At 39.1% G+C, this 575202-nt stretch overlaps 7 protein-coding genes and 2 long non-coding RNA genes across 23 annotated transcripts; 3 read left to right on the top strand and 6 right to left on the bottom strand.

The window, feature by feature from the left end:
• Positions 1 to 6973: 6973 nt before the first annotated feature.
• On the top strand, positions 6974 to 18514 carry CALM1 (calmodulin 1). Its single transcript, XM_053945404.1, has 6 exons — positions 6974 to 7065; positions 10014 to 10044; positions 11069 to 11212; positions 13241 to 13347; positions 14768 to 14903; positions 15135 to 18514. The coding sequence occupies exons 1-6, from the start codon at positions 7063 to 7065 to the stop codon at positions 15161 to 15163; spliced, it is 450 nt and encodes a 149-aa protein (XP_053801379.1). The 5' UTR covers positions 6974 to 7062; the 3' UTR covers positions 15164 to 18514.
• Positions 18515 to 45925: 27411 nt separating this feature from the next.
• Positions 45926 to 54718, top strand: LOC128790227 (uncharacterized). Its single transcript, XR_008431666.1, has 3 exons — positions 45926 to 46004; positions 49781 to 49870; positions 54411 to 54718. It is a non-coding gene; the product is annotated as an uncharacterized LOC128790227 (long non-coding RNA).
• Positions 54719 to 126175: 71457 nt separating this feature from the next.
• Positions 126176 to 247210, bottom strand: TTC7B (tetratricopeptide repeat domain 7B). Its single transcript, XM_053946123.1, has 20 exons — positions 247006 to 247210; positions 230397 to 230551; positions 229427 to 229595; positions 216057 to 216187; positions 215017 to 215138; positions 204386 to 204464; positions 202173 to 202345; positions 198860 to 198923; positions 194158 to 194295; positions 190860 to 190943; positions 189562 to 189666; positions 188344 to 188461; positions 188095 to 188152; positions 184476 to 184548; positions 182982 to 183142; positions 170400 to 170516; positions 166182 to 166279; positions 155746 to 155886; positions 153486 to 153688; positions 126176 to 127174 (listed from the first exon to the last, which is right to left on the bottom strand). The coding sequence occupies exons 1-20, from the start codon at positions 247124 to 247126 to the stop codon at positions 126953 to 126955; spliced, it is 2532 nt and encodes an 843-aa protein (XP_053802098.1). The 5' UTR covers positions 247127 to 247210; the 3' UTR covers positions 126176 to 126952.
• Positions 247211 to 259457: 12247 nt separating this feature from the next.
• RPS6KA5 (ribosomal protein S6 kinase A5) lies at positions 259458 to 323121 on the bottom strand. 7 transcript variants are annotated; one of them, XM_053945354.1, is made up of 17 exons: positions 322603 to 323121; positions 310388 to 310459; positions 302176 to 302394; positions 298531 to 298646; positions 297656 to 297763; positions 287045 to 287128; positions 283063 to 283166; positions 279860 to 280010; positions 278537 to 278698; positions 277218 to 277343; positions 276331 to 276464; positions 273199 to 273292; positions 270783 to 270953; positions 267219 to 267410; positions 266457 to 266616; positions 265307 to 265470; positions 259458 to 264359 (listed from the first exon to the last, which is right to left on the bottom strand). In XM_053945354.1, exons 1-17 carry the CDS (start codon positions 322664 to 322666, stop codon positions 264120 to 264122), a joined length of 2361 nt encoding a protein of 786 aa, XP_053801329.1. In that variant the 5' UTR covers positions 322667 to 323121; the 3' UTR covers positions 259458 to 264119. The 7 variants fall into 7 exon arrangements, with proteins under 7 accessions (XP_053801329.1, XP_053801335.1, XP_053801330.1 ...); XM_053945360.1 differs by lacking the exon at positions 322603 to 323121 and adding an exon at positions 322499 to 322537; XM_053945355.1 differs by lacking the exon at positions 322603 to 323121 and adding an exon at positions 316704 to 316753.
• A 158-nt stretch (positions 323122 to 323279) lies between these two features.
• Positions 323280 to 370269, top strand: DGLUCY (D-glutamate cyclase). 6 transcript variants are annotated; one of them, XM_053944922.1, is made up of 15 exons: positions 323280 to 323403; positions 342054 to 342127; positions 344368 to 344675; positions 345694 to 345805; positions 347648 to 347801; positions 348490 to 348688; positions 350319 to 350469; positions 351886 to 352008; positions 354043 to 354234; positions 356255 to 356515; positions 356988 to 357087; positions 358722 to 358870; positions 363770 to 363889; positions 364702 to 364853; positions 369355 to 370269. In XM_053944922.1, the coding sequence occupies exons 3-15, from the start codon at positions 344670 to 344672 to the stop codon at positions 369496 to 369498; spliced, it is 1863 nt and encodes a 620-aa protein (XP_053800897.1). In that variant the 5' UTR covers positions 323280 to 323403; positions 342054 to 342127; positions 344368 to 344669; the 3' UTR covers positions 369499 to 370269. The 6 variants fall into 6 exon arrangements, with proteins under 6 accessions (XP_053800897.1, XP_053800899.1, XP_053800900.1 ...); XM_053944924.1 differs by lacking the exon at positions 344368 to 344675; XM_053944925.1 differs by lacking the exon at positions 364702 to 364853.
• Positions 370270 to 371337: 1068 nt separating this feature from the next.
• On the bottom strand, positions 371338 to 389812 carry GPR68 (G protein-coupled receptor 68). Its single transcript, XM_053946880.1, has 3 exons — positions 389768 to 389812; positions 376906 to 376965; positions 371338 to 375057 (listed from the first exon to the last, which is right to left on the bottom strand). The coding sequence occupies exon 3, from the start codon at positions 374921 to 374923 to the stop codon at positions 373847 to 373849; it is 1077 nt and encodes a 358-aa protein (XP_053802855.1). The 5' UTR covers positions 374924 to 375057; positions 376906 to 376965; positions 389768 to 389812; the 3' UTR covers positions 371338 to 373846.
• Positions 389813 to 397760: 7948 nt separating this feature from the next.
• On the bottom strand, positions 397761 to 495906 carry CCDC88C (coiled-coil domain containing 88C). Of its 3 annotated transcripts, XM_053945590.1 has the most exons (31): positions 495468 to 495906; positions 495264 to 495364; positions 487848 to 487956; positions 457149 to 457218; positions 447955 to 448013; positions 446283 to 446366; positions 444878 to 445018; positions 443991 to 444175; positions 443376 to 443457; positions 442773 to 442931; positions 436350 to 436496; positions 434432 to 434576; positions 431546 to 431727; positions 428349 to 428486; positions 425864 to 426934; positions 423563 to 423690; positions 422561 to 422702; positions 421769 to 421957; positions 421229 to 421390; positions 419788 to 420065; positions 414993 to 415136; positions 413422 to 413608; positions 413058 to 413203; positions 411766 to 411855; positions 410766 to 411001; positions 406620 to 406802; positions 406189 to 406257; positions 405347 to 405415; positions 404261 to 404562; positions 403073 to 403288; positions 397761 to 401870 (listed from the first exon to the last, which is right to left on the bottom strand). In XM_053945590.1, the coding sequence occupies exons 1-31, from the start codon at positions 495525 to 495527 to the stop codon at positions 400875 to 400877; spliced, it is 6270 nt and encodes a 2089-aa protein (XP_053801565.1). In that variant the 5' UTR covers positions 495528 to 495906; the 3' UTR covers positions 397761 to 400874. The 3 variants fall into 3 exon arrangements, with proteins under 3 accessions (XP_053801565.1, XP_053801567.1, XP_053801566.1); XM_053945592.1 differs by lacking the exon at positions 403073 to 403288; XM_053945591.1 differs by lacking the exon at positions 405347 to 405415.
• A 9915-nt stretch (positions 495907 to 505821) lies between these two features.
• PPP4R3A (protein phosphatase 4 regulatory subunit 3A) lies at positions 505822 to 546492 on the bottom strand. Of its 2 annotated transcripts, XM_053945087.1 has the most exons (16): positions 545412 to 546492; positions 538142 to 538197; positions 529257 to 529321; positions 527800 to 527950; positions 524806 to 525423; positions 516167 to 516244; positions 515950 to 516066; positions 515356 to 515472; positions 514955 to 515086; positions 514766 to 514868; positions 513691 to 513849; positions 512347 to 512516; positions 510669 to 510811; positions 509534 to 509724; positions 508821 to 509047; positions 505822 to 506593 (listed from the first exon to the last, which is right to left on the bottom strand). In XM_053945087.1, the coding sequence occupies exons 1-16, from the start codon at positions 545551 to 545553 to the stop codon at positions 506480 to 506482; spliced, it is 2583 nt and encodes an 860-aa protein (XP_053801062.1). In that variant the 5' UTR covers positions 545554 to 546492; the 3' UTR covers positions 505822 to 506479. The 2 variants fall into 2 exon arrangements, with proteins under 2 accessions (XP_053801062.1, XP_053801061.1); XM_053945086.1 differs by lacking the exon at positions 529257 to 529321 and having other exon boundaries at positions 527800 to 527898.
• A 20403-nt stretch (positions 546493 to 566895) lies between these two features.
• On the bottom strand, positions 566896 to 569046 carry LOC128789032 (uncharacterized). Its single transcript, XR_008431287.1, has 3 exons — positions 568965 to 569046; positions 568766 to 568828; positions 566896 to 566983 (listed from the first exon to the last, which is right to left on the bottom strand). It is a non-coding gene; the product is annotated as an uncharacterized LOC128789032 (long non-coding RNA).
• Positions 569047 to 575202: the final 6156 nt, after the last annotated feature.

The raw sequence follows: 575202 nt of genomic DNA, 5'->3' as shown, positions 1-575202 counted from the left end.
AAACCACCCATTCTCAGTGCAGTGCACCTTTGTGTTAGGCTTGTGCTCTTTAACAGCGCTGCTGACAGCTTCACAGCCAGCACATAACAGTGCACTTACTAAATATAAGTACTTCATTAGCATCTAGAATACTTCTGCTACCACAAAAATAACAACAAATAGCCATACTGTGGGGAAGGTTAATGCTGCTTGCCAGGAAAGGTGTGCACAAAGTGGTACATGCCTGGGTCAGACCGGATTTTAGGCATATTTTTATTCCACAGAAGCTGATAGCCTCAGAATAAAGCAGGCAGAACAGAGGTTTAATTAGGCATCTGATGGGAACTGTAGCCTCACAAAAATGTGGGGAAGAATATGAAGCCTCATGGGACAGCTCTACTTTTTAAGTTTACAAAAAAAGATGGCTTTTCTTGGTACAATTTCTGGAGTTTCAACAATGATGGGAGTTGCTTTAGGATGGAGGTGCATACTCTGAGGGTTAGACATTTTAAGAGTCTGAGCCTTACATGATCTAGCATCACCAAAACTAAAAACCTAAGGGTCTACACAAAGAACTGGATCAAAGAGAAACCTTAAGGGGGATATCAGAACCTACATTCTGGAGGCATCAAATGTCCCTATTCACCAAAAGTATTAAAAAATATGAGCCCTCAGGAGAGGACTTCCTAGGTACTGCCATGGAATGCTTCCAGGGGAGAGGCAGTCTATTGGCTCTTGGGCAAGAGGTTACAGAGATTAGAATTTATAGTTTTATACTAGAAATGCATCTTCTCCTCAAGGTTGTTGAAAAACATAGGGTTTTTATCGCCCCAGAAGTGTTGATAAGTTGGAGAAGCTATTTCATTATGAGGTGGGTTTATTACTGGTGCATTCACAAACGACATAAAGTAGCTATCCAAAGAAGTGAAATGATTCCATAGTTTTCTTCCTGTATGTAAGACAAAGGAAGAAGTGTCATCTGGCAATGGTGCTGGCTTCCAGCATCTGTAATTTGGGATGTATCTATACTTCTCACCTCAGGCCAGCTTTGCAGTATGGCAGATTAGAATGCTGGATGTGTGTTGGATGACAGTATTTGACATCCATTATTAACTCAGGTGGTTTTGATCTTGTTGCTTCTTATCCGCAGATAAGATTCTATCCCAAACTTACTGAAACATCTTGATTCGAGTGTGTGAGGGAAAGGAAGGGGAGAATAAATCCTTAACTCATGCAATATGGATTTATTGACTTCAGGGCATGTTTACATTGCTGAAAATCTGTACCAGAAATTACAATTCTGATTTAAAATTATGATCACCCTTGAACGACATATGTGGAGTTGTTTAATTTTTTTATCATTAGCTGTAGCATGAAGACTTATGACAGCTCAACCTGACCCAAAGAAATTCCATTTAATATAGACCTACTACAAAATTACAATTTGGAGTTAAGTAAAGGAGGCTTGGCCATTAAAGGAGGTATCTGTGGATTTTAAATACCTGTCTGCCTATATCATATATAGTCTTATATTTGTTAAGTTTATCTGGAACTTTTATTTCAAAATTGATACCCCAGTTTGCCCCACAGGAGTATTCAGATGATGATGAATTACTCGTGGTCAAAGGGGAGGTATAAGAAACAACGCAAACAGCTAATTTAATAATTTCCATTATGTAAAAAAGCAGTCCTAAGTATCTGTGAAGACTTTTTTCCTATGTTAAGCAGGACAAACTGACATGAGGAACAACATTACTCTGGATGAACAAAATGGTTTCCAGCCTTTCTTCAGCACTTCAATTCTGAAGGATATTTGTTTACCATTGTTTATTGTACCATTATAAGCTATATATTAGTTCAAAATCTGTAGCTAATGGCAACAGCTGTTCAGCTTTTATCAATTCTAATGCAGAAATTTAATATATAGAGTATATAGTATATATAAAGTAAACTAGTTTTTGGCCCACTTATTTTTCCAGTGTTTTCTTAAGCAATAAAATGCAAACTCAAGACATTCCTAATAAGGTGAATCTGATGAAAAAAAGCTTGCTTGTTACATTATATCACTTAAAAAATTAAGGAATCCATCTACTGAAATTAGAAACAACAGTTTTTCCTATCATTAGAATAAACATTCCTTTAAGTATTGTTCTATACAGAATGTTATAAAATACATTACCTTCCTTTGACAGATGTATTACCCGGATTCATCATCAGAAAATATAGTTCTTATACATGTATCTATCAGTGAAAAATCAAGACCTAGGTATGCTTGACAATGTTATGTAAAAATATGTAATTCTTAGCAAACACACAATATATAAATATCCTTCCCTCTTCTGCATTTGATTCTTGAAAAATAGTGGCTACAATTTAGCTTTTATCTGTAAAAACACTAATGGTAACAAACCAGAAAAATGGAGTGAGTGAATTGTTTATATCATGAATAATCCAATGTTTACATTTTTGTGAAACTGGCAATTGCAAAAACTCAGAAGGAAAATCCTGTTTTCACATATTCCAATGTCTCTAGAGAACTCTTGATAGGACTATGAAGAAAGATTGGGGGTTTTAAGACTGTGTGGAAAAGTTTTCGGGTTTTTAAATTTATTTTACATTGCAAGTGTTAAAAAAAAAAGTAGGGAAGCCTTTGGTTTAAAAGAATTATTTTGTGATGTTTAATCTGCAAGATATATGAGTGAGACTACATGTGGATGCAGGTCTGTAATTTCCATATTTACAAGTATTTTTGAAGGTTCCCAACTCAAACTATGTCTAAAACATGAAACTTTTCAAATTATTGGGGCTCAAGGATACCATTTTACATAGGTATGTGAAAAAGGACTCACTAATTTAATTACCATGTGCAAATAATTTAGTTCCAACTAATGGTTAAATTAGTTTCATATAAACATCTAAAACTGTACAAGACAACAGGCACTCAATGTAGGTAACAATCACTGATTATTCAATTACATAGATGGCCTTCAAACACTAAATGCTCAGTGAAAATCCATAATTGTGATATTGATGCACACCAGTGGGAATTAAGGAAATGTAAATTAAATCACAAACATATAAAAGATTAAGGAATTTGGGTTTTTCTTTAATTTCTCAGAAAAGAAACAGTTACCTACAGCAATATGTATGTACCCATTTAAAAATGCTCCACAATCTGAAACTTTAAATTTTAACATGAAAGCAACTTTTATTTTCACCTCTTGTAAAAATATATGTTCTAGCTTTTTATTTCAATGGAGTTCCACCCACTTATTTGCAATCTTAGTGATGCTTATAGTTTATAAAGATGCTTAGGTTTTCACAGCTGCCAATGGCATTTAGAATCATTAATTTTTGTGGAAAACAATCTCCCCAGAAAACATTGCCTATTTGAAGAGAATTTTGTACACAATGTAAAAAATTGATATACCAAGAGAATTCCAGTTCACATGAAAAACAGTACAATAAATCTAATTTGGGTAGCTCACACATATAACTGGCAATATTATACCCATGAAAACTAATAATTAATTTTTTCCAGTTGCACAGATGTTGCTTGCACATATATACTTGATTTTGGCTTCTTGTTCTTCTAACCTATTATAAACTGGTTATCTATGCTTATTGCCATAATATCAGTTTCTCAGCTGTGCATTAATGATATGACAAACTTCTGTCCATCTTTTCTCACATCTGTTCTCTCAGGACAGATGTCTGTGGAATGTTTTAATTTATTTTTTGTTTTGTTTTGTTTTGTTTTTTTTTAACTTACAGAATATAAGAAATATATCTATATTCTTATATATACTTACAGTATATATAAGAAAACAGTGTGAGGCCATGTGCCTCAGCGCTCATGTCAACAAACAGCTAAAGTTGAAAACCACACCTTGTATGTAAGCAGTAAGGTTTATTATTTTGTCAGGTTCTCAACAGAATTCCTCCTTATATCTTAGGCTGCTCCAAGGAATGGACATGTGAAGTCTCTGCTGAAACACAGACCAACTGTAAGATTGTAGTCTTACCATCACAGCAAGACAAAATTTAGGAATGTAGTACTAAGTAGAATGATTACAAATCTTCCATTGTAAACATTTTATTTATTTTATAAATAAATTTATGAAATAATATTTTCTTACTATTAGAATTCAAACACAAGTCAACTAGAGCATGCTTAGAGAGTAAAGTGATTTAGAACAGTAAATTTATCCAGTCAAAATTCATCTTAATAGCTACTGCACAGCCCTCTGTTCATAGAAAAGCTCTATGGCAATGGGATGGCCAAGTTCTCTGGTGTCAGGCACAAACACTGAGTAATTCCATGGCCCAGTCCAGCTCCCACTGAGATTCAGGAGATTTTGAATGAGGCTGTAGAAGATCCTGGCAAATCATTTGACATTCTATATCATTGGAATGACAGGGGCATTTCTTGCCTGCCCACAACTGAATGTAAATTTTAAGAGAACAAAGAATACTGATCAAGGTCTGGCTGTACAATTGAGTGAAAGCAAATTTAAAAGGAGCAGGGAAATGCCAATTTAGATGATTTTTTATTTGCATTAAATAAGCAGCAGAAGATTAGTATTCTGTTTTGTTTACATTTATCGTTGCCATATGTCAAATTAGGAAAAAAAATCCCCTTAGTCAGAATGGTATTTTGGAACATGAGCTGTGAAATATTTTCAAACACAGAATGATGCAATTTAAATAGATACTACTGCAGAACTCAACTGTAGCACCTTACTTGATCATCCTGATTTTTTTTTAAATAAAGCAAGATAACTATATTCCAAACTACTTTAAAAGTAACTTGATTTCCAAATTTCATTTTACATATAAATAAATTATTAACATGATCTGTCAAGAGTTAGGAAAAGTAGACACAAAAGGTTAAAGATAAAAAAAATAATAGGAATAAATGCACAGCAATCCTTCTACTCAAAGGCCCTGTTAATCTTTGGCAACATTCACTGAATGTTACTGAGTGGCTTTCTGCTTCACATTTCCAAGTTTCATCACGTATGTCCAAACGCTGTAATGCTGATAGTTTGCAAGAGAATCTACATAAGTTTTAATTACTTGTCTTATAGTCTCTCCTCAACAGATAAATCCAATCCCTTCACTTTTTAACAAGTGAAGATTTGGATCAATGGAAGAACATATTACGTGTGCTTAAAATTAACTTTAAGGAGATTGAAATAAAACACCTATATTCTAAACTGTCACATTTAAATGTTGGTAAAATTATTCTTCTGATAATACCTTTTCTTTGCAAGGTAATTGTACAAATATATTAGCCCAATATTTATGTAGAATTCAGTGTTTTAACAATGAAATCTTCACCTGTGTAAGTCCAGCACAATAAGCTGAACAATTTGTACATGAACATTGTTCTTCACATGTCCCCGTGAGTCTCAGCTAGTTCCAAGATTCACTTATCCAAGCAAACACTCTTGTAGCTTACACCAATCAAACATGGCGCCATGCTTTCCAGAAAGATGTTAAGCTAGGAAGGTAAGAGCCTAAAATTGCTGGATCTGCTTTGAAAATGAAAGATCAGTTATTTGCATGTTCTTCCACATGGAAAAATAATCAGCATCACTGTTCAGTAAAAAAACCAAAAAAGGAATATCAAAAAAATAGGAGGATGGGCGTTCCACATCTAAAATGGAAGCTGTCTATAAGCCTATCATTTGCAGACTAGCCAGCTGCAAATTGGTTTTCTGACACTATTTCATACAGTAGTTCCTATACAAATATTAGAATGGTTTGGAAACCAAACTTGACACATTAAATGTGCTATTTTGTTTGACGAGAAATCCCTCTACATTGCAAACAGGTTAACTGTTGTGCTTGCCAGCCTATCACTATGTTCCAGAAAGGCAAGCAAATAAATTGTAACTTCAGTGGCAGAACTATTGAAACTGTTAAACAAACAGAACCAAGCTGATTTTGTGGTACGCATGATTTTTCAAAAACATAGAATAGACAAATGAATTTCAAAAGATTTAGTGCTCTACTGCAAGCAGATTTATCAGACTTATGACCACACTGGAAATACTGCAAGCCGCCCAATCCAGAGAGGGGCCCAAACTAAAACATTCAAATAAAAATATCTCGAACTACAACAAATCTCAAAATCTAAGGGAACCTGTCATGGATGGAACCAAAATCCTAGATTCCAAAGTGGGTCCATGTTTATGCTTCCATGCCTGTTAAAGGAGGTACAGTGTGAATACTACAATATTTTTGGGGGTTATTACCAGTGTGGACAAAATCCTCAGAGCTGACAGGGATGAAATGAAGAAAACACTGAATCAGGACATGCTTTTGCTGCCTCTCAATTGCAGGTTTCTGAAGAGGCTGAAGTGACACCTCAGTTGTAGACCATCCGATTCTGGATTAAATTTCGCCGTCGCCTGAATTTTGGTGCTTGACAAAAGCCCTGATTAATAAAAAGGCAGCTGTGCTCGCTTCAACATTTTAGTTTTACAGTTGCTGTCACACACGCCTTGTCATCGAAAAAAGAGTCCTTTATTAACGTTTTCCCCTCTCCCCGCGCCGTCATCCTCTCGCAGGTGCCGCTCCGGGCTCCCCGGGGAAGCGCAGGCCCAACTCGCCGGCGGGGATGCTGTCTAGAAAATAAAAAAAAGCACCAACTTGGCCGAGATGCCCTCGCTCCGGGGGTTCCAGCCTGAAGAGCGGCGGGGACCCGGCGGCGAGGCAGCTCCCCGCGGGCTGCGCCGGCACCAGCGCTTGGCAGAGAAGAGGCACTGCCGGGACCGGGTGTCCTCGCCCCTCTGGGGGCGCTCGGCCGCGGGGCTGCGGGAGCGGCCCCGCCGGGGGAGGGGCCGGGCCGCCGAGGGGGCAGGGCCGCCCGCCGCAGTCACCTCGCACATACCGCGCCGGGGAGGAGGGAAAAGGGCCCCGCTCCGGCGGAGGGATACAGCCCCACGTATATAGCGGGCGGCGCAGGCTCACAGCCCCAGCACTCTGTGAGCCGCGCCGGGAGGAGGCAGCAGCCGCCGCCGCTCGTGGTCGCGCAGTTCGTGCAGCCGCCGCCGGGCCCGCCGCCGCCGCGCCATGGTAGGGGGCTCGTTCGCTCGCTGGACCGGCCGGGCGCGGCACGGGGCGCCCGGGCTGGCGCGGGGGCTGGTGCGCACTGCGCTCGCTGCGGAGCTGGGGACGGTCGGGTTGGTGGAGCTGGGCTGTTCCCGGGGAGAAGCGGGGGTGAGGGGAGCCTCGCGGGGGCCCTTCCCGCCCGGGTCTCCGCGGGGTGAGCGTGTTGGTGGCTGCGGATTCTTCCTCTCCCTACGCCCCGCCGCCTTGCGCGGGATCGCTGCGGAGCTGCGGCCCTTCCTCTTCCGCCGCTTCCTTCCCCTTTCCCTGGGCCTGCCGTGTGGGCGCCCCGGACCCGCGCCCTCCCGCCCCGCCTCGCCTTTCCTTCCCTGCGGAAAGGGCCGGGCTCGTCTCCCCGGGGCTACGGCCCCAGCACCGGGCAGGGCGCGCTGCGGGGCGGGGCGCGGGTTTGCGGGCGAAGATCCCGCTCGGCTCCGGCACCAGCTGCACTGCGCAGGGAGCGGGGGGGCGGCCGGGGGAGGGCACCGCGCTGCAGCTACTGCGCCCCCGCCGTCCTCCCCAGTCCCCCCCCAAAAAAACGCAGCCGCGGCGGCGAAGCCCATCGCTGTCTGCATTACATCATGTCTCCTCCTCTTCCTCCCGGCCCCCGCGCACCCCCCGGCCGCGGGGACCGGGGCGCTGTGCGAGTTGCTCGGTTGGAAGCGGCCCAGCTCCTGCATGGGGGGCTCGGGGCGGGAGGGGCGCAGCCTCCCCTCTCTCCAGGGTCTGCGGGGGAAGAGCTCCTGCCCCAGCCGCCCGCTGGAGGAAAGGCGATGGGGAGGGAAAGCTGGCCGCGGAGCCCGGGCGCCCTCGCGGTTGGATGATGAGGACGTGGTGTGGCTGCCGGCTGGAGAGGGAGGGAGGGGAAACGGGGACGCACTGCAGCAGTGGGTGGCTGCTGGCCGGAAAGGGCGCCTGTTGCGCCGGCGGGCTGCGAGCCTCCCGCCCCGCCGGCCGGGCGATGCCCGCCGGAACGCATCGCATCATCTGCCGGGTGCTCGCAAAAGAGAACAAGAGGAAGGGCTGGGATTTTCCCGGCAGTTTTTCGCTTCCTACGAGAGCGGAGAAACAGTTGCAGACTGACCTGTAATCGCTTTTTGGCAACGTGGGTGTTCCTCGACTCTGTCTCTCCATCTCCCCTTCCCGTAGGAGAAGGCTGACATCACCAGGACAGGATTTGATGACTTGGCTGGGTGGGGTGATGGCTCCAGCCCTGGCTGGGTACCTTTGTCCTGTAGCTGTGGGGATAGTTAGTGGCTGTGCCTGTTGCTCGGGAAGGTGAACCCCTTGGCAGTGTAGAGCTGGGTTGTGTCCTCGGGCATCACTGGGTGTGCGAAGGTTTTAGGGTTTTGTTTTGTGGTTCGTTTTTTTTTTTTTTTTTTTTATTTGAAATATGATTTTTAGAAACATTCAGTGAGCTCTGATTAATGGGACAATGAACTGGTGCTGTGGGCTGGAGGTTTTTTGCCAAGGTGTGGCTCTGTTTCCTGTTCTGCAGGGCAGTGAGTCTGTTATGTAAATTCCTTAGATAATCGTTAAGTGAAACCTCGCATTTTCTGGAAAATCACAAAGAGTGCAGGAAGTCGAGCCGGATTTTGAGCACAAGCTTTTTGCAGTTATTAAAGAAGACTGTCTTTAGCTGTTAGCATTTCTACCCTTTTCTCCTTCCTCCAACACACTGCATGCAGGGAATTATTTAATCATTACATACAGACCTTAAAAGAAACCCCCCACCTAATTATAGATGAGATCTGTGTATTTTCCTTAACATACAGGGAAGATTTTTAACCCTATCCTTTTCCCATATGCAAGAGCTTAACATTGCATAGCTGATTAATTCTCCATTGCATTTGTTGCTCTTTGCTGCAATTAGATGCTTTTTTATCTTAATATTTTAGGACAAGAAGGGTTTGCCTACCTTCTCTGACCTACAAAATTCTCTGTTCTATTTGTAAAAATAGTCCAGTAAAATGTGTTTAAAACAAGTTAGTACCTCGTATTCTTCAGTATCTGTGATTAGGCATGTAAAATTCTCTTTTTTTTTCTTTACTAGGAAAAGGCATATTTTTCCATAAAGAACTAGTTAGCGCCTTTGAGTCCAAACTGGAGCTTTTTGTGATGCTCTATCCATACATAGGGAGAGGCTTCTGGAAGGATGTGACTATCACAGTAAAGCTCTAGAAAGCCCTTTTGATTCCCACTGAGCTGTATACTTTTGTATGCAGCAGTGCCCCTTGATGTACGGAAGGTCATAAACAGGCATTTTAAATCTTGCCACTTAAAATTTTATATAAAACAACCTGCATGTAAGGATGAGGTGCCTTAAACTGCTTGGCTGCATGGAAAATAATATGATGCACGAAAACTAATTTTCTTTGTCGGTGGTGGCAAAAATCTCTGTAACCCTGTGATGTAATTAAGCAGATGTAATTCGCAGCAGAGCCCCTCCTGTGGGGCTGGCAGAGCGCTGGAGGCTGCTGCGGTGAGCTGGGGAGGGCGGGCAGGGCTGGAGCAGTGGGCGATGCTCAGCCCGGCGTGTGCGGTGCCCCCGCACTGCACTGCTGGGAATGGCATGTGCTGTGAAACCCCTGACACATGGCATTGGGGATTTTCTGCCTCTGACCAATTGTAAGGAGCCTGCCCTGTGTCCTTCACTGGACCAAATCTGATTCACCAAGTTGCAGGATGGTGTTTGGTTCTTCATATGTACTTTCAGATCAAGGTAGCCTATGTGCTTCTGGAAACAGCTGCATGGTGTAGGGGAGTGCAGTCTCCTTGTAGAGACAGAATTCCGGGGTTTGAACGTGACTTCATGAAAATAATGATAAATCACTTCTGAATTTGAAAGGAAGTGCCTCATGGCTTGACAGAGCTGGCATTAAACAGTATTCTAAAATGTTCTATTCTTTGTGTAGGCTGATCAGCTGACTGAAGAACAGATTGCTGGTAAGTGTGTTGATGATAATTTTTTTTTTTTGCTAGCTCTTATGACTAAAAGAAAATATATTATCTCGAGCATAGTGGAAAAAAACATCTTTGACAATTTTAAATCTGTACTACCACTTTTGAAAAGCAGTCACTTAAAAAAATCCCAAACTAAAAAAAAAAAATAGACAAAAATGTTCTGGAAGATTACTGATTCATTGCCTCTTAAATTAGACTTCTTATTCCTTGGACTGCAGATAATGATATTTTTTTTTTAGATGTTCAGACTTGAGCCAAGTTCTCCTAGATTTCTGGCAAACAGAAATAATTGCTAGACTCAAATGAACTACTTAGAGTCAAAGGACACCTAGGTACTCTTTAATGGAGTGAAGATCAACAAATGAAATGGCAACAAATAAACCTCAAACTGGTTTATTGCACATTGTTACAAGCCAGTGTCTTTTAAATAAATCTTTTAATAAACTGCCTGTAATTCAGGCTGGTCAGGAGAAGGAGCATTATTTGACCTTTGAGAGACCAGACACCCATTTGTGGCTGACACTAATTCTTATTGTCTGCTGACTTAAAAATAAGTGGTAAATGACAATGCTTTTGTTCCTTTAAGTCTGTTAATTGTTCCTTTTAGTCTGTTCCTTTAAGTTAATTGTTCCTTTTGTTCCTTTAAGTCTGTTAATTGTTAAGGGAACCCAGTGGCTCCTTTCCCTTATTTCAGACAGCTGTTGTTTTTGGAGCAGCTGTGTCTCAGGCAAGATGGAGATGCATGGAAATGAATTACAGAGTTGTAAATGCCGATAAATAGCCACATGAAATAAGTTTGAATTTACTGTGAAAAATGTGTTGGTATTGTAAGTAATTTTTTATTTGTATTTGAGAGTGTTAATTCTCTCAATACAGGGACAGTTAGGTAAAAAGAAAAAAATGTTTCTTAGAATTGTGCCAGGCTTGGTCAGTAGAGTGCATTTTTAGTCTGTGGTTTTCTCATGCTGGTGATGTCTCTAAACACTGGGACTGTTTCTGTCTCTAGAATTCAAGGAAGCTTTTTCCCTATTTGACAAAGATGGAGATGGTACTATCACAACAAAAGAACTGGGAACTGTCATGAGGTCACTGGGTCAAAATCCAACAGAAGCAGAATTGCAGGATATGATCAACGAGGTAGATGCTGATGGTAAGTGTTGGGAAGGTGCTGTGATCATCTTTAATGTGTATGACCTCCACACCTGGGATTAAACTCCATTGGCAAGACTATGACATAGTGCTCTTGTAGCAGTTTCAAAATTCTGGATGGACTCTAAACTCAGAAGGATGTCAAAGATGCTAGCAGTATTCATGAGACTGAAAACAGGCAATGGGCAGAGGCAAAGTTATGCTATTTGTCTTTAATATTTTATGGGTCACAGGCTTCCTATTGCTATGTGACTTGCCCTGACCTGCCATTAACCTGTCTTTCCATCCAGCTTTTCTGTATGTGTTTTATCAGCCCGTGCTGGTTTTAATAGCTTTACCAATGTCTGTGGTTTTGGCTAAGGCAAAAACTGTTAGAAGTGGAATAGTGTTTTCAGTGGAAGTTTAGCACCACAGGAAGAGTATATAGTCTATCTAATATATTAAATTCCTAATAGATAGAGAGGGGCTATTGGAGGTAAAGGCAGAAAACCCTTCCCATATCAAGGCTAACAGAATTATTTTAAATGAACACCAGAAAGCCTATATTGAAACACATGTTGTGTTTCTGAACTCCACATAGGCTAACAGTTTTAAAAAATAATAACGTTTCCCCTACTCAGAGATGTCAAGCCTTTATTTTTCTATGTTGGTTATGATATTTTCTTTAACCATTTTGTAAAAGAGTGAAAGTATATTGGCAAGAGTATAAATTATTGCCTTATCAGGCCATATTAAGTAAACTATTTTCTTAAAAAAGGTGTAAGTTGACTTTAACTGTTAAGCTGAAAATCTTAACTTTAACTGACAGGTTTCAGTGTCTGTAGTGGTATGTAGAGTATGTGTATAGTAGCTTCTTTAGGCTGCAGACCAAATGCTGCTCTGGTGGATTTAAAACAGAAGGAGACTGAGGACTTCAGATAAGTATGCCTGCCCAATTGTTTAAATTTGGGTTACAGAAGAATGCTTTGCTATTCTTCTGCATGTTTATTGAGGTTGTTTTCAAAACTGAGTGTTTTCAAAACTGTGTTCCTATTTTGCTGGTATGTAAAGCTGGCCATGATGGTAAATAGCTGTGTACATCTCAGGCTGGAATCCCTAGGATGAAAGGATTTTCTTAAACCTCATTGTTGCACAATGAATTTGTATGCTTCTTTAAATCAATGGGTAGATCTTGGTTGCACAGTAAACTGTTTAATGTGATTTTGTGAACTACTTAGTGTGCCTTTTTGGCATATAGAGCTGAGTCCTGACTATACAAATCTAATTTCTACACCATACCACTTTTTCCCTAGCTTTGAGCAGCCTGAAATTTAAATCTTTGTTTTGAATGAAAAGCTTAATCTTTGGGGTGAGGCCTGGATGTCAGCAGGGATTTTCAGTTTTGCAGTAAAATACCTGTAAGAACACCTACAGCTAAGCTTATCAGTAATAACAGATAATATCAACTTTTCTCGTGTCACTGGAATTTGCAGGTCTTTGTTGCCCCTTAGAATGATTTGTTGCTTTTGTTGTGTGCAACTTTGGTTGATAAGGTAGTTGATTTTTAGAAAGAAGAAAGTATTTACAGTTCAGTGATGTGTGATGTTCCCAAATATTAGATAACCTTGGATTGTAATGGCGGCTTAATAGGAGTTCTTCCTGGAAGACACAATTGAGAGATTATAAAGAAATTAAAAGCTTGCTTTTGTGGGAGTTATTTGAAGTAAAAATAAGTCTTGTTATTGGTTAACCTTGAAGCATCAGACTGACATTTTACTTGTAGCTTTGGTAGCAAATGGTGTGGCTTGTCCTTGAAAGAAGGCAGCAGTTGATTTTGTGCTGGAACAGAGTGGCTGCTCTGGCTGCTGCATGTTATGATAGCAAAAAGGCAGTGGTAGCAATTCAGAGAGAAGAACCAGTTTGTCTATAAGTACAATGGACAGAAGATCTGGCAGTCTTGTCCCTGGCTAAGTCAAATGCCAGATTTTTGTTTATTTGTTAGTGAAGAAAAGCTTGGAAGTTTAATTTTTTGAAGTTTCTTTTTATTAAGGCAATGGCACTATCGACTTCCCTGAATTTTTAACCATGATGGCCAGAAAAATGAAGGACACAGACAGCGAGGAAGAAATCCGTGAGGCATTCCGAGTCTTTGACAAGGTATTACTAAAAGTACAGCTACTCTTCAAAAGCAATAATGATGTCTATATTTTCCTTAGTGTTTTCTCTCTTCTTGTCTAGAAGGAGAAAGAGTCCTCTACTAGAAACAGAGGAACTGGAAACATAACAGAGATTGTTCTGAATATAGAGCCAGGACTGTTGCAGCCTGGTTCTACTTGCTTTATACAACAAGGTCTAAGCTTTAGGCTCATCCATGAGGAAAACTTTCTGACTTTTCCTTAGAAACAGAGATTAGCAGAACTTAATGCTTGGGGGCAGGGATGGGGTTTTTTTGAGATGTGTGTAGAGGAGGGGGATTTTTCTCTCTTTTGACTTTGCGGGGAATGGGGAAACATTTGCATGGCTGCACGTGGTTTTATACTACCCTATGGAAGCTTTTCAAGGTGAGATGATGTCATCAGTATTTGGAGGGACACGAAGTATTGCATGTTCTCTTTTCAAAATGTGAAGTTTGAGGTTGCTTTCATGAAAACTTAAGAGCTCAGCTCCCTTGACCTTGTTTAAGAATACCTGGGCATATGTCAGTTTTCTAGAACACGAGTTCCTCTCTTCAAGTTGTTTGAACATGACAGATGTTATACAAGAATTGTGTGGAGTAGTGGCTGGTGCAGCTGTAAAGCTCATGCACATGCATGTGTGGAAGAAGACTTTACTACTACTTTTTATAGAAAAAAGTGTCAGCCTGTAGTACTTTGCTGAAAATGTGGGGGTATTTCTGCAGACAAGATTAGTGTTTAAAGCCAGTGCAGTAGGTTATCTACTGGTGGTGGCCACATCCTGCTCTAAGATAGTGTATTCTTCCAGTCTGTGGCATTTCTGAAGTGGCTCAGTGAGCTTTAGGTTTGGATGTTGCAAATGGGGACACTGGCTTAAAAGTGTCTATTTGCATTTTCTTTTTAATTTTGCCATAAAACTTCTCAAAATATGCTTTTTTTGATTTGTTCTTCATCATCTTATCCAAGAAGCCTAACAGCTGCAGTCTGGTTATAGAGGTAGCGTTATCACAGAAGAGAAAGTTGACTTCATTCTTGCTGATGTGGAAGCAGGTCTCTTTGGCCTTGCTTAGGCAGCAGAGACTAAACAAAAACTTTTTTGGTTTTGTTTCTGTGTTTATTTTTGAAATCTCTTTAAAAACATTAAAAATACCTTATCACAACTACAAGTCAGGCATGCAGTTGTAATAACACAATGATTGTATGGAAGGATATGGTGTCATGCATGCCTCAGGCGGCGGTGGGACTAATACATACTGCAGTTTGTACAGTGTGCCAGGTCTGTACATCTGTTCCAAGTGCTGTAAGGCTGCTTCAGAAGCAGTTACTGGAAACCTAGGTGTAGTTTCAATGTTAGTCAATGTCAGGATTGTTGTTCATGGTCTTGTGCAACTCTTTTCTCGTAGGATGGCAACGGCTATATCAGTGCAGCAGAACTACGCCATGTTATGACAAACTTAGGAGAAAAGCTAACAGATGAAGAAGTAGATGAAATGATCAGAGAAGCAGACATTGATGGGGATGGACAAGTCAACTATGAAGGTAAAAAGATACTTGTCTTGACTCAAAACCATTATTCAGACAGAGGAAAGCCGATTGCATAGGGCATTAATTTTTAATACTTGAGACATTAGTTTATTTGCTTGTCCACTTCTGTGGACAAAATCTTAGATGCAGTGAGGGGTGCTTTTTTTAATGCCAACTGTGTTTTAGACACTTTTGATTTGAAGTACGCTGGAGACAGTAAATCACAGTGACTCTTTATCTTTTCAGAATTCGTACAGATGATGACTGCAAAGTGAAGAGACCTCCTTTACACCTTTTTTCCTCTAGAAGAATCAAATTGAATCTTTTACTTACCTCTTGCAAAAAAAAAATGTTCATTTATTCATTCTGTTTCTGTATAGCAAAACTGAATGTCAAATTACCTTCTGTCCACAAACTGCATGTAATGGTTGGTGGTCCTGTCCCTAAAAGATAAAGTTAAACATCAGTTTTACAATATAAATAATTGTACTACCTTGAAAATAAAAAAAAAAAAAGGAAGCACTTAGTGAACTCGAAAGTTCCATTTGCTAATGACTATTACACTGTTTGGGCTGGCCAGTTTTTCATGCATGCAGCTTGACAATTGAGCACAGTCAGACATGTGTATTAAAAGGAAAAAAAAACAAAAGGATCCACTCTCTTGTTCAATAGTGGATTCTAGTTCAATTTGTAGTATAAATTGTCATAGCTGGTTTACTTTAAAATTGGTTTATACCTCAGGATGGTATGCAGCAAAATGGTTGAAGGATGCAAAACTTAAAGAAAATGCCCTAAAGGTTGAATGGTTCTCCTGTACGTAGCAGTGTGCTCCAAAAATAGGATGATCTTAACTATGGATGGCATGTCTGTGTTAAAATACTGGTTTAACATTGTCTGCATTGCACTATAGTGAAACGGGTGTCAGGCTGTTACCGTTCACAAAATTTTTAAAAGAAACCTTCACCAAGGGAGCATCTTTGGACTCTCATATTTTTAAAACCTTCTGTACCATGACTTGGAGCTGGCGGAGTAGCCTGTGGACTTCAGCACAACTATCAACATTGCTGTTCAAGATATTACAGTTTATGTCCATTCCAAGTTGTAAATGCTAGTCTTTTTTTTCCAATAAAAGACCATTAACTTAAAGGTGGTGTTAAATGCTTTGTAAAGTTAAAATATATATATATAATTGAGATAATAAACCAAAAAAGCAGTAGGAAGGAAGTGTTTCTATGAATGACTTGCTGCTAAATTATAATGCACATGTATGCAATAAGTTATCCCCTATCTTTTCAAGATGGCAAGAACTGACCTCCTGTAACCCAAGACCTTTGCTATAAATAAATGAACTTGTGCTTGCCTTTCATATTACGACAATGTTAATTTAGTTGGTCTCAAAGTCGTGTAATGCTGACTCGTCAACTATCAGCACAAGTAACACCTCATTTCACTACAGTGGAGAGCTCTGAGCATGCATGTCAATACTGGGGAAACATGTATAGGTTGCTTATGTTTTTTTGACAGGTTACAAAAACTAGTGGGAGAATTTAAACAGCATGGACTTCATAGATATCTGTGATTCTCAAACATGCCAAAAATGCATTTATCTGCCCGCAGAAAGAAATCAGAAGGACATTTTACAATATGTATTTTAAAAAACCAAATTAAGCCTTTTTGGAAACGGGCTATTATGTCTTGACTTCTCAAACACTTGCATGAATTTTGTGGGGTGGAGAAGAGGACTAGGGTTAATTTAAAAACGATCTTGTTACTTCTGCTTTGCATGCACTAGCAGTGCTTAGTCATTCCAGTTCTCTGAATAAGTGTTCTCTGATCCTTCAGCTTCCCCATGAATGAGTGGCAAAGCAGCCGTGTGCACTCTTCTTCATCTGAAAGAAGAATGCTTCTTCTCTTTTCTTTTTTTTTTTTTTTTTTAAGCAGAGCCTCCATGTGGAAGGCTTTTATGCTTGGGAGGGAGGGGCTACAGCATAATTACTGACTGTAAGTTTTTGTTTCCAAATGTAATGGGTTGAAAACCATAATTGTTTGATTGCATTTGGTTTTGAAGAGTATTGATACCGTCTCTAGAAAGAGATACAAGTCTCCATTCATCCTGTCTAACTGAGGTGCGTGTGTTAAGAACTTGGTTTGCTCAGTGGGGGGGGGGTCAAGAGCCACCTCCAGAAGGCAATTGAGACTACCTGCCTTCAGTGATTTTTATTTTTTTTCCCCTGGGGGGTGGGGGGAGTTCTGGGTGACAAGGGACCCAGACACCTTAACCAAGTGCCTAAAAGTTAGATGGGCTGAATGTAGGCAATTGCTTAGGTATCTGTTTGTTGCAAAGGCTTAATACTGTGGCTGTGAGTGCTGTCCTAGCAAACTGGCCTCAATGATGGGAATGTCTGACTACCATTTGAAAGTAGAGTCTTGCATAGCAGCTGCAAACTACTTAAAGTAGTGCTTGAGAATGGCTGCACTGATTCTGTAGACCAGCTTTTAAAGAGAACCTACTCAAGAGACAGGCAAGGCAGGAACAATGGTTGCAGCTCTGAACTAATTACTTCTGCCTGGGTGTGCAGAGATCTTGTCTAGTAGGTAAATGCTTCTTACCATCTATCTGTCATTCACTCATGGTTGGTAGGGTAGTTCACCTAAGAACAGCTGCTTTTAGCTTACTAAGTGTGCTCTGTGCTTGCTAGCAGAGACCTCATCCTGCAAGAGGTTCTTGGCTTGATTAGAAATTGTCTGGCAGTGTGCAGTGTTGGTATGCCCTGTAACTGAATCTGCCTGGAGGTATCTAATTATTAACTGACTTCAGTACCACATCAACCTCGAGTAAATGTATCCTCTGTACAGGACTTAAGCTCTGTTCCCTTCTGCATAGTGAATAACTAGAAAAATGAAATGGTGTCATCAAGGTATTTTTAACTTTTTTTTTAATTTTTTTTTTCCTGTGAGTGTGTGTGTGTGGCTTTGGCTTTTTCCAAATGTGAAAGTGTGGGCTGGATACACTTGGTGCATGGCTTAGAAACATGGGACTGGAAAGAACTTCCTGGGTCATCAGATCCAGTCCCCTGCTATTGCAGGCAACCGTGTCATATAATCCTTTTAATAAACTGATCAAGCTTAAACACCTGCTTGTAAGTGGCTTGTTTTCATGGAAGTTCTGTAACTCATGTTGCTCTCAACTGATGCAAATAATATATGAAATATGAAGTTAATCAAAAGGTCCTCCAGCTTAGCTTAAGGTTTATCATTACATTTATTTAACTGACTTTCTCGAACCTGTTATTATTTGCACAACACTCAGGAAAGTGTTGAATCTTTACCCCTCTTGCTATGAATAAGAGTTGGTGTGCTTGCTTATTTTTTTTAATGGAAAAGATGGATGTCTGGCTTGTTGAAACCTGTTAGATATGTTAATTGTCAAGGCAAGAAACAATTGAGTTACTTGTATTTGATACATAAATTTAAGGCTAGAGTATACATAACCATTTTTAAAACACATCAACTTGCAGTGTAGTTTTATATTTAATACTGAAATTGTACTGCTAAAGTTTAAACTGCTGTTAATCATATTCCTCTTCTGATCATAATGAAAAAATAAAGGGTAAGAAAATGCTTAACATAGATTATTCATTATCATGCTTATTTTATTAATAATTCAGGCACTGAAATATCTCCAGGTATGGGGCATTTGTTCTGTTTGCTGGGGTCGGCTGGAGTGAGGGGTGGGGAGGTACTGATGTAGGAAGTTCTTAATCCCCAGCCATTTGTCACACTTGCACAGCTTCAGAAGCACAGACATGATAAGAAAGGGTCTAAGAAAGGACCCTATACCTTAGTGATGCCTTGGATGCACACGTGGGTGTGGGGCTGGGCAGGGGACAGTGCTGTGGCTGCCAGGCCCTGTGCCCTGCCCAGGGCAGCGTGGAGCAGGGTGGGGCTGTGTCCTGGGCCCTGGATTGCAGCATGTGTGTGATGTGAACGCAGATTCTTGTTCCCAGATAACAACATCCTAGACTAAAACCACAGTTGGAGTTTAGAAATACCAGAATTAATACTGCTTGCTTATCCCCTGCCATGAAACGAACTGGAACACACGTTTTGCTGCAATCCAGTTAGGGTTTGGGTTCTTTTGATTTCATAGTGTTTTGGTTTGGGTTTTTTTGGTTTGGTTGGTTGGTTTGTTCATTGGGGGGGGTATTGCTTGGTTGGTTTGGGTTATGGTGTTTTATTGTTGTTTAGGGTTTTTTTTCGATTTGCTAAGTGAAATCTGACATGGGACTGTGGTAGAACCACAGAATATTCTTCTGATACACAAACAGAACTGTCAAGTGAACATAGGCAATGAAAGCTGATGCCCTGATTCTCCTGACTGACATTTAGGAAACCAAATACTTTATTTTCAAGTAGAGTGGGTGGATCTTTAAAATCGGCAAGACAAACATACCAGGTTGTGTGGGGATTTTTTCCTAACAGCATTGCAATTCCAAAATATCAATGATGTTGGGTTTTTTTAAAAATCCAAATACAACATTGTGAAGTAATGAACTACATATGATGAATTGTGTAAAGAACTGGGATTCCAAAGATTCTTGATTTTGTTGGCTCTAGAAACTTTGCATGAAGGCTCAAGTACTTAGTGGATTTTATGTTTTCTAAGAACCCCTATCAGTGAGTATCCTAGGGCAGCAGTCAAGGGATATTTAAAAGAGTTGGTAATTTCTTTAATATTAATAAGTTGGGTTTTGAACTGAAGTGAATAAGTATCCCAATAAATGGCAGATTTGCTGATTAGGTAGACACCAAGAAAACCTCTTACAGTCTCATAGACAATTAGGCACAGTTGTTATCTAGCAGTAAATGAGTGTGTTGCTCTCTATCCGACTGATGACTGTAATCAGGAGCAGAGCACACTTCAAAGCACAGCACAGCCCTTTTGGCCTTCAAACTATTAAACTCCAGGAGAAAAACCCACAAACATTCAATTAAAAAAAAATTGTATCACAGGGTTAAATTTCTCCCACATCGCTGTGGAGACCAGCACCATGGAGCAATGCTAAAGAAAGTTGAGAAGCAAATCTCCCAGCATTACCACCAGTGACCCTCAAAAAGAGGTTGCAAGTTGTCCTTTCCAGCATGCCTGTAGGTGAGGGACAAAGCTAGATTGGTGGCAGTGGGTACCACAGCCTCATTTGTGGTGTTTTCTTGCTTTGATCTTTCATAGAGGTTTCATTGACTGGGAAATCTTGCACAGACTTTGGAAGAGCTTCTTTCATTTCAGTTGCCTTAGAAGTCAGCATCCACAGAAATACTGAAAGAATTATTCATAGTGCAGCATTTTCCTGACAAAAACAATTCCTAAAATAGTGGTTGAAGTACTATATGAAAACTGTTCTAATAATCTAAAAATTAATCAAAATTATTTCTGAATATTATTTATTTCCAGATCTCTAAATATGATATATTTCAAAACCAGATTCTTCAACAAATGCCATGCTTGCTCTAAAATTTGCGGCATTTAAAATGAACACAATATTTGAACAGGAATCAACCGAGAAAGCCATAAAAAGACATTAAAAAGCATTCCCCATTTTACTAGTCTGCAGTAGGATTGGCAATAATAATGCTATCAGTGTAGCAAGCACTCTGAGAAAGGGTATGGTGAAAGGAACGGATGGAGGGAGAGTAAAAAGAATACCTGTCCATGGAACTGCTTTGTAGTCTTGTCCTGCTGAGTATTTGTTGTCCATAAGGCTATAAATATTTAATTTTGGGCTCCCTGGATTTTTTAGCAGTGGTGCTGTTACTCAGTTTGTCCAGTTTTCCTGGCTTCCCATAGCTCCACCCTGCTCCATGCTAACTTCATATTTACCTGAAAATATACAATCTGGAAAAGCTGTCAGCCTACTGCTGTTCCGAATTTGCCAAATGTGCTCTGCTTGTTTTCAGCTTTTAAAAAAAATATATTTAAAAGAATAATCTCCTGCAGGCATTCTGTTAGGAGACAAAATACAACCATGATTTCATAAAGATTTTACTTTACTTATGATTTCACTATATTGTGAAGAGAAATTTTAGCCCAGAGTATTTAGCTGTCTAAGAATTTCTGTGAAATATCAACAAAATTAGTTTCTCAAGGGTTTTGACATAAAATTTGATAGGTATTTCCTAATAACTAATTTGTTTTTTTAGATATTAATAAATAAAAATTCCTACACAAATATACCAGGTACCCTGACAACCAGTGTGTATGATGCTGTCCACCTTACATAGCTGAATTAAAGACAAGAAGATTTAATCAGTAAATTAAGTAAGTAAAACAGATTTCTAGTATCAAAGAAGATATCTTGCACTATCGTACAGTTACAAAAGCATACCTAAAGTGTGAAAATAGCCTTTCTGATCTATTTTCCATCAAAATAATTTGTAGAGGAAGGTAATTTCTTATAAGTAGCTCAGGTTATTTTTCTGTATTGTACACTTGCACACGTGGAAAATACTACTCAAGAAAAATGGTTTTAGAGCTACAAAATTAAGTACTCAAAATTAAAAAAACAATTTAGGTTATCCATGAAACTCAAGAACGGCCTATTGCAAATGTGATCGCAAAACATCATGACTGTCTTATCTAATTCTATACTGCCCTCAGCATCTTTCCATCAGTGTATTAAGCATTGCATTGCAACTTTCCTTTTGAATGCATCATTCTATCCATACCCTAGTCACTACCCACTACGCAGCTCTTGCTCCAAAGTCAGAATTATTATTTTCCTATGGCTCTTAGGTGTCTGAGTGCTTGACAAACGCTGTGTTCTTTTAAGGACACACAGTGAATTGAGGACATGCTTTATCCTCCCCAAACAAAAGGAGCCAAGGTGCACTGAAGTCCAAAGTAGTATTTCTGAGAGCTCAATCTGAGACATTTTCATTTGTCAGAATCATAATCATGCCTTATGTGTGGTACCAAGACACCTTGTCAGTAAGAGCATCTTTCAAGTCTGAAAACCAGTCTAAGCCTCTGGGTCAGGCCGTTCTTGTGCAACGTTCTTGGCAGAAGTGACTGCCTGTAGACAGCTGAGTCTGAGTGGTCGATCCCACCCCACACAGGGCTCCATGCAGAGACCAAGAGCACTTGTTTCCCAGGGCAGCTGTGGCCTGCATTGCCCAGCAGGTCAGCTGCCTTCTTTCAGCCCCCATATCGCTCGCTATACGTTGCCTTGTTCATGCAAAAGAAGAAAAGACATCAACTATGCAGCATTTCTTTCATTGCACCACACCGATTCATGCCCAGAGCAGCAGGGAAGAGAACTAACTGAAGAAAACAGGGTAATTTCATTCTAGGACCACAAAACAGGGGGTGCTGGTGGAGGTCATGGTTTGTAAAAGGAGAGTAGGGGAATAAAAGTGGCAAACCCCCTCAACTGCAGCACTTTGTGCCTTCCAGCATAACCTTGTACTTTCGTTGCTGTTTCAATCCTGTAATGTACTAGCACAAAAGGGAAAGCAGAACTACACCCCCAGCACAGGAAACTCAGTTGTGTGGCATCATGGTGACATCCCAGTGAGACATCATGAGGGCTGCTGCCATAGGGTTCCACACAGACCTCTGTGACCTCTTGAGGTAGCAGAGGAACAGCAAGCAGAGCTCTTCTGCTTCCTCAGCCAACCCAACATGGGGAGGGAGTGCTTTGCCCACAGATTTGCAGAGGAAAGGTGGATTCAGGACTGTGGGAGCAGCTCAGGGCTCTGCAGGAAGCTGTGCTTTAATGGTCCTAAGCTTTTTTACCCATCCCCTGTAACCATGACCCCATACCTCCTGTTCTCTTCCTGTCCTGCCTGCTCCCTTCCTCTCCATTTTATTCTCTACCCATGTCAGGCCCAGCTTGTACCTCTCAGACTTTTCTAGGTTTCCTTGTCCCACAGTCCTTGCTCCTTTTTAATTTCTGCAGTCATGGCCTAACCCGAGCTGGGAACTCCACCCCACCAGCCACTGGCTTGCTCCCCTCCTCAGTGGGATGAGGGAGAGAATCAGAAGAATAAAAATGAGAAAATTCATGGGTTGAGATCTAGAGAATTTGATCAGGAAAGATCATGCACATGCACAAATAAAACAAAACAAGGAATTAATTCACTACTCCCCATGGGCAAGCAGGTGTTCAGCCATCCCTAGGAAAGCAAGGCTCCATCCCATGTAATGATTATTTGAGAAAACAAACACAGTAACTCCAACAATATTCCCTCTTCCTTCTTTTCCCCCCAGACTTTATTGCTGAGCATGATACCATCTGGTGTGGAATATCATAGAATGGTTTGGGTTGGAAGAGACCTAAAAGATCATCTAGTTCTAACCCTCTTCCACTACACTGGGTTGCTCAATCCCCATTCAGCCTAGCCTTGAACACTGCCAGGGATAGGGCTTCCACAGCTTCTCTGGGCAGCTCCCTTGGGACAGTTGAAGTCGGCTCACCTGGCTGCATTCCCTCTGTCTCTGTGCATCCCCGGCCTGCTTGCTGGTGGGGTGGGGTGAGAGGCCAAAAAAGTCTTGATGGTGTGCAAGCACACTGCTCAGTGATAGCTAAATCATCCCTTTGTTATCAACATCTTTTGTGTCACAAATCCAAGCACCATATGAGCAACTATGAAGAAAATGAACTCTACCCCAGCCCAAACCAGTACCCAGCTATTTCTCTCACTAATGAGGGATGCCAATGATACATCTTCTTCCAGATCTCCATTCCCACAACTTTTGGTCCTAATGAGTTGATTTCTCACCAAACAACTTTATTTTCTATGTTGCCTAAGTCAGGGTGATCGCTTAGGTCAGGGCACAGACTAACGTTTTCCTGTGCTCTGCTCAGGCCCCAGGTTGCAGGTGTGGATCTGAGCCTTGCCTGACTTGTTTGACTCACAGCAGCAGAGAGCTTTGGTTGCAAAAAAGAAAAGATACAGCACAGGCTGCCCCAAGCTTCAAGCTGGAGATACTTAGTCTAGGGTGAGGCAGCTGTTGGAAGTCCACCTTGGTCATCAGTGCTGCCTGTGAGGGTCCACTGCTCTGCCTCACCTCTTTCCTGAAACACTGCTTTTGTCTCAGAAGAGTCACTGCTTTTGTAAACATGGAGTGCACCACTCATCTTCTGCACCACTCTCATACCTTCTTGCATTGACAAAGAGCTCTGCTGTCCATTTTGAGCAGACTCATAGTAGATGTAAGCTTAAGCAGTCACTTCATCCCCACTGATATTCAGCCATCTTGAATCCAAAATGTGGCAGATTTATGACACAGTCTTTGCATGGGGGTTGTTCCCAGCAGATATCAATGCATTACCTTTTAAACTTAGGGCTATAATGTGGTGCAGACACAAGTCTGAGACAGGGAGGAAAGTTATACCAGGGACCAACACAGAGATCCCTCCCAACCCTCTTCTCCTACCAACTCTCCTCTCCCTTTTGTCTTCCCCTCTTACCTAATCTCCATCTCTTCTTATATGTCATGACACACTTTTCCTATTTCCCACCTCACTGAATAGCTGACTCTACTAATAGTCAGCTTTAGATTAGGACATCAGTTACTATTTGCTGAACTACTGCAGGAGTACCCACACAGAAAAAGTACAAGCAAGAAACTCTCAATTGCACAACTCTGCCCACACAAAAAGTCACATAAAGTTTGATTGCACTGATATTAAATTATTGTGGTAGTTTGAAGTTTTATGAAGCCATATTTATAATAATGTCATTTTAGTACTCTGTACTTAAACACATTAGGCCTGATTCCATACAGTAGGTAGTTGCTATTTGGGGGGAAATAACCTTCCTTCTCTGATGTGGCAAAAAGCCTTTTCATAGCAAAGCTGTTGCCACTAGTGTGTATGTATAAATGAAAAGGTAGTATCTAATAAAATATATATAGCTAGGTACCTTTTTCAGACTTTTGCAGTACATTGCTTACTATGAAATAATGGAATGTAATTTAGTGTTTCTCTTTTTAATAGAATAGGGAAAAATTCAGATTCCTGTTTACAATTAATGTCCATCACATGCAAGCTACTTCACACAGCCAGTCAAATGATGTTATTAGTTCAAGGATGAAATATGAAGCTGTTTGCAGATTGTTAATTACTAGAACAATACTGAACCTCATATGCAGCTTTAGTTCCTAAGATATTACCCAGAGGCCATATAATCTACTTGTATGGCAATGAAGGTATTTTTAGTAATGTACAACATGCCAGGTATTGTCTTGACCAAAATCGAGATTAATTTAATATGAACAGTTAATACAGTAACAATTGAAACCAGCATTAGGTCACACAGCTGAATTGGTGAGAAAATGGAACCATTTTTTTAGGACTGTTACTGGCTGCACACTGTTGACTGCTAGTTTGGGAATTTATTTAATCTCTTCAGTTTTACTGTATTAGATTGGCAAAGTCCTCTTACCTGCAGATTTTCTAATGAATTTGTTATACTTCTTGCTGAGTGAATAGGTTGCTGTTAAATATTTCAGTCTGGGATTTGACCCATTTTGCAAATTTATCACCTTCCAGCAAATATTATCTCAATTTTATGTTTCCAAATAATAAAACTTCATCACTCTTTTCAGCACAAATCATGAAAGCACCACTCTGTGATCATTTCATTCTGTTCCTGCACTGACAGCTCAGTGTCCATGAACTCTGGCAATTAGGCATGATTAGCTGAACAAGGCGGATTCATCATTAGCTCAGAATTTCTTTGATTCTGGTGATCTAGGTCAGATAAAGTTTTACAAAATGAGGCTTTGTGGTTTAACTTAATTTTTTATTATAAAAAGAGAAGAAAGTTTTAAAAGGGAAAAGGTGTTACTGACATAAACAAAGGTAGAAAAGCCTGACTGATGGACTTAGGGAGGAATAAAAGATGAGTGTGTTTGGCAAAGCACTCACAAAGAAGAGCTCTGCTAAGGATGATGAGAGATTTCTGTAGAGCCAGCTCTGGGAGAATCCCTGCAGAGAATAGAGGCAAGTGGGGGCAGAAGTGTGTGAGGGAAGATCTAAAATAGAGAAAAAATGTGAAACACGCAAATGGCCTTGGGAATGCAACCTACTACAACTGATAGCAGCCCTACTGCAGAGGCAAAGCTGCCACAGCCTGCGTTAAGCTGAGCAAGGGTTTAGGGAAGAGTGACTTGGGAGGAGTGGGATGCAATCCTTTGTGTTTCCAGTTCCAGCCATGACTAGGGATGGCTTGGCTTTCTGCCTAGTCTTCAAAGCTGACTCTTATTTACTGTGCTGCATTCCATGTTTCCAAGCTGGGTACTACTTTTTTAGAGTGTTTGCTCTATATCCAGTTATTGCCTACATGCAGTTCTCCTCAATTTTTAAAACATTAGCAGACCAGAGTTTAGGACTTATCTTACAAGGGACTAAGCTTGAATATGAGCTAGTTGATTGAAAACTGTCAGATGAGAACTTAAAACATATATGGAACACTTATGAGTGGTTTAAAAGACAGAACTATATTTTCCAGTTCATTTTCTAACCTCTAGCCCTATTTTTCTATTTCACCCCACCAGTTTTAAAACTAGTGAAACAGAGACAACAAAGAAGGTATAGCAGGACCTAAATTAACATTTAGTGGCAAAATCAAATGCAAGCACTTTCCTCATTTTGAATAGTTTAGGAAATGGTCTAGAGAAAGGAATATGGTGCAGAAACATCCAGCCCAAGTTCATTGGTTCAGATGTGACTTGCAAGTTGAGTTACTGCCAGCAAATGTCTGCTCTCAGTCTGCAGAGACCTCCTTGTAGTGTTACCTTACCTGTGGTTGCCTATTTCCCTTCCCCAGGTGTTGCTGAGGTGGGGGACCTCCGTCTCCCAGTCTGGTGTTACTCCAGCTGCTAGAGAGATGTCCTTGTTTTCAGCAGGCTAAGGACACACAGCAGTGATTTTAGACAATGTGGCTCTGCAGACCACCCTGCACACAGAGCCCAAGGCTCCCTGTGTTGCAGTGGTGACCAGGGCTGCTCGGGCAGCAAGGTTTGGCCAAGTGTCCCCATTGTCACCCTTTGTGGAGGGGCAGGGACTCACTGCTGTGGTGACACACGTGCTGGCCTGCTGGAGACTCGGGCTCAGGTACCTGCCAGGCACCAGTCACTTCCTGGGCAGGTTTTGCAGCCTGTGCCAAGCACTCTGCTGCTCCCATCAGCACAGGCAGCTGAGGAGCCCAGCCTAAAGCAGCCACGAGAGCCCCACACAATGCTCCGGCTGCTGGGAATTACTTAAAGTCCCTTCTGGCTGCTCCACAGGACTGGGCTGGGAAAAGGGATTTATTGTTATTGTTGATATCGTTATTCGAGCAAACAGGCTGGTGTGAGGTCCCCTCTCACTGTTTTTATTGTCCTTCACAAGGAAGTCAGCCATGGAGCCGGTTCCTTCCCGCCCAGCCAAGACTTCCCTGTGCCCACAGGAGCGGAGCAGCCACTGGGCCGGATCCTGTGGCCGCCTGATTGCTGCCCCCAGCCCGGCACCTGCAGCTCACTGGCCCATGCACGCAGCTGCCTGGCCCAGGGAAATGTGACAGGACATCTGCATGTTGGCAGCTGCGGAGGACTGGAGGAAACTGGTCTCTGCTCAGCAGCTCCCAGTGCTGCCACCTGGGATAGAAACACAGAGAAAGAAACGTCTCACGACTGGATACTGGCTGAACGCAGCTCTGTGAATGGAACATTGGCAGCTGAACCATCAGAAGCAATTTGCAAATTCAGGTTTAAACTTTATTAGTGGCCTCTCTCTTGTTAATTAAATGAAACACCTCTATCTCCCTCTGATCCTCAAATACAGTATATATGATATTCAGGTGCAGGAGGAAATGTTACACCTTTAAACTTCCCCATTCCCCTGCTGTTTATATCGTGTCAGTCACACAGTTCACTGCTTTTTCCTTTCTGGGTGAAAGATGAACATCTTTAGTACTTTTATGATTGGTCTCTATAAAGATTATCAAGAAAACAAATGCCAGAAAAGAATGGTCATTTAAATCAAGGGGTAATTCTAGAAGGACAAATGGGTAGGAGGGTCCCAGGGTAAACCTACCTTGGAAATTAAAGTTTTCCTGGCATTGGAACAATGGCAACAATTTATGGCAAAATCGTTGCTTTTCCTTTATCCAGCCAGTCTCCCTTTCCTAACTGAAAAGTTGTCTCGTTTTTTTGGTTTAAATTTGGCTCTAGATTTTAAATATTCTGTAGCAATTACAGATCGTGCTCATTATGCCCACAGCAAACTAAGCAGAAGAAGAGCTTTCAATCCAATCCATCAAATTCTGGCTGTCTTAGGCAGCTCCCTTGCTTTGTTTTGGGTTGTTTTTTTTTTTTTTTTTTTTTTTTTTTTTCCCAGTTAAAACACCCTGACTGTTTTGCAGTGATGCTATTAGGGAACTGCCTGCCTGCATATAAACAGAATTGTCACATTATTTCCATATGTCCAAGTGATTAACTCAGCTTCTGCCTGCCTTCATTTTGTCTTTTTTTAGATAACTAACAGAGTTTCTTAAGTGTGTACTCAGGTCAATGAGCTCAAGAACTAATGCTCAAAGAGGAGGACTTACTGGGAAATGAAAAGAAGAGCTCAAATAAGGATTTATGACCCTCTGTCTGGTGAGGTTGAAGGCTGATCTGAGGCAATAGTGACAGGTATGCTATTATCATATGCCAAATATTTAATTTTTTGCTGGAACAAGTTTGATAGTGACAGTTGACTTCCCCCAGGGCAAGTGGCCTCTTATGGATGTTATCTTCACTGTCAGCCTTGTTGGATGTCTTGAAGGACAAGCTGAGACCTAATTGGGAGCTGGATAGCAAAGGGCTCATGCATAGGGATGAGCCCTGGGCTGTGGGTAGGTGGGATAAGGAAACCTGGTGTTATGAGTTCCAGGCTGTATCTTTTATGGGGTAATTAGAAGATTTCAAGCTTCAGGGGTGTACAAAACTCTGTTATCCAAACAGTCATTGCCTGAATTATTCACAAACCATTTAAAAAGATAAGGAAATTAAATATAAGATATATGCACATAAATCATTGTGAGATCTTCCCAGTGCCTGCTGTGGTCAAGAATGAAATCCAGCTTCCATTACTATCTCCTTTTCTCACCCCTTTTTAACTTAGAAAATAAAATGAAAAGAGAAACATCAGTTTTGGAGCAAATATATTTGGGTTGGTCACTCTTCAAGATTAATATTATGGAGGAGATTGACTATCACCTTTATGCCTTCACCCACAAGTGTTTTTTGGGGTTTTTTCCCTTTAAAAATAAAATAAACAAAGAAATTAAATGTAAAATGTTCAAGTGGACAAGTTCCAGGATATGTCAATGAGAAGTTTCTAATCACCTCATTGTGCAATGCTAGGGTTACTATAAAGTTATATAAAATATTTTCTCTAGTTTAACTCATATCATGCAGACTATCCAGGGACCAGGTTTTCAAAGTCAGTAATATCTCAGTTGAAAAGAGAAGAGAAACTGCAGAATGGCAACTATTCTGGAAAAAAATCTGGCCTCTTTTCAATGCATTGCTATTCTGTAAATCCAGTGCCTACCTGGATGATGTTAGAGGATGCAAGGTCACAGACCAAATTAACTTCAAAAATATACTGTGCAATAATCTCCTCACATTAAAATGCACGTGTCTAACAAGTGTCTTGTCACTATTAAGAAATTGGTAAATTAAAATAAGAGAAACAACTGTAATTGGTGCTATAAAAGAGCATCAAAGAATGCTCAGGATCTGGGATTTGGCTCAGACCCTAAAGACAGTCCAAAAAGCTCTATGGATGGCTTAGTAAATTCCTAGGCATCAGCAGTATTTGTAGGTAACAAGATCGGTGGATTCAATGTATGTACATATTTTATGATATGGAAATATTGCAAAATCATTTTACATGGCTTGATCTGCATGGCTATGATATGATACTTTCATGGATGGCTAAATGAGTGCACCCTTTTTGACCCAGTGAAATACTGAAGGTGCTCACTAGTGTTTGGATTAGCTCTTACCAATAGTGTATCCCCTCAGCTAGAATTTATATTAACAGCTGATGTGAGCACTGAGTACTTGGACCTGCACTGATGAAGTTGATATTACCAGGTGCTCTGCAATCCTATGAGGTGCTGAGAGATTTCTAGTGAAGTCAGCGAGAGGGAGACTGTCAGCCTCTGGCTGGCTTGAGGCTTTGCAGAACACAAATTAGGTCCCATCTACTTCTCTGCACTTTAGCTGGAAATGCTCACTCTTTCATGCTGGCTAGTTATTGCTCTGCTTTATTACAGCTTATGAGAAACTAACAGAGTAATAAGAGTCAGTTTTTTTTATAATCATATTGGAGTAGTGATTTAACAGGACAACATGTTTTTCTGGGGAGATTTTACAAAGCTTGTTTTAGTAATTTGGAATGAAAACACACAAAGCAGTGCAGTCCCATTACCCAGTCAAAGACCATTGGAACAAATACACAACGTCCTATGTAATAGAGTTGGACGGCTTATTTATTTGGAATAAAATACTGAAGAATTGCTCCAATTAGACTGATGTTTGTCCAGACCATCTTTGTGGGACGTGAAAAGCAATTACTGTGCTCTTCTTGCCGTTCTTTTCTGGATTTTTCTTGCTGTCGCCACACTTGCTTAATCTCCTGGCTTGCTTAGTTCATGGCTACTGCAATTTAAGAAAAGACCTACAACTTGGGCTGTTGTGTTTTTGCTATGCATATGTATTCAAACAAAAAAGAAAAAAGGCAGTATTTGAAGACAGACAGAGTCTGCTGACATCATCATAGAGGTCTTTCTGAGGATGTGGAAACCTGTCAAATAAGGCAAACCTGTCAAATGAGGGGAAAAGGAGGACACACACTTTTTCCTCCACTCTTTATTCACGCAGAAAACAGGGTTTGAGCTCCCTCTGTGTCTGGCAGTCTCCTGGACATGAACATTTTGTGCAAGACCACACAGGAAAAGAAGGCATACTCTTGAATCTTAAGAAGATAACAGTCCACAGAGATGCTGTCCTGCTGGGAGCCTGTCTAGTCCTTAGTGTGCAGACCTGGTTCTTGGTGCCTCTCCCACGTTCTTCTTGTCTGCAGCACTTGCTTCCGCTGCTGGTTTCCTGGCATGCAGTTGCCCTGCAGCTGCAGTGGAGGTCCTTGCTGTTTTCCAGTGTGGATTTCAGATTTCAGTCCTGCAGTAAAAGCCATCTCAGGACTTTTCTGGAAGTTGCACCAACTCAGGGACTGGTAGCATTCATCAGGAGAGGATGTGAGCCTAGGAGGTAGCACCCAGGTGCTTTATCCCTCAGGATCTGCCCATTCCCATGGGAATCATAGCAGGGTTTAGGTTTAATTTTGCTTTCTTCACATAAATTTTACTTAAATTTAAGGCTTACAGCTAACTGCCTCTTTCTGCTTTGCAGCATATAGGATGAACATAACGTGCTCTCTAAAACATTGAATGATGTTCAGGAGGGCTGCAAAGACTCATGACCTGTTCAAATAATTACTGTAAACCTCCTGAGAGCCCCGGTAATATTTTAACCAGTCATCATTCCTCAGGCTAGTGAAAAAACCCTGTATCACTCTATGTGTGCACATGTAGCACCAGAATGATTCATCACGCTTCCCTTTTTTCTCAGAAGCTGCCTGCACAGCCGTGTGGGCCTCATATGTCCTTCTGCAGAACTGAATTGGGCATCTTTTCAGAAATGCAGAGAAAAATGTTCACACCATAATCACAAGATGGAAGGAGCTTCGGGTTTTTTTTTGCAGGCATTGGGATATATGCATTTGTTTGCTACAAGCTATTTCCAGCTTCAGTGGTGAATATAGTAGTCAGAAAAGGGTTAACAACTTCTCTGCAGTTGCTAGGTAATGCTGTCTTATCATTGGGACCACTTACTAGTTAGTGACAGCCTTTCTGATGATGTAATGCTTAAATAGTCATTGTGGAGTGCATTAAATTGCATTTTTATTTTTCTTGTTTCCTTTAGAAAGCTAGGAAATGAAACATAAAATGGTATTATGGCTGCATGGATAAATCAGCCAAAAGCCAGAAAATACAGGAGCTGAACATTAGTCCAAGGAGACATCTTCATCTCTGAGAGTGTGAGCTCTTTTTTTAATGCACTGTAGTACAGCTTCTGTTAAAAAGTATTGTTTCTTCATAGTTCTTGGACCAAAGTGGTTGAAATGATTAATCCAAATGATGGGTCACTTCAATACTAAGTATGGAAATATCAAACAGGTTTTATTACAGTTTAAAAAAATTCTTTGTATGCTTTTTTTTTCCCTTATTTTTGTTTAATTCAGCAATTAGAGTCACTCATAAAACAACAAGCACTGTTGGGATTCAGATTGCTTTTGGACACAGACCAAACCTCTCAAACCCACATGCAGACCAAGGTGCAGCCAGAACTCATGCAGTCAGGTCAGTTCAGAGGTGCATTCTTTGGGTATCAGATCTGAAGAAATTGCTAATTTGTTTCTAGGTAACAGGAAAACACATTAAAGTGAATACAACTATTCAATAAACATTTAATTCTCATTTCTATTAATTTCACTCAGCCAAGTGGTCCAACTCCACGTCCCTCCTTTCCTAGACTGGGAAATACTGCAGGAAGGAGCTGAGTCTCAGTGGGGTTTTACACCCTTAAAATCCTCAGGACTTGAGAATCCTTGACCCTGGCTGTGGCAGACCCCACCTGTGCTTGCTCTCAGCCTCCTGGGACCCCTTCCTCCATTCCCTGCCATTCCTCAGCTCCCTGTGGACTTGGGCTGCTTTGCTGATGTCTTTCACGAGGCAACACAACTCCAACCACGGCTGCTTTAAAATGAGCACAGTGCAGGCTCAGCAAGTAGTCCCAGACCAGCATTCAAATTCTTCCTCCACAAGGCCTTTTCTTTTTCTCCGTGAAAAAGAAATAGTATTGGGAGTCTGAGGACTTGGGGCAATTGCAATGTCTGACTATCTTTTCATGCAAGCAAGGCAAATCCACTTGTGGATGCTATTCCTGAGGCAGGACCTTACACGAGATTAGATAGCAGTCACATCGTGGAGGAGCTGGTGTTTACCTAGCTGGCACCAAACAATGGAGAGAGAAAGGTACAGTTAAACACCAGCTTCTTTTTTTTTCATCTCTTTGCATGATCATTTGTGAACCTTTTGGTGACTAGGAGAAACTGCATGCTCACTCAAACCTATATGAATGTGCTGAACTCAGCCCAGATGCTGCTGAGAGGGGCTGCCTTAGCCAGCAACAGTGGCAACCCAGCATCTTTGTACTTCCCATTTGTCAAATTAAAAGGTCCTATTTCAGGCTTTCCCTCATGTATACTCCTACAGTGGACACATGAAAGGAGACCAATTGCTCCCTGACTGAGATATGTGTGGGACTCAATGTCAGGAGAGAACAAGAAATCTGCAGGCTTCAGCACTCAGCTTTTGTATGCTGCTGACAAAACTAACAGGAATAAAATATGCATGCTGAAAAGAAAAGGGAAATAATTGTTTTCTTACATGAGCCTTTCTCTGGGATCTAGGACATGCAGTCTTAATAATGGTGGACACTACACAGAAAACAATACACAGGGTGAGATCATTCTTGTAGTCAGGTTCAGTACAGGCATTATTTAACAGGACTGCAGAGTACAGAGATTGTTTGCAGGGTAAGTCTCTCCTATGACAGGTCATTCAAATGCTCGTGGCAAGTGCAGTTACTGCTGATATGACAAAGTGGTAGCAAGAAAATAACTGACTGCAGACTGTGAACCACTTTAGATAGAAAGATTTTATTATGCTGAGTTTTAGCCCATATGTAGGTAGCTATAATAAGTAGGATGAAGTATCACCATAGCTGGGAATGGCATTACTAGTCACATTTTATTCCATTTGATTAGATGGAGAGTTCATCCTACTCACTTGTTTGTCTCATCTGAGAAAATATAATCCTCTGATACAAATACCTGGTACAAAACATCAGCCCAGCTGAAGGAGCAGAACTGTTCTCAAGTTGTCCTGTTTTGCACTTGTGTTTCTCCCCACACAGAGCAGGTGGTAGGTAGATGCCTGTTACAATGCTGAACGTATGCATGGAGGGCTGACAGACGTGATTGTGAGGTGAAGTCTGGTGTACTGCTTTGCTCATTTCTGAGTCCTTCATCAGCAGTGGTGCCATGTCTGATGCGTGAGAAGCATTTGAGAGAGTTACAGAAACATTAAAGGCTTTAAGGGGAGATGGTTTAGCTCCACAAATCAAGACCATCAGAGATAATCCCAGTTGATGATTCTCTCACTGTTTCCCGCTTAAGTAATAAAATCACAACAGAGACTGAAAGAGGATGGTAAGTGATTGCACCACATTACTAGTGAAACTGAGCTATCATGTTGATACTCTGCAAATACTTTTCAGTTTAAGGATCAGTGCTCTCTGTAGTCATCAGTTACACCAATGTACACTTATAACCATGCTGTCTGACTTCCTGCCTGTGATGCTGGCAATTCTTGCTGCCCTGCATTCCAGGGAAACAACACAGAATGTCAGCAGTCCTCCTGTCCTCTTCCAAGTATAAACCTTGTCAAAGTGTGGCCCAGAATTATTTACCTGGTCTGTTGTGCATCTAATTGCAGATAACTACAGCCACCTGAATCAGTACCTGGTGTACCTCTGGTAGTGCTGCTCGGAGTGAGCAGTGTTTCCTCTTCAGTTTCCTTTGGCTTGGGAGAGACAGAACATTGTCCTCATTCACTGGTTTTGTTGCAGCAGACATGGACTTTGCTTAGCTAACATGAGAAATACACAGATCAAACCAAATAGTGGAATAAACATATATTTCCAGTCTCTATTTTCCTAAGTGTATCTGAGCCTAGATCAGTGCCTGTCCAACATGTCTCCCAACACTTTGTGGCTTCTGCATGGGTCCACAAATCTTCTCCCTTCTTGCAATCATTTTCTTTGACTATGGCTTATTCTGCAAGTGACAAGATTCTATCTAATATAAAAGCCTTCTCCAAAGCTTTATTTTTGTCCTTACTTGTACCTTGCCAGGTTAATAAGTTCTAGCAGCAACATCCAGCTTCTGTGTTCAGCTGCTGCCAGTTTCCAACATCTGCTGTGACCAAAATAGCTGATTTTACCTCCCAGGAAACCCTTGAAGGGCCCCCAGCACCCTTGTGGGGTATATGCCCCTACACACACATATGTGAATCAGAGATACCTGTGGTTCTGGGCAGAAAGGGGAGACTGAGGGCCCTGTGGGGAGCTCTGCTCCATCTTCCTTCACCTAACACCATCCAGGCCTAATCCTAGACTGAGAATGTCTGTTTTGTCCTCCACCCAAGCCCTCTCATGGTAGCTTTGTCTGCAGGATTTGGCTCCTGACAAGTTATTTCCATTCTGTGCATATGCTATGTCATTCTCATCAAATGGCTGCAGAGGTTTGTTCATGCCTGTCCCCTCCTCAATAAATCTGCAATTTGGGAAGCAGATTTCATTTTGCTGATTTTTTCTGACTATTTATTGTGCTAGATTTCTAAGGCACTTGCACTTGACTCGGTGATTCCTCAAAAAGGGAATGGTGCCTATTCTAGTTAACCCTGTTCAATGTCTAATGAATAATTAAATAGCATGTTGTCTGTAGCTCAGCTTTGTCAGTTTGGTCAGTCGATTGCTGGTTTGCTGCTTCTATCAAACAAAAACCTTGCTGTGAAGCTTGCTTAAAATTCAGCATTTGCTAATTAGCATTGTTTCGAATGTAATTCTAAGTGCCACTTCTTCAGGCAATTCAAGAGAGCAATGTAGAACTTCAGTGTCTCTATGGAGACCATCTATAATTTCAAAGACAGAAACAACAGTTTAATGCCTTGTAATACTTAAAAAAATCACCAGTAGCTCTTTCCAAAATACCCCCAAAATACCAATAAGAAAGGATGGGGCCCTGCTCATATACAAAGCCAATTTGTTGAAGATCACTGAATCGTCATAGAGATGATTCAGTAAAACTAGCTGAGGGCTAAGTTAAAGCACCAGGATTCGTCTCAGGGGTGTAAATTAAATACTGAATAAATATTTAAAATGCAAAAGATCAAATTGTTAGGCACATGTGCCAGCTGTAGGAAGGTAAAACCATTTTGTTAGATTTATATATAGAAACACCAAGACCTGCTAACCATCTGGCTCACAGGGCCATAAGCCACAACAGATCTTGATTTCCAAGGCAGAAGTGAAGAGGGTTAGATCACCCACACTGGGAATCTTGCCTCCAGCAATGCCTTACATCCAGTACCTCAGAGCAAAACAGCTCTGGGGTGACACAAAGGCAGGGTCTCCTGCGCAGAACCAGTGACCACACAGGCAAGCTCTCCTGGATGAGCAATGCAAGATTTGTGTACAAAGCTGTGCCTCCTCCTATACGGAATATTATGGCTGGTCAAAACCCAGGGCTGAAACCGGTGGTGCTGCAGGCTGCCAGGGAGAGAAGAGCTGGCTGCCTGCATCAGGGCACCGGGACAAATGCAGCTCCTCAGGCTTGCAGAGAGGTCACTGATTCCTAGGAAACTCTCAGGTCATTGGCAGGGAACAGTGCTGGGTATCATGTGGGGAAAATAAGCAGAGCAAAAGCCATGTTCCCTACAACTGAGGAGCAAAATACAGGTGAAAGCAGATAGGGCAGGAGAAAAGGTGCCAGCAGCTGTGAAAGAGCCCTGTTCCAATTCAGACCTATGCTTAGCACTGGACAGCTTCTGGGAGCTTCCTCATCTCATGGCATGTCAGGACAGCAGGAAGGGTGGGAAAGGGAAACTGGGAAAGGGAAACTAGGAAAGGAGAAAGAGAGAGGAGAGAGCCTGGGTGGGGAGCAAAGCCCTTCTCAAATTGGTGGAGACGCCAGATATGAAGAAGGAGACACCCTGTCCCAAAGTTGGTGGGGAAACACAGCGCCTTGAAAGGCCCAGCTCTGTATCAGGCAGACTTTGGGAAAAGTACTTTGTGCCCTGAATTTCACAGGTCAAACAGAATACGATGAGTTCAAATCTCACCATGCAACCTGTGAGAAGACACAGGAATAAAGGTATGCTACTCTGCCTGAAAAGAGCCAGCAGAAGTTAAAGAAAACTTCTAAACCCGAGGTCTTTATTGCTTAAAGGTCCATACCTTTTTCAAGGTTTCCTTGAAAACGTCTGCTCTCCTGGTGTGAAATATCTTAAAATAAATAATGCTATATTCTCCAATGGTGCATTATAATCAGAGTAGGAGTTTTTTAAAAAGCCAAGCGGAAATGTGTGGTGTAATTTCTAGCTGAGCTGATCAGAGATCAGTTCTCTTACATCCTTAGAGGTATTTTAATATAGTAGGATTTCTTATTGTACCTTGTTAGATCACAGGAAAGATTTACTACTCAAAATTGTAAAGAAATACATTTTACCATATGTATTATGGCTGGTCCTATTTCTGTTGCCCCTTTGGCAATAATGTTCATTAGTGTCTATAAAAATAGACATTTAATGAGATGTTTACTTCATTTAATTAAAGTCTAATATTTTTTGCCTGAAGTACAGTATCTGCTTAGTCTTTTTTTCTACATTAGATACAAGTTAACTACATAACTCGATATTAACAGTGAACAGGGATTTTGTTCTTTAGTACAAATAGGTTTGTTTTTTTTTTGCTTTATTATTCACTTACTGTTCCAGCTGATGCCAACTCAATGCTCTTCATGTTTCATATGCAGCAGTATTTTTCTAGAAGAAACTAATGCTTTTTCCATACCAGCTCTAGTTTTTAGGTAGCTTATTAGGGATTTCTTGTCTTGCAACATCTTCATTTTGTGCACTAATGTATAAGCAGCTATAGGATGAAAGGAATGTTTTGATAAGGGCAGATTTCAAAAGTCCTACTTGGCATATAGAATCACAGAATCATAGACTGGCTTAGGTTTCAAGAGATCTAAAAACTGCCTCGATCTCTCTGCTGTGGGCAGGAAAACCTTTCACTAGACCAGGTTGCTCAAGAGCCCCATCCAGCTTGGTGGCTCACTCCACTGCTGTCTGTGCCAGCTTGAGGCTCAGCTCTCTTATTTTTGTTTCCTCTTTCATCTTTATCTTTTTGCTGTCCCAATGCTACTCTTGCTATATGTGACTAGTCATTGGAGCCTTCAGCATCCATGTTGAAACACTTTCCTCATAGAAGCCACCGCCTCACCCTGGTCCAGCCACAGAGCTGTGCACACTGCAGCTGTCCAGTGTCTGCACGAGCACACAAAGGGTGCAGTTCTGCAAGCAAATGTCTGCTCCAGCAAAGGTTAAACCACTGGTCCATGCTGCAAAACACAGGTTTGAGTCTTGAATCACAGCTGTGAGCTTAAGAAAGTGAACAGCTGGAAGCCCCACATCCACAAAGCAAGCAGTGTACGAGGGCAGAGCTGGTCATGCCAAGCCAAACAGCAGCAGAGTTGAATTAAGCCAGATGTATTTTGCCCAGAGTCTTCCCCCCAAAATCATCCTTTTTAATCAGCTGACATTTAGCCTGAACTTACGCCTCATCAACACAGCCATATTTCTGTTGAACTTTTTTCTTTTCAGGTGGATCAGCATTACTTGACTAGGAAAAAAAATAAAATAAATACCCCATTAGAAATGCTACCTCCTTTCAACCCCAGCTCCAGTGAGAGAATGCTTCATGGATCCACACAGCTGGGATCAGCTGGACTTAGTACCACTAAGGTATACTGCTTTGAGCTAAAGAGGCCCCACCTCTCTAACCAGATGTATAATCCTTTTGAAAACAAAAAAAAAAAATTATGCTCCCCCCTCATTCCACTTTCTTTCTGTTTGCTGACATAAATAGATACATTTATGTATCTATCTCAAGAGTCTGTGTGATGCCTTCTGACCCACTGGATTGCACTTCAGATTTCTGCTTCAGACCTCTCTTTTAGTATCATACCTCTTCCACTTCAGATTAGGTCAGCTATTATTGTGTTAAGAATGTTAGAAGTGTTTTTAAAACTGTAGTGAATTAAAACCTACCATTTCTTATGTGTCTCTTCTTCCTTTCCAATGACATTGTTTGGGCAATATATCATTAAAAAATACCTCAGTAGTGTGATGTATGGCACTAATCTATCATGTGAGCACTATCTTTTTGGTGATATATTAGAACAATGCATCATTAAAACTTCATTGATGTAGATATATATGATGAGTTTAATGTATTAAATCAAAAGTGCATAGATTTGAATCTAAAATAATAATATCCAAATACTATTAAGAATGGTGTTAGGTCATATATTAATAGCTATAATGAGAGATGCCACAAGACATTTCAATTAAAAAAAAAACAAATGCTGTTTTAATGAAATGCTGGAAGCTGCCCTTCTGCCACCCACATTATTTTCCTGTTTCAGAATGGGCCAGAAAGGAAAGTAAAAGTAGGAATGAAAAGATATAGGGCAATAGTCCAAAGGCATCACTGCCTCCCACAGCTTTGATGGAAAATAGGAAAAACAAGAAAAACAAATTAAAACATTTAAATGGAGACAAGCAGTACCTTTCTTTTAGGATTTGCTGACAGCTTTGGGTCTTTCTCAGATGCCTGACTTTGAAGGTTAAACAGGGTCCCTGATCTTTATTAAACTGAAGGGAGGTGGATCATGTGTATGGACCAATAAAAAGAATAAAGGAAAACATGATGTATGTGATTCATTAGTGTCTAGCAAATTATGTGATTTTGTCCTGAAGTATTTGTTGAATTCCCAGTCTTTCTCTAGAATTATTTCTTTAGCCCAAATGAAAATATGGGGGTCACATCTGTTGAGGTATTGACAGAGCCCTTTCCAGACTATTTCCACTTATGCCAGAACATGATGAACCTGCTGTTTCTCAATGTTGTTTGTTCTTCCTGGCCCCTCATCTTTTGAGAGTATTCAGGAAACAGGAGGTTAGGAAAAGGCCATTGCATTATTCTGTAGGAGTCCTTTTTGCCTCCAAGTGCAAGACAAAGCAGAAGATGTGTTACAAACCTCTGCCTGCTCTGGTTCTATTGCGGGATGTTTTTGGTTTTCCAGGAATTCTCAATGACCTGAAAGCTAACTTTTTAAAATCATCTGCTTTTAATTTTACAGGGTAAGGATATTCTACATGGTTAGTAATTTCATTTTATAACCCACCTTTGAACTATAGAAAAATTAACTAATTTTTCAGAAGCTTATTACAGCAAAGCATAACAACTCCTTCATCCAAACTCAAGAAGCATATAGTTGTCCAAGCTGGAATTGCAGTTAGCAAGCTCCCTCAGTGTCTTCCTAGAATTTAAACTATATTTACCTTCCAGAACTTCCAACAGTCCTTCACATTTGTTAACCATTTTTAGTCAGTCTGATTTCTGGTATTACCACATTACTAGCATAACCAAATGTTCACTGCCCACTGTCATAGCACAATAGATTCATCTCAGTAATATCAAAAGTCATAGAATAATTTGGGTTGGAAAACACCTCTAAGATCATCAAGTCCAACCATTAACTCAGTTCTACCAAGTCCACCATCAAACCGTGTTCCTAAGTGCCACATCTAGGTGTCATTTAAATAACTCCAGGGATGGTAACTCCGTCACTTCTCTGGGCAGCCTATTCCAATGCTTGATAGGCCTTCTGGTGAGGAAATTATGTGGATAGGGTTTGGAAAGGATTATCTAAACTCCAGAGTAATCTCTACGGTGCAGATGTACCATGATATGCAGAATGAGAAAGCTGCATACGAATATTAGACTGAAATCTTGAGACATTGTGGTTCAGTGATGAAACCACAGATTATTCAGCTCAGTTAACAGAAGGAGAGAGACAGAGGAGTGAGGAGCAGCAGGTTCAGCACCACGAGGAAACCACTTGGTAGCATTTTATAATGGTGGGGGAGGAAGAGAGTGTGTTTCCGATGCCTGAGGCATCATTTTCCACACAAAGACCTTTCCCAGTGTACTGCCTCGAGTACATCCTGCACTGCACCAAGGCATTCCACATTGCCAGGCATTGGGTCATCATAAGCCCTATAACTTGCAATAATTAATTTCCCTTTCTGTGGAAAGACTATGTTACATCAGTGAATATCATTGACACAGTGAGGTGGCAGCAAATGTCCTGGTTCTGCTGTTAATAATGCAATACAGGACCCAGAAAATAAAGTGCCTTGTAGTTTAAAGGTCTGGGAACATGATGTAGATGTAAAAAATTGGTAGTACAACCTCATTTGTTCTTTTGCAGTTTGGGCCATATTTTTTCTGTGGCTTTCAGCAAATCCCTCAGGTTTTCTGAGCCCAATCTGTAAAATTGGGCTTGCAGTCTTCTGTCACATCCCACATAAGGGACCATTAAAGATTGATTCATTTGTGTTTGAAAATTGCTGTGAAGATGAAGACTGCAGTATAAATTCTGCCTATTGTTCCAGTGGCCTCCTGATTTCAAAGGCTGCCAGGGTTAAAGTGGTACTAGACTGATTTAAGTGGAAATCAAGACACAGTGTGGCTGATGCAGGAGTCAGACAGAACATGTTCAACCAGCAGCAGCCTGAGAGGAAGTGATACAGAGAGATGATACATAAAGCTCTTCAATGCCATAAAGTCACACATAAAATAAATCTTATAACTGCCTTTTACACTCTCTGGCCACTGTTCCTACAACTCTATTGGGCTCTGGCAGTAGTGAGAAACATATTAATGAAACAGAACAGTATCTGGGAAGGATAAAGTGTCAGGTTGTAGGATGAGATACACAGACATCCTTTGGAGTTTACCAAGAGTGAGACAGTAATATGCATGCTCAGAATAAAACCCTTGCCTTTGCAAGCAGATAGTGAAACATCAGAGGGGCAAAGAGGTGGGAAGACAAGCTCACACTGTGACACACAGTGACTCTGTCAGAGTGCATGAAAAGAGCTGGCAAACGCTTCATCAGTGCCTTTCATAAGACCTGTCAAGGTAAGAAAAGAGGTGAATACCAAAGCAATGGACACCAGTGTGCTTGCCTTGATAAGAGCCAGAGCACAAACCCATGACTCCACCCCACAATGGCACAGCTGCTTGTTGCTGCCCACAGGAAAAGGTCCACAGACTTTCATTCAGATTTTCTGTCTAAGAAATGAAACAGCAAAATTAACAGGGTTAATTAATAACCTTAGAAATCCGTCATTAATTAAAAACCAGTACTGGCTCATTGAAGTCCAAGGATATTGGCACTCACAGTGTGGATGATGATGCTTGAGACAGAGCTCTAATCACCTAATTGAACACGCTGTTGATCTGTGCAGCCTCCGTGGCACAGGAATGGGCCTGAAATGGGAATGCCTCCTGCTGGTGTGTTGGCCCCTGCCTGTGAGAGATCTGAAAGCCATTGAGAAACCTGGGGCAGCCTGAAAGCAGGAGCTGCTCTTGGGAGCTGACCAAAACCCAGAGACATCCGTAGAAAGCGCCCCAAATATAAAGCAAAAGATGTTCTAACTCGTGTTACAGTGTTGTTACCCTCACTCCTCTCCTTTCTGGCTGTGTCTGTCGAGATGACCGACGATGGCAGGACCCATAGAGCCATGCACACCTGTGATGACAGCCTGGCCTCACAGCTCAGGGCAGGACAGCCTGCTCCAGCAGCTTGGTCTCTATCAACCCAGAGACCTGGGATAAGATGGGAACCACACACACACATGGGGAAAATGCCATCCAAATGGTGAGAAAGTGCAAATGATTCAGTAGGTTATCTGACTCAGCGGTTTTCCTACTGAGTGCAGGCTGCCGTGCAGTGACACAAGGTATGGGAACAGCTTTCCCAGCATACAGGGAAAACAAAGGCTTTCTGGTGTGCATGGGAGCAAAGCAGCCCAGGACAGTCCTGTAAGCTACCAAGATGCCACTATGCTTTCTGCAGTAGCCCTTTCCCTCCACACATTTCAAGGACTAATAATAATTTATTAAAACATTGCCCTTCTACCCTGCCTTTCAGTCACAGCATTTTATAAGCATTGACAAACAAAGCTTCCCAATCCCTCTGGAAGGTGATTGCTATCTATGTTTTATGGCTGGACAAGCAAAGTCCTGGGGAGATGAAAGGCTGGCTGCTCCCAGCCTTGTCCGAATGGGCAAGGGAAGAGGCAGGGACCATAAAAGCTCCCCTTTCCTCTTGCACAGCCTTTCCTACCCCAGCTATCCCATCAGGAAAGAGAGCCTGGGAGTTCTGGTGTATCTGTCACTGTGACAGACGGGAACTTTCCCAGAGGGATGGAATTGCGTGTTTCACCACACCCATGCCAGGAGCAAAGGGACCTATCACTAGGACAGAGAAAAGGGCCCATGCCACCTGACAGAGCATTTGCGTGCACCAGCAGGGAATTTTTTGCACTCAGGACTTTCAGGGACTCAGGACTTTGCCCCTGCTAGCAAGATGGCATGACTTAGGGTTGGCTGAAATGTACAGTCTGTAAATGAGCGGGCCAAGTTTTCATCAGCTAAAAAAGGCAGATGATCAGGGTTAAGACATTGGAGTGACTGCTCATAACCAAGCTGTCTTGTTAGATTGCTAGCTCCAGTTTTGGACCCAGATGTTGTAGCATATAAAAACTGACATAAATTTATGGTAGAAAAGTTGCCTTTGGGCTCTCTAGTGTCCATCATGAGCAGTGCACACAGTCATTTAATGTTTCCTCTGGGCATCCAGCATAAAAACTGCTTTTATGTAACATACCTACACACACACACATATGTGCAGGAGAATTTGGGAATAGTTTCTCTGAATTCCTAGTGGAAAAATTAGCCTACCTCAATGCCATGTTGAATTTCATTGTGCTTATATCACCACACATCTGGTACAGCTGTGGCTCTCTCTGGCAGACTGACAGCCTGTGCCTCCCACAACAACTACATGGAAAAGGCCTTCTTTTTGTAATGCTGCCTTCTGCAGCCCTCTCTGTCCCCTAAGGGTCATTAAATCATATAATCTATACCATTGTTTCAGTTGCTCCTTTTTCATCCAGCAGATGAATTATTATGAACACCAACTTTGCCTTCCCCTGACCACAGCCTCCTCCATATAGTGAAGATAAAGATTTAGACAAGCCACTCATCTCAAAAAAACATCTAGGAAAGCATTCACACTATTTTAAAAACTCCCTGCCCAACACTGTAGTGGCAATTGCCTCAAAAAACCCCAAACTATAAAGAAAGTAAACAAATACAACATCACTGAGAATCAGAAGAAAGCAATAGTATTGCTTGCTATTCTGCAACAACTTCAAAATTCAAAACAAACCAACTAAAGTCGCTTTCCTAATTCTCTTTTTATCCTTTTCCCTAGGCCTTTCCCATAAGGTACCTAGTGGAAATTAAAGCAATAGTTTTACATAGATAAATCCATAGCATTGAAAATAGTCTCATCTCTTTTCCCTAGATGCTCAAAGACTGCACCAGTCTATATGGTGTTTGAAAACCATGTGGGAATGAGATCATTCTCTCTTAAATTCAATAGGCTTTTAGAATCACATTTATTCACTTCTATAGAGTTTTTCCATATGGGATTTCAGAGCTTTTTATACAAGAAGGTGCCCCCTTTTCTCCTCTTCTCTCCTTCCTTTGTACTTGTTCTTTCATCAGCACAAAGCTGAAGTGAACAATAGTACACACTCAGCTTTACCTCCTGCAACATCCAGGACTCTGAAGAACAAAGAAACAAATATCCAACCAAGGGACTAAAGATAGCAAATTCAGTGCGATGGGTACCTTTAGCTGCAGTGGAAAGTTCTGGTGCTGATGGAAGAAGGTTCATTTTAGGAGCCAAAGAAGATGAGTACTGAAAGCTGGTTCTGATGTGGGCTGGCTATAAAATCCCAACTGAGTCACTCTGCCTCTCCAAGCTGCATATTCTACAGCTGCAAAATGGGGTTTTGGCCCAGAAACCCGGGTAGTGGCATTATAAAGGACTGCAAGGAATATAAACAAATAACTATTTTTTTCATGTGGGAGGGCAGGAGCAAAGACAGAATGGAGAAGAGCAAATACAGTGAGTGGGAGTGTGGGGATAGCAGTTGGGACAATTTATTAATTTGGTTTCCATCTCATTCTCATAAACAACCTACAGCTGAGTGAATCTGCTTGTTGATCACTCTCTGCCTGCTGAGTATTTCCCTGCACTAGGTCCTTGGTCCTGCTCCATGCTGCAGGCTGCCCCTTGCTGCCCTGCCTGCACCCAGCATCTCCACCCTGTCAGGGCTTGCTTCCACCTCAAGGTGCTGAGCCCAAGCAGCTCCCTGCTTTGGTCCATGGGGACAGATGGGGTGACTGTGACTCTGCATCCTTCGGTCACTGCATCATCCTGTTTGCCTTTGGTCTGGGCAAACCGGACTGGGGAATCACATATCCTTCCCCAACTGACTTGTTACTGAAGGAGAAAGAAAACTGTTTTCCTCTCCCTAACTCAGATTTCCCTCAGAGACATCAGTGTGAAGCAGATGCCACCTGTGGGACCTGGAAAGCAGGGAGGGGGAGTGGGGCAGGTCAAAGCTCTGCGTGGTGCTGTGTAAGGAAAGACAAGGTCTTGCATTTGTCCCCTTCTCACTGAATCTCTGGTAAATCACGTCCTTGCCTGCTGCTATAATCACTGATTACATGCCATTTCCCTGTTGCATTAAAGCTGCTTTCTTAATTAATATCATTTTAAAGGGCGGGCTTGGCACGAAGGAGACAAGCTGTTTTGAACTCCAGTAAACACTGTTTATATGTGATCATCCTAAGCAACTCCTGCAGCCTTTCTATGGTGAGCAGGCAGAAAGCACCACGAGTTAATGAACTGTGTTTTAACCACCTGATGCTGGTCAAAGCTTTGATCTATCAGGTTTAAGGCTGGGTGGAGGAGGGGAGGCAGAATTCTCTGCCACGCTCCCCAGTACCACCGAAACTGTTAATCAGCCTGCTCTGCAGTCTGCTGCAGAGTTTGCTTTATTAAAGCTCCCTGCTGCCTGCACACGTTCACTGGCACAGACATCGAGAGACAAGCAAACACTTTCCCGAGTGCAGAGTACTCACTGCTGCATTGCAGAGTTTACTGGCATAAAGTGATGGGGGTAGGTAATCGCAGGTGGAGACTTGGGTCCTCCCTCAGCTCGCCTGCATCTGCAATCTCCTGGATTTCTGTAACGGGGGATACAAGGAGAGCTGGCAGCAAAACATGCCTTTTAGGGTTATCTATCCAATTCCTGAATATCTGGATAGCATTGCTTGTACTAGTCTCAAATGTAGTCTATACTGCTTAATGTGGTTTTTGTTTACGGTTACTCTAAAAACCTAAAAATTAATTTCCTTTGAGGTACTTGAAGGGGTAAGCATAATTTTATTTATTATTGTTGTAAACTAACCTTGCCTCTGCCTAGAGGCCCTCTCTAAGGCTGAGGATGCCGTGTGCTGTTGAAGTATTTAAATTAAATTCTGCTGCCTTTCAAGGACCTGGCAGCCTGAGTATTAGAGGCTTTTTGGTTTTCCTATAGGTTGTCTCATACAGAAGGTTGAGCAGGATTAAGTCACTTTTTGAGGAAATTATAGGTGATTCAGTTAATTTCCTTTGTCCCCTCCTACCCCTCCCTTCCCCCTCCCCACACCGGTTTGGCTTTTTCCTTTTCTTTATTTCTTCTGTGACAGCACAGACATATTTGATTATTTCTTGAGGTTTAATACCAAATAGCTGCTCTGTTTTGTAATATCTGTAACCACACTGGATTTGTTGTTTTTAACAGACAATTTTTCTGGAAGAAAGCTGGTATTTGTTTAAGAATTGTTAGGCATTGCATTTCTAGTCTCTAAATATGCATGTGGAAATTTGATTATAATAATTTTATTCTTTGTGAACAGCTGATTCAGGACTTCTTAGTTCTTGTATTTTTCAGGTATGTATCTCAGCTGCTCTTTTTTTTTTTTATTTTTGTAAAACAAGGATGGCTCAGATTTCTTCTCCTTACATGTTTCCTGGTGATACAGTACTGCAGTCTCTGCCTTACTCAGCTTATGTCTAATTGCAGAGCATTTAGCAAAAGAATTCAAATGCAAGTTTTAGGTTTGGATTTAACCATCTATTACACTCAGCTTCGTTGGAACAGCAAAGATAGTCTAATAAGGAGAAATTCATCTTCAGGCCTATGTGAAAGTGGGCTTGCATCAGTCTGAATCAAGAACTTGTGGCTTGGTAGGGTTTAGGGAAAAGGAAATTTTCTTTCCACTGAAAAGCCAGGATATATCTGTGTAAGTGTGACATCTGTTGCAGCACTGCTTACTGACAGTCTTCTGGGACAAGCTGGCCAGAAGGACTGGATATTGTGAGAATTAAAGCTCGGTGTTCATATGGCAGCTTAACTGCTGAGTGCACATGTTCTGAAGGAAAAACATGATTTACCTAAAAAGACCTACTGGGGCTGGATTTCTGGAGCTGTTGAAAAAATCTCTTGACTCCCACAGGAACTGGTGGGAGTCCTGGCTTCCAGGTGCTTCCAAAAGCAAAGTCTCATTGTCAAGATGAAGGTTACGACAAAAGAAGACAGATATGGTTTCATTATTATTTTAACCTTCCACATCAGAATTTCATACAACTAAAACAAGGATGACATTTGACTACCTTTAAGGAATGGTAGGGGTTAACATAATATAATATTCCTGCAAGGAAGACACTGGTAAGTGACATAGTTGTTATGCTGTTAATGGCCATTTTTGAGCAATTTTTCCTCATTGTTCAGATCCTACTTTAATTCACTTCTTCCAGTGACCCTTTCAGTGTTAATCCACCACACAAAAGTGTTGCAGTTTTAATTAAAAAGGAAATCTCTATCTCACTAAGCTTAGTCTGCCATCTGATCGTGCAGTATGGTTTACAGACAGTATTATCTGTCTAATTTGCATCATAAAACCATGACTTAAGCAAGGCAGAAGACATTGGCAACCCTCAGCAAATAATGCTGCTCTAACCAAAACCAGCCATGTTTTAAGCAAAACTCGACTGTAAGAATGGAGATGTGTGTCTCACATGGTGCTGCACACAAGGACAGTTACAGGGGTACAGAGAACTCAGTGGGATACCTCTTTAAAATAAAACCTGTAGACCGAATTTGGAGCAGCTCCTAAAAATATATACTCCAGCTTGACAACAAGATAGGAATTTGAGGCAGGATTTAGTGGATTAAATTTTTTGGCTTCTGGTATAATGAAGGCTAGTGGTGCCTATTGACCTTTAAAACCTGTGATCTTAAATACTGGCAGTTGTTATGTCCCCTGTCGCTTGGAACTTCATTAATTAAATTGAGTGGTAAGCTGCAAGGCTATGAACTGTCCTGAGGGCCTACACGTGACAGAAATTCACACTGGGCTGGGTAGTATCCCCAAATCCCATTCCAGCAGGTGATCAGCAGAAGTCCATGACTGGGCAAAAATCTCCTCTTAGTTGTTCTTATGTTTGGATTCAGGTAAAGCAGCTGTCCCAGGGCAGTATGGGCTCGAAGGAGAGCAGTAACATCAGCATTGCTGCTCAGCTCCCAACTGCACCGGCACATCAAGGTAGCAAACATAATCTGGGAGTCCCTGAGCGACAACAGAGCCATACAGAACTATTTTTTGCATTATTGTCAGATTTATAAAACATTGTGGGAGGAAAGCAGTGGGGGAAGGGAGAGAGAAACCGGATCTTGTATTTCTTATTAGCAGAGGAAGGAGGAAGGTATGAGTTCTGTGTTACTCTGTAAGCTCTTTACCTCAGAGGAAGGTGAACCCCACCTGGCAGAAATTAAATGTTAATGTATCAAATTATGTCCAAAAGCACATAAAGCTCAAGGGACACCTTATGATACCCTTTGAAAACAAGATTTAATTTAATTCATTTGCATATCCTGATACCCAATACTGCAAATTGGAATTGGTGGGTTAATACACTGCTACCATTAGGCTCCCTTGAGCTTATTGGAAAACCGTGGTCAACAAGCTGCAGGCACTGAATTGAAGTGTCTGGTCAGGGAAAACCAGATCAAACTACATCGTCTTAATTGTGACCTGTTTTGGGATGCAGAAGGATGGCGGCAACCCTTGGTGGAAACAAACAGTAAATTGATTTTGCTGAGAACCTCATCAATCACTGGTCACAGTGACCCATGGATCATTAATCTCATTAAAAACTTCAGCCTTATGGCAAAAGTGATAGCAGACACACTAAAAGTGTGCAAATTAGATATGCTTTCACAAATGCAAATGGGTCTGGCTAGTGTCCCTGATGAGAACTCCATTTCTAAATTGGGCAAACTTTTCACTGGCTCCAGCTGAACTTCAGCCATTTACTCTGTGTCACATGCCATCTTTAGGAGCTGTGAAAACTGTACGGAAGGTGTGTGGTCTGTTAGTGGGTCATGTTTATGTACTTGGTTCAGGGAAGGGAGAGCTGAACAGCGGGCACGGGACATCCCCTCTTAATGCTGTGACCTTATTGACAGCCAATCTCTGCTGCCTGACTCTTTAGGTGAGGTGATTCAAAAAGAGTCTGGGGAAACTGCTCTGGTTCTGGCCCAAATCAGTGGGAGGATACGGCCAAGGCACTGTATTATTTGATACCATATTATGTCATGGGCTGGGGAAAAGGACTCCCTGAGAATGGACTTCTGAGAAGAAGGGGTGTGGGTTCCAGCTGGGAGCAAGTGTGGCAGATAGAGAAGTTGAGGTGGGGTGCCACTGGCTGTGATCATGCCAACTTGGGTTTAATGAGCATTTTGCATGCAAATCACCCTCTTTTTTAGCACACTTTTCTTATTAATATTGTTGCTGTTACTGTTCATTTTCTTATCTCATTGCTGTTTCCAGTAAATTGTTCCTATTTCAGCCCATGATTTTTCACATAATTCTTGACTTCATCCCTGGAACAAGAAGTGGGAGGAAAAATGGGGGAGCAAGTGCTTGGCATCTTGTTTGGGTAAGTCTCAAGAGAGGCTGTGACAGCAACACATCAACAGTACACAGGCAACACTGATTTTCTGTGTGTCTGTGAATCCAAGGAGTTTTTATTTTCTTGGAGGATATGTCAAACAGTATAGTCAGTTGGTCATGTTGGTCCTTTCAAATAGAGCAGAGCCCATTGTATCACTGAGATGCATGTTTTGCTGTCATCTGTAGAGTTGTAAGAGCATGCTCACAGTTGCCAAAACCACTAATGTGTACAGTACAGCTGCAAAATTTGTACTTGTTCCTCTCAGACCTTGTGAACACAATCCATGACTGAGTGCATCCATGTAGTCCATCTGTAGTCAGATGGCACTTGGCCCTTGTCTCCCAATCATCTACATGCAACCATATCAGCCCAGCTGAAGCAAGCTAAATAGCTACCTCTGTTTACAAAGTTAAGTGCATTTGAGAGGGTTGTTCTCAGGGATTTGCACACCCCAGACACTACCTACACACACCAGGACGTGTTCACTTCCTCCTCCCAAGAATGTTCTCCAATGTCCCTAGACTTAGGCACACAAATCTCACTCAGCTGTGCTTACCAGCCTCCCAGTTGGCCTGAAAACCTGGGGAGATCTGTATCAATCCTCTTATTATTTGACTGCTTGGGATTTTTACTGAACCTTGTGAATAAAAGAATCTAAAAGCTTTTTGGGTGCAAAAAGTATTTCAGGGCTGCTATATTCAGCACTTCTGGGATATCTGCACGTCACATAACTGAGGCTAGTTCATGCTGTGGGTTTGGCTTGCAGCAGTAAGTACTTTGACTTCATATTCATCCAAACAAAGGCTGTGCATGTAGAGAGATGTGGTGCCAGTGATTATACTGGAGCAGCTTGGCTGACATGCCTCCATCTATCATGAAATACACTGGCTCAGGACCTGTGTGCCATAACATTAAGCTCTATGTTGCACTGTCACCTAGACTTGAGCATCTTGCTGGGTCTGAGAGGTCTGGGACTTTAACAAGCCTTGCAACAGATGAGACTCTCTGAGGCCATTCATTCACCCCTTCTATCTTCACTGCCATGCTCAGGACAAGTGGAGGGGCCCTAGGCATGAAGCCATGCTTCTGGCATTGCCTGTGGCTCTGGTAGGTATCTTGTCTGAGCTGTACTTACTGAAGAAATGAGAGCAATAGGATGTTTTTAGGTACAGCTGTGCTTAGGAAAGATACGCTGTGTGATTCAGCCATTCTCCAGCAGAGGTGGGCAGCTCAGGGGTCAGGACAAGAAACTCACCTCACCCTGGGTACTGCTAACACACACACACACACACACTGCCTTGGGTACTGCTAACGCACACACACACACACACACAAGCAGCCTTTTCCAACAGCAGCCTCCTGCCCTTGTTTGCCAACAATGACATCCAGACCCAGCAAGCACTTCATATAACAACTTGCTGTGTCACAGCTTGGCTGACAGTTAAGAGTCAGGAATATAATTGGGGCAACAAACACCATCTGGCCAAAACAGGCTCTAACAGGCATCTGTGTGTGGCCATCCATGGCCCTAGTTTGATCTGGCTCTGTCAGCACCCCAGTGCATGAGGTTTTCTGTGGTAGGACTGACGTGGTGTACTGAGGAAGCAATGGCAGCAGACATGGTCAGAGCAGAAGCAAGCAGTTTGCTTTTGTAGCAGCCTCTGCGCTCCTTTATTTGGCTTGGTCACCTCACAAGGAGGATGCTGATGTGGTCATCTGCCATGCCTGGGGCAAGTGCATTCTGACATTGGTGTTGGGAGAGTGAGGAGATGCTCACCTCCAGTTGCAGACTGCAGTGGAGGCTGATAAGGTGCCAGGTTTGTTCCCAGAGCACTGCAGTGTGGTCACGGTTTGTGTGTTCCCGAGGGACACAGGCCATGCCGTACAGGCTGCCAGGGAGCCAGGGCTTGCTCCAGGTGTGAGCTGCAAAGACAGTGTAAACAGGGCTTTTTGTCTCCTTCATAGCAGTGTCACAGGACGTACTGGTGTGTCTGAGCACAGTACACAAACCCAAGGCTCAGCCATGAGTGCAGGGGAGCACACCAGCTTCTTAGACTGTTGAGTTAAATGTGCAGTGCCTAATGTTAATATTAACTTATATACTGAATGGTTTGGAAAGTACCTGTTTGTACCGAGCTCTCCCAACTGAAACATTTCAGCTGCAGTGTTCTCAGCACAGAATTCATTATTCTGAGACTTGCTTTCCCAGTTAGCTGGAAAGAGCCTGATTGTTTGCACCCTTTTGATCATATTTTAGCTCGTGTAATAGCTTTACCTGAGATAGATTGATGAGCAGAAATTTCTTTTAAAATGCTGTGATTATGGACAGATTACACATTCTCTGTGAATGAAACTTCTCATGTAATTGGTGTGAACTGAGGGAGAGCCTTTTTAAACTTCATTAGTAATGCAGCTAGTTCTCTCTTCTGACTGATACAGTGTACATCTGTCATACAAGAGTATAACACTGAGCTGTGTACTTTATTAAATGTGAATATGTAAACATGAACTTCGACCAAACTCAGCCTCCTGCGTTCTACTCACACCTCAGCATGAACCCAGGGTCTTTGACTGTTCCAGATGCCTGTCTCAATGCCTTCCTGATTAAAGAGCAGATAATATGATCCCAAACTATTGCCAGCAACCTGGACAGAAACTGCATAGCTTACAGGTACAGCATGACTGAGCATGTGGTCAGACTGGTGCTTTCACCTCAATATTGTTGGTTTCATTTATAGCTTGCAGAATATCTGTCCTGCTTTCACAGATAATATATCATGGAATTAAAGAGCTTAGGGGAAATATACTTTGTGAGAATAGATGGAGAACATTTAGGTTGTTTTGTTCAGAGAAAAGTTGACTGAAGAAGAAAGGAGAACTGTGTTCAAACATATAAAAGGCTCTGCAGAGAGGAAGGGATAACCTGTTTGTTACATATGCTGTGAGCAAGACAAGAAGCAAGGTTCTTGAATTGCAGTAAGTTAGAAAAAGGCAAAAACTTCTTGTCAGTAAAGAGGTAAGGGGTGGAAACCACTTATGAGGAGGGCATGGAGCTTCCACCATTTCCCCAAATGCCTGTTGGATGTCCTATCAGCAAAGGCAGGGCCTAGACCAGCATAGGCAGGGTCAGAAGGGGGAAGAGACTGAGCTCCCCTGAGCAGATCTTGGATCACCATGAGCAACAGCAGAGAGGCTCACTCCCTCTAGCTCCTCCATTAATGGGGTTGCATAAATATCTGCCACAGGTACAACTCGTTCAAATTTATTTTCAAAGCACAATCATTAAATTGCAGAGCTGAGAGCAGAGGGCAGGTAATCTAATTCTTAGTTATCTGTGCTGCCCACCACACCACAAATACCCCCATTCTCCTGACACGTGAAATTAAGCTAGGCTGAAAATGACTTTTCACCTCAGTATGGTCTAACACAGTGGTGTTAGCAGCAGCAGCCCCAATTCCCAGGGCACCAGAAGAGACCTTAATTAGGAGGTGTGGCTTTTTCTGGAGAGAAGTGATTTGGCGGGTTAGAAAAGTATTCGAAGTGTCCTCCCATGGATGCCAACATGAGCAATAAGTGATCCTTGTGCCCCGGGTTTGTAAGCAGGTCATATTTTTACGATGTCAAGCATGCTGCTGTATTTTCTGCAATAAAGCTCACCTAATCAAAACAAGTCAGAGCTTATCTAATCCCCTAGCCAGAGATATTTCTGTGGTGGCTACAGAGCCAGGTTTCCTAGCAACCTAAAAGGCATTAGACAGGGCTTTGTCGACATTTATCTGTTACACACAAAACCCCCTGTTCGAATAATATCATGGGTGTAACATCAACTGACAAAAGCCAGGAAATTCAGAGCTGGGGCTGATTTTCTATCCTTGCCTCTCATCAGGCTGAAAAACAAAAGGCACAGTCATGTGAGTGATGAGCAGAGCAAACCAACCTTTATATTTCCTGGCTTTCTCCCAAATGAGATGCCATTCAAATGAGGTGCTTGGTATTAATTTCCTCTATTTAAGACAGGTTTAATGCTCACATTAGGTAGCACGTTGGCAGTGCTGTCAGTTTCTCCGTGGGCTACCATTTTTCCTTGGAGGGGCCAACTGGAGTGAGGAAAGAGATATCCCAGCCCCTCTGAAACCTTTGGTTTCTCCATGGTGAAACCAGTTTTCAGATCCGTGGGTTCACAGGTGAAGGCTGCAAGCCTGCTCTATGCAGGGCCACCATGGTACCCTCAGGAGATCGCGGTTAGCTCAGGGTGGAGCCAGTGAGGATACACAGGTTAAAAACAAGCCATTTTCCTGCTAGTGTCCAACTCTAATACAGCAAGATGATTTTCACAGGTTTCAAGGGATTCTTGAGATGGATGTTGGAATGGATGTTGTTATCAAGCATTTTGAAAACAAAAGGTCAGGGGAAAAAAGGATTTAATGTAGGTGGGTTTTTTTTCCCAGACCAAAGATATACTGAGGACTGATGAATGGTCTGAAAAGTGATACTTCAGTAATGGCTTTTATTTCTTCACTTGTAGCAATAGCAGTGTTTAAAATCTTACAATTTGAAGTTTGAGGAGGAGACTGATGGAGGAAGGGATGGAAGAACTGCCATTGCTGCTGATTGTCACTTCAAATCCTTGGGGGAAGAGTCTTCTGAAAGTGAATGGGAACTGATCACCTCTCTACAGACTTCTTGAGTCATCTCACAGAATTTAACAGAAAATAATTATTTTGCTTCAAATTGATACAATGTGGCTTAAAAGTGCTCAAAGATAAAAGTTGTGTTCATTTCCACAATCTAACTTATCAGCTGGGATAAATTAACTCTCTGAATTCTGTGCAATTCTGTATGTGTACCTTCTCTAAATAGGTAGATTTTCATATGTGTATTTGCACTGCTTTAGTAGTTCCATCTCTGGGGCTTTCAAAAAAAGATAACAGCCATTTTTACATTTGCTTGAGGTCTGACTGAAGAGTTTATCTCCATGTAAATTTTCCAGCCCAGCTGTGAAACCTCTGAAATGGATAGTAAAGAAAGTTTTGATGAAACTTGACTATAGTTGGGTACTTTGCTGCTGTAAGAGAAAATCCTCCAGTCGCTGTCAGTGGGTGAGCAGCTGGGCTTTCATCCCTCCTGTAATCTTCATTAACATAAGAGTTGGTGTTTTGCTCCCCACACATGGATTCCATACTGTTTGAACTCCAGGAGGCTGCTGGGATAAAGGCATGTGTACAGGCCTCTCTGCTGACCACAGCCAGCAGTTCTTCAGCAAGCATAGCATGAATATAAACGTTACATACACCACAATGGAGAGGAATTACTATGCACACTATCACTTTCAAGCCTTTGAAAGAAACAGAAGCAGAAGGAGGTTCTTGCACTTTCTGCCGACATCATCTTTACTGTCCATCCATTAGTTCCCCATTTAGGATCCCCACTGGCAAAGCCTCTATTATGTGCTGAAAGACCAGACAATGGGAGCCCACTACGCCTGGCAAATGCACGCATTGTTCCAAGGGCTCCCTATAGAAATCCCTGTGTTCGCATGACCCGTTTTCCAAAGTTTGGGTTTTTTCTTTCCTGAAGAGAGAGGGTAAGAGGAAAAGGGACAGTGTCTCACAGCTCTGTGCAGATCAGTGGTACGTTCATGCCCATATATTGAGATGGATAAAATAGCCATAAATTTTTCCCAAAGTGCTTTTTTGTAATGCATGCATGAACTCACTTAAGAAGCTTAAAATATTTAGTGAACACTGAAATTAATGGAGAGTGTGGGAGGGGGGACAAAACTAGCAGAGATAATAGAATACACTTAGCAGTCATAGCAGCTTTACATAGCTGTATCGTATTCTCTATGGATAACACAGCTGGGACAATATGGCTAGAGTTTTAAAATATCTAGGGATTTCTGTCTTAAGATAGTTATCAATAATTGCAAACTTAAACATTAAATATTTTTGGCTTTGTTAAAATATATACCTCTTCATTTAATGCATGATAAAATACCTTAAAATAGAGAACATTCTCTCCTTGGCGTTTCTTCAGGACTCAGGTAAGCAGGAAGGATCTCTGAGTGGGGCTGTCCAGGAACTAAAGTCTGTCTCGGGGAAACCACAGGCTGCCAAAGACAGGTGAATTAAAACACAGAAGACAGAAGTCCCTCAGACTTGACAGTGTTTGAAATGCCAAAAGAGAACAAGGAGATGGGTTGCTATAACACAGGTTCATATCACCTGTGAGTCCTGCAGCACTGGAGAAAATCTTGCCAGATTAAATCATAAGTTTCCAGCTTCATGTCAACTGAGCCAAAATTTGCACCCTTGCCCTAGTTCTGACTAGGAAACCCACTCAAAACCCACAGAGTGCAGCAACACATCCATTTCAGCTCACACCTAATTAACTGCTTAATTAGAGCAGCACTGGGGAAAGTCTGCTCTTTGTGTTCCCTTTCTCTCTGGTGCCTGCTGCCACTTGTAGCAGCACAAAGCTCTTTGAGTGGCTGAGCCTTCCTGGTCACGCATGGCAGGTTCAAGGTGAAAGGTGAAGGTCTCCTCTGCTGGGCTTTTCCTCTCTTTTCTGAGATAATTGACCTTGATGTCACCATGAAGTTCCTCCCCAGGTCACACCACTTGCACTGCAGCCAGTACCTCAGCTAGAGCTGGAGACTAATGCACGACTGTTTAATTTGGAAGAGCAATATGAAGGTCACTGAGGAAGGTAATGCAGTCCTGTTGATTGAACATGTGGATAAGGGCACCACAAAAGCATAATCTACTTTATTGGGAATGCGATAAACCAGGTTTATGTGTGCAGTTGGCAAGCAGTACTTCTGAGTGTTACTCCATCAGATAATCCAGGCAGCAGAGCACTTATATATCCTTCTGGTCCCCTAATATGCCTTGAATCTAAGGATTAGGTAATTTTCGTATCTGTAGGGTTTTCTAAAACAGTATTATTTTTTCCTGCTTGTTTCCTGTTTTTTACTTATGAAATTCTTATTTCTGTAACCAAGCAAAGGTAGTCTAAGAGGAAGATTTCTGATATTCCAAGGGAAAACCCCTCCTTTTCCATCCAGAGTGAAATGTCCAGAAACCCCACAAGATTCACTGGGGTTGGCAGACAGACTCAGCAGCTTTGCTGCATGTGAACATGTGGCTGGGGTGTTCCTTGTGTGACACTCATCACACACATGGAGCCCAGGTGGTGTGTGGCTGGGCAGTACATTTGCTATATATATCTCCCCAGCCCAGGTGTCACAGCATACACCAGGGAGTTTGGGTCTTGTAAAACAGCCCTGCACAACATTTGCACACCCTTCTCTGCACCAGGCAGGTTGTGAGTGGGAAGGAAGGAGGTGGTTGCATTGTTAAGGTATGATGGATGTGATCCAGAGGAAGCTTTGGCAGAAGATGGCCCTGTCTTCCTCTTGAGATCAGGGTCCTGAATCAGAGCTGTGAGAGGGTTTGTCTGATTTAGTTGCTAGGCAGAGGGACACCTTTCTGACCAGGGAATGTCACATCTGTACACATATTTGTTATCAGGTGTTTGGCAGCAGGTCAGACATTGAGACAGCTTTAAACAAAGCATAAAACCAGAACTGTGAGGTTTACATCCAGGGACAACTACTTTAACTGTAGTTAAGACTAGAGCTTAAGTTCCACAAGAAGATGTGGACATATATTTATGAATAAAATTAGGCTGGAAATGAAAAGGACTTTAGCCATGAGAGGAGTGCGATTCCAAAATAGCTTTCCAGTGAGAGTAGAAGAGTTCAGAAGCAGTCAAACAAGTCTGAGATTGAGATTTACATTATGCAGTTGCTGGAATAGTGAGGCATGTGGGCCAAAGACTCAAAGGTATATTTCCACCCTATCTTCCCTTCTTGCTTTTATTTTGACCCTCTCTGTAACTCTAATTTCTCCTTCTCTTTTTTCCTGTTCATTTTCTACTTGGACGACAGGCCGGAAAATCCTCTCTGTGCATTTTTTCTGTCATTGTTACATCCATTTGGTAGAACAAAGCAAAGGCAAATCCCATTCTGGTACATCTCAGGGGGCTCATTGAAGTCTGCAGGCAGAGCCAGCATGGGGCAGACCCTTGGGGCACAGGAGCAGGGGCTGTAGGAGGCCGTGATGTCCTGGTGACACAGCAGAGTCCTTGCCCTCCTAGTGCATGGCTGGCTCCCCTTGCCCTGAGCTGCAAACTCGCTCATGCCTTGGCAGAGCATTCAGTTTCAAAGCACTTGATTTCTGCTTAGGAAAGCTGAAAACACAGTATCTACCCAAGAAGACTGTTGAGGGGTAAGATTCATTTAGGGGATGACTGCTGTGTTTCTGTGGAGCAGAAAGGTCCAAAATACCTGTACAGCTGTAGTGAACATCACTGTAAACAGAATATTCTGTTTAATTGGAAAGGGAGAGGCTGACCAGATAGCACCTGCTGGGGGGAAGAAGGAGATGCCCTCAGGACCCGGTGCCAGGAGCTTCAGGGCAGCTGCACCTTGACCTGCAATTGCCACTAGCTGTGAGTGCCCATGGTTTTTGAAATCCAGTCCTCCCATGCCCAGCAGGGCTGGTCTGAGGCAAAATAACAGTGCCAGGGTTCCTGCACCATACCACTGGCACTGTTACAGTATGCCAACCAATCCTGCACCTACCTCTAGACTCTGAAATGGAGCTTGCAGAGAGCTACTTGTTTTAACATACAATAAATACGTAGAGGGGCTCTTTGGCAGGGGGTATAATGCTTCCTGGCACTGGCTGCTTCATCTGCTCTTGTGCCCACTTGCAGTGACTGTATTTTGCAGCTTGCAAAAGAGCTGCTTGTCTTTCACTACATGTTTTTCTGAAAAAAGTGAGCATGTCTTGCAAGAAGTTTGGCCAGTTAATACAAAAGTGATTTAGATGCTAGTCAGACCTAGTCACTTTTTTCTTCTATCACACTCTTGCAGCAGATGTTTGGGTCATGGGCAGCCACCTGAGAAGTTGCCACAGCGCTGTTAGTTGGCATCAGCACCTTCCTTTCACAGAAAGCAAACTGTTCTTTTTCACTGTAATTTGACAAGCACCTCAGCTGTGTATCAGCTAGTTGCCAGGGTCATGCTCTTCCTTACATCCTGGCCATGGGACCCTGCTTCCTTCCTCAAACAGCTCTAACACTGACCAGCTCCAGTGCCCTGGCATTTCAGCATGCCTAACTGGCAGAAAGATAGTCACCTTCAATTTTAGCAGGCAAAAGGGGAATATCCAAATTCACAGAAGCTGGCCAGAGAACACCCAAGTCTGAGGATTCTGCAGTTAGATGGGCTCACGTTGATGAGGAACCAACATCCATGTGTTGCTCATAATTTATGGGGAACAGATTTAAGGCATCCAGGGCATATTTCACCTTGTGTGTGATCCTGCTGTAGCTTTTCTTAATTGCGACAACAATGAATTTAACTTCTTTCTGTGAAACCTGGTCATTAGAGATGATATGCCACTACAAACAAACCCTCCTGAGTACAGTATTAACAGCTGAGTGAAGGGGACTATTAGAACTATTGCAGTTTTCTTCTCTTGATCAGTGCTCTGTGGGTTTTCCCTTGTTGGAAGAATAAGTTCATACTAATTAAGATCAAAGCAGAATACAAAGTGGAAACTTCCAGAGTGTCTGTCACTTGCATTTGTGCAAATTAAAACATCTCACATACAGCAAACCCAGGGCCTTTCTTTTCTTCCTGTAGGTTTTGTATTCCACAAGCAGCGTGTGGAGCAAGATGTGTGCTGTCGTCCTGCTCACTCTGATGCAGCCCATGCTCTGGTAATCCCACAGGACCTCACAACAGGTTGGTATCCTACACTGGCAGCTGTTTCACCACCAGGTGCCTGGGGGAAGGGCTGCCAGCTAGAAGTATCTCTAACACAGGAAGGAGGATGTGACCAGGTGTCCTTTTGGCACCATAAACCCTCTGAGTCTCTAGGCAATAGTCAGAGCCTTTAATTTTTTTGGGGTGTGGTTTTTTTTGTTTGGTTTTTTGTTTGTTTTTTTTTTCTTTTTTGGGGGGGCGTTGTTTTTTGCGAGGGAAGGTTTGTTTTTGTTTTTCTTTCAAAGTTTCTGATGAGATTTAATCTTTTAAAAAAGCATTTTATTTACAGCTAATGACCTCAGAATCTTGTCTGTCTAACTGTAATAAAAAATAAGAAGCACCCAAGACATTTTCTCAACCTCAATCTCCCTGTATTCTGTGGCCATAGACCTTCCTGCTGACTCCTTGGGGATGTTCTTGCAATGTGACCCATTGCTGTTTGGGCAGTTTTTGCTGTTTTTTCCCTCACACAGACCCATATCTTACTTGTGTTGGTTTTGACCAAAGAATCCCTAGCTCATCCCATCCCTGGGCCCAGAGGCTGGCCCATTGCATTGGATGGCTGGTACTTTTATCTCATAGCACAGAATTATGGAATGGTTTGGGTTGAAAGGGACCTTAAAGGTCATCTAGTTCCAACCCCCCTGCCATGGGTAGGGACATCTTCCACTAGAACATGTTGCTCAAAGCCCCATCCAACCTGGCCTTGAACACTTCCAGGGATGTAGCATCCACAGCTTCTCTGGTCAACCTTTTCAAGTGTTTCACCACCCTCACTGTAAAGAATTTCCTCCTAACATCTAATCTAAAATTCTCCTTTTTTATTTTAAAACCATTTCCCCTTGTCCTATCATGACACGCATTTGTAAAAAGTCTCTCTCTGCCTTTCTTGTAGGTCTCCTTTAGGTACAGTTTATTAGGTGTTTGACTCTACAAAGGGTCTTAACTGAGCCTGAAGGATATTTTCTTAGTGCTTTAATCAGAAAAATTTTGAGTAAGACAGATTAATGCCTTCCAGTATTATTAGTCCTCTTGCAGCAATGGGTAAAGTATCAGATCTTAGAGAAACACTTATCAGCAGTAATGTACTTCTCATAAAACTCTGAGCCTATAAATAATGAAGTTCTTCCCTTTCTGGAACATCCTTGATTATCATAAATCCAGAGGGATAGTTACAACCTGCATGATGTATCCATGCACATAACAAAATTTTGCATGGTGCCAAAATATTCCCTGTAGTTGGAGGGATCATGTAATAAAAAAAGAAGAAATTGTCCAGCATGGTGGAAATCATCTGCTTAAAATGAATCATGATTGAATGAACTGCCTGAGGAGCAGAAGGAGCTCAAAGAGTCAGCAGAGCCCATGCTCTGGGTGCTAATGATACTGCCTACTGATCTGGCAGAAATGTGGGCATTTATATCTTTCATATGTGGAAAAGCATGTTAGCTGAAGAGAAGAAACAGCTGGTGTTCTATCAGGTTAGACCTGATGGATACCTGCCTAGAAGCTAACATAATATCTGTGTGCTAGCTACTCCTACGTGATGCCCAGACCACAGAATAATCTGTAATAACCTGACTTTTTGGTAAAGGACTTTATTTAATGAGGCAGGTTACATATTTTGAGACAGAAGAGTGTGGAGAGGAATTCAGCAAATGTTTGTAGTAGCTCAGTGAACTACAGACACATTTCTCTGCAGACCTCATTGCTGTTCCATCCTGTCATCAGCTCCATGGATGCTCTGCCTCTGCATGCTTCCCCTCACTTCATTGACCATTGCTCACATGGCAGCAGTGTGTGGTGTCTCTTCAGTCACCAGCCTCTGGACTTCTTGCATGAGGCTACTGTTTTAGTTTGAATAACGCGGGCTCAGAATGAGCCATGGATCTATAGAAGGTTTCCTGTGCTCTCCTGCCTATTCCTTATTGGATTGTAGCTTCACAAGTACAGTTTCATTAGAAAGGCCCATAACAGAGATTGCCTTCCCACTCTTTCCTGTTTACATGATACTGCTTGTGAAGGGCAGAACAGTCTTTTTCCTCTCTGCATTCCCAGTACAAGACATTTATAAATGCATAGTGGCCACTTTAGTCTAATTTTGTAGTGTCTCTGTAGGAGGGAATGTGGAGCTAAAGCAGTCCATTGGGGCCTTAGAACACTGGGATCAATTCTTCACCTAATATACAGCTAAATTGGGTGATTTAGTTCATTTCCTTTTTTATCCTAGGTGTCTTTTGAAACTGGGGACAATGACATTTACAGAGGTAGGATCACAGCAGGCAGGGCTGACTGCTGCAGCAGTGGGCATCGCCATCATGGCTCTAAGCTCATGACCACTGCTAGCAAGACAGGAGATTTCAGCCCAGGCTTTCACACTGGTGCTTTCTGAGATGCCCACAGCTGTGCCTGCTGGCTGTGCTGGCTGCTCCAGGTTGTGTGCAGGTCTGTGCCACAGGCACTGCTGCAGCTGTGGCCAGGCTTGCTCACGTGCTGTGCTTGTTTTTGGGGTGCTATGGGCCACCTGCAGAACACTGTAGCCCAGAGCTTCTCGGTGCTCCTGTAAGAGAAGCAAGAACCACTTGCTATAATTTCCTTTTATCCCTTTCTCAAAGGAGAGAGGAATGTTTTGAAGAGGTAGAGCTGCTGCAATCACTTGGTGTGTGTGACCTAGATAGCCTGGTATTTTGTCTGGTAAGGACACCCACCAGGCATCTAGGAGGACAAAGCAAGAAGAAGCACAAAAGGGCAACAGTAGTAATGTCCCACCAAGAAAACCTCACTCCTAATGTCCCATACTGAAATATTGCATGGAACGTGATTTATATTTGAGTTTGTGCTTATGATGTGCTTGTGACCCATGAAAGTGCCTATTGTTCCCTTGAATCTGCACTTTGATTCTATTCTCTACGTAACAGTCTGTGACAACGAGTTTCCCAGTCTAATTATTGATTGTGGGGAAAAATATTCTTTGAATTACCAAACATTTCATTTTGTGAGCATTCTCTGAATCTCTGCTAAGAATATTCTATTTTCTCCATCAGTTCTACAGGATTTCAGAAGGATACAATATACTATATGAATACATCAGTATTTTATTTTCCTTTGGAGCCCTAGTGTTGAAATTATATATGGTAATTTTTTAAAAAACAAGTAATATATTTTCTATTATGATCATGTCTGGCTCGAACTAGAAGAAAAAATAAACTTTTTTACTTAAAGTCCAAGACTCATAGAATCATTTAAATTAGGAAAGGCCTAAGTCATAAACTTTCCTTTTTTTCCTGAGTTCCAGCCAAAGCTCTCTTGAGCAAGGTCACCAGCTCATCTTTTGGCACATGTGGACCACATGAAAAATCTGAATTCTTCTCTGGTGCAGCTGCTTGGCTCCTTTCTCAGCTAACCTATGTCTGCTACAGGCATATGCAAATGCATAGGACCAAATCTCTATTCCTTCTGATGAGGCTGGTGCTGTGTTTTGGCAATTAACTAGCTCTGAAGAGTCAAATTATGAAAGTAACTAGTTTTGATTGATTCACATAGTTTTATATTACTAAATTTTGAAACTTTTCAGGGACTGAAGATATAGCTGAATGTACTATTAGATTTTTACCTGTTTGATCGTCTATCTTGCCTTAACTGTTGACTTCTTTGGTATTATATTTAGTCCCTGGTTCAAGTACATTCCTACATACTTGAAAAGTGCATTGAATCACTTCCTTCAGGAGAACACATATTTGCAGATCTAGAATTAAGTCAGTGTGACAAGAAGTCCTTGAATATATATTGCATTTGGATTTCATCTCAGTTTGCTTCTTACAAATATTCCTTTCCCTTACAGGTTTTTAGCTTATTCACTCACATGGACTGGATATTTTCAGTAGCTGCTTGAAAAACAGGGTGACTTAAATGGGCTTAGAAGCAGATCTAAGGCTGAGATTCAAGAATTTTGCAGTGCATTTGCCTAGAGAAGACAAGGAGCTAAAGAGCAGAGACTAATTTATTCAACAGTGATTATAAAAACATTTTATTCTCTGCCCATAGTTAACCAATTCATTCAGAAACCACAGAAGCAGGAATTTCTGATGTGGAAACCTTTGGGTCCCCTAGGTGTCTTATGTGCAAACAGCAGGGCAGAAATGAGGAAAAACTGACACTTGCATGAGAGTTTCAGGTACTGACTGCCACATACACTTCAAACTTAAATAACCATCTTTTTTCTGCTTCAGAGGCTGACTTTGGATGTCCTTGAAGTCTGGAATTATGCATTCTGGCAGGCAAGTAGAGAAATGAACCAGATGCAGCAATTTACTTATATAGGGAGGTTTCTAGTAAATTTTGCACAATGGGGTAGTGACAGTGTATTTAGTAAAGCCACATGCCTTTGTAAAAATAGTGCTATTGATTTTCTTAGTGTGTGTATCAAATGTTAGCACATTCATTAGAACAGCAGCCTTCCAAACACTGCTGTAGAACAACCAGCAGGCCTGGAGTCAATATCCATCCGAATACTGGCTCGCTTTCAAAGGGCGAATTAATATAAGGGCATTGACTTTTCATGTTATAGAGGAAAGATTTTAAAGGAAGCATTTATCAAATAGAGTTGGGCAAGATTTAACAAATACAACTAGGCTGCAGGTCCTATTTGAGCAGGCAAAGATGTGTGCATGCAACCGTGTACAGCACTAGCAAAAAAGCATAATACATGTTTATATATATATAAATACATGTTTATATATATATAATATATATATTATAAAGGAATATATATATATATATTTGTTTAGGGTTTTGGTCTAATAAAGTTACATGATGAAAAAAATGTGGAAGATAGTTAGAAACTTTCAGTTCTAAACTCCTGTGTGAGTATATTGAAATATCACTGAGTAGGAATGTAATGTATTACAGTGATTGAATAAATATTGTGTCTGTGTCCTTACAATGAAACTTCTTGTACAGTGCTGTGAACAAAGCAGCACATTAGTCCAAATATAACCTTGGCTGGCAGTAGCTGTACAGGAACAAAATACAGGCCACTGATTCTGTTGAAAAAGAGCTAACATAACAGTAAAATCAACCTGTTATTGTCTCTCCTTGTAAGGATGAGAGATGAAGGAAGATGAGCAAAGGTCATCCCACCTCTCATAAATTTACTATGAATTTGGGATTTACCTGTTCTTAGTGTTTCTCTTTTGTATCTGTTCATGCAGCCATTCAAACTTTCATGGTCCCCAAGGAAAGGCCCTGTGGAATATGATACTTGTTGTGCTCATCAGTACTCTTAATTTGATTCTGTATTCTTAAACCCATGAGGATGAACAAGTTTATGGAGAACAAATGGTCTCATTATCAGGTCACTACTTGTTTCATCCACTAAACTGTAGGCTTATCTAATTTCTGTGGAGTTTATTTGGTTGGTGTGTTAGTTGGCTAGTTGGGGTTTTTTGAGTTTTCTTGTAACCCATTTGACAACATTGCTCCACTGTCAACTGGAGCAACCTACCTGTGCTGGGTGGGTGGGGAGAAGAGGAGGTGAAGATTTACATTGCTTTAGCTACCAGCAAAAATTGTCCCTTGGAAGCAAAGCCAAAGCCACCTCCTGAAGTATCCTACTTCTCTTTCTTACTTAGAGAGGGGTACCAAAGCTTCAAAGGCTCTAACTTAAGCACCTTAGTTAGGTGGAAGAGAACAGGCTTGTACACTTACAGGTAGTTATATACAGATTTTAGCTGTGTTGATTGACCCTTCAGGATGTCCACCACTGCTGAAGGATGCTTTGGTGAGGTGCCTGATGCACTGGTGATACCACACTGGTGGCTTCCAGCAGTCCCTGGGGCATTGTGTCTGAGCCAGGACTGCTGCTACAGATACTGAATTCAGTGAAATCTTCACAAAATCCCAGGTGGATCTCTTCCTGCTTCCTAGCCACATGCTGCAGACACTGAACTGCATTTTCCTTCCAGTCTGTATTTTTCTTACTTACTCTTTTGTAATGCAGAGTGTCAGTCTAAGAGGATGATTTCATTTGTTTTATTGTTTACAGGTTAATTTTCAACCTACATGCCTCAGTGAGTTGTTTTGTGAGGTTTGGGTATTGCAGCTTCTCAAGTCTCAGCTGTTACACACTGAAAAGTGCTTTTGTGGTATTATTGTGTGGCAAACAGTTAAACAAACATTTTGGAGATACTCTATGTTTCTAATGGAAACAAAAGGTTTCTGTTTCTGTATTATTTTCTCCATTCAGATGCCCTTGTATCTGGTACTGGATGCCTCTTTCCAGTGTGTATCTCATTTTGAACCAGATTCAAGTGTTCTTAATGATGAGACTTCTGTTGGTTTATTTCTTTCATGTTGAAGGCATTATTACTGCAAATGAATTTTACTCTTTGCTCAAGATGCATATCCCAAATATTTTTATTTCCTGCTCCAGAAAAAAAGGCCATGGCTTTGGGCAGTCAGCCTGTGTAAAGGACAGTTTTATTGTTCCCCACAGAATATGACCTCTCTGAAGTCTTTCTGAATTCCTGAATCTCCTAGAACACTGTTACCAAAGTTGTGCTCTAGAGTCTAAGGGGTCACCCAGAAATCCTTACCATTATGATGTATTGCATTTAGCTTGTCTTTGACAAATGCTGAGCAATAATGTTAAACCTTTCTTCCCTTCCCAGCAGGATAGATTTTCATCTGGAGTTTGGTGTCTTCAAAATGAATCTGAGATAAAGTCATCAACAGAATGAGCAAATGGAGCATTGAGGAGTAAATATGAGGCCCAGTGGGGGTTTGAGTCTTCCTTGTCATTATACCACCAAAAAGAACTATCGTAACTGGTGAAATTAATTCAAGACTTCTTTTCCACTTAAACCACCAGTTCAGAGGGTGACTTTAAATTCATCTTTTAAAGCAGTAATTCACAGGTGGCAGCAGATTCAGGATGAATTTAAAATGCTGGTTTGAGAAACTTGACCCCTGTGGCAGAAAAGTTGAGTTCCAAAATGGTGAAGTGCCCAAAATATGGACTCCTCTCTCTGCCTGATTTTATTGAATAAAACTGACGTTCTTTAACATGTTTTTAAAATACTCTGGATCAAGGCTGGCATGGATGTGCAATATATTAAACTAGAGTTATTTAGGTAACCTTTCTCCTCCTTAATCTTCCTCTCTTTTTGAGTACCTTGTGGCCAGTCTGGGATCTGCCATGTGGATTGCAGAACTCTGAGATGTGGCAAGCTCTCAGAAACACAAAGTGTAGGCACTGTGTGGAAATTAATCAGATTACCAAACTCAGATGATTTTAAAATGTTAGCTTTTTATGTCCTTTAAAAAAAAAAAAAAGAAAAAAAAAAAAAGAAGAAGAGATAAAAATCCCTTTAAAAACAACCAGATCCTTTTGGAGCATGACAAACAAAAAATGTAGCATTAATTAATCCCATTAAAATTTCCCTTTGGCAATGCCTTCCTATAAGTAAAACGCAGTTCCCTAAAACTGCATTCCAGAAGGAAAAGGTTCTCAGATGGCCACTGAGATAATATGAGAAAATTCTTTTTGGAAACATTTGCAGCCAAAGGCCCTCGGAGAAGATCCTTGTTGCTTTAATAGCTGGACACTTCCAGTGTGGAAGAGGAAAAAATCCATTTTTTCCCACACCAGCCCCAGGCACTCCAAGCCTACTCCCACAGCTAAACCTGGGCCCATTTCTAGGCTGGGTGTAAGATGTTCCCAGCTGGCACCACTCTGCTGAGGGCTGTAATTCACCCTCTTCTACTCTTCTGTAGGGATGAACACATCAGAAAAGGGGAAGTGAGCCCCATGCACCTCTCAGGGATGAATGGGACATGGAGCTGAAGTGGAAGAGATGATAAAAAACTACTCAAAAATCAAGAGGAGTTCTGTATTTTATGAACTTGATTTGTGAAATTACCCCCAGATTTTATTTTTTGTTCAAAAATGGGCTCCTTCCTGACAAGAAAATTATCTGTTTGAAGTTTAAATTACTTGGAGATTAAATTAAAAATTAGATTTTTGGATTTTAAAGTTTCATTTTAATTAAGTGTTGCAGCTCTTTGGAATTTAAAGAAACTGAAACTCTCTGAAGACAAATGGCAGACACAATATTTGAAATTTGATGACAATTTTTTCCTTAATTTTATCCAATTATATTAAGAGGTCTTTGAGTTACAAAGCACTAAAAAGCACTACTGAGGCCAGAGACATGCTAGTGAAATATTGTTTCTGTCATGTGGAGCTCTGTACAGAATTGTGTGGGCTTAAATAAATGTATCTTGATAGTTTACCTTAAAACTCTCTGTCCTTTTCCTCAGTTCAGCTGAATCCTATGAAATAGATACGCAGCTTGAAGAAGTTCTTCACACCCCCACAAACGCTAAAAATGGCCCTGATACAACATGTATTTATGTAACAAAATCATCTGCATTAATATCTTCCTTTCCTTTCCTTTCTGCAAGAAGCACAGGAGGGACCCAGGCTGACACATTTTCCTGCAGCCCCTTCCAGTCTTCTCCTTGCAATTGGGGCAGCAGGGCTGAGCTGTGTTTTCCCTTAAAAAAAAGGCCACTGAATAAACAGGAATTTGATGTGGCTATTAATAGGGTCAGCTGCAAACCTGTAGCCCAAGCTTTTGGGTTCTCTCTCCTTGAATATTCAGTATCCTGTTATGGATTGAAACTATGTGATAACAAGAGTTCTGGTCACTGTTATCATGATCTTTCAAAATAAAGAGGGTATTAAAACAAATCTATTTCTTCCACTTTTCTGAAAAGACAAGAGACCAGCTGATGGGATCAAGTGTGATGTATTGAGCTGTTAACTTCTTCTTCATATCTGACAGAATGAAGAGAAAAATGACCCTACCTGGCAGCTGTTTGCTGCCCCCGTTTGTCACCATCATGGTCAGGTGGCTGTCTGCTCTCTAGATCACAGTGAAGGCCTGGCACCTGGGCAGCTGTGCAGCTTGAGGAGAGGGCTCAGGTGCTGTGGAAACAAAGTGGAAACAAAGCTGTGTTTGGCTCCCAGGGCTGGCTGCTCGCCTGGGATAAAGGGAAGGAAGACTGCATGGTAGCTACTGCTGCTGCCAATAGGGTCAGAGAAAGTCTTGGTAACCCTGCCATGTTTAGCATCACCAAAATACCTGGGAAAATCAATAGCCAACAAGCCTCCTCATTTTTCATATGGACACTTCTGCCCTGGCTCTGCTGTTCCTGCCTGGATACTGAGAGCTGGAATTGTCAAAGCCCTTCCTCACACCACAGCTCACCAGGATGGCTTCCAGCTGCAAGCTGACTCCTTCGAGGGGAGTGCTACTCCCACAGGACTGTCCTGAAGAATGACCAGAATGACCTCCTAAGCCTGCTAAACCAACACTCACCTCCCAACCTGCTGCCTGTTGTGGAAATAAATCCTGAGCTGCAGTGAAAATCAAACCAATATTCTCAGCAGCAGCTGTAAACTCGATAAGCTCTCTGTCCTCCTTTCTCTCCCCCTGCTCCGTCCCTCCCTTTGGAGTTAAAATGAAGGCAGAGACATGCTGAGAGAAGCAGTGCAGTGCTCTGTTTGCAGGATAATATGCAGACCACATGTATGTATTAAAGATCTATGGAGTTATAATTGAGCCAGGAGCATTTAAATGCAAGCCAAGGGGAATTTGCTATTCTGTGTGGGCAGATTTCAATTGTAAGGTTGGCAGCTCTGGTATCCTGTTCTCTAATACCATGAGATGAGAAAAAACAGGCTTTTCTTTCAGAGCAGTTGATTATTGAATCCGCACCAGCTGTTCGCCCTAATCCAAGCTTTCTGTGCTCGTTCCTTGTAATAGAGGCATCCCTCATCCGTCCATCCATCCATCCATCCATCCATCCATCCATCCATCCATCCATCCATCCATCCATCTCCCCATTCTCATTTTCATGGGGCTTTTGTAATCTTTCAGAAAGATGGTTAGCAGATACCAGCCACCTAAAGCAACATAAGCATCAGCGCAGGCAAGGGTTATAACTAATTAACAAGAGAAGAAAGCCCCCCCCCAGCTATATATTGAAACTCAAATTATATTTCACATCCATTGCAATATGGGAAAAAAGCCATAATGAATTAGAAGGCAGAGAACCATTTTTTAACGGTGACGCCTGACTCTGTGCCCAGCAAACTGTGTGGGATCAGAGCTGGAGTGAGTCCTGACCTGGTGCAGAGTGACAACTGTCCCTGCTGCCCCACTGCCAGCCCAGGGGTCTGCACCCAGGCATGTGGCAGCAGTTAAGGAAATAAAATTTTTAAAATTTTTTTTCTTTCCTTTTTTTCTTCTTCATAATAAAGGGGGAGGAAGGGGTGAGATAAGTGAGTTCCTTCTGGGTGCTTCTCACTCAGCCTGCAGTGTTATGTAAGGCTGGTACAGCTAATGCCTGCTCTGCTTCACCATCAGCCTGGCTGCTTCATCCCCACTACACAATTATTTCATCAGTCTCTCCTACTAGACATCACAGTGCTATTGCGATTAGTCACATTTATTAGGAGAGCAGCTAAAATAAAATCAGCAAGCACAGGGGCCCAGTTGCTCAAGGGACTGGGTGAACACAGCTCCAAGTAGTCCCTGTCCCAGAAAGATTGTAATCCCCTGGAGGAGGATGGCTAGGGACAAGGGGGTGACACATAGGACCCAAAAGAGGGCTGTGAAAGCAGCAGGAGGAATGCTGTTTCCATGAAGAGCTTTGGCAGGGGAGGGTGAATCTAAGTCAGAATGAGTCAACTGGGAATAAAAGGCAGCAGGAGAAAGGACATTGTAGGGGAAAGTAGGGTGGACGGAAAGGTAATACAGTAAGTGACAAGCTGAAGAACAGAAGTTGATGGTGAGGAAAAAAGACAAGTTTATGCAAAAAGGCAACCAGCACAGCAAATCCTCCCTGTCTGCCTGTCCCCTGCCCATTTTTTCTGCTGCTGCTGCTACACATTTTTACCCTCAGTCCAGTTTCCTCACAGTGTTTTCTCTGTCTGAAGGGTGCCTCCTTCCCTGCTCACCATGTCTTCCTGGGCTCAGAGGATTACCCCACGCTCTGTGCATGGGCAGCCTATAGCATCCTCTCTGGAAATCTTGGCTGAATCACAGAGACTGTGTGTAATGCCAGAACCATGCAAACTGAAAAGCTGCATTAGCACTACAGATTGTATGTACAGATTTGGAAAACAGAGATATGGAATGTTCTGGGGCATGGTGAAGAAAATGGACTGGATGACCTGAGAGAGGACTGACAGACAGACAGGCATGTACAATTGCATTTCTGTATGTTATGGGCATATGGATGGAAAAATGAGCCCTTGAACTGACTACTGGACTTTCAGGAGCTGGAGATGCCAAAAGGTGTATGTCATTTAACTATCAATTTAAATCAGTGTATCTGGACAATTTATACATAAAACTCCATAAAGAATTGGCTTTGCAACTCATCAGATAACAGACCTTAATATAAAAGGAAGTCTGAATGTGATTCTTGGATGAGTAGAGAGAAAAACAAGAAAGTGCATATTTTTCTTTTGCAAATGGTATTGACAGTACTTCAAATGGGTTGCTGGATAATGCCTGGGTGTCCACATTTTCAACAGAATATTGTAAAAATGATGAAGTTGCAGAAAAAAGCTCCAAAAAGATTTTCAGAAAATTGGATTATAATTTGACATAGTGCTTTCTATTAAAAAACTTGGAATACTTAATCTGTTATGCTTATCAAAAAGAAAATTGAGAAGTGTTCTAATTATGGCATGTGTAACTTCACAGTGACAAAATACCAGGTACTAAAGAATGTTTTAATTTAGTGGAGAAAAGCATAAGAAACAATAGTTGTAAGCTGCAGCTGACCAGAAAATTTAAAAGAGAAACTAAAAATAATTCTCTTTTTAACAGAAGCAATTATTCTTGAATGAAATTCTAATTCAGCTCTCTGTTTGTCAGATGATGATTAAACTCCTTTCATAAAGGTTCAGTCAAACACAATCTTTCTGATTTGCTGCTGATGGTATTGGGTGAGAGTTGATGGCTTGTGTTATAATTTGGTGGTGTTTTGTTGCCTAGAATTCCATGAGCAGCTTATGTATGCACCAGAGCTAAAAGCTTTGTATTCCACCCACTTTATCTGATTACATGCTTTGTTATCAGTTCACAGGTAGAAAGCTGATGGATCTCTACACATTTGCAGAGCAGTTAGCCTAAATCCTGGAGATCCTCCCATTCACATGGTGAGTAACTGTAATTAAAATTTAAATGTTTACAGCCTCAGTTTCAATCAAGACTAAGTTCCAAGGATATTCTTTTGAGCTGACAACAACAGGAAGGCAGATACCAAGGTTATATGAGTTGAGGGAAAACTGGACAGAAGTGTTAAATTGACATTGTGGAATGTTCGTCAAATCTGGCACTCAACAGGTACCTAAAATGGTTAAAATTGACACAAGTACTGTCAGAGTGTGGCTGCTATAGTGCTGGGAACCACTTGGTGTAGAGTAGATGCTGTCTGGACCCTTCTGGACTGAACAGGTATTACATGAAGTCTGCAATTAGGGCTGGATTCAGTAATTCAGTTGCTTCAAGTCATATGGTCCTAAAACATCTGCTGCTGTGCAGGTATGCACCAGCAGGAGCTCTAATCCAAACCCTGCAAACATATTTGCTTGATCCAGCGTGTCTCCCATTGCTGAGGGTGCTCCCTGAATAGTCTGACAAGAGAGCAGGTTGGCATGAACCTTGGTGTCAACAACAAATAAGGGCAAATATGTCCCAAATTTAGAGCCAGCAAGTTTAATAGACATAGTACTTCATAAGACTGCTGAAAATGAGCCACAGTTGCTAGACTGCTTGTTTTACTTCTACCACTCCATGAGTCCTGTCAAAAAACTGGGAAAGAACATCCCAGTCAAACAAAAGCCTGGTACAAAGCCTGCCCAAATGTGAATCAATGCAGAGCCCTTAAGTTCCTGTGGCCTAGCCCCACTTCTGGCAAATTTACCCCATGATGAATCAAGACTAAAGTTGTCACATCTCACAAGCCTGTCTTTCTGAGCACAGCCTGCTTGTTCCTTTCTCACACCTTCAAAGGCAGAGCTGGCCCATTTTGTACACAGCTGCCACAGTTTGATTTGCTTTGTGTTTATGCCTTAAGCTTTGCCTCTCTGTTTCCATGTCCACAGCCCCAGTCTATTTTATGTCATCCTATCTGGAATGCCTGGAAGATAAACATCCCCTTCAGTCGGTCACGCGTGAGGGCATCAGGGCTGCAGTGACACAGAAGAACCACACTCCATTTCTCTGATTGGCTCTGGCTGGTGGTGTGGGGTGATGGGGTGTCCTCGTGCTTGCCAGCCTGCCTATTCCCATCCAGCACCCCATCAGGTGCAGCCTGGCCATGGATCCCGGGGTACCGATCTCTGGCAGCTCTTGCACTGCCTCCTGCCCATCACCCGGGGAAGCTGCTGATGCAGCATGGCAGGGAACAGCCAGCCTGACAGACACAGCGTGGCACCTGGCCTCGGCACCCTGCAGCTCACAGCCTTTCCACAGGCATCACAGGTTTGGCTCCTAGCCTGGAGCCGTGGTGCACACTCTGTGTGGGAGCGTGGGTGTGACTCAGGAGCAGCACTTTGGAGTGGGTGATGCAGCACTGGTGTGGAGTGACGCTATGGGGGCTGTGCTTTGGTTCCAGAGAGGGAGGGAGGGCAAGAAAGGGAGGGAGCGCTGAGGTAACCACAGAAACATGGTATCCTTGGATATCAGCAATCCTGACCTACTTCTGGGTAGTCACTCATTGCTGGTGACAAAAGAGGAGTAAGATGGAGGGCTTAAAGCTCTAAGACAAAAAAAAAAAAAAAAAAAAAAAAAAAAAAAAAAAAAAGAGACCTTTCCATAATTTTCTAGGACCAAGACTATTCATGATAATATTCAGCTAATTAAAATCTTTAAGTGTTATTGCCTTGCACATCATACTGTTTTCATTCCTGCTTTATATACTATAGAAAGTATTTTAATAATACATTACTGATATCTAATTGACAGAGATGTATTGTTATGTATAGGATGTAGATCAGACTGACTGATGGGGGTGTCATTATGCATGTATAACCTAGCTGTTGTCAGTGGTGTTAATCTGACTCTGCATTTCATTTAGATCAGTGAGAAACCCTTTTCCACAGTTGCAGGTCTACTGGTGATCCAGATACAGCTCTCCACTTACATCAGTAAAATCACACTGTTGTAATTGCAGGAAAACACAGGCCCTGGACTTCAGTGAGATATGGAGAATTTATACTAGTAAGCAACTGGGAGCAACTGAGTCTGTCTATTTTATACCAGATTAAATACCAAGAAACAAATGATGGGGAAAATGACTGTGGGATTTGCAGTCATTCCTAGACTATCAAGGGGAGGGCTTTTTGGATAAACAAAACCAGTTGGGAAGACAAGAGTGCTGTCTTGGTGTTGAGCTCCAAGTGTCCATTGCAAAGCATGGAAAATACATACTTTAGGGCTTCAGCTGAACCCCTTTAAAGCTTTCATTTCAGTGGACCATGGACCACTGTCTTGCAAAAATCTGTACCTGGTGTGTTAATAAAGACTGAAATTGAGGTTTAAAGCCACAACTTTAGGTTCTAGTATTTTTTTTTTTTTTTTGACAGTTCTGTGGCAAAAAAAATTCATAATGAATCAGAGCTTGTCAAGGTGTTTTTAATATTTTCTCAGCTGCAATTCCTTTCTGCATACACAATCTCAAACATGTAGACTACGCTGGCAAAATGAACCAAAAAGAGTCTGAAGGGGAATGGTAGCAAAAGTGGAGCTTTCCAGCATGACTTTTTATTAACTGGTAAATGAAAACCAGATTAGGTAGTGATGCTAACATAATGGTGCCTGAATTCTGTTCCAGTATTGGGTATATGCCGAGCTGCCTTCTCTACAAATTGAAATGTACAGGTATTTATATATCATCTGCAAAACCTGCATCTCAACAGCATGGTACTGACTAAAGATATGGCTTGAAGAAATCCCGTGTAGCCCTTCCCCAACAACAGGCTTGGTTCAAGTCCTGTTGTTAGTCCTCAGAGCTGTAAATTATGTGCTCAGATTCTACAATTCCCACTTTATTGGTGAAAAACTTGTATTAGATGGAGGTTAAATAATCTACCAAATGCCACTCAATGATTATTTTCACAGGATTGAGTGGAAATTCATGAATTCCCAGTCTGCAGAGTGCTAGACCAAACCCTTGACTTTTAGGCATTTGTCCAAATATTTTCACTATTTCTTTCATCTGTCCAAGAAAGATTCATAGCTGGTTTCTGCTGATAATTCAGGCATTGTCTCATGTAGAATTCCTCTGATCAGACTTAGACTGTCTGTATTGAAATCTTGGCTCCACTGAGGTCAGAAAGAGTCTGACCATTGACATCAATGAGTTATGATAAATGGCACTAAATCTCTGCCAGTTTCTCTGCCTTGTCCACTCTCCATGGTAAAGCCTCACATACACAGCAGTACCTGACAGTAAACACTGAGTGAACTTTTACTGGAAACAACAGCAAATTTGGAGCATGCACTGCGCCCTGCCTCTGCCTGCCTCCCCTTATCCCCCAGTGTCAGCATGGACATCCTGGAAAGGGTGTTAGACAGGCAAATATGAAGGGGGGAGGAACATGTTGGTGAGCTGTGGATAATGCTGAGCAAAATGTGCAGTTTTGCAGTGCTGTCTAATGCCTATGTCCTCAGGGAAGTAGACTTTCTTATTTGAAAAGGGCTTGTGCAGCAGGTTCATGAAAGATTTCTCAGAAAAAGCCTGTCTCAACAACCTATTAGTAACACAGCCTTATGAAAGACTCAGATATATTTCTAAAGCTGTTGGCTTAATTTCTTGTGGTTGGACTGTGGGATCTGAGACTTTATTTTTTGAAAGGGGACTTTTTTTTCCCTGCTGCACTCCAAGTTTGGTGTTTTTCAATTAAAAATACATGACGCTTTCTGGTCAGATTTCTGAATCAGCCCCTGCACCATACTAAAGTGTCTCTGCTAGTGGTCTCATTCATTGAATAGTATTTCCCACAAGCCTGCAAATTTTCTTCTTCATTTAGATAGTTACTTAGTCTTTCTTTACTCCAAAGTTGAACTTGAAATATAATTTACGTAACAAGTCGCTCAGAGCCTATTGTGTGTCAAATGGAAAAACCCACCATATTTTATCCTTTCCAGCTGACAAGTAGAAAGAAATATATTGAATGGGATATACCCAGTTATTAAGGGGATCTGACAGTATTTTATTCTTTTATTTTAATATAGCAAAGTATCCTTGCGACAGACTTGGATTTTTAAACTTAAATATCCTGAAATATTAGACTGTGCTATGTGGACTTCATTCTTAACAACAGGCTGGATCACAAGGTAAATAGCTTGTGGGAAGAAGCTCCAAAAAAGAGGCTAATAAGCCTCTAAATAAGCCTTTAAATAGCCTCTAAAACTAATAAGAAATCCATGATGGAGTGGAAACCAGGAAACAGGCTCTTGCATACCATACATTGACTTAAGTAAAACATTGTAATACTAGATCCTCTAATTCTTACTCATCTTCTTGAAGTTGAAGATGTGCTTTGCTGTATGGGATTCACAGAGAACAGTGGCTTGAAAGACTGAGTTGTAGCTGGAGTCTAAGCTTACAGTTATCATCAAATACCCGAAGCTGTAAGGAACATTTGGGCAGCAGTAAAGCCTTATAAGCTATGAAATGCACAACAGAGGTCATGACCACCCAAGGATATTAAATATCCAATGCAGTTTTCCCAGTCTAGAAATTGGGTTTGGTGTACAGGTCACATTTCAAAGTAGTAATAATCTACCTATGGCAGTTTTACCCACCTCCACTGTTATATTCTGTCCCGACCCACAGTATGACATGCTCATCACTGGTGAAACAACTCCTGCTCTTCAGCCTAGAAGTTATAGTCCCACAGTGGGCAGAGATACTAATGTGCAGACAATGTGACAAGGAAATATTTGTGCTGAACATAAACATGTACATACAACCTTTTCTTTGAAGATGGTGTGGTCTTTTGGGGCTTGACCCCATCCGTGAGCCCCCAAGGGTGGGAAGTTCTGACATCGAGCAGCACCAAGGACTGACAAGTTTGTTCATGGCCTGCATTGGCAGCAGCCATTTCTTCCTGGTGTCTCCATGGGAAAACAGGAACCTCTCTTTGCAGCTTTTTGCCAATGACAGGATTAGTGGGAACACTGGGTATCCCACTGAGGAAAAATCCAACAGTAAGGTGAATAATGTAATCCTTATGAATCCAAGTGTCTGCCAGTTTTTCAGAAGCAGTGGAAAGGACACGATACATCCTGCAGCTAACACAGCTACTTCAAAGAGCACGGGCAGCGTACACACAGTGCCACTAAGTGACATAAGTACTTCTCTTAGCACTCCATGCTAGGCTCCCTGTTGATACAAGCTGTTCATGAGAGATCCAGGCTCAGCCTATCCATAGACAGAAGGAACACAAAAGGTTAGGATGTTTTAGATAGAAGGTATACGAGGTCTATAGGCTCCCAGTTACTAATTATCCCATACTTCTTGAAGGTACCATTTTCTTTTGTGAGCCAATCTCTGTATTTTAACTGACATATTTACCCACCAGGGACAGCTTACTTTGGGAATGATGGGGTTTATCCTCACCAGAATGATACAAAACTTTGTTGGACCCTTTTGTGCCGTATTCCCACCTCCACTACACAAGGAGAGTACACACATTAGCACTGAGCCCAGCACCACATCTCACCACACTGAGAAGTGCACACCATGAAGGGGGAAGAGCACTGTGCCTGCATAATACCCCTTAGCAGGGATACCCATCAGTCAAAAGGTCTTAGAGCCAAACACAGATCTCAGGCAGGACCTAATTAAAAAAAAAAAAATATATATATATTATAGAACTGCTTGCAACAGGATCAAAGTCATAGTGGAAATCCTGCAGTCAGAGGATCTGGCTACAATGGCTCCATGCTGGCCTGGAGAGGCAACTTCTTCCCTCAGAGCAGCTCAGCAAAGCAGAGGCTGTTTCTGCCATTTATAACAGTGCTCAATGACAACACTACAGCAATGCATTATGCAAGCAGGATGAGTAAGAATGCTGCCTGTGCCAGGCAGCTTTAGAGAATTGGAGTGTCCATGATTGCAGCCCTGCAGCAGGACACAGGTTGTGTTGCCTAGAAATGGAAACCACCCCAAAGGACTGGCTGGGTAGAATGAGCCAGTAAGTGGCTGGGCGTTGCCTCCTCTTCCTAAAATTTCCTAGCTTTGAAATACCATGTTTGTGAGGAAAGTAGCTTACCTTTTCCTTCAGTATGTCCTTAGTACAATGACAAGTGCAGTACATCTGGCCTAGGACTACCTGATTATTTCTAAAATGGAAAGACAAAGGGTTAGCATTCAAAATGACCATTATTGTGCTGTTGATCTCAGCAGAGGGGTGAATTTCAATAGGAAAGGAACATTACTACAGCAACACATAATGTAAGCATAAAACCATAGCTTCCAGAAGCTCCTAGAGGCTCCATAGGTCTCCTTTTCCTTTGGACAGCTCTTATTTATTCTCAAACAGATTTTGTGGAAAGTTAGTTGCGGGGAATCTACATCTGCTTTGCCTACTTTCATTACTGGTGACAGAGAACAGCAACTGGAGGCATTTGTAGATTATTACATTTTGAAAATATGGTTTTGCACAGCTTAAGAGTCTATATGCTTTTTTGCAAAAATTGCACATTGATTAAAACATTAACTTGGATGCTCAAAATGCTCCTGGCCAGCTGTGAAGCTGGGTGACCTTGGATATGTTACTTAACCACTTTATATTACTAAAAGACATGTTTCCCTTATAAGGTTTTGTTAGAATAAGAATATGAAAGATTGCAAACTACTCAATGAGGTGCAGTGGACAATATACGTTTAAGACAGATATTTTTGTATTGATAAAGCATGGGTCTTGGGTGGCTTTGTTTGGTTTGCTTAATCATACAAACACTGAAGTAATCAGGGAGCTGATTAAAAGTGTTCTGCATAACTTTGTTGAGAATACAGCAAGCTGTCCTAACTAGAGTTGTTTTGGAGAGTATCTTGACAGAAAAGGACCTTGCAGTTCAGAACTAGACAATTTCTGTATGGCAGCTGGATCTCATAGTGTCTATTCATTTTCTGCTTTTACGTATTTCTGCATTTCTGGTTCCTTCCCTGCCAGGCTTTTTAAACGTGACTATGCAGCTTAGAAGCCTCAATTTCTAGAGAGCTGTGAGGTGCCCCCTCAGTGCCCAGATGTTCCTGTCACAGGCTGCATGTAAAGTAGAGCAGGAAGTGCAGACCCAGAGACAGGCTCAGAGTTCAGTCTCTTTTCTCCCTAGAGCTGCAGATGTGCAAGGCAGGAACTGTGCAAGGCTGCTCCACATTTCTGTGTGCTGCTCTTTGTATGCTTCCACCTGGGAGAAGCTCTAGTGAGCCTGGGAATACATGTATATATATATATATTTTTACATATGTATAGGGTGCTAGTTTACATAAAAATATGTGTTCTGCTTTTTGCAATCCTGTAACATGTTAGAGACAGACTGACAGCAGTCAGAGCAATTAATCTTGGTAAATGTGTTCAGTTCATCCCTGGGTACTGGAGGTCTTAAAATAGTGACCAATATGTCCATGTGACCACCAGCCTGATAAACTGGATGGTTTGACTTATCAACAGAAGAACACAGACAGAAACAGGAGATAAGTAATGAGATCCCCTTTGATTCTGGGGATAGAGATTTTTACTCTCCAGCAGAGCTGGTCCTAGCCAGTACCTGTATTGAAAGGCTATGGAAAATTCTGCTAATAGTGGAGGTTTCTTCTATGCTTAACATCAAGCCTAGACTAAAAACATGGGGAGAAATTGCCCTTTAAAACATTTTCAATCTTGTCTAGTAAAATAATGGATATTTTTGTCATTCATATCCGAATGTAATTCATCTTCTCTCTCCTTTCAGGATGAAATTCTACTGCTGGCATTACAGTTAATGCCACTGCCTGTCCTTCAGAAAACGTGGGGCATCACCCTCCTTTCAACTGCTCATTCTTGCTGTGCCGTGCTCTTTTCTTTCCACCCTGAGAAACTAAAGCACAAAGCCTGACTGCATGACTGCTTGCTGCAGGGAAGGACAACTACTCATGGCATGGGAATGGGACCAGGAGTGGCAAAATCTAGAAGGGAATTGAAGCAGTCATAAAGACACGGGCCCAGGCTCCTGGTCCTTTCCCATGCCATGTGTACACCCTGGCACTGAACTACCAGGGCAGGAGCAGTCTGCAGCACGTCTTGCCCTGCCAGGACCCCTCTCTCACATACCTGCCAGGCTCTAGTGGCTTTGGCCACCTCCCCAGCACTGGGAGAGGTGATGCTACTGTACTTTATGGGGTAAAGAAACTAACAGACAGAGATCCCATGAGACAGATATTCTCAGATGAAGTCGTCATCTAGTCCTCTATTTTACTGTGGTTTATTAGTTTTGTATTGAATTCTTGTTCTGTAAGGAAGAGTCTTTCCTGGAAATTAAGTAAATGAACAAAGGCCAAGCTGGACTCCCTTTGGCTACTGCTATTGCTAATGCAATGCAAGAAGTCTCACAGCACTCTCACTTCCTCACAGCAGTACCCTTGGACTATGTTTCATACCAACCCAGGTCTGAGGCTCATGTAACCAGGCCTAAATAATCTTCTCTCCAGATAAGGAAACAAGTGAAAAACAGACAATCTGTATAATGATAAATTCAATATAGAAATATAATATAAAGGCATGTCTATAAATGTCTCCTCTTTTTATTCTTCCCCCCATCTTTTATACCAAGCTGTGTTGAGATTGGTCTTCTTTTAAATATTTTTAGAAATATTGAAATAACTGATGCATTGTAATACCAGTAGAGGCCTCACCATGGTACCCTTAGGCATTGCTTTGCTATTTCAGGCTCTTTCAGTGCAGTTTGATAGAGTGAGAAGATCAGAAAGCTTTGTCTTTGTCCTAACTTGATATCTGAGTCCTCTAGGATCTGCTCAAATGCCCTGGCACTTTTGCTTAGTTCTTTGGAGCATTATTCCACTGCTATAAGAGAAGCAGAGACCATGAGCTGGGACCATGCTTCATCTCCAGAGGCAAAGAACCTTTCGGGTAATCATTTCATTGCCTAGGGATTTGGGGGAAGCTTAAGGCATCGTTGTGCCTTAGGATTTCAAGCTGTATCAGGGACCAGAAAAGCTACTGGCATACATCAGAGTAGCTTCCACAGCCTAAATCAGCCCACAGCCTCCAGAGCAGCACATGCTACATAATATTTTCTGCTCTTAGTGCTTTTCCTTTCATCCCTGCCATCTTTTCTAGACCTCATAAGGCATCAGTATTGGAAGCACAGCAGGGATTGTTCTTGTCTCTTAGTTACTCAGCTCTGGCCCACATATGCCTTTAGAAATGTACACCACAACTAGACCAAGGCAGAATCTGCCCCTGTTCAACTGGATTTCCAATTATTTTCAAATCAATAATACAAACTCACTATAGAAAAAAATCTTGAGGTATTTCATGTAACATGAATAATTATTTACAGCAATAATTGAGCAATTGTTACGCTGTGCAAGTGACTGCGCATCTGTTCCTATTTTTAGGTATTCAAACCAACATTGGAAATAAAAATGTATAACAAATAGGTAATGAATATAATAAAAATTCAAAAGCATAGTCATTCAGATTTTAAATTAATTCCCAAAAATTCTGTTCATTCCCATCATCAATGAATATTCAAGAAAAGGTTCATGGACAAAAACGTTCACAAAAATAGCTTGCTTTAATTAAGTGATGCAGCATATTCTCAGAAGTGAATTTCCTATTCATAACTGTCAAAATCACATAAGAAACCTTTCTTTAATAATTTTGTCCAGTCTAGCAGGATAGAAAGACATTCCACTGGACCTCTGTGTCCCACCAAAGTACTTGAGCTTTCTAAATGGAGGAGCAAGGTTCCTGTCTAACAATTTTCTCTTTGAAATTCTGCTTGATGCTGTTGCATATCCACAAGAACCTAAGGTTTTTCTATAATCTCATCCTCGGTGTTCTTGCCCAATGTTTGTCATCAAATCCCCCTTGTTGAGCAAAATGGTTTAAGCAGCTGCAGCAATTGCCCAAAGCAGTGGCTAAAGGCAAAACATGACTATTTGATTTCTGTGAGCAAGTGTATCCACTGTACGCAGAAAAACTCAAATTAATGGTTACCTATGGCAGAAAGCCAGGACCATGCAGAAGCTGTTTGTGCAAGAAAACTGAGAAAATGGATTTTTTATTAAAATGTACTGTGATGGTGCATTTTGTGGATATCTTTTGTAACCAAACAGGGATCTGTAAAACTCAGTTTCCATGGACAACACACAACTAAAAGGCATGGGAGTTCTTGTCAGAAAACACAGGTAGGTGTTAAAAAGCTGATATTAGGTGATACATTAAAAAAAAAAAAAAAGAAGATGAAAAAAGATGACAGAGGAGTTAAGATATGAGAGCCTGGAGTGGGAGGTCAGTAGCCATGGCTATGAAGTCTGTCTGGAGGGGCTGTCTGCCTGCGGGCTGAGCTATTACCTGGGCTGAAACAGCAAATGGAGGAAGGAGAAAAAGCATTTTCTGATCTAGCTAAAAAAAGCTTGCCAAATCTGGACCTGCCCACAGAATGGTGTGCCACCCTGGCACGGTGCAGGACACCAGGAACCACAACAGCCACTACACATATGCCCAATACCTGTTTGAGGAAAGTGTAATAAAGACATTTGATTATTAGTAATAAATTATTCTCTATATAATCACATATTTCTGGGTCAGTCTTAAGGAAAATGCTACTGAACCTGTGCCAGATCAATGTATAGACACTTAAAATTGATTTAAATTCTTAGGTTTTCTTCTTGTCCAAAACCATCTTCCAGAGATTACTTACAAAGCTGGAGTAGAAGGCAAGAAATGACTGTGTCTGAATGGTTCAGTTATGATAACAGGCTGCCTGAATGGGCTGGAGACAATATAAGTTAAAATGGATTTTAATGTTGGTAATATGTATGATTTGCTCTACCTCAAGAAACCTCCGAGGCAGGCAAGTTATTCATATCCAGATGCTGAAACATGCCAAGATTAACTCTGTGTCTCATGTATATAAAAATTTGCAGATTTGTGGGATGAATTACTTTATTTTTTGGCTGAAGAGGAATAACATGTGAGCATGAACAATTTTCAGAAGAAAAGAGTTTGTGTTTTGCAAGGTGTCATGCGAGTCTAATCTCAAAAATAGCACTGGTTGTTGCAAGCCATCAGTTCAGAGGCATAAAAGCTAAACACAGAAAACAAACTGAGGCAAACTCAAAACTTTCCTGTCCAGCAAGAAAAGGATTTCACCAAAACGAAGGCATTTATGTCTGAAAATTTCTTTAGAAAGTCTGCTCAGGAGGGAGCTGCTCTAGGACTTCTGTCTGTAGGGTAAGTGGAAGAGCCCTAAAGGTTCATCTGCAATAACAATCTTGGTAGTAATTTATCATTGTTTCCCCAAAGGATAACACTGAATGTAATAATTAACCCAACTCTAAGCAGCATTTCTCTCCTAATAAATGAAATGGGTGGAGAGACACTTGTCAGAGTGTTTGCTTTCTTCATTGTTGACAACATACACTTCCAATGGATACATCTAGAGAGAGACAGTACAAGATAGCACTAACTGCAAGCAGCTGGGAGGAGAGAAGAAAAAAAATCCCTTCATGGAAAGCTGGGAGCATTTATAGCCAATTGGTATTTTTGAATGGAGCTAAGAGTACAGTTTTCCTGCCATTTTGCCTATAAATAAATCACCAGAAATAGATTCAAGTGCTGGTGCAACTGTGCAGTCTGTTTTTCTACCTCTCAGCAGGATAACCTGCTGAGGATATGGAGGACTATCACTGTCCTGTATTTTGTTTTGAAGCAGAGAGTCTCAATGGGTTGCTCAGAAAACAAGTTTAGACTGAGTAAACTGATGTGAGTTCATATAAAATATGAAAGTCTCATAGGTCTCAAAGACCAAATTCAAATATTGAGAATTCACTTGACAGCATGCAAACTTCCAGACTGAAAAACTCCAGAAGTTGCTGCCATCGATTATTTCTGCCCAGCTCCACGGAGGGACTTTACTTTCTTTGGATGTTCTCAGCTCTTTCTGAAAATCAGACATTGTTGATGTGCTACTAATTTTGTTTGTGCTCCTCCAAACCCTGGCTCAGGTAAGTACCCCAGCAGCCATTATTTGTTAAGAGTCACATGAGGATGAAGCCTTTTTTCTTTACTTTGATATAGTGCTGTAAGTTAAATAAAATTTACCGATTCAGCTTACTCAAGTATCTCTACAGAGAAGCTGCCATGCTCTTGACAACACATCAGTGTGGTGTTATGCTCCTGAAGGAGCTGAATGCATGCTAGATGAAAAATGCTCTTCATTTCTCTGCTTGAATCTATGTAGCTTTCATGGGGATTTTTCTTAAGCTCACCGCTGTTCTTGGTCACACTCTGTGTCAGCAAAAGGAGACAAGGTTTGCCCTTGTTACTGCTGAATTCAGATGACTTTCTTTTGGCCTGGGTCCTGGTTATCAGGGCTCTGCAGCAGAGGAGAGGAAAGAGAAGGGGTGTGAAACTTCAGTATTACCAGCTTTGCTTGTTTGTGCCCAGAAGGCAGCAGAGACTGAAGCCATTGCAGCAGGTCACTGTGCCAGTCCAGCTGGCACTAGGGACTGCCACATGAGCCGTGGATGTTGGAATACTGTAATGCCACAGTGATGGCTCTTCTGTCCCTGGTGAATCATCTTTAGTCAATTCTACAAGTGAGGCCTTATTTGACAGAAAAACAAATGTGTTTTTTCCCTTGTTGGACCTGCTGGACTGGCCTGCTTGCACAACCCCTTTACAGCAAATCCCTTTCACAACAGTTCCTCCCTTTAAACATGGATTCTTTTACTGTGGCATCTGAAAGGATACAGTTACTTGAAAGTGAGGTGACAGCCTTACAGTGAAACCTGTTTGAGAGTCTGTGCTCTTGCACTAAACCAACAAAATCAAGTAGATTTCTGATATCTTTTTCATTGGTCTGTATTATTCTAACTACTTCTCAATATTGCATGGAGGAAGATAGAAAGCTTGTTTATGCAAGCAAAGACTTTTAACAGATATAATTGATTGTTTTTGTAGCTTAGACAAATGTGGACTTTTATTGGGATGCAAAGGATCACCCTCAACATCCAAAGGTGTCAGCAGGCAAGTATAATCTGCAACTGCTCTCGTGTCTTTTGCCTTGATTAGAAAGAGAAGAATTGAAACCTGACCTCTGGTTCTTAAACGGCCCCTGGGAGTCATCACTGATACCCAAATAAATGTGGCTTCCTACAAAGAGCATAAGGCAAAAAGCCTAACCACAGCACACAAAGAGAGAGATCTGAACAGCAGGGCAATTTTTTCTGAGTGTGGCATCCAACAAGAGCCCAGGTTGGAATCTGTGATTTTTCAGAAGAATCAGGAAATAACTAGAGATGGTAAATGTGTTTGAAAAAGAGATTCCCGGTGATAACCTGATGTGGTTTTAGCATCATGTAGACATAGGCTATTAATCTGACTGCAGCCTGGATGGAAATGCATCATGTGTGCTGGTCAGGAGACAAGTTTAAATAGCCCTAATAATCTCATTGGCCTTAAGGAATGTTGTGATTCCTTTTAAGTGTGGTTTCTGTGGTGAGCCTTGTGTAAGTTATGACAGGCAAATGAGTGCCTAACTGCATGCCAGGGTTGTTCTTCTGCCTGAGAAGTAGCCAGCAGCTATTACCAGACAGTTCCCTGCCTTTGAATATTCTATTTTGGCTTTTTTGTTCTCTCATGAAAATAGTTGAAACACAATGGAGTGGGGTAGAAATCAGGAAACAGGCACTATTCACTGAAGCAGTTGTGGTTTGGCTGTTGTTAAGATGTGATGAACAGTTAACTGTATTAAACATTTTTCTAGTGCCAAGAATTGGGATCTATCATTTTGAAGTTTCAGGGTTTTTTTTAAGAAAAGATGCAAGCAATCCTCAGGTTAAGGAAAAATATCTCTCTATATAGATTTGGTATTTACATCACAGATACCTTGGTGAAATATGGTTGTCACGGTGCTTGTTTAGGTTTCATTGTATTTTACATCCAAAACAAAGGTGCAAAAACCTCTTGCAATGAAAGGGTTACTCAGACTCTGTGCATCCTGGATTTCCCTGTTTGAGAAAGATATGGAATGGACTTAAATATACAATGAAAAAAGTCCTCCCAAGAGGACTCCATTTTCCATTTTCAAAAAAATGGAAACACATCTGTAAAGTGGCAGTAGCAGGGGATGATTAGGACTTGCTGAAGCCAAAATCTGATTTGTGAGACCAAATCTTCTCTGATAGCAAGACAAAGATGAAATATTTAAAACATAGGTTTCTTAAAATTGCTAAAAAGTCAGTTTTTAGATTTCTACCCATCTTGAGAAAGATATTGAAAGTTAATTTGGTTGCCAAAGGACAGTTTGTAAGACATTGTTTTCAGAAATGGCTGAAGCATTTGATCAGCAAATCACTTTCTGATTCTTGAGCCTTCTGCTCTATCTAGACTTCTAAGAGGATGACCTTTTCATATATAATGGCAAAACCATCCACGAGGTTCTTGGGAATTAAATATTGGTGAATTTCTCTTTTTAAGACAAAGATTCAGCTTTCATAATTATAGAGGGGAAAATGGAAAAAAAAAAAAAAAGCGGAAAGCTGACATCTCAGAACCCAGGAAGTAACATAAAAATATTGGTATTATTTGTTGTATTTCATTATTTTAGGTGAATTGTGAGCCTAATTCATGATTAGTTCTTCTCTCCCCCTTTGAAGTTACCTTTTTTTCTTTCATTTCCACCACTCTGATGGGCCCAGCCCTGGCTGGCAGAGGGCCTGTGCTGGAGCTGGCTGCCATTGGCTCTGTTGGAGGTGGGGAAGCTGCAGCACCTTCTCACAGAAGCCTCCCCTGTAGCTCTGGTTGCTACCCAAACCTGGCCATGCAAACCCAATAAAAATATAGCATGAGGAACTGAATGTTGCTCATTTGGACCAGAAAATTATTGTGATGATTTTGGTGCCTTTTGCACTTTTGCAAACTATACTTTTGTATCTTTTTCTAAGGAATATCGTAATAGTTGGGAACAATATGGCTTAAGTTTTGGTGGGAGGTTAACAGTTCTGGCATCAGTGAAATTTAACATGAGTGCCATTACTCCAACCCCCTAATCAACCTCCAGTAAGTTTTGATTTTGCTATTATAGGATGCATTAAGCAAGCTGACAAACTTAGATATCAGCTGGATTTCCTAACTAAAAGAAGGTTGAGACAGGTAGGTGTCTGTCTTTTATTCACCTTGTCTAGCTTTTTAATCCACATCTAACTGAAGTCAGTATGACATGGCTGACATAGAATTTAGATATAATGAATTCTTTATGTGATTTGTCATACAAGTAGGGGGGAGAGACAATGGTAATGACTCCACTCAGAAGAAGGAATGCATTGTGAAATCCCCAATTTTATACACCAGAGAATTCACACAGGAAAAATCAACCATGAATTTCCTGCAACTGGAGCCAGCTTTGCTCAGAATTTGTGCCTATGAGGCAGGACTTACATCAACCATAAGGCACAAATTCCTAGGAAATTGTTTCCTTAGTTTTTGTTTTCTAGAATTCCTCTTAGTTTTGAGTAGTAAAGCACAAGATCACAGTAGTGTTCTCTAACTAAGGAGTTGTTCCAGATAATGTTTGCAAAGTTGTGTTTGAGGAGAGAGTAATTGCTGGTGTAAATAGAGCATGATGTTCCACTGGCAAGAACCCCAGGGGAGATGAGAGCTTGGTCTGCAGGGGTGTCAGGACCATGCTGAAGGACCTTGCCAAAGAGAGACTGGAGAGTATGGAGAAGGAGAGGCAAGAAATTGAGGTAGTCACTTTAATGAAATAAGCAATAAATATAGAGGCCTGAGGAAAGAAACAAATATTCTGCCCAGTGACAGAGTTAATGAAATCCTTTCAATCCATGTTCTGCAGTTGAATTCCCTTGCACCAAATTTTCCAGTACAACCTGATAACCAACATTTTTTCCAGCAGCTGGGAATTCACAGCATCTCTTTCCTGGGTGGATTCACTGTGTCTGAGCAAGGGCTGGGCTTCAGTTTCAGCACTCCTCTGTGGGAAAACTAACAAGCTTTAGAAGGGGATTGATAGGAACAGGTAGTGCACTGGTGTTGGTTTTCTTCAAGCATTTAATTTATATTGAGTCACTGGATGGCTTGGACATTTTTCTGCAGACCACAATTTATGTTATGCAGACTTTCTCTACAATGGTGCCTAAGGTAGCTGTGAGAATGCATTTTCTCACTTTACCACTCATTTTGCCCACTAATACCAGATCATACACACAGAGACATAATCACACAAGAAAGAAATATCTAAATTTTAAAAAGGTATTTATACCTAGTCACACTGAGTTTCAAACTTATGCAGTTACAGTAATCATCAGACTCTCAAGGCTACAGATATGGGTTGGTATAATAAATAGAGAGTAGATGAGCTTTTATAAATTGTTTACCCAGATTTTAGACTTGTGCACGTTTCAAAGCAAATATAAAGTTTTAAATTTCCATTACTGTGGTTAGATGTTAATCAGAAGTAAGAGGAGGAAGTAAAAAATAACTTCAGTGAACCTACATACTGCTTAAAATGCATTATCCTAGCATCACACAATCCTAAAATTATTTGGGTTGGAAGGGACCTTAAAGATCATCTAGATCCAATTCCCCTGCCATGTGCAAGAATACCTTCCACTAGACCAGGCTGCCCAGGGCCCCATCCCAGTTGGCCTTGAACACTTCAAGGATGGGGCATCCCCAGTTTCTCTGGGCAACCTGTGCCAGGGCCTTACAGAGTAAAGAATTTCCTCCTAATATCTAGTGTAAATCCCTTCTCCTTAGTTTAAAACCATTCCCCCTCGTCCTATCGCTATCAGCCTGTGTAGAGTCTCTCTCCAGCTTTCTATAGATCCCCTTCGAGTGGTGGAAGGTGCTCTAAGGTCTCCCTGGAGCCTTCTCTTCTGCAGGCTGAGCAAGTCCTCTGATCATCTTTGTGACACTCCTCTGGACTCACTTCAACAAGCCCACACCCTTCTTACCTTGGGGACCCCAGGGCTGGATGCAGCACTCCAGGTGGGTTCTCACAAAAGCAGAGTAGAGGAGCAGAATCATCTCCCTTAGCCTGCTGGTCAGGCTGCTTTGGAAGCAGTCCAGGATGTGGTTGACTTTCTCAACTGGAAATGCACATCGCTGGGTTGTGTCCAGCATTTCCGCCCCCAGGACCCCGAAAATCTTTTCCGCAGGACTGCTGTCAATGAGTTCATCTCCCAGTCTGTGCTCATGTCTGGGATTTCTCTGACCAGGTGCATCTTGCACTTAGATTTATTGAACATCCTGAGATTCTTGTGGGCCCATGATTATTTGAGATTTATCCAGGTCCTCCTGGATGGCATGCAGTTCTCCTGTTGTGTCATCCACACTGCTCAGCTTCATGTCATCTGCAAACTTGTTAAGGATGTGCCCAACCTCACTGTCTATGATACTGATAAAGATATTAGAGCACCAGTCCCAAGACAGAGCCCTAAGAGACACCAGGAGGAGGCTCATCATCAGCCTCCACTTGGACACAGAGCCATTGACCACAGCTCTATCTGCATCCATCTCACCAATTCCTTGTCCCTGAATACTCCAGCCATCAAATCCATATCTTTCCAATTAGGAGATAAGGATGTCATGTGGGAACGTTTCAAAGACCTTACAGAAGTCAGGGTTGAAGACATGGGTCAGTCTTCCCTTGCTGATTGTTAAAGTCATTCCATCATAAAAGGCCACCAGATTGGTCAGGTATGGCTTACCCTTAAATTAGCTAGTCTTACCTGCCAGAGTTGCAGCAAGGAAACCAATTATTTCAGAGAAAGTCTGGTCTTGCTCAGCTTGGGAATGTGGGGTCAAAAGCTTGGCATTGTTAGAGGTTTTATATTCACTTGGAGTTTTTTCCAGTACTGTTCCCTATACCATAAAGCCCCTTGAGGTGGGTCAGGGTGAAGGCAGTGCAGGTAGGAGGCAGCAAGACAGCTGCTTGAGGTCCCTCCCTCCAGCCCCTCCATCCCCAGCAGCCTTCACAGGCAGCTGCCACGCTTTCCAGCAGCCCCACGCCGGGGCTGGCCTGGGGCATCTGCGAGTGCCGGAGCCCTGGAGCCTCTGGGGGAGGTGGCAGCAGTGGCTGGCAAGCAGGACAGCTGGGGGAGGCTGAGGGTGCTGCCAGGGGCGTGCACTGCTCCTGGGCCCGGGTCACCCGCAGCCTGGCAGCAGCTCACAGAGGATCAGTGCAATGCCTTGTAGGAAATGCTGCTTCCCACTCAAGGTTGCCATGGTGATGGGGAAATAGGCACCGTTTCAGGCTCTTGGCAGCAGTGTCTGAAGGGAGCGGCCAACGCGTGGGTGAATGTCAGCCCTGCTCCACACACTCTCACTATAACCGGGTATCTATATATATATATATGTGTGTGTATATATAAATACACATATACACACTTTTCTGCTAGAAAGCCCTTACAGAACCTGTTTGAGGAAGTAAGTTAACAATTTATATGAAAATCAAGAAAGCACTTTACATCAGGGAAATCCTAATTTTGGAAAAAAACACCCACTCCAACATTCACTATTCAATACAATGCAGCATTTAGCTCTTTCCACTGCTGCCAGCTGTGTAACCATCATGGAAGAATCCCAATGCCCAGCACCACAGTGGTGGTGGGAAGGCAGCCCCAGGCTGAAGGGGTCCCTGTGGAGCTCCCAGCAGCTCCTTAGCCATGAGCAGCAAAGGACCCTCTGCAAACAAGAGGGGCTCTTTAGGTGAAATGCGGGACACCTTGGCATGCCAGTGATCCCACAGCCCTTGTGCTTGGCCTTGCAATGCTCATAGGACCAGGGAGCTTTCAGCTGTCCAAAGGAGACACATCTCACCACAGTGAGGTCGAAGTGCTAACAGTGACGTTCTCCAACACACTGGCTACAGGAAACTGTATATAAAGTATTCATGTTTATGACTTATGCATCCCTTTAACTTGCTTTTGAAGAATTAATATAGTGAGATCTTGTAGTTTTTCTTGTTAATTCTTTTCCTGAAAGGGCTTTATATAACAACAGCCACATATACAAGTGACCCTGCAATAGCAATGCAAATTGTGCTTCAGCAGGAAGGAGACCCTGGAGTAATAGCTGGTCTGCAGTGAAGGGATATTTTCCCTTTTGTAATGCTGTGCTGTTCAGCTTTGCTGTAGACTGGTTTGCTCCAAGGATTTCTCTGATTCAGAATACAGTGAATTGTGAATGCTAAGATGGTTTATTTTGCCTTTGTTCTGGTGATAAATTGGAGATGTGAATAATTTTCCATTTATTCCAGCATAAATCAAGAGCATCCTGTTGAACCTGCCAGAGTTTTACTGAAAGAAAGCTCTTCAGACTTTCTGGCCCCAAAATCAATACCAACTCTTGCAATTTCAATTTGACAACATTCACCTTTGACGTAGGTCATAATTTTTTGTCATTTAATATGTCTCAGTAGAGCAGTTCCAAGTAAACTAACATAGGACTGTAGACTACTTGTAGATTTGAAAGCCACTAAAATCACACCATAATGTAGGAAAGAAAGTAGCTGGTGTTATGACAACAGTAATCAAGACCACAAAAGCGAGATACGTTTAAGCTTAATAAAAAAGAACTTGTATACATTGTAAATTTTTTTCCCTGATGCTTTTCGTCTTTACAAATGTAATTTTCATACAATACCTCTGAGATACATTCTCAGTGTGGTAGGTTTCTACCTAGTAGAAATCTGCAGCTGTTTCAGTTTCTAGAAGAAATCAGAAACACAAAAGAGAATTCCTCAACTGGAATTTAGCCAAAATTTCAGCAAAGTCGGGTGGCAGAATAAGTGAAGAATTTAATAAATTAAGAAAAAAAATGGATATTTAAAAAAAAAAAAAAAGTAATTACTTTGGCCAAACTCAGTGCATTATGCTTCTCAGATGTTGCTGATATCTCTGAACAGTAGGAGATACTGTGTTCATGGAATCCCCTTTAGAGCAAATTGTATTTGGGGTACTCAGACCCTACTGGTTTGGCACTTCTGTGGGAGTGTCTGAAATACCATGCAAATACATCAGTTCATATTTAAAGTAATACTAAAATTAATTTTGCATGCCCTTGTGACCATTTGCACTAGAAATCAGTTATTTTTTTCCACCTGAGGAACATTTGTTACTCCACTCTCTGCCCTGTTTCTGTGTAGGATCAGGTGAGGATTTGGCCTCTGTAGAAGAATTGCCAAGAAATAGGACAATGTGTGTCCTCTTTCATTCTCTGCCCCATTCTCCCAAGGGGCATTAGTGCTGCCTCTGAAGTGATGTTTGTCTGGTAAGCTTGAGCAGTGAACCTCAGCATGCACAGCACTGCCTTTTTAGCAGTGCATCACCCCAGATGCTTGAATTGTTTGACAGGTATTTCTGTCCAGGTGATTTCAGGTTCCCTGTGCCATATATTCCCCTTGCTAGGGAAGGGTGCCATGGATGTGTGTGCAGAGTGAGCTCTTACTTGGACAACACAGTGAAAAAGCCCTCAGGGCTTCTTGCTGGAGAGGCAGAAAGGGGAACAGAGCAAGGGCTGAGGTCTGGGCAGGGCTGAGTGGGGACCTGAGGCATTTGCAAGGCTGGAGGTTGATATCTGCTAAATTACTTGACTAAGTGACTTGAGAGTTAAAGGCACAAGGGGTCTAGGCAAAGCATTCAGAAGACAAATCCTGCCCAAAATGTAGTCACATAAAGTGGATTAACTGTAGTGATTTTGGAGGCAGTCATTACTTGAGTCTGAATCATGACTTTTAAATTTTTTAACCACTGACTGTTACCTGGGGCATAATATGCTTCTCTATCATTGTGCTGAGTTCCCATTGCAGAGTTTGGCCAAATTTAGCATTATACTTTGCTCCTTTTTTCTTCACCTTATGTACAGAAAGTTTGCTCTCACCTTATGTACAGAAAGATCTAAATTTACTAGAGCTTTATCACCTGCTTTAGAAAGAAACACCTCATTTTTCTTACTGAATCTGCACTGAACTCCAAACAGCCAGGGCAAGCTGAGTACACTTGAGACTCATGAAGTCAGAATGTCAGTGCATCTAATAATTAAAAAATATAGTTCTGTTAGTTACTGTTCCCTGCAGAGTTTTACCTATAGTTTAATGGTGTGGAGCACATAAACTAAACTCCTTCATAGATTCACTTTGGCTCTTTCTTTTCTAGGTTTCCAATTTTGCTTTGATACAGGTTTGTTGGTGTTTTTTTTTTGTTTTTTTTTTGTTGCTTTTTTTTTTTTTAGTTGTAAAATATATACCGCAGGGAGGATGGGAATGTATTAATCATTCAGATTTCATTAAGAATCTTTAAGTTGAAACCAAATGAACATTTCCTTGCTTGAAGACTTGTTCATTGCCACTCAGACTGCTTGTAGCAGTCAGAGGGCAGCTCACTGTGTCCCAAAGCCTTGTTGTCTCAGCAAATTGTCCTGGACCTGCAAAGGTAATACAAGGCATACAGGGCAAGAGGGGCCTGGGTGTATCAAACACTTCAGGCTGTCCCCAGTTTCCATCTAGATGGACAATGATCAAATCTGGTTTTGTGGCTTTTTTAATGTCTGGAGTATTGTCAGCTTGAACAATGACTGCGGAGTAACAAATGAGAGCAAGGAGGAAGTGAGCAGTCTTGTGGTTTAGGCATAACAAAAACAGATTAAAGCAAGCAGGCAAACAATATATATAGTTAACTTTGTTAAGGTAACTATCAAACATATGCAAACCTGTGACATGTGGAAGTTATGATCTAAAAGCATTCAAAGTAAGTTGGATGTTTAAATCTAGTGATTGAGATCTAGGGTATTTAAAGCACAATACTTCTGTGTGAAGAAATATGTATATTCCATTTTAATAGTCTGATATCCTATAGTTTGACAGGCAACAATATTTTGGTAATTTTATATTCATGATATCCCATTAAACTAATAGATTACTTCATTCACTATTTTTCTTGTTGCTATTCAAACAGGTTTGTGTTTTTTCTGCAAGTGGAAAACTTCCCTCCCACAAGCACATACCTCAGTCACTCACCTAACTCAGTATCCAAACAGTCTAGTTTATCAGGGTGAGCCAGCTCTGGCACATTCATGACCATTTACCCACTATTGAACTGTCACACTGAAAGTTTACTAATATTTTGTGCTGCACTGCCATTTTCAACAGCCATAAAGAGATTTCCATGACAGGATGTCATTTCTGTCTTCTCACATGTAATTAGTTTCCCATGCCATTACACACAAACATAAAATGTTTGCTTTTTAAAAATATTCAAGTTGGTGTTCTGTCTGAGCCACAAGTAGAAGCAAAACCACTGGATATCTTGAAAGCATATATTTCAAATCAGTGACCTGTTCCAAAAGGACTATCACATTGCTGTGTATTGGACAGCATATCAGAAGGCAATGCCTTGAACAAGACACAGATATCAAGTAAAAGCTGCTTCATGACAGGATAAGACCCTGGTGAGGCATCCCTCAGTTAAAAGACAGCATGGCAGTCTCCTTGGGTCACACATTTGCTCTATACATATGCACTCCCCGGACTTATGAAAACTCAGTCAATGACTTTACTCTTCTCCTGGAGTTTTTACCATGTTTTCAGTGTGTTTAACTTTGCAGAGCAATGAGAAGCTTTAGACATTACTTCTGAACCTGAAGAATCAAATAGTGTAAAAGAGAGGGGCAAATTAAAACAGATTCCTCATTGAAGGAAGGGTTCCCTACTCCATTTCAGAAGACAAAGCTCATCTGAGCTGGCAATATTATGGCTTGCCTCTGCTCATAGTCATGCTGTTTAGCTCTCCTCTCACTTACACAATATCTCTAGGACAGACAAAGCAGATATGAGCAAAACAGTTACAAATGCTTTATTTACTGGAGATTTGGCTTGAATTTAATGTATTCTCCTGTCTCTCTCAAGTGTTGCTCTTCTTTGTCTTTCTCATTTCCCATGCCTCTCTCTTTGAAAAACTGTCCCAGATAAAAATTCCCTCTTGGCATCTACATTCTGTGGGGCAGTGCAGGATCTCATCACTTCCATTCTGCCTCCCCCTTCCACTCTGACAGCAGCAGCCTCTGGTAGAGAAAGATATGGTATCTGCAACTCCCATTGTTAGTGGCACTATTAAGTATAAACTCTTTTCCACAGTAAGGATACCACAGAAGCAAGGAAGGAAAGAGGGAGTGTGCATTCTGCTGTTGCAGGTGTAGGAATTGCTGCTGCAATGGGAGATTATTCATATTTGAGCAGCATCTTCAAATCCAGTAGGCTTCTGACAGCCTCCTTGTAGAAAGAGATGCTGAACCTTTTCTGGGTATTAATTATTCACCACTGCAGAACGATTTAAAACACATGTGAATTCTCTTAGCAAGCAATCCCTAGTAAATATGCATGCTGTGAAATCCTGAGTTGGTTGTGTTGATGGCATATCTGTAGAGATTTCAAGGGGCTAGAACCTAATCTGGACTACTCAGTTTAGTCAGGATAGTCTGGCCATCATCATCACCAATAAATTAATTTTCATATTTGTATAGGACTTTTTCATGTGTCTTAGTTCCTCTCTCTAAGTACTCATAAGGCTCCTATCAATACTGCATGCAAATGTGATGTAGATCTTACATAAAATTAACTTAGTAGAGCTATTCTTGATTTACAATGGCATCAGTTAAATGAGAATTGAATCTTTCAAATGTCTCTGCAGAGTGCTTTGAGCATTATTCAGAGAGTTGTAGAAGAACCACAAACAAAGGTGTTTCTTGCAGGAAGCTGAACAGATTTACTGAACTGTGCAATGTAAACACAAACACCTTACAACTGGAGCATGTTCCCTCAGACTCACTCCAGGCCTGGGTACAGAACAAGGTGAGATAAGTAACATGAATGGAAGGTCTTATTTATTCTTCTGACCTGTTGCAACAGAGAGAATTACTAGAGAGTGTGTTGAGTGACAGTTCTCTTACAAGGGTTGTCTTGAGAATGTTTTAAGTCACTGATAAAATGGTGACTAACACTTCAGAGCTGTAACAACGCTGCAGAAAGGCCACTCCTTGGGAATCAGTCCAACAGAGTGAGAATAAGCTACAGAACACAGGAGGAAAAAGACCTGCAGAATGAAGGGACAAGAACTAGTGAGAAATACTAACTATTAATATATGAGGAGTAGTCCCCTGTACCTCATGTCCAAACCCATGTTACAGGCCAGTCAGGATGTGCCAGAGCTGGGTGTCCCTCTTAGTACTTTACGTTGCACTATGGTGCCCTGGCATTCTGCGCAAGACCAAAGGTGGACTGATATTTGTAAGAAGATATGAAATAGGTAGGATCTGCACAAAAGGAGTCCAAATCTCCTGCTGCTGCAAGCCTCTCCCTCCCCAGGCTCTGAGCCCTCAGTGAGGCAGCGTGCTTCTAACTCACCAGCTGACCTGTTCATGGCCACCTGAGCTGCCAGTTCTTTGCTCAGCAAAGGAGTGCCCTGCTGCCACTTATGCTGTGAAGGAATATAAATCTCTCCTGCAGTGTGTGCGAGCTTTTAACCTCCAGTTTGCACAATTACAAATGAAAATCCAAGGGTAAAGGCAGAGGGGGATGTGAGAACAGGGCTGGAAGAAAGAAGGACAGTGTTTAAATCCTTAGCAGCCATGCTCTGAACTTGCCCTACGGGACCGTAGCGTACACAGTTTGTAGGGGCTCATACTGTAGGACTCTGCTGCCTTTGGGATGTGATACTTAAAATAATGAGTGCACACACACATGCACAGAGGGCTGACTGCTTGTTTCTGCTAGGTTCTCACTTTGCTACAAAATCAATAGGTCTAGTGTTCCAGACAATCTGAGAGTGGCTTTATTTTGTTTCCTGACTACCCTCCTTACCAGTTTTAATAGGAAGAAAGCTTTTTCCTTTATTTTAATTGCCTACCCTAAACTGTAACAGTAATTTTCTGTGTGTTTTGCTGTCCACAAAAGTGTTCCAGAACAAACGGTGTCCAAATCTTAAATACATCTAATTACTGTGTAATTCACCTATCATTTGTCTGTCGGTAGGGAGGTTACCTTCAACCTACTTTGGGCTTTTAGCAGGAAAGTGGAAATTAAACATCTATCCAACAGTCTAGTTCTTAAGGGTTTTTATGTTGGTTTTTTTTTTTTTCTTTAATGATGTTTTCTTATTTCATGCATTGACATTATTTATAAGAATGACGGAAAATTTCCAAGCCATTGAATTTTTGACTATTGATTTTAAAAAGCCCAAACAACCCTTAATATAGCGTAATAGTAGCCTAAAACCTGCTAGCTAAATGCATATTGTGTCTCCCTCAGAGAGAAGGACTTTAACAGCCTAGTTAAGCAGTTGGAACAGATGCTACATTTGGGAGGCCTGAACTGTGGACAGGCTCTGCCAGTCATTTCTGCTATGAAAACATCAGTCAGTCCACAAGTACAGACATGCTAGCATGCCTCAGCTGACAAGCTGTCAGTGCACTACTTTCAGACAGTGCCCTCACTTTTTGCTTTTTAAGCTTCCAGTTGGCCTTGACTGCACAGTTATATATAAAAGTCATATGTATATATTCGTACTTACATGTTTCTCATAAAATCACTGGAAATGCATTATCTCTATTCTGCATCATTTGCTTGAGGGTTCTTGGTGCATAGAAGTTTGTCTTTCTCCAGTAAGCTCAAATGAGTTCTTTTACCCTAAAATATCTGCTGGTGTGGCTAACAGCTAAGAAACAAGAGCGAGCAGGCAAACCTTCTGAAAGATAGCAAATGACAGAAAGGAGCTGAGTACCTGCAGTACAGGGCAGCAAGATACCCGTGAGTTTCCCCTGTTCATCTCTGGGGCATGTGTCAGCTCCTCCCTGCAGCGAACAGTCTGTGGGCTCGAGCAGTAACCAGAGCTTTACAGCAAGGTCAGACTTTGACACTGTTAGCAAACCTGCCTGTGGTGCTTCCAGGTTCACCAGTGGGTGTGGCACAGCCTGTTGGGTCACTTCTTGGGGTTGCTCCTGCTGCATGAGACAGCTGCTTTCCCCTTGCTAGGATTCTGCAGCTACCAAGCACCAGTGGATCTGCCTCTTGACTGCTGGTGTATCTTTTGGGGCCTTTGCAAAATGGATTATCAAAAATACATTCCTGGCCATGTTTCAAACAACAAACCACTTTCTTTATGGTAGTAGTGATGGGTGATTCTTAGCAAATAAGTACTTGACAATATTACAACATAATTTGACAAATTATTACATATGGACAAATGCAGTACATGCTATCCTTACCTGTCACTGAAGTATGAGGCCAAAAGGAAGAATTTAGAAAATATCTGATAGCAAGCAGAATGGACTAAGGTAGACTACCAGAAAAAAAAAAAAACAAAAAAAAAAAAAAAAAAACAAAAAACCAGAGGATGTAGAAAAGGAACTGCTCAGAAAGGTTTTGGAGACTCTTATTTCCACAAGTTGAGCAGATACATTGATGTAGGCAGCAGCAAGCTGAAAAAATACAGGTTTGGATGAATTTTTCCAATCCATAATGTTCTACTAACCTGGAAGTGAAAATTATAAATCCTTGAGAACAAGCCCTGTATAAAGCTCTTCCAGGTGACTGTTGGCAGAATAGTTATCCAGGACTCCAGTTTGGAAGAAGTTATGCAGTACAGCACATTGGAGTAATCTGGTTATGACCTGAAAATAACCACATAAATGGATGAGGCCGTGAAGGATGAACCTGTTCATGTTCACATCAGGATACTGTAGCAATACAGTGTTGAGAGACATGGCAGCTCTGACCCATGCTTCATAAAAAGTGGTTGATAATAGCACTGGACTATTTACTAATTACTAAAGTGATGAGTCAGGTGGAGTTTCGAGGGGTTATGACTGGGTCATAACATGATTATGAGAATGAAATATCAGATGTGTTTTCAGTAGCATCTTTCATTACAAGAATAACATCTCTTTAAATGTATTACTCTGAATAGAAAATTACAGTGACTGTTTCTGGAAGGAGAAGTGGTTTGGTGTGCCAAGTTCAGAGCATTGAGGCACTATTAATAAGCTGAAAACTATGTGCAGGTACCTAAGAATTAATGTGCACTACCTTACAATATACCTGTGAAGTGTGCTCTTGGATTGAGCTGTTATTTATGAGTCTGATTCCCTTGCCTTTGCCCTTAAAAGGGCAGAATACCTTTTTGCTATAGGAATGTATATTTAACATGTAGCAACTGGGATTGAGTGAGGATGATAAAATATACAGCTAAATAAAATATCTGAGACAGATTAATAAATAGTAGATAGTAAAACTTCCATGCTAGGAACAGTATCACCTATTTCAAAATCCCAAAGGAGCCATAACAGGATATCCCATTTTTGATTCTCAGAAAAACCTCAGCTGATTCACAAAATAGACCTGCCATGTATGATACATATTATTTCCAAGTATATCATTCAATCTTGCTAGATTTTTATTTAGTTGATTCTTTCTGCAAAATTTTTCCTAAGAAATGTCATCTGATGAGTTATGGTCACCTCTTTGTTAGCATGTGCTGAGTCTGTTTCTCCAGGTTATATTCTTAGTCAACCAGTGATGACTGTCTGGAGAGCTGAAGTTGAAAGTGTTTGTTAATAATGGTCAATCAAACAATTGCAATTCTGTGCCTGCACAGAATGAATATGTAAGAACTGCCATTTCAGTGTACCTGTTTGGCTGTTTGAAAGAACAAATACTTATTTTACTCACTCAAATTTCACAACTCCCTGAAATAAATCTGCCAGTAAACTGTGCCTTGTATTAGTAACAGTCATTGAGTGAAATGGAAATGGAAAGTGCTTTGTGTGTGTCCAGCAAGCCCATGTTGGGAGTTGCACAGAAGTGAAGATTAGTTCTTCCTTGATTTTTTATGTGACTTGTCAGCTCTTCTGTGAATGAGGTATGGAATGAGAGAACCTTGTTGACATGTTTTGAAGGAAGAGAGGAAGTTGAAGATTACCAAAACAGATTATATTTTCAGTCTTTCTAAGCTACCATCCTATATTTGACAAACACATGTATCAGGAAGTTTGTATAGACATGAAGAGGGCAGAAAGGCACTGTAAGAAAACAGGAGTTTAATTCTAATCTGGATTTGCAGTAGTAAGTTATTTACTAAAAAAATCCACAGTGGTCCTAGCTTTACATTTTGGACACAGCTTAGTATTTTGTTTACACTTAATATCAAATATAAATACATATTTTTAAATGTGTGTGTGTGTTTGTGTATAATATGAACTTTAATATGGATTTTACATTTCAAATTCTGAAAGGTGTCTCCAGGATGCTTGTTGAGTGCTGCACCTTGGACTTTATTGGCAGGAGGAGGCCTTGGAAGGTAGAGGGAAAAATGACTGACAGCCAGTGGGAAGAGTTTTATCCACTCCTGTCTAAGCTAAACAGGGGAGACCTTCACTGTGCATTGGTCTTTACAAAGCTAATCAAAAAGTCCTTCCAATTGCAATTCACAAATGAAAATTGACACTAAAGCTGCATATTCAGAAAGCTGGCATTTGTGAGAGACTTCTGTTGCTGTTTTCAAATGAAAGAGGTCACTCCTTTACTCATTTGTTTGGTGTTTGTCATAATAACTGTAATTATGAGGCACTACTGTGATAATTTAATGTAATTTAGCACATAATTAGTGAACAAAAATACTGCACAGTAATTCTTTCATGGAGCCATTCTGCTAATAAATAGTGGCATTCAGTGACATCTTTCCTGTCATTTTTCCTCATCAGCCTTATGTAGCCTATAGTATTTTTACTTCTCTTGCGGGGTTTTTTTTCTTTTTTTTCCTTTTTTTTTTTTTTTTTTTTTTTTTTAAGAGTATAAGTATCATAGCAGAATTACTGAAACGAGAGCTGTAAAAATTGCTCTGCCCTTTGGCAAAGAACACTAACTTATCCATTATCCAGCGAGTGCAGCTTTAAAAAGACTGTCCTCTGAAAGCTCCATTGTCCTTTCCATGCTCCGATGATGCTCAATAATGTCATCACTGCTGATTCCAGGGAAAACTACTTCCATCAGAGGGAGGGGGAACAGTAATTTCAATAGGCTTTTCTGGTGCAAACTCTTTTCAGTTGATCTCGAATACAGGAGACAATCTCTGCTGTTTTCTCTTCATATAGAAGAGGAAAGGCTTGAACTGTGGTGTATTGGGACCACTCTGCACACACACTGGAGAAAACTCAGACAATGCAGTTGACACATGTCACAATCACAAAGCTGAAGTAAAAGAACTAAAAAGGCTCCCTTTTGAAACCCTCCTAAATATTAATGTGACTATGGAAGCACAATTTTGTATACCTTTCAGATCCAGTATCTGAAGCTATGAGCTTTCCAGTCCGACAGTTTATCTTAGTCCAGATTTTAAAATACAAGTTCTTCCTTAAACTCATGTTTAGCCTTAAAGAAGGCTTATGGGACTCTTACCAGCATGTATAGATATGTACCTGATGCAAGGGAATGAAGAATTTTTTCAGTACTGCCCACTGACAGTTCAAGAGGCAGTGGGCACAAATGGAAATGCATAAGATGCTCAAAACACAAGAAAACAGGTTTTTCTACTGTGAGGGTGGTCAAGCACGGCACAGGTTGCTTAGAGAGGCTGTGGGACGTTCATGTGGGGAGAGACTCAAAACCAATGCATGCATTCCTGAACTCCCTACAGCAGCTGATCTTGAGCAGAGTGGTTGGACTGATGGGCACCTGCAGCTTAAGAAATTTTGAGCAGAAAGGAAAAAGATGTCTCGGGCTGGGGTGCCTGTAGCCAGATGTTGACTGCATTAATAAAGAATGGGGACAGCACCATATTTGCCTCCACACTGTGATCTTATTAGCATGCCTGAGGGCTGGAAGGGTGTGAGTAGTCCCCCCTCTCCAGAAATCTTTTTTCATCAGCTGTATTCAAAACCTTTCATTCTAAATCTGAGCCCTTATGGTCCTGCCCTTTCTGTATCAGCCTATTATGTGGGGATGTGGTTAATCCCCAAGCCCTTGACCTTTAGTGATTTGTACTGCTGTCAAGACACATTATACAGCTTTCCAAACTGCTCTGCACTAGAGAAGAAAATGTCCACAGTAGGGTTCTTTTGTTTAAACCACCAGGCAACCGGCATCAGTTTTATCATGCAAACATTTTCTTATTTCTCTTCAAGGGAAACAAGCCCCCCCTGCCATCCTTTCCCCAGAAGAGTTTTAGCATGAAAAACAGAACTGAGAAGCTCAAATAGGTGCAGGAGAGCTGTTTGCAATTTGCAAACCAATGAAGATTATGTTATTCCTGCTGGGATAGAGCTGAGAGGAAAATGTGAGCTTAGTATTAATACCTAGGAAGATGATGGCTTGATTTTTCAAAGGAAAAAAACTTAATTTTTGAAGCAGCCTATGACTTAGTGAAAAAAAAATGGGTTGCTGGGGTTTAGGAGCAACTGCATGATACTCAGGGACCTCAACTCTACTTTTCATAGGTTTTGGTGGATAAGTCACCTATGAAAAGATGTAGGAATTAGAGGGTGTTGTCCCACTAGCCACAAAGAGAGCAGATGCAGCATGGATGCAGTCTCCCATCCTCAAAGTTCCTTTATTCAGAGATTTAATCTTAGCATAGCAGGGACAATTTCTTCTCCCTGTCTGTTCAATTCTTGGGGTTTTTTTGAGGACTTTGGCACAGTCTTAGCTGGACTAATGGGAGTTTTGAAGTGGACTAAAAATAGCAACTAATTTCACAAGCAACAGTGATGCCTTTCAGCCTTATATTTTGATATGGAGTTAGGACAGGAAAAGGGATCTTTGGGTCACACTTGTTATTTCTCTTAAAACTGCATCTCAATACCCTTTGCATAAATTCATAGGTACTGATGTCTGGAGTAGCACCTACTTGCAGCTGTGGTCCTTCAACCTGGCAAGGGGAATGATGGGATCCAGAGGCACACTAAGAAGGGTAACTGGGGTGATGATACACAAGAAACAGCTCTTTGCACAGAAAATCAAATAGCCTCTGGTTCACTGTTTTACAGCAGAGATGACTGGGGTAGAGTTGACAGATTTAATTTGGTCACAGATGACCATATTAAAACAGAAAGTGAGTGGGAAATGATTATTCACGAGCTCTTGCAGTACAAGTTAGCTAATGATGTTACCTCTTGGCCAATATAAAACAAACAACGTGAAGTCTGTTTCCCCACACAAGAGTTCCAATATTAAACCCATGAGATTCATTGCTGTGAATGGTTGTGGAGGGCAAAAGTTCAGAAAGTGGTAAGACAACTTCAGGAAGGGTAGGTCTGTCAGGGCCTATTGGATATCAAACCCTGGCAGCAGCCCGAAGCTCAAGAAGTTCCCAAGCTGCTCCCCACTGAGGACTGGAGACTGCTGCTGCAAAGGGATCGTCCACACCTCATTTTGCTCTTTCCTGAGCATCCTCTCCCGGCAGCTGCTGGAGCCTGTAAGGGATGGATTGTAGGTAGACCTGTACTCTATGGACCTTATCTATAGTTATGTGTTGGGTTTAGCAGCCACGATGGTCAGTGTGTCTGTAGGTGTTACAGTCCTGCGAGCCTGGGCAGAAATTCACGGCAACAGCAGCAGGAAGTCTGAAGCCAAGCATGTGACTCGTGTTTTGTCACTGTAACAAAGATCGTGCTGTGTTTTCTGCACAGTGCCACAGCTAAACCACGTGGGTCACATTTCACAGTGATTTCTCTCTACACTGGTGTGTTTTGTAACAATATTGCAAGGATTTCCAAGCAGTGAAAAGATAGTTTTCTTGCATTCCCTTTTGCTGCTGGCCCATCCACCCTTTACTGGTTGTTGTAACAGTTGAGACCTTTCCTTCAGAAGTTCTCTCAGTCCCTGGATTCCCCAGCTGCATCCATGCCAAGCAAATATGGTTTTCAGAAAGGAGGAATCTGCTTGGCAAAGGGAAAGGTAGGGCAAAGGGGCAGAGACAGTTGGAAAACTCGTCAGGCTATTCACCCACTCAGCTCCAGCCACATTCCCTCCTCGTTCCTCACGCCTGTGTTTCCAAGCTCATTTGTAATCCGTTGCAATAGCTCTCAGTCTTTCCTGGGCTTTGAATTTGCAAATCAGTCTGCCTGTCTAGAGCCATACCAAATGTTTCCAACCAGCTCCTCTCTGTCCCCCTGTCAGCCGTGCTGACTAGATGAGTAGGCTCAGGAGCTGGGCAGGGCAAGCCGTGAGGGGACTGGAGGCTCTATCTGCAGCAAAGCTTGCCATGGCAATTGAAGACTTTACCATCTGCAGCTCCCTCCTTTTTGAGACTTGCTATTTCATAGTGGAAGTGAATAAGTAGTTGCTTCCACCTTAACTGACTGGTTCCTCATTCCCCCCATCAGCTTAAGCCAGCACTGAAAGTTGAGACAGTGGTCACACTGACACAGGGCCACTCCTTCTGTCCCTGCCACAGGACAAGTGCTTGGAGATCTCCCTTCCGTTTTCTGTGCTCACAAGGAAACCACCACATATGCAGATGTGGTCTTTGCTGAGAAATAAGTGACTTTTTGGTTTCGTTTTTCACTATAATTAACTCAATGGAGACAATATATGTTTGTTTTGCTTAAGGTACTACAATAGGCAATGGCAATTCCAGGAACAGCTGTTGGCTGCAGTTGAATTAATTTTTTTTTCATTCCCCTCTCCTCTGGAATATGTAGAGTAAGGTAAAGCAGCACATTTTGCAAGTAATCTCAATTTTGCTAAATTTCTTCTCTGAGCAGGGATCCTGGAAAAGCCCTTTAAATCATAGAAGCATTTGCTTGTGATGCTTTCAAATATTCTTTTAATTAGCAGCAATATTTCATTTAGAAATTTTCTTTACCGTTTTGGAGGCTCAAACAAAATATTCTAGGTCATTTTTCTGCTACTTTGAATTGACTAAAAAAAAAAATCCCCCACATTTCTGATTGCACAAAATGTCTGTGTTATTTGATTGTGACTGACCTGAATCCCCAACATAGATTCAATTTTATTAATTTTTTTTTAATGTGAAAGAATCAAAACATCAGTTATTAGGCTGATCTCACAGTGCATATTGCTTGTTTATTTCACAGTAGAAACAATACTTTCCTTTGCTTCATTACATCCTATTTTATCCAGTCTTCCTGCATGGCCCTGACAATTCCTCTGCCTCCTCCTGGCTGTCCTCACCTCTCCAGGCCTTTCTGTTGTATCCTTCCACTCTATATAGGTCACTACTGCCCTTCCCTGTAGTCTCCCCTTGTCGTTTCTGAAATGAGATGCTTCATTAGCCACTCTCCAGTCTTCTGGCATTACTGACTTCTGCAGTCAGCTTGCAGACACCTCTGCTGGTGGCTGTCTTCCCCTTCTTGCTGCTTGCCCTACAGAAACAGCGCCAGTGCCAAACACATTCATGAGTCAGAAACTCTGGGGAATGCCCATTAGTGTGTGATGGGTTTCTCTTGGGTGTGCTTCACACTCTGAATCCTAGGGAACCTCATTACGTGTCTTTTCTGTTTAGATGCTCGACATAGCTAATATTTGAGGAGGACAGACACAAGGTTTTGACAATTTTTTACAATTCCTTACATTGTTGCATTTTGGGGTAGAGGGAGGAGATTTGCAAATGAGAAGCAGTTCTATGCTTCCAGCTCAAATGGCTCTTATTTTGCCCAAAGAAAAAGAAAACTAAATGAAGAGGAAGAGAATTATGTACATGAGTCTGTGCAGCTCCCTGCCCCCTCCAACAGGAGCACTGAAAACAAACAAGGCACGACGGCTGTCTTCTGCTGGGAAAAGGCATTGCAAAGGTAGGAAACAGGGAGCACAAAGCGTGTGTGCTCCAGGGTTCTGCACACAATCACCAACAAATAAGCCTGGCAGCATCTTCACTGTCTGTAGGAGTGTGCTCCATGCAGCTAATCCCCGTGTCCCGAGTTGCCATCTGGAATATGCCACAAGCAGGTCTGTGCAGCAGAGGTGTTGCAAGCCTGCCACAAGCCAGGCAGGGCACCCAGAGTCTGCCAGCAGCCATGGGCTACTCTTGCTCAGTCACACTTGCAGCCTAACACACAAAATGTACCCAGTGAAGGGCAACCACCCCTTGGGAGAGGTCTCCTGGAAATAAAAGCCTGAGTTGTATCAGCAGTATTTCCCTCACAGAGCGTGGGAATGGGATGGCCCACAGCACACTGCCTGGGGCACCACTGGCACCCTATGCCTGGAGCCTTTCAGAGAGCAGGAGAAATATCAACAAGAAGCAAAAAATGCTGAAATCCAATGAGAGGATGCTTGGGCTAGGAATGAAGGCCAGGCAAAGGCCATGTGGGGCCCTGTCACCCACCCCACAGTGCACATTGCTCCCCATCACACCCAGTCTCTGTCAACAGCTCATTTCAGACAGCAGCATCCTGGCGTCCCCTGTCACCATGTGTGCTGGCCCAGGGCCTCTGGCAGAGCCCCAGCATCTCATCTGGCAAGCCCCATGGTGTTCCCTCACCTCTGTGGAACGGGGGCCATGCCCCTCATCCAAGCATCAGGGGGCCCACATTGCTCTCCCACTCTTCAGCAGCCACAAGGCTTTTGGTGGGGTGTAGGGGTCATGTGCAGACTCTTCACAGCTACTGATGTTTCTGCTTCTGCTGGGTGATACGGGTTTTGTCTCTCCTGTCCTTTCCTAGCTTCATCAGCATCTTAATTGTGCTCAGCTCTCTTTTACGGCAGGCACGTGTAGGCATGCAATGCAAATTTCCTGACTCCTGGAAAAGCTCTCTATTGGAAAAGGTGAAAAATGGCTCAAAAAGTGCAGCCAAGCCCTGAAGGCTGTAAGCATGCAGTACTATTTTTCTCACATTTTTAGGCTTTTTACTGGGCTGTCAGATCAGCAACAGCTCCTGGAATTGGGGGTGCTTTCCACCCAGTGATCTCAAAATTGTCTGCTGAGAGTCTAGACCCTCACTAATCGCACTCCAGGGACACGGGGAAGGAAGAAGAGAGATGTGACATGATCTCCTGCCTGCCCTGCCTTGCTCCTGTCTCTCCCAACAGCTGCAATTTCTCACCACCTTGAGGCTAGAGCCCTTGTGTCACACAAGAAGTAGAAAACCATCCATTAATCCTCCTTCTGTTTTTCCCCCCAGGAGCTGCTGTGTTTGCTCAGGCAGGGATGCATTTGCTTAGAAAGGCAAGTGCTGCCTGTTGGCAGTGAACACCCTCTCTTTACCCCTCTCTGGAGAGCTCTCTCTCCCCATGGGGTTGCAGCAAGAGCCTCCTGCTCGTTCAGCCTCCTGCTCCATCAGTGGTAAACTGGCAGATGGGTCACCTGCTGCTCCAGAACCAAAGCACCAAGCCCCTTTGTTGACATTAACCCCAACAGTGAAAGGTGCAACTTCTGTTTGTAAAGAAAAAGACAGAAAAGGCAAAGGTTTGGGTCATGTGTTTCCCCGCCTCTCGCTCCAGTGGCTTTGATCCATTTTGGGCTTTGGTCCAAAAGCTCATTAAGAGAAAAGTACAGCCAAGTATTACTCTGAAAGAGAAGAAAAAAAGGCTCATCCATCAGGAGAAAGACAAACAATGTCAGATATGGGTTGCTAATTTGCTCTCCCTAGGAAGAGCTGCTTATTTTTAACTAGAAGAGAGTTTTTCCACAGAGGAATGCTGACTCAGCCTGACTCTTTCTTATCCTGGACTTCTCCCTTTTCTGGGAAGATCCCAGTGCAGACATCCCTGTTGATCTCTGAAGTGCTGGATGGGCACTGCTTGGGAAGGAAACCCATGCATGGATGGCACCTAGGAGTTCCTGCAACACCTGAAATGTGACAATGCATCCTATAACAGCAGCAAGGTGGCAAATGAGGAAACTCAAAAGAGAGAAAATAGTCTGAACCATGATTCTATTATTCTATTACTCTGGAGAAAAGGATGCTGAGGGGAGACCTTATTGTTCTCTACAACTACCTGAAAGGAGGTTGTGGTCAGGTGGGGGTCAGTCTCTTCTCCCAAGTAACAAGAGATAGGACAAGAGGAAATGGCCTCAAGTTGTGCCAGGGGAAGTTTACCTTGGATATTAGGAAAAATTTCTTCCCAGAAAGGGTTGTCAAGCACTGGAACAGGCTGCCCAGGAAAGTGGTAGAGTTGTCATCCTTGGAGGTATTTAAAAGAGGTGTAGGTGTGGCACTTAGGGACATGATTTATTGGTTACCTGTTGGACTCAATGACCTCAAGGATCTTTTCCAACTGAAATGATTCTGTGATTCTGTAAGACCCAAGTACAGAACAATAAGGCATGTTTTTTTTTAAACAAAAATATTTTTCAAGACAAAACTAGTTACATCAATGGTACTAGCCCAATACTCAGGGCAAGGACTGTAGAGAAAGCTAGATGAAGATGAAAATGTTGCATTACAACAAGGAAATTGAGTTTTTTTGTGTAAAAGTCACTCAAAAGCCTTTTGAGCAGAGATTACTGAAGATGTTGATTTGTAATGTTGATAGGAGCACTAGGGATATGACAGAAAAGTGGAGGAAAGGTGATGTACTAATATTTAAAATATATATATGAGATGTCCTTTCATGACTTTTGGGTCCAGGCAAAGTAATGGAAGAGCTGAATGGAATTATTTATTAAAAATGAAGAAAGAGGGGGTTAATAAATGCCAAACATTGTCAAAGTAAGTGGAGTCTCTTTCTTTGCTGAGATAATGTTTGGTTCTTAAAGGTAAAAATACTTGTGTGTTTAAATTTAGTTTTGAGCCAGGCATTTTCTTCGAGAAAACACAATGTTTTGATTAAAAAACCCAAAATGATACATAATTCAAAGTGGAACATGTTCAGTGGGCTGGAAAGTGACTCACAAAGCTCCTGTGTAATCATAACTAGGGAATTGTTGTTCTGGCAGGCCTGTTTCCAGTTGGGTCATCTGCAGGAGGAGGAATCTTGCCTCATCTCCTGCATTAACTGTGGCATGTGCTCTGCATGTGTGTGCTTTTGTGTGTGTGGGTATATGTACGTGTATGAATCTCTTTTTCTGTGGGTTTGCACCTGTCTACAGGGGCTGTTCCTTGATCCCACATCTTTAATGGCTTTTAGCAATAATCTGAAGGGCATCAACATGACCCCTGTGCTGATCACATCTGCAGGCAATATAAAAGTTGGAACCTGGTGAAGAAGGAGGATGTTTGCTTGCTGATACAGTGCATCTAAGGCTGCTTGGTAGGATGAGCACAACAGGAAACGTCTGCTTGGAGAATGAGCTGGAAGCCCTGGCACACTGTGGGAGCTGTGCCTCTGCTTAAATCAAGCTTTCTCTGACAGGTGCTCCCATCAGGAGCACACCATTGTAGGGCTCCTCAGTCTGGCAGCTGAGAGCACAGGAGCAGCAAAAGCAGGGAAGGTTCATCTCAACAAATTCAGCCTGGAAATAAAGTCCAGGTTTTTCACAGTCGGGGAACCTCTCCTTGCCATGACTTGCCAAAAGCTGTGGTCACTGGGCACATGATATGGTCTTTTTCCAAACGCTGTGCCCATGTTCAGCTGGAGTTGATTCGAGGAAGGCCTCTGGTGTCTAGTGATAGTTTTCATGTCCTTTTCATCTGAGAACTCCATAGATTTTTGCCACTGAAAATGTAGATCCCTTAGAAATGTCATTTACGTAGATTGTAATGCAAACGTTACTGACATTGCTTTACTGAAGTTGACCTGTTTATTCATCTTTTCCATATTTTAGAAGATAGTCTGCATGGGTACAGTAGGTCAGCTGCCACAGGCTGACCTGGCAGTCCTGCTGAGCTCATCCAAAAACTGGTACTTGTACCAACTTATTCTCCAGAGAAGGATATATCCTCTAGTACAACATTAGTCAGCAGTCTCCTCTGCTTCAGTAGCTGCTATTTTTAAATCATTGGAAGGAAGGCTGCTTTAAGAAATACCATTTGAGTCACAGGAAAATTGAACAGGGGTCAAGTCTCACTGTCCTGAGTAGGAAGTTGCATTCCCACTTCCTTCCTTCCTCTTTCCAGAAGAGTTTGGTAATAATCTCCTCCCGTTTTTCTGTCACTGAGCTGCCCTGGGGACTGAAACCTGCTCCCTTGGGAACCTGTGAGACACTCCCTGAAATGGCCTCTCCCAAACCCCACCAGCTGCATCTTCTGGTGAAGCTACAGCTTCACTAAGATCTTTTGTGAAATCTTGGATACTCAGCCTCACCCATCCCTTACTCCGTGTGTCATGGCTCCTGAAGAGGTGAGAAATAAAGTACCCTCAGCTGTGGGAGGCTGGGCTGAGAGCCCAGAGGGTGTGTGGAGCTGTCCACAGCTCTGCCCTGCCATTAGCACCTCTTCCTACTGAGCCACCATGCCTAGGCAATGGTCACTTGACCACCTTTAATTACTGTTGGGTTTGCTGCAAGTTGAGTGTTTACTGCTTAATAAATTGATACATAACACAGGGAACTATGATTTAATTCCATTTTGCAAATGGGAAAAGTTTAGGCCCGTTCCTGTAAGTGACACCACTGAGGGTTGTAGCAAAAAATGGGCTAATTGTAGGTTACCAAGGAGGAAAAGGCTGAGGATACACTCATCCTAGCACCGCTGGAGGCGTGCGTGCTTCGTAAACAGCACTGCGGGCAGCGCTTCCTCCCTCCAGCTCATGGAGGAAAGAAACTCCGTGGTGTTAACACAGGGTGGAAGGTAGTGCTGGCTTATGAGCTGCAGGGAGGATGTGACTCCACATGTGTCACTGGAGTGAGGCCAGCAGCTGTGCCAAGGCCGTTTCCAGTGGTGATTGCCACTGAGCCAGCAGAGAGAGGTCCTTGCAGCTCGGATGTTGTGTCTGGCTAAGGAGAGACCCTGAACGGGGAGAAAGGGCTTAGCTGCCATGGTAACAACAAAGCCACTGCTGGACCTGCACTACCCAGTCCAGGTGGGGTGGAAAGATTGGAGGTGGAGCTTTCTGGTTGATTTAGAGGACACCTGCACACCCCACTTTGTAAATGTATGTCCTCATTGCCTTGAAAGTGGCAATGTGCCCCTGGCTGAGTTTTTTGGTTGTCAGACTCAATTCCTAATGTGTTACCCTTCATACAAGGTTCCCAAAGCTGTCTGCAGTCCTTGCCTGAACTGGTGAACTGGTGCCTTCCAGAAGTATGTAGATAATAAGGAATTAGTTCCATATGATTATATATATATATATATGAAATAATTTAAAACATGTTAATTTTTTACACACTGAAATACCACTGGTTCTCTAAACTGATGTGGGAAGGGAACAAAACTGGATTTTTCTTCTTGTGTTTGCAGGACACATTTACCCAGTGCTAGCAGGGAGCTTTGATAACACACTAGCTTGCAGATCTTCATTCTTACTTAGTTACTGGTGGCTTAGTGGCTGCTGTCCTGCTGAGCCCCACACGTGGTGAGCTGACAGCACTGGTGCTCCAGCCTCTCAGGCACAGCATGGACAACAGACAGCTGTGGAAGATGGAGTGGTTTGGGGCAAATGCTGGCAGCCCTTGCTGTGCACATGGCAGCAGAGTGTCCTCTGGGCTCGTGGTGGCTGCTCCCAACAGTTTGCCTGCACAGAGGCACTGGTGCCCAAGTGTCATCACAGTGAAGCAGCTCAACCCACTGCAACAGAGGCAGCGTGGGTTTGTTTAGTTATTTGCTGGATTCATTTTTATTTTCACTGTGACAGCTTTTACATGGAAAAGTCAACTCTCCTCCTAGCTAAACCTATTATTCTATTGCATTGCAAAAGAAAAGTAGAAACACTGTTATTGTCTGCAAATGTCTGTAAGTGTGGTGAATATATTATTAGGAGAGGAGGCTCTAAATTCTTATTTTGAAGGAAAAATAAAATTATTATCAACTGTATCTCTTTTGCATTCCGAAGGGCTGGGTGTACCCTAGGTTTTGGGCAAAAAATCCAGGGGAAACTTGCAGTCCTTCCTCTGAAACCTCTTTTTTTTTTTTTCCATTTCTGTGTGGTCTGATCTACCAAGTGGGACACCGTGTCCAGAGCAATGGGCACAGAGAGCTTCCACTGAGCATCACTGAGTGCAGGCAATGGCTACTCTGCCTCTGGCAGCTGGATGTCTCTGCCAATGGATTACAAAAAATTTGTCATTCTCTATGTTGTCTACATGTCATAGCATCTTCTATAATCAGTAAGCAATTAGCAACCTAGTATGCAGGTGTAAAAGACAGAATTCTCAGGCCAGGTTTTGCTGTTGTTTTAATCAGAACTATCCCTTCTCACTACCGTTGTGCCCAATTTTGTCTAAGCAGGATTAGTTTGTGACCAGAGGGCAGCTCATCTGCAAGCCCAGGTAATCTTTTGAAATGCATTTCTGAGGAGACCTCATTATTTTGCCAGATTACACTGAGATGGCCTAACACACCGGTCTTTCAGGGCAGCCTTGGGCAGCCAGGCAGTGCTGTCAGCCAGCAGATGATTTTCCTAACTGTGTCTTAAGCAGGGCACTGTGGGCAGCAGGGAGGAAGAAGAAGGACTGAATTTGTGGATGCAGGTGGAAGTGGGGCAGGATCGGTGCCAGGATGTGTTGTTGCATTGCTCTAAATCCTTGGCCACACCAGGGTGTCCTGGGTTTGTAGACTTTATTAGGATAATATGACATGACCCAGAAGACTTCACACAGAAAACTAGAAGTGTTTCTGGTTTCCTCTTACTGTTTCTCTGAGCCATTCACTGTTTTCACCGCTATGGAGAAGTTAATCAGAAGCATGCAGCAGAAATGACTGCAATGTGTAATGAATGGTGGGGCCTTACTGGCAAAACTGCTCACCACAACAAGCAGGAGGTGTTTCTGCAGAGAAGCCTGGAGCCAGTGGTCCAGGCTGGGCATCTGAACCATGACCACAAAGAGCAAGGCATGCTGCTTGTTGCTGTCCTCCCTTGACCCAAAGCCCTGGTGGCACAAGAAAGTCCTGCAGTAGCCAGGACTGGGGAAGGAACGCTGTGGAGTGAGCCCCCCAACAGGACATTGATGTTTCTGTACCCTGGAATGGATTGGACACCATCAAGTTGATGAAAGACACCATGACTGTACTCCAGCATGAAGGAGAATCAGTGGTGGGGTTGCTCATACTGAATTATGTCTCAAAGCACTGTATTTGTGGATGCCTGTACATAGACTGTATGGTGTTTTTCTCCTTGTAAAGAAGGACACAATGTTTGTCTAAAAATAATGTCCAAATTCAGCCCAGAGTGGATTCCTCCAGAATACAGCTTTTGGCCAGACTACTCTGAATTGGACAAGAGCATCTGGAAAAGCTTCTGTGTCCCTTGACTGGCTAGAGAAAAAACTATGCTTGATCTTGGCAAATATCCCAGCTCTCTTCAAGGCGCAGAATGATTCTCTCCTTTTTGACCTTGTTGCTGTTGGACTTTACTCCATCCAGAGTTTATTACAACAAACTGAAAGCAGCTGGCAGCTGAGTTCAATATGTGCAGGAATAAGATGGCTGATTCCTTTTCCAGAAAGGCACAGCAATGAGACTTTGTCTAGGCAAAGCACATCCCACAAAAGGTATGAAGCAGAGCAGATTTCATCAGCTTCAGCTCACAGAGACTGCCCTTCCTAGGAGGAAAAACATCATTCTGCACCCCATAAATCTGCATTTTTTCTGTAGGTTAGGAGATCTGTCTGCCATGGACCCAAGCAGGCTGATGTAGGATCTTTCAATAGCAATAGGCCACCTCATTTACTCTTTCAGGGAACTCAGTTCCGCCAGTTTGAAACACTGGAGTTAGTCATCATTACCTTATTAGCCCACTCTTCCATACGTAGCATGCGAGTACATTTTTAACTACCATTGTGGTGCTCCATGGCATTTATCCCGTTGAAAAGCAAAGGAGCAACACTGGTTTCAAAGAGAGGTGCAAGTGTGGGTAGAAATGCCTCCTCCACCCGTGTGTGGTGAAGCCAGCTGCTGTGCTCTGAAGCTGGCCCTTGGCTTGGGCAGAGGGAGGTGAATCCTCCAGTTCATTTGTGGGGCACAGGAAGGGCAGATCCAGCCCCTTTGCAAACAGACATGAGCAGGGTGCCCATTTTCCAGCATGGCTCTGCCAGTGCTGGAGACAGATAAGTCAAGAGACCCTGCAGTTTACTCCATACTGCTGAGATTTGCCCAGTTTCTCAGCCACCTCCTGCCTGTGTCCTGAGAAGTGTGAAAATCTGATTTCCTGACTGTTTCCTAGCTGGCTCCCAGCCCGAGGGGGTGAATCACAGTACCACAGTCCTGCAGCCAGTTGCCCTCAGCTGATCACTCCTTGCCAATATAAAGTCCGTGAAGCAGGACGGCTCTTTCAGTCTGCCTCCTAACATCCTTCAGACTCTGGGCTGGGGTAGTCCCTGCCCTGTTGCTGACCTGGTCAGGAAACCTGCAGAGGACGATTCAAAGCCCCTGGGTGCTCCAAATGAGGCACTTTTCCCCTTTTCACTGCATGCTAGGGAATGTTGCATACCTACACCTAAAGAAATTGAAGAACTTTCTTCACATCAAAAAGACCACCCATTTTATCTGACATGGCCCCTCCTTCATCACCCCCAGCCACTACTTGCTCCTGGATCTGAGTATCCACTTAGATACACAGGCTTTCAATTGTGTGGGGCTTTTTAAATTTAAGTTAAATTTGAATTTGAGAAAGAATGAAATGAGCTCCAAGGACCAGAATGTGATAGCTCTGGAATATTATGCAGCATTAATCTCAGCAGTGAGTGGGAGCAAGACACTGAGGGATGCACAGCCTGAGAAAACCAGGGAGGCTCAGTAAGTAGCAGGAGCAGATAAAAGCAGACAGCTTGGAAGATTTTTTTGGAAGAGAAATATCAGTGTAAGGAAGGCAGACAGGAGAGAGACAACCCAGGCCACTTCCAGGGCAGACCTTTCAGTGAGTGCCAGCAGTTCTGTGCTGCTGGATGTGGAATTGTTTTATGAGTTCCTCTAATCTCCAGGCTCTTGGAATACTATTGTCTAGTGCCTGATCTAACAGGAAGTACAACTGCTCAAAGCAGGGAGCACATCCAAGAAGAAAAACGAAAAGCAAAAAATTAAATTCAGAGGTTAGCTTTTCCTATTTTTAGCTTTTCTGCGAGTTATCTGGAATGCATGCAACTTATTTTGGAAGATTTAGGAAGCAGAGTGTGTTGCTAGTTCTTGCAGTAGAAAAACCCAAAGGTACTGCATCTCTTGTGACAGATGATGAGCTGCAAAAGATACTTAAACAGGCAAGGTTGTTAAGGGACGCTGGTTTTAGATGGCTGCATTAAAGATTTGTCTAGTAAAAGCTCCCTAATGTTAGAGAGACACAGAGAGTGGGACAGGGACCCAACACATGTGGTTCTGCTCATGGGGTCACAGGTTGTGCAGCTCTCAGAAATTACTGAATTGGGCCACAGCTGTAGAGGTGTTTTGCATTTCCAAGCTCTCCCATAAGAGGGAGGTTGCACTGTATGCTTTGCAAAGATTCCCACAGATCTGGTGGGCATTTGGCAGCAGGACTCTGCTGGTTTGCCCATGTTACAGACAGCCAGGTAAAAGCATTGCCCAGGACCAGCTCCTTTCCTGACCCCACTGAGCACTGCTCTGTTCTCTGGCCTCACCCATCAAAGAGCTGCAGCCTGAGCTCCTCAGAGAGCAATCCTGAAGCTTTCACTGAGCTCCCACCTTTGTTTGAGGTCTGGCATCCTTGAAAGGGAACAGTGATTTAACCTCAGCTTGTGGCTGTCTTGAGTCCCTTTTCTCTGACTTATTGCACAGATACAAAGAACTCAGTTTTGCTTTCCTGTGAACCACTGTGGCTGGCTGACTCCCACTGAGTTGCTCATGATGAATACACAAAGCTCTCCCTCTCCAAACACAGCTATTCCTGGTGCACACAGGCTCCCTCTTCCTCACAGCTCCATTTACTGCCAAGGGCTTGTTAGCTCCCCAGTACATCAGGAACTGGGCTGAGGTGCCTTTCCCTCCTGCATGCTCTGGGAATATCAGGATCCTAGAGGTAAAGGCACTCCAGGAGATCATAACTGAGAGATTTGTGTTGTGTTCATCTAGGAGGTTATTGTCTGCAATACTCGGGTACCAGCTGCTGATGAGACCATATATATGTAACACATTTTGTTTCTAATCACATAAACAAGTATTTTCCTGGCCATGGCACTGGCAGCCAAAATGTGATTAAAATTTAGTGAGCTCTTTCCTCCCTCTGGCAGTGAGCATTCCCACCAAGCCAGTGGAGGCAGCCACCAGCCATGGTCATGATCTGAACCACAGGCTGAGCAATGAATTCTGCAAAGGAGCATGCAAACCTGTGGGAAGGATTGTTTTCCTTGAAAGGGCTGCAGAGCTTGTTGCTCAGAGGACCCTGCTTCATTATTTCATCAAGGAAAAGGCAGTGCTGCCCCACAATGGACAAAAGGGATGCAATACCCCGAGGTCTCTCCCGGCAGGCTCCCAAATTCGAGAGAGGACAGCCTGAAAAAGAGGCAGCTGTGTCTCTGCTGATCCTGCCTGTACTCTCCTGAAACACCTTCATTGTGTACATAAGGGCTACTGCTGATCACTGTGGGGCCAGAAGGAGCTCAGCTCTTCACACAGACCTTGGGTATGGAGTGCTTGTTTTTCTGTTATTCCCATCCTCCAATGATACAGAAGAGTGCGGCATCTGCATGTGAGGGCATGCAGAAAGGCTTCCCTTCCCTTCCCTTCCCTTCCCTTCCCTTCCCTTCCCTTCCCTTCCCTTCCCTTCCCTTCCCTTCCCTTCCCTTCCCTTCCCTTCCCTTCCCTTCCCTTCCCTTCCCTCCCTTCCCTTCCCTTCCCTTCCCTTCGTAGACTTGCAAAGTGAGCTGTGGATGCTCCTGTGTACTCTTGCTGATCCCTGAGCTGATCTCAGCCAGTCAAGGGCTCCAAGCCCATATCCCAGGTGGATGCTAATTTATTCAGGAGGGCTTGCTCCTTTGGCAGATGTTCTGCATTTCACTACTTCGGGTACTCAGCTGTCAGCAGAGAGTGGAACATGCTGTTGAGGGCCTCCTGCAATGACAGCCATTGCAGAAAGCTGTTTGAAATGCTGGGCAGGGATGGTAATGCACCTCAGCACATGCTGTGCCAGTGAGAAGCTCCCTTGCAGGCCTATGGAATCTCACTCCATTTATTAGGCAGGCTGATTGCTCTGACCTCCACTCAGAGACACTTTTCACTACCAAGCTAGATGGAGAGTTTACAGTGTGCCAAGTCTACAGGGCGCCGTACTTACACACTACAGGGCTAATGAAACTTAAGCTTTTTTTTCTAGAAGGTGGCTGAATTATCTTCTTGCATGTTCCTTGTTCAGTGATTCCAGGTAATCTTCTACCCACAGGCAGCAAGCACATGGGGATATTAGCCTGTGCATTAGCTGCCCTTGGATATACAAATGTGGTCAAAGGTGATCAAAGGTGGTTGTTGGTGTCTTCCATCTTATCCTATAAAGCTTCTAGTTAGAGCCATGAAAACTGTAAATAGGGAGCATATAAAGGCCTAAGTGCTCTGCTAATAGCAGTGCAACAGGACGTTGTGTGTGTGCAAGGAACAGTTGATATAGCTGAAGTACCATATTTGTCATTTAAAAAAAGTTCTTCAGGCTTCCTGGTTTGTGTTTCACCATGTGGTGGAGGCCTGTGGTGTTGGAGTAAACGGTGCTAAGCAGCCTGGAGCATGTATGTTGTCAGTATATAACTTTAGATGGTGGTGGCATCTCATGGGTGAAGACTTTCTCAGTCCTGCTCCTCTCAGGAGCTCTGGCCATAGTGCCATGCCATGTAATAACTGGAATCATTGTGGTGGTATTCTTTCAGGCTGCTCCAGACTTGAGCACATCTGAAACTATCAGAAGACAGTTACTGGAACCATCATAACATGGCCTTCACACAAATGTTCAACACAGCCAGCGTTGCTGGGGCTTTCAGCTAAGACCTGGGCAATAGCTGAACTGTTTATTCTTGCCTGAGATTATATTCATTCATTGGTGTTTAATTCCTCAGGTCTAGCTGGTGGATGGGCTTTGCTGTGTCCCACTGGTTTCTGTAGGATGCTATTTATTGTGCTTCTTAAGATTCAGCTTCAGCTATCAAGCTTGTATTTCCAAGGCAGCAGTCAGCCAGCAGCCAAGCCCTGCCAACCAAGGACACAGATGTGTCTTGTAGAACATTATTCAAGGATAAGTGTATGTACAGAGTGACATCCAGAGAAGTCTTTCTCAACAGCAGGGTCAGCTCACATTAAGCAGCACTCCCAGTGCAGTGCCTTGCTGCAGGCACCCTCTGTGGGACAGCTTTGCCATGCACCCCTTTGCAGCTCTGGTGGTGGAGAAGGTGCCCAGTCTCCAGCATTTGCAGCAGTAAAAGCACTGTAAGAGCTTTGTTGCTAGGGGATGGCCTCAGCATAGTCCTGGCTGCAAAAGCTGCGTGTCTCTCTGACACAGTGATCCATGCAGAGCAGTGACAGGCACAAGTTGTCACCAGCTCTGGCTACCAGTGGGTTGCAGCCCTTCAGCAGCTTGTCTGCCTCTGGCTGTGGAGCAGTGAGCTGGTCGTGGTGAGTCAGGTGGCTCAGCCTGGCAGGCCCCTCCCTTTGGGGGCACATGGGAGCCTCAGCCAAGCATTTGATGTGATTTCCATGTTTGAGGTGATGGGTGAGGGTTACTATTGTTCACATCCAAACATCAACTTGTGAAACCTCTCAAGTCTGCCAGCCTGTGGATTTGTTTCATGCAAACAGTGAAATTCAGTGCCACTTCCACTCCCTGCCCAAGGTTTAGGGTTTAGTTAACAAATTTTCATCTCTCCTGGATGGTCATTTGCAGGCATCAGTGGCACCCAGCTGAAACCACCAGGAAAACCCAGCAAATGTAGGTCACTATTCATGAGTGCAACCTGTACTTCCAGGGGGTTTTCAGGCTTGAAGTATTAAAAATCACTGAGCATCTCCTGGTCAGCAGGGGAGTTTGTGTGTCCTATAAACCAAGCACCACATACAGCTGGAGATGCTCACATTGGGTCTGTTAGACACTTGGTTCCTGTCCCAAAAACTTCAGCACTATTTTGCTGCAGTCTCCTCAGGTTTGGTGTGCAAATGTGCCCAGATCCTGCCAGCCCAGAAATTACAGCCTCCATCCAGTTGATAAGATAGTTCAGGTCTTATCTTGTCTTGTCTTGTCTCGTCTCATCCAGGCTGGGAGTGTTTGGACTTACAGCTCCCTCAGCACAAAGACTGGCACTCAATCAGCAGGGTAAGGAGGGGAGCTGGGGAGAAAACATCCCCCTGTTGAAGCTGTCCCTGCAAAGAGGAAGATGGGTTCCCAAAATCTACATGGCATATGGAGTAAGGCCCTTGCCAGAGCCTAATGAGTGAAGCTGGGCAAGCCCAGGGTTCCTGACTTGCAGAATACATAGGCTTTTTTCTCAGTCACTAAGATAAAGCTCAAACACTCACAGTCACTGATATCACAGTAATTTTTCTGCAAACTACTTAAAAACATGAATTTTACCAAATGAAGAAAACTGGAAATTTTAGATCTTCCCCAGTATAATTCTGATGCTGGCTCAAACAAAGCTTATTGCAAAACCAGGCTGAACCTGAACACTGCAGCTCTGGCCATGGTGCCATACCATGTAATTTTTCCTGCCTCTCTTCTTGCAAGCTATTTATACCACCCCTGCTTCATGTAGGCTGCAGCTGTCGCTGTGCCTGAGCGTCTCAAGCCGAGTGAGCTGCTCTGAAAGGATGCTTTCTTCCAGGAATCAGGGCACAAAAGCTGTTGGAGCGTATTGTTCAGCATGTCCCAGTGAAATGGGAAATCGAGGGCAGAGAGCAGGATGGAGGCAGCTCTTGTCAGGGATCCACAGTGGGCTTTGCACAGAAAGGAGGCTGAAGCAACAGAACATGAGAGGTGCATCAATATCAACATACTGGGAAGTAAAATGTAGCTAAGGCTGAATTGCCAATATCACAGAATATCTTTCCCAGTGAAAATCCTATTTAGAAATGTCTGTGAAGGCTGGATGCTGACAGAGCTGTCTCACAAGCACAGCCAGACTGATGGGACAGTCTCTCCTCTGTGCCAGAGCCCTGTGTTAACATTGGCCTAATTTGGGCCTAGGGCAAGAGAATGATTCAAAAAACTGCAACCCACTATACACAGCACTGAATGTTTGGTGGTGATAATGGCCAAGAATTACAACTTAAGTCCATTTTGGGGCTAGGAAAGGAAATAGTTGTGCAATAGCATCACTTCCCATTCAAATCTTCTACAGAGAGGGAATCAAGGTCTGATAAGACTCCTAGATAAGAAATACAGGGTGACGCTGATATGCTCTGAGGTATGTTGGCCATGAGAGTTGTTTTGAGTTTTCTCAGTTGTGACCTGTATGATCTGTGCCTCCTTTCCTCTGGCCTTTCTGGCAAGGCTGGGAGCTATGAGTCTAGGCTACTGTTAGACACCAATTTACAAATTCTCATAGTTCATTTGTAAGCTACAGTGAGCAAAGTCCACATTATTTCTGAACAAGAAACATCCACATTAGCATGTAGTATATTTTTATCATACAGATTATTAGCATCACAGTTGTAATGAATGCATTTTAACTTTCCTGAGCATCTCTAATATCACCCAGTCTCTATTTTTCAAACTGTAATGTAACAAGAGACATCGTTAGTGTAATACATCAGGCTACTACTCACAGCAAAGGCATCTCTGCTGGGAACAGAAACCTCCCATGCTCTTTCCTATTGTGTTTCTTAGGGCAAGTGTGGTGCTCTGTGGCCAGAATGAGAAAACTACTTTCCATGTGGGTGAGACCCAGCTGGGAACTGCCACCCTACTTCAGCCTTTGTTTTGATCAAAACATTGAGGGAAACAAGAGTGCAGGTTCTCAATAGGCATAATCCAACCCACCTAACTACTATCTATTTCTGAAATGGGCTCACATTGCCTCCCCACTTCCACTGCCTCCTCTGCAGTGAGAAAACAACCCAAAAAGTAAAGGCCATTAGCACGGTGGGCTGGTCTGGCTTGCCCTGTAGCCTCACACTAACCAGACATAACAGGAGCAAAGCAAACACAGGGACACGGTTTTCTGTTCAACAGCAGCTGCTTGGTTTGGGTCAGGCATGAGATGAAGTTGCCACCATATGAGCGCATGAGTTTGAATGCCACCATAACCTGGCATCCAAAACATATTTTGATTAACCCTTGCTGTTGCTGAAGCTCAGCCTTGCAGTGCGTGGTCCTCCACATGAAGCCTCTAACCTAAAACAAACAATGAAGAACATGTCAGAGTTCTCTGATGAGCACAAGATGGAAGCTGTACAAAGGTTTGTTTGCATCTGCTGGTGGGCCCTCCTGGGGGCTTTTCATAAGCCAGAGGAGCTTGTGCCTACTTCTTTTACTTTTTGGCTGAGTGTGGCTGACTCAGCACACACCATGAAACAATTGCTTCCAAACCAGTGCAATGTGATTTCCTGCTCCACGTGGTGCTGCCAGCCCATGCAGCCCTGTGAGGTGAGGCAGGGTGGTGGCCAGGAGCACCTGTCCTAGAAACAGGGCTTCCTGCATGCTGGCCACCAGCGTGGGCAACCACTGCAGAACTGGGGCAATGGGATCAAGTGGGACTTACTCCTGAAGGACACATCTGGGAAGAAGTGATTTTAGCCTAAGAGCGTGTAGGTCCTGTGTCAGTGAAGGCACTTGCTGGGTCCTTTGGCCACAGGACCTGCCCTGAAGGTTGCAGGGCTCTCATTCCAGTTCACAGGAGTTAGTTATTCTAAAAGATTGCAGTATTAAAAAGAAGAAAGGCAAAAACCCATTTTTGAAGGGACCCTCAAAATTTTTTTCAGTCAGAAGGTTGCTCTTTTACTTCCAATAAAGAGCTATTTTTGCAAGACAGTCAAAAGAAGAGCAACTTGGCATGTTTTATGGCCTCTGTTGCCCCCTCCAGTCCTACATTAGTAGTTGGTGCTGTTTGGAAAACAACAATCTTAGGAAAGTCTGCACTAATAATAATGTCTCAGGCTTGTCATTTGATATACATCTGATACGCACTGTAAGTGAAAATTGGGGTCAGAATTTCCTTTTCTGGCACAACCAACTATCTGTCAAAAAAACCAAAGCCTGTTTATAGAGCAGACAGCTTTACAGGAGCTAAAGTGAACTTGTACAGGAACTTCCTCCCAGAACTCTGCCATAGGTATAAGATGCACCTGTGGCATGGCACTTTGTAATGGTGAGCATATCCATGCATGTGTGTAGAAAAAGCATCCACTTAAAAACTGGTAAGCAGGTCCACTTTTCTCTCTGGGAGCCAACCCAGGGGCTCACATGCTGATCAGATGCTTATTCCTCAGCTGTACCCACCAGAGGGACTTTGAGCTTTACTGTCCTCACAGAAGAGGGGGCTCAGCTATAGAAACAAACAGGAAAACACTAACCATGCATGCTTTTAAAGCCATGTCACTGTGGTAATAACCAAGAAATTTCCTTATTTAATTGTCCATTGATTAATTTTTTCAAGCCAGGTAGGGCGCCTTCAACTGAGGAGTGTCACATCCTTGGGGAGGCAATTCTAGAGGCAGAGAGGGAGCCAAGAGCCAGTCATGCTACTCTCATTGAGGATAGGGAAACAGGCTGTAGAGTTTTATACCTGGATGAAGCAGACAAGGGTCATCTCTCCTACAGAGATCCCTGCCTCATGTAAGGACACAAAGGAAAAGAATTCAGCACAGCAATGACATATTTCATCAACCCCTTAATGTCTAAAATAGGTTTTTACACTCAGTCCCTCCAAGGAAGTTTTCTAGGTGAAGGCATATTTAGAAAGGCCAAAGTGCTCTCCCTCCTGCCTTCAGGAGCTTTGCTGTGTGCTCCTGCAGTGCTTTCGGGACACGTCCAAAAGAGCACACCTGGCAGCTGCTGCACTCCGGGAACGTCCGAAGTGGTGCCGGGGCGGTGGCACCTGGTGCTTGTCTGTCCCATGACAAGGCTTGGAACAGGAGCCAGACAGAGCAGTTGCATCTTTTTAAAGGACTTAGAAATCAATAGGTACAGGTTTTTCTCTTTGAAATAGTAACTAGAGGGACAATACACCTGGGCTAAAAAGGTGCTTTAAATTGAGAACTGGAAAGGCTGACCATCAGTGAGATCAGAAAAAGGTAGTTTGGAAGTGATGAGGTTAAATAGATGAAATGCTGGAGAACTGTACTTGCTCAAAGCATATTTTAGCATATAAGGTTTTTAACTTGATGCTAGAGGAGAGAAAGTATGATTGTGAGAAAAATATTGTTACAACTCACAATTGAACAAACAAAGAATTAGCAAGGTAAATCTGGAATTCCAATATATCCAAGTTTCTGCTATCATTTCACAGTAGAACAGTCTACTCAGGAAAAAACAGATTTTCAAAGAAAATTAAAGCAATTTAAAAAATAGCTTTGATGTTTAAAATGCATATAATTAATGACAAAAGTTTTCCAAGATAGAGTTGGATTAGTTCTGCTTGGATTGTTTCTCTTGTTCCTGTGATTCTCTATCAATCATGAAAGCAAAAGTAGAAATGAAATAAATTGTGAAGTAAAAATGGTTATCTGCATCAAAATTAGAGATGAACTTTTACCAATTACTTGAATGATAAATTTTCTTATTGCAGGCACTGCAGAGTCAAACCTTTTATCAAGTGCAACAGAGACTGCTGCTACACTTTAGCATACGCTTAGTAAACCAAAAGTTAATCATTTTGAGTAGCAAAAACACACTGCAGAATAAGGGGAGTCTCCTCTGAAACCCACTATTCCCATCTTTAAGACTGGAATTTCAGAGAAGTGTATTTAATCCCTGAAAGGCTGGAGATCTCAGGCTTGTGCAACTTGTCCCTACATCAATACGAGTGCTCGACAATGCACTTCAATAACCATTTTATTTTACTTGGCTTCCACCCAAAGGTTAGTAAAACCTTGAGACAAGGGAGCAAGGTGTAGGTGGTGTTTTCAGCCCCTGACTTACCTCACTGATCATTTGAACAGCTCTTATTCCTGTCACAGGCTGGAGGAGCAAGAGCACACACAGATTGTGTGTCCACATGGAGATTTTGCCAGCCACTAAGTCCAGGAGCAGCCCTCATGAGGATGACACCAACCCATAGGCACCAAGGGAACATTTCCCCAGGACTGGCTGTGCATGGGCATTGTTTCCTTCACTCCAGTGACTGAAAAGCTATGGTGGTCTGAGAGCAGATTGCAAAAGGCAGATCTCTCTGTATAGCAGCTAAAACAGATATAAAATTATCTTGGCCTTCCTTACTTGATTTTAAAAAAAGAATGCAGCCGTAAAACCTAGGAACTTGTTGTTTTAACTTGAAAACTATGTTTAAACAAGCAATGCTGTTTAATTCATATGCTGCAAGGATTTCCACTTCTGCCTGAAAATTCCTAAATGTACAGCCTTACAGAGATAATCCATTTTCAAAAATAGGTAGCTGAGGCTATTCCCAAGAGGTAGAAGCTTGTGGATTTACAGTGAAACTGATTCCAGTGCAAGAAAAAGGAAAGAGATATTCAGGTTCACCTGATATGCACAACACCAGTGACAACTTCTCCACTAATAAAAGACATGACACAATTAGACTGCAAACCTTTCCACATTGGGAGTTTATCAAAAGAGCCCAGGACTTGAAATGGAATGAGAAGAATCAAAACTGAATTCTGAATTCTCTGAAGTAGAGAATTCTCCTATTCTCTGCTTTTGTCTGAAGCTCTGTTGAAAAAAAGACCACCTGCCTCATGTTTAGGTGCAAATTGCCTTGGTAGAAAAGCTTTGATATTATAGTAAAAAATGAGTCAATACTGTGAAGGAGCACTCCTGTGAAAGGTATCAAAAGTTAACTAATGGAACTGGGACAGGAAAAGTGCTCAGGAGGAACTGAATTAAACAAATAAAGGTTTTGCACTATTTTTTGGTATCATGTAATGGATGCCAAAAGACAGCAAGGCCAGAACACAAATTACAAACTGGGACTAGAAAAGAGAACAGTTGGCAAATAGAAAAGAGAAAAAGGAAGCCAAAGGCAGTAGGAAGAAAAAATGCCAAACAGGGACTTTAAATGGGGAAACAAAACTGATGTTTTTCGCAGTAAGCAAGATGACACAATTTCTACTGCCTTTAAAATAGATTTGAAAACACTACCTATTATAGGGTTTTGGTCCATTTTACAGAGAACATATGGTCCAAATACCAAGCAGATACAATTTCAAAGTAGCCTCAGTCTAATAGGCATTTGAAATGCCAGGGGGAAACTGAAGAGCTCCCCAGGTTTAAGTCTTCTACCATTTGAAGATGCTCACTGGGAACCCACACTGCCACAGCGAGGATCCTCCATGTGTTTAAGCTCTGGTGAGGGACAAAGAACAACATTTGCTGTTATTTTTCTGAATCATCTGCTATCCTGTGCTAAGCACTTTAAAACCACTTCTTGTGACAAATCAGCCAAGTATCAAGGAGCACCCAGTCTAATGGGGAACCTGGAATTCTTCCCAGGCTCCAAATGTGCCCAATGCTGTAAATAAGCGGACACTTCTACCCCAGTTCACACACCTGAATAGTCACTGCAACAATGAGTCTTCTCCACACATCCCAGAGAATCTCTGGCAAGTATCTGTCCACTAAACCAGACAACTTTTCTTTCAAGGGACACAAAGGGCAGGAGATGTTGAGAAAGAACTATGAAGACAGTAAAAAATCCCAAGGAGTATTGTGTAATTATTTAACATGCTTTTCCCAAGCACTACCAAGGTGTATGTAAATGTCCATATATTATGTAGAGGCAGTGTAATCTGGCTTCATCAAGAGCTGGAGTGGAAGGAATAAAAAAGGAGTTGTGAAGATTTAAGGAAACCTGAAATCTAAGATAACAGTACCACTGGCAAAGAGTATATAGCAGCTTCTTTTCTCTAAACTGGCCTCAGAATATATAATTTTGGTGTTGTTCATCTTCAAGGCCAGTCAGCAACCTCATAAAAATGTGTTCACAAGCCATCTATTTCCCCCAGATTCTTAACCAAGACACAGGAAAGGTTCCATTTAAAAATCATTTTATTATTAACATAATCTTCCCATTTAGCCAAGTCTGGGTTCATGTATAAGGAATGTCGGTAAATATTCCATTTTGAGGCTTCTTTTTACATATTTCCATTGATAAATAAACTCTGAATTCACATAAAAAAGTTAAACTTAAATAACTAATATATTTTTTGTAACAGGCATACATTGGTAAAATATAAATATTTTTGTACTCAGCCTTTGCTCTAGATAACAGTTAGCCACACATCACAGTTATTAACAACTAAAAATAAGAACTCAACTGATTTTCTGGCCTGGACTAAAATAGAGATGGAAACAGAAAATTCACATTTTGACTTTGGGCCAAAAGAGGTTGAGAGGCAGGAAGAGAACAGTTTTATTAACAGCCTTGTTAAAAATAGTCTGCTCTGCCACTGAATCTTAACTTATTCTACAATTGGTAGTTGATTCCATTATGATTTTATGTAACACTCAAGTTTCACTAACAAAATATGGCACATCATCCATGAACAATATAACGATGTTTTAAAACTACCAGGGCAAAACTGCAGGCAATACGAGTGATTTGGCTGTGGCTTACCACTCTGTCCTCTCAGCCTGACATTAACATATGGTGGCACCTCCCTGCTCTGGCCACTTTCCCACAAAAGAGTGGAGTTTGTAACCTGTAGCTCTGAAGTTTCTCAAACTAACCAGTTACCAGGCAGTCTCACAGAGTGGGTTTGCTCACCCAGAAGTCAAGACCAAAAACTGGTTGATGGAGATGCCCTCTCACAGGACCCTGGGGATGATGGTAAAAGGGACCACGGGACTGCTGGCTTCAAGCTCCAGTGCCGTCAGGAAGCATTCGGTCGCAGCATCATCATTGCCTTGAGCCTGCAGCACCTCTCCCAGGCTGTTCCAGACCTCGTGGGCTGTGGAGTTCACCTGGACAGCATCTCTGAGAATCTTCTCTGCCAAGCTATAGCGCCCAAGCTGGTGAAGTATCAGAGCCTGCAAGAAAACAAAGGGAAAATGGCTGAGAATGGCCAGTAGGGCTTTCCTGAAGCTCAAACAAGGTCACTGCAGTGAAATAAGGGTAGGCAGCTCTTAGACTCAATGTGTTAGATTACATAATTTTTATTTATTTTTTTAAATTTAAGAAAATAAAATACCTGATGCAGGACTGGAGCAAGCTACTCCACACCAACAAAGTCAAGTGGCTTTGGACAGGAAACAAAGACTAAATAACAAAAACTCCACCTATATGCCAAGAAGCAGGAAGTACCTGGGCTTTTGAGCAAGCTCCTGTTATCTGAAGTCCTAAGGTGTGTGCCCTGAAGCTTTCACACCCTCCCTGTGCATCTCAGCACCCAGCTCATGCCCTATAACACCTGAGACCACACACAGCACCAGCAGCACTTGGGGATGGCTGCAACAAGACTGAGTTCAGCTCAATGGGCAACACCATGGTCCTTGACTTAATCAGTGGAACAGGAGCAGGGACTGATATTGCCCCAGTAATGCACAAAGGACCAGCAGGCACAGAACTTCCTCATGAGCACACTTGTTACACATCCTCTATCTTCCTCTGTGGGATGGGATCCAATTTGACACTACACGATCCAGAGCACATCCAAACCCACTAGGATATGGGCTGAATGAGGCCATGGAAAGCTCCATCCATCACATTCAGCTATGTTACTGTGCCAGAAAAGTCATGGAATGACCCAGTAAGAGAGCTTTATTTTGAGATTATAATAATCCTAACGATATTATGCATTTTTACATTGTGATTCTGTATTGCAAAACACATATGGACCACAAATCTTTGTTTTCCAGAGAGATGTCCCAATTACATGCTTACAGAGGCCTCGTGCCTTCTGCCCACCCAGCCCCCACTCCTTGGACCACAATTTATTTTATCTCTCTGTACATCTGTCCCTCAAATCCTTATTCACCTAAGCACTGCTGATTAGAAAGTACTGACATTCTATATAGCCCCTGAATTATCCACCATACATTTCTGGAATTGTGCCCATCTGCCTGACTTTCAGCTTGGGAAGACTGTAAACTCCATCCTACAGAACAACTGAGCATACCCTGCTCTGTAGAACAACATAAAGAGTGCTGTACAGTATTGGCAAGTGAATAAATAAATGCAATGCAGGCTAATTTCTGTCAACCTGCAGGTGTTCTCACATAAAGGTGCTGGAGGGCTTTTCTGGGTTTGGATTTTTTCTGAGCTGTCAATTGAGTCAGCATTTTCAGAGCAAGTGAACAATACTTCCAATACAAAAACTGGATAACTCTCAGGGTTAGTGCTTTTTTCCCCTGCAGTGAAGTGATTGTCAGTGACTGGTAGGTATCAGATGTGAAACGACAAAAAAATGAAGCAAGGAGATGGAATACACAAAGCTAGTGTTGCTGCAATGCACCTAACCTTAATAAAATTTAAGTGTTTTTATTTTTCAAGATTAAGAGTCTCTATTTTCATAAGCCTTGCTTTTTTGGGGGTGCAGATTAATTAATTTTATACTAATTAAACATGTGAATTATGTGAATATTGCTAATGCTTTTTTTCTTAAATATGCCAGACCATTTTCCCTGCTTGCTAAGGATACAAGCTGTTCTTTTCAAGACCAAAGAAAAACCAAATTTTGCAGATATAAGCCTGTTCATAGTAAGAGACACATATTACATCATATCTGCCCTATTCTGTATGGCAAAAAGGATAGCTGAGATTTTCCAGGTGATGGAACTAGAGCAAACACTGGCTGCTTTGTTTGCCTGCTTTTATACTTTCCTAAGAATACAAGCATTAGCGTTGAAATTAGCATTTAGCAGTAGTAAAGTGTGCAATGTGGTTGCATCCTGTCCTCTCATGTTTTGGGGACACAGGAGTGCCTCCTGAAAGTCAGTCTTTCACTGGTGTCTCAGCCTGGGATGGTATGGAGACTCCTGCCTCAGGTGGTAGCCCTGGCACAACAAGGGTTTTCTTTTGTTTCCAAAGAACCAATAGAAAATTAGACTTGTTTCATGCAGAGCATTAAAAGGATAGTGACATTTGATCACTGTAGCTGTGGGCTGAACTCAAATAAGTGATCTAGAGAAAGAACACAAAATACCCTCTGATTCATGAACTGTCTCAGAATGATGGTCAGATGTCACACATTGTAAGTGTCCAGTTTGTAAATCCCCTTCCTGGATGACTTCATTAAAATTCTGAGGCACAGAACATTTCAAGTTGTCTGCAGTCCCTGCCTGATTTGCTCTATTAAGCATTACACACCACAGGCAGAAGGAGAAGGCACGTCTATCACACAGCAATATCCTTTGGTGACCTCACACCAACACTCATCCAAGAAAACTAACTTCAGTTTACCAGCTGTCAGCACACACCACACTTGCTTTCTGCATTAACTCTTCAGGAAAAAACCTAAACCACTAAAACCACCACCAACAAAAACCACCCAACTAACCCCCTTCCCAAACCAAAACTCCTCTAAGGCTTCCCAGAAATCAGTACAAATCATCCCAGTCCTTTACTGTGTATATTCCTCTGTTTTCTAACCGGAAACAAAATCTCAAAGCTATCAGTTCTGGCTTTCACCTATTTAGCAGCAGATGTACAGACAACATTTATTTGCACAATAATGTTAAGTCTTTTGCTTTATGGCTGGAGATGGGCCTGAAAACACATCAGCTCTGCAGAAACACAGAGGGGTACCTAAGTGACATATGGTTCACACCTTAAGACTTGGCATGTTACCTTAAAACCTAAGCAGAATGCCTTTTCTGTATATCCTCCTATCAATCTTTAAAAAGATAAAATATAAGAGGGATTCTGGAACCTGAATCAATTAGGAAAAGTACTATATAATAATTTGTGTAAATAAGAAGATCCATTCAACAAAATATAATAAAACCAGTAAGTTCCTAAAACAACCTATTTGTTCTCTGTACATTTTAGAATGCTGCAGTACTTGACAGAGGTGTTTAAGACAACTGTTGGCACCTGCAGGAGAAAGCAGAATCTCTTCTCCTATTGCATCTCTTTTACATGAAAGAACAATAAATGTATGACATTTGCTTCTAACACAGTTATAAAAACCTCTAGTGTGTGCAGACCTCTTCATTTTGCAGCTCGGTACAAATGTTGCTTATTACTTTACTCCATGTTTGGTTTGCTGAGAATTTGGGTGCTCCTTTGAGGTTGATTTTTTTTCCTGTCAAATCACTGATCTCCCCTCAGTGTGTTAAGGCTTTCACTTTCTCTCTGGTTAGGATGTCTGTATGTTGTAAACTCTCCAGGCAAACCTTATTTTTCTTTTAGCCAGTTCTACATTGTAGGGGTGGATTTTGTAACTCAAAAAACTCCAAGGGAGTTCTCTAATGAGAAATGGCACAGGGAGAAAGTGAAGAGAATTTCTGAAGAAACAAAGAGACTTTTTAATGCCATCATCACAACCAATGAAACCAGTGCTTCATGACTCCAGTCTGCTGATATTTATACCAGTCACTTTGAATAATCAACAGTACTCAAAGATCTGTGCAGTTCAGATGCTCTCTGCTCAAAGAAAGGTCAACAGCCCTTTACAGTGCCCAGCCAGAGCTGGGAGTAAAAGGGATTTTGTAGTTCTGAGAGCCTCCAGGGGCTCTCCAAAGGGGCTTTCTAAAAGAGCAACACTGTGTAACACTGTGTGCTGCCTCCAACAGGGAGGTACTGTTGTCACCACAGACAGGTTCTATGCACACTTCACATCCTAACAGAACAAAACCCTCTAGGAATTGATCAAAATGGGGAAGAAAGGGCTTCCAACTTTTGCCACAGGTTATTTTCAAGATTTTGCCAATTCTGTCCTCACCCAATCTGGAGTCACAAAATCTCCCTCTTGTTGGGCAATGATTTTACATGTTTCCTCCCTCAGTCATTCCCCTTACTCTTCATTTTACATTGCCTCACATACAAAACTGCTATTCTTTGCTTACTCCACCCAAACATCTCTCCAAGGACTGTTTTTTACAATGCTCAGTCAAACAAGGCCCATTTGTTCATTAGACAAACGTAAGCATCTTTTAAAAGGAAAACATTCAGATGAATTTGGATTTTCAAATGGAGCATTACAGTCTTGAAATAAAATTTCCAGTTAGAAAACGCACTATTATTTATCAATAAAATATTATGACTCAGAACCTGAACAACATCCTGTAATAAACAATTGTATAAAGCCATAATTGCTTAAATAAGCATGTAGTGTAATCTTCACTGCAAAGGTATCTTTTTTCTGCAAAGGGCTTTCTCGCTTTCCAAATTAACCTGTCATCATGATTAACCAAACAGTCAATGCAAAACACATATCTAGACAAATAAACATAGGACTAAAATTCTGTAAATAATTATTTCTTCATTTTGAAAAACAGCTATTTAAAAAATTATTAACGCCAGCCATTTACAGTAGTCTAGTAAGGTCACTTTTTTACTTGCTTCTAGGCAAATGAGAAGCTAACATTAAATTTTTTTCCGTGGAACTAACTTTGAAAAAATTACAATCATAGTTATTGCCCATCATATGTCCCATCAACCCAGAGCTTTATCATGAAGTGCTAAACTATATTTGCATTAACGGGAAGATAAAGGGTAGAAAGGTAACACTACAAAGATCACTGTGGTTTCTTCAGTGTAATGAAAAATTTTGTCTCAGGAGAGCAGGAGATTTCCTTAAGGTTTAACTGTCTGACTACTTCTCCACTGTGCCTCCACTCAGCCCCAAGAGAAGCACCACTTGAGATTTTTACCTTTATTCACTTGATATCAAGAATCAAGAGGAATCTCTTCATTTTCTCTGAGAAAAATATAGACTAGAAGTGGGAGATGTTCTCAAAAGCAATGAAATTTATTTAAAAGTGAGAAAAAGAGGACTGTGACTATGAGTCTGTTTGCACTCTTGCCTTTTTCAGGGAGGGTGCTGAACTCTGCAGAGAAGGAACCTGGGAAATGGGAGAAATGGACAGAACAAGAACAAGAACAAGAAATGTGGCTGATTTAACACACAAAAAAGTGCCAGAGATTCTCACCATGTTTAAGAAACACAGTCTGTTGACCTACAGAAGTCTCAACTATGGAGATTTGAGTAGTACCAGATATGATATTCATATTAATTTATTCCTGGCAGGTCTGTTACATGACTTGTTTGCTAAAAAACTTCCTATACTTGTATGATACAAATCTTATTTAGCTAAAAAATAGCCCTCAGAGCTAAAAGTTTTCCTTGCAGAAACAACAGCTACAAGAAAACATTATAAGCATATAAAAATAAAAAATGGACTGATTTTGCTTTTAATGATATGAGCAGGGAGACAGAAGAAGAGTGGCCTGTTTTGCTGATGACCTGCTGAAGTCCAATAAGCTAACAGCTGATAATGTATAAGCAGACAGAGCTATTCAGATGTGGAAAATAGTGATTTTTAAAAGCTACAAAAGATTTAAAGAACTCACTACATCCAACTTCACAATAATTTTCCCAGTTCACTATCTTACTGATTTAAAGTGGGTCCCAGCATAAGAGATAATCAACTTCAAGCTGTGATAGCAGAAGGACACGCTAGAAACATCCCCATCCTATCTAAAAACTTAAAAATCAGGGATTATGACCATAAATAGTTACAAAACTCAATGTGCAATGTATGCATTGCAAATCCATATGCAGTGTAATTTTAGCATCAAAAAACTGCCCCTTGTTACATGCTGCTTTTTCAGCCTATTTTGCAAGTGTTAAGGTGGCTGCTATTTTTAAACAAATCTATCAAACTTGAAGGTTTACCAGAGACTTGACAGTGTTATGCTATAATGATGAAACAGAAGTGTTAGTGAGGCAAAATGAGAAGAATTTGCCATGATATATGGAAAAATAAGTAAAATTCTACAGCTGATGCTTTCCAACCTCTGTGATAAAAATACGCATTTTAAATGTAGTCTATAATCAATATTTTACACTTACATAGAGTGAAACAGAACATTATTTATATACTGTGCTCTCCTATTTTCATTTTAGCTGATGACTTTGTGCTGAAACATGTCCATCTAGTCAAAGTATGACTTTGCATAAGAAATCATTTATAAACTCCTTTCAAAGGCACATGCATGTTGAGTCATTGCGCATAATATTTTCTGCAAGTACAAAAAGATTGTGACACAGTACAACAGTTAGAAATAAGCCATTCCATCAGAAAAATGATGAATAAATATAGTTCTGTATCTGCAGACACAGGTTGCCTTTTAATGCAGAGATTTTGAAGGGTGACCACATTATAAGGTTTCAAACCAACTGGATTGGCAACACTACACTTACTTTACAAGTAGAAGTGATAATAAATACATTTTTTTTAAATCAGAAAAGAAACTGCAACCTGTATATCATTTGTTTTCCAAAATGTAGAATAAAAACTACTTATCTTATTTTCTCTATCAAGGCAATTATTTTGAAAAATAAAAAGCATATTTCTTCAAATATGGTCTAGGTAAAACTTCCTAGCACCTCAGTATTGATTTTCCTTTTTAAATGGGAACAGCCAGCTAATAATACTACATTTGATCACTCACTAAACCAAACAAAGCAGCTGATGAACAAATATGAGCCTGTGCCTTGAGCCAAGCCTTTTGTTCAGTCTATCCCAGATCATCACCTGTGCCACATGTCCCTCTCTGCCTCGCCCTCCCTCGCCTTCCTCCATGCCCAGCCCACCCTGTGTGCTCTGTGGCCCCACTGGAGCCCCAGTTTGTTATTTCTCTGCCCTTCCCCCAGTGCTAACATACCCTCTAAGGTATCCAATTGCTTCCCCTGCTGCAAAACACTTGTTGCTAGGAGAAAACCTACTGCTTGGCAACAGATTTTTAAAACAACAACTTTGGCTTTGTTACTCACTGAACTTCACATCACCAGCATGAAATAACGAACCCGTGTGGTTGGGAGTGCATCTCTGTACTTATAACTCCCTTGGAAATGACTGACCCCTTCCCACAAGGATGTGCTTGCCTTTTAGTTCCCTACTGCTCACAGCCCAGAATACAGAAAGGTTCAAAACTGAAGGTTGTTTTTAAAAAGTGCTGATTGTAGCTTCCAGTTAGATGGAAGTCCTTGGGGGACTTCTTTTCCTATTAAGACAACATATTCTTGCAATAATCTGCTGTAATTTTGATTTGCATTTTATGTGAACATCCTATCAGCTTTTAAAAAATAGCATGACTACCAGGCTACATTGCAAGAACTAATTTGACTATAGCAAGCACACTGGAAACAATAAAACACCTTATAATAAAATGAAGCAGCTAGTGACTCCAGAGCTTATTTAACTTTTTATCTCCATCTGAAAATTACATTGAGGGCCTTATTTTATACACTGTGACTACCAACATAGTAACCCCACAATGGCTCTCCCTTCAGAAGTCAGATGGCTGCAGCAGTGGCAAATACTGCATCACCACTGGCATCAGGGAGTAATTAAGCATAGCCTTAGCCCTCAGATTATGGCCAGTCCTAAACTTGGAGTATTTGTCATCTGGTGCAAACGTTTTACATTTTGTCCCAGGTGTGACACCATGAGGTGACACTGAAGTGTATGTAGGTCTCTGGATCACCTCCCTCACCTGGGAAGCTTGGCACCACTGCATCTTCCCACCCTCCCAGCACTGAAGCCACATCATTGTCTTCTCACCTTTCCCACAAACCAGAAATGAGGATTTCCCAGATCTATAAAATGCATGTACCTGTGATGAAAATAGGTGCAGGAGATCACAGCTTCACACAGTGCTGTTTATGAAATGGGCCCATAGTAATTTCTGTAATTTGTTATGTTCTTGTCTTTTGTGATTCATACCCTCACCTCTTCCCCTATGTAGACAGCTCATAGATATCAACACATCACAGTGCATTCCTTACAGAAATCCTGCCACTTTATCAGCCTAATCTCTAGCTGTATTTCAACACTGCCTGGGTTCAAAGCAAGGCCAAGTTACCACTGGATCACTGTGCTCCATACAGAGACTCCAAAGCACTGTTTGTTATTAATGCCATTATTTTTCCAGTATTGAGTGAAATGGTCAGAAGTATAGGGAACTGTATTTCTGTTATTCAAAACCTAGGAGTAACAATATCCTAGGAATTTCAATATCCAAAAGAGGGAAAAAAAAAACAAACCAATTCCTCCAAAAGTTATACATGTGCCAAACAGGATAAATCAACCAAGTTCTTTGAAGTGAGGAGCCTCAAAGTCAGCTCACTGAGTCAATATTCAATTATTTGAGCAGAAGCTGGATTTTTCTCAAGAACTGAGGATACCAGGAATTCAGGGTCCTTACTCCACTGCCTAAAGCTAGGTCCCAGTTTAGAACACCTGAAGGTTTCTGTTTTGAAAGCTGATGCTCCATGCAAGCTATTATAATGTCAGGAAATTAATGCTTTTCTGTCCACCAGTCAGTTACAAATAGAATTAAAAAACAAATAATTAGAAACAGCAAGCAGTGACTTTCTAAGAAGCTGTGTTTCATTAATGACAGTTCTATACAACCACATTGAACACACTACATTGCATGTGGCATCTGGAAATGGTAATTAGAAAAACTGATAAAATGTTTTAATGAAGAAATTAATCTTAAGTCAGGGGAATAGTTTGTGTATGAAAGGAAAACTGGAGTTGCAGATCCAGTACTAGGCTCTGTGAGTAAAATTTATAATTAATAGAACTGTCAGAATCCAAATCAAGCTTTGGAGATCTTTAGCTAGATTGCCACTGTATTGAAATCCAGCACTTGTAGTCCATGCTTGTACACATTCAGTACTACAAAAACTAGCACTTACTTGTCTGAACTTTTGAGACTGTGGAAAAGGAATTAGAAGTGAATGATATTCTTCTGAAGTACCTTTTTGCATTTATGCATGTGCATTTCTCTCAAATATTCTGAAAAATGCTGTATTAAATATTCAAAGTCAGAACTGCAGTATTAGATAAAAGATGACCAATCTTTTCATTATTAAAATAAAACAGAAATTCACAGATTAAAGCACATAATTCACTTTTTTATTCCGTTTCCTCTTAGTCAAAGAGACTTCTGCATATAAAAACACATACATACATATGTTATAACTATGACTAATGTCACTGTTTCAAAAGTATTATGACACCACAGCAGTACTTACTACACTGGCACTGCAGTAACCTCTAAGAAAAAGAGGTTATTTTTAATACAGCATTAATAAATATATATTTTTATAGCATCCCCACGAAACAGATGTGAACTGCCATCTGCTGCTCGGGCTCAGCACTCTCTGGAAGGGCCATCCTCATGGCAGTGTGCAAAACCTCCCGGCAGGAGAGGGAATGCACCCCCTCTCTCCCCAAATTCTGAAAGGCAAGGCAGAAGCTGTAGGTAGCTGTTAACCTGCCAGTCTGCCAGGACAGCTGCCAGCAGATTCTTCTTTAAGGGACAGCTATTTTCAGTGTGAAAGGAGGGCCCACACCCTCCCATCTGTGCACCATCAGGCACAGGTCAGAAGAGCCAGAGCCTAACCATTGGCTAAGAAAGGGCTTCTAGCTCTTCCAGAAAAATAAAACAAACACTTCCCTATATACTGACTTACCCTGCACAAAATTGGAAGAAGCTGAACATACTGAAAACTACAGAAAAAAGCTTCTGACAACTAAAGAGAGAAGCCCAAACAGCAGTATTTTGGGGAAAAATTATTAAAGAGCTAAGAATAACATCAACATAGCTCAACAAATCAGCCTTTGCTAGTACTGACCTGGATGCAAACATATTACTATAACTGAAGCATCACCTAAGTTTCATCATTAAATTCCATATAAGCCTATCACATTTTCTCTCAACTCTTTTTTTGTGGATTAATTGTTAATTGCTATTTTTTTTAATCTAAAACTTGCAAAAGTAAGGTATTTTCCATTTAATCAACATCAGATCAGAAGAGTCCTCTTAAGTCACTCATTTCTATCCCCTGTTGTTACAGATAACCTTACGACAAGATTCCTTGCTCCACAATGTTTAGCCTGTAAGTCCTAGGAATCCTCTTCACATCATCTTCCAGAATTTTTCCCTAGCTAGTTTGTTTTCGTTTGCTCCAGTGCCAATGCCCCTTAGCCTTATTTGGATTACACATATTCCTCTCATGTTTACAAGGATCATGTATAATTATTTAAGTTTCCTACTCCTCCCAGAAAACACTGCAGAGATTTCCAGTGCCACGCTGCTGTGCAGTCACCTTGGCAGTGACCAAGCCACATGCTGGGTTTGCCATTCAGCCACATTACTCAGGATTACAAGAGAATCATAGCCCCAGCCTGTGAGGAACCAAAGTGAAACCTCTGCCTTAGTGCACACGGAGGCTTCACCTGCCCTGCTGACCAGCCCCAGCGGCTTTCACTGGGCACAGCAGCCTCTGTTCTGGGTACATAAAGCAACCAGTGGAGCACAAGCACCACCATTCCACAAGGGAAGGAGAATCTGTAGGCTTACAAAACTAAAGGTGAGACTACACTCTTGACAAGATGATGATGCTGATAATGGGGACAAGATGATGTCTCATGTTGTGCTCAGCCAACTCATGCACAATTGAGATGCAGCTCTGATCAAGTACTACTCCAGGCCTTTGTCCTCCCCAGTCATTTCCATACTCAATCTTGCTCTTGCATTTCTGAAAATTATTTTATTTCTTTCACTGAAGGGTCTCCAAATCTCACTTTTAATCGAACTTTGCCTTTGTCATGCAATTCTTCTCACTGAGTAGAGGTACTGCATAAACTATTCTAAAATCTGTTAACAAATCCACTAATATTAAGTGAAGTCTTAGTTATTTCATTAACTAGTTCTTCTAGAATTCTGGTCAACTCCTCCATACTCTTCCACCAGCAAGTACTTGCCATCATTTCCATACTTTCATTTCCACTGCTAATTTTACCTTTGCCATCCATGATGAATATCACATTCCTGTTGAAGATTGAGGCAAAATATTGCAGTTATGGACTTTTTGTAAGTGGATATCCATCACTGTTCTGATTGACACTGTGTGTTAAATCAGAATCCGTGGTTGGTTTATGGCTCTTGAAATACATTTTTCAGACTGTATAATAAATTAGTGCACAAGGTTGGAATCTGCAGAGAAAATGTAATTTCAAATGCAGTTTCTTCCTCAGTCCTCTCCTTTGGTTTACTATTGTCAGCTGACAGGCAGCTGGAATAAACTGGAGCCCTGCTTCCCCAAGTGTAAGAGCCTTGTCCATTTAGTCACTTTTCTAGTTCACTGGAGCAGAGTTGGCAGGAAGAAAAAGAATGACAGAAAAGGCACTCCCCCACAAAGCTAGGATTTGATCAGGGTAGGCAATCTGGGAAGTTAATGCTCTCTGAGTAAAGATCTGAAATGCTGAGTAGCAGCTTCCACTTTTCAAGGAAGGGATTTTCACGGCATAAGAACTACAGCATGGGTTTGGTGGGGAAGGTGGGAATTCTGAACTTAGGTGAGCTGCTGAGTCTGAGCAGCTTCTACCAGCTATTATGTTAAACATCCATGGATTTATCTTCACAAAAATATTCCAACATAAATCTTATATGAAATCAAATGTAATCCACACTGCAGAAAGGCCACACCTACTCATAATACATCACTAAATTTTTGAAGCTTAGGCTTTGATTCTGCAGCAAATGAAGTGAGTTTGGATGGCCAAACTAAAACTACCTCATTTATTTTCCAGAGATCATCAGCTGCTCATACTATCATATCACAATTTTAAAGGAAATTAAGTTTGACATGTCAATTACTTTAATAGATCTGACAGCATTTCATACTTTAAAGCAGAACCAGTTATTTCTGGTAACTGTAACCTACTAGCCTAGCTTGTGGCTAGGCATTCAATTAATATAACAAAGCATCATCATAGACTGCCTTTGTGTCACAGCATTTCATAGTCCTCTGCTAAATCTTTGGGTCCATGACCCTCACAATGCCATCTGTTCCATCACTAGTGTGGCTATCACTTTTTCAAATGGTCATAAATTAAAAACCAGACAGAATCCCAAAGAAGCTATTGTCAGCTGTCAGGACAAACTGTAAGAAGGACCATGGAAAAATGGAAATTGAAATGACTTTGCAGTTGATAGAGGTTCACCTGCTCATCATTTGAACATTTGTACACATATGACAATATCTGCCTTAATTTATTACTTGCACCCATTTAGAAAATAAGGGGGGGGGTTTTGTGGTTTTTTTTTTGTTTGGTTGGTTTTTTTTTGTGTTTGTTTTTTTTTTTTTTTATGAGAGGATGTACTTCTAAAACTGTGTCTGTATTTTAAAATACGTATTTTAAGTTAGCAAAATCCACTTACCATCAGGGACATTTTCAGGGACATTCAGAAGCCAGAGCAAAATCCATTCTTTTAGTAGGTCAGATCACTTCTGATGGATGGCAAGTATTCTTAGATGGCAAGCATTCTTCCAAAGTGCTACCTAACACCGCCTTTGTCCATGTAGATTTAGAGCTTTGAAACCATTTTCACACTGCATATTGTACAGAAGAATGTTGAATCCACATGATTTTTTTGTTATTTCTATAGCCCTTTACAGATAAGGTCTTTATATCACACATAATTCACTATTTCATCTAAACATATTATGCAATGCAGGAATAAGCTAACTAAGCTAATGTAGCACAATACAACATGTTATGTTCTGGAATAATTTTAAAACATCAACTTTTAACGGCACTGACCGCAGTGAAGCCTGGTTTGGGTTTCTAATGACTGTGTCTTACTTCTCTGCAGCAGAGAATTTACACACACTCCTGTGTGTTTGCTGATACCTAATAAAAATCTGAAATAATGAAAAAGTCTTGGTAGTCTTTCCTCCTGCCTCTATTTTTGTAATATATGCGTAAGCCTTTTTTTTTTTTCATCATTCCCTCTTCTGTCCAGATGAAACAAAAGTGTTAAAGAATGATTTTGTATGCCTGATTTTCTAAGGATATTGGTCTTAAGTAGTAAGTTCAATTTCTGAGATGTAAACAGTGTAGTTTACATTACAATTAGTAATTGTACTAGTGGCTGAGGAAGACTGAACACACTGAGTTGCAACAAATAATTTCACCAGCATCACTGATTAAAGACTAATTAATTAGAACCCAGAAAAAAAATGGAACTCACATGTTAATTTCAGACACATCCATAAAATAAGCATTTGTAAGTTTACTTACAAAGTTTAGTTCCTGGAAAAACAGGAAAGCATTTAAAAACTTTGAGATTTTTCATCAAAGTAGTTAGGAAAAAAATAGAAATAATCAAATATCTGCATCCCAATGGGCCTACTAAAGCTCAAATGGTTTTGGGTAGTGTATTTCCTTGCAGGGCTTAGCTTTCAACAGTGTGAACAATGTGCATGTTTTCATATTTCTGCCAAGTAAGTGCTTTGCTAATGAATTGCTTTGCTTTGTTCAGCTGAGCAGTACTAAAAGACTGAAGATTTCTTCCAGGTCAAATGCTTTATGTATAGATACGTGGCTCTTGAATATGAGCCCTCCATTTTAACTCAGTGTTTTTCTAACATTTCTTTTTCCTTCAATTCTATACCAGCTCTTAAGAAAGAAAAGCTGTTCCCAAAATCAACTTCCAATCTAATTTAAGGGTTATTTCTTAAAAGCCAGCTTCCTTGAAGCATCACACCAGCATCTACCACAACACAGGATTTTTCAGACTAGTGTGAAAAAGCCACACATGTATGAACTACATCATCTGAGATTAGCAGAAAGAAGTTCTGCAATGTGATGCAATGTGAAGCAGAAAGTGTTCTCCACTTCCCAAGACTCCAATAAGGGCATCTTAGTACAAAACTACATTCAACCTCAACATCTGGGCAGTAGTATATGCTTACAACCATCGTGACACACTTCAAGGTATTAAGCAGCCCTCTTTTGTTTACCCCCCAGTAATCACAGAACAGGAGCACAGAGTTATGGTTTGCCATTTCTTACCAAACTGATCTTCCCCAGAGGGTATTATCCCTCTTCAGCAAAAAGCTGGCCTGAGAAGTCTGACTCAAAGCAGTATTTATTGCATATAATGGTAATTACAGAAGCACACAAACAATACAACAGAGAAAACTAACTCTGCTTACACACAAATAAACATTCCAGACTTACACTTGTGCTCACCAATTCAAGTTAGGGACTATAATAGTCTTCAATTTCCCCAAGGACATAAAACAAGACTATTATTTTTTGTTCAAACCCAGGTATGATTCTCACTTGTAGGAAGATGCACCAAAGCATAGACCTCAACAGAACACCTAAGAAAAACTAACCACTTATAAAAAGCAATTGTATAAAAGCAGCAATCCTTTCTCCTTATTCCTTTAGATTTCTATATCCACATACTTAATATTTAGTTCTGGTTTGAAGTTAAGTTTCCTTCAATTTTATCTTATTACCAAGTAAAAATGTAAGATAAGAAACAAAGATTTATAGAAGTAGTTTACCTTTATCACCTATAGAAGTATGTTACTAAAAAACAGTGCAATGTTTAACTGAGCTCTCAAAACCAGAGCCAAAAGTAATCACAGAAACATGATTACAATCAGTACCAGTACTGATGCCTCAGGTACTTCTGAATCAGTTTGGTATCCAAGCAGACACCTCCTGCACCAAGCACCTCAGCTGCAATGACTTGGGAAATAATATATTCATTGAGCAAATCCAACATTGACATATCTTCAAGGAAGGGAACTGGAGAAAGAGAGATGTAGGTAAGTGAAGTGATATATTATTTAAGAGTATTGAAAGTGAATGATACACACAAGGACTTCATTTTACGTGGCTGAGCTGAATGACTATCAAGGAGCTGCCACAGATGCCTTCACTTAAACTGCATGCAAAGGCAAGAACTATCAAATATATAATTTTCATTGATAATCAATTTTCAATGATAGAACTGATTTAATAATCTACATTTTAACAGGAGGCCCATCAGTGAGAGTACTAAATTTAAACATCATAAGGGAAAGTCCTCCTAAAGTCTGCCTATCATTTGCAAGTCAAAACCCACAAGACACTCCACAGGCTCCTTTCAGCAGGCAGGGGGAATACTGATACAAGATTGACATTGGAGATGCCTATGGGGAAAATTATTTTCTTCACATTGTAAAGGCACTGGAAAGAATAATCACAGGAATTAAATGTGAGTCCCATGAATGTGATGCTCAGAATGAGATATCAGGAGGTTTGTACTGTATTTAAAGCCAGGTATGTCACAGCACCTACACTTCAGTTTCCCCATTTCTTACTGGGAATACATGCTTCAGGGCCAAACATATTTGAAACTTAACATGCTGAGCACTCAAAATTATTATGAAAAAAATACTATAAACTTTTTAAAATATCTAAATTTTTGATTTAGAAAAAGAGTAAAAAAGATCAGAGTTATTGTCTTACTCTCTGACATGCCAACTCTTAGTTGCCACAACACTTCCAGATGCTCAGCTTAGCCAGTTACTTTTTATTCTTCCAAATTTCCTCAGATGCTTAAATATTCATGCCTAAAAATATAATAACTATAACTAATGGTATTTTTTTTAAGTGCCAAGAGTTTTTTGCAAAGCTGTGTTTAACAAAACATACAGACTAGAGTCATGATTCACTGGTGAAACTAAAGATAAACTGGTGAAACTATTACCTCTTGCTCTCTATAAGGTCCACACATACTAGTATCAAAATTTAAAAGGTGCAGATCAACGCTGTACTGCTGACTGAAAAAGAGATGAAAGCCGAAAACAGCTTTCTGTTTTCAAGTTTATTACTTAGTCTTGGTCATGTTGCGTTTTCCACCCATCTCAGATTAACCAGTTTTTTTACCATGATAGAAGTAGCATTAAAAGCATTAATAACTCCAAATCTGCAGTCAGTTTTATTCAGAGAAGACACTGGCCTTTTCCAGTGAGATAAGTACATGAAGTGGCCAGGGAGCATGGCTCCTCTCCCCTACTGAGAAATCAAGAGATGGCAGCTTTCTGAATTTTCTTCATGCCATTTATTGCTACTTGTTGAAGAGAATATACTCTAATAGGATTAATAATGGGAAAATAACCATCACACCTTCAAAATAAACGGTTTTCAGAGATACACAAAACCCACTGCAGATTTTCCCACAAATTAAAGCTCCCTGAAATAACTGTTTTCTCTGTAATTAGTTCATCTAGATTAAACAAATAACTTGACATAAAAAAGAGCCCATCACTAATCTTACAGGCCAATTCCCTAACTCCATCTAACACAAGTTTGCTACCAGAAAACAGTCTATTTTAAAAGAAATCTAATATTGGAGAAAATATTTAATGCTATTCACACATAGTAAGTTGGTTGAATTCTTCCAAAGTGCAAGGTGCAAGTCATCTTTAAACAGTAGACTAATGAGCAGGGGAATTACTGCTAAGTGTAAAACTGGCTAGCAGAGAAGCTAAGCTTCAGCAAATGGAAAAGAGGTGTTCAAATAGAATTTAAAAGGAGATGAGCTGAAGAGGGAGAGAGAGACATAAAGACTGCTCCAGACTGGGGATTTGCAGAAAAAACTCTGAACAAGAGTTCAGTTGTCTAAGAGTAGACAACTTATGTGGGGAATACAGCTGCTTGACATAACTCTGCAAAAACGAGGATTAAAATTATTTCATGGGGGACAGTTGCTTCCAGATCTCTAGTTTTGCATTAAGGTAAGCTACTTTTTGCTTGATAAGGATAAGATAAAGCACAGTTTTCAAGAACAAGTTGTTAATAGTTCCTAGTCAGAAAAAAAGAATTATAATTGATTAGGTAACTTCTGGTCCTCTCAAGAGCAGTCTGTTTTCTCAGGAAATAGCTTCTGCCAAAGCAAGTAAAGCTCCTTTGTGACAAATACAAAGCAAAAAGCAAAAGATCATATAACCACTGCATAGAAATGGACCTGAAAACTGCATGAGATTTATAGCAAAATACATGCACTGATAACTCCTGCACCATTTTATAATAATAGGCTATTCTAAGAGAGACTGAGAGAGTCAGGGCTCAGACACCTGGCAATGGTGCTGCAAGTTTCTCACACACCTTTATTCACCACCTCAACTAAGCCACATGGAATGGTTTATCTCATTCAGATTGCTGTGGACGGTAGCACTTACTTATATTTCACCAATTTGCAAAGTTATGCAGCACAAGAAAAGGAAAAAAAAAGAGGCAACATGTGTAGATGATTGCAGGCTTCAAATGTCCTGTAGCTAAAGAGTTCTCACCTGCAGAATTCTACAACAGAACATTTCTCAGGAGAAGGAAAATAAAATCTCTCTTGTTTATTTAAAGATGAGGATGGCTACTCTCTCAAAGCCTTTTTCACATTCTTTATATTTATACCCCCCAACCCAATCCTTAAAATTATTTCTTTATTAATTATATGAAATTCAGTTATAAGTGATTAGATGCCAGATGGTACCTACAAGCAAAGCATACCAGGTGCTACATAGCTTTTATTGCTTATAAGTTCTCCGCCCCAGCTATACTTTAATAAATTCAATGAGCACAAAAATGTCCAGGGAAGCAAAATAATCATAATTAGCTCAGTGCATACTTCAGCAGAATGACCTAATTTAAAAAGTGTTTTGCAAAGCAATTCTCATATTGAAAGGCAATTACACAGAGCAAAATAAAAATAGAACTTTTGAGATCCATGCAAAAAAGCACCAGCAAGTATCCATGAAAAGGGTAAGAGACTACAGACGATAGCAGGGAAGAGCACACATTTTCAATTTTTTTCCATGCCTTCTCTCTTTTCCTTTTTGTTCTTTTTTTGAAAATAAGGAGAACTTAAATATCAAGAACAACTATTAGCACTTTACTGACACAAGGCCTCCTGGCCATTTCCTGAATTACTAAGACTACTGACATTTTCCTTATGTTAAATTAGTCATCTTTGTTAATATTTTTTTGATTAGTATAGATCTGTATGTTTTACATTCTATTTTAGGCAGCCAGTTACCCATAAAAAGACACAGAGGAAAAGGGATGTCAACAAAACACAACTGTCAATGTAGTCAGCCCTTTAGAGGGTAAGAGGCATAAGAAGATGGAAAGACTCTGGAAAGACTTTTAAGAGGAATTAGCCTTTCTAAAACCTACCAAAAAAAAAAAAAAAAGCCTGAAAGAGGAAAATTTTCATTATGCTGTGATCAGATGCCTTTACAATTTTGCTCACTCTTTATCATCTCTGCTTAGTACTACGAAAGAGATACTTCCCATGTAAATAACGGTAAAGAGTAATAAATGTTTTGTTTTCTTTAAATAATATTAGACACATGTCTGTCTACAGGAGCCTCAATGCAGATCATTTTGAGGCTTTTCAGTTGTACTTTTTTGCTACTGACACTTCTGTATGCAAAGACATTAAGATGTATCCAAAATATTAAAGCAGATTTGTAGGACAGAATATATGTACAGATATATACATGTGTATATTTTATATGCACATAGTTAAGATGAGTGACATCAGTTGAGAAAGGTATTCATCTCTTGCACCTTCCTTCCTTGATTGCTATGGGTAATGTACCATGGAAACAAGAGAAGAAAGAAAAAAATTTGTGCTTTATAGATTTTTACCACTGGTAAAAAAGTAAGTCTTGAATAACAGTAAAATGTAACAAGACTTTGTCCACAGACAAGTGTTCCCATCATGTTTCCTAATACAAATCATTACCTCTATCTACAAAGCTTGCCTTGCTTGCATTCCTAGAATCACAGGATGACAGAAGTAGGAAGGGAACTTAAGATTCTCTACAGCCAAACTTGAAATAGAGTTACCTACAGTGGGTTGCCAAGGGCTGTCAGATTTTGAGTATCTCCAAGGATGTGAGACCCCCACAAACTCTTGGCAAGTGGATGTATCTTACATGTGCATCTAAAATACTGTCACCATTACACAAATGCTATCTCATCGTGCTCCTGTTCCTGTCAATTACCTGAAACCAGTGTAGGGCAGGGAATCCTGCCTCAGCTGCTTTGTTATGATGTCTAGAAAACCAAAGCTCTGTTCCAGACTGGGCCATTGTGATCCTTGGATTTTTTCCTTCACTTGAAACTATACTTGGTTGCTACTTCCCAAATTATTGTATTTTACTCATAGTTGCTGTAGATGAAGTGAATTAGTAATAGCTCAGTTTTGACAACAGAACTCAATTCGAAGACTTTATCCTATAAAATGTGAATCAAAGCTTGAGATGAACACTACTTGTATTTCAAAAACTGAAAACAAAGATTCTTAAAATCCTACAAGCAAAGAGAAGGAACTTTGGAGTAATACTGCACGTTGCAGACTGACCTGCTTCAGCAGCAAATTGTCATGAATTATCTGATGGGTGAAATTTTATCAGTTCCACGCAATACAATAAAAACAGTGGAATTATTTGTGACCTGCCAAATAAAGAGCAGTAACTCTAGCCAAAGCATCCCTTCCTTCTGCCAGGATCTGCCACTAATTAATTTTCCACTTTTTAAAATGGGAACAAACAGAAGTGATAAAATGGTTTCTGGCAAGCTGTGTCTGAATAGATAAACTGTGGAAAAATCTATCACACAGATAACATGAAAACAGAAATTTAAAGCTAAGATTGTGGGCAAAAATCCCTTTGCTAAAAAAACCCAGCAATCAAAAAAGAGAAAAAAACAAAAAAAAAAAACAAACCCAAACAAACATCCCCCGAAGTTTAAAAAAAAACCACCCAGCCCAGCTTTCTGAGCCTTTAAGTGTTTTGGGGTGGCTTTTTTTTTTTTTTTTTTGGTCTACTTTTAAATTAACTTTCCTGGGATTTCTATTTCAAAGAGTTTCTCTCTGTATTCAGAAAGCTGCCTTAACCATTGCTACTAGATTCTCAAAAAACAGTACACCTCAACAGCTTCATTTCTCCATATGAGTCCAGTTCCTTTCAATGCAACCACTGTGCATGCTGCACAAAATCAGGTTGCATCTTCTGCTACTCAGATTGTCCAAACCAAACAACCATTTAAGCAAGCTGCAGGATTCCTCTTGTAATGGCTGACAGCTCAGGACAGCACCCATGAGTTGAAGAGACCTTTGAGAGCTTGCTCTCACAGGGTGAAAAGCATCCAAGAATGGAAGTATTTTCTTGTTGAAAGATCTGCTCCTGTCACAGCTGCTTTAAGCCATTTGGAGTAAATACAGAGTAATGTGAAAAGAAAGTCTGTTATGAAGCAGGACCTGTAATAGCATCAGCCCCATAATTCCATTTACAGAACAACAGTTCTCAGGGAATCAACACAGTCTTGCCTGAGTAAATGGGAGCTCAGCGCTTCAAGTTATAAACAAAATTAGTGCTGCAAATTCCTGCAGTCACTTTCTGTTTCCAAAAGGGCAACTAGGTTCTAGTTTAAACTTAGATTTGTAGTAGTTATTGTTGTCAAATACTGAACATATACAGATCTGCCTTAAAAGAGTACTGTGAAATTCAGATAAAGCATTTAGGACTTAAGAAATTCTACTAATCTTTCTCCAAGTCAGTATGAAGTAGTTAACTGCTGTATTTGATCTCAACATTAAAAAATAAAATAAGGTAACATTGAAACAAACAGGGGAAAAAAATTCCCTATTTTTTCACCTTGATTTCCACTGTAATGTACTTCAAGCACTAGTGGCCATGCAAGTTGATTTTATGCAATTTTTTACTGCATCAAGCACTGATGGTTTTCTCTTGTAAGGCTAAAAGGGGAAATAATATTTTCATGATAGGAGAGAATATAGCCTGTGAGTGCCTCACAGCAGATGAACTATTTAAAATGTATCAAAATGGTCCTTGAGTCATTTGAACTCAATGGTCACTTGAACTCAAATGCAAGCAGAATGGCCATAGTTTTCTCAAGGTACAAAACACAATCACTTGAAATATTTAGATGTTTAGATGTGGTCAAATCACAGTAAAATGCCTTCTGTAAGGAGCAGTGTTTTTTTTTGTCCAAACATGTATTTTGCTTTCTCTACTTTTTATGAAATGATCTTGAAGTTTCTGAAGGGCAAACCCACAACATTTTACACACAAATCTAACAAAACCAATGACCTTTATTTCTCCATTCTTCTTCAACCACCCTGTGTGTAAGGATGCACTTAGACAGTGAGTCAAATGACCACTGAGATTTGGCATCAGCATTTAGCTCTGTAGTAATCAGTTACAACCCAAACCACCCATGAAAACCAGCATAATGTGCTTAGGACAAACCTGTGCAGCCTAAACCAACAATTTTACTGTGCAGGGGCCTGAGGATGAAGATAAAATCAATTACTGAATGTTCTCCAGATGACAACACTGAATTACTGAAAGAAAAAAGTTAGTTGGATGACTGTGTTTCTCTTCCTTAACTCCCATGACCCCTTCACACAGGTTCTGAATTCATGTTTTAAAGTCTTCTCTGTTTTTACTTTTTTTCAGTCAACTCAACATCTGTGACAGGCTCACAAGCACACACAACCCATACACACTGCCAGACTTCTTTCTGGCAGCATCTTTGGGTTGAAAAAAAAAAGAAGTCAGTATAGTACAATAAGAAATAAATAACTGTATTTATAACTGAGAGTTAAAGCACACATAGTTAATCTAAGTCTCATGAAATCTGGTTTAGCTATGCATAATTTTAGGAAACTAACAGGTATCTAACAGTGTGAAGTAGGAAATGTAACTCCCTAAGATAGGGCTTTCTGAAAACTAGTTTCTACATGAGCAAATAATTTAAGTAATTTCTCCCTTTCTGTTTTAGTTTTCTGCTCTTAGAACCTAAATTACTAATAACATAACTGGCAAGTGTTTTTCTGTTTTTTTGTTTTTTTAATATTCAGAAAATACTACAGTCTTCTGGGACTGTAACAGCATGCAAATACTGGATACCTATTTCCTCTCAAAGCTACATTTAAGTAGGAAACTTTCAGTCTGAGAGAAAATACATAGGGGTTTGTTTCCTGGACAGTGGATTGAAATATTCATTGCCATTTCAGGCATTACTGAATGATGGCCTGTTTCAGGAGTTTCCTGACGTCAGCAGTAAGGGCTATTTTCCACAACAGCACTCTGACTGCAGAAGATAAAAGAATGTTTATTCCTTTTTTCACAGGGGAGGAAAACAATGAGAAAAGCAGGAAAGCAGCAATAATGCAGAAATCTGGAGGTGGTGATAAAGGGTAGGGAGAATGGAGAAAGTTGTATAAATAAATTCATTCTGGCCAAAATCACGAAGGTGATAACCATAGGTATATGACACTGAAGTGTAAATAATCTTTTTAAAATTAAGTAATTGAAGAAAATTTTAAATTTCATTCAGTGTGAGAAAAAAATTATTTGAAATACAGAAAACAAACCAAAGCAATTCAAACCTTTAGAACACAAGTTCATGTTGTTTTTTCTGAGTGCACTATTCAAACCTTAAAAAGAAGAAAGGACACTGCATTTTTTCAGAAGAATTGCTGCTGCATTCTGTAAAGTACACTTAATTAATACTGACATGTTATTGCTTCCCTTTTGACATCTTGTGAACAGTCAGAGCTAGCCAAATAGCAAGTTGGTACGACCTCTGGCTTGGAGAAAATTTCAGTTAGTGACAAACAGTAAAAATAGCACCTGAGAACAAGGCAGAGTTTAAAATGAGCATTCCTCAACAAAATAAAGTGAATGAATGTATGAATTAAAACATTAACTGTACAGGGAATAATAATTTAGTTCCACAAGGAACTGCAGAGAATTTAAACAGCATTTCTCATTGAAAAAAAAAGCTAGTTTTGTTGTTGAGCTGATTTACTTAATAAGCCCCCCAGCATCTTGGAAGGGGTGGAAATAGCAGTGAGCAGGAACACAAACATGCTGCCCCTGCAGCCAGCTCTCCTTTGGAATAGCTCCCATCTTAGTTAATTCAACAGTATGGCCCAAGCAGCTCCATTTCCCAAGTTTAGTTGAGCAGAATACAGCTAAACCATTTTTCATTTACTCATGGATCAAGACTCCAACATTTGGTGTTACGTTGTCTTAGGCATTTCATTAGTAAGGTCAAAACCTTTCCTGTCAAACCCTCCCATTTATGATTATCATTTTGTTGGCAAACAGATCTCTTTCATCACTTTTAACTGCTCCAGTTTTCACACCATCATCAAGATCTCCTGGTTTTCATTTTAGTAACTCTCTTGAAACAGGAGTAAATCTGTGAAGACTTTAGAGACAGCAGCAAAATGAATAAGAAACCGTTTCTTTAAAAATATTGTAATTTTGTAAAAATGATGATGCCAGCCAATAGAAAGTCATTTCATTCAGCTAATACTTCTGCAGAGTCTTCGTGGTCACACTGATAGAATGTGGAGTCTGCATGAGAGACAAATGCAAGAGTCTCCTGGCAGAAACTCCAAAGCACAGCACATGCTGTAATTCACAGGAAGAAGTAAAACACTCCTGAAGCCACAAAACTAACCTTTCTGGTCTTTACTTACACAGTTCTCCAGTAATTTAAATTAACATTGCTTCTGTGTAGAAACAGTAGATCACATTCAGGAATAGGTACTTGGAGAGACTTATGGTGAAAATATTGTATGAAATGTTATATGAAAAATAGTAAATTTTTCTAAGTTTAGGTTTTCATCCTTCTTACCAGAGTGGTATAACATCATTAAAAGGATGGATTATAAAAGGAAAAAACTCCTATTCCCAATATGCTATTGTTGTTCATACAAATTGAAACATACATTTTATTTAGCTTTTTTTTTCCCCTCCGGACAACTACAAAGATTCTGAAATCAAAGATTCAGATTTCCAAACCTAGCATCAGGAAATTTTATTGAGTGTCAGATGTCACTCATTCTAAAATTTTAATAAAAACAAACAAAAGTCCTTCCAAACCGATTTCAGGTTCAAATATTTTAAGTAATTTCACTTGGAGAAGCAGGCCTGGATACAGATGCTACATGCTAGAATTCATGCCATCCTTAAATCTTACTTGGTTTGTTGCATTTTATACATAAAGCTACTATGATTTATACTCAGTATTTGCCCCTCAAAAGGAAATTCACCAAAACTTATTAAATAAGTATAGGCTCTAAGGTAACTTTTATGTGGAAACAGTTGCATTTGATATTACTTTCTAAGCATTGCTAGAAAGCCGTATCAAATATTTTTAAAATATCAAATTAATCACAGAAAATAAGGGTTTTTGCACAGAACTTTCATTCATAAACCAACTGTCAGCTTCGAATTGTGAATACAAATATTAGAAGTTAATGCTTCAGCTGTTGTTATAGAAGCTGGTACCTCCACATTGCTGTTGCTATAGATGCCTTGCCACTGAGATCATACTTCTTCATAATAAATAGGTAAATATACACAAAGTGTTGGGAAGTACAGATATTCATCTGTACACATAGGCAAGCGTAAACATTGCAAGCTTCCTCATTAAAATACTTTTTGCAATAGTCAAAAGGTCAAGAAGGATACAGAAGCTTGCACTTTCTCCTACATGAAATTATACAGACAAGTATTTTTATAGCATACATCTTGAATATTTGTATTTAAGCAGCATAAATCTCTCAGAATCTACTCAAAACAACATCCTACTGCAGAAAAGGTGTAGAACAGTAGAAAAAGCTCTTAGAAACAAAATTTTAAATTATAAGAATCCTTAAAAAGGACTGTCCAATCCAATGAAATGAGAAGTTACCATCAAGCTATGACTCAAACAGAAAATCTTATAAAAAGGAAACCTGGATTGGAAGCCCAAAAATTTTCATCTCACATGTCTCTTAGCTAATTCTCAGTCATTCTGAAGACCACTGTGTGTTTACAGACTATTTATTCAAAGGTGCATTCAGAGGAGGGGCAAAAAGACACTCAGCAAAACATGAGCTTTCATTTTCACTGAGTTGCACTGCTTTAGATTGACTGCCTGCTTCTTCAGGAAAGGGAATCTTTTGGCATTTGTCAGCAGTCTCAAATATCCTGAAATGCTCAAAAAGGTGAAACAAAAAACTTTCTCTGTGCTGCCTTCCTATCTGATCTTTTGTCTCATATGTTTCCCTCAGGGATGCACAAGAAATTTCTCTGAATAATTCATAAGTACCTCGGCATAAACCAGCTTCTATTTCTGAACAAAAAGATTGGGTAAGAAGCTGATTTCAGCTGTTCTATTCTGCTCTATCTGGAAGAAAACTGGATTAAAAGTAATTTTCCTAACATAGTAAGCACACAATATATACATATATCTATCTATGAAGTATATAAACAAACATATGTTATACTGGGGAAGGTACCCTTGTACTTGGAGCTATACATTCATTTGGGGGCAAGACTGATTCTCTACCTTTCAAAAACCCAAGAAATCACATAGCACAAAGGTAATCAATAAACATGCAGAATACAGAAAACAGCTGCACTCTGCACTGGTGTGGCCTCGAGTGCTGTGTGCAGTTTTGGGCCCCACAATGTAAGAAGAATATAAAAGTACTGGAAGGCATCCAAAGGAGGGCAATGAGGATGGTGAAGGGTTGTGTGAGGAGGGGCTGAGGTCACTTGGTCTGTTCAGCCTGGAGGAGACCCCAGTGCAGTTACAACTTCCTGTGAGGGGAAAAGGAGGGGCAGACACTGATCTCTTCTCTCCTGTGACCAGTGACAGGACTGAAGGAATGGCCTGAAACCGTGTCAGGAGAGGTTTAGGTTGGATATCAGGAAAACCCAGAGGGTGGCTGGGCACTGGAACAGCTTCCCCAGGGAAGTGGTGACAGCACCAGCCTGAGAAAGTTCAGGAAGTGTTTGGACAATGCTCTCAAGACACATGGCGTGACTCTTGGAGTGTCCTATGCAGGGCCAGGAGTCAAACTTGATGATCCTTGTAAGTCTCTTCCTACTTAGAATATTCTATGATTTTATGAATTTAACTTTTACTTCAGAATACCAAAATGACTGGTCTTTCCTGTACAGTATCCAACTCTTCTCTTACCATAAGCCACCTTCATTTCCCAATGGCATGAATATTATGCAGATGCAAATTGCTTCTTCTTCTATAGATTCTATTAGGACTGAAATAGTCTTATGGCCTGCAAATCCTTTTTATGTCCCAACACACAAAAGACAGAATAAATGCCAGGAAAGGCTGTTTCCAAAGCATTTTGTAATAAGAATATAGATCCCAAACTCACAACTTATGGGTTACCTACACCAAGTCAAGACTTCACAGTACAGTATCACCAGTTGAGATGACACTGCTTATGAACATGGGCTGAAGACTTACCAGCCTCTGCATGCTTTTCACATGGGTAGGACTAATGGATAAGGCCTCTTCATACCAGCGTTTGGCTTCATCAATATTTCCACGAAGTTCAGCCACCTGCCCCCTCATGTAGAGAACATAATGTGACATTGGAAAGAGATTTGCTGCTTCCTGGGTACACGCTGTGGCCTCAGCAGGCTTCCCAATTCCTATGTAGACTTCAGCTGTGGAAGTAATGTCAGGACCAATTAATGAGTCTTGCTTCATCATACCATGACTAGATGTGGTCACATGTGCTTTATTTGTATATACTTTCACTTCAGATAAAGACTATTTTCCTAAAAAAATGTTTGCATCTTAAAAGAGAAATTATTGCCTAAATTATTTTAAATGCATTATTTTTTCAAGAAAGTTGTTTTTCTAAGTGTATCAGGACTTACAACTTCTAAATGGCTGTTTGAAACCCCAGAATACTCTTTCTAGTTTCCTATTTTTGTCTTAAGTCTTGGATTTTTTTTTCTTCTTGTAGAGAAGTCTCCATGGCATGGCAAGAGAGACTCCTCTCCCTAAGAGAACTGAAGAAAGACTATTTTAGAGGTGGTAAACTGACTGAAAGTCACAGGTTTTGCCTCTATGTTGTGAGAAAGTAAAGAGAATGTGGGAGGAGTAGAAGAATTCTGCAGGTTTATTCTGATTTTCTTATTATTTTTATCTTTTAATTCTGTTATTAAAGTTTTCTTTATACCCTTTAAAGTTCTGAGCATGTTTTGCCCTCCTCCTAATTCTTATTTCACAGCAGGAAATGAGTAAATAATTTTAGTGAGTACACTGGCATTCAGCCAGCACTAAACCCACTCCATTAATTGGTGCGTTGGCCGGGAAAGAAGAAACTCAGATTGGCAAACCAAAACCGCCACAACCCACAAAAATATTTAAAAAAACAAAAAAAACCCCACCAAACAGAAAATAAGTAGTGGAACAAGCTGCCACAGAAGGCTGAGAAATTATCAGCATTATAGATGCTAAGAGTTACTGTAGGTGGTCATCTGTGGCAGTTTATAAATATTTAAAGTCAATGACGCCACAATGCAGAACAGGCGGCTTTACTACACCCTGTTGGACCTTGCCCTATTCTAATCTGTGTTGCTTTTGAGTAGCCCAAATGAGATCACTATTATTAATCACTGTAATTGCTTTCTTTCCAATCTTCTGGGCTTTTTCTCTAAACCACTAAACCATTTTTAACTGGGAGCCATTACCCTGCAATGACTTTCACACCATAAAACTGTAGATGTAAATAGGTAAATTAAAATGCTATATAAATGCTAAATAAAGCACTGTTTTGTTGAAAACATGAAATAAAAAAAAATACGTCACTGAAAAAGTGACTCTGAAAGCAGAACAAGGCATAACAATTGCTGGCTGATTCCTAAATTACATCTTTCTGATCCAGCTATCAATAAAAACAATTGCATGTTACACATTTTTAACTGTATAAAAAAGCAGTGGATCATAATTTTCTGGTTCAAATTTTATGTAACAGCCACTTGTGATACTGCAGTTAGCTTGAGGCATCATAAGAATACTAAACCCACTCAAGATGACTCTACATTTAGAGAAACAATCCTAAGTCTTTTACATTAACAAAACCAGAAGGAAAAGAATGGAATTCGGGCTCATTATCACAGCTGCAAGGGACAGGTTGCTCCATAGTACTACTACTATTTCTTTCCCTGCATATGCAGTTATTTCCTTTCTATTATAAAATTTTGTAGTTACAGGAACTGTAGTCAAAAATCTTACAAACCTCTTTTTCCATTCAATGGATTCAGTGACCTGGGATTAGCTCAGCTGGTTGGAGCATGGTGCTAGTAATGCCAAGGTCACAGGTTCCATCCCTTCATGGATCATTCACTTAAGAATTGCACTTGATGATCCTTGTGAGTGCCTTCCAAATCAGAATATTCTGTGATTCTGCAAGGAAACCTAGATTTCCAAGCACTTAGACAGGGAGAGAGTACTGTATTTGTGCTACAAAAGATATGACTCCACTGGTAACAGCTACATTCTAAAACTACTGCCTTATCTTTCATAAATGATCTTACACACAGAGCAACTCCAATGTGCTTTTTATTTCTTGGCTTGTTTTGGTGCCACACACGTGGAAAAATATTATCTGATAAGTAGCAACAGATTCTGAATGAAACAAACAGATTTTGCTAAGTCCTTGGGCTGGCAATAAAGGAGAGGGCATAAAAAATAAATTTTACTATTACAATACCTGCATGAAGCCATATTTGAGCCAGAGTCATCCAAGGATGCAGGGGACCTTGTTTAGGGGCACTGCTTTGCAGGGAAGAAGCAACCTCAGACAATGCTTGCTCCACTCTGGAAGCTGCTATTGATGTGGCATGGACTGAACCTGTAGAAATAATAAAAAGAATTTACCAGCACAGAAATAATGAAGACCATATACATTGCATTAAACATTTAATTGCAACCCTTTTCATAAGAGGCTGTACCCCAAACTCAGTATTTAATTTACATTTACATCTTGGAGAATTTTTTAAAATGCCAGATCAATTTTCTTATGAAAACTTTCATATTGGGCTGAAGTTCTATACAAAACACACACTAAACTTTGGTAACAGTACCTGACATTTTTTCATTTTTTTGGGTTGCTACTATGAATCCTCTCTATCAAACTTGACACTTCTTTTCTGGGAATGTGCAATCCAAAAAAGGTTTGTGATGGTATGACACACTGTAGCCTTCAGGTTGCTGCATTCACTTTGATGTTAGTATTAACTATGTCTTTCCACAGAGTGCAATTAGAGGATTATTTTACAACTAATAACAGAACAAAAAAAGAGAACTAAAATACACACAGTGATCACGACATACACCATCACAAATACACCATTAAACTGCACTGAATGTAAAACTTGCCTAATCAAGAAGGCTGAGTTAAAGTACCTTGTGGCTAAAAAAGTCTATAAAGTTTTTTTTGCACAGAAAACATTCCCAGAGCGTACTAAGGATAATTCTCATAAAATGCATAATTTCCAAGTCAGATTAGAATCTCACTGGCAAATAATAACCTTTTCAAAGTACTGGAATTAAAAAAGCTTCTATGACTAGAGAATATCTAATGGCAACTGTACTTTGGATAATCAATTACTGCCAGCATATTTAGTCATGACTTTTTTTTTCAATCAAGACCATGAATGTTTTAACCGACACTCCTTCTTGTCATCTAAGCCTCAGTATATCTCTAGTTGGTTTATAATTACAAATTACAAAATCTCATACTGATTAGGCCTGATTAAAAAATAAAGACAGTAAAATATTCCATAATGGATCAGATGAGAAATTGTCTAATTCCATCACCATATCCATAATGATCAACAATGGCAGATACTCCAAAAGAAAGTACTGAATCCTGTACAAGTTGAACTGCACCCCAAAAGCTTGTCCTTATCATTAGAAGTTAAGAAATAAAACCTTCACTCTCAATACCACAGGCTTTCTAAGTATTTTAATGAGAAGAGATCTGTCAGATGGAATATACACTTTTAAGTGCGACAAGGTAAATCAGCAAACCAGAAAGCACCAGAAATTCCTAGTACACAGATTAGTAGGAAGAGGAAATTAGTCTGAAAGTATGCATCATAGTTCCCTGAATTGAAAGAAACAAAGGAAAAGCAGCACAGGACATAATTAGCATTTCATGTCACTATGAACAAGGAATTGCCCTGGATATCTGAAACACTGTCTGGCAGTAGAGTTTGCTTTCCTTTTTGCTGGCTGATGAAACAACTCAAAGTCCAGCCTGCACAGCTGAACATTCACTACAGTTTTTGTGTCCCCTATTTTAAAGCTTAAATTCTGAAGAAATTTAAAAGGAAAGTCTAAGCAAGAAGTACATGAAGTGTGTTATAAGAAAAATACTAGCAAGTGTACCAAAAATAAGCACTAGTCACGAGTAACCCTCTTCTTGTCTGACAGCCATTTCTGTAAAGCACATCACTGCAGCCTGGCACTTGTTAGCCTTCCTACAGCCTTCTTCCAGGGACTAATAGTGAAAGCACCTTCTTCTCTCCAGCACAATTTGTAAAGAAAAGGTACAATTCACTGCCATAAAGGAGATAATCTAATCCCTTCCTTTCGAAAAGCAACTATACTATTTATGTTAAAAAGGGCCTATATTTTCTATTATTTAAAGCAAGGATTCTGGCTGCTAGCCAGGCCACAAGTAATTTCATATAGAAAGTGTGCTGTTGAGTTTTAAGCCTCCAGTACTTAACCATAAAGCACATATGATAATATATTATTAAACCTTTTTTTACATCAATTCATTTTTTATAGTTATTTATAAAAAATAATTATACTGTGATAAGATTCTTATGAGTTTCTGTGCTATCTGTATTAAAATTAAACAGAGCGAATACTGAGTGCTTCCTACCCTGGACTTTATAAGGAGTGCCATAAAAAGAGGAAAAAAAAGCTTAGAAGTATTGCTAGAACTTTTCTTTGAAGTGGTATTATTCAAATTGTTTATATTTCCTCTTTAGGAAAAAGGTATCCCATAACATATTGCAGCAATTAGGTCTCTGAAGAAAACACACACATATACAAAGCAACGGCCAATCAGGCATCTTTCAGGGACACTGCACTCATGCTAACACTCTAACCCATAAAGCCCTAAATACTTCTTTAGTACTGCCACAATTAGCTGTCATCTGACTAATTTCTGGCTCTTTTCGTTTAAACACATTTAGTAAACTTTTCACTTCATAAACTAGACATAATTTAAAGATCTTGTGTACTAAAAAGTTTTTTCCTACCTTCCTTCAAATTTTACTCAAGTGTTTTCATATTAGAATTAACTTATCTGTACCCTTGTCCTAACCCAGGATGTCCTGAAATAACAGGTTCAGATCTTTATACTCACACGACAATTCCAAAACATACAGCAATTTCAGCTACAGCTGGTAAAGACACAAAGTGAGAAACGGAGGGTAACAAGTATGTCTTAGAGTCTCCTTGAGGCTTTATAGATCCTATGTAGCCAGTTTATTTGGAGGTTCCCTGTTTGTTTTGTCACCAGCTCTGCTCTCTTGTCTCAGTCTTATCTGCATTTGGCTTTCTTTCATCTGAGGTCAGGACCCCCAGCCAAACACAAACATACCCTCACTTTCACTTACAATTCACTCTGTTGTAGCTTTCTTCAAATGCTCAGATAGAGTTGCAGATGCACAAAAATATCTTTGCTCCTCCCGGATAACTTCTATAGCTGCTGTTATAGCACGACATTTAAGACTCAAGAAAAAATTCCCTCCAAATAACACAAGCAGCAAAGAGTATTTATTTTGAAATGGAAATCATGAGGCATGGAAAATTAAAATATCACCCAAGTAGATCCTGGCTACTCACTTTTTCATTTGTTTATCTTTGTTCTGAAGCTTGTTTATACTAAAAAGGCTAAGTGTTAAACAGGGATTGTCTTTGCAAGACCTAGAATTCACTAGTTAAATTGATTAACACCTGGAATCACAATCACATTGCAAAGTGTGACAGAAGGTCTTAACCATGACAAAATGTTCCTAAACCAAAAAGGTATAACCTCCTACTCAAGCTTCCTATAATGGCACTTGACCAGAATCTAGTTTCTTCTCATCATACTAACATCCTATTTGCAACAACCATGTTGCAGATTCAATGTTTCAACTCAATCTCAAATAGAAAACCTACCAAGAGCCTTGAACAAAAACAATTTACCCAAGAAGTTAAGTCACGTCACAGAAACCTTTCTTTTCCAAGTCACACCTACAGTAAAATTTTTGTGAATAAAGTATTCAATTTAGTCTCTTCAGGCTTTTCATAAATATTACACAGGAGTCCACATGAACTCACCCATTAAACACCATTTATAAACACCACACATACTATGTACATGAGTGTGTTATGACTTCTTCAGATCTTTCCTTGGTCATTTCCACATAAATTCTTCACAATGCAGTGTAATGGACATAAACTAATATGTGGACTCTATCAGGACCTAGATGGCATGACAGCTTTGAGAAAAACAAAATCACTTTGCTATATACATCAATTTCCCTTCTGAAAATGAGTAATAGAATGGACTGTAATCCTTCATGGAACATGTTCATATCAACTCACAAAATCACTATGGCAAGATTTCTTTTTATGCCATAACAGAGAATGTTACTCAATAGTTTTACATTCATCCCATTTTAAACATTTCAATATTTACATAAAGAAAAAAATGCTTTAACTGCAATGCTCATGCAGGAGAAAAGATGAAAACCCCCATGACTCAACTTCACATGCACACAAAAAGCTGGAAGTAAGAACATTAGTGGTGTGACACACAGAGAACGGTAAGAAAAGCAATTATATAATACAAAGAGGCAGCACCTTCTGCAGGACTAATACATCCCTGAAGTGATGCCTTTGATAAGACAGATTGGCAAATTTAGCCAAAAATCACTTTTTTTATCATTTAAAATTCATTAAGAGTCTGAGATATCTTTCACAATCACAAATTACAAAGCTATCTTATCTTTTACTGCAAAGTTGTGCATGGAGATGATAGTAGGCAGGCAAGGACAGCATTATTCACAAAGCATCCTCTCAGCTCTTTGGAAAAGATTTTCTGTGCTTAGTCACTGTCAAATATGTTGGCTTATGTATCTTCTTACTTTTCTCTCCTTCACCAAATTGATCTCCTGTACTACCCCCCAAAAAAATTATGCAATGGTAAACAATGAAAAATATAATTGAATGCTATGAACACAGCTTTATCAGGTAACTGGTTAGAGAAAAAGAATATTAATTCATATCCTGATTAAAAAAGCAGTTTTAATCAGATCTAAATTCTTAATATTTTCTTATTTAGTCTACTTTCATTATTTCAAAGTGTACTTTTCATTTATTTTACAAGCAAAACTCGTACCACAAAAGAAAGTAATAGCTCATTATGAGTCATGACAGGAGTTGCAATATTGTGTTCTGGATCAGTGTACTTCTTTAGGAACAGCAGTGGTATAATACAATGCACTGGCAGTTGGCCATTGTATTACACAAGACCTGCCTAATATATCTTTATTTGCAGTCCTCTAGAAATGAATACTGCCTCTTTAATTATTAAATGCAAGTGTTAGTTGAGTGCATTCAGGTCTCGTAAGATTACAGCCCGTAGGGTGACTGAATGGGCAAAGAGCATCAGCCTTGCTTTACACACTATCAAGCTTCAACTGCTGATGGACAAAACATGTACGTCTTGTGCTAAAGGAAAGGGTGATTTTAGTCCATCAGAAATTAATAGAACTGCACAGTCAATACTACTTACAAACTGAAAAAAGGGAGTAAACCCCATGAAAGTAAGCATCTGATGGATTGCCTTTGGATAGATCAAACCACAAATTACAATCCAAAGTAAGAAGAAAAAAAAATGTTATATAGAGATATATAAGCCAGAAATTCTAAGAAAGCGAAAGGATTTCTGATAACCTTCAAACTGTAAATCAGGTTTACAGGATTTCAAAAGATAAAAAAATTAAATAAGATGGTACACCTCTAAAATCACGTTCCTGTTCAACAGACATTGGAAGTCAAGTCAATAATACAAAATGCCCTTGGCTTCTTTCACTAGGAAAAAAAAAAAAAATTGAGCAAGACACAGAACATGAGATTTTCAGCTCCTGAAATTATATTAGCATAGGCATCTAGGGAACTGGTCCTTACTCAGACAGCTTTAACTTTCATTAATTATTGACACCATACAAAGGACTCCAATATCTTTTTTCTTCTTTTTCATGGTTCTGCTACTTCTCATACAAATGGTAGAAGCTCCTTTCCCTGAGGATACAGTAGCTTGGAAATGGAAAACTTGGGCTTCACATAATGGAATCTGTGCTTTGGCTTCATGATTCTTTTAGTTTGCCTTCATTCTTGAGTAGGTTTTTACTAACTTAGAGCTTTGCAAAGAACAAGAACAAGTAATTTAATGTTAACTGGGATGTACTGTTTATAGTATAGGTCTGAAGAAGTTCAACTCAATGACAGCCAAACCTGTAATAGCAGCTAATCAGCTACTCAAATGCTCAAGGAATTCAGACTCAAAGTTCTGTAGGACAGAGATTTCCTGGCACTTCCAGTTACAGGCTTACATATGAGCTAGTGTTTTCAAAACCCTGGTCTTATGTCAGCTATTTAACAAGTGAATTTTGCTAATATGCTAAGATTTATTTGCTACATTTTGCTTGGAATTAATATATTTGACATGAAACCAGTCTAAAGACTAGGTGTCAAAAATAATTTCTTAAGATCAGATTATAGTAAATTCAGTGACAAAAAAAGTGCTATGTATAAAGGCATGAGTGAAGGACAATTTAAGAGAAATTAAAAGGAGTTAAAAGGAAATGTCTGAAAAACAACATTGATTTTACCCTGTCACCTGAACTATCCTAGCAGCATTAGTGTACATATTGTATTTAAACACCATGGAGACTGATCTTACAGCTGGTTTAAATTGGCATCATTTCAATTAACAGAAAGGCTCTTGACTTGAAACACCAGAATGCTGGTTTTCACTGCTCTAATGCCTCCTCCAAATCATTCCAATATGCCCTACCTGCATCATGATACACACTGCTATTTAGGCAATGGTCCCCTTCATGTGAATTTTCAGGGAATGTTTTGGTTGTAATTAGTTGAAGACTTTCTGAAATTAAGTTATTAAAAACTGTCCAGATAAGAGGAGATTCTGTGGCAGGGACAGTCTTGTTAGGCAAAAGATGCCAGCACTGTAAATAATTTACATCAGTAAATGCTACAAAGCAGCCTTGGCCAATAATCTCTTTCACTGAACACCTATAATTCTCTGTAACACTCCAGAGAACAGAGTATTAAATATGTCTGCAGCTTTACATCTTTTGGGATGAATAAAACAGTCTTCTCTGATGAAATTCTTAAAACCCATGCAGTATTTAATGAAAAGCAGCTGAAAGGCCAGATTTCACTGACACTGTTGGAACATAATCTATTAAACCATGGTTTATCAGCTGTGAAGATTATCAGAAAAATACAGCACAAACACGCTCATCAGGAATAGAAAGCCAATTTACAGAGAGTAGGTGAACAGGGCTCAGGAACTTGGTCACAGTATGGAGAGGCTGCATGGGGCCAGACAAAGGTATCTGGTTTAGGATGAGGATGAGGAAGATGAGAAGATACAAACAGTTGGAGAGGAGACTCTGTTCTTGAGAGAGAAGATGAGGAAGTATCAGAGGCTAAAAAGCGAAACAAAGAGAATGGTAAGGGGGTGTGGAGGGGGACAGGAAAGAAAAAAGATCCAACAGGGTTTAATGGACTCATGGATGCCAAAAACTCAAAGCATTTGTTTCACTATTCAGTAAGATCGAAGATTCCTAATAAATATCACTTCTGAAAGCAACAACAACAAAAATACCCCTTTATTTGTGTTCTCCTTTCCTACTAAGTTAGATTTAAAAAGCAAATAATTTTTTTCCTTTATGTTCCAAGGCATAGATTTAAAAAAATATATATTTCTGGTGAAAAAAAGGCCAAAATCTAAAACTCAGGTAATGTTTCTTCCTATGATAAACTTGGTGGACTGCAAGCAAACTGAACAAAAAGTTTTTAAAAAGATTGATTGCAATTTATCTTAAGCAAATAGCCAATCAGTCTGTAGAGATTTGCATATTTTTGTATGTCCTTGGATGTGAAATGTGTCTGTCTCCCTGTGAGATTGATTGATTCATCAAAGCTTTTTTTCCCCCCCTCTACATTTATTTCCTTCATCGATATATACAAATACAACTGCATGCCACTCATGGCAAGCCAACTGAAACAGACAAGCTTAAAGTAAATTGGACACAGTTATTGATCAGGACATTAGAATCAACAGCCTAGCCTTGTAAGAAATCCACAATATTCTTTTGATACTTTAAAGGCTAAACAAATTTAAACTTGAATCACTTAATCATTATAGGATTGGTAAGAGCTCCATATAAAGCAAGTTTTCAATCTTTTTTTTAAAGGTCAGCTTCTGCTTAATTGATAAATTTAAACAGAAGAAGAATTTACACCCATTGCACCTGGATTTTTTTTGAAGGATTTTACATAAACTTTAGATTTGAATTTTAGCTCTCATTTCTTGGTACTTAGAGGACTGAATTCAGACTAGACAGGCAAAGGGGATCATCCTCATCATCACAGATGGCAAGCAGAGTTATGAAGGGGAAAATTTCCAAATGTTCATATGTATCCAGACATTTAAATGTATTCACAAAGTAGCAGTACATGAGGTAGTTTAACAAGGAGGGGGGCAAACATTTCTATTCTGAGAGGATTTTCAGTCAGAACTTTCTCGCATTTTAATATTTTTTTACTTATTTGCCAAATTCCTTCTGCATTTCTAAACTATGTGGATCCACAGATTTTGCAGGTGAGCCCTTTCAGCCCTACAAAGGTCTAACATCTTGACCATCTATTGTTTCTATCATCTATCTGTTGTGAATAATATTTTATTGACAGTCTGAAAGTCTATCAAGCTTTCTCAAATACTATGACAAGCTTGACTGTTTTTATTCTTGTAGTACCATCATCTTTTAATTCCTGCAAAATGTTTATATAATATTATGATGAAGAATTCTGGACAAATACTGGATGTGGAGCTTTTTTATATATAATTACATAGATTCAGTAGATAACAAAGTTCTAGTCCTTGCCAGAAATTAAGTAATGGTATTGCAACAAGGTTTCTTCTGCTAAAATTAAAAATTAACAATTAAAAAACCCCATCAACAGCCAAAATCAACTCCAACTCCCCTCAAAAAAAAAAAAAAAAAAAAAAAAAAACCAAAAAAAACCCATAAGGGACATCTACCAACTGATCCTCCACAATTACCTTTTATAAGATAAATAATCAAAAGCGGATCCCATATTTTTAATTTTCCATCTTGTTCTCCTTGACAATAGAGTTAAGTTCTAACAATACAGCTGAGATTCAGAAAAAAAATACAATTTGGACCTGCTAGAAAAAATCAGAATGTATGCAGAGATCCTATTTGGATCAGGATATTGGCTGCAGGATCTGATTTTGGGGCAAGCTTCTTGAAAAGCTCACTGTTTTGAATGAAGGTTCATCTTTACTTAAAAGCATTGAGGAATATGCAGTCTTTAAAATGCACCAATTCACTGTGCTCTCAAGTATGGCAGACATAAAATGGGACACCCTGAAGGTATAAATCAAGAGCTATATGTCCCCACTGAAAAAGAAACAAACAAAAACCACCACTAACCACAAAAAACCTTTCACAGCAGCCATCCCCAACAAGCATTTTTGGAGGCATAAAACTTTATCTATAGTTATATCTATCTATATATACATGAAACCTATAAAACCTAGTTATGCTCTTAAAAATGAAACAATCAGCTAGACTAGAATACAGAATGATCACCATAGCATGATATGTTATCTTACCCCTTTTAATTATATGAATACAAGAAGACAGACGATTCCATGTTAATTACACCATATTATATTGCTGTTCTTGAAATCAAGTGACCTGTACTTTGCAATCAAAACTGCTTGCACTATAGCAAGCACAGAACACTACTTTACATTGAAATTTGAACATTCAATCCAATTTTAGTTTTCAGAAGTTAAATAACTAAATTGGATTTTTCTCCACAGCATCATTGTGATATTAGACATACAGTACACATTTCAATGTGTCTTAATTTATAGGTCAAGTGTACTCAAATTCAAAGGCTGGCAAATTTTCCCATAAGCTGTTTGTGTCAAATAGTGACTGAGCAGAAATACCCCCCTGAAAGGTCCCAGGAAAAGCATTCTGTTGTTTTAAAACCCAGAAAAAATAAAACTCTCAATATTTAGAACACAAGTAAGCTATGGCAAAAGTTTTTTGGAATTAGCATATCATGGTAATTCCTTCTGCAATCTCCGCAGAATGCATGGCTCCTGTACTTTTTGACTGCATAACTTCTAAGGTATATTAGTTTGCATTGGGATAATGGAATATCTTAATACGGGCAAATTATATATTGTCAGTATTTACTGACATGTAACAATTTTAGCTTTTATGTAGCATACCTGCACACCACAATTTTTATATGTATATTAAAATTCCACACTATGTATGATTTACAACAAATAAATTTTGCTTATAATGTCAAAATTTGTCCACAGCAAGCCTAGGCACCCATGTAATTATATTTTAATATATATTTGAGATTTTAATTAATTAAAAACATCTTTTATTCTTTTGAGATTCAAAGTTCTCTGAATTTTTTTTATTTATCTTTTAAACAAAAATGTGAAAATACCAAACGAACAAAAAAGCACAGGACTTTGGCAAGTAGGCTAGTTCAGCATACTAATTTTTAGCCCTTGCATAAGGAAATATTACTAAGCTCAGCAAGATCCATACCATAGATATTTTAACTTACAGAGAACGTGGTCAGCAAGTACTTCATAAATTAAAAAGAAGAAGAAGAAATCTTATATCACACAATGTCTATTTCCACTTATATGACAATAACAAAAATATAACTTCATTTTACGAAATCAAAAAAACAACTAATGCAAAATCTAGCTATGGCCAGATCATTTAACCTATTTTATTTTTCATATGCAGTTCTTACCTGTTTCAGGATCACTGAAATCTGGTAATGTAATTGTATTGAGCTGTCGTCTATCAGCAATAGCTCTGTCTAACAAGCTGCTCCCACGTCCAGAATCACTGTAATGAAGTACAGAAATTGTAAGCTATTAAAATACAAAATTATATACTGATATACAAGTTGCTTGCTGCCCTACTCCCACAAAGGTTCTTGCTATAAAAGTTACTGCTATGACCAAATTTAGTACCAAGCACCACTAACCACTCACAGTGCATTAAGCCAGTTGCATTAAAACAGAATTAAGCTGAGCAAAATTAAATCCTTGTTTATTTCAGCAATTCTGTTTTCATAATTAATACAACCAAAAAGAGAATAGTGGCTTTTATTTTATGTTAGTTAATTCATAACTAACAGCTCTACAGAAAGAATCTATTGTACCTTGAATATTTATATGATATGGGGTACAGGTTTCACAGAAAGACAAGAGGGCAGGTATAATTTTGAAAATCCACACTTTCTCCAGAGTGAATAGAAACACTAAAGCCAGGACATCTAATTTTAGGTAAAGATGTTATAAAGGGCTGGTTTAATTTTGTATTTTCAGGTTTTCTTAATATATGCACATATACATATTAACTGCCTAATGTTCAACTTGACTCTAACAGCATAGCAGAAACATTTTGAACACTTCTAACATCTCAGGAGCATAAGCAGTAGCAGCGATTTTTACTGACTGCACCTGTGGACAAATGCACTTAACTTCTACTTCAGCACTAAATCAGTATCTGCCCCTCAGGCTTCTTGTAGATATGCTTGCTGGAAAACTTACTGCTCCTAGAACTACTATTAAAAATTCAGCAGAAGAACAGAGACTGAAGAACAAAGTGTTTTTTCTCCTTCAGATGGGGCAAGCATTGAGACACATTGTCAGCAACATGAAAGGAAGCACATATGGGCATTCCTTCTTTAACATTCTATGGTTAATACAGTAATTTCATTTTTAGGATTGTTAAGTCTAGTACTATTCATTATCAACAAATATTTTCTTTAAAATCTCACTGAAAAACCAAACCACCCCACAAACTTAAAAGTAATTAAGCTTTAAAGCAGTTGAACTGTTAGCCCAACTTAGCAGAGTGCAATCTTTTGTCTGATTCTCCCTGAAGAGAAAGAACTGTATGAAATTCCTAGTTTAAAGTAAAGCATGAGAAACTGTAATTTAAACTGCAAGTCTGGAATTCAGCACATTTCTCCATTTGCCTTAATTTTACAACTGCCTCCTTCTGAATTTGGATTGAATGAAGGGCAAGTCTCTCAACAGTTCTTAATAGTTGCAAAAGTCAGTGAAACAACATTCCCTCTTTTTAGAGCTGTTACTAAATGATAGAATTAAAATTTTGCATTACCCTGACATTATAGCATTATTTCCTTACAAAATGACATAATTACAGAAATCCACAGGAAACAGAGGGGAACTTTCTGGGCCATGCACTATCAGCTATGGTTGTTACATCACTTGGTGTCATTTTTCTGTGGTAATTACTTCCTCAATCCACATGCAACCACATGCCAAATGTTGCTGACAAGTAGAGCCAGACCTACTGTCAATATCTTCTAAGGACAGCACTGTGGTTTGTTCCTTTTTCAAATGCAAACCATAAAGTGGGAAAGAATTCAACTATTTTCTAATGCATTTTAAGCAGTAGGCCTAAGGCAAACACTTAAAACCTCCAAGCCTTGCACCACAAAATAATGTTAAAATTCATATTAACTATCTCATGAGAAAAAAGTCTGCATGCCAATTAAAGACAAAAGTTCTATATTGACTGAACAAAGGTAATTCACAGTACTGCATTTAGCCCTTTTTAAAGTATGTCTAGGTATTTGTGATTTATTTTTATTATTAAAATATTATTAAGGACACTGAACCCATGTTCCCACTAAATCTGATTCATAGCAGAAGAAATATTTAATATAAACAACAGCTTATCAAAAAAGTAAATTCTTATCTCATTGGGAAAATGATACACCAAATTAGTTTTCAGTCTAAATCATAATAGAAACATATTTCAAATAAGAATAAAAGATATTTAAATCTTTGAAGAACAACATTATAAAAAGGTTTCAAAATATTAAAAGACCTTTTATTACTGGCTTAAAGAACATTTTTTAAAAAGGCTCCCATTATTTCCAGTGGGAGACATAATTTTCAAATGGTGCTTTGCAACAAAATGAAGTCTGTATTAAAACTACAAAGGTTGAAAAATTAAAGTTTTCACAACAATCCTACACATCATTCTTCAGTATAAGAGGAGTGCAGCTAGGTGAACAGAACTTCCCAGTCACATTTCAGGTCTCAGGAATAACTGATACCCCTGGATAAGAGTTGCATGGATCTGGATTACCATGATACAACATGTAGGTACTCAGTCCTTACATTTCACACAGATCAGCGAAAGGAAGACTACAACTCAGTATCCTTATTCACTGCTTGATGTAACTCTGAATGTGTCATTTGGGAAACCTGTCTCCTTCCATCATGACACTTATCCACAGTTCCTGCTCATTCCATTCTGAATTTGATTTTAATGCACTATCATAATTTCAAGAAAGGACTTAGATGTCAAGATTTAAAAAATCAGTATGAAAAAAACAATCAGATGAAAATAGTCCTCACTGATTTTTCCACTTAGATGTTCTTGAAGGAGAATGGTGCCAAGGAGAGTTATCAACCACTGCTGTTTGAAGCTGACACAGCCAAGAGTAAGTTTTCACAGTCACTGCTGATGTCTGAAGGAGGCATTACTTAAAGTGTGTTTAACATGGCACAGTAGCTCTTAGCACAAGAACAAGAACAACACAGGAATGACAAGTTATGATTAGAGCCCTGATATGTGTAAAGGATATAACAGCAGAGATGGAAGGTGAAAAGTTGTGTTGGAGTACATGCAAAGCCAGTCTGAAATTAGGCCTGCACAGAAACTGTAGCTCTTCTGCAAAGTGTAGCATTCTGATACTAAACTCTTAACCCTGCCTGCCCACACACACAACCAGCTAACTAAAATACAGCACCACCCACTAGGTTAGAAGAGAAATTTTCTCCCTGGCCCCTACTCCTCACTCAGTCACTTTGAATTGAAAAGATTCAGCTCAAACCTTTCTGGTTGCTGACATACTTGCTTTCTGTAACCTGAGTGATGCTCCCTGCTCCACAAGGCAGTCAGGGACTCTCAATAAGCTGTGACTGACTCAGGTGACCTCCCAGGCTCTTCCTGCCACACCCTCCAAACTCTGATGCTCTGAATGCTCACTAGCTCCCTAAGTAGAGAAGCAGTTTTCCCTCTTCTGCCATTAGGTAAACTCTCTCAATCTTAAAGAGATGTATGTGTTTAAATGACTGGAATCAAAGTACAGGAAAAACTGCAATGTCCATCATACTGCTACACAGGCATCTAATGCCACCTAGTACAAAGCTCTTCAGCTGTAGCATCTCTTCTCCAGAGGCTGTCAACCCTTCAAACAACCAGAGAGCAGGAAATTCTGCTTGTCTGCTTCTCCAGGTATTTGATAAACATACTGAATAGTACCAGCAAGGATTTCTGCTAAGTCGCCTTCTCATTTGTTTCACAGCTTATCTAAACATATATGGCAAAGGACCTTCACAAAAGCATTTTGGAAACCCAAACAGGACTATAACAACTTATATTTATATACATGTTAATGCCTTTGAAGAACCTAAATAGGTTCATAAGCAAGACCTCTGTTTAAAAAACCAGCCACGCTGACTATGCAAGCACATGATTTCCATCCATGTGATCCCTGATGCTTCTGTGCTTCTAATTAATGTCTTGTCCTCCTTCATATTATTCAGTGAAAACCCTTGAACTAAATTCCCACTAGAGCAATCTCTCCACTAGCCAATATATAAGACTAAAACCCTGATCAGGAAACAAAACAAGACCATACCAGTACACCGAGAATTGGGTAATTCTTTCACGTTACCCAATCTCTGTAACCAGTCTTTATCACTGCAGAATTTAGGAGCTTTGGCATTTACTTCATAGAACCCTGGGTAGTTCCACACAACCATCAACTGGTGTCTCTGAACATCAGTCTCTAGACTTCCAGAAGATTAGTTCGTTTATATGAAGTACCAAAACAAGTAAATGCAGGACTTCTGACCTAATATTGCCCTGAGAAGCTACTAAGCAAGGTAGTGAGCACTCTACAGCATCTCACCTTGGGTTAGTTAGATTGTAGCAGGATTTCCAAATCTGGAGCATGTGTTTACAGGTAAGGAGTGCTTCATCTGGGCCTCTGCACAGGGACTCCAATTTGACTTTTGTAAACAGTAATCTAGTGAAAAAGAAAAAGAAGTTAAAAGATATTCTAATTCAAGAAAAACAAAACTAAACTTCAAATACAGTAATAATTAAAGTTTAATGATGTAATTGCAATAAATATCTAATGCCATCAAAGTAACAGTGCTTTTTACAAGATGCTGTTTTCAACTGGGCATAAGTAATAGTTGAAAGGATTTTTATTTTAATTTAAAAAAAAAGTTGTAAGACAATGTAGCTTATTGAAATTAACAGTACAAGATTCCACAGGCTGTATCAAGTTGTAGGTTCTCCACCAAGATTAACCTAGACACCTTCCTTGTTATTTAAAGAATATAAATACAATGTGACAATAAAGGAGCTCATCCATTGGTAGGCTCATTTTAGGAATCACAGCACCTAGGAACAGATAATACACTAGAAAAATACTAATTTAAAAGCAATTTTTAGCAAAATCACAGATTAAAGAGCACAAAGCAAGAGGAGAGCATGCATATAAAACTGTTAGCCTACTTTCTGTTTTAAAACCCAGGTGTACTTTGGCATTTTATTCCACTGCAACCTTAATCATACTAAGTGAAAAATTTATATGATTGCTCATATGGTTTGTGTGGGAAGACTGAGAAGGGTGTAGAGGGGGGGGGAATGTGTGAAAGCTCAGAAGTTTCTTATCCCAAATACAAACTTGAAGGCTGCTAATAGTAACTGAAAAGTGCAGAGAGTTTTCTCAAGAATAAGAAATTACATCGAGTTATAGTAGTTAAATCTTCAGCATTGCACTGAACATCCTTGGCAGAAACTACCCAGCATGTAAATCCAAAAATGAATCACACAACCTTAAGTGTACAATGTGTGCATTGTGGGACTGAGGAAGAAACCAAAGGCAGTTTGCTGTGTTAGTTTAAGAAAATGAGCACCTGCCAGGTACATAAGGTCATATGAAGTCTCACTTGATATCTTGTAAGAATCTAGAGCAGTGTAATCACTCTGTAATGTAGAGCAGTTATACTAGCTTAGCTTCCTTCCTATCAGTAAATTGGATTTGAGTATAAAGGGAACTATATGGATAATTTAAAGTTGTATTCCATTTGGCAGAGATGTCCTCTCTAGATATTCATTTAACAGTGACTATATCACTGAGAGAAAAACATGTCCAGGTCTGTCCATCATTTCACTGAAGAGAAAAGGAAATATGACAGATAACATCCTCCTTCCTTCACACTCCCCTCAACTAGTCTATCCTTAACACATGCACATGCAAGCCTCACGCAAAGAGCAAGACCTAGGCATCAAAACCTGAAACCAAAATCACAGGAATCTGTCTCATACAATCCCTTTCCTGCTTCTCTGTAAGATAGTACATCTGACAGTTTGAAGAGCCTATAGACGCTCAGTTTCTTAAAATTTCTGACCATAAAGCATTTTACAAAAGTTATGGAACATAATCAATTCAGAAGCACTGAATTTGCAAGTCATTCTAGAGTTAATAATCATAATATATACCTTATTATGTACAGTTTACAGAGAGACTGAATTTCCATTAACAGTATTCAAGCATTTAAGAGTTTTAGGGATTTTTTAGCAGAGGGAAGGCACAGGGTCAGCAAAATGCTAAGATTCAACAATCAAAATTTAAAAGGAAGAACGGAGCAGGAGATAGAAAGGGAGGGGATTTGGTTATTAAGAAATTACTTAAAAACATATGTACAACATAATAGGAATCAGTGCAACAAAAATGTTGGAACCTGGGCTACTAGTGTAGGATTCAATGTCAAGACACCAGAAGACAAATATATTTGTAAGAATGAAAGCAACATATCTGTTTGGTGCTTTTGGATGCACTTAGTACATATTGCAACATCATTCCTATTTCTTGGCCATTATGGCAGTCAACAGGACAGGGTGTTCACATATTTTCCAAAACACAAACAAAAACCAAAGTATATGACTGAAAAATATTCACAAGTCTAATAAAGAAAGGCCAGGACATTGTATCTAATAAATAAAGTACACTGGTGTAGGATTATCCACACAATAGCAAAAATAATCTTCTAAGTAGAAAAGGTTGCATTTATAAAGCCACATAGAGCAGCTTCCCTGGATCCAATTAATATTTAATGAATCTTAGAAGAACTAAGACACCTCAGAAAACTGAAACATGACATTGTTAATAAAATGAAAACCTGCCAACTATGCATATTTCATAAATGGGGGAAGGAAGGGAAGAGGGAGGCAAAAGAAAGGAGGAACACCATGCGACAAAGAGGTCTCATATTACCTTAATTTTATCAAGTTCCCTTAGAACATGGCTGGAGGTATAAGCTCAGGGACAAGTATTACCAGGAAGGTTTTAGAAACCAAGAGGTAGGTTATCTGAAAAAAGATTTTCTGAAAGGTCAACTTCAAGCATCTGTGAAAACAGCTTTTCTGGGATACAGCCTGCATTACAGTCAGAGAGAATTTTAAACCTTACAAGAAGTTTTGATACACTACTAAAATTATGAAGAATAGATAAAAACTACCAAGTGATATGTAGAGGAAATTTAAGCTGTATATTTTATGAACATAATTAATTACTTGTTTGTGTCTTACAGTCAGAAGTTTAAATTACTGGCACATGGTGCCAGAGTACCCTTGACATGGTGGAACAGCACTCTGTTAGGAATAGAAGTACTGAAGAAAAATATATGAAGAGCAGAACAATGTGTGTCAGAGATGTACAGTAAATACAACAGAAATCTGTTTGGGTCAAATCCTTTGGGGAAGGGAAATAGGTAAAACAGGTTCTTTCAAAGACAGACTAATAGGGCATTTGTTCCAGCAACAGTGTTTTCTATGGATGCAGATCTTTAACATCGCTAAAAATAAAGTGAATTGTATCATTTTAGGGGACTAATTACTCAGACACAAAATGAAGAACAAATCAAACTCTTAAGTACAACTTAGTTATTCTTGGAGCTAATAGCTGATAAATTTATGAAATAGCTACTGAAGCAGCAAATGACTCCATTACTTCAAGACTGTTATCACTAACTAATGAGGACATTATAAAACAGCTGCTCATAACCTAATCCATATATTACTGGATTTTTATTTAAATAAAAAATGAAAAATTCCAAACAGGTTTATAATTAGGTCTTTGAATGTCAGTGACAAATAACTTGATAGCAAAGGTTAGCAAAGACATCCAAGATGCAGCAGAAGCCTGGTGTTTAACAGAAGGATGCTCAAACATTTAAGGATCTGTGTCTCAAGCTGAATGGGTAAAACTCCATGTGTGACAAGCCAATCATTGAGAAGATGTGTAACTAAGACATCAGAAATGTGCAGAGATCCTATCAAGAACAGCAGGGGACAGGCAGGGGACAAAAGAGCACCACCAAAAGCTGCATCTTATGTACATTAGTAAAAAGCAAAGCTAAACTACACTTGAACAGATTATTATACACTAAAATTATAGTCTTTTAAGGCTTTTCTGCATCGAAGTGGGAAAAAAGGGAAAATGTTCTTATTAAATGGGGATAAAAATTAAGAATATTCAGGAATGAACCCCCAACCTTCACCATAATCTTTACCTATGTTGTCTGAGATATGAAAACTACAACAAATGGAGAATAGGAACACTTTAAGAATCATTAAAGTTAAGGCAGTCAAAAATAATCCATTTCTCAGAATTATGGAAACAATGATGCATAGGATTGTCCTTTCTAAAGTAAAAGTTCAAAGAAAATATCACTTCTGGAATGAGTGGGGAACAGCATCTATATTACCAATGATTTTGTCAGGAGGGAAGGAGCATTAAACAACCTGTGTAGCCATTATTCCAAACCAGAGCTGCCTAACAGCTGGGCTCATCGAGGTAAGACAGCTGTGAAGAGGCCAGATGCAATCCAGGGACTACTCATTGGAACAGAAGGAGAAAGACACAGTGGCATTCTACAATGTCCCAGTGAGACCACACCTGGAATACTTTATGGTAATTCTCATTGTAACAGCTAAAAAACCCACACACTTGAGGAATTTTCAATTGGAGCAGCTGCACAGAAAGGCTGTAATGGTGATCCATTTACTGGAAACTACAGAGTACAAAAAATACTTCATTGAGTTAGTATAGCAGAAAAAAAAAAAGCCAAGAAGTACAAATTCTTTCTGATGAGACAAGCAGCAGGAAGAGAAAAAGAACAATTTACCTAGAGGAAATTGTTTCCACAAAAACAAATATATCTAAAGGCCATTCAGACTATTAAAACACTAAGGGTGGGAATTAGGTCTCCTAACTACCTACTAATTTTTTTCTACAACCTAATTTATAATTAGGTTGCAGAAAAGACTGCTTCCTCACAGTTTGTTTTGTTTTCTCCACAGAAGAGGTGGTGCAAATAACCTAACTTCTTAAAATACAACTGGTAAGTTCATGAAAAGTATTACAGATAGGACCACTATAATAATGGGGCCTTGTGCCATCTAAGGTTCTTGCTACTGCTTTATTTCCTAATCAGTGCAAACTAATCTATTAACTCATGATCTGAAGCTTTCTTTACCAGCCAACCAGTGTAATTTGTTGCAAAGAACTTATGAATCTCCAAAATGCAATTGTTGTCCTAATTCTCATCCAGCTTGTTTCACTTTTTGAAGATGCTGCAACCATCAGTTTTCTTCCATAGCAACTCTCTTAAAATGTCAGGAGATCAAGAGGAGTTAATTGGTCCAATACTGGCTTAAGCTATTGAAGGTATTTCTAATCTGTTGAATGAAGCAAAAAATTGAACTGTGGAAGACTGAGCTCTGCTATGTGACAAGTAACACTACTAATACTGAGAACTCTTAGTTATTTCAGTGAACAGATACTGCTCACCTCAAGCATCATTTTAAAACCAGCTGTTTTGCTTTTGGAATCAAGTCAGCAATTTCCACAAGTTGCTGTGCACCGCAAGAGCACAATGGCTTGGCTCAGCCATAGTTGGATATCTGTATTTAATACTCTACTGCATGGGTGAGACCTGCCTTACATTCTGTGATCCTTTCTTCAAATCAAGCAACATGACACACTGTGATGCTTCCCCCAGACCTGCCTGCTACAGCCCTGTCACTCAATGCAGTAGTAATCAGGAATCTCCCTAAAGTCCCTCAGATTAAGCAACATCCTACAGGAGATTTACAGTTCCACCAGACTTCTTCTGAAGGGTTCATATCCCCATATCCTGATCAAAACTATTCAGAATGCTCTACTTGCAGTTAGTGTTGGAAGCAAATTTCATTATTATTCTCTTATTATGCAGATAATTACATTGTTCAGCACTTGAAGAAAATAAGGAAGAGCTGTACATAACACTTAAAAGTATGTGCATTGAAAATTATAGTGTAAAGCACCAAAAGCCTTTCTGAGAAACCTAAGAGCCACTCTAAGAAAATAAAATTTAAAAGGATGCATCAAATCTGCTTGCTTAGAATGCAGAATTAAAAATACAACTTTTTTGGTTTATGTTTAACCTACTTGGAGTAAACTTACCAAGATTTAAGAGAATCTTTTAAAATAATTTAAGCGTTTTCTAAGAGTAACTCCAGCTAACAGTATTTTTTACATGAAAATCAATTATTTAAAATGTTAGGAAATAATTAATATACTGGCAGTCCCATAAATATGGGTCCAAGCAACAAAAACCCACACAACGTATCAAACAACAGCCTGATCTCCCAGAAAACCACATAAATTTCTACAATAGCTTAACTAGAATAATAAACTTTATATATAATCTATTCTGATATATAGCTTGTTACTTATGAGAGCATAAAAGAAAGGTGGCAAATACCAGTTCTGTGTGGAGTTATATAATACTTCTTTTTTTCACTTTTAAGTGCTTATTTGATATATCCCACAACTTCAAATCCTCAAATGCTAGAAGAATTCAAAAGAACTCGTTCTGGTTTTAAAACCAAGCACTATATTAAAAAAGCAAAGAACATCCCCCCCCCCCCCCCCAGATAAAAAAAACCAACCTCCACAAAAACTATCAAACAAACAACCCCAACCTCCATAAAAACCTTCACCAAGTCTAATCTTATGACTTGTAAAATCCTAGACGAACTAATTTGACAATAATTCTGCACTAAAAAAAAGCCAGAAAAAGGATGATGCAGAATGTAACACTAAAGATACTGAACTCTGAAAAGAAACTATTTTTAAACAGGCAACATAGACTTCAGATTATCTGAATTTAAGGGAAAAAATAAATATGATTATATAGAGCTTACATACACCTGCATAGTTCATAAAGTTTGATGTCATTTCTGTAACAAACTGTGATAGTGTCACTACTTGTGCAAATTAAAGCAGATTAACTATGAGACCCCACAGAATAATTGAAGTGGGAAAGCAGTACACAGAATGCACAAAATTAAGGTGGAACAAATATTATTCAAAATTGATTATTTACAAGAATATAAATCTATTGATCTTTCCAGATAAAATGTTAGCAAGTCACTCCTTCCACTCAACAATTACATTCATAGGAAAACTTCTGATGATTGACAGGAAACACAAGAAATGAGGAAGTAGGCAGGAAGCCAAACTAAACTGTTTCTTAATCAATCACCAAACCTTCTCCAACATCGGCCACACAGATCCCAAGTACTGGGAAGCCCATATACACACAGAAACATGAATGAAGTAAAAATAGGCTGCTCAGATTGCTATTTGCTCTCAAAAAAGCATAAGAAGCAACAAAACCAGCCCTCAAGCCCCAAAATAACACAATTTTGTGAAAATCATGAATAGGTATATTTGGTATCCAGTGAATGGCCTTCCTTGCACCCCATTATTCCCCACATATTTGTTCCCAAAGCAGTCAGACCTGTGATTTTTGGTGCAGTGTATGTATACTGTATTATGAACTCAACATCCTTAGGAAAATGTAGATCTCTAAACTATAATGAAGATAGTTTCTGACTAAAGCCAGAACAAATTAGTTATACCTGAAAACTTTTTATTTGCCTGCCTTGAATTCCCTGCAGCAGCCAGCTCATGATCCAAACTGGGACTCTTTCAATCAAGTTTCAAACAATCTACAGCCTAGCAAACATAATTCAGGGGTAAGACCCTGAGGCCAATGACCAATTTGTTATATAAAGCAATATATACCTATCAACAGTGTCTTTTTTAATGGACCATTCAGTAAAAGTATATAACAACAACCAAAGGGGAAGAGGGATGGGGGAGCGAGATAGAAGAGCCGAGGATGAAAAGAAAAAACACAAGCAAATGATACTGTGTTTCATGACTTACAGAAAAATCATTCCTGAGAACTAATTCATTTAACTCCCAATATAAACAGGATCAAAACTGAATGAATTTGAAAATTCATGTTGTCAAATATTGACAAGAATGCATGCACAAATCTGAAAGACATGATTCTGGCAAGCACAGAACATCACTACTTCTTGTCCAATCTTCTGTATCATCCTTTCCTCAAATAATTTCCAGTGCTGTATTTATCAAGGGAAAAACCCCCAAAAGCACAAGTCTTACCAGCATCACACACTGCAGTGCAACTACAACTGACCCTGGGAAAGCAGAATAGGGTAGTCTGTTTCCTTCAGTTGATAAATATCTTCCTGCCCCAGAAAACAGCAGTGTATATGTATAACCCAACACTGCCTGTACCAACCAGTTCTTTTCTATGCTCACCTGGACATCTCCAAGAAGGAAACAAGTTTTTTACCCAGTGAACTGAGAGGAATGTTAAAAGGCCCTGTGATTCTGGGAATTCTAATGTAGCTCAAAAGAGCCCTTGAGGGTCAGGAAGGAAAAGATTTAATAGTTTTCAGAGGAATGACATATTGGCCTGCTACTTCTGTGAAATATTCTTGGAAAAAAAAATTTCCATCACACTTCAAGAAATGTAAATGTTTAAACTGTGAACTAAGTCTTGAGTTGTCTTCAAACCTGTTACCATATGCCTTTCCTTTTTGAGTGTACTTAACATTAAAATAACATGCTTGCACTCCTCAAATAACCCATCTGCTGTTCCTTACTTCTGCTACTTTAAAAGCTTGTCAGCTGCTATCCATCGCAGTTCCAATTTTTAGCATAAAATTAGCAATTTACTATTTATTTTGCCTAATTACACTAATTGTAGGCATTATATTTGTATTTAAGTGCCCCAGCATTTGAAATATTAAGGGAACCTCAAACAGTTAAGATTAGGAAAACAATATCCCAAGTACTTCACTAAGAAACCTGACTCTATCTCCCTTGACTGAGAACCTACTCTTGACTAATTATGAATTAAAAACAGACAGAAGTGCTGTTTCAAGATTTCACATCATTCAATACACCACCAAGACATAAATTCCTTGTAACAATCAGATAAAAAAAAAAAAAGAGGGACTATAAATAAGGCTGCTGAGGTAATTGCACACGTACAATACATATTGTACAACACAGACAAGCCCAATATGAACCAATGCACCGCAACCACCACTATCTTGCATCACCCTGAATACACCCTCAGACTGGAATGCACTCCTCTGGGACTACTAACACATTCAGAGTGGGAAATCACTGGATTAACAGAAACAAAACTCAAGGAAAACCCAAGCAACTGAGACCTGAAGCCCCGCTCATAGCAGTTTAGGATATATTGTGGCTCCTTGCTGCCTAGTCTCGCATTCAGGGCAGCACGTCCTTGCTTCTGTTTCAGGAGGAGAAAGGGATCATCTCATTCAGCTTCCCACATAGTTTGATGGTTAAGACTCTGATTTGTGGGTTAAAATCCTGTCAAGCTGGAGAAGAACTGAACTTCATATTTCCACTACTGGGACAAGCTCTCTAATGAAAGGAGAAAACCCTTAACTTTCAATGAATTCAAACAAAGTAGCACCTGATTGGGATTACCTATTCAGGTTTATATAGTGCTGGCACCTTATTCCCACCCATCTCAGTATTGATACTGAGTACAATATTCATATTCTTCAGTATTTTAACCTGTTAGTAATCTTTTGTCTAGAGATCTTTTTGTCCCTAGATTAAAGCATGCTCGGATTGCAGGAGGCTTCGAAGATTGCCAGCATTTAAAAGGAGATTGACTGTATTCACACAGCTGATTTCTTTATAAATATAGTGGCTACAACCTAGCAATTTAAGCCTTAAGAAGTTTGAAAAAACAGTGCTATAAATATTCAGCAAATAACTTCCCTTTTAGTATCTTTGAAAAAAAAATACTACGTATATATTTCACTTTTACAGGCTTCTTAGATTTTTGCCAATAGTTTTCCCAATACCTCTTCAGATCTCAGAGCAAAGAGCACATTTATGCTGCCAATATAATGAATATAGGAGGAATAATCAACTCTCTATTCAAAGAAAAAGTTATACCTTGCTACTAACGGCCATGGGTATTTGCTCATTCCTCCATTCCTTTTGATACTGATTGGACAGAATTATTTGGCTCTGAGGAATTTCTTTCTACTTATTGACCTAAGATGCCCAGGGCAAAATCATGATCTGATTGGCCAACTCTCTAGCTTTATAGTGCAGGAAGGTTAATATTAATTGCAGATTCAAAGGTATGCTTGCTGTACGCTTCAAATATTGAACTCAAACTCCAGGAATGCACCAGGTTTTCAAATATCAAAAACTGACAGACAACATATTTACTAACTGACTACAAAAGAAGAGTGCTGGAAAGTAGCCACTTCTCTTCATTATTCATGGTGTATCCTATGAGTTCCTTGCAACCTCTGGCATTTTACAAAGATGCAGTATTAAACTTGTGAAAATTGTAGATTCTTTTTAAAGCAATGCAAAACAAAAAGAACATACAGCTGCGAAGAGAGCAAGAACAGCACTCAGTGCAGCAATGCAATGACAGCATACAGAAGTATGTAGATAGGAATAATGCTCAAGAAATGAGAGAAATAAGGAATAGCATAAATCACAAGCACTATGCTTTAATATTTCCAAATATAGAGATTTATTACTCTGCAAAGCCATCACATTATCAATTTGCATAAAGCTGTGGTAAAGTTTCTAGACAGAAACACTGAGAATACCTAGAGAACTCTTGTAGTATTTAGCTTACTGGACTGCAGACATAACTGAAAGATAAATAATAAAGATACCTGAAGTGTTTACAAAAGCCAGTAAAGCACCACAGGTGAATAATGAAATGTTTCAGTGTATCTAAAAATTAGCAAGCTGTAGAGGAACACAAGAGGATCTCTTTCCAATCTACTAGGAAATACCATGAGATTATATTTTTTATAAAACACGGATTCAGCAATACACTAAGAGGTTGTGTTTTGTATTTTATATATATGCACGTACACGTTGTCAACCATTTCAAGAGCACTATATATAGTTTTCAAAAGCTGATAAATCCTTGCAAAAATAACCCAGTTACATGATAGAATCAATCCAAATTTATATTATTGACCAGATGTGCCTGTCTGGCTGTCAGTATCAATTGCAGAGAGCAGACAAGAAATCTCAATCATATTTTCGATTTCTCTGGGAAATTGACAGCACTAAAAACAAGACTCTGAAAGACTTTCTAGAGATACATTTATCTGTTTCACCTTGGATTCGTCAGCATATGTTACTGCATCTGATGGTGATTCCTACTGTCAAGATATTCCTCTGAAATTCCCAGATCTGTAGCAGTACACTGTAATGCAGTACACTGTATCACCACAGAGTCCATATTACACAACAGGACCAACAATTTAGAACCACTGCTATGACCTGTATGATTAATATACATACATACATAAATACAAGATCGGTACTGTAACAGACGACTCGGACAACATGTTTAACCAGAGCTGCAGTATAAACTACTCTGGAAAAGCCATGAACCACATTTGAAAAACCCATAAATACCTTCTGAATGCTCACAAGAGTATTTACTGAACGGACCCTTGTTCTCCCATTACAAAAGAGATTAATACAATAGGGAATTCTCTTATAACAATAGGGAATTCTGAAAGTATAGTCTCAGAAATACTTCTGGGCTATTAATACACATGGCAGTTACAGCTACATTATTTACGTTGCCACTAAGTGGCAGAAGATGAAACGAGAACAGACAGAAGATGACAGTCAAAGTGCTTTGAACATATTTGTCTTTAACAATAATAGGGTATAAAATTAGGAAGCTGATACTTCAATTGCCTCTCAAACCTTGACTTACTGACAAGTCCCTTGGTCCTGAGGAAAGCACAAACAGATTTGAAAGAGAAACTGCTACATAGTTCTGAAATTGTGAAACATGTATAGAAGCCCTCTGATAAGAATGGAAACAAGTCATAGGTGTGTAGATAAACTAGGAAGTGAGATACAGCAAAAGGCAACAAAAGCCATTGCACAGAACTGGCTGCAAGCCACAGAAGTTCTGACAAGAGGTGATATCAACAGAGGTCCTGGTCAGATTTGTGACAGAAAAGGCAACAGTACCTTATAGAGACACTCAAATGGAGACACAAAATGTCAATGAACAGGAAGGGAAACCACGACAGTTTTATTTTCAAATGAGTAATACTTAAAGAAATCATGTTTTGCTGGTAGGCTGATATAATAACAATTCATGATATAGGCTGGTCATTTAGAAGTCAAGAATGAGGTAATTTAAAATAATTGTCCAAATAAGCATGTAGGATATGTGTAATATTATGGATTACAACCTTAGTGACAGCTGGTAAAGCACCAAAATAAAAGACTGGAAGTTAATGAGTTAATGGAAGCTGTCCCTGAGATATTTTCCTATAAAGAATTCTATTAGATTTTCATAAGAAAATAAAATTTTAAAAAACCAACCAACCAATCAAAAAAAAAAAAAAAAAAAAAAAAAAACCCAACAAAAAATGCCTTACAAAAGTACAAAATCCAAATCCAAATGTATGTTAAGATGTACTTAACATGAAAAATAAACAGAAAGAATGACTTCTTTCTTAAACCACAGAACATTTAGCAAACATGCTTCTTCCCTGTTCACTTATGTAGTTGTCCATCAGCCAACTTCAGATGACTGTTACTATGTAACCAAATGAGGAGATTCTCTGTTTTATGAAGTATTTTACAAAATAGATTCCATACAATATCCACAGAGTTATCTGTACGATGGGATAAATTTATCCTAGCTGATAGTAAAGTCCTGTTTATCCTTCTTGCAATATTGCATAAAAATAGAAGACACAAACATAGTACAAAGCATGCAACAGGGAGAATTTATTTACACAGATGGTGTAGAAAAAAACAAAGTAAGATCAACTATCCAGTTCTAACCTCCCTTCCAAAACAAACCCTTTATCACGGTTTAACAAGCCTTTAATAAGCAGACTTGCAATAAATGGGTGGGAAAGAAGATTGCTGGAAAAAAAATTAGACCCATCTTCAAATACATCCCCTCTTGAAATGAAGGAGATGAGAATCCAGGAAAAATAAATACAAGAGAAAGTGTAGAAAGGAAACATGACATTCACTCACATAAAATTTTCTGGATATTCACTCAAGGCCATATCAATGATATTCAAAGCATCATGGTAGTGTTTCTGGGCTGATAGCAAGAGTGCAAGGAGATGAAGAGAGTTGGCATCATCTCCTTGTAGCTGCAGAGCCTGACGAACATAACCCAAAGCTTCTGGTATCTGATTTAAAAAAAAAGGCAGAAAAAGAAAGCACCACTATTAGAAGTATTGCCTTTTACTTGATTGACATCCATAAAATTTTCAAAATGCTCACTCAGGTAACATGTAGAATTCTATACACTCCTGTAAGACACTACTCAGAAGTTTAAAATGGATGTGATGCTCTACAGTGAACACTGAAAATAAATTAATACATTAATCCTGGAAACTAAGATATAGTAAAATAATGTAAGTATTATATATATTTATATATTATAATATATAAAATTAAATAATATATTAACCCTGGAAAATAAGATATGTTTTTATAAAACAGTTACCTTCAGCCCCTTAAAATGTTCTCTTTCCAGTCCTGGCTGTATTTCTATATGATTTTGAAAATATATTAATTGCAATGCTTAACTGAAATGTACAGCAACAGTAACTTTTCTTTATATAGAATTTCATTGTCTCCTCAGGGGCCTGTGTTTTTGTTCAAAGTAAGTACAGTAAGTGTTAAACCCAAGAAATTTAATTAAGCAACACAAGTATTTTGGAATTCAGAATGTACACAGTCATAGCCTGCTCCTCTAAAATCTTTTGTGCTAGTAAAGTGACAATCCATTCCACTCTAACATGACACAGTCCAAGTTCTGTGCTACTCATTAGCAATGAAAACTAGTCACTAGAGAATGAAAACAACTGTGCTCAAGGCTACTTTGTGAAATAAACATGACATAGAAAGAGATTTACCATGATATACAGAAAGCAGTTCCATATTATCCATATTCATCTGATGTATGGTAGAATGGCTTAAACATAACAGTTGTACAAGTTGGATTAAGGTCTGATCTCCTTATAGTGATAAAATATTTTCCAGTTTTCTTAAACACATTTTTGTAATTTTGTTCACAATAACCAAGCCTCACACAGGTATTCAGGATGGGCACAGATATTAGCAGGTATTCAAGATTTAAGCACTGTAAAGATCTTTAAAGACTAGATTAAAGAGCTCCCCTCCCTAGGATCTGAGCAGAGATTACACATAATAGTTAAAAACACCTTAAGAATTGACTTTTTTTCTCTCTGTCTAGCAACATAAATGCTTAAGTATCTGGAATGATTTCTGTCTTATTTCTGATCCTAGTGCTGGAAATATTGGCAGAATTCTGGAGAACTGCATAAGATTGAAGGTGTTTGGAGAGAGTATTTCAGGGTTTTTCCCATATATATGAATATGTGCACAAGGAAAATCAGGTTTTTATTGAAGAAATCTTCATCTCTATTCATCAACAGATACAAATTCTTATCTTTGTATGACAGCATGATGCTGCACTTTTAAAACATAACTAACCTGTCTGGAAATGGCAAGCTGCAGTGCCAAGTAAAATGCTGCCAAATGATCCGTTGGAGACAAACTGTGAGCCCTTAAAAACAAAGAAACAAAACAAAAAATGAATTTTCCCCCTGTTCAGACAGGTCAGACATATCCATAAATGCATATATATTCATTTATTCATATTCAGATCTCTTCACTACGTGTATACTCAAATTTTGATATAAGTGGTGTTCATTTGAGCAACTTTTCTTATGCTTCTCAATCATCATTGATTTAAAGGAAGCACTTTGGGACATGAAAAGTCATTTTTAATAGAAAATAATTATGTAATTTCTGCTTAAATCTTAAAATAAATCTTTAATACAAAATCCTTCTTCAAATAAATTATACTCCTAAACAAACACTAGATGTCATTATTTAGAGTATTTATAAGAAAAATTCATTAAATGAAGTTTTCTTACAGAAAAAAAAGGGGAAAAAAATCCAAACATGAATTCCCCAGAACACCATGCCTTTAAAGAGATTAATTATATCAGCTCTTTTCCACCTTTTTAAAAAATATGTTTGTTATCTTCTTTTTAATATTTTGGTCAAATGCACACTCTGAGTCTTAATCATTTTACTATCCTACAGAAATTCTTCTTGTAATACACTCTACTACTTTCACCTGTAATACAATCTTCCTGCTGCAAGATAAGAGCTTTTTAGCAGGGGGATGCTTGAGCATAAGGACAAAAAAATATTATGGCTGCAGTAAATACAGCCATAAATATGATATGTAGTAAATACTGGGTAGGAAGCCTGGGACTATTTTTTTATTTACATTTGTTGCATTCTTTTAACAGAGTCTCATTTAGAACTCTACTGTGCAATAATCATCTTTGGAACATCTAGTGAGTCACTTCCATTGGGAAGAAGCATCAAAACTGACCTTTAAACCACCAAAACCACAGAGAACCTTCTGCTTCTGACCTGTGCATTTCTGCCTTCTCAAGTCCAAGCAGCTGTACAGGTCCATTGGCTTAGTAACTACACCCAACATGCTTCAAAGAGGTTTAAAGTTATTAAGGGGCAGCTCCATATTTTGTTAACTTCACCTGTAAATTGGAGACTAGATGCACAGGTAAAGCCTAACAGGGTCTAGGACCAGTCCTTCTTTTAAAGTCACAAAATAAGCAATACTAAACAAGAACAAGAGATTTTTACTTAGAGAGTACTTCTTCAGTCACCCAAGCTTCATATAGTGAAAGAATGAAGCTATTACTAGCTATCTTCCATTTGGTGAGTTCTGTGAAACTTCAGTTCACACCAACTACAGGAAAAGCACTGAAAGTCTTACAAAACTTAACAAAAAAAAAAAAAGTTAGTGAAACAAACACTCCCTCAATACTGTGTGAAGAGAGCAACAAGGACCTTCTTGAATGGCCACCAACACAAACTGGTAAGCCTGAAAATCTGATTCAGGCAAGAGTCCAAAATGTAACTGTATTTCTTCAGTACCTCTATATCTTCAGGAATTGGACCACTAGATAGGTGATTTTAAAAATCCACAAAAAAATTTATTGGAAAAAAAAAAAGGCACATCAAAATACCGAGTCCAGTACAGGCTGCTTGCTTTATAAACTGGTAGAAGACAGAGAATTTAACTTCCATCTCCTGGAAAACTTATTTTGCAGATGTAGTAAGAGAAAGTAGGCATGGCTGGTGTGCTGGGTGAAAGACAACATAACACACAACCAAGCAACAACATTTGAACAGAGATTAAGAACAAGTAATTTCACAGTGATAAGAAGCTGAATATTGGCATGACCTGGCAATGTGCTTTTACCAGCCAGAAAGCCAGCCATGTGTTGGGCTGCATCAAAAGAAGTCTGACCACAGGGCAAGGGAGGTGATTCTCCCCTTCTTCTCCACACTCATGAGACCCCACCTGGAGTGCTGTGTCCAGGTGTGGGGTCCCCAGCATAGGGATGATGTGGACCTGTCCGAGTGATTCTACAGGAGGGCCACCAAAATGACCAGAGGGGTAAAGCACCTCTCCTTTAGAGACAAGCTGAGAGAGTTGGGATTGTTCAGCCTGGAGAACAGAATGCTCAGGAAGATGTTACAGCACCTTTGGGTACCTAAAGGGGTCCTACAAGAGAGCTGGAGAGGAGGTTTCTACAAAGGTATGTATGGATAGGAAGAGGGGTAGCGTCTTCAAACTGGAAGAGAGTAGGTTTAGATTAGATATTAGGAAGAAATTCTTCACTATGAGGATGGTGAGGCACCAGAACACATCCAGAGAAGTTGTGGATGCCCAATCCCTGGCAGTGTTCAAGGCCAGGCTGAAGGGGCCTTTGAGTCATCCAAAAAGTTGACTCTCAGAATTTTGAGAATCACTATTCTGAACTGGAGAATAGGGTCAGCAGACACTGAACTGAAACGGGTTAGCTTCACACTGTGGTCCATTTCATCCCTTGCTGTTTCAAAGAACCCTCAAAAGAAAGCAATCCACTGTTAGTCTCAAAAAGTAGTGAATGCACAGAACTGGTGAAAAATGGTTAGCATACTATTTTTGAAACAGTGATGATTAAGTCAGTAGTGGTAAGAAGGATAAGTCAGGAACTGAGGTATAAACCAGGAGGTAGAAAGTTCAGTGTCAACATGGAGAAAATGTTGAAGAAGTAAAAAACCTAATTAAAACCACTAAGGAACAGAAGAGCAAAGATATGTTAAAACATACTTACATACAGAGGAATTGCTAAGACAAGACAGAAAAAAGGACCAACACATACCAGTCTCACTCTAAAGTTACCTGCAAAACACTTTTTCAACCCTATCCCCTCAGATAACAAAATCACCACCAAAAAGCCAGTGTTTCATTTTCACATTAATGCACAAACCTGTTTCCCTACCTTTAGGCTTATCTCACCAAAGAAGGATTTTCAAGGGTATATAAATATAAAAGACATATTTAGATGCTGCAGCACTTTTGCCAGCTTTGCCATCAAGTTTTTTTTCTTCTATAATTAGGGTAGAAATGTCCTCATTCACCTGTTAATTGTCATTTCATTTGCAGAGTCCACAAGAATGAACTACTGTCATCCCCAATGGCACTGCTTCCAGGTAATGCACTTGGAAGATGACATTTCCACTGCCATTGCCTCCATTGTTACATTTCCAGAAAGAATTTTCATTTTCCCCTAGCTTACTACCTCAAAACCTGCACTACACCCCTCAGCCCCAGGGCCTCAATTATTGCTCTGCTTCTACAGAGATCATTGCAAGGGCCTCCTATACAATCTGATCAGTGGACAGCATTCTTAGAAACACTGTCTCATTGAACCATGACTCAAAACCTTACATTGTGTGGTTTTTCCTACTAGATGAGACTATCTGAGCAAATATTTTATACTAGAGAGCAACACAAACGTCTTTAAATAAAGGGGAACCCTTAGAAATCAATTTAGGTAATGCTGGCAGAAAATGATGGAAATAAATGTTAAAGAAATACATTCTGTTCTCATGATGGGAGACTCCCAGAGGTGAAGTTGTCATTATACCATTTTTACAAGTCTTCTCTTTTTAGAACATAATAAAAGCTTTGCACTACATATAGCAGAACAAAATGGAAAGATCAACACCCACTTACCTCTGAAATGCAAGAAGAGCCTTTCTCTGCAAGACCTCTTGCATCCCTCGCAAAGATGCTAAAAAGGATATATTTAATCAGTGATACGAACGATGATGAGATTTCATTCCACACACTAATTGAAGAAGCTTTAATACATTGACTGAAAAAATGGTTGCACACAGAAGATTTAATGTCTATCATTCTGCCAGGTATCCTTCTTTAGGCAGCATGGGAATTTCCAAGTGTGAATGTTTATGCCTATCTTACCATCAGTTGCCTGCAGACTGTAAGTCAATCCCAGTGCCAAGTAGCCTTTTGCTTTGAACTCTGATGTTTTGTCCCCAAGATCAACAACTGCTTTGGCAAACCTTTCAGCTTCTTCCAACTGAAAATATTACAAAACATCCATGTAAGTCTAAAACTAGGTAAATCTTACATTATAATGATAAGAATCCTTTTTTCTTCCTTTTTTTTCTTTTTTTTTTTTTTAGTAAAAAAGGTATTTGTGGTCCATATACGCCACCTACCATTTTTGCACTTTATAAATAAGAGTTCTTGACCTATGAACCATTTATTTAGGGAGATCAATCACAAGAACTATGGCTCTAACACTGTAAAAAAACAGTATACCATGCAGAACTCTGCTTCAAATACTGCACTGTTGAATGGATGCAAACCCATAAACAGAGAAACACATAAAAATCAAGGTGTAGCTGCCATGCTAGCACCTTATTTAATAATCTATAAGGAAAAAAAGCCCATCTGAATCCATTCCAGTAACTGTAAATGCTAAGTACAGTAAGCTACTCCATACGGACTCAATCCATAGGGACCAACTTACAGAACTAGGATATACCATAATTAAGGCTGTATTTTGTCAGCCTCAACAAGTCACGTTTGTGTTACTACACCACTTTCTCAATTTCAATATGTGACCTTTCCCTTCTCTTTTCCTTCTTTTTCAAATATACTGATTTTTCTAAAAATTACATAAGTATCTTGAAAACAACATGATGATCTTTGATCACTTTAATGTTTATGTACAGATACACCCATTTCAAGCTTATCTAAAATACTCAGCTGTTCCTATTACAAATTCATAAACCACAGCAAACATGGTACCACCAGAAGAGTCTCTTGATTATGGAAAGAGATTTGCCTCATTGTTTTCCAGAAAGTTATTTTTCTCTTGCAGAAATAATCAAAGTCTAAATTGCATTTATGATCCATCTTCTGATGTTCCAATTTCCATATATTTTAAGCTATGTCTTGGACCAGTATCAGAATATACTACCTTGGTAAACATAACCTCTGTCAAGTATTTCAAATTAGCCATTCAAACAGGGATGTACATGTGCATGTACATTCTGTGCTGTGTTTTTAGATATGCCCAAGTGCATGCAGTCACTGTGCAAAAGTATCCGCTACATCTCTAAATCAAGATTTTAGTACAGGTCTTGCTGAGAAGACAGGGACAAAGCTTACCCAGTGCAGAGATCCCATGCAGAGCTTTGCAGCAAGGAGTGGAATCGTTGCATCATCTGGTTTCAAACGTATACATTCCTTCAAGACTTTAACAGCTCGAGCAGACTGTTTAAAACATTTTCCATTTAAATTACTAAAAACATAAATATGTTTCACAGATAGAAGATTCCTATTTCCACCATTTACTTTATTTTTCCTTTGTGAAGGAGACGTTACTATACATTTTGTTGACAATTGGTCAGAGCTCCTAAAGCCACTGAAAGACTTTAGACACTGCTATTGTTATTTAACTCCTATTTAAACTTTCATTGAGCATCCCCAGAAGAATGTAATTCCAATGGTATACAATTCAGAAAACGGTTTGGAGATGCATCTAAAACTGTGCTAGGCCTGTAAACTCACAGCATTTGAGCCAGACAAATGAAGGAGAAGAAATGAGACAGAGTTTTCCAAACAAGCAATGTTTTGATGTTCTTTGGGAGTTAAAACAGCATACAGGAATAGGTCTGATATAAGATAGAATGGCACTGCTCCACTTTTTTTTTAACTTATTTGGCTCCATCCAATCACAGTTTAGAAGATAACTCAAAATAAATAGAGTTGGAAGAAAAGTCAAGTCTCTTCAGAACCCATGTGCCTCTAAAATATTTTCTAAGGAAAATACATTCCTTTCCCCCATTCTGAAAATAAGCAAAATATCCTCATTGAAAATTATATTTTAGAAAATTAGTTCTTTACATTATATGATGAGTGTATTTTCTGTAACATGACAGTGAAAAGCAGAAAGAACTGAAAACAGAGAATTGCATCTAAAAACTAAAGTTCCTGGTTTATATAAATTTTTTTTAAAATCCATTAGTTGCACAGAATACACAGTCTCAAAGGCAGCAATATTAAAGAATATGAAGTCAGACAATTCCAAAAGGAAAACAAAAAAAAGAAGAGCATCATGAATCAGCATTAATTTGTACCTAAGTATAAAATAAATTAAGGCATCAAAAGCACACTTAAACAAGTTTTACAGGATAATAGGATCTGGTATAATTCACTGCTTGTACTCAATCAGCTTATTTTAAGGTTATTGGCAAGATAGTTGTTATCATTACCTAAGTTAGAAACTATTCAAATAACAACATTCTTTGTACAGCACTGGGAATAAATTCAGGAGTATGGCATACTTAATTGATTCAAGGATTAGAATTATTTACAAAAACACTACAGATGAAAATTATGGAAGTGCTAAACATTGTTATCAAATGCCATCAATACAGGAATTATATGAAAAAATTTATACTTACTTTTCCTGCGGCCATTAAGGACAATGCAAACTGATACCAGAGATGGAACTCTTCAAAAGCAAACTTCATGGCTCTTTCTAAACACTAAATATGGGGGGGAAGGATTGTTATTTAAGCTCATGTTCTTCAATTATTGAGAAGATACACTAGTATTAAGATTTTTTATAGACTCTTATCTAACATATATGTAATAAAAAAATTAAATTATTCAAATAAATGAAAATAGCTGCCAGATTCTATATGGAAAAGAATTTAACAGAAAACTGATTTCCCATTTACTGTGTTTGTTTAAATACTCATGCAGATACTGTATTATGTAGTGTGAAAGAAGGAATTATGTATATCAACTTACTGAAGATACCATCTGTAAAAAGTAGGAGATAAGTCTTAAGTGAAAAGGAAAATTGTACACACTCTCTTCCTAAGTTGTGAATACTTAATAAGCAGTGGTACCACAAGCACTTACAAGTAGCATTTAAAATGAGGGGTGGTATATAAAGATTCACCTTGAAGTATTATTTCTATTTGTAAAAAATTTAAATTCACACTCCATATTCTGTTGAGATTTTAAGTGAACAAACTGAATACCAAAAGAAAATTCATTATTAATACACTGAGATTGAATAATGAAATTAGCATTATACACTAATTTTGAATGTTTCATATCTGCCGTGGTCAATAAGAATTATTTCATTTTGCTATGTTAATTTTAACTAATCAGGCCAGTTCTATACAGTAGAAAGGTGAAACACTTTTCTGGAATAAACTGATTTAGAAATTAATTTTCTAGTCTGCAGAGTCCAGCAGCTTTCTGTTCTGACAGCTACAGTGTATATGCTAAACTGTGAAAGCATGAATTATTTTTCCCATACAAACTCAGCCTTAACATTACAGAAAGCACAACCAGGTGTGCAGTATGTTTCCACACTACACCAGAATCTGAAGCAAAGAACAGCACTGAAGAGGAGACAAAACAGAAGTGCATTATCTAATGTATGCTAGAATTTATCCTACTGCACAATGTCCAATATGAATATTATCTTAATAGAATTTTTATTATAATTAATAAAGATATTATTTTCTTTATGATTTTACATTATTTTAGTAATACTTTCTAATACTACTGTTAAAGGTTCATCATCAGATTGCATGTGTAGTAAGTTAATTAAACATCTGCTATGAAAAACAACACAGAATTTATTTTCCCATTGGACTTTGCATAAGTGGAAACAAAAAGAGCACAGAAAGAAACAAGTAATGTGTGATTGCCTCTATTATTTTAGATACTTCACAGAGATGCATACATAAGGCTCACTGTACTGTAAAAAATGTAAAATTTCTTTTCTAGGCCTTGCTCAATTAAAAATTCTTTAGCAATTCTAACTTCAGAAAATGAGGTTTAGGAAATTGATTTTGCAATTATAAGGGCACAGGACACAACTGTAGATTATCCTAAAAGCCTTGAGTTTCAACATACTAATAACATATCTACAATTTCTTTTGCTTAAAGTTCTATTTCTTTGGCCCTGCTCAGCAAGAAAAGTGACAAGTTATGTGATTTGTCTTTTCTTTGTAAGATGACAGAACTGGCCATTAGGGTACATGGGGGTAAGGGATGAATGGATGGATGGGATGTGTTTGTGACCTACACGACAACATGAACACCTCTTAAACTGGGCTCTCCTGAACAAAGTCACAACAAGGAATTTCGAAGACCTACAGGCTCTAACAAGAAATACATAACAAACAATAGTCACCAGGCAGGCTGGAAGTTAAGATAATGCTCAGGATAATGGCAACTGACTTTACTACTTGAAAACACATTCAGCACAATCCCTCTCCTACAGAAAATGCCATTGTTGATACTGCCTTGTAAACAATCACAAATCACTATATGAACAGGCTACACATTACTGAATTTGGTTGTTTATCACTATGGTTTCCTGAGAAGTATATGCTTGAAGTTAGAGAGCTGAAAGATGAAATCATGAAAATGTAGGAAAATTTCTGGTCTGGAAGACATCTCCTCTTGTAGGATACTTACAAGCTCAGTATCATGCATCCTACAAAGCTTAAAAACGAACTGGATTACAACCAGAGTACTTTTGTTTAGGAAAGAATTGACAGTATAAAAAGTTCCTTCATCTAGTTGACAATACCCTAAGAAATTGAAAGCCCATTATATACAAGCTCAATAAAAACACGAGCCCTTTTCAGTTAAGAACGTGACTTGGCATTAGAACAGTTTAACAAGGATAAGACAGATTTTTGATCATTTAATATTCTTATATAACAATCAACTACTTCTGTAAGTAATCAGCTATAGCTAAACCAGAAGGCAGCAATAAGATATTGGAACTGGTGGGTGAATACCATTTCCACAGTTAGAATAATTTCCCAACTTCTGATTTAATCTACAATAGCTCCACCAGAGCAATCAAAATCAGCTCAAAGAGAATGAAGCCCTAAAAAATTAAATGCCTATTATATAACTGAACAGAATGTTTTAACATTTCTGAATATGTGTTTATTACAATACTTCAAATTATAAAAGTTAGACTACCAGCAGCAGGATTTGAGGGCAGATATCTTCTACTCACTAAACCTGCAATGTTCCCATAAATATAATGGTTCTTAAACATTCTAAAAAAAGACCAAAAATCCACAACAAAAAAAAACCACAACAAAACCATCATGACACCAGACGAAATGTAAGAATCAGATTTGGAACCCAGGGTTGGCTCTATCCCTGCCTAGCTAGTCTACTAGCCTAGTTAGTCTACTATATAAAATTGAAAAGTTGCCAGAAAATTTTTTTATTAACTTTATTTCCTTTTTATTATAAAGTGTAAGGACTATGGATCACCCCAAATATTAAGAAGTGTAAAAGAAAGTTTTCTTCTGAAATCTTTTATCATTCCTTACAAATATTTTTTAGGAAATTATATTTATCGTTTCTATATCAAGAACAGCTTTTATTTTTTGCCATTCCTTCTTGCTCTCTCCATTAAATGTGTACCCTTTTAAGCAGATCCATGCATCCCCACCTAAAAATTATGTGCATTTCTGAGGCATTAAACATTTACCACACCTTCCACACAACTTTTCTTGTTTGGCCACCTCAAGTCATTTCTATAAATTTAGACAGTAAACATTTTGGGGTGGAAATTACCTCCTGTATTTATAAAGCAGTGAGAATAACAGTATTTGTTTCAGCCCTTTCTTACCACCACAATTAACATGATTAATAGAAAACAGCAAAAATGACACAGATGAATATTCACTACTATCAACAAACCTCTGAAAGCATTTCATACTGGCCTCTTCTTCCCAAGGCTATTGTAAGTAAATCGTAGACCACAGATGCACTTTGCAAACTGATGATGCGATCATTCTTGTGCTCTGGTATTCTGCTCAGTACAGCATCCCGGTTAGCCTGAAACACACCACAAAGAAAGAAACCAAGTCAATCATTATAATTCAAGCTGTATTTTCACTCCAGTTGCTACCTTTCTACTCAACCTCTCAGTCAGTAGTTGCTGTAAGGAAGAGATCTAAAACTAATTTATAGATAGAAAGAATTACCAAATTTATTTATTCATGGCAAGACTGATGTTTCTACATGAACCTATTTTTAATTACTTCATTCTAATTCCATAATCTAAGTAATGTATTTAAAATTATTGAAAAGCTCTCAGGAAAAAAAAAAAAAAGAAGGTAGATTTTCAATATAATGGATATACATCTACGAAAATTTCTCTTTTTTGTGTGCTAGTAAAACATATTAAAAGGATCTTCAAGTCCTGTATTCCAGCTTTCATAAAATAAGGTAACTGACGTATTTTCTCTTCACAACATTATGACACTATCATCTCACTTGTGAATGGTAACATGCCCAGGATAACCCACAATCACCTTCAGGAATTACTACTGAGAAGTGAAAACTGATCCTGCTTCTGGGCACAGCTTTGGAATCAGGCCGTGTTTGCATAAGAGTTTGTACTTTCAAACCTATTTTGTGAAAGGCACGTTGCAAACCTAATTCCTTAAGTGTTCCTTTTGGGAAGGAAGGAGGTTGAGCTAGAAATGGATTAAATTAATCGACCATGTTCACAGAGAAACCATGTTCAAGAGCAAAGAACAAAATTCAGGTCTCAGAGTAGTCAGTACCTCCCTGAACTACCCAGTGCTTCTCCCACTTTATGATCAAGCCTCTGAAAACACATTATCTTGCTATCCTATCTATTTCTAGTTTTCTTGGCATTTAATATTCCCATTGCATATTGGTACAAGTGTTAGTGTATCTGGCAGTCTGCAATCAGAAGTCAAAGATACTTCTCTCTCTTTATCTTTATTTTTAATTTCACAGGGCATGGCCCACTTAGCATGTTTACTTAAAAACACTAAATTTTAATAGGTAGCTTATTTCCCTCTCTTTCAGATGCAAAAAATGACACACAATAAGGGTTAATAATTTTTTTCTCCACTTTAACAAGGTAACATTTTAAGCTCTGAACAAACCCAATACGTCTTTAAAATCAGAATAATTAAATACTGAAAATTTTTCAAAGAGATACACAGAGTGTAAAATGCACAGACATCTCAGGAATTATCAAATGAATAATCCACATCTTAGTTTGAAACAACCCCACACATGCACACACACACCCCCAAAGAGATATTTTGCTTTCTTTTGATCAAGAAGTCTTTGGCTTTTACTTTTTACACTGCATAAATATTCAGTCAACTTCAAGAAATTCTTTTTAACTCTACCTCTAATCACTATTTGACTCAGCTCCTTGCAAGTTTTGAACAAGCTGTGAACTAGCACTTATTGTGAAACAGTGGTTGACACTGCCTAAGCACAAGGATGTCTCATAATTATTACAGATATCTTGTGTATTTGAAGAATCATTTTCCTGATAATTATAAAACAGAAAGTACGTAGGAACTGAAGTGTTCAGTATTTCAGAACTACCACGGACTCAGGCACTCTAAGGTGACAGTCAAACTGCAATGTGTCATCTGGCCACACTTACGCCTGTAACACACTTGAGCAGTGCAGCCTCAGAGCAAGGAAGGAGATGCTCAGCCATTTTTCCACTGGTTAAGAATCTCGCACAAAGCTGAGCCCAGGAGGTGGTGATGAGTGACACCAAGCCTAGTTGGAGGCCAGGAACTAGTGGTGTGTCCTAGAGATTGATACTGGGCCTAATCCCAAGCACGTTTGCTGAACTGATATGCCAAAGGGCTGTGCTGCCATCCAGAGGGACCTCAACAGGCTGAAGGAATGAGCTGACAGGAACCTCAGCAAAGCCCTCAGCAAAGTCCTGCACCTGGGAGGGAACAAACCCAGGCACCATACATGCTGGGCACTCACCAGCTCAAAGGCAGCTTGACAGAATGCTCTTGGGGGTCCTGGTGGACACCCAAGGTGGGCAGGAGCCAGCAAGGTGCCCCAGCTGGAAAAAAGGCTATTGATAGCCCAGGCAGCATCAGCAGGAGTGGTGCCAGCAGGTTGAGGGCAATGATCCTTCTCCTCTGCTCAGCACTGGTGAAGCCACACCTGCAGTACTGGGTCCAGTTCTGCCCTCTCTAGTACAAGAGACATGGAGCCACTGGAGAGAGTCCAACAAATGCCCACCAGGCTGTATTAGACAGCAGAGTAACTCTTTTATGAGGAAAGGCTGAGAGAGCTGTGACTCTTCAGCCTGGAAAAGACAATGCTCAGGAGGGAAGCCTTATCAATGTTAGAAATATGCAGGGAGGACACAAGGAAAAGGGAGCCAAGCTCTTTCCAGTGGTGTCCAGTGGCAGGACTAGAGGCAATAGGCATGAACCGAAACACTGAAGGTCCCCTCTAAATATCATGAACTTTTTCTTTCTTTTGCTGTGAGGGTCAATGAGTAGTGGCACAGGCTGCCCAGGGAGGCTGTGGAATCTTTCTCCCTGGAGATACTTAAAAGATGTCTGGAGAGAGATGAAGCCTGCTCCAGATGGCCCTGTGTGAGCAAGGGGGCTGGACAAAATTACCTCCAGAAGTCCTTTCCAAACATAATCATTCTGTGATTCAGTTATCACAACTCAGCTGACATGCAGCAACACATACATGCACTGTTAACATGAGGATGTCAGATCATAAAACCACAGGATGGTTTGGGTTGGAAAGGACCTTTTAAAGATCATCCTGTCATGGGTGGGGGCACTTTCCACTAGACCAGATTGCTCAGAGCCCTGTCCAACCTGGCCTTTATTGGAGTGTTTTCTTACAGACAATGAGAGTAAGGGACCATAGTACTTTAATAATACAATAGCATATCAAAACACCAACTGTTACTCAGCCTTCTCTAAGTGTTATTTCTTTCCCAAATACTGGTTTCAGAATCATAAATCACATACTACTTCACAACTACTACAGCTAGAAAGTTAACATGCACTGAAGCTGAAATACCAGGTCTCATCTCTCAGAAAGGTAAGTTTGTAATGATGAATATTTTTATGCTCTATCTTTCCCTTTCCTCCCTCTAAAACTAATTTGAACAAATGACTTAGCCAAAGTAAATCAATCATGTCAAAGATCATACTCCCCCGAAACAAGCTCTTTTGCCCAAAATAATCTGCAATAATTACTGTAAAAAAATTTGAAAGCTTGCTAAAGGTATATGCTCTACAGTGACAGCATTTGATATAATTAGGCAGATCTAATTCCCAAAGGAAAAGCTGTAAGTAACCTGAAATGACACTTAACTATTAATCTGGTTTTTGGCTTCTTAATGATGATATGTAAGGAACTATACATGCAAACACAGCAATTAGTAGTCAGATCTTGCAGAACTGGGCCTGCTTTCACTTCACACCAAGACCACAGCTCACATCAGAATTCTCTACACCTTCACTGCTGCTCAGGCACATTACAGAGACACAGGCAGCACCTGTCAGTGGTAAGCATATTCTGCAGCAAAATCAACATATGATAAGTGGAAATGTTTGCTCAGCCAATTTTTCTGTATTATGAGAATCAGAATCTACACAGAATTCCAGGTTCTGTCATGAATACTGTGAGGCAGATCACTAGGAATGAAGAAAGCAATTAGCACTACAGTGTAAGTATCTGCCATTTTAAAACAGTTAAACTAGGACAATGTTCACTAAAATGTTCTGATCCTATTTAACTGTAGCAAAACAGAAATTATGCCAAAACATTTGAATCACCTGTAGAACTTAAAAGACTACATCTCACTGATGTGCAGTGAGATGCATGATGCCTGAGACTGTAGAGGTTTCACCCCTCTAGCTAAAAAAAACCAGCAAAAGCTCCAGCATTTCATTTTATCTGAGAACATAAAACTGACATGGTATGAGAATGTCAGTATGTGGCAGTTGATTGATGACTAGCAGAAAATATGGAAGGTTGATAAAGGGCACAAGTAGAGCCTTGAAAGGAATCATTTATTGAGGAAATGGGGACATTTTAAAAAAAATAATTCAGTAGCCAAGACTGAATGCCAGTATCATTAAAGATCATTTACAAATTTGAGTGACTGAAGTTTAATGCACAATGGACGGTACTTTTTGACAATGTTTATTATGTTCTTCTAGTAGTTTTTTATTTGCTTTTTACAACAAAAATAACTTAGATTTTATGTCTGTCTGAATAGCAACCAACTGGTAAGTGATGCCAGTGGTTCATACTGGTAAGTGATGCCAAATGAAGGACCAGGCTTGTTCACCTGCCTATGGCTGGAAGAAGGCTAGGTACAGCCAGCCCCAAGGAGAAAAACTCCAGAACACTTGCAGACCGCATCTAGCTGGCTCAGAGGAACAAAAATTGTTCCTCTGCTTGCTTTCTGAACAGAAATTAAAAGACAAAGCAAAGGCTTAGGGAAAAATTTTATTAAAAACAAAACAAAGCAAAATACCCAAAAAAAAACACCCCAAAAAACAAACAAAACAAGGAAAGCACACATACAGCAAATGCACATTCACTCTATTTCACCTACCATAGATTCACTAATAAGCAGCAACAGTAAAGCTTCTTCTGTATTTTCTTGAGGACAGAAGATGCTGTTCAAAATGAGAATTTAATTATTTAAGCAGAACACATTATTTTTATGAGTAGTTCACACATATATATTACAAGTACGGTAAAAGCTGGAAAATGTCCAAAAAAGAAAAGTAACTTGCATAGAAAAATCAATTGGTTAAAATTAATTTATTTGCAATGCTCTATATTTGCATTTCAGAAAAGTTGGCTGAACACAATAAAAGAACAAAACTACCACAGCTGTCAGAGTTGAACTCATTCAAATATCCCAAAATTGAACATAATTTGACAACTGTAAACACTAAACCCATAGTTTAACTAGCCTCTTATACCTAATCTGTCTGAACTCAATCTACATCACTGATTCAAGTGCTGGCAAGAGGAAACTCTCACACAAGAACAGGAGAACTTTTGTATTTTAGGCAATATGTGAAGGAATACTTCTATCAGTCTTTCATGAGATATGCTTGAAAATATTTTCTTGATGCATTCAATAGCTATGAATATTTTTAAATTGAACCATGACAATCTCCACCTGTTTGCCATAATCACTCTTAGTTCCAAGCAGTAGAATTATTTGCTTGTAACAAAGTACAGTTCCTTTCAACTTAATGCTGAAGGTTTGCATAGGACTAGTTTCTAGACTTGAGTGCTTTCTCTGAACACTGCATGCTTTCTGAAAACTCTTCTATGCTGGTGGACAGACAACAGTAATCTGCATTGGGTACTGGCAGGAATTCATTCATCCATTCTCATACACATTAAAAAAATCCCCCAAATCAGTGACTATGTTTTATCTATTCAGATTTCTTCTTCTAAACTATTTCTGAATTAGCACAAGTACTATTTCCTGTTAATTCAGTCCATTAGTTCCACAATTACCTATTTAAATTGAGAAAATAATTTGTTGCTGTTAATAATAAATTCCCATGGTCCCAAGGATATTTAAACTATAATACATTATAGACAGGAAACAAAAGTTGTCTGATTTTAAAACATCTTTCCAGGTTTTTTTAAAGCACTAGAAATATAAGCAGTAATTCAATGCCTGAAAGGAAATAGAAACTAAAAGACATCTTAATTCCAGGCAGTTTGAAAGCAACATTGTGAATGTATTGTGATAATATACAACAGCTAAGACCCCAGGGCAGCTGTTCTGTTGTTGTATTTTTATTTTTTAATCAATGTAACTACTCACCAGATTTTTAAGAGTATTCTGGATCTTAGAATTTAGCATATAATTTATTATTACATAACAAAAGAAATTTCGAAACAGTCATGAATAAGAGCCACCCACAATAAGGAATGAGGAATGATAAGGAAGCATCAGAGAGCTCCTTATTTAACAATCCACTCCTCTTTGCAGAATTTAACAACCTGGAAGAAGACTGAACCTGACCAACCTATAATGGCACCCAGAAAGCAGAATAATGATTGGAAAGAGTTGCTGGAGAAATTATTCTCTCAGAGAAAGAAGGGATGCTGCCCCAAAGGTAACTACTAAAAATCCACTTATCAAAACAAAAGCAAACATTATTTTCTCTAGCAATTTCAAACATATTTTTGTAGATATGTTGATGTTTGTCTCAAACAAGATCCTTCCTGTGCAGAAATTAGTGAGACATTTCTTTGACCTGTCTAAGTAAAAAAGCTCCGTTGACTGAACTCATTTTCTGTTTGTTCTGATAGATGCAGGCACACAATTAAAGTAATTTCAGTGTAACAGGGCAAATGAGGCAACTGAAAGCATGAAACAGCTATCAACCAAAGGCAAACCATGGAAGTTATGCTCAGCTGAAAACTGGTTCATGTAAACTGAAGAGGCAATAACACAGAGATCTAAAAACCATAAATGCTATTAGCCAAATTACACCCATAATCCTCATAAGAACACAATGCAGCTATTTAATGTCAGGCAACAGTGCATTGCAAAAACAGTGCATTGCAAACTCAGAGTGGGTGGTCAGAAGAACACCTAGGAAGAAATTTCTTAGATATCATTGTCTTTGATAATTGCTTTCAGTCATTGCTAGAAATGAGATGCTTGGCTGGACATATTTTATGTGATATAGTATTAACCAGTCTGACCTGATGAAAGGACTTAATTTCAACTCTGTTGAAATTGTGGAACTCCTCACCTGCATGTGCCAAGAACAAGAAAACTAAACTGAACAAAGCCCCACTTTGGCAGGAAATATGTTGCTATGAAGGATGCGTTGAGAATGGAGAACATATGTTTGAAAGACTGAGCCTGAGAAACCTGCTGTAACTATTCTGGATGCAGGAAGGAGAACTGCTAGAAGTCTTTGAAGATAAAGGCCATTCTATTTAATAATAGTAAAGGCACCATAATTATGTGGGCTTGCTGCTGTGTAAAAGATTCATTAATGGAACTCTGAAATAAATACAGCTAAAAAACTCAAATGATGTCATATTGCAGGCATTTATGTTCTAATATAAAGATACTGTGAACACTAAAATAAAACATCCCTCCATTACGTAAATAGGGCTACTTCTATAATCAAGATACTAACTTCTAAGAAAAATTTCAAATTAAAGGAAATGGCTATCTATATTTAATAGTAACTCTAATGGTGATTAATTTGGAAAAAAAAAAAGTTACATTTTCAAGAAGGAAGAAACATACCATAGCTACTCTAGAACTCACTATGAGATATACCAGACAAAAACAAACCAAAAGAGTATCACTTACCTGATTTAATGAAAGATTAAAACTGAACAAAAAGATGGAATCATAAAAGAAACGCCAAAACTAATCTAAGATGATTAGGTAAAAGATTAGCCTTGGAAAACAAACTAGCTTTGAAACTGCTAGATAAATTTCTAGATATGTTATTTTTTTCATAATACTTCCAGGATCAACTTGAATCTCCATATTGTTGAATCTTTCTATGATAAAGCAGAATAGATGTCTAGAAGCAGCACATTTAAAATGTGCAATACCTGATTTGCTACCCAGTTCATGTTTTCTTTTGTATCCCACATGTAATAAGAGATATTGAGTCTATCACATACACCAGGATAGAAAAAAAATATTTCTACAATTGAGAACAAAAGGTCTAATGTATACAGTGCAAACTTCCACTGGGAGAAGTATGTTTCTCCCCTAATTCTCCTCAAGGAATCCATCTATCTATCTACAAACTGTCAAATTCCTTCTACACTTTCAAAAATGTAAACTAAATTATCCAGTGCACTGGGTAACAACTGCAATTATAGAAACAAAAGAGGTATTAACTCAGCCATACTTTTCTCCAGTGTATACCCGTGGTCTCCTACTGAGCGCATAATTCTTCATATTTGAACCTTTTCGAAGTGGATCATCAAGGGGTGATTGGTGAGGAGGATCCTCCAGTGGATTCCAGTAACTCTGTTCACACATACCTCGTAACAAAATTTCTGCAAGTTGTCTTGCTATTGTCTGTAAAAGCAAAAGATAAATATTTTCCCTAGAAATGCTGAATACAAACTCTTTAAAAATGCTCAGATTTTTTCTAGTGAAGACTACTTATATAGAATATATTTTTGTATTCTATAACATCCAAAAAAAACAGGCAAGATACTGTTTAAAAGGTAAAAATACCCACTTCAATTCTCTAAAAGAAATTCTTAAATTCTCTAAAAGAAAAATAACAGCAATAACAAACAATTTTTCCATTTTATCAGTTAAATCCAGATACATCTGAAGAATAAACAACCCAGCTGCTGCTCCTAAGATAATCAATAACCTAAGATGCTCAATAACCTCTACTGCCTCTGCAGACGTGGAGCAGTTGTTTGCATGGGAGAGACCACAGTGGAGTAGTCCAAACTGCAGCCTGCCAAGAGAATCATGGTGAAAAACAGGATGATAGTCCCTGAAGGAACTGCAGCCCAATGGGGGGACCCCACGCTGCAGCAGGGGGAAAGTGAGGAGTAAGGAGCAGCAGAGAGGAACTCACCACAACCCTCCACCCCTCAGGGAATGGGAGGGTAGGGAGAGGAGGTAGAAGAGTCAGAAGTCAAAGACTGAAGTTGAACCTGAGAAAATGGGGTGGAAGGAAGGTGTTTCAGTTTTTGTCTTTGTTTCTCACCATCCCACTCTCTTTTAAGTGACAATAAATTAATTTCCTCCAAGAAGAGCCTATTTTGCCTGTGACAGTAACTGGTAAGCAAACTCTCTGCCTTTATCTCAAACCTCTCTCAGACCTTTTCTAGTTTATTTCCTCCCCATGTGTTAAGGAAGGGGAGTTTGAGGGCAGCTGGGTGAGCATGTGGCAGCCAGACAAGATCAACCCACCACAGAAAATTATGGTCTGTGGGCTGAATGGGGCTTCTGACAACTTGTACTTGAAGGTGCTGGTGTTAGCTACTGTTAAAGCCAGCAAAAATGAGACAAGGTTGAAAATCAGCATGAAAAGATTTATTTTGACCAACTATTGTTGTCACCACATATTTAACCATAGAAATACTTACATAAATATTATTAAATAATACTAATTTAAAGCTTTTAAGTCATCCTATAATCCATAACTATCAGGTTAATCTCCTCATTAATGCTTCACACACATGCATAGACCCTCCACGACTACATATCACAATCATGAAAATTCAGATTTTCTACCAGGGCAGTACAAAGAAGGAAAGATCTAAATTTGCACCAGAATTGTCAGCATTTCCCAGTAACATTTCCCAAAAAAACATGTAATATTTAAGTCACAGCACCATAAGATCTGCATCTTCCACCTTAACTCCTATATCATAAGAAGTCTTTCATCTTTTCTATTTAAATTTGCAATACTATCCCTCTCCATTGGAAGTCTATTATGAAATAATTTTAATATATTTACTAGGAATCAGTTATTGAATGAATTAAAAAATCACTTACCTTCCTTACTACCAGTTTGGAAGTTTTAAAGGCCCACTATTAGGAAACTAATCTAGAATATTTTGAAAATAATTACATGACAGTAAAAGATATGAGCCTCTACTTTTTATTGTACAAAAGATTCAAGCTTCTGACGATTTAGGTAATAAATCTTCATGATTTTGTTTTTATGGTTTTCCTTTAAGAGGTTTTATTACTTGATATCCTTCAACTTAATAGAAACCACACAAAAACAATGTATTTTCTTCTCACCCCCACTACCTTACAAAGACATAAAACAACATTGACTCATAAATAGGGCAATTATAATTAAGGTTGAAAGTATGGTCAATCAGAGACCAGTCAGGTTCTAATTATAACCACAAACAAGAAAAAGGAATAGGGGAGAGACTGGGTACCAAACATTCCTTACTTTAATCATTCATTAATCATCCTTAAGCCAGGAAATGTAACCTTATAAAGTGTTGGATAACAGGTCATTATCAATATGCTATGTATCCAGCTATTTGTGTCTAACTCATCCACTATATTTGTGCTTTCTCTGCCTACAGAAATTCAGATGCTACAATAGGAAAGTGGTTTAATGTAACTTACCATTCGCAGGTTTTGTGTAGTTCTTGTTTCAACAGCTCTTAGTAACTCTCTAAATCTACCAACTCCTCTTGTCAAGTTCCTGTATATAAACATAGAATTTGACAGTATTCCAACTTGGATGAAGTAACACCTCAAAATATTGCTCAATAAAGTTGTTAAAATCCATGCTACCTTTTTTTTTCTTTTCATAGCCTCATTGCCTTTCTGCGAGATAGATATATAGAGATATAGATATAGACAAATTCATCTGGGAACCTCACCACTGATTACTATAACAACATTCCCTGACAGTTTATTGAAAAAAGAAACATTTTCATGATCAGTAGACAGGTCAAGGGAAAGCAAAGAAAAAAGTAAGAAGCAACCACCTCAAAAAGAAAAAAGACAAAACAAAGTTGTTCTCATTGCTACAGTAGTTTTAGTTTTTAATTACATTAGGCTTCAAGTATAAACTTTGAAAAAAAATCCATTTTAGCTGCCTCTTGACACTTTAAAACAGGGAGATTAAAAATGAGTAAATCTTGTAACCCTGAAAGCAATACAAAACATAAGATTTTGAACTCCTTTTCAAAAGGGTAAGAGCACACTTTAAGGCCCACTGCGTGGCCAGAAGAGGACAGGGGGATCAGTGTTCTGTTCTTGACTCTGACTTGCTTTTCATGTGGCTTCTGCAACCCAAGTTTCTCCATCTACACTTCTTCCACATCTGCTGCCTAAACAGCTTTGGCAGAGATTCAAGACCCTCAGAGGCATCATTGATACTAACAATTTCAGCAGGTCTGAACTTTCTTCTCAAACAATAGATTATATTGAATGGTCTTATAGCTTTACCTTTTTCTCATCTCTTAATCAGTTGTTTGGAGGTTTTATTGTACATAAAAGCAGTTGAGAATATAAAAGCAGTTGAATATTTTATTTTATATTAATACAATTTGTCTTTGAACTGGTGATGGACTGGGTTAGCTTTTTGCTGTCCTGAACAACTGAATTCTGCAATGTGAACACAACAGATAGGACAACCATTTCACTATTTCAGGTTGTTACAAAACAAAATTATTTGATCTAAAGTGTATTTTGTGTTAAATCAATGCTGTTACATCATATGTTGTCTTAAGGTGTGATGTTATGTGCACATTGTGTAGCATTTACAAGACAGAGCCAAAAGAGACAAGAAATATTACATATTGTGTAAGTTTTCTGTAAGTAAAAGTACTACTGCACTGCACTAAAAATCAGATGTTAAAACTGCCTTCCTTAGTCTGCTGGCTGTATTTAAAAATATGTTTAAAACAATTACTTTGGAACTGCAACTCTGTACAAATTCAAAAACAGCCAGTATTTTTATACAGATATTTTCTTTCAATTCAGTTGCAGAATATCTGAAAGTAGTGTTTGGTGCAAGAGATCTTGCTATAGTACTGTAGAACTCCTATCACTTTACCTAGAGACCTACTAATTTATTTTACTCTTCAGATTACATTACAGCACTCATCTCTGTTCTGTTTTACATAATAAAGGATTTTCAGGATATTTCAGAAACTTTAGTTTCCACTCATCTTTCACTAGCACAGGCATCACCTTTCATCAGCACAAGCTCACCTTCTAAACTACTTTTATATAAAAGCTCATCTTAAAAGAAGTAGCATTTTCAAGTAACAAAACCCATACGAATGGTTGAAAGTTATGCCAAAGAATGCCACCAGTTGGCTAAAAAGAAATAATCACCAGTCACACAAGACATAAAAATTGTTTGTAAAAAGCCCATGTGCTACAGCAGAGCCTGACCATAGAGTGACCAGCTACTACATACTAAAGAAAATTCATCTTGTGTAAATATCTGCAATGAAACAACTGTGTGAAAAAATATATTCATTTATACATTTCAAACAGGCAGCCTCAATAGCTGATGACTATTACACCAACTTCATACAGTAAGGAAGGACAGAACGTCATTAGGCCAGATTTCAGAAAAACCTCCAAACTCATTTGAAGCTGGATACATTCAGCACTTTTGTAAAGCCAAAATACATATCATTCAGTAATACCACATTCCAAATATTTTAGAGAGCCAAACCCAGTTCACTGGAATCCCAGTTTTAAGTCCTCCGGTCTTAGTGGGTGTTTCTCATGAATGGAGTTCTCTCTCAAAGACTGTATTGCAAAGTCACAAGTGTGTCCTTATAACAAGATTAAAAAAAAAAAAAAACAAAACAAAACCAACCAAAGCAGACTTGCCACAAAACTGAAATGCTCCTTGCAAAATTGTTGAAAAAGAGTTATGAGCAAGTACTTGTCAGCTTGAAATTTTATTTTCCCAGTGCAAATGAAACACATACTATGCAGTAGAACTTCAAATCACAATAACTTCATTAAATTTTAGGAATTGGCATTTTTTCCATATGAAGTTTATGTCTTTTGATGCGTTACAAGAAAAATAACAAAACACTTTATGAAAATGCATGCAACTTTCACAAGCCTTTGAACACTTCATGACAGGTTACTTTTAGTTACCCATTACACTTTTTTAAGCATCTGCAAGGGACTGGAACTTGTGACTGAAGTTCTACTGTATCATGGAAAAAGCAGTAAGATTGTACAAGAAAAAAAGCAGTTAAAATAGAAAATTAGCTTTTGCTTCATAAAGCATTTAACAGTGATCCACTGCACACATCAACACAAACACAAAACAGATTTGTCAAGCATCTTCTACATGAAATTTACTTAAAAAAAAAAATCGCAAAACTACAATCTAAATCACCCTAAAATTGAGTTAAATGCTTTTAGAGACAAGAAATGAAGCAAAATATACCATTAATTATATGGTAGATCTCCACACCACATTGCTTTTAGCAAAGTACATTTCCTGTATTTGTTAACAGTTTGTAACAGTGAGAAGAGCGGCGGCTGCTCTGGTACATGGTTTTCCTTCCTAGCCTGGGACACACACAGCTTTTACCTGCTTTTCACTACGATGTGCTTTCATGTCAGCAGTTCTCCCTGGGCTGATGGATTGCCAGAGCAAAAGGGCACATTAACTTAGACAGCAATGTCCCACAGTGTCTGTAAAGGACTTTGAGATCCCCTCCTTTCAGGGACAAGGAATTTTAAGTTCATTAACATTCACTTGGAACTGACACGTTTTGAGTGATCTCAGACAAGACAAAGACAGCTCACAGATGGACACTGATAATTACATACATGTGTGTTTATGAGATTGCCTCCTGGCAGAACATGCTCAAATCAACTCCTTTGAATTGTATCTTCCTCATGTTTAAAGACAATTAGAATGTTTGCTGCTTTAAATCTTCAAGAAAAACACCCCTACTTTGATTCTTTAAGTAGCAATCTGCCAGTTAGGCTGAAAACCAAGATCTACTGAAAGTCTGTACAGACATGCCCTTAGGGCTTGTTTGCATCCTTGTATCTATATATTTGCACCCTAAACGCCAACTACTCATGTTAGAAGCTAATTAATTATTCTGATACAAGATCAGCTTTTAGGCTCCTTAAAAAAATTCAGACAGTATTTCAATTTAGAATAATGCAAATATCTTAACTTCACCTATACAAAGGTGCTCACTCCTAAATAGAGACAGAAATTAATAACTCTAGATATAATACAAGCAAAGTGCAGGAAGAAAATTAAGGGGCACCAAGGATAAGCTTTCAAGGCAGGATCAGAAAACGTGTATATAAGCATGAAGGCCAGCAGTAGCAAACTTTAGGCACAAAAATATTTGTCACCATCATCACCAAGAAGTTTCTTGGTTTTAAAAAGCATGTTTAGAATCAGACAACACAGTGCTTTGGCATTACTGGTCCAGACAAACCTTACCCTCACTAATACTTCTTATTTTTGTGGTTTTAAACACACATAAAAAGTAGAAAAGAATGAAAGAAACTGGTCAACAAGAAGCAGTCTATGTTTGAATGATATTAGGATAAAAACTCCAAACACTACTCCTATAACAAAATTCGTGAGATCTAATCACAGTATACTCAAAACAGACTAAAAAAGAAATGTTTGAAAATTAACCTTGAAAGGTTGATAACATTAATTTAGTCTGTACTTACACCATGTTTTGATAATATCTTCTCAATTAGTGAGAAGGGCATTTATTTGTCAGGCATTTCCTTTATGCTTCTCAGTCAAAAACTCCAAATATTTAGTCTACCATTGCCTTTTAATGATTAAAAACTTAATTAGAACAAATTTTTACATACTGAGCTATACCAAACCTCACCTGCTCTGCAATTTGGTGGCTAAATTGTCAATGCTTTTCCCATTTAAGAGAGAAAAGCACATCCAGAACCATGCTGGTGAATAGGCTGAGCTACTTATACTGCCCTATTATTTCATTGCTGACACTTACTATATCACATTTTTTAAATATTCATCTTTTAAAAAGGAGAGAAACCAATAACAATGAAATCTACAGGGTTTGACCAAAGTGATGAAATAGAAGTTGCTTTTGGAATTGAGCTCACTTCCACCTTCTCTTGTGCTTTCTCTTTCTATCTGTATTTATAAACAGAAAAATAAATGCAGCGTTTGTAAACTCATAGGTACACTGCAAATTTTAAAGTTTGGGGTTTTTTCTCCCAAAATTCAAATATGAAAGAAAAGAAAGGAATTATTTTAAAGGTAAGGAGTAAGGGCAAGTGAAACTCTTAATATGCATGCCAATCAGAAGAGTGACATTTCAATAACTTCAGTATAACTGACATGCTTACAAAAAAATGTAACTATTAAAATCCATACACTCTATTACTTTTAGCCAATTAAGAGTCATTTACACAGTATTAAGGCCAGTAACAATTTCATATTAAGAGAAGTTACTACATAAGCAAAAAGCAAGAAATGTGACAAATCAAGAGATTAATTCTTAAGCTGTAACGGAACATCCCAATACCGAGGTATGCCATTTACCATACTGCTTTATATAACCCTACAAAGATGACATTAAAAAAATTTTAAAGGACTGCAATTCTACAGCTCAGTTCCATAACTTTATTAAAGGCCTGACCAAATGGACAAGACTACATACTCTGCCCAATGGATGGTGCTTTGGATGATTGTGACTAACGTCTGTGTCGGTTTTCTGTCAGGTTTAAGAAGGTGGAGAAGTATAACTTAATCCACAACTAGAAAAACATCCTGGTAAGCATTTGGATACCTATCTACATGAGGTAATACAGTTGCAACTTCAGACAGTTCTGTTTTCCCACTCTTCCTTTCATACTTAAATTTTCAGCGCACCCACAATATTATATAATTTTCACAAAATATTAATTAACACTGGACATTTTTTGCTGCATAAAATGTAGAAAATCCCTAATTTGCTGCCAGAATCTAAACTACTCCTTTAAAAAAAAAAAGTCTACTGAAAAAAATTATCATGGCATACTTCTCATTTTATCCATTGTTACCTTATGCAGAAAGAAAAATCCTAGATATCTCAAATTTGCTACAGAAGATCATGTTTGCTTGATGCTTGAAAGTTCTTTAAAGATATTTGAGCTTATAAATAAAACATCTTCAGTGTGCCATTAGAGCTACACAAGCCTAAGAATTTGAAAGAGCCCAATCAAGCAGCAATTCTGGCATTCATGCATTCAAAATGAAAACACTTGCTGCCTAGACTGTAGTTCCACTGCTAGTTAGTCCACCTAATGGTTCACGACCTGAAGGGGAAGATCTCATCCTCCTCATTCTCATCTTGTAGTGTTTGCTCCCTTTTCCCACCATTCTTCCTTCTTGGTATCTTCCTCCTCTTAATTGCATGGTCCTATCTCTTTTTCTGACAGCCATACCAGCCATTATCAACCTTCCAGTGAATCAATTCTCACCAGAATGACAGAAAGCTATGATTTCTTTGACAACAAAACTCCACAGACGAATCAAACAAGCACCTGAAGCAGCAAAAGGCAAACAAGGAAAATGCACACTAGGAGGGTAGGAGGAGGGTGGGTCTGGGGGAAATGACAATAGTAACTTCTCCATAGAGTGGAAAAACAAGAGCACTAAGTAGAGCAGTAAAATGAGCATTTTGAGGGGAGCAGGGGAAGTGTAATGTACAAAATATTAACTCCCCTATTTGAGGATCCAAGACCATTTTGTTTGCCAGCCATCACAATTCAACAAAAACCCAAAACCTTCAATCTGATACTTGCAAATGCAATCATCAGCCACTGTCATCAAGACATGTGGTACATGGGCTAAAAATGCTAAGTATCTTGGAAAAAGTGAGCTGGAGTCAAATTCCAACTATAAATTATTAAGAGTATCAGTCTCGAACATAACTCAGATATTAACATTACTCTTTCACTGTTCTTTGTATAACTAGTTATTACAAAAGTTGATAAGATTTTGAGTAAAAGTAATTCCTTCATGTTTATATCCACCTTAGTCTTTCATGTAACACTGCCAGGTTTCCCACCTGTAACTTCATAATGAAATCTTGTTTTCAACTTTTGAAGTTAGGACACAATTCTGAGCAATAAACATACAGTAAAGTTTTGAAAGAGAAAGTATTCATAATGGATTATTTTATCTTGAATATCTGAGGGAATAATAATTTCCTCTCATGTTCAAATAAAGTTTTTTCAATGAAAACTAACAGGTGAGAACAGAATTGGAAACAAGGACGAGGAAAGCATCTGATATGAGAGACAATAAAGTATCCTTTGAAAACTTATTTTTGCTAGGAATCACAGAGAAATTATTTTTGTTCCTGTTTTGAATATATTCCTGCCTTCCTGCCTGGTTAGCTTCCTAACCACACAAACACAAAGCAGGCATACAGAAAACAAAGCTGAGTTGAAAACTGCAACAGCAGTGATATTGTTTGCTTTCCAACACACAGCAGTGATATTTTACATATAAGAAATGTGATACTTTGTAGTATTTCAATGTTTTCATCTTACTTTCTATTCTTTACTTAAACACCAACTTGTTTTGAGAGTGATGTAGGATGTGCAACAGGATTTCAAGAGATGCAGAGTGATGAGTATCTAGCACTATATTCTGAGAGCTGATCTTACAGGCTCTTCATGTGCATTTATGTGAAGCATTTACATAAATTTTTCTCTCATGGATTTCCCAGTAAAGTCATTATCTGTGAGCACTGTATGGATATACATGTGGAACAGAAGCACCTATAGAATGCCTTCCATCCACTGTTCCTCTTTCACCAGAAAGAGAGCAATGTTTCTATGTTATTTCTGTTATATGCTATAGTGAAAAGAAAAAAACAGATAAAAGAAATTCTACATAGTTAACTACCATACTCTAAGGAGGGATCTTGTTGTGCTTGTCAATCATTTAAAGTGAATATAAATCAATTATCTCAATTATAAGAAAAAATTAGAAAAATTGGTTGATTTTCCTATTTCTTTTTTTCAGGGCTAATTTTCTATGGAGAAGAAGCCTATAAGAAACAACTTGCTGGAGGAGACTAGGAATGTCTTGCTTCACTGTGACAGTGTCAGCACAGGTAACAGCCCCACGAGGAGTACAGATCATCTCTGGGATCTTCAGGTTTTGACTGAGTAGTGAACCATGATGGAGACTAGACCAAACCACAGTCTGGCTCCAAGCAATATCCTTGGAGGGGTGTAAAATAAAGGAGGAGCCAAAAAAATAGCTCTGAAAGTTAGGAAAGTCTGGTTTTCACATGACGGCCTCCTTATTTTAAATTTCAGCCAAAATGCCATTTTGCTTCAAGATCATACTTTTCTAGTATATTTGTGAACATTACTACCTCAAAAAATAAAAACCATAAACCAGACAAAATTTACTTGTAAATCTCACAACACAAATGCTAGGATGGAAGAAACACTGGGTACCTAAAGAGCTGTCCTTTCTCAGCGGCATTGTACTTGAAAATAACTATGTTAAATACCAATGTCAAAGTTCCTGTGCTCGCAGCTTTTTTTGGAAAAATATCAAGACTTTGAACTCCTTCAATATGAAATTACAAAGCAACTACGATACAAGTTATGTAATCAGCCTGAAAGCATGGAAAGTTACATTTCAGAACAATTTTTAAAAACTCACAAATCCTACTCTAAGTTTTAGAACAACTTCCTCAACTTCTTTGTTACACATTTCCAAGCTGAAATGTTCCTCATCTCCCAAGTGAAAAATGGGTATGTAGTTTGTTTCTTTAATAAAATTCTGTATGCTTCAGAAGAAACCATTAATTTCAGTTTTGTGTCTTATTAGCACTAAGCTAACACTTTTCTGGTTCAGATTATTTCCACTTCAACTTTTTTTTTTTTTTTTTTTTTTTTTTTTTTTTTTTTTTTTTTTTTTTTTTGCTAATTGCATTTCCATGTATTTTCAAAATGCCACTGCTTAGCAGAAAGGCTAAGTTAAGTTTCAAGCACTTCCTAGTTTTTTATACAAGATAATGCATACCTGAAAGATAATCACTGAATCCTCTTGATTATTCAACTTAAAAGAAAATCTCTGTACAGTTAACAAATGAAAGGGAAATTTGAAGTAGATCAACCAACTTTATAGGTAGGCAGCAATACTCCCTATGTTTCTGTTGAAATTATGGTCTTCCAGCTCATATAAAAGTTATCTTATTTTCTTTTCTGGTTTGAAACTGACACACATGTACAAAGATGATTTCAGATTACATTCAAACTTGAAATAAGTTGCAAAGTTTCCTGGAAAGATCTCAAATCTACTCTCTATAACCTAACATCAGGCGGGATGATACATTTAAAAATGAAACAAAACATCCTTAAAATACATTTATTAAAAAGGAGACTATAATTTGTCCCTATTAGAAGTGTATATTTGAAGTTCTCTGCAGTTCTGGTAAACCCAAGTAAAAAAATGAAAAAAATAAAAAACCAATCCCTAAAAGCAGCCACATAACAAGCAGCCTGGAACAATGACCATATTAGGAAATATTGAAAGAACTATGATTGACTCTGAATTAAGGAAAGAAACTAAAGGATGTAACATCAGGAATATGTAAAATAATGATTGTCACAGAGCTATTTTTCCTAACACCTTGCTTCATATCATACAACAAAAAAAGTACCACTGGCCAACAGAACTAGAAGAAGAAATTCAAAACTCTATATAAAATGTGTAATTTGATTATAAACTGCAAGTGACCACTGTACTAAAGACTGCAAAAAAAAAAAAAAAAAGGCAAAAAAAAAAAAGCTTGTGTAGGAGTTAACAAGATCACCAACAACTTCACTGGGAAGAATTAAAAAGCACATAGAATAAAATTACCTTTCAAAGCTCACACCAGACGAGCTGATACGGTCTAGGAAAAACACTCTTGTCTGGATATTACTTAACAATCCACTGCATGACCTTTTTTGCGCAGTTGCTTTTTGTTTTCTTCATTAATTGCAACCTGCTATGTCTAGTGCTCGTTGCTTTTACACAAAACATGTCAGATTAAATGCACCATTTCCCTCCCTGGACTTCAATCAAAATTCTTCAAAATGTGGAATTCTTAGCTTATTCTTAACCATGACTGCCACTGGGATTTTTGCAGTAACCGTATTTTATTTATTTTTTGTGCAGACATGAAAACAGAGATCTTATTTTTAGTTCTGGTAAATGAAAAAAAATCAGCTTTCAGAACATTCCATTCCTCCTGCAATTAAATTATGAAAACAGAACTAAAGTGTAAGTATCAGATCATGTTATTGCACCACTACTTCAATACTTTAAGAAAGAGATTTCAAAAGTGTAATGATCATTTCCATGTGGAAATTCCTGAACAGCTTAAAACTCGGGTAGGTTTTTTTTACCCTACCTTCAGTACATTAAAATCTCCAACTCTTTACAGACACTGCATGATTTCCTTCATCTCTGGTTTATGTATTTGAAAGAATAAGAAACATTTTTGGTACAAAACAGTAGTCCCATCAAGAGTTCCAGTATTTCAATAAAATCACATTTTCCTAATGAAATAAGAAGCCCCAGACACAAGGTTTTAAACTACGTGATTTCAACAAATCTCAGAAATGTACTTAAAACCCATTTATGCCGAGTTTTGAAGTTCTTAAAAATGCAGACTTGTATTCTTTTTCTCATTCTGTGTGGTAACTGAATTTATTTTTAGGCTTTTAAGCAAAGCCTTATTTAAAATAAATTATAAAGGAAGTCCCATGCAGAATCTAAAGGGATCTACAGAGCAGGTCCAATAAAGATTGTATACTTGTATACATACTGTTGATCTTCATGCACATTTATCCTGCAGCATAATGTTAAAATAAGTGATAACTGAAGAGATTTGGAAAAAAATTACAAAATCAAAATTATAAAAATTTACAGTTTCAATATGTTGACAATCACTCTTTAACAGTGTTCAATAGTAAATTTCAAATAGTTCAAGCTTAAGGTACTTTTAAGTTCTTACATGTAGTAAGCAAAACTACAAAATGTTTTCTGTGACTAAACAATTTTCCAATATGTAAATAAATACAATATGGGCAGCCTTACTATTTTAAACAAAGTGTTACTACTTTATTCATAAGAGACCTCACTATTACAGAATCCACAATTGCTAAAAGTGATGCCTGGTTAAATCACAAATACAAAATCTAAACAAAAAAGTAAACACAATAAAAGAAGACTCAAATCTCACCCATTCTTGAAATATAGAACATGTGCTCTCTGAAGTCCTGTTTCCAGGAAAAAACTAAGCTCTTGTTCATGTGCAGTGGGCCCTGGCTTAGGGCTTCTGTTTTGTATGTTGGCATTAATTACCTAAGAGAACACAAGAAAAGTGGAGGGGAAAAAGTGTATTTAGAAAAAAAAAAACTTAAAATCAAGGTTTGCGTACTTTTCCATGGAAGCTAATATTTAATGTTGGAGAAACCTTTTACATTTGTAGATGGTGGCTAGTAGACCATTTCTAGCTTTACCACCATTGCCACCTAAATATAAACCCTTTTGTTCTTGGCTATACCCTTAGAGATAATTTATTTACCAAGCAGAAATATTACTAAGCAAAATTTTATAATACTTTTTCATATTTTTTTCTGAAGAATGGTATATAAAAGAGAAGAATATGAAAAAGCATATTTGCAACCTTATTCAGTAGCAGGAGGTGATATATTAAAAAATCTAAAACTCCTGTTAGGGTAGAAAAGACTGCTGCAGAGAGCAGTAAGAAGATTAAAAGCTACCTCCAGAATGATTTCCAAAAAACAATTTAGAAATAATTGTATTACATCAGCATTAAAAATGCTGTCAGAATGTAATCAGCTTTCAGTACACGTGGTCTACCAGCCACTACAAGACAATAATAAAACAGCAAAAACCCTCAAAAATAAAAAAAAACGGTATTAATTACTTTTTCCCTCCATCAAACTGGTTTTCTTTCCCCTTTCTTCTGTTTTTCATGGCCCTAAATGTGTCTTATAACTCCTTCAAAGACAGCTGTCAAGTGACAGGCCTGAGGCTTGCAAGCAATGGGTCTGAAATAGGATCAGATGGATATTGCCAGTTCACTTCACTCTACAGCATTCACAAGCCAAAGAACAGAGCCCCAGGTGTACCTCAAAGTCTAAATAAAAAGCAATAGTGTGTAACTCCTAGAAATAAAGGGTCACACAAATTTCTTTAAAAAAGGCATTTATATCAATCTTTAAATCTTCAATTTAGAAAATCATCCCAGCTTACCCTTTCTATCTCCTGAAGGTACAGGAGAGCAATATCCCCAGCCTTCTCATAGCACGTAACAATTTCTTGTTCACGGTCCACATGGAGATTGCTCGCTGAGGAAGATATTGGCAGCTTCTCAAGACAGAGACCTTGGGAGGCAAAAAAAATTCAAACTAAGCATTAAAAACTAATGTCATATAATATTAATAGCTAAAACATAGTCCAGGTTAAGCCTCTTTAGTCAGGGGAAGAAACAAAGGAAATGAAGGTATGGTCCCCTAAAACAGACTTTAATAACTATATAAATGAAAATTACTCCTCCTTAATAATTATAAATCCAGAAGCAGCATTTTTTAAAGCAATTTTGATTTAAAAGACATTATGACAATCTACCATAAAAAATATATAGTGTCTTTCTATACCAGTTTTACATTACTGTGTCTTCACTTTTCCAGAATGATCACAGAAACTAAGGTACAGTGATGAAAGGCACTCAAGGTAGTATTAGTCCAGTCACTGTGCAAGACAAAAGTATCCATAAAAACAAATACATTTAAAATAAACAATGTGTTAGGAAGTTTAATTTTTGTATTTAAATTTAGAAGAGGTAGTTCACTCTCATCAAGGCCATGGAAGTCTTTTCTGCTCAGGATTTACCCAGCAAATACATTAAGTATTGCTTTGAAGCAAAAAAAAAAAAAAAAAAAAAAAAAAAAAAAAAAAAAAAAAAAAAACCTTCACTTGTCTCAAATAAAAATCCAACAACTCTTACTAATCAATACTAACTCCTACACAAGTTACAGCTGTTTTCAAGATAATTAAAATGCTGGAAAGGACCTTGGGAATATAAATCCTTTTATCTGATGGAGGAATCAACGAACCCCTGACACTTGTCTGACCTGTTCTTAAAAGCTTCTGACACTAGGGATGCCCTGGCCTTCATATGCAAATTACCACAGAGCTCAACTATTCTCACAAATAGTATTTTTTCCTAGTTCTTGAATCTCCCTCTCTAGATTAATTACTTTGATTCATCCTCACAACGAGGTTATTCAGTTCTTCACAAAACACTGCAAGTTAGAGCAGGGTGCCAATAACACCAAGGTCATGGGTTTGATCCTCCTATGGGCCATTCATGTACTAGTTGGACTCCATGATCCTTCTGGGTCCCTTCCAACTCAGAATATTCTTTGATTCATCTAGAGAGACAGACATACTCACAAGAAAAAATATCAGTTCTCACCAGTTTCTCTTTTCATGTTTCCTTGACAGCTAATAATTTTTATCTTCTCTGGACACTCTCCAACTGGTTACCTCTACCTTGACTCACTGTGCCAAAATGGGATACATGGCTTCACTTGGAGGCCTCAACTGCACAGAGCAGAGAAGATAAAAGACTTCCTGGTTTTCATAAGAGATACTTTTAAAAAAAGTATTAAAAATCAGCTGAACTTTGGTGCCTTCCCTTACATATTAGTAAAAATTATCTTCCACTTATGATCTGCAACAGACCACCAGCTCATATCCTTCAAGCCAACTGTTTCATCTTATATTTATTTGAATAATTAATTGCATTTGCAGTAGGACTTTCCACATGTTAAGAGATTTATTTCAGATCATTCTTCCAGCTTGCCAGCAGTAAATGCTAGCTCTAAAATGCCTTCAACTGCTCCCACATTAATATAATCTACAATTTAAATTACTGTATTCTTTATTCATCGTTGAAAGTTTTGAGAATCCATCACTGGAGAAAAAACAAAAAACAATAACAAAATACATACTTATATATTGGGCATATGTCTGTAGAATGCCAAACAGTACAAATCCAGTTTGGAGAACAGTTTATCAAAGGATTTCTGTCAATCAATACTGTACAGTCAGTATAGTATGCTTCATTATAATTACAAAAAAAAACCCCAAAAAACAACTTAGGAAGACACAGCTACATAAACCTGGAGTTTATGTATTGATAAACTCAGAAATATCTGCAGCCTCCAGATTATTTCGGAATATCTATTAAGTTTCAATTTCTGTAAAAGTGTAGTTTATATGTATAAAAAAACATCACGCCAGATTGCTGGCTTGAGAGAATGCTTTAAGTCTGTATCACAGTTTGTTGGCCACCTTTACCCTCCAGACCACCCTAATACCAGTACAAACAACACAGATCTTACAGCTTTATGTGCTATACATCCAGTTAACACAAAGTCCTGAATCCAGTACTAAAACCCCTGCTAAAGACAGAGTAACATCCAATATACTTTTCAAAAGAACTTTGCTCTCCTAAAGGGCAGCAAACACACAAATTGTCTGTCTCTTAAAAACCTGCTAAACCTGAGTACAATAGACACTGGGTGTTTCTGACATGTCATAGTTTTCACCTAGTGTACCTCTAGAAGTTAACTATATTTGTGAGTAGTCTAGAGTAGCCAACTAATCTGCTTTTTTTTCTATTTTTCAATCAAATCACAAACATCCAAGAAATTATTTAGTACCAATAAGTCATAGACCCTAAAGCAGCAAGGCTTAACTGCAGAAAAAAGTCAGGTCTCCTTGTACTACAGTAGGTTTGAAGAGACTCTCTGAAAAGAAGATCTAAATGGAAGGTTGAGACTGGATAGAAAGTTTGCTGTGTATTACATGAACACCTTCAAACAGTAAATGCACTGCAGTAAACACATCAAATGACTGAAAGCACCAGGTAATTTGTGTGTGAATCACTCCTCCTTATTCCTGCTCTCCCACACTATGAACAGCCAATGCCCCCAAGTAACCATCTCCTACATCAAGCAAATTACTCAACTATTTGTAGATCTGAGTCAGATTTATTCTTTCTATTTTTACAGTTTATGGCCATAACTATAATATTTAAATCTGAAAAACTCGCTATAAAGACATTTTCTTATTTTAGCTGAGAATTTTTATTATGATAAGGAAACACCTCAGTGTTCAGCCAGAAATTTTAAGTAATGCAGCAGGGACATATTAAATTTTAAGTGTTCTTTGATGAAGTACAGAATACTACTTCTTAGAGAAACGCTGCTATATAACTAGCATTCACTTTTTTTTTTTTAGTATGTTTATTAAGCTCAGGAAATTATATATATTTTAAGCATGTCATGCTTTGGGGAAGGAAGTTTATTTGGAAATCTATTCTGAAATGATCACTTAAAAGAATGGTTTGCATGCTGTATTTGTTTTGATGACACAAGTAAAAATTGCAATTTAATGCTGTATTCACAACAAAAACCTATCAATTAGAGGAGAAACCTTTAATAAATTATAGTTTTCCTAATTATGATTTTGTTAAAATAAGTCACTCCAGACGACTAATATAATTTTTTTCTTAAATACAGATGAAATTTAATAAATAATGTACTAAAGTATATAAAAGTACTATTTAATTTTAAATTGATATACACAGCAACACAGCAATAACAATTACATGGCATACTGCCCGATTCCTCAAAAGAATACTGAGAGATGAAAAGAAGTTAATTAAAATAGGGATCATTATATTATACCCTCAAAACCAAGAACAAGCACACGGTAACATATAGAATAGAGAAACACATGAAGTTCAAAAAAACACATATAACCCTAATTTATCTGCTGAAGTCTTGTCATAGAATCAGAGAAGTCAATTGTCCCCTTTGTGATTCTTCCCACACCTGCCAGGCAGGAATCTGCTGTTCTACCCCAAAAGGATAAGCATTTCTTTAACTGTTTACACACTGCTTAGAGATATTTCGAAAAAAAGTACAAGTTATTACTGTAAAATGTTACTACATTTGCTGTAAAGGCCATAGCTATTGCTTTATTTAACTTTTATTTTGTTTGATTCTGCATTCAAGAGTATCATGACAACTGCTATCACAAGTTGACTTTGATATTCAAGGCTTTTAAGTTTAAGCCCTTCCAGTTAAAATAATTTTCAGATAAAAGCTTCCAACAAACTGGGTCAGTTTTAATTTGGGAAGACACTTATCTCATACATATCTAGTCCTGATATCAAGCAAGACAACTCCTGAGGGAAAAGAAAGTGAGAAGCAGTGAAACAAATACAAGTCCATACTAATTAACATGTTTTGCAAGGTAACTCTAAAATTGCTTGTCATAACAGCAGAAGAGCAACAAACAGCATTTGGACAACAAAATAATATTCCTGATATTTAAATTATATGGTAATTTGCAAAGGTTTTCCTTAAATTTTCTAAAAGTTATCCATATTTTGTAAAATATTCAGAAAGCAAACAGTAGACAGTTTTATCACTTGAAATAAGTGGCATTCTTGTGTCTATAGTCTCAAATCAGTAGTCAAGATTAAGCCAAGTAAACATTTTTTACAAATAGAAAATCAGGCCAACCTTACCACCACATTTGCAGAAACTGACTACTACCCAAAAATGAGGATGCCTTAGCAAGAAAAAACAACAAACTATTTTTAAGAAGTCCTCACTTTTGACATTTTATGTCAAAAAAACCCCAGACTTCAGTTCTGTAGGAAAACCAATTAAGCCACACTCCCATTTCACCATGCAGAGTAAGCCAAAAGTTACTCAAATGTCAAAAGGGAATCCATGGCACAGTTCAGATCTTTACCACGTACTCTTACCACACAGACCACTACTGAGATCATTCCAAAAAAACCAACAAAACTACTTATAGCATTGTGTATCTGAGGATTCTCCATGATCCCAGCTAGTATCTTGTCTGTGTAAATTTTAAGAGACCACAAATTATAATGGACCCCATTGTTCATCTACTGTTTCCAGTAGACAAATCAAAGGACAGAGGAAAAACAGTGAACTACTGGTTTATACTTAAGTTAATAAGCATGCTTTTTCAAGAGAGTGAGACTTGCTTCAATGCATAAAGATTTCTGGGTTTGCTTCCTGTTTTCCTTACATACACATGTAAAACCCAAGTGTGTTTTAGTATACAGCACTTTGTGTTCCCTATATATGATATGCAAAGTGTTGATACATGACATGGTAAGTGTTCCAAATGTACACAAAAAGCCCCTTTTCACCTCCTTCTAAAGAAACTTCATGTTTAGCATATTGTTATTGCTATCAAGGAACTCCCACATTTATTTATTTCTGAACTTAGAACATACACTGCTAATCTCACTGAAGGGAAAGACTAATTAAGTCCTCAATCAAAGATTTTTCTTGCTTGCAGAGGATTTTTTTCAGAGATTTTTTTAGAAAGTAAAGCATGGAGCTGTTTTTGTCTTCAATTCCCTATTGATATTTGCAAAGTAGTCATTATAAAGGAAAAGAGAAACAGAATAAAGAGTAAGCAAATATATTTATAATAAACTACCTTTTACAGTTACTCCAGATACACTGTAGGGATTGCCTATTGGCTTAGACAATTTAAAGAAACAAAAATAATTTCTCTGATTTTTGAAGTACATTTTACTACCCATCCCATTATGCCAAGACTCAAGGAAAAAATGTCTCCAACAACTGTCAGAATGCAGTCTCCTATTTTATGGCTAGTTTCATACATGTTCCTTCCAGAAAAGGCACCAGAAAAAGACCAATATCCCCTTCTCTTAGCACACTAGATTTTAAGGGAAGCTCCTCTGGCTACCCACTCTTTTAAACACAGACTACTTACAGAGAATTAAATTCCATTCTAGACTAAACCCAGAGTAACATAAGCACAATTTTTCAGGCAGAACAGAGCATTTTATCATGTTGAAACTGCAATGTCATTTCATTACTACAGCTTTTCTAATGCCATAGTTATGCTAGTGCTTCTAAGTGTCTTGAAGTTTCTCAGAGTTAAAAATAGAAAAACCAGAAATACCTCTTTTTCTGAATTGAATACCTACTTATTACTCCAAGCAGTCAATAAAAACCACAATAATATTTTAGGATTTCTTTTAACATCATCTGAGACAACTGTTGTGAAACAATTGGTCTCACTTTTCCTCTAAATATAATGCATTCCAATCTTTGTATTTTCTTAAGAAACAGACTTTTGCAATATCTTTTAAATAGATCAGTATTTTTCTGCACATACATTTGGTTTTTAATAATCATATGCCAGCCAATTCTTGCTACAGTATAGCCCTTCAACAGGCCAGCATCTTTTGGCAGGGCTGAAAAAGTACAAACTAGAGACAAAAGCTGGAAAAAAGGGCTGGTTATTGTTGCACATCCTGGAGTGAGTGGACCTCTCTCTGTTGAATGTTCCCCAAAAGCAGAAATGCTGCACACCAGTATATGGAATGGGCATCAAGGAGGCTATTTGCTCAGGGGACAGGAAATTATTTAATTATGGAATTTACACTGTTCTGCTGTAAAGTGTCAGGATTGCTCCTACAAGCACCTCTAAATAAAAAAGACAATGCTCTACTGTAATACCTGTTCTCCCTGTGGCATGGGAAAAAGAGGGCAGAATCACTACTTTTTAATTGGAGCCCAATATTTTTAATCTCTCTTCGCTCTGCCAAAGGAAGGATTCTGAAGAAATTCTAAATATTTGGGAGAAACTAAGAATAAGACACCACCAACTGTTTGCCCAAGTCCTAAAGAATTCTATTTTAATAAGAAACATAGTTTCTCAGTCAAAGTTTAGCTTTCAAATAAGACAGTTAAAAGCTGTACTTAGGAAAGCAGGACAAATGCCTGGGTTCCTCCCAGTTCCTGCTCCAGCAGGGCAGATGTCACAAATGTAGTCTGGGAAAAGAAAAGTTTTAATGGAGAAAATTTGAACTCCCTATGGCACAGGCCTCCTAGCCATGGTCTGCAAAATGCTCACTGACAGTCTGCAACATTTGCACAGCAAGACAGGAGAAGGGAGGGAACCTGAGTTCCTGACCCATTGCCTAATGAGTCTAGAGATCCCCAGTGCAATTACTAAACCAGCTTTCATTTAGCATTCTTCCATGAAGAGTTGCTTGGTGTCTGCTGACACAGGCTAGCAGTGCACAAGATCCCATTACAATTGCATATGATTAAAGTTAAGTGCAGCATCTTTTCCTAACTGCAAAATAGCAATCCACATGCACCTGACACTGCCACTGAACCTAATGAGTATTTCCATGTTTCTGTAAACAGAACTAATTAATAGCCAATCATTTAACTTGGTAAATGCAACATTAAATTTGAATATAGGTTAGCAGCAGTAAAGACAGCCTCACCTTCCTCAACATACATCATCTAAATGTAAACACAGTTATTCAAACAAAGATGTAGGCAATAAAGATGTAAAATGACCTGCAGCAGTAAGGCTAAAATTCTGTAATGTCACAATCTAACTTATAAAACATCCCTCACACTTAACAAGAATTCATTACTGTAATGCAACACAGTCATCTTGACAGATACCTGAAGTTGTCTATGAATCTATACACTGTGCTAATTATAAACACATTTTCTTTACTAAAATCAAGTTCACAAAGCTGCAGACTTTAAGAAATGCCAGACCTGTAAATTGCTATGTTTCTCTATAAGCATTTTAAGAAATGCCAGACCTGTAAATTGCTATGTTTCTCTATAAGCATTTTAAGAAATGCCAGACCTGTAAATTGCTATGTTTCTCTATAAGCATTTTTAGAAAGGGTCACTAATTTGTAATGCCAAGTATTATAAATTCATTTTTTCAAGTATGTCTTCTGACTTAGGCAGCAGTATCAGAATTATGTTACCAAAAATTTCAATAAGCTTATTTCCTATTTAAATAAAAACTTTCTATTGCAGAGTTCCTCACAAGTTGCTCCTCCCCAAAATAACACCTCAATATCCCACTGTGCATGCATTTCATCTGTTTCCATAAGCAAACAAAATTGCTTAGAAACATAGGAGATACTGCCTGCACGGTATTTGAATAATGCCTATGCATGCTCTCCAGTATATTACCTCATTCATATAGTGCTGAAAACTTGCAGAAATTTAATTGTTCTGTTCCCAGAGGCCACAACCCTAGGGGATTATTAGCTTCAGCGAATATTAAAATGGATTATAAATACATGCTTCTGTATGGCAACAGCACATAAATTTTTTTCCTGATTGGTCTTACAAGAAAGTTGGAAAAGTTGGAGCTAGTAATACCAGCTTAACATGAAAAAAAAAAAGACATACATACTCTTTACTTCTTCATGGATTCATAACTTGTCTTATTTCAATTCTTCATGAGTTTAAGATCCTCCTCAATCTCAGAACTGAGCACTGCCAAATAAACTGATCTAGGGAAGAAAGTAAACAAATAGACCCTAAAGAGACATACTTAACCTTTTGAACAAAGGAACCTTCCCTATCTATCAGGAAGTAGCTCTTCCTATGAGGATACTTAAGTATCAAGTATTTAATACATCCAGAAAAGTGCAAAACACCTCCATGTTTTACTCTGAGTCAAGACTTGCCACCACAATCTCAAGATTGTCTTTCCTTCCTCCTCCCCCTGCCCATCCTCATTTCTTAGCTTTGCTCAATCCACATAAGATATCTCTAGTAACCAGTACTGATATCCAAGTTATATTTATGGCAGAAGAAAAAAAAAAAACTGCTTTTTTTTTTTTTTTTGTATTGCTCCTTAAAATTTCATATTAAAGGTATTATATGCTCCTGTGACCAACAGGCAACACTTCAGGGAGCCAGCTCCAGCAATTTCATACATCTGCTCTCAGGCTCACACATTGCCACAACAGTCATGCAAACCTGCCCTTCTCCTCAGCAATGCCATTCCTTTATGCCTATTTTTCTCTCCCTCATCACACCCTCTTGAAATAAGCTGGCAACTCCAACCATAGGCATTTTGCTACAGAAATTTGTTTTAGTTTATGCTTCTCCTCTGCTTATGTGTCAAATAAATTTACAAGCAGATGGGGGAAAAGCTAACCAACAGATCCAAATAAGTATTCTTATGTTTTTGCTAAGTGGTCCACTGATTTGAAAAGCTTCATCTTCTCAATTTATGTTTTATACTATATTTAAAATATGTCCCACTGCATGTTTTAAAGCAAGTCTTTGAATTTTAAAAAATTATGTATTTAATAGAAAAACTATGATTTTATTAACACTCTATCCTACACAACACCTTCTACATACCCATACAGAATCATTACTCAGAAGCACAGCATCAAAATTAGCTCCTTCCTTAAAGAAAACACTAGGTGTAATCAGAACTGCATTCTCTGGGCAGTACATAAAAACATCAATGTAAAGTCAAAAAGGTATGCTAGTCCATAAAGTTAACTACATAAGAGAAAATAATCTTCTACAACTCTGTTTTTAACATGTGTATTTGAGGAAAAGTGTGAAGAAAAGCAGGAAAATATTGGAATTATACTAAGCAAGTTTCTGAGGCTTTGCCTCATGCATTCACACACAGTTAGTCTGCTCCTAATTGTTTTAATGGACACAGAAGCAGATATCTTTTCATCAGATCATCCCACATCTTCTGCGAGTCAGGACAGAGCACAAGACATCACTACTAGAAGTTATTTTTGTTGGCAGAAGCCAGGAAAAAATTAAAACCAAACAATTTGTCCATGAGCTATTCAGTCTGATAAAATACAGCCATGCCTTTATCAGCACACTAACAATTTTGCACTTTCCCTAGAACGAGCAACAGAAAGGAACCACTTTCCAGCACTTCTTGGGCACTGAGAGCCTGTGATTCCCCACACACCAGAAGCTTGCAAAGAGGCAGATGTAATGGAAATAGAAAAAATTTCAAAAGGTAAGTTGATAGGATTTGCTTTAAAATTTGTTGAAATTTTACAATGTTGCATGTTGACAAATCTAGCAAGAAACTTTTTTTGGAAGAGCTGAAGCAGCATTTCACTAACTAGATATTTCCAAGAAAATAATAACAATCCTTTAATCTTCCTTGCTGGGTTTGAGAGTCTTTGAATCCTTGGCTTGACTTAGTATCATTCCATATTATGCCTCTTCTCATATATAGTCTTCTAAATATGCTGTCCTCAACTAAAGCTGTAAGCAGCATAAAGAATTAAAAGCAATCTTCTAAATATGCTGTCCTCAATTAAAGCTGTAAGCAGCATAAAGAATTAAAAGCATTCTTTTAAAGATACATATATAAGCATTTGACTCATTTATGTAATAGAAATGTGAGGACCCCCTTCACGACTGCACCACATGCAGTAGATGGCTTAGTTCTCTGGTTTTCCCTTCCATGTTCCAATTCCATTTTTTCTCCCCACCATTATCACTACTGCTGCTCCTCTTCCCCTTCTTTTAGCTGTCAGTAGATAAAACTCCAGCAAAATTTAGCTTGAAGCTGACCCCTGAATCCATTTTGTACTTTGTTGTGTCCATACACACATACAGACCCTTCCTAGGCTGGGAAGAGCAGAAAGACACACTTTGTGTGTTCCACGTGCAGGAGTAAGATGAGCCATCTGGAAAGCAGCTCATTTTCAAGGGCTTGCTTGTTGTGAGCTGTGCAACTGTCTATGGTTACAGTGCAACATGCTCATTTAAGTACCCTGTAACAACTGTAGAAGAAGAAACATGTCAACTCATGCATCCCTCTCAATCCAGCACGTCTGAGGTTACAGAATGAAGCCTCACAGTGAAAAGGTAAGTACATGAATGTGCTCACACATTAAATAATGAAAAAAAAAATGTTAAGGTCATTAAAAACTACCATTTGTTACCTGCTCTCTGCCTTTCTCAGTGGTAAAAACATCAGTATTTGACCACTACACAGTAGTATACAAGACTGCAAATCCACTGGAACTGGATTCAAATGGGGAAATTTCAGCAGGTGTCTTTCACTGCCTCTGCATGGTGCAGCATTAAATGGTGCAGCTGGGCCAATGCTTGCAAACAGGCATGGACAGTCCCTCACTGCTTAATAATATGGTGCTATGACTGCCAAAGAAATAAAATCTAAATGCTCAGAAGAGTTTTATAAACTTTGTATAATCCAGTTATCCCTGTACATATAAGCAGAAATAAAAATCCCAGTGAAGCACAAAATCTCTGTAAGAATAATTTGTATTTAGTTGGGTAGTACTTACAAGCCTCAGTCACCTCTGAAGAGACTCTGAATTCAGACTGTAAAGTTTACACTCTTAAAAGGAGAAAGAAAAACATCGACCAGAAATGGGGAAGAGGGTAAGAATTAAATGTACACTACTGGGTAAAAACATATGCTATTTAGTTGTCAGCTACTCTAAACTTGTCCAGACTTTGAATACTAAATTTAAGATTGCTCAGTGATTACCACCTCATTCTAGATCACACAGAAGACAATCCTCTACCATGAGAAGAAAGGAAATTAAAATTTTTTAATCTTCTGAGTTGGGGTTGCTCAGCCTGGAGAAGAGAAGGCTCTACATAGACTTTAAATCACCTTCCAGTATCTAAATGGGCCTGCAAGAAAGCTGGAGACAGACATTTTACAAGAGCATGTAGGGACAGGACAAGGAATAAAGGCTTTAAAATGAAAGGGGGCAGATTTAGATTAGCTGTCAGGAAGAAATTGTCTACTGTGAAGGTGGTGAGGCACTGAAATAGGCTGTCCAGAGAAGCTGTGGATGCCCCATCCCTGGGAGTGTTCACAGCCAGGTTGGATGGAACTTTGAGCCACCTGGCATAGTGGAAGGTGTCCCTGCCCATAGCAGGAATGGAATGAGAGGATCTTTAAGGACCCTTCCAACCCAAACTGTCCTGCAATTTCACTCAATCTGGAAACACAATAGCAAAAAAAAAAAAAAAAAGTTCCTGAACAGGAACAAAACAACAAAAAACCCCCAACAGTTTGCTCAGGTAAACTGGTAGCCAGTCACCCAACAGAAGTGACAAAAGTAATGAAGTCCCATCAAGATAAATGAAGCCTCATATGACAAATTTCAATGTTTTAAGAATAAAATTTGAAATCAGAAGGAAAAAAACCCACACATCTAGACAGAAAGTACGCTGGGTTTTAAAAAAATCTGAACCTACAAAACATTCCAGAGTAGAAAAGGTATCTGTTTTTCTATTTTCTAATACATTATGTTTGAATTAAGTAAAATTAATAATACTAATTTTATGTGCAAAATTTATGCCACTGTGGTTTCAACTGGTTTATATCCTTATGAGGCCAAATAAAACAGATCCAGAAGAGTTGAGCTCTGGAAAAGATTCAATTAAATTCCTTGGAGATAAAAGCAAATTTAGGTTCTTAAAGTTGTTCAAGTCTATGAAAAGAACATGACAAATTCAACAGACATCCTCATAGATTTAAAAAACAAAACAAAAAGAACAGCCAAAATCCACAAACCTGAGTGGAAGTGTACCCAAAGCAGACACTGCTCTAAAACCCACAGAGATGCTGTTTGAGAAAACCAAGCAGATTTACATCATATACAAGAATACCTCCAATACTCCCACTTCAATCTAAATAGTGACCAGACTTATGAAGCATCCTTTTGTCCCTGCTACCAGTTAGTTCCCTTATTTCCTTGACATCTCTATAGGACATGATTCATACTTGTCTAACATTTACTGGAGGATTGTGTTGGTGGAAAACAATCCTTGATCAATTGTCAGTCAAAGCTATAGAAGTCTTTTACAATTTTTTTGCTGCCTTTGACACTCCTCTTGCCATAACAAAAAGTACATATGTAACCAAACCCATGCTTAAACACAGCAGACCAAAGCAAACACTTCACTCAGTAAATTCTAATAAACCATGGCATACAAACTGCCATTTTCCCCAACACACTGACCAGCCCTAGGTCTACTACAGAGTTTTCTAAACTGAAGTGGCACTGCCACCTTAAGACACGAGGCCAGCATTACAATTTTCACTATACTCGAGTAGTAAAGAAGAAAATGGTTTTTAGTTACCTTCACTTTCTGAATTTTTTTAAAAATCTATACACATATTAGAAAAATTTACATATGAAAGCACACAAGTGATGCATTACTTTAAGTAGGTTATCATGCTATTAATACTCTTCTCAATTAAGTGGCAATTTAGCTATGCAACCTGGCTTAGGCTGAGCATTCTCATTCAGTAAAAGGCATCACTGTGAATCAAAGTTCTCCATTCTACCCACAGCCACCACAAAGCTGCACTGCATTCCTAAACTTTCAGCAACAGTGATAACACCGTTAGCAACTAGCCACAGTTACTGTGACATATATGGGAGGACTTTTAAATACACACACTCAAAAAAACTGATCAGGTGACAGCACAGTTAGAATATTCATTGAGGTAAAAGTCTTGTCAACTATCATAAACTTGGAATAATTTAAAGGACCCAAACCATCATCTTATTTTATCTACAAATATGGCACTCCACTACTGCATAGATGACATTCAAACTAAAAAATTCTTAATCTTTGGACAAGATATAAATTAACTTTTAAAAAACTACTTCCACATTATGATACTGGAAAGAGCAATCTTACCCTTTGTAGAATATGCTTCAGCAATCATCCGTAGCCGATAAGGTGGCACTGCAGTCAGCTGCAAGTCATCAACACCAACTCTAGCATACGTGTTCAGAGCTTCTTTATAATCACCTTCCACATAGTTTAATTTGGCCATTATCAGGTTAGCTTCTTGTAGGAATTCTGGCTAGAAGGAAGAGAAATAAGAAAGGGTTTTCCCTAAGAAAACACACCTAATTCTTTCTGATAATTATTAGGTATATTTTTTGTCACCACCAGAATATTTATTCTAAAAGAGCAACAAATGAACAAAATCCTGTCTTGTGTAATATTTGAGAAGCTTGAAGTAGGGGGGAATTCACTAAACCTCATTCCAGCAAGCTACTGAAAAGTATTGCCAGCCATTTTAGATATTCACATGCATATTTACACGTGTACCAGAAATACCTCTCAGTTGGAAATCAGCTTCTCCAGGTGATAAAACTATTTAAAGACAGCCTATCATTACAGCTCCTCATACGACTTCTTTTTCTAACACAAGCACAGTTGAAAATAACATAGCATCAAAACTTAATGATATATGTTCTACAGCCTACATATTTAATTCACACCATTTCAAAGTATCAGGGCAGAATAAATGTCTTGAAAAAAAAGAACTAATGGAGGAATGAAGAGAGAAAAGAAAGAGAAATTAATACTCCCAGAAGCCACTGAAAACAAAATGTTACAGATGAGTGTAAAAGAAGTTTCTTTTGATCTCTGAAAAGATGGATGTTGAGTACAGAAGAGGTAAGCTGAGGTAGTAGTTCCAACAACAATTAAGTATAAGAAGGACCAGAATGGTTATGAACATTAGACAGCTCTGACAGAAAATGCTTTCTGGTATTAATCTCACTTTCAGAATCTGCAAATATAATTTAAGGAACCTTTCCTCAATACTTCAATCAATTTCAACTTCTCTAATTCTTGCTCAGGCCGACTTACATACCTTGAGATTACCCCTATCAAGTGCTGCCGTGAGATGTTTCCTGACCTCAGTCAGCTTTGGCTGGGGGCCCCGGGGACTATTACTGTGTTTAAGAGTATTTTCCTTCAAAAATTGTTCTAGCTTCGATTCCCCAAGAAGAAGCTCTGCCATGTCATCTGTAAAAACAACAAACACAGGAAGTATTAGAAATAATTTTATTTCACTAACATTGCCTGAATTTTAAACACAAACTAACTAAAGCAAACACAACAGGTTTATCACGTCATGTGATATTTTGTTTTACTTTTCAATTTATCTTTTCCCTGCCTGATTCACTGCAGAATCAAGTCTCCTGTGTTCTAAGATAAAAAGAATTAAAACATTAACCTTAAGTCAGTATTCTCCCCTTCCTCCTCAAAAAAGCAACACTTGATTCCAAAGCTTTATGTAGCTCTCTGAACAGAAGATAAACTTCTGATACTCACTTCACCAAAAAAAAACTGGTTTCAAATATGAATACTGATATTGGATTAATTTATTTGAAGTTACATGTCCCTCATTATGTCTCACCATCCAGATGTGATGTGATGTGATCACCATCCATATGGTAAATGTAGTCTCTGTGAATCTCCCTCAGACCTTTTTAAGGCTCCAGCCATCCCAAGTCTTCAGTATGACAGTCCATTTCTCATCCCTCTCCCCATTTCTTACAGCCCTACCACCACTTCTCAGACCTGAAGGTACAATGTAATACCAGACTGCCCAGCAAAGCTGCACCCAGCACACTTCCAAAATTCAAGAAACTGGTAATGTCCTCACCCTTAGCCAGGACCACTAAACAACTTGTTTTGAGTTATTCCTCTAGTTAGAAGAGCACTGTCAAAGTCATCACCTTTCTGGGACTTGAAAAGACCAAGTCATGTCTTGCAAACAATGTCTGAACAGAACTAGAATGAAAGGTACTACAATAAATAAGGAATATTTTGGTAATGCACAAGAAACCCATTGTTAGCTGCAGCAGGGAACAAGTGAACCTGTGAGGACTGAGCACATTCATGACTTAATATGGCTTACAGAGTCTTTTCTGTGTTTAGAAAACAAACAAGGATAACACATTATCAGAGTCAGCAAAAAGCAGGGAAAGGGGCAATAGATGTTGTTAGCATAAGCACTTGGAGGGACCGGCACCAGGCTTTGAAATCCCCTGCCCACAGCCTCCATTGCTCCACCACGGTTTAGCAGCAACAGCCACCAGCCCCAACAGTCACTGTCAGCTGCATTCCCCTAGGAAAGGGCCCAAGCCAGAAATCCCAGACTGCTTCCCACCTCAGCCACATAGGCTTGTCTGAAGCAATCTACACTAGTTTTGCCATTCTTTCGTTGAAGTCTGTTCAGCAAAAATGAAAACTAGAAGGTATTTCAATGTACTAAGTGAAGAAAAAGAAATAAAACACATACTTCAACATTAGGGAAGGCACAGGATTATACACAGTTTTGAGAATTTCCACATATTACAAAACCCCTCCAGATGATACTGCAAAACATTTGGCTGTTCTTCTTCTAGAATTTTTTAGCTTGTTATCTACATAACATTTCCCTTGTTGCATTTTTTGTCCATTGACTCCAACCACTGTCTCCATCCATACAGACAGTCACTTCTCATCAAAATCTGGCTGGCTGGTTTGTCCTTGATAAACCCATGTCAACTGATCCCAATCACCTCCTTAACCTACCAGGACATAATTCCTAATCTTCTCAGAGCCTAAGGTTAGGCTGATCAACCTCCAGTCCCTGGACCCTTGTTGCAAATGGCCATATGTACCTTTTTCCAGTCACCAAGAATCACCCTCCATCACAAGGACCTTCAAAAAATGAGTGTCCATGCAGTGGCCTTGGCCAGCTCTTTCTTATTCTGACACAACCCACCAGGCTATCATTTGTATTCCCCTTTGCACAACACAGTAAGGCATTATTGCTTCATTTCATGAGACCTTTCCATCAAATAGAGTTATTTCCATCAATATTATGCAAGCTCTGATACATATGCTAAAAAGCACAAATGGTACAGAAACCATAGCATAATTGATAAATATTAACAGCTTGTTGATTTTTAGCTTGTAGCTTCAGGTTCAAGCTGCAAACTAAACAAGAAATTAAAGTGATCAAATCTAAACATGGTATTTCAACCCAAATCTCCTTTGTTACAGACCTACTCCAAATCCCACATTTCATTACCACAGCCACAGTATTATTACAAACAAACAGTAAAATCAGATATTATGACCAACATTACCCTGCTCAAACATAGCTTTAGCATAACACTCTGGAGGACTGCACTTTCTGCAATTATTCCATCTCTCTGGAAATCAAAGCGTTTAAAATGCATGCATAGAAAAGACAACTGATTCTGTACAGCAATTCAAGGCAAGTTAGTTCGGTTCAAGGAGTTTAACATGGGCTGTGTGAAAGGCTCTCAGAGGCCTGCTCCAAACCTACAAAACTGAAATTCAGTTCACTGTATGCAGTTAACTGCCTTTCAAAGAGTGGGTCACTGGCAGGTCCTATCACGACAGGTATTTTACTCATAATATTCAGAAGACTCCAGAGTCTTTTTCTGAGTAAACAATTTTTGTTTACGAGCCCCTTTAAAAAAGGGATTAACAAACAGGAGTGAAACTTGAAAATAATACTTTAGGTCAGCATGGTAATGTGCCACTTGGGATAAGAACAATGAAGATTAATTTTGTTAATTGTACTTTTAAAGCTAAATGCAACTTTTAAAAAGGGTGAAAATATGTCAAACTGGCAAGTTTATGTTTTAAGGGATTTGTAAGTTGATACTTTCTCTCTGATCTGTACTTATGAAAACCAAAGTATTTCATTTAACAAGTAACATTTCTCTTTCCTTTTATTCAGTTTAATGCTTCACTGAGCAAGCTCCATTTCCAAAGATGACAGAGGAAACAAGATTGTCAAACATAGCAAGGAATCGAAATGACACTCTAAAACAAGCGCTTTGGTTCAGGAGCTGAAATACCACCAAGGCTGTTTTCAATGAAATACCATCAAGGCTGTTTACAATGAAAACCACTGACATTCTTTAACACTTCAAATAGCAGAACTTAGTGTGCTAAAGTGCAAAAGAATAAAGTATCACATGGACCTTTCCCTCTCACATGCAACCCTTCAAGTAGGTCCTAAAAATTGTTCTGGTCCACACTCTTGTAACAAGCATTTGTTTAATTAAGTTAAATACTGTAGATCTATCACTATGGAGAATGAAGTAAGAACAACTGTACTGCTGAGCTAAGAACAGCACCAGCTGCCAGATATGTTTTGTTTATATAAACTGCAAAACTGTCAAGGAAGCATGTGAAACAACTAGTTTGGATTCTTACAACACACGAGCCAAAGAACAGGTCAGGCACCAAACAAAAGGCAAATAAACCTCTCACTGCTAGGTACGAAAATGCATACCTTGAGGCATGAGGATTTGTAAAACAAAGTGCTGAAATCACCTCTATTAGTAATGGGGAAAAGTAACCAAACAACAGCACTGGCACATGCAAGAGCAAAGTGTAGCCATATCAGCTACACCACAGAAAGAGGAAGACCAACTTCAGAAGACCAAATTCTCACCCATTTGTGGGGCCACAATAGAACAAGACAGGGGAAGACATAGACCTAGCACTCTACAGAAAGTTTGTAATATTATTCTTCTCTTACACACAGCAGAATTTCTCACAATGGGGAAAGGAAGAGGAGTGAAACAAGAAGCACCTCTGGAAAATTTAATTTATCCTCTCTTTTCCTCTCTCATCCTCCTCCCTTGACCCTAAGATAAGCTTCACCTCGCTGACAATGACTTGAAAACTTTAGAAATTTAATGTTTCTAAAGACAGGACACAAGCAAGAACAAAGTCTTAAGCTCAAGCTGGCACATACCCTGAAACTATCCTGGCACCTTAAGATGAGAATCAAAATAGTCTATAGGACCCAGGTATTTTGCTCCCATCCTTGATGCCACTCAGAGAAGCTAATGATCCACACAGAGCTAGAGACAGTCACAGTGCAGTGACATGTATTGCCCATACTTTCCTTCAAAGGGAACGTGGGAGAGGAGAAAACAGCAGCTGCAACTTACACACAGATCTGACCGAGCAGCAAAACAAAAGCTGCTGTTCCAGGTCATCCTTACACAGCACAGCTCACGCTGTCCCTGTACCCTGCTGTAGATCATGAGACACAGCACCATGAGAGACAGAGAGGCAGAATTACTGTCAGACTGGCTTTCACGACAGAAGTGCTGCACTGGTGCAGCTGCTGCTGACTAACACTTGAAAGCAACAGGTCACAGACCGCAAACTATAAAAGCCACTGCAAAGCAGAATTTCCTTATTTACAGAGTCTCTCATCTGCTAAGTCAGACAATCAGAGCCAGATTTTGGCAACAAACTTTTAAATCAAATTATTACTGAGCGAGTACTTTATTAACAAAGCATTGGCTTTATGTGTCAACCATTCTGTGCCAGTAAGAATGACATTCAATGGTGCTTGTAACAAAATTCCAATTACATGGACATTTCTGAAGGAAACCATTTATGAAGCCATAGCTCTAGCAGAGTTTTCCATTAGTTATAGCTATCCCTTAAGATATCCTGAAATAACATAAGAACTGTTTGAGAAGAAATTGCTTTTCTTTTTCTTCCAGCACAGTATGAGTGATATAGATGGTATTCTTCTATTAGACACTTTATAGAGACAGAATTAAATTGTGTAAAGTTGATAACATGAAGTTTAGTGTTCCTTCAGCCAATCTAAACAGATGTTTCAGAAGAAAAACTGCTCAAAAACAGTTTCACTACCATGAAATCCAGTATCCCACTTTCAGAAAATTCACTCAGTTACGGCTCAGTATAAAATTCTTGATTAAAGGAAAGACTCCCTCTTATTCATCTATTTCTCTGCTGAAGAATTCATCAACAACAATTACTTAGTAGATTTAGGCAGTATTTGATGACTTACATCACAACTGCATTGCAGAACCATTTTGGACAAGAACAGCCTAACTCGCCCATCTGCTTCTGCAACATCACAGTATCACTGAAACCACCGCCTGACTAACAGGATGTCCTCTGCCTGTAATCAAAGACAGCTCCGAGCACCCTGGAACTCTAAAACAAATGCAAGGAAGCTTTAGGTGAAAGGCCCAGTTCTCCTAGCATTCAAAGCAACAACAAAAAACACAGACACTTCACATAAGCTGTTTTCTTTCAGCTTAGAGAAAGCTTAGACATTTGTACAAAATGGCTTGAGAAGAGCCTTGTGCAGACATGGCTATCCCTCTTTGCAATATGGATCAATATGAATCATCTTTAAAGTAAGAATACAGGCTGGCATAAATAGGGGATAGGAAAAAGCACACAATGATGTGCCTTTGTAAAATAGTCTCTAAAAATATCACAATGAAAGCCACTTTTCTACTTTATTTTTAATATCTGCTTTTTGAAGCAAATTCCTCACCACATTATCAGGATCTGAAGAAGTTACTCACACAAAAATAGAATTAAAATAGAGCATTAGTCTTCTTTTATCCTTGTTCACAAATGATGAAGATTACTTATAATACTAATATTTACTTAGGTTAAAACCGTGGTCTATCTTGAACCATTCATCAAATCACATGCTAAAATGCAAAATAGTCATCTTTCTGATGAATGTTACCACAACCTCCAGGCACTTGTTGAAGAACCCAGGGGTTGTTAGCAGACTAGGTGAGAGGAATATCTAGCTCTAAATCACTTTCTAAAAGTAAGGTTAGCAAGAAGGAGAGAGAAAGAAGAGAATGGCAACATTGCATATGGCTACAAAAAAACAAAAAAAAGCATAGCTGAATACAGATTAGGAGCTCTCTCTTGCCTTCAGAATTCACTCCAAGAAGTGACTTCAAAAGTTTATTCAATTCCAGAGTACACCAAGATACATTAGAGTGAATGATGACGTGGTGTCAACAGAACTAATGAACCTGCTTGCTACTTGTTGTTCTGTGGAGCACCAAATAACTGTTCTGGTAAAGTATTACTCTTCCTGTGGTAGTTCAGATAAAAACCAAAGCAAAACATTGACGTTTGTCCAGATCACGACTACTATATATGTGGTTTCTCAAGTGTTCCTATTATTAACGCAGAAAAATTTTTAAGGGTCTGATAATTGCTTTTTTCAGAAGGAAATACATGGAAGGTATAAGGGAAACACGCCTCTTGGATAACAGCTATCACAACTGGCAATAACTATCAACAACCCTGCTCCTGTTACCAATTCTCCATGCACCAGATGTTTCTCTACAATTAAACACCCATATCATGCTGCTGTGGTATACTGGCAAGAATGATCCTGTGCTAACAATACTTACATGTTATTTATGGAACCTCCCTCAACAGCTCAACATCTACAGCAAGAAAGACCATGGAGAAAAGCACTCCTTCTTCCTTATATGCCAAATGGTATAGATTAAAAAAAATATTTTTAGTATTTCATTTCCCTTTCCTCTGAATTACACAGCTGCAAGAAAAAAGTGTATAATTAGGATAAAATCTCCTACCACAATGATTTAAGCAAAGAAGCTCAACCTCAGACTCAGGCCCGGGGGATCTGAATTTGAATAGGATGTATTTAGGAATAGGAAATACAGAGCAAAATACCTACAGAATCTGACTGGCCAAACAAACTTTAATCTTTCCTTGTAAGCAAGCAGATAAATCTAGAAGCATGTTATATCACATGTTGCATCATTTCACCCACTCTTCACCAAAATCTTAAATATTTCAGGTAACTTATTTCAGACTCTTAAAAAGCCCAACTGTCCAAATGCGTTGAAGTCTAAAGATCATGGTTATCATTTGTCTCAAATGAAGACAATGCATCATGTGAGATTAATTAGATGAAGTATGGAGTTGTAAAAATAGAAGATGCTGCTGCTTTAACTGCTCTGCCCTGGAGCCCAGAAAGAAAAAAAAAAATTGAAAAACTGAAGTCCTGACTCAGGATTATTTTTAAAAAAGTAAAATTAAAAAAAAAATCAGGGTAGGAAATGGACAAGGGGTAAAGAGGACAAGTATGAGATTTCCAGGATCCCAAAAGGAGGGTACATTAATGTGTGAATTCCAGGAAGCTGAGATTTGCTTTGTAACCTCCCTCCTAGTGCTTCAAGCCTTCCCAGAGGGAAACTAGCCTGGGACTGAGAAAAGAAACTATTCCTACTCAATCCCTAAAACTCTTAGTCTCTCTCAAGGTAAAACTGAAGGCTCAGAGTACCTGAAGGACTGCATGCTGCAGTATTTTATGATGATTTTTCCCTCTGACATCCTATATATTTTGAATATCATTGTGCACAAATTAAAAAAAAAAAAAAACCAAAAAAAACACCGAAGGAATTTTATTTAGGAGTGGTATGCAGCACAAAGGATCCCAAAGGGAAAAAAAAAACAGCTGAAAACAAGAAAAATTTTGTAGCCTCCCACAGAACATTTATTAAGAAGGCCATTTAAAAACTGAGCTTTCTTCCAGAGGAGGATCTAGAAATCCTGGATCCAGAACTGATTTCATATTCATCTGGCAGTAAAAGTATGAAACACATGGTTTTTTGCCCAGGAACAAGTTGACTATGCACTTAAAGCAGACATTTGCTTTGTTCACAATGTATCAAACCGTGAGTAAGAACACTGGCTTGAAGAGGAATACCAGTACAAGTCTCCAAGTACTCATTCAACTTTGTGCTCAGCACTCAGTAAATCTGGACCAGGAGCCACTTAAATTAAAGTGAATGCTAAAACTATTCTTAGATTTTTACAAGGTTTATATTAAAAACAAGAAAAACAATATACATATATACACAGAAGTCACTTGCGATTCCATCACTGACTACTTAATAGCAAGAATTCACAGCATCAGAGGATGGCTGAGGTTGGAAGCGACCTCTGGAGATCATCTAGTCCAATACCCCTAATCCAAGCAAGATCAGCTAGAGCAGGTTGCCCAGGATCTTGTCCAGAAGACAAGACACAGCAGAAAAGTATCCAGAGAATATGTGCAGCCCAACAAGTGCTACTGGTAGAAAGGTTGCACACTGATGCAGATGTCACACATGTAAAACCAGAAGCAGAAAAAACAGAGTCAACTGTTCAAAGAAATTTAATTTTACTCACTAACACCTTTAATTATATACAGTCATTTCTCTGCCTCTTAAGTACACAGTGGGCATGACACCTTTTTATTATGCAGCTATATAGTATCTAAGCAATTTTCCTGCTTGACAGCCAAAACTTGCTTTGAAGAAAAATATTATAGGCTTTCCAATCTATTTATGCATAGGCAAATTTACTTTCAAAGTACCACTACTACTGAAATTTATTTTGTGATGACACATATTAAGAACAGAAAACTGTTTCAAACTATTTTTTTTTATATTTAAGCTCACCAAGTTTTGTGAAATGTTAAGGCCATCAGAACAGAAAATAATCAAGCCAGGGAAGTCACAATGTATCATCTAGAATGTTGGCTTACAGTTGAATAAAACTTGGCCCCTTCAGTCAAATACAATGTAAAACCAAAAAATAAGAATGCATGTCATACCCAAGACTGGGAACACAAAGTGTGGGAAACAGGACTACCATCATCTTTGAGTGTTTAACTGGAAATAATTCTATCAAGCACAATGAGGAAGACCCATCAAAATTTAGCTTCTTCCCATTTATGATTTGTTTAGGTTACAAAGATCAAAGAATGACTGGGAGAACAGGAAAAGCACATGCTCTGATAGCTAAGAATTCATTCCAATCTTGCTTCTTGCCATGATTTATTTCTCAAAGGACAAAGCAGTTTTTCAGTTGCTACTACCAAAACAATAAAATACTAGAGACAATTAGATGGAAGGCAAAAACCAAGCCATGTCATAAGGACAGTGGCTCTTGTCCATTCCCTACCAGCGCAGCTATATTGCAGCACAGTGCAAATTTGAGAGATGATGACAATGTTGTTTTGTGACAACAACTTTTGTTGTCATAAAAAGATAAAGAAAATGACTGACAAAAAATGAAATCACTAATTAATTGCCAGGTCAGAAGAGAGATTTCTCATCTTTGGGGTGACCCAAAGCTCAGATGAAAGCACACAGACGAGCCTCTGTTCCCCAGAAGGTAGGATCTTGGAGTTCTCTACCATTTCCAATCTCCTCCTCCTAGCTTTGCCGGTCCACCTAAGAAGCCTCAAGTAAATTCTTGAAAGACAGTACCCTACATCTGTCAGTCTCAGAGACAGTTGCCTCAGGTACATAACTACCAGTGTTAAGACAGAAAGTACCTTTTGGCAACTTGGTTGCTTGGTGTTTTGGTGGAGTTCATTTTTTGTGGTGCTGTTTTGTTTGTTTTGTTTTTATTCTACCAGCTGTTCTTAAAACAACAGGTCCCTATTCTGCCTTTCCTTAAACAGAGGTCTAATGCAGTCCTATTAAAGCCTTGCTTAACACCATTGAAGCACCATTTTCTTCCCATTATGGTAAAGAGACTGCAATTAAATAGCAAATAGAAAAACAGAAGCATAGCTGCAAGCTAAGCCCACGCAAATCTGAGTTTGAGATAAAGCACACTTAAAAGATGAGCTACAACTTGTTCATATAATTAACTGCAAAAAAATATAGGAGGGCCTGTAAGCTGTTGTTGTTTTCATATCTTGGTTGTGTGTGCAAAAGTTCTATGGAGATAAACCAAGTTCTTGGTCTCAGGTGAGCTGCATTCAAAATTCTAGACATAAAAGGTATTTCCAACCCACTTTTTGTTAAAGAAGCACAATTTACAACTCTAGATAATTTGAGATTCTAGTAAAGGATTTCAGCTTATGCATACAAATTCTGAGTGGAATCATACCAATCACACACAGGTCATCAGCGGAGTAGGAGCTTGCAGAAATTCATGTAACACCTCCTGAAGTAACTCCTGAGCAACTGATAACATTGCTGATCAGAGCAGCTATTAAAAACTGCCACTATACATTCTGCCACACATTTGCTAACACCAGAGAAATGCCCAGATTCAGCATCTCCCTCCACAGCCTGGAGCAGAGATCAAATGTTCTCCAGTTATTAAAGGTCTGGCTACCCACCTCACACTATTAGCCAGATATCCTTACTTCCTCCAATTTATCTCAGCATCCTGCCACTTTGCTTTTTACAAAGTTATTATCTTCAGACTCTTCTTATCAGCTCAAATTAAACAGCAGTCAGCGCAGAGAAAACTGTGAAGAACTGAACCATTAAATTCTAAGATTTATTCTTAAAAAGACAGATTTGTGGGGAGGAGGAATGGCCCAGATTTGGTATGGAAGGAGAATGGCTCATATTTGTTAAGTTAAGGACCTTCTGCCCCCTTCTTTACTACCATGCAAGTCAAACCCAAATAAAAGTGGCATCAATAATCCTGAGTTTATGTTAATAAATTTATTTCCCTATAGAAAAGTTAATCCTAACTTTTAACCCTTGAAGTTAGTTTAAAGGAACTGAGAGCAGCTATAATAGATATATACCAGTATCTATTCACAGATAAATCTGGCTACCATTTCTTGTAACTTCTAAACAAGGCAAAAGTGCAATCAACCTAACATTACTACATGAGACATCCAATTTCTAAAATAATCACATAGTATATAGAAATACCTTATAAACATAATCAGTTATAAGCCCCACATAGCCAAAATACTTCTTTCATTCCACTAAGACCAACTACATGCTTCCTCACAGTTCCCCTCACCTTTGCCCTCCACTAGCTGCTGCTACTGTTCTTTCCATCAGCTGTTACACTACTCAGACCCCTGTGGGAGGCAAATGAGCTTGGCAAGCCAGCAGACACAGAAGGCCCCAGAACAAGAAGCACAGTTTTCTGCTGGCCAAGCATGGTAATTCCCTCCTCTGGTATTCATCAACACAAGGAAGAGGCCAGGAACACATAACCAGGAGAAACTGCACAGAGAAGCAGCTTGATTAAGGGCAGGAAGAAAGAACTACTCTACATAATAGCAGTGAGGTGTTAGACCAGCTTGGTTACTTGTGAATCTCACGCTAGCATTTTCTATTCCAGATGAACATGCAGTGTGAGTACAAGCAGACGATCCACATCATCACTTACACTGTTGTAACACCCCTGGCTATCTGAAGAAACAAAGCTGTCAGTCAAAAATAAGACAACACATCTAAGTACTGTCACCACCTTTGCTCTTCATTCAGAAAAATGTCTGTCCTTAGTAATCTTGTTCTGTAAATGTGACAGTGAATGCAATAGGAGAAAAGCAAATAAAATAACAAATTAAGAGTCCTCCACTCCTACTTTGGTGGACATGCAAAAAGGCACGTCACATGGTCTGCAAACTTTTCTGGTAGAGATGTCAATCTCTTAGGAAAGCTTTGCATATACAAATCACACTACAAACTGTATATATAAAAACAAACAAATTTGGTAAACACCTTCTAAGTAGGGCATGAGTCCTAAGAGGTTTAGAAATCCCTGGTTTATTCTGAGGATAAGCTTTAACCATACATCTGAGGTCTTGTATTTCACAAGGCTGCAAAACAGATGAAAACTGATGTTTCTATTTTTAAGTACTACTTATATCAAGATAAGGGAGCAGCATAGAAGGTGACAAACAAAATTAGACATGTAAAATAATTCATAATCCCTTGGGTTGGGTTTGCTATTCTACTACTAACTCCTCTGTGTTTCATTACTCTGCCAGGCTAAATGTGAGGCTAGGTCAAATAGGAGACTACAGAAACAAGGTTTTGAGAGGAAAGGCAGTCAGAGAAGAGATCCCAGACAAGACAAATCAAACAGAAATGGGATAGCAAAAGTAGTAAGAAATTCACTAGGTAAAGAAACCATTGTGTTACAATGTTGGTGTATTTCCATGAGCAAACTTGATACCTGTAAGTAATGTTCTATTTTCATGGCAATGTCACAATGTTCTTGGTAGCATATAGATCCGTGAACTTCCTGGGCATGCATTCTCTCCCCACAGTAATGCAATATTTCACACTGGCTAAGGTTTCTACAGAACTACATCATTCTACCTCATCTGAACTACAAAAATTCGCCCCCTCAGTGCTTTTCCAGACAGAGCCATAAATCTCACTGAACTTGACCAAGGTCATGTTCCAATTACAGCAACAATGAATGGCCGGAAACACCCATGGAAATTCATGGATCCTTTATTTTACCCATTCAGCTGGCTACTGAACCAACCTAAGGTTTCCTCATTTTGTTTCCAAAGGAAGGAAAGAAAACACGAGAAAACTGATGTCCTGAAAATGCCCTGAGCAGATACAACCTTCATACTGAAGGTATGGACTTCATACTGAAGTCCACTGTAGACACTTCCTATGAGACAATACTGTTTCATCAAAAATACATGATGGCCTCACAATCAGCTTTGCAATGTGATTGTTAGCTTTCAATTGTGTTTCTCAGTTCTGGGAGCACTTAAAAATACATTCAAATTAGTTTCAGATATTCAGGATTTAGTATTTCAACTTCTTCCAATATTCTGTGAGCAAGCAATTATGTACTCAAAGCGTGCACTAACTGTCATGACCATGCTTCACCATCATGGTGTTCATTTGCAATGTTAGACAAAATTCAACCAGCAATGAAAATTTCTTCAGTTCACTTTCTTAGAATGAACCTTTTTAAGTTAGTTAAACCAGTTGGGAACACTTACAAAGTTTCATTAGTGAAAACTGCTCTAAGATTTTATTTCTAAGAACTTGGGGTTTTTCTCAGTTCCATTCAAGAGCTGATACTCAGGATGTGAACACTGAACACTTGAGCATGGCTACAGACTCTCCAAGGACTGCATCTTTGTACCTCCAGGGCAGCACGATGATTTCTTTGCCAGCTGCTACAGTTGTTGAAAATCCTGCTGTACTGGTTATAACCAGCAAGGTGCCGGCAGCAGAGGGGCTGCAGGTGTAGCTCCAGTGGGAAAAGGCCAGGGGTTGCCCTGCCCCAGGCCCAGCTGGTTCCAAGAGTACCACAGCCAGACACAGCTGAGCCCCTCAGCACAACTGACAACATCTCTTGGGGAAAGTGTATTTAAGAAGGGGCAGAAAATGCCACAGAACAAAATAAAAGAGAACAAAAGGATTGAGAAACATCAGAAAAAAACAACATCAAGGTCAGAGAAGGAGAGGGACAGAGGTGCTCCACGGTGCCAGGGAGGACCCAAGCCAGGTGGATATGCCCTGAAGGAACTGTAGCACGTGGAGAGCCTGCTCCAAAGCAGGACCGCTGTCAGTGGGGAGCTTATGCCAGAGCAGAGGAAAAACGTGAGAAGGAAGGAGAGGCAGACAGAAACTACTTTGCACCATGACCCCTTTGCCCCCCACACCACCGGGGGAGGGGCACAGGAGTGAAGTTCAGCCTGGGAAAGGGGAGAGAAAAAGTGTTACTTTTGTCTATCTTTCTGTTTTAGCATCTGACTATATTTTATCTGGCAACAAATTAAATTCAGTTACTCCAAATCAAGCCTATTTTGCCCAGAGCAGTAACTAGTAAGTGATCTTCCTGTTTTTATTTGAAGCTATAATCTTACTCTACCTTTTGCCTCTGCCCCTCTAAGGAAGGGGAGAGACTGTGCAGCTGGGTGGGCATGTGCTGTTAGCCAAGGCTAACTCAGCACCCTGCACATAACCCCAGTTTTAACCCAATCTTTTAGCAGAATGCTGATGAAGCAAGAGCTCAGACCAAGATTTGTATTACATGGCATGAATCTCATTACTGCTACTGAGTCCTGGTTCTGAAGTAGAGAAATACAATACAAACAGGCTAAGTGGCTAACAAAATTTGAGTCAGGTTAAAGACCCCTTTTTCACCCATCTGTCTATTTCTCCATTGTGAAAAGCAATGCAAGTCACAAGCTTGACACAGAATGCACATTATCTGTGATCCAAATTGTGACTATTACATACAGAATAGCAATTCATCAATATTTCTCTTCTCTCTTTTACTTAAAGTTCAGCAAGCTCAAAAAACCTTTCAAATGCAATCAATCAGACACAGAAATTTGTTCTAGGGTCATTTTTATACATCCAAAATGCTACCTAAACTTTAATTTATATTTGATCCACTGCCAGGTTTTATACACAGACTTCTGTTAGGGAGTAGATAGGATCCATCAGCAGAGCTAAACAGAATAAACAATACAATAATCAAGTCCACTCCAAATACCTCACCTCTCAAATGCTGCATTTCATCAGAAGTACATACTATTGCCTTGTGTATTCACACAGACCATTGTCCTGGGAGCTGTCATTGCTGTTTCTTCCTTCATCTTATTTAGGCTGCAAGCTTCAAGAGATGGGAATTTGCTAATGCAAAACAGCCCAAATAATAACTTAGACCATTAAACTTTTTATCAAGTTGTCTAATCCCAATTCCAAAAAGGAGCTGTAACTGAGTTCTAGTAAAATAAGTCTATTCTTTTGCAATAGTGCAAGATTGAAGAGATTACAAGCGAGCTTCCCAAAAGGATTCATTCCCATCTGTGTTCAAAGAGCAATAAACACTACTCCTAGCAATGTTGATATTTTCTGTTAAAATGCTCTAGCATTCAAGAGTTGAAGCCAATTCCCTACACATCAATACATGGTTAGAATAAAGATCCTCTTCCCTCTCCCTCTTCCCCATGCTTTTAAATCATTCCTAAGACATACTGTTACACATTCAGAAAAAAAAACCAGATTTTTGTTATCCATTCCCAAGTCAAAACTGAGCATCAGTACAGAAGGATGCAGTAAAGTTCAGGGTATGGAACTTTTAAGTTAATTGCTTCAGATTAAGTAACAACAGGGATATGCCTCAGAGTGCCTTTCACATCTCTCTTCATGGGTGGAACAGAGACACTGCCTCTCCTCAGTAGCCTCACTAGCTGATAACCTTGGCCTGCAACCTGTTAGGTACACCTGGATTTGGAATACAAACTACCAGTTTTCCACACTCTCAACAGCAGGTGAAGGCATATCATTAAATAAATTACTCTCCTCCTGTCTTACTCCAATACAGAAGAGTCCCATATGATCAATTAATTTCCTGTTTATGTTCTCAGTTAGCCAGGCTTGGAAGTCATGCACATTGACTTAATCCTTCATGTGCTGTCAAAACGAGATAAAAGCTGCATATGATACTTTCCCATGTTTTAAAGATCAGCAAATACTTCAATAATTTGTATTTTGACTGGTACAGAATCTAGAAGATGCCTTCACAGGAAAACCACTGAAGTGTAAAGTTATGCAGATTGCATAATCTTCTCTTGATATGCTTCAGCTAGGTAAAACATACACAGGTTAGAGAAATTTAAGTCAAACTGTCAATAACATCTGCCTAGCTCTCCCTGGCTGTCTGAAATACCTAAGTACATCTTGAAACTATGAAGATCGTGCTTCCCAACTAGACAGCAAAAACATATTTGCCTTTGCTTGAAGTGATCTCTAACTAGCTCATAGTCTATCACTCAATGATGCATGTCCTGAAATTAAACATACCTTCCATCTTTTCACTCATGTTTATTTTTAGTTAGCATAACACCAGTGTCAGGAACACCACTCAGTTGTTCTTAAGGCAAACACACGTAAAGGTTATCTACTACCCATTTATTCTTAAATTATTTTCTCTTCTTTGAGTCAGGCTTTTCCTCTTTTATTTATATTTCCATGGAGCTGAATCATGCAGTTTTCTTCCTCATCTAAACATGCAAAGTTATCACTGCTGTCACAACAAACTTCCAGTGATGTCAATGTTATGCCTCATCCTCTCTGTTAACTTATCACCTCTGAATTCACCCCAAGTTCTCTCTTCACAGACTTGATTGCTCTCTGAAAATACCCCTACGTCCACCTCAAGCAGATGAGTGAGCCCAGAGAGGCACACACTATCCCCATATTTTTTCTCACACAGAATTAAGGCATCCATGCCGAAGAGAACTTCCCTGTATCTCCCTCATTCATTACGTACTTCCATGCCTCAGAATGAAGGACTGCTTTTCACCTCCTTCAATTAAGCATATAGAAGTTTGTGACATAAGAATTAAGAGAACAAGCAAAATATTTATAGTTCGTACAACAAAATACATGAAGCTGCACTATATTGCTGAGGATTGCTATTAAGAGAAAGGACGGAAGCCTTCATATAACACGCTGTGCACAGACCCTCTGGCAGTCACAGAAGGCAGAAGGACATTTCGGGCTTTATGCACACTGTCAGCATGTGCGCCTGCAAACTGCAGCGCTCGTGATAAACACCGGGTGCTCCGCGCCCCGGGGCGGGAGCGCACAGGGCCGCGCTGCCGGCCAGACGGAGCGCGGCCCGCCCCGGCTCCGCGGGGGCTCCGCGGGGGCTCCGCGGGCGATGTGCGCGGAGCCTCCGGCCGGGGCCGGGCCCGGGGCGGCTCCCGCCTCCCTCCGCGCCGCTCCCGCCCGGCCGGGCCGCCCCTCCCGCCGGCGGCCCCGCCGCCTCCCCGGGCTCCGCAGGCCCCTCTCGCCGGCCCGCCCGGCTGCACCTGCCGGGCCCCCGCCGCCGCCCGCCCCGCGCCGCACCGTTCGCGATGAGCTTGGCCGAGAGCTGCTTGACGAGCTCGGGAATCCGCTCCCACTGGCACTCGGAGCGACACCGTTCGATCTCCGTCTCCAGCCGCGAGCCCGCCTTCCTGGTGGCCATGGTCGGGCCGAGGGGCCCCGGCGGGGGACGGGGCCGGGGCGGCGGGCAGGGGGAGGCGGGGACGGGCGGCGGCGGCCCCGGGAGCGGCGGAACTCGAGCGCCGCGGCCGCGCCGCGCTGGCGGCCCCGGGAGCGCCGGGAGCAGCGCCCCCTGGCGGCTGCGCGGGGCGGGGCGGGGCCAGCGGCGGGGCCGGGCGGGCCTGGCGGGGAGCGCGGCCCGGGCTGAGGGGAAGCTCGGCCGCTCCTGCCGCCGGACAGCGCTGCCCGGGCACCCGCGGCAGGCGCAGGGAGAGCAGGAGGGACAGAGAGAGCGGGTCTTCTACTGCGAGCGCCGCGCCGCTGAAGGTGCTGCTGGTAGCGGGCCGCTACCGCGGGCACCGGCAGGACCTGGCCCTTGAGAACCCGCTCGTCACCTCCTCACCCGCCTTGAAACCATTGATCCCCGCTCGCTCGAGGGGTTTTAGTGCATTCAATGGCGCTTTCCCATTCCGTGCTCACAGCCCGGTCTCTGCCGTCCCAGTAGCCGGCAGAGCTTGCACACCGTGCTCCAGACCAAGCAGACCCCAGCACGGCCACCTGCTCAGGACTCACCTGTGCCTTAGTCAAAAACCAGAGCGAAAGAAAGGTACAGAGATTATGGCCTATGTTTTGAGGAAATAAATGGATTTCCAACATTTGGCTAGAATAAAAACACTAGCTGAAACAATTCCAGTGGTACTGTGTATCTTTATCAAACGCTACATCACACAAACACAACACAGCAATTCCACAAACTTACGTATGTCTTGCAAAGCTGCAGCCATGACTGATTTTCACTGAAAAAGTAGCAAAAAGACCTACCTACTATCCCCTGCTGGGGGAAGAAATCTCACAAATTGCTACTTACTTTTCACAAAATAAGGATACAGCCCATTGACAGAAAGAACAAGTTTTGCAGAGATACGGTGCAGCTACGCACAACTGAATTCAGATAATTCAAGTGTCTTGCTCCACATCCTTGGGTCATAGTGCAGACTTGTACAATTAATTCTTTTCATCCACAGACATGAGAAGTCAGTGAAGCCACAGGAATTTGCTTGAGTTTTTGAGGATGACTGTCACAGGTGATGATAAAGATTCAAAATGCTTGATGCATTTTTTGCTTTTACATGCATTGCACTCCTCTGGATCTAACACATGTTAATCTCCAGAAATTACAAGTTCACGAAGTGAGAAATCAAATTTGGGCAAATGTAAAACTATTGGCTGTTCTATGAATAGATCTGTTAAATACAACATGACATTGCCTGTGGGCATTGGGAGAGTTGTTTACATAAAAGAATTTCTAAACAATTATCTGCTTCCTGTGTGTTCACATATACTAGAGACATGTGCTTTCTGGAGTTTTGCTTGGTTTTGGTCATCAGCTGAAGCATGAGAAACAACATGGATTTTTTTAAAGATATGGAGTTTCCATTGAATTGACCAGGAACAGACCCTGGCTTACACAATTAAAAGCTTGTTAGTGTGTTTCCCAGCTATATCCTCAATGTAATAAATACTTCTTCCAACAAATCTTGTCTTGCTTCCATCATCCTTAGACTATCACAACTATTGCAACTCTATGACAGGCATAAAGCATCTAGTTCAGTGTTTCAAGTAATTTACTTTTCATTCCCAGTGTTATTAAAAGCGTAACAACACAAAATTCAGATATTGTAATTTGCCTTTTAGTCAAGTTGCTTTTATAGCACCTTCAGGTTACAGTCCCATTTCAAACAAAATATTCTTCAGAATTTAAAAGTGAAATGAAATGGTAGTAGAACATAACAGTGTTTAAAAAAATACAATGGAGTACTACAGGATTGGAAAGAGGACTTAATAATGTAACAAAAGCAAAAAATAAATAAATAAATAAAGCATTTTTTGCATACATGAGTTTTCAGAAGATCCAGAGAACATCAAACTGATTATAACATGTTTTTCTACTGGGGAGAAAAGATAAGTTAAAAATTAGGAAGGAAAATAATGATAATTTAAAATGTTTGATATTTTAACTACTAGTTCTTTTACAGATAAGAAAAAGATATGAAAACTAAAATTTCAACTTTCTAAAAGAGCTAATTTGCCTATGAAGATTATTCATATTGATTCACAACAATTCTAACACATTTTGTTAGCACTGATAACATCATTTCACTAAAAGTGACCACCAATAGTATTAAAATATTTACATTACAGCTCATCAGGCTTATTATCTCAACAGCTCATATTTATGAAGTCAGACATCTATGCAAAAGGAATTATCACACTTTGAAATGCTTAGGAAATCTGCTCTAACATTTATGAAACTTCCATACACCCAAGACTGCTCTGAGAATATTCCATTGTAGATGACCCATAATGGAATAAAATAATGGACTTTGAATTGATAGCATAAAAGTAAGAGAGAAAAGAAGCACAATCCTGCATATATTGTCAAACATCCCGTATTTTTTCAACCTTTAACAAAGTGTTCTTTTCTGGAAATGGCCTATCTATTACACTGTTGGGGCAGACCAAAGCATACATGTACTTGGCTAGAAATAGTCTGCTTGTAAGGTGAGGCTGCTGGCTAGCAGACATAGAGAGATACCTGGTTTGTGAAAAGGAGGGAAATTCAAAATGCAGGAAAATAACTAAGATGTATTGGTCAATCATTTTGCCATATGCCATCTCTCCCACTCCAATCCCCCCAAACACAGGGGGAAGAGAAACAGTGGATTGTTCAGTGCAATTTCATGAGCTTGGTATGAAGAAACAGGGCCTTTCACTACACAGCTACACACTGTGGTGGTTTGATCCTGGCTGGATGCCAGGTACTCCCCAAAGCCACATGGTCATTCCCCTCCAGGAGTGAACAGGGAGAGAAAATACAGCGGAAGGCTCATGAGCTGAGATAAGGGCAGGCAGAGGTCACTCACTGATTACTGTCATGGGCAAAACAGACTCAATTTGCAGATATTAATTGAATTTATTACCAAGCAAAATCAGAGCAGGATAATAAGAAATAAACCAAATAATGAAAACACTTCTCCCCCACCCTTCCCTCTTTCCTGGGCTCTACCTGCTCACCCCCAGCAGCACAGGCAGACAGGGAACAGGGCTTACAGTCAGTTCATCACCTGTTGTTTCTGCCACTGCCCAGGGAGAGGGGGTCTTTCCCATGAGAGACACTTCTCCATGAACTTCTACAGTGTGAGTCCTTGCCACGGGCTGCAGTTCTGCATGAACTGCTGCAGTGTGGGCCCCTTTACACAGGATGCAGTCCTTCAGGAGCCTGCTGCTCCAGTGTGGGTCCCCCATGGGATCACATGTCAAACCCTCCCTAACACGGGCTTCTCTCTCCACAGGTCTGCACGTCCCTCTCAGGACCGTGTTCCCATGGGCTCACAGCCTTCCTCTGGGCACCCCCTGCTCAGGTGGAGCTCTGCTCCCCTGTTGACCTCCATAGGATTCAGGGGCACAGCTGCCTCACCGTGGTCTTCACCACAGGCTGCAGGGGAATCTTGGCTCCAGTGCCTGGAGCACCTCCTGCCCCTCCTGGACTGACCTTGGTGTCTGCAGAGTTGTTCCTCTCACATATTCTCACTTCTCTCTTCCTGGTCACAATTACATCTGTGCAATAACTTATTTTCCTCCTTAAATATGTTATCACAGAGGTTTACTATCATCTCTGATGAACTCAGCCTTGGCCAGCAGTGGGTCCATCCTGAAGCCAACTGGCACTGGCTTTGTTGGATGTGAGGGAAGCTTCAAGCAGCTGCTCACAGAAACCATTCCTGCAGTGTCCCCTCCACTACCAAAACCTGGCCACACAAACCCAATACACACACTGATAAGGTACTCTCATACTTCTCATAACCTGAAAATAAACCTGGTAAAGGAACTTTCTGCACTAGTATTCCACACAGATCTATCTACAGGTGTGATAGGCCTTCAAACTGGTGACAATGTTAGAGAGAATATAAACTGAGTTAAATAAAGCAGCACTTTAATCTCTGCTAAGATATTAAATATTCTATAACAAGGAATCAGAAAAAAACAATTCAAAAAGTACTTGCATTTATAAAGGCAACATATGAAAACAGACTGCTCAAAACCCAGAGGAGAGGAAAAATCCTCCTGCAAGTAAACTGACAGGGTCAATGGGTTTTTTATTCTAGACCGAATTTTTGGCTTCTTAGACAAATACTATTCACCACTGATGTGGCAGGGAAGAATCCAATATTAACAGCCAACTTGTGTCATAGATTAGCGATGCTTAATGGCCAGTGTTGTTTCACTATTTAAAGTGTTTAATATGCAAGTTTACCTACTACTCTGGTTTTAATTTGGCACACTGACCAGTGGTATGGTTTTTTTTTCCAAAAAGTTTGTCTGAAACTGCTAGTCATAATGCTGATTCTTAAAATTATTTTTCTACCTATAGCATACATCAGAGAAATAAAATAATTTTGAGGGCAATATGATGCTACAGAAGACAGCATAAAAGTATTTTTTTTACATCCATAGTAAAATAAAATAAAAAGTAAACATTAAAAAGCTTTTCCTCAGCACAAATTGTAATTTTACCAATCTTTTATCTTTCAATTAGAATCAACATTGTAATGCCTATTAGAATGTTAAATATATTCCTACTGCAAGTGATCAGAGATGCAATTCAAATACTACTTGTATTTTAAGGCAATCATAATCAACTCCTACTACCATCTGATATTCTGTTAAATGTGAAGTGCAAAAATTCTCAGGCCAAAACTCATTAGTGGGATAATTAATTTCTCTACAGTGAAGAGCACAGCTCATAACCATTAACAGACGCAAAACTTTTACTGGAACCCAAGTTGTCTTTTTTTTTTTAGTTAGTACAACATTGTTGGTAAAAGGAGGAACTACACAGTTCTCCATTCCTACTGAAATCAGTAATCTCTATGAAATTGAGAACAGACCATATGAAAATTCTTTGAGGAAAGAATTCCACAGTGACATTTGTCTCCTTTTCGAAAGTACAAACACACTGTTTGAAGGGAAGTGAGATTGAAGAGTATCCACTAAATCAACAGTCTGACAAAAAGCCCATTATAAAGCCTGCCACCCCTGCCTCATAGCAAGGAAGACAGTCATGTAAAAACTGAAATAAACTTTATCAAATTATTTCAACATTTCAAGGTTTTGTACTTAGATGAGTTTATTTTCTTAGAGATAGAATAGTTACATCTGCAAATGTACATTATTTTGTAAACCATTAAGCCCTTATGCCTGTTTGAAAGTTGAAATCATACACAAAACAATTCAAGAAAACTTAGGAACCTGAAAAGCTTTCTTTATAATGGACTTGATTTTGTAGTTTGTTGCCTTCAAAGTGATTCAGTTCGTAGTGCACTTGTGAGATAATGGGCACTTGATACTACAAATGGAATGTATGCCTGTACAATCAAGCAAACAAATTTTTTTACTATTTTATGAAATCCCTTGATGTTCATTCACAGTCATTAATAAATCACTGGGGCTAGCAGCCAGTGATATTGATTGTCTGAATCCAAAGTTTAATTACTAAATGTGCTGCAAAAAAAAAAAAAAAAAAAGTCATATGCCAAAAGAAGTCCTTTCTAAGCCCACCCATGTGAAATGGGAGCCAGTATTGCCAGTGAAAGGGCAACAGAGTATCACTCCACTGCCAGCATCTACTAAAATCCTATTCTTCCAGCTCAGTGTTTCATACTACATTTTAAACCTGATACACTGTGCCTGGAAATATCATCTGCGCCACAAATGCACATATTTACACACACAAAAGAAAAGTCACCTCCCAGAATTTAAAGAAACCTGCATTCCACTGTTTTTCAGAGGCTGAATAAATGTATTTATATCTGAATTGCAACTTGCTCCACAACTGTATTTTTACAGTGGTGTGGTGCCAGTGAATTTGCTATCCTACATTAACATGTAGTAAAAAATAGGGAGCAAAATGGGAAGAAAAATGCCATAGCTTGCTGTTTCTCATTTTTATTGTGCCAATGTAAAACATTGCAGTCTTGTTCAAAGATCTAGGGATTTTAGATAAGTGCTTTGGCTACTTTTAAGTTCAAGGAAAAGCCAGGGTAGGGTCTAATAATGGGTCTTTCATTGTGCTACTGTCATGGTAAGCCTCTTTCCTGCTCTATTTCAAACTGGTGTCCAACACTGCTTGGAGGAAAGCAGGTGAAGAGGACCCCTCACTGTCTTTGCACAATAACAAAACTTACAGACACAATTCAGCTGAATTCTAGATGTGATCCAGATTGTAGCTTAATCACTAGCTTAAACTCAAAACCGAAAATCTTCCTAGGCAAATTGAACCTCAGAAGGAAAGATGTTTTCCTATTCTTTTGACTTACATCTGAAAACAGTGAAACAGTGTCCAGAATAGTATTATGGATTTTTAAAAAAATAGTAATTATATGTTTTTAGAGAGACAATGGTTTTGCACTTTCTTAGGCCTCTACTTTTCAAAACAGAAAACCAGCCATGTACCATTTTTGATTATTCCTTAAGGGTGAAAATAAAAGACAATATCATACTGCATTCAAACGTTTGCTTGTCGCAGTCAGTGATAGACAAACTATTTGCCTGCTTCATTGCCAGACCACAAGAGGGAGTCGAAAGCTACACACAACTTCGGAAAATTTCTAAACCCGTAGGTAGCTTAAAACATTGACAGAAAATACTATATGGTGTGAATACTATGACAAATGGCTAAGAAAGTTGCCGAGGACAATGAATAATTTCAGCAACATCATCAGTTCACTACTATCTAGAGGCAAGAAAAACATTGGTGACAAAGGAGTATTCAGCAACTATTTTTATTCTGTTTGGAAAGAATGAAAAATCATGCATTTAAATTAGATGTCTCAATTATATTAATAACTGGAGAGAAGTCTTTAAAAAATCAGCAGAGCCAGAATTAGTACAAAATAGTCTTAAACAAAGAGTGGCTCCTCTGGGGCTCATGATGTGCCTTTGAACAGGTCATGGAATACCAGGGGCATCCTGAGGACACTGGGCTCCTGCCTGTGTGCCAGAGGAAGGTGGAAGGCAGTGGGAAACACAGTCTGCCCAGCCTGATGTGACCCTAAGAGAAAATGCACATACAAGGCTACATTATTATGTTCTAAAAGCCGGGTCCTTAGCAGAGAGGGGAGAAGGAGACTTTCTAGGATTAACTGGGGAAAATTCCAAGAGATCCATACTCCTGCTAGTCAGAAGCACTATAAAGTGGACCCAGTAACACAAGTGTGAGCTGCTATTTCTGCATAGCAAATATTGGTTCAGAGATCTGACAAGTCACAGTTTCTGCCATAACAACTAGCAGAATCAAAAAAATATTTGCTTAATGCTTTTGAAATTAAATATCATGTAAAGAAAACAGCATTTAAAACCAGAATAATATTGAAAACAAAGAACTATACAAAACAAAAACAAAAAGTTGAGACATGCTCCAAATAAAGTTATATAAGAAATTAGACTTTTAAAAGTTATCACAGTAATTAACTATTTGGTTCAATACCAAAGAGGCAGCAGATTCTTCCAGTCTTGATGTCTCCAAAACAAGATTGAATGTTTTTCATTAACAAGAATTGGTCAAACACAAGTTATTTGTCTAGAGACAACTGATTTACATTTGATACAGGATATCAGGAAATCACAGACAATTCCCTTGAAATCCTTGCTGCATTGTGCAGTTGCAGCCTACAAAACACCAGGCATCACCAAAAAGACTACCTGGGACCAAGCCGCCAGCATAATTCTGCCACAGTGTAGCCTACACTAATCTGCCCTGGAGTGCTGCATGGAATTCTGGTCCCACTGGTTTGACTCAGCATTACATTTCTGACGTTCTTACAATATTCAGTTGGCTTCACACACTACAACTTACCTCATCTGGTCTAACTCAACCTTTCAGAACTCTATTGCCTAACACTTCCTCTTGTAGGTCAAAAGACAAACTCTGCTTGCAGCTTCAGAGATTCTCAAAAATTATTTTTTTTTCCTCTTCATATCCTCTGTCATAGTCCAATGTCATAGTTCCTTTCTATGAAAAGCTCAACTTGGTATTTCCAGAGAAGATTACAACTGAAACACAGTTCATTTAAAATACAGTAACATGATCAAAGAGGTCTCCAAAAGGTCTAGCATTTGTCTGAAACCACAGAATATAACTGCCAGTCTGCTTCACTGCCCTGGAGATCATTCTATCAGCACAGATAAGGTAAGAAGAGCATACATGCTTTTTTTAGCTGCTTGATAAAAACTCAAGTAGAAAACAATAATGTTACTGTGACGACAGCCAGTTGAAAATGGATGTGAACTATCCTCCTGTGGACTTTATCTTCACAAAGATGATTCACAAACAAAGCTTCTGGGGACTAACTGCCAGTTTTCAGCCTCTTACTGCTCCTGCAGGATCCAAGTACAGATTCCCGAAAATTGGAAGTTCCACATCTGCAGGACAAAGGTGGTTTCTCCTACCTGCTGCTGACCTAACTCTACTTTAAAGAGTTGAAGTCAGCCAGCCAAATCTGGCACCTTGTTCAGAGTATATTTCAATTCAAGTTGGAAGGTGGTACTTCAGCTCATACCTTTCAGTTTGCACACATTTCCCCTGCCCAAAATTTTAAAACTGTTTGGTTTTTGGTGTTTTTTGTTTTTTGTTTTTGGTTTGGTTTTTTTTTGCTTTTTTTTTTTTTGGTTTTTTTTGGTTTTTTTTTTTTTTTTTTTTTTTTGGTTTTTTTTTTTTTTTTCTACTTCTAACAATATTCATTCTGTTTGTCAGTTAAGTCATCTGAAGAGTAAGGTACCTATTTAATGACCAGTGCAATTTAAGCTGGATAGTTCCACACTGATAAAGGAAAATGTTTATTGCATAGCTTTTCTTCATGCTTTTATTTCCTCTGTATATTGGCCATTTGACTCCACAGTTCTTTTTGGGCAGAAATACCCATGTATTACCTTTCAGGACAAGCAGAAAGAATACAGAAATCAAAGAAATGAGTGGGTTAACATAAACAGACTGGCCAGGAAAGTAAGAGAACTAAGTATACAACATGGGGAGTAAAAATAAATAATAATAATTAAAAGCAAACACTACACACACACCCTTCTGAAAAACCCAAACAAAACCTGCATAACCTACTTAATCCCAATGTATACTAGAAAAATGTAGGATTCTTTAGGTATGATGATAGTATTATACCATAGGATTTTACCATATATAGATATATTCATACAACTTCCTCTAAACCCGAGCTCCTGACAGTGCTCAAGCTCAGTAACAGCTCAAATACTATCAGGCTGTCTTAAGAGACTTGTTCAGATACTTCTCACTGCTGCCAGAGAAGTCAAGCATAATGTAACAGCCAGTAAACTCCCTGGTTATTACCAATAAAACTGCCTTCATCCAAGTATCACCCAAGTATCATCCCTAGTATTCAGATGTTTGGTTTGGTTTTTTTTTTTTTACATTTTTCTGTGAGAAGAGTTCCCAGCATACACAACTTAAGCAATCAGAAGAACGATGGACCTGCAGACCACAGGGAATACCCATGCTATTGCTCTGCACTGTGCACAAGATCTTCTGTTAATGTGAATCCAAGGCTGACTTGTTATCAATGACATGATGTACTTGTCCAGATTACTTTGCACTAACTTTGAAGCCACCAAACTGGTTAACCACACAATGTAGGGCAACAAAAATCTCTCTTCCTGTTTTTAACAACATAGTCTGAAGAAGAAAACGGGCTGCTGAAGATCAAAACCTTCATTTCAGTTATCATTCCAGCATAGCTGAAGAGTCTGATTTGCCAAATGTTGATCATACCCTGGCGCTTAACAAGACCTGCAAACAAGGAGAAATACCTCCAAGACAGAAGCCCAGCAACAGATTTTCCTAAAACCTGTGTCCCTGACAGGACTGGCCAACAGTCTGGGCTTATCATCCTTCAAATAAGCGTGGTTAGGCTTTAACAGCTCTAGAGACAGGAGCGTGCACTTGACATCTGGTTCCACAATGTTCTACAAGTCCTGAGCAGTCTCTAGAACATAGCTTTCCTGTATTTTCTTCACCACTATATTCACAAAATGATCCTTTCTTCTAGTACTTTTTCTATCAAATTCAGAATCATCCTCTGGACTCACTCCAAAAATCCTCATTCATTTTCTGAATATTAGGCAAAATAAACCAATTCAATTAATTCTCTTGCTTTTTGATTCTCTTGTTTTCTTGCACCTGTCACAAGGTTTTGCATGTTGGCATGACAAAGAATTGAGAGAAGTGTGTATTTGTCAGAAAGAAAATTCCACTGTAATCTGTTGATAACTGGCATTAAGGAAATGAGGAATCCATGTCCACGATGCTGTATTTGCCACTTGAAAACTGCACTGTTTCCAAGAAGAAAAGTTGTCAGGTTAATCTGCGTGGGGTTCTTTTATTCAAAAAGATTTTAACTGAATGTGGAGATCATTGCTCCTTCAAAAGCAGTGGTGTACAACCAGAATGTCCTGTAAATTACAGCGAGGTAAAGCACTCAGCATTCCCTTCTTCCCATTTCTTTCCTTCTACCCATTCCCTGCCCACACTGACACATGAAATAGAACACCCTGTTCCAATCACTGCAAATTAACACAGCCTGCTCCTTTATAACCAGCTGTCAGAATCTGTCACCAATTCATTTTTTGCCTTTACAGCTTCAAAGGTAAAGGTAGAAATTAGGGATGATTTCTTCTACTAGGACTACAGTAAAAGTTTTTATCTGGCAAGAAACAATTTTGCAGGTTCCTTTCTCTGCAGATGAAAGAAATCAATACTGTAAAGATATCTTTAAGCATCCATATTTGCTGCAGGAGCATCTTAAGACTATCAAAATTGAAAGACAATGCCAAACTTTTATTCATTTTTGTAATCCAGCTGCATGTTAAGATTCAAAGCCTGTTCTCATTTTGGTCTTAAAGTAGATCTCAAGTCTTCCTTTTAATTTGACAGCACTAAAAACTGAACTGACCTGCCACATGTATACCAGCTGCATACCAATGGACTGACATGGTGATATGTACTAAGCAGAATTGTACGAACACTTGAACATAAAAGCAGCAGGGACACAGGACCTTGAGCTCTAATTTGTAGCATCCCTCTACAGTGAGCACATCACCAGAGAGTGGGATCCTGCTCCCTCAAGGCAGGCATAGCTTCCACAAGAGTAACTACTACGTACAGCGGAGTTACCTGCTCAAAGGATGAGAACTCAAGGAGACACCTGAGAAAAGCTTTGAGGTATTTGTGGGTTTTGTGAATTTAGTTTCTCTTCTCACAGTATATTACTTTTTTAGGAAAAAAAAAAGCATAAGTACTGTTACTATTGAGTGAGATTCTGCAGACCATATGACACCTCTGTAAGCAGTCCCCTTGAATAACTTAGGGACAAATTTCAAGCATTGTCCCCTCTCTGCAGCATCATCTTTAAATTTCCCCCTTTCTTCTCACTTTCCTAAATTACAAAGACTTTAAACTTGAAAGCTTTTTTAGCATAGCTGAATGTCCCACGAAATCACAAACATAACTTAGATAAAATGTACTTGGCTAGACACAGTTTTATCAGCAAATACTATTTATATATATGCATATTTTGAAGTGGTTACCTTTCCAAGCAGATTTATTTTGGTTATTCACAAGGCCTAATCCTAAATCCTCCTATTTTTCTCCTGCTTACAAAAATAGACCTTTGATCATAATCATACCAAGACTACTACATATTTAACAAAATAAAACAACAATTACAGAAAATCAGATGAACATAAATGAGACCAATTTTAAGATTTGATGCTGGATTTCTTGACAAATATCTTTGTATTAAGAAAGCTGTAAGAAGTTTGCAATCAGTTTGCGGTTTCATCTGTTAGGTTTTTTTGGCAGTTCCTGAAGCAATTAAAGAAGAGTTCTGTTTTTCTTTCCTTTATTATTGGCATTTCAAAGGAAGTTAGCAGACTTCTGCATGACTCTTGTAAATACAGTTAGATTGGTTGCCAATTTTTTAAAAGCAATTTTACATGTGAATAATATGGATTCCTTTCCACAACTGAATAAAGTATAAGTCAGACCAGCCCTTATCTCTACCTAAACTCTTGTAATTGTTTCCCAGCCAGTTGCTGTCTTCCATTTCTATCACACAGATCACAAAGGTTGTCAAAATACATGTTTTCTTGAAATTTATATTACTGCAGGTCTCTTGCATTTCTCTATTATGCAGTTTCTGGGCACAATAAACAAGAGCTGGTCTATGTAATTGAAAGTATCACTTTATTTTCTACTGCAGATTACAGGAATCAGTCTGAGTTTTCTTTTCAACACAGGTGTTCTGAACATTCAGAATCTATTTAATACATGATATATAAAAATGTGTGATGGCAGGTGAGAGCTAGTGAACAGCTCTGCATTTCTTCTACTTTTAGAGAATCCAATGCCCTGTGGGCCAAAGGACCAAACTGAGAAGTGTTTCTCACTGGCAGACAAAGATCAAAGCACTTTTATCTCTTTACAGCTGAAATACCCATGTTATATTCTGTTCTCTCAATCCAGAATATTCAGTCAACTATCTCAATTGAAGGAAGGCAATATAATGTTTTGTCATGTAAAAACTGGAATTTGAAAAAGACTGTCACTTATGGGGGAAGGAATAAAACCATTAATTTAGTAAAAACACCTGGAATGATACCTGAGACATAAAAAAATAATTTCAGTATGATGAACTAAAAGTTATAAAGCCACACACACACATACTCAGGAACCTGCAGAGGTAAGAAATATGTTTATGTCGGACAACTGGCAAAAATGCTTGCAATTCATTGTCAGTGAATAATACATGCACAGGGAGATAGCCAGGGGAAAAATTACCCCTGAAAATATCTGCCCAGAAGCTTCTCACCTCTGACTTCCTATAACATCCTTCCTCTTCTGTGGCAGCCTAATATGGTCCTCCAAATCTGTGTGAGCCCAGAACCCATTTTTAAAATACAAGTTCTCTTAATCAAGAGATTAAGATAATTCCTTTAAATTGAGATCTAGTCATGCATCTACATGCATGCAGACAACACATGCAGAGATTATGCTTGTGCAACATTTCATTATAACCAATGAACACATTTTCTGCTGAGAACGATTCTGTTCTCAAATGACTGAGAAGGGATACATCTGTGTAGAAATTGTTATTTTGTTCAGAAAAGTAGCCACGGAAAAGGGCTGAGAAAATCCATCCATCAGCAGAGACAATTTGAAGCCTCAATCCATTCTGTGATGCAACACATGTTGCCCCTTGCCCCCAACTGTTTAATGAAGTACTTAATAGGGTTTTTTTCATAGCAGTAAACAATACATATGCCAAATACACCGATTCCTTTCCTTAAAGTATAGAAATTTCACTAAGCCAGAGGAACTGTAAGTTATGTTCTTTTCTTTGTACTTCTCTAAACCCTTTAGCAGAATTACCTGCTAATACTAGTATTTGTGTTTCTAGAAGTATTACAAAGAAATGGCTTTACCAGATACTGAGTACTTTGAAGATTAGATTAAAACCCACATTAATTGAAATCTCTACTCATAAGAAATTTGACTTTTCACACAAATCTGCCTACATCACTGACAGCACTGTATTTCTGACAGCAGACAGATATAATACTAGACATTAAAGCTGACTGAGGCACAGCAGCACTGTGAAGAAAACTTAATCCGAGTATACACATAATTCACAGTGTAGCATCTCTTCACCAAGACAATAAAAAGTATTTATAGTACTAATGAAGATTAACTTGTACACTTCAAATTTGGAACGGTGGTCTGAGTATGAAAAACATGGCCCATGGTCTTTATATGACCTTGAGTTCCAGGCTGGTCAACAGATTAAAACACTGTTCTGCCAAGAGTAAATACTATCCTGCAGGGACATCAGAACAAGAAGTAAACTTATTCTTGAGCTGCCTAGTTTGCAACTCAAGTTTCAATCTATCAATGTGTATGTACATCAGCAGTTGTTTATGTAAAGATATTAATCTAAAAATTCAGACAGCTTAGTGTCAAATACACTTCCTCAAGAGCTCGGTTACCCAAAGGCAGCAGCTACCCTGGGTAACTGGTTCAAAGCAAATACAAGGTGACACCTAAATGTACTTAGTTAGCCTGCCCAAAAGGAATACCTTGGGTTTAAATTTTTATTAAACAACTACCGTGAGAGCACAAAGAGGACACAGAAATATTCAGCTATAAAAGTTATCTTTGATGCAAGTGATGTATTCTAATAACTTGAGTCTCACAACAGTCTCTCAAAACCTGTGTAGAAAGAAAGATTGACAACACAGCCATTATCTGCAGCATTTAGTATCTTGTGCAAACATTCTTGTTGTTTCATCAGTTTGTCAAGAAACAGTTTAAATTTCCCAACAGGGGAACAACTGGTCCGTGTTCCTAACATTTAAGTTCTTTCAGCTGGGTCACAATATTCCAAATCCACCTGGTATCCCACAGTTTCTTACACTTAAATGAAATCAGACTGAAATTGCATTTTCTTGTCCTCATCCTGAAGACAAGCTCTATGAACCCCTCAAAGTGCAAACTTTATAAGCAACCTGCTCTCCAATCTCCCAATTCACTTATACTGTCTGCATAACAAGTATTAATGGTGGATTGTTTGTTGTATTTACAGCAAGTTTATTCAGGAGAGGAAAAGTATTCTTTTACAAATGAGCCATGTTCACTATTGAGATTACTTCCAAAGAGAGCATTCAGAAAGCAAATCTGAATATATTACACTGACAATTATTTTTCAATACTTTAACATAGGCCACTTAAAATTGGTTGTGTTATTAGCACATAGACTGATCTTTAAATATACTACTTCTACATAAACAGTGCAAATCTCAATATTCACATCAACCTGAAATTAATGCTGCAATTACTGTTGACATTCACATCAAGAAAGTAGTAAACTATTTCACATGAGCAATTCCAAAACCTCAGAATGCCATTATTAATATTAAAGAAACACAGAACAAACATGTTGGGCTTCAAAGCCTTGTTTTGATACACACAATCCCTGTAAACATGGATTTATTGTATTTGTCAATACTGATATCTGATATAATTCTATAAATAAAACCACTGATATAAACAATTTCTATAACCTTTTTTTTTTTTTTGCATAGGGTTTGGATTAAGGTTACTTTAGGATAGAGACAGCTGTTAACAAAATCCTCTAGTCAATTAGTCTTCCATCACACAAATTTAGGCATATGACAAGGAGCCTCTCTGACTTCAGTGGAAACTTACACATGTAAGCATTTGCAAAACTGGAGTCATCTTTAGCACTTATGTTACCCCTAGTCATTGAGAATACAAGCTAAAAAAGAGCTCTCCATAAATTTATAAAATATACTGATTTAAAAGTTTATGCTGATGTTTCTCTAAGTCACATTTATGATTCCAAACAGTTATGTACATACTATACTATCACAGTAGGAAATACTTCACTGTAGAACACCACAGTGAACAAGTCGTGAAGCACAGTGTTCAATATAATTTCCCTTTAGTATTCCCAGTGCATAAGTTGTTAACATCTACACTACACAAGGTGCCCAGGTCTAGTATTTGTTATATACAATGTAAAAGCAAGATAGAAAGAGCTTCGCATTTTACAGTAAGGAATGAAAACAGTGGGTAATATACAGGGATTCACTCCTGCAAAGTACAGAATTCTCCTTCACAATGACCACAACCACCAAATATGATGGATTTCAGGTCATTCAGCCCAGTAAAACAGCGCTCAGCACCTTGTAGGAAGAGAGATCTGAGTGCACTTTATTCTAAAACATCTCCTTTGGATGTTATAAAGTGCAAAAAATAAAACATATATTCTAATATTTTACAGTCACTATTAGACTTCCATATTTGCACAATGCAAAATTCAAATAACTTGGTATGCATTTTTATGGACCCTAGAATAACAAATGTTGAAACTGGAGTTTTCTCATCTTAAAAAAAAATCTTAGTATTTTAAAATTATTGTGTAACTATAAAAAGAAAATATAAATTATAATTAAATCTTGAAATAGTTATTTCAACATGTGACCATTTCCCAAAGCATCAAATATGAAATTTGATTTTCTCTTAGAGCATTACATTTTAGAATCTGTAAAACCTTTTAGAAGTTCGTAACTTCAAAAAATAAAAATTATTGTATCACAGTACTAGACATCTCACCTTATCAGATATCTTTTACCCTAGAAGTGTTTAAAAAGAATAAATAAATTTTAAAAAATCTAAGACTTCTATCTCAGTTTAGAACAAGATATGTGAAGTTATTTTTTAAACAAAGTAAAAGTTCCATAGTGCTTCATTTTGATCTTAAAATTCAAATAAATGGGACACAATATAACCATAAATTTAAAGGCTTTAAAGTACTACATTGCTTTGGTGCATTGTACCAATGATTGTTTACATGCATGAAGAATCAAATTCTACAATATTCTTCACAGAGCTGGGTAAGAGCAGAAGATCCCGAAGTTCTACACATATTATAGAGCCTTCCTTTCTTTGAGCAGTGGGGAAGGAACTGGGAGGGAGGTTGTGACACTGAGGAACAGTCTTCTTCCAAGTGGTACCATGAGCAGCACAGCTACTTACCTTGAGCTTGGCTGCACACCAGTAATTTAGCCCTCAGACAATACAATGTTGGTTGTAGAACAGTATTATACTATATCCAGTGATACCAAACAATTCTAGAAGGAAAAATGTATGGAAATACAGAGCTAAAAAGGTATGACTAAAATACATTTCTAAAGCAACAGAAGTCTTCCTGTGGCAGCCTGTAAGCCACAGGGAGGAAGGGCAGGAGAAGCCAATACAGGTACTGCCAAGTCTGTAACCACTTAACTCCTCCAGACAGGATATTCTCTGCTGCTCAGTCGGAGAACTGGAAGATGGTTTCTGGGTTATTGCTGTCTGTAGGGTTTGTGGGCTGCAATGTCTTTGTGGGGGTAGTTTTACCATGAGAATGAGAGGAAGAAGAATGGGAACTTTCACTGGAGCTGCTACGTGTCTCTGTGCTTGTACTTGTTTTTTTCATTTTCCTTCTTTTTGCAAGAGGTGCCTTGTCCACATTCTGGAGACAAAATCCTTCCCTTTTGTACTTGTTAAAGGCCTGTTTCAAAATAAAAGGTAATTCTAAGTTTTTCAAGATATTTAACACATTTTATCACTTATTGTGAGTGGTCTATGGTATGTCACAAGATAAAATGTAATTTCTTGACTAATTCCTATTGTAGCTGTAACAACTATTCTACCAACCTTTACAGGTGCATGAGAGCCAATACAAAACATTATTGATTGCCATCTTCCTCTCCTTGCTCTTTTTCCTTTAGAAGTATTTTTACTTAGCCTTAACCTATTTAACACTACATTTTCAGAGAGGACACTGCTAAATTAGTTTTTCTTTCAGTCCAAATTATGTTGCATTGTCAGGACCTCTCCAAGAAACAATTACTTTGTTCTTCTCTCCTTCCTAAAAAGCACCCACAAGCATTTCAGCATAGATCTACTCAATTTTGATTTATTCTTTGTAGAGGGTATAATGAGAATCAACACTATGTTTATAAAATACAGTTGCAGTTCAAATGATTTTAATAAATATACAATAGTAGACAAGTCCACTAAAAAAGCACCCATGATATAAAAAATACGAACTACACATATTCCAGAAATTCTACCTCAATTTAGTAACCATAAGGACAAAAAGTCAAAGAGTTACTTAAGTTGAATATAAAGTTTTGGTTTTTTTAATAAAAATTTTTAATAGATTTCTCTAAGAAATAGAATACTTATAATTGCTGTTTCAAGAACAGCACTCAATGCCCACATCCTCATGAAAATAAGTATCTCCAAGAAATTTATGCTTGCTTCATCATTCATATTTTCATGTACTTCATCAGAGATGTTATGAGGAAATGTTATCGAGAAAAAAAAAAACAGCTATAAGCATATACTGAATTATAAGGACAGATATGTATAGTTTTTAAGAGGAAAACATACACAAATCTAGATGACACATTACAAAACATAGCACAGGACAAAAAATTTCTCAGAACTTACATGGAAAGTGGCTTTGACATATGTGTGCACTGCAGCTCCTGAAGAGCCTAAGTTATCAGGTGTCATTAGAGGGTTAGATGAGAGCTGGCTGCCATCCTGAAGCCATTCATTGTATCTCAGGCTGGACATTTTAATCCTTTTGTTTGGATCCACTGTGAGAAGTCCTAATAGAAACACATTACATTCTTTAAAACTGTCAGCTATTTATCTTTGGTCAATAGAAAATGCAAATATTTCTTAACAAAATCTCATGCATTGCTTTGATAAGTAACTGATGCCAATATTTATCCTAGGTATGCCAATATTTATCTTAGATAAGGTTCACACAATGTTGTACTATCATCCTCTCCAGAAGAATCTTAAAAGCAAAAAACTGATATTTAACTGTTTGATAACTCACATCTCTCTTCACACAAACTCAGAACTATCAAATTATTTCTTCACTTAAAACATGTCGAGGATAAAGTTCAAAAGAGTAAGCCTCAGATTCCTTGCACAATTCATTCAAGTCTGAATCTCAAAAATCCTACATTTTTGGCAGAAAAATTTCTTACAAATCTGCTTCTACAGAAATTCAGAACTCCATCTAAGTAGCATTAAGGTAGGTGTCTAGCTCATGATGAAAACATAATTAGATGCTCAAAAGCTTAAGGGAACCAAAGCATGGCAAATGTCAATGAAGTAGCTCAGAAATACAGTAAGTAGTCTTTGTACAGGAATTAAAAAATAGCCAATGGAAAAGAAATAGTAATACATTAATTTTCTGCAAAAGCTCAGCTTTTAAGACATTTATCTCAAACTGTTTTGGTTTTTTAGAAAGGCAAAAATATCATAATAGAAAAACTCTGCTTATAAATGTTTTAAGAGTGAGTTCACTTTTTCTGAAGCTCTTCAGTTCCTTGCAACCCCACTAACCTTAACAGCATTTTACCAGGTTAGAAAACTCTGCTAGGCATGCAAGCAATTTGTAACCCATTCTGATGCATCCACTGCTACTCACTGCTTGTAGTAGCAGTCAGTACACAGCTCAAGCTGTGCATATTGCCCTGTCAGGTTAGACACTCTGAAGCATCCAGATATTGTATGGCTTTCCAAATTCTATCTTTTTAAATAAGAACATAATGTACATTAAATACTTGTAAATACATACCTCGAATTAGCTCTTTAGCCTCTTCAGAAACATTTTTCCAAGCCTCTCCTTCAAAGGAAAATTCTCCCTTTTTTATTTTCTTCATAATTTCCAATGCGCTGGTACATGTTAAACTTCTGTCTTGAGACTGAAATGGTACCTGTCCTGATAGCATTGTGTACTGCCACAAGAACAAAAGCAGCTTTAGGAAACAGTGTATTCATAAACAACCCTGCTGTTAAATATGAAAGGCTGTTGTTTACATCACCAATGCTACACAATAAAACTTGGCCTAACATAACTTTAAGGCTATAGAATATTTAAAATATAGAAGACTTTCTCTGGAGTCCTTGTTAGAACAAATATTCATCTATTCCAGGAAGCTATGAACAAAATATATTTCTACCCCATTTATACCTAATGAAACTAGTTTTCTGTAGATCAAAATACAGGAATTGATTCCTTCTCTGAACTGAAACTGTTGAAAGATTATATGGATGCCTGTAAAATCCCCTAACAAGCATATACCTTTTTGAGAAGCTTGCTGTATCCAGTAATTTTTCCATTCCCAAAAACATTAAATTTTATCTCCTACTTGCTAAAAAAAAATCTGCTTCTGGAAAAGATCTGTCTTTGGAATATAGTATTTGTGCAGCAGTATTTTCACCTCCCTTGAATTCAGGATGTACCCAATTTATATCTGAAATCATCTCAAGTCCCTTGCATTTCAACAAAAAGTAAATACATGCAATAAAATTATAGTTAAAACCCTCAATCACTCACCAAAATAACCCCCAAACTCCACAGATCACAAGACTCATCATAACCATTGTGATTCAGGAGCTCTGGGGCAGCATAATGAAGAGTAAAACACGGAGTCTTCAGAGGCTGATTATCAGGTGGTTTTAAACGAGCAAAGCCAAAATCAATTATTTTTATTTCTGAATTATCAGTTTCATCTGTAAATAGTAAATTCTGAAAAGCAAAGACAAAAATCAATATTAGCACTGGGTACAAAATTGGTTATAATTATTTTTCTACATCTATCACTACAGAAAATTTTCCATTATCTAGAGGAAAGGTGAACTGCAAGATACTGAGGGAAGAGAAAAACAGAAATAACAATACTCTGGGTTGTTAGAAATGTGATGTGTTTACCTGCTCCTGCATATCTGCAAGTCAGGGTAATTCTGAGATTACTAATGAAAATGGATACTTAGCACAGAACAGTGGAGAAAAGAATTCTGGGAATATTGACAAGAAAAAACCCTAAGATATCAACATGTTTGGAGATGGGAGAAATACCTTCTTCCTCAAACAAAAGCAAATTTTCTTAAGCTTCCACTTCCTTCTGGCATGTTGTGAACAACAGTTTTCTCGTGTGGGGGATTCCCACTGCTCCTTCTGTCTGTGACTGAATAGTCTTTGGTAGTCAATGGCACCACAGTATTGCCATGAGGACAATAATGCACAAGAGTCATTTGAAAGTGAAGGATGGTGGTAAAAAGGTGTTAATAAGTGCACCAATAGCTCAGAGGTTTCACTGAGAGCTCTCTGGCATGGGTGGCAAAGCCAGTACAGATATGTGTTCTGGAAGAAACCTGGGATCAACAGCATTCAAGCACTGAAGGTCACCTAACAGTCCCACCACAAACCTACTCCTTAGACCAAGGCAAAGACATTGGTGCACTAGTCCCTGAGAATTCCAGCTTTACACACGGGAATTTGGCACTTTTGGACTTGAAGACAGACAAGTTGTTATCAGTTTGGAAAATACAAGGCAATCTGCTTCTTTTTTGCCCCCTGAGTATTTTTATTTGCCAAGAAAGATACAAGAGGGAAGCTAAGTCACAGAAAAACTGTCTGAGGCCAAGATAAACTATAAGCTAATTCTTCTCTTCGCTTCAGCTTCTGAGAGAAGAGCATCATTTTGCTATTGCCTTTACTGTTCAATTTATGAATGCTAGGAAAAGTCTCAATATTAGATATCCTATAGTCCTATCTAACCTCATAATACAAAAGGTGTATGACTCACACAAAATAATTAATTTCAAACTCATTAACAAGGGTAAAAATGATTGCTAGACTGCCAGCAGATCAATAAGGAGAACCTGAGACTATTCATTATGGACAAAAGAAAACAGCTGCTACAAAACAGTATTTTAGTATTTTTGCTTTCTGTCCTGCTGATAGAACTCAATGCACATTCAGAGAAGTCAGTTTTTAATTGTTGTGTAAATGGATCTACAGGAAGCCTAATTTCAGCAAAAATATTCATACAACAAGGATAAGTGATTAATATAATAGTCTTTTTTCTATGGTGATGTTATATAGCCTACAAGTAAATATAGATATAGTATAGTTATAGTATATAAAAATATACAAGTAAATAAAGAATTAATAACATTGGTTTAAAAAGACCTTTATTATGATAAAAATTAAATTGGTTATGCATGGAAAGAAAGGTACAGTCCAATATCCTACACCAGCTTCAGGTATTCCTGTTAATTAGGCAAATAAAGCATGTTTCAGAACCCTCCCATCCCCTAGGTATTTACAGCTATAGTCCACCTATATTTTAGAATTCATAAACAACATTCTCTCACACTTGTTATGTTTTGTTGTAATACCTTTAGAACCCAGTTCACAGATTAATGATTACAGAAACAGTCCTCAAATCCTCTACTGAGATGCTCCAAATATGATCACATATGCTACACAAACTCTTTATTCCTATGAATTTTCTATTTTCTATCCAGTACTTTTCCTCTGTTTTGTAGACCAACATATGTGATCTAATTACTACTGATAAACAGAAGTCTTCCAGTCCATGAAATTCAAAGTCTCACTCTTAGTTACATTTAACCAGCCAGACTTTAAAAAAAATAATTATCAGTAGCACATTAGATTGCAAAGTTGACCATCAAAAAAATCTGACTGGAATTCTTAGAAAAGCAACAGAATTTCCTATATATCCTTTTACAGAGAAATTCACTAACCATATCTATATTGGGAAACCTACATATCCCATTCTAAGTTCATGTCAGAATCTAAAATAGTAACTTTCAAAACAAGCAGGAAGGAGACAAGCAAGTTAAGTCCAACTTTGTGGAGGCAATGGATTCTGCAAGCTGTTTGCTAACCCTTCATTACTTGACTTCCCAGACTTCTGTTCTTGAACATAATGTAGAATTGAAAACTGCCTAATTTACCATGCAGCTGAAGCTCGACTTTACTGCGCCTTAATATTCAAAGTGGCAATAAGACTCAGATGATAAGAAGAGAGAAAGAGAGGTTGGTTTCATCCTTTTACTAATTACTTGTTTCAAAAGTGATTTTCTTACCCTGATGATGTGATTCTTGGAAAAAAGTTTCTTTGATGACTTTTTCAACTCACACATTAGAATTTCAAAATAGTCTCTCTTAACTGTTTACTTACGACAGGAGCCCAGGACAGAGATTCTTTCAAACTCATCTATTTTGGATTGGTTTTCAAAAACAACTAGCAACACCTAGAAGACTTCTTTACCAGTTGAATTGGAATTACTATAAAATACCAAGTCTTTCCTATCACAGAAAGTATATTACAAAAAGATAAAACACCAGTTGGAATGGTGGATTATTTTTTAACTCCAGCTACAAAAGGAGCAGCTATTTCCTGGGGTATGATGGCTGTCATCACCCTACAATGAACATCCTTACTGGATGAATCAACGTTAATCTACACTATTTTCAGGCTTGAGAAAACATACATCCCAACCCATTGCTGGCAAAAGCACCCAAGAAAACACTGGCTCCAGGAAGCAGAACAAAGCCAGTGGTCAATCTTATAATAGTAAACTGAATATTTACTATTATAGAAGGCACAATATTGCTGCACAGCAAAAATATTAGAAAAGCAGTTACTGAAAAATAGATATTAATAAATTGTTTCTTTTGGGAAACTACTGAACTCAAATGACACATCTCTCTTAACGCTCATTTCGTACTTAACTGGGAAAGAGCCCTACAAAGGAAATTAAGATCAAACAAAAGATGAAAATGTACAGACAAAATACCCAAGCAACCTAGCTCTGCTTATGAACTGTTTCACACCATAAATACATACTAGTGAAAAATGCCCCTAGATAGGCAAAGAATGTTTTTGAACAAGAGTAGAGATAAGAGATTGCTTACAGTTACTTTTACCTATGAACAGAAAAATATCTACAGAATTTGCTAAGTGGTAACATCTAATCAAAAATACAGAAGTAGAAAACTCTGTAACAAAGGCTGGAGAAACAGATACATCACATTCCAGACATTTAATAACTTATTGTCTAAACACATATATGCAAGTCACTATACCTCAGGTTTCAGATCTCTGTGGACTACTCCTACATCATGCATATGGCTCACTGCTGAAACAAGTCTGCGCATAATGTGACTGGCTTCAGTCTCACTGAAATGTTTCTTTTTCTGAATACGTTCAAGCAATTCTCCTCCCTTCAGCAATTCCATTACTAGGAATGTGTGAAGCTGAAACAATAAAAATATAGCATGTTACGAAATTTAACATTACAAACCAACATTCACTCAGGAGTTAGGTGCTATTCTGACAGGTTCTCAATGTTTGAAGAAACAGCACTGCTGCTTGTAGTAATTTAGAAGACCAAAATAAAGCACCAAATCTCAGATGGCATTTTCCCATCAGTCTTGTTGAGACTGAAGAATGTCTTCCCCATGTGCACCCATATTTATTAACAAAATGCAATGCCACCAGCTAAATGTATAAATTTGTAGGGAGGTGAAAAGGTTTTACTTAGGTTAACAAGTAAAGCTGGAAAAAGCAAAACTTTTGCTGCTTAAGCCTGTTCTGATACAAGGATATGTATCTATTAATATGCATAAGGACGTAACCACTTAAATGTTACTAAATCCTTTAAAAGCATCCTGAAACTTTACCTCTGAAATAAAAAATTATCTAGAACTTGTGATTTTATCCCCCACAGAGTAGTAGCCAAAACTACTCCATCGTCACAATTACAGAAGATACCTTACCAAAAATTAAAGAGCTTTTTTTTTAAATTAAAAAAAGTAATGAGTTTTTAGAAGGTTGCTCTCTTCAAGGCAATCAATAAGCAGGGGCTTCCTTGATTATAAGACAACATTTGCACACAGTCAACTGCAATTCAAATGTCTTGCCATGAAACAAACAGCAGACTTCTCAGAACAAGGAAGTGAAGTCAGCATTCTCAAAAGGCAATGCATGTAGGCATGCCATGGCTCCTAGCCCTTCCCTTCCCTGAATGACAGTAACAAAAGTAGTATTTGCAAGCAGAGGAAAAATGTTCTGGGAAGCGACCAAAAAATGGAATTCAAAGCAATAGTCAGAAGGTGCACACTTTATATACCAAAGAACAGAAGCAGAGCTATGTGGACAGAAAACAGTAACACTTCTTAGAACAACCAAGATTTCTAGTAGTGCTTGAATGATGTCTTCTCCTGCAAATTTTCTTTATGCCTTGGGAATATATGACAGGGAAGTTAGAAGGATAAAAAGACTTTTCACTAGAAAACTTCTGGCTCACCAAGAGACTGCAACCCAATATTATATGGCTGGAATACTAATGTAGAATTTGAACAGACTGGAATCAGAGCAAGTTAAAAACTGGAACTTCTTTTTATTAAGACAAACTGCAGAAAGGTCAAAACTAGAAGATTCCCATCAGTTTTGGTCTTCAGAATATTGTGCACAAATAATCTTAAAGGTAACACCTGGGAGCTACCAGAAGTACCTAAAAATACAGTGGGTTGATTGGTTGAGAGCAGCCTATTCAGTGGCAGAGCAGTCTGGAGAACCATTTTCTTAGGTTTAGCATATTCATTTTACTCAAAGGAAACTGAAAGAAATGTCCTGTTCTACACATGTGCACTGATATTGCACACATATGTAAAAAGAGGGTTTTCTTGTCATTAAAAATTACAGTACAGACACTGTATACTCTCAGTGAATTTTGAAGTGCTCTACATGAGCTCTCTGCTGGTCCCAGTACAAACAGCATTAGGGGGATAGACTGGGATATGTGGAGAGGTAAGAGACCCCTTGTTCCATTACAAAATCCATAGACCAACATAGAACAGAGTAGTCTAGGTTGGAAGGGGGAGCTGTACAGGACATCTGGTCCAAAACCCTAGCTCAAACCAGGGCCAATTTCCAATTCAGATCAAATTATTGTTTATTTGTATTACGTTAAAGGAAAAAGACAGTTAAGATATCTAAATAAACTGATCTTAATAGATTTTCAAATACACTCTCTACTTTCACATTTGGTAATCCGGCAAGCTATTTGGTTATCTCCATTAAGGTACTAATGTATAGGAAAAGATACTAGATATATAATCCTCATGTGCAACATTTCTAAATTAATTCACAAATACTGTTTTAAGATTTATAATGATTCTGGGGGAAAGGTGATAACACATTTCAATATCATAGATACAGAACTTGGGCCATGAACAAATTGTATGATGGCAAACAAAGACAAAACAGAACAATGAACAGAATTCAAGCCTCTAATTTTTTCGCATACTGTTTTGATTTGCTAGAGTAATTGCAAAATTGTTAGAATGCGGGATTTCTGCTTCATTTTCTATACTGACTAGACAAAAGCTCTAGGAAAAAAGTTGCCTCCACAGTTATAGAATGCTTAAGTCCAAAAAGTTCTTTGGAAACACATAGCAATATGTTTGGTAGGTGCTGATTACAGTTTCTTCAAAATACCTGGTCATGAAAAACTTCATGTAACTTCACTACATTTGGATGTCCTTCGCAGAGCCTCAGAGCTGTTATTTCTCTCTGGGTGTTGGCTTCCATTCTGGAAAAATTGAGCAGTCATTTTGTACCAGTTTTACTGAGCAAATTGCACATTCCGAGTGTTATTTTTTAACTGTTTGCAATCCATATTTTTTTACTACTACAACCACTTGAACACAATTAAATGCATATTAAAATTAAGTGGAGAAAAACTCTTCTCATAACCCTGCAATTTAGTCCATTAAAAAACCCACACCCAATTCAAACAATGTTTTTAATGCAACTGCAACTTCCTACAGCAAAAGCTGACGTGATACAGAATAGTTTCAATCTAAAACAAACCATGCCCTTAGTCCAGAGCAATTTGACTTCACCTTTGTTACTACCAATATTTGTTAGTTCACGTTTATCTCGGCCCAATCTTTTTTTATTCTTAATGGGGACAAGTACTTCCAAAATTATATGGAAACTATGAACTCTACTAGAAAAAGAATAACATCATCTATATATGAAATGTGTTATACAAATGAACCCCTAAACATAGCATTGTAGAAATCTGAAATGGAAAAGATAAGAGACCATTTCCAGAGAAAAATCATTGCATAAGTTCCCTTTCAAGTACTGAAATCTATAGCCATAAAAAGTGAAAATGCTGATTGTTATAAAAACTACATGAATGGTGACACAGCAGAACATTTTTTTCCACTAGTTAGATATATTGATTTACTTTTGGCAAATAATACCTGAAAATTTCTGCCAAAACTCTCTCTGAGAAAGACTAATCCTATACTGATTTAGAGAATAGCTTTACAGGTAACAGATACAGATAGAATCTCTCATCATATATTTTCTTAATTTTTGGTTGCTTTTTTTTTTTTTTACCTAATTAGGATGAGAATCACAACGAGAATTCTGTGCAAGAGAACTCTTTCTGTAGGCTTCATATAATCAACAAGTAAACTAAGCTGTTCCACCTCCATCTCTGCTGCTGAATTTTTTTAACTGAAAGTGACTTCTGGTCCTTAAGGAATTAAAAAACCTGACTCTCAGAGTCTTTCCCCCTAAACTACTATCAGAAGCAGATGAAAATTTGTATGTGAGCTTTTCTGAATACTTCCCCCTCTGTAAATAGTTACCATCTCAGATTTTAAGCAACCCTGTGAGAGACAAATGGGATGTTTTAAAACAGTAACTCAAACAGGTTTACATTGTTTCAGTGGTCATCAGACATACAGAAAAACCGAAAAAAAGTAGGCTGGGGGCAGGTCCACCATTATTTAAAAAGCAACACCACAGAGGAACTGTTCATCTGAACTTTCACCTCAAGTATCATGAAAAGGTTTCCTGAGATGTAAGATTCCCTTTTTGGGCACGTTTGCCCGGTAGGAGTGAAAAACTAACTTTGAGGCAAAGAAGTTGCTAGAAACTTATACTTTTCCTTTTAGCAAGATTTAGTGGTGTGATCCTCAGAGCAATATTACTCACAGATTCTAATTCAAGTTGGGTTTTGGCCAATTGTTCAGAGTGTGGGTTTACTGCTAACTCTAAATACTGTACAAACATGCTGACTCTGCTCACACCCTGCAATCCTAAAAAAAAATTCCAAAAATCTCTGTATACCGATCACGTCTTATGTTCATTTAGCCTGAGCCACCAAGATGAGGGAGAAAGAGCAAAAGAATCCATGAGTAATGTAATTCAGGGACATAATTTCTAGAAGTTAAGTTCTAGGGGAAAAGTCAATACTGGTCTGCTCACTTATCCAGACACAAAACACACATTATGTTGAGATGGGAGCACTAACCTACAGCTCTGCTGGTACCACAGAAAAAACTTGTGAGTGTAGACACATGGCAGAGATCTCCACATTAAAATACCCAATGTAGGTGTCTACCACACACCACTTCAGGTCTCATTATAACGAGTGAAATTCCCATGAATCCATCTTACAGGGTGAACTAGTTCACTGCAACATACATACCTAGAATAGGATTCAGTGGCCTAAGCATAGGAAGGAAGAGCCTGGAAGATGACATCAGCCATGAAGACATCTACAAAAAGGTAGTAGTCACAAGACTGATGGGAACCAGAGGACAGAGAATACACCAACAGATGCTAAAATGGCCCTGTGTAGATGTCTATGTTTAAGTTACTGAATCCCACTTCTAGTGCAAGAAATTTTTAGGCAGGCTTCCACTAATTTAGCAGACCTCAGAAAACTAACTCAGACACCTACACTTCAGCTTTTTGTTCTTGAACCTGTCCTATTCAAAAAGCACATGATGAAATGACAGACATTTAGGTCTGGCAGAGAGCTTCTCCTAGACTCTGGAAAAACAGAGGTACAGCCAAATGTCTTGGGCAAGAGATCACTGAAATGTCATTCTCACAGCAGAACATTTCTACTCTCCTGCCAGCATTCTGCAACACACTAGGGATGTACTTACTAATGAACTCTGCAAAATGAAGGCAATAATCCATCTGCTACTCAAAGAATCCCTTATCTTTATTCTTCTCTGAGCAGAAACTCCCAGAGCTATCAATTTGGGAAGAGAACTAGATGGTACCCAGGTACAAAGCAAGTCAGCTGCTTCCATTGTGGTGTTCTCTACAGAACATCCAGGAAACAAGATGTAACTTACAATTCCCATTTTATACACACGCATACACACTTAGATCTGAGGCAACCCACACTGCAGACCATTCCTAAAAGCAGTATCCTAGGCAATCAATTGGGTTGCTTAAGAGGGAGCTAGCATAAGCCTACATTCAGTTCATTTAAGTCTCAAGATAGAAGAACCTTATACCTTTACTTTGTTAGGAGCAAAATTAGGGGAAATAATGGTAGAATACAACTGGGAACCAGAAAAGTACTCTCTAGTTTTCTTCTTGTGTCCCAAATAGAATTACATTTTATTTCAAAAGACTCTCAGAATCTTTTAATGGTCATAAGGTTACAATAAGTTTCTGTAGATTCATAGAACAGGAAATAATTTTAAAGTTATTTTTCCACTTTTAAAAATGTAGTGAACATTATTCTACTCCATGGGTGACAGTAAGCAAAGAAAATATTTTTATTGTCTTATAGAATATTTATACCTTTTGCTAATTATTTTTACTGCATACTCTTGGCTAGTTTTCTTGTGTAAGCACTTTCGACAAATGGAAAAACTTCCTTCTCCCAATGGTTTCTCTTTCAGATCCAGTTCATAATGATGATAAAATGGAGAGTCCTGTTAGAAAACTGTCTGTATTTAGTTTTGCAGAATACTTTTAGTATACACAGTCAAAGACAAAGAGTAAAATTTCATGAGAAATTTTCATCTATATTTAAAACTTTAAAAGAGCTTTCTTTTTATTAAAATATAATCTTAAATTTTACTAAATAAAATGCATAAATATTATTCTAACAATCAAAGATTAGAGCTTACATTACATTAAACAAATATAATCACTAAATAATTCATTACTACTACAACAGTTGAAGATACAAAATCTTCAGACAAACAGGATCAAAGATGGTCATACATACATTTAGCCACAAAACTATGTGCTCATTTGAGGACATCACAATAGCATGTGCTCTTATAAGGCTTCACACAACTATATGGCTCTTTTGGGTAAATAAAACATAGATGGAATTATTATATAATAAAGTAGCTTCAGAAATATCTAGTGTTTGGCTGAATAAGAGCTATCAGGAGTCATATTATTATTATTATTACTACTATACTTCTTAGTCTTATAGTCTTCTGGAAAACTAGACAATCATCTCATTTTTCAGATTAAACTTCAACCACTTCTTAATAGTACCACATGCAATATGGATCATCAGATGCTTGAATCATCCAAGGAGCCATTACAGAGAATTGATAACTGAATGATGACTATTTTGTAATCCATAGCCTAGATTATGATTGCTGCTTGGGAAGTTATACACAGTTTTAATTTAACCAAATTAATTTAAGTCTTGATATTATTATTACCTTCATCATAGCACTTCTGGCAATAGTTGTAGTTCCAGGTCGCTCATCCCCCACATAAAACTGAAAAGGATCTACTGTAGCTGCATTGCGTTTAAACAAAATAGAAGGTGCAACGAAAGAATATCCCTATGAAATTAAAACATCAGAAAAGGGTATAGCTTGATATTGTTGCATATAAACTACCATAATACATATGAAACAACAGAAGTTTCAGAAAAATTTTTCAAAAAACAGAAGTTTTGTATCATAATAAAGAAATTGTTACTTTGTTCAATATGAGTAAGTACATTTCTGGAATTAGTTATACGATCCTCCACAGTTAGAGACAAAAAAATAATACTACAAGAATTCTAATAAATGCTAATCTGGCTCAGCTACAATTGCTTTACAATAGTGATAAAGGCTTGTACTTCAAACTAGCCAGCTTCCCAGGACACAAAGTTAAGGCATGAAACAGTTTGTATGTTGTGATATAAGCATCAAACAACTTTAAATGGATAAACATTATATCAATGTGCGTGGGCAACGATGTGCCCAGTTTGAGGATCATAATAACAAGAGCTGTGACTACCACTGCAGGGTGAATCAGATGTTATTAAGACACGCATAACCTGCTTGATACAGTCACTGTGAATCTAATAAGATCCAAAATATGACACTACATTCCTCTACCCTGAGGATTAAGCTGCTCAAAAACAGACAATAAAAAACAAAGGGAGAAGAGAAAGCAATCCAAACTGCTGCTCTCCTCTGCAGTTTTGGTACCAAGTTGGTTGCATGTGAGCTGTTTCTGCCCATTTGACATCCAGACTGTAGTTCTTTAACAGCATGGAAGGAACAGTAAGGAAAGCTTTGTTACTCATCTGGAAACATCAGTCAAGTAACTAGAGAGCTCCTACAACACGTGGAGTTTCAGCTCACACTTTCTAAAGGATTACTTCCACTAGCATATAATATGGAAATGGGTGAACTACATTGCTCTTGTTGAAGCTGGCAGCCCAGGCTGATGAAGTCAAGATGACAAGACTCCTAAGGTATAAAAAAAAAATCAATAAGGAACAGACTGACTTTAGTCCAACAAGTAGGACATTCAGCTGGGAATGGAGAAACAAGGAATTTCATATCTGCCGTAGGACTGTTTCCACCTTTCTCATTTTGCGACTGTTGAACAAAAAGCCCTGGGAACTGGGACGAGAAGTTACACAATTAATTCCAAAAACTTAACAGGCAGGAGGTGAAAAAAACCAAAAGCTATCTATACATTAGGAATTGTTCAAAAATAATTTTCTTTAAAATATTAATTTGAGTTTTTAAAATACCTGAAATATTCTTTCGGAAGTCTGAGGGGTTGCTGCAGGAGAGTATGTTGGATCCATTTCTGTAAACTCTTCTGCAAAATTACTGACATCCAGTTCATCTCTGATTACTGGTTTAAATGGAGCTGGTATTTTTTTGGCAGCTAAGTCCTCCCAATTCATATTCTAAGCAAAAAATAGGAAAATAAATTGAATTAAATGAAAATTTTACAGAAAGCTATTGGAAAGAGTCTTGTCCTGACACACAGTCCTAACTCCCTTTGCCATTTTCCACAGGCAGATGAAAAACATTTAAATTATGCTCTACTAATTTGCTTAGTTAAAGCCAAGCAGTATCATACTTATTTGTACATAGACAGAATCCAAAAAGAAAATCAATTAAAATGGAGGTGTTCCAAACATTTAGCATGATGGTCCCCGAATTTCTTCCTCTATTTCAAAATAAGCAGTATATAGATTTTTGTAAGCCACAGTGCACGCATGTAGTATCTTCAACTTTTCATTGCCAATTTCTATGCTTAATTACTGATGTCAGCTTTCAGAGCCCTAAGAGCATAAACCTCCAAATTCTTACTTGGAGGCATGACTAGAAAGAGGAAGCATAGAAATAGCAGATATGAGAAAACTGCCCTGTTACTGTAAAGGAGTGGAACTGAAATTAAGTAAAGAATAGAAAGTGTTATATGATGGTAAAATGCATCTCTCAAAACAAACAGTGAATTAAGGAAGTTTAACTCTGTTTAACTAAACTTCAGAAGCACCATAAATACATCTTTTTTTTTTTTCGAAGAAAGCACACAATTTTAACCACAGTGGATAGAACACTACAGATATTGTATGCAAATCCAATCTTCATCATGATTTGAAAGCAAATGTTAATACACTGAAATCAGAACAAAATTAAAATTTATTATACAAGACTAAAGATTTAATTAGGCAAAGGAAAATAGAGGAGTTTGGTGAATTTTATTAATATTCAAATTTTACTAATAATTCTAGTGGCAATCTTTAAAAAATCCTTTCAAACAAAAACCCAACAGACAACACAATTTCAGTGCTTTACATTAAACCTTCTGATTTCAGCAGTGTGTTTTTTGGCTTCTTCAAGTAACTGATAGATACAGACAGAATATATTAAAAACCTAGCATGCCCTTCTAATACACACAAATCCATACATACAAACACATGGATATTTTTACTAACTTGAATGCAACTAATAGGTCTCTAAGTTGTTCTGTTAATAGAACAGAATTTCCTTAGACTTTGATTTCACAGGCACTAATGCAGAATAAGTAGGATCTGGTGAGTTTTGTTGTTTGCTTTACCTGGAAAAAGGGATGCTGTTTGATTTCATCAGCATCAGTGGGACCACAACCTAGCCTCTTCTTGGGGTCTTTCATTAAAAGACGCTGAATTATATCCTTAGACAGAGCACTCATTTCCTGTGGATAAGGTGGCTCGCTTTTTAATATTCTCCTTTAAAACAAACAAAATAACAATGTGGAAGTTACTTTAAATGTTGAGAGTTAAAGAGTTACCATACTAATGGAAGCATTAAAATTTCACTTAAACTTCTATTGTACCTAGGAGGATAACAAATATGAAACCAAGCTTTTTTTAAATAAAGGAAGGTTTAAGAAATTGCAGACATGAAACAAACATCTGAAGAGAAATTATCTAACTCAATCCACAAAAGGAGAACAAGCATTTCACATGCTGAGTTTACTATTTAAAAGAAATCTCATAGTTGCAACAGATAGCTCCACAAAGTAATCAACTTGATGCCTAATAGCAGTCAAATCAAAAATAATTCCAACAGTAAAATGTATTAGAAAATAAAGAAAAAAAAACATATTTGGGCCATTGGAGGATTGCCTTCACCCTCTGTGCTGTGCACAGTGCTCATGCCCTTGTCTCAAATGACAGCGCTATAACTGGAAAAGTTTTAGAGAACAGTAATAAGACTAATCAGACACAGAATATGTTTCATAGAAAGTTTTATAAAAAGATAGAAGAACAGTTTCTCATCAGAAAGAGAAAAGACCCCAGAAATGACACACTGTTTCCAACACAAGAATAGAACTCTCCCTTGGAGAGACATTTTAAAACAAAGTTTCATTCTCAAATTTAACACCAGACAACCATTGTGCTACATGAGGGAGTAAAATTACCTAAAAATAGCTAAGATTACTTCCTACCTAGGTAAAATAAAAGAAGGACCTGGATCCATTAAAACGATGACTTTTTTCCCCCCTAAACTCAGAAAAATAAAACCATGCTTTCAACAGCTTGTGAGCAAGTAAAAAATTGAATTCTTTAAGCCTGCTGCAATTGGCAAGTTTAAGCATATTTAGGTTAACCCATGTAATTTCTGGTTAGAACAACCTTGCTATCAAGAAATAAGTTTGTACCAACTCCTATCTCTGTAGCAGTAATTTCATTATCGGGGCAACTGTCACTATTTGGTTTCTGTTTGCTGCTCTATGCTACCCTCGGGGAAAGCTCCAAATACAGTCCTGTTCTCCCAAAGGCATGCAGCAGTCACCATTGCCCAGAAGGTTCCACACAACTCAGGGCAACAGCAATGTTCTCAAATGCTCTTAAAAGGATCATAACATTCATTACAAACTGCAGACACATAACACTGAAATGATCCAACAAAGAAATGGCTATCAGTGGAAAGGATTTAGAAACCACTGGGTCTTATGAGTATAGGAGTAACACAAGAGAGATGAAATCCAGTCTGAAATGCAATCATATAACTGGGAATAAGAAGATTTCAGCTATATAGCTGGGAGGAAGAACTACAAATCAGAGGGTCATCAGTTGAAAGTCACAGAAGAGGAAAAGGAATTAGATCTATTAGAGCAGCACTGGCATCAACAACAGGAACCCAAGAAAAAGGAAGAAGTATTTTTTTGTTCAGATGGTAAATTATCCCTTCCGTTAACCAAGATCTTCTTGAAACATCAACAAGAATAAATTCTCCATATGTAAGAAAGAACAACAGAAGCTAAGTTAAGAAAAGGCTTTTTCAGGAAACAGGAAGACTGGGGAACATGTTCAATATAGGAAACTGTAAGAATTTAACTTCTAAATTTATCAAAATAAAAACTGAAATACCATAGGACTGCTGTCTATAAATGCATAGCATAAACATCCACCAGAACATAAACAGACTGAACAGCAACACAGTAAACTTGCCACAACTAAAGAAAGTAAGTTATTAACTGTCAGAGCACAGATGTTAACAACCTTGTAGTTATTCAAATTATCAGAAATACTATTATCTTAAAAAGCACAGAAGGGTCTACCAAAATAAAGTCAAGTCCTGTAGAACGCATAACTAAAAAGTTTCCTACTTTGTGAGAAACAGTATCTGTAAAGTTCATTCCAAGGCTTTCTCTAAAACAACAAATTTTACTCCTTCAGAGCCCAGGCTAGTAAATGTTGGGAATCAAAATTACCGAATTCAACCAGGTCATAAGTAACCAAACTTTTAACCTTAAACAGTCAACCAAACTTTTAACCTTAAATAGGGCAGAAAGAGGTAACTGAAGTTTTAACTGCAATATAACAACCAAGTGGGTGAAGTCCTAAATTTAATGGACTACTCTCTCCCCTGTATTTTTTCTATTGACTGTCCAAGTTTCCTGTTTGCTGTAGTAGAGAAGTAAAAACCAATAAACAGGCTTTAATCTCCCAAGAAATTGCCTGAATTTGTAAAAGAAGTAAAATAAATTCTCTAAATAATTGAGGTATATTTTACCATCCATTACAACTTCAAATATCAAGTAATTTCAGGTGAGGGTCAGAACTAGGACAATACCTTCCAACAGAAGCAAGAATATTCTTAGTTTGGGGACTAGAATTACAAGCTCCAGTGCTTTTACAGAAGTACTGAAAACAAACCTTTAACGTGTGGAGATTACGGAATGTAACAAGAAGTTTGTATGTAAAATATAAAAATGGTATAGTTTATTTCATTTCTCTAAGTATCATATTCATTTCTTCTCAGATTGCAAAAAGGGCTAGAAAAGATCTTTTTGTCATGTTATACACTAATAAAATAAAAAATATTTGTAAGAAAAAGGTGGGAGTAGGGTACATTCTGACACTTTAAATCTGCAGTCTGCCAGAACAACCTAGCAAGAGCTGATAAAAAAGTATCTCTAGCTAAAGATATCTCTAATGTATTAAGATTTGGAATGTGATAATTGTATTTACATATACTTTGGTATTTCATTTGACTTCCTTTTCAAGAGTAAACATGCAACAGGGCTAAGTATCTGCAAGGTTGTGGCTCCTCTGTAGTTTAAACAAAACAGACCTTTTGTAAAGTCAGTTCTACTAGCTAATAAAAGCTATCTACTTACACTGTCATTCTATTGAACAGAACTGGAGCACATAAAATGTTACCATGGCAGCACTTTCTTCCTAAATTTTAAATTAACAAGCTTTCACAAAACATACATTATGGCAAAAGGATCATCTGTTAGCACATATACTTCACTGCTGTGAATCTTACCTAGAAATCTCTGCTTGGGAATTCTTCTCTCCATCGACTGTAAATGGTGATGCTCCAGTTAATAATTCATACATAAGAACACCAACACTCCACCAATCAACAGCCTATAGAACAACAGTAATTATGTATGTTATGATATGCTGAAGTATAATTGTTAACAAAAGAAGGAACAGAACGACCCATATAGAAAGCAACTAGCATAGGAAGAATGCTCTAAACTACCTCTATACAAATACAAAGGCAAAATGGGATACAACGAAGCATAAACAACTGTGGTACTGACTGAAGGTATTTTCTGTGATAAATTAATTTTATATTGAAATCGCTCCACTTAGCTTCTTCAACTAATTTCTCAAGCTGAACTCTTCCTACTGACTGCTAAAGTTCCTTTTGTTTTCCCAACAGAATTCATTTTGATTTTTACCATTGTGACGTGATATGAATTCTAATACATATTCAAAATAACAGTGGAACCTAAGGCTTGCTAAGAAGTAGTGGAACTTGAAGTTTTATGAGCTTGAGAATGTAATTAAGGAATGTTCAAAAAGCAGAAATTAAGATAACAATCCACAGTTAATCCAGGCACCTGAAAATGCTATGAAATCATAGAATGGTTTGGATTGGAAGGGACCTTAAATACCATCTTGTTCCAACCCCCTGCCATGGAGGACAAGGACACCTTTCACTAGACCAGGTTGCTCAGAGCCCCATCCAACCTGGCCTTGAACATTTCCGGGTACTCAGCATTCAAAACTTCTCTGGGCAACCTGTTTTAGTACCTCATCAGCCTCACAGTAAAGAATTTCATCCTAATATCTAATCTAAATCTCTCCTCCTTCAGTTTGAAGCCATTACCCCTTGTCCTGTCACTACATGCCCTTGTGAAAAGTCTCTCTCCATCTTCTTGTAGGTTCCCTTCAGGTACTGGAAAGTCACAATGAGGCCTTCTCCAGGCTGAACTCAATTCTCTCAGCCTTTCCTCACAAGAGAGGTGCCCCATCCCTCTAATCACGTTGGTGCCCCTCCTCCAGGCGTGTTTCAACAGGTCCGTGTCCTTCCTGTGCTGGGACCCCAGAGCTGGATGCAGCACTGCAGGTGGGGTCTCAGCAGAGGGAAGTGGAGGGACAGAATCCCCTCCCTCACTCTGCTGCCCACTGCTTCGGATGCAGCCCAGGACACATTTGGCTTTCTGTGCTGCAAGTGCACATTGCTGGGTCATGTCCAACCTCTCATCCACCAGCACCCCAAAGTCCTTCTAAGCAGGGCTGCTCTGATCTGTTTATCCCCAGCCTGTGTAGATACCAGGAGTTGCCCTGACCCAGGTGCAACACCTTCCACTTGGTCTTGTTTAAACTCATGAGATTTGCATGCCCAGTTCTTGAGCTTATCCAGGTCCCTCTGGATGGCATCCCATTCTTCAGTTTTTGGTGGTTGTTGTTAGTAATACCAATACCAACAACAACATCTTTTTAATGTTTAAATATTCGGATCACTATTTGTCTGTTTAAGTTCCTGAAATCTTTCACTTAGGTAGTATCTGCTTCTATCAGATATTCCAAACCTGACAGTTTTTCAAGGAATCTGCTTAAAAGCACAGCTCCTTCCTGTTATTAGATCTATGACATTTCCAACCTTGAACACAAATTCAGCTAGTTCATGTTTCACCTGTTTGCTGTTTCACACAGGCAAAGCTTTCAGGAAAACCATGTCTCCAATATCCTTCTGCTGCCATGGATCATGGGTAAAACAGTGGTTTTGCTTGTTAAAGAACTTTAGTAAGGAACTAGCACAAGCCTTGTTCCTCCCACTTTGCCAGTTTACTGCATTTTGGTTCCTGTTACTTTCCCTGCTATCCATTTTGCATGGACAGTTCCACACGGTGCAGGCACCGTTCAGTTATGGTCATGCAGTGCCGCTGCTGCACCTCAGGGGCCTTAGAGAGATGGACTGTGGTAACACATGGGATATTTGGCTTCCCATATACTAATCATATTATTCATATCTGTCATACCTCATAACTTCCAAAACACTTCTTTCTTTTAAAAGGAAGGATGCTACTATGAATAATAAAGGAAGCAGTTTAGTCCTCTCAAAAAAACTAATTACAGGTGTTTGAACTTCTCAGGTTTACAGCCATGAAATCTGCAAATCAATGAAACTTCTGTTTTATTTATGTTCGTAATATTAATACAATACAAGAAGTCAACTAGTAAAATCATGACAATTTGTCCACATATTTTACTTGGTTTTGTTTCAAAATACACAGAATCTGATGCTTCATATATTCAGCCAAGAGTATCTAGAAGAACTACCTCATGAAGTCTCTGTACTGTTACTAATTATCTTTGCAAATAATTCTCAGAGAAAAAGACCAAATAATTTCTTCTTGGCATGTGTTTTTCCAAAAGAAAAGGAGGATCTGCAGAATCAGAAATCCAACTTAAAAAACTGTAATACTAGAGCAAGTCCTTAAGACAAACACTGCAATAATCTAGAAGAGATTATAGATGATAAATATTGATTAATGAGAGCACAGCATACTAAAGCAATCTCCTTTTCTCTTTTTGCAAGGTCTTTGAGTTGTTAGATCTGCAGTAAGTATGAAATACACTAAAAATCTGCTAAAATTAGTGTATATGACATTGTCAATGGTAAGGTAGTGATTGTGTGGTGTAAACTAGCATAACATACATAACTGCAAAATCACCCCATTGATCAGCTAACAGTTGCTATCAAACTGTGAAGTTACTCCTTACAGAGTATTGTATGACTCTGCATGACATCCGATGAAAGTATCAGACAGACCCAAAGGTAACAGAACAGTTTCCTCTTTAAGTCAGTGACAAGATTGAATTCGTAAGCTTTGAGAAGCCAGAATCATAATTCAAGGTGACTGAGAAATTGGAGATGCTCTGGAGGTGACATGACTAAACTAAGAGTACAGGAAAGAGCTTCAACATGTAAGTTTTTTAAATTCCATTTTTAATAGCAACTGGGCAAGTAGTACAGTAGAAAAAGATGAAGAGGTTATAGTGGAATTCAAGGTAGGTATGAGACAATGACTAAGTAAAAAGACAAAGCATACTCTATTTTATCTGCAGTAGAAGAATCAGGGAGGTCATTCTGCTCTACTTCAAACTGCCAGATCCCAGCTGTGCCCACTACAGTGCTCCCTAACTGAAGGTAAACTCAGACCAAAAAAGACACAGAATGCATAGAGAAGGAAAAAAAAGAACTTTCTCAGGGAAAAGTCAGACTCTTCCAGTTCTTACACAGGCTGCTAAAGCACAATGAACTACATTCCATGATCCACAACAGAAGGACAACTCAACTCAGTCTACAGCAAAAAACCACAGAGATTAAATATTCTCCAAAACTTCCCAGTATAGTGAGCAATCAGAATAAGTTATCTAGGAATATTGTAGAATTATTTTGGAGAGTAGGGTTTTTTGTTTGTTTCAAAAATCATCTGTTAATTATTGTCTTGATCTTTTCTATCACTTACTGACACTTTATTGTGCAATAAAACTTGAGTCACAAGCTAAACAATTTTACAGTATGAGAACACTTATAACATTAATAGCCCATCCCATACCTCAATAGAGATAACAGATTACTCTGATGTCCAGTTTAAAATGCATATCAGAATTAGCCACAAATAATTTTCCACTCTGAACTAGTTTTTTATGCAAAGGCAAATAAGTGTTAACTAAGTTTATTGTCCCACAGCATATTTAGAACAAATTTTGAACAGAACACAAATAAGCCTCAATACCTTTATAAATACACCTTTTACTTCAGATCGGAAGAGGAAAATACATCAACATACAATTGAAGACTCAGGAAACAATCTATCTTAGGACAACCTTAAATAAAACATACTTAAATAAGATAACATGTTATATTTTACAAAAATCCCTCAAGCTGAGCAATATGCTGACTGAAGAATTAGTTTATTTTCAGTAATAAACTTAGAACATACCTTATCATGTCCTGTGTCTCCCCCTCTTACAATATCTGGAGCCATATATTCTATTGTTCCACAGAAGGAATATGCTCTCTCATTCTAGGAAAAAAAGAATTATATCAAACAATTATATTCTACAAATAATATGGGATAGATATGGCTAACAGTTCCGAGATGCTGGCAGCAATTCTTCTCCAAATAGCTCAGAACTGCTAGCTAAATAATATTCCATCATATGTAGTGATGTATCACATAATGCTACAGAATATTTAGTCTTCTATGAAAAAAATAAAATGTCATAAGTTTGTGTTGCAGTCTAAGATAAGCACACAAAAATTAATCTACTAATATTTAGAAAAACTCTCCCATAAGGCTAAATTATCTATATATTTCAGAACTTAGCAAGATTCCCCAGCTAACATAGACATACATTTTGAAGGCTGCAATACCAATACTCTAGACAGCAAATGAAACTTTTCATTAAAAAGAGAATTACTTGTAGAATGCACAATTTGACTAAACTGGATACAAGATCCTTTGAGTTCCCCATATTTAGGAATTCATTATGACCTCTAGAAAAGTTGTTTTCTTTCACAATAAACACATATATAAAAAACAACATTCTCTCAAGAAGAGACTTGGAGGAGGACAAGACAGAGAAGGGGAAAGGCAGACAGTGTTGTAAATTTAATTTTATTCTATACACTGAATTATTCTCTTGTTCAAAACTAAGCTGCTTTCACAGGCATGTATAATTGTTCCCTGGTAGCGATTTACCTTTGAGGTCAACATGAGGTCATGCTGTACCTTGCTAATGACGAAAGCACATGTGTTTGGGCCATGCAACATTGTTCCTCCCTTATCCTTCATGCTTCTAGCATTTTGGGGAGAGATCCTGATAGGTCCTTTAAAGAAGAGTGTTCAAAAAAGCAAATATTTCAAAAGTCAGGTTTTACATTTGTAGATTCAGGTTTGGAGTTTAAAACAGGTGCTATACAAGAGACTACACTAATGAGAAGAAGCTTCTAAAATTAGAAATAGTGCTCTGTACTACCCTAAGGCATAAAAATTAAACAGTCCAGCAGCACATTATTAAACTGTATTTCTTAAAATACATATACTGTGACTGGTTTTTTGGGGTAAAATTCTGAGTTCAGAATAGTTAAAAGGCCTCATTTTATGTAAATATTAGCTTGAAATATTAACTTCTGAGACAAAAGCATATAATAAAGAGCTTTTAATTATTCCACTTTCTTTTGACACAACTATTGTTTCTCTTTGATAATTTGTTCTAGTACCTCTTATCTTAAAGAAATATAGTGTGATAGAAAGCACAAACAAAGAAAAATGTCAGAAATTCCTAGCCCTCCGTCAGAGAATCTAAACTTATTCAATCTCTGTTCTTTTTTCCTTCAGCTGGGAGGGCAGGAGGGAAGGACGTAGGGTGAAAAGGAAAAGGAAGGGGAGTGGAAAACACAGAAAGAAACTGCTCTTCACTTCCTACCTCTCCAAAGAGTAAAGATAATGCAGCCAAAATGAGATATCAAGACAACTGTCTGAAAGCAAAGCACTCTGACTTCAACTATAGATTGACACAGATTTGCCTCCATAAGATGATGTAGAATGTTCTGACTTCAAAACAGCTGAAGCCATAAAATCCAGATACTTCTTTGTTAGAAAGCTTTGTTTATGCTGTGGTTTATTAAGTTACAAGTTTCATCAATTACATCTAGCTGTTACTTAAAAAACACAGGTTTTAGAGTATGAAGTTTCATTAGGAACACTTAAATTTGTCACTGTTAAATATGCCTCTTACAGGAAGTCATTAATCGTTTCTGCTGTTATACACTAGATATGGGTTTAAAACCATTTTCAAAGAACATTATCTCCATTAACAGTTTTATTTTCTGTCATTTTCTGGTCTCCTGGGTGAGTGAGAGACATGGATATAGGGGAGAGCATCCAGCAAAGAACCATAAATATGATTCAGGGAACCTATGAGAAAAGGCTGATAAAGGTGGGACTGTTTCACCTGAAGAGCTGAACCTGACAGCTCAGGGAGGTCTCATCAATGTACAAAAATGCCTGAAGCAAGCATGCAAAAAAAGAGGGAGCAAGGCTCTTTTCAGTGATGTCCAGTGACAGGACCAGAGGAGGAAACACTTTTTTACAGTGAGGGTGGTGACTGAGCGCTGGCACAGGCTGGCCATGAAGGTTGTGGAGTATCCCTCCTTGGAGATATTAAAAAGGTTTCTTGTGGGCAACTCTAGGTGACTGTATCTGTGCAAAGGGTTGGGCAAGATGACTTCCAGCAATCCCTTCCACTCTGTGATTCTGTCACAAAATGCCACAAAAAATGAAATAAATTGTATTTCAACATTCATTTTGAAACCACAGCCAAGCCTTATTTTATACTCCCTCCAAATTTACATTTCATTCAACTGTATAACATAAATCCAAATTCCAAAAGCCACATTATTAACACATGTTATGAGACGTAAGACAAGAAAGGATGTTCTTAAATAACAACTGAACTTGAATTACCTACAGGTGAATGCTCACTGAACATGCACATCTTACAAATACTTGAGCGTAAGAATTTTTTGAAGCTACCTGAAAATGTAGAAAGCATGTGTGTTTTTTCCTCTAAGAAAGGTCTTACGCTTTGAGTTACCTAATGACCTCCTTCGCATATTAACAGCAACACAAAAAGCAAAAGGATCAAACTCCATTTTGCTGCAGAGACTAATCACATTCACCATGTCTACAGGAAAAGCCTGACTGATGGAGAAACAGTCACTGCTGTCACAGAAGGATGTGTCCTTTAGGGCATACATCCTAGCCTACAGTAATACAAATTCGGTTTCATATTTTTTACAACATATGCAAGGGTAGCTCTAACAGTGATTAAGTCTTGCAACTGCTCAAAGTTGCCTTTCTTCCTCTGTTAAAGGTACTTCAAAATTCCAGGCTGCATCAATTAGACCCTCTCTGGGCTATATCAGTAGTGTTTTGAATAGCATCCAATAGAAAGGAGAAGATACACCAAAATTTCTAGAATACAGAAATCAGTATCATCATTGCTCCTATTTTGTACAGGTGAGAGCATATGTAATCAGAGTCCTGAAAGTCATAACTTACAGCTTTGCTACAAGTATAAATAGTGAAAACTTTCCCAGGATACCAATATCAGGGCCTTGAGCTTATCAACAGGCTCCACAACCTCTTTCACCAATCCTAGGAGTTAAGGCATCTCTGCTTAAGACCAATTCTGACAAAATGCAGCTGAGTACCCTGTGTAGAAGCTTGTCAAGAGTCTCCTCCACTTTCACCTGGGAGCTGGAGTTCAGGCTCCAGCATCAGCTGTGCTGTAGGTATGTCTGTACTTGGCTGGGTATCTCACTGATACTGATCCATCAAATTCATATCCTGACTTGTCCTCAAGCCCCTCTCCTTACAACAAACTTTTCTGATAACCACTGCACTGTTGCCAAGCCTGTTTTTCTGGCACTAGACTCCCTCTGATCGTCTTGCACCACTGGTCAGTGAGCACATGGATCCATACTTGTGCAGTCACCCTTAGATCACACTAATGCAGGGAGCAGTCTCTCCATCCTGCTGCTTCCTGACAAACTACTCCAGAGCCACAGTTCCTCTACGAACAGCTAAAAGGACTGAAGAATTTAAGTAGTTGAAGAGTACAGCAGTATCACACAGAATCTCTCATATATTAGCTATCAGCAAATTGGCTGCAAGCTACTGATCAAGTATTACAGTTCCCTTGGTAAGCTCAAAAAAGAAAACCAGGATCATAGGATAAATCAAAAGAACGCTATCATAACTGAAAATTTACTCATAATATGTAAAGGCCACATAGCAGAGGTTGTTCTAACAAGCTGCCCTGCTGAATGGATTTTGCATTTCAGAAAAATCACAAGTAAAGACTGAAAAGCCTGAATTCTTGACAGAAATAGGACCGGTAGCTTCAGCAAGCCTTAGAGGTCATCCTATCATAGATATTTACCTCAAAAATAAAAATACACCAAATAAAAAACTAATTTCCATAGAAATTATACCTTCACTGTCATTTTAATAGCCAGAATAACAATAATTACAGTCTTAATTTATGAAGACATATGAAAATTGGCAGAAAGACCTCTCACAGTTCAAAGATGTGATATAGGTTTTAAATGGGAGAAAAAAAAATTTCCTTTAACAAGGTCTTTGCCATACTGACTGGTTTCTTCTTTTTATTCGCTTTTTTTAAGTTTCAATTTTTTTGGGAAACTTATTGGTGATAATATCCAAATTTAACACTGAATAATTAAGCTGTCCATACCAGAAATTATAATTTCAACCATAAAGTCTCTCAGCTGAAGACTGTTGCTTCTGTAGCTGTAAACTTCTATTCACAACCAAAACTAGGACCTTTGCAGGAGACAAATGAGGAATAACAAAGACAGGCAAAAAAAGTTCAGTGGTACACTAGTTAGACTCCTCTGCTGCATATAACAAAATCATCATGAAGACTGTAATATAAAAATGAAAGTTTAGACTAGAGCAAGAACAGTCGTAATAGGGCAGATCAAGGTCCACTAGTTTGCAATGTCATCATATGAAGAACTTTTTAAAAAGGATAGGGTCATGTGAAATTAACTGAACATCATATCCTGGTGGCTGTTCCAGCTAGAAGAAGCCAGTTATGTCAAAATACCATATTGGTTACTATGCCTCTTGCCACAGCTAGACTAATGATTTCTGCTTTCAAAACACACATGGAACAATGCTACTGAATTTTTCAAGCACGAATGAGATTTGCCTGCCAGCAGATGCCATCAGAACAGGTAATTAAAGGGGACAGCAAGGGCAGCTAAACCTTGAACTGCATTAAGCAAGAAATCTGTGACCTCTACCTCTGTGACCCAAAAATAAAAGCCAATGAAAGGCCACACTCTCAGCTAATATCAAGATTCAAGAACCCTTCTCACAGACTTTTACAATACCTGTGTTTGCTTTCACAGTGCAATGCAATTGCAATTCTACAAGCAATTATTTAAACAAGTTTCTGGTAACAGATTTTAAAACAAACAACTAGAGTAAAGAAAACAAAAATCTCAATTCTGCAGGCTAAAGAAAAACCAGAAACAACGTATTATTGTTTGGGAGGAACAGAAGTATGTACCACTGTCAACTTGGATGACCAATTTGTACTAGGTTCCTCTCAAAAGCATTGTCTTTTTGAGAAGAGAGAGGCAGTAGTACCAAGAAAGAACAGCATACAAAGCAAAACCTGAAAAACTCATATTTCTTCAACAATAAACAAAATTTTAAGGTATGGAAGAATACTAATTCTGGGAAGAATTCTGCTAGCTGTTACTACAAGCCTTCAACAGTTAATTTTTTCTTTTAATGAAGAAAATCATATAGAACATGTCAATTCAATATTTATCATTTCAGAGGGATCCAGATGTAAAAGGTAAAGAAGTAGGAATGGACAATTTTGCTCAAATGCAATCCATCTGTTTCTAAATTAATTTATGTTTGGCTGTGAATCTCTGGTCACTTAAGTTTTTCAAAGTTTTTTACCTGGCTGACCAAGTTTCATGGAAGTAAGGTATTCAGTTATTCAAAAGAAAAAAAAAATCTATGAGAAGAATGGATTAATGACAATGGGAGAGTTTCCCCTCAGAAAGTTACTTGTTTTCCCTTTGAAAACAGAATCAGAATTTTTCTGAGTTAACTAGCAACCTAATATCCAATAGAAGATTGGATAACAGACTACTTAACACAGATTGGTGTTTCTCCTCCAAATAGCATTCATTTTTAAATGGTATATTACAATAGGAAAACAGCATCCTTAAACCAGTCATTGTAAGAAATCATGATCTGTCTTGCAAAAATTCTTAAACAGCACTTTGATATTTTGACATCAAAATCTGGAGAGAAACTACTTTATGCTCTGGTCTTCTGCATTACTGGTCCCTGATGGAAAAGCACAATCTTCTTTGTGATAAGCACTGAAAAGGGAAACCTCTTGAGCAAAGGCTCAAACAGTCAACTGATCACTGATGACCTGGTTTTGCAATTAAATTAGTCCAGCTCAGTGATGTGTCTTTAGAGTGTTTGGTATGTTCTTAATATTCAATTTCAGGACAGTTAAAACTGAGCCAACTGAAGTACAACAAACAAAGCAAAAAAAAAAAATTGTTTGTTAGGTCTACATCACTGAACAATCCTTTAACTAAAACACAAGCATATGTAGCAAGCCATCTGAAGTATGAATAATTGTACTCATTTTTGCAAGAGAATGCTCAGTGTTGGCGGATGCACTGTCTAATTGCAATGATAAGACATTATCACTTTAATTGGACAACTATAAAGGGTCTTTTAAAGTTAAATGCATAACTAATCTACTAGGTCACTCACGTTAGATTATAGTTCCTAAAGCACTAAATGAGTCAAGTTGTAGTCACTTCCTTCTGTTCTGGATTACCTTTAAACTGCACTAAGAATGTGTACAAATCTCTTCCCAGTCCATCTACCAAAATCCATAGTGGACTAGCCTCCATTTAATCACTTTCCCCAATGGAATGTGCTTTAAAATCTTTTTAAAATACTACTTTTCTTTCCAGAACAGAATGTTCACTCTGTCATCAAATAAATGAAAACAAATAATTCAACAGTGAAAAGCATTTGAGTTATAACTAAATTTGCAACTCTTATCAAGAGATTTTCAGATGAAGAAACAACAATGTATAGGAGCTATTCATTCTACACATCAGATAGAAGTACACAGACATCCACCCAACTGTCTTAGGCTTCAATTCAATCATCTGTCATACTGAATATTCATTTTTATATTATTCATTACTAAGGTATTTGTACGCTCACAGACACACTGTTTGAAGACTGACAACATTCAGTATTTACTATCTAATTTTTTAAACTTCATTAAGCAAACACATAAGCTTCAGAAAAAAACTTAAGCTAATGCAGAAAACATGTACCAATGCAGAAGAACTGAGCACTTCACTACACTATGGAAGAAAGTGTACTTTACTGGATTTAATTTAGAAGAAAAACATTAATTATTATGCATGGTTAAATAGATATTTTTTACAGTAATTAAATACATGTGTTCATATAATTTTGCTTAAGACAAAGATCTCCATGTATACTAAAATAAGATTTTTTTATGTAGTTATAGAACTAAAGGCAATGTGAGGGGAAACAAGGATTTTTAAAAATGAAGTAGCCCTTTAGCAATATACATCAAAATTAAGACCAAACCTGATGACTAGGTTAAATTGACATTGACCAAATCAAAACAATTCCAGAAGTGGAGTTATTAATGAGAAAAAGATATAAAGCTACAAGTCCACCAGATAAAGGTAACACACAAGAAACAACAACTTAGAGTTCTGGGGTTTTTATAGAAAAATGTATTATAGGACTTGAGGAAAAAAATGAAAAAACAAACAAACAAACAAAAAACCCACGGAACTGATTTCACTTGTGCAATGAACAAAATAGCGCTGTAGAAGTTTCAAGTTTCAAGTTCTACCAATTCTCCATGCCCTCAATAATAATTTATATTAGTGTCATGTGCAAATGTACTTTGAAACCCAGTTAGACAAACACTAGAGTGAGATGCATGAAAACAAAGATAAAATTATCTTTTTTATGCCAATTTTCTTTACAATCCAGATGAGATTTTAAAATCATATACACTAGCCTTAAATTCACCACGGGGTTAAGAATACAAATGCCATAAAAAGCAATACTGAATCTCTTTCAATCTCTTAATCTCTTACCAAATCCCTTTATTTGATTAGGTTAGTAAAATTGTAGGTGTTCATAAGCTTTTAAATAAAGTTTGCATCAAAAGTAATTTCATACTTAAATACCGTGATACTGACCTACCCTATGTGAAAATTCCTTTTTACTGAACTACTTTATTCCAGTCAGGTTGTTTTTTCTTTTTGCATGTAAAAAAAAAGCATATTGCTTCATTTTAAAGAAAAAGACAACACCACTGTTGATTCAGTTGTAAAAGACAAATCTCAGGTTTTAGCAAAGCAGTACCATAAAATACTTTAAAACTCTTAAAGCTGCACTGCTTTAACTTGTGTTTAATTCTCACATGCTATTTTCACATAATAACTAAAACAGAGAGAATATTTCACAATGCACTCTTCACACATGCTTCAGTAGCTGTGTAGCAGAAATCAATAGCTTTCTGTTTTCCTACAAGTCACAGGCACTTGCTTCCTTTCACTCAAACAGTGCTTAAGGAAAAGCAGCTTCCCACCTCTCCACTGCAGAACAGTCAATCTGCTGTAATTATTGTAGTCCTGTTTGAGTCATTAGCTGCCCGGTACATGGAAATCTTTAACAGTCATCAGATTATAGCAGAGATAATGAAAATATTGAATCATGCTATTTTCTAGCAAGCATCACTAACTACAAAACTATCCAAACTTCATAAATACATGGTGAAATATTTCTCTCTAATAAGAACTCTAAGTATAGCACATATCTCTATTATGATAATTTTTATCCCTTTTTAATAACCTAAGTAAAACTTGTTTCAGACAATCAATCCAAAGAGAGGGTTACTAGAATAAATTCCAGTTGCTTAAGTATACATTTCTAATGGCAAAATTCTTGCAAGAAGCAGGTGGACCATGAAAGACATGTGAAGAAAGGGAGAGAAATGAAAGTACACTGCTCTGATTGAATTGCAAATGCTACACCTTTATCTGACTTACACAGTTATGTAATTTTATTTAAAAGTGTTACCCTAAGTGAGCATGAAAGCAGCTATACAGGCAAATTCTACCTGTTGTGAGTACATTGGTTCAGAAGTGTAAGTATCTATTGTAATGAATTTTAAGTGCTCTAGTAGTAGCTTCATTATCTACAAAAATACCATATGAAATGTGAATTTCTATGTGTAAATACGTCATTTTAATTGTGTTTAAATTCAGTAGCTAAATTACAATAGCACACATGAAAATTTAAGTCAAATGCAGACAATTTCTTAGATTTTGAAAGCAAACAACACAATCGCAATTACTTTTTTTATTAAAAGAAACATGAGAACTGTTGAGATTTTTTACAGGGAGGACAAATATAAAATGTAAAAGAGAAGAAAAGAAAAAATATAGTTAAATGAACACATTTATCAGGTATATACTGAAAACAGAATGGATTAGAGTCAGAAGAACCAACATTAAATTTTCAAGGAGCAAGATGGCTTCATTTAATGACTGGAGAAAGAGGAATCCAATTCAGAGTGTGGATAAAGCAAACAGATCTCTAATGCCTATCCAAGTCCTCCCCTTTCCTTATGCTGCTTGTAAATGATGTGCCAAAAGTGAGCACAGACGAGATGTGCTTCTTAAAAAAAAATGGTTTGAGACTTTAAGGTTCTCATTCATTATAACATTCTTAACACAGGGAAGATTAGGCTTCATTCAGCTTTGGATCAGAAGCTGGGGTACTGTTCCTTTTCTCACCCCTCAGCACAGTAATGCCAGTACTTGACTTTGTCTCTTGTGCCTAGCACAGTTCTTCTCACAGCTCCAACAGGTCCCACTCTCCCTAGCCACACCTTTCACTATCATTCTTTCCTGATGAAAACTGCATCTCTCTGCACTTACTCTCTGGAACAGGTGTGGCAATCTGCTGCTAATCCCTTCTCATACCAGTTGAACCTCCTCTTGGTTTCGTGCTGTAACTTAGAAGGAATATACTGACATTATCTCTACAACTTCCCTGCTTCAAAAAGTAAAATTTAATATCTTTTAAAATGGTCCCTCCTAAATCCTACCACACTCCATTTGAAATGCAAATATTCTAGAGGAAACTATCAGCTATCTATTTTTAGAAAATTCTTCTGCTGCTTCTAACAAAGACTTTTAGATGTGCAGTCCCAGATTTCAATACCTGTGAAAACTAATGTGAAAGCCAAAAAACATCCATTTTAAAATTTTCTCAGAAGTAAAATCCTGCACACTTTTGACTCTCTGAAATCTAAAAAGCCTATTTGGAGATAGAACTGTACGTTACAAATAATTAACAGCTAACATCAATACTCAGAGATCACTGTTAGGTACTATGTACTTACTTAGTAAGAAATAAGCTTTTATCCTAAAAGCTTGCAATTAAGCTTATTAAAAGTGACACAAAGACATGAGAAAAAGACAAGATAATAATACATTAATTATTATTAGCATAAGGAAGAGTCATAGCATGCCGTTTGCCTAGTCATTCCAACAAATTAGCACAGTCAACCTTTTTTTTTTTTTTAAAGCAACTGAAAATGAAAACGTGACTTTTCAGACTTATGCAGGTCTTTCCTTTTTCATGTCAAGGGCAGCAGAAGAAAGTATGAAAGCTTTTCAGGGAAAACTAGAACAAAGATGTATGACAACACTGGCAAGCCTAAAAACAATAAACTGAAAGCTCAAAACCTAGTAACAGAGACAACCAGAATTTGTTCTATGACATAGGAGTCTGGAATGCAGGATTTCCATCCTTTTTAAATGTGCTTAGGATTGCAATGAGACTTAGTCATCTTGCTCAATTCTGTCCACACCTACCGGAGAGCCAAATACTCACCTCATCAGTAAGAAACTCCTTACTTAGACCAAAGTCTGTCAGCACCACATGGCCATCAGAATCAAGGAGAATATTCTCAAGTTTTATATCCCGATATATAATCCCCAACTGCAAACAGAATATAAGAAAAAGTATTTCCAAATAGTGTAACCACATCAAGAAGATGTTGCTGAATGCTTTTACATATAAAGCCACCAAAAATTACATTATTAAGGTAATCTGACATATGGAAGTTGCACCTCAAAACACACAATTTTGGAAATTACACTGTGCATTAATGTCTTAAAATTTCAAGGACATACTGTATATCCCTTGAATCTAAAAGTGACCAAATACTTGCTGTTGAGCGCAAAACTCATTTCTCCTTTCATTAAGAATGAAAATGGATGCTTCTGTTATATGGCCTAGACATAGACCCTACATATATGCATGCTTTGTAATAGTCTACAAATCCACTTATTACTTCTGAGAACTTTAACACTTTTCATGTCTACAGCTGTGCTAGAACTCTACTACTCAGTTGTGTAGAAACAAGGATAACTGAACATTACAACCCAAAACCTGTTCATGTGCACTACAAATTACTTTTAGTGACATACACCAGTTCACAAGGATTACTAAAAATGAACAAATCATTTGTCAATAACACTACTCTTCACCCTGAAGGCAAAAAATTGTGGCCTTAATCTGCTGCACAAAGAGGGACACTTCATTGGGGGTGATTTCTAATTATACAGCTAATGTCCCATTGCTAGATAAAGTTACTTTCAATTTAAAACAACGTAAAACAATAGTTCTCCTTATTACCTTTATATGACACAAAAAGAATACAGCTATAAGTCCTCAAAATCAGCACCAGAATAAAGTTATTTTACCTTATGGAGATGTTCAAGTGCCAAAACAATTTCTCCGATGTAAATTTGCACCTCATTTTCTGAGAATCTCTCTCTGTGTGAAAGATGAGTAAACAATTCTCCTCCATTTATATAGTCTAAAAAATAGAACACAGAACCTTATAATTTCATTTTCTGACAATTTTATTTTCTTATTGGAATACTATTAGGTACTTTGCAAGCTACTTAGTAACACATTCTACTATCAGATGCTTTCCTTAATTGTAATTCACTAGTACTTCATTATGTTGTACAATATTAAATTTCTTTCTTAGAGAAATGAAGGAAGAACAAGAGTCACTTCTGAATAAGCATCAAAACCATAAAATAAGCTTCAACTACTCCTAAATTATAAAGATGAGTTTTTTCACAAAAATCAGTCTTTTAGTTATTTAGGAATATGAAAAGAAAGAAGCACAAATCATACCTACAAACAGAACCCTTGCAGACTCTCATGAAATACTCTGATGAGTAACAAGGCAGACTAACACAAAGAAAAGCAATTCAGAAAGCAGGTATTAGGGGAAATAATCAGCTATGGACAATTACAAATTTTTTCCTTCACAAGGGAAACCTTGATGGCAAAACTTACTGCAGGAGATTATTTCCACATACACTCCCTCATGGAAACCACACTTTCATTCTTTGCAGGCTATAACACAAGGTTCTTCCCACAGTAAGGGAGAGGAGAAAAAAAATTATTACAACAGAGCTCCACTGTAACACAAACATATTTTAGATGTAGAGCTGTTTATGATAGCAGTGTACATTACAGCCATTAATTTGCGATCTCACAGCCCCCATTACTGTATTTGCGATCTACATACACAGAGCAGGGAACATGCCCCACAAAATCTTACTCCGTATTTTCTTGAATATTGTTTCTATAGATTTGTTGGTATAAAACACAAATCCATAAAAGGGTTCCAATCCTATTTTAAGTTAATAGTTTGAAGGAAAAAAAAAAACATATACACAAATTACACATATTCTGATCTCTCTCCACTTTTCAGATCTCCAGTTCTCTCTTTGAAAAGGAACAGTAGTGGAATTAAATGTGAGAAGGATTATTTTTCTAGACCAACAAGCAAATAAAAAAGATTTAATGAAGTATAAATAACCCCCATTTTACAATTGCTTCCTTTTTCTAAAAAACTTCATGTAGAAAAAGGTAACAGTAACATTTTTTTTTAAATATTTCTAGCCAGAACTGCTAATTTAGTAGAAGGGAAGCATTGAATTGCCATTGAATTGTTCTAAGGACTGTGACAGATCCAAATCAAAGCTGCCACAGAAGGGGCACAACAAACTTAATTCTATCCAGGTTGTAACACTAACCACAACCCAATGAAACAAACAGCCTTCAAATTCTTGGTGTGAGATCAAATGCATCACTGGCACAACAGAAAAAAAAAAAGCCTGGTTACTTCAGGATAATCTGACCTGTCAGGTGAAGTTTATTTAGCTATTTTTTAAAGCATTAGACGTTTAACCTTGTGTGACAAGCTCTGTAAAGAATTGATGGTACTCACATGGATACAACACTTTGTTTGTTCCATATAGTTTAAAGCCAACATAAAAACTGGAATCAACTACCAATTCTGTTTTCTGGAAATCTGGCAGAAATGCAGCTGCATGTCTGCACTTGATTCAGTCTAAATTCATATAGCTATGTAATCTGACAGCATGAAGAACTGTACTAAATATTGCACCGAGGCTCCAATTCGCAAACTCTAAAAACTAAAATGGCAGGTAGCTCACACACTAAATTCAGCCCAGTACAAAAACAAGACAAATACTGTTTTCCCCCAAAATCCAGAAGCCTCTGAAACACTTAAATTCCAAAAGTAAACTCAAGTGATTTACACAGACTTACATGGTAAGACATGAAACACTTGTAACAAACAGTTTGGGTTTTTCCCTCTCAGGGAAGGTATGAAGCTCAGTTGATTTATAAAGTAGCTTTACATCACATTAAGGAGGAGAAATTTTCACTGTTACAGAAAGTCACTAAAAGAATTTTTTAAACTAATTATTCCTACTTTCTGCTGAAAATGAAGGAAAAAAGGACCTGTCTGGCCCAAACAGATATGCTGAGAATGGATGAAAAAGAAAAAAAAAACAAAACAAAAGGCCATAATTATATCTTAGCTATGAACCTCTTGCTTCAAACATCACCTCAACATTGCATTATGGTGGACACATGCCCTGTCGGCACTACCTGCTATGCAGCGTTCTTCAGAACTACTGGGCTTGCTCCTTTTTGACTCTTATGGAAATATAATATCAAACTTAATTTTCTTTCATACAAGAGGCTTTTATAGCCTTCTAATTATGCTTATCACCTAAACTTCCCCCTACTATGTATTTATTTTTAGGCAACTACATACATCTATCTCAGGTTTGAGGGTTTTTTTTTGTTTGGGTTTCTCCTCTTTTTTTTTTTTTTAATATTTCTTATGGGATCTAATGTGCATTTTAGCAAAAAAATACCTGGACTTAAAGAATGGTTCCATAATATTTATAATAATTATTCACATTTTCTCTCACTTAATATTTCAATTTTTTTCCAAATTGTTAGTCAATAACTTTAAATAAAATATAAATTTCAAAACCTTCATTTTTAACAGTTGCTATCAAGGAATCACAAAGCCATTAATATATTTCTAACTATTTATTTGTGACAATCTTTTATTTATTTCTTTAATATCCTAGTCAGAGGAATTTGCAATTACAATTTTCAATTCTCATTTTCAAAAACGAGTTTAGTGAACACTCCATTTCAGTTCTACATATTTATTATTTCACTGCAGTATATGAAACTAAGGTATGTGCATAGAAGACCTTTCTAAGAATTGATAGCTAGAGGTGTATATTCATTTAACATTAAGAAAAATTTTGCTAATTTGATGTAAATCAGACTGTTAATAAAGGTAAAAAAAATGAAGTTATGGATAAAAAGGAACGCAAAACTTGCACTTCAATTAAAAGGCAATTTACTTCCTCAAATGTTTCACTAGAGAAGTGTATTATGAAACGAAGCCTTTAATTAATCCTTCATTTTGCAATTCTTTTAAAATACTCTATGTAAGAAGGTTTTTAAAATTGCTGGCAATTTTCTTACAGATATACCTCATACACCAAACACTAAAACTTGCTGCTAATCTGAAAGGTAGAAATATTTCTAAAATTAGAGTATTACCAAACCTTAGGAACAAGCTCCACTTTCAGCACAGACTTGTGTGATTTTGGACTGTCTCTTAATGCCCAAAAATTGACACAGGCAGGTATCTCAATACTCAAAAGATCAAATTACCTCATAACAAAACATTTAACAAAGCAAATGCTTCCAGGTCATTGATGAATATTCATATACATTTTTTGCTGCATATAAGTCACAGATAACCACTATCCTCTCCAAGTCAGAGTAGCACTCTCAAGCTCAAACAGGAAAACCACAAACACAGACACTGCTGAAGATGAACAGTATTTTACTTCCTATGCTTTCTCATGCAATCTCCAAACACACTGTTCTTTAGACCACATTAAAAAAACCTTATAAAACATGAAGATAAAAGAGGTCTTTTTTTTTTTTTCTTAAGAACTTGAATCCTAAAGAGTACTCACCTAAAATGAGATGAAGCTTTGTATCTGTCTGGAAGGCATAATGTAACGTGACCAAAAACGGTGATTGCCTAATGTGCTCCAAGACTTGTCGTTCTGTCCTCGTGTGCTCAGTTGTTTTGGCTTTTTGAACTATTGTTGCTTTCTTCAATACTTTCATGGCATACAGTTTTCCAGCGTCATGGCCGCTTACTTTCCTCACTAGGAATACTTTTCCATAGGCTTAAAAAGTGGGGAGAAAAAAACCCCAAAAACAAAGAAAAGAAAGAAGAAGAGACAAAAACCACAAATTACCTACTTATACTACAGATCTTCAACACAAACCCAGAAGTCCCTTATGCTGTGGTAAAAATCTTTGTGTGCTCCTGTCTTGAATGAAGCACACTATTTTGGTACCTTCTCTCTTCTGTCCCCAACTACCCTGCTCCCACCAGAAAAAAAAAAAAAGTATAAAACATTAGGAAACTATAAAAGAACTCCTCTAAACATGAAGGGAACTAAACGTACTCCCATTTTAGTCTGAAAAAGGTAGAGTACTTAAGAAGAATCTAACTAAATTAAAGAAGAAAAATTTAAAACTCTAAGATGGTCAGTAAAGAACAAATTTTCATTATTTTTAGAAACAAAATAACTAAGGCAACAAATTAAATCATTAGGTATCAGCATTAAAAACTATGCCAAGCACACAAATATGCAGTTGAGCTGTGGAACTACTGTTACATGATACTGCAGCTGTCAAAAATGCAGATGAATTTAAAAAATTACATAAATCTCTGAAGGAGAGGAAAGCACAGTAAACTCTAAAGAGAATCTCTGGCTCAGGCAGACCCCTAACTGCAGGCTGCTACAAGCTCACTAAGGAAATCATCATTGTAAGCCTCTCCTTAAGCCATAATGAGACAGAAAAACTAACCAGCTCATTGTTTTGTCCCATCCTTGCCAATACCTTCACACTATTTTCTCAAAGAGAATGCTCAAATATCTCAAACCTGAAAATACACTGGACAAGTGTATACAGTCCTGATGTGAGACACTCCAATTTAGTTGGCCTTTTAAAAAGCTATAGAATACAGAGCTCCCAATAAGCATCACATGCAACTCCAGATTTCTTTCTGAATTTTTTCCAGATGGGCAATTTGGAGTTTTTAACTACCAAATGACATGTGAGCTTTTTTCCTAGATATGAGTTCTACTTCAATAAGTATACAGAACTGATACTGCTCATATACTGAACAATTCTTTCTAAGTTCTTTACCTGACTCATTGCACCCTAAGGAATCATGCTTCCCTTCTTTACAGAATTCATTATCTGCAAAAAAAGCTTTCATAAAATAAGTTTTCATAATGTATCTATCAAGAATGGCAAATAGAGTCAGAATAGGTGACATCTTTCTATTTTGTGACATATGCAGGACAGTCTCTTTCAAGCTTTTGCATTTTGTGTTGCATTCTCCAACTCTGCAGTTACGAGCTCTCAAGTGTACATAAGCCAGACTGAATGGTCATCAGTTATTCATCACCAGGGAACAGGAATTTTATGTTGGAGAACATATTAAATTAAATATTAAACATATTAAATTAAAAAGAACAAAAGTCTCATGATTGTAACACTTGGCTACCTGTGATTCTGTAGTAGACGCAACAGGACATTATGTGAAAGAATGAGTGTTACTGTTGTATCTTTAATCACATTCTATAAAAACATATAATAATGCATCTTAAGTGAGAGAATGCAGTACCTACTACAGCTTTTCATGTAGTATCAGAGAAAATTATCTGGTTAGTGTAATAGCTGTAAGAATCTCTAGAAACTATACTCTTGTTGCCATAAAAGACTTTGCAACATAGAACTTTGCCATGGTACAAATTGTTTCTTCAGGAATCTGAAAAGGACTGACAGAATGATGATGATTCTCAGCATTTTTAATGAGAATAAATCTTAAGTAGCACTATTTTAATCAAATGACTCATAATATATCCAACACCAGAATCTCTGATAGCACCACAAGAAATCTACTTAAAAGACAACACTGTAAAAGCCATTTATTTAAGTGGCAGCAAGGAGAGAGTGCATAAGCCAATTGCAATATTCTCACCCAACAATTGTACTTCAGCAAAGCTTTTTTAATTTCTCAAAGAGCATTTTAATGTTCATTCTCATAAAATCTCATGCACACCTCATCTACTGCCAAGGCAGAAATATTCAGCAGGTAATATATGCCCAAAATGAATCACACACAATCACTAAATATCCACCCCTCAAATTCATTGAAAATACATTAAATGATAGAAAAACTACATACACAGACACAAACTTTGTTAGACTGACCTGACAGCTTAAGAGAAATAAAATAAAAATTTAAAGAATAGTTATCAGCCTTTATGGATGACTAAGATATTTCATACCAGCAATTTATACCAAATTTGCACTCAATTAGTGAGATAGAAAAATATAATTGGGTGCTAAAACTTCCCTTTTACTACTGCCCCTTCCATGAATACAAATTCATAGTAATAGATCATAAGTATATATAAGCATACATAAACATAATTATGTATATGAGAATTTATATTCATAGTAATATATATAATTGAATATATACCATTCTAAGTAACAATTCAGCAGGTCATTAGAATAGTCTAAAATACATGCTTGCTGAAAGACAATGAGTTAAAAATATGAAGTGTTCTTTGCTTCTTTCTGTACAAATGCAAGCACATTAAGGCATTGCATCACATCAGCTGATTCTTACAGAGGAAAAGGAGCACAATTCTTACTGTTTATAGCACACTGGATGGTTTCTGTGGACTCCTAAATTCATCAAAACTTTACATTTGCATCCATAATTTTTAAATTAATCTTTTCAAGTGCTAATATAAACTAGACCTCTTTATTAAAGCACTTTTTATACTGTCAGTGTAAGAATAAGCACAAGACTACAAAGGAAAGGGCTCAGAGGTACAGAATATTTAAGGATTTGAACAAATGTCATTGTATTTTTTCATGATATATGCCTAATGACATCTTTGCTCTGCAATTTGAATTTAGATTTAATCTGCCTAAGGAATTTGGAGGCAGAACTCTTACTGTGCTAGTATCAGTCCATATGTATTAAAAATTGGGATATGACAAAGTTAGAAAAAGCATATAGCTCCAGCAGCTAAAAATGGGGGGGAAAGCCAAACAGAAACCTTAACAAGCCTCAACTAATAGCATTCTGAATATTTCAAATTTATTGTCTATGACCAAACTGTCAAAAACAAGGCATTCTCTGTCATCTTTCCTTAGATATCAGATAGGCAAGTATCATTAAAGGAATTTTTTCAACATTATTACTTACTCTGAGAATAAATTCCCTCTCCCACTAAACAAGTGAATGATGATTACTATGAAAGGCAAAAAGTGACAGGAAAGGGTAAGTTGCATCTTAAAATGTACTTTACATCAGCATTTTGATTTTGGTTTTTTTTATCTTTTTTTAAGGTAAATTTATTACAGTAAATAGTTATGGTAGACAATACATGCCTAACTTTTTTTTTGTTCATTTTTAAAGAATGTCAGCTTTTAGAAGGCAGCACTCAAATACAAGACAGTCTACCACTGGATATGGATACCATTCGTTTTTAATTATTAAAAAAAATAAGGTAAATAATTTTCTTCAAAAATTGTTTTAAAGGTACTGCATACCACTGAAGTTTGATGAAGTCAGAACAACCAAGAGCTGCCTAGGATCATCATCTTACTTTCTTCTTTCCTTCTTAAACGTAAGGCTGTTTTTGCTATTCTCTCTGGCATTAGTTCCAATATGAATTTTGCTATTGATCTCCAATTTAATGTAAAGATTTTTTTCAGAATTCTCAGGTCTATGAAAAGGACAAATTTTTCCAGGTTCTTAGATTGAACACAGCCCCCTCTTTTCAGTCTGTTCTTCATGCAGAAAACCAATTTTCCATTTCCAAGCCCTGTCTCCAATTAGCCATCCCACCTACCATTCAGTATACATTCTAGCTGTCCTCAGCAGAAACTGAAGTAAAATATTTAATTGGAGTTTGGAATTCTTTTTAGACACACACTAATTTTGTCTCACTCTCCTGAGCACAGTATCCCCATTTCTTCCTCCTCCTTTTATGAGAGAATATTTTCTTCAATATGCTTTGAAAGAAGTAACTTCATTTCACAGTCTTAACTTTATCAAAATACTTTCTGACCTCTTAGATGAAACTTCATTGTATGTTTTTGCATAACAAGATTTTTGAGATGATTAGTTAAATCTGATATTCATCCCACTAATTTTGTTCCCTTCATATGAATAAATCCTTCAGATACTAAGGATCTTCCACATATAAGGTGAATATCCTTCCCACATAAGCACTTAAATCCAGAAGAGCACATATAAAACATTCTCTCATATATGGTAGTTAGATTCTTGTTTCTCATTATTGTTAGTCTTCATTAGTGGACTGCCGTTCAAAAGGTAGAATGGATTATAAGTGCACATGCCCAAGAACCAATTTTATTGTCTCTTTTTAACCACAGCTGAAAGAGTGAACGAGAGTGGCATTCATTAAAGTTCAGTAAAAAAAAAGGAATAATCCATTGGTAGGAAAATGTATGAACCAGAATGCACTCTACACTGTTTTTCTTTTTTTTAAAAACACATTTTCAAAGAATGAGGCAAATAAGCCAAACAGTTAAAAACACATTTTCAAAGAATGAAGCAAATAAGCCAAGTGGGCGTGCATAAATCAACACAGCCACCTTCTCCTGTTGTTCCTTCCCTGGCTTTGGGAAGCAATTAGATTACTTTGCTGAAAAATAATGTTCTTCTAGAGAATAGGCTCTAGTTTTCTTTGTCACAGGGAGAAAGGCTTTAACTAGATAGGAGGGACAAACTGGAAACACGAACATGGACAGGAAACCTGAAAATTCCATATTAGCAAGGCTATAACAGTAACAGAAAGAGAAAAGGACTTAATACAATTTCAAAAAGCATATACTGAGAAGAACACGGCCAGTCAGAAGTAAAGTCAGTAACAGTTTGTTCCCAAAGCAACAAGTACACTATTAACAGCTTCTTTAACAGTGGCACATTAATAGTGTCATGTCTTTCATTTTACTGATGTAAAGTGCTACTGATTTTTTCAATGAATAAGTTTATTCTGTCACTACCCCCTTAATAAAAGGATCCAGCTCTAACTTTTGCTTTCTTGTCTTCGCACTGAGACTCAGTTCAAAAGAAGAAAGTATATAGTATGAGACAATTTTATACCAAAAAGCAAAATATAACAAGCATGCTTCCAGTTGAGTGTATACATTAGAAGAAAGCAGACAAAAGAATGTAAGAAAGCAATTCAAATAAAGAAAATAATAAGTATGCAATTATGCTGAGCCATAGCATGAAAAAAGTTATGACAAAAAATGGCTTCCACAGGAGAAAAATCAGCACACACAGATACTATTTCTAACAATCTTAAATGTTTGCACTTTTAACACATAAAGCTTAAGAAAGAAGATTTAAATAAGCCTTCACTGCTGTTACCTGAAAAGAATCACCACTGAGTCTAAGAAACTATCACAATTCTTGAGCAAATAAACTGTCAAATCCTTGAGCAAGGTATCATTTAATTTAACATGTTTTAAGTATCTTCTGTGGTTATTCCAGTTGCTTCATGGCAGAATATTGTATTTAAAATATTGTAATTAGTTTCAACAGCATCTACAGTCATCACTTTATGTTACTGTGAGGTTTCAACACATTCTCCCTTGCATTAGATCGATTAAGTATTGGTTTGAAAACACTGCATGGTGCATAACTCCACAGTGAAGCATTTTAAAACAGCATCACTTTTTTACTGAGCATTAGTTATATTACAGTACTATCAATGATACCTAAGAGCTCACACCAGGATAAAGCTTTCACTGCCAGAGTAAAGATGGCTTTTCTCTATTTGTTTATAGCAATGACCAGAATGTTTCTCAAGTTAGGAAATTAAACTTCATCAGCAAGAACATCTTAGGAAGGTTGCAGAATCTCTGCTACTGGAGGCTTTTAAGAATGAATCACCACCAGGGGTGATGCAGGTGTAACTGACTGGGTCTTGGGCCAAGCAATTAAGGGACCTCTTTGAGGTCCAGCATCCTCAGAATCCTGTTTTCAGCAACTCCGTGTGGCAGCAAACATTGCCAGCTGACAGATGGTCACTTGCCAAAAGCAAAGAGAACTAGCTCCATTCTGATCAGGCCACTGGCATTAATGCCATCCAGTAAGCAGCAACCTCTGACACACCTAATGCATGAGTCCTAGCTGTCATAGGCTTGAGACTGAACAAAGCTTCTTGATTGCCCTGATGGTCTAGATTTCTGAAGCAAAAAACTCAGGCTGGGCAAAATTGCATATCAAAAAAGTGAAAAAAATTGCATATCAAAAAAGTGAAAAAAAAAAAAAAAAAAAACCAAAAAAACCAAACACCACAACAAATGCCAACCACTCTTCCTACAAATGCCTTTCAAGATACCCAAGGAATCCTTGGATTCCTAAAGCTTGAGCAATCTTTTAGATTTGACAAAGATTAGATTATTTTAGACAAAAGACATTTCTGGAGCAGCAATACTACTAGAGCAGGATGAAGTCAGACAGGCATGCTTACTCGACTTCTTTTTTTACTTCACACACACAGAGTCAACCCCATTATCAACCCACTAAAGTAGCCTTTTCTGAAAGGGGTCCCTCAAAAATAATCCTGTTAACCCGAGTGAATAGAACAGCTTTGCACTGCAAGCCTAACAATTACCTGCTATAGTTAAGAGTATTCCAGGCCAAGAAAAATTTGGCCAATCTGTTAATGAAGAAAAGAAGGCATGGGAGGTAGCATTGAATGACTGACAAGAATTTAACAGTAAGATGGGCTATTTCAGAGGTACTGCCTAAAGACAAGAGGAGGTCAGGCTACTACTAGTCTGAACTTGAAGACTGACCCTTATGAAACCACCAACTTACGTTGTACCTAAAATGCAATAGTTGTAATACTAGCATGATCCCAGACCAATGGTAAAGGTAACAAAGAGACAAAATTCAAAAAATTTACAAATCCAGCCAATGTTTCCATCAGCAGGAGAGAAAGACATCCTCACATAAAGGCTTAATTGTTTATAATTTCATTTTTGTCAACCCCACTCAGATCCACACTGACCATTTCAGAAAATCATGATTGCTTTTACCTAGGAATATACAACATTTACTTATGAATATTAAAGCTTCCTTGTATCTACCTCTAACTATTTAAATTTAATAGCAAGGTTTCAATTTTTTAGCATGTTAAATTTAAACTTTAAAAACTTTACTTCTGAAATGGAAAAAGATCCTCTCAGGTGATTTAACAGCTTAATTTCTAAAAGAATCTATATGAATTACAACCTCACTGCCAGCCATTAATGACTGATAACACCCTAAAATTTAGTATCATTTAACTAGCATAAAAGTCCTGCAGCCCTTGATGATAGTCCACATTCATGATTATTCCAAGCTACTCAGCAATGCATCTGACTTAATACTGACCAAAAAATAAAAAAGCATAAACACCCTAAAAAGAACAAAAGCCATTACTTTTGTCTGTATATGGGGCTGTGTGTCCCTTTAGCAATGGAGAAACAAAGTTTTTTTGTTCATTACCATCAGTAATCCTACAACATCTAAAAATCTCCAACATTGTGCTGAAACCCACAATACAACAATGAACATTATCCATACTAGGATCTGACTAGGACAGAGTTATGGAGCCAACACCAACCCTAAAATGGATTAGATAAAAAATGGCGCATCTTATTTAATAATGTATTAAAATTACTGTTTTTTTCCCCAAACACACTCTGAAAATTTAACATAATTATCAAGACCATGTCTTAACACAGATTAGGTTTTTCAAATTTTACAAATTTTTACAATTTTACAAAATTTTTAACAAATTAAATTGTCACAAATTTTCAACCATATGTTTTCTTTTTTCCAAAAAAGTGCATATTCAAAAGTGCTGTGCTACAACGTGTGACCTCCAATTTTGGTTATCTGTGAAAAAAAAAATTGAAAAAAATATGCTATGTAATACAAAAGTGCTATCTTCCTAAAGACTGTTCCAATTACCAAAACCTCAGCTAGAAAACAAGATCATACATAAGAGTAATGCTTCCGACATTTAGCTTAAAAATAGTGCATCTTACCCCCTGTTCCAAGAACTTTCAGGAGCTCAAAGTTTTCAATGCCAACTTTCTCTGCATGGCCTGTCAAATTTGCTGAAGGGGAAAAAAAAAAAATCACATCAGATACGTAGTACACCAAAACATCACTCTGACATCTTACTACAGCCCCAGTAAAACCAAGTTAGCAGTTGACTTAAATAATCAGTGCTAAGAAGACATCCCAATTTCATACTGTATTCAACTTGAAAAGCAAGGGAAAGCAATTTTCTTGCTGCCATCAGTGTACTCAAAGGTGTAAAATCACAGAACAGTACTTGAAGCCCATCTGTATACACCATCTTCCAGTGTATCACTGGGCACCTTTGAAAAGAGTCCAGCTCCACCTTGTCTGTAATCTCCAATCACATAGTTACAGACAGCAATCAGGCCACCTCTTAGCCCTGGCACCGTGAATACTCTAATTTGTTTTTGGATTTTATAGTGTGTGGGATGACAAACAGAGCTGCAACAACTGTTCATGCATTTAACACAGGATTGTTAAAGACTCTCCATTAATATCAAGTAGAAATTACCTTAAGTCTACATAACTCACAAGTATGGAAAAATCTAAGCAGCTACAAAGTTGTGTCATTTGTTGTGTCTGGAAGCAGAAGGTTTTATGTTTCTACAAATCTATACCATTTTGTATGTTAGACAAAATAAGTACCCATTTTCTAAGCAGGGATGTAAAGACCACTGTTTGAAAAAAAGGGATTGTGCAAGATTGCTTTGTTGTTTATTGCTTTTTTTTTCATTTCCTAAGCTCCTTAAGAAAGCCTTAAGCAGCTGCCATTTTTCCGTCTTTGATTCCTGTCACAGTATTATGCATCCATTTGCATCAACATGACTACAAACCATTCAGCAAAAGCTCTCACTGAAATGATCCAGGTTAAAAAGCAGCAAGACAAAAAAGTAACTAAGCTTGATAATTCACATTAGTTCAGTTAGACTCAGTTCACATTAGAAGTTCAGTTCCCTGATCCACTTTACTGAGCAGCTTCATAAGCACAATTAAGGATGCATGATCAAGTAGCAAGTCAATATGCACCACAGGAGCTGAACTGAAGCTCGCTGTACTGCTCCTGATTGCAAACAGAACAAATACTCCTGCTAGAGCTACATCACAGTCACTGCTTAAGACAGCAGTAAGGAAGTCACACTCATGTGCCAATAAAGGAGTTATAGCAAGTAAGGCAAACCTAGACTGAGTTAGTGTCTATACAATTAGAGTCTGTTCTGTCACAGAAAGTAAACTGTCTCCAAGTGTCATGGTTTGACACTGGCGCAATGCCAGCATCCCCATGAAAATGCACCTTCCCTAAATAAATGCTGTGAGATGTTATCAGGGACAGAGCAGAGCAGGCCCAAGCTTAATAACAAAGGAAAAAAACTTTATTAAACTACTACTAATACAGAAAACACATAAACTAAATCCAGGATGAAGACCTTTTAAAACCACCCCTCCTCCTCCCAATTCCAAACACACCCAGCCATGAAACATCACCCGGGATTCTTGATCAAATTACCACCCTTCAGGTAATCTATGCTTAAACTATCAAGGGAGAGAGAAGTCTCTCTTGCACCACAGGCCCCCCAGGAAACACAGCTGCCCCCCTGTGTTTCCCTGTCACACATGGCAACCGCCCGGAAGAAAAATCTGCCAGTGTGACACTCTCCTTTCCATGTCACAGTGCTCTCACCACCGTGCATGGACAGACTGCTCGTAGGGCTCCTTTAAGGATGCTTTGCCATGGACCCAAAGATATAACAGTTCAGTTTCTCATCCTGGGACTACAGTCCCCCCCATTTTCCCCTGGGGCCGAGGGGTCCAAAAACAGGACTCATCTTCTTCCCGAAGACAGAGGGTATCACCATTCCCTCTTCAGCTCTCTTCGTTTCTCGCCATTCCTGTGCTGTTCGAAGCTGAAACAAGTCTCCCTGGGTCACCACTGCATCCCCCTAAAATGCAGTCTCTATTGCAGGAGATTTTTTGGTTCAGTCCATGGCTAACAAGAAAAGTCCAGCTAAAAGCTACTTCTTCATCTCCTCCCACCTAAATATTTCTTCTTCTAACATGTCAGGTCCCGGACTGTCTCTCTTCCACTACAAATCAAGGAGGAGTAATACTTTTAAAAAGCCCTCATTCCCTCGAAAGGGTTAAAAGTTCAGACTCCCTGGACGGCCGATATCTCAGTCCGACTTTCCGCCTCCCACGCTGGGCATTTCCCCCCCCTTCTCCTTCTCCTCTGCCGGCAGATTTCCAGGTGCCGCCAGGCTCTCCGTCTCTTTCCCACATGGGGGGGGGGCAAAGGCATCTCCGCTTCTCTCCACCCTTCCGTCCACAGGAGCTGGCTGGGTTCCAGACCCTCAACCCCCTCGGCCTACCTGGACAAGGCCGCGTGGCTTCCCCTCCCCCACCCAGCCTAAGGCTGGGCAGGGGAGAGTCTGCACTCTCTGACGACCGGAACCAAAAGAGAGAGTTCTCCTGGGAGTTCTTGCTTTTAACCCCCTGTGTTCTCAGAGGCGTGTCCATACTTTCAGTGGTCACTCCAGGTGCCAATATCCAAACCTGACCACTGATTGGTTTGACCCAACTTCCTGGAAAAAATTCACTTCCATGTCAAACCACGACACCAAGCAATTTAATATTACATATTACTCTTCTTAACAAGTACTGAAAATGGTACTCAACATACACAGTTTTAAAACATTGTCTTTCCTGCCAGGGACATCAGTAGTCACAGACTATTCTAAAGAGACCAGGGCTAGAGTATCCATCTTTTAATGAAGGAGAGGACATCACTGAAGAGATTCAGGACACAGAACTTCTCTGGACACCAGCAAAGTAAATGCTGAACTTGGGGTGGGAAAAAAGTTTTCACTTCAAAATCCACCAATTTGGATCTTCCACAATGGACTATTCCAGAAAGGTTTTACTTTTTCACATCCTTTAAGAGCATCAGCAGAAGGCTTTTCAATTAAAAACGCTTCTAGAAAATAAACAGTCACTTAATCCTACCATATTCTTGGAACTGAATAGGAAGAGTGGAACCCAGAGAAATGCTACATCTCCAGTAACATGCTGAAGATTTGCAGTGCTGGCTGTGATCCTAAAAAGAGATCAAGTCTTAAAACTCAATCCATTAATCTAAACTGTACCATAAACTCACATTCAATAACATTAGTAAAAAACCTTTTCCACTTTCATGAGGCTACACAATAAAAAGCTGAGTGCTATCTGGTTTGAATTATTATGTACTTGTTTCAATGTGAGCTGTAATTTTGCACTCTCCCCTTAATTCCATTTTTACTTTCACTCAGGATGCTTAATGGCCTTATCCTAAAAAAAAAAGTCTGAGGGTTACTGTAATATTATTTTCATAATAAAAGGAGAAAATTACACCACAAATAAGCATATGATAACTGCAAAATAAGACCCACCTAATTCTTTTTACATTATACTGAGGAAAAAAAGCCATCCCACAAGAAAGCTAAAGGATGCTGCATAACACACACAAGTATGACAGGACACTTGAGACAAACGCTCACAATAAAGCAAGAAGTAAAATTCCCTATAAAGCAAGAAGTGAAATTGTCCTTCGTTAAAAAATAGGAATAACAAATCTTCAAAGCTATAAGAAAAGATGAAAAATTTCCAGAAAGTGCTCCTCCCAATGTTGCCACATGGCAATGGTTTTGCTCCAAGAGGCTCAGTTGCAGTGCTCAGTCCATCTCTGAAGTCATACTGCAAGAAAAGCAAGCTGAAGAGCCTGTTTCTGCCATTTTCTAATAACACCCCTAGAGCAGTCCTTTGTCTTCATCTGCTGAAAGCAGGTGCAGCAGTTTCACACTCTAACAGAAATGAAGTGCAGTTTCTCCAGGATAAAAGTTGTCATTGCAACATTTCCTTCAACCTGCTTTCCGAAGCATAAACCTCAAAAGATCAATTATTCTATTCACCACTCACTCCCAGGAACCTGAATGACCATTTCTTCAGGACCTTTCACCAGGAATGCTCTCTGCAGTTACAAAACTGTTTCAAAACTGAGGATTTTAAAGGATTGCAATGAGACCACTACTACTACTATGACTGACAGAACAGTGAAAGGCTTCTCACCTCATAGACATCAATGTGCTGGAAATGGTATCAGAACCCAACCCAACAATTGCCTGTCCAAAATGCACAGCCTATCTGTAAAGACTGCAATGGGATGTACACTGGTGAACAGAAAGCAGCTTCAGAAACAGAAAATTTACTTCTCCACGCACTTTTTTCTTCAAGTGTCTGGACACATCAGTTAAAGAAGTGCACCAAGGAATGGAACAGAGTTAGGACAGGAAGAGAAACACTACGCAAGTCAACAAGATGAGAGTTTCTCCACAAATAATACGAAGCTACACATGACACTAAAAAGGGATGGTTGTACATAATGGGGGGTGGGGGGGAAGGTAACAAATCCCCTTGGAGATTAGCTTACTGCATACTGACACAAATTAGAAGAATCCTGCATTTACTAATATTCTACTGCAGTCCACTCCAATCAGCATTGAACCAACATGGTTAAAGAGTATGCAGCTGAGGTCAACAGCAAGAGATAACACATCAACTCAGAAAAAAATAGCAAATGGAAAGGCTAGGACATCATAGCATCCATAAAAATAAAGAGGAAACAGAGATACTAGTCACCATCATCATCTCTCAAGGCTGGAAGAAAGGAAATATCCAGAAATACTACCACTGCAAAGACATACCTCCCTCTTCATGCAGGGACACCAGTGCACAAAGACTAGTGCTGTCATTTTCAGTCCCCTGGAAACAGGGCAGCCTGTCTATCCAGACTACAAGTTCTCCTTGATGGAGGATCTCCAGATGATGTAAGAGACATGATTGTCATCTGCACTACACCTGAACTTTGAGAAGGCCAAGACTGAACTAAGAATTGTGCAAGCTGGTACTGTGCAATGATTCTATAACCTTTTAATTGCACTTCTATGATCTTGAGAAATAACATTTGAGCACTGTTTGTTTTCATGTTAAAATGTGCTCTGTCCTCTGCTTCTGGACTCTACTGCATACAGGTCTTGAAGCGGACAAACAAAGCTAGAGCTTCCTCTACTGAACTAGATCGAGCTCTGCTTGAAGTTGAAACTTGTCTCTGCAACACTTCAGTTTCATCGAGCCGAACAATGAACCTCAGGCAATTTTAAGAGCAGAGAAAACAAGAAAGAAAACTAAACAGAAAACATTCTGCAATACTCCAAATATTAGGTTGCAATGTCTAGTATCAGTATTAACTTGATCCTAAACTACTACTTCAGAGAATGGCCCATCCCCACTCACCTAACAGATCTACTGCAGTCACAGCATCAAAGAACAGATGTTGTTTTAAAACTTATATGTTTATGCCTTACTCAGACTGGAGAGAGGGTGCACACTCTTTTGAGGGGGAAAAACCGCAACAGCATGCAATAGAAACTATGCAACTATAATTTATTAGACACAGAAGAAAATGCATATATTATACTGTTTATCTGCTACATAGAGTTATACTTCATTACTGGTTACAGCAACTAGAACTATTTCTGAAGGAAGTGAAAGTATCCTCAAGTCCTTGAAATCTGAGACCATTGCCACCGAGTGTCAGGTCATTGAACAAGAGCACCATTTCATCAGCTCAGGGTACTATCTTGCAAGTGTTAAGTGGAACTTAAAAACCATTACATCTTAAGAATCTTCTTCTTAGGCAAAAGAAAGAATGTAGAGCAAAAACAAAACACACACAGAGTTCTGAACTGGTGTGAAAGAAAAGAATACACAGTTCATGTTGCTCTGAACGCCAGGGTATCAGTTGAGGTAACTGGGCTGGTAACTGCTGATTCTCTAGAATATTAGATGCTTAAAGGTAAGACCACCTGATCTGAGAAAAAAAAAATCAAAAAACTTGAAAAAAATTTGGAAAAAATTCAAGCCCTCACAGAGCTGCTGATTCCATTCTAGAAGGCTTGGAAGCCAAACTTTACACAGTCAAAGATGACAAAGACCTCTGAAGTACTAACTTATATAATATGTATACATATATGTATGTACATGTATGTTTAACAGCATACATGTATACTGCATGGAATACAGTATGTGGAAATTCAGAAGCATAAAATGCTGTGGAAAACAGTAAGAAACTGTCATTGCCATCATGAAAATAGAAGATAGAAGACTATCGCACCAAAGATATTACTTGCATATAGAAAGTTGAAATACATATAAAAGCCTAGACATCTGAGATTAATGATGTAAACTTACAGAAGTCTGAACTGGAAAATGCTCCATGTTAAGATCCATTTGCATTCAGCAGCAGCCCTTTTTCTCTTACAGAGGCAACTTTGCTATGAGGTTTTATCATAACTGTGAGCTGAATCACTATGAGGTCACCAAGACTGAACCCTGAGGCACCTCCATGGTCAGCTAGAAACTTAATGTGTAGCAACACTTACGTCACATAATTGCAAAAAAAACCCAAAGAAAATGTAATTAGAGAAGATGCTAATGAAAAAAATTGCTACAGATAATCTAATGCTGAACAGAGTTAAAACAATCAGATATCTAAAGATTGCGCATATCTTCTCAAACAAAAAATTATATCTAAGTACAAGACATGAATCAACTTCAGTTTTCTCTATCATTAGTAATGAACGAAATAATTTATAAAAATTCAGTCACAGGCACCTTGGACACAGCATCAAAAGCAACAGAATACAAATTAATTTATCAACAAAAAATAGCAACTGGTAACTTACATGCTGATGGAAGGTATTTACATATTTGGTTATGCAGACATTAACAAGGAAACTTAAGAATTATCCTCTCCCAGGTAAAGCTTTTATAACCATCTATCCAAGACAGCATAAAATATTTACATGTGTTTCAGAAAAATGAGAAGAGGAAACAGTCACAATAGATCCCAAAACAAAACAAAAACCCAAATAAACTGATTGCATGTAATGTGAGTCTTTCACAAACCAGTCTGCCTATCTACAGACTGAGTCAGAAGCAAAGAAATCTCAGTAGGACTTGCACCTCATTGTTGGGATTCTGTAGGGGGGAGGAGACAGAGAGCATGTTTACCATAAGTTACCAAATTATGCAATGATGGGGATAGAACAGAAATATTTATGTGAAAAATATATTGGGGAACATCCTCAGATACCCAGGCCTTGTCATATGACTGAAGAACTCCAGCAAGTGTTCTTTGAACTGTCTTCTGAATAAAATTTTAAGATTTATTAACATGGCATATAAGACTCCTAATTCTTTTGTGGAATCAAGCATGAGCTTTTCAACCATCACATTTAGAATATATTGGATCAGAGCTAATAAAAAGGCTGACAATGAAGACTGCATCTATTAGTCCTCATTTATATTACACATTTTAGAACATCACTGGAACAATGACAGCAACATGATCAGTTGTACCAGACAGTTGTACAGATCATTTTAGCCAGGTTTGTTGGATTCCAAAACCTGGAGGGGGGAAAGCAAACAAACAAATCCCACTCCACAAAAAAACAAAAAGCCACAAACACAAGCCAGGAAAGATCAATGGCCATAATCAAGGCTATCAGAAGATAAATAACAATAAATTCCTAGACTACAAAGAATTTTTAGAAAATATTGATTGTGTAAAGAGTAAAATCGGGAGATATAAGCAGTATTAAAGATGATTAATAAACTTAAAATACTCTTTGTAGTTCCCACAATCCAAGAAAATATATATTTTACTGCTCAAAAGAGAAAAGTAGAAGCAAAAGCAATCCAAGCTTTGAAATAGTCAACTATTAGTACCTCCTGATCCCTAAACAATATACAAAATTATTGTTAATATTAACATATTATACAATATTATTTTATTATCTATAATATATTGTTTAGTATGCAATGTTATATTATAACATATTAGCATATTATATCTGTATATTGTAAGTAAGTAAAACAAAAAAAACTGTCTTAGAGAAAATTTTATTTTAAAAGTATCTTTTTAGTCTCATAAAGTTTCCTTTTAAAATAGAAAAAATGAAGTACTCTACAGGTGCCAGATGTACCTGCACAGTGAAGGCTGAGTTCTCTATTCAGTGCATGATCCATCATGTTTTTTAGTCATAGGAATTTTCACAATTCCCTAGAATGTAACACGAACCTTCTAGTTTACAAATAAATCCATTCTAATTGAAGTTCCCATTCAAGAAGGTATAACTAAGAATTTGCAATATTAAACCCTATAGATAATCCACGTATTTATTTTCTGAAACCTTTTATAGTTTCATACTGAATTATAAATTTGACTCAAGGGGAAATTTCAAATTCTTGCGCCTTTGGAGTTCTGCAGGCTGTTGCCTTTTAACTTCTGGGCTATCCATGCCTTTTCACATGCATGTCTGGCAAACTGCAAACTAAAGCAAGTTCTTTAGCCCAAAGATTGTGATAACATTAAAACAAATCCAGTATCCTCTTCAAAACAGACATGCTAAAAGGAAAAGAACAACACTTTGCTTTTGTAAAGCAAAACAAACAATGTATATAGAGCCCATTGCCCATATATTCACGGAGTATCTCAAGTTCCTGTCAAGATCCCAGTTTTGATAATCTCTGCCTCTCCCTGGGCAAAGCAGGGAGTTCACAAGCATGCCACAAGATGGGCAACCTCCTACCAGTCGCTCACACACACTTAAGGTATAGGATCCTTTGATCCTTTTTTCCAGAAACAAGAGGAGATGGGGAGGAAATCTCACTCTTAACTGTTCTGTTTCTTTCTTATGACATCACAAGCCTTTTCTTCCCTTTCCATACCCTTCTCTATCATGTAAAATATTTCCTCTGATAGGCTTTATGTTTATTATCATTGTTCAGTTCTGAAGCATCACCAAGCAACAGAAAAGTTAAGATGCAACAATGTTCTTTTTTCAGTGTAAACAATATGTATTTTCTAAGGTCTGCAAAAAGATTTAAAATTTGCATTAATGCTGAATGTTAGCCTTCAAAAAATAAAATTTTTCCAAGATTCCAGAAATAAATGCTAAAGAAAACGTTGTTTTCTTATTATTTTCACCAGAGAGCTTCAGTGAGAATCAGAAACAGTCACCACTTCCTACTATTTCAACTTTGGCATAGTTTTGCTTCTACTTCCTGAAAAGAGATTCCACTTTCCCCAAAAACTCATTTTTCTTCCCAAAGTGAGGCAAGAAAGACAGTAACTATTTTGAAGTGGCCGAATTGTGAACATTCTATTAAGAACAAAAATGGTTTGGTGTTAGGAAAAGTTAGGAAAAGAAAAAAACTTGATAAATACAATTAGAAGAATATAATTATTAAATTATATGTGTCCTAAAAGTCACTGCTCTGTTTTATCTGCAAAACATCATATATATACACACAGAGCAGTGCCCAGTATTTGTAACAGAGCACATCACATGCTATCACACAGAGGCACTCAAGCGTTCCTTCCCTATCACAGACTCAATCTACATGCTTATCAAGTGATGTTTTTCCAGCAATTACCTTTTGGTCATACAAGAGAGGAATTTCAGGGCTCTAAGTCTATGAGATATAAAGCTAAAATTAAACCTGTCCCTACATATCAAAGCCAGCATTGTAATTTCAAAGTTTAAAAGAAGTCAAGCTGTGGTGTGATAGGGTTAACAATCAGCTGGTCTATGTAGCAACAGCGCTGCATATGCTCTAACTTAATGCATTTTCATATGCTTCCATACTTGCTTGGAGCTAACAATAATCATCTGTTTCACTCTTTAAGATCCTCATTTCATCTTAAATTCAAATTCTAAAGTATGCTCACTTACTCACTTGACCATAATGCCTGTCCTCATTTAGGACTTTTAAAGCAAACCCAAGACAAGAAATTGCAAATGACAACTGTAACTGCGGGTTTACCTGCATTCAGTTGATTTGAATTAGTGAGCTTGTTACCAGGGGGTTCAAGTAACAACTTCCAAAATATGAAAGGATACTCCCTTCTCAAAGAAGCCACTACTTCTACTATAATAGTAAATTCTTTCAAAGCACTCTGGAGACTGACCTCTTTTTCATCTGCCAAGTGACAGCTACTTTCAATCTGTAATTCTAAATTATTAAATTAGTCACAGAGCTAGCACCATCAAAGAAAGAACACAGAGATGAGGGAAACACTGGAATCTAAACAAATTGCACAATAAAGGATATTCATGATATAGAACATATTTAGGAACGACAAAGATCCGCTGGCTCCAAATTCTAGTTCTTGCCTGTCCTCTCACTCTCTTTCCCAAAATGAAGCAAAATTAAATAATCATGCTGAATATGCTTTAAAGATGTGGTGGATTGACCCTAGTCAGCAGCTAAGCATCCACACAACCAGAACCACTACAAAAAAACCTTTGAACATCCAAAGTATCCTATACCTTCATATATTTCTGTATCAACAGAAGCTGACTGCAACTTTTCTCCTCAAATTATTGTATCTCTGTGCATTGTATAGAGCAGTTCTGAAACAGTATCTCCATACGTCTTGCATAGCAATGACACTATTGACACCTTCAGGAGTAGGAGTCTCCCAGGAGTACATGACAGAGCAGCTCCCTCCTCCACCCTAGTGCTCCAGAAATAGACAAGTCATTGCTAGAAAGCATTTTTCAGAACGCAGAGTTTTCTAAACACTGAATATGGAGAAGAGAACAAAGACAGGAAAAGCAACTTATTCCTACCCAATTGAATTTCAGGAGCTTAAAAGACAAACAAGGTTGAGAATTTTTAAAATAAAAGTGAGAACTGGTACTTCATACAGCTATATTATGATCAGGGTTAAAATCAAAGTTGCTTATTATGCTACATTGTTTATTCCTCAAACTATCTTTAAATAACGGCCCCTCAGGGATACATGTTCTCAGCCTTTATAAAAGAAATCTAGAAAAAAACAGACATAGCTATGTAAATATATTGAATAAAAGCGTCCCATTTCCTTTCCCCTTACCTTTTCCTCTTCCACACTTAAACGTAGCAACACCTATCGAGACAACTGTTTTCCAGCAGCTCCCTTGCTTCTTCTTGAAAGAAGGAAACAACAGTCCCTTCGATTTCTGTAGCTATCAAGAGACCGCCTTTTTTCTTCTTTCCCCCCCCGCTCCTCCTCCCCCGCCAAACCGTGTTCCTCTGGGGCAGCTCCCGCGACCCCAGGACCGAGGGACAGCGGGGCAGGAGGCAGAACGCCACCGGGGAGACCCAGCACCACCACCTGCCTTTCACATCGGCCCATTCGAGAATATCAACTACATCAACCCTGCCAGCAGCTCTCTCAAACTTTTGCAGTGAACGGCATCATATGTTTACTCTCACTTCATCATGGAGAAAAAGATGATGACAGAAAAGGAATGAAGGACATGGTTAACAGCGCCTTCATTGTTAATCAATACAGAGACTATACATTCTGATTATGTTTTACACGCTCTTCTAAATTGACGTTAAAATTTAGATTTACTGCAGTGTTCAAGTTGCCTGGAAACTCCTGAGAAGCAGAGAATCCCTATTAAAACGAAATAAAGCTCTTCCCCAACACAACAACAGAGGATTTCTGTTGTACCTTTAAAGGTCATACATATTTCACATGTTGAACTACTTCTCCAGAGGGTCGTCAAGTAACTACCGAGCTACAAGAAGATTCATAGACTGAAAATCCAGATAACTCTGTGGTTACGTGTTGGCACATTCCCCTCCCTACAATTCCGGCATTTCACCGAGGTCAAAGAAAAGCTGTCACATAAAACGACTTCATTTAGGACTGGAACAAACCGGCCCCCCCAACATAGTCATAGAAGTCTATCAAATACACAACTTACAAAAAAAATAATGTTTATAAGACAGCCTGGCTACCCTTTATCTCCTTCAAAAGCGTCAAATACCACCAGGAAGTGGGACAGGGGAGCCAGGCATGGAGCAGAAGTCGAAGTGAACTACTTTTTTCAGAAATAAGGCCCCCTCCCCGCCCCCATCGTACACGCTCCTGCCCTTATATCCAGCTCGTCCTCTTCTTCCCCCCGCCACTGAGATTTCCCTACCGGTCCCAGCCAACTCTCGGAGCTCCCTGCTCAGCCGTGTTTTCCCCAGCCCGGGCCGCCCGTGCCCCTCCGCCCCCGCGCGACCCTCGGGCCCGCCCGCTCACCGTTCCTCAGCTCGTGCTTCACCGTGAGGAGCGGCAGCTCCGCTTCCCCCGAGGGTCCCTCCATGTCCTCACGGGCGGCTCCCCTGCCCCTGCCGCTCCCCTGAGTGTGAGCGCGGCGGCGGGGGGATGTCACCTAGCCCGAGATGGGTTCTATTTTCCAGGGACGGTCCGGGGCAGAGGAGCCATGCAGGGGCGCTGGGGTCTGCCGCTCTCCCCCCCGCCTTGTTGGAAAACGGGGGGGAGGGGGGGGGGAAGGGAGAGGCGGACGTGGGGGAAGAAAACCCCAAACCTACACCACCCAACAACAAACAGTTATTAAAATCTAGGGAGGCACACGCACGACGGCTTCCCTCCCCCGGCGCTCAGAACCAGCCCATGTCCTTGCGCCTCCCCTCCCCCGGGCTCCGGCCGCCCTCCCCGCCCGACAGCGGGGAGCCGAGCGGAGCGGAGCGGAGCGCGGCCGGGATAGGCTGAACGGCGCGGGGGGAGGAGTGGGAGCGCCGCGGGGAGCGGCTCCTGCTCAGGCGCTCGCGCCCCCTCCCTCCCCGGGCCGGGCGCTCATTGGCCGCGCGCGCCCGCGAGCCCCGGCTGCCGTCGGGCAGAGAACGTTCCCCGCGCGCCGCCCCCGCCCTTCCGCCGAGCGCCGCGCGCCCCCATTGGCTCGGCGGCTGCGCCAACCGCCGGCTCCGCCCCCCGTCTTCCCCCCGGCCCTACTCCCCGATCTTGTTTGTAAACATTCCCGCCCGCCTCTCCCGCTGACCCCCGACCCCCGCGGGAGGGCGGGCGCTGCGCTGCCGAGAGGTAAGGGAAGGCGCTGATTGACCACTGGAGCTGGCAATCACCTGAGGGAGGGGCCGTGGCGCCCTTCCTCGCGTTACGGGCTGATTCCATCGTACTCGAAGGGGGGAGCGGCCGTGGGCTGACCCACTCGCAGTGGCGGCCGGGGGGAGGGGAGCTGAGCTCCAGCCTGGCGCGGGGGGTGCGGCAGCGGGATGGGGAGCGGGGTATCTCCGCGGAGGGGCGGGGAGCAGCGGGGCACAGCCGGGGACGGGGGGATTTCCGCAGGGCCCCGGCCGCCCGCCCGCTGAGCCCCGCCTCCCCGCACGGGAGGCGCGGGCGGTGCGTGCGGGCTGGCAGCGGCGGCGCGGCCGGGCGGGAGAGGCGCGGCACGGCGATATGTCCGCCTGCAGCCCGCGGCCGCGCGCCCGGGCCACCGGGCTCAGGGGCCCCACAACACGGGGGCGCGGGTGGCGGGGCGCCCGGGGTACGCAGGGACCCCGGGTCGCCCCTGATGCCGCCTTCGCACTTGGCCGGGGCCGTGGAGGGGGCGGCGAGCGTAGTCGCCTCTTGGGAGGTCGCAGAGGCCGCACGTCCTCAAGTCCAACCAGCCTTGGTGATCGCTGGGAAGGCGCACGGCCTGCAGGGTTGTCGCAGCTCAGGAGGTGCCTGGCAAGGGCTTGCTTGCCGTAAGGTGGGAGTGGGCGAGGTTGCTGGGTAGGTATATCCATGTGCCCCGTTCACCTTGCCTTGCCTGGGGCGCGCTCATCTGGTCCCTTTAGCTGCGAGGGAGACACTGTCCTCACAAAGGGCTTTGTTTTTGTTGTTGGGGGAGATACGGTTCAGAACACATCGGATCTGTTCATCTCAGTTAAGCCTCTCAGTCTGTTGTGTTTTGGAGGCAATCTGGTATTTCTAAAGCTGTCCTCATTTCCTTGCAACAGATAACGCAAATGACTTTTCTCTCCGTTTCTTATTTATGGTAATTTCTGACTTGTTGCTCTTGAATGCCACTGCTTCTATCCTTACACACAAGCTGCTAATTCACAATGCCATGTCTCAGCAGTAGTGTTCACACAGAGTCTAATTAAGTTACATCAAGGATCAATGAAATAAAATGTCTTAGGTTAATCGCTTATTCACATTCCAGTATTAAATATTTGTGTGTTTGTACACATATATGTAAAAAATGCACATACATGTATGCGTTTCTACAATTTCCTGTGGAGTGATGGGCTATTTAAAGTCAGCAAGAGTTTCTGCTTCGTAATTGTTTATATACCAGACCTCAGGTTTATGGTGCCTTTACAGTTGACATCCCAGAAATTAATAATACTACCTAAGGGTTTCATAGTATTTTTGATAAAACTTTTGAAGGTGTTTCCCACCAAGCACTGCAGCTGTTCTGTTGAGATATCTGCCTATGGCATATGGTACACACATAACTCCTCCAAAAATGTCCATCCAGTTACTGCCTTTCCACCTGCATTATATCAAAACTATGAAAATAGAAAGTCTGAACATGGGAGATGTTTTCCAGCTGGAAAATACTTGATTCCCTAACTTCTGTTACTTTTTTTTTTAGAAGCATCACTATTGCAGAGAAAGTAAATATTATATCATATATAATATTAAAGGGAATATTCAGTATACTGTAAAAGGGAAAATGGAAATACTAAACTGATTAAATTATTTGTTAACTTATTAAATTAATTCGTTTTTGCATCTTTGTAACTAAGGCTGCTCTGTACATCTGGTGGGGACTGTGAGATTTACTTCTTCATTACAAGGCATAACAACCACTTCTGATTGTTCCATGCCCCAGATACTAGATTTTAAAGAGCCTGGTGCTATATTTCATCCAGTGGCTCTACTAGCCTACACTTGGACTAACTGTCCCTGGCAGCCTCAGAGGAGAGAAGCTGAAATCTGACTCCATTTACCAGCACTCAATATGAAGGGTGCTGGCATTGAATCCAGTAGTTGTTAATAGTCTTGGTTTCAGATGTTCATAGTTTGACTGGCTGAATCTGCTCATTGGCCCCCGGCTGAAAATTTCTCCTTTCAAATTTCAGCTAAAACAGCTTTTAAAAATGATGCAATAACCCTAAAATACCAAACCAAAAATACACATCCATGCTGACAATGCATATAATAAAACACAGTGATTACTGTGTATATTTCAGTTTAAGATGTGACTGGCCTTGCAAAGTACTACTGCATGAAGTGGAAGTTCTTTATTATCACTGAGGGATCCCCTGATGTACTTGGAACACGGTCATTCCATTTTTAAAAAGAAATATTTCTTTACATAACAGTTTCTCCAGTGTTAAAATGTTTTTGCAGTGGGATTCTTGTGTCATATCCAGAAACAGCAAAGCAGCCCTGCTTGAATGTTTGGAAAGAATCCCACCTTTTGACAGACAAAAGAGCTATACTTGCACTGAAATACTAAACCTCCTGTCAGTAGTCCATGAGTACAAGACTTCTCAAGTTTTCCTTTCAGCTGAGCTTTGGGAGCAGTGGAGGGTTAGACTTGGTTGTGTACTTGTGTCTACATAAGAGTAGATCTACCTTCAGCGGAATGGTCCGGGCACAATGGGCTGGTGACATTGCCTCCATCATACAGCAGAATCACATGGCTTTGTGGGTGGCTGCTAAAGGACAGAGTTCTGTCAGCCTTAAGGGTAGATTGGAATTACAGATAAGTGGAGATATACAGGCTACATCTGTACCAGAAAATGAAACTGATTAGGACTCATTCTGTAGATGCCAGGGAAGTGGCATGACGTCGCATGGTGCAGCTAAATTCTTTCCCCTTCAAAACAGTGGCCTTTTTTTGCACTGCCTCCTGGATTTCTCAAGACAGCATACCATTACTGAGCTATGCTAGCCTCCAGCTCGGATGTACAAAGACATTGCCTGGAAGAATACTGGCTAGGGACGCAACCATTCCTGGAAGCACGCCGGCAGTCAGAAGTATGGATAGTCAGGTGCCAGCACTGATTGGGCTTTTGTCCTGTTTAAATCATTGCACAGACTGTCACAGAGTCAGATGAGGGAGGAAATTTGGCTCAAGCCTGCAGCCAAAGCAGCATGAGAAAGTCCAGGAAGAGTGATGGGCTTAGACCCAGAGGGAGTACAGACTGGTCTGTAAGAGATTTCTTGTTGGTTTGGAGAAGTAAAACCACTGTTGGTATGTAAACTGTGCTTCTAGAAGGGCAGTTTAACTGACTGAAAATGTTACTTGCATTTAAATACATTTGTGTGTATGCTGCAACACTGAAAAAAAAAAACCTACTGCTTGTATGCTGTGAATACAATAAATTACCCTTCTGGTATAAAAGGAAAAATATTTGATGCTTAAATGATTAAAAGCTATGGGGCAGTGCAGAGCCACTCATGTGCCATAGTGTAAATGGTTTGTGTTTTTCAAGCAGCATTTTCATATTCATGTGCACAGCCCAACAGGTCAGTCAGCCAACAGTTCAGTGTTTGGGCTGAGCATGTGCTGCGAGTTTGGGAACATGGAGTAACACCGTTCTAAAGATAGATGTCCCTTCTCTACCCCACAACACAACTGTTAAAAAATATGTGTGTTTACTTGCCATTCCTAATTGTGAAAAGAGGGAGGAGAAAAATGCTGTGGGAAATTCCCACATGGAAAGATATTGTTGAACTTCATTTTAAAAAAAGTGTCACAACATTTTGGTTCTAAAAGAGGTGGTGTACCAAGCTGGTTTGAGGACTGAGGTGAAATTGAAATGCTCGGTGTACAGATTTCTGAGAGGAAATGAGAGAGAAAAAGAAGAACATGAGTGTTAGAGCTGCAAATTTCCAGGGTGCCAGGGCCTCACAGTTTTGAGGTATTTGATTTACTTTCTTTCTGAAGAGGAGCTGCTTATGGAAATTATAGTTTCTATGGAGCTAGAAGTTGAAGGTGTTTGGTGCTTTCTTATGGTCATTGAATTGTTACAGAGATAGGTGTTATTTTCAAAGGACAAATTTCTGAAAGCTAGGTAATACAAACTGTTCCCCTTAATCACTCCATGGAGAACATTTGCACAGTAGAAGAAAAAAGGATTTGGAAACCACAAAATGAATTTAGGGAAGGACTCACTGTGAAAGACAAACATGACATGAGACAGCTTTTGTGAGAAATACTAGTATAGTATTGGTTCTAGTTTTTAGTTTGCATATCTTCTCTGTGATTTTTATCTTTTGTATAATCTGAATCTTTAATTGAACATTCTGTGCTTGGTAACTGTCAGAAAAGTAGACTGGGTAGGTATATTTACTGTTAAAAGTATTTTTTATGAAACTGCTCTGGGCAACAGTTTTATCTCTCTAAAACCACTTAATGTTTTTACCATGAAAGGAGAAGTTATGCTAAGCATCCAAGTCTAATAATTCTCTTAACGGAAGTGGTACAGCTCTATCAGGAAGTGGATCATTTCTTGAAAGAGTGCATTTAAGCGTTACTGCTCCTAGGGTCCCGTTTCAGTTAGTATTAATTTCTTCAATGAAAAGTGATTTATTTTTTTCTTCAGTCACTGTACAGTTGCAACCACCGTTATTACAGGCAGCACTTTCAAAAGTTTAATTACTAAAAGTCTACATGGTTATAAAAAAGGAAAAAAAAAATCGTCATGTCTCTCAGTTTCTGATGAGGAAGAAGAAAATGAATGAATGTGGTCCATAGGGGAAAGAAAGCAGCACTAGCCATTGAAATAGAAATAGGGGTTTATTTCACTTTTTGAACTGCTAAAGCTTCTTAAGGTAGGCAGAAATGGAATTTCTGTTTAATAAAAATGATTGACTTTTGTGTCCTAATCCTCACTCACAATAGTTTGAATTTTTTTTCAGATTTGTTGGAGGGAACACAGAGGAGTGTTCTACATAATGTTGTCATTAAACCTCAGTTACACTCACTGAGTAAACTCAAAGTCCTTTTCAGAAGACCTGCATGTGAATTCTCACTATTTTGAAAATTTACTATCAACTTTGGAGAAGGGGACTTTAGAAAGGAGAACTTAGTCAAGGTGATCTGAAAGCTAGTGATGATGAAATTAAAACTTTTAACTCATAATGAAAACTGTGAATACATTCTAATAGTTGCAGAAGTTATGGTTCTGTTTTCCTACCCCAGAGAAGGAAGCATAAACATGAGAAAAAAAGTGTTTAAATGGCAGAACTTCACTGTGCACTGTAGTTCTTAAAGAGAGCCTGCAGAAAAAGAGTGAAAAGAAGTGCCACATAAAATTAAGGGAGAAGGACAATTTTTGAAAGGCATAAATGAAAAATAATAAATTCATTTCCATTTAATTCCATTGATGTATTTAAAGGTATTGCATCTGTTAAATTACCACAGAGCAAAATGAGATTTAATGAAGCGAACAGTTATTACAGAGGTTCCTTTCCCTTTATCTTGAGAAAAGCTGTCTGATTATTGATTTTGAGCCTATTCTTTGAAATTTAAAAAGATAAGAGGTCTCTAGGAATTAAAATAACAGAAAAGGAAATCTGGAAACAAATGGATAAATTATGATAATATGTTTCAAACTCAGTGTATCTCCTGGAGTTTGAAAGGAACTTGGAGCTCCTCAGAAAAAAACCAAAAACTCCAGTTAGTTTCAAGTACTATATTAGGTGACTGGAAGGTACCTCTTAACATAGAGTATTATAATATTTTCTAATATAATACAATATGATTTAATATACACAGCATTACAACTAAAAACACCTTTAAAAGGACCAGGAAAATGTTTTGATGAAAGATTTGAAAGATTACCCTTAGTTTTAAAGAACAAAAAGAAACTAAAATGTATTAGGAAATCAGTAGATAAATGTTTCCATTAACATGGCCTAGATGTAAAATACTATTGTGAAAAATCAAGTAGCAAAAACTATGAGAGCAAATTACAAATTTGCAATACATCCAACAAGATGAGGATTTTTAACGTTACCTGCATAGTTGATGCTGGCACTATAAATTGTGTGACTAGAGCTAACAGGTAAATGGTATTGAAGAAATTCTATAATTCCATTACTGTTTTTCTTAATTTTTTCATCCCATACTGATTTATTTAGATACAGGATGCAAACTAGGGTATCTCTAGCTCAGCATTGCTGTCTCCAGCGCTGGCCAGGAGCAGCTGCATAGTGTCATGAGAGTCTGTGGTTTAACAATGCAGTTTCTGAATAAAGACCTCCATTTGTTTGCTTTGACTTTGCTATTTGCTAATTTCCTCTGATGACCCATAATGATTTGGTTACAAAAGAGTGTGAAGAATTGTTACCTTTTATTTCTTCGATGATTTTGTTGCATCTGTCCCTATTTCATAGGCATACCCAAAATATGAAGCAGTAGCTTCACCACCTAAAAATATCCAGTAAAATATTTAGTGTAGATAATCTGATGTAGAGGTTATGCACCAGGCACTTGGAGGTCTTTGAGCTTTCAGTAATCCATGCACAAACTCATTCATTTAATTTTTCTTAAGTACAGGACTTCTAGGGGAAACTTAGATTATTTAAATGCTAGAACACTCAGTTTTAATACATCCTTTTTCTTTTTTAATGTAAAGTGTTTGCTCTGACAGTCTTTGAAGGGGATGTCAAACTCCAGTTGGTCAGAAGGCATTTTAACACTCCTTTTGTAAATTCCTTGGGACTTGCATTTTCTCTGAAGTGTTAAAGACTTCTATGCAAATAAGTGCCCCATTAAGCAATTTTCCTTTGGCTGTCATTTATTAAGCCTGGCTAAGAGTGAGGTCTAGCATCCTCCTTCTTATGATATGTCACATTCAAGCTTACTTTTCTGTTGTGACTGCTTCTTAATGTATTGATGTCTGCATGACAGCAATGCAGATTATTGACATTGTAAATAATTCCATTAACTCCGAGGTATTTCATCCCCCTTATCCGTGAGCATTTTTGAGCTTTAATAAAGATTTATACTAGTAACACCTCTCCATTTTTAAAAGAACACATTCCTATTCAACCAGATTTTATTCCAGACCCAACACTGATTACACAAACTGTTGTAAATTATTTGCTTCCCATTCAACTCAGTTGCCTTTCTACAACTCTAGTGAGATGCATCTTCAAATTGGAAGTCAGATGAGGCAAATGCCACAGATTCTTAGAATTACTTGTAATATGCAGAGAAGTTAGTGTATGACTGATTAAATCACTTCTTCTCTGAGTAACTGTCTTGCTTTAACCCCAGCCAAGACCACCACCTGCTCATTCACTGCTCCACGAGCAGGTTTGGGGAGAGAATTGGAAAGGCAAAAGCTGGAAAACTCATAGGTTGAGACAAAGACAGTTTAATAGAGAAAGCAGAAGCTACACACATGGGCAAAGCAAAATAAGGAATTAATTCACTGTCTCCCATGGGTAGGCAGGTGTTCAGCCATCTCCACTAGAGCAGACCCCCATCACAAGTGATGGTGACTTGGGAAGATGAAATCTGTCATTCCAAATGTGTCCTGCCTTCCTCCTTCTTTCACCCACTTTATATACTGAACATGATGCCATGTGATCTGGAGTATCCCTTTGGTCAGTTTGGGTTACTTGTCCCTGGCTGTGTCTCCCCACAGCCTCTCCTGCACTTCTAATTTCCTTGCCAGCGTGGCAGTAGGAAGAGTGAAAAAGGCCTTTGCTTTGTGCAAGACCTGCTCAGCAATAACAAAAACCTCTCTGTCGTCATCACTGTGTTCAGTCAAATCCAAAACACAGCCCCATACCAGCCACTGTGAAGAAAATTAACTCTGTCCCAGCCAAAACCAGTTGTAAGGCTCCAAACAACTCATTTGGTGAGACTTTTATCAGGGCTTACAGTTGTTCATGTACTTTGAGTTAGATTCATGGGAGAAATACTGACAAGATATCCTCAAGAGATCAAAAAAGAAAACTTTACTGGCAACTCTAGAATATCAAAGAATTTTGACAAATGGTTTCAAGCAGCATTCGGTCAACATAAACCACTTGTCAAAGTATTAATTTCCCCCATTCAACTTAGCAAACTCAAAGCCCATTCAATTTTAAGTTACTCCGAATTCCAACAAGAGGGAATCAGAAGAAAGAAGAGATAGTGAAAAGAACAAATATAGCTACCAACTCCTGGGTTCCAGCAGTGTTCAACTAATAGAAATTCCAAGAGGAGAAAGGTCAAGATGTGTTCATCTTATGTTCAGCCTTAAATACCCTTTGGCCTTCCTGGGCCCTTCCCCCAGGTGGGACTTCGGTCTTTTGGCCACTCAGGAGCTGGATTGAGAGCTCCAAGGGCAGGTTTGGAGTGTTGCCTCCAGTGTGTTGGGGATTGGTATTGGTGCTGGGATGCCTGACACGTGGGAAGAATGATGTCTGAACTCCAATGATTTCAGAAGGCTAATTAATTACTTTATTATACTATATTATACTATAACTTTATTACACTATATTACACTAACAAGAACTATCACTAACTAACTATATCACTAACTAAGTAACCAGAAAACCCGTGACTCTCTCCTGAGAGTCCCAACACAGCTGTTGGATCCAATTGGTCCATGAATCCGAACAACCATCACCAGAATCCAATCAAGCAATCACCTTGGGTAAACAATCTCCATACCACATTCCACATGGGCACAAACACAGGCACAGATAAGAATTGTTTTCTCTTCTTCTCTCTGTGCTTCTCAGGAAAAAACCCTGAGAGAGAGAGAATTGTGTCTCTCTGTTCAGAGAATGTGAATGCCACAGCTTGATGGCTCCTACAGGGCTGGAGCCCACAGGCCCAGTGGGGTGTATGGGGCAGGTCACTGCCTCAGCAGGGAATGGCCTGACCTGCCTTTTCTGCACACACATGAAATGTTTTGAGCCAGCAACCCTTCCAGTCTCTCACGCCAGCACAGAAACATGTATCTATAACGTGGTGGGGCCTTATAATATCTTCCCGCCCAAGAATTTGGTTTTGGCAGTAAAGAGTTGTGAGACGCTTGCCATTATTTTCCTGCACCTTTAGATAACAAGTTGATTAAACTGTTCCACTGTGTGATAGTATTTTTCTTTAGAAAACTGTGATTAGTGGAGGTACTGGTTTGGTTTATGCATAAGATAAAATAATTACTTTTGGATAACAAGTACCAAAACAACAGAATTATAAATCATTTGAGTTTGGACAGGAACCCACTGCAGTCCCTGAACACTATCCTTTGATGGATATTTAAGGAGGAGATGGAGAGGATTTCTGAGGAAATCATCAGAGCCTCACTGCTTTGACAAACAGCAAGTGTTAATCCGTTGTTTAATCTTGTGTCTCAAGGCAGACCGTACCCGTGTTTTCTGTAGCCTTTTATGTACCCTTTCGGACTTCGGATATGCCATGTAAAAGTAAGCATGCCTCCTCTAAGACAGCAGTTGCCAAATCTTTCCAGTTTTTCTCTTTGTCTGCAGAAGTAAATGCCTTCACACCACCCACACACCCCAGGAGAGCAGCCTTCCCCCACTCCCTGCCTCTGCTAGGGTAGCAGCATCCATTTGCCTTCAGTTACAGAGTTAAGGGTGTTGTTGTCACAGCTGAAGGTGACGTTAAGTGTCTCTCACATCATCACTTGTCTCTTCCTGTTGTTGCTTTTACCCCTCTATGTTGAAGCTTCACAGTGCATCCTCTTAGATAGTTGAAGCTTTGGGCTACAATTTAATCTGGTTTAGCCTTATGGATTTGGCTGTTCTGTTTGGTTTTGTAAACTTTATTCCTGTTGGGTTTCTTAAATGTGACTAATATAGAAGTCATATACTCTTATTAAACCAGAGCCTTTTCTAGAATAACCATAAAACCAAAACATTTAAAGAAAGTCTACCTATCCATTTTATTAATAATCATACCATCCCTTGTTTGTAGAATATTCATTGCTAATCCTGATCTGTTTACTTTGGAGAAACTTATCTCTTGTCTTTCCTTGTCTTATTATTTCCTTGTCTTACATCTACCTATTAACTCAACATATGCATGCAATAAATATTCCAGCCATCAAATTACCCCCAATATTCATAAGTTGTTTTAAAGAAGCCACGAATGTATTCTGATTTATTACAAAAATACCTAATGAATGGATTCTAAATGTTATTTTATAGGTGGTATCAAGGCTATTTTCAGCAAAAGTTTCTAATTGAAAACATATAGCTTTAGCAACAGGACAAGTGTACAGTGCAGATAAGAGATTACATCACCATGCAATAATACTGAAGAGCCCTTGCTATAGCTGCGCAAGATACAGACTTCATGCTCAGCAAGATGCAGACTCAGAATAAACAGCTGCCTCCCAAAATTTCTTATTAAAGTGCTATGATGAAAGCCCTTAGGAGACAACTGTAAACTGGGAAAATGACTTTTTCACTGGAGCTGATAAATACTATAAAGGTCAAAAATTGCTTGTCCATCAGAAGTATGTGTCTATTGGGTACAAAATCAGCCATCTATAAGTGTGGTATCCTCTCTATTCCTGTTTATTTTTAAGAAAGACATTTGAGATGCTTGACATCTGAACCCAAGGTCAGTGAAGTTAGATGCATTTCTGTTAATATTCTTAGCTATTTTTAATAGACATAGTTTATATCCTAAACAATGCCGACTTAATGCACTTAATTTCACTTTTTTTTTTTGTAAACTTAGTAACCGTGGAAAGGCCACATACTGATCATTCTATTCTTTGAATTATAGGTTACACATTTTGGACTTTTATTCTATTAAACTATTCAGTCTTGAAATAAATGTTTAATTGGGAACAGTTCGCTTTATGTGATCAACCATGGAATGAATATATATATTCATATATCATGCATCTATATTTTTATATACATATATATACACTTTTTTTTCCTAGATCTTGAAAACAAGTAGAGATCACAATATTTTCCTCCTTCAAAAGGAGTGGAAAATATTGTGTAATATTATCCAAACTGAAGCTGGATCTATTCAGAATGCTTGCCTTTTAAACTTTCCACTAGATGGGGGAGGGGTGGGGAGAGAATCATGTTTGTTGTTTGATGTAAAGGACACCAATTTATTTTTATATATGGTTTCATATTCTTTTATATGCCTTCTGGTAAACTGTATCTTTGATGTCTAGCAAGAAAGTCTCACTTCTTTCCAGTCTTATAATTTAATGCTTCAGTGAGCTTGCATTACTTCTGACAATTTTCACATGGACACAATGATTGTATGTCTCATATATCTACAGTTTGAAGTACTTAATAGATTCAAAATCAGCCTTGTATAGCAAGCTTTCTATGTCAAACTCAGTTAATTTATAAAGACAAGTATTATGAGAATAGACAAGAAATTTCCATTAGGGAAATCTGTCAGTAGAGAATGGAGTTTGAAAGTCATTAGGTACCATCATGTCTTCAAATGTTTTAGTAGTAGTAACTATTTTTTTAACAGCAGTCTCCTACTGCTCCATCAGTCTGACTGGAAATCACAGCAGTTTCTAGTAACTGATGCCTGTTCGTCTTCCTTTTAATTGATTAAAATCCTCTCATTTCAAACTGTAATGAGAAACACCTTGGTCCTGTATTCAAATCATAATGTTTTTCTATCTTTGCATATTATTAAAAATACTTCCTGGTAGTTAGGATACAGCAATATATGATAAAATACACCTTGTTCTATATGATTTTAGTTTGGTTATATTTCCAAGTAACTGAACAATTATCCATTCTGTAGATTTATTTTTTTTCTCTCCAGAAACGCTGTTCCTATATATACTCCATCTTCAAAATTCCAGGTGGTCCCAAAAATGTCTCTTTATATTAACTATATTAAAAGAGAAGCTACCTAAATAGGTCTAGGTTTGAACCAAACTCATTGTTCCCTTGCCCCCATAATCAAAATCACACACATTTGACTAATATTTTAGAGACAAACTCCACAGCTTTTCAGAATTATTTTTCAAATGTGAATGCTTTATTTTAATTGTACATTTAGACTTGGAGCACATTAATGCAAACTGCTGTGTGCTTTTAATTTGTCTTGTCTTTTGTCACTGCATATACTGTGTAGTCTGATCCTTCTTTGGGAGGAGATACTGCTGAAAATTGCTGGAATACTCATGTAAGATGCTTGTCTCAAGAGGAAATATATTTATGGAATTAGGATCAAAGGAATACCTGTGTTTGGAAATTGCATTCTAATACAAAGACAGTTTTGTTACTTTTAAATATATTGGCTTTGAAAGTGGAATCCTAATGAAACAGTCCATGCAAAATTCTTAGCAGTTGCATCTAGTTTTCCAAGTAAAGTAATTTAGGAGGTAGTTGGTGAAATCCATATGAAACGCTGCAAGCTGCAGTTATATGGGATAAAGTCCACTTGGATATCAGATTTTACATTAACTTCTACAAACAAAAAAATATCCCTTAGCTCCAAAGTTTCTGAACCAGAGGTCATGAAATGCTGGAAGGATAAACCAGCTAGGTTTTGTGAATGTTTTCTCTGCTTTTGAGCTCTTCTTTAAGGTGTGCATTATTGATCACTATCAAAGTCAGGATACTGGGCTAGATGTAGCTTTAATTCTATCTTCTGAAGAATATTGTTTTAATAATATTTTGAATTATTTGGACTTTATGTATATATTAACTGTACCATGAAACTGTTCGTCTTTATGATGATTCAGTCTCTATAATGTCAATTGCAAATCCATTTCAGAGGAGGAGGAGAATTCAGCCAGATCAAAAACTAATGCTCAAACAAGCCAAGAGTATTTTCTCTATATGTGAAAAAAAGTCCAAGAACAAAAATGAACTCTTTAAAAAGAGCCTCCTAAATAGGAATATCAGAGAATGCTTTGGGTTGGAAGGGACCTGGAAAATCATCTAGTTCCAACCCCTCTTCCATGGGCAGGAACACCTTCCACTAGACCAAGTTTCACAAAGCCTCTTTCAAACTGGCCTTGAGCACTTCCAGAGATGGGCAGCCTGAGTCAGTGCTTCACCACCCTCTCAGGAAAGAATTTCTTCTCAATATCTAAGCTAACCCTACCTTCTTTCGCCTTAAAGATATAACTCTTTGTCCTATCAAATTCCAAATGTGGGATATGGAATTTTAAGGCATGTTATTACAATTTCCTATGTGACATGTATACAGAAACCAGGAAAAAGGATCAATGGTTACTAAGCAGACAAAAACAGAGCTAAACCTTATTTCTGAACTGTATGGTTCATCAGTACTAGTTATAACTTATATCAAGGTTGTTAGCTTGTTTCATATACGTGTTTATAAAAAGCAAGTGTATTGCTTATATATTTTTCTGTCTTTATGTTTACTTTTCTGTCATGTCTTTCTTCACGTAGCTCTGCATATAGGATATGGCTTGTATGCAAATGTGTGTGCAGCTGAAGTACAATACAGCAAATGTTTAAGCACTTCATCTGTCCATGAGCTCCATGGGACTAATTATCTGCTTTCTCGTTTACTTGTATTCATAGAAGTACTAGAAGTTTGAGTCCTTAAACTATAAGCTCTGTGGTAAGGTTTTAGGCATATTTACCTCTTCCATATCTGGGAACAAAACTCTAAAAAAAATAATAGTAAAAGCTTAAACTTTTGTGTTGCTTCTATACAAAATATAGGCTCAATTTTTGAATTAGAGCACACCAAGATACCAATTACTATAGCTTATTTATATCTTTAAAATATAAAATTAGGTGATAGAAGTGTAAAACATTTTCAGGTCTTACCTTCATGTTCTTTGGTAATGAAAATCAAAATTATGACATCAGCATCCCTTTCAAGCCAGCTAACTGATGCTGCAGCATTATGAGTCATCTCTTTTAACACCAAACGGCTTTTTAAAAAAAAAGTTTTAATGGTGAGAAAAGGTTTGAGGGTGATATGTGTACAGATCTTACTCTATTCATGGAACATAGAAAAAAGCAGTAAAAGTTCAGGATTGACTCTATGAGCTAGAAAGGTAGCTGCATTTTTTAAACATCTTGAGCTCTTTGCTGATATTGCTCATGAAAACAGTGGTTTGAGATGTTCGGTCTGCCTGCACTGGACACAGTGGTGTATTGTACATAATTGTGTAAGGCACTGAATAGCTACAGAGTGAGAGCATTTAGTCAACTGATACCTGATCTAATCTGTCACCAGGAACTGTGAAGTCCTTCACTTGGCCCGTGCTGAGACCAGCAGCAGAGCAGAGCTCCTGAGCAGCTCCCTTTTTGCATTTGTCACTGTACTGTCACACTTGCACTTGCTGCACAGCCATGGTGCTGCTGCCACCAGTGATGATGCCCCAAGGGAGCCACGACAGAGTGACTGCATCAGAAACACCCACATGCTGTGGGATCAGGCTGCCCAGGACAGTTCAATAAGGGCCTGTATCCTTTCAGGTCCTTAAAAGTGAGGTACTTGGGAATTTTCTTTCCAGCAATGCTTCATTTCAAGCCCACCTTTCTCCCATGCAGTAGGCACTGTGGCAGCCTCTAGCTATGGCGTAACATTCTCTGCTTTGCCAAGGGTTGCTGTGGTGGATGAGGACAGTTGCCCAGTGTAATTACATCATATACTGGTCTTGAATGACTGTTTTGAATTCAGAAGGGTGAGGGCACCTGTTGACACTCTGCAGCACCAACACACTGCTTGCAGAAGGTCTCTTCTCATGGTCATCATGGTTGCCACATGCCTATAAAATTAGTTAATTCCTGATTCCTGTGGATGACTGGACAATCAGATCAGTGTAGCTTAGTTGAACTGCCACATCATCCAGGTCTTCCATCAGTCACATTACTGTGCAGCTGAGGTCCTCAAAGGTTCACATGCTGTAGAGTTTCAGTTTCTCTGAATACGCAGAGGAAGAAGAGTTAGGAATGAGGTTGAGATCTTCATTCAGGCCCACCACAAGGAGCTTTTACTGTTCAGGATTATAACTCATTCATTCTACACATTCTTGTTCACAAGTTCAGGGATGATGATGATTATTGTTGATTATTTATGGGGTCTGTGATGCAGTCTGCGCCTTTGTTTTGTTTTTCCCCGGTCCCGGGCAGCTCTGGAGAGCCCGGCAAAGGGCTGGCAGTTCTGGCCTGTCAAAGGAACAGTTCAGAAAGCTTATGATAAATAATGCTTTGCAAAGCCTCTCGTGCAGTGACAGCACTCGCACATCTCCCCACTGCTTCTGGAGGACCTGCTTCAGCATCTGGTGAGTCCTCTCTATTATGGCCTGGCTGGTGGGGGAGTGAGGAATCCCGGTTTTATGTTGGACACCCCATTCCTGTAGGAAGTTGCTGAACACTTTGGAAGTATACGCTGGACCATTGTCAGTTTTGATTGTGGCTGGGACCCCCAAGGTGGCAAAAGCGTGTATAAGTTGCTTCCTTACATCTGTGGCCCTTTCCCCTATGTGGGCTGAGGCAAAAATTGCTCCCGAGGTGTCCACGGTTACATGGATGTTCCCGAGCTTCCTGAACTCAGGGACCTTGGTGACATCCATTTGCCACACCTCACAACTGCGGAGACCTCTGGGATTCACACCTGCTCCCAGTGTTGGTAAAGCTGCCTCCTGACAGCTGGGGCATGAGGCCACAATTTCCCTGGCTTGGTCACGCCGCAGATTAAACTGGCGTACCAGACTCGGGGCATTCTGATGGAACTGCTGATGGCTCAGCCTGGCCTGCTTGACTATGCTTGGCTGGCCTCCCAGCTGTACTGGGGCTGCCAGGGAGTCTGCTCTGCAGTTCCCGTCAGCAATAAAGCCTGGGAGATCCGTGTGTGATCTCACATGCACCACATAAAAGGGATGCTCATGGTTAGAAACCAGGTGTACTAATTTTGCGAGCAACCCGAAGATGACCTGATTCGGGACCTCCTTTATGACTGCATGCTCAGCTCTAGACACTGCTCCTGTTACATATGCCAAATTTGTTACCAGATTAAAAGGTTGGTCAAATTTCTCAAAAGCCCTCACTACAGCATCCAACTCAGCCACCTGTGGGGAACCTTCTACTATCTTAACATCAGATTCCCACAACTGAGTCTCTGGGTCCTTCCAAGTCACTACCGACTTATGGGACTTCCCTGACCTGTCTGTCAGGCCTCTGAGTGGTCTTTTACTTTGCATTTCTTTGGGTAACAATTTGAATTCAGTGTTGAACAAATGATGGCCAGGATGTCTGATCTGAATTTGGCCTGAGAAGCTGTCCAGAGCGAACTGCAAATTTTCATTTTGCCTCAAAAGGTGTTCAAAAGTCTCTTTGGTCATCTTCCCCTGGATGTTTTGATGGGGAGGTGGATACATGTGAAGTCACAGCCTGATAGTACCTGCGGACAAGCCCTGGCCCGCATTATGAGCTGCACCATCAGCTCTTGTGGCCTGGTGATACTTTTGGACTGTCTGTGGCCAAGGAACACCCACTCTTTTATTAAGGGGGGTCCCGTTGGCCCTTGTCCTACTGGAATATTATTCGATACAAATGGGGTAACTCACCTAGGATGATGAAGCGGAACGGCAGCCCTGGTTGATAACGTTGGGCGCCACTTGTGGCTTTGCTTTGTTTTTCCCCAGTCCTGGGCAGCTCTGGAGAGCCCGGCAAAGGCGCTGCTTCTCAGCAGGACTGGGGCGCCGCGAGTCCTGGGCGCTACTGTGTTCCGTGCACCGGGGGGGCTGGCTGCTTCTGCTGCCGTGCACAAGGGGCAAGACAAAGAGGCGAAGGAATGTCCACTCGGTCCACGTGGTTGGCTGGAGAGCTTTTATTGTTGCGTAGAGCTGCGATGGAGAAGCGCGACTCGCTCCCAGTGCCGCATGGACAAAATGGCGCTGGGACTGGGGAGGAGCGGGATTTTATAGGGGGGCGGGATGAGGTGGGCAGAAGCCCTCCCGCCCAATGGCGAGAGGCACCGTGGCGGTGACGTGGACCATGGCGACCAACAGGGACGCGACAGGGGTGGATACAGGGCTCTGGGACGAACGGGGACGCGGGGATGGGGTAACTGACAGGGAAGTTTCAGGAAGGAACAGGGGGTGGTTACTGGAGTGACGTGGAGAAGCTCCAATGGCAGGCAGCCTGGAGTGAACCATCAATGGGGGGAACAGGGGGGTACAAAGGGGTACACAGAACCAGCTAACTTAACATTATAAAACCTCTAATCTGAACGCAACCTGGGATGCAACAGCAGTCTATCAAATAAGTATGTAATGTCTGTGGTTTTCAGAGCTTGGGCATCTTCACTAGAGACAAAGCAGCACTTTCTTCTCCAAAAGGACTGTGGTATTGTCAGAATATATGTCTAATTACTGATAGCACTGCTCATTGTTATTCCTTCTCATCGTCCTGCTGTACTAAGTGTTGGTCAAACACGCCCTGAGCTCTTGCAGATAGAGAACAAATGTGTCTGCAGGTGCCTGGCTGCACCAAACTGCTGAGGGCAGTTTCCAGATTATCATGACACCTATAGTCACCACATAATACCACAGATGTCAGGTATGTATTAATGAAAGCATAATAATGCAGCCATAATTTGTCCATAACTTGGAATCCTTCAAGTTAGAATGGATGCTGCAGAACAGAGTTGTCCAGGTATCCTTGATGCAAATTAACATTTATTATGGGGGCAGTATGGATGCTCCAAGACAAATAGCAGTACAAATGCAGACCGTTTGCTATCACATAGTACAGTTGCTAACACCAATTTACCTATACTTACTCCTGAAAATTGCAGTGAGGTATTCTTGGAGATTCTGCCACAGATTCGTCTGATCATCCATATGGTACTGCTTAAGCCTGGAGGTTTGTCAGGGAAATGATGCTCTGTCTTTTTGAGCTGTTCCCAGTACTTCTTGGTCTAGGAGTTGAAGGAAGCAGTTGAACAATGAAAGTTAATATCTCTTCATCACGGGTTTGTGTGGAGATGGAGATATTTGTTCTTAGTAGTTTGGAGAGGTACAATTCACTGGAAGTTCCCCACACACAGCCTACTGAGACACTCACATCTCAAGGACACTAACTTTGTGTAAACACATGGGCTGGAATAATTTCTTTAGTGACCATCGCTGAGAATTGTTTGGTGAGCAGTGGTGGGTGCAGCAGTGGTGGGTGCAGCACCTGCTGGCAGATGTGAAAAAAAAGGAATGGCATAATCCTGGAGGTAGCCTGAAAGACCTGACAGCAAGAGCATGTCACCTTTTTTGGGAGCGTGGTTCTATTTTCATGATGTGTAGGTAGCAGAACATCACTTACTTGCTTACTTTCAGATGGAATTCCTTGGTAGGAATGAGCACCCCATCAGCCCTGTGACTGTGCATGATGTGACTGGGTGTAACCCAGGTGGTGGCATATGTTCTTATCAAAACAAGCACCTGTGGCTGCTGTCTTGCCAACAAAGCAGTACAAGTAATTGTACTTTGTCCTATGGACCTCGACTTTTTTTCCTTCTGAATAAGACTGGAAAGAAAAATTTCCCTCACTTTAGGAGCTTTTGTCCAGCCAATGCCCATCACCTTAGCTGCTGTGTGCAGTGTTAGCTGGCCAGTGCTGCCACAGGGGCATGGGAGAGGCTGGCAGTGGTGGTCTGCAGCAAGGTCCCCATGTGGAGCAATTCTTAAAATCTGTAGCTCAGCATAAACTGGGAAACAATATTTAAATACCATCCTCATGCCCTCATGTTTTTTTTCAATTTCTTGAAGTTGAATAAGCGACTCTTGTCATCTTATATGAAAACAGCCTTTGGTGGATCATTTGCAGTCTCTTCTTGCTACTGGTGAGTATTCCTGTCAGCAAAGTCCAAGGTGAGCCCCAGCAAGGCATGAATGTAACAGTTTTAAATCTTGATGAATTTCTTAGTCTACTCTTAGGTGTATACTATGTCTTGCCAAAGGTGCATGTAAATGAGGCGGCTGTTCTAAAACTTGTTGGTCATATGTATTTGTAAGATGATGAGGCAGGAATGTGGATATTAGGCTATGACCCAAGGGGTTGGAAGGGTGTGTGAAGTCATGAGGGCTCATCCTTTGCAGGATAAAAAAGCCCGAACAACTGGGATCTTGCATAGGTTGTACCCATGCAAGGGCAGGGCCCGATGTGAACTATTCTCTAGTCTCTGCCCATATTTCTCCACCTAAGAAACAACTTGTTTTGTCTCAGAGCAGAAGCTGAGTGTAAAGTAATACCAGTGCGGTGGTTGCAGCAGCATTCAGTGCTATCTGAAATGGCTGCTTTGAAACTGGTAATTGCTTTCTGTTATTTGTTCTTAATATACTGTGAGAAACTAGATGTTGTGTATCTTTTTTGCAAATAAACAAGATTACATCAAAGACATATTGATTCTATCAATTTCTTGTCCTGACGTAATCTGCAGGATCTCAAGTATATGCTGCTTTAAGCAACAGATAGAACACTAATGGAAACTAATTTAAATTTCTATTTGCAGCCCTCATTTAGAGGTTCATAAACTTCAAATACAAATACCCTATATTTCAAATGTAAAGTTAAATAATAATTTGCTGGATGAGTTACTGTCTGAAAATACACAACACACTCCCCTTTTGGAATGATACACAGAGATCTTCTGTGCTTTGAAATGATTCATAGCAGATGGGAAGAAAAAAGGATCATTAATTGATTCTTCAAATAAAAGATCACAAACTGAGAGATCCTGTTGGAAAATCAAATGGACTAAATTTTCAGAGAAGCCTGTGCTTTTCACCGAAGTCTGCTGGCAGAATTTCAAATCAGCTTGATGATTAAACAGCAGGTCATTAAAAGTGTGTTTACATTAACAAGCCTCTGTAACCATATTCATACTAGGGCAAGGCAAAGTACACAACGTGTTTGTTAGATTATAATTAGTTTAGATTACTTTCCATTATGTATTGGTAAAGGCAGCCCATGGGCTGGCTCCGGTTTCAGGTTACTCTGCTGTTTCTGTTTGTGCAGCAGTAGTTCTGGGTAAGGTATCTGCGTGACAATATCAAAAAGCCCTGCCCAACAGTTTTAAGTAGTGACCCTTGCACTTTTTTGGCCCATGATCCTGTACATGCCACCACCCATTCTTATTATCAAACTTTAAACTGAAAATAGGACAAAAGTGATACGAGCAATGCAAGGTTATATTTCGTAAGAGTCTTTGGGCTCCTTGCAAGCAATCTCTCTAGATTATGCTGCATTAAACCATATTCTTTTTAGTCTATCAGTGCCACTGGAGATACAGACCTGTAATTCGTAACACCAGAAATTGGTGTTAACTACTTTGCAGTGTTCAAACCTGTTTATTACCCTTACCACCTATACTTTTTACAGGCTGTGTATTCTCATGTGTTCCATTTCTGAAACCCCAGAAATGCTATTTTTTTTTACTCCTATTTCATGAATTCACTTGATATATGTGAAGGCAAAGTAGTAACACTGACACTTCCGAAGAATGTTTTAATCCTTAGTGTTATTACATAATTTCTTTATTTGTTTTTATCTGGTGTGGTTTAGCACAGCAGTATGGAACCACCCACTGCATCTCAACGTGTAATCTCTCTGACACTTAAATAACATTTTTCCATTTTCTTGGATAATGAATAATTTACAGTGTGGGCCTGTAAAAAAAATCTATGTTCGTATTTAAGTATCTGCAAAATTTACAGATTCACTTTTTAATTTTGAAAGCTCTAAGTTAATAGAAAATGTATCATGTACTGGTCTTGCTTCTTTTTCCATAAAAAGCTTTTGTTCTGCAGATTGCAAAAACACTTCATAAACTGTAGCTTGTAAGATATATAACTTCGTAAGGTGGTTGGTGGTTCCGCTGTCAGAAATTAAGAATGAAATAGAAAAGCTATGCTTAAGCTAAGCCTGTCTGTAATATTAAAAGGGATATATAGATATAGATATATATTCACATATGAGTATAGGTGTGGTCAGAGGAGTCTAAATCTTAAAAGTCTGGGAAAACATTTGTGAATTAATTGTGTATTATGAGTTCTAATGTTAGACTATTTTGTCTCACACTAGGAACAGAAAAAGCTCATTTAAGATTAAAAATTGAGATGTTAAGGTTCAACTGAGAGATACATCAACTGTATGAATTAAAAAGAGCCAGTGAGAGGAGATAAGGCATCTAAACTCCCATATTGCTAGAGGATGCAGTCAGACAAACCAAGGAAGCAAGTGCTACAAAGGTCAGCCCAGCTTGGAGATATGGAGATAGGGGTCTGAGCTCAGGGAGGAAAAGATGCAGAGATAAAGGCACACTGTAGACAAAGAGGAAGAAAATACAATATAGCCTGGAAGATGCAAAGAAAACTCTGTCCATCATGCAGGTAATCTGAAACGCAGGGCAATCTCTTTTTTAAATATTTTCTGGAACTACATTTTTCTTGCTTCATGTCTTCCTCTAAACATGCTCTTTTCCTTGCATGAGTTGTAGAGTTTGGGGGAAGTAGAGCATATTCTTTACAATCAGTAACAAATATGAGGCTTAGAACCAGTTCTGTTCCAGTCATCTCAGCAAAGACCAGCACAGCATTGCACTCAATTACCTGTATTCAACTAGTGCTCTGAGAACAGCATATAGAAGTGGTTAATGACTTAGAGCTTCACATGGCAACCAGGGATCACAATTTCTAATAAAAAAAAATTCACCCTCCAAATCTGACAAAAGAAGTAAAAAGAGGCAGATATTGGTTGTAATTAGAAAACTTATTTCTGTACCTACTCCAGATTGTGTGACAAGTGACTTAAACATCTCTGTGCTTTCCCAGTGGAAGAATAGCCACAGGAATATTCAGTTCTGCATAATTAATATTTGAAACCATAATACATGTGAAATGTAATACAGTGGCACTTTCTGAGTATAGTTATCTCTTTACCACAAGGTCACCTTGCTATTTGCCTTAAAGTATTTTGATCAGAGAAGTAATATTATAGATTATACCCTAGGTTAATCCACTTGTGCTTCTGCAATTTTAGAGTTACAATGACTTTTGGAAAACAGAATACTGTAGAAAATTAATATTTATCAGGGAGGAAATAAGTGTTTCTTACATTGTAGAGCAACAAAGTTTTGTGGTTTATTCCAAATATTAAAATGCATGTCTCCAGATAATTTGTTGAAAGATTCAGTTTGCATATAGTCATAGAATGTCAGCGAAATAACCCTTTGAATTTGATCTCCCTTTTGAGCCACAACTTAGAATTTCCCAGTGATAATAACTTTGGTGGAACACGAGGAGGAAATGTAAGCTAAGTTCTCCAGAAAATCAGAATTTAAAATGGGGGGGGAGAGGGGGGAGAAAAAAGGTGCTTTGTGTTTAAATTTGTAATTATCTGTCTGTTAAGGATGAAAGGATGCTTTTGACAGGAGGCTTGAAATGTCTCCTTCCCCGTGTGCTAAGAAGAATAATTCGATGCAACAGACGCAGTATTAGTAATACTTCTGTAATGGCAGAAGGTAAGTGAACCTAACAGCTCTCTGTGCAAAGTGATTCTATTTTAGATTCATACCTATGTGGTTTTTGTTTGTAAAGGATTGGAGAAATATCAAAAGCAGTAAAGTTAAAAGCTCTTTCTAACCTTCTCTGAACTTGGACATGAGTATGTTGAATTACTGCCTGGGTTGGTCAACACATCCAGCTCCACTACCATTGCTTGTCAATACATCCATAATGATGGCTCCATAATGCAAGTGAATCCATCAGGAGATATGGCTTGTATACAAAAAGTAAGGATAGCTATCAGGAGGAGCAATAAAGTTCTCAAAGTGTTGTAATGAAGCTTCCTGAGTTTATTGAGTATTTGCCTGAAGATTCAGCCTGTCATCTGTAACTAGTATGTGAAATTCAGTGCTGTCAGTTGAATGCCCTGACTAAACCCATAATTTTAAGAACTCATTAATATAACCAGCAAAGCAGAAAGTGCCTGTGGATTTCTTATGGATGGCAGGGAATGAAATTGAGGGTAACTGAACTTAATGTTTTATTCAGTGGATAATGTAGTATGTTTATTTAGCAAAAATATTTTTCTGTATTTAGCAAGAATCTCATTCTGTATTTAGTAACTTTTGCTAGTAATAAAATGAATTTTTGTGCTGACTACTCCCAAGAGAGCAGTTTGTGGACAAATTCAGTATGCAAATACATGCTTACCTCAGCCTTTGCTTTGCGTTTTTCCATCAGGAATAGAATTCTCTTTGGATTTCTTTGTTAGCTGTAGTCAAGAGTAAGATTTGGCTCATTTTCTACAGCCTTTGAAGGCAGCTCATTGATTTCAACTAAATTATTGCCTCTTTGATGACAGACTACTGCAGTATTTAGGAAAGTGAGTGCTTCTGTGCAGCCTCCTACTCGCCTGCCTGATATCAGACAGTAATAACTCTTCAAGAGAGAATCGGTACAGAATTTAGGGATTGTTAATTGCTGGGTTTATACACCCCAGACCAGTTGTACTCCAGATTTCCCCCCATTATTTTAACAGTTGATATTTCCATGCAAGAAAGTTTAAATTACATTGGTATTAACTACTACTGTTAAGAAAATAAATTTTTGCTTAATGGGACTTTTCTTCAGTGGTACTCATTGCAAAAATGTTAATGTCTTTAGAAGCTATTTCATAGTAGTAGTCAAGAACCTTTTAAATCAAAGCTGTTTCCAAGTGAAGAAAGTGTAGCAGTTCTGTTTTAGTTTGTTTTTAAATTAGAAATTAAATTAGAATGTTAATTAGAAAATACTGAGATTCAGTGGACAGTCAAGAGTTTATTCCTGAGCTGTAATCATTTGTGTTTAATTGCAGCCCACATTAAAATGCCCTAGCCAAGAAATTTTAAAGAATGTGCTACTAACATCAAGATACCAGGAGTTTACTTTTGGATTGATTTATACCTTGGTGTGGTGAAAAATAATTGTGAAAGTGTGGTGTGTGATAACCTTTCTTTGGCTCTGAGTTAACATTTGCAAATAAAGCATATTCCTACAGAAGACTAATGTCCCCAGTTGGAAAAGAAATTATGTTTATATATAAATTAATAGAAATGTTTCTTAATTATGGTGTCTTCATGTTCTGCTACTACTCATGTCTGCTAACTGTTTTAGCTGTGAATGACTTCACATATAGAGTAGGCCTAGCTATGATTTTTAAAGCATTTCAAGAAGTTTGATCTAGTTACAGAGATCTGAATCAAAAATTTCCTTCAGGTAATTCTTACAAACCATCTAAAGAAATTCATACAGAAAAGTTATTGTTTCACAAACAAAAAGCTGAATTAATAACCAGCCATTCCTGTCTTCCACAATTTAAGGCTATAAACAGGCCAATGTTGTGATTTTGCACAAGTCCCTGGCTGATGACTTTGAGAAGTTCTGCCATGCAAATGATGGACCCCTGCCACTGCTGTACAGAACTCAACCAGGTGACTGGAAATGGCCTTCCCTGAGTAGTGATTCTGATATCAGGTAACCACAGACCAACTCTGCTGGCCAATATTCTGAAGTGAATGCTGGTGGTGATTAGGAGAATTTGAGGAAAAAGCCTGATTACACTGTTGAAGATTTTGAACAACGTTCTTTTCTTGGAGTTATACCTTTGAGTGAAAACCATGTATAACAGCCTGATTATCTTGTTCTTGAGTCACATGTTATGATAATTGTCAGTATTGCAAGTATTTCTCTAATCCAAAGGTGAAATTTTGTGTAATTTTTAAATATTTTGCAGTCTGAGCCTGCAGAATTCAATATTAGGGTTTTATATTTGTTTTATTTACTAGAAACATGGCCATGGTGTCTGCACGATACTTGTAGAGTCTCTGAAATTTGAAAGATATACTCCTATGGTAAACACTAAAAACAAGGTTTAAACCATCTCCCTAATTTTTTAAAGCCTGCAACAAGATATGCATAAGGGGCCTTTACCTACAAAACCTAAAAAATCTCAAACTCTAACATTCTGTCTGCCAGCTTGGTTTTGTGCAGAATAAGATGTTCTGCGGGTTTTGTCTGTGTTTGTTTCGTTATTAGTCAGAAAGAACAAAATGGATAAAGCAGACTGTATCGTGTGGTTTCATACTGGGTTTATGTCAATTCAACCAATTCATCTTGTTTTTTAAAAAAGTGACAAAGCTGTAATAACTTCTTATTTCACTAGAACTGACTGCCAGCTGTACAGAAAATATGAGCATGGAGCTTGTACTGGATCACTGAAAAGCCTTAAGGAGTATTCTGAACAACTCAAGGACATGGTGACTTTTTATTTAGGCTGCAGCTTCTCTTTTGAAAAAGCAGTCCAAAAAGCTGGCATTCCTATCAGAAACGTTGAGCAAAAATGTAATGTAAGCATGTACAAAGTAAGTATATGCACACAGACGTAATCTTTCTTGTAATTTTGCCTGTGAGTTTTGCCCGTATTCAGATTAGGTGCATATACGTACTGTTCAAATCAGAACTTTTTTCCTCTACCTACACAGTAACTTAAGGCATGTGCTAGTGCTGAGCACATGAAAATACAGGGTAAAATATTCGCAGCCTCAGTTCAGTGTAAGGCCAATCTCCTTTTTTATTCATTTCCATGACAAAGCTTTCCCTGTTTCCTGTAGCAGCCATTTCATGTGGATTCGGTTCTGGTTTGCCCTCTCTGTTTCACCCAGTGATCCATGCACTGTTCTGGCCATGTCTTTACACGTGTCCTGCTCTCCATACCAGCTCCTGTTTGCAGTTGGAGTATTCCTTTTATAAACCATGACAATAGCGGTTTCTTCTGCATGACAACCACATTCTGGAGCTTTCCTGTAGACAGTAGAGCCTTTAAACTGCAAATCCAGGCCTCTGGGCCAGAAGATGTTCCCAAAGAATTGAGGTGCCTAACATAGCACTGAAAATTATGACTGTGCTCAAAAAGTTTGTGGTATACATTTTTAATGGTAACAGAAATCTTAGAATAATTCTGGCTCCAGTAAATAAACCCTTTAATACTAAGAACATTGAAGTATGCATCCGCATGCCTTTTTCATTTAGTTCAGATGCTCTGCTACTGAAGAAAGGTTGTTGTTGTTTTCAGTGTTGTTATTACACAATCTATTCTATGCTCCTGGTCAAAATGAAGGTGCAAGCGTATCTCATATGTGAGTCCTTCTACCAAGCTTAAAGAAAAAAAAAAATACAACTACGTATCTGCTTCTAGAATTTCAGAATTAGGAAAATTTTATCATTTATAGCACATTAATGCTGTAAAGAATTGCACAGTGTGTTTCTTCAGTGACAGGTGTGATTATTATTATCATTATAAAGGCTTTAAATGAACATTTTCTCGACAGCTCTAGCTCTCTGGATGTCTTGTTTATGTTCAACTGCAACTCAGATATGTGACATTTTTTCCTAAAAAGCTGACCTGCTTTCTTTCTTAATAGAGAACATGCCTCAGCCTCCCAGTTGGTAAGGATGTTGAATTCCATAGAGCTTTTTTAGAGGCATGAGATATTTGTATGTATGGAACTGTCATGCAGCTTCTGTACAAGAGGGTACTGCCATCAGCAGTTGCTGACCCTGGCATGTTACCGAGCACTGTATTCAACTACAGAGAGTAGAGTCAGTCTAAGTAGATTTGTAGGTGTGCCATAATTTTCTATTAGCTTTTTCACCTTCTGTAGAGGGAACACACCATTGTTTTCAGACAATATTCAACATACTGAGCTCATCTTGCTGTGTGCACCAAAACAAGGAATGCATTAAGTTGAAAATTGTAGTGATCTCACTTGGGAGTGCTGGAGCTAAATGATGGAATCTTAAAGGAAAAAATACAGGATCCCAATATTTTTTTTCAAAAGGATTTAAAATGAGTGTTTAAAAATGAGTGATTTAAAATGTTAAAATGCACTTTCTAAATTCAAGTGCAGCACAAAGATTTAGATTTATTTATTCTGACATTTTAGAAGTATTGTTCAATATTCCTGCTAACACTGGATTCTTTTGAACTGCCAGACATCTGTGCCTTGCTACAGCATTTCTATGTTTCACTGCAACTTAGTAGTCACAATGAGACCTATTCCTGAAAGCAAGTTGGGAGCAGCTGTGCTAGCAACGTCAGAATTAAAAGAAGCTCATGGAGCACCAATTCACATAGGTGACCCTGGTCAGTGCTTTTCATTTCTCATTCTGCATGTACCTGACTGTGTATACAAGTGAAGGGGGAAGGCATGGGAACTGGTAGGACTGAAATACCTGCACCACTTAATCTGTTTTAATCCTAATGGTCACAAACCTGAATATAAAAGGAAAAAGGAAGAAAGAAAAAAAAAAGGTTCTGCGTGAGCTGAACACACAGATTTCTTAGATAAAAGACAGTTGTCAGATGTAAATAAGTTATCTGGCAGGGGGGTTTTGGTAAAAAGTGTAATCAAATTTTTCTGAAATGTGTGCAGTTTCATTTGTATGTGAATACTTTCTTGCTGTCAGAGATTCCAGTGACAGGATAGCAATGACTGACAGCATGGGGAGAAGTATGTGTGGAGGCATTTTGTGTCTTAGTGGTTGAATGTGAAAGTAAATACTGCATTATTTTAAAAAAAAATGAAATAGCATACAATGAGCACAACACTTAAGACAAAATGAATAGAAATATGACAATATTTTTTTTAAATCTAGTTTGAACAAAAATGAAAAAAAAAAAAGAGAGGAGGCTGTTTGCAAAAAGAACAAAACCAAACAAACACCTGTAATATGAAGATAGATTGCAATAATTTCCCTCTGCTGTCAGAAGTTTGGTAATCATGGGCTACCTTCACAGAAGGATCACACTGCAGGGCATGGAAGGAGATGTCATTGGTTAACAAAACAGTCCAGTAATGTACTTGAGTAACATATCTGAGTACTTAAGCCTGACAAACTAGTATTAAGTCATTATAAAAGAGTAAATTTACATAGCTACAGATTATATAAACTAATTTCATAAAAGAGAGTGGTATATTAAAGCATCTGAAGAATTTAAAACCAAGAGAAGATACCAAGTGCTTAGAATGACCGAGATTATTGCAAGTAGGTGTTAAAATAAAGCAAAAGACAATTTAATGAAAGGCAGCTAAGAGTGAGATGTATTTATCTAAGAGAGGAAAAGAGAGATTGATCATTTCTCTAGCTAAAGAATGTAGGAAGCTAACACAGTAGAAAATGTGTTCTAGAAAGAACTCATTTTGCATTGCAATCATTTATTCTTGTTTGCCAGTGCTATGAATAGAATTCTTCTGTTGATCCAGAAGATTTATATTATCTTGGAAACTCAGCATAGATGTCTAAACTGCATTTTGTTGCAGAAATAAGGTAAATACATTTTTACTGGTGTTACCGAGTACAAAAAAGGGGAAATCAAGTCAGTTCAGGCTCTGAGGATATGCACTCAAAGGCAAACTAAATGTTCCACTTTAGGGGGACTTGAACTCTTGAACTCTTAACTCAGTGTCATTGAATGATGTTTGGGGTCCACCCCCCCCAGCTTTTGCAGTATTACTGCTTAATTAGAATCACTCATTATTTCATTTTTGATCAATTCTAGGTCTGCTGGGAATACAAGATCTTTCTAAACCAGACTATGGAGATACAGTTCAACTTCACCCTGGTGACATTCCAGTGTTTTGGGCCTGTGGAGTAACAGGAGTAGAAGCAATTATCAACTGTCGTATGTGCTGCTTAGAGACTCTCTTTAAATTATCCCTCAATCTCTTTTCTCTCTCTGTTTTATTTTACTTTTTTAAAAAGGATACTGAATTGGCTGATTAGCAGGCTTGATTTTAGGGGAAGATAAAAAACACCCCAAACAACAAAAAGCCTTTGGAAGGAGAGTTTTTGTTGTGAAATACAGGTCTACTTTAAATAAAATTCTTACTGAAATTTCACAACTTTTGTGTATTTTAAAAGTTTAAATATACTGCTCTGGCAACATCAAAACATTTTTTTTAGCATTATAAAAAACAAGAAGCTTAAAGGCATTAATTTTTAAGCTTCTTCCATTTAAAATATTATTTTGTACTACATTGAACTAAAGCAATAGTAAAGGAAAAAAAAAAAAAAAAGAAGGAATAAAAAGAGAGAAGCCAGAAATCTTTCCAAAATGTTGTCAAGAGCTAGCAAATTGATTGACATGGAAAAGGGTTCTGAAGTGCCTCATGGAGAATGTTGAGCTTTTAGTTTTCTCCAAAATTAAGTAAATGTGACACACTTTACATAAGTGAAACTTTTTCTTCTGTACAGTTTTTCTGTACTGTGTGCAGTCATTTATGCACGTATGAGCGCAAAAGGCAAGAAAATGAAACAAAAGCATAGTGACAGTATTATATACTTCTGTAAGTCACTAGTGTGGAATGAAATACTCTATTTTCATTCTTACTGAAAAAGAAGCTTAAAAATAATAGGCAATATATTTGGGAAACTCTGGGAAGTCATCTGCTTTGTCCTTCTCTCCTTGCAGGATCCTTGTGGTTTCTTGCAGGTGTTTATCTGAATTCTCAACACCTGCTCTAATACGTTCAGCTCTAGGAAGAGTTCTTACATACAATCTCTTTTTTCCAGTCCCAAATCCATGCTGAAAATCCTATTCTTTCCTGGGTTCTTCAGCAAACCTATTCATCTTCCTCATGCATCCTTGTTGTAGGGAAAAGAGAGAAAAAAATTGCCAATGTCTCTCCAGTCTGTTGCACAAGTGGCTATCTATCCTGCCCTTGCCTGGAACAGACTTTCACTTTTGTTTATTTCTCCATTTTCTATATTAAAATCAGTTGTCATTAGTACATTCCAGGAAATTTTTGGATAGTTTTTATTTTGCTGTGCTACTTTCTCAGCTGGGACATTTTAAATCTGCCACATCACCAGAGCCCATACTTTAGATGAATCTGCTAGCTGGTCACAAAAAACCTGTCTGCTCACAGGATTTGGTGAGGTATTGTAAACCTCAACAACCATGTTCCCCAGGTGCTTTAAACTGCTAGCCATAGAGTCCAAAAAGTTGTAGCTCAAACGAAGCACATACGTACTTAGTAAAAAGGGTCTTCTCCACTTTCACCCTCCTAACAAAGAAAGTTTTGCTTGTTTATGTATACCAGTTGTGATTTGCCTAACAATGTACCAATTTTACCAAATCAAGTATTACCTAGATTCAGACTTTTGGAGTCAGTATAAAGACAGGAAATATTTTCAGCTTAGGAAGCTACTATGCTGTCAGGTCTAAAGAAGCTTATTTTTCTCCAGGGTTTTAGAGGCTACTCATATTTCCTTTGCTAACACTTACTGATCCACTTTTGTCATTACTCCTTGCCAGTTTAAATTGCCATGGTTTAACCCCAGCCAACAGGATAAGGGAGAGAATTGGAAGGGTGAAAACTGGAAAACTCACACGTTGAGATAAAGACAGTTTTGTAGGGAAAGCAAAAGCCCTGCATGCAAACAGAGCAAAAAGAGGACATTGTGGAAAAAAACTGATCTCAACTACCCACATGAGCTTTTTAAAAGTGAAAAAAATTTCAGATGTACATACGTACATTTCTTTCTCAAAGTGTATTAATTGCTCCAATGTAACTTAAAATATCACCTGTTTTTGTAACTGTCATCAGGCAGGGACTCTGTTGTTACATTAAGTGGCTTTTTGAAATTTTATCATCCCTATAATTTGTTACATTGCAATAATAACATTTAACTGAATTTTTTTCATTCATTTTAGGAACTCCGTTAGCTTTTACTCATTCTCGTGACTGCACGTTCATTACTGACCTAGAGAATGACAATATCAGATCCTTAGGAGGAGTCCCACAGGTCCACTGCATCTCTCAAGATCCTCTGCATTTCAGCATTGTGTCAGCAGAAGCAGCCCAAAAGATAAAGACTCTAGAGACCCTAATTGGAATAGATCCAGGTATAAACAAAAACTGTCTCCCTTTAATGAATTTGTTATGGGGTAGATACCACCTATCCGGCCTTTTTAGATATTTTCAATTCAAGAACACAGTAAGAATCTAAAGGGGATTTTAAGAATTCTTTATGGAATACAGTGAGTTTATATAACTAGGTCTTATATTTTCTGTTACTGTAGTTAATATCAGAGTCTGGCCAAAATCATTCATTATGGACAACAGAATATCTGATCTTGATGACTATATATGCTCCCAAAGTACACAGAAGCAGACTGGAGAGTCCACAGGGAATAAGTACTGTTACTGAGTAAAACTGAAATTGTATGTGAAGTACAGGGCTCATCAAGAACTCTCAGCTTGCTGGCAACAGCTTGCTGGTATTCACTGTGGAGTAAATAGCACATTTCTTTACATATATTCATGACTACTGTGGTCCTACCAGAGAATTCTAGTAGTTGCATGTCTTTTTCAAATACCACTCTCTGACAGGTGGAATTATATTAATTTCTGCTGACATATCCATCACTGAGGTGTTGTATGATGGACCAAAATGACCAGGTCACCAAGGAAGGTTGAGCAGTGGGGCTGCCTGTGTGTGCAAGGAAGAGAGGGAAGTAAAGGCACACTGAGTAGTGCAACCATTCCTAAAATACACACTGAGTTAGTCCCCTCTGGCTGCTGTAAAGTCTGAGCTCAGTGTGCCATAAATTTTCTGAAATCCTCTGTAGGCAGTAGTGGAAAACAGCTTACGCCCAGCACTCCCAAGCTCTGGGTTTGGGCTGTGTGCATACATTTGGGTCTGTTTATTTTTACTCACAAGGCCTCTCCTTTCCCACTCTCTGGAGCTGGCTTGGCATGATGCCATGCTCTGCAGAAATACAGAACCTAACTTAAAAGTTAGCTCATTTTATTGCTAAAGGAGACTACAGTACTTTGTCTCAGTTAATATACCCTGCTTCTCAGAGACTTGTATTCTGCTTGTGTTAACTTTCAGTTTTCTGAACTTTTTTCTCTGTCCATTATCTGTGTATTGCCTGTGTCTTATTTAGGAGGAACAGAGGGAGAAATACCAAAGGGGAAATTGAGGACCAAAAGAGTAAAATATGGGGGTGAGGGGAGCAAGAAGGATGAATCTACGAGGAGACTGAAAAACACCAGTGAAGACTTACCTCCATAAGCCCATCATGCTGGTACTCATGGTTTTCTTGAGTACTAGCAAATCAAAAGAACTGAGCTGTGAACTTTTTTTCCAAGTGACAGGGAAGGAACATGGGATAGGAAGTCTTTGAACAATGAAAGCCATACACAGATAATAGCGTTGCCTATTTAGGGAGTGACCCGTGAGAAGAAAGTTCTGTTAGTATTCACCTTTTTCTCAAGGTCTGATAATGTGGTTCTCTGCTACATGAAGTGTTACAAGAACTTCTAGTAGTCACCTGGATACCACTGTATTAATTGAGTTTATGAAGTCCCCAGGAAACTTACCATGTCTCTGAAACCTCACTTCTGAGATTAATAATTTCATTAAGTGAAATTTATTTGGGAATTAGTTCTTCCAAAAGGGGATGGAGTTAAATAGAGACAAAGGACCAGTTCACACATCTGAAGTCTGTATCAGACCTTCTGTAAGGTCTGGAATGCTTGAGTTGCAATCCAACTTCAGTAGCTAAACATGGTCTAGCAGGATTGTCAAAGGAAAACAGAGGGCCTAAGGAAAGGAAACAATATGCAGTAAGCTCTCAGAAAAAGCTGTTTACACTTGTACCTAAATATGCTAGGTATAATAATTTTCAAAAGCTGACATTCTTAACCTGAAAGCACAGCCCATTATCTTCATTACTCATATCCTAGATCTTCTTAGTTTTCCTGAGGAAATTACCCCAATTCCTGCCTTGACCAGAGGTTTTTCTCTCTTTTTTTTTAACCCATTTTATGTCACTAATGTATTATCACCCAGAGGGAAGCTTCAAAAGGAGAGTGATACATTGAAGTGTACTGCTCTCTTTAAATCCACTTGTCTAGGAGAGAGGGGTGTAAGGCACCTGCAGCGCCAGGGTGAGCTGCTGGGGGCCTGCCTGGCCATGTCCCACGCAGGGTCCGTGCTGATAACAACGGGATTTCCCACCCACTTCAGCCACGAGCCGCCCGAGGAGAACGACGGCCCCCCGGGAGCCCTTGCCATTGCAGCTATGCTGCAGGCCTTGGAGAAACAGGTTGCCATAGTTACAGATCAGAGAGCCATGGATCTGAATAAAAAGATTATTGAAGAAGCTGTTCAACTAGGTAAGAGACATGGGTTTTTCAGTTTTTTAACTTGCTAATTTGAGCCAAGGTTTGCTTCAGTTATAATCTGTCACTTAGTCAGGACATTTTTTTTTTCCCAGAGAATGAATCAGAATTCATCCTCTAAGCTCTGCTCATCATTGCTACGATGACATTTTGTTAACCTAGCTGGCATCATGTGAATGTATACATATCTGGGTACTGATCCTGGATGAGTTGCTTGAAATAAATTTTGGATGTCTGTTCTTATTCTTGTAGACCTGTTTTCTACTGCAAGGTCCCATTTAACAGCATTTACATCTAAACAAGTTTAAACTAAGGATATAGGGAGCTCATCAAGAACTGTGTAAAGACCTTGAATTCTTACTGTTCTAGCAATTTTGCTTTCTTTTTTTTTTTTTTTTAAGTTACTCAAAGATACATTAAAAAAAAATAGCATGTAGTATCTGAATATCATTTTGCTTTCCTGTAGGAATCCTGAAGAAGCCCATCCCTCTATTGAGTTATCAAAGGGAAAGTGCCAATTCAGCTTTAACATTTTTGTGTGAGAATGGGAATCCTGGAAGACCTAGGTATGTGTATTCAGTTTTTGAGAACGGGTCACACCTCTACTGTGCAAAATTATAATAAAAATAAGGATCGTGGTCTAAGAAGGCACAATGGCTGCAAGTAAATCCTTAAGACTTTGAATGCACAGAACAAACTTTGAAGCCAAACACTGTTATTGGAGCATACACAGAGTTCAGAATTCCACATTATTCTGCAATTATGCACTTCTGGAGTAGAAAAAAGAAGCAATTCTTCATGTATCAATAGTTCTTTTCCTTAAAAAATAATCTAAAAGGCTTTCAGTCGTCATTCTATAAGTAGATATATACACACTATATATTTTTTTACCAATTTTTAAATCAGTGAGAAGATCAAAAAGTATTATATCAAAGTCAGTGAAAGAGCTAAGAAAAGTGCTGTGGGAAGTATGCATTTTCTAGAGCTTTAGCTCTAGTCTGACAGCTAGGGAATCTGATCTGACTTAATAAAATGTCATGTGTTTGTAATGGTGTGATTAGGGTTAATGCACTGGAGAATTTGCTAAGTAGCTGTATGCTCATTTCATTACTTAGCATGCAACTTATATTTCCTTGAAGTAGGCATACATTGCTCATTTTTATTTATCTTTCCATGTAAAGTAGTTACAGTAGTTCCAAGTAGTTGCCCTCAGTTTGCATTCTTTAATAAGAAGGTCTTTCACCCTGGTATTTGTTTCATTAACTTATTGAATTCTCATTTATTTCTGCAGGTTAGTGTATACTGTAATAGTACACATGATACTGTCTTCATTTTTATGTGTTGTTTTAAAAATGTCTTTTATAGCTATGCTTAATAAAAGTACAGGCAGATTCTATTTAAACTGGTCCCTTAGTCCCAAAAGGCTGAAGTATTTTTTTTAAAGTATACAACTAACCTGCTGAAGGTCTCTGGAACCACTGTAGATACCCACCCACAAGAACATTAAGTAATTAATCAGAATTAGTAACCTCTTAACAGTAACAATGGAGAAACAGAAACAAAATAACTTGATTCTAACATACAGTGGCAGGCAGAACTGAGTACTATAGTTCTACTTAAAATGTAGGACAGCTGCAGTACATCTGTCTACTTTCATAACCAGCAAAACAACCATGGACTTAAAAAATAAATCCCCCAAATCTAAAGACCCAAACCCAAACATTGCCTAACTAGAAACAGATGAATATTTGCCAAGCAATGTACTTTAAGCAGAGAATGTATTTGCACTAACAAGGATTTCGATGATCATTAATTTTCCACTTTTTGGCTTTCTTTGAATACCCTTACAGAGACTAATATTTTACAAGATACCATCTGCTTTAATGTGAAACAGAGCCAGGCCAGATGGCTGACCCAAAGGATTGCTGGCTAGGAGGATTGCAGGAACTTCTCCATTTCTTGGTAGCAAATGTGGTTTGGGGGCGCTGCACTAAAGCTATTAAAAAAAACCTAAACTAATCTTTGAAAAAAAACCCATAGACAACTACATTCAGAAATAACAAAACAGTATCCAAGTTTTACCTTGAATCCCAAGTGGTCAAAAAGCAGAACCAGGCACAAGCAGCCAACAGAAGTATTTTTCATGTGAAAATCACAGCTTTGACTTCTCCCCTCTGTTTTTTCATTCACCTCTAACCAGATTTGATCACTTGGTAGCCATAGAACGTGCTGGGATGGCTGCTGATGGCAATTATTACAATGCCAGGAAAGTTAACATTAAACACCTCGTGGATCCCATAGATGAACTATTTTTAGCTGCACAAACCATTCCAGGAATCACAACAACAGGTAAGTGTGAGTTTGTGTGATGTTCTCAGTAGCAAGAGAAGCACAGAGCAGGAATTCTTTCTGTCAGTGAAGGGGAGCAGGAGGCAGGTGCTGAGTGGCTGCTTTCAGGCTACAGCTGTTTGTTGTGATTGGATTTGAAGACACCGTTGCTGGAGAAAAATTACAGGTTTCTATTGAAGGATTCTCACAGCCAAAAAAAATCACTTCAAAGTTATTTAAGGACAAAAAAGCAAAAACGCAAGCCCAGATGTATTACCTATGCATAAGTCTATGTACATACACTCTAAGTCCAGTTTTTGATAGTGACTTTATTCTATATTTTTTGTGTTGAAGGCAACATAGAACATAAGTGGTTGTTGGATGGTAGCATTCCTTCTTAAAGTATTGGTTTTATGATTGTTACACCTAAGTTAAAACAGCAGTCTGGATAGAATCTGTGTTTATATTGCCTTTAGCAGTACATTTCTTTAAACAGGGATTACATATTTGCATCTATTAAAATAGTGCCTTCTCCAACAAAATGTGTGTACAGTAGGAATCTGGAAAGGAATGCCTTGTCCTTCCCACCAAAACAACATTGGCCTTTGCTAATACCTCTGATGAGAATGCTTTTGTCAGCATGCTGCTCCTCTCTTTAGGCAACAAACTTTTTTTTTCTTGAAAACTTACTTATATCTGGTTTGGAAAAAATATGCCATAGACCATTTTACAATATCCTTATACAATCAAATGCTTCCTGCTACCATGTGTGGCCCAAATGAGAGTTTTGGAGATACATAATCTCTGTAAATATTAAAATCAAATTAGAAATAAGTACCCATGCCAGACTGATTTCTGTCACATCAGAACACATCTGCTGATTTAGCTTTTTTTCTTCTTATAGTGCTGTGGACTCACTCCTAAGTATTACCAAAGGCATGGGAACTTAGACTTCTCAGTTTTGTTGTTTTTGAAATGTTTCTACAGAATTTAGAGAGCTTCTGCAGAGATAATGCATAGTCTGATTTCAATCTATTGGTATCATTTAAGAGCTGTGTAGCAGAGGACTTCACTGATGTGTGTTATTATTGTAAAATTTGCAATAATATTGCAAATTTTACAAAATTTGCAATCTTTTACAAAATTTGCAAACTTTGTATTTAGATTTAATTGGGTTTTTTTTTTCCTATTCATGAGATGTACCTTCCATCATTCAAAAGGAAGCACTCTAGATGGCACTGTCTTGGCAATCTCAACAGAGGACAAAGATTGACTGAATAGGTGTTATATAGGACAAGCTCTGTTTTGTAAAGATGTCTAGCAAAATGCCTAAGAGCTTAATCTGCTGCTGTTAGTTTCAACTCCTATCCCTGATTTTAGGTTGTTGATGCAAGAATTTGATCTCTCTAGCTACTTACATAACATCACAACCTGATTCCTTTAGTAAAAATACCCTAATCTCTTCAAATATCTCCCACAGCAGCTCAAAGTATATTATTTATTTGCTGGAGTTTGGAATGTTCTGCCAGCTGAGAATTTGAATCAATTCAGCAGAATGTAGCTTGTTTCAAACATTCTCTGAATATTCAAATATACTATGAAATGTCATTAATAAAAAATACCACAGGCTTGTGAAAAAGAAGAAAAGCAGTTATTTAGATTCACTGTGTCTCAGGGCTGTGAACTTTATCTAAAGAGATTTCTGCATAGAAAATGGTTTAACAAGTCAGAGGCTTCAAAGGACAATGAAGGGATCTGCTCTGATCTCCCATGGCATTTGTGTAAGTGGATATTCTGCTCTGGAGAGCTAACTGTAAGAAAACACTGTCACTGTTTCTTACATTGTCTGTTACCTAGTTAACATTTCTTGTTTTGCTTATCACATTAACTTTTTTGTGTCTGTTATTTTAATTGGGAAGTAATTTCTTGGGTTGGATGGTGGGTTTTTCAATGTGTTTCTGCCAAATGTAGTTTAACTTAGCCACTGTGGCCTTTGTGTTTTGTCTCCCTTTACTGATAGCAACGTGTTGCTACTGATGAGGATAATTTCTTTTTCTAGTGGGGCTGTCTTCAACTTTCTTTATGGTCAGTAGGAATTTGGAGGCATATGACTAGTTCCAGAATAAATGCAAATATTGTACAGAATTAGGGTGGAGTACTTGAATAACCTTATAGGCTAGAATACCAGAAAGATCAAGTTTTCAGCCTACAGAAATTCTTTATATAGTGTGCTCCGTGGCAAGAAGCACTGTGTCAGTTGGTGGAGAGGGGAAATGTTAGAACATTTGTTACATGCTGATTAATTGCTGTCAAGTGTTACATTTAAAACGAGATCTGTATTTTTTGAAAAATTCTGATCTGGTAGTTTGACCACCGACAAAGCATGAACAATGCCTGCAATTGTATGAATAGTGACATCCTAAAAACTCAGGGAGTGATGAGCAGCCTTGAGGAATTCACAAAGTAAGAAGATGTGAAAGGCTGAGTTTGGAAGGGACTGATTTTCCACATAAGTCTGAAATAAAAGATTAAGAAATGTTACTGGAACCACATTTTTTTTTCCAGCTGTCATATAATTGACATAGCTATATGCTATTTATATAGGAGCTAATTAAAGCTTTCCAAAGTACTGCATGAAAAAATGGGGTCACACATTTTCCTTTCATACAAAAGATTTTTAGCAGAGAAGACTGACGTCTCCTGCATATTTCATGAATGTAGTTTCAGAAAACAATGTACTCAGTAGGAACTTGCATAGAAGATCCAGCAGAACTATTTTTCCTTTGCCTGAAAAGAAATTGGGCCTTTAGAAGAGGATTCATCTTGCCTATTTTCAGAGATCTATATTTGAGATGTCTGCTTTGGGGTGAGATGAACTGAATGTGTGAAGGGAGTGTTTCTTTCTGCTGACTTTAAAAGCAGCATAGCTGACTGGCTCATGTATGGATGGCTGCGTTTGCACAGGTGAATTTCACTCTGGAGATCACAGTACAGTTCTCTGGCAATGTGTGGAGGAAGAAGAAAACAGATGGGACAGGAGGCTTTTCAGTGGGGTGTTCTTTTTCTCCCAGTGTCACACAAATGGGATCCATCCACAGCAAAAGATCTACTAATTGTGCAGCCATCCTGGTGACAGGACTCCCACAAAGACAGGAGAATCAAAGCAGGGCTGATAGAAAAAGCCCTGAGCAATGGATATGTTTCAGTTAAGGAAACTGTTAGTTATTTTCACGGGACAAGAATTCATCTCAGCCTTTTTAAAGAATGTTAAAAGCATAAATTTTAATTTTGAGTATAAGAAAAGTCAGAACATTGTGTGTGATTCTTACAAAGCAGTAGAACTTCCATGTTTATATATGAGGATAAGAGCACCAGGACTATATCAACACCTGTTTGAAAAGTACTACCAATAAAGAGATTTTTTAGAAGAAAGCACCATTAACTCCCAATGGTGAAATAAATGGGAGCAGATTATTAAAGCAGATAAAAAAGAGTAGCTGTTCCATGGCAAATCCTTTTATGTAAGCTGTGTGTCACTCAGTTACACCCTACTTGACTGGATAGACTTAAGGAATCAAATAAAAATTGCTGCTGAGAAATGACTTTCCATTTCACTTAAAGAAGAAATTTGCTACAGACACATGATATATTTATGCAGTTACTAAAAGTGTTAAATTTACCAGTTTTCAGGCCTTGAAGTGTAAATGATAAATATTGTAATTTCTCTTCTGTAACACATACTATGCATTAGAGCACAGTCACATTTCAAATTCAAATCTGATACATCACAGTGAGGACTTGGAGCTCTTCATTTGGAGCTCTTCACTGTTCTGTTTCACAGACATGGTCAGGGATTTTTCTGTGAAATCTTCAGATTGAAGAAGATGCCATTCAGACTAACAGACGAAAGAGAAATTTTAATTTCCAACTAAATAGGAATAATAATTTATTAATAATTATAAATAATAAATAATTTTAATGTGTTTTTTAATATCTTGGTAAGAGACCAGAGGTACTATCCAGCTTTTATGTAAACTACTAGTTTATATGTTACCCTCATCTCCAGGTATCTCAATGACATCTGACAGCTTTATGTCCCAAATACTGGGTTGCCTAGAATTTTCCTGAAATTGCATAGATCTCACTGATTTCACTAAAAGCACTAAGACAAGCACACAGTATTTCTATTTGTGCAACAAAAATCAAGGTCTGACATCCAGTATAAGAAAATTAAAATAAATAAAGACTAGCTATTTTTTTGGTAAGTGACTGTGGAAAATGGAAACAGTAATAGTATACAGGGCTGGGCTCTTTGTGTACTGCAGCACATTAGTCCTTGATGGGCAGTGCAGTCAGGCCTGCTTCTGCCCAAATCCTTATGTATGTTTTTGCTTGTCTTTCTGCAACGATTTTTATTTCTATTCTTTTTTTTTAATTAAAGCTTGTAACAAGCCAAAGTTTTCTATGCTTGCTTTATCATAGAATTGTTGGCTGATTTCTTAGGTTGATTTGAGTTTAATTTTCTGTATTCTTTCTTTCTTTGTGCTGATGTACTTGTGATAACACATTACATAGAACACTCATGTAAGGCCTTCCATAAGCAAAGTTCACTGTCTTGATTCTGTCTGCAGTTCACAACCACTTGATAATTTTGATTTCTTTTGCATGCACGCAATGTACATTGTACATTACATGTATAAACTTAGAGGTTGCCGAGGCTGCCATGTAATAGATGATGTTTTCAGCTCTTTCATTCCCAGTCTTCTGTTTTTAGGTGCTGTGGATGAAAAAGGATAAACCATCTTTTATGGAGCTATGAACTATCACAGCAACTGTGGGGAAGAAACTGGATGTTTTCTAAAGGGATTGTCAATTATATGCTGTGTTCATACTCATTTTGTCTTTTTCCCTTTTATAAAGGTGTTGGAGATGGAGGAAATGAATTAGGAATGGGCAAAGTAAAAGATGCTGTAAAGAAGCACATAAAAAACGGAGATGTTATAGCTTGTGATGTTGAAGCTGATTTTACTGTTGTAGCTGGTAAGGGGTTTTTGGTGGGGTGGGAGAGTAGCTGGTGTTTGAGAATAGAACTGACAAGGAAACATTTGCCTTTCCAAGTAATGTTTATTGGCCCTTTCCAAGTCATCCTCAGCAAACTGATCTATCTCTGTATTGTGTACCTTTTCTGAAGAGTTAAGCACATGTTGCTTCAGAAGAACTGACTCAAAACTGAGAATGTTCCATGAACAAAGTGCACTTTATATTCAGGCAAATCCTGAATATTTTTGAAAAATCACACATTATATAAAATCACAGAACCATAGAATCCTAAAATTATTTGTGTTGGAAGGAACCTTGAAGATCATCTAGTTCCTACTCCCCCTGCCATGGGCAGGAAACCTTTCACTAGACCAGGTTACTCAATAACAAATATTAATAAGGAAGACTGCAGAAGTGATCTGTGTGGGAATTAAAATGTCTGTGCACATACAAATTTTCAGTATAATTGATAAACTTCTGTTTGGAGTGTGCTCCTATCAGGCATAAATTAGTCATATTGCCCCTTTACAAAGAGATAAGTTTTTTCAATAGTCATTCAAGGACAAATGTATGTTCTTAATGTTCTTGTTGTTCAACAAAAGTTGAATGTTATAGTTAAAATTCTGCTTTACACCAGCGTGAAATAAAATTCACAGTGAGAGAGAGATGTTCAGCATGGACCAACTTGTGAACTGGACAGTCCATATTGTCCTTGGGCTCAGGTTTCTCTGTTCCTAACCCGGGTGTCTCTGGCACACTCTGGACACTAAGCAGCCAATTTGTGCAGTTTGGTGCAGTGCCACTCTTTGCAGGGGTCTCTAACTGGGGTGGCTACGCCATTGCCTGTGCTCTGCACGTGCTGCGCTGCTGTGAGATCCACGACCGCTACCTGCGCAGAGCCGTCGGCTTTCCACGCGCGCCGAGCCAGAGGCTCTGGCTGCCAGCGCTCCCGTCCGTCCCCAAGGTAACTCCTGCGGGCAGCGCTTGGGACTTGCTCATGACGGGGAGATGGAAGTGGCCAGCAGCTGCTGAGTCCTGCCTGGGCTGGTTCAATACCTCACCCTCACAAGTTCTGGGCATTTCTGGGGATTCCTTGTGAAGGAGCAGCCACACTGTCCTTAGACTGTTTTCCACAAAGGATTTGAGACAGATTGCAAATAAAAATCCCCCAATATGAATGTGTTCATGTCTTGTAGCGTCAAGCAGAAGACAGTGCTACAATTTTATGGGCAATGCAAGAAATCCTTGGATTGACATACAGTGATTAAAATTCCCTGTTTGCTTCCTTAGTATCATTCGTGATTTTTTAACCCTCTGTTGTAGTGTCCTTTAGATGTCTGCTTCCAAAATCAAAAGTTACAGTTGTTATGCAGTAGCCACTCCATACTTCTGATCTTTGTACCTTACTTCTGATCTTCCCCTTTTCGTAGTTTGCTGGAACCTTTCTACAATTAGTTTTGAATGTTTCTAAATTAAAGTTGGAGAAAAACTTGTGCATGAATATTTTTAAATGTGTTTTGACTAATGCAGCTCTGTACAGTGTGATATTCTGGGAATGCAAAGGTTTCAGACTGAGAAAAAGTAAAATAACTGAGAGGGGTGAGAAACGACTCTGATCTGTACTCATCCTGCTGAGCACGTGCCTCTATTTTTAACTTGACAGTGGTTAAAAAAAAAAGTCTGTTTATACACTCACACACACCCCTAATGATTAAATATGTTCCACAACTTTGCAATAAATTTGGAGCTTCAAGATTTCAAGATTCAGCTTTATTAGCAGAGATTTGGACAAACCCTTTAAGTGTGTGATGTCCAAGAATGCTAAGCAAAATGCAATCCATCTACCATAGCTGCTGCCCAAAACAAATAAGTTTTTCTCCTGAGATGACGGGACATTCAGCATGAAATTCCAACAAAGTACCTTTTAAGTATTTTAGAGTAGATCTCACTAATTTTTTTTGAATTCTTGCTATCTCAGTTTTTCATCTAAAGGTCATAAAACTGAAACTGATCCCAACACTTGGCATAGCCATATACCTTAACAAAGCTTATATGGCCCTTTTCAGCACAGTCTTTTTTTTAAAACAGATAAATTATTTTTCCGTTTTCAGTGTTTTTTCCAGTTGCATCTACTGGTTTTTGACCTTTAAATTAATGCACTCTAAAATGACTGTGATCAAAATTCCTGGTAATGAGATACTTTAATTAAATGATATATTGTGTACAGGAAAACCGTCTTGTTTTTGTTTTACTAAGCTATACAGCTGGGAATATTAATGATCCAATAATGGGCTACTGAATGTGCAATACTGAAATCTGTTGAGATAAAATAAATGGAAACAGTTTTGTGGAGGAGAGAAAATGACAAAATGTCTGACAAGAAAATATGATATCTTTAATTATAAATCACACAATAATGAACAGTGCAGAAGATTGAATACATTAGTATTCACATACTCCATTAGTATAAAAAAATCAGACCATTTATGTTTATATGGCCACTTTCTGCAAAATTCAGCTTCACTTAATGCTATAATAATTACCCTAGTGAGATAAAGAGCAACACCACACAGATCCATCTCGGTGTTTATATTTGTGATTGTAATTGGAAAGAGGACATTTGAAGGAGTCCCTTAGCACCAAACAGCTTTCTTATAACGTGTTTTATTTTTCTTCAAAAATGGCACTTCCATGAATGCTGTAAGTCATAATTACTAAGTGAAGACTTCCCCTGAAACACCAACATTATTTCCCTTCAGCTGGTTCGAGCAGTGTCAGAATTGCACTGCCAAACCCCAGAACTGCAGAGCTCTCCTTTCCCACTGAACAGCAAACTGAGATTGCTCTGAGTTCATGGATGAGCCTTTCCACGCATCTTAGCCAGAGATGCTGCAAAGCATTTGTTCTGTGCTGAGAACTGCAGGAGCAGGAAACAGCTGGACCTAAACAATCGTTGCTTACCTTTACCTTTGCTTACCTAATAATTTGATTATGGTATGGGCTTGGTTTTTCAGACGTTCATAGTCTCTCTCGCTGTGAATTTTTACACAAAAGTGACTGTAATGAAATTCATTCTTTCATACATATCCAAATGTAGCTAATGCTAAACATCCTACAGTCAACTCTGCATTTCATTGCATCTCACAGACAGGTTAATGTATGAAGCATTTGTTCTTTTACTGAACTCTTTATTAATGGCAACATATTAGCTGTATAGTATTTTTAAATTATGACCTACAATAATATGAAGTATATTATAAATATATAAAGGTGTGACATATTTTTAGTGTGCTTTATTAGATTTGTCATTCATAAGGAAGTTTTCCCCCTTGAATAAAGCACAAACTAATGAGATCTTTTTCTATTAATATGATTATTTTTTCCAGTTACCCCACTCCCAACATAATTATTTTCTAAAGAGAAAGCTTTGGTCAAATTGCAGCACTGTACAGCTAAGGAAGCGTGCTATACATTGTATTTGCTTATTACAAATGGAAACTGTAGCATTTGATGACAGGCATAGTAATTATGTAGTGTTAAGCAAGCAAACTTTTTTACCTCATCTAAGCAGATCACAGAGCTCTAATACGTAACTATTTGTGTTAGAGATTACATTTTCTGTATCCAATTTAGGTGTCTCTTTTGTGACAGGAGAGATCTCCTTTGCCCTTTTGAATTTAGATACACTCAGTGCTAAGAGAAAACTGTTGTACAGAAAGATCAGTTGTATATATTTGCATTTATGTATATGATCATTCATATGATATAAACAGATGTGTATTTATAATTTTATTAATTATAAAGTAGTAAATTTTATGCTACTAATGTATCCAGATAATTTCCTTAAATAGCAGTGTCACTGCTGACACCATCTAACTATGCATATTTTTCCTTTAGTAGAAAACCAGAGCCTCATTTAATTTTGTTGCAGCTAAGAATTAGGATGATTTACCAGGAAATAAAAGACAGATCTTTAGAAAGTGCATTCAGAGAGCAGGTTACAAAATTAAACTGAATTGATCACGCAGGGCATGCTTTGCTTCATTCAGAAATGATTATGTTTTGGCCATTTTATCAGTAGGTAAAATACAACCATATTGTGTCTCAATTCAGATCCACAGCTGCTGTATTCTTTGTGGTTTAGAAGTGTTCCTAGAAAAAATGCTAATATTTGATAAGAGAAAATTCGATGTTTTAACTTTTTTTTTTTTTCCCATCATTAATGTGTGTCCAGGAGATAAAGAACTTCTGCTAGGTTATTGTGTGGTAATGTCAAATACGAAGTGTTGAAACCTAGAGAGCTCTTTGTCAAGGACTCTGGTAGGATTGTTGCAGTAGCAATTTCCATGGAAATGGAAATGGCACATTAGACAAAGACCAGAAAGGTCATTCCTAGCAAAGAAAGAGAGGCAAAGATAGACAGGTGAGTGTTTCAAGGTCTTATATAACCTATCGCAGGGTTGGCATAGGGGAAGCTAAAAAGTGACCAGGTTTTTAGTTTTCTTAGACTTTTATTAACAGAATTCAAGGAATAAATTCTCACTATAGTAAATGATAAAAATTAGGAAGTTTCACTGTATACATTTCATGGCAAATGAAAAGCAGAGCAGTTTATGCCAGACATACATTCACTTGAAACCAGATCTTCAAATTTCACTGTTCCCTGTGGTTTTTTTTATCCCATCTTTTCATCTCACAATACTAACTGGCCCATAGCTCACAAAAAAAGGATTTTGTTCCCTCTGTTTACTTTTATGTCTCAACTTGGAACACACTTTGTTATCTGCTTATACTAGTTAAGCAAGAAAATAACTGCAGTTCTAAACAAAGCATATGCTAGTTCAGAGCATGCCAAGGAAGCACAATTTCTGAGGTTGTTTTCTCCCCACTCCTTCCCTAAGCAACCAGAATTCTCATGAAATCAATAACAAAAAGGGAAGAGAGGGCCAAAGGCACAGAGAGACTGGAGAAGCTGCAGGAAAGGAAAGTGAGTGTGCAGCCCTTCCAGGTGCTCTCTGTAATCTTTTTTCCTGGTGCACCCTCCTTCTCTTCTGTCTTTTTTTATAAAAACGCAGCTGCAGCCAGCTGCCTGGCTGGGGAAACCACAGATGGATTTTTGAGATACTTTGGGTGGAGGTTCCTCTGATTCTGATTTGTGCAATATAGGAACTCAAAACCAAGCAAAAAAATGATGTTTCTGAATTGACAATAATGTTCTGTTTGAGGCAGTGTGGAGAAAAATAATATTCAGTGGTTAAATAGCAGTCAAGATTATAAACCATCTGACACTCCCTGAGCTCCAAATGCTAAACATATTCTTTGGGACAAGATAGTACTTGCAAGGTGATGGCAAAATAAATATGAAGGATATGGTCAGTCTCTCCCAGAATTAAAACAAAGATCTTGATGACTGCCCTTGTCTGATTCAGAATTTTAATTAATACTCTGTTTCTTTGTTTTTCAAGGAAGAAAAGCTTCTGAAAACACTTGTGCAGCTCGGGGTCCGCAGTGGCAAAACTGCCAGTCTAGAGATGGAAGTGGATGGGCTGCCCTTCTACAGCACCCATTCACTTATGATTGAAAAGCTGCTGCAGGAAGCACAGCAGTGACTGCTCCTAATGATTTCTACATGAAGAGTTGCTCCCATGTCCTGTCCTTATTTTTGAGGCTCTCTCAAGGTGTAAAAGATCAGAAAAAGATGACTTTTCATCTCTGGTGTCTTCACCACACACAGCCTTTCATTGTTGTCCTTACAACATCTCTGTGAAACAAGAAGAGGATATCATCCACTTGGTCTACCTTTCTTTTCTGTAATTTTATAATGGAAAATGAATATTAAATGATATTATATAATAAGAGGTGATCTGGCTTTTACAAAGAAAGCATGAAATTACAAGGAGATATTATTGCACTGCTGTTCTTGTTTTACTAACCTCGTAACTGCAACAGGAAGTAACTCGCATAGCAACTTGGATTTAAAAATACTTGTGGTGAGGAAAACAGCTACAATAAAGGGGGAAGATTCAAAACAAAACTACAGTGTTACAGTAGTGAGAGCTCCATTGCACAATTTCTGTAGCCCCCCCTCTAAGACTGTGTTCTTATGGTGGGGGATAGTTTGTGGAAGTGTGAGGAGATAAGGAGAAAATTTAAACTGAGCTAATGAAAATAAGGGCAGCATTGCAGATCTTCTGTGTAAAAGGTTGGCTGTGCCATTACCCCCTGTCATATTAGTAGTTTGCCACTTATATATTTTGTCACTTTATGGGTAATAAAGTTGTAGACATTTCAGAGTATCCTGTTGTTACAAAGAAATTAATTGAATGCAAAAATCATTATTAAAATTAATTATTAGATATTAAAGTATCGTTAGAAATGAATAAAGATTTGCATTCAGTATGAAATAACATTATGTAAATAAACTTTTACATGAATTCCTGTTGTAGAAGTTCAGCTCCTGACAAGACCAAGTGAAGGAACATTGAATTTTATCCCATAGGATTACTAACACTGAAGCAGCACATGACAAATGGTTGTGAACTGTGCCCAGCTTTTGTCATTTAAAGCTGTAATTTTACCTTAACTCCAGGTGAGTGTCAGGACTACAGTTCTGCTGGCTGTCAGCCCACCCAGCAGAGAGAGGAGGGTACATTTGACACCACCCCTAGAGCACTGGTGCTTTACCTGTCATAAAATGGAAATTGCCTTTAGTTGGACCTTCAGCAGTGAGCAACACTTTATATCTCTTTTCCTTCCTGGCAAGTGAGTTTTATTTTCCTTCTTTGATGCAAGACAAACTTAAGTTTTTCAGAATGAGAAAAATAATTTCATACCACAAACACCAGCATATTTTGAACATTAATCTCCTGAAGTCCCTGAGGTTACAGAGCCTTTAAAGACATAAAAGAGTTGAACACATGACAGAAAAAATCTTAATGCCAGACTTCTGCTAGACATTCAGGTTCACCAAAGATCCCAATGTTTCTTTTCTAGATAGATGAGTAATTTTTTTAGATTTGTTTTATCTAAAACTTTCTCAAAGGATGTTCTAGAAAAGTATCTTGGAAGTTTCACAGTTAGAAATATCTCCTTTAGAAGTCTCCAAGCTCTCTAAACTATAAGGATTAAGTAAAATATTTCATATGAATGCTTGAAGTTTTTGCCTAAGCCAGTAACCCCACAGGGTGGCATATATTCACTGCTGCACAGAACTCACAGAATGAAATTGGCATCATTTTAAAAGAAGCAGCTGATTTTATTCTCTCTGTGCTACTGACATGTTACACTAACAGGTGCAATATATATTTCCAAGCACTAACTTTTGTAAAAAAAATTAATGTAGTAAGCTTCTGCTCTTTTTTCACCCCAAAATACAAGTCTTAACAATCAGTTTTCATTAGAAAATACAAAATTTAATAATTTATTTCTCTTTTTCTCTAGTGTGCGCTTTTAAAATGTCTTTTTGTGTGCAGTCCCAAGCATGACATTTACTTCAATAGCATGTGTAGCATGTCTCTAGCAGCCTTAGCAGGACCCTTGAGTGAATGTGTTTTGACTGAGATGGAAGGAAAAGCTCTGAGTGGGAATTACCTTCCTGCTGTAACCTGCTGTACTGGTTACAGTTCTGCAGCCTAAGCCAAACAGTTACAGTACAGAAAAAAACTGATAAAATACTGGCCTCGAGAGAAAAAAAAAAAGGGGAAAAGAAGAAAAAAAGTCCCTCCTTTCTGGGTTCTGGGTTAGCAGGTTAAGTGCTGAGAACTGTAGCAGAAAGCTGCACTGTGTTGCACTGTGTTGCACAAGTTTCCATCTGATTTTAAACTGCAGCAGCTGACCAAAGCTGACCACATCAAAGTTCCATCTCGAATGAGCCTTAATCCCTCTGATGACAATTCCATGTAGTACAGCATGCTCTGCATCCCAGCTGTCTAATTTAAACAGCATGGGGAACTGTAAAGAAGCAACACATAAACACAACAACAAATATTTAATCCTAGAACAAACCACGTGTGTCTTGCAGCCTGAAAGGTCGTGGAGGTCCAAGGAGTTGGTGCTTAACAATGCACAAGCTCAGCACTCCAGCAGTCGGGAGGGAGTCCCTGCCTTACACCCCTTGGAATACACAGCAGATGAGATGAAAGATTAGGAGAAAATAAGGCCAAACAGTGCTAATAGTCAGGAGAAAAAAATGCAGATATAAGGTAATTAATCCAGCTGAGTGGTCAAAGTATAAAGAAATGTAAAGTAATTAAACAAACCAAATGTTAACCTAAGCAAACCTAATTCCCTCTTGGGACTGGGGACATGAATCCTTTCTGCATGTGGAGGGAGGAGAGGATCTGTAGTCTCACAAATAGAAACTGTGCGCCAAAGCTAAAGACAGTTATTTCGAACATGGTGTGAAAAAATATAAAAAGAAAATTATAAAAATATTCTTTATTAAACACATCCACTAATTATATCCAATATTGCACGCTCAAGGTGGTTTCCAGAAAACTGTTAGAATATATTCCTTTTGGAATCTGATGACAAGCAAGGCTGTGTTACAATGACATATTCAGATAGCAGGAGTAGACCATCTGTCTAGACAATCTTTTGACTCAAAAGCAAACCAAAGCAACAAAACTGATTATACTGCTGGAAGTTATCAGCTCCAGGTTGCAGAGAGAGAGGTGTTTCAAGGAAGGTCTGAAACCAGAGAACTGAAAGGACAAGGCAATATTCATGGTGCAACAGCTACAGGTAAAAGGAGGTGTGATGAGCAGATTGCAAAGAAGAATCACACAGAATTCATTAGTTTAACAAAAAAAACCCAAAGAAACCTAGAGAGGAGGTGGTGGTAGATACAATACTGTGGAGCACAACTCCCAAGTCTTTAAAAGCCATTATTCTCCACTTACTCCTATATTTTGTTTCTGTCTAAACCAGGACACAGATCATTCATACATCATACTTCTGATACTGTATTTACTGAACAGTGACCAAACCCTAAACTGTATTATCTGTGGGCAAAAACAAGGTTTAAACAGAATTCTTTCAACAGTTTCCCTGATAAATGCATTGTTATTTAATTGCCTGCATGGTCTATGCTGCACAAGATACACAAATTGCAAAGGACACAATCAAAACCTTAGTGAGGTGTAGTAGATTTTAGATGTAAATAAATATTCTTAAACGCAGTGACTCAGAAAAGCACATGGAATCAAAGTGCCTCATGTACTACCAACCTCTTGTTCTCTTCCAAGTCAAGGAACCAAGTTATTGACACCCACTGGAGCCCAGAGTCTCATACTTCCAGAAGTCTCTAGGAGCCTTACAATGACGTTTCACAGTCTGAGACTCAGCAGTGAATAACAGCCTGAAGGTCTCAGCAGGTGCTGAGTTCCTTGTGCATGTTCTCCCATAATGTCTTGCACTATCAGATTGATTGTTTTAGGGATCTGGTTCTGGCATGGTCTCTGCAGGCTTTGAAACTTGCAGAAGGAGAAGTTTTTTCAGAGAGTTACAGAGATGTTGCAGGAGCATTTTGCTGGGCTTTTTCTTTTTAAAATTATATATGGGGATATGTAATTTTTTTGTCTCTGACCTTTTCAACAGATGATGACAGCTTGTAGAGAATTACTTTCTCTAGATGCTACAGGGGCAAACAGAAAGCTGCTAAAGATGAGTTCACCAGAACTACACGCTGTGAGTACTGGCTTATTCCAGTCCATGCAGTCATTAAGACAAACAGGTTTTAAGTGGTAGCACAACAGATACCTGATTATAACTGAACTGACTTAGCACATACTTTCCTCACTATTGCCAGTTTTCAAGCACCTCTAGAAACAGCTTCAGTGTACAGCATTGCTCATAAGCCTTTGGGAGGTCACACTGTTGTAATACATGAATAATTCAGACAGATACATAAACACAGCCATAGCTGCAGGTGTAGGATTAAGGTCCTTTTGATTAATGCTATAGGCTTCCTACATTAGTTGTGAAGCAGTCCTTCATTCCAGCACCATCAAGTGGTATTTGTAATAATCCTGGTTGTTGTTCATGCTGTTTTCTGTTGGGAGTCTCAGTAGTGTTTAGTGGATAGGATTCCTTTGTCTCAGTACTCAGATGGCCTAAACATGTTAGACAAGAGTCTCTCATCTTGACAAAGTTCTGGTAAGTGCTTTCACTGGAAAAACAGTACAATACTGGATCAGCAACACAGTTAAAAGTAGTTAACAGGAGAGAAATATGGTAAACATTAAATATCTTCTCAGCAAATGAGCAGCTGTTCTCCAACAAGCTACGAACTACAAGTAGGATGTGGTATGGTCCAAAGCAGACTAAAAATATGAAAACAGTGCTTGATACCAGTCTTTTAATTTGGATTTTCTTCTTCTTTTGAGTGCCAGGACTCTTGTGGACAACTCGTAAAATCCCACAGTAGGAGAAGGCCAGCAGAAAGAGGGGGAAAAGGAAGCCAGCAGAGAAGCGGTAGTAATTGACATTGTGCTCCCATTTCTTGATGGGGTAATGCTCAAAGCACACCAGGTGGCTCTCAGCATCCATACTGATCTCCCCGTGTGTGAAGACAAAGCAGCATGTCATAATTTCTTTGGCCCAGATAATGATGCTGACAATGGCAGCAGCCTTCATGGTCCGAAAGCGCTGAAACCGAAAGGGGTGCACCACGGCCAGGTAGCGGTCGATGGAGATGCAGCACAGGAAGCCCACGCTGATGTAGATATTCTCATACAGGATGATGCCACAAACTTTGCACAGCAGCTCATCATAGGTCCAGTTGTCATGCTGTAAAGCATACTGAAGCCAAAAAGGCAAAGAAAATATATACAGCAGGTCTGCTATAGTCAAATTGCAAAGGTAGATGCCTAATTCATTTTTAGCCTTGATCTGTAAATACCCATAGTACAGTGACAGGCAGTTAGCTGGCAAGCCTAATACAAACACAAATATGTACACCACAGGGGATAATGTCTCGTGGATATCATGATTAATATTGCATTTCTCAGTAGCATTCTCAGTGAAGTTCACCATCTTCTACTTCTCCTTGTGTATCACTCATCAGGGTCCTGAATGTAAGACTTAATTACATTCAGTTTTCATGTAGAGTTTATTTCTTCCACAAACCTTTAGGCTGAAGTGATGACTTGCTGCAGGATGTTAATAACCTGAAGATAAAACACAAGGAAATCTTTAGAAGGGATACAATTGTTAAATATACAGTACACTTTTCAGAAAGCTGCCTTTTCTTAGCCCTAAGTCTTTGATAAAGATAAAGCCTGTCTGGAAAATCAAGATTCACATAACTCCTAGTACATAACAGAAAAGTGCCAGAAAATTATGTGATTCAGAATCACAAAGCAAGTTACAAATATTTGTTGTTTTAGCTTTGGAGGTATCTAAAATGTGAAGAAATAGCATCTCTGGTTTACAAATCAGATTTGACTGTGATGGAAAAGGTGTCTCTAGTAAACCTGCAGTCCACAAAGACTTCCTCAAAGGATGTAGGGTGCACAAAACGCTTGATTATTAATTTCCATTTCTTAAATTTCCCTTTACATACAAGATACCATGTGATATGCAGTTCAATTCAGCAGGATGAAAAACAAAGGGAATTTTTAGCACTCTCTCTTACAGTTACTTGTAAAAAGAATCCTGAAAGCAAGCTCTCTTCCTCTGTTGGAAGGACATGGTGAAACTCTGGTACAGTGCATCTCCCCGGTCTCAGTTCTACAGGATATGCTATTAAATATTCCTTATTTGCCATCAACTCCAAACCCCACACATTTACGACTTATACATTTGTATCTTTCCCTTTCATCTTCACTGAATATGAATGTAATTGTTTTCACCTGAAGAATCTGGTATAATCCAAACACATACTCATAGAAGCCCTTGCTATGCTATGCTATGCTATACTGAACTATACTAAAACTATTTGATACACAAAAAACGCTGCTGACAGTGGATTAGCACTCAGTTCTAGGTCAAGCCTGGACCCAGCTCACAGTGATGAAACCCTCAACTAAACATTTTATCACCTCATGGTATATTCACATGAGCCCAGATGCTCAGCACTGGAGAACAGCAGGGCAAACTGTGCTAGTCTGAAGGGAATGCATGTTTTACTTGGTGCTGCAGAACAGTAAGAACGTATTTCTTTCAGTCTCTGCTCAGAAAATTCAGGGATGTTGGGTATACCTTTGTAAGGTAACAATGGTACTCTTGTGTACTCTTTTCACAGCTTCACACACTATGGACTCAAAAGAAGCACTATCCAAAAAAAAGCCCTTGCTGCTTTTTCCCTTTTGCTATGCTAATTTGCAGTTTTTGTCATCATCTTCTGTCCCATCTAGAAACATAAAATTTCTTCCAAGGCAACACTTACAAAAACATGACCACACTACAGTAAAATTACTGTCAGCTTTAGCATTTGAGGATGTTACTGTCAAATTTTTTTTTTTTTTTTTTTTTTTTTTTTTTTTTTTTTTTTTTTGTAGGGATAGATAGGCTTTACTCCTGAAGAAACTGAAAAAAAAAAAAAACCACTTGCTTTAAGCCAGAAAATAATTGTCTGGCTGAAATAAGTGATCAAACCTGCAAAGAATTTCATTTTTTAGCTTCAACCTGCATAGTTCCACAGAATTCACAGCAAACACATCCAAATAAGAATTGGGATGTGGTTTTCATCCCTTTACTTTTACTTTTGCTTTCCAACAGAGGGAACACCAGCCCTGGTTTTGGTGGAAATATCCTTGGGAGCTCAGAAACTCTCAGTCATGAAACAACAGGCCAAGGTAAGTTCATCTCCCTCAAAACTTTTAACTCCACTGTCCAATGCAATTTGTGTGAAAGACTGCTCAAGTCAAGCACTCTGCTCTCCTCCACCTCTCAGTCTCAACAGCTCCTTTGGGGTTTAGAGACTCTCACTCTCCACTGTGGCTGTCACAGTAGTTAGAGCTCATTTATCAAGCTCAGCAGAAGAAATGCTGCAAAAGGGACCCAGTCACAGGTACCTGTGGTTCAGTTTGAAGTTCGCTCCAGGAGATTGCCATAAGCTTCCCCTGTGACTTCCCCTGGAATAAATATGACAGTGTTAGCAGTGCTGACATGTACAGCAGAAATCAATCACTAAAGTTATGTACAAATTTCCCCAAACACTGGTACCTAGAGGCCCTTAGCTCCCCTGTAACACTATGCAGTTTCTCCAAGGCTTCATAACCACCACATATCTCTTCCATCTGCAGACAAGGGCAGTGCACAGAATCTTTGCTGAGGCAGGTTTGATAACCTTCTTACCCCAACCCACCTTTTAATCCAGAGCTCCAGGCCTGAGTTTGTATTTCATAGCATTTCTGTATAATGATTTGGTGACTTTTACATGTAAGGGTTTGCCTGAACAGGATGATTGGCACACCTTAGTTATTCTCTAAAATACCTAAAGTCTGAGACCTGTCTTCATATCTACCAGCACAGTGCCCAGCCAGTGTCCAGCTCCTGTCAATAGGGCCAAATAGTAATTCAAAAGCTGTTGACAGTTTTGAAAATTCAGAACTGTCTTTATATGTCTAGCACTGAGTTTCATTCAGTGTTACCCAGTGAGTCATTATGGATCACAGTATGAAGAAAAGCAGATGTACTTTACAGCTGCAGTGTTTTTTGAAAATGTTTCTTTTCTGCTAAGAACTCTAAATGTTTTTATCAAATTATGTTTTCATACAGATAATATAATTCTCTGTAATAAGTAAAATCATTTCTGCTTAGTTTAAAAGTCTTGCCAGAATGCAGAATGTGAAGGAGGCAGCAAAAGTCTTATTGATACAATATTATGGTAATATAATATACACTTATGATTACAGCAACATTTTCTGCTCTTAGAGGATATGCTGGATTGGGGTGTTCGAAGGGGCAGGAAGAGAAGGTTGGCTGTAACAAATCTCTTTGCCTTGTGCTAACAATCCCTCCCCAGTTTCAAAGATGGAGATGAAAAAGAAAGATCCAGATTCTTGTGCAATAGCTGCCTTATACTGCTGTTCTGGTCAGTGGCAACAGTGAGCCAGGAAATCCTTCCCTTGTTTTGGCCTTTCAGTGTGTGGGCTCTGGGCTGCCTTTTTACCCTTTGACCACTCATGCCTGGCTAAGGACAGACTCAGCAGCCAAATGGAAATACAGAGGCAGTTCAACTTTTCCCCAGCACCAGGCACACTAAATATAGCTCTGCACCAGCCAGGGAGTGAAACTGTAGGATTTTTTCAACAAACCTGGTATCAAAGGACTGCCCCGGCAGGTTGAAACCAATGGGTGTGGAAGAGCCCACTCTGTTATTAAGAACATGTGACACAATACTTTACAAGCTGTCTGAAAAAAGTGGAAAATTAAGGAAAGGTGATGCAGGGCATAGAAAAGACAAATAGCTCCCCCATTATTTATTGGCCACTTCTGTGTGGAGGGAAGAGAAAAATTTACAAAATTGCTCTATGAAAAACATCTGGGGTGCAGACAATCATAAAGCTGAAAGCAGTTAAGAACAGGAACACACAGGCATTTCTTTCAGACAGCTTTAATATGGATATAGTGCAGCTGTGTGACTTTTTTTTTTATTATAGTTTATGTAACATCTTCCATATCATGAGTCTGCAGTCTTTTCCAGGCAATATTTCTCTCTCCTATAAGCCCACATCTTTTAGATGATACCCATCTAAGCCTAAGTCTTGGCAATAAATTAGAAGACTCTCTTCATCTACATGAGCTCCAAATAATTCTCTTGTTCCTGGATTAAAAACAAAGCCAAGGATCCCAGAGTTTCAGGAAGCCTCATTTTTTTCATGGCTTAACGAAGCCAACTTTATTACTCACTGGAGAGTTCAACAACAGTTCTTTTCTTTCACAACTCCTGTGTGCCTTAGCTGTTAACAAACACATGACTTGCCCCTGCCCCATGAACCATGGGGCAGCTCACATGTTAAGTGCTGCCTGCTGGCAATGGCACAGGAAGCAGCCAGAGCCACTGGCAGCAGCAGCCTCTTCACCATGGACCAAGTAGTAGCATGGAGCCCAGGTGGGTCTTTTCAATTTCAGTGAACACTGCTGCAATTTTCATTGTAAGAAATCTGTCTGCAGCTAGGTCTACGTATTTTTTTGGCAGAGACAAATGGGACTGAACCAAAGAACTTCCTTGCTGGAATTTGCAACCATTGTACACCCAGCCTGTTTCATCCACAAAGCACCTGCTTCCATTAACAGGGAGTGTAGCATGCTTGTGTGCCTGCAGAGCAATATTTAATCTGCCCTTGCACCTGTCATACAGTGCAGACAGGCCTGAATCACTTGGCTGTCATTGCAGGACTTCAACTGTCCTGCAAATCTTGGAATCAGAAATCTGATTTTTAGTTTAGGATTTGGTTCAGGTCATGATCTACACAAACACCAGCCCTAAATTCACATGCTAAGCTTCCTTCAACACTTGCAGGTTTATCAGATTGTTTGATCCTGTTTCACAAAGCCTGGAAGCATAAGGCTGGATAAGAAGGCAGGGGAGCAATGAGCAGCAGAAGAGACTAGGGACTGGTTGAACAACATAAAATAGGAAGGAAAGGCATAATACCCTTAGAGTAAGTTTGAGGGAAAAAAGAAGTAGAAGAAAGCAGAAATTTGGGTGCAGCACCAAGTATGAAGAAAGAGCACAATGATATTTGGGTTTAATCAGAAGAATTATGATGTAAAAGATGGACCTGTTGGAGCACAGAAATGACAAGAGGGGTGGAGGACTTCTCCTATGAGGAAAAGATGAGAAAGTTGGAGTCGTTCAGCCTGGAGAAGAGAAGGCTCTGGGAAGATCTTGTTGCAGCCTTTCAGTACCTAAAGAGGACTTAAAAGAAACATGGGGACAGACTTTTTAATCAGGACTTGTAGCAACAGGACAAGGGGCAATGGTTTTAAACTACAAGAGGGTAGACTCAGACTACATACAAGGATGAATATTTTTATGATGAGGGTGATAAAACACTAGCCCAGGTTGCCCAGAGAGGTGATGGATGCCCCAACCCTGGAAACATTCAGGGTCAGGTTTGATGGGGCTCTGAGCAACCTGGTCTAGTTGAAGATGCCCCTGCTCATTGCTGGAGAGTTGGACTACAGGGCCTTTAAAGGCCCCTTCCAGACCTGACCATTCTGATTCTAGAAGGGTATCAAGTAGAAAGAGCCATTAAAGGCAATGAAAGATATTTCTATTAACAAAAAATAAGTAAAGGAAAAGAAAGACAAGTACATATGAAGCAAAACACAAATATATATTTATTTTTATAATACAGAATTTATATACCATGTATTTATATGGTATATAAGTATATTTATATAAAGATATTTTTGAAATATTTTAAAATATTTGCTGTTGTTTTTTATTTCAATCTTTAGAAGCGGAATTGTTAACCAGTGTCTAACAAAATTGTTTTTAACAATAAGATGGGGGCATAGAGAATAGATCAACAAAGGCTAACAGATATTTAAAAAAACTACATGCACTCCAGGGGATTTAGTTACAGCAATTTGTGAATTATTGCTGATAATATTTAAGAAATTATGACAAATTGGGGTAAAACAGACATAACACTGTTTTGTGAAAAAGAGGAGTCAAATTGAGCTTCTAAACTAAAGTAATTTACATCTATGCAAAATCCATTCAGTGTTTGTAACTTGCAAGTGGATTTTTCTTATGTGAACCTCTGAGTACAATAATTATATCTGTTTCAGGTGAAGGGAACTGTAGAAATGTTCTGTAAATTACAAATCACTTTTGTCATTATCAGATGACTTGTCTTATAAACCTATTGTCATAGAAGGAAGTCGGCAACTTTTTTTCAGAAGCCACATAAACAAAAGACTAATTAGTCATCAATGCCCAATTTTTCCTAACACAGACATGCAATTTCATTCCATTTGCTCCATCTTTTGACATTCTAAGAATTCCATGTTCTGTTTCTATACCTTTCCATTTCAGGTTTTTATGATTTTGGACTTCTTTGTTTATGCCTGCACTTATAAAGGACAACTTGAGTTGAAGGGCAAGGGAGGCAGGTAGGATAGTTAGCACAGTTAGTCCAATATCATAGAATCATGGAATGGTTTGGGGTGGAAGGGACCTTAAAAGTCTTCTAGTTCCAACCATGGGCAGGAACAGCTTCCACTAGACCAGGTTGCTCAAAGACACATCTAGCTTGGCCTTGAACACTTAGGGATGGGGCATCCACAGCTTCTCTGGGAAACCTCTTTCAGTGCCTCAACACCCTCACAGTAAAGAATTTCTTCTTCCTACTGTCTAATCAAAACCTACTCTCTTTTAGTTTGAAGCCATTCCCTCTTGTCCTGTCACCACATGCCCTTGTAAAATGTCTTCCACCATCTTTCTTTTAGGCTCCCTCCAGGTACTGCAAGACAGCAATTAGGTCACCCTGGAGCTCCCTCTTCTCCAGGCTGGAAAATCCCAATTCCCTCAGCCTTTGCTCACAAGAGAGGTGCCCCATCCCTCTGATCATCTTGGAGACCCTCCTCTGGACTCACTCCAGTAGGTGCACATCCTTCCTGTGCGGGGACCCCAGAGCTGGATGCAGCACTGCAGGTGGGGTCTCAGCAGAATGGAGGGGTAGAATCCCCTCCCTCACCCTGCTGATCATGCTGCTTTGGATGCTGCCCAGAACATTTTTGGCTCTGAGCTCCAAGTGTTCCTGTCCAGCCTCTCATCCACCAGCAACCTCAGGTCCTTCCCAGCAGAGCTGCTCCAATCTGTTTATGCCCCAGCCTGTGTTGATACCAGGGGTTGCCCCAACCCAGGTGCAGCACCTTGAACTTGGTCTTGTTCAACCTCATGAGATTCCCATGCAGTCACTTCTTGAATTTGTCCAGGTCCCTCTGGATGGTATCCTATCCTTTAGGTGTGTCACTCCTCTCTTTGGTGTCATCTACAAATCTACAAATCTCCTGATCTCCTGAGGCTGCACTCAATTCTTTCATCTATGTCATTAATGAAAATGCTAAATAAAACTGGTCCCAGTACGGATCCCTGAGGGACACCACTTGTCACTGAGGTCCTTTAGGACTCTGAGCCATTGACCATGACCCTCTGCATGCAACTATTCTACCAATTAGCTATGCACCTAAGAGTCCACCCATCAAATCCATCTCTGTCCAATTTATAGAGAAGGATGTTGTGGGGAGCCATGTCAAAGGCTTTACAGAAGTCCGGATAAATGACATCTGGGACCCTTCCCTTACCCACTGATTCAGTCACTCATCACAGAAGGCCACAGGCTGATGAGGCAGGACTTGTCCTTGGTAAAGCTCTGCTGGCTGTCCCAAATCACCTCCCTGTCCTTGATGTGCCTTAGCAGAATGTCTAGGAGGATCTGTTCTGTGATCCTCCCCAGGCACAGAGGTGATCTAACAGCTGGGAAGTACCCAGGGTCTGCCTTTCTATCCTTTTAAAAGACAGGCACAATGTTTCTGTTTTTCCAGTTACCTGGGACTGCCTGACTTCTCAAGTATCATGGACAGCAGCTTAGCAAATACATCTGCCTGTTCCCTCAGGCTACTCACTCTATCTCACACTACTACTTATTTTTCATCTAGGATTAGTGTCTTTTTACCTCATGTGAGGTCTGAACAACTGGTTGAGCACAAGAAAATGCTGAAAAAGAACTTTGGAAAATCCCTATTTATGGTAATAAGCATGCAATGTGTAATTTCAGGCAAACAGTCCAAGTAGTATCAGGGAGGTGAATCACAGCTGAAATTAGTCATGCTATAGCTGCCTCAAAGCTTTAAAAAATTACCCTCATATGCCCCCCACTTCCTGCTATTAACGATCAGCCAAGTGGACGACATGACCCTCCAAGTATTTCACTGCTGAATTACTATGACTAGTTCCTACCCACAGGGCACATGTTGAAGCTTCGTGTATGACTTGCTTGAGTAGCGAACAGTGGGTGGAGGAAAACACAACACACCACTTCCTGCAGACATCTTAAATCACTCTATTACTCAGAGAAAAAACTCCAAATCTTCCTTTCCCCTGAACTAAAACCTCAACCAAGTCAGTGTCCCTCTCCCCCACAATCCTTGACACAAAAGCCAAAAAACCATCCTGTCTTCTGTTGAAGAAGCAGCAGGCGAGTAATAATCAGTCATAGACAACAGAACTGCTTATAATTCCAAACTTGTGCACTGATCCTCATTGAACAGGACAATGCAAGAAAAGCCAAGATTACACAGGTCTTGCTTATTAGAAGCCACAAAAGCCATGATCAACATACAATATTAGTAAGGAACAACGACTAGAACACTTGTTATTGCCTAGGATTGAGATATAGGAACTTCACCCTTCTGAGTTAAATGAGTTCTGATTCATTTTACCATCTATAGCCTTGGGGAAAATCATCCTTCTGATTCACTTTCCTAAACTGTATTATTGCCTCTTTTGATGCTGCAGCCTGCTCTGACAACAGCACAGTGCTACATCAGACAATGCTAGATATCTTGCATTGAAGTCAGTGACTTCAAGTTTAATTCATATCTGTACTGCATTTCAATGACTTTTGCCCTTCTCGGATTGCCAGCGTGTCCCTGTAGCCCCAGGACTGACACATAGCCCCTGTTTCACAGAGTGGCTACCCAAAGGGAGGCATGGGAGTCACACACAGATTTCTCTGCTGCCTGAGCATGAGCCATCCATTTACATACCATAGGCCATAGCACACTGCTAGCACCCTGTCCTGGCCAGTGCACCCCATCCTGGGCAGCACATACCAAGGCTGAGCAAAGAACTGGCTGTCAGCCTCTACCTTCAGCCAGATGCTCATGGCCCTGGAGCCAATGAGCGTATTGAGAACAACTTGCTCTCTGTACCCACATGCTCACACAGAAAGGGAACAGAATGCCAGCAACATGCACGGCAGTGCCTTCTGTCAAGCTTCCCCAGCTTCACTCAAGCGAAAACTTGTTCAAAAACTGACAAGTTAGAGAATGAAGCAGGGACCAAATTATCTTTCTGCTTGCATCTTTTGTAATGCCACTCTGAACCCAAGGACCAGCACATCATACCCTCCAAACAAAACTGTCTCATTAACTAAAAGTCATTCGGAAAGCAACCAAACACCCATCCATACATTTTTTTCTCCTCGTTTACTGATAATTCAATGGACAGGACTTACTGCACAGTGCTGCTGACTAGCTTGGGACATCTGTAATCAGTGCTTGACTAATAACACTTGACAACCAGCAAAGGCTGTCTGATAGAAAAATTTTGCTTGCTAGGTCTAACTGAAATGTGGTTGAGACTCTGGCATGTCCGAAGAGATTAAGCAGATCTCCCATTTAAGGAAAATGTTAGCATTTTCATTAATTGATGCATCAGTAAATAATGATACATTCAATAAAGTAATCTCTTTTTAAAATGCCATTTTCTGCATATATGATTCAGTATATGATTCATTTTGTACTGCAAAAGTTTTAAGACATGGTAAAATGAAAAGCTGCTTACAATATTTGAAGATTTTCCTTTCCACTCCTCATTTTTCTTTGACTTAATTATTTTTCCTCTGTTTGGATTTATCTTAATAAAAGAGAATAAATTCATCTTGGGATAGGAGCCTGTTTAACTGAAACACCTAATACTGTGTGCTCTGTTGCCATCTAGAAAACTAAAATAATTCTTTTGTGCCTTTGTACTGTTTTTGTTTCCAGCTTACACTGATCACCATTGTGCACTTCAGATATTCTTCTTTTCTAGATCCAATTCTTCCTAGTCTAGCACACCATCCGCCCTTCCACGCACTTCTGTTTAGCTCTGCTCATTTCCTTTTAGGCTCAATTGAGTCTTTTTTTGGCTCTTGTTCTGTATTTCTGTATTTCTTCCTTGGATACAGAATTGGAAGGGTGGTGTGTGGGGTGCATTATGCATATTTATTTGTGCCTATCTTCAAATAGTCCCCATCTAGTTGGTAGAAACATAACTCTACTAAACTATCCCTTATTGCTATCTTTAATTAAATTTCTTCTCTTTTTTTCAGTTTCCCTTCTGGAGATTAACCAAGTTTCCTGTAGAACTGAGTCAATATTCACATGTAAGACATGTTCCTTCATTGTTATTTCTCAGTGTTCTCACGAGAAACAGTGTGCCTTGCACAAGGTTTTACTCTGTGCTCTTTCCTTCGTTGCTGTTCTTGCTCCCTAGATGACTATTGAAAATGTCAGTCCTTTTTTTTTTTTTTCACTTGAGGGTAGAGGACTCCAACAATCTAGTTCCCAGTGGATTAATCATTTTAAATAAAGTGCTGGCATCTGTATCTGCAGGTTTGCTTACGTTACCATTTCCTGATTTTCCATTTCTGGATAAAAGAGGTTCAACATGAAAACTGAGAAAAATAGTTGGAGAGGCATGACTTCATAGAAATGCAAACCCCCTCTTCTTTAATAGTATCAAAGAAGCAATTCACAGCAAAAGTAACAACCTTGGTGTAAACCATTCACACTTCCAAACATGCTTCTGACCAGAGAATCAAATGCTTGTTACAGGGGAGTTCTGATGAGGTCATGAGGAGATGGAAAAGCTGGCAAAGGAGATGTGAGATTCCAAATTGAGAGCTGTTCAGAAATCCATGTCCTGTTTTGGGGTGGAGGTGTAAAGCCAGCTCTGAAATTTGGATGTAAGTTCGAATTCCAAATAATATTGTTCTGACTTGATTGTCTCAGGGATTTTAGTTTAAGCCTCTTGCAAATTTAAAAGAAAATTCCTATTTTAAAAGCTATGTCTGAACAGTTCTTAAACATGGAGCATAAACCAGATACACCCTCTAATTAGATATGAGTAGACACTAAATCATTATCCATCACAGAGTAAAAACTCTCCTTCCTTGGCAGAAGGAAGATGAAATGTTTCCAGATACAAAATGAAAATATTCTAATGGTTACTAAAATATTGAGATAAAAGAAAGCCAAACCAAGAGATCTCTGAAATATTTCCATTCTTCCCTACTGATATTTTAGCATTTATTCAGGTGTCATTAAAGTGACTGAACTTTGATAGTTCACTTACATTTGCTTTTGTAATTAATTTGTTATTTATCTCCCCTTCCTCTGTTGGCAACTCAACCTCTCTTCAAAGCTTTGTGTCTTTACTGCTGGCCCATAGGGCACACCAAGAGAAAGGAAGCTTTAAACCTTGCTGAATAAAGCAACAATGTTCAGAAACAAAAGTCCAGGCTCATGCTAGCAGCAACAGCTGTCTGTAGCAATATCGAAATGGAGAATGTCAGGAGGACAGCTCCTGTGGAGCAACAGGAACAGCAGCAGTGCCCTCTCTGTTACACGTAGGTCAGATCAGTTTTGCATTTCTATTTGATTCTGGCATGGTGACAGATCTGAGCCTAAGCAATCTCAGATCAAACTCCAAGAAAACCCAGCTAGAAAGAAGTTTGTTGCCACAGAAACAATTTCTGGCAAGAGGGCCCCATGGAGAGGAACAGAGCATATACTTTCAGGTGAGCTTGTTTCTCACTCTCCCTCTAACAGGGTTTTAAACCTATTGTCTACTCCTTTTCTCTTTTTTCAGAAAAAATAGCTACAGCTTCCAGATGAAGTCACTAAAAAGCTCTTGTTTTCCTACCCTATTAACAGAGTTCAGAATGGTGTTTCTAGTGGAGAAAAAGTGTTACAGGGGATGTATCCCTTGGAGAATAAACTGTAATGTTTTTCTCAGCTGCTGTTGCTTACTAATACCTCTAGTTAAAATTATTGGTCAGTTTCTTCTAAACATTAAAGCTGTTCTATGTCTTTTCAAAAACAATTGCCACCAGATGTTAGGGTCAGCAGCTCTGCAAATGCTTTAGCTGGCAGAATAATTCATAACAAGCAATAAAAGCCACTCAGAATAAGCTTTATAGGAAAAAACAAACATATTGAAGGAGACAAACAGCTAGTTATAAGATAATGAGCCTCACAAGGCTGCCATGTCAGGAGTTCTCTTTCCACAATTCTTCCCTTACAAATAATTACCAAGTTGTGTAAATGTCCTCACGAGTGGACATAACTTTCTTTAGCTAGCACCACACTGACACAATACAGCCATCAGCAGTGAAGCCCCAGGGCACCGTGAATGCACCCTCAGGTCAGGACTAGAAAAACTGGAAGGGAAGAAATTTTCTTCTCTGTGGGAACCCAGGGCACAGGGAATATTTCTCTTTCTGCTCTGAGGGGTCCTGACCCCCAGAGAAGCACCGCCTTTGACCCTCATTCATGGAGAAAGCTTCCAAGACTTCAAGATAGACTAGAGTCCACAAAAGCATGAAATAGATTATAGAGAGTAGTATAGCATGTCACTTGGGTGAGCAATTTAGGTTTTGGGATTTTTAGTATGTTGCAGATGGGAACAAGATGGAGGTTTTAGGGTGGAGGTAGGTTGTTCTTCTTTACCTTCTTGTTCCTTCTTCTTTATGGGTTTGGATGATGTCTTGTAATTGGAGAGAAAAGTCCACACTGTGGGCTTTGAGGGATCAGTTATTGGGTTAAAGGGAAAATAATCTAGTTGTCATTTCTTAATTGGATAGTTTAGTCCTAAAAGACCTTGTAACAAGAGATTGTTGGCCATTTTTGCAGTGCTTTTCCAGTGCGTAGAGTCTGGTATAGATGGTGTGCTAAACTTTAGATAAGATAAAAATAAAGGAGAAGCAGAAGACTGAAAAAGTCCTGTGCTTCTCCTTTTCCTGACACAGAACCGCTCCAGGAGGGTTTCCCCCCAACAGGGGAACCCCCAGGGATGGGCCCAAAGTGGGGCCAAGAAACCAATACTTCTCCATGCACTGTTCACTGGGATGCCGCGAAAACTCACATTTAGAGCATCAGCTGGTTAATCTGAGTGACACCATCCGCAAGGCTGGTTAGGTGAGGAAAATTTGCTTTAATGCCCCCACCTTTGAACACCTGGCCCTGTGCAACTGTGCTGAGCCACAGGTAAGAGGCTTCCTGTGTGTCTGACCTCACAAGTATCCTCAGGCTCACCCTAATCAATGACATCTCGTACACCTGTGTACACCTAGCTCTGCTGAGACTCACTTTCCTTCCTTCTCTTCCCTTTCCCTATATCCCTCTTCTCTCTTTTCCCACTGCTATACGATTGCTTACAGTCCTCAGATCCAGAACAAAGGGAGTCAATTTCTGTCCACCAACCACAAAGTGAAATAAATGCCTCTCACTGAAGGTGTCAAATGACACAAGTTTTTAAATGAGATATTGGAACTACCAAATCTTTCTCCATTTAAAACTGTGATATTCAAATCACAATGCTGTGATGTAGACATTTTCACCTCAGCTGTCACAGAGCAACATACTTGTCTGATCCTATAAACCCAACATTTTCTTACAGTATTCTTCCTAGACCCTGTAAAGACTTTTAAAACTTTGGGGATGTACTTTCCATGTTATCATCTCACCTACAGCTATATAGCACTGAATGTTAAATAAACTGGAAATGGCATTCTTCTGCCTCTTCACTCATGTAACAGAAAGGCTTTACAAGTGCATGTGCAGGAGCAGCCTGATATGGGGGAACAGCAACATAGCAGCAGTAAGATGGGGAGGCAGAAAGGATAGGGGCGAGGACAGTAGAAAATTCTGTTTCCTCAAAGAAGAAACAAAAGAGTGGGTGTTAAATACACAGGATTGACTATCTTTCAATGGCTTCTTGATTAAAGAAAACTTGAAAGAAGAAGTGGTTAGGCACTCTGCTCTTCTGGGACCAGTGTGAATGCGGGGTGCTAATGTGGAAAAAGTCACAGTGGGTACTGACTAACAGACTGCTCAGAAAGTCCCATAATGCTCACAGTGACACTGTCACGTCTTATGAGCCTACATGTAGCCATTTTTACTTATTTTACTGTTAAGTTTCCTTATATTTTTATTAATAAATATCTGCATGTGTTTTGAGCAGAAGAGGACACGACAAGCTGTTATATTCTTCTAAATTCTCTATTTCTCAGCTTTCCTCCCCATGCAAAACACAAAAGAAGAAAGCATCACTCAGTGAATTGCTTTTCTTGTTTCTTTACAAAGACTGACAAGAACAGGAAAAACGTTCTCATAACAAGGACAAGCTACAATAACGAACAAAAGATTTTTTTATCCTATTGAAAAAAAAGATTAATTTCTCACCTGATGGATTTCACTTCTTTAAACAAGCCCTCACATTTCAAATTTTCCAAGCCAGATTCTGAACAGCAGGAAGAAAAGTGGCTTGGTGTTTGGAAAACATAGTAATGACATACATTTGAGATACAAAGACAAAACTATACAGGTTTACACAGAGCACCCACACATCAAGATACGTGGTTTAGCAGTTTCATGTTAGGTGTAACTTTTGGCTTGTATTCTCAGGGGAAATAAAGTCACTTACTAGTCCTTCAAAATATCTTGTATCTATTCAACTTACACAGTACTAGTAAGTGCTCTGAAAATTTCTCCAGGAACTTATCTACAGGCTACTGCTCTGATTACTTGCTGCAAACAACAAACAGTTTCTCAGTTTATCTTAACAATTTCCTGTCATCAATACAACTTGAACATTCAGCTCTCCTTGTGCCTAACTGGAACTCAAGAAAAATTTTTTGGGAAAACCTTTATTCAAAGTTCCTGTTAGTAGGAACTTTGCCAAGGAAATTTTGAAGTTGTGAATTTTTTTTGGACACATTGCTTTGATTGAGTCCTTGGAGCACCTCGTTGTTTTTGCTTTAACTACTCAGCTAGAAAACTGTCTTACCACCTCTCCAGGGGTGAGACCTGCTCAGTGATGGAAAATTAACTTGCTTTCAAGAATGAATACATAAAAATGAAACTCACCTGTTAGCAGAGTTTATGCAAAGAGGTTTTGCTTGCAATGTGAAGAGCACGAAACTTCCCTTCTCCTCATTCCTGCTCAGGCTGCTGGTGAAGCTTGTCCTCCTCCCAGCTGTGAGCAAGCCTGTCCGTGAAACAGCGCAGGAAAGGAGGAGGAGATTGTGTTTCAGCTCCTGTGCTCTTTATGGTTCATCTGTGAAGGAGTCAGCCCAGCCCAGCCCTCTCCTCCCTCACCCACTCATTCATAGAGAGAGAGACGAGAGTGCCAAAAGCAGGCACTGAATACAGAGATTGCAAAGTACGGGGAGTGGTGTTCCCATCCGTCCCCACGGGCACACACACTGACCAGCAGAGAACTGCACTGTGATCACAGCAGCTGGTGCAGAGGCCAAATCCAGCTGCTTCCAGCTTATCTAAACACACACTGATGTTGCCTCATGCAGGTATATTGAAAAGTATACAGTGTTCGTGTTGTCATTAGTATTATTCACAGGAAGTTGTTTCTAGATCTCGAGGAGATCAGACCTTACATCCAAAGGCAGCAGAAGGTGATCTCTGCACAAGGAAGTATCTTCTCTCACTGTGAAAAAACAAGGGCTGCGAGGGGGGGCAGTGCCTTCCTCTCTTGTCTACACAGCCAGACAGACTACAGAGGCATAAACAGACTGAAGGGCTTGCCCAAGGTCATTCGGGAAGGGTGTAGCAGATGAAAAAGCTGACCTCCTGCTAATTCACACCCTACTCCCACAGGAGTGAAAGCTGCACTGTGGGATGTGTTTCCTCAAACTGAAACACACTATTTTTAAAACCACAGATAAATACAAATTATACCATTGAAGCTGGAAACAAAAGCTGTTACCAGCTCAGGCTCTAAATTGGTGTGTAACTCACCTGATGCAGTGCTCTGCCACACAGCTGCAGGGACACCAGTGGCACTGCATGGTCAGAGCAGCACCCAACCAGAGCTCCCTTCTGCTCATTGCAATGGGCAACAGTACTCTGAGGACAGCCAGACACGGTGAGTCTGGAAACAGGAATCTTGTGCAGGGAACTTCCAAGACGTGTTGTCCGTTTCCAACCTGGTGGAAAGCAGAGTGACGTAAGCACAGAAAAAAAAATAGAAAAAACAAACCAAAACGGGGATATGACTCAAGAACATTTAGAAAACTTGGAAATACTCCAGGAGTACCCATGGCTAACATCAGAAACAGTATCAAAAATAACTCCTCATTCCAAACACAGGCAAAGGGCTCTTCAGGTACAACAGGCTACCAAACAGCAGAGCCCTGCCTCTGTCAGGGCATCTGGCAGATCAGAGATCCAAAATTATCTGCAGGGTTAAGAGGTTTCTGAAGAGGGAAGCAGCAAAAGAAAATAGGAAGTTTTTGGGTATGGTCATGAAAGGCTGCAACAAGCAGAGAACTATTCTTTGCAGGCTCACCGTGGTACTTGGAGGATGTCAAAAAATGAAAAGAAATAACATTTTTGTAGCCTTTTATCTCCATGAATTATACAGTAGTTATTAAAGCTGACAAATAGCTATTACTCGCTGCAAGCAGCAATTCTAGCTTTTCGCTCACTTTGGTCAAATCACTTTAATGTGTGTGATGATTAAGTAACACTGTTGAATTGAATTGCTCCTGGCTCGCATATGTCAAAACCAGAAGCAGCTAGATTCAAAAAGAATGGAGCTAAACTGGTGTTATAAATGTCACAGATGCCATGGAAATGCAGCAGGAAGGAGGTAATCTAGACCTTTTCCTTATCCATTGAGGAAAGCTAGACTAGCTCCTCTAGAGCTTCAAATTCTCTTAAATTGCCATTAAGGAAGATTCTGCCTCACCTCTTGCAATGTGTCCATTCCATGGCTACAGCTGTTCTTAAGAAGATTGCACTAATATAGAAATCTTTACCTTCCATGTTTCAAATTAATTTATCTTTTTATTTCCCTTCTATGAATGTACATGAGAAACAGACTATTGCTACTTTTCTCAGTATTGATCATTTAAATGTCTGAGGATTAATCATGCTGTCTCTCTTAGATTTTTTGCAGATTAAGCAACCCTACCTTTCCAGTGTTTTTTGTAAATCATGTTTTCCAGGCCTCTGCTCACCCACACTGGTCTCATTTCCAGTCATCAGCGTCTCTCCTTAAGCACATTCCAGCAGAGGCCCTTTCTGGCAGTGTTGGCATTGATTCCAAGTACCTGATCTATGCTTTGCCTATGAGGGTCAACTTTCTGATGAAATTTGACTTAAATCCTTTCAAGCGCCCATTTTGGTGAGGAAAAGAGGAAAACAAGTAAGTTCTCTCTTTTGCAGTCACAAGCCACAGAGACATTTCCATTTTCTATAGCTGAGTAAGAAGAACTTGCTAATGCTCTTCCTGGTGGCACCCTAGTGTCCCTGCCAGGCCAGCTCTTACACTGCCCAGTGGGGTGGCTGTGCAGCAGAACACTTCACTTGTTTCAGAGGTTTCACTACAGCCAGGCATCTTGCTTTATCCAGCTGTTGTCCTCCTATTTTCCTTTGCTTCTGCTGTTGTTCCTGTCTGCACTGCACCATGTGTTATTTTTAACCTTTCCCACAAGTTAGAAGGGCAACAGGTTGTTCACAGGAACACGTGAACTTCCAGCAGGAAGTTCTGTCTGTGCTATGCTGGTGTTTTCCAAGCTCCTTCAAAATTTAAATTCAAAAGCACTCAAAATGTCCTACTTTTGCCCACCTCAGTAGAGGCAGGAACCTGGAAGGGCAGCAAGGACTCAGTAAGCTAGATAGGGACAGCAAGCCATCTCCACAGGGTTGGGGTTTTTTTCCAGGTAGCGTATGCCTCTCTAACTCTTTCCTGAGGCAGGAAACATGTTTAGTTTACACTGAAAATGCAATTTAACAATCTTTTGCACCTAGACTGCAAATATCCAACACAGAGACTTCACTTTGCACACTAGAAATGGGCTTCATAGGGGTGAACTTGGCAACCAAGTAAAACCAAGTACGGTGGTCACATGTGGATTACTAGTTGTCATCTGCAGAGGATCAAGGACCCGTAGAGGATCAGCTGGCCCATCCATGAGTGCTCTGTGGTACGGCTGCAAGCCCCCCTTCTTCCCTTTGCCTATAAAGGCAGAAAGGCCTCACTCTTACAGAGGAGTGAAGAGTGAGGTGGTATGACCATAACACAGCTATCCAGGAGCTCTGCCCATTTCTGTTGACAACACTGAACAGCGCAGATGCAGACATGAAGGAAGTGGAGAACGTAGAAATTTCTATGCCAAGACTATCAGAATGAATAAAAAAGTTTTTTCAAAATCTCGGCATCAAGGACAGTGAAATTATTGGTAGCCATTACAGCTACTTCAGAATCCAGGCTAAAATATCTCTGCTCTTGTTATCTACAGAGCAGACTGAATTAATTCTTCCCCAGTTATGGTGCCCCTAGAGACACAGGCTTTGGTTACAAGGACTCATGGATGATTGTGGATGTGTTGGTACACTATAAATGTATGCATGAACTTCCATTCAACTATGGAAAAGAAGGCTGGCCACAGGTATGAGGGACAGCCATGTGGACTTGATCTCCTGTGCTGCTCCTCTTCCCCCTATTAACATGGATTTGGGAATTTTAGTTTGAGAAGAACTGTAGTCATAAGATAGTCGATACACCAGTGCCCCAATGCAGTGAGGAAGATGGGGCCTAAATGCCCTTGAACCAATACTTCAAGGACAAAATAGTCCCCAATCTTCTATCAAAGTATGAATGTTCATAGTTCCTCAGATAATGGTGTTTGCCATAAAACACTGCTACAGACATCATGCTAAAAACAATAGACAGGGGTCACTGAGTTCACTTCTTGCTTTCTTTCTCACATTCAGTTTTAGATCCCCAAAGTATATTGTCCTTTTCCAGGTAAACTCCATTGAACAGATATAAACTGAGAATTTAACATGTGAAGGGAACATTTCTTTTGATTTTAGATACAAAAATTCATGTGGATGAAATTTGATACAATAAAGTCTTGTTGGTATCTGTTTTCATTCATTTGCCTGATTACATAAGGAGAGAACAAGCACATGTTCATATAGGGCAGGGTGGGAATTCAGGATCTGCTAAATGGGACTCTGTTACCATTGATATGGCTGGTTAAATAAACAAGGAAAAGGATCTGTGTTCACGGGAGCTAAATGTAGGTAATAGAACTGGGTTTCAGGAATTCCAAGTTTTTTTTCAATTAAAGAAGCCAAAATAAGCAAGGAAGGAAATTCTAAAACAATGAAAATGATGTGGAAACTTGTACTGGTAAAAATACTGAAGACTAAATAGAAACAATATTGCCTCAATATTCAAAAAGTGGCACGGATCTTCTTAAATGCATCATCCTATGAGTGTTTTTAAGTGTTAGCTAGTTCCCACAGAGAATAAAGATAATACTCTGGGGTGAAGAACAGAAAGATGTCTAGTGCTGGCGAGGAGAAGTCACAAAGGAAGGAAATTTGCTGGAAGTGAAATGAGCTTGTAGCTGTTGCACTATCTGAGCTGTAGGACAGTATCTAGCAAGAAGGCTCCTTCAAACACTTCATACAAAGAATTTTCTACCAACACACCATGTGGTTGCTGTTGGAAGCAGTAGTTTTAAGAGCACACCAAAACACTAAAAATATACCGTTCCCCATCAAACATACATAATCCCAGCTCCTTCAAGCCTCAGCTATCCAGGAGCAAGATGCCACTGTGTGGAAACACAAGACAAAATAGCAATAGCAGAGGGATCCTCTTGCCAGTGAAGGTACTAAAGCTGTGTTCTGGAGTGCACACAATGGTTCCCTCACTGGATGCTGCTTTAAACCTTTTGTGCTCTAACTGATCTAAGCTACTCTGCATGGAGAAGGAACAGCTGTCTCAGAAGGCTGGGAGGTATGATGGAAACAGAGTACATAAACTGTACAGTCCTGCTTACATGATGCTGTTAATACAGCTTCCTAAAGCATTCCACCCCTTTACATCATTTACTGAAGGACCAAAAATTCTGTGAGCAAGTTCAAGAGACTGAGCTAATTGAAGGTTACCAACTTCAGCTTAATTTTAGTTAAATCCCAAATAAATTGATACACGGTCTATGCCATACAGTTTGTGCCTACCTGTTTTCTCCATCTGCCTTTTCACAGAATCACGGAATATACTGGATTGGAAGAGACTCATAAGGAATTGAGTCCAATTCCCTGCTCCTTGCAGGACTATCTAACACTCAGTCACATGACTAAGAGCATCATCCAGATGCTCCTTGAACTCTGACAAGCTTTTACACTCCAGTGGGCAAGCACTTATTCAGAGGATTGCAGGTGTAAAAAAAGTTCCCAAGATTTTTCCTTCACATAAATTTCCCTGATTTGCGTGATTTCTTCTACTTTCACTCATAAAAAGCCATAAGGGTCCTACAGGGGCACTCAAACTGATTGCGAGTTTTCCATCCATCTCAGTAGAAGGCTGAGATACTGCAGCCGAACATCCCAGCAGCTCTAAAATACACTTATCTGTAGATTAGATATTTTGTGGGCTCACAGTGCACACAAATGCAAGTCCAAGTTTTGCATAATTAGAGAAAAAAAATTATCTTGCAAAGGTGCAAGGAAGAAATGTTTCATGAGTTTAACAAGAATGGGTAATTCTGGTTAGAGATACCTGAAATGGCAAGGGAACATGGGCTTCCAAATCACATAACTTTCAAAATACCCTGCCAAATGGTAAAGCAATCACAGTAGTAGCCCTGTGAAACACTCACCTCAGTTCTTCAGACATACTTTTCCACTTGCAGAAAACTCCCTCTTCCCTCCAATGCAAGTCTCTAGAGATGCCTCAGCAGTCCACTGGCAAGTTGTGTTTCTCCATCTGGAATATCCTTCTCAAACTCTCATGTTCTTCCTTAGCAGCGTGTTCCCAAACAAAAACTGTGCTTTTCTTGCCATTAGTGCATCTTGCACTTCCAGACCACTCAACAACTGCAAAAAGTGAGGTGATCTTTGACTTGTAAATTTCAGGGGTTTTTACATGGAGAGAGTGCTTACTGTTCCAAGTGTGGAATCCAAAGGCAGCCAGCACGTGGTGTTGGAGAGGAAGCAGGAGGCTCTTATACTTTTATCTGATGATGTTTTCTTAAAGCAGAGGCTGTTAAGCTCTCCCATGAACCCTCTTATATCATAAATCAAAACCATTATAACACTATGATAGTCTATTAATTTATTTCATTTCATAAGAGACTGGTGCAATGAGTCTCACCAACAGCTTCATTTTCCCTTTCCTGAGCACTCTCTCCTTTAGCAGAGGTTCAGATCACACCATAGGGTGTCACTCACTGCAAAGGGAGCTGGGCTGCTTTTGTTTTCCCTCACTCAATACAGCTTTTCACAGGCTGGTGTCAATGCTCAGATCTGCTGCTCCTTTTCATTCTGGTATGCAATACACACATCACACACTTTAGCATGGTCTCACCATCAGAACTACATAATCCTTAGTTATGATAATCTTTGGATAAAAATGTTCAAGTATTTTAACTATAACTGATTAGAACATCTGGGAATGAGGAGCTGACAGTTTCCATGGCATTCTGTGTTATGTTTTGGACATGTTTTACATTCCTAGGTTCTGTGGAATAACCACATTTTCATCATCCTGTTCCCAGGAGAAAATCAGTTTTGCTTCCCTACCATGACACCCTAACCCCCCACAAGAGTCAATAAATAAACTGTCTCTTCCATGTTTCAGCTGAGAGAAGCACAAGTACTCTTCCACTGGGGCCCCTTACTCATCCATGTTACTCTTTATTGGGATTCTTCACAATCCTTCAAATCTGAACTAACCTCAGCTTTCTGCCACACTTCACCAACTCACATTTCTGTCTTTAGGACACAGGTTTGCCTTTTAAGGACTTTCCTAATTGAGAAGCTATTGAACATCAGCCATTTATTTTCTACTGCTCTCTTCATACCTTCGAAAAAATCCTTGTTACTGGAAAAACACCATTTAGTTTTGCAAAACTTGCCATAGTTTCTCCCAGTAATTTTAAACTCCTGTCAGTACTCTATTAAATCATATTTTTTTCACCCTTTTCCACCTGGTGCCATTCTGTCCTAGTTCATATGGCAGCCTCTAGCACCAGCCTTCAAGAAAGACCTTCACAGCCCAGTCTAATTTTCCAGTCTAGCAGCCCTTCAAAACAATAACTTCATTTGCTATTTCCAGTAACTGAATTATTTCACTCTGCACTGTTACATCAGTTTAATTCTGCCTGGTACTGGTGATTTGTAAAAATATTCACAAATTTTCCACCTTGTCTTGAACATTTCCAATGCTGTTGAGGTCTGATATTCCATGATTGCAATGGGCAAGGAAGCAAATTTTAGGATAATTTTTTTTTGTGAAACCTACAACTGGTTCCACACTCATCTAAAAATGCAAAACCATAATCAAATGCTCTCTGGACAGCTGGGTTCATGTTCAACCAGAAAAAGAAATGAAATTGTGTTGTTCTTTGTACATAAATTTAATATCCAGGCTGTAATCCTTCCACATGAACTAACAATTTCTATGTAAATGTCTTCCATGTTCTGTCTTAAAAGTCATTTACCTGAAGATGAGCTAGTATGTCCCCAAATGTCTGGACAATCAGAAATAATTTCCAACAACATGCTGATGCACGGTTTTCCTAAGCTAAGCACTAGTTATTTTTACAATATCCTTAACACTTAGAACTTCCCTCATTATAGAAAGAAAAAAGTAAATTCTATTTTTTCAAGTTCTTTTTCTGGTGGTTTTAACTTCTGAACTCAATTAAGTGAAATCAGAAAAGGTCTGCTCACTTCACAATCAGGTTCCAAGTCCGAGAACAGCGGAAGAATGTCTAACGGGAGAAAGGTTTCCGTGACACGCTATCACTGTAAATGACCTCAGATTTCTGGCTAAGGATATTCCCTGTCACTGCAGAGCACGCACCCCCGGCCCCTATTCCCACAGCAGCCATTTATTTCACTTCAAACACACACCATCTTTTGTTTCCTTGAGTCAAACAGCTTCCCTGACTTCAGAGGCTGAGCACACTGCAGGGAGCGGCTGCTGCCAAAGTCACAGCCCTTCGGCCTTCTCGGAAAACTGCTGGCAACACAGCGGCCTCCTCGGGATGGATCCCCCTCAAGAACCCCTCCTTTAACAGAAAACTCCGTCTCGAGAATTAACGAGCCACTGAACCGCTTGAAGCGTTGAATCCAGAGCCATTCGCAGCACCACTTAGCACATAATTAGCAGCCTTCAGCGAGCACACCCTTCCCTCCTGTCAGGAAATATCAGCATCCTACAGCCCGTGCAGAGCCGGGAAAAGCCAGTGCGCCGGAGCCTGTGGCGCCTGGAGATCCCTTTCCCCGGTGTCCGAGAGGGCAGCCGTGGCCTCAGCCAGCTCGCTGTGCCCCTCCCGCAGCCGGGCCCGGCCGCACAAGCTGCAGAGTGGAACTGCTACAATTTCATCTTCATTTCTTGGAAGGCATCCGGCAAGGCTCGGGCAGCTCCGCGCCATCCTCTACCCTCCCAGGAACACCTCTCCCCACCTCACGCAAGCTGGTGCCTCACTGCACCTCCACCGGCACAACTCCGGGAGGATTTGCCGATCTCTGTCTCTCTAAACACAATTGCTTTCTCCCCCTCAGGCACCAAAATGAGTTTTATGCTACCGCTGGCTCTGGGCCTCAGGAGGACGAGGCTCAGCAGCCGCGGAGCTGAGGGCAGGCCCTTCCCGCCCAGCCCGCTCCGTACCTGGCGCGGCAGCGCACGGGGGAGCAGGGCCCGGGAGGCGCCGCGGCTGCCAGGAACAGCTGGCCATTGATGAACCCAGCAGATCGCAAAATAACCGCACCTGCCCTGGCAGGGCAGGCACCTATACCAAAACCTCCCCTAACAGTGCCAGAGAGGCCCGAGGGTCACAGACAGCACTGTGTGCTTCAATAGCTGTTCCATGGTATAATGTCTGTATTTAGAAGTATCCCACATCTGAATGGTACTGCGAATGTATTTAGTACTTTTTAATTCAAGCTCACTAGAACTGAGAAGATAAATAATTGTAAATAACTCAGAAACTGTCAACTAAGTTGTGCCACTGGGCAGGTATTTATAGCAAAAGCAGATCTACAGTAACTAACAAGGCACAGATCACTTCCTCAGCAGCCCAGCCTGCACGTGTCCTCCAAAAGGGGGCAGAAACAAGGGAGAAACACCAGTCTCGAACCTTTAGTGGTCTGGTTAAGAATCCATTTTGAGATAAAATTTCTGGAAGAAGAATTTCAGTTTACTAAGAACATTCACTATGTTCTAAAATTGCCATATAGCACATATAATTTTAAATTAGTTGCAAAACTATAGTTTGCAACTAAAATAGCAGAGAAGGCAGAAAGGTTTTTTTTGCCATTCTCTCCATGTTGCAAAATGAATAATTTCTCACTTTCATAAGGCATCCTGAGAGCTAAGTTCAAAATAGACTATACAAGATGCAAGCTTGGTCAAAATTGACAGCATGTTTACCCTTGTCCGAAGTGCTCTGAGAAGCATAAATATCTAACAGTCCAATTATAGAGTGAACTGTAAGTCACTTATTTTTGCATGTTCAACCCTCCTGTAGTCTTCAGTAAGAAGGCTACAATTAAACAAAAATCTCCTGGTACACCTTCTACGTTATAAAAACAAATACAACTTTACCGTGTAGACATGAAAATGAATACTAAGGAGCTGTTGCAGACAGATCTCCAGCACTGTCAATCACATTTTTGGGGTTTCTATTTTTCCAAGGACAAAAAGTAGAACATCAATCTTATTTTCTTTTAATCTTTATTACAAACAATTTTGTAGTTTTCAGAATGGGGATTGCTACATATTAGATAACAAAAACATCAAATGAATCAGTTTTATCTTTTACTAAATTAAATCAGAACAAGCAAAACAGGTATTTTTTTAAAGGATTTAGTCTATTGCAAGAATAACAGCTTTACAAACATGTAATTAAAGATACACATTTGATCATATATACATAAGCAGCTGATGACACTCTGGACAGAAACATACAAGGAACTTCTTTGCACATAAATAGATTTTTTTAAAGTATATTTTTTTCACATGTGTACAAAATTATTTTGTTTTCTATACTGAGAAAAGTTCTTGGAGACAAACAAGGATTTCTAAAAGACAAAAGCCCACATAGGATGTGGGCTGTCATGCACACAAGAATGTAATAATACAATTTACACAGCATTCTTATACAGTACTTGAGCTTCTTATATACATACTTACAAGACACTTTTGTACATGAGATGCCACCTTAGCAATTTAAATGGCATCTCCCCTGAAAGGCTGCATTAGTTCCAGTGTTTGTATAAAAGATAAAACAAGTTTCAAAAGGCAGCACCACTCTGCAGAGTCAAGGATCCACTGAGCTGCAGCTATAGTGAAGGCAGTGGGGTAATTATGCTGGCTTCTGTGTTTACACAGCCCAAGTGGGAAAGGTTGAGATATGACCCTTGAAGTCTATACAATACCTTCTATAAGATGTGTCTGTGGCTAGAAAAATAGATTTTACCAGATCCATAGCTAAAGCCACAAACTTTTGCTCTTCATCTCCATTCTGAAGTCAAGCATTTGCTTCTGTCTTTGGGGGAGAAGTCTGGCTTTCATATGACCTTTTCAGTATGGTTTTTTACCAATGGTGGGGCTGAGTTTAGCACACACAGGACCTGTGAAACTTTTCTTTAATGCATGCAGAAAGGGTGCACAGTGCAGCAATGACCAAGGACCCTGCTACTCTTCTGCTGGACTAGGGAATGCTCAGAACCTGTGAGAATCAGGTGCCAAGTTTGCTGTGAGATTAGGTCAGGCTTCCACTTTGTTTTAGGCACAACAGTGTCAGAAGAACTAGGGTTTTGCTCCTTGATTCTCTTAATCACACTTTGTCCAACTAGGAAACAGTACCCAGAGAATACTCAGAGCAACCTACAGGTGATGCCTTTTAAGACCTGACAGTGTCTAGATAAATGGTACCTGGACATTAGCCATACCAAACACCCATATTACAGCTGCACCTGTGGCTTACACACAGCCATACTCATACCAAACCGTCTGCTGATCCCCCTGGGGGTCAGGAGACCCAGGAGTGCTGTTGGAGCTGTTTCCTCTCACAGGCTCCTCTACAGCCCCAGAGCCGCTTTCCAACGGCTTACCCTGGCACTTGATAAGTATGGCATCACCCTGGCCTTGTCCTGGGGAAGCATTTGCCTCAGTGCTGCTGCAAACAGCTCTGGCAGGGGCCACTGTGACCACCTCCTCAGTACGAGGTGCTGACTTGGGTTTGACTTTTGAGGGAGTATGGGATGCAGATGAGTAGTGTTGCCCGGGGTTCACACGCTCTTGCTGCTGGACATTCAGATTGCTGGTGGATGCAGTGGGTGAGGCAGAGAACTGATGGAAGGAGAGTGGCCTCTCATCTTTTGGTGGGACCAGGGAAAGGCGCCTTGTATCGAGCTGCCGACAGCGGGAATCGACACCTTGCACAGAACCTGCCACCTTTGCAGACTGCGGCCTCTCTCTTAAGGGTGCCTGGGAGCTCGCTAGCACAGAAGCCCTGTCCTTGCCCCCACGCAGCTCTGCTCCTGACTTCTGAGGGCTCTCCTGCCTGTAGGCCTCTGGGCCAGCAGCCCTGAGGAGGTCTGCAGAGGCCAAGCTGAATGCCCTGCTCAATGAGGTACTCCTCCTGCTCACGGCTCCAGGCTGCTGAGGCTGGGCCATCTGCCGCGCCCCACTGGCAGACTGGTGCTGTGCTGGGTGAGGAAGCTTAAGGGACCCTTGGGGGTTTGCCAGAGCATCAGGTTCAACTTGTCTGAGGTTTGGCTTCATGTAATTGTCAGGCTTAGCCATTCTTCCTTCTTCACCAGCCATGGCCATCTTCACAGTTGGAGCAACAAGACTAGTGGGCATCTTAGCAGCCTCCTTTCTGGATGGCTGAACCAGCAAGTTTCCAGTAGCTGAAGGCTCATTTGCTTTCCTAAAATAATCGCCGAGCAAGTCATCTCTGTTAGTGGAGGTGTCCTGGTGTGAGAGAATATGCATGTCACATTAATGACAACACATTTTGTTTAAAGAATCATGCAGAACTCTGTAGTCACAAAATCTTCCTTTCCACTTAATTTAAACCAAACACAGTAATAGTGGAAACAGAAGAGATGAATGCTTAAAATGGGTATAAACCCAACTCAAGGAATAATGTGCTTATTGTAATTAGATTGTGACAACCTTGTTTGCCAGGTTAATTGTCATAATTTTAAAATAATTTTGGTTGCAACCTGGACAGCAGCTCTTTTGCTTCCTTTCACATCAGCCACTGTCACTTTAACATCAATATCATATTGATGACATCAGCCATTGGTATCAGCAGATATCAATTATGTCTGTCATATTCCAGAATACAGTTCATCTGGATACCTCTCTACTGTAACTTCAGGAATGTAACAGAAGTCAATACCTTGGGGAGATGTGCTAACATTACAAAAAAATTTCATTCCTTCTCCATTGATTCCCTTCACCTCTCCCGGTCAATATACTGCGTATGTTAAGAGCTGCATGTACAATACAATGAAATGTACAAAAATTGTTTGCCTACAATGAACTTGCAAATTTCAAGTCAGACAATTAACCTGGCAGTAAAAGAAAATATACAGTGAGTATTTAATTTGGATGGTCCATGCAATCCAAAAATGGTGATGTTTGATCAGTTGCTGTTGTACTATTAGTAAAAGACATGCTCAGAACAGTTAAGGGACATGCTGTCACTACAAACAACAATGCTGAACAAGCTCATGAAATTTACTTCTTTACTCTTCTCTAGGGAGCATGTTTAAAGCTTAATACACTTATTTCACTCGTATTCCAAATATTTCTTCCAGTCAAAAAACTCGTTTTCCAAAAGCAAACACCATCAATGGTAATAGTGCAGTGTGAAGATTTCTTAGTTCAACTAAGTGTTAAAGTGTTAGGGTTATTTTTAACTTTATTCAAACAGCTGTTACGGACATTAGCATTACAGAATGACGAGTCCTCCAAAAACATGCATGTATGAACTGCAATGCTGCAACATGAATGCTGCAAATACTTTATAAGCAATTAATGCAAGTGATCTGGCAGCCTTTAAAGTAACAACTAGGAGTTACAGTATGCTTCTATAGGTATTAATATGCTAGCAAAAGCTGTGGTAAGTCAGGAGCTGTTGCCTTCATAATAAGAACAATGGATACCCTGGGGATATAGAATGAAGCAGATCTCCTATTTCCCCTGCCTGTTCTGTGCCTCATGCTGTCGGGATATGAAACACTGAGGACCAATTCAAGTGACTGCGAATGTTCCTGATGAATGGAAGGACATGGGGAGTAGCAAGAGGGATACAGTGCATCAGCTTCTAACAGAAATTGGTGTAATGAAATCATTTCACTCTCATTTAAACTGCGCCGATGCTGAAAAGGAACAGGATGACAGAAAGAATGAAAATGGACATGGTCAGGTAGTTACAGACACACAAAGCAGTAATTTTAAACATCTCTAAAAGCTCAGAATTGTACTTGGGGTAATGAGGGAGTAGGAGGTATATTTCAACATTACTGTGAAAATTCAAGGAGCAGAACTTACTGATTCCATGAAATAACACAGCTCTGCTGATTTCATTACTTTTACCAAGGCATTCATAAAACAGAAATCTCTGTTCACTTACACTATCAATTAACTGTTTTTAAGATATTAACCTGTTCAATAGTGCACTCCCTTACTATTGTACAGCATGTCTGAGCAGTGAAACATAAATGCTGTCTTGAAAACAAACATTTAGCTCCTGAAAAAAGCACTTCAATGTGCAACATATTGTTGCAGTCATTGAACCAACAGGTTTAACACGCAAACATGGTGAAAGAATCAAAAACTTCCTTCTGCAAGAAAAATGGCCTTTCTCAAACACACTGATATTTTCAGATTTTTTTCAGATGGTTTTAACAACTGCATATTTTGCACTTCAACTGAAAACTATTATAGGTTATCATTCCTAATTATAGATTTAGGAGCTGAAAATTACACAGAAAACGTACCAGTTTATAAATAAAGATACCTGGAGCTGAGAACTGATGATACAAAACCTTGACCACAATTATTTGTTAGCAAAAAGCTCCAGCAGTCCAATACAGAGTACTTGCAGTGGATTATCTGACTTGCCATAGCTGATAAACAAAAATAAATTAGCAGAGTGCTATATGAAAGCTAATTTTACCTTAGTTATTGAAACTGTCTCATTTGTTTTGCAAGATTTGATAGTACTTGTATAAATGAACAAGGATCATCTTGTCTCTGTTTCCTTCCCTATGCCCTCATCCTCCTAAATCAGCTTTGAACAGTTTTCCGACATCTGAAATCTATTTATCTATCTAGCTCTATTTACTTACACTTGGTAGAGACAGCCTGTTGCTCTCTTCCAAGAACTCTTCCAAAGTTACCATCTCACTGCCAGGTGAAGCAGATCGCTGCCTGCCTGTGTGAGACTGGGATGGATTGCTCCTCTGAGGTGTATCAGTGGACATCAAACCATTCCTGTGGGAGGAGGACTCATGCCTGCTGCCAGGGCTTAAGAAAGCAGCAGCAGAGTGAAGGGAATACGTATCTCGGAGCAAGACTGGTGCCTCTCGGCTTGGTACCATATCTTCACTGCTGAGGCTCTCAGTTCTACCATGGATATGGTCTAAGGAACCTGAGGAGAAGCATAAATACCATTAAGGACCCTGGTCTGACATAATTTCAGTAGATTTCAAGCTCAGGTAGGAACTTCTCATCCAGGGCTGTTTCCACACAGACTGGGTGGCATTCTTTACCTTCACTTTTTCTCCTACAGAGCTCAAATCAATTACAGCTTTGAAAAATCAGGATGACTAAATATCTTACAGCACCTCAAACAAGCACAACTACTTCACCAAAGAATAAAAATACCACTGGAGGCTAATAAGCCTTATATTAGTAAGATAATATTGGGGTGCCTCTTTACAACCTGTGTGCCATAGAAAGATCTCCCAGTCTTGGCTGTGTGATCTGAGAGCTAGAACCTGACCGTGGAAAAGCAGAAAGTAGATTTTTCCACAGTATCAGGTCTCTTGGCATTCTTCAAGGATGCACAATTTGCAAAAGCAAATCTCCAGAGCACACTGATACTATACACAAGCTGTGTGCAGAGTAAGAACCACAGAGATCTCTTGTTGTAGAGAGTCTAAGAGTAGCCTGATATTTCCCACAATATGATGCCAGTCAGACTGAAGCAAAACCCGACTGTCTGCCTTAAAAGCCACCCCTTGCCAGAATCAATCTTAGAAAAGCACTTCTTGCCAGCAGTTTTGATTCCCAAGACAGCCACGTCCAGATTGCATAATCACTACCATTTCAAAACAAGTCTTCAAAATTAATTGGAAGGAAAATGGCATTTTACACACAGTTTCACAGAATTTCACTTCCTGTTTGTCACAACTCAGCTGTAAAAGCTTTACCTTTCAAATTGAGAGGTGAACTACTGCTGGAAGCGTTCCTACTGCTCTCTAAACTGTTTGGCCTGGACACTGAAAAACACAAATCAAGCATTGAACAAACAGATCTTAAGTACCTCTGATTCTCTAAAAGACTTGGCTAGTCTCCCTTCTGAAAATAGGACCTGTGCAACTAAGTCACTTTGAAAACATTAATAACATAATACACATGAGATGCCAAAATCTGGACAGAGTAGAAAACATCTTCATTTTTCAAGTTGTTTAGGATCCATCTTGCTTATCTCATTTTTTGCACAAAGAAATATGTTCTGGATTTTTACAGTAACTATAAAGTAATGCAGATACTGAAAAAGTTCAACAATAAGTTGCTGTCTCTTTTTCAATTTTCTTTGGAAGGAGCTGGAGGTGGCCAGCTTGGAAATTCAGTTTTCCGCAGTCTCTAAGCAGGCAGTGCTGCTGCTTCAACAGCATTCCCACTGCATCCACAAGCCCCACACCAAATTTCTCTTACTGCTGATTCACTCCCTTAAGGAAGGAATTAAACATTCTCCAGAAAAATCAGCAACTAATCTGTAGGACATGCATTAAAAGGTGTGTTGGTGGTGGAAGGCAACTTGCTTCAATGCCAGCATTGTTTTGAAAATTCATTTTGGCAAAACACCCATTAAAAGCTTCAATAGAAAACCAGAAGCAGTTAGAATCCCATTCCCAAAATGGTGCTGGAATTACTACACCTTCTTCTGTAATAAAAATGCAACCAGAACACTCCAGGACAGCTCATGTGGATGCAATGAAACAAGTCTTAATGCAGATGTTTAGAGCACTCACACATGCTACAAGCTTACCATGCCGTCTGGTGCTTGCAAACTCCACCTCCGGGGACTGTTCACAGAGATTATCTTCTGAATTATAGCCTGGAAAAGAACATAAAACTTAAAAGGCCAATTGAACACAGAAAGGTTAATCCTTCAGGTCCATCTCCAACACATTCTAGCAGTGTAGAAGACTGAGGTGATCAAGAGGGTTTTATAGACCCATCTTCTAAACACTGGGCAGGGAACCACTGAAGAACTGACACTCAAATATGCTCTGCCAAGTTGATGACATTACAAGAGTAAGTAAACCCCACACCTCATTAATTAAACCATTCAGCAGATAAAGCAGGAGTGAAAACATTAGTGCTGTGGTTTTGTACTTGAATGCCACTTGTAGCCTTGCAGGAACTATGAAGCAGCCTGCCTGCCACTACCAGTTGCTGTATCAAATGCACACACACCTTTTGGCCTGCTCTGGAGCCGGGAGATGGGGGTGGAAGTGTGCACGTGAATAGCTGAGGTTGAGTAAGTCCTGGGACCCATTTCCACACAGCTGGGTTTTGTTGCACAGTCTGCTGAGATTTCAGCATTATCATTGCTGCCTCCGTGATGGGAATTCCTTTTTTGCTTTAGGTCGATTAGCACTGGTGGGGAGAGAGGTAAATGAATAAGACTCAATGAAAAATAGCATTAGGGGATTTGTATTTATCTGCCCATACAAACATGACAAACAGGCACAAAGAAACTGCACAACAGAGGCGCTAGTTTGGCAAGCTTTTCCATAAACAGTGCAGAAGTGGATAGGAAATTTCTGCCACCAGCTTGTCAATCATGTGTGCTCTCTGTAAAGTGTGGGAGTGACAAGGGCTGCTTAGTGCTGGTGGGAGGGTTGATATTATACATGCAACAATTACTGTGAAAGTAGGAAGAAAAGGAGCAAAGACATGAATCCAGAAAAGATAAGTGAGGTGTGAAATTCCCATAACATTATTCCTTGCAGGTGCATTTTATAAGAACTTACTTCAGTAATAAAATAGAATAGGGAAAGAGTGACAGTAGTCATGCTCTTACTCAAAGAAAAATAATGCTGATTTGAAAATTATCTATCATGATCCGTGCACTAAGCTAATTGCTTTCAGGTTTATATCTTTGCTGAGGGTAAGAGCTCAGTCTTTACAAGGTTGAAACTCTGCTCTTACAATGTCCTGGTGCAATGATTTTCAAGTGGAGTTCCTGGGATCTTAGCAGGAGAACAACAAAAACTGTCTGCTAGAGTATTATTTAGATTAAGAATCTGAAAAATTATTTTCTATTGATGAATCAGGTTAATTAATTTCTTCTAATGTCAATGTAAGGCTTTAAGGCACACATAGAACAAAATTTAAACAATTTACTGCAGAAAACACACCTAATTAGATGCAAGATTCTAGATTTTATATATTTCTATGGAATTCTTGATTAAGTAACAGAAACTAAATATTGAAAATGCAGCAGAGTGCAGCAGTCGAAATAAACAACTTTCAGAGACAATGGACAGACAGTTCAAAGCACAGAGCAGCTGTGAAGTTGTATTAGAGAAATGGACCCATGTGCTGTCATCCTAGATGGCCCCTGGAAGCTGACTTCATTCAGGAACAGTATTTTCTCCCTAGGTCTGCATGGCTCCACAGACCGGGCCAGCACTTGCTCTCAGAATTGAAACATATGCCATGCCTGCAGGGGCAACTACTAGCTAAAGCTTCACATGCAAAATCTGTACTTCTAATTGACTTTGTGACACTTAACACCTTCCATGGACGACAAAAATTAATTGCCCTGGACACTAATGTTCTCCACAAATCCCCAGATGGGCAACAAAAAACAGGCTGTTCTGTCAGAGTCCCTCATTGTGCCACTGGGGACAATTCTCAGAATGGGAAGGGAAACAAGATCTTCTGGCCTCTCTGCTGAGCCCCACTGTCCATGCTGCATCCAATTCTCTAACAGGGTGGGAGGGGACTGGACCTGCACATTCATTTCAGAAGCTACCAAGTCATGAATATTAGGCAACAAGAATTCTGGGCAATGGATTTATGAAGGCTATTCCCAGCCTTAAGAGAACAAATTAACATTCTTCTTCCAAAAAAATGTGTTGAAACTGAAGCAGAAGAAACTGAAACATCAGCTCAGTTCAAGATGAATTTTCTTAATTAGAAGTACAAAACCTTGCTAAATATCAGGTCTGAATGTGAGCATCAAGACACTTTGCTGAAAATAATTTTTCCAGTAGCTTCCATTCTATATTCAAAGCTAGACTACTTAAAAGCACAAAAAGGTGTTAAAAAAACCTGCCTTTTAAAATAATTTAGTAGCACAGACTATTGGAAAAATCTCTAGAGCTTGAGAATGTATTTTTATTTTAGTAGGACTACCCTACCACACTGTAGAAAGCACAGCAACAGCAAATCAGTTCAACACTTTAACTGGACACAATGCAAGTACATGACTGCAAGAAAATATTGAAGCAAATAGCAACTTCACTTACTTACAACATGCACCACAGCCAATATACATACGCAAACTGTATGCCTGGAGGTCCCCTAAAGTGTGCTGCATTGAAGAAATGATCCACAGTGTGCAATAGTGATTCATCTTCTACTGGAAAAATTAAGTCCATGTTCACTAATCTTTGCTTGTATTTAGAGTATTGTATAGACATGCTGAGTGTCTCTATCAATGTGCATGCTTTTATGGCATGTGGGATTTTTTTTTTTTGTTTTTTTTTTCATTTGTCAGAAATGAATGAAGATAAATGCTACAGAGAAGGTGTTAGAAAACTCCCAGTTCCGGGAAAGAAAGAATTTCATTAGGAGAGGATGGGATGTCGGAAGAAGACCAGAACCGGAGTCGATTAGAGAAAGACTGATGATTCGATGGAGACTTAGGAGATTTTTCTTTATCCTTGCTTTTGCTTCTCAAAAAGGCAATCTTTTTGCGCTGTGCAGCTAAATTGTTATCACCCAGGTATCCCAAAAAGAAGAAGAAAAAAAAAATAGTAAAATAAAAAAGCCTTATAAATAAAACTTGAAATGCCTTAACACAGATTAAAGACTATACAACCAGTAAAAACAGAAAAGTCTAAAACAATGACCAACACCTATAATGGAGGACTGATGAATGCATAGCTAAACATATCTAATCTGATTCAGATTAAGGCATAGATTAACACATACACACAATATTTAAGCAAGTCCACTAAGAAATTACTGTTAGATAATTCAAAATGTTTTTGCTTTATAATATAAAATTAAATTGGTGTACATGTTACTCAGTGATAACACACTCAAATTTCCTAGATGTCTTCTAGGCTTTAGTACTGGTGAGCCCCATCTCCACACAAGTTTTGATGTTTCACGTAATATAAAATGAATGAAGCCCCAGAGACTCTCCCTTGTCTTGGCACTTTACAAGGGCCTTGTTCTGCAGCAACCCAAGCCCAGCTTCCCATGCTGAACTTAGGATGCATGTTAAACACCTGGAATCATACGCATGAGCTTATTCCATAAAACATCACATCTGTTTTCACTTTAAGTGAATAAATGACCTCAAAGAATTAGAATAGAGAAAGGGATTTACCCAATCAAAACAAAACCTTCAGACAGACAGGTATTTGCAGTAGTTTATAACAAGAGTTCTTTTCTCAGCTACTCCCCTTCTGTTTCCTAACTGCCACAGTGGAAAGACAAGAATCAGTATTCAAATATCAATTTCAAAATTGCTTCTTGGAAAGTATTCCTGGAATATAACAATCTGTATATAGAAGCTGACAGAAATGATCTCAATAGAATAAACAGAGTTGGTACATATATATTACCTTTAAGAAGGATGAAGAGTATTTATTTTGAGAAACTTTATTTTAAATTTCCCATAATTAGGAACATCTGATTTACTGTATAAACTAACTTAACAGAAAATCATTTCATCCTCCTTACATATTCCTTAGTGTTAAAAAAAATCATCAGTTTACATGAAAAAATTCCTAGTTTAATTCTAAATCAAAACATGGTATTGTCCTCCAAAATCACCACATTATGATAAATTGGTTATTTACAATAAATTGGTTATTTGTTCTGCACGTGCACCACCTGCTGGCAGTGGCTGCCAGCCAGCTCATACCCCTCAAAGAGCCTGAACCACACACTATTCCATAATCCAGCTTTAAATTCTTTGCTGCAAAACCCCAGTAAATGAAGTATTAGAACCAACTTATTCAGTAACAGGCAATACATCTGGACAAAGAGAAACCAAAGGGAGAAGTAGTAGGTAAAAGGAAGAAAGCAAACTAAAACAAAACCAAACCTATTATCTTCTAGCATTTACTCAAATTTATAGTTTGGGGTTTTATGTATACTAAAACTTCTCTTGTACTAAAAAAAACCAACCAACCAAACCCAAAACCAACCAAAAAAAAAAAAAAACCAAAAAAACCAAAAACACACCACCAAAAAAACTCAAAACAAACAAAAAAAGGACAGAAAATAGAATGTGATTGGGCATAAACATATCCTATATATTAAATCTTTTTAAAACCATTTTCAGGTCATGAATTTAGGCTGGGCATTCCTTACCTTTGTTTGAAGAACACCCAGGGTTCTCTCTCTCTTCCACAGGGTTTGACCCTTGAGAAGTATTATCCTGAGCCTCGTGTTGGTGTTTTTGGGAAGCAGATGGAGAGTTTACCATCTCTGGGGATTCAGAATGCCATGTGGAGCTTTCTGCTGCTGGTTTCAACCGCTCCCTTGGAGTCTCCTTCTTTGGCTTGATTAATTTGACTAAGGCTCTGGCTCCAATCCAGGGGTTTTTCCTGATAAAGCATGTTTTGTGAATGGAATTCAGAAAATGCTACAAGAAATACTCCCCAGAGAAGTTTAGAGCTGTGCTAAAGCCATCAAATCATCCTACATTTTTTGTTTACTGCCATGAATTGGTTAAAAAAATGCACCATGAATTTCACAACACTTGAGATCCATTTCTCTACTGAAGTCAAAATTACTTTTACAGAAATATTTCTTTAGCATGAGAAATGTGAGAAAGACAACTGTTCTCTCTGCTAGAAATCTAAACTACACATATGGACTACCTAAGATATTCTTACAGTGTGACAAACTCCACTACAGGAACAGACTGAGGAGGAAAAATGAAAGCTGCTTTGAAGCCTCTTTGCTAAAGTTATCAGTCAGAACTATGTACGGTGGAATTAATTTGACTCTCTTTTGTTGTTCTTACTATAATTTTAAGTCCCTTTTCTCCAAAAGACTGGTTATCCCTTGCTTTGAAAGAGCAGCTCTGAAAGCTCCTTAGTGACCATACTGGGACCAAAGTGGTTCTTTCCCAATTAATTTTGGAGTTTCAGATTCTTGTATTAATACAGAGGGCCCCACATGAGGCCCTGTAGTCTACATTAACACAACCTGGTACTTCTGGGAATGTCTTGCAGTGAGAGGGAAGAGACAAGTGGAAACGACACCACCCTTATTTCAGATGAAGTTTCTGTTATCCCCAATTATGGAAAGCCCTTTCTTGCCCTCAATGATCCGCACGGCAGAACTGAATCCACATGGAACTTACTTTTTTGGAGCAGGATCATAGAACTTGTACTGATCCATTATCTTCTCTTCAAGTTTTTCCTTATGTCTCCTTAAGGCATTCAATTTATCACTGTGAGGGGGAAAAGCATATTCTGAGTCTGTATGAAATCAAACATAATAAAAAAACTGAAGACCCAAAAGCCACCAAGAGAAGAAAGAGACTGAAACATCTTCTTATCCTGAACCTTCAGGATTCACAATTTGTTTGGAGAGGACAAATGCAGAAGTCTACCAACCATGCTGATGGATGATTTTTGTGCAATAAAGCATGAAAGGTAAAAGAACAACAGTAGATAGAGGTGCAAGATTACTAACTAATATCTCAGGCAGATTTTGTTTGGTGGGTATTAAGACTAACTGTATTTTTTACTGATTATTTTTTTGACCTACACAGTGGAAGATGGCAAATCCTATTTTCATTCAAGTAGTAAGGTAAATGTACTTCCATCATAGAACAGTCAGACACCAGATATCTGATACAGATCAGAGTACATATGAACTGTATTCAGCCTATTTCAGCAAACAATTTCTAACACTTCAACCATGTAAGCCAGTACTGCTATAAAACTCAAGTCAGTACTCCCGCATCATCCTGATGTGCTTAAACTAAAATTCTTGGGATTAAGAACATTTTTCTTTCTTCTTTCATACCTATAAAAGAAGTTCACTGCAGTGAAAAGAGGATTCTTTGTAAACACACAGTATCTTTAAACAGGGCTATCTCACTTCACCGTGTCAACCTGTGTATGAAGGACACAGCAACTCATGTTGATGTCTGTATCCTTAAAAACAACATCAAAACAGGTATTTCTTGAAATGCAAATGAAAAAAGCAAGAGGAGTATGAATATTTGCTATTCTTCAGGAACTTAAATATAAAATTACTGTCATAAGATTATATTTTTGTTGCAACTTGGCTGTTTTCCAAAATCTTAAAAAAACTCTTTCCCAACCTCCTCTTCTTTGAGAAGTAACACTGGGTTTAGCATTCCATCTTTTTTAACTGCATTTTCCACATAGGTTCATCTGTATTATTTGAAAAGAACTGTATTTGCCCAGGTGTTTTGTGAACAACCCTTTGCAGTAAGGCAGTGTGGAAACATTTTCTGCTTTCTCCCATTACACTTATCTCCTACCAAACATCCCCTTTTCCAACAGGTATCAAAAAGGCCTATCATTCTGCTGCCTGCTCTTCTAGTCCTGATAGATTATTTGTATTCTATATGTGTCTAGATTACTTATGGTCTCACAATGCAAATCTCTTTTTTCTTACATGTACTGTTTCTGTTCTTCATGGTACTGCTCCTTGCTCTCCATGTTCTGCTCCAACAACATCTGATTCTGCTGGCTCAGCATCTGAATCTGACTCAGGAGATGATGATTTTCTTCTTCCAGATTTCCCTTTAGTCGGGACAGGAGCTATTAAACAAGACAAATTAATCTTTCCTCTTCATCTGGCTTCCCTGGAGTGCACCATAATCAAGATAACACAATAGCATGGTAACCTAAAATAAAAACCTATACACTTCAAACTATATGGGCGTGTTGTCACATAGTTTGACCTTCTATATACAGCATGTCAAAATACAGCTCTCCAACCCAAAAGCAGCTGTAGCTGGGTATCTACAGCTACTCACCTCACAGTGGTTATCCAGCTTGGTCAGAGAGATATCCATGGATTGGTGCTGTTCTTTCAGCTCATCATAGCGAGCTTGCCAACGATTCAGCTCCAGCTGAGAGTTGTTCAAGGAAGTTTTCAGCTCTTTAGTGTGTGAATGGAGCCCTTCATACTCTGCCTTTAGTTGGTTGTGCAAGAAATTCACCCTAAACATGAAGAAGACAGCAGGCTTATAACAGACACTTTACAGAAATGACCTCACAATCAAAGACCACACCATCAGTTTGCAGGTCTCACTAAATCAAACATAGTTCCAAAGAGTAACTCCTAAAGACATTTTTACTCCAAGCATTAAAAAAAATTTTATTAAGAAGCAGTGGTAACATTATAAGAAATTTCAAATTTACAAAAGAACTGAAAGAAAATACATGAAAAATTAAACTGCTATTTCTTCAATATGTAAGAAACACACCACAGATTTCTGGGGCACAATGTATTTAAGAGCATTTGGATATAAAGGCAGCTGTATTTGGCACACATAAAGAAAACTCACAAGTTACTTTTACATCCTGATGCATGAAATATGAGCATTTAACTGTCCTGAAGTGTGCAACACTGTAGTAGCATAGTGTCCTGGGTTGACAAGGAAGTGAGTTTTCTTGGGAAGTTAAGAGTCAAACCAATTTTACGCTGTTAGGTAAATCTAAAAATGTCTGCAAATCATGAAGATATAACATTAAATAACTAAATGAATAGATTAAGTTCTGTATCTGCTGACAGATAAGCCTGGCTCTCTGCCAGCCCTGCAATCAACATTATGCAACATCTTTATCCCTAAGAAAATGAATTAGAAAGAGCAAACCTGAGAAAATCTCTCGAGAGCTCTGCACTGTTCTAAAGTACACTTGTACAATTGTAGCTCAACTTAAAATGTGATTTTTAAATATGATTCAACCTGACATTGCTTTAACTTGATGTGGTCTTGGCCCCTTATTTATACCAAATAGATTCTCAAAACACCTTTGTAGTATGAACAAGGCTACAGGGAGGTTTTTGGGTGTGGCTCTCAAAAGGGGCTCTGCCGTAAGTTAACAGCTACCCAGTGAACAAGAGTCTCTAACACTGCTCTTAATAACAGGAATGGCAGTTTTCTCTGGGTGGCAGAAAATAAACAATGGTAACTCCTAGAGCTAAAATCATATTGTGTAAAAAACATAAACCAGTGCTCCTCAAGGGGAAAATACCCAGTATAATCTGGGAGTGTTGGGCATTTGTAGCTCTGCCTAAAGGCAACTGCTTGGAAATAATGCATTGCAGAAAATGCTTCTAAACTGAACCAACCGCATGTGGAAGCTTATTTTGTATGAGCAAAGGTCCCAGGTCTAAAGCACCAAATAACAGTATTGGTTGACAGTATCCATGAAGCTGACAATCTATATCAAGTAAAAATTACCAAATTAACAATACCAAAATAGAGAAAAAGAAACAGACATGTTATATGAAGATACTTCAGAGCTAATGCAACACATCTGTATTTTGCATAAGTGACTTTTAATTGAGATATACAACAATGTAGCAAAGGAGCCATACCTGTCCAGTTCCTCCCTCAGCTTCTGATTTTCCCCAGTGGTTATTGCATTTGATCTTCTCTCTTGTTGCAAAACCTCTCTCTCAGTTTTTAAAACTAATTCCAACTCTTCTAATTCTGCTTTGTGTTTCGTTAAACTGTTGTATCTGCAGAAGGAAGAACAGCACACACTCAGCTTTCATTTAAACATTTTTCTTCCTCTGGGTTAATATTTTTAATAGGTAATACCACAATGATTAGAAAGCATCTTTTTTTTCCCAGCTTCATTTATTTCATCCACATTTATGTGGTTTAACTTCTACCAAAGCTGAAGAATTCAATACTATGCATGAAAATTCAACTTAGTATACAAGTCAGCAGGGAAGACTTTAGGACAAAAAAAGAAAGGTATTTTCTAAGGAAACTGGAACACAATTGCCAGAATCGTACTTCATTTTCAGATTCTGGTCATTTAGTAAAAGCATGAGATTCTGCAAAATGAGTGGAAACTACACTGCTAAACTGTAATCCCAGTCACAAATAATTGACAGTGGCAAGAGTTAAAAACCTGACTAGAAAGTAGCTCCCAAAAAGCAACAGGAAACAGTGCAATGAGCAAGACTTTGTAAGGTAGCCACCTAATCCATATTAGGTTATATGCATAGGTAATAGCATCCTGCACATCTACTAATGTCCTGCATATTCCAGACAGATGATGAGGTCTCAGTGAGTTGACAGCAAAACACCTTAAGCAGAGGCTGACTCACCTGCTTGAGTTGCTCTATTTACTCACTAGTGAAAAAACCAGGAGCAAAACCAGTGTTCACATCCAGGCTTCCACTATTATTTGGTTTATATAACTTGTGCATAAACCATTCAGGGCAGGGAGGTGGGGAGAGAGAGAGGGCTGATGCCATCAACTGTGTCTTTAATTTTGATCTCTGGAATGCTAAAGTAACTGAGGTGTGGAACAACTTCCCTGGTATTTAGCCCAGGCATGGATTAGGCAGGTTCAGCCTCTCTGAGGTGCTACACCACCTGCATCCAGAAAACACTGAGAAGAACGGGGTAGACTGAAATCACTGCATGAGGCAGTAAGCTGTTCCCAGGTATTTTTTTCCCTCTGGTGGCTTCTGTCAGAATCTGCGCCCATACACACCAGCAGAGGCCACCAGGGCCATTGGTGCAGTCAATGTCAAAAGTCAACAGCACAATTTTTGGTCACCATAATAAAAGGGTATTTTCCTGAACTATCAGATACATCTGTGTCAATAATGGAGAAATACTCTTCCAAGCAATTTTAAAACAGAATCTAGGCTGAAGATGCAGAATTGATTAAAAGGCTAAAGAGAACAAGCATCATCTTTCTGTGACTCTCATGCCAGCAGAGATGAATGCAGAGCACAGTTACTCTGCAGTCATGAAAACTTCCAAACAAAACCAAAACCAGCAGACAGCACCAAATATACTGACTCCTGCCAACTTGTTTTTCTTTCAGGCTACCATTCCATTCATCCCAGGGTCAAATTACAGCCTGTCCCAAATTCCAGTCCATTGAAGGGCCACACAGGAAAGTACCTGTCTCCCAGACAAAAGCTGCTTTATGCTATTCATTCCCAGTAACAGCAGTAGAGTTTAATTAACCTTATTTATTTGTTTTCTTGCTCCGTTCAGCTCTGGGACATTTCAAATTCAATGTTCATACAACAAATGTAAGAACCTGAAAGCAGAGGAAGGTTTCACATCCAGCTCCAAGAAGCATTTTACACAGACTATGTGCCAATGTGTCTGAGAAGACAAACTCCAGTCAGTCCTTTGGCAGAGATTACCATGCAGAAATTGCACTGTAAATTCTTTTGCTGTCTCTGTATGATAGGGCTACTCTGTTCATTTTTATCCAAGCCCTCTATGTTTTAAAGAGGGCTCCTCAGAGAGAAGCAGAATACTGGTCCAGCATTGCCAGCCAGGCCCAGCACCACAGGCTGCCACATTGAGCCTGAGGTAGACCACAGCTGCCCCCCTAGTTGTTAGGTGAAAGTTAAGAAAGAGGAGACTGTCTGCAAAAATGGAAATAATTGTTCATGTCCAAAGCCCTAATGAAATCCTCAGGCAAAATCCTCTTGTAGTAGAGATTCAGCCTGGAGTCTACAATTTGAGAACAATCTGTGCAACCCAACAAGCTCTACTAGGAGTCCCCTACAGGGACTAGGCTACCCTTCCTGTAGACTATTCAACACTCATTTCACTTTTTAAAGCAACAAGCTCTTAGAAGAGTTTTAAAAATATTTTCTTGTACATGCACATATAATCCATTTTGGCTCTGACACAACCCATTCCTAGGACTGAGAAAATGTAGTCCTCTTTACTCCTTTTGGCTTTCATTCTTTTTGCTGCTTTTTGAGGAGAAATACTGTAGGTAGATATTTGTGACTGAGACAACTTTGAAAATGCTCAGCTATGATAAAAAGTGTGACAAAAGGAATCCAGAAAAATAACTACCAGGCAGCATATTATGGTAACATAATAATACAGCTCCCCGCAATACGTAACCCTACAAAGCAGGGATTCTTTTGCCAGTATCTCTGCAGGATTAGACTTCTCCAGACTAAGCCACAAAGAAATGCTCAGGGGTGTTAATCAACTGCAGCTACAAAATTATTATCTTTCCTTAGTAACATGTAATAGAGCAATAGTAGAGCAATTTTAAAAATGCAGAAGAAGCCAGGCTTTCTGTGTTCACTGAGACCATCAGACAGACACCTCAAAGTCCAAAACCAGCTATTAATGGTAAATGACCTTAACATACTAACTCTCCTCTTCTTGCTAAGCCAAGCCCACACATCTGTGGTTTGCTGGGCTATGACAGGCCATTTCACTGCAGTTACAAACAACCCTTTATTAAATCCCCACTGCAGTGTTAATATGTGCAGACAGAACCAAAAGAGGTTTAATGAAGTTTGCTCAGATGCAGAAAATATTCTGTGGTTAGAATGCAGCAGAGTGAACTACACAAACCTTTGGCACCCTGGCTGTACACGTTGCTGGACGTGCACAAGCTAACTAAAGTTGCTGTGGATCTTCCTAGGCAAGCTGCAGTCATAGGTTTGTGTGGAAGTGTAATTTTGCCTTAAGCAACAGAACTATGATTACAGTGCTGTCACCAGCTAAGGAAAACCAATCACCTTGGAGTTGTGACATGCAAAACCCATCTCCTAAACACCACATAAGAAAACTTCTTGGTTGCACTGAGTTGCTCTGGGGAAAGTTTAGCAGGTGGTGCATTCTAGCCAAACTCGAAAGTGAAATATTCCATCTTAGCAGTTAAATACCTTAGTTAAAAAGAAGAGGTGTAAGAAAACTTCTCTTATGCTATTCTTTGACCCTCTGTTCCTCAGCAGCACATGATGGAGGGAGAACAAAACATCCACTAAAAAAGTAGCTTGTGGCTTTTTTCCTGACAGCCAAATGGAGACAAATCACCTTGATAAGCATCTTTTAAGAGTGATCTGCTGAGGAGGATACTGCACACTTAGTACTGCCAAACTCAACCTGTTTTGAATATAGAGAAGGCCACCATCTGCTCCCCTGCAACACCTCTCACTAGGAGTCACATCTCAGAAAGATAGTCCAAACTGTTAATGATTACAGTGGTGACCCGAGTACTTACCTCTATAGATAACCTATTCTTTGAAAAACACTTTTTCCTTAGGCTAGAGCTGCTTTGTGTTTGGTACTCATCAAGCAAAGAAAGAATACAGCAAATTGCCTTAACACATTGCAGTGTAGTAATCTCAAGCAAAGCCTGAATCAATGAGAACCATTAATCAGTCTGAGAAAGACTTGGTAAGCAGGAAAGTGTCTGTGTAATCACTTACAGCTCATTTAGCTGACAGCCAAGCAGCTGTCACAGAGCCCCAGTGGATATTTTAATCACAATAGTTTACTTCTGTACTTTATAGAAATCTATCACACTTTGTATTTGCCAGCTCCTTAGTCTTTGGGGAAGAGAAGTTCAGCACCAGTTTTCAGTCCACCATCAAGGACCACCACTGAGCTGCTCTGAACCCAACTCATGATCTTGCACAGAAATTAAACCCAAATAAAAGTGTTTTGAGGAAAATCACTGAAAAAATATAAGAGATGCTTGAGAGGTAGGCAGAGCAGCATTTCTGTAGTAGTACATTATGTATAGTGTTCAATCCATGCACAATTGTCAGAAAATGACAGTGACTAGAAATTAAACAGTTAGCAGTTTACGGATTTCCTAATTCATCTGAAGGGCCTGAAGCAAAAGCTTTAGACTATGAGAACTACAAGAAAATTCATAATACATCATTATCTCATAGTTAGGTCAATACAGCTTCCTACAGAGAGACTCCTTTGACATGATACAGATGCCACAAGGTTCAATGATTGAAATTTCTCAAGATACACACTACTCACATACAGGTGACCTGCAGACTTTATGGTTAGAAGAGAGACTCCACACAGTAGCACTGGAGAATGTTTTTAAGGCTGTATGTTGTTATAGCACAAATCCTTAAATGCAGTAGAAGCATTTAAGCTACTTCTCACAAAGCATCCAAGCTCATGTTAGCTGAGTATCACCAGTCACCTCTGTTCTGCCACCTTTAGAAATCTAAAATCTAGAGCTTTGCAAATATTTTCATCTGATGTCCCAATGACAATAGGAACAACTAGGCACTTTTTCAGGGCAGCAACTTGGTAATTTCCATTTGTAATTGGAGACAACATTTAAGGTTAAGATTGTAACACAGGCACATTCTCGCTACACTATACCCCGAGCAGTGAGCGTACCTCTCACGCAGACCTTTGTGCTCCAGATCTAGGGTTTTGTGTAATGTTTTCAGGCAGCTGTGCTGATTTATTAGCCTTTCATACTCTGCAGACTGCCGTTCATGCAGTGAAGTAAGGTGTTCATGGTCCTGAAGCAATGACTCATACTCAGCTTTCAGCTGCTCCTTCTGTTTCAGCAGATTTTCGTTCTCACTCTCCTTGGCTGTCTGCTGATTTTGCAGTAAAGCATTCTGGGCCGTCAGTGAAGCACTCTGGGAGCTGAGAGTTGAATTTTCTACCTAAAGTTTTGCAAATAAAAAGTAAGTATGACTTATTCACATCTATTGGTACATACAACAAACATTTTGTAGCAGCTTACATCCGTATAGAGTTAGTCAAGAATGCCTACGCTGTCTTGTCAACTTAAGACATCTACGTACAATTTGGCATCATTTTGGTATTACTGTTGGCAGTATGCACCACATAAAGCTATGCTGTCAGTAGTATGAAAATTATCACAATAATCTCTAAACTGAAAAAACACTGTTTTACCAGAAGCTCTTGAGCCCAAAGACCAAGATGATCTGGAATACTCACAACTCAAATGCATCTCTGACAATCATTAGAGTCAAAAGTTACCCTATACTTGTGTACCAAGTAATGAAACTCAAGTTCACCTAAACTCAAAAACATGAACTGCATCACTGTGTATGTGGACAACACTCCTAACACTGCATATATAAGCAGTACTCCTAACAAGTCTGGTTTCAGTAGAGAGATGGTGCACTGATTTTATATGTTGCTAATACAATTCAATTACACATGGGAAACAATTAATGAGAACAAAAAACCCCCATCTCTTCATCTCTGAATGTGCAAGAGGAAAAGCTTGAAAAGTGAAAGTCATGCAAGAGAAACAGAGTTAATCCAATGCTGTCCTTTGAAACTCATCTTTCTCTCAAAGTAAGTTTATTTTTTTTCAAGTCAAGTAATTTTTAAGAGCATCTTTTCCACTGGCAACTTTTACATTTTGTCTGAAAACTGTGATTGGAGCTCATTGCTACAATGCCTATGGGGAGCTGATTTGTGTCCTCTTTCCATTTCTGCTGAGCTCTTTCACAGGCATAGCATTAACACAAAAAAGCAAAGTGCAAAGCTTTTTTTTTAATTTCAGAAGTGTAGCTTCTGGAATAACACATCTGGATTCTGCTGTAGTAATTTTAATTTATTCTCTCTAAATAACCACCTTCTTGCTGAAGGTAGCTACCAGACATTAGCTACAGACCAAATTTCCCTTCTCGCTTGGAGAAATTCAGACCTCAAACTAAACTCCACCTCTTGGGCCTAATCTTTCCATCATTACATCAGCCTACCAACACAAACATTTCATTAGCTGTTATCTCCTCCACACTACTGTAATCAAATCCAACCTCCTGGCACAGAGGCACAAGGATGTTCTGACCTGGAGTTTGGCTGTCTGTGTCTGCAGGGCAGTATTATGCTCCTGAAGGAAGACATTTTGCTTCTGTAGTGTCAGGATCTGATTGTTGAAGGAGACATTCTGTGTTTCCAGATGCTTTAGCTGCTCCTTAAGCAGCTGCTTCTCAGTATGCAGGGCTGCATTCTGAAAGAGAGATGGCTTTGAAGGGGTGATAGGAAGAAAAACAGCTGTCCTGATTATCTGGAGTCCTATCAAAGATGAGAACCAATTAGTGATGATCATTCTGTACAAAGGCATAAAAAAAAACTCTTCCCAGCATTAAATGAAGGTAAGACAGATGTTAAACAGGATTACTCCCTGCAAAGATGGGACAAGGTGGACACAAGACACATGAAGCACTTAAGTTCCATGCAGTTGTAAGAGACAGCCAAGAAATCTGGTAGACTTGGGTGCTCCAGAAAACCTACCAGATACCTTTAGGCTCAAAAATCCAGTCCCCACGAACCCACTCAAGAGCACAAGAGAAGTCTATGGGCTAAGAGGAAATAGGAGAAGGCTTACATTCCTTTCCAGTTCAATGGCCCTGTCCTTCAGTTTCAGCAGCTCTGTGGTGGCCTCTTGGTGCCCTGTTTCCAATTTCTCATTCATTTGCTGGTTGGCAATGAGATTCTCTGCTGAATTCTTCAGTGGCTTCTGAGCATACTGCCCATCCTGCTGAGTCTGCTTGAGTGCATCAAAGTCCTTCTTTACCTACACAGTCAACAAGCAACAACCTTCAACACTAAGGGAACTGGAATAATGCATTAATAAAGATGGGATATGTCACTCCTCTCTTGCACTGTACAGATTTTCAGAGATTCAACAACCATTACCCATTTCACAGACAGGGAAGCTGAGACACAGACAGGTGGAAGAATCCACATCTCTTGGTCTCCAGTCAGGTGCCTTTAGACTCGAGGTCATTGTCACCTAACAGACAGGCTGTTCTTAGGGGAGATGTTTCAATTGCAGTCTTCCTCAGCCTATGTTTCCACTAAACAAGGCAGAAAAACACAGCCATGCCAAAGAAGAAAAACATGGGAAAACTGATCTACAAAGAGCAATTATCCAAGAAAACCCCTCCTGATGTGCCCCAGCCCAAAATTTTTTTATTAATTTTGTGTCATTACATCGAAAGGGAGAAAAAAAGGCAGTCCAGTGATGTGTATAGGGAGGGGGAGGGGCAAAGAGAAGAACAAACCCGTTCTTAAAAAAAAAACAAAAAAACAAAAAACCTCAAACCAAAAAATCTCCAAACATGTGAATATGCAGAAGTACAATGTCAAAAAAATCAAAATTCACTTAAGCTCTTACCATATTTAGATCATTCTGTAACTGCTGGTTCAAGTTCAGGAAGTCTTTCACTTGCGCCTCCAGCATTGCAATCTTTTCCTCTTTCACAGCTAGAGTTGATTTTAGTGCTGATTCAGTTTTGCTTTCCAGAACCTTGTATTTTCTGAAAAATATGGTAATAGCTTTCTGATGTCTGCCACTAGGATATGAGCCACCACTTAAACAGCAGACTTCACCTTCACCCGTTCCCAATCTCACTACATGTTAAATTATACATGCTTGCTTCTTCAGGAAAATTATTTCTTCTACTACTGCAGATTGCTACTGATATAGCTGAGGAATTCACTTATGAAAAATCCAATCAATTTTAATAGAGATTAACACCAGCACAGTTCTACAGAAATAGCAAAGAGTTACGTATCTTGAAGGAAAGTAAGTTTCTCTCTTTTTCCCACAATTACACTACAGAAAACTCTTCTTATGGCTCTTTTGAAGATTCTTAACAAGAAGCAAGAGCCACAGTTTAAAGATTCCTACAAGATGGGTAGGTCTTACCAAGAAGCCAATATACACATAGGTTGTTGAGATTTTCTGTTCATTACTATAGGACTTACAAAGGAATTCCTTGCCATTGGATATTTCTTAGGCAACATCTTTGTTTGTAATAAGAGGTATCTGAATCACCAATTACATGAAGTAATGGCAGACACTGTTTAATAGACACTATTCTATATGAAGAGAAATACACACACACACACAAATAGCTACGCAGTTACTCTGCTGGGGAGTACGAAGGAACTGCAGTAACACAGGTAGCATGGAGAGAGAAAGTGGCATTTCTTCCTTCCACCCAAGAAAATGTTTTGCAAAACTTATAGTATGCTGCCAAGCTTGCCTCAGAAAAATGTGGTTTATGCCCAAAACTGGGTAATGGCAAGGAAGCAGATGAGAACCAAAAAGAAAGGCAAAGGGCTTCAGTTAGGATGAGTGAAAAGAATGACTAGAAGAGCTCAGTCTCCTTACGTGTCATCATTGCCATTATCATCCTCCAGCAGCAGCTCTTTGTTCAATCCCATCTTCTCCAGTTCCTGGCTCAGTTTGTCCAGCTCACTAGACAACTTTTGACTCTTCAGCTTCTCCAGGACCAAATCCTGAAACAGCATTAACGTGATTAGTTGTTATGCAAAGGGTGGTGGTAATTACCACTTTACATTTTTTTAAGAGTGAAAAATTCATTGGATAAAATCCTAGTTTCAAGTAGATCAGCTAAAATTCTTCATCAGTGACAGCTGAGTGCAGAATTAAACCAATTGGTTTTTTTTATAGGTCACTTGAAATAAATCTGCAGAATGCTTCTTTTGGCCTTTGTTTCACTCACTGTACTGAACTACTTCTGTCAACACTGGCTTTATGGCTGCCTGCTGAAGGAGGGAATGTGTGGGCCAGGAGACACCACCCCATCTCTCCATCTCTGTGGCACACAAGGATGTGTGCAGGGCAGGGGACACCAGCAGAGGGAGTTTCCATCTCTCAGCTAGGACAAAAAGCCCTGCCAGCACTGGTACACACACACAGGAGCAACAGGAGTTCCGTATTTAAGTCTCCTGAGGTATTGTGGCTATGATGTTATTACCCTTGGTAACAGGGTCAATAGTGAATAACACAGAGTTTCTGACATATGGTAAATAACTGCTCTGGACACGAGAGCTTGGTCACTTATTCTGGTATCTACTGATGCAGCCTGGTTTCATCTACATTTCTTTGGGAAGAAACTAAAGCAGAACCCAGCAAGGAAGTCATACAAGGAGAAGACTTGGTGGCGCTGCACCAGAAGGTATATTGGGACAATGCTTTGCAGTTATGCCAGTAAAGTAATCTGTGTGGAAATGGCCAGGGGAAACATAGTGCCAGCCTGCATTTCTAAAAAGGACGAATTTTTTTTGGTGCATAGCTAAGTGTGAAGATCCCTACCATTCAAAATTCTCTGAAATACAAATGCACTATAGAGATCTACATTGCTTGTGTTTCTGCTAAAGGTTTTCTTAAACAACACATGAAGAAAGAACAAAAAAGCTACTGAAGAACTTTTAAATAAAAAAAATTATCCTGAATATCAAACAGGATCAAGAATAAAATTTTATAAAAATACTTAGTTAAACTGTAGGTATTCAATAGTCCTCTGACATCACAAATTTAGCCATGAATTCATTTGCATGGCAAGGTAAAAAACATGGTTAAAGCCAGTGCCAGTCCAGTGAGCTGTAAACAGGTCCCTTCAACATCCATGAACTTCTTCTGCAGGATCTACAGTAAGTAACTAAGGAAAAGAAGATGGGCTACTGCAAGGGTCTGCACCACTGGAAATCTGCAAAATTCTGAGAATTGAAATATTATAGAGGAGCCTTCTCAGAAATTATATTGTTTTAATAATTTTTAAGGAAAGTTTGATAGAAACATAACTTGGGACTGTGTCAAGAGTTTCTGATAGATTTTATTTCTCCTCCTCAAAATGACACTAATGTTTCAAAAATTGAAATAAAACTAAACCTTGAAGTAAGTGATTGCTTACTGTATTAATATTGCTAAACTTATCTATTTCACTGAGCTACTGCAGCACAACCCTTTTTCCATTTAATGGTCCTTCACAGAAAATCTGATGCTGGCAGGACAACAGCAGCCAGGACAGGCAATGAGAGCAAGTTACAATAATCTGAATCTGCTCATAGGCCACTTTTAAGAGTGCCAGGTTCTAGCACACACATCCTCAGATTGCCAATGTCCTAATGCTTGGTGCAGGGAGAGATCACTGCTGCTTAGCATGCTCTCACTCAGCAGGGAAGCATTTGGGGAAAGATGCTGTAAGGTAGCTGTAAAGCAAAATCTTGGTGCAGCTGGTTTAGGTTGGTCATTTGGGATGGTTTTATCTCTTTCAGAACAGGGATGTCCATGTGTCCTCAGCAAGGGCTAGAAATTTCTACACCTGAGAGTCAATCTCCCCTGCTGGAGCTCTCAAGTTAGCAAACAATTTTGTAGTCACGGTTAGAGGAAGTATCAAAGTCTTTGGTTATCAGGCACCACATGAGCTGTTCCAAAATTTTATTCTGCATGAAAAAAAGATGTAATTTCGAGACTCTGGACACAAAGTGGACACTGCACAACTGCACCAAGGACAGTTCTTGGCATGTTCCACTTTCCAAGGAAACACTTTCAAGTGACTGTTTTTAAAGCTGTGAAGATCTCCTGTGGGACAGATAGATCCGTTTGGTACTTCACTGGGCTGAAAAAAAATAGAATGACAGAACCCAGTAGAATTATTTTGCTTACCTCTCTCAGTGTAGCTAGTGTTCTCTTATCAATTGTAACTTGCTTTAGGAGGTCTTTATTGTCCTTTTCAAACTCTTTCAGTTTACTAGATGACTCTCTGAATCGAGCAATTTCCTTTTCTAGTGTCTTGTTTTCCTTCTCAGCAACTGCTAGCTTTACTGTACTGTCATCCAAAATGGCATCTTTCAGCTCCACTTGCTGCCAAAGCCGTTTCGTTTCTTTCTCTAGCATTTTTTTGTCTTTTTCTAGCTGAGACATTCCTTGTTCTAGGGCTTTGTTTTCCTTTTCTAAGCTCTCTAGCCGTTTGGCAGAAACCTTTAGCTCTTCAAGGTTCCTCTGGAGAACCTGATTTTCACTCTCCATTCCTTGAACTTCTTTTTCTAATGCCTGGATTTTTTTACTGCTGTTCTCCACAATTTGCTGAAGTCTCTGGTTTTCAGAACTGATACTCTGATAGCTTAGCTCTAGCCTCTCTGATTTCTTGTTCATTGCTTTTAACATTTCCACATTCTTTCTTAAGTCCTCTTTCTCCCTCTCCAAATCTTTATTTTCTGCTTCTATTTGTGCCATTTTTGTACTGGTAAATCTCATGGTCTCGACCACTCTTCTAAGCTCCAGATTTTCTTCATCCAATTGCTTGTTGTCCCTTTCCAGGTCACCAAGCCGGATGGAAATATTTTGTAATGTGTCCAAGGATTTTCTTAGTTTCCTATTTTCCACTTCCAGATCGCCATTCTCTTGCTCAAGAACTTCCACTTTTTCTGTCACTATTTTCATCACTGCTGCCTTTTTTGTGAGCTGTTCATTCTCCCTCTCCAGCCGGTGGAGCTCTTTTTCCATTTCTTCCACTCTTTCCACTTTTTCTCTAACCTGGTCAAAATCCTTTTGCAATTGTTTCTTCTCAAATTCCAGCTTGCTCAGTTTGCTACTCGTCTCAGTTACTGTTTCATGAAGGATTTTGTTCTCTTTTTCAATATCTTTCACTCTTGCCTCGCTGCTCACTTGTGATCTTTGTCTCAGAGATAAGACAACTTGATTAAGGTGATCATTTTCTTGTTTAAGGTCCTTTATCTACATAAACAGTTGTGCAAATGTTATTCATCTACTTACAAGTGTGGTACAAATTAGTCCTAAAGCCGAGAGATGACTGTTAACAAAATCATATCCATTTAATCCAAGACAAATTTCTCAGCAAATTATTGACTTGGTAACCAAGAACCCAAACTATTAAAAAATTATTTTAATAAATTAAAAACTATGCTACATTCCTGCTACCATCCAAGAAGGCTGGGGCGGGAAAAAGCAGACAGAGGATCTTCAGAGAACACCTCGGAGAAAATGCTTTGTTACAAATCATTTGTAATAGAGGGTACCTTTCTATCTAGGTTTACTTTCATCTTGGGGATCTGAAGACTGAAATTATCTCTGGTAAGGTGCCAGGAACCTCAGAACACTTGAAAATGTAGAGCAGTTACAGATGTTATTAAAGACACACTTCCTGTAAGGACAGTACACTTACCCCACTGGTCAAATTTCAGCTGAAGCAATTGTAATTTAGACTGCAATTTGCATTTGATTTTTATGCTAGACAACAGCCACACAAATCAAAAGGGCCTAGACCTGAAAAAAAAATCACAAACTACTCTTTTTTAACAACTGGGAATATTTCTGGTTTTACTTCCTGCCCTACCTTCAAACCATCTATTAATTCCTGCCACAAAGAGTCTGTATTTGTTCTAACTAAAATATAAGACTTTGTTGGTAAAGTGCAGTTTCCCAGGGAGAAGTCTGGGTAAAAATCCTTCAAGACGAAAAGAACTACACAAATAAGACATTTTGCTATTTAATTTTCACCTCACAAAAACTTAAGAGTAGATTTTAATACAGGTTGAGAATATTCAGACCAGTCTCTAATGATCTGTCTCTGTATTTTTTTCATTTGTCAAAACAGTACAGATGACACTTGCACAAACCTGTAATAAGAGAGTTTTCAGGAACTGCACATGAACTGCAGCACATTGGTAAAAGCTGAAGGGCAATTAAAACATCAGTCCAGAAGATATAAGTACTTTCTCAGTATCTCTCTTAAATAGAGAAAAAAGTTTGGGTGGCTAAAGAACCTCAACCAAACCAATCATACCATACATGTGGTTGAAGACCAACCTTCAGCAACAAAATGGGGATTTATTTGCACATCCTAAAAACAGTTGGTTTCAGTAAGATCCAAGGGCTTTTTTCCCTCAAGGGGGAATGTCCGTTCATATAACAGCCTGAAGATCCCCTTATAGTCACGAGCAGAAATCAGCAAAACATGCTGGGCTTTTACACTTGAAGAAGATTTTAACCTAGATTTGAACAAGTTCAACCTGCACTTAAAAGCTCTCAAATTGCCTTATCTCCCTGAGAGAACCAGATGCTCTAAATGGCATCACTGAATTACCATTACTGAGCACATGCTGTTATATTACGTTTGAGAAGTTCGCACCTGTCTGTCTTTGTCGGCTTTTAGAGTCTCCATGACAACTTGTAGCTGCTCTTTATCTTTTATCAGCTCCTCACTCAAGGTTTCCAAATCTTGATTGCTTTGCTTCTCTTTTTCAATTTGATTTTGCAACTTCTCAATCTGTGTGAACACATCAAAACACATCAACCACAGGACACAAGGACTGTCTGCACTTTAAGTCATTTTGAAGATCAGAGAGAAATGAGATGGGGACTATGGCTGAAAGGTTAAATCCATTTCTCCTGCAGTTATCAGTCTCAGAGAAGGAAAAGGACTGCCTTGTTTTTCTCACAGTGCTAAGAATCTTCTGCACCTGAACAATCCTGTTTCTTCATGCCTTTTAAGATCAGAGCATATAAGACACAGCAGTAAGAAGTGCTTAGTTCACCTGCCCTCTGAATGCCCTGTTGTGCTCCTGTCAACAGGGATTAAGTTTCTGGTGCTCCCCTTCCTGAGGAACTTGCCTCCTTCTAGCCTCTCCATCACTGATGGTCTTACTGTACCAGTGAATGCAGACAGTTATTAAGACACCTCAGTGAGCAACAGCACTAAAAGACCAAAACACCAACCTAAAACAGGAACAGGGCTAAAACACTAAAGCACTGGAGTGATCAAGTTTATGCTCCCACTCCCTGTGTTCTGGTGGCCTTCTTTTCCCCAGCAGGTGACAATACTGCATTTCAAAGATTTGTGAATAAGGCTCCAGTCCTACAACAAAGTTTTCTTACTTACTCATTTTGAAAGTTGTACTTGTAATGCACAAAAAACAGAAAAGCAGTAGCTCTTCAGTACTTAGAACTAAGAGGTTCTGGGAACTATACTCCCCAAGTCAGGAAATAATTCCTTTTTAAGCTTGCAAAGTACTGTGAGCACCTACAGCTCTGCACAAGTATCAGTTCATTTTTGTTTTGGTATTATCAACGCTGCCAACACTGAAAATGTCAATGAAAGGGGTATTAAACTTAATTCTTACAAGTGGGAAATAGCTGGAGGCTGGGCTCAGCCTATGTCAACATGCCCCTCATTACAGGAAGTGTTTAAACAAGCAGGGGCTGCCCAGATTGGAGATAAGGAGGGCTCAGCAGTCAGAAATTTAACCATCTGGAGGTTCATTGGTCTCAAAGGAGCTATTCACAGAAAGCTGCAACAAACTCAGTAGCTCAGCAATAGCTGATCTTCATCTGCACTTCCCAGAAAACTGGAGGCAAGTAAGACATTACTATTTACAGCTCTTTTCAATAAGCCAGAGACAACAGACAGGTACTTGTACTGCTTCTACTTGAGTGGGCCTGAAAGGAGGGTTTTCTACTACTAGCTCCTCTAAAAACCTTAAAGAAAAAAAAGAGTAAAAAAGGGAAAAAATTATGTACATAAGTTTTTCTTTATAACATCTCCTCATGTACTACCTGAATAATCCTGTTTTGGCTACATGATCCCACCAACCACTAGACCACCAGATAAACAAGCATATAGAAACAACAAGTTTTGAAAGTCTCAGACAGTGGATGAAATCTCAGCTCAGTTAAACAACTTTAGGGAGACAAGATTTTACTATGGATATTTCAGGAAAGTTACCAAAAGAACCCCAAAGACACAAAACATTTGAGAAAAATACTTCTTTATCTCTTGTCCTCTGACTTTAACACTCCTCCAGAGCTCTTGCACTCTCCCCTGCCCACTGTAGCAAACATTTTGTAACAAATCAGAGACTTTGCCTATCATTTCCCCTGGCACACCTTATTGTATTCTAATTGAGGGGAATCACAACTGTTGGCACCAATACAGTGTCATAACAGGAGGTGCCCACAGGAATCTGCCTGGGGCTAAGCCAGACATTGATCACAGCTGTTCAAGTGACTAAAATTGCAGTACACCACAGGTATCTGCTGAGTGCTTTCTATGCCTCCATCTCCAGTTTTAGGCATGTAAATCAGAGCTGGATTGAATTACTTATACACAACAAGTCATAAATGGAAGCGTGGATGGAAAATTGGAGTGAACTGAATCTCTGCAGTTTTCCTTTTTCACAAAAGAAAGAAAAAAAGCAGAACTGATCTCAACTTTGCAAATGAACCTCTCCAGAAGACGGAATGATCCAGTGCTGGATACTGGTCTCCCTAGCAGAGATATGGGCTTGTTATAATCTAGGAATCCACAAGCAGCATTTCACAGCTAGGTGCTTTCTCCCCTTGTCCTTTAAGGGATTCAGCTAGCTCACAGGCAAGCCAAACAGAACTGAAATCATTGCATCACTGTCTCACAAACACAGGTTACAGAAGTAATGGGAAAAGGAGAAATAAGCCTTATATTCTGGATAATTTATGAATGGCAGGAATGTGGAAAAATCCAACATGAAAATGTTTTATACTATAGAGTAGGAAGCATATTTTTCCCCAGCAGCACTTGGCTCAATTCATCAGAATGGAGGATTCAAGTAACTAGTCAGACAAAAATAAGGCTGGTAGTTGGAGGTAAACTGAGCAGTGTGTTTTTCACAAGGACAAGCACTGAGCTGGCATTTGAGCTAAATGTAATCAAAGTTAATAACAGAGTGCAACTGCAAATAACTCTGTTATTTAAGTAAATTTACAAAGTGATGACCTACATGTTTGTTAGAAAGATTGAAAGAACTGAGATCTTTGCAGAGAGAGACACTAGAGAATTTATAACAGCTAAGAGGACAAGAAAAAGCAGGTCCAGGACTCTGGACAACAAGAAAGACATTTAGAACATACCAACCTGAATTCACCTGTGTAATTTATTTGACTTACATGTAAAAATTATTAAACTTTCAAAAAACAAAAATAATTCAGTGGGACCATGGCTTCCTTTCCCAGTAGTGACTGTTGTGAGACAACAGAAAGGGACACAATCAACAGTACAATCTGACAGGGGCAAACAGGCACTGAATTATTTAACAGGAAGTTTTATTTAACAGGAACAATAACTTTTTCTTACAATGATGCACATAAGCAGGGACTGAAGTAGAAGGCAATGAATAAAATTATTAGAATTGCATTAGAATGCAATTAAATAGACAGGAACAAAATCATGGTCACTCTTATGGGGATCACAGGTGAACTCCCTGAAAACTCTCATCATTCAGGAATGCTGCACATCCCCTTGTGCACTTTGTTTAAAAAAACTAAGAGCTCAATTTGCTCCTGTGAACAAATTACCTTTTTGCTAAGTTGCTGATTTTCCTTTTCCAGTTCCACAAACTTTAGGCTGCTCTCTCTGGAGGTCAAGGAGGCATCTCTCAGCTCTTGGATTGTGTTCTGCAAGCTCTGATTATCCTTCTCTAGCTTCAGAATTCGACTCGAAGCACATTCATTCAACTCAAACACAAAGGACTTTCTGGCTGTTGAAACATGAGAAGCAGAAGGTGGCACTAATCAATTCACCAACATCTCCTTATGAGGTGCACAAGATCCACTTGGATGAAGATTATTGCTGTCAGTCTTACAATTTTAGCTTGACTGCTAAGTAAATACTTGGTTAAAAACAGAACCCATTTTCACAGATAATCATTAATACATTTATCAAATAGGGTACTACCTGAACAGTGAGCCATTTAAGAAGTTGCTTACTTTCTTAACTCTTCTTAGATTTACTTTAGTCATGTTGGGAGCACGTCTAATGTTAGTAACAAAATATACCATGATACCATCTCCTACTTTCATCACAGGAAATAAAATGAGGCAGAAAGTAAACCCCTGGTAAGTTTTTGCTAAAACAGCAAGGTGGTGCACTTCCAAGAGTTAGTGAAAACTCAGGTATTCAATCACATTCAGTCATAAAAAAAATTCTTACAAAAGAGAATTCCAGTGCTTATCTTTATAGCGTCTTTATCAAGAGTATGCTGAAGCACAGAGAACAATTTACTACTAGGTATGCAGGCATAGGACACCCATCAGAATGCTGATCTGAGAAGTGTCTGAATTTGAAATCTCAGAACTAACAAAATTTATTCAAGTCTTACAAGAGAGATGTTGTTTTACTCAGAGCTTGTAGATCAAAAGTCTCACTACCTGTCAGCCTCAAAATCCATCACCTGAGCCTCACTGCTCTGGTAATTTCTCTGACCAGCATTTGCATAATTACAAGAGCAACCTTCTTGTACACATGAAATAATTGCTAGCCATCACCTCAAAACCACATTTCATATGAAATTAACTTTAATACTGTCTTTAAATCTAAGAAAATTAATAGCTCCGTCTAAATAAGCACTACAGCACACTGAGAACTCCAAGCTGGCAACTTTCTGAGATTGGTAAAATCCTGTTTATCTCTTCTACAGAGCATCACCTGGAAAGCTTTGGTCAAGTGAAGACTCAAGTACTTAACATTAGCTAAATACTCCAGTTGAGATCTGTTCTGAAGTGAAGTCCATCTAAATTACTTTTTCCCATGCTTATTTTAAAAATTATTTTTATTTTAAAATACCAAACTAGCTGGTAAAATCTTCTATCTGCCACCCTTGCAGACTCAACTCGATATCCAGGAACAGGAGATTTTCCAGAAGAGTTTTGCAGTCTGACTCTATTTGTACAAACAAGCTGCATTCAGAACAGCAACATGGCTTGAAATAAAACTTCTTACAGAGAATTACTGTAAAGTCAGAACAGCACTTCCATGAAATAAAAGTCCAAAGTTAAATGTTCTTTAAAAAAAAAAAGCAACCAAAACAAAAAAAAAAAATCTGCTTCCTTCACCATTTTATTTTCCTACTGAATACAAATTTATGGATGTCCTCAGTTCCTTATTCTTTTTCTTTGGTTGATCAGACAGTTTCTGAAGCTCCAGTGCTAAAATGCTACACATCAATGCAGTGCTAAATCACTCAAGTAAATTTTTAAAGGCATGTTTGATAGAAATTAGTAAATATGAGGTAACTAGCATTCTTCCTTTTATTACATAAATAGTGAAATCAAATCAGGAAGAGAACAGAACTTGGTATTTTAAACAGGCCATAAAATGTAGGTATTTTTACATTTTCCTGAAATACTCTTGATCAAAATTTTTAAGTTTTGAGAGAATTGTGTTCCCCCCCCCCCACTAACACAATGAGCAATATCCTTGATTACACAGAAGGAGTAATAGAATGACATTCATCTCTCAGGCTAACATAATCTGCTTTGCAAGATTATTATTTAGAAGTAACAATTAACTAGCCATTAATTTTAGGGAGGAGAACTCAGATCCTAGACAGCAAGAAGATTTCAGAATTGGTGTCAGCCACACACAGCTGTTTTACAAAACAAAGCTATTCTAGACAGTTTCACTGAAAACTTAACATCTGCTCACTCTAATTTATTCCTTTGTCTTTGAGTTCAACTGTTCCTTGTTCACAAAGCCAAACATGCAAGTATTAGCAAAATAAGATGAATAATCAATACTCAAACCTCCATGTTGAATTAGAGGAAATAGCTTATATTTCCCAAGTTCCACTTAGTATCATTATTTAGGCTGGTATAATAGACAGAATAAATGTTAAACACAGAAACCAATGCTAAAACCTGTCCAGTGAAGAAAGAATAAGCTATGTTTGTGATAGCTACGGAAATCAAATCAACCACTCAAAGAAAAAAAAAAATCAGCCAGTTATTTTAACTGCACACATTTTTCAGTATCTAGTAAAAATAAATGACTTCAGCATACATTACTTCCTGGGACTTAAAGACCACATAACTGTCTGTATTAACTGTACTAAAGAATACTAAAGATCACAGACTCCACCCAACCATTCAGTTAGAAATATTCAATGTGACATTTCTGCTGTGTCATTTACAATGCTTTATTTTTTAATTTTTATTGAAGTGTAATACTTAAGTCATTCTCTCAGTGATGAACATAAAAAAAGCAAAACATTTTGATGCTTTCAAAAGAAAGTGAAAGGAAGAGGAATACATTTTAGAAGTTCAAAAAAATGAAGGTCAAAGTCAAGTGGCTGAACGAGGGAAGCTTTCCAATCCTGGATTCAACTTCTGTTCCCATCTCAGTCAACCAATCTGTTTATCCTGAAACAGACCACAAACACCACAGCTACCCCAGGTGGTACTCACTATCTGCAAGATCAGTGCTTTTAGACAGCTGTTCTAGTTCCCAGCCTAAGTGTGCAGACTCGTTCATGCTCTGTTTCTGTGCAATCTCCAAGACCATGTTCTCCTCCAGCAGCTCTTCAATTCTCTTCTTGTCTGTGTCCCGGTCCTGTGCAAGACACACGTCAACAAAAGCGTGTTCAGCTCATCTCTACGATTGCAGGCCGAGCTGCTACAAGCACAGTCCATGTTGAGGGTGGAAACATCTCCTTAAACACTGGGGTTTTATAATGAAATACATCTTCAGCATTAAATGTTTGCTGTGGGCTACCTATATAAGCCACAGAAAGCACAGCCCAACTGGCCCTGTTTAGCACCAGCTCTGGTCCATGATACGCTTGGAGAGAGGGGAATGGCAGAGAGAACTTACTGGGTGATGACAGGGCCACTACAAGCCAGGACTAGTATGGCAGACTGGATTCAAGATGTCTCCAGAGCTAAGCTCTTCAGAAACATGCAGCATCATGCTCTGACACACTGGAAACTCTTCAGATAGAACCTTGAATTCTGTAGAGCTTCAACTCATCACCTCAAACTTGGACACAGTTGTATGGATTAGCAAGGAACACCTGCCTCGTAAATTGAATTCTAACTCCTGAAAACAGACCTGGAGAATGAATCTATTGTTGCTTCTTGTGACTGTTTGGGCCATTTGCTTTTGTGGGAACTGAAATGCTGCCTCAGTGGTTCTCAGCTTTTCAGAAACCGTAACTCAAAAATTCATCAAGTCACCAGAAAAGCATACAAAATCTCCAGCAACTTTGGAGAAGCTGAGCATGACATGACCTTTATAATATCCTGAATCATAACATGGTTTGGGGTGGAAGGGACACTAAAGATTATGCAGTTCTTGCCAAGGGAATGGACACTTCCCACTAGACCAGGTTGCTCAGAGCCCTGTCCAGCCTGGCCTTTAACACTTTCAGGGATGAGGCACCCACAACTTCTCTGGGAAACCTCTTTCAGTGCCCCAGTGCCCTCACAGTAAAGAGTTTCTTCTTCCTACTGTCTAATCAAAACCTACTCTCTTTTAGTTTGAAGCCATTCCCTCTTGTCCTGTCACCACATGCCCTTGTAAAATGTCTTCCACCATCTTTCTTTTAGGCTCCCTCCAGGTACTGCAAGACAGCAATTAGGTCACCCTGGAGCTCCCTCTTCTCCAGGCTGGAAAATCCCAATTCCCTCAGCCTTTGCTCACAAGAGAGGTGCCCCATCCCTCTGATCATCTTGGAGACCCTCCTCTGGACTCACTCCAGTAGGTGCACATCCTTCCTGTGCGGGGACCCCAGAGCTGGATGCAGCACTGCAGGTGGGGTCTCAGCAGAGGGAAGTGGAGGGACAGAATCCCCTCCCTCACTCTGCTGCCCACTGCTTCGGATGCAGCCCAGGACACATTTGGCTTTCTGTGCTGCAAGTGCACATTGCTGGGTCATGTCCAACCTCTCATCCACCAGCACCCCAAAGTCCTTCTAAGCAGGGCTGCTCTGATCTGTTCATCTCCAGCCTCTGTTGATACCAGAGTGCAGCACCTTGAACTAGATCTTGTTCAACCACATGAGATTTCCACGGGCCCACTGCTTGTCCAGGTCCCTCTGGATGGCCATCCCATCCTTTGGGTGTGTCAATCACACCACTCTGCTTGGTGACACCTGTAAATCCACTGACAGTGCACTTGACCCCTTTAACAATGTCATAAATGACAAAGATATTAAGTAACACTGGTCCCAATATGGATCCCTGAGGGACAGCCCTTGTCACTGATGTGCATCGAGATTCAGTCATCCCATACAGCATCCTCCACATTTTTATTTCCAACAGAACCTGTTGTAAGGATAAAAATGGAAGTTAAAAAAATTAGCATAATGAAAAAGTAAGTGCATACCAGCTCTACATCATGAAGTTTGGATTTCAACTGCAAATTTTCCTTCTCTAATTCATGCAACTTATCACCACGAGCTCTTGCCATGGTTAGCTGTTCTTCTAGCATGGCCTTTGTTTCAATTAATACAATGTTGTCTTCTCTTAATTCCTAGAGAAAAAAAGTAACATTGTTAATTTCTTACTGACTTTGATTTTGATAAAGTGACATTGCAAAAAACAAGAAGGAAATCTGACATGTTTGTTTCATAGAAAAACTTAATATTTTAACGAGAGATTATAGTATTTTTTATTACCTTTGAGTCACTATGCAAGTAAATCTAATATTTCTTAGGGTTTTTTTCCTGAATTTTACAAGCTTAACAGAGTTTCTTTTGCTTTATATGAGGCTAGATCAAAAGGTGTACACAAAAAAGCAACTGTTCAATTCCACTGTTATAATTCCTCTGCCAATTCATCATAATTCCTTGTCTTCCTAGCTTCAAATTACATTATTTACTTTCAAGGGATGGAGAACAGTATCCATCAGTACATTCAAGATCCACATTCCTGTTTCAGTACACTCATGTACAGATGTTTGTTTAATAAAGTTTCTCTCTCTCTCATGAACAGAATTTTAATTCACTTGAACAGCAGAAGTTGTTTTATACTTAGCACTTAACACTCCCTGCCACTTCTCCACTAAACACATGAGCATGAACTGCACAAGCCATGTTGCTTACTCATTAGAGCTTTTGGATCTGGTTTTACTGAGTAGAAGTTTAATTTATCACTTTTTTGTAGCCACAGCATTAGAAACAGGTGAATCATACTGCACTGCAACTGTTCCTTGCAAATGAGAAATCAAATTAAACTCTGCTCATTCAAGTATCTTATTCTAGAAACATGAAATAGCCAAAGCATGAAATCTGGCCATGAAATTGTTGGTCATGTTTTAAACACATTTATCAAAAATGTCTCATTTTAAACTATAATACCTCACTGCTAGCTTTTACTTTAGTTGATCCTCAGATAAGTCTTGAGTCCAAGACAATTGTTCTATGGCAGGAATGCATCAACATTTCAAAGATTAAATGGATACAGTAAGGAATTTTCCCCAGATAAGTTACAACTGGGCAAGGAGCAGATTGATTCTCTACAGAAACTTCATCATTCTCTCCCCATCCACTCTGCTGTTCCAATGAAATATGCAAAACCAGAAAATGTGCAAACAGGACAAAATGCTAGACAAGTTTATTCCTGGATAACTGACTTCAAATGTGATGTCTCTGCTGACACAGTGGTCATGTCTGGTCTCTCAGACCACAAGCATCCAAACCAAGTAGATTCCTGAAAGGTCACCAGGCATGAGCAAATCACTTTCACAACTTAATCAGTAACTACCTTCTCATTTTTTGGGGTGTAATCAGCCTTAAGCCACCTTATATAAGCTCATTTATTTAAAAAGCAAACAAAAAAGAAAAAAAAGAAGAAGAAAAAGAAAGAAGATAGATATAAAGAATGAGTTAAGAGTATCTGATGACAGCCACTGCCCCTGCCTTTTGGTACTACAGGGGGCCATCATTTAAAAGCCTTTCATAAGCATAGTTGTTTATTGCAGCTTGACTGTGTATGGCATAATATGGAAAGTCTGCCACATGCAGTACTATACTGCCCTTGATCTCTCAGTGGGTCAGCTACCACGTTGCAAATCATGAGAGAAAAAATTTCCCTACTATAGCAGCATTAAAAGGACAAGTATGTCAGTGTTTGTGAAGAGGTTCACCTGCAATTAAAACGTCTGAGCATGCAAGTAACTAAAATAACAATAATACTGAAACACTAAGGTTACAGAACCTGCATTTTGGGCCAAGTCTGATCTAACAGGGTCACTTCAGGGTGGGCAAACTTAAAAGGCTGACACTGAACAAATGACAGACCAGAAGAAGTACATGGCACAAAAACTGCTGGATGTTATGGAAGCTGCCAGAATATCTGTAATGAAACAGCAACGTGCCAAGAGTTTACTTTGCTAGATCACCACACTCAATCTGGACCACAGCCCTAAGAACTAAAGTGGTGTCTGACCTCAAAGACATGACCTCATAACTATCCTTAAAACTGCCTACCAAGCAAGAACTAGTTATTTTAGTGTCTCATCAAGAGCCAAACTATGTGCCAAGGACATACACATATGCAGGCTCTGGTACAAACCACAAACTGGTAGGAGCTGCAGTATATGGAAAACTGAAGCACTTTCCATTGAGCACCCAGGATGGGCAGTCATGCCAGTTCAAAGTAGCTCTGATGAAATATATAATTAATAACCAGGTGGAAATGCCTGCTGTGACAAGGTAGACATTGCTCATTCTCAGATCACCATGATCTGAGGTTGTCTTAATATTGAAAAGTTAATATAATTTAAATAATTAGACCATAGGCGCTTTGTAGAGTTACATCTCAAGGCCTGGGAGGAAAAACTGTCCTAACTAAAACACGTCAGCACTAACATCTCCAGCAACTTCTCCCAGAAGTTGCTGGAATAACACAGCTGACCTAAAAATCTAACTGGCTACAAATCACACTTGTTAGACAGTCAGCAGGTGGTGGTCATGGGATGGTGCTGCTTCCACTGGAATTAAAGTTCATTTTTACTTGAATGAACAAATTCACCAACATTATTTTATAAGTTTATTTGAAAATCAGCAACAAAAAGAGTTGGCTGAGAATTTTTTTTGTTTAATACATTGAGTATAACTCAGCTTTTGCATTTTTTAAATTAATTATGTATTGTGGTTTGATGCCCTATCAACTGTAACCTGAAATAGCTTTAAGAATGGGCACTGTGCATTCAGATGGTTACAATTAACTCTGGGGATAAGTGGTTGCACAAACAGGGTGTGTTGCCACTGGGAAACATTTTCAGAAACTAAAGTAGCAATGAGATTGTTTAAATCTGAAAAAAAAAAAAAAAAGAATTTTCACAGGCATCTGGACCCAATTCAAACCCTTGCCTTCAGGCAATTCAGAAGCTGTTGCTACTGAGCCATAACACAGTTAACATCTTGTGACAATCAAACATTGAACACTCATATACAAGACATGCCTTTGCTTTTATTTTTTTTTTAATTGACAAGAGACTCCTCCCATCATCCTGCACAGAAATTTGATTATGATAAGAAGGAGAACAACTGGGCAAAGCATACTTCTTGGCCTTAGAAAATAATCTCATCTCATGGAACAGCAAAAGGTTCAGTGGAGATGAATTCTGGAAGGGAGCTTTGCACTGCAGAAAAGCACCTCAGTGGAGGAAGCCCTGCACCGAGCTGCTCCTTCACATTCACAGTTGTGACCTCGATAAGTAACCCCAGCAGGAAGGCTCCAAAGGACATTCATGCTCCTTGAACGATGGTTCAATTAAAATGTCACTCTTGAACAATTTGCCAAGACATACAGAGAAGGAAAAACACCACACAAGCCTTAAATGTGTTACATTGACATACAGATTTCAACCTTTTGCACTCCTCCTGCAATACCAGGAAGGAAAAGATTTTAAGGGCTCATTTAATAGCTTTCTGCATTGATGCACAACATTAAATCCTCTTTTTCTTCTCACCTACCAATCTGGCACTGCTTATTAACAACCCTGTCAAGACCCTATGAGCCCTAAGGTATCACATTACCACAGAAAAGTGGCTGATGCTGAACACACCTACATTTTTACTGTGTGCTCTGGATAATTTATTCAGGTCTTAAAGGTTAGAGCTTAGCAAGCCATTGGCAACCAGTAAATGCCAGGAAATGAATAATCACTGTACTGTCTAGAGGTAAAAATCTCTACCATGTTACATCCCTGAACAAATCTAAGCAGAGACCCCAGACATTAATTCTTCTTTCAGAGGGGCAGAGGACTCGAACGAGATTTGACAGAAAACTAAAGCCAAGTGGAAAGCTGGATACTACCTAGTATGCACAGCCTTTGTGCTACTCTATGACCACAAAAACACAGAACAGGGCCCTGTGGAATCCTCTGAATGCACCAGCCTCAGACCAAAGGAGTTTGCCTGCTGCTCAATGCTGTCAGTCCACAGCTGAGGCAAAATTTGATCAATGATGCAAGAGGGAGTGGTGAGAATGTGAAACCCGCTGTCTATTCTAAACCACATAGCGCCCTGCACACAGCTGTGCAATCCTGTTGCCCGTTAGAAAAGCTCAGCTCCTACAAAAGTGACTTTTGCTAAAGGCTACACGATGGCTCCAAATTAGACATGTGCCAGACTGATGGGAAATATTCCTAGTCCCACTACTATATTTGTGCTGGTTATGGCTGGGGTAGGCCAAATGGCTAGTAAGGGGCTGTAGTTTAGATTTGGCTGAACACAGCGTTAATACAGAGATGTTTTTCTTATTGCTGAGTAGGGCTCACACAGAGCAAAGGCCTTTTTTGCTTTCTGTGCTGCCATGATGGCAAGGAAGTTGGGGGTCCATAGGAAACTGGGAGGAGACACAGCCAGGACAGGTGACTCAAACTGACCAAAGGGATATTCCAGACCATACGGCATAACACTCAGTATATAAAGTGGGAAGAAGAAGGAGGAAGGGGAGGACATTTGGAGTGATTGTGTTTCACTTTCCAAGTCACCATTACCTATGATGGGGCTCTGCTCTCCTGGAGATGGCTGAACACATGCCTGCCCATGTGAAGCAGTGAATTAATTCCTTGGTGTCCTTTGCTTGTGCGTGTGGCTTTTGCTTTTCCTATTAAACCTTTTTTATCTAAACCCACGAGTTTTCCAGCATTTGCCTTTCCAATTTGCTCTCTCATCTCACTGGTAGGGAGTGAGTGAGTGAGTGAGTGAGTGAGTGAGTGAGTGAGTGAGTGAGTGAGTGAAGCTTGGCTGCTGGCTGGGGTTAAACCATGACAATTTTGCAGGGAGGTATCACTAATCTCTGACATTCTACAGTTCCATCAAAACCTGACAGGATGGAAGAGAGAGCAAGGAGAGTTAGAAGAAATTTGAAACTAAAGTGAAGGTCTCTTAACTGAATGCTATGTTAATCAAGATTAGCAGTGCAGGACATGCAGACAGCAGTGCAGGAAACTGCTGGCTCTGGGACAGTCAAGAAGGCTACTCCCTTGATCTCAAATGAAGGGGACACAAAAACTCCTCTCTGAGCTCCAGGTAAATTATCTGAGCAGCAGGTAAAGCTAAGCACCTCCAGTGCACAGCCAGAAGGAGAACAACAAGATGGCTCACTGATAGCCAGTGTGCCAGGGTAGAGCATGACTGATTTGCCAGCTTGAAGGAGGAAAACAGAGAGAGGCAGAGCTTCATTCTTCCTAATGCAAACTGGGAATTACCGAGAGGCAAGACAGGCTTTTGCAGTCTATTACTACATTAAATAGCCATCCATTTTAGTGAACCTATTCAGAAGAAGCAGCAGCTAGCTGCCCCCTTAGGTTAAAAAAGGGGAAAAAATAACCTACAGAGTGGAGTTTTTAGAGCAGAAAAATAAGGTCTCTGCTCTCAGCCAGAGGCCTGGCAACATCACTCTTCTACCTCAGACTTGGAATTTTATCTAATTATAGTGAGGCTGTCAATTACCAAACCTCCATTTGGTTCACCAGTCTGGATATTTATTTGACCTTGGCTGAAGTGTTATGTATGTGGATTACTGGGAGTTTTGGTGTGAATTCCTCAAAAAACTGAAAGAACAGAAAGTAAGAGCAGTCCTACCTAAATTTAACATCAGCCATGCTGAGCCAATGAGTATGGCCAGATGATCTCTAAGGTCTTTTGCAACTTAATTCAATAAATAATTCCAGGATGGGCATAGCTGCAGGTGACTAAGCAACTGACAGTACTGGAACAAACCCACACACTTCTCATTGACATATCCCACTCATGACACTAGGGAGGATCCAAATTTTTTCTCCTTTCTACTACAAGTAACAGTTGCAAAAGAGGTAGCTAGAATTTGTCATCTGAGGTCATCCTTAAAAATGCCATTTTAACAACAGTTTCATCTGCTACAAAACCCTAAGGAAAAATAACCAGACATTAACTTAACTAATTTAAAAATGCTATTTAAAATATTTGTCCAAGGAACAACTTTGGAACAGAGAGAATTTACCTAAAGCTAAACTAAAGATCTGGACTCTAAGAAAAGCATCCAGAAAAGGTCTGTCCTGTTTAGCTACATAATGCTGAACTAAGAAGAGTTCTTTAAAACAAATGAGCATTTATTTTGTGTGCACCAAGTACTTCCTCTACTGAAAAGTTTTAATAATGCTCAGTCAATAGCTATGATGTAGGTTATGAAACTTCTGCTTGCTCTGATGTTCTGCTACGGTCAGCTCAATGACAAATGACACACGAACCGGTAACACAACAAAAGCCAAACATTAAGGATTACTCAGCAAATCTTTCTCCTAATTTTCACTTGCCTCCATGCGAGCTTTGTAGAACTCCACATCGTGAAGTTTCTCTTTGCAGCGAACCAGCTCCATCTCGAGCCTCTCCACGCGGTTTGCCCTCTCTCTCAGAGAATCGAGCTCGTCTCTGTAGGCTCGTGCAGAGCGAGCATCTGAGGCAAGGTGCATGTTCTGCGAGGGATAAGCAGGGAAAAAAATCTCAGCTAATACTTTTAAGCATGTACTTTAAACTTTATTTTTTTGTATTTACTTACTGATTGTAAGCATAAACAAATAGTATTCATCTGGTTAAGGAGTAAGAATTCTCCCAGTAGCCAGTAAATTCTCTACAAGACAGAGAGGCTCTTCAGCCTGTTGGACCTCTGATATTACTAATGCCTGATGCTGCATAAGCTTCAGGCACTACTAGGCTGTTTGCAAGCTGAACAGATGAGACTGCTCTCAACAGTTAAGTGGGAAGCACATCACGGCTATGCCACAATCTTTAAACAGCTTGCTGGACTAAGTTGATTTCCTCATTATAAAACAGGCATAATAGCAATTTTAGCCTCACACTGAAACAGGATTTTTTTTTTTAATAGGGAAAACTGTCACAGTAAAACAAGCCCATCTCACCTCTTGCTTTATTTTTTGCAGCTCTAGGGTGAGCTGCTCAACTTCATGTTTAGAATCTGCAAGCTGCTCAGACTTCTCTTCCCTGAAAAGGATTAAAAAAATTTTAGTAATTGTTTTTCTTTCTTGAAACAATATTGATTATATGGACACTGCCAGGAATCTGTAATGGAAGAGAAAAAAATCTCCCAGCATATTCTTTGTTATGACAGATTTATCATTTTCTCATGATACTATACACATATCATGGATCTGAATTTGCAACTCTATTTTTATACTAAGTTCCTTGTTCAAATCTCATTGGTGCACCAGCTGTCAGAGATAGCTTCCACTTGAAGTTAAAAAGCAGAGCTAGCAGTTGGTATTTTGAAGGGGGGAAGAGAGAGATGAGACACAAAAAAGAAGAATGGAAGTAGTCTTCACTCTACATTTAGAGGCCAATTATGAAAGAATAAAATATGGAAGACACTACTACCTTCCTACTGCTCTGATTTGAAAGCTGATTCTGAGAGCTCCTATAGAAGCCAGTGTACTGGAGCCAATAGGCTCCTGCATTTTCAGGATGTACAAGATTTAATATGCAAGTCTCTCTAGAAGCACAAAATAATGGAGACTTACAGCTCCTGACGGATTCTTCTCAATTTAGCCTTTGTGTCTGCCAGCTCAACTGCAAGGTGCTGCTTTTCTTCATTAGAAAGAGGGTTTGCAGGGTTTGGTGAAGAATCTGGACTTGGTACTTTCAGAGGGCTTGGTGGTTGCTGAGACTGCAGATAATCTCTCTCTTGAGTGAGATCTACAATGACCTGGAAATACAGAAGACTATGTAGTGCCAAGAGATAAGTATTGTATTTATACATTGATTTAAAAATACTTAAAAATTATTTTTCAATTTGGGAAATTATTAGTCTGGCATGATACAGAATTCAAGTGACAGCCAGGAGTGAAGATTACACAGGAGAGGAAAGGAATCTCCATTATGCTCCACCCACTGAAACATTCCCCTTCCAATACTCAAAATAAGTAGTCTGTTTCCCTTAAAGAATTCATAAAAACCTGTAACAACTAACTGTTTCAACTAACACAATTGCACTCAAAAGCATGACAGAAGATTAACAGGCTAAAGAAGAAGAGAAGGCTTCTCCAGAGATGTGAAGGGGAAGGAACTGATGAATCAAAAAAGCTAGAAGACAATGGAGCCTAATGGCTAGATGCCAACAGAGAGGCCAGCAAGCACTGCCTGAACAACGGGACAGACATGCAGACACATTTGGTCTCCACTTCATGGAGAGACTGCTCAACTCCTGTTTACCAATCATTTTGCCACATCTTAGTGCTTACACAAGAATCAATGGAAAAGTCAAAATCTTTCTACAAATTTTCAGAGGTGTAGTAGAAAGGTCCAGAAGAAATAGAAACCTAGTGTACAAACAAGACACAAGAGAAGGAATGGAGCCCACAACTGCTGCTTCTCATGAGCTCTATATGGCAGAGATATGTCCTCATACTTCTGTGCATTCATCTCTCTCATCAATGAGCCTCCTGAGGTGGAAAACCATATTCCTGGAGAGAGACTCTAGTTCTTCTGGGGCCATATCTGGGAGCTCCAGCCACTGCAAGTCAAAGACATTCTCCTGATTGTGAGTCACCTAGGAATAGGAACAAAAAAGTATGTCCTTCCACTGGTTGAGTTGAAAATTTGTTCACCGTATATGCAGCATCCCCCCGTTTTAAAAAACAAATCCATTTTATCAAATCCAGGCTGAAAATAATAAATGCAACTACTTTAACTGTAACACTAGCCAGAAATTTTTGGTACTTACATTTTTTATAATTATTAAATCTGATTTTTAAAAGTGATCAGATAAATATTATGATCAATAGTATGTGCACTTGCATATTAGAAATGTGCAGCTGTCTTACTGACCCAGAGGTGATTTCCACACAGAAGGGACTAATCTCACACTGAACATTACTAAGAAGAATCCCTGATATCAATGAATTTGCAATTTTCAGCTGATAGAGCTGGGAGGAGCTGTATCAGCTGCAGAAATACCTCTGGTTGCTGCTAGCAGTGTAACTTTCAACTGTTACCCTACCTGAACTGATTTACTCTGAATCATTTAGCAGAAACATCAGGCAAGTCTCTCAAGCTCAGTTAATAACTGTTCCAGCTTTTATTATAACCATGTGCTTAGCTCATCACAATTTTTTTCTTTCCTAAAAATGAACTGGTTTTTGAATGTTAAGAAAAATGTTCCTGTCTTAAGACTTTCCCTATTTGTTCCTCAAATTTGAGTGTACCAGGCTTTCTACACCTGCATGCACTGACACTAACACATTCCCAGTGAGGGGCACTTCCACTTGGTTCTCCAAAGTAAGAGACCTTCTGTATTCTTTGGTAAGCCTATCTATATTCATTCCTTCTTCTGAAACCTTAGAAATCCAAGAATGCTTGTCATTGGATCAAACACCTTTTTAAACAGAGCATATGTCCAATTTCAGCTCCTCAAGACCATCTAGCTCAGAGGCCACTGTGTGAAGCAAGTCATTGGCAGGCTGTGTCACCTCCCACAGGGCCTGGGGACTGTGCAGTTTCTAAGGCACACATACATTTTGTCAATATTGCACATGGATCCTTACAACTCCTTCTGCATAACCTGTAAGTAGCAAGCAAGGCATTTACCACTGCATCTCTTTAAAAGACCACTGAGCCAAGTAATGATCCTAACACTAGTCTTACAGTTTTCATCTCACAGTTTGAGTGCAGCAGCATATTCCATTTTCTTTTTTGTGAAGTTTATTAATTCATTATGAAACCCTAAGCATTAACATTTTATAGCAAAAAAAATTCCTGTTAAGTCAAGGAAGGGAGAGATACAACACCAAAATTGACAATACTAAGAATCCTACCTCTTGAATGTGTGACACAATGGCAGCTTGGGTTTCAATATCCAGTTGTTTTATTCTGTCAATAAATTCTTCTTTTCTTTCACACTGTTAAAAGAAAGCACACCCTGAAACAGTGCTACATACCCTAAAACTTACTACTTCATTTTTCATTTAAATTTTAAAAAAACCCCAAACTCAAACAACCTACACTGCTAAGAAAAAACTGTTCAAGATCTACATTTTGTCACACTAGAAGGTATAACACTTCACTGTTCCATATGGAACATGAACCAAATTATGCATTAAATTATTTAAACTTTTTAGTCAGTACAATCAAGACTAAGTTAAATGGCTGATTTTGCTCTTAAAAACAAGTTCAACATGCAATGTGATGAAGAGGTGGTGAAACAGCCAGAGGAAATCATCACAGCTTCGTTAATGGAGCTGCAAAAATGTAAACCTTCATTTACACTGCATCATTTAACCTGTCTGCTTTGCTGTTTGCATTTTGTTTGGTTTTGGCAATGAAAAGAGATGCATCACTATAGATACTATTTACACCAACACCCAATGTTGTTTGTTGGACTAAATCAACATATGCTTTAGATAAAAAAGGGGAAACATTCTGGATAAAAATGAGTGACATTTCAGACAAACAGATTTTAGTAAATCTTTTATTTAAGGCTTTAGAAGAGGCAGACATCTGCTATCTCTATGTCTGTGACTGTGCACAAAGATCGTTACCGCCTTCTTGTAACAACACTGCACTGTGAAGAACTTAAGCAGTGTTTAAAAGGGTTTTTTAAAACTCATTTACAGTGTCCTTCTGGGGCCTGGTTCTGAGACTCAACCATTTACTTCCTTGAGAAGAACCTCAGACCAGCAAATGAGGACTGAGGATGCTCAGCAGCCAAAACAATTCTTTGTGCTGCAATGCAACACTAACATAGTTCAGAGCCACAATAGATAGACAGCTTTACCCTGACATAATTGAGCTGACATAGCTGAGCAGGATAAGTGTCCCAAGGCATGGCAAAAACACAGTGCAGACCTACAAACAAGGTCAATTATCAGCAAAGGCCTGCCTGCAACAAGGCCATTGTTTACTGCCTCAGAGGTTTGGTGAGCAGAACACTGATTTCTTTATCTGGTAACTGCTGTGCATTTCTCCAGAGTTTCCCATATACATTGTCTCTCTATTTAAACAAATGTCACATAAAGATCTCCACACTAATATACAACGTATCTATTAATCTGGTATTTTTGACACATAATATTAAATCAAAATATTGCACAAATAAAATCATGATTCATTAAACAAATGTTTAGACTTGTTAAACTATTTGTTTGGCATCAACATGTACTGTTCCACTTTGTATTTTAAAACAGTAAGAAAATAAACCAACAACAATCTTGATATCAAGAACACTGTTCAAAACTTATCTCATCCCACTGTGTTATCAAAGTTAAAAAGTACACATCCTGTGTCTGATTAAGCACTGGCAACAAATAGAGGCTACTGCTATCACACAGTGTGCTTCCTCTCCCCTGCATTTCTTTCCTTCACATACTGTGTTTCTCATAATTTAGTTCACGAGCTGTCTTGAGTTCAAGATTTGTTCATACAGCACTGATCTTTGGGTAGATTTTCTCATTACAGGAAAAAAAAACCTTAATTTCCATGAATTATTACCTGTACAGCACATCCCAGAACCAACAACAGCAGCTTCTTGATTTCATCCATACTTTTACCTGGAGAGGAAAAAAAGTCATCAGCACATATGTATAACAGATAAGTATTTGGAAGTGATCTTTTCCAAAATATGTGCCTAAAACAAGAAACCTTTGAGGAAGTGCCTGAACAATATCTATATGCCTATTATAAAGTTACCATATTTTCTATGTAACAATGCAGTTCTTATGGATTAGTTTAAAATCCCAAATCCAGCAAGACATTTTCCCTTGATGTGCTATCCTCACCTATAATTTTCTAAGGCTTTTCTGATCACTATATCACAAAAAAAAAAATCCTTTAAATAGTTCAATGCATATGTCTAATGCTTGTCTCTTGTGCTGTGATTAACAAGGGTGCAAAAAAGCCCAACAAACCACCAACAGCTCCCCCTCCTCCATAAAAGCCCATCAAAATAAAACAAAAACACCATGGACGAAGCAAAGGAGGGTTACTCACAAAGAACTTGCCCTAAATTCTTCTGTAAAACAGTTGCCACTCAGACTTCCCAAAGCTGAATACCATTCTGTGCATATAAATTCTCTCAGAGAGATAGATGTTTCAGCAAGTAAGTTCTGCCCGTTCTGCATCAAAGCCTGTTGGCACTTTGAAGCTAAAGCCCATGTGGTAAGAGGGCAGAGAATGAGGGATGTCTGAGGGATACTGACCATATGCTGGGAGCCGTGGGGAGAGGAGACACAGCCCGTGCTGCTGCAGGGAGTCCTGCTGTGACCAGCAGCCCTGCCAGCATTTCCCACTGTTAGGAGAGAGAAAGCCTCAAGTTCCTCAAGGGGAACTGGTGCAGCTTAGAACCAGCTTGTTCCAACAAAATTTATGTGGATTGTTGGAAGGTGAAGGAAATTATGTATGTCAAGGTAAGACAAAGGGCAAGACAAAGAGGGCAGAAGGAAGGCAAGGAGTTTCAATGAGAAAACACCTTTGCAGAGCTAGGTTCAGGAAAAGCCTGTCCTTATCCACGCTGGGGGAAGATGAGGAAAGAGAAACAAAGAAACAAAACAGGCCACATAGAGATTTCTCTCATCACATTTGCATTCTTCCTGAGCGTGTAATTGTGGGACTAATGCTTTCATTTTATACCCTGATTTAATTGGCTGCTCAATTGCTCCTATCACTAAATAGATACTAATTTCTGAGTGCAACTGTGCTCTTCCACCAACATCATGCCCTTGTGAGGCTGCCCTGGCAGCAAGTCAGAGGCATGTGCAGGACCCAAGGCCAGGGAAGGGGAGTTAATCTGACTCATCAATTAAGCTGCCACAGCCCCACAGCTGCACAAAGGCACTGACCTAAATTACCACGGGGGTTTCTGCCATTCCCACAACCTTGCAAGCCAGCACAGCCACGTGCAGGCAGCTTAGGAAGTAACTTGTTTCCTGATTTCTGGGCACACAAACATCCTAAACCAGTCTTTAAACATACCTACACAATTTAACAACTTTTAGGTATGTTCATTTTTATAATGACTCAAGAATGCCCTACAATATAATCAGTAGACTGCATGAATGAACACTACAATTCTCAATATCCAGGTCCTGCATTAGTTACCATTAAGATCTTGCAAGCAGAAATTCTTCTCTTCAACAAGAACAGCCATCTTTAAGACATGATAGCTCACACTTCACCCTGTAAATGCAAGCTTATTCCTCTGCAGAATATTTAAAATCTGGTTTTGAAAGCCATAGAATCATTCTTACTCTTCTCCCTGTATGCAGCAGCACACAAGGCCTCCTCTTTCCTGAAAAGTTTCAATTTAATATACAAATTCCATTTCAGTCTGTGAAAGTCTGATAGTTCTGTAGGAATCTCAATGACACAATCTTAAGCATAGACAATGACACAAAATCCTTCACCAACAGCAAAAAAAGTCTGTTATTTCATGAACAGTTCCTTTGAGGGCCCTACTGGGAGACTATTAGTTTGGACAAAAGGTATTTTTTCAAGAATTTGAGTTCTCAGTAGTTTCAGCACTGGGTTTCATTCTACATAGGCTTCAAAGCAGTACAGACCAGGTACTAAATGCAGAGCATACCTGTGGGACCCAAAAGCAAGTCATTAAGTTATGGAGAGCAAGTGACATGAGCATGTCCTCTCATTGACCTACACCTACTCAGGCAGAACATCTCCATGGAGAAACTGAAGGGGTCAGACTGCTTGCTCTGGGTCATGGCAGACACAAGATCTAATCCTTGTGTGCTCTGGGCACCTTCATCTGTCAACCATAAATTCCAACCTGTGCACCCTAGCATCCCAATTCTCATTGGGGTGAGCACAGTGGCTTGAAATCTCTTATTTTAGAAAACACCAGGGCAACTTTCCAACTGTGACAGCATCTATACCATCCTAAAGACAAGTGAGCCACTTAAGGCCATTCAAACCACACCCTACCTCTCTCTGCACCAAGGCTTTGCTATTTTCTCAGTGAGGTAACAGATGGGCATTGGTGTTGCTGCATGACCCTGTGAGGTGAAATATCTTTGGCTATTACAGCAAAGTAACTTACCAAGGTCAACCCTGGTCTCCCAACAGGGACTGAACTTCCCTGGAAATAACCCTTTGAGTGAGACCTTACCCCACTCCAGTCCTCCCATGAGGAAGTGAAGAGGAGGCAGACATAGCAATCCATGGCAGGGATGGACAAGCTAGAGTTTATAGAAAGAGTGAGAAATTAACACTTGAGATAATAATGAATTGCTAGTTTCTTAATGTTTTAAGTATAGCATTTGGCAGTCTGCTCTCTCCCCTGGCAGTTTGCAGTGAAAATTTAGCTGTCAGGATTATTCCAAGGTTTCCTTTTCAATAAATTTTTCTGTGCTTGTAGACAAGCTACATCATGTAATAAAAGTGAGCCTGTACTACATACAAGAAGCACTTCTAAGGCTTAAAGGTCCACTGAGCAGATATACCAGCCACACAAGTGTTTCAGAAGATCATGTATGATTAAAAGTTCCATTCCTTGGGCTTTCATTCAGAAGTTGTTTCCCATGGGGAGGAGACAGTTTGTTGACATAAAGGCACTCCCAGATCACTCATTCTCAAGCTAGGTTTGAATAACATTTTAAAGCCTTGTAGAATAACACTATTTACAGAAGATATTTAGCAAAAATAGGGTATGAGTATAAAAAAACCTCTCTACCAACCTCAAGTGCTTTAGAGAGAGTTTTCAATTAAACTTCAAAACAAGCCAGGAAGGGATTAATTACCCCTCTGCCCTTTCATCTCACCCACAGGAGAGCTGAGCTACCACACACTTCAGTGGAATGCCCAGGGTGACAAAGTGAGTCAGAAGCACTTCTAGGACTATTACAGAGTGCCAGAGTGAAGTTCTACATTCCAGACAGTGCCTCTGTCCTGCAAGGCATGCTGAAGAAAAGCAAGTGACCTTCCTCCCTGATTCAATCATGCCTTCTAAACAGTTTTCATGTTTTTCAAAAAGCTTTATTTGTGCCAATTTATAAGATGGTAAAGCTCCTTGTGCAACCCCACAAGCAGGAATGTGCTGCCTCCCCTATGCTGGCTCACTGGGATGACACAAATCCTTCCCAGACAGCTGGGAAGAAAGTCTGCTGAGTCTACTCATGCTTATTAGCTGATCTTACCAAGACGCTGTCCTCCTGTGACATTTCGGTCTAGGGTAGCTCCTTGCAGAGAGTTACCCACAAGAAAAACGGACAATAGGCAAACTATCACTTATGAGAAAGGTGCTAATTAAGAAATAAACACTTTTCTTTTACTCCTTGTCTTAAAATTCCAGGGCAGCTGCTCTCGGCCCCATGTTTGTGCTGCAAGGGAGCCAGCCAGCCACCTGGAGCATTTGCAGAATGCCCATCTGCTCCCAGTCATGAGAGTGGTCCAGCAGGTTTCCTGGAAAATAAAGGAAGGGAAAGCCCAGACACGACTTGTGCAGCCTGGGAGCCTCCCTGTGCCAGAGCCAGAAGATCTCTCTGCTCTCATGGGGCTGGAGGCTGGGAAACAGATGGCAGGACTCAGGGAGAAGGCGGGCAGAGGGATTAGGAGATGCAATAACAAAAAAAGGAGGATCAAGGTACAGAAAGAACACAAACAATGAAAAAAAATGAAAGGGGGATGGGAAGATATCAGAGGAAATGGGAACAAGAGGGTCTGAGTAAGTGCAATTTTGGGGATGTGCTGCCTGTTTCTCCATATCTCTACTGTGATGTTACTCCATCCAGCACAGGAGAGGGAGTGCCACACGCAGCAGCTGGAGAGTGTGGAGAGAATGTGGGGAGGGTGAAACACCAACTGCTGTTTTTCCCAACTCCAGCAACATCCTCAGTGAGAAATGCCTGAATGCTAAATTTACACTATTGAGGCAGTGTTTTGTTATTAACTTGGTATTTTATGAACCGTTGTGCCTCTGGAGGACTGTGAAACAAAATGAGGAAGGAAATCATACATGAAACATACCCAAGAGAGAGTAGACTTTTACAATTTTAATGAAAACTAGTTTTCTATAGACACTTGTTAAGCAGGACCTTTGGGGTCTCTCATTTACAAACTTAATATGTGATTTGAAAAGTGTATATAAATATCAAAGTTTTTTGAAGGGATAGAAATGAGCCTATTTTAGGCAAGTAATACCTCATTTCCATCCTTGATCTAAAACAAGCTAAAGTCTCTCCCTCCTCATAATTATGATTGTTCCAAAAGATTAACTGCCGTAAGAGTCTAAGTACACTCACTAACTGTGTAAAACTAAGAATGTCTAGAAATGGAGAAATTTAAAAATTCATCTAAATGGAGGTTCTCAACCATTACTGATATTCCCTGTGTGGCCACATGAATGAGTGGCCATTTATAAGGCATGCTAAAACCAGACATAATATGAAAAAGTGATTACAGCAATGTCATAGATGATAAGTAGGCTGATGATTCTTATTGAACACAGGGGGATTTGTGGTGCAGTAATGAATTGAAAAATCTGCTCAGCAAGAAAAAGAATTGAGAAGAGACAGAAATTAAGAGGAAATTTAATGGTCGTAGCTGTCTACCACACAGTGCAGTGAAGAAAATAAATCCTCTGACATCAGCTGCATCATTCTCCAAGTCAAATTCCTGGGAAATTTTTTTAAATCCTTTAACTAAACTTTCAAGTTTATTTTTAGCTCCCTATATTCTAGAAAAAAGTCAAGCCTTCATCTTCTAACAAATATTTCTGGTATTTTTATGCCCTTAGACAAATAAAGTACGCAAATTCGCCATGACCTGGGACCAAATTGTTTAGAAAACATGAAAGTGAGTAAATAAAGCTCATAAACCCAGCAGACATGTGCCTTTTCCTATGCAAAAGCACAAGTGCTACTTCATTTTTTGTGATGGCAGTTCTGTTTTTCCAATAATCTCATGTTCAAAGCAGAGCTGCAGAAGCCCTCAGCAGTCCCAACTGGTGAGTGCCAAATGGGAACTGAATAGCAAGAACAGCATTCACAGCCTCAGCGCAGTTCAGTTTATCATTTAATGCCTGTAACACAACACCCCTTTTGGCTCTGTTTTAGAAGGCAAAAGTAAAATTCCTGAAAAGCATGCATAGCAAAACATCACATGGGGTTGTTACAAGAAATAAGTCACTGAAATTGTACACAGTGCATCACAACCTAATGGCTCTCTGGTCTTGGACTTGTGGAGACAATACAGTCATTAAGAGCCTTCCCAGCTCAAACAGTACAAAGCAATACTGGATTTGTTCCAGGAATGTGACTGTGGGATTGATTCTTCTTCCTCTGATCAAGAAGGACTTTTCAGTGAGATAACTTAGCTACTGGATGGGGAAGACAAAACTGGGGTTTCATCACTGCCTCACTAAGAGAGAATCTTTGTTTTGCTTGTTTTTCCCCTCCTAAGTGTTCCTGCCTTCCTCTGACTCCTCTCTGCACAGAGAGTAACAAAGATATCACCTGGTCATCACTCACACTGCTCATCACAGCCTATTCCTTCATTCAGCTTTTTGCGTCGGCTTTACTACCTTTGCCTCAGCCATCTCATTCCTGCTCCCTCTTTCCGAGCTTCCTGTTAGCTCTCAGCCAGGTTCTTCTTCCTGAGGGAAGTTCTAGTTCTCCACTTCTCTAACCATTTCTCCTGCACATCTCACCAGTGAATGCCTACCCAAGAGTAAGATTAAGATGAGCTTTTCAGACACTCCTCCTTAAACACATTCTTAAAAGCAAATATATCTGGAGTCTTCCTTTGCTCACCACCTTCTTCTGTCGTGTCTAAGCTGCGACTGGTTCTCAAAAATCATTATATAATATGGCTAAATAAAAAATTTTGGGGTTTTTTGCACACATACCCCACCAGTTTTAGATGTTACAATCCAGAAGTTACATTTTTGCATTTTTTATCCTTTCTTCTCATGTTCTGTCCAAATAATGCCAGTGATCAGTCAGTGCAATGGGGAAAAGAAAATTTAAAAGATCGCATAAAACAAACAACCACAAACAAATAAACAAAACCAAAACCAAACCAAAATCCCAAACCACCACATTTTAAAAGATCTCAAAGAGAAGAAAGTTTTCTGGTTGTAATTAAAGGATGTAGAAGACAGGAACACATGTATGATCAGTGTCTTTCCTGTAACAGACACAGGTACTTTCCTCAAAGAGAGATCTGAGGTGCTGACAAAAGCCAGCAGGCCAACGATAGCAAATTATAGCTGAATACAGGACAGCTTTCAAATGTGCATTTTCCCAGGAACCAAAACTGTATTTACCACAGTATGAGTCTCCTGCCAGCTGTCGCTCAGGAATGGCTGTGACAAGAAACCAGCCAGCCTTTCCCATTGACACTTAGCCAGCAGAGATACTGCCTTGCTGGCCCAGACACTTCTATTCAGAAGCACTCCTGATGCCACAGAGTCCATTGCCCATATGACCGACAAGAACAACAGCTCTTGTCTTTTGACTTTCTTCCTTGCCCATAACAGTAGCCTGTACAGTCCAATTAAGACTTGCAGACTTTATTCTGCTTGCTGAAGAACTGGATTTCTTACTCTCAGTTCGATTTTAACACAGAAGTGCCTAGACTATGCGATTCAGTGATTCAACATTGGCTAATGTTCTTTTCTGACAAATGCTTTTTTGTACATATGCACTCTACAGCTCCTAAGAGCAGCAAAACAGAATCTTCTGCCAAGGTTTCTGCCATTTGTTTATTCTGGAGATGCTGATTAGCATGTCATTCCCCATCACTGCTGACAGGGTTCATTCAGTTTACCTTCTTTGGTAAAAACAAATACAATGTCCTTGGCACTAGCACTGGGGCTTAGGCAGAGATAAAATGGGCATGCAAAAAGAAAAAAAAAAAAGTAAGAAACACAGCAACAAAACTTTCCATTTCAGATATGTTTCAAAGAAGTCAACTCAATTTTCAGGCTAAACAGCTTTCTTTTGTCTCACCAAAAGCACTGGACTCTGGACATACGCTTACTGGCTTCCACCTTACTTCTGATGTGATACTTTGTGCAACAGATATCATTGTCTAAACAACATGGTCAGACAAATGTTTTTCTTTTTGTCCATTCTCTTCCTCACTTTTTCCTGGTTTTTTCATATACATATTTTTCTCTCCATCCTCATTTATACTTCTTCTCACATTTCATTTGCAACAGTTCCTTCACTGTTCCTTATGGCAATTCTGCAAGACTCCAGTGTGTACATATAGCAAGAACTAAACTCATTATACAGGCACTCAGAACACCTGGAGGACAACACATCTTTGTCTTATGGCAGACTACATCCTGGGTCACTTGCAGTAAGGGGTGAAGAGACAACTTTCAAACAAACAAACATCTGCTCTTCTGGCTTTGGCAAGAACTCACTCATCACACATACATATGCATCACATGCAAATACACATGTTATTTATATGTACAGATATATAAATACCTCAGTGTTACATTCTAGATACATAAAGTTGTGAGAGATTCAAAGATGCTCAAATATTTGTAGTTTGCCTACAAATACATACAGTTTATTAAAAATCAGGTTTGTATTATGGCCTGTTTAGAAGACTGATTGCCAGAGTCCCTTAGGAGCAACTCTCAGTCCAAACAGTTAAATCCAGCTGGGGCCCGTCACAAGTGGGGTTCCCCAGTGCCCAGTATTGAGGCCAGCCCTGTTTAATATCTTTATCAATGATCTGGACAAGGGGATCAAGGGCACCATCAGTCAGTTTGCAGATGACACCAAATCAGGTGGGAGTGTTGATCTGCTGGAGGGTAAGAAGGCTCTGCAGAGGCATCTGGACAGGCTGGATCTATGGGCTGAGGCCATTGGTATGAGGTTCCAAGCAGTAAAGGTCCTGCCCTTGGATCAACAACAATCCCAGGCATCGCTACAGGCTGGGGACAGAGTGGCTAGAAAGTGGCCCCGTGCAAAAGGACCTGGGGGTGCTGGTTGACAAGAGCTGAACGTGAGCCAGCAGTGCCCAGGTGGCCAAGAAGGCCAATGGCTTCCTGGTCTGCTTCAGCAATAGTGTGGCCAGCAGGACCAGGGCACAGATTGTCCCCCTGTACTTGTACACCACCTTGGCCCTGCTGAGGTCACATCTCAAATCCCGTGTTCAATTCTGGGGCCCTCACCAGAAGAAAAACATTGAGGTGCTGAAGCGTGTCCAGAGAAGGGCAATGGAGCTGGGGAAGGGTCTGGAGCATAAGTCTGACAAGGAGCTGCTGAGGGAACTGGGGGTGTTTAGCCTGGAGAAAAGGAAGCTCTGGGGGACTTTATTGCTCTCTACAACTACCTGAAAGGATGTTGTAGCAAGGTGGGGGCTGGTTTCTTCTCCCAAATAACAAGCAAGAGGAAATGGCCTCAAGTTGCATGAGGGGAGGCTTAAGAATACTCTTATGGATACTAGAAAAAATTCCTTCACTGAAACAGTGGTCAAGGATTAGAACAGGATGCCTGGGGAAATGGTTGAGTCACCATCACTGGAAGTATTTGAAAGATATAGATGTGGTGCTTAGGGACACAGTTTAGTGTTACCGGGTGGACTCTTTAAGGTGTCTTCCAACCTAAATTAGAATGGAAGTATAGAATCATTTAAGAAAACAAAAAAAAAAAAATGCAGACTTTATTTAGTATTACAGAAGAGGAGGATGAAGAACCCAATGAACTACTCACCAGAAAGAGGATCTTTGCCAATCATTAAAACATTTGGTAAATTCATTACAATCAGCTGCTGAAGGACCTCCTAAACAAAAGAGAACAACAGACAAAGTTCAGTGTGAAGGAATCCAAATCAATCCCACCACAAAGAATACAAAGCTTCATCAGTTACAAAGTTTTTAACATACTGGTAGGTCAGAGGTCACAAGAGGAAGCATCACTTGAGAGAGAAATCACTATTTGAAGATAGCATCAGGTTGCACAGCTAACATACACTAATTGCCTCTTTTAACAACGGCTAATATGGAACTTAAAGGGTCCCATGGCACTAATCAGGATAAATGCATGACCATGCCAGGCACACCAGTCATTCATGCCTTTACCCTAGGCATGACCTGCATTCTGATGTGCAACATACAGCTGCTGCCATGTTTCAGGGCAAATAAATGCAGCTGGTTCAAACATACCTAAGCCGCTCTGTGAAGTTTGAGTAACTCAAATAATTGGCCAAATTATTTCATGGGTAAGGATGAAATAAGGATGGGCTGGGGAAGTGAGTGGGGGGAAAAGCACTTGACCAGACATCTGTCACTGCCCAGAGAAACTGGATATAAAGTTCTAGATTTATTTGCATTGTTTTTAATCAGGAGTAAAACAGAATTAAATTAGGTTCATTACATACTTAAGGGTAATTTTATTTTGGGGGAGATGACAGAAGGGAGGTACATCAGGTTCAACATCTGAATTAACCTGTCTGAAGGTGCTCTGAAATCACAGAATGGCTGAAAGGGGAAGAAAGGTTACAAGCCCTGGGGCAGGCAAAATATTTGAAGTTGTTCAAATAAATACATTGCAAAGGGGATTCTGTACAGTAATATAATCAGCCATGCACCCCAGAAACAAAGACCAGAGCAGTACAGTTGCTAGCTTTGACTTGAAGTTACCAGCACCCCTACTTGTGATGATCTGGATAAAACATTTTGCAGGTGGGTTTTATTTCACATAAAAAGCCAGAGGAAGAAAACGGTTGTATGACTGAAACGCTGTGCTGAGATTCAGGAAACAAAAGTTCACAGATACAACTCAACCAAATGTTTGGCAGGTGCCTTTTTCCGGCTTGTCTCCACTTCCCAGACTACCCCCTAGGCCACTGGAAGGGCAAATGCATTGATAGTTGCAAAGCATTCAGACCAGGGGAAAAAGCACCACAGCACAGCAAAGAAACACACTTCCTAAAACCATCACCCATTCACCCAGACACTTCCCCTCCAAGCTACCCATTGTTCTTTCTCTGCTTTTAAAGTTATATCACAGGAGGGAAATTAAGCCCGATTGAAGGAGGAAATAATTCAGAGAGCCTGCAGCCTTTGATAAGCAATTAGAGTGCATATTTTTAAAAAATGTTTTGGACAAATTTAATTTTTTTCTTCTGATCCATACCAAAACACACTCCTTGTTGGATAAAGTAGAAATATCTGTGTCACAGCTAATAGGATTTCTGGAGCTGTTAAGGAAAAAGATTCTATAGTCCTTTATGTAATGTGAAGCTTGGCTAATGTAGACCAAACATTCGCTGACTCATTAGCCAAATGCATTTTCTATTTTGGGCATTTGAGACACATTAAACAAAGTTTGTTTACTGTAACAGGTGCAAAATCTACTGGATGTAAGAGCACATGGCTGGACTGCAACATGTGCTATGACAACACAGCATGGCACTGAGGCTTTAAACAAAAAAATCAGACTTTGCATATACTGAAGTATTGAGCTTTAACCAGCAATTTCCATGGCAAAAGAGAGGAGAAAGAATTCTGCTTCCAGTCACCAGCACGTGGAGCAGCACTGAGGCAAGAATGCATAAGGAATTTGCGTTTTCTTTGTGTAACCATCAGATTGCCAGCTATTTAACTGGCAGACACAAGACATTACCACTAACCTTTATGCAGTTAACATTCCCATAAGCTCCTCCTGCAAAATTATTTGAGTATACCACTCAACACAACCATGACTGAACTCCCTCATAATTGTCTGAGCTCAGTATCTTCTGGCAAGAATCTGACAGTCACTGAATAGAAGCTGAAATGGCCCCAAGCCTGGAAGAGTGATTTGTTAATTCAGATTGAAAGATTCCAATTGTTGCAAGTGGTGATACTCTGACCCATTTATTTTTCAAGTAAAATATTTAAACAGATAATTATCTGTATTATTCTAAAAGCCTTTGCCTTCAGATTAGCGCTTGTGATGATAACACCTGACTTACGCAGTGCAGCTCACCAGCGGATCTCAACACTTTATAAAGGAAGGTCAATGCCACTGCCCTCCATTTTCAAGCTCAGGAAAGCAAGTCAGAGAAACAAAGTTACTTCAATTTAATAAACTATCATCTGTGAACCAACGTACTAGTGAACCATCCACTCACACAAGCACGAGATAAAACGTGTCAAGGGAAAGCTCCTACACTGATGAATTTAGCTCAGATTTTGTCCAGACTGAAACCCCAGAACGTTAGTCAAGCTCAGCAGACACTCAGTGACTGACAGGGATAATGTGACCAAGTGTCAGATTGACTGCCTCAAATCCCACATCTGCAAATAGAACTAACATCCCCCTCACCTAAGAGTAAATCAGGAATTCTTCAACTTCTATAATTTATCAATGTTTTCTTGTTTTCCTTCTCTGAAGCAACAATAACACAGATTATTACACAAAAACATTTTACACAAGTAAAATGCTGTGCCTCAGCCTGGCCTCTCAGCTCCCGTCACATGTTATCATTCCTCTTTGAAGACCCCATGAAGCCAAACTCTGGCTTCAGGCAGGGACCTGGGCTGTTTCCAGCTTGTGAACTGGCACTGAGAATCAAAGGGCCCCATGGACCCAACCATCTCCCATGGCAGAGCTACTCTGGGCATTGGGTAAACCTGGGCACACTGATGAAACCTGGATAAAAAAAGAAATAGTAGATAAAATGACCCATTTCCCCAAAGGCGCAGCAAGCTATATTATTATATTACATATAAAGGATGCTGTTATGCTTGAACTCAAACACAGCTGTGAGACTCTGCAGCAGAGGCAGAGACAGTGTGTGCACATCTTTGTGCCTCAGGCAACCAGCATGGCTAGGGGCAACACATCCAGGCAGGAGCTGCTGGAGAGGGAAACAGGGTTTTCAAACATTTTAAATGACCCACAGCAACCCAGGGCACCCTGGAGAGCAACTGTACAAGCAAAAAGTCTAATTCCTCTAGTGAGAAGCCTTTTAATCATTTTTACAGCACAACTAAACCTTGGTTAAAACATGAAAGGTTACAACAACACACGGTAAAAATTTCCCAGATTATTAAAACCATTAGAAACCAAGTTGCCAGATTTACAGCTTAACCAACTCAGAAGCCAGCTACTGCAAGTCAGCAATCGCCTACCTCAGACTACAGTTTGTCTTTTTTATTTCTTTTTTGTTGATAATGAGATTTCTATGAAAAAAAATGTTGGTATCAGAAGTGTTATTTAAGGAATCAAAACAAACCCCTGTCAGTGCTCAGTGCAGTGCCTGTAGGTTTCTGAAATGCTCCTCGCCCAAAGATCAGGGTATTTTTAGCTTGAGGAGATTTCTCCAATGTCTTTTGACAGCAGCAACCATTGCAGGAACAGATACTTCTAGGTAGTACCTCCAACACCATGATCACAAAATAAAAGGATCAGCAGCCAAGTCTTACACTCCTTGAGCCAGACACCCAACCTCAGTAGTTAAAGACCACAAAGGTTTGAGCAAGCAGTTATGTGACCCCGTATTGACAGGGAGGGCTTTCCAAGTGAAGCTCACACCGGGTGTTCAGACCTCGACTGCTGTGCTTGCCCACACAGACATGGAGCCTGAAGCCAGCTGGGACAATCATGCTGCCCCAGCAACAAGAGGGATACTGCCTAAGCCAGAGGTAAGCTCTGCTGAAAGCACCTAGGCACTCCAGGACTGGTACACCAAGAAACATCATTGAGTTACCTAGAAATCATAAATAAAAATGCATTGTTTCTCTCAGCAGCCTTCTGGTGTCTAAGCCCCTGCCATGAACTTGCTTGACATTTGCAAGCTCTTTGCAATCACTTTTTTAAAAAGAAGCTTATGACAAAATAAAGCCAAAATTCCCCCACATTGAATCTAACGGTCAAGGGCCTTAGGAAAAATCAAGACACATACAAGATTAAGGATAAAATTCTAAGCACCAAATTAAGCATTTAGGCTTACTAAACGCATGAATAAACACATTCATTCCCTCCATCTGAAAGTTTCTAATCAATCCTGGAGTGCTGAGACATATTCTACATCCTCTTTTTATCCCTCCAAGATCACACACACCGGATGTTTGCTCTTTGTCTTAGATCCTCAGCAGAGATGCAGCAGAAGCTCTCCCTCTCAAGTCTTCATGGTCACATATTAACATTCTATTTACCTGTAACAGGGTAAGTAGGCGTCTTGTCATTTTGTAGGAAAACAAAGTCTCCTTGGTCCATACTATACTTCAATACATATTTGCTTCTTAATAATATACATGCAACAATAGCATGGAATAAAATGGTCTTAAGGTATTATTTTTGGATGCACTTTTTTAGTCCCAATTTAAGTGTGCCAACAGCTATTACAATGAATGAATTGCTAGGAAAGGAGTAGGTAAAATTGTCCTTTCCATGGCTGATAGACCCAGCAAACACAAGCTTTACAAAAAAACCTTCCCCTGCATTACAATACAACACAGCCTTAATGTAGACTAACTACTAGTTTCTCATGCAGAATTAAATTAACCTCTGCCTGAATCCTAAACAAGAAGCGAGTACTAAATAAATTATGTAAGGAGAAAGGCAGTCTAACAGTCATTGTAATTCAATGCTCAAGCCAAGCAATTCCATTTAAGTATATTGCTTAGCTATAAAATGCTAATTGCCCAGCTGACTGGAAGCCAAATGGTGCTTTCCTACTTAAAATGCCCATGGGGAAAAACCATCATCAGCTTTATTTATACCAGCAAAAGCAAACAGTACCTAGCCAGGGAATTTGGCTTACATTTATCTGCGACTCATGCCAACAGAGGAGGAAAGCTCAGAAGAGTCCTATCTGTGCAGCACAGCCAACACCTTACTCTGATAACCTCAGTATGGATCTGATCTCACAAGCATCCTTAGAGTGGGAAACATTTGGTGAAACACAGAAGCCTTAGAGAAGGTCCCAGCAGGAGTCAGTGGCCATCTGCATCAGCCCAACACCTCCTAGCAGCAGGATGGGGTAGCAGCTCTGCCTCTACACGTTTTAGGGGCCCTTTGGATGCTGCCACAAAGGCTGGGAGGTGCATTTCCCAGGCAAAGTATACTCCAAGGGACAATCAAACAAGTTTTTCTGGAATCAAAATTCTAAGGAAGAGCAAACACACTAATGAACAAGCTTTAAAATAAAACACATTTTAAACAACAATTTGAGAGAAGGGTTGTTTATTTTTTAGTATTTATTTTCAAAGTTCCCAGTTTTGTATTAAAATAATAATGAAAAGCTATTTTGCAGCTTACAAAGAGGTTATGTTTTAGGCAAAAAACATATTTGTCTTCCAATAGATATAAACTTCATAAAGGTTGGGGAGAGGGGTTGCTGTAATTATGTGAAGAGTTATTAATGGTGTCAGAGAAATCATAGCAAGATTCTGTGAGCAGTATGGCAGGGTCTTACCGAAGATTAGACAAGATGAAACAAGTTGTTGCCAGAAATTACAAGGAAGTGAAACACAAATGTTTTGTTGACATGTTTTTCATGTACATCTTACCATGCAAGCACACCTGATGACACCATGTATGTGACTCAGTACTGTTTCCCTGCCAACACATTATATACATGACAAAAGTTGATTAAGAACTTTGCTCATCCCTGCAACTATTGTACTTGTTATGTGATGGACTACAGGATTAGATGTCTTTAAATGGATTTTATTTTTTCTTCTAAAAACCAGCAAATTACAAAGCACATTTCTAAAGATCCTTCAAGTGGAAACCCAAAAGCCACTAAAATAACTGTGGCCTCATCTGCTGAAAATAATCAGTTCTGACAATTGTAGACTGGAATCTCAGTGGGAGGGGATGTGAAGGAATCATACCTAGTCTTGACTGTGCTCAGTCTGTGCAGGGTGCAGACAGCCAACTAAATGACAAAACTAATCCATGTGTAAATACACCATGAAGATCAGATTTTTATTTTAAAAAATTACACATATGAGATTTCAATGGCATATAATAGACTATCATATAAAACCTCTAAAAATAACTAGAAGGACCCAGGCATAACCACCCACTCGATTCATTGCTATTGCTCAGGTTTTGTTATTTGCATTCAAGTAGTGCAGAGGTCCCATCCAGGAGCAAAACCTCAACCACTGGAGCTGTACAAACAGTGAGACACTCCGGAACAAAGAACTTGTTATATATACCCAAGTATCAGTAAGCTAGTAACAAGGAGGGGGAAAAAAAGTAACAAGCAATGGAGGAAGGAAATGAAAATAAGATTCTGTGGCTATAATATCATCCATCATGTACATTCCCAATGCTTTATGAACCAGTTAAATGAACTTATCCAGGCTGGAGAGAACTACATCACTCCAAATATCAGAGGGCATGGGACGCAAAACAAGTCCTGATAAACACATTTTGCTTTAAGATGAAATTGTTCACAATGCACATTGTTCACATCACAGAAAAAAAAAAAAAAAAAAAAACAAACAAAAAAACCCAAAACAAAACAAAAAAAACCCACAAAAAAAACCAAGTGTATTTAAATAAAGATACTTTTATATATGTAGAAAGCATTTTAGGACACAATTAGTTTTACTTCTAGTTTAGTGGACTACATAATGGAGAAGCTGACACAGTCACATAAATTTTGGTTTTTAATCAATCTAAATACAAAAGTGTACATTTACTTCTGAACAATGAAATGTATAGCAGCAGATTTTTTTAATCCTAGTTTCACTAACTCCAGGTTGAATCATCTATGTTAATAAAACACACAGCTCTACGGTTGTGGCTAGTGGCAATATTGATTTGACCCAGAGAGGAGAAAATCCAATTGTGGAGAGCTGTGTTTTCCTGCTTTTATTGCCAGCAGCACCTTTGACTAATTTACCTACTTTTGCTGCAAATAAACAGTCTATTTGATTTATCCTCAACTTCTCTTTTCAAATCATGTGCAAGTGACTACACATGTTTGTAATAGTGTCCTGACAAATTACTCTTGACTTCTATTTTATTTCATCTTAGATTTGTCCTGCGGTGGTTTATGCAGTAACAGGGAATATGCAATGTTCTGTGTTAATGGCTTGTCACTTGACATTACAAATCTAACCAGCTGAAATGCAATCCATCTGTTGAACACGCTTTCAGCTAATCTAGAGAGGTCTCTAAGGATCAAATTCACCTTAACACAGTAAAAAAACACCACAGGCCATCAGAATAGACTTAAAGCACCACTGAATTCCCTGAAACTCAGCACCAAGCACACCCACTACTTTTAAAAGAAGCCAGTTTTTCCCATACACTAGGCATATTTTATTAGGATAATCAAAAAATTTCACATGAAACTCTAAAACTGAGCAACTATATTTAAGCTTAACACTGAAGCCTGATACCAAAACACATTAGCCATGTAGAGCTCAGAGGTACAAACTCTGCTCCACTGCCCTGATCACTGATCACTGGAGTGAAAACAATTATTTTAAAATACAGCTTGCTATCAAACAAACACCAACACAATAAAAGCTTCTCTAAGGAAGACTATGTGAAGAAGATCTGTTTTTTGCCATTTCTCCTATTACAAACAATTCTAAAACTTGGGGGGTTTAGGTGTTTATATGAAACATACACAGCAAACACCTAACTGGGCACATGGTACCAGTTCACATAAAATACACCAAATTTCTTAACGCAATTGCTATACTGCCATGAAGATCAAACTTGATTAGCCCAAGGCAAGTATGTGAGGCTTACTTAGAGAGGTTCAGAACTAAAGATCTTTATTGCAACTTCAACACGGCAATGAGGGTCCAGGCTCTGACTTCTTTAGAGTGCCAAGACTCTAAAGAAGCGGGCAACCACTAGACTGACAATTATGACACAATCCCTGAAAAAGCATCAGCCAAAGGTAGAGGAAAAAAGGAGTCAAAGGTGGGAAGATATAGGAATACCAGTTACACATTATAGCAATACTACTTTCCCAAAGATGAATAATGAGCAGGAGCTAGGTAGCACAAAAGTATACTTTTGCATTTTTTGACAGTATCAAGCAATTTATTAGAACAAGTATTGCTTGAAAAAGAATGTGTTTTCTTGGGGAAAACTCTAAAACAAACCATTACTCCTGTGAGGGCACAGGGGCATGTGTACCAGGAATAATTTTGAGGTTTCTCTAGTACAAATACTGAAAAGCCAAATCAAAGCTGAAGTTTAAATATGAAAACAAATCTGTCAAACTAGAAAAAACTAATAAAGCAGAGAGGGGACAAAAAATGGGATAATTTCATGATTTCTAGTATTATGAAAAATATGTTAGTAGCAAACAGAAGGCCTATCAGATGCAAACTACTTTAACGTGAATGTATGAGTCAAATTTCATCAGTGACTAAGGGTAATAGAAGTAAAACATGAAAGTTGACTGTTACCAATCTGATACTCTTATGTCCTTTTTGAAGCAGGAACTCATGAAAAACCTTTGATCTACCTCAGTCCCCAAAAGAAACAAGCTGCTTTACCCTGCCACTCTTACTAATGCTGAGTAACATCCTACTGTCTCAGCCATCTTAACTGCCATGGGGTCAGAGCTCAAAGAGAAAAATATTTCTCATTAGCAAAAGGTGCCATGCTTTGCCTTCACTACATCCAAACATCCTCAGAGCTGCTCAAATATAAAGCATATTAAAATATAAAGGCTCAGAAACAAGCACAAACATGCTCAGTCTTTCCAGGATAATACTCTCTGAACAAACAAGATTTAATTAATGTTACACTGGTAAACCACTTCAGAAACCCGAATGGGGAGCACTGGAGAAACACAGAAAATGACACCTAGAAACTGTAAATACATGGACAGTATTCAAGCAGTGATGACCAATAGGAATTTTATGAGATAAACACTTAGGTTATTGTTAAGCTCACTTTGAAATGCACGAAAATCTCTGTCACTAACTCAGGAAAAACAGTATTTCCAGAACTTTTTTTTTCTTCCAGTGAAGAAAATGGTTGTGACAGTGCTTGACGAATACCTGTTAGAGAACTGAGCAACTGGTGTGCCAGCACTTGTCCTACTTTTTCCACCTAGCATGTTTATAAATATGAAGGGAAAAAAAAAAAACAAACCAATTAAGTTTAAATTAAACCAACTAATTTCCAAAAGCTAATTTAAAGATTTTTCACCATGAGTCTCCACACAAGCTTGAAACTTGTGTTTGGGCAGTTTACATGCAACCTAATATTGGCCAACAAATTAATGTTTCAGGAAGCATGCACACAGTCACTATGCCCTCAGCTTATTATCTCACTGCAACAGAGAATGCAGCCTGGGCAAGAGAGGTCCTTGAGGCATTTGCAGATGACCATGCAAAAACCCATGTTGGATTTACAGAAGAGGGAAGTTTCCAGCTGGTCTGAAGAAGAGAGGGTACAGGGAACAAGCTGTTCTACCCTGCAAGGATGCCCAATCCAACAGTATGGTGCTATGGGACAAATGAGGTTATTGGGGAAGTTTTTACTGGGAAGGTCTGTAGGTTGAAACAAAACCAAGAATCCATACTTGCTAAACATTTGATTATGTTAGGTGCTTTCTGCTACAACCACCTGATGTTCTCTTGTAGATAAACTCCCATTACCAACCAGTTACCAAGGGCACAAAAAACTTAAATACCATTAATGCAGAGAGAGTCCTTGCAGTTCAGGCATGCCCCTCTCAAATACGCCTAAAAAACCTCTAACAGGTATCATTGCAGGTTAATCTTATACGCTTTCCAACTACTCTGAAGCAGAATTTATATCCAATACATCATTACTTCAATGTATCACTGCATTATCACTATCATCTAATTTACCCAATATTAACAAGTTCAACAAACACCCACACATACCTTTCCAGGTGCTTTGCCACTATAGCAACAGTCTCAAATTTTTTTCTTAAGTTGAGTAAAGGGTGAAGCTTCAAGTTAGATGAGATGGGTCTCCCATGCACAAACGTACAGTGGTGCTTCTCTTTTTAGCTAGCAGATTGCCCCAGGCAGGGGTCACGCAGGGAATTTTCAAGATCATCAACACTTCTTGCACTATACAGATGGAGAAGCTGCAATACATTTCACGTGACTTTCTCAAAGTAACCCAAGCACCCCTTTGGAAGGAAAACACTTCCAGCATTTACTGTGATAATCATCAGTTTTATCATTAGCGCTGAGTTGCAGGTACCACAGAAGAAAAAAAAGGAGAAAAAGATGACCACGGAATCTAGAAGTGAATAAAATGAGAGGGAAGGAAAAGGAAGCCATGTCCTCAAAATAGCCTCTGGGATGTCATCGTTCCCTTTCTAGATTTTCTGAGTTCATTTGTTTTCAAAAGCAAACAACCTTTCCATCTGGAGAGTTACTGCGTCCCCCTCGGAGGGGGGTACGGGTACCTACGGAGAGGAGACACAGTTATTTGCAGTTGACACTGGGTTATTCACAAAGTTTACTGCCAGTAATTTGCACCTCGGCAAAGCCAAGTCAGGCGCAAACCACGGGCAATTACCGAGTCAAGCTGCCAAGTAGAGCCTCCCTGATTTGCCCACCTTGTTGCTAGTGGGGAGGTGACAGAGGAGCTCGTCCTCCATCCCACCCCACGGAGACCCCTCAGTGGCATCTGATCCCTTTGTAAACTGCCAGCCTGCAGCTACCAGGACAAAAGGCGACGGTGCTTCACGATGCTGAGTGCTCAGCACCCACCCGAAGCAAGAGGGTCTAGGAGGGGACCTGGGGCAGCCCCAGGACATCCTCCATCCCAGGACTGGGGGACTTGCCCTCTCCTGTGCCACCCTATCTCACATAAGTTCACTTGCTGCCCCTGCCTTCTGGGCATCCCATAGTAACAGAAATACTGTTCTAACAAGAAATTGATATACATATATGTATCTGTATACATCTACACATATTGAGTTTTGTGTATGCGTGTTTCTGCTATTTCTCCAGCCTATTACTCTGGGATTACTATAACTGCTCAAACTTGTAACAGACAAAATCCTTCTGGAAGCCCCATCTGATTTGCTATATGCAAGACTGTCCCCCACGTTCAATCATCTGGAGTCCCCACAGGTCAACAGCAAGAGCATCAGGAGTCTTACCCCACACCACACAGCAGCAAGGTAGCTTCCTAAACACACAACACTGAAAAGGCTGAAGTGATGAAAAAAAAAAGAAGCCTGTGACACGTTGTATACTTGATAAAATTTAACGTCAGTCTTCCAGGGTCAGGTCAGTTGTCCAACTTACCTTGAGTCTGAGAATTTACACCAAAAATAGTTGCTATAACACTTGCTTTAAAAAAATTAACACAAATATTTTGAACAAATACAGAAAATCATAGCACGACGTGCTGTTGTACACCAAGATTTTACATCTGCAATTATCAAATTCTTGTTTAGGATGAATTCACCCTCTACACACTTATAAACCCCACTCAACATCCACATTCTATTTCACAGATATGCAAGAGAAAGCCATTAAAAATTAATGCTGAAAAGCCATGAAGCCACACTGAGTCCACAATTCAAACAGCAGTTAATATCACAGGATAACAAAGATCTCCTTACTGCACAGCAGAGGAAATATTTCACAAAAAGAGAGTTATGACCGAAAATAGATAAAAGGAAAAAGTCCCAACAGCTGCCACAATTTCACCTATACACAGAACAGGAAATAGCCAATATCCCCATGTGGTTGCTGCTAGGCAAAATTTACTTATCAATGGTAATCCAGGCTATGCATTCCACACACATATGCATACTTGCTCATGCAAACACTCTCTCAAGAAGAACTTCCAGTCTTGCCAGCGCTTAACAGTGCTCCTTTAAGTATCTGAAAAGACTGATTAACCCTGCTTAATACAATCTGTGTAATCTACTGTGAATCTTGCAGATAACTCATAACTGTTAACATTAATTAACTCAGCAGAGCTTTACCCTTCTTGCTCTCCCACCAGCCTCATACCACAGAGCTCAGTTTAAGCATTCTTTCACTCCAGCCCTGGCAGACGGCTTCCACAGTTAAGCAGCAATGATGAGCTTCTGATACAGAAAACTCAGTTAAGTAATAATACTGTTTTAAGAGAAGACTTTTCCCCACATTTTATACTTCTCTTCATCAGCACTGATCAGTAGTCACAGCATACACTCAAAGCATACAACACCCTGGAAATACCCATGATAAGAGAAAAAAAGTGAAGGATACTGCTGTATCCGAGAAAAAAAATTCTTTATGCTATCTGTGAGAGAAACAGACATAAGCTAAGTCACTATGTTATTATTAACATTTCAGATAAATTAACTTCTAACACTACTATGCCAGTTTTTAGGCTTCTGACCACTGATTTAATATCAACAAAATACAGTTTCCTTCTAAGCTGTGATGTTTAGTGTTTTCCTGAGAGAGGATGTCAATCATATCTTCATACAAAAGCCTCATTTATAGCTGAAAGAAAAAGTAACTTTCAAGACCTTGTATTTACAGAGAAAAACCTTTAAAAATTGTCACAAAAGACTCCAAGTAAGCAAGGGCCCCCAAACACAAGGAGCTGCCTTGGCTATAGGTAGAAAAAGCAGAACTATGTATACTACCAACCTCCTTCTTTATTACTAGTGTCATTTTTTAAATCATACTACTTAATTTTCAGTATCCTTGAATGGCACACAAAAGTGGCAAGCATGTATGGTTCTCAGCAATTTCCAAGCTGTCTCACATGTGGCTCCTATCCCTTACCTCCACCAGCAGAGCTCAGGTTTATTATTTAAGCAACATAATGGAGGGAAACCCAATATGAAGTATCAAGTGACTTGGAGCTCCCTATCAACCAGATCACAAAACAAGAGCAATGCAATGTAATGAGCTGAAAGCAGAGGAGGGAAGGGTAAACCCCCCCAAAAAATTGCTCCAGGCAAGAGAAATTCAAGCCTCAGGCTGCAAGGAACAGCAACACCTCCCATCCAGCACATCTGGCTGTGTGCTGCTCTGTATAAATAAAGATTATTGGTATTTCAGAAGATACAGGTTACAAAAAAAGTTTATACTCTTGCTGCACCTACCGAGTACCAGATCTAAGCCTAGCAGCACTCAAAGCATGCTGAACTCTCCCTCCTTGGTGGTGTGGAAGAAGTCTGATTCCTAGAGAAGCAGTTTCCAATGAAATTTTAAGGGACACTACAATCAGAAAAATGTGGTACAAGCAGAATTTTATCTACAAAGATAGTGCTTACACCCTTCACCTCAGTAAAGTACAAGATTTTGGCAAGGAGTTCCACTATAAGACATGAAAAGGAGCCATGTGAGCTCCACTGCAAACTCTGGAATGACAATGATGCTACATGCTCGAGTAAGGACTATCTTAATCTGGTTTAGTAGCAGCTTTTCACAAAACTTATTAAAATGGCTCTGCATCATTGTTTAAACATACTTTGGTGGAGGCATCAAATTACTCTGACAAACCTGTTTGTCTCAGAGTTCCATGAATTAGTTCAGTGATGAATGGCCGATCAGAAACTGGAGCCCTATGGGAACTGGTGCAGTCACTCACCAAAAGAATGTTACAGAAAAACAAATTGTGCCCTTCAAACCTATAGTAATAGTCTGCATTTTGAAGCTGAGCATCCAAACTAATAGTCTTACTTCACACTGCTCAGAAAAGATGCAGCCCCCACAAATAATAAAGGGAGAAATAAATGCTTATTATCTGAAGGAAGCAATCAGAGAAATCCAGCAGTTATAATACAGTACCTTAACACAAGTCTAGGAACTCTATCACCTCAGTTGCAGTGCCCAAATCCACTGTTCTGCTAAATCTCAGAAAACACGAAGTTTGTATTTTTAAAACATTAAGATACACAGTAAATACAGGGTGCTAAAATCAGGCATTTTAGTCTGAACCTCCAAATGAACCAATTTCTTTTGACAGTGGAAATATGCAGATGATCTGCTAAGATGAACATTAACACACAGTAGTAAAGACTAGAATTTCCCCCAAACTAAATTTGTATTCACTGACATTACTTTCTAAGCAGCAATACAAAAACAGGCACAACGGAAACTAAAAAGACTATTTGCTGCATTTCAGACTAGTAGATACATGATTCCTTGTGAATTTTGACTGGAAGTCATTCTCACGAGGTAGAGGCAACAGGCCCTTTGAAATTGGCTCAGCACAATGCAGGCAGGAACTAAGCAAACTTCTTCAAACAGCTCTGCCAGCACCATTCAGCTCCAAGCTGCAAAACTCCTGCTGTTTCAAACTCAGGGCCTCCTGTGAGCAGACTGCTGATTACACCAGGTTGTATGGCAGGTTTTTGATACGTGCCCAGGACAGAAGAAAAAGAATGAAACCTGTCCACTAGTCATGTTAAATACAAGATTTCACACCAGACTGAAAGAAAAGGACACTTTGTCATCCATTCATTCCCTTGCCCTCCATTAAAAGGAAAATTCACTGCAGTACACAGTACACATGCCCTGTTCAGAGTGTGTAACTCATGCAAGCATTGCCGGACACAGTGCTATTACAAAAGATAAGTGGGAGACAGCACCATGCCAACATCTTATCTCCAAACAGAGGAGATATGCACAGTCAATAAAGCCAGAGTGCTGAAATGCAGGGCTGTGGCACATTTAATGGGGTTCTATATCCCCAGTTATGCTTTTACATTACAGAACATTTGGAGTAGACAAGGAAAGTGAATTATAACAATTCCACAGGCATCTTCCATATTGATTTTTATTACACCAATCCAGAGGAATCAAGCTTTTACAAGTTTCTGTGAGATTTTGCTAGGGGAGTAATACTCTTGGTTGTCACCCCAGACAAGGAAAAGAGCAAAGGCTACCATAGCAATCAGCAGCCAGGTCATTGCACACCTCACTGCACACACCCCAACACCCCCAGCGTGTGCCTGGTGCCAGGGGGAAACAGCAAAGGAAGAGGAGGACACAGGATCTGTAGAAAGCTCTCCCTTGTTCCCATAATACTTGGGTTTTATTTATGAATTTGAGCAAAGAGGCCTTTTCTGTCTAATCAAGTGCAACCCCCTTGTTGCCTTGTAGCATCACAGCTGTGAATCTCCTAATTGCATCTTTAGTATGCAAAAGGTAAGAAATGTTCATGAAAAGATGACAGCAAAGGCTTCACTGGTTGGTCATAAACATGGACAAAAGGGTTTTTCCTTAGGGAATGGTCAGTACAGAAATCAGATGTTCAGAATATATTTCTGGCCATATGGTTCAAAGTGATGAATAATGTGCTTCGGAAAAGAAGGATGATACAAATAATACAGCACTGCAGTAAAGCACCAAATTAAACAAATAACAGGTGGTGACTAAAAGTGCATTTTTAATGAGCACCTCTTTATGAATGCACACAATGCAAAGTGGTTTCCACTGTTTGGTAACACACCACTCCTCATTATGGATTAAAAAAAATCTTAAGTTATATAGAGCCAGATGTGTTTGCTCTTGTTCTTTGGACCTCTCATAGAATTAATTTTTGTGAGATTCGGCAGCCAAGCAACAAGAACTTTAAATTCTGAATTCTTAATACTCACAAATTCTTTAATTAACACTAACTTTTTTCACTACGCAATTTTTTTATTAAGTGTTGATGTGTTTTAATAAACTTTGATGTGTTTCCAGTGCATCTGCCTCATCAAGTATTCTGCTCTTCACATGTATATAATTGAGGAAGACAGCAGTCCAGTGGTTAATACAGAAGACAGTGTTTGAATTCCTGAGTCCAGACAGACATGGAACACAGATCCACAGCAGTTCTTCAAAGTCAATTATTACGTTCCCAAGCTCTTCCCAAACCAGTCTGCATAAAATCCACTGGCCAAGAATGAGACACTACTCCATACCAGGAGGTACTGCTATACCATGGGGTATTAAAACATCTTAAGAACCAGGGTTATTTATCCAACTGAGAGAAAGCTAGAGAAATCATTATAGAGACCAGTTACCCAAGAAAGCAAGACTAGTTTAAATGGTCTATTTCTGCAAAGGAGGAAGTATCAGAAAGAATGCCAGGCAATTAATAGAGTCAGGAAATGAGAGTTTGCGGTGATAGAGCTACAGTAATGAAGTATGTTCAGCTAAATCTATAGCCTGCTTTGTCTCACCAGAAGAGCAATATTATCTCAAGGATTGTGGCAGCAGTTTGAGTGGTTACTCAAGTCTGAATCTTCTTGCATGAACGAAGGTCAGTCTTACAGAACATGAAAACAAATGTGTTCCTCCTCTCAAGTGCAGCTGTCTTGGTAATCTCAAAGATGACATATTCTTCATGTATCAGTCAGCACTTTAAAGCCCTGATTCATACAGAGAGACTTAGGAGCACATGGCAGGTTACTATTTCAGCAGGTTGCTTAAATCTGCAATGCATAATACTCCTTGTAATTCTTAATTGCTTTACTCCTCTAGGGCATACAGCCTATGTCTTGGGAACTGGAACACACTTGCTCTGAATATCAAAGAAAAATTAATGACTTGTCATTAAAAAGGTGAGAAGTAGTAGTTAAACTACCCTCTTCTAGCTGGTTCCTTGGAAGGACAATAATTTTTAAAAAATATTTTTCTCTTTTAATAGTTGTTTCGATGATATGCTATTAAAATAAACAAAAAAAGCTTGTCCCCACTCTGCAAACAGAAATTATTTTAGGCTCCTGTGTATCTAATAGTGTATTACATTATTCAGTATGGTTGTCCTGTTAAGCACAAACTTTGATGGCTTCCCAAGTGCCAGGAAACCAGTTCACTTCATTCATAACTTCTCTGATACAGCAGCAGTGTGCGCCAAATACGTGGAACTCAAAAGGGCCTGTATTACACAGAGAGAATGATGATTAAACAAACTGGAAGTGCTTAAACTGACTTACAGTGCAAAAACCTCCATCTCCCTCCAGTAAGAGCAGTGAGCTGATCTCAGTTAACACTAAGAGCCAAATTTTGCCTTTTTATGAACACACCACTTCCCAAAGGCCTTAAGATTTGCATCACAGCTTACAAAAATTTTTAAATCCTTTACTAATTTAAGACTAGCAGAAGGAGTCCAGAATATCCTTCTAGGAGACTCATTGGAACACCAAGCAAAAAGCACTGCACTTCCATCATGACACTTGAATGCTTCTTCACAAACACAGGGAGTAATTCCATGACATGCCTTATGCCAGCCAGCTAGATACCAAAGGGACAGATTGTTCTGAGATAAACTCTGAGGCTCATGAGTGTATGTGGGGAGGAGATGCCTTGTTGAAGCAGCTGCCCATGGCTGCAATTCTCAACCATCATACTTGTGGGAGGATAATCTATTCAGTGGCAACTTCCTTTTGTATTGCAAGATGGCTGCAGTTTCTAGAGGCAGGTGGGTCTCAGCACTCCAAGGGAAGACACACAAACTGAGTTCCCTGTACATCACATGGGCTCTCTGCTTCCAGGCATCACCACCACTGCCTGAGGTCTTGTGCCCTACCCCACACGAGCCCAGCTGGAAAGGCTTTCTGCCCACCATAGTCACAACACACCCAACAGACAGAAAACCAGTCCTTAGAACATGGCATTTATCTGATAGAAGGCTTGTGCTGCAAGGTCTAGGAATTTGGGAAGCTGTACATTTCAGTCTGTATAGATTCATGCTTTAAGGAAGTCAAAGTCACTATCAACACCAGCACATCTACCTGGAAATAAATCAAAGACTTCCTAGTTCAAATCCAGCAAATAGCATCATATCTCAGATGTCCCCCTTCTCCCATGTAAATCTATCAGTATCTAGAGTGCAGATATTCTGAGGTCTTTTCCTCTGGCCACTGTTCCATTTAATTTATTTCATGTTCTTAACTTATCTCACCTGAGTCACACAGATGTACTTTAATATCATTTTTTCTCATTTTGTCAAACTACCTAATTTCTTACAAGTGGCCCAAAATCTTTCATTTGGGGCAAGTTAAACTTTCATCTGATGGCTAAGAAGGTAGGGAAGAGGAAGAAGGACTTGGAAAAAAAAACCTAAAACCCTAGTCCTAGTTGAAAGTAGAGTAAGACAACAATGAAAACGAAATTATTACAGTGCATAAAAATAGTTTAAAAATCCATCCTATGTACTCAAACATAATTTTTGTTACTGTAGAATCAGATGTTTCAAACACTAAACAAATGTTACATTAAACACCTCAAACATATCTGAACTGACCAGTATGAAATACTGAGCAGCACATTTTTGCAGTTTAATTTCTTTCTTTACACTCAAGCACCCTTCCTTGTAACTCTCAGACTAACTTGCCAGTACCAGAAAATTCAATTTCTGTAGAGAAAGGAGTTCCAGGTATGTATCTTCAGACCTGTACAGTTGTCCCTTTCACAATCTGTTGGTACCTGGTTGGGGAGGACCCATTCCTTATCATCTCAGCAAAGACAAGACAATGGTTGTACACATCCCAACAAAAGATCATTGTGGCAGTCAAACACTCCCCATTACAGGCACCAAAGAGGATAAACGGGGAACCAACTGCAAGGTCACAGCACATACCAATAGAGTGCATTTACTCTTTCTTAAGAAGGAAAAAAACCAACCACCCCAAAAACCACACACACAAATCCAGTGAAACTCACAGTTCAGAAAGGAAGTTTTTGTTACAAATTTATGGGCAGGGAAGAGTGTGTGTGTGTGTGAGATTTTATTTTTAATACGGCTTTGTTTTGGGGATGAAAAGCAAGGACTGAGTATTTCCCAGCCTCTGCTTATGCAGATGTATCTTTCAGCACCTCTTTACCAGTTACACTAACTACTCAAACTGCAACACTATATATTAAAAACAAAACAAACAGACAAACCCCTCCCACAAAACTAAAACCCCCGCACACAGAACAGAAAACCCCCACAACTATAATGACTTAAATCTAGTGTTGACCTGATAACCTCCTTTGGCACGCTGGTCAGACAGCTGCTTTAAAATCCCAGATTCACTGATTCAAAATTATCACACATAGAAAAGCTTATTTAAAACAAACGTGCTGAAGGCCAATCTGCTTCTCACCTCCTTTGCTTATTAAATATAGTTGGTGGAAGTGACTGAAGTATTTTACTTGAGTTACTGCTGAAGTTTTAAGCCGGGAATGATATGCTACCTATTACAGGAAAAGCAACTGTTCAGGAACTTGTTTGTGTTTTAAGCACCATTCAGAGGCATTTAACCAACTAAAAATAAATCACTCTTCACCATTAACTTTCTTAACTTACAAAACACTTAGGGGAATTAAGATTAATGCACCCTGAAGGGAGAGACTTGCATGAGTATCAGTAAGATCAAAGTGGTTTGTGGGTTTGGGTTTTTTTTGTTGTTGAAGTTTTTTATGTATTTGGTATTTAAGATTATTCCTTTAGAGTCTCGAGAGTTATTACCAATAACTCGGTATCTACTTTGCTATATTTTCTACTTGTTTAAAAGCCCACTGAAAAGAAGCTTTAAATTAGTTGTCCTTTACAAATGGGTGACAGTACAAGCCTGACTACCAAGTCTGTGTGCTAGAAGAGCACAGCAATTTACTGGGTTATAAAAACAACTGCTTTTTACTCTCTCATGCCAACTCAGCTCTCCCATCTCAGTGTGTTTCCCTTACAGCAGGTTTGGCAGACCACTCAAAGCCTCCAAAATTAGGTGCCCTGCTAAGGTCAAGATGGGGAAAGCAAGCCAGTGTATCTCCTGCAGATACTCAGGCAGCTGCCATAAACACTGCAAAACCTCTAAGTGCTGATCAAGTGTGATACATACCTCGACACTGGTAAAAGCTGCAATATGCTAGCAATATGTCAAGAAGAACCAAAACAAATCCTGATCTGGCAGACAGTTTTGGTCTCACAATATCTAAGGGTTTCAAAGCAAAACTGTTTGAAGACTCTGCTATGCAAGATGCTCAGTACTCTAGTCCATCAAGTCAGTGTCACTTAAAATTAGGTCCTATGCCATACAAAGAAAGGACAATTGCAAGTTTACTGAAATGCTTTAGGAAAAAAAAAAAAAAGACCAAACTGCAGCTGCGTCTAAGGGAAGACATATCTTCAACCAACACCAAATTATTTGAAATCTGAATCCCTCCATTGCACAGAATTTGGACCTTGCAATTCATAAAAAGAGAATAGGCTAAGTGAAAAAAGGGGGATGAAAATCACCTTTCCAATCAAGATTTTGGCTCAGGCTACAAAGGAAATGCATACTGGAAGAAATGTGAGCTCTACCAAGTTTGAGAATTAGAGCACTCTGGTTTAGTTTCTTCTGCATGACTGGAAGCTGGGAGCTAGCTTAAGTGCCAGAGCACTGAAGTGTAAGCAAGGCTTCTAATAATGGCAGCTTTTGTGGTCCTCTACTACAGAGTCATTCCTTCTGCATGTAAAACTGTAAAAATACATCCACATGCTGTTCAGATAAGCATTTGCCACAAAAAGAGAAAGCTTTCAATACTGACACAGCTTTTGCATATTCAGGAAAACACAGAACAAACACACAGAGTGGGGCTTTTCTGGTTTGGTTGTTGGGGGGTTTCTTTCACTTTTTTAAATATCAACATTGAAGAACTGGCCTTAAGACACTTATTACCTTAAAGGGGCGACTCCTTGTAGATGAATTGTTGTTTTGCTTTGAAATTACTACACAGTCTTGAGAGACTCCAAGTAACTCAAACAGGTTACTGGTCAAATTAGAAGGGCTTTGACCATAGGGGTTTTTTGGTGACTGCAGTTTTTGATTGATTCTTTTTGGTGGTGGTGGTTTTTGGTTGGTTGGTTTTGTTTGGGGTTCTTTATAATTTTTGATTTTTTTTAAATGCTTGGTGGTTTTTTTTTGGGTTTTTTTTTTGGTTTTTTTTTGTTTTTTTTTTTTTAAGTGAAGTGTATTTTAGTTTTAGAGAAACTGCTTCTTAGAACTGATGCTATTTCTTCAGAAACTTCATCCTGACAAATGAGCATTTTAACAGACTTAGTAGTTCTGCCCATAGTATCAAAAAATTCTAAAAGAAATTCACCTCCTTCCAGTTTCTATCAATAAATGCTCATGCTTCCCTTGGGACCCCAGTCATTTAGCTTTACTGGAACACAGCTGCTCCAAAATGAACCAGGCATTAAACTCAGTACCAACCTCCCCTCCCCTATAACACACACTGCACACCTAACAGGTCTTTCTGTGATATAAATTTGATGCTCCACTCCCTTGCAAATACTGTTCCAGTGGATATATTACAATAGGAGCACCATTAAAAAAAAAAAAAAAAAAAAAACACAACCAAGACATCCAAGAACTCTAAAGTTACACAGGGAACTTTTCTTATTTTGCTTCTTAAACATACAGCAAACAACTTAGACATTTTTGAAGTCAGTTTTTTATTTACCTTACATTAAAGGCAAGTTTTTTTAGAGAAAGAGCATCACCTACTGTAGTTTAAAAATATTAATAACCCACTAAATAAAAAAATTCCTATCCTGTGAAAATGATTAAATGGAATTCATACAATACTTTCCCTTTGTGTCAAGTCTTTCCTACCAGCTCCCAAAGGAGCAGATGTCCATCACTGTTATCTTGATCACCTGACACACAAATAATGTCATTTTAAGTCTAAAAAACAAATTAAATAAACATCTAGAGACTTTTAATAATGCTAATTATGAAAGAGAACAGACAGTGGCAGCTCCACAGGGACCATTTCTGTCTGCTGAGATTTTTATTTAGGCACTTTTACTGGCCATATGAGGACCAAGCAGAATTTAAACACTTAACTCCTCTTTCAACTTCCTCTCTTAATCATAATGGAAAACAGAGGCACAAGCTCACACAGCTTATATTCAAAGAGCCCATCTAAACAGCTATTTCAAAAAGTCATTCTGCTTACTCAAAGTACAATGTGCACACACTTTAATTTGCTGCTTTATTTGCTCCTTCAAGTTAACTAATTTTATAAATCCTTCTCTTCAAAAACCAACATGTGCAAATGGGAGATGAGATGCATGCATGCGTGAGGAAGTGACAGCATTTCAATTTCTGTGCATTCATGAGCAAGTGCATTTCTTAATTTGTGTTGGTGTAAAGTCCATACACCATGCAAAGTAGCAAATATATCCATTCCTGTGAGTTATCTTCAGCAAAGAAATTGGCACACCAAAACTCCCTCCTGTCCCCAGGTTTGTGACTTGCTCTGGTCCAGCCACTTGCTCAGCAGGGTAAATCCCATCATTCTTAACCAGGATAGGTGTCTCCACAACCTTCACACCCATTTCTTGGCCCAAGAACATGCACATTTGCCAAAAGTACCGGAGTTCAACTCCAAACTCAGGCAGACCTCTATAACACAAACCACAAAAGCTTTCAGAAGTAAATAAAACTCTGCATTATATCCATGATCTCCCACACAATTCTGAAACCTGATACTCCTTCAAAAGGACAGTGAAGCACTGCTTTAAAAGACATCTCAAATACCTGTCTGAGATGAAAACACACTGTGCTTACAGGTCTAATAAGCCATTAAAAAGAGCAGAGTACAAAAAGGTGGAAGTTCATTACAGACCTTTGTATCAAAAGCTGAACTAGGATGCTGTTGTGCAGAAAGCCAAGGTCAGCTGAGCTATAGGCACAAAGACACCTTTGCTTGCTCCACACCACAGGGCCACAGATCACTGCTCAGAACAAGCCTGGACACCAAACCTTAAACTCGAGTCAGAGCTATGTGAAATCAAGGCTGTGGACAATCCTGTGTATCACACTACAGAATGTGACAATAACCTCAACGAAAGTGACACTGGATTAAGTAACACTTTTACAGGCAGAACATGCCAATAAAATTAGAATATAAATCACTTTCCTTTACTACCTGCCATTAACAAGCAGAAGTTATTTGCTTTGGGAACTGGTATGCAATTAGGGGACTGTTTGGCAATCATACTTTATATATTTGTGGGATTCATCTTCTCTCTTCAAAGACTTTTTAATGAAAACTACTAAATGACATGGAACTCATTACAAAAACACAGGCAATAAATCAATCTTTAGCTTTCATTTTTTATTATCCTTCAGCAGAAAATTAACCTCAAAGCTATTTTCAGCTGTAAGTAGCATGCAGGCTGTTGTTCTAACTTACCCAGAATTGGTAGGCTCTATGAAACTTAATTCACCCCTTCGCAAAATTTCAGCTAACAAAAGTAAGAACATTTGCCCAATATTGAGGCAGCAGGACTGAACATGGCTGTCTGAACAGCAACTTACATCTCAAACCTTATATTAAAAAATACATATGTAGCAGAGGACTGAAAAGTTACTCTGTGGCTTTAGCATTGGTAGTAACAGCAACAGTCAAGGAGATTAACATCAGGCCTTGGCTTTCCTTAAGGAAAGTCACGCACACTCTCACATTACTCTTTTTTAAGCCATATAAAGGACACTGTGGGTGTGTTCTGCAGTTCAGACATCCCAAGAATTGCTCTCAATTAACATGTCAGAGGTTAAGTAAATGCTGCTGTGTGGGAACCAAACAGCTATTCCATACTGTAAAATTTTACAGGCCACCTCCATCTGCCACTGTATGTTAGGACACTGCTCCCCTCTTTCCTTGGCTCAGTTTCTTCATTTGTCTGCACAATATATTGACACCCCTCTAGCTTATTAAGCAAAACAAAGACAAGACTGCAGACATATGTAAAGCTACTCTGCCCTTACCCATATTCTAGCTCCAGAAAAAACTAGTTTAAAAGTCAACCCATTCTCTTCCATCTGTTTGAGGTCACTATTTCATTCTGCATTAAAATCCACATACAGCCTCAAGGAAAAAAAAAAAAAAAAAAACAGGTCTCTAAAATCAGTCCTCCCTTGAACTTCCAGAAAGAACTCAATCTGTCAGCCAAAATGCATCCTGGAATCAAAGCCAGTAATCTTGATCAGGTGTCCAACAGCATGCTACTAAGTCAGTTGGAATGGTACTTCTCACCAGCCTGGGAACACTTAAAATTGACCTCTGCAGAAACTTATTTCAACTCTGAAGCAGAAATGTTTGTTTAGTTCTTCTGGAAATGATCAAGACCATTTTCACTAACAAAGCATCAGACAGTCTGGCTGCTAGTGATGAGTCACTTGTCTGTCTCATTCCCACTGAAATACCTGACAACAGGACCTATACAAAATGACTGTGATTTTTGTGATTCTTGTGTTTGTTCCACTGCAGCAGAGTGGTACCCATTTCAGCTGAAGAACTAAATCAAAGACTAACATCCCTGGTTCAGCATTTCCCAGAATGGCAGCACCAAGGTCAGTCATTCCCTTGTCCTGGACACAGCACTACAATAAGAGAACATCTTCACAATTCACTGTGGACAATACCAGTTTTACATGCAACCTTCATGTCTCATGATCATGCTCCTGCAGAAGAGAAAGCCTAACTCAATATTTTTGTCACTGCAGAACCAAGAAATCTTCATTAAGCTAAGTACTGCATAAATACATACAGACAGTCTGTGCCTGTAGCAAGTTTAAACTAACTAGAAGTCAAATGAAGAACAGAAGCGGAAGCGAATACACAGCTAACAAGGTTCTACTCCAGGTCGTGCCAGTGGCAGAATCTTGAGTCCTGAAAGGCCAACAACCTTACAGAAATAGCCCATCCCTACAACAGTACCTTACAAAAAACTTATTTGTCACAGGAGTTGGTTTATCTATTGTAGACTTGTGAAAAACCAGAGGCTTCATGGCTGCTCACTGTTGTTGCTTTGTGCAGCTGTAAATTCAGGCCACAAGAACATGCACACTACCTCTGGTAGGTGCAACAGCACAATTGCCAATGCAGAGAATTTTGGAGACTCCATGAATACAGCCCACTCAACTGTACAGAAAAGGGAGAGAACTGCACTGAGGAGTGCATGACATCAGCAAAGCATTTGAATTAAAAATTTCTGTTGAAGCTCTGGATATCTTTGTATGGATATCTTTGCTCATGAGAAAGTTGACACTCAGTTAATAATTTTGGAATTTAAAGCTCAAGATGAAGAAAGGTTGTCACTAAGCCAAAACTGCTCCCTAGAGAACAAAAGTCAAAGGAAAGCAGTCACTCAGTATAGCTTAACCCATCAAATTGACAAAGCTAGCAAAAAAGAAGTTCAGTTTTACCTAATTCCAACAGGCCACTGCAGGTACAAACTTTCCCCCTTAGAACATAAAAATACTTTTTTGACTTCAGGGTGTGTGCATTTCTAGTGTCTTGCTGTTTACTTTGCTAAGGACTAGATTACGAGCCCACTAGAAGTAGCCTGCCTAGTAGGGAAAGATTCCAGCTCACAAAAGAGGACACTGCTACTTCCAGAACTTTATTTATAACTTGAGTACAGTTGCCAGTCCCTAAGCTGTGTCCAAATCTGGAACTCCAAGTTTGAATTTTTCTTTGCAGTTCAGTTAAGAGCTCTAAACCTGACTCAGTGCTCCAACTACAGAAGTGGGAGTTGTTTACTGATCTGGAAGCTACTGGCATTGTAAGACCTTCATTGATCCACAGGGAAAAACAGCATTTGCCTCAGCCTGAAAACAAACTCGTATCTATTCCAAAGGTTAGAAAGAGCCTCAGCAACTCATGGGCAGCTAACATCCTTTAACATACCTGATAAAAACTCTGCTGCTTGTACTTGTTTTACACAAGTATAGAGCAGCGAAGCAAAAGGAAGACACAGATCTGAACAAATATGCCTTAAAAGTAAGGCATCCTTGCCCTCCATGATCTCTGGGCCCAGCTGAGTGATTTAGGTGGGGACAGTAGGATTTGTAGTAATATATTCTCTAAAAAGTCAGTGAATTACTTCCTCTTTACACACCCCCTTACTTTTTGGAGAGCACTAAGGGTTTTTATGAGTTTCTTACTGAAGTTGCACATGCCACACAGTCTCAACTCGTGTCAGAACTGTGCCTCAGTACAATTTATTTTTTAATTAAGAGATGTTTCCAACCTTTTAGAAACACAAGGTAATTCACTAGGTATTTAGTGGCCACAACTGCAAGGAACAGAGGCAACAAAAATACAGCTGTGACCACACGGTAGCATTTCTTCCAACAGCATTTCTCATCCACATACTCCAGATGTGACCATAATACTCATCCAGGCACAGCCAAGGGATGATCAAGTTATTTTGTCAGCTTCAAGTTTTTCATGTAAATGCAAGGAATTTTTGCTTGAGAGTGCAGTATATACTGTTGGTGTGATTACTGACATTTTTGAAGGTTAGGAAACTAGCTGTTTTCAAAACAGACCCTTTCACAAAACTCCTTTATATTAACTGGTATTAAAGTGATTTTTAGCTCCTTAGAAAAAACACTAAACCCAAAGACTGACACATGAGCAAAGGAAGCACAATAAAGCCGGTTCAAGCTTCCCCTGCCAGCCTACCTTGGGCTTCCTCCAAAACTCTACAGGTATGAGCATATTATCTATGCTCATACATTGCAGATACCAGGTGCTGCTCTTACATGGAATCCTCAAGTAGCAGCACCTACAGGATTTAAATATTCTCTACAACACAGCAAAGGGAGAGGCTAACACCCTTCAAATTTTCTAGCATTCTTCCATCTTCTTTCAGTTTAAAGACAGACAAGCATTAGAATTCAGAGCAAGAAGAGTCACACAGACTTCACACTATGAGTAAGCTTTCTGCTGTGTTCAGCGTTTTCCAAGATATGGCACCAATTCCAGAAGTTTTATGATCAGCCATTTCTCCAGTGAACCAGTAGTGTAACTGTTATTAAATGCAATTAATGACATCTTGAATGCTCATAAAATCCCACAGCAAAATGAGTCATATGCTCGGTTTCTAAAGAGGGGCCCTCTCAAGTCAATAAAACCTGCAAAGGTACAACTGTTGACAGAGTTGGAAATGCAAAGATGTTGCATGGTAGCACTGATAACACACATTACATAGCCAACAAATAAATTTAAAAAAAAATACCACCAAAGCCAACAACAGTCAATGTTGTCCTGTTTTAAGAGTCCTGACACTTTTTCTTAGTAGCCACCGGCAATAAAGTCTCATGCAGTTGAAAGCTGCAAAATGGCAGCTCTTCAGAAAATTGCAAATGAACAAACTCAGTTAGCAAACTTCTAAAATAGAGAGGTTATTCAAACAGGAAAAAAAGGCCTCTTCATTGCACTAACCCCTCCCAAGTTCTGTCTGGTGAAGCACATACAGGGGCTGATCTTTAAAGCTTAAATCAAACTCAAATTCCACCAATACCCTGGCTTCCTCATATGTTATCTCCATCAGAAACCCTGAGCTTATGAGATCAGGAAAGTGCCAACACTGCAATACTTGGAATTGTGCTTCTGGATCAGACCTGTCCTTATTTTCTGAAGTAGCATGATCTGTATTGATGAGAATTTTGCTTTAATGAAGAGATCAGTGATACAGCTATAGGAGAAATCTGATACTAGATACAGACAGACTAGACAATTACATGACCTGAAATGTCAACTACCTTCTGAATATCAACATTAATTTTAGTAGGCACTTATGTCACCTTCCTCAGATACTGTTTACAGTACCATGAATTTATGTCACACTCCTGATTGCTCCTGCCCAGTACAGAGAAGGGCAAGTATTCTTTCATACCTACCAAGTCCTTCAAAAAAGGAAGAAAATGCTGCTTCATTCTAGACTATCTGGTCTTCCAAATTCAACAATTATGCCATAAACTTGACTTTGGTCCATTAAACAAAGATTAATGTAAAATGTCAAGGCCACTATCAAGTTTTTAGGTGCTTTTGTTTCTCTTGAGCAAGCAGAAAATTTGTGTTCCTATTGTTTGTCAGGAGCTTCTCCCTCACAGTCTGCAAGCATGTTTTCAGTCAGTAGGACACTATCCTCACTTTAACTTAGGCTAATGTATTTATACTGCTTCATTTAACAATGCCCATAACTTCAGCCTATTTAAAAAATCTCTACTATTCAGGAGAGAAGTAGCATAACATCTAATTATTAAGAATATTTAATATCCCAAAGCATCTATATGGTCACATGCTAAAAAAGACTCTAGTAAAACCTACTTAAATCTTATACTAAATGACAAGAAAACCTCCAAACATCTAACAGAGACATGAGTACAGATGCAACATTATACTGCACATCAATCTCACACAGAGGTCAATTACAGCATAGATGGCCTCAAGTACCCCCAGACGATGGAGAGTTGAAGGCTGCACACACCACATGAAAGGGAATCTCAGATTAGCATCAAGACCTTGGATTTGCCCTAAAGATATGATTGTGTCAAGGAAAAATAAGTTTCTTATATAATCTTATTAGCACCAAAAAAAAAAATGTTATTTGAGTTTAAACTTTGTTGCAATTACATTTTCAGGACAAAATACAAAGACTGATGAGCTCTCACGACTGCTTTGTTTACATACTGTATATATAGTCCTCAGGCAGCACGATTCACAATATTTCATTTCTGGACTACAGTAGGAACATCACTGTTAGAGCTGCTACTGCAAGCCTCAGCTACTGTTTCCCATTGAAAATTCTGTGTCTTAATCTATTTTACTTGTTGCTAGCTTTATTAGATTAACTCAATAGCTAGGTCAACAAGCAACATAACACATGACTCTGAATCACTTTCCTTTTTTCCTGACTCTGATCTTGCTCCAGGTACTTTTAAAAGAGGTCAGAGTATCAGCTTCAAGAAAGGAGGAAAAAAAAAAAAGAAAAAGAGCGGCTGTGCATTACTTTTCCCAGTCCCAAAACCCGGGATGCAACAAAAGAGAAAATGAAAAAAGCTTGTGAGTGAAAGTTTCAACATCTGAAGCACCAGACTCTCTGACAGTAAATCTTGTGGGGGCAAGGAGAAAGAAGGTTAGTACTAATCTTTCTTGTAGACTCCATATACACTTAAATTATTCACTGAATTACAGAAACAAACAGCAACAACAAGGCAAAACAAAAAACCAACCCACTAAACTCTAAACTTCAGCCTCTAGTTATGATCAAATGGAATTTCCCCTTAGAAATCACAAGTCTCAAGAATGACATCACATTGCATCAGCATCTCCAGATCTCAGCAAGAGACACGGATCAGTTATCTTCAGAAATACATGATACCCTCCCCTACACCATCTCAAACCTGAGTTGCTTTGCTCTCCTAGCAGGCTGCTGGAACTTGCACAGATGAGTCACACAGCCCATCTGAGTTCGTCATTTTTCATAAGTGCATCTCTTTCAGACTTCCCTAAGCAAGGCCAGGAGCAGAGCTGTACAATCACATGGAAGAGCAGTAGGCAAACTTTGGAAGAGAACGGCATGAAAAAGCACTACTCTACATATCTTCTGTATTATGAAGACCAAACCATTACACAATCTCTTCTATATATACAGAAAAGATGAAATGTCCAGGGTAAACACACTGGCATCAACTCCTACAGTTTAGCTGGCTTGTTCATTATACAATTGAGACACACAGAAGCATTTTAACAATCCTAAGTGGTTTCCTGGTAGCCTGGTTTATGTACTGCACAGCATTCAAATACGGTAAAAGATGTGTAGAAGGAAAGAGTAGAAGAGTTACCTCCTCACCAAGTCCAAATATACACAACAGTGTGCATACAGAAATTCTATTTAGAGTAACAGTTCATGCTATGGCTTTCCAGCAGCAGCCAACATGCTCATAACTCTGCAAAAGTGCCCAGCTGTCACCACCCTGGTTTTAGGGGAGCACTGTTACAGTAGAGAAACACTGACAGCTCAAGAACGACACCCAACAAGTGCAGTGTGAGACTCTGCAGTCATCCCTGCACTTTGCTCTCTTAGAGCAGTTCTGAACAAACAACTACTTGAGCACCACAGTACAAAGTGTAAGAAGTCTGTCTTCAGGCTAAGCACAGATTTATTCTTCCTATCAAGATTAATATTCAAGTGTTAAAAACATTTCTTCATCAAGATTTTATTTTCTAGCAGCCCCTTTAAGAAAAGTTTTCCTGTTTTAAAAAAGTCTTATCCCTAGAAACACTACTTCCATTTCAGCAAACCCCTTCACATAAACAGCCCTACCACAAAACAGCCCTTTTAGTACATACATCACCAAATGCTGACAGTCTTTGAGGACAACAACTTCTTAAAAACAAAAAAAAACCCAAAACAAAACCAACCAACCAAACAAAAACCAAACAAAAAAACCAAACAAAAACCCAAAAAAAAACCAAAACAAATAACAAAAAAAGGATGAAGGCAAGGAAGCAGCCTCTGGCCATGAGGAATAGATGAAGATAAACCGTATTGTCATTTTTAAAAAGAAAAAGCATGGCTGAAAGTACTTTTACACAAACACAATTTCCTCTACATTTCCTGTAGAAAACTTCTTTGAGCCCCCAGCCTCTGCACTAGCTAAAACTGTACAGCAGTCACTACTAATTAATGAGTAGAGAGTAGAAATCTCACCTGATAGTAAGTCTTAATGTTTCTGATCAAGATGGTCAGGTTTTGAACCCGAAGATAGGTATCATTATTTACATGCTTGTTGACACGTTGGTTGGTCGGTCGAGGATCTCTATTAAAAAGGAAGAAAATAAAATATTACTATTAAACTGGTGTTAAGACTTAACACCTCAATACCACATTTAAGTTTATGAATTAAATACACTGACAATTACACAAGGTACATATGCATTAAGTAATGATAGAATAAGCTCACTATCTCTGCACCTATATGTAAGTTGGAAATATTTCCTGCATGTCACAAAGTACCCTACTGCAAGGCACACAGCACTTCAGGTCAGCTTCCCTTCTTACCTGTATTTCCCTGAAAAAAGAGCCTATCTAGTTTATGCGAGCTAAATCAAAGCAGTCTCTGATAATATGGAGTTTTCCTTATCCAAATAAAGGCAAGTCTAGGAAATACTATCATGCCTTCCTCAGCTTTGGAGTTTTCATGACAAGAAGAGGGCATTAATACTTGATTGGTGATCACTGTAAAAATTGCAAAGACCAGATGTATCAAACTGAAGGGAAAAAAAAATACTGCACTTCTTATCCCCATATCTAACTAGATTGCTAATGTACATGCTATGTTTTTTGTTTGATTTTAAAAACAAATCAAAATTGCACCTGAAGCAATTTTATTTCTAAAATAAAAAACAAGACACAGAAAAAAAGCTGCAAACTATTTCATACAAATGTACACCCTCGGATCATCTCCATACACTCACTCTACGATTTTGAAAAAAAAAAGGAACCCAAAAATCTATCTGCCAATAGCACAGATCAAAGATTTGTGCTTCTCCTCTAATAATGACCCTTATCAGCAGACTCCTAAACAATCCAAACACCTGCCTCCCAGAGCTCTGCTCTGGCTGTTAATTAAGCCATTCACAGCTTTTCCAGGGCCAACTATTGAACTCGGGCGTTGACAAGGAAATAAAAGAGGAATTGATCCAATATTTATTTTTAAAATATATCTGCCAACGTTTAAGTATGTCAAAGAGTTTACATAAATATGTTTACTTTTTTTTTAAATGCACAACCATTCCAGAGCACCTCTTGAGTGAAAGCAGTGTTATGAGAATAAGTATGAAAAAACACAGAGATTCGAGAGATGAGAGAAAACTGCCTTGACAGCACGTAACATCAGACACAGTATTTATGTACACGCATTTCAGCAGATGTCCAATACTGGTATAAACTAGCAAGACACTACACAGCCTTTCCAGCAGCAAAGGACTTTGTATATGCATTTATACTATAATAAATTATGAAATAAAGAACAAAAAGAGGCAACTACAACAAGTTTTAAAGTAAAATCTGTAGTAAGTATTCAGTGTTCCACTGCTGCTCAGATAAAGGAGTGCAGAAGCCATACTTGTAACAGTGTGACAGGATGGGTCCTCGGTGAGGGAGAAGCATAAATGCCACCAGGGCTTGAGCTCAGACAGCACCCTGCCTTCAGTACACTCTGAGCAGATGCTGTACCTCAAAGAAAACTGGACACAGCTTTTTTAGACAAGGCCACGGCAACAAAGTGGGAAGCTAAAAGGGAAGAAACACTCAGTAAAGAGAAGCTGGCCAAACAGAAGGGTCAGGCTATAGTTCTCATTTCCATGAGAAAGCTCATGCAGGCAGCACATTGCCACGCCACTGGCCACTGTCTGGCAGTGTTCCCAGGCTTGTGGCCAGGAATTGACATCTTTGACTGGCCAGCAGTCACTACTCCACAATCCTTCCCAGAACTGCACAAAATGGGGCAAAAATCCACAAAACACACTGACCAGCACAGGAAAGCAGAGGCTATTTCTTCAACAGCTGCAGCAGTGGAACTGCGGGACTTGGATGACGTTTTCAAAGGCACCTAAGACACAGAACTACTACTTCCTAGACAGATCTGCTCATTCTTGCACAGTGGAGACTGTGTTACAAGAACATAAGCACTAGCAGACCAGGCCCTCAGGAGCAATTCCAGAGCTTTTATCCTATCATCTTCGTTAAGGGTAATTGATTGCTCCAAGAGCCCTTAATGCCACTGACCTCAGGGTCCTCTTAACCTCCAGCCAAGCTGCAGCACAGCATAGCTCTAGCACTCCTGCCACTTCTCAATCACAAAAAAAGTTAAAAAGCTTTTCTGAAAATAGAATGTAGCTCAGAAACATGTTTTCTGAACATGCTGTGTAACCAGCTTCACACAGCACCCCAGTTTACTTCAGAAAGGGCCCTCTGAACATGATGTGGAAGTCCAGCGCAGCCTACACTTCAAACTGCCACAAAGCTTATTGTCTTCACAGGAAAATGCAACAATGCCTCCTCAACAAGCAAGATCCCGTTTCTTCTTTCTGTGCTTAAAGACAACCCTACCCTAAAGAAGACAGAGCTGTTGGCACTACACTTTGAACATTATAGCCCTTGCCTGTATGGTGAAATTTGTTCACCAAGAATTTTATAGAAAGAAACTCTAAGGATCACACTGAAAACTAAAGAGAGGTATTTTAGGTTTGGTTTTTTTTTTTTTTTTGGCAATACTAACCAGGTAATCCAAACAAATTCATGTATGGATTTATCTGAAAAAAATCCCTGAACACCTCAGATGCCTTTTCAGTCCTTTAATGTTTGGTCTTTCCCTTACACACAAATATAATGAAAATTACCTTGCTTTTTTTTTTTTTTTTTTTTTTTTGAAAACCACCTACTTCTCAAGACCCAAAAAGTTACCTAAATAAGACTGAGACAGCATGGCTGAGGTGTGACTTAGGAAAATATTCCACAAACCATTAAAAACCCACTCAAGCCAAATAAACATATAGAAAGTCTCAAACCTCACTATATACCCAAACATTTTTAAAGACGTTATCTGGTTTGTACATGCTCATGAATGAGTCTTCTAAGAACAGAGAGGAAAGGAAGGGTCAAGAGACACAGATCAAGTGACAAGTTCAGCAGGCGTGGGGTCACCAATATAGTGCATGACGATGCAATCCCTTAAGTCATAAAAGTAACCAGAAAAAATTAAATTTTAAAATCCAAAATGACAATTCCATTCTTACCATTTCTGACAAGCCATTTTGATGAGCAAGGGGAAAGCCCTCAAGCCAGGCCCAAAGGTTATGAGATGCCAGAAGGAACTGACTGGCCCAGCATCCTGTGGCACTCTGCTCTGCAGGCAAAGCACTAACCAAAAATACACCACACTGGGGCTAGTCTAACTCTCCTACCACCCAACTTCTTCCTCTACCACGTGAGATGATGCCACTAAGGCTGGCAGATTCCTAAATTGCCTAGAAAATGGTGGAAAACTGCACCTCTACATAGCATTCCAAAATTTTAAACTAAGCAGATGCACATCTCTAAGACACGTTAGAGATGTGTATTTGTGCCATTTGCTACAAACCACGAGGAGCGGGCACTCACAATGCGGCTGTTCCTGTCACGTGGTCAAAATTAAAGACAACAGATGAACAGTACCACAACCATGACAGCAACTGAAATGGAGAAACCTATTATTGAGCATTGTTATTACAGGATTTTAACATAAATAACATTATCAGCAGATTCCTAACACACATTCCTGTTTGCTAAATGTTTTGACAGGAAAGCAGTCTATTTTCAGTTAGAAGAATTAGAACAAGCCAATGTGAAAACACTTACATGCCTGCATAAACCTCCACATAATTTCTTACAGGAAGTTTTATTTGAGAAGTTAAATGAGGCAAATATTTGCTTATGCTTGTAGATATTATGCCACAGCTGCAACTGTAACACTGAAGGCAGTCATTGCAGTGCCACCACGTGCTAATTTCATACCAGGAAGTGACACAGAGCCATCTAAAAAAAGTTCTTTAAAGTATGTCTGCAGAGAATCTCATTAACCTGGTACACATAAATCCATCAGCAACACAAGCTTGAAACACAGCAGTTCCACTTTGAAGATTAACATTTTTGTATGCAGAGCATTCAGCCAGTACTGCAAGTCTGCAAAAATCAACCCTGTCCTTCATGCACAATCAGGTTGGGATTATACACTTGAGCAGGGCAGAGGCAAAGGAAACCATTCATTTACAACAGAATTATTTGAAAAATAATTTATTTTGTTTTAAAATCTAAGTGGGGAAACCAAACACTGCTATCTGACTCTTGCTACTAAATTTACTCGTTTAACAGCTAGGTGTCCCAACCGAGAATCAAACAACACTCAGTTTTCTTAGAAACAGTCTTGCTTGTTTTAGAGATCACTAGTAAGCAAAGGGATCAGCAAAGCCCAACAGCTGGTGCCCTACCGACTACAGTCTGCCTAAACCCAGGCCAGCTCCCCTCCTCTGCCCTTGTGCCGTGGCTACACTTGGCAAGCCTGAGCAAACCACATTTTATTCTGGGCTGGCATTCCCAGGGGTAGCTCATTTCTGAAGAGGATGAAGTTAAGGCACAGCCCTATTTTCACCTCCTGTCACAAAGCCAGCAGGGACCTGGCAGGCTGGAAAAGCGGTAGATAGCTGTCACATATCTCTCTGGTGACACAGCTGCCTTGCTGAGATGAACCCACCATCTAAAAAACATTGACACTGCAACACAAAGCAGCTGGGATCTTCTCCACCCAATGCTGCCAGACAGCATTTTGGGAAAACCCGAAGTATTACAACAGAAATTAGGGGCTGACTGAACTCCTACAGCCCACCCGTGACTCAAGCAGCTAAAGCCTTACTTTCACTCAGCTATCTCCACTCAACAGGTATATCTGGATTTCTTCACAGATCCACCTGTCTTTTTCTGCCCTGAATTAAAATCTGCTTCGCTGCAGGGCAGAAATGTTGTATTTTTAGTAATGAATTTCCCAAGAACCTGGCTTTCAAAATCTTCACTGAAAGAAACAGCTTGATTTGCAGCAAAGCACTGTATCACACCTGGTGTTTAGATACAAGCTCACATGCCCCTGTTATTTCTGTTCCAGTAATCAGGCAAGCAGGGTAAAAAAATTCAAAGTGAAATAACACACAAGTGATGAGGCAGCTGTCCACATCAGGAGCCCAGCTCTTTCACCCTGCCACCCCCTACTCTCCACATGTATGCACATGCCTGCATCTGTGCTTTCAAGCAATCAGCACTATCATGGCATGGCAAATCCAATTCCAGATTTATCAAAGGCCTTCATTAATAGGCTTTCAGCAGGAAGAAACCTCCAGCCAAGCACTGAAAGCCATCTTCAAGGAACCAGGAATTAAAAAACTGATGAGCAGTAATTTTTAAAAACACATTTATTTATTCATTCTGAAAGCTTTGTGGGGCAGAAACATGCCTTGCAAGACTTGCCTAACTTACATGTAAGCAGTAATTGCATTGCAATTTCTAAAGTTAAAATCAGGGAAAAGTAAAGGTCAGTCAGCACCTCTCCTGAGCACCTTGCTAGGTTGGGATACACTGACCTAAATAAAACTGCAATCCTTCCTATATTAAACAGTCTTGGGATCTCAGTACAAACATTTTGGTTTCAAGCTCTTTAGTCACCATTAGAAGCACTGCTAAAGCTGCCTAAAAAGGGGGAGGAAAGGCCAGATTGTGTATAATTGGACAGTTTCCTACTCCACAGGGCTGGCTGTGCCTCCAACACTTCACTTTCTGAGACACCACACTGCCAGGGATGTTCGTTGGGAAAAAAACACAAAGAAAAAGCAAAGCCCCACCAACTTATTCACCTGACAGATTAAAGCTAGTAAACATGCCAGGGCACTTCTCACGATGACAAGAGATCAGACAAAATGCCAGCTAGTGTCACTGCACACATCCAGCCTGTATGCTTATCTTCCTTATTTCCATGAGATCTTAGAATTGCCTCCTTGTCCTCAGATCATTGTTCAGTTGCTCCCTCGAGTTTAACAACTCTTACCTCCTTAGACATAGTTCAATGGTCAATTACAAATATTTAAGTTTGCACATACCACCTAATAAAAGTCTCCACAATGCCACAGTCATTCAAAAGCCACATAACTTCACGATTAAGTATGACTTGGTTAATTTTTCTTGTTTTGAAATAAGGTGACTATTACACATATAATTATATAAGCGTATTAGATAACAGTGCTGTTTAGTTAAATCCACAGCCAACTCAGCTGCTGTTCCTTGATAGTTAGATTGGTCATCTCTGTGCCAAACACAATAGTCATGAATCAAAATTTAATTTCCCACATCTTGGAAAGCTACAAGCCTGGACTTAAACCTTCATACTTGAGGCTCTAATTTGCAGAAAATCTTTTTAAAGTGTAATTATTCCTTAAAAAATGCTGGAAATTATGTCTTCTCTTTACAAGAAGCTTCCATCCCTGCCAGTTTACACCACTAGTTTGTTATCTCCATGTGCTGGCAGATCTGGGTTCTGCTCTGAATCATGGATTTTTACCAGCTTCACTATTAAAGCTCCAGTTCACAATTTTCACTCCTGGTAACATCAAATCAGAAGAAAATTTTATTACCTTCTCATGTGGAGCAGCCAGGTACCAGAAGATAACAAAACTTGACAATCTGAGTGGGTGAGGCATTGATTGTCAGACTTAATGTAATTTCTCAAGATTTTAAAGGATTCTAATATGAATTCTTCATTTAAATGCTTGGACTAACCACTGGCTGAGTTTCAATTGATTTCAGTCACTTCAGAGACCACACTGCCAAAACTGAGTGACTTCCAAACTCTCCTCCCCTGAAAACCAAATACTTGTCCCTACAAACGCTCTCTCAGATGTATTTCAGAATATTTAAAATAAAATACAGAAAAAGAGAAAACGGTCAGGCTCTGCACGCAGCACAGTAGATCACCGACAGGAAAGGATGTGGTTAAAAACATAGCACAAGTCCTAACGACAATTTAATTCGAAGTTAGGATATTTTCAGCACTCCATCTTTTAACCAATTTCTAAGTTCCCTCAACACATGGCCTTACAGTGCCGCAGGAAAGAGGGAGCACTAAAAAATTTTTCCAAATTATGTATTTAGTATCGAAGTTTACGCAAGATCAAAGTTCAGATGAAACCCTCCCAGTAAAGCTTTATTTGATACTGTACTTTCATTTCCTTCTTCGTACTGCCACACACCTTCCACTGTAGCATTAACTAAGATAACTGGGAGGAAAAAAAAAGGAAAAAAATATGAAAACCACACACATACCACGCAAAAAAGATTAGAAAAACGAGTTAAAGAACACTGGACCTGGATTAGTTCGGAGCTTTCCCCCCACTATTTTCTGTTAATTTCGAAGAGCAAGCACAATGAAAATCGCTCCGGCCCCAGGCCGCCCCCCCGCCTGAGGAAAGCTCCGGGCCGGAGCCCCGACAGCCGCGGGAGGGGCAGGGCGCTTCCCCCTCACGTCTGCTGCCCTCCGACCCCACTCACATTTGCAACATGATTTTGTTCAGGACGACGCCATCCACCAGGTCCATGTAGACGCCGAGGTTGTCCTGGTCCCCGCTCCCCAGGTCCCCGAAGGTTTTCACCTGCCGGAGGAAGGACAACAGGGTTGGGGGATGGCGGCCGGACCCAGCCACCCCCGCCAGGACAGGGCTGTCCCCTCGCTCCCCGCCGCCCCGCTCTGCTCACCCATGTCACTAAGGGGCTCTGCAGGAAGAGCTCCAGGAGCTCCGAGACGGTCACGTCCATATCGCCGGGGCTCGGGCGGCGGCGGGAGGCTGCGGGCGCGGGGCTGGCTCACTCGGGAGACAAAGGCGCGGAGCCCATGGCCCGCCGGCCCGCTGCCAGCCGGGCGCTGCCTACAGGGCGAACAATGCGCGGCTCATCGCCCCCCCGCCCCGCGCCGGGGGCACACGCGGGGCCGCTCGCCGCGGTCCCTCCTCCCGACGGCAACAGGCCGGTCTTCCCCCACCGAGCTCGCTCCGCGGCCGCAGTAGAGGTTCCCCAGGAAAAAGCGAGCCACGCCGGGAGAGGAGAGAGCTCAGCCACCACGGCGAACGCCCGGGGGCCGGGAGCAAAGGCGCGGAGTTCCGACGGGACAGCTCCGAGCGCCCCGCAGCCGCCCCGCTCCGGCCGCCCTGGTACCTGTGGCGGGGCGCGCCCGAGCCCCGGCAATTAGACCCGGGCGGCGGCGGCGGCGTGACGGACAGCGGCCGCGGCCAATGGCAGGGGCGGAGGGGCCCGGCGCCGGCCAATGGGCGGCGGCCCCGGGCGGCCGCGGGGCGGGCCGCGGTGTGGGGTCGGGGCATCGTCCGCGCGCGGCAGCGAGAGCGGCCGCGGCCTCTGCCCGCCCGGCGGGGGCGGCCCCGGGGGCGGCCGCGGCTGCGGCTCGTTCCCGCTGTAACCGAGGTGATGCGCGGCCTCGCGAGCAAACTCGCCCGCGGGGCCGCGCCGGGGGTGGCTGTACCTGCCGGGAGGCGCCCGGCGCCGCGCCCTCCTCCGCTAGGAACGGCGCCAGCGCCCAGCGGGAACGCGCGGATCCGAAGTTTACGCTTTAAAAAGCACGAAATTCCCCACAAAGTACTTCTCAGGGGCGCTTCCAGGCGTGCCGCGTAAACCCCTTAGTGCAGCTCAAAGAAGTAGGAGGGAAAACTCGGAGCAGGGCGAGCGGCGCAGCCTGTTGCGCTGCCGCTCGGAATGAACCGGGAGCAGGTGGCCGTGGCGCTCCCGCGCCGGGGCAGGCCCGCGGGGCCGGCCCGCGTGCCGAGCCCGGCGAACAGCCCGTCCCTCTGCCGCAGCGCCCGCCGGCGTGCCAGCTGCTTTCCTGCGGGGCAGAACTCATCCCGTCTTTACTTAGGAAAATAAATAATGCTAGGTAATCTGGATGATTGCTGCTTTATTTATCCCAGGCTCAGAACGTGAAGAGAAATAATTTAGCCATGAAGCTGAATAGTGTAATGCACCGTGTCACATAGTGGGGCTTGGTGGTGTCAGGATTTCTGTTTGACAGTTTGCTCTACTTTTCACAGATGTAATTGTTTCTCTCTGGTATTTATCACTCTGCATCAGCTATTTCTTAGTGCATTCTGCCTATGTCTTGTTCGATCATACTGAACTCACAAAATAACTTTTGGATCTTGCACAGTCGGACAAGACATCTGAAATTCTGGTTATTATTAACCACCTACTTTGGATATGTTTTTCATAAGGGGTTGGATACATGTGTGTTTGTGCATCGGCTGAGGGAGAGACATCTGTTGTTGTGCCTGAGGGACCAGAGCAGTTTGCAAGCAAATTATTACTAAATGATAGACACTGGTGTTCATTGTAGAGGCCTGTTTGTCCCACTAAAGATCGGGTTTAATGATCTGCTTCACATGGATCCTTTTTTTACGCAGCCCTGTAGACAAGAGCAGGTAACTCCCACTTGCTACCCTGGTACATGTGAATTGCAACTTGTTTACAAGCTGTTTTGCTCAGTTTCTTGAGAGGATGTGCCAGGAGGGCACAAGTGGTTAAATTAACCCTTTACTATGTGAGTCATGTAGTCCAGTCCTTTCGGGACCTGAAAAGAAGGAAGTTTTGCAAGCAAACCATCTGTTGTAGTTGGATGGAGAAATAAGTATGCTTTTGAGTGTAACACCACGGAGAGAAAAATAATGGTTAATAGTTTCTCAACACTTCAGAGAGATGGACTGCCATACTTTGATTTCTTGAAGCCTTATGATTTCTTGTCTTGTGGAAAGATTTCATTAAATAAATTTTCAAAGCATTTACTGCAGTGCTTACAACAGATGTGAGTGTGAATCAAAAACAAAACAACTTAGTATTTGAAAACTATATAGAGCTATTCACAGAAGACACAATACAGATGCAAGAATGCTTTCCCACTTTTCACAACTTGGATGCAACTTGTTTGTAGGACAGACTCCTGAAAAGAAGCAACAGCCGCATAGTCCGATCCAGGTGTTGCCAGTAGTGAGACAATTGAAAGGGAGGGCGCATCATGCAGCACCAAATTTCTTATCCCGGAAACGTTCCTGGGGATGCTGTTAGCTGCCAAATGCTCACGCGTTATTCAAGGTGACTGCCTGTGTTACAGGAAACATTTGGCCTCAGGCAGTATGGAGGCGGGTGCTGGAGGTGCAGCCGCAGCAGCAGGACGGGCAGGGGTCGGGAACGCGGTCGGGAACGCGGATGCCGCCGGCTCGGCCACGGCGGGCGGAGGCCGGGCGCCCTCTGGCGGCGGCGCGGAAGCGGCTGCGCGCTCGGTGGGATGCCGAAAGCAAAGCAGCAGCGGGCAGTAACACTTTGCTTGCCTTGAAATGCGCTGGGAGAACTGATGTAGTCTGGAAAATACTGATAAACTGCTTCAACACGCATGGGGCAAGGGGGATGCGCTGTTGCGAAGGGCTGCAGGCCGCGGGGACGCACGCTGGGAAATGCGGAGTAGCTGCGAGTCTCCTCCACCCCCCGAGCCGCACGGCGCGGGCGGCGGAGCGCGGCTGCCCCGGGCAGGAACAAGCCCAGGCTTGCCCGGAGCTCCGCCGAGAGCAGCCCTGGACGCGGGGTTGCGGAGGGCAGGCTGCCTGACTTGGGCAAAACACATACCCTGGCTACGAGCCCCCAGAATGCGTACGGAGAGGTTTCCCCTCGGTAATTCTGTGTCATACCTGTCAGCCCCAGCTGGGTGTGTGCTTCCTCCACGTCCTCTCCAAACTGTGCCTTGGCATTTATAGTGAGAGCGCTTTTATTCACCCGCCTTGTGTTCCACCGCACATGTATCTTGTAAAACCTCACCTACCTATTACAGGCCAAATTCTCATTTCTGATGGTACCTGAAGCTGCCGCCTTCCCAGAGCAGATAAAATAAAACAAATACCAACGAATATATCCAAGAAAGTTCAGATCCAGACATGTACAAGCAATTGCATTTAGAAATCGTGCTTCTTACAGTAAAGCAATGATGAAAATTTGTACAATTTAAGTTTAATGTAATTTGCAATAATTTTGTTTTGATACCATTTCACATGATCAGCTTTTAACTAAGAATATAATTATCAAACAATTAAGAAGCACCAGAACGGTGATTTAAGACACCGACATAGGTACAAGCTGCTAAAGACACCAGTGTGTTTAATGCCTTCGTTATCATCATGTCTATTTCTAAAGCAATTTTCACAGCCACAATGCACTCGATTTCCAAGGACAGACTACAAAGGGAACTTTCTAAACTCACACATTTCCAAATGTTCCTTTAGGCTGACTGTAAATGGCATGATTCACCCCCCTCAGACTGTCCCCTAGCAACGAGTACAACCATCAACAAAGCTCCACCATTCATCTGCTGTCTGAAGTGTAAGTTGCTGAGGGATGGGAATAACAGAATTCATGAGGTTACAATACAAGAGTTAAACTCATGGTAATCAGGAAAGAGCTTTTTCGCCTCCTTTGCTTGGCACTGTCGTTAAGCAGCTTTCTTGTAAATATGACTTGACTGTTCATCAACCAACTTCTCAGCTGTGGAGCAAGTTTGCTTTAAGTAGACTCTGGAGCTGTAAACAATGTGTGCTGGGAGAAAAAGAAGGTGGTCGGAAGATAGCTTTGGTCCTCGCAATGTTTGATTCTGAAATGCTGTTTTCAATATTGTTTGTTTTGTTTTGACAAAAGTGGTAAAGAAATTTGAATGAGAGTAAAAAGAAACAAACCTGTATGTGCTACCAAAACACAAACAAAACCCTAAAAGTATTTGCTAATGTGCTTGGATCAATCTGAATGCGGGGGCGGGGGGGGGGGGGGAGTGGGATGCCGGTGATTTACAGTCTGTGGCTGGTATCTGAAACATTCAGAGAGAAACTCACAGAAAAAAAAAAAACTAGAATTAACCTTCAGCACATGTTTGTTCAGTGCTGAAATGTAAGCCAGCTGCTTAGGCTCCTGAAGAGACTAACATAGTACAGAACCTAAAATACAAAGAGAGAGAGTTTGGGCAGAATAAATATCTCATAAACCTCTGAGTCCATAGGAAATAGAGAGTCAAATACACAAGGCAAACAATAAAGTTAATACAAGCAAAAGATATGGAGAGGAGATGAAGGGGCACCAGTGTTTTATGGTTCTTTGCATGAACTTGAAAGCAAGGTAGGAGTACTCAAGATCCCAGGCAAACACAAAATGGTGACATAACCTCCTTGACTTGAACCCTTCAGAGAGTGTCACAGCAGTGGAGGAATGCCCATGGGCCTGCAAGAAGAGAGAAGGAATTAATTTTAGTTAGATCCACCACCTGAAGAGGTGCTACAAGCACAGGCTGATTCTGGTGATCTAACACAGTGAGCTCACGAGATACAGCAGGGTGGAAACTTCATGTCCAGCAAACCAGGAAAAATGTCCTCGTAAGCAGCAGCAGCAAGGGGAAGGTGTCTTGCAGCTGTTAAAGACACAATAGGTCCTGGTCCGTTGAGAAGGTGATTACTGAAGAGAATAACGGTGAAAACGCTTGGGCACCTTACCCAAAACCTTGTGTTCTCATCAGGGCAGGGAACATACCCCAGGCAGAAGACTGCCATGTATGTTTCTCAGTTTCTTTCGCTTTGAAGAAAAGAACTACCTCAGCAGCACTAACTGGGAATCATGAGACAAGAAAAAGAACCAGTAGGACCACATTAGGAATTTATATTGACTGCTTTAAAGGAAAAATAGGAAGCATAGAAAACACAGAACAAACGAAAATGTATGAAATATAACATATTTTGATTATGTTTTATTAATATGAAAAATATTTTAAATAATAAGTATCAATTCCTAGCAATCATAACTAGCAAATGTCCTTATAAAACAGAATGTGATTTTGAAGGTCCAGCACTTCTGGGAATTTTAGGTTTTCAGACTGCTGTTTTGCTACTTTAGTTTATATTAGCATATCAGTATCTATATCAATGACACTGGGGGTGAGGTAAAAATAATAGGCAGGCCAAAAGTTTTATAAGCAGCTTTGGGAAATACTTAGGCTGGCTAGAGTTGAAGGAAGGTGTAAATTCACGTGAAAGGCAAACACTCCAGAGACAAGTTAACAAAGCCTCAGCAGGGAGGTAGTTGGCAGCAGGGCACCTCTGATACCTACTAAGGGCAGAGCCATTTCTTGGAACAGTGAACAATGTGGCAATGAGGAAATTTGTGACCCTGCTACCTGCTCAAATAGCACCCTGAATTCACTTCTGTGTGCAAGAGTAACAGATGTGGGAAGAAGAATTTGATGAACTAATGAAAGACTCCAGTTTTGAGGGGTTGTGACAGAAGGCACAAAACTAAGGTTATCCAGTGCTAGAGTTAGATATAGTTGTTTGAAAAGATTATGGTAAAAATTGGTGGTCAGTACTTTATGTTCATGTGCACTTACTTAATGTGCAGAAACACAGAAGGTGGCTTTTATTCTAGCTGAATTATATAAAAATTTAATGTTATTTAGAGAAGGTCAGTGTGGACAGAAACTTGACTTTAAATCACATGGACTTGACTTACTCCCTTAGAAGTGAGACTTTTTAAATTACAGATGCTTTAGAGAATTGCTGTTTGCATTGTAACACTGGTATTTCACAGATGCTGGAGTGACTGCAGACTCACTGCAGAGCACTCAAGGACTCTCCTGTGGTGACAATACTGTTCAACTGCGTTTTTTAACTTGGCTATTCACATCTCCTACCTGTCTTTATACTCTGATACAAAACCTGTAGGCATATTACCAATTAGCTAACTCAGTTCTATCACTATTTGATGTAGTAGCAGCAGAGAGAGAATCAGACATGTTGTACTGGTACAGCCTCTCTTCCTGACCTACATCAGCCCCATGCCATACTCTGCTATGTATTTTACAAAGGTCAGTAGGATGCTGCAAGCTGCCAGACACGAGAGAAAAGATTAGCCTTGTCTAAAAACTTGGAAGCATGATGTATGGGCTCTGGGATGTGTGTACTTCCAGAAGGAATGCTAACCCACACTGGTACACTAGCCAGGGAATGCTGCTGAGCCCTCTCAGGTGGGCAGCCCACCTACAGTATCTTTATGCACATAATTTACACTTGCTTAGAAGATCAGTGCTATTTGGCCCAAATCATCCCCCTTCTGTATTACAGATGTACATTTCATGAGCATTAGTTCCACCCTGTACCAGAGAATTTCCAGATCTCAACCTAAACCACTAACAGTTGTTCCCATGGAGCCATTTCAGAGTCCTGAGACAGACAGATACTATACATGCCTGGGACATTCTGCAGTGCACAGCAAGGCCACGGGTATAGATCTATGGTCACTTAAAATCAGTGGCTATTTTGATCATTTGCCAGTAGCATTCTGCATTTTTAACATTACCTACTGATTTATATATTATTTTTACATTGTTCATAAATACAATTGGCATACAGAAGATGGCATCTTCCCCCTCCCTTTTTTAATTGCCTTTTTTCCCAGCAGCCCACAGGGGTTCATTTCATCTTTCAGTTGTTCTATTAATTTATATTACACCCTCACAAGATTCATACTCCAGTGAATGTGGTTGCAACTAGAGCAATAGCAAATGAAATCTACAAGCTCATCAGGTAGCCAGGCAAATCATAGGAGATGAAAATCATAGGAGAGAACCACAGAACAGAACCACAGAATATCACAGGTTAGAAGGGACCCACAAGAGTTGAATCCAGCTCCTGGCTCTGTACAAGACAAACCTAAAACACAGTTATGTCTCCCTCACATGAATGAAGACAGTTATGGCTCTGACTGAAGGTGGGCATTACAGGCCCTCCCACAGGAGGTTTTCCTGTATCTGCAGCATGCCCACATGCCCTGCCTCCTTTCTGAACTGAACTGTGAGCTGTGTATTCCATCATTTCTTCTGGACTCCAAAAAGACAAAGTGGCACATGGACAACTTCTTTAGAAACGCTTCAGTTGTAGCAACCTCTCTTCTTTGAATGCTTGCTCGGTTTTACACGTGGGCTGTGGGCGACCCATCTCGTCTCCTGCTTTCACAACTTACCTGGAATGGGAGTTGATGTCCTCGAGGCAGGGGAACTGCAGTACTGCTCTGGCATCCACAGCACTGCTCCAGGATGCCTCTGCAGCTGTAAAATGGTTGAGAGGGGTAAGGCTGAACTTCAGTGGCCACTCTACAGATGCCAGGAAACATCATTTAGCAAGGCAACAAACTTCATTGTGCTGGGTTGAAAAGGCAGCTGCCTGCCTAACAGCACCACAGCAGCAACACGACAACAGAGCCCCATCACTTGTGCAATTAAACATTTCTGAAGGGATGCAAAAACACAGGCAAACCTGATCTGAACAGTTCCATCCTTAGCACATTAAAAGGATTGGGCCTACTTGGCATTTAATTCCATGAGAACATGATGCCTCACCTGGGTGGGCTATGAGAGATGAATGAATGAATGGCCTTTGTTGCCAAGCAGGCACATTACAGACAGCACATTCCAGGGACAACTCACTGTTTAGATTCACCAGGATTTAGATGCTTTCACCTTCATGATACAGGAGAACTCTTTTGTGGTGATGTGCACTGTTAACCCAAATGCAGCCACACTCTGCACACATCAGAAGAAAATCTGGAAATATTCCAGATCACCTGGAATTACTTTCATTAGTGTGTGGGTTCCTTGAGGGACCAGGTAGTTCATATACATTCTGTCTGGTACTCCCACTAAGTCTAGGCTCAAAGTTTGGAAGTTCATCCAAGGAATGAGCATCAAGTCTTTCAGCCACTGAAGGAAGAGAAAGGCCTGTATGGATCATTTAAACACCCTGGCTCTTGTCTGTAAATACTGAAGGGTTTGCCCTGTAAACCATACTTCAGGGCACAATTAAAATGCAATTAAGATGACTGAGCCATGCTTAGTACAACATACATGCAGGTCTCTTGGGATGAGGACAAATGGTTTTAAAAATCAGCCGAAAGAATGATCTAGAACAGATACTGTTTCCTAACATCATTTCTTCCATCTATAAACTCAAACCCACTCTTTTTAAAAAACAATTATCCATCGCTTCTTGCAATCCCCGTTTTTTTTTCCCCTAAAATACATTTCAAGATTTCCATGCATACAAGTGAACGTCACTGAGCAAGAGTATACCCACCATTCATCTCCTTCCAACTTCCATGAATATATTATATCAGTGCAGACATGTCCTGTCAGGCTACAAGCATTAGATAACTGGGAAGACAACTAACCATGTAACCACAAGTTAGATAGCATTAAAAGACGTGCAGCCTAATGTTTCACCAGTCTTTTAGAGCTTCATAAAAATATAAAAACTTCAAAAAGTTCCTGATTTCATTGTTATTTTGACCAAGCCCAGTAACTTCAGCATAATACTTCTGTTAAATGTAATGTTTCAAAATCCAAGATTCCTACAAGTATTATGAAAGTATCCAAAAGTCTGGAAGACTGCAGCATCAAACATCACAAAATTCAAGCACTTGACTGCTAAAGGAACAGAAAAAAATCTTTAACAAAAGTGTTCCTTTTATCAACCCAGAAGAATGATTTCCTGAGATAGAGCCTGAAAGACTTGCAGATGACTGTATGGATGAATTTTGAGAGCTTTATGCTCAAGAAAAGTTTGACAGCTTGAGCTGGATTTAGGTTCTGGCTAATTAAGAAAACCTGCAAAATTGCAGATTTCCTTGTCACAATGTCTGCTCTGACACCAAAGTTGCAAAAATCAAGTTTCAGACAGTTTGTTGCAACAGCATGGGGACTCAACCCATGGGAAATCCCATGCAGCAGCAGATTGTAGTGCACTAATCCTGTAGTGACCATGTGCATAACTCCTAATCTCTGTAAAACTGCTGAGAATTGCCCTATCAGAGACATCTCAAATACATTGTAAAAACTCAACCTTAGAAAGTGATCACAAATGAACTCTTTGAGAAAAAGATGGCTAATAATTTCTCCCTAACACACACTTTTATTTAAACCCAAACTGGCTGGTATGTACTCACAAAGCCCAACCACTGAAGCTTTGCCTTCTGTGGTTGGCACAGAACCTGCCACGCCACCTACAATGTTCAGAAACAAAGTGCTCATCTACCCTTGCGTCTGATCACCTGTGATCCTGCCTCAGATTCTCATTTCTCTTATTTCTATTTGTCTTGACACGTTTATGTATTAAACATCATAATTGTTGCAACACCGGTGCTTTGAATGCCCAAAAAGAAATCAGCTCTTGAAAAGAGATGTAAGAAAGGAACTGAATAAACAACCCTTCACAGGAAGCACTGCTGTGCAAAGCCATCTTCCGTAAGGAAGCAGGATATAATGCCTGATTTCAAATTAGTATTATTTAGACTCTTGGGAAAAGGGGAAAGAAGGTGGTCATTGATTTAGACCAAGTTAATTGCTGTTTTTCAACTGAGTATTAGAATACATTTCAAAAGATGGTGTCCTTGTAAAGAGTTTATTCTACAACCAACTTTTATTCATGAAAACTGGTATTCCAAAGGGAATCAGAGATTTTTAAAGAATACCACTAATGCTATTTTCCTTCAGCTTTAATTATTTCTATTTTATTTGTCTAAGTCAAATGAGTCAGTATACTGGTATTCCTAATTCATCCATCTTGCATTTTGGTGAGTTAGTTACCATCACTGTTCTGCATTATGAAATTTCAGTCTCTTTGGAATACTAATTTCCTATCTATAGATTTAATTCTTTTAATTTAATCCTATTTCCCTGATTTTTCTCTCAACATGTGCTGCTGTAAAATTTAATATAAAATATTTAGTCACAAAATAGTATTGCTTTTATGCACATTGTGACAAGACTTTTTTCTCTAATAAAAATTATACCATCTTCCATAAAATCCTTAACCTATTAAGAACTGTGATGCAGAACAAAATTACACAGTGTGAAACAGGTACCAGCACAACAGTGAGATTATATTACATCAAAAAATTTTAATGGTCCCAAATATATACTCAACAACTAAGCATACACTCAGGGGGGCAAAAAAAATTATGACACAAAAGTGACCACATCTAGAATTCCACTCAATCTTTAATCAAGAAGGGACAAACAAATCCCCCACCTCAAAAAAAAATCTGCAGTTTAAAGGGCAAAGGGAACAGATTTAAAAAAAAGAGGAAACTTTATATTCAGCCCTCCCCCGCAGAGGTTTTTAAAACCTGTTGTAGCTCGAGTAAAATGTTCAGAATGTACGATTTCAAAGGCAGGTCTCTTTTATACAAAGAAACTGCTGGCATTCTTAACTAGTGAAGAATTATGGCAAAACCCGCCTTTTCTTCAGAAGTCTCATACATGGTCCAAGAAAGCATATTCTGATTGTAGCAACTGACCAGCCAATCCAGAGTTCCACTAACAAAACTCCTGCCCTGTTGGCTTTTTTTTTTTCTTTTTTTTTTTTTTTTTTTGTTTTGTTTTGTTTTCCATTTCCTTCCCTGAGAAAAGGGCAACATGTGGTCCAAGCTGGAGAGCTCAAAGGCATAAGTCTTTCCCCTAAATGAAGTATTTCTCCTTCTTCTGCTCCTTTGAATTGGCACTTGATTGGCAGAAATCCATTTGTATAGGTTGATCTGTGTCATACACAGTAATTCACAAAAGATTGCTGCTTTGCTGTGGGTTTGTTTTGTTTTTGGAAAAAAATCCTTCCCCAACTGGTAATCTTCAGCAGTTGCCATTATGATGACTCAAGCTTTGCTTTCTTTGACAAAGGTAAAGTTTCCTCTTTATCTTCATCTTCATCATCCTCTTCATCATCATCAGGATAATCTACAAGCCCAACGAGGCCTCCCTACAAAGACAGACATAATTATTATAATTAAGAGAAGGTCTGTACATTGATAATTCATGATTGCATTGTAACATGATGTTTGCACAGAATATTGCCATAAGCACCCTGGGTCAGAATGTTTTGAATAAAATCATGCAGAACAAAAATAAATCCTTCAGTATGAATGAAAACGATAATATTTGAGAAATGTTTAAATGAATAAATCCAAAATGGGGTTTTACCTATCCAGTAGGAAATATTGCCAGCTGAAATTTAAGTAAAGCCAAAAATCGACATCATTTTGCTAAGTGTCACTGCAGCTCCACGTGTAAAGACATAGTTTATTTTTACTGAGCACAGCTGACTGCATTGAGCAATCTGGAAGCACTTCAAAAACAAATGCAGAATACCCTTCAATTTAAATTTTTGAATTATGATTCTTTTAGAACACAGTTTGTCTTCGCAAAAGTTAAGGTGTGTAGTGACAAAGAATGTTTCTGAATAATATAATTGAATGACGTGTACAGGTTACAAAGTTTAAGTAACTTGTCAGTTGAAAATGAAAATGTATCTAGGATCATTAAAAACTCTCTTGTACTGCAAAGACCCACAAATTTAAGATTAGGCAGCTCTGGACCATTGAAGAAGCAGCATGAACTTCGGAAACTTCCCCTAACCATACTATGTTGCAATTTATGAAGCATCAAATTCTCAAAGATCCTATTACTTATTCAGGTGCCTAATAATGGACACCCAGATCAGAACATTTCAGTCAATTGTATAACAAAACACAACTTGAAAAACAATTACACATATTCTGTACAGTCACATACATGTAACACTTGAGTACACTACACCTAAAGCAACAACATCAGGTAATTAGTGAAAAACCCAATTTCAGCACTGTTTCTAGTTTGTGACTGGTATGTTTTACTCTGAAAGAAGGTAAGATACCTTCTGCCTGAATCCAGGAGTGTTTTTCAGTGCACTTCATGTTCCCTTTTGTAACCTGAACAATTTTCTTTTGTCACCACTACTTGAATTTATGGAGTCCATACTGTATCCAATGTATGTAAAGACTCCATTTCGGACTCAAGGAATTACACTGTCTGGGAGAGAAAAACCTCTAATAGATTGAATGGATTTGCAAGCCAATTCCATCCCTTTTAAAAAGCACTTGACTAACTCTTGGATTATACAAGGAGTTTCTTCCACAGAAGTATTTAGATGAAGTGTCCTTAGGTTCTTCCATCAGCCAAACTCTTCTGATCCAGGTGTTTTCAAGAGAATGCAATCCAAATACAAATTCTTAAGCCATGTTGAGCAGGAAAAAACGCCAAACCCTAAACCCCCATTTACCTTCACTAGAAGTTAGGTGAACAAGCAGTATGGTAGCATTACAAAACAAGGATGAATCAGTGTTATTCCAAGACTATCTGACAACTGACACACATACCCCACCTTTCAGAAATGGAAATACTTGTAATGAAAATAAATTCTCATTATCTGAACTACACTGTATCAACATTACCTTATCTGCCCTCTTGTGCTGGGAAAATAGCAGTCACTCTACTTTCCTGACTCAGTTCAAACATTTTTATTCAAAAATCTGATAAAATCCAATAGTGTCCTAAAATGTATTTTAAAATGCTAGTTTTGAATATTCACTCTAAGTTACAATGCTCTTTTAAAGTGGCATTCTTCTTCTACTTCAGAATGATCCAAATCAAAACTGTAAGTTAGTTCAAAGATAAAAATGTCACACTTGGGTATTAAAAATTGTTCTGGCTTACAGCAATCACCGTCCAATGCAATTTATTTTGTCCACACAGCTCAGTTATAGAATTCTGAACAACATTAAAATGGTGATAGTAGAAATGCTCAATGGATGTGCAGGGCATTGTGGTATCTATCACAATTTGGCTATGTTTCCAAAATATTTATCTGTCAAATATCCCTGTGCAATTTAACATAAGCGCAGTGTTGTCTGTATTTCACTGTAAATATCACTGCTAAGAGCAACTAATGGCATGCTTCCCACTTGACCAGTCTGGGCATTAAAAGAACTTTTATTTCTTTTATACACAGCAGATCTCGTTAAAAATGCTGAAGGTCAGACAAGAAGTACACACAAACCAGACAGTCCACTACTGCTTAACTTCTTGGGACTCACACAAACTTCAGAGAGATGCAAAAGCAAACTCCTACCCTGTAACAATAAAGTCAACCTACAACCATTCAAAATTACCTTAGTTGTAATAGCTGCCATCTGAGATGTGCTTTTAGAAACTGATCCAGGTGAGCCAGGGGACCCTGGAGACCCAGGGGACCCAGGAGATCCAGGCAGATTACTTGCAGATGACTGGCTGGTAAGGTTAGATTTTGTACCACTAGAAAAAGAAAGCTTGAAACTTGGGCTCTGACGACCTGAAAGGTTAGTTTTCAGAAGAACTTCCTTTTCTTCACTCTCTTTCACTGGAAGGAAAAAAAAAAGGCAAAAAGAAAGCAGTATTATTAAGTGAAACATTTAATTACAAATCACTTCACTGTTTACTAAAAGGCTTAATACTTTATGTATAACTCAGTTAAGTGAGACATCATAGACTTTTTCCTTACTACTGTACCACCTACCAGTGGTTGTCACTGACCAGGAACGAACACTTTTGTTCTACCAATGGTATCACCTGAACATTTATGTAGAAAATTTTGAGTTAACACATAACATTTAATTATAACCCAAATAAAACACCGAAAAGCTTGACTATCAGATAAGATTTTAATTCAAATGCTTTAAGAAATTTAAAACATATTTTGTATCATTCTGCCTCTAAATACAACAAAACTTTTTTAATATGTGGTCTACCAAATTGATGTTGCAATTTCAAAATAAATACATGCAGATCCTTCACTGCAGCAGGACTGAATAATACAAGTTACGCCATTCATCTTCTCATCACTTACATTTTTTTCTTTCCATGAATTTGCTGATAGGGTCCATAATATCCTCATCATTTTTAGGCTTGTCAGAAGGGGGCACTACTGCCTCTCCATCTTCCATATCATCTTCATCAGTATTAAACCACATTTCCTCCTCATCCTCCAGGGTTCTTGCATCCCTTCTGTACCTGTGGTTTCTCAAAATGGAGCGCATGCTGCAGAACAGGAGGTTTTAAAAGCTTAGATTCAAAAATCAACTTATATTAATAATAAAACTTCTACTTGATACTCAGTGACAGCTTACAGATCCATACATTGCAGAGCAATAAAAACACCAGCAAATCATTCCCTATTGCAAACCTTTGTATTTTTTATGTGTTTTCAAACTAATTCAAGACAGCAAAACAAGAAGAGATCTTGCTAACAATTCTTGAGAGTAACTCATCTGTTCACACAGCAGTCATTTTGTTTTAATGAAACTAGACATAAAGCAAAAATAAATGGAGCAAAAAGGCCTAAACTTCCTATTTTTATACATCTCAACCTTTTAACCTTGGGCAACTGTGTACTAAGGAAGGGAACTTTTGCTCTGGCAAAAGGAAAGAGCGATTCAAGCTTTGCATCAGGTTGCTTTTTACTCCATCAGCAAATCTAACAGGGACAAAAGCATTCTCTGAAAATTTCTTTCTATGTTCTATTCCTCAGGCATTTTGATAAAGCTTATCTAAATATCTACTCCCACAACTAAAATGAAAGGAAATCTGACATGTAAATTTTTGAAGGAAAAATCCACAGAATGGTAATTCACAACTGACAGTCTTTCAGATCAGCAGTGGAAATCTGTTATTTAAACAAATCAACTTGATAGAGATACTTGGTAGACTTCCAGCCTCATTAAAGTACTGCACAGAAGTTTAAGATACAATAAATTAGCATTATGACTGGGGGTCCAGGAACTAACGTTTGCTGAAAGCTGATGAAATGTCTCTAGCAACATATTTGAAAATCACACTTTTAATCAAGTAAATTCAGGAAGGCTTGAGAAGCAAGCAGGAGTCTAAATTACCTACATTTTCCAGAATAAGAGAACAACCCACCAATAGTCTCATAAGAGAATTAAAGCATCAATATACTATTAAGAGCATTTAGTGTATTTTACCTGTCAAGTTTTGGATTATCTTGTCTTTCCCTTTGTTGTTCAAATCGTAGTTTCAGTCCTTTGAATGTCTGCACATAATCTACATCTTCCAGTGCCTTCCAGTAATTTTCAATTACATGAGCCGTTAATGATTTTATATCTTCCTACAGGAAGAAACAAACATAAAGTGACTTATTTTCATTCCAATTAATTTATTTAATATAAAAACTATCTGAAATGAGAATGCCATAGCAAGCACTGTATTAACTTATGCAAAAATGAGTATATAAGTATTTAAGTTTAATTAAAAATCTAGAGCCTTAAGTATTTGATTAGCAAAACAACATAAATTTTCTAGCAGTGTCTCCTTCAAAACATTACAGAACCTAAAGCCTGATAAAAACTATACCAATCCCAATCCTAAAATGTCTTTCCACTGTAACTGAGAGATATTTTTATACTGATATACAGCACGGCGTGCAGTCCTTCAGAAACAGGCTGATCCAGCAAGGGTTCCCTGTGGGGTCACAAGTTCCTGTCAGTGAACATGCTCCAGCGTGGGATCCTCTCTCCATAGGGCCACAGCTCCTGCCAGGAGCCTGTTCCAGCACAGGCTTCCCGAGGGGTCAGAGCCTCCTTCTTCAGGCCTCCACCTGCTCTAGCCTGGGGTCCTTCAGAGGTGTATCTCTGCTGCACCACAGACCTCCAGTGGGCTACAGGGAGATGGTGGCCTCACCATGGACATCACCATCACCATGGACATCACCACAGGCTGCAGGGCAATCTCTGCTCTGACCTCAGCCAGTGGCACATTTATCTTGGAGCCAGCTGGCATTGGTTCTATTGAACACAGGGGAAGCTTCCAGCAGCTTCTACAGAAACCACTCCTTTAGCCACTGCCCACCACTGCCACTGCAAAACCAATATGCCACTGTACAAGTCATGACCACCTATACAGGTGAACTTTTTTCATAGCTTCAAAACCAGTTTTCAATCAACTCTTCCATGATGATCAGGTCATCTTATTCTTGAATTACCCTGAGTCCCAACACAAAGAAGAAAGAGGTGATCAACACTACAGATTTCAAGAGGTAGCAAGGCATGGTGACTTACTCCTCCACAACTGTCTGCACCCTAGCTTGGCCCCATTTACCACATTTAAAGTCTGTACAGCATCTTGACAGAATCTGGATGCAAACAACAGCAAGGAAATAATACTGTGCAGACAGCCAACTGGCATGAATATTTAAGAGACTCCCCATGCAAGGAACTTGGTAATACTCCATTAAAATAATCAAAAGAGATTGGTATCTCTTTTGTATAATTCCATATTCCATTGCATTGACATTACAGACCACAGCTAAATTTGATGGGTTTGCAGCAGTAGTTTCTAATTACATTCCTGTCATAACAAGCCCATCCAATCTGCATGATGAAATTTGATTAGTGCTGCCTTTGCAAATCTGGGTACTGTGAGTACAGTATCAAGTGAATTTAGTCTTCAACTAATAGTACTGTTTGAATGTAAGAAAGAACATGTACAAATATGCAACAGCGATATAAAACAATGTTCATATAAATACAACATCATATGGTCCAATAGGATAGCATAATTTAGGGCAAAAGCAAAAAGAAAAGTAATCTTGAATTACAAGACTAAACAATGCAGTCATTATTTTCTGCATATAATAGCACTCACCACTCTGATAAATTCGAACATCTCTATTATGGCAGAGTTCATCAGATTATAACGGGAACCATTATTTAGAAATGCTTTGACCACGGGTTCAAACAAAAAACTTTTCATTATGTAACGGTTGTAGAATTCATCCTTTAGCCCAATTATCTTTCTCTTGAACCGAAGGGCACCTGAAACACAAGTGTTGTCCAAAGGAGTTTTTTTTTAATTTAACAGCAATATTGCAGAAATTACTCAGCATTAGTTAGGACAATTTACAGCCTCAGTTCATATACAGCAATACATTCAGTCTTTCTCTGCTTCTCTATACTGCTGAAGATTACTAACCTGTTCTATCATAAAGAAATCCTCCATCATAACTGTACAAATGAAAACACCTCTCTTCTTCACTGAAGAATTCATATAGTATTGTTTAACTATAATACTACTAATATAAAAATCTATTTTCAATTTTTTAAATTACTTATGGTAAAGGTAAAACATTTTGTCAGTAAAAGAGCTCAGAAATTTGCTTATCAACCCTATTATTCAAATGTTTGGTTAGATTTAATTTGTTATATCTGATTAGAATATAAATAATCTCATTTTAAAATTGGTAAATGACTTTTTATTCACACACATAGTAAGGCAAAGGCTTGATTTGCAAGCAGTTTAAAGCTCTTTCTGAAACTCCAAAGTGTACACAAGTTAGAGAATGTCCATGCATAAAGAGAAAGTACAGTATCACATGGCAGCACATTTTGCTTAGCAACCATGTGTACAGGTTATTTGGTTACAAAATGTAAAAGGTACTTATTGTATGGTACAGCTCAGTCAACTTAAGGCTTTGGTTTTTTAACTCTATGTGCACAACAGAATTACAGAGAAAATCTCCTACTTGCCTCCAGAATTAAGTCTGCTTTGACACTACTGAGCTGAGCGTGCTCAAGAAACTACCAGTCTGAAGAGCAGCACACTGAACTTCCATACAGTTTCATGCAGTCAGGTAGTCATAGCTCTAATTAAGTACCTCTAGTAATTTCTACTAAAAAAGCCATCAAAACTTACAATGTTCTCTTAGTATATTCAATACTGACATACCATCTCTTCAATTCCCCTCTCCACTGAGACGAAGCAAAATCCTTCTTTTTTAAGGATAAAAATGTATCTATAAGTGCAAAATTATTTACTAATAGTAGCTGATATAACTATAATCTAGTATGAGAAACATAGACTATAACATAGAATTTCTGTATTCAGTAAAAAATTGTCATGATCTCTGAACATTTTTTTTCCAGCAGAGTGAAGATATCTATCAGTTCACATCCACAAAATTCTAGTTTATTCCTTAGCTTTTAAACTTACACAATGCCAAGAAAGCGTGCTTTGAGGCCATGAGAACAAGGACCCTTCGCAGGATATCTTTGTTAATAATGTAGTTTTTTATGTGATAGGTATGATGTTCTACACAGAAAGTTAGCAATTCCAGTATTAATGCCAAGAGTTGGGCTGTCTGAAAATCATCTGTAATAAAGCAAAACCAAAATAATTAAATGTATCTGGAATACTGCCTTCAGAAACTAACTTCAAATATCCAATTGCACTCCAGTAAACATTTCCAAGTTTTTTTCTTTTCCCACAGACATTTCATGAAACATGCTGCAGAATATGTTTAGTCTTGAAAACAGAAATTGAACAAATTTGTTATGGACTGAGTATTTTCTATGAATACAGATATGGCAGGAAACTCTTAAAATACGCAACCGATTACATTTTTCTTAAATTGGTGTTTGAAGGTTCAGAGTACAGAACATAAGTAGCCAGGCTTATTTAACCAAATCACATTATGATGTCCACAAATCCAGATCATAAACTATCACCCCAGATGCAGTGTATTGACCAAGTTTACACCAAAAATGTGATGTATAATGCCTTTTAACTAAAGTACTATGCAAGAAATACCTCGGGGTCTTGTAACACTTGTAGTAAGAACTGCTGCTAGTAGCCAGCATGAACAATTACTTCATCACTGATTTCTGCTTTCTTAGTCTGCTGTAGAAACAACTCTCAAACTCAGCACACCTTCCCAGGGGAAATGTTGCAACATTTCTAGTAATCCCTGACCTTAAGAAACCATTTAGACATGTTTAGAAGTCTATGTCAGTGCCCCATGAGTTCCTAAAAATTGTACAAGTATTTTATTTTATTTTTTGCTAAAGCCAAATTTGCAGCAAATGTTGTTCACTTCTTAAATCTGGTCTCTCTGCAGTTTTGTGCTTATGCATTATTCAAATGACTAAATATTGAATCGGCATTTTACTTTGAACTATGTTTCATAATCTCAGACTCAAGTTTTTTAGATGGAAAATGTTCTTTGACAATTATTCTAAATACTGACATTCAACAGTCTTGATGTGCCCAAAATCCAGAGTGTCATTACCTTTGCTAGGCTTGTCCTCTGTAGTATTGGCCAATAAAGGGGCTGTCAGAACATGCATACAATGTTTGTAGAAGAAACCCAAGAATTCTGTCTTTTCTGTTTTCTAAGGAATGAAAAAAATATATGTAACACATATTATCAAATGCCCTAAAAAATCAAATGTAATTTCATTTGAAGGTATTTACTTACATTAGCAGTGGCAAGCATATTTTCTGGATCAACTAAAGTACGGAGCAAACCCATGAGTAGCACTGCTCCTCCAAGTTCTGGATCTGTGTCACAAATCATGTGTTCTATAATGAGGTTAATGAGTAATATATCCTAAGAGGGGAAAAAAAAATCAATTCAAATGCTATTCCCTTGTGCCAAATCTGAAATTATACAATGCAACAAGCATCTGTGAACAGGTGAACTCATCTCACCTAACAGAACTCTTTAAAACACAGCAGCTCAGTGCCCTGTTACCAAATTCCAAATTACTTCTTTGAAACTAGGGCTCATGTCATTCACAGCCATAAATATACACCAGTAACTTCAAACCCCAGTGATTTCCTAAACATTACACCCATTTCTGAGGACTCTTTACTTACATCATCATTCTGCTGCGCTTCCTGCATGACAAATTCTCGTACCATGGATGGGTTGTATTCAACCAAATATGAGAATATATCAGTGGCTGCACTTCGTACTTGTGCATCATCCATACCCTGGAAAAGTCAAATAAAATCATTTTGTTTTCTTCAAAGGGCTAAATGGAACCAGAAAACACACTGCTTTAATTCCTTCTCACAAATCACACCTAACTATTGCTAAAACCATATTCTAAAACTAAGTCAACTCTGTAAATTTGACAACAGCTGGACAAAATAAATTTTATGGTTTCCATGCCCTTTGATCTATTTCCTTATTTCCTTACTTATTTGGATACCAAAAAGCAAGCAGAGCTAGGAAAGGAAATAGAAAAACAAAAACTGAAGAATGCCAGGGTACTTACCAATGCCATATTGTAAAAGCTTTTAAAGTTTAACAAAAATATTTTGAACATTCTGTATCTTAAGTTAGGACAAGCCAAATGAAGCAAACAAAAAGAAAACCACCTGCTGAAGTTTGTGCTGAAGTTAATTTTTAAAAAGCCTCTCTGAAGATTGACAAAACTGTTATGACAAATAATTAAAATGACTTACCAATATGACTTCTAGGGCAGGCAGTATGCCCATATTTGACAAAGTTTTGAAAAATGCATCTCTGTTTTGAGGTTGCAGTGTTTGTGAGAATGCACAAAACTCTTTCAGAAAATTTACCTGAAAACCAGGAATATACTAGTTTAGTAATTAAAAAGAAAAAAAAAAGTATTCACATGTCACTTTGTGGTAACTGTCACATATTTTACAGGTTTCTTACCAATTCCTGTCTTTTCTCCTCATCTGTGGCTTCATCTGTTAGTTGTGCAAACAAATCTGTCAGAAATTTTTCATCTTCCTACAAAAGCAAAACAATACCATTTGTTTATTTGACAGTATCAAAAGGCATCCAAGTATAATATAAAGTTCTTCTAGACCATGCTTCCTGGAATGAAGAGAACATATGTTTGAATACCGTAATTAATCACACCAGTATCAATTTTCTAATTCACTTTTCAAGTACATTAATATGTATCTTGTTTTTGAGCTTTAATCATGTTCAGAATCCCTCCACCCCCAAACAATTCACTCTCAATTACGACGTTTGTTGCACTGCTTTCTAGTTGCCCTTTTTCTACTTTTTACTGCAACTCTCATTGTTTTGTCTTTGACTTCTTCAACTTCCTTCCCCCTTGTCACATGCCTGTCCCCCTAAATCACACCACCCTTGGTCAGCTGTTTACATACATTTATAAACAACATCCCACACAGCCCTACACAGACACATGCATACAAGCATATCTTTGGAATGCTATTAGATCACTCAAGCACAACAGAAGCAAGGACACAATGAAGGGAAAGCTGCCTAACAGCAGGAATGAGGTGAGCTTCCTTCCCCTCAATGTTGTGAAAAGGGTGAATTCTAGAGACCAAATCAAAACAACTGTTCCTATTACATACAGAATTCATTGGACATTCTGGCTGACAGCATTCAAAACCCATTCCATTATTTTCACACAGGTGTATCTTAGCAAAACTACAAACAGCTCCAAACACATTACAAATGTGTATTTAGACTGAAAGAAGGAACAATATTTAGCTTTCCATAACCTTTACTATCCTAACAACTAGGAAATTATTAAGAAATAGACCTTCTCCCATACTTTTCCTAATATTATGCAGTAGTAAGGCAGCACTTGCTTGAGAAAGGTTCCAGTATATCAGGTACTAATGCATTTTTTCAGAAAACTGACACTTGTTTCTTGTGAAGTCAGTAATATATGGATGTGCAACATCCCTCCATCCCAAAAACACAGTGCCAGAAATCCAAGCTTCTTTGCTCATGTTTGCACTGCATAAAGCAAAACCATGAAAGTACTTCAGATACACACACAAAAGCTTTCTTATGTTGTGAATTCCCTCAGTACCTCATCCACGCTCAACACGCGGCCTTGCTGAGGAAGTGAGCACCTCAGTTCTGATAGCACACCATGCTAAGGCTGCTACAACACTGCCACAACGCAATCAGCATCTCTACGTGGCACTGCACAACACAGATAAACCCACAATAGGCTGGCATGAGCTACTATATCTCATTGCACCATAAGGTAAACCTTTTGTTTAGAATATGCCACATTTTTTCTTGTCTGATGCTGAGCTGTGCTCCTAACCTGACCCAACAGGTAATGAAAAAGAGTGATTTCTGGACACAAGTTTCAGTGCTCTTTCAGTGACTGCTTCAAAATCAAAACAAAAGGAGGTAAGAGAGGCTCACTTGAAGTATACCAAAATTCACTCTGGATGATCAAGCACAGATGTAAATTTTGACTTCCAGATATCAACAGTGAAATATGTCCAAAGCAACTATTAAGGTATTTGATTTCAAGAAACATAGCTGAAGCTTTGATGGGAGAATGCAAGGATGTTTGACTACCTGCTATCCAGCTCTTACATGGCTTTGTAAGTTTTCTGTTCTAATATTTAACTCATTAGACATCACAGGTAACTTAAGTAACCCACAGTGGATATACTGACATATTTAGTCACTGAAATTAAAAAAAAAAACCCAAACAAAACAAAACCCCATAAAACCCAGTTCCTTTGAAGACTATGCAGGTTCTTTTCCATGATTAGCAGTGTATTTAAGAGAAGGCCACATAGTTTGATTTCATTTCTCTTTTCACTATTTTGATCAAGATGCAGAACTAATCTTATCTATGAAAACTATTGAGAAGATGCATGCTTATCCCCAGTTGGAAAGCATAACCCTTATTTCCATTCTCACTGTGAAAGCAACTTTTCACCTCTTCCATGATATCTGAGAGTAAGGGCAAGTCAACTATCCTAGAGTGATCACTGTGAAAAAATAATGGAAACTTCAGTAGCAGAAACTTCAGAGCTTCAGTAATGGCTCTTATGCATGTAAGAGCCATAAGTAGTGTACCTCTGAAGAAAAAAAAAAAAAAAAAAAAAGGTATACAATATTACCCAAAGGATCAAACTGGGGGTTTATGTTATGGAAAGAGGAGAGACCCTGTACTGTTGGTGATATGTGGGTCTCATTTATGACCCATTTCAGTGTCCCAGAGACAGAGTCAGCTGGGGAAGCTGCGCATCTGGCACTACGTGGCAGAGCAGCACAGGCAGGACCCCAGCTCAGCTCTCTGACCAGATCCTGCCACACCCCTGACCTGTCCAACATGTGCTTGTCTGCAGCAGAGGGCAACCCACTCACCCTGGTAATTGGGCTTGCAAACATATGGGACTTGTAGAGTGAACCTAAAACTGGCAAGTGATAAAGACTTCAATGCTGTCACTTAATGTTTCAGGACGAATTTGCAGAAGTTCAGTACATAACTATTTTCCAGCATTCCAAATATAGACTACAATACAGTATTTTACAATTCTGCATTAAATATAATACTGAAACATATCTCCATGTCACGTCCTCTCCCAAACTCCATTAAATACCTTGCACTTTTGAATTAACAAGATTACCTGAAATCTCTAGGCTCCAGAACAACCATGACCTATTTAAAATCAGACAAATTAAGATGGCTCTGAGTAATTAAAACATCCCACCCTTGCATGGATAATATGCAGTAAATGGCACTTATTCCAAGAAAATAAAAACAACTTATTACTAACTTCACACTTATGGCTTAGCCCTGAAAAGCGTTCAGCATTTATCTCATTCCAGATGCTTAATGAAAGGCAGACGGGTTGCTGTTCATAAGACCCAATCCTCTCCCATATATAGAAAATCATTGCTAAGAACATTCTAAGTATAAGATTCCCTCTCTCAAGCTTTAAAATTACTGACAAGGGCAATATATCTAAAGAAACATTCCTGAACAATACTGCCAAGACCCGTGGAAATGCATAGTCTGAGAGCAGAGTTCACATATTTTAGAAGTCACAAAGCACCAACACAGAATTATAAAATTACACAAATTTGAGTGTTTTTTTTTAACTTGCAAAAATCCCTCAAAGTATGTCTGTGAACACAGTGCAAATTCTCTGCAGTATGTGGTCTTTTCACACAGACAAGTATCAAAACACATTTAGCTGTACCTTAGAAGCTGTGAATGTCACAACTGTTTTCCAAGAAAACCAAACTGCAAACAATAGTTTATGATGTAATTGTGGATTCTAGGTACTTTCCCCAGGCACAGAAATTATCAGAAGTGCAATACTTAAACCACATGTATACCAGACACTAAGTATATTAATTTATGCTTTGCAAGATCTAAGTAGATGCTTCTAGATTTAATACATTTCAAAGCTCATGAATATAAAAACAAGCCAGGCCAACTACTCACTCTATGACTTTAAAAACAAGAAAACCCACAGATAAGCTAGGGTCACAAAAAAGGACACTATTTACATTTGTGATTCAACTTCCAAAATAGTCCTCCTCCTACTGAAAGGCACTTAAAAAAAGGATTCTTCAAAACCAGGCCTCTCTTAAATGTAATTAACATTCAGTTATCAGGTATTTTTGTGTCTGTGATTACAGATAAATGACATAAAACATATTTTTCTCAAAAAAAAAAAAAAAAAAAAAAAAAAAAAAAAAAAAAAAAAAAAAATCAAAGAAACTCAACACCACCTAAACTGGAAAGAGCACACATTCCATCCTATATTCCACCTCCATATTCATTTTGGGCAGAAGCAATATTTTAGCCCATAAAGTGACATTTTCATAAAATATTACTAGCAAACAGATAATTACCACTTCAAACACACACTCCTTCCTGCTACCACACAAAAGATTTCTTAGTTTAAAATCTCGTTTATATCAGACTGCCTTTCCCCACATGCATTCATCATGCTCTACTGTCACTTGAATCAACATGCTGGAAAAATAGCAAGATTCACCAAATTACTTTTGTCCTTTCTGAACACATGAAAAATAATTTTCTACAATGAAGAAGTTCATCCCCAAAATCACAAGAATGCACCACTTGCAAATGTCTCTCACCAAGTCACTTCCCCCAGAAAGTGGTATTTTTTTACACTTTATTGCAAGGTGAATTTTGTTGAAAGTAAATCTCCAGTTATTCCTGAGTGAACTACTGTAAGAAAGCAGACTGGATTTGGGCAGAACTACCAGTATGCACTAACACAACTCTTCCTCCAAAACAACTACAGATAATTATGTTTGCATCCACAGGACTCGGTTAAGAATAAGCAACTATCTGTAAAACCACTTTAAAAATTAAAACCTGCCTATCATTACATATTAATACAATAAAATATACAGATATATCAAAATACCTGCAATTTTTTAGCTCTTGAAAAGGGATACAGGGACTATCAGTAATATGACTTCTGTATTTAATAATTCTGATTTACCAGTACAATAATACCATCTGATCACTGCTCTACCAGGCACAAAAACTATTTTAACATATGTCCAGTTTCCTGAAAATTAAAGACCTTGAAGTCTAAATGCACATACAAAAAAGTAATCCTAACAATATTCTTTACTCTGGAAGATAAAGACGTTGCATGATCTTGCTGGCAAAAAGAACAAACCAATGAGAAAAGGGGGAGAGAACAGAAGGAAATAGTGTTTGCTTACTCTATGGCGCAGTTTTGCAAGATTTTTTTTTTTATGAACTAGTTAATAATAAAAAGGGAAAGAACTGGTGGCCTCCAGTGTGCTCATTAGTATATATATTTTTTAAATTGCAAAAGAGCGTCATATAAAGCAAGAAACACCACTTACCTGTCCCACCCCCACTCTCAAAACTTGGCCAATTCCATGTTTCAGCAAGTTTCTTGGTGGCTATGACATCTCAAGACTAGAACAGGCTGGACCCCAAGCAGTAAGAGCATATTAGGAGGGGCTGTAATTGCAAAAAAATGCAATTCACATCTTGCACGTCTTACACATTGTGAATGAGAAAATCTGTAATTGAGTAATTTTCACAGCAGTTAATTCTGCAGTCTGGGAATACTGTTTTCATGGCTTTACTATTCATCATGCAACAACAGTAACTAGTTTAGTGAGATGTTGACATGCTCACTTAAAATTACCTATCTTATAAAATTAAACCACAAACAAACTTACCTCCAGTTTTCAGAAAAGCCCATCAATATAAGCACATTTTTATAAAGCTTATGAGAAAGCCAACCTTCATGAAGAAGGAAGGAAGACTATGGTTCATAACCCTAATGCCAAAGGTTACTTATTTTATATTTTTGGTTTTAGCACAGAAGGGTAAGTTATTTTACCTACCAAAGAGAGCAAAATGATCGAAGCAAGTATCTTCCATGACTACAGAATTTATATTTTTTTAAACACATGCAAAGTCTCTCTAATAAAGCCAGAACTCTGAAGAATCAGCATATTCTCATCTTCAATATTAATTATAACTGAAAAACTGACATTAAATGCCAGTGACCTTTAATGACCGTAAATGGCCTATCTTGACAGTAAATGCCTTAAATAAACACAGTGGTAGTTTTGAGTAAAGTCAGTCAGCTTGTCAAGAAGCATAAGACACAATCTGTACAGTCCTGTACAAACTTCTATTCACTTCTCTGAAACTACAATCTGGCTGAGTTAACTGAGATGAGAGTACTGTAAGGTGCCACCTTGGTTAATACACAGCCTGACATGGATAGGTCTCATTACAGCTCACTTCTTTTCCATGATGGAGGTAAGAGTTTTTCTTTTCCTTTCCCTCACAGCCAGAGAGAGAGAGAGAAGTTGTACACACAAGAGTTGCAGGATGTCATGGAATATCAGCTACTCGGGGAGTTTACTTTTATCCTGCCAAGTGAAACTTCCCAAAAAGAGATCTCTTTTGTCACATCCTCAATGGTCCAAGAGACAACCTAAAGTCAACAGCAGAGGCATTAAAAGCCTTAATTATTCATCTACTCTGAACTTGAGACTCATCCATGGCTTCCAATAAACCACCATGAGGCATCCCAGAGTCTTTTCAATTAATAAGGACTTCTAAAAGAAACCACTTCTTAAGTACACATGTAAGGTTAGTGAGCACCAAGATCTCAGAAGATCTAAAATAACAAATGCCAGGAACTACAGAGAACTAGACATCCTTCATGCAGTAACACTCCCTCCACACACACAAAGGATTGTGATACCAGCTACAGGAACGCATGATGTCAAATCACACACAAATGGAAGAAAGCCCTTAGGAATCAGTTACAGAAGTGAAATCAACACATTCAGTCTTTCAATTCAGCTCTTAGAGCATTATTTATTCTGTGTAAAGAAATAGGAAGAAATAGTATAATATAGTTTTTTATACATAGACTGTAGGAATGGGGGATGAATGAAACTAGAGTGCAGAGATTACAGAAAAGTGCAACCTGGCCTATTGGTTTATGAATAAATAAATGCGAAGTAAGTAGGCTGAAACCTTGGGTTAGAGCTACATTGCCAGAACTTGAAAAATCAGTCAAGCAATCAAGCCTTTTAAACTCTTAGAAATGCAATGGACACATAACTTGTAAGTATTTTTTAATTCCCTCAAAACCAAAAATTGATCAGCAATGTCCAATTATTTCTGACAGATTCTTACTTATAAACTCAGGGAGTTCTCCCTCCTTGCTAGAGAGCTGTACTGTGAAAGTACTAGGAAATGCAGTATAGCACAGGGTGTATTATCTTTCTTCTGTGCTCTCATTCTGGGCTCCTCAAAGCTTCAACAATTCCAAATGTTTATCTAACTTTGAAATGCAATCTTAATTCTTCTGGCTCCAACATACATGAAGTATACTTTATTCTCAACCATAGAGAACAGTAGTGAAGAGAACATTCAAAAATCTGCTGTTACACAACCAATCAAAATCAGATCTGAGCCTTTATTTCAACTATAAACTGCAACTAACAAGTCTGGCAACAAAACAAAACCTTGATATTGTAACTTAAACCTACCCTACATCTATTAACCTAACACAAGTTTTAAGAGACAGAAAAAAGGAAATTCATCAGTCTCTAGTCCTCAATAAAGTTATCTCGGGATGTATTGCAAACACACCCTTAATGATTTTGCAGGATCAGACCCTCTTTTTCCTTGCCCAGTTTTCTTTTTCAAAGATCAAGATCTCTCTCAGAATCAGCCACTGCCACCAAGACTACTGAAAAATTCTTGCCCTCCTCCTCCTCAAGTCAAAATGTATAATCTTCAGAAACTTCAAACTGGCAACTTCAAAATGCTTAAAGCCTTCTGACTTATCTTCAAATAATCAACTGTAACTTTGTTTATCAAGGACACCCACCCAGACATGAACAGTTTGGTTCACATGGGCATAAGCTGGGGCCTGGTACTACTGAAGATGCCCAAGGTGTTTCACATGCAGATTAAAGCTCCAAGAGAGTGGATTAAGTAATATCAGTATTCTGATAACCGAGTGTGATGGAGGAAAAGTTGTGAGGCCTAGTTTTAACAATTATTTGCTCCATGAGCTTGCAAAAGGAATTTTCATTCTCCTTTGCTATGTATTTTCCATGAAATTATACAGGTACATCCTGAGAGTAGAACTGAAGATAAACATGATTAAAGTAATCAGTAACATCTAACATTTGGTCCATTTCTCCAGATCACACAGACTCTACAAAGACAATGACTATTCATTTATTAAACGCTGGGAGAAATATGATAATGATAATTAACTTCTACAAACCAAAATACATGTGCTGTTAACATTTTGCAGAGTTAGCTGAAAGCTCCCCTTACAGAGATGTGCCACCAATTTCTAACACTGTTCAGAAAGTCCATGCGTTGGTGCAGAACACCTAAGACATTGGTAAGCTCTGTAAAGCACCAAATAATCTCTTTGTATCTGCATTAAGACATATTTCATGAAAAACTGGTAACTCCAAGCACCATTATTTAGGGATTTATTGAACTAAGAAAACATTCAAGTATCTAAAGTGGTCTTATGTTCTGAATGTGTACTTTCCAAACAGTTAATTTAATTTACTTCAAAATTAGCAACAGCTACATCTTGGTAGGACATTATATTGTGAAATTTAGGCAAAGTGGTTTTTTCATGGTATCATGACTAAAGATATCTCTAAGTCTAGTAAGTAAAAAGTCCTAAAATACAAAAACAACAGCCCTCAAAACTCCTACTAAAATCAAAGATTCGAAGTGCAAACAGTACTGTTCATTCCAAAGAACCTCATTCAATATTCTACATGTTTGCTCCCTTTAAATCAGTTAGACGGAATCTAGTCCAAACCCAGAAATTAAAGAACGTGTATTTGACAACACAGTCCTCAAATCCATGCCTTTTCTTTTCTGTCACACTCCACAACCACTTACAGAATCACAGAAGTGAAGGTTCCACTGAAGTACCTCAATCTTTTCAGGAATAATCACCCGACTTTCCTTGCCCAAGCACAAGTAAGAGACTATAATTTTTGAAACTTACCTGTAACATGCCAACTATTTCCACTTTATTAAAAAAGATGAAAGAATGAAGTGTTGATAGCATATTTTCCTCAAAAACTGAGGGAGTGGGTAGGACCATATCTTGAATATACTGTACTCTGTATGTCTGATGTATTTTTTGCTTCAGCTCTGGATCAGATATAGGTATCACCTCTTTAAATTTTGCTGTTTTAGTCAGAAATTCCCTGTGTTTCCGTGACTGTGATAAAGACGGATCATATTCTAGGCATCCAATTACATCCATTATACATTCCTCGGAAAACATGACTTCAAAAAGTGCAGTTCTGTTCAAAAGGAAAATTCCCTTAATAATTTCATATAAGTGGTGTAGTCCTTCAATGTTCTCCAAGTCTTCACACACATGAAAAATTTCTAAGAGCTTCTTAATGTAACCCTCATTTTCCAGTGCTAGTGCGAGTTTTTCGCGACGTAAGGGTGAAGGCAGTGAAGATGCCACGAGTTCTGCGATTTCTTCTAGTCGGCTGAGTTCACAGGATGGCAATTCTAGACCTGGTGATGACATATCATCAAAGCGCTCCTCCTCAGATTCATCAACAAGATCCTGAGTAATATCGACAGAAGGGTCTTTGCCTTGAACCTGCAAAGTAAGATGTGTCAAAAAGTGGAGTTTAATTTTACTGTTATTTAAATGCCTTTAAAAAACTACCATTTAAGTATCACACATTTTTTATTTGTACGAGCAAAATAGAAATGCAAATCTAGTCTGACATTGACTATAGCTGGTTTGGAAAATAAAAGAGATAATGAGAAGATTTCTTTAAATAGAAAGTTTTATAAAATTGTTTCTACATTAGACATTTAACTTTATTTTTTTTAAGTGGGAGGAAGAATAAGGAAAAAAACTACATTTTCTGAGTACTTCAAATAAAAACAGAAATTCGCAATTATTAATATGGACAGCAACTTCTTAAGAGACTACTGAACTAAGCTGTTTGTTTACGGTCTTTATTCTCTGCAGACAGATTTTCAAATGCAAATCAGTATTATATTATTCTAGTGATAGCTTTAAACATTTATCTATAGGCTATTAACTGCTCTTGATGCTTTTCAAAGCTTCCACTACCTCAAACGGAGGAGAGAGGCCAGTCTTGCTAATTTATCTGCTGTTTTCAGTTTTGGAGAACTGCAAGTAAAAATCTGTTATTGTGCATCTTCTAAATACTCAACAGAGACACAGAATCTTCTCTTAAGAACAAGAAAGCTCAAACCAACATTGACAAAATAATAAGAGGAAAACTGACTGTCAGAAAAATAATGCACAGGACTTGCAAAGATCTCTCCAGAGATATGAGGAAACTGTGGAAAGCATGAATTAGTAAAAAAATACACAGATGCTTGGGCACCAGAATGTATCAGCTTTAATGGCATCTTAATTTTAGCATCTGCTTGGAATCTGATGTCAAATTCAGAAAAGCACTGCTGAGAAGAACAGTAGAAGGTGCTGCTGTTTTTAATCTTAAATTCAGCAAAAAACCCCTGGGAGAAATAATGCTTCATTTATAACAGCAAGCTTATACCCAGAATGGTGCTAAACCCCACATATTGCTCTGCTCATACAGCAGCAACCACTTTCTCTATAAATGGTATCAAAGCTTTCCTTTTAGAAGAAGTTTTAATGACTGAGGAAGCTTAAGATCTATAAAGTACACTAGACGCAATTACAAAGCATGGCCTGAAAACAGGATATAAAGACACTGGCTTCCTACAAAAATATTAGAACTTTATGTGAGGGTGAGGAAACTGGGCTTCTTATCTGGGTGTTTCCTAAGAACAAAATTTTCCCCTTTCCCTACTTTGCTTCTGTCCCCAGCTTTTGAGCCATTGACTGCTAAGGTTCTTGGAAATGTTTCTGTACCTATTTACATAAGTGGTAAACTGCTGAAAATACTCATTCTACAAAAAAGGAATAATCTATACACATGCAATTGTGAAACCAGGTATCTTTTGGTTTGTTTCTGAAATCACTAAGAACAAGTTTCAAAAGACAGAGTGGGGAGAGCTAGATGCTTGTTAAGAACAGAAAGAGAGTGCAGACAGATTTAGAGTATTTAGAGAAATCCCATATATTGTAGCACAGAATTAAGAGAAGTTGTAATACTTGGAAGGGAAGAAAAAACCCAAACAAAAACTGAGAAAGTGAACTAACACCAGTGAATATATTGATTAAACTCTTTTGGGTCAATAGTTATTTCCCGAACAAATATTATTTACAAACAACACTGATTCAGTGACTATGCAGTCATCTGGTTGTAGTGGTAAAACATATGTTAAAATATATACATGCTAGGTATACACTGTTTGATTTCTTAAAACATTATCTTTAAGGTGATGATACAGGGATGGAGGTATCTCCTACTATCAGATTAATCTTTCATAGCCTGGAAATGTTTGCATGGAAAAAAATTCTGAGAGAAACTCAATATCCCCCTCACCTGAAGCAGAAGAATGAGAAATGTAGAAAGAGAAATGTAAATAAAATACTGTTTTAGTATATATATAATATATAAAATTATTTATTGCAATATATTCTGTAAGAAATACATCATAAAACTAAGAGCTCACATACATTCTTCTTGCTACAATAAAGTTTCATAGGTAATCTTTTCCCTTATGGCTACCCTGAAAAAAGCTTCCTATTACATTTACTGTTAATTTAAGCACTCATTTGGAGCTACACTTTCTTGGGTGAAAATAGAACTAAAAAGTTATGTTGAGTAGAAAGACCTGAAAATGCTCTAAGAAAGTACCCAAAACTTAGATTAGGTCTGTATTAAATTTCTGGAGGAAGAAGAAAGTTTTTAAATTGAAAAATGCAAAATTTGGGAGAGCTGGCTAAAACGTTAGTTTTTACTTTTTATCTACTATTGTTCAAACTCTCAGAACAGCCTGTAAGTTTTGAATACAAACATTTAGATGAATTAGGTTGTCTCAATTTTACATTTATCAAACTTACCTGACATATTTTTTCCCATATTTCATCACAACCTGCTTTTTCTTGAAAGCTAAGTGCCAAATCATAATTTTCAGCTTCAGACCACACAATCAAGGTATCCTTCAAAAAGAGGAAGAGTATTTTCAGGCAATATATTTCAGATTTTATTAACCTAAATAATGTTTAAAGAGTAAATTTTTAAAATAAAAACAGCCTGACACCTAATAATGACAGGACAATATTACAATACAAATGTAACCATCACACTTCATAAAATTTTTATATGTTTATATGATTAAAAGCATTCCTGCATAAATCAAAAGAAGTTCCAGAAAGCTATCAAAAGTTTTTGTTCTTACTTTATGTGACCATAATATTGTAAATCTCAAAAAGTTTGGCCTAGAAAACGCACTTCTGCCTCTATGCATTCTCTACAACAATACAGTAACAAAAGCAACGGGTTTTGTGGGGTTTATGTTAGGGGTTTCTTTAATGTTTCATTTGGATCACATAAAACTGTAGGATGAAAGTTACAGTATTTTTTTTTTTTCATTTTTGTAGGCCCCGGAAGACACTCTGCTAATGCACAGAACAGCTTTTTAAAAGCTAGTCCCAAGATGGCTACAACCTTTAAAGAAGAGAAGCACCACAGTTCACTGCCTGGGATTACAGGCACCCACCACATTGAGCCACGCGTAAGAGTTTTACTTATTCCAAACTACAATTCAGGAAGGAAGTTTTGCCCTGGACTTCTAGAACTACTTGAAACCATGCTTAGCTATGTTCACTTCCTAGACACTGAAGCTCTCATCAACTCACTAGGATAGTTCAAGAGTTTATCAGAGCCCTCATATTGCATGCAAAACCAATAGATGAAAGTGGAAGCTCTGCTGCAAACAGCAATGTCACACACTGACAAGATATTCGATGAAGTAGTCTACAGAGACTTAGAATATATATATACTCTTATAATATACTCTTAGAATAACTAATAGAAAATAAAACTCAATTAATAAAAGAAGAAAATAAAATCAACATTGTGTTCAGGTATTCAATCAAGTTTTATTGTTAGTCTTTTGTCTTCCTGTAACAGCTGAAATATAGCCACAGTAAATACACATAGCTCCATGAAACTGCATTATTTCAGCCAAGTGCTAAACCATGCATTCACTCACTAGGATAAGAGACATGAGAATTTTTCTTATACACAAAATACAGAATTTCTACTTCATTAAGTACAGATTTTGCTTAGAGTGATATTAAAATGAATACTGACAATAAAAAGAAAACTTACATTTAGATTTTGATATGCACTTACTAGAAAACACCTTAAACTAAACTATAATCTAAACAGCACAATCAGCCAGCTCCAATGGGATTGTCAAGCCAATACAATATAATCAATTTGCCATTACCAGAGCAGCTATACTGCTTCAGAGGCACTAATGGCTTTACCTTGTAAATGGCAAATAGTTTACCTTTTCCTTTTCCAAAGGGTTGAGGAAGAGGTGGTACACAGAAGAAAGGGATTTAGGAAGACCACCTCCAAAATACAAAAGGAAGAAAAAAATAGTAATTAATAATTTATTCTCTACAAGACAGGTCATGGAGCAAATTCTCTGGTAATAACAGATTGACAGCACCCAGTACTGCTGACTCCAACAGAACAAAAAAAAAAAAATTAGTTTGCAGAAGTCTGAAAAGTGAAGGTCCCAAACAAAAAGTTTTTCTCTTTACCATCTTTAAAAAACAGTATGTACCTTACTGCATGTTAAGTGTAGGTATCAGGTTCAAATTCTAATATATTTATCTCTTCAACTGTATCTCTACTGCAGTAATTTTCAAGGCCACTCTCTCCTTAGTTTCACACTGAGTAGTGCCTAATTAATTAAAAAAACCCAAGCAACCCTAATACCAAATTTTAAGCAGACACTAGCAGAACTTGCAACATTCCCATCTAATTACATTTCCACCCAGGTGAAATTGGTTTGATTTCTATGTAAGTCATTTCCAAAAGACCAAAATGTATTTTCTTCTTGATAAAAACACAACTAACAAATGGGGAAATGACTAAAAGAACACTATTAAGGGCAGTGCTGTTTACATTAACTGCTTACATTTAATAAACAAAAGCTCTAAGTCTCTGAATAAAATCCAGCAACCGATCAAGAGAGAGAAAGGAAGGAAGGCAGAGAAAAATAAAGAGAAGACAGAAAGTTAAACCTGCTTTTGAAAACGCAGTCACAGATGTACAAAAGTGTATTTGGTCATAGCATAGCAATCTTTCACTTTAACAAGATCGTATACTACTAAACATGGAAGTTCGCACCTCCATATAATCTGATTTTTTTTAGCTATTTCTTCTTTGGAAAACAAAACAAAAATTGCTTAAAGAAATCACTTGAGCAGCAGAACAATCCAGTTTGTTTAATCAGTATTAGAAAAGTGTTTTCCAATTGCCAACATTAAAATTTGAAATTATTAGTATCTGTTGTCTTATCACATAAGGGTTTCATATATTATGGTTCCTCAACAGAATTCTATCAATTGCTACTTTCTGAATCTTTAGTAAACTCTATTTGTTTGTACAACCTTTCTTGAATGAAAGGGCTTTTAAAAAGAGAACATGAAACAAAAAGCACTCCACTCTGTTATGCAATATACAGTTTTGTCTAACTTTAAATTCACTGTTAAATGCATATAGTTGTGACTATAATTTCATTTCGTTAATCCTACAAAGCTTATAATCATCAAAAAGAACAGTACAAGACTTATACGTGTATGAAGAAATGACTGAAAGAAGTTCTAGATGGGGTTAAAGACAGAAGAACACATCAGTACCAGTCTACTTTCTGTTTATTTTATTGAAAGAAATCTTCGTACATGCTTGATCTGACATTTCCTCAGTGTAAGTTGAGTCCACTAACTGCTGTGGCTCTCTCAGCTATGGAATTGGAGTTTCTGTTGCTTCCGAATGTCAAATATTACTTCTTGAAACTCCAGAAAGCAACTGAAATTTCTTAAGACTGCCACCTCCACTCAAAGAGAAAACAGGCATAAGGATAAGTATGATTAGTAATAGTGGCTATTGGTTAGAGAGGTAAGGAAGTAAGTCTTGCATTTTACATCTTGATGAGCATAAAATCTTCAATATAATTTGATTCACAATAGCAGTTCTGGCTCAGATGGAGCAAAGACGTCCTTTGTTGTTGCATTTCATATAAAATATTAGCATCTACACACAAGGAACTAGATGAGATAATTAAAACATCTAAAAATTATCTTGTTCTTTGTAAACAATTAAAATGTGAGACAGCAGTATTAAATCATAGCTACACTGTGTTAACTGTCACAAACCTGGACAAAGGTTTTATTATTGAAGGATCTTATACTGAGTTCTCTCTGACAACTTCAGCATTCTAGCTCCTCATATTTTCAAGATGCATCACAGTTCTTGGTAAGATCTTTTTTTAAATAGGGTGATAATTAGGAGCTATTTATGTCGAGTTCATGATCTTATTCAAAGATTGAAAAATCATTTGCTACTTTGCAAAAAAAAAAAATCTTGGCAGTAGTGCCAGTTGGAGTTGTCATCACTATCTTAGCCCATATAAAATTTGCTGTCTCCTTAGGATCATTTACATGAATTTGTTTTCTGGTTCAATAGTGCTCATTATGACTGTGCACATAAAATGAGAAATTTTAAAATTTAACCTAAAGTTCTGAGTATGGCCTCCTTTTAGGCGACCTATGTACTTAACATTCCCATAAGGAGGTATCAATCATTTCTATGGGTGGATAGTAGCTTTGTACACTCTAGTTCTTATAAGGGCATAGCCCAAGGCAAAAATTCAGAATATAGTCGGTGATTCCTATGCTGCTTCTCTCTCTGCAGGCTGCATCAAGCCCACATGAAGCAAATTTTGGTTAGTTAGAAGTTTTCCAGAGGCACTGCTGTGTGCTACAGTTTTATCTGAGACATCATGCCTCAAAAGCTAACCTGCAATATTTTAACTCAGGAAACAGTGGCAATTGCACTGAAGAAGGATCCGGTTTAGTATCTACCCTATGACTTTTCATTTTTTTGAAACTATTGCCAAAAGGCTTCTGATTTACCTCAAGAGTAAAAACTTCTTGATACATACTATCAGTCTAAAGTTCTTGCCGCAGCACTCTTTAAAGGTCAAATTTTACTGGACCTTAAATCAGCTTTATTTAACTATTAGAAAGCTGATTAGTAGGTGTCTTGTACAACACTCACACAAATCTCCAAAGCAAGCTCTGGGATTTCATCATGAAGAATTTCAGAGCAACTAGTATTCAGGATTTGACTCTGCTAGGATTATATTAACAAAACTGTTACTGTTTGACAATGGATTCTCACTACCATTCATGTACAGGGACAAGTCTTCTCCATAGCTCCAAAATATTCTCTTGGCAGCTCTATGAGATTTAATCTACACTCAAGAAGTAGTGATGCCCTAAATTCGGTAAGTATCTCATAAATTCTTGCTTCAGCCTTAAAAAGCAAATTAATCTCTTCCGATTAGCAAAAAAGAAAATTAATATCTTCTCTCACATGGCTCAGGCTTATGACACTTTCCTGGCCCACACAAGGTTCAACACAGCCAGGCTGTTTCTTCCCCTCTTGGACTGCCTGATTGCTAGTTCTTCATCTAATTCCTCAGATTGTTTACAGTCACACAGACACTTCCCTGGACATGCCAACCCACCTTTCAGCATCTTGCTATCTAAATACTTCCAATCAAAAGTACAGCTTCATAATTTCAGGTTTTTCTTTATGAAATAAACTATTTGCACTACCCACACTTTTTAAGTTAAATACAGAGTTAGTGTGGTAGGTAGTGGCAGAATCTTCAAACTAAAAAAACCCACCCACCTAACAATATAAAGTTTCAATTTTGTATTTGGTTTCATGCACTTGTTCACCTAGAAGCTGGTTATCTCAGTGTGCTAACAGTTTACTCAAAAAACTGATTAACATGCCAAAGGCATACTCAGATTGCATTCTACTAGCTTCTGTGAAAGCTCAACAGTCATACACAACTTTTCAGTTAGTGATTTCATAGCTGTATTCCCATGAATCACATAGAATAAAATCAATTTATTAGTTCTGTGGCAGAAACTTGACTTACTGGCCATACTCATAAATTCCTGGGGTGACATTATGATGCTGAATTGTATCCTCATTTGTCTGTTTAACCCAGAAATAAGTTTTGCACCCTTAAAACTGATCTGAGAGTGAAGGGGGAAGAAGGAGAAGCAGTGGAATGTCTGAGGTGGCTGTATTCAAAACACAGAGATAAGAGCTTCAGCTTTTCTCTCTTATGGACTGTGTTGTCTGCAGCACAAAGAAGTAGGAGAGAGCTCTCCTTTGCTATTTAGTTAGTTTTTAGCTAGCTGAGGCAGAGATGCTCCCAGACTGTGGCTTTTCTTTTCTTGGAACTGATCAGCCCTGCTCTGGACTTAAAACCCAGAAGAACACCAAGAGCTCACACCTGTGGCCCACCGGGGCCTGGGCGTTGGTATTTTCCCGCACAAGAGGGACTGGTAAGAGACTGAGTGAGTCGAGCTACAGCCCACAAAAAGGACTTTCTGAATCTGCCATCTCTTCAGAACAGCGAGAGGTTTTATTGTTTAATATTCTTTTTTATGCTTGTGAATACTTTACTTGTTAAATAAAGGGTTTTTTTCCCCATTTTTCACCAAGGAAATCTTTTCCCAAATCAGTTGGGGGAGGGGTCACTTGAAACTGCTTTCCAGAAGGACCCTTTGGAGGTTTCTTCCCAAATTTGTCCCTAAGCCAGGATACTTAGCAAAAGCAGAAAAATCAAAATACTCAGGAAAACAGAAATGAAGGAAAAGAAACCTATGTTAATTTAAAATAGGTGAACTCCACCCCAAACCCAAGAGCAGCCCACCCTTCCCCTTGTTCATTCCCTCACCCCACAAAGCCACACACACTTCCTTACTATCTTAGCTACAATATGCAGAAATTTTATTGAAATAGTTTCACTGTTGGCTTTCTTGTCATGACAGCAAGGGAATGAAGTTCATCTTCTCTGAGCATTCAGTCAGTGCCCTTTTGGATAGTTTCAAAACTTGGCTTTTTTATTAGTAAGTCTGCTCTCCATTATTCAAGAATGGCCCCCTTCAAGTTACATAGCTAGTAGGTAGTACTCTGGATGAATTTTAGCTTTTTATTCTTGTGAGGAACTGGAAAAGAGACTGAAAATGTGAAGCACACAAGACACCTCTAGGACAGAGGCAAGACTCTGTAGGTGGAAGCTGTAAATAACTCTTGTGTCAGAGTTATTTTATATCTTGCACAGAAAAGGATGCAATACATACTTTATCACTGTGTTACAGGATGCACGTGGATGTATCTAAAAAAGCTGAGGATACCAGTCTTTACTCTTCTATTTTTAAAGCATTGCCAAAGTATACTGAAAAGCTCTACCCCAGTCCACACCCCTATCAGGTTTCTCCCTAGGTAAATGCTATGTTGTACAGAGGGCTTTTTAATCATTTAGGGCTGCTATAGGAAAAGGTGTTATCCTAATATACTAGTGCAATTATTCATTTTCTGAATAAGGATCACTTGTTTAAGAACAGCATCTTTGTCACTAACATTCTGAAATTTCAATGTCTTAAACCCCTCAACCCACAATTAAATATCTTCTACCTTTACTAGAATATTAAGAAAACAACCAACAACAGAAGAAAAAACTAAGTATTCCATGCGTGACCCAGAAATGCTTTGTATAATGAAATTCCACTTACTAAACAAAATTTGCTTTTAAGGTGAATGCTACTACTTACCCAGTAATTAAATCCAGTAATATTCCATGGCAAAGTTATAGGACCATTATTGTAACATTTTAAAATAAAAATGCCAACAAAATTTAACACAGAGCTGTAAACAAGAATACAAATCAGGTGCTCATGTGGCCGTACTGTGCAAATTTAGCTTTTTCTAAAGAAGTTCCTACCTACAAATAGTACTTTAACATAAGAAATATTAAGTCTTTTTTTTGAGCCACAGGACATTAAGGACATTAGTTCAAGTCTTCTTTCTAGCTTTTTTTCCTCATATGCCTTACTTTCTTCTAGTTCTAGTGTAAACAGTGATGAGTTTGCCAGGAAGTGCATGGTTCAGAGCATCAACGAACTTCCACTGGTAGCAATTCTATGTTGCAGAATCAGATACATAGACCTATCTCTCTTTTTGCAGAAAACAGCTCTTCATTGTGACAGACTAATTATTTTGACTACTGAAAAGGTAGTCAAAAGATTGTCTATGAATTTCATGCTTTAATGAATTTTTTAAAACCTCCACATGGCAGGTAAGTCTGGGAAGACTGAGAAGTAGACTGTGCAAACTGAATACTTAAGTTTGACCGTTTTTCAGGTTGATGTATGAAAAATGAGTCCCTGAGCAGGACTCAAGATCTCCCAAGTAATTTTTCTCTCCAAAGGCAGAAAATTGTATTTACCACCACAAAGGGCAGTCACTGCTTTCAACACTCAACACCAAGAAATATAAAGCAGACAACTGGGACAAAATCATATAACAAGCTCAGCTTCACAGTTATAGTTTTTGTTGGGTTGTTTGTTTGGTTTTTTTGGTTTTTTTTTTTTGTTTGTTTTGTTTTGTTTTTTGGTTGGTTGTTTTTTTTTGTTTTGTTTTGTTGGCTTTAGTTTCCAAGGGAACAGAGGCAGCAAGGCAAACTTGTCCTCAGGTCTTCACATCAGTATTTTGATAAACAATTATCTAAGCTATGCAGTTATTAAAACACACATATGTAAACCTTGAGATTGCATAATTTGTGATATCAACAATTACTGAGACCATCTACTTCACACTAGCACTAACAGATCAGCATAGGCAGAAGGTTCTTTCACCAGTGGAAGGACTTCACTGTTTATCACTAAGGTATCTATAGGCTTCTTTTGTTGAAGGATTCAAAGCAACTGGCATAGCAAGGTTCCCCAAGAGCTTAGTACATATTATCTCTCCTTGCTTCCAACCAGATTGTTTCAGTCAGTCCAGTAAGACTGTTTCTTCTTCTGAGCCTCATGTCAGCCTAGACAAAAGTCAGAATCCATCCATTTATTCCATCAGGTATTCAAAGTATTCACAAGCTGCATGTTGTGTCACAGTAGAAATGGATGCTGCTATGTACCCCTTAAAATAGGCTCATCCTCACAATAAAATTATGAGACAAAAGCCTGGTAAGATCATAACACTACACAGCTACTTTGAAGTTTAAAGCCTTAGATTTCTGGGAGACTTTTCTTGAAATTTTCTATGTGCAACTAACAACAGCAGGCAAGCTCAAAAGCAAGTCTTCTATCTCGGGCTGCAATTTCACTAGTAGTGAGGTGACCTAAGTGGCCTTCTGCAGTCAAAAAGAAAGATCTCACTCACTCTTCCATCTCTGTTCCACAAATGGATCTTGTGTAAGATAGTTTGAAAGCTCTGCCAGCATAGAAAGCTACCAGTTTTTGAAAAAGGATTTAAAGTACCAAGCTGATTTTTGTGGTTTAGTAAGTTTAAGCTGTTCAGAGTTCTAGGAGCAGAGCTATCTTTCAGCTGCTAAGCTCCAAGCTTAGTTCATATGGAATCAAGTTTAAACTCTGAACTTGCCTTTTACTGAGGGAAAGGATAAGTAGGCCTCACACAAAAGAAACCAGGCTACAAAGCAGATTTAATACACACACCAAGAAACATTTGGTATTTCTAAGGCTCGGAGTGGAGCCCCATATTCAATTTATATTTGAAACTGCTTTGGTTAAATATGAACAATCCATCTGCAAGTATAAATTTCTGTCTATGCAGCATTTGAAAGCTTTAAAAACAGCACTTTTCCTTCTCCAGCACAGAGAATGTACAGTGCTGCTCTAATGGGACAGATTCATGTTAATTATTTTTATTCCTCTAACCATGTTTTCACAATGAGCAGTGTGATTTATGCAGCACTAGATTACAATATATGTCTGACCTGGAGACAGGTTACACTGACCAGCACATGTGGTGGTTTGCACCAATCCTGAAATTTTATGCCTCCTTGAAGTAGGTTTCATGTCTGATGTGGCACAAAGCCTGTTGATACAAAACTCACCCCCCCAGTGCTCTTTTAACCGATTTAAGTCAGCAAAGCAAGTTTACACCAGATCAGCACTTTAGCAGTAGAGCTGTGAAATACTCAGCGTCACTTAAGGACTTTTAAAACTCAGGTTACTGTATCATAGAACCATGACCTCAAGCTGGTCAGGATTACAGCTAAAACTTGGTCTGCTTAGCATTTTTGCTGGTCTTGTCCTTACTCTCTGGAATTGATTCTCCAGACCCACACTGCCCTTATCAGTTCTCAGTATCAGCTGCATATACAGCGCTTTATGAATATATCAAGAGACAGATACAGGTTAAAATTTTCAAGGAAGGATATTTTTAGCCCAAATTGGTTCTCCCCATTCAGTTCAAAATACAATTCTACAAACACCTGCAGTGACACAACTACTGGGACCACCTGTGAACAAAACAACAGTATGTCCATGCCTGTGATAAACTACTAAAGGTGAAAGACTGAAGAGTGTTTTAATACATTAAATCTGACAAGATTTTAACAAGCATGAGCTGACCAAACAGGCAACAAAATACAATCTGGTTCAGCATTTTTAAACCTGTAAAGGCAATTCCCAGCATCCATGAAACAAGCACGGCAAATAAAGTACAAAGCCTACACAGTTCACTTCTCACCCATCTCAGGAGCATTCTTTAGGGGCTCACAATGTATGGTTTAAATAATTGAAGCAATGTGCAAACTAAAGGTGAAAAGCTGCTTTTATGAACACAAAATGCTTTGGAGCAGTAGTAAACCATACCCAACTTCTAAATAAAAGACAAACAAAGGTTAAAATGTAAATAGCTTTAAAGCCTCCTAGATTTTTCCCTGAATAAAAATACATTTAAACTTAAAGTATCGGAAATATAAAGAAGAAAAAGGCCAGATGATACTAAGTTTCAGATACTATAACCCTCAGGAACCTCTGCTACTTTGTGATTTTCCCAACTATGTTTTGACTGCCTCTCCAAAAGCAATTTCTGGTGCAAAACAGAGTGCAATTTATCTGTGTAACTTCACCAAAAAATGCAGAGAAATAGCACATGAGCATGTAATGCACAAAAATGGTGCAAACTATTTTGCCTATTTTTGGCACAAGAACATAAAATATAATTTGCAATAGAGGCAAAAAAATCTACTATATTACTACCCTGTTGGTTGTATACTGTTAAAGACCCTGCCTTTAAACATGAGGAAAAGAAAAGTATGTTTACCTGTTGCTTCTGGTACGCAGTATTCGGATTAATTTTGGACTCCAAAAGAAGAGAGCCTAGAAAAAAAAAAAATTCCACTTATTTATACGTGTGCTAGAATTTTACCCACCACACAATTTTCTGATCACTCTTTCCTTGAGCAACAGTAAGTCTCTTAACCCCTAAGAAATACTGTTCACACAGCACAGAAAAATGCTCTGAAGACTGAATTTTAAACCTTTCTTATTCTAAGTAATGACTTTTCCACAGAGAATTTTTTAGACATGATAAAGTCTGCAAGTCAGCACACCAAAAGCATTACAACTGCATTACAGAGATTATGGTTGTTTTGTGTGAAAATTCTAATTGTGTGGTATTTGTTTTTAAAGGTTAGCTAAAACACTTATTTTCCTGGGAAGCATATCTAGAAACTAATGCTTAGAGCACCACTGTGACTGCTAATACCAGAAAACTTCACAGGAACTCAGAACAATGGTTTCACAGCAGGTTTTACTGATATGACACAGAACAGCAACTCCATTCTCATGTCTGTGTCTTCTTTCCCTTCCTTTTGCATGTTAGCATTGTTGTGTCAAATTTAAACAACCTGGAGCGCTGATCTATGCAAAAACATTTTTAAAACTGATTTTATTCTTGGACCAATCACTTCCCTCATCCACCTTGCTACTCAGCTGTACTAACGCCAGTGCATGACTTAAATTTACCTACCTGCAGAGCTTCACTCAGCTTCACAAAGAAATACTGATAAATTAACTTGCACTGTCAATCATATAATTAAAACATACAGCTGCAAGCATCCCTTTAAAGGGGCATTTCTCCATTTACTTACCTGGATAAATTTAGGCTTTAAGAAGTATCCAAACTTTTCTTAAAGTGTTAACTTCTCAGTTTCATCACTATAGTTCTAAAGCAAATGTATTACTAAAATATGGGCTGCTCTCCATCTGTTCACTCCCTAGCCTGGACTGATGCCAGGAGCTGCTCTGACCCAGGTGCAGCACCTTGCACCTCCTGAGGTTCACAAGGGCCCACTTCTCAGCCTTGTGCAGGTCCATGTGGACAGTATCCTGTCCCTCAGGCACCACACCATCCAGCTTGGTGCCACCTGCAAAACTGCTGAGGGTGCACTCGATCCCCCTGTCTGATACTGATGAAGATGTTAGGCTGGGGGATGTGAGGCAAGAGACTGAAGAATCAGATCACAGAACTTCACCTGCTATAAGAGTGGGGTATAATTAAAGAATTACAGAAATATCAGAACATTCTGTTGCCTGATAACAAAGGTTACTACTTGATGAATTTAGAAGCTTTACTAATGATTTTTATATCCACTAGCTTACTATGTATGTGATCATCAGATACAATTAAATATTTTTTTTTCAATTAATGTACCTGTGAACGCTGCTTGTTCCCAATTTCTAAGTCTGTTGTTCTACAGGAGGCAGCTTTCACTAATGAAGTTGGCTTGAGAAGCTATCACCCTGTCTCAACTGCTCTTGGAGTAAAAGCTGCTTACAAACTCAATACAATTCAACAACAAATCTGAAATAAATACTCCTCAAGGGAAAACAAGACACATAGAAAAAGCTCTTTTGCCTCAAGCCCAAATATACTATTCAGGTTTTTTTGAGTTTTTTCAGTTTTCTGACACACATCAGCTCTGCATTACTAAAGCAGCTTATCTGCTTAAGAGTAAGTGCATAATTAAAGAAAAAAATAATTACAAACCATAGAGCAGGACAGAGAAGAAAAGCATCTAAGATGAGGTTTACAGATGAATCCAATACATTGCTCATACTTTGGCCATAGACTCAAGCTTTGAATTTAGACTATGCCTAAAGAACATCTAAACTGAGCATTTCCTTTTTACAATCATCAGATACGCAGAGTCAGCCGTGCTTTCCAAATCCCAGCTTCTACTACATGAAGACTTGGAATATTATTTGTGTTATTAAAATGGCAGACAAACTTCTGGAAAGTCTTTACTGTCTAGAAATATTTAATATCAGCAAGTATGAACTAGAATCTTCTAGGAATCAAAAGTAGTTGATAATTTCAACATCATATTTTAATGGCTGAACACAGACGTACAGACATGTAAATCTCAACATTAGAAGACTATCATACATAACTTAAATGTCATGTTTGACAAAATACTTTTTAAAAAACTGAAAACAATTGAATGCAGACACTTAATCTTCCATGCTAGAAGCAGACAACAGAGAATGACTTCTTTACTAGACTTATCAAAAAAGAGCATTTCTTCTTCCCTACAAAACCTGATGCTTGCAGGAAAGACAAATCAAGCTTTTTAAGGCTTGAATTGTTTCTCACTACCAAATGATTCAACTTATTCCTCACCATTTTGGACAACAACAAGAAAAATATTGATCTGGAGATAGAAACATACTGAAAGGTAAATTGTACTCTATAACTAATAACTGTCCCAAATCTATCCTTCTGGAGAATATGATGCTCCATCTGTGCAATAAATTCCCCAAAAATTATTCAACAAGTCAAAGATCAGTGACTAATCTACTAGTTAGTTCAGTGAGTTTATTTTATATACTAAATTTTACAGGATCAGGCCCCTTCCTGGTATGAGGCAATGTTAAGTCTTTGTTACTTGCATGTGGAAACCAGGCAGCAGTAACAGATATCTGAAACACAGATATATTCTTTAGAAAAAAGGTTACAGAAATATAACACACCACAAATAAACTTCCATTCAAAGTCATTATCACTTGTTTGAGATGCTTTTCTCATAAGCATTACTTTCCATGTAGGTATTTTTTCATTGGTACTATCCTAGAAAATCTTACGACTATCTAGTCTACTTCATAAAAATACACCAACAAAATTTCATCTTCTTTGACCCAATGACACTATTCAAAGTTAGGTAAGAGCTGAAAACTCACCTTAATGTTTTTAAGAGCTGAAAACTCACCTATGTTTTCAGCAAATGCTCCAAGATTATGCAGATCTAGTTATTTTTTTAAATTACAGCCTTGAATGAATTTGTAAAGGTAACTGAAAGACACTGGAGCCAAAAAATAATATCTGAAACCACCTATAAAAAAGAAAACTGACTTGTAGAATTCTATTACCTCTCACTGTAATGCAGAACAGCACAGCTGGGGGTTTTGTTAGTAGAAAACACCATTCTGTGGTGCAGAAGGAATGTGGGTAGAGGGAAAGACTTGCTCAAAAGAGATTACATATAGATATTCGATGCTATTTTCAATTATATTTGGAAACATCAGATATCCCAGTTCAACAGTCTTGAACAGCAAATTTGCAGCTTTGTTTACAAATATGCATATGGAAGAGACCAGTTAATCTGGCACACTGCTGCTCTCCCACCAAACTGTTACATGGAGTCTTCCTCAAAAGCAGAAAAGAAAAGAAAAAGTGCTGCTCATTACCCCTCACCAGTATAAACATGTTTACATTTAAATGAAAGTTTCAATTCAAGATCTGTTTCTTGCAAGATGCACACAGAGGTTTAAGTTCTGCAATTAGTTCTGCTGCAACCCAATCACAGAAACTAATCCTCAGAAACTCAAGAAACTGAGGTCCAAGAAAGTGCTCTACAATTTCAAGAGAATATTCCTGAGTCTAAGACACTTCTGAAGGGCCAAACCCAAATATTAAGGAAAGGGGAGAAAAGAAACAAACCCCCCCCCAAGTCGTCTTCCCCCATGCTTTTTTTTATTTTGATCTAAGATAAATACTATGTTGCTTACCTAAAAACAAGCCAATAAAATCAGTCCCTTGAGTATGAACAAGGTAAAAAAAAGTAAGCCAAGTTTTTTCTAAGCCTGCTAGTTGTACACGTTTGCTGATACCTGCATTACAGAAACAGCAAAGATAGGTGCTTGCCCTGTGGCAGAAATCGTTAACATACAGACTTCAGAAGCAGCAAACCACAACTTCTGAATGAAAATTATGAGAGTTCCTAAAATGGAGCTCACAAATATGGCCTGCAATGGAGGGGTTAACTTTCACTTGTCAAAAAGTTTAGATACAGGATGAGTAAGTTTTAATTAAAGGTTTAAGCTTTCAAATTAACACAAATTACTTGAACAGAAACGATCACTTCAGTCATCTGGGCTCAGAACAAAAACAAAGTGATCTGAAACCATGCAGTAAACCCCAAGAAGCACAAAGACATTTTAAGAATAAGGTAGGCCACAGCAGCCTAAAATACCATGTCAGAAACACATAAGAAATCAAAGGCTTCTGATTACACACAGACTCACACGGTAGGTGATAATTTGTAAGAAAATATTTCACTCTTGCCCTGCTGCAATTCAAGTAGAATACATTACAACTAGGAATCACACAGAGAAACTTTTCAGGGTTTTATTTAAAAAGTGAATAACTATTGTAGTGTAAAAAAATTACAATTTCATGCTTCAAAGCATAATATACCTGATATGAAAGCAGTTTATGGTATTTCTGTTCTAGAATTGATTATTCCAGGTTGTCTGCAATGACTCTTAACAATTTAGTGCCTGACAACATTAGACATGCAGCTAGCGACACAACTACTCATCTACTCTAAATGATTTTCTTTTATGATGGTGTTAAACACCAGCACAAGTTAAAAAAAAAACCACTCCTACAGATAAAACTCCTTTTACTCAGTTCTTATTCCTCCAATTCCAAAGGACAGCTTACACTGGATGTGGCACACTGATTACACTTCCCTTATCTGAACAGCCTGACTGTGCAATCTCAACCACTTGTAAAGCAGCCTACTACACCAAGACACAGCTGCAAAATCCAAATACTGAACCATGTGCTAGCCCACATGGTCAGCCAAAGAAACCACTGGTAACTCTGCTGTTGATCTGTGCATAGCCAAACTGGCCCTTTAACAGGAGTGGGAATTTCCCACAAACATAAGGAACTACTGCTCATATCCCCAGGACCTCCCCTACTCAGGAAATAGAGCCTTCACCTTCAGGCAGATCCCGAGGTTTGCTGTCAGCTTCCTGGAGTAAATCAGTAAGAATATGCCAGTGTGCACAGGATGAATCTCAGCTCAAAGGCTAGAAAAAGCTGGTTTAAAAATGCAGGAAGGAAGAAGTTTCATTGTGGAAAGAGGAGGAGCTGACAAAGACAGACAACACAAGAATGCAATGGAAACATGGAGACAAATGGTGTATAGGTCAGTTTTGCTACTCAGTTCATACTACTTGTATGTCTTTGTTAACTGGGAAAAAGTTAAAATCACAGTCAACTATTTCATTTAGTTAAAAAAGCATGCAAGGAAAGACAAATTGCGCAGTATATAAAACACAGGTATGGCATTACCTTTTTCCAAATCATTTGCTCACATGTAGAAATGACTATCTGCCTTCAAAATTAGCCCACAAAAAACAGACAGTGGGAGTAAACAAAATATAAATCAAATTTTATGAGGTGTCTACACAAGCAAGTTAGAAAAACTAACTAGCCTATTAATAGAGTGCACATTTACCCAGGACTGATACTACATACTATATTAAGAATTTTAACTGTATTATTCAATACTTTGAAGTATGCAGTAGAGAGGGGTCTAAAGTGTATATCTTACCAAATAACATCTGTGTATTTGGTGCAATTGATAAGTTTGAGACATTTCCTGCTTTGATTAGAGTATCTTAGCTGTGCAATATAAAGCAATGACTTAACTTTAGTTTTTAATACCAGTTTGTATCTTCCCTCTTACAGACGTTCATTTATTTACAAATGAGCTGGCACCAACAGTCCAACTCAGGTTCTAATGAGTCTGAAGCACACATGTCCCACTGAAAGTTAATACATGGATTTTAGTTCAAATGAGCTCTTTCTTCACAAGGAGGTTAGGAACTGCAGGTCTTTTTTTAAAAAACAGAAAATTTTTACTATATAGGAGACAACAGTTTTTAAACATGCCCCCAACAGCCAGGACAGTATCTACAACAATACATACTGTAAAAATTAGCCAAAAAAATTAGTGATAATTTTTTTAAATTTCTTTCTCATGTTGAAATTAAACTAAATCTACTTCCATTTTGAATGCTTTCTCTTGCAGTATGAAGCTGCTCAAGATTTAAATGTATCTTCCTTACTGTAAAATAAATAAAAATCAGGTGTCAGTTTAACCTTTTAAAGTATAATCAAAAATCTACAAGATCTCTCTGAGAGCTTATCAGAAACTCAATTACCAAAATCCTGCTTAGATGACTGATTCTTCCATATCAGTTTTTGATCTTTGCTGTAGGGATTACATATTGTACAGTTTATCAGAACTTTCCCAAAAAGTAAGGATTAATGATTCTCAAGCTTTTCATCCTACTTCCTACAATAAAAAAGCTTAATAAATAAAATTATAAGGTCTGTTGACAGTCAAAAGCTACAACTAGATCTACAAGTCACTAAATACAGCAGTTATACATCTAATGAAGAAGTAAGTCATGCACTGACAGACTTTAAAAGCAAAATGGTACAAGGCTGATACTGCGAAGTACACATTTTAAAATCTCTGGTCACAGCAGTCATGAACTCACTTGACCAACAGTCAAGACTAGCCTAAACATGTAGCTACAGGGCTAGATACTACTACTTAACATATACTCCTGACATATGCTGCCAGAAACCGTAAAATAAGTTGATAATCCATAATTTTAAATTTATTTTCAGGAAGACCCAGAACTGCTGAATGGCTGAGTAGTCCCATTCCATTAAAAAAAAGGGCATCTCTGAAAATGCTGTTCTGTCCACTGTATTGTCTTTACTACCATAACTGTACTTTGAAAACCGTTGATAGCTGTTAGAATGTCTTACATAATTCTAAAAGCTACCAAAGAAAAGGGCAGGTGGAAACAGAATTCTGAGTGTTAGCCATCCAACGATCTTCTAAAAACAAATACTAAAAACCAAGATCTAAGTTTTGAACAACTTTCATCAGGTGATTGCTTCCAGAAAGATCCAGTGATCAGTTTTGAAACTAGACCAGTAGATATCCAAACCCATGCAAGATTTACAACGAGACTCGAACGCATTTTGCATGCAACACTGTGTATTCACTAAGTGCCTACTATGCTTGCACTTGATGGCAATCTTCTGTTTCTTTCACTTGGCCTAGCACGAACGAACCCTGTTTAGTGCCTACTTGCTTTTAGGAATACCATTTGAATTATGCAGCAAAACATTAACGCTACAAACACAAAGCTACACCCAGTTCCTTTCCTGGGCAGGACGAGGAAAGACTGTACCTTCTTCAGCCGTACACACTTACCATCACTTTCTGCCCTGACTAGCAGGGACATGCCCTTGAGCCTCTCCACGTAGCAAGAGGACACATGCCCTGTGCCTCGATCATCCCACTGGCGGTCCTCATTTAGCGTGTAAACCTTCACCCTCCGCCGGGTGTCCGTCATCCTGCCGCCTGCCACACCGCAGCCACCACTCTGGCTGGCAATCGCTGGAGGAGCAGAAGGCTGGTCGGGGGCCAGGCCCCCCTCAGGGGAGGGGAGCGGAAAAGAAGGCAGCAGCCCCACACGGGCACGCCAAGCAAGCTCTTACTCCTCTTCAGTGCCCCAACGGGATCCTCATTATCGAGGGTAACAGAGGATTGGGGAAGAGGGAGAACCAAGAGGTGAAGATGTAAAAAGGGGAGCTGCTCCTTCAGGTACAGTCAGACGCTGCTCAAAAGGCGAGTAAGCCTAGGGAGGGAGAGCCGCAGAGAGGAGAGAGGCTCTTTGCAGGGCGAAGGGCAGGCAGGAGAGGCGGCGAAGAAGGGATCCCCGGAGGAGAAGGGGATCCACGGTAGTGGAAGCGGCGGCGGACTGCAGCCGGCCCAGCGTGACAGGAGCAGGCGTTCCTGGAAGCCGGAGCCCTGCCGAGGAAAACAGGGGGGAAGCTGGTGAGGCCGGAGGGAATCAGAGGAAGGGAGGCAGGCGGGAGAGGGGCCGCTCGCCCCGGCCTGTAGCCCGGCTCTATTGTGCAGCAGCTGCCCAGGCCCGAAGCCCCTCGCTCGCCGTCCGTCAGCGCGGGGCTCCAAGGAGCCGCCCTCCTTCCCGCCCGGGCTGCCCGGGGCCTGCGGACACTGCCCGTCCAGGGACAGGGTGAACGGCCGGCCGAGCTCAGCGCCCCGTCTTCCCCATGGGCTCCGGTCGCAGGCGGCGGCTTCACTCCCAGCCCGACTCCGCCGCCATGTTCTTCTTCCTCCTCCTCCTCCTCCTCCCGGTGCTGCGGCGGCTCAGTCCCGACTCCCCAGCGCGCCTTGCGACGTGGCTGCGCTTCCAGGCGTTCGGCGGCCCGGCCGGCAGAGAAACGCTGTGCCCTGCGGAGGGAGGGGGCGATCGGCAGCGGCTGGTGCGGCCCGGCTCCCTCCGGCCCCGGCTCCGCCTCAGTCACTGCGCGGCCGCCATCTTGGTTTCACCTCTCACTGGAGGCGCGGGGTCTCCCAGCCAGCGGCGGCACGGGCCGCCCGCCGGCATTTAAAGGGCCAGCGGCCCCGCGCGGGGGATGCGCGTGCGGCCGTGGCCGCGCCGTTACCGCGGGGCCGGCGCCGGCGGACCCCGGCTTTGAGGTTTTTTTATCCTTTTTTTTTTTTTTTTTTCCTCCTTCTGTCACACCTTGCCGAGTGATCCCAAAGTTAAACGATCTCCGCAGTCATAGATGGGATCAAAGAATTCCAGTATCAGAAGCTGTCGAGGCTTGGCCGCTGCTGCCAATATCTGAGCATATGTTTGAAAGATTTCCCTAAAATATGTGAAAACGCTGGTGCATTTGGGACCCCAGCAGCACCACTGCAGAAGAGTCCATTTCACATTTCACAGTACATTCTAGATACTCAGTGTACGTGGGAGCTCACTGCAATATGTACTCTGTTATTTTATGCCTTTGAACAACTCCTGATACTCGTTTATCAAAGTGAGTTGTATGGAGGGTGGTTTGAGCCAAAACCACACATTTGCAGCTTTCACCAGGATTAATTATGCATCACAAGGAATCCTCTGGTCAAGCCCTGTTTTCCTTTGTCCATCTTCTATTTTGTTTGCCCTGTGCAAAGACAGTGGTTGCAGGATTGACAGGCAGCTTCCCGAACCAGCTCCCAGGATCACAGCAGCAGCCTGACAGAGTTCAAGAGTTTGGACAATGCTCTCAGGCACATGCTGTGACTCTTGGGGTGTCCTGTGCAGGGCCAGGAGTTGGATTTGATGATCCTGATGGGTCCCTTCCAAATCAGAATATGCTGCGATTCCTGATGTGCCCAGACAAAGCCGTTTGGCCTTTGCTCTGATGCCCAAGGGCTGGTTAAGAATACAAGAGCTTTTGAGAGTGTTGTTTGGGTGCCTAGGACATCGCTGAAAGCATGTTGTGCTTGTTGTTCTCAGCACGGTGTTCTTGGCTAAAGCAGCGACAGGTTTGAAGAGATTCAGAGGTCCGGGAGCTGTGGCTTGTGGGCCTGGCTGAAGGGGAGCCACCACACACCGTGTGCACAGGCCCGTTGCCTTCACTCGGTGGCCTGGGCAGGTCTTGAGGGGCTGTTCCTGGGCAGCTCTCGCAGAGTTGTTTCTGGGCATGTGCTATGCCAAAATTTCCCTTGGACCTGCCTGGAGATGGATTTTTGTGACTTCAGAAAAGATTGATGTCACTTAGAGAAAACTCTGTAGGACCGTTATATTCACGTACCATTTACACATTGTACCCTCTTGTGGCCGTCAGATTAAGTAAAGACCACACTGCTCACTGCAGGCTTTTTTTTTTTTTTTTTTTTTTTTTTTTTTTTTTTTTTTTTTTGTGCATTGAAAACAAGAACTTAATCAGATTTCAGTTTGCATAGTTTGCTATATGAAAATTTTGGGCTCAGCTTCTTTTAATGGGCCTTGTGTTATCTTGAACAACCGAACAATGCTTGATCCAACAATAGTGCCTACTTGTCAGGTTTTAACCCAGTTCTCATTATATTTGGCAAGGGTTTTTTTTTTTTTTCCAAAGATTTCTACCCCAGTCATTCCAGAAAAAAGGGCTGGGCATTGAGAGCAACTTGCCATGCTGGAAAGTAGATGGGAAAGAAAGAAACATTCTGTTTATTTTTCTTGGAGTAATGAGTTATAAAGCAAGTCTGTCAGGTCACACCTCAATTCCTTCTCTCCATTTCTACTGGTTTGAAAGTTTGTGTTCAGAAGGAAATATCTTCATGCATCAGGAGAGGCTGTTATTAACTGAGTTAAAAGGTTTAGGCCCCTTTAGTTCCTGTAAATAATAAAGGACCTAGCCCTGACAGAAACTTTTGCCCATCAGGAACTGAGTAATAAATGATGAGATGTAGTGTTGAATACCATTTTAAACTTTCATATTCCTAGGGAAGTAACTATACATAGATCAACGCAATAGGAATAAGCCTAAACTGGGTTTACCATAGAGGGCAACTTTCTTGCACAGCAGTCAAGACTAAAGACCAAGATAACTTTTTCTTTCAGTATCTAGTAATAATTTTGGGAAAGAAAATTGCATTGTTATTGTGAAGAACTTCAGGTCACACATATAAATTTGGTCCTATGTACTAAGGCATTATTAGAGCTCCTAAAACTCCTAGCTAACTATTTTCTGAACAAAAAAAAAATTTGGGAAACTAACAACTTCAGACTTTATTATGGTGAAGATTATTGCTAGAATGAAAGTCTGTGCTTGCCTGAGTATATAGATCTGGCTATACTCAGTATGTGCAAACAAGGTTACAGTCCATACTACACACACATGCACACTCTCTATGTCTTCTTGTTCCCAACGCACGTATTCTGACTTGTGCCCCAAAAACCTGTGGAAAATGAATGACTGAGTGCAAAGAAAAAATTAAATGGAAAAAATTATCATAATAGGGGGAGGCTATAAAGAAGATGTCTGTAAAGGAGTCAGAATATTGTGATCAAGAAGAGGGGAGATTCAGAAAAAATATGTTTTGAGTTTAGTGGGGAAGCAAACACAGCAGTTTAAAATAAATACATACAGTAGACAAAAAGCAAACCTAGCAATCATTACAAGTTATGAAGCACAGAAAAAATGGATAAGGATGTCAAGAAATTTGCATGGTTGGTAGTTTTAGGAACAGCTCATGTTTCCTAAATCTTAACACTATTATAGGCCTATTATATCAAGATTTTTAAAATGTTGATATTGATACAAAAAAAATGGAATTGTTTAATAAATAAATTTGTTTTATACTTGAAAGAATGTGCAATATATTTGTATCATATAATGATGACTAAGTGCTTTCCTGGTCATTATTTAGAAGGATATTAAACAACTTTTCTTAGAGAGAAACATATTCAAGTATACAAGTCCTAAAAAACTTGAATTTGAGAGTCCTAAAGAGGTTTGTGTGTGTGTTCTCAGGAAGTGTGAAACCTTATTAACTTTTAATAAAGCTTAAGTTATTGCAGAAATTCTGGAAGACATGAAGACTGATTATTAGTATTCAAATTGGACAAGTAAGAACCCAGATAATAGTAGACTGATTTATCTGACATCAGTAACAGACAATAAATGCCCACACAGAATGCAATAAAGAATTACAAGCAGTATATCTAATACATTATAGTATAGTATAGTATAGTATAGTATAGTATATATATATAGTGTATATATATATATATACACTATATATATATATATATATATATATATATACTATATACTATATACTATATATAAGAGTATATATATTATAGCAATAGAAGCTGATGAGGCTTCAGGAAGAAAAATGTTTAATTTATTGTTAAATTACAATTGTTGCTTATAAGGGTAATGGTGCAGATATAATATACATGTATAGTTCTCAGGTATTTTTCTGGAAAGTTAAAATTGTATTCTGTGAAGAAAGTTCACATTACATAGGTCAGATTTGAGGTGACTAGTATAGCTCAAAAAGAATTATTGATCTGTGAAGATGATCCTAGATGACTGTGAGAAATCAAGAGTAGGACTGATGGTATTTAGGATTTCTTTTAATGTTTAGAAAGTCAATGTAAAATCTCTGTCCATAAAAGCTGTGTATGACTCAGAGAGCCTGGAAGAATGGCAAGAAATGGATAAGGCTATAACGGTCAGAAACAGACAGGTTCAATTCCTGAAGGTGCTGATGTAGAAAGAATATCTTAGCCTGGGACAGCTGGGAAGGTTACTGGCAGCTGCTTCTGGCTTATTCCAGCTTTACCAATGTCTGTGAGTTCATCAGTGCTTCCTAGTAATTTAAGGCAAGCAATGACACTTTCACTTAAAATTTTGAGCTGTAAACAGTGTTTGTTCAAGACCTGATGGATGAGCAGCTCAGGCAGTCAGGTTGTGGCCTGGTTGTGCTCTGATCTACACCTCCTAACAGGACCCTTCAGATACAGCCAAACACAGGGTCACATCTATGGGAAGAAATAGTGAGGCAGCTCTGAAAGAAGCAAGGCTGCATAGTAAACAAGCAACCCAACACAAATTTCTGATCCTGTTCTGTGTCTCTAAGATCCTATAATATGCCTTTTGGACGGATTGTAAACTAGCACACTGTGGAAGAATGTAACATCAGGGATAAAAGTAGCTTTAATGCCACATTCTATAATTCTGGTGTCCTCATGGTTAACAAATTTTAAGAAATTGAAATAGGTCTAAAGGAATTGCTCTGAAGAGCTTTATTTTTTTGCAGATCCATTTGTCACACTCCAAAATCTTAGATTCCTGCAGCATGCACTTTTTTGCAGCCACACCCTCTGAATCATGTCTCAGATGCTGCCACTCAACTTTCACATCCTGCCACAGATCCTGAGAAGCAGTAGCTCTGTTCTTGTACCTGAACCACAGACATGAACCTGTGAAGGTCAGCAGTTAAGATTCTGGGACTCTTCCTCCTATATAATGTGCATATGAATCCCCTCAACAGAAATGTCATCTATTTTCTTTCAACCTCCTATTGTCATCTTAATTTTCACAGTACTGAAAAGACCCTTGTCTTCCAAGCAGAGCTTCCTTTTAAGAGTTCTCTGCAACTGCACAGTCATGCAAAGTCTGTATTTGTTTTGAATTCCTGTATGCCTGTCTGGAAATGCTACTCTTTATCTAAATATGTAGGCCTCATTATCAGCAGACTGAAGAATTTCAAAGCACTGCTGATGCAGAGATTGTGCCTGCATCATTTATTCATCCAGCAGTGAAAATTCCCCTCCTTCTGTGAGGGGAACTCCAAGACATCCAAATTGTGCTGGCTGTCCCTATGCAGTACATATTTATGTTTTTACATGTATTATTTTGCCTGTTGACTGTGTTTGTAAAGTTTTAGTAAGAGTTATCAAATTATTTTTTCTTTTTTTCTATGGCAGACTTCCTATTCCTAACATTTGCTCCCATGTATTTTTTTTTAAATAAGGTTTCCAGTACTTCATCCATAGCTCAGACTACAACACGCTTCCCTTAGCCCCATACATTTGTTGGTCTTTTGAGAAAGTGATGGACAGAGAGGCAGGAAGTATGAGATCCACATCATAACTTTGTTTCCAGGAAATTTTGAAAGTCCATCAGAAACCCATAAGGGTAAAAATGACCTCAATTTTTCTATTATATCTCTACCTAATCACCTGCAAAATTACTATCTGCTGCAATACTCTCATTCAAATAAATTCCTCATTACCTTAGACACATGCTGAGGTGAGTGTGGGAACTGTTGAAGGTGTTTCCAGTTTGTGTAAATAAGAACTACATAGGTGGATTTAGAGTAAAAAGGGAGAAAGGCCAAAAGGGATGGAGAAGGGACATTGGCAGAGCCAGAACAAGACAGCAACACATGGACACAGGACTGTCATCCTTACACACACAGTCTCAGCACCTTGGTACTTCAATTCGAGCAGTCACCTGAGACAAATGGACTAGTGTAAATTTAGGATCAGGTTCCTGGACAAAAGCTAGTGAAAGTGACAATATGTCTGTATGTAATAAAGTGTAATAAATGTAAAAATATGTCAGAAACCTGAAAAAAACAGGAGGCAGGTAAGTTTTTTGAAGAAAGTAATATAGAATCAGCCATTGTACTGACAGCAATTCAAATATGTTTGGTTTTCCTATGTTAAAATAAAATTTTATGAGTCACTTCAGTGTTTGTGGCAATGATAGTCTTAGAGATGCAAATAATTCAAGACTTGCACAGAACAGGAATGATTGTGGTGCAAATTGCAACTAAGTAATATAAATAGGTTGGGAGCACATCCAATTACTCGAGAGATTACTGTACTAATTATCTTAGCTGCTTCTAATGTCTTCCATTTTGCATATGAAGGCAACAAAGCAGAGGTGAGAACCTGACATCAGTCTCTGTGGATGAGCTCTGCAATAACAGAGGCCAAGCATTTAGGGAGGGAAAAGTGCACTGTCCTCACTTTGCACCCCTTCTCTAGCTATAAGCAAAGCTAAGTAGACCGAATGCAAAACTGGAGGTTTTGCTATTATTGTTACCTAGAAAAACAACCTAAATTGTTATGGAATGGGTTTCCCTCAGTAGCAACATAGAAATTCCTCTGATTCTACATTCTCAGCCTGGCCTCCTCTTTTCCCATATATGTTACCTCTCTTCTGGTTGACACCAGAGATAGGATTTGGGCTCACACTCGAGACAGGATTTGGCAAACATCTGTAAGATCTTGAAAAGCATGAAGAAAGTTAGCAAGGGTCAGTTGTTTAATGTTCCCTCCAATATGAGAACTGAGGAGCAGCAAGTAGGTGGGATGGTCAAAACAAGAATAATTGTTCTTTTCTCATAGCTCATTGAAAAAGTGATGGAAGGCTCTGCTGCAAGGATACATTGATGCTGAAATCAAACTTGGTAGTCCAATGTACTAATCTACTACAAGTGTCTCTTGCAGAGCATGGGTGGCCTCGAAGCAGAGCTCTCAAGTCAGACACTTCTGTGACTAATGGGCAAGGGCATTAGAGGCATGTGGGGATTATCAGGGGATATGTGGGAGGAAGAAGGTTGGGAATGGTGTGTATGCCAGGAGGGTCAGGAGCAGTGAGGTGCAAAGAGGGTCTGGCAGCTTTCACACCCCAGGGTGTTGAAGTGTGGGGTGATGGCAGTGACACAGCTCTGCTGTGTACTGGCTGGTGCAGGACAGTAGGGCTAAATCCACAGGGAGAATGAATAGTCCTAAATAAATACAACTAGGACCACACGTGGACATTACTACCAAAGACAGTGTAAGTGTATACCATTTCATTAACCATCACTGCAGCTTGTCAGTTATAGAAATTAGTTATTTTATTATTAAAATTATAGATATTAAATATTCACTAACAATTGTCTAAATTAATTAACATTCAGGATTTATTTGTGATGTTTATGGCTTTCATTAGTGACAGAACCTGAGAAAATAATAATGAGAGAACATATAATCTATAAGAAAATATCACAGTTCTATGTGTTTATTTGTGTTTAATACCGACTAAAAGAATATGGTGAAAATTCTTTAAATTTTCTGAAATCTTCTGCATAAAAAAATCTTCTAATCATCTATTCTCTGGTAGATAGGTGTTTGAGGGTCCCTCATGTCAAGACATTCCCTACAATTTCAGATATGTGGTATAATATAGCCATTCAATTTAATGTACTTGTATGGGGACAACAGAATTGCCAGCTGGTCTTTAGGTGCCCCTGATCACCTAAAGATCTTACATTGCTTTACAGCCATGGGAGTATTCTGGGGCAACTAGAGATAAAGGAAAACAAGACTAATTCCAGTCAGTAAAGCTGAAACCTTGATCCCTTCCTGCTTTCCTCTGTGCTTCTCACTTCTCATAATCCCAAATCATTGGGATTATGATTTACACTTTCCTGTTACCTTTTATATATGACATGGACCAGCCCTAAATCCCTTTCCTGACCTTCTCACCAAGGAAACTATGGATCCAGTCAAGCTCATCTCCCTCCTTTACACATACAGCTGCTCTCTTTATATCTCTACCATGTTCTTCCCAATTCCTTTCAGCACACCCAAATGAGTTGTGCTTAGGTTGTGTTCTCACCTGCCATCCTGCTCATAGCTATCACTTGTTTGAAATCTCTGCTGTACCATGTTCCTGCTATAGGACTAATCTCTGTGCTTGCAAGGTCTGGCACAACTTGGTTCCCCCTCAAGTCAAATACATTTTCAGAGTTTTTTTCCTATTCTTCTCTTTCCTGATTTATACTTGCCTTGAAAGCCTTCTCCTATCAATTGGCATGTATCAGCCTCTGGTTTATCCCATGTGTGGTGCTTTTCTTCTTGACATTGTAAATATTGTTCTCAGTTTTCCCAGGAAGTGGCTTTTTGGTGATTCCAGCACACACGCTTGTAATTTAGTTCAGTATAGCTTCTTTGTAGGCATGAGGAGTGGCAAGGGGGAAAGAAGATCCCTGATAATATTGCAAAATAACTGTATAGAGAATCCACTGTAGCCACAAACTGTGATGAAGACATGGACATGGGAAAAGTAACAGTATGAGGGAAAACCAGAAATATGAATTTAATAGGGGATACAAGTTTTGTTAATCAATTGCATTTTAAGCACAGGACAAATTACACAATTTTATAGAAGTTTAAACTCAAATCCACGCATTTCACAAAATAAAACAAAAACTTGTTAGCAAAACAAGACTTCAGCCATTTAAAGAGGAGATGTTTTTGGAATGGCAATTAAATGGCACTTTTCTAGTAGTAGTACACTGAATGGTATCAGAATTGGGAACTATGCTGTTTCTTGCCTCCAGCTATCTCAGTTCAGGTCTTTCATAGCAGAAGAACTTAGAGATCCTGAGGGATTTTTTTTCCCTTCCAAAACACTGTACTGAAAATAATCCCCTAGGAGGTCAGAGGGTTACATGGAAAATAGTAGTTTAATTTATTCATCCTAAATAGCAAAAGGCATATTTTAGCATATATTAAAAATAGACTAATTTTATGCACTTTTTCAGTTTAGTGTCTGATTTTGCTGTTGATTTATTTCTGCACAGTGCATTCTCCTTCAAGAAATCTGTAGGCTGTTGTTGACAATTTCTTCAGATAAATGTGCACGTAAGAATTGACAGGCTCATGGTTCTTCTGCAAAAATGAATGTGCACGGAAGTGCTTCTCTTTCTACATCAATACCTAGGCACCACCTAATGGTGTCTTAGCTTTCTTAACAGCATTTCTTTGAGGGAAGGAAAACCATTTTCATCCTTTGTATCTTTCTGTAGTCACAGTTCAGCAGTCAGTGGAACTGGAAAAATGCACTGAAATTATTTTCTACGTATGCTGCCACTCTTCTGTGTTATAATACATGCTACCGTATCCCAAATACACAAGGTTTCTGGGATAATCACAGTTGTTATAGATTTACCCTATAGATAGCTGTGTTGTGAAAATAAATTAATAACTTCCAAAGCAAAGATATCCATTTAAAAGAGTACAATAAGTACCATGTTTGCACTGACAGATACATCTGCATTGCAAAATTTGCTCCTCCTGCCTATTAATATAGTGCAAAGGTATAAAGGGACTTGTTTGAATTTATCTTGGAACCACTAATTTCAAAACTGGCTTTCTCCTTCTGTAATGCTCTACAGTAATGATCACAAGACCATTTCATTGATTTCTGTGTCTTTGAAGAGTTCATAGTTCTACATTTAACATAATAAAAGCCTGATTTTTTAGTTTTCAGTGTATGTGGCAAGGCCATGCTTTTACTTGAGTACTTGGGAGGAGCAGTTGCCAATTATGAATTGGTAAAAGTGGTAACAGAAATGACGTGGACAAGTATGGTACAAGCAGATCACAGCCACATGATAGGCGCTGATGTTATTTATGTGCTTGCATATTTTTAGCTATTGGCAATGCCTGTCACAGTAGAGAGGGGTGGTAGATACAAATGGAAAGAATACTTTGAAAAGGATGTTATTTTTATACTGAGCTTCTCATATTGCTCAACTGATGTTGCCTCAACAAGACACTGAATACAGTCAGAGAAAAAGTGTCAGTCACAAGACGGTAAGACCTGCCACACCGGTCAGATCAAAGATTCCATCTGTTTCAGCATTCTGTACAACTGTGATGTTTAAAAGAAAATGTTTCCTTTTGTTTGTTTCAAATTACTATACAGCTTTTGTGCTTCTGAGAAACAATGTATCACCATAGTTATAGGACTGATTTTATGTACCCTCCACCTTTAATCATCTTTTTTCCATGAAGAAATGTGCTATTTGGTTTTCCTTGAATAGAACCTATTCATTATTTCTGATCCATACTGGTTAACTTACCTGTATCTTATCTAGTGCTATATATTGGTCTTGGAGATCAGTAACCAGAAGTGCATGTATTTGAGAGTCAAGGTTGGTACAACAGCATCATAATGTTTTCCTGGTTTGTTCTCTGTTCTTTTCATAAGGAAATAATTGCAATGTTCAGTTTGTCTATTCTTGCCACAGGGTATGGCGTTGCCTATTCAAATAATGCCCAAATCCCTTTCATGAGTAGCTACAGCCAAGAGCTCTCTGTTTTGTATTTTTCTTTAAAGTGCCTGTGTTTGAATCTGGTAAGCATACATTGTATGAGAGGTTTTACTGTCTGGCTGCTCAGCACTGGTTAAAATTTTCTTCAACTCCTTGCTATCTGCTTTAGTTGTGACTTTGATGCACAACTTGTTATCTTTGCAAACTTTGCTTCTTCAGTATTCAGCTTTATGTTGTCATTTGTGAATAGCTTGTACAGCAGGATCTGGACAGCTGTAGATCCAGTGGAACCCTATTTTCTTTGTAAGTTGTGAAAAATAATAATTTTTTTGGATCTCCCATCCAGTTGCTTGCCCATGGATTATCTTTGCTCCCATTCCATGAGAAGTTAATTTCTTCAAAATTTCTTAGTGAGGTGCCTTTCTCAAAGAAGCATTCTACAAATCCAAATACATAAAAATCACCAGCTCAACCTCATGATTACATTTGCTATGCAAATTCCATTCTCAAACACCATATTGATTATTCCTTCATATTTTAATTTACTCAAATTTCTACTTGTTCTATTTTACAATAATTTCAATTAGTTTGCCACCCACAAAAGTCATACTTGGGTATTGTTGTTCCTCAGATAACCCCTGAGATTTGTAGTTTTTAAAAACTGGTGACATGTTTGTCATCTTCTGTTCTCCTGGTTGATTGAAATGTTGGGTTAAACACCACAGTTTTCAAGGGAGGAATTTAATTTTTTGAATTCTTGAATGTCCTTTCCATGCCCTGGCAGTCATTTACTACTTCTTTAACTGATTAATTTGAAAACTTTTCCTTATGACAAATCAGCATAAGAGAGTTCTCAGATTATTTTTCAGTTCTTGAAATGTCCCACTACCCATCTAAGATTTCCCTTCTACATCAAAGTCGTTCCATTCCATCAAAAGCCATTCTTACAAAGATTGATCTCACTCAATGCCTATAGTTTGATTTCCTTCAATCCTTCTGAACTACATCTCATGATATTTGTAATTAAATGTGCATCTCTATGGAATCAAACAGAAAGACCAGAAAGAAACAGACTATTTGGAGGATGATATGAAGGAATATAGGAAATAATAATAAAGTAACAAGATTGAACCAAAACCAGAAGATGGACATTTCCTTTACCTGAAGTTTCATAAAGAATAACATTTTGGAACAGTTTTCATTATGTAGAGGAATGCTTTGATTACATATATTAATATACTATCCAAGGACTCAGAAAAGATGGCCAGGGAATTTCAGCAAAATTTTATATAACTGTATTTTACACTATGTAAAATAAATAATTACTTTTTTTGACTCAGTCTAAACATAACTCTCCCATTTCCCAAAACTATTCAGAATGAAATTTGTATTTGAACAACCATTCAGAATACAAAAGTGTGGAAGCAAAGCTATTGATCAAAATTATTTTTTTCTCCCTTAATGGCTTGTAATGGATATATTTTGTAAATGTAATGACTTTGCTGCAGAGAATCCCAGTGTGTACCTATCCATTTAATCCCAGTCCTCTTTTGCCTTTACTTCCAGTAGTGATTGATTGCCAACACTAAGGCTTATTAAATACACTTGAAGCATTGAAATTGAGCAAGAAAGCAAAGATTTGATTTTAGTACTCTGTGGTTTAAGCAAATCCCAAGGAAAGGAAAAAAAGTTCAAATTTTAGAACTCACTTCTATTCAAAACTATGTGAATGGAATATGGAAAATTTCTTCAGGATAACTGGGCCTTTTCCCTCCACAACACCAGTTATTGCTTCTTTGCCAGTTTGGCTGACTGGCTAACTAGTCCTTTATTGTACTGTAGCCAAGGAAATGAAAGTAACTGTGGAAGGATATTTAACATTTTTTTTTTGTCTGTAGCTCTTCCATCTCCACTTATTTCACGCTTTAAAATCTGTCCAAAGTGTAGATTTGAAAGTTTCCTTTCTGACTTGAACTGTTCTGAGCTTTCCAGCCCTTGGGTTTAATTCTTTCTTACAAGGCAGCTCCCTCCCTCTTTTTGTTGTTCCTGTTTTAACACACACACACACACCCATCCACCCACACACCCATCCACCCACACACCACACACATTTCTTTTTAAGTTTAACCATGTTAATGCATGAAAGAAAATACATGCAAGTGTAAAGGAAATTCTCACAGCTGGTTTTCTTTGCTTTGATCTCAGTGAGGATCTGGGTACTAAAAATAAGATTTATCTGAGTTTTAAGAACAAAAAGCTTAGTCTGGGGTCAGAGTTTGCCTTTCTGTTGTGGCCTTCAAATTTTCAGTGCTCACAGAAACACAGAATAATTGAAGTTGGAAAGGACTTCTGGAGACTGCTTGGTCTAAATCCCCTGCACAAAATAGAATCCACTAGAAAGGGCTGCTCTGGATCTTATCCAGTCAGGTTTTGAATATCTCCAAGGATGGAGAGTCCCCAAGTGGTTTTTAAGCATCCTCACACTGAAGTAGTTTTTTCTTATGTTTAAATGGAATTTTCTGTGTTTCCTTTTGTGACCATTGTCTTTGCCATTGTGTTTTTTCAACCCTTCTCTGAGCATTACCAAGCCTGCTGTGGCCTATGCAAGGAACCTCCCAGCTCCCACAAAAGTTAATAAGGATCCAAATGTAAGCAGAGTGGCACATCAGTTTCCTAAGGAGATCTGTTTTGTTGGCACATGGAGTCAGGTAAAAGCAATCCTAGGTGCCCCTCTTCAGTTTTAAAATGTGTGTGCAGCTATTTTAGTTTTCCAAAATCAGCTGTTGCTGGGTGTGCTGGTTGTTGGTAGTACAACTCTCCTGGTCACAGCACTCACCCAGAAAATTCAAGCCCTGTGTTTAACCTCCTTTGCAGTCTGAGTCCAAATCATTTTCTCAAGAGACAATCCTGACTATTAGCTTATAAAGCTGAGTGAGGCTGTTACTGTCTCCATCTTTCCTAATGCAGAACTACTTCCTCATGGGCATTTACACAGGGAAATGAAGCAAAAATACAGCATGTGTGAGGAAGCTTGGTGGTTCAACCTGTAACACTGCAGCAGGAAGAGTGTCCTAAGTTCCTGGCTGATGGCTGGAACTGGTTTTGATTTCCTACTCCAGTGACTAATAACAATATTCTCAAGACCAGAGTTCAATGATTGGCCTGCAAAGTCATTGTGCAGTGAGTGAGAATCCAGAATGAAGGGCTCATACACAGAGGATGGACTCATCCTCTAAGGATGGGAGGGAACAATTTCAGCCAGAATTCCAGCCACAGCAAACAGTGCAAGACTATCGGTACATTTGTAGAGTAGACAAGCATCACTGGCGGCAGCACAGTTGCTTGTTTTTCCTTTAAGAAGTAGGAAGGTCAGACAGGTACTACTGAAACGAACAACTGAGCCTGAAAATAATAAACTGACTATCAAGATTTTAGCATTCTTGAAGGGTATGCATGCTATATAAGCATCTTGATAGGTCACCTACTCCCATCATGACCAGCTATAAATCCTGGTGTTGCTGTGATCAGCAGCAGGGTGCTTGCTCAGCATAGGATAAAGGACTGCTGTGTCAAGAACACCTTGAATTCCTTCCTGCCTCCCCCAATGGGTTAAGTGTAGCTCACATCACATCAGCTGCATGGGACAGAATTGGTTTCCTCTGAGAGCTGGGATTTTCAAAGGTGTTCTTTGGGATTTAAGAGCATACATTTTGAAAATTTCCTAAAGGGACCTGCATTCATAAATGCTGTAATTTTTAGGAAATATGTCTTTGAAGTATTTTTTCCTCCTGATTTAGAATGTTAAGTTCTAGTATCTAGACACTGGTTTCCTTAGTGATTTGAACACTGCTTGTCTTCAATACCATGTGCTTGTCTTTCCAACAAATGGTCAGTCAGGGTAAACTCCAACTTTAACTAGTGAAGACCAATTACTGCAAAATTACCCTTCTCTAGTCTGGGTGAGAGGTATTTATCTTAGTAATTAAGGCAATCTCCTCCTAAGCAATTTATTGTGCAAACTTTTACCAATAGAAATAACTTTCTTTACAAGACATACCCCACTAAAATCCACATTTTTTTCACACAATTAAAATAAATATCAAACCATACACATTTTTCCTTAGAGTAAGATTCTAGTTATGTACTGATCTCTGTTACTTACATTCACTTTTCTTCCATTCTATTAATTTGACCTATTCACTGCTGCTAAGCACCAGGTATTTAAGAAGTTGTGTATGTGAGTGAGGGGCAGCAACTGTGTCCATGTGGAATAGGAACTGTTGACTTGCTGGAAAGGGTTGTTTACAATAAGGTTCTTTTAAACCTCATCAGGACTATGAGTTGACAGAAGATAAGAATGTTACAAATTTACTAGACTTGTAGTATTGGTATGTATGGAAATTACCTGTCAGTAAGAGCAATATAAAGAGAGTCAGCCTCTTTCTGAAAGAGACAAAATCTGAGGGGCCTCAACAAAGTCGTGGAGAAAAGTGGAGTACAAGCTATGCCTGAAGAGTAGAAATTGGCTGAAAGGGAGTGTTGCCTCAGGGAAAGGGAAGTAAAAGGAATAAGCAAAAATTCAGAGAAAAAGGAGCAATTAGCCAAGAATTAGCAGAATAAACACTAAGGAAAATGAGGTATTGAAGTGGCCTGTGAGCTCATAAAAGATTTTGAAGTGCTAATAATCCCCTTGTAGTTAACAACATGTTAATATACTATAGAATCATAGAATCATCAAGGTTGGAAGAGACCTTTAAGATCATGAAGTTCAATTGTAAACCCAGCACTATCACTGTAACCTCTAAACCACTAAACCATATTACCCAGATGCCTCTATAGTGACCACTAATTACTGTAGTGATTTCTCAAATGATTATATGACAATGTTAAAAGCATATCACAAATAAGAGAAAAAAACCAATTTAGGACCTATTTGTTTATAGACAGCTATAACCATATTTATATACATGCTTGAAATAAATGGGAAATGTTTATGCATTTAAATTGAAATTTTTATGAATTTAAACGCTTAGGGTACAAGCTCAGCAGAAATGTGAGGCAGGAGCTGCTGCTCACAGGGCAATAGCTTCTGATATCCCTTGCTATTCACAAGAAGATCAGGCTGCTTGTAGCATCCTGAGCTGTGTGGTGACATGATTGAGCAAGGACTTATGTAAGTCTACTACGGTTGCTCAAGGATGCAAAGCCATGCATGATACCAGCATGCACTGACTGCTGGACTCAGTAGGGGTTTTGGCAGTTCAGCTGTGCAACCAACACACACACGTCTGCAGTGAGGTCAAAGAAGGGCAAACCCCAGAGGTCAGGGAATAATTTAATAAAAAGGAAGCTGAACTTACTTCGATATCAGGTAAACTGGATGGTAACCTTGCTTTTAGTTACAGACAGTTGCATCAGTGAATCATCAGGATCCAAAACCATTAACTAAGAGCAATGCCTTTGTGAGCCAGCCAGACCCACACTGGGGGATGGGGGTGGGGGTCATGGGACAGTGCATAGGTAGCTTGGCACAACATAAAGCATAAAAATTGGACAAATGATACATTTTGAAGAGAGCAACAGGCTTGAGCTGGCTTTCATCCATTTATTCTTTCCAGGTCACTGGGGATGCCCAGTGTCATGACAGTGAGCACAGAGGGACCAGTAATGACAATCACACTACAACAGAGATTTAACTACAGCTGAATATCACAACTGCTATATTATGCTTGTGCTGTGATTTCAACTGATTTCTGTATCATTCTGCTAAATTGAACTGCCACGTAATGCCAACTATACCAAATAAGTAAATTTGATATTAAATATTAAACACTCCTCATGTGGAATATCTAAAAGCAGCCAGAGAGTATTGAGGTCTGGCAAGCTACCAAGAAGTAAATTTTGCATCTATAAGATGTAGGATCTTTTGAGTCCTACTGATGTCTGAGCTGAGGAGGTGTGATCTGGGAACTGCTTCTAATTGTCAGAGATGTAAAATTCTTGGCATCTCCTAAAGGCAATGACTTTTTAGCTAGTATGTTCTCTGGAACTTGCATTCCACATGAAGCTTCCAGAGAAGTGGTGGGCCTATTCTGAATAGGAAACAGTAGTATTGCAATATAGGACCACAATTCACAGCTTAAAATAAGAGAGAATATATATTAATGCACCCTTTACTGTAACAAATTAATAACTCATGTTCAAATGCATTGGCATCTTATTGGGATTAGAAATGCCAGTGTCCTCTAGATCCTTTATAAAAGTTAACATTTGTTTATGCAGGGACTGCTCTCCACAGATTCAATGGGAAACTTCTCCAGAACATTTACAATCACAGAGGATAAATAATGTCAACAATGTCCCAGTGAGAAGTCTGTGACTACCATAGCTGCTCCAACTGGCCAATTATGACAAGTAGTATAATTTTCTTATTGTTTTTGATAATTCCCTAAGTAAAAAGTGTGTGTCTTTTATACTATTTTTAAAAATTTCGAAGAAAAAATTTCTGTAGTCAAAGCAAACAGGAAAATACCAGATGTGGATGCCAGGTAACCTGCACAGATGAAACAATATTCGAGAGCAGGTCCTCATAATGCTACCAGCTGGTGGGACAGGCTTAGATTCTGTGATTGTATGTCCTTTGCTGAAAAAGACAAAGAGCAATTACTTACCTTCTTTCTAGTAAATAGAGTTCATATAGCCTTGTCCATATATATTCTGCAGCTATTGACACAGTTAGTGGCAGAAGGTCCTGAGCTGTTCAGTAAGTGAAATAGCTGTATCAAATTCAATCTAAGACACACTAAAATTGTTTATAGTCTGTCTCTATGCATAGACATAGCCAGGATATCTGCATGCACATACACACAGAATAAAGTTCCATAATCTCTCCTTCTTATGGGAGTACTCATAAAAAGCAGCAGAAGTTGTTTTTTCTTTGCTAAAATGCACAGTACAGTGCCTTGTGACATCTGAGAGAGCAGTTTTGGAGCACACATTCATGCAAGGTGGTACATATGTCAGCTGAAGTTGTCTGATCCTTAAAAAGGTCTGTAAAGACAGCAAAGAATGTAAAAAATTCCTATACAATGACATTTGAAATGTACAGAGAAACCATTCCTACACAGATTTGTGGTTTGGGGAAGACAAAAGATGTGGGACTCTGTAACTTTTAAATGGCAACATTTCTTAAAAATGATCCAGACCTTAAGAATGTTACAGAGAAGGTTAGGTTATGGTGAACATGTGCAGAATATGGTGGAGAAATAGTGTTAAAAGACCACCAAATTTTTACTCTGTTGATTTATCACTGATTGCACTAAATGCTGCTAAGCAAAGTTTCCTTTAAAATGCAATATGGGATTGAATGCCCTATCGCCCCTCCATGTTTATTCCCTATTTGCACCCACCTCTAAAAATTTGGAATAGATCCGAAAAACCTGATACAGCTAGAGAGAAAGATAAAATACATCAGTTTAACAGTTGATGCATTTGAAGAATCACTTCACACAGGGCCATGATTGTGAATTCAAGGAACCCTTGTGGAAGAGAAATACTTATCTAATAAACAAGAAGATAAGTAGTAACCATAGAGTGTCTACCTATTGAAAATATGAAGCTTCTGAGAAGAGTTCAAATGATTTCCTAGAAAGGGGTAGCTAAGAATACAAATCTCTCAGGACTGACTGGCATCTTTTACAATGCCTGTCAAACTGATTTTGTCAGCAGATATGACAGATTATAAGAAGTGGTGGCAACCTAAGAGATTTTCTCAGGTAGTTTTGGTACTACTGAGTGAGTGAGTATCTTCTATATTCACTGATGCTATGTAACTTTCTGCTTCTTGTGTGTATCTGAAAACTTCTGATAAAACAATAACACTAACAACAACAACATAATACATCTTTAGGACTGATAACACTTTATAGAACTATTTTGTTTAGGCTGAGTTGCATAAATACTCAAAAAGTAAGACACTGTCTGTTACATATGGCATCTGTTTTTGACCTCATCCAGGAAAAGATCTCCTGATTCTTTCAGAGTTCTGTATGAATCGTAGGTGGCTAAGTGTCCTGGTTCCAGCCAGGACAGGGTTAATTTTTGCTATAGTCAGGAGGGGGCACAGTCTAGGACATGGAGGTTATTCTAGAATGCCTCATGTGATTTCCTGGGTGTGGGGGGAGTCTTTTGTTATTAATACTGCTGCTGGTTGTTTTCTTATCTCATTGCTGTTCACAGTAATTTTTTTTTCTCTCAACCTCTGATCTTTGCCTTTTGTGCCCCCAGTTCTCCTCTTCAGCCCTCCACAGGGAGGAAGGGAAGGGAGAGAGAGTGAGTGGCAGCCTGGTTTGGAGAGTCTCAGTGGGAGCACTAAATTGGGGAGCACTATTCCTAAACCAGAACACTAAGGAATCTATCAATCTTTGGAACTAGAAATAGTCTGACAACATTGATGCCATCAATACTGAGCTAAAGGTAGACCAAATAGGACCAAAAATAGGCTGTGCCCTTGCTTTCATAACTTGTTTCCTTCAAAGCAGAGGTGTGTTGGTGAATCAGAATTACTTCTGGTGGATCTGTTTTTGAAACGCTGAAGGAGTAAATATTGATAAAGAATGTCATATTTGACCATACTTCCACAATCAAATTGTGAATTTTCACATTTGTTGGAACATTTGTTATTTGCTTATTACTTCTAAAACATCATATCAAAAAAGTAAAAATAGAAGTTCTGAAGTATTTGGCCAACACTCTTTTGATTGCTACTGTTTGAAAGCATTAAATACTAGCATATGAAGTATCCTCATCTTACCAATATTGTATCACTTAGTCTATATAGAGGCTATGAATGTTTGAGCTCTTGATACTGCCTTTTGTTCTGGTTGAATTATGCTCAAAAATATTACTTGCTGCTCAGTGATATATCATGGGCACAATACATGGTCAAATAATTTGTTTGCTTCCTAAAAGGTGGGAAAAAAGTGTATTCTCAATTTCTACTATTACATCTATATTTATTTTGATGCAACATAATTCAATTAAAAATCTCTTGTCAATTTGAAATAATGAAAATTCTTAGTTTTTATAAAAGAGGCTGTTTCTTCACCTTGTAATGGACATGGTGTCCATAAAATAGGCATCCTTTTCAAAGTTTCCTTTATTTGATCTCAAATGGTAGAATCTATAATACGATAAATATTTCTTTTTTATAGCAAAGGACTATCTGGATTGTGTGACTACTGTCAAAAGTCTTTAAATAGCATCCAAGGTATTCTTTTAGAACTTTTTCTTACTGGTCATTTAAATTGTTAGCAAAAATGAGTAGTAGATGGTACAGAGGGATTGTATTACTGGATGATAGCTGGTACTATGTAAATTGATTCAGCAGGTGTAATATTCTGATGCCACTGTCAGCAGAACACTAATGGACAGGAACAAAGGAGCAAAGAGGATTTACCAGTACAGGTAGTAGAACTGCATCTCATGGGAGGGAGGTGACTTACAGAGTGCCCCAGTCCTTGCATTTGGTATGCTTGTTTTCAAATTATTCAAAACTGAATTGGAAAGGAGTGAAAAATAAGGTGATGAATGTCAGTAGTGATTCTAAGAACAGTACAGACTGTCTCTGACTATGCAGAGTTGCAGAGGGATGTCATGGTATAATGAGACAGATTATAAAAGAGCAGGTGAAATTCAATGTGGATAAGTGAAAAGGTGTAAGTCAGAAATGTAATTTTTCATATACAGTACTGTCTGCCTATGCAGCAACACCAAGCTGTGTTCCAAGGGTGAGGTGAACACTCACAGCCCTCTGCATCAGGCAAGGGTAACCTGGCCACATGAGCTGGATGAAAAAGCCTTGTCAAGCACACTCAGTTTGGAGGGGACTGAAGAGGGGCTCTAAATACAGAGGTCAAATCATTCTCTTTGTGGTAGAACGGGGACTGGTACTAAAGGATTCATAGTTATCTCTTACCTGAATTTTACTCTGTCTGCATTCCTGTTGTCACACAGTCCAGCTTATACATTTAAAATGTACACACAGCTGTATATATGCAATGGCCTGGCATTTCTTCATACAATAAGGATATTTTTGAATCAATTGCTTGAAGAAATCAAATCTTCTTGCAGTTGTGTACAATGACAAGCAAATGGTTCCTTGCAGATTTAAAGGATATTTTACAATACTTACTTGAATTCTTTGATAGCTGACTTCCATTGATTTTAAAACATTTAGCTTCTTTATTTCCAGCCTATCAGATTTTGACTTACTTAAAATAGTTAAATGCAAAGCTCCCAAATGATCATAGTACAAACTGACAACGCTGTTGGTCTCAGATCTGGTAAGTATTTCCAAACATACAAAACTGAAATACAGGCAACAAAATAGAAATAAATAATCACATGAAGAGAAACAAAAGTTGTTTTGCTTAAGATGATACACAATAGAATTGAGGTTCAGTACTTCAATCAGATCTCTTGCTTTGGCATACACCTAAAGACACACTTTCAGAACAAATTGGCAAGGGGAAGAAAAGAGTCTCTTCAAAAAATAATGACACATTTTATTCTCCTTCATGGCAAAATATAGTACCAAAACAGTCAGTTAAAATCAGCTCTCGGATTGGTGAATGACTGTGCTATCACAGAAAGTGACTTCTAAAGAGTTCTCTCCTTAGGCTATTTTTTTATGAAGTGATTAATTAAAATACAGCTGAATTAAATCTATACTTTCCTGATGTCATCTATATAAGCCAATGTTATGCTAATATGTTATACTTAGCACACTTCAACAAATAGAAGGGGAGAAAGGACAGTCTCTCTGTCAAGATTCAATTCATACAGTGACAATACATGAGTTATTTAATCACAGCTATCTGCATTCTGTGGCAGATGAACAAGGAATATATGGTATATGACTGATGAGCTTGCTATATCCTTCGATGACCTCTCAGCAAGTAATGAAGCATGACTGCTCATATTTAGCTCTGTCACAGACTACACTCTCTTTGTTTGTGTGTTGGTATCACTATAATACTTTGTCTGGAGCCTGCTGCTCTTCAACTGGGTGAAGGACTGTGCTTGATTCTGCCAACTACACAACTAATTAAGGACATTACTCCTGCTTTCTACAAATCTTGTCTCTTTATCAAGTATTCTAACCTGGAACTTCACTCAGAACTTACTAACAGGAAGAATTAATGTTTCTGTAGAGAACATGTTTATGGTAAAACAGTATTAACAAAGTATGTGTGAAGACTGGAATGCAGGAACTTCTTTGTGTAGCTGTCATGCCACACTTCATGACAAAAGTAGGTTTAAATTCTGTACGTGCCTTAGGGAAGAAAAGACTTCCTTTATTGCTCATGAAGGTGACTGAATGACTGTACACACATATTTGCTTTTACAATGTTCTCATCTTCAAGATTTAATAATTGAAAACAATTGCCTCTATCACTAGATAGCCACACCTGTTAAATAAATAGCACTCTGAATTATTACATATACTTAGAGGCAGAGCCACTGCAGAGACTGCTTTTTAGTTAATTAGTATTTTCTGAAAAAAGTACCTGTCTACTTCATCAAGTTTAAAAGTGCCATTTATTTTCATGATTGTCTGTAAACTACTGTGCATAGACTAAACTGACTGAACACAGAACCTTATTTATAAAGAAACATCTCCCTGTTGATTTGAGATTTCTTTGTAACAAAAACTCATTTACAGACAGCATCTTCAGTAATCTCTACAAATGCCTAAAATGAAGGATTTTCACATTGAAGATCAATTTCTACTTACGGTACTGAGGATGAATAACTATTATTTTAGAAAGTTTCACAATTAAAATGAAACCACTGATAGAAATAGTACAAACCCTGCAAAACAGTGAAAATGCGTGAAAGTAATAATTTTGAGCTTGGTTCCTCTGTAAGTTCCTCTGAAACTTTGCCAAAACAGTTATAACAGCAGATTTGGACCACTTACACATTTGCTTTACTACTTGAGGGGGAAAACAAAAAGAAAAGGTTACGTTACCCTTAAATTCAAAATTACTTTCTTTGTATATATACCTCATTTCCATAATCAGAGAGAAATTACTATGTGAAAAAGCATTCCATGTGGCAAAAATCTGGTGTTTGGAAATACAAACCTTGGAAACGTGGGGTTCCAGTTTGTGGGCTCCTATATTGCAAACAGCAACCATGGACTTGTGCTGAAGAAAAAGAACACATTAAGCATCAATTGGTAGTAGTATAATGGCCCCGTAGCTATTATGCAGTCTACCAAGAAAGTAAGAATAGACTATACTTCAGCTAGGAATGAATTTAAAGTCAGGAAAAGGCAAATACCACACATGTGTTGGAGAAGGAAAGCTGGAAATAACAAAGCTTCCTTTTCTCAAGATCTGAATAACGCTGTTTGAGCTATCCGGGAAAGGCTCCTCATCCCTCCCGGCCGTGCCAAGTGTCGCAGCTGTCCTGCATGCAGCAGCAGCTCTGTGCACTAGGCGGCGCTGCACAGCGAAACGATCATTCTCTGAAAAATATAAAGACATCAGTAGTGACATAAAAATAAATCTATAAATCATGCAAGTTAACTTTCAGACAAATATAACAACAGGCAAAACGAATGGGGTATAGTTACATCACTTAAAAGCTTCTCAAGGCAAAAAAGATGGAATCTTGTCAGCAATCTGAAAGACCTCCAAGGAAATAGCACATGAATTATTCTCCTAGTCAGGAAACTGAAATGTCTGAACATAAACAAACAGCAGCACCAGCACCACCCCCCGCTGAAGATCTAATTATTCTGATTATACAGAAGATCAAAGCTTTGTTCATTCTGTTTAAAAACGTCCCTTTGCATTCTTACAAGAATATTCACTGGTAACATCCCAGTTAAATTCAAGTAGCTGCAGCCAAACTCCCGGGTTACAATTCAAAGTTGTTTGGCCTACCCTAAAATGTTGGCCTACCATAAAATGTCATTCTTTTCTGGGCAACACATGTTCAGTACATCCATTGTGTGGAAGTTTCAGCTTCTAGCTTCCCACTCCATACTTTTTCTATTCTGCAACTCATCTCTTTGAAATAAACAGCTGCCACCTGCCACTATTTGCTTCACCTTCAATTAGCTATCATCAAGTTTCTTAGCACTGAACTTGAAAATACTGTATCAGGAATGAAGGAATGAGAGTGAATGAAGTCTTATTTAAATATGTAATTTCTTTTGTAATGATCTCTAATATTGAGAGACTTGCAAAGAGGCCTAGCAGACAAGACAAAAAATAAATGATAGGCAGGGTATCTAAACAGTCCCACAAGACCTGTGGTAACACAGAGAATTAGTGAAACAAGTGTGTCAGCACTGTGATTAAAACTAATTTATAACTCATGCAAATCACATATGTACTGGGAAAAACTGGGCGTCACCTGTCCTGTTTCATTTTAAAATGGAAGATGCAAGAATGGGTGTTGCTCATGATCTCTTTGTAGGGAACAAGCCCTCCAGAGTTACACATCAGTAAAAGCTTCTTTCTCACTTCCATACTATTCTCCTCATTTATGCTATATAAGTAATAGCTGGTTTTCTTAGAAAAATGTTTTACCTTGAGAAGTCTTCTGCTATTCTTTCTTTGCAATTAAACTGGTCAAATACTTCACAGACTTCATAGATGAATAACTGATTAAATTGGGTAAATTCTTGGTACACATCTTTTTTGTTTTTTCCTTGAAAGCAGATGTGCTGTAGCAATTCTGGGATCAGAGAGGCCATAATCTTAGTGAAAACAAACATACATCATTACTTTCAGTCTAAAGTCAACATATGCAAGTTATGTGTTTTATGCAAAAAGACAAATTTATGAGAATGGAGAATATGGAGAATATTGAGGACCAAATTGAGTCATAGGTTGCAATTAATCAAAGGTGACAAATATATATTTTTAAGGTGGAAATTTAAGTTTCATAACCAAAATCAGAGTGCAAGACTGATAGCTGCTGAGCTTGCTGCTGGTACAGAAAAGAAACTGTGATGTAGTCAGTGCCATGGCAGGCTGAATTCACACTCAAAATGCACCCAAAGACTTCTGACTACAGAATCACAGAATGGCTGGAGTTGGAAAAGACTACTGAAGGGCATCTGGTCCAACACCTGGGTTCAAGCAGGACCACCTTGAGTTTATTGCCCAGGACTATGCTGGGATGCCAAGTCCAACAGCAAGTGCATGCTTCCAGCTACATTTTTCATAGAAAAACTGTGTGACAAATATATGACTGAACACAAATATTGAGATCACTCACTACCACTCACATTTAATTAATTCCATTCAGATCACTAAATCACATGCTTCAGTTAAAAAATTTTGTAAATCACATATCACAACCTGGTTTGTGTTATAACTTCTCTCAACACACTAAATGGATATTTAATAATACTATTACTTCAATATTACTTCAATAAAGAATGGGCATATAAAAGAAAATCCATTATTCTATGCCTAAGAAAATCTACTTTTTAAATAACATGTGGTTATCACCAAAATCAAAACAATAGTCAGCCTCTCAAATGGGCATTAATGTACATTAAGGTTACTAGCACAGAAAAAAAATACATTACATTTTAAATTTGCTACTGGTAATGCCTTCCTGATACCCAGACCCCCTTGAGAGTAAAGGCTATGGACTCTGTCTCCTTTCACCCCTTGAACTAGCAGTCTTGCCTCAATGGCTTGAATCACTACAGAGCTGAAATTCACCTGCATTTCACTTCTGACCCTGTGAAGACCAGCAGCAGCAGTTTAAAAATGTTGACAACCAGAGCTGCCTGCTGCCAATCTCTCCTCCTGGGGAGTTAACACATCTCATTTCACCTTGGAAACAATAAGATGTGTGCTCACAGCCAGCTGAATGGAGGGGTCAGCAGCCTCTGAAGCAGCCCTCACACATCTGCTTGCAATCTGCTCATATTGTTAATTGGTATGAGGTATGTTATTCCCTCTGAAGGACTTATGGCAGGTTTTGTATACTTCAGGCCAGATGTAGAAAAGAACAAAATCTAAAGAAAATAACTAACACCCCTATTTTTTTAAAGATGTAATTTCTTTCAGAAGTATCCATATTTATCCTTCTATAGGCAGTGAGTAAAGATGACAGCATCAGTCAGCTCTGAATGCTCAGCATTTTCTCCTTCTTCCAGAACAGGGAGCCAAGTGTGGACAAGCAGGTTACTGTACCACAAACAGCTGTGCAGCAGTACACTGCTGACATGACTGCAGTTCTACCAGCTGGCCAAACACAAACCCACAGGAAAGCCTTATTCACAGGTGATGCCCTCCCAAGTTGCAAAGGAGAGAGCTTCAAATACAGGGTAATAAAACCAGGAAATAATTGGTCATCTGTGGCAAATATCCTGGAACAAAGTGCAAAATGTGGAAGTTCAACAGGTGGAAGCAGAAACTGAAGGAATAAAACCAGTAGTGACATTACTGCCCTGCAGAGCCAATATATGCCCTGCACATATTAATGTATACATATACATACATACAAAAATAGATGTTTATAAAACAACAGAACAGCCCCTTAAGTCAACAGACTGCGAAAGACACAACAGCAGTAAGCCTTCTCCAGTTCTCACAACATACACATTAGAACACCTTAACATCTCTATATTACAATGCTCAGCTCATAGAGTTAATAGTAGTTGCAAGTAACACTTGCAAATATGTTAAAGTATTTAAAAAATGTCAGTAAGCTGAGTTCCAATGTGCCTGAGAACCAGACAGGCTCAGTATGATGGTGAAAATGAGATAATGTGGTGAAAACTATTGTCCCTAATTCACCAAAAATGTCTCTGACATAGCCAGGAAATGACTTTTGATGTCAGAATTTCTATTTCTGATATCAAACACTGATGTAAAGGACAATGTTAGTCTGTAAAAAGGTTTTTATCTATTACAGAGCCTATTGGCTCACTCTTTCAAAAATAAGATCATGTTGTCATTATGATACTGGTGTATTATCAGTGTAGGAAAACAATGCTTGCCAAACATAGTCTTGCAAAAGCAATTATAAGCCAGTAAAACATGACAATTAAAATAAACAGTGGAAAGTTGTACTTAGTAAGGAAAATTGCCACTTAACACAGCAGAAAAGAATATTTGAAAAGGAAAAATAGAAATAAAGGAACCTTTTATATTAAAGAGAATTATAACTCAAATGAAAGAAATCACTAGCTATTATAAGAGTAATCTTCTAAGTTTAGTGCTCACCAGAAAGTTAATAATGAAAAAAACACAGCAGTCACTGGGAAGTATAAAGAAGGTTATAGTGCAGTCCATATTGCCAAACCAATTTCTCAGTCTCAAGGAAGCTGAGAGAGCTTTCCAAATACTTACTGTAAATAGCACACGCCTTCCCTCTCACCGAAATCTAAAGGTCTGTGGTGTCCCCAGGTCTAATCTCCATAAGTTTCCATAAAATAGTCCTGGCTGACTTCTTATTTTCTAAATTTCTTGCCATTACTGGGTGCTCTTTTTGCATTCCTGAGGCCTGAATGGCTTAGCAGCAGCAGCAGAAGTGCAGCTTCAGAACAATAAATGCTTCTCTCTCAAACCTAATCTACAGGATCTGATGCTGAAAGAAAAAAGGGTTTGTGTAAGTTGATATTTGCGATAACGAGTTCTTATATTACTGCAGGTTTTTAAGAAGTGCAGATTTGTTCACTGTGAAATAGGTCATGGCCAGCAAGCATATTTCACAGAATCAAATACAAACCTGTAATTGGTAATTCTCCCAGTTCTGTGCTTCTTTATGACCAGTGGTCTAACAGTGAAAGGCTGATCACTCATGGTCAATCCATCAGCATCCAGCACCCCACCATATTCACTAAACATGGATGACATCTGGAAAATTCAAGACATCTGTGTTTTAAGAAGGATTTGGCTTTCTCTCTACATACTTTTGCAACATACTTGACCCTGCAGTAAAACTGTAGCAGCAAAGCTCATTTTGCAAACATGGAACACAGGATCACTGTAGGCTCAGCCAAATGAGAAAACAAAAGTTAAGGAGATATATTTCTCTTCAAATACACTTAGCTCCAGAATTAGCAAAGGCAACACAGGAAGTGCTTGGCTTAGTGCATCCATTTAAAAGGATTACATTTTAAAAGGAATATTTTAAAAGTTCATTTTAGTGCTAATAAGTGTTTCTCAGCTAATGCTGGAATCATCACTAAATGAGGGAGAGAATGTCCTAGGCAAACTTCATCAGCCCAGTAATGTTCAAACCCTTCTATAATACTATGTTAAAATGGAAGTAATTTTTTTTGCAGTGAAGTATTTGAAATTGATGAACTCTCAAACTGTTTGTTGGGAACATTAGGAAATGGCAGATTACTGTTACCTCTTACCTTAGAATCTAAGTTCTCTGGGAGAGGTATTACCTCTTTATTGTGTGTCTCTAGCTGAAACTTGGCAGAACAGAGGCCTGCTCCCTACCTGGCCCTCATCTGTGACCACTGCATCAGTCAAGGGAAAATTTGCCATTGGCTTCAATGGGCAATAAATGAGACTCCTCAGTAATAGAGAGCATGATCCTTAGGGAGTAATACTTGAAAAGAGGGTCTCAACAGGTTCTAAGAGTTTATTTCAAGGATAAAGATGATTGGAAGTGTCTCTCTTGTCAATCTGGATGCTAGAAAGATGGTGAAGTCAACCCAGAAACCATCTGTTTTGCACATGTGTATTTGAATTGTTGGAAATCAGTCTTCCTTTTCAAGTAGCATGGAAACTGATTTTTTTCAGTAAATGAAATGGCATTACTAAGCCATATTTTTAAACTGTACTTTTCTTGGACATATAAATTAAAATTAATACCATCATGAACTGTACATTTTGTGACCTTAAATGGAGAGAATTCATTTTTAAGGAAGATCAGGAATTCATTCTGCCAAGTAGTATTAGAAATGGGATGGAAGGCAAGACACTGGCTTAAAAGCCTTCCTGGACAATGAGGTAAATTTGAACTAGCCTAATGTAGTCTCTCTGTTTATCTTCTTTAGGTAAGAGAAGGTGGGCTGGTAAAGAGAAATATTTCCCAATCAATGTCTGTTCTGAGGTAGGTCGAAATGGTGATTAAATCTGGGTGTTTCCAGCTCATCAGACAAATGCATCAGATGGCTCCTTACCAAAGACTCTGTGGACACCATAAATCCAGTTCTGTAAATTACAAATCAAAAGACCTTATTCATGCCCTCTGCAACGAGGAAAGCAGCAGGTTGTCTCACCCGACTGAAGGCAGCAACATGTGCTGAAATTGCCAAACCAATTTGAGAAGGCCTAATTGCCTTTGAATCATCTGGAAGAGGATATAGGGCTACTTACTTACCTATAGGAATTGCTTTTCTTGGTCGACGACTCCCTGATAGCCGTTGTTTCTGCTTTCAACTGTGGCAGTCCCTAGAGTGGTGTCGGTGCCATGCAATGCCATTTCTCATTTAAGGCCGGAGCTCACCAGCACTTGCTGAGCCCACAGAGGCCAATGCTGCTCAGCACCACTGCAGGAAGGGCGCAGGGCCCCTGAAGGA

The sequence above is a fragment of the Vidua chalybeata genome, chromosome 6 (assembly GCF_026979565.1).
Source record: "Vidua chalybeata isolate OUT-0048 chromosome 6, bVidCha1 merged haplotype, whole genome shotgun sequence".
NCBI classification, from domain to species: Eukaryota; Metazoa; Chordata; class Aves; order Passeriformes; family Viduidae; genus Vidua; species Vidua chalybeata.
This window is presented reverse-complemented; position numbering and strand designations above follow the sequence as displayed.

Coding starts and splice junctions, on each gene's coding strand:
- PPP4R3A (XM_053945087.1), bottom strand. CDS start 545,553: ATGACGGACACCCGGCGGAGGGTGAAGGTTTACACGCTAAATGAGGAC. Junction 527,951..529,256: donor ACCCTTTGGAAAAGGAAAAG/GTAAACTATTTG, acceptor AACATTATTTAG/GTTAATAAAATCTGAAATAT. Junction 509,725..510,668: donor GATAATCCAAAACTTGACAG/GTAAAATACACT, acceptor CCTGTTCTGCAG/CATGCGCTCCATTTTGAGAA.
- CCDC88C (XM_053945590.1), bottom strand. CDS start 495,527: ATGGACGTGACCGTCTCGGAGCTCCTGGAGCTCTTCCTGCAGAGCCCC. Junction 413,609..414,992: donor CTGAGGGAGGAACTGGACAG/GTATGGCTCCTT, acceptor CTTCATGTTTAG/GGTGAATTTCTTGCACAACC. Junction 411,002..411,765: donor TATGATCCTGCTCCAAAAAA/GTAAGTTCCATG, acceptor ATGCTTTATCAG/GAAAAACCCCTGGATTGGAG.
- DGLUCY (XM_053944922.1), top strand. Junction 347,802..348,489: donor AGTAGTGATTCTGATATCAG/GTAACCACAGAC, acceptor TTATTTCACTAG/AACTGACTGCCAGCTGTACA. Junction 352,009..354,042: donor AGAAGCAATTATCAACTGTC/GTATGTGCTGCT, acceptor CATTCATTTTAG/GAACTCCGTTAGCTTTTACT.
- GPR68 (XM_053946880.1), bottom strand. CDS start 374,923: ATGGTGAACTTCACTGAGAATGCTACTGAGAAATGCAATATTAATCAT.
- RPS6KA5 (XM_053945354.1), bottom strand. CDS start 322,666: ATGGAGGGACCCTCGGGGGAAGCGGAGCTGCCGCTCCTCACGGTGAAG. Junction 280,011..283,062: donor TCCCAAGCAGAGATTTCTAG/GTAAGATTCACA, acceptor TTTGTTTTAAAG/GAGAATATTAAAAAGCGAGC. Junction 264,360..265,306: donor ATGTCAAAGCCACTTTCCAT/GTAAGTTCTGAG, acceptor ATTTTGAAACAG/GCCTTTAACAAGTACAAAAG.
- CALM1 (XM_053945404.1), top strand. Junction 10,045..11,068: donor GACTGAAGAACAGATTGCTG/GTAAGTGTGTTG, acceptor TTCTGTCTCTAG/AATTCAAGGAAGCTTTTTCC. Junction 14,904..15,134: donor TGGACAAGTCAACTATGAAG/GTAAAAAGATAC, acceptor TTATCTTTTCAG/AATTCGTACAGATGATGACT.
- TTC7B (XM_053946123.1), bottom strand. CDS start 247,126: ATGGCCACCAGGAAGGCGGGCTCGCGGCTGGAGACGGAGATCGAACGG. Junction 188,153..188,343: donor CAGTCTGCAGGCAACTGATG/GTAAGATAGGCA, acceptor TATCCTTTTTAG/CATCTTTGCGAGGGATGCAA. Junction 170,517..182,981: donor GAATATCCAGAAAATTTTAT/GTGAGTGAATGT, acceptor CTTTTTCACTAG/ATTACTGTTTACAAAAGTCA.